Source organism: Lineus longissimus, chromosome 10 (assembly GCF_910592395.1).
Source record: "Lineus longissimus chromosome 10, tnLinLong1.2, whole genome shotgun sequence".
Classification (NCBI taxonomy): Eukaryota; Metazoa; Nemertea; class Pilidiophora; order Heteronemertea; family Lineidae; genus Lineus; species Lineus longissimus.
The window spans coordinates 3643081-4110042 of record NC_088317.1 but is presented as its reverse complement, the minus strand read 5'-3'; the positions used below and the strand labels follow the sequence as shown (position 1 = coordinate 4110042).

The following is a 466962-nucleotide window of genomic DNA, read 5'->3' as shown; positions in this document are numbered from 1 at the left end:
GCAATTTTACAGCGCACTCCGCAGTCCCCGACTAACGTCACGAATTCAGATCTGTTCCGCACATTCACGCTGATTCAGCAAGGTCATCCAGAAGAAAATGTAGTTATTCCACGGCGTTCTAATCCTAATTAAACACCATCTAGTTGCAATGACAACTATGTATGTATTATTATTGGGACAATGGCACAACCATGAGCCGGATGGCACCGCTTAGCAAGGATCATATCCAACCAAAGTTGCAGATTTTTCTGCGCCTTTCGTGATAAAAGTGAGACTCCAGTAGATGAGACCCATCAAATGTGTTGTTTCAGACGGGCTCTTCAATCAATCAACTTGGATGAGTAGCCCAATAGTTTATATTACTAAAAAAATATTTTGATCAGGCAGCTCCAAGTCGGTTATCTTGATGATCCTTGCCAATTAAAATAATTGCAACCAACTAACGGAGAAGATAGAAGCCTCTTTTAAATCTCAAATCTCAAATAATTTTGATGGGTTACAGTATACTGTCAAATTAGACAGTTTTCTGCGCGCATACTGGCTACTGCCTAGTTGTCTTCAGTCTTCAGTCTCTGATAAAGCGAAGTGATATTCTTGACCAAGTGATAGCCTGAAAGCAGGACTTGAGTGCTGTAAAATCGACCAAGAACGGTTCCGACCTCTAAATCACACTCCACGCAAAATCGGCATTGCATCGTCCCTCCCCAGCCAATGACTATATGGATTGCCTCGGGAGTCTGCTAAGCATCTTTAGTCTCTAATGTGCTTGGTGTTTCTCTCAACGGGTTGGTGAAATAAGTAAAATCCCAACCATAAGAATGCAGTATTCTGGTGTATAGTACAGGTAAAGGTGGCTGCAATACTCTGGCTGCGATCTCAAAGCCTTGTGTGTCAAGATGATTGATGCGTAACTCCAGCTCCCTGTGATCAATTCTCCTTCGTCTTATTTTCAAGAATGTAACAGTACCAATATGTTATTAAATGGCTTTGAAATCAATGTTTTAAAGAAAAAATCGGTGTAAAGTTAACATGTCTGATCAAATTTACAATTTTCTTAGTAATTCAATTCTTATACTTCAGGTAAACGAGATGTTTATGAGTTGTTACATCTACCGAGTATCTGAACAAGAGTAAAATACAAAATGGCGGCTCCGCCGGCAAAAAATACGCCGAAAGATGTCCAAGTTATGCAAGCTGTTCTAAAGGATATCGGGGTGTCAGACTACGAACCAAGAGTTGTAAACCAAATGCTTGAGTTCGCCTATCGTAAGAACCATTTTCTTCGAAAATCCGGCCTATTCCAACCTCCTGTAGACGCGTTCAAAATTTTCTCTTGTGTACATTGATGCGCTACAGCATCTACACAGGGTGTCCCAAAATGAATGCAGTCCAGTTTTCAGTATTGCTAAAGGGCTTCTTGGGGAAATGCACACGGCGATTAGTGTTCCTTGGTGTCATATTTAGCATTGAAAATGTTCCAAATGAAGCATCTCGTTTAGCAAGAGCAGGCATCATCCAGGCCAGGGACTACCATCAATGCATTGCGTGTGATTGCGATTGGCGGTATTGGCATTTTTGGCAATGATATGAAATTCTATTGTAAAGATAGGTTGTTATCCCAATGCGAGAGGTGTATCGTACACTTGTCGAATCTGTGATATGAGGTCTACACCGGAGGCTGAGTAAAGACCGCATCTCCTGTTAATGGACATGCTGTCAATCCCTGAGTACTACTACTATACTACTACAGACAAGAAATAGCAAAGACACTGAATGAATGTCTGCAAGACTGCATGAACTAAGAATTTATCATGATAGAGTCGAATCCAACACGGAAATAAAATAGCAAAATCTTGTACTTGCTCTTCAGGATATGTGACAGATGTTTTAGATGATGCGAAAGTGTATGCGGGACATTCTGGCAAGAAGACTATTGACGGAGATGACGTGAGGTTGGCTGTACAGTGCAAGATGGACCATTCATTCACTTCACCTCCTCCAAGAGATGTAAGTTTTCACTTGGCTTTTTTGAGAAAATTAATTAGGGGAATGTGTCCCTCTGCTGGCTAAATCCCTATATAAAATTCCCACCCTCTATTGCAGCTCCTGATGGAAGTTGCTCGTCACAAGAACAGCCAATCACTGCCCCTCATCAAAAAGTACACAGGTCCTCGCCTACCACCAGACAGATACTGCCTCTCATCAACCAATTATAGGATGAAGTCGAAGAAGCCTCGTCTTCATATTACACCCGGTGGTTTGACATCGCTAGGGGGTGGCTCAAGGACACCTCAAGGGTTGGTGCAGACTCTCACTCGTAAGTAGATACAGTGCTATCGATTTTAAGTGGCAAGTCTTCAGCTGATTCAAAACTGTTTCTTCTTACAGTGTTCTCAAGACATGCTAGAGAGTCACTCCCGATCTGGTGATAATTCTCTTGTGCTGTTCTTTTTCTCCATTACGCTGGTTATGAGGCAAGGTCCTTCAGGCCAAATGTCGTTTAAATGGTTGCCTATCTGAGACGCCTCCCCACGATGTGCTCCACTGGTTCCACAGTGTATGATCTATGAAAATACTGTTCTAATCCTTTCATGTTTTGTTTTACAGCTGGTTCCAGAATCCAGGGCAAGCCACGCTTGACGACAAATCTGTCAACTGGTCAGCTATCCTTGGTGACTATGGGTGTGACAAGACCTACTGTCACAGTCGTCTCAAAACCATCTACTCCAATTGCTACAACCGTCACGATACCTAAGCCCTCATTTCAAATAAGTGCTGGTACGTACTTTAAAGTCTTTTCCATCAATGGGAGACAGTATGATGATATATAGGCATACCTGACATAAAGATGCACTATTTCATTGCATTTGTAATGATTGGTAATGTGATATCTGTCATGCCCTCTCGTTCTCTTCCTCGGGTCAAAATGTGAAACTCTCTCATCATCAAACCCTTCTGTCTTCTCTTTTCAGGTCCAAGCAGCATATTATCAAATATGAAGAGGAAACGAGAAGAAAATGATGATTATGACAAGCCTTGAATGTTGAAAGAACGAAATCATGGACTGCCTTTTGAAATCATTGTAAATGCACTTAGGGACTTCTTTGTTCAGGAGAACACTAAAGAAAATGGACCATTCAGTGCTAACTTATCATGCTTATGAAGAGGATACATGTATGCCATCCACAATGGATACAGCTTACATCAGCTGAGTCTGTTTAGAAACGGAATTCTAATGGGTGTCCAGAGGTGTTGTATTGGACTTTCTCGCGAGAAGACGATTTATTTATGTACATAACTGAGTAAATTAACTTTTCAATGCCGTTTCAATAATCATCTGATGGCGGACATCTTTGTCACTTCTGTGGTGTAGTTGTTTTAACAGCTAGACGAGGGAATACCATCTGAATATGAATCAACTCAGTTTTATATGCAAAGAAATCAAGGACGAGCTTATATCCAGAGCGGTTAGTTATACTTGTTTGATATGCTACACATCAAACTTATATTGACCTGAAATTACCTGAATGTGTGATTGTCCCCAGCTTATTTGTCAATATCTTGATGTCAGTTTGTCAGTGTAACAATGGTAAAAACAATAAATTAATTATTTGTGGATATTTGTAAGTTTGTCAATTTTTCACCTTCTGAGACAAAAATTCCATGAAGAAGACGTATTGTCCCATCCCCAATAAGGTGAAATAGGCCCTAGCCTAGCGATGATACCCCCAGGATGAGGAATCTGTGTTTGGACGTCCAAGGTATGAAGGACGACTCTTAATTGGCCTACCAGATTTCTTTCTATACCTTCCGTCCCTACAAGTTACCGTCTGGGCCCGGACAACAGCTGTCACTAACAGTCTGAAGTGGCAATTCAAAGTATTGGGCAACTTATGAAGTTCAGTTAAACCATAATGTTATTTGTGGTGCAATCAGCTGATTGATTACATAAATTACATTAATTAAATATATTTTCATTTGCCTGTGTCAAAAGAAGTGCTCATTTTACGTCACGGAAATTTTCAAGATGGCTGCTTCCTTGTTGTACCACTCCGCCAAAAATTGAGTTTCACCTTTTCATCTCGATCTTAAAGGTTAAACTTTTGATGCTGGTGAAATGGGATCAAACTGTACTATTGAGTAAACTTGTTTTCTTAATGATTTAGTTCTAAAAGTGGAAGGGTTGGTTCATGAGCACTAATTACATACAAGTGAGGAGAATTACAAGGGGCGAATGAGTGAAAAGGCAAATCAGAAACAAGAAGCCGAACGATATATTAGATTGTGTCTCGAAAATTGTTCAAATCTCGCAGAATATGAAATCATTCACAATATTTCAGCAATATTTAGAAACATAAGAAGTCCATCTTCTTAATCCTTTGGGTCCGTTCTCTCAATTCTCCGGGAAGAGTGTATTTGAGCAGTTTAAAAGTCGTGTTTTTCTGAACTGGCCAACACATCAACATGAGTCTCAAATCTAAAAAAGAACCTAAAATGCGGATTCGTGCCTTTCCCGTAAGTATTTGACGCCGTAAATCACTGCCAGGTACCTGTTTATCTTTTTCCAAATTTTACGGAAACATATTGTAGGTAAATTTATCGACATTTCTCTCTTGGAATCTTGTGAGACTTGACAGGGAAGACCAGCAAAATCAACAGACGGGTCCAGTGCATTTCAAGGAAAATGTACAGGGAAATGCACTATGTGAAGGCTGCATTTGTTCTTGTTCCACGAAAGGCTCAACTAGGCCAGAGGCCTGGCAAAGATAACAGATGCTTCTTGACAGCACAGCATTGATTATCAGTGATAGTATTTGATGCCCTCAAATATTTTTCATATCTCGAGGAGATGACGACATGGTAACGGTTGTTGACGTTTGACTAGAGCTGTGGAAAGTGACGCTACACCGGTAGAGTCGAGAGTGGATGATATTGATGGCATTGATGCTGCAATACTCCAGTCTGAGGGAGCCGTTGAAAGTAAAAATAAACCAGCAGCAAACAAAAGGCCGTGTGGTCGCATTAATTTTATAGTGTTATAAGTTCGTTTAACATATTTCTGATTCAGAAAGTCGATTCAAATCAATCAAATAAGTAAAGTGTTATTTGGTAATGACCCCTTCCACAAGCGTCTCATCTGGGCAAAACAAAAAGATACCCATGGAGACCCCGAGGCGATGCCAGTATCAGTTTCATATGCTTCTTTGCCATAGATTATCATGAAAGCAATTATGACAAATCTGTGAATCTTCGATTTTTTGTTACAGATGACAATGGATGAAAGGTACGTGAACAACATCTGGAACTCCCTGAAAAATGCCATACAAGAAATACAGAAAAAGAACAACAGTGGCTTGAGTTTTGAAGAGTTGTACAGAAATGCATATACAATGGTCCTTCACAAGCATGGAGAGAAGTTGTATACAGGACTCAGGGAGGTCGTCACGGAACATTTGGTAAATAAGGTAAGTATTCGCAGATGGGACCCTTCCCCTTTGACTCAGTGTGAGGTTCTAGGTTGTCGTTTTGAATAATAGGAAAGTTTGATTGGCGGTGAAATCAATGAAATCTGACCTGATGATCTCTTTTGATTGCAATCTATCAACCTGAATGATTTGATCCATCTGATACGAATTTGCCGCACTTTGTTCCAATTTTAGGTGCGAGAAGATGTCCTTACTTCGTTAAATAACAAATTCCTGCAGACGTTGAACAGCGCATGGAATGACCATCAAACATCAATGGTCATGATCAGAGACATCCTAATGTACATGGTAAGTTCTAAGGTGACAGCTACTTGTAAACATAGAATAGGTCTGAAATGAAGAAAAAACTGTTTTTTCAAACCCCCTTCCTCATTTGACCCCTTGAAAAAGACGAACCCAAAGCATACCTTCTGACTTCTGAGTGCCAGAGAAAAGCTCAATGTAATTTCTGCTGGATAAATACACAATAAGGTTTGGAGGTTCATGCATCAGTTATGCTCCTAGTCTTCCTCGCAGCTTTTGTGAGGTGCCAATCACTGGATCCTCATGTGGTTGTTGTCCTTGTTGGCTATTTTTGACATGTGTCCCATGCCTTGGGGAGATGACCGTTTAAGAAATGGAGCACAGGCATGTGAAACTTTGTGCACTGTTCATGGTTTTCCACTGTCGCTTTTCCAGGACCGAGTATACGTCCTACAGAACAATGTAGATAACGTCTACAACCTCGGCCTGATCATCTTTCGAGATCAAGTGGTGCGATTCCCTGTCATCAGAGACCATCTACGACAAACGTTGTTAGATATGGTTGCCAAGGAACGGAGAGGAGAGGTCGTAGATAGGTACGTTGTAGATTTCTATTTCCTTCCAGTAATTTTTTGCAGTTATGCAGGAGTAGTCAGAGGTCTGTTTGAATTCTGAAGTGTTGAAAAACATAATAACGATTTCGACCCTCCAAGGATTGAAAACCTTATCAAGGGCTTTGACATTCCCCGGACAGTTTCTTCTTCTTCGAGAGAGAAACTATCAGAAACCACTCTTTCAATTGATATGATCTTTTGCAGAGGCGCAGTAAAGAATGCGTGCCAGATGTTGATGGTCCTGGGTATAGAATCAAGGGCGGTGTACGAAGAAGATTTTGAAAAGCCATTCTTAGAGCAGTCAGCCGAGTTCTATAGGGTGAGTTGGTTGTGACAATCTGAGAACTCTACTTGGTGAGAATTCTGCACAGTACCCATTTATCAGTTAATGATGCTTTGAGGAATCATATGCTTCAGCAAAATCTCGAGATTCTCTTCAGATGTGTACCAACAGAGTCACTTAAATTCTTAACTTTTCCAAGCAGATCTATCATTATGTCACTATGTCTACAACAAGCTCTCAGAAATGAAGAATGCTGTAATTTTATAAGGCAAATCAATTTTTCTTCTGTTTTGGTCATAACTGAGCCTTTCTACGAAAGCGAAGATGAGGAAAACCCTTTCAAAAGTTTATATTAAACTTCTTTTCCGTTTCAGTCTGAAAGTCAGAAATTCCTAGCTGAGAACAGTGCGTCAGTGTACATAAAGAAGGTCGAATCGAGAATAAACGAGGAGGCGGAGAGGGCATCGCATTATCTTGACAATTCCACAGAGGACGAGATCGTGAAAGTTTTAGAGAAAGAACTCATAAAAGAGCACATGAAAACGATAGTAGAAGTAAGTTATTGCGCAGATAGTTAAGCCGGCATCCCTCCTGTGATGTGGAGATTCATCAGTAGGTGATGGTATAGGCCAACTTTTCAGCTCCAGAGAAATTTGCCTGTATTGACTTGTACTGATAAAGCTGCAGTTTAAACTAGGGTCAGACAGACACCAGTCCATACCCTATCTCAGATTTATGGGTGAAGTGTTTTCACTTAGTTCTCTCAACTAATTGTTTTTTGTTACAGATGGAAAATTCTGGGGTTGTACACATGCTCAAAAACAACAAAACAGAAGATTTAGCTTGTATGTACAAGTTATTTAGCCGAGTGGAAGAGGGCCTCAAGACCAAGGTTAGCTGTATAAGTGCATATTTGAGGGAACAAGGCAAGGCGTTAGTAGCAGAGGAGGACGGGGGGAAGAATGCAATCGCTTTCGTACAGGTATGTTATTACAATCTTCTCGCTCTCGTTTGTCATCTTGACGGCTGAGTGGCTTTTAGTTCAAACCTACAAGGTGTGGTCTCACTGGTGGGTTGCTGTCAAAGTCCTCATCTGAAAATCATGGGTTCGATGCCTGTCATGACTCAACCGACAAGTTACAAAAAGTGCTCACAAAAGGAAAATACCAAAGGAGATCTCATTTTAACCCTTACTTTAATTTGGAAAGTAATTCATCTGTCATGAATGAGTCTCAATGACGTTGTCAGTAATGAACTGTCGGCCTAATACATCTCATCATAAAGGAGTCTCAATGGTGGTGCCAATAACAAATTGTTCGTTTTCATTCCAGAGCTTACTAGACCTCAAGGACCGCTTCGACCATTTCCTTCACCAGTCTTTCGGAGATGACATGCTTTTCAAGCAGAAGATCTCAAGCGACTTTGAATATTTTATCAACTTAAATCAGAAGTCGCCAGAGTACCTGTCATTATTTATTGACGATAAACTGAAGAAGGGTGTCAAGGGGGTAAGATATTATACCTATTAACAAAAATAAAACTGGAAGAAAGGCCTGTTGTGGATTGGTGATGCAACAATTTGGTGACCAATATCTATCTGACATTGGTCAGTCGTCTTTGTATCACTTGCCAAGCCAATTCTGCCATTGATCTTGCCACCTTTCTTATTGATTAGCTGATAAAACAGTAAGGTGACTGGTGTGTAGAGGATATTTGTCTGACGTCTCAGCCCCTAGCCAAGCCCTGTGTCACTAAGGCTGCCCCCCTTCCCCCGACTCGCACTGGCACGTAGCCTTGACTTATCCTCATGTTTCTTCCACCCTCCAGATGACCGAGCAGGAAATCGAGACTGTCCTGGACAAGAGTATGGTGCTGTTCCGCTTCCTTCAAGAGAAGGACGTGTTTGAACGTTACTACAAACAGCATCTGGCCAAGAGACTACTGCTGAATAAAAGTGTATCGGATGATTCAGAAAAGAACATGATCTCAAAATTAAAGGTATGTTTCTCAAACCTAGCATCAGTCTGTGAATGATCAATTGTCCCCAATCGCTCCATGTGATACCATAAACACCCTTCAGGGACGGGGACCGTGGGGTTATGCTTGTTTACATTGGAAACTTGCTGATGTTTTTCTAAAATGTCAACTTCTTTTGCAGACCGAATGTGGGTGCCAGTTCACTTCCAAACTTGAGGGAATGTTCAAAGCTCAAACCTAGCATCAGTCTGTGAATGATCAATTGTCCCCAATCGCTCCATGTGATACCATAAACACTCTTCAGGGACGGGGACCGTGGGGTTATGCTTGTTTACATTGGAAACTTTCTGATGTTTTTCTAAAATGTCAACTTCTTTTGCAGACCGAATGTGGGTGCCAGTTCACTTCCAAACTGGAGGGAATGTTCAAAGATATGACGGTGTCGAATACAACAATGGAAGAATTCAAAGCTCATGTGCAACAGTCGGCGGTAAGTGCGTGCACCAAGGACACAACTTATGTTGAGCACATCAATATTGAGTGGACTGACAAAAAAATCGACGGGCACTGTCTACCTGTCTGGAGCATACAAAAATACCAATATTTCAACCCTGGTCCCATGAAAAGTATTGGCAGTCAAGAATACTTCCAACCTGGACGTTGAAACTTCTATGTCATTTTGTGTATCTGATTTCAGGTCTCCCTACAAGGTGTTGACTTGTTTGTCCGCGTGTTGACGACCGGTTTCTGGCCTACGCAGTCCGCCACGCCCAAGTGCAATGTTCCCCATGCAGCCAGGACAGCCTTCGAAACATTCAGACGGTAAATTTGGTGTACTTGGTTTTTTCAGCTCAGATTTGCTGTCTGAGTGGCCCCGGGTCTCAAGCGTCATCATGGGTTTCCTTCGGGGTCTTTGGTTTCTTGCTACTTAACATCATAAATCACCCAATTAATAAGGTCCTAATTGATAGTCGGCTTTCGAGTCGGGATATTATCCTTCTAAGTTCTGCACTTCCCAGGTTCTTATGGGTTCTAATTCATCTCATGTGCCTGAAGTGTTCTTTTCCCCTCTTCCAGGTTCTATTTAGTGAAACACAACGGCAGACAGCTGACGTTACAACCTCAGTTGGGATCGGCCGATTTGAATGCGACGTTCTTTGGTGCCAAGCGCGAGGAGGGAGACAACGGTTCCGCCGGTGCCAGTAGCTCATCCAAAGGTCCACGAAAACACATCATCCAAGTCTCGACGTATCAGATGTGTATACTTATGTTGTTCAATAATAGAGATAAATTTTCTTATGATGTAGGTACTCAATTGGGCTATTCACTATTACATGTTTAGGTAACATTGTTGTATCCAGTATGAAATGAATGACAAGATATTTGAAGAAAATTATGAACAGATTCGTCTTAGTTCAGAGTGACACCATCACCATCTGATTCGGAATAATGACCTGTCCTGAACAGGTTATAAGGTAGTGAAAAATGAATTTCAGTTAAGATTACCCTTCCCTGTTAGCGATGCGAAAAATGCGTCTTCACCTAGGGCATTAAAACCATGCGCTGGAAAATCTACCTGTAATACCTGTCTAAATCTTGTATTTTTGTTTCCAGGAAATAAAAAACGAGACGGACATCCCAGAGCGTGATCTAATGCGTGCCATTCAATCGTTAGCATTAGGAAAGATGACGCAGAGAATCCTAGTAAAAGAACCAAAAAGCAAAGAGGTAGAACCGACCGATTGGTTTTCTGTGAACGACCAGTTTACGTCGAAGTTATTCAGAGTGAAAATACAGACGGGTAAGTAATATTCACTTGGCTGTGCCCAGAAATCCTACTCGTGTTTCTCAAACTCTAAGTATCCAGGCCATGAGGGTGTTGCCGTGGATGTATCAAGGCCATGGTTTAGCCTATTTGGTATTGACAAGAACAATGTTAGAAATATTTTTGTTTCCGTTTCAGTTGCAGCAAAGGGTGAATCGGAACCCGAGAGGAAAGAAACGAGAAGTAAAGTAGACGAAGATAGAAAACATGAATATCCTTTTTACGAGGCATTCTGTATGAATTTGATCTATCATGAGTTTCAAAACACTCTATTCATCATGAGTTTCAAAACATTCTATTCACCATAAGACTGAGTGTTGTGGAGTACTTGAAAACGATCCCACACACAAATCTCCACCTTTTGGTAGCCTTGCAGCTCCTGTAAGAGGCAATGGGTGTATACCGATGCGGAGAGCCAGTGGTTCTGAAATTGGGTTCATGGACGTTGAGCTGCCCCCATGATCTCAGGCTGATCTCCAGCTCCACATTCACTTCGAGCATATTTCCATAACCCTCTTCTCTGAAGGTGTTTCTGTCTAACATATGTGGTCGCACTCACCTTTTCGATATGATTCTATTCCAAAAATGTCCGATTTCTTGTGTTTATTCCTTAACTCTGTCCACGATCGAAGCTGCTATAGTTAGGATAATGAAGTCGAGGAAAAGGATGCAACACAATGTTCTAGTCTCAGAGGTTACCGAACAACTAAAAGCACGATTCCTTCCCAGCCCAGTAGTAATTAAAAAGAGGATAGAGGGTCTAATTGAAAGAGAATATCTAGCACGAACGCCGGAGGATAGGTATGTTACAGTATTTTACAGGGCGTACTCTTTACATGTACTGTAGTATTTCGAAATAGCTTATCCATTTGAAAGAATTTAGCTTTCATAGGCCACCAGGTATACACCTTTCCAGAAATGGGGCGCTGAGTGTCCGAAATAGTGATGTCATAAGGGGAAACTAGGCCTTATGGTGTAGGGACAAAGGAGATAGTCATGGATGACCAACACACTTGAATGCCTTTGATGACGGACAAGGGGGAAAAAGTTAGTTCCAATGCAAGGCACCAATTTCGGGAAGCATGTATAGCCAGTGAGGTTTTGATTTTGTCTGGCTTGTCTGGCATTGGCCGAGCTTGTCCTAATTTTTGGAAATTTTTAATGAAAATCAAATCACATCTTTTCCTGGAAATTTTTCTCATTGCGTTATTTTCTTTTTCCAGGAAAGTCTACACCTACGTGGCCTAAATGTTCCCTACAACTTTTGATCGTCAAAGAAAACTTCCGCTCACGTTGCTGGATGTTTAATATATATAAATACCTATATATATATCTGTACAGAAGTATAAATATTACGCTTTGTAAAATTGCACGCTGTATGCAGTGGAACATGGACCTAGCGTGGAATCTCAGCCAACGTGATTATTTTCTTAGACGTTTCTTCGTTCCTCAGGCCGAGTGTGTTCGATTCTGTGTTTGCCATCCTTGTGAATGGAGGAACAGATGAGTGTACCAAATTGTAAAGGTCATTCCATACCAAGCTCAAATGCAGGGCATGTTAGTGTCCCCTGTTGTCACTGGCACTACTGGAGTTGATAGCCTAAGTTTGGAAGATTTCGTTGATGTTTCCATTGGGGTGTGGGTAGAAAATATTAGAAATAGTTCTAGGCTTAACTTGGGTGCACATTAAGCTAGAAAGCATTTTTATTGGAGCAAAAAGAAGAGATAAACCTTCAATGTGGTTTTAGGATTGTAAATACAGAATCGGCTGCTCTGGGCCTTCGAGGAATGACCTGTTGTCTTCAACACATCCTTTATCCCGTGTGTGCGTCTGATCCAACACTGTCGTTGTTGTGGACTATGCAGTTCAGCGGAATATTTCCATAGTGACGATTCAGCAAAATTGCTGTTGTGGATTGTAGGAGTCAGATGAAGAAAACATTTCAAGAGTCGAAGGAAATTAGGGAGTCTGACTTGTGTAGAGTTGTTTTTAATTCATTCAATTATTGGAATAAGGTTGGGTTTATTTGTTGAATTCGTTCTCAACTATTGTGGTGGACCACTGTAGTGGTTATGGTTCCAGTGTTTCCACTTGGACCATGAATGAGGATGGGGTGTTGTTAGTGGGTTTTGGAGTCTTGGAAGCCGTACATGTAGTGTTTTAGAACGAGTCGAGTGTTTCTAGCTCGGAGGAGCTCTTGTGATCTCCCGCACTAGGGAGTTGAGGACTAGACTCTTTTAGGACTCGGACATGTTCAAATCTCTTTTGAACACTGAAGATATTTCTTGGATAGTGTATCAAATTCCCTTGGGAAGCGGGTTGGTTTTTAGTTTCCTTCAAGCCAGTACAGATGTGCATGACAGTGTTGTTCGGTATACTCCTTTGAGACCTTTGAATCAACACCACAGTCAGCAATTGGAACAAGATTTCCAGATTTTACATCATGTCATGCATCTGCATGCATAACTGGACCCAGAAATCTGGGCATTTTGTCTCAACTTCTGCCAACCTTAAATTCCTCCAAGGAGTATGATATTGAGTGACAGCAAGGAAAAGAATACTTCAGGTACGCTGTTGTGACAAGAGACTAGTGAGGATTTTTTAATGGGGTTAGGGCTTATTTTCTGATGTGTCTTCCACACAATCTGTATTATCAGACTAGTGGTCAGTACTTTTGTTAATGCTTTTGAGTCGCGTGTGAGTCATGCACTAGCAAAAGAACCAGAACTATCTTCAGTGTTAAAGCCAGTAAAGAGTGGAATTGTGGATTATAGGGTCTATTTTGAATGAGAAGCATCGCTTAGAGTCATTTCTTGGCATGCTGCTGATGTTATTTTGTTTATCGGAATGGTTTTAAATATTTGCGTAAATTTGACCGAGGACAAATTTCATGGATAGACTTTGGTAAGACGAACATTCCTTAGTGAAACTGCATGAATATCCATAGGTGGGACATACACTGAACATTCAGTGATGGGATTAGTACTTGTTCCGTGTGGTCAAAAGAAACTTCACCAACATAAAAATTGTGAAAATTTTATTTTTATGAGGCTCGAACATTTTGGGCTTATAGTGTCAACAAATGAATGCTTGTGTAGGCGTAATGTATAGTTGTACATAGTTTGCTTGGTAGATTTTGATGAAAATGAACAGTTGAGTTTTAAACCATCTAGGTGAACATCAGCATTTGTTTTGTAGACCTCGAAGTTGTGTTCACTGAACCACATTGTCAATCCCAGTACAATGCAACAAAATGTTGTCGACTTTTATTGATTCAAAGTTTATGCACCATAAGCGACTTAAGGTGACCTATCTTCGGTCGATGGACCTGCCCAGGTACGACAGTTTTCATATCACAGCTGGGAGGAGATGGATGGAATCCACGATTGTTGATTCCCGATATTGAGACGGTTAATTCTAATCCATGAAATCTGCCCTCGGTCGTCAGACGTCAGTCATTGTTTAAATGTTACAAAGTTCCCCACTAGGCCAAGATCCTATTTTGTAAATACATTTGATTCTGTGGTCTGAGATCATGGAATTAGTGCCGAGGGGCCAGGGACGCGGGGAATCCTATATGAGGCGTTTAAAATCCAATGTTGTCAGAACGGTAGTTTCCATTCAGCCTTGTTCCATATTTTCCTGTCTGTTTCTCTGAATCGCCTGATTTCACTGGGTTAGAAATATTAGATTGGACTCCATGGAGGCTAATTCTAATTCAAAGATTTATGCAGTGCCATTGTACAGTTCCTGAGTGTGATTCTGTGTAAACTTAGATATCAGAATTTGGCCCATAATGAAATAAACACAGTTTACATTGATTAGCCAGTTGATGGAAGGGCCTGACTGCTGATACAGATGCACTTAACTGTACAGCAGCTCCAACTACTTCTACTAGAAATACACATAGCTCTGCACAACCCTATCGAAAACAGCAGTTCTAGATCAGCCTGGTGCAAATGAATTTGACTGTGTTAGTATTGCACTCAGATTGTGATTGGTGAAGTTTTATTCAGGTCTTGTGCGATATGTGGTCCCTTTCACATTTCCGATGACAAGTGATCAGTTTGTGTGCACGTTTTTGACCCAAATAGATGAATAAGCTCAAAGTATAGTCCCTTGAATTGCTAGTATTTGTAAGTTTGCTTCTTGCAGTAGGCAACGGAACCAATCACTCAAACTGTATTGTGTTTACAAGGAAAATAAATTAAAAATCAATGCTTCTGGTAATTCTTACTTTCGTTTCTTTTTAGCTCACCTCTTAGCAGAGGTGAGCTTATCCCATACCGTGGCGTCCGTCGTCCGTCGTCGTCGTCGTCGTCGTCGTCGTCGTCGTCGTCGTCGTCGTCGTCGTCGTCGTCGTCGTCGTCGTCGTCGTCGTCGTCCGTCGTCCGTTAGCAGGGCACGTTTCGTAACTGTTAGAGCTATTGAGTTGAAACTTGGTACACATGTACCCTTATGTAATGACACCTTGGAGACCAAGTTTCGGTCTGATTCGTTTCATGGTTTGGCCACCAGGGGGCCAAACGTTAAAAGTGAAAATATGCAATATCTCCCTTAATAGTAGTCGGGAAATTTTGAAAAAAATATGGTAGGTACTTCTAGCAAAGGTGCATCATATATCCTCCGGGTTTTTGATTTGACCTCCTTTTCAAGGTCACAGAGGTCAAATGGTGTAAATTGGCCGTTAGGATGTAACGATGGCACGTTTCTAAACTGCAATGACTATTGATACCAAATTTGGTACACATTTACCCCTTAGTCAGGTGATCTCAGGGACCGAAGTTTGGTCCAATATGATTCACCACTTGACCACCAGGGGGCAAAATCCAAAAACCTTAAAAATGTGATTATTCCTTAACTTCTTGCCCGATTGCCACCAATTTGATATCATGGGTACATCTAACCACCATACAGTATATGTCACACAGGTTTTTAATTTGACCTTCTTGTCAAGGTCACAGAGGTCAAATGGCGTAAATTCGCTGTCAGGCCGTAACTATGGCACGTTTCTTAACTGCAATGACTATTGATCACAAATTAAGTACACATGTACCCCTTGGTCAGGTGATCTTAGGTACCGAAGTTTGGTGCGATCTGATTTGCCGTTTGGCCTCCAGGGAGGGGGCCAAATCCTAAATTCTTCAAAATGCCATTATTCCTTGTAATGACTTGCCCGATTGGCACCAATTTTATATCATAGGTACATCTAATTCTAACAACCATTCAATGTGTCACCCGGGTCTTCTTTGATTTGACCTACTTTTCAAGGTCACAGAGGTCGAATGTACTGTAAATTGGCCATTTTGGGGAAATTGTAATTGCTTGGACCTACATCAAACCTAACACTACATGACACAATACCATGCTCTTTATCCATCTTTCCTCCACATGAGGTGAGCACAATGGCCCTGGCCATTTCATTTTGTTGAAGATTAAAATAAGTGTCACTTTGATTTTTTCAACACTCTGGAGGGAACCAAGATATTGGGCGAGTTCACATTTGGTGGTGTGTTATGATTGAGGAATCTGTTAGCGCTTTTCAATGCCTGGTGCAATTAGTTGATGCAAAAGTACATAAGACATTAAATTCATGATAAGAAGTTTTCATTTTTTTTATATTATTTTGTATCATTTACACTTTGGCCAGGAGTTGAAAGTGGTAACAGATTCCTCAATCATAACACACCATCAAATGTGAACTCACCCATTGATGATGATGTGTGGCGATGTGTTCATGGCAATTTTCAAGAGATTCTACATTTGATTGGGTCTTCAACACATTTTCCCTCAAACAGCCCTGCATCTTGGAGTAGCCTGCTTTGGTATTGAGTGTAGCATTTAGAACCTGCAAGGAGATCTGCAGTTCACACATGGATTCCCATCTCCAGCCAACCATGTGAGGTAGGTACTTATAAAAAGAAGACACCAACAGGGCTGTATATGTGGACGCAGGATGGTTCAAAGATTACACCAGAGGCTGAGATTTCTTTAAATGCAATTTTATTTTCGAAAATGACATAGTGTACAGAGTTTGTAAAAATATTATAGGTTACATGATAGCAATATCATCCAGTTTCATATGTGTACGTTTGCCCCAATTGCAGGTACACCTGGACTCAATACATCAACATACATAACAATCCAAATGCCAAAAAAATAACATTCCCACCATGCATCAAGGTCTTCTCTTTAATGACCAAGACGCCCCCAAAACATGCATCAAAGTTCTCTCCTTTACGACAAAGACCACTTGCAAAACAAACCTCTAATTTACAAATACAAACTTGGTATGTGATGAATCTCTATATGACAGGGACCAAGAATTGTCACAAGGAAATTGCTAAGAAAAACCTATCCAATAACCGCACTTACCATTACCAATCTTTCAGTAATCTTTTACCAGAACAATAACACACAGAGTTGGACATGTAATATCGGGAATCAACTACAAACAAAATTCAAACCACAATATACAAACACAATAGCACACCGATCGTCCATCCAGAGAAAAAGTGAAGCAAAGCCAGTCGGTCCGACGCGTTTTATCAAAAGCCAGAAAAGACACTGAAAGTATGTTTCGTCACAACATATAGTAAAGGCAATCACTACCCCTACAGTTGAGGTAACGTTTTAGGCAATGTCAGTAACAAGTCTAAATGTTTGTTCGGTCTGCAGACACAGATACTGTATCTTGGTTCTCTATGGCAAGCCAAAGCGGAATTTATTCAAGACTTTAGAATAACCATTCAAGAAGTTAAATATAAGTTCAAGAAGGAAATATATGTTCAAGACTAAAATATGTTCAACCTTGAATCAAATGTTTTCAACCTTAAATAAAATATGTTCAACCTTGAATAAAATATGTTCAACCTTGAATAAAATATGTCCAACCTTGAACAAAATATATTCAACCTTGAACAAAATATATTCAAGACTCACGTGACCATATTCAAGACTCACGTGACCATATTCAAGACGCACGTGACCACAAAATTGATGACGTAGAGCGTAGAATCTGTGGTACTTCTGATGCATTCTGTTTCACGACGTGATTGATTGCCTGTATAGCCTAAACACTCAAACATGTCAAAAGACAACGAGAATCCGATACAGTGGTATGAAAGGTGAGAGGCATTGCGCATTTTGAACCTATAATTTGCCTGATATGTCTGTGAAACATGTATCGACTCTGACATTCACTCGGCATCCATGTCATGATGTGTAGGATTACAGTACATGTCAGGTGTAGGCGGCTCGGTACGTGTACAACCATGTGTCAAAACCTTCGTGCGAACAATTCGAGCTCCGAAACGCAACACAAGTACCATGGGTTCGGGAAAGTCTGGACGCGGGTTCGGGAAAGTCCGTAAAGCATCAAAACATGAGCAACTACGTCATCAATTTTGTGGTCACGTGCGTCTTGAATATGGTCACGTGAGTCTTGAGTATATTTTGTTCAAGGTTGAATATATTTTGTTCAAGGTTGGACATATTTTATTCAAGGTTGAACATATTTTATTCAAGGTTGAACATATTTTAGTCTTGAACATATATTTCCTTCTTGAACTTATATTTAACTTCTTGAATGGTAATTCTAAAGTCTTGAATAAATTCCGCTTTGGCTTGCCATAGTTCTCCAAGTCCATCTCATTCTGTCCGAAGAAACTTTAGTTGCAACCTTGTAAGTAAACATAGATAAATCCTCAGGATCATTCATGACCTTTTTACTTGTCTTCTTTGCAACTAGCCCAAGTTTATTGTTTTCTCCACTGACATTTACATGACACACTAGTTCCATTCCCTGGTAGTTATGCACACGAATCTCAATGCGAATCACCTCTCCATCGTCACTATGATGCCAGACCTATCAAGAATCCTCCAGCAAATCCACCAGCTAGAAACATATTCTTTTTCACAAATGTTCGCGTCTGAAAATATAAGGATATTATTCGAATAAGAAAATGTCAGTCAAATCTCATTATTGGTAGTCACAGATGAACGAGCAAAGAATTTCTTTCATCATCGGAATAATTCAAAACCCAAAGCCTATACATATTTCATAACTTCAAAGCCTAATATTTCTGTTATCAAAACAGAGCTTGCTCAGTGACGTCACTTTTGAGCAGCAATCCATCATGCTCCATACTTGTATCACAGGCTCTATACATGTAATCGCCAATCACATACAAAGGGGAATCAACATAACATCGTAGCTTTGGGCCGAATTCTGTTTTACATTTAGACATGTTCAAAATCAAAGGGACAAAAAGCCTCCTATTTCAGCCCTAAATGAACAGGCATAACCATTTTCTAATGTTGCTCAGATGTTTTAAGACAATTCTTCAGCGTACTATTTACTTACTTCCTCAATATAATATTCCCAGTCTGTACCGGCAGTTTGTCTAACTTGAGTCTTTGTCGATTTCCATTCCTTCTCCACTTTGTTCCAGTCAATCTTAATATAACCTTTATAATGCGCTATTTGAAGAAGTATTAAACTTCCACCGATAGCTGTGGCTGCAGCCTTCCCTATTTTTGAACACACGTAGCCAGTTGCCCTGAAAAAGATGAAAAATATAAACCTGGAGATATTTCAAAAATACGATATGTGACCCACCAAGGCAAAATAAGTCGCATGTCGCACAGAAGATGAGCCTAAAATGACACCTGGACATAATAGAAGAAATTGATATATTCAGATTTCACAAAAGGCAGACAATAGTGAAATGAACAACCAATCCGTCTCAACCTGTCAAGCCAGGAGCGACATGCGACTCATTTTACCATGGCGGGTCACATATTCTTTTCCTAACAAGGTCTTGGGGTAATACTCTTTTCCAAATTGTGATTCCCGATTCCACGCCCATGTTGCCTAGTAAATGAAATGATTGACATTCAGTATAAGCCAGAAGCTGTTGTCATTTAATTAAAGGAAGTGACTACTTGGCAAGCCCGGCTTACCAAACAGCGACTTTTTCTTGTCCTGAATGGAGAGCCAAACTCATTAATCTTAACCCTTTCACTGCCGGAGGCGCACTTCTGCGACAATCAATATTATTCCCTTTACTGCCAGAGGCGCACTTCTGCGACAATTATCCATACACTATAAAACCATTGAAATTTCGTTATTGAGCGTGGTTAGCTTAAAGTTTGATAGATGGCGCGGTAGTATAGATGGTTCAGCAAAATATGGCGGAGGGTTTTATATTTCGATGTTTGGAAGTTTATCGAGTAATTTGAAGCCAAAATGACCAAGAAGAAACTGACTGTGTCTGAGGTCCTTGATGAGCTGGATAAAGTGAACGATTCGGACTCTGGTGAGGAGTTCGTCGATGATGATGATTTAGATCCTGACTTTGATGTAAATGATGAACAAATTAGCGATAATGAGAGTGTGTATATTGTGTTTTGCCAATTACATAGTTTTTTTAAAAAAATTGTCGTCCTCATTATAAATTCAAGATGGCGGTATGCAAATTAGGGCAAATTATGGTCCCATTTTGAAGATTAGGCAACACTGAACAACTTTTATATACATTGTTTTGCTCTATCTCCAGAGGCTTTCTCTCTACAGGGTGGAGAAATATCCATACTCAAAATCATGTTAAAACAAAGAAACCTACCGGCAGGTGAGGTAGCTAAAAATTAGAAGCTACCGGCAGTGAAAGGGTTAAAGTAGAGTCTCCAGCTTGCCAAACAGGGTAGATTTTTTACCTGTTTGCAAGCCCGGCTGGCCGAACAGGGTGGCTTTTTAGTGCTGTTTGGCAAGCGGCTCTCCAAACAGGACAAAAAAAGATGCCTGTTCGGCGAGCGGTTTGCCAAATAGACCCGGCCTTAATTTAATATGAAGTATCTTGTATGAGGACACATACCATCCTCCTACACCTCCAAAAGTGATCTGCTTTGCTGCCGACGCTTTTTGAATGTCACCTGCCATTCTCCGCAACCAGGCTGCATTCCGGATTTCGGAAAGATCAATCACCTCAAAGTTCTCATCAGGATTTTGACCTCCTGAAAATATGAAAATGTTTTTTTATTTCGATTCAATATCATAATCAAAATCAACCAAGATGATGACCTATGACCATAGATATATCAGTGAGCTCGCCTTGTAATAATTTTACTGTGACCTATGTACACAAAATTGAGGAGAACCTAGAATTTAACACAGGCTTTGACATTTCATTTTATGGGGAGAAATCACATTCTTAAAGCCCATTGCCATTACTCCCCTAAAAAACGTTTTGAACGCAGAAGAAGGAGAAGAATCTCACCTTCAGCCATTGTTCTGTATCATCAGTTGAAATTCCTGGAAGTAAATAAACACCAAAACATTGAAACTGAGGACTTTTATGATACAGATACAATATCATACAGGGTGACCGCAAAATCCCTGTGCTGGGAAGTAGTAGGCCTGTACAACTTTTTCTCTTCATCCTTGGCCATCAAGAGGCACAACTAACCAGCCGCAAACAAACAACTCTGTGAGACTGTGGCCATACACCACATGACATGTTCATTCATAGGGCCTATATATTTATTTTGGGGGGGGGGGCTTTGGAGAGTGACAGCACCTGATGACAGTTCGAAACCGGAGGCGCCGCGAACAGGAGACACAAACCCTACAGACTAGTAAAAACAACACACCTTTGATTTGCCAGATAAATCTCCACAGACCATAATTCCCTAACGACCCAATCATGAGAAACCCATTACAGATATAGGCCTAACATCAGTTCAGATAAAGACTTCATATCAAGTCCAAGCATGTAAAACATGTCTGATGTCAAAGGGCTTCCCCCAGGTCTCCAGATTTTCACCCCCAATCCCGAACAAAATAGCCGCTAGCAACAATTAAGAGAACTGCATTACCGCAGTATTGATTTATAGATAGGCTATTAATATTTATCTAACAGAAAATCGTCTAAAAGAAAGGAATGCACGTTTTAATTTGACGTTGAAAGAAACGTTTTGGATGAAAAATTACTTAAAATTTAGTATCTTGCTATTTGATGTATGTTCTCTGAAAAACTTTCTTTCCGATTCTGACGTCAACAAGGAATTCCCAATCACTACAACTGATGAAAGTGGATTTAATCAGTACATTATACCGGTGTAAAGCCTTAAATCACATGTTATCATATATAATTATTGCAGAAAACAGTCAATTTTTTAATCTAAATAGTGTCAAAATTGGTGAAAACTTGTATGATTTAAGAACAGACTAATCTTCAGACGAGTTGAAGAAAACCCATTTTGCCTTGGGTCGGGTTTCCCGGAAGCTGCGCAAATTCCCAAAAACAATATGCGCAGAATTAGAGAAACAACTGGATGTTCGGATTTCAACTTTTTTGGCATAATGTGGCCCTCAAGCAAATTTAAAGAAGACAAATAACTCTGAAATGTCCAATTCCCAATATTTTTTGGTATTTTTTTATATGACTTACTCAAATTTGGCAAATAAGACATATTTGTTGTAGGCAAAATCAGCTACGAAATTCCTACCGTACCTCATAGCCAATTTGAGGCCAGGAACTTTCAGTTCTGACCCGAAAGCTTGGCTTTAATTCCGATTTTCTGCTGCAAATATTGATTTGAAATTGAAATAATGCATTTGTAATATCCATCAACGTTTGCAAGATCAAGAAGATGACAACAGATGCGTTAGATGTGCCGTTATCGGCGGAGGAGAAGAAGCTTGTTGGTGAACTGGACAGGTCTGAATCTGAAGTGTCCCAAAAAAAAAAATTCTGACACCCATTATTTTTGTTTCTGTTTCTGTAGAATACTCGACAGTCCGTCTGTTTACGCATTATGCCGAGGGCCTTCGACCAAGGAGGGGGAGTCCACGCTAGCTACTCGTGTTTCTCACTTTTATTTTGATGACTTTAAACCTCGCAGGGAACTGCTCGCTATTGGATGTTGTTTATGATGACTGCAAGTGTGGTCCTCATGGTGATATGGAAAATGGGCATTGAAAGGCAGGGGAATGCATTATCGCGGATTATGGTCTTCCCAGAATATGCATGTATAAACCTTCAGTGTTGCTGTATTTTCAGTCGTTTATTTGGTGTGCTGAAATTACGAAACCAAGAACATGCTGGGAAAAAGACCCTTGTCGAAAAGGTAGGATTTCAATATTATGAGTAGCTTTGACAGGTGGAAGGTAAATTCTTAATTTCTGCATGTGAATTGGACAAGCACTTCCAAGGAGAAAGCCAAGTGAGTTTCAGAATCGCCTGGTGCTATATTTCAAAAAGTACATGATTTCAGGGTGAAATTCATGCTGTATGCAGTCTGTGCCTTTCATGGATAGCACCATAGCCAAGGACATTATCATGGTAAAACAATGAATTGACCATGACCTACCGGTAGTTAATTTTTTTCGTCAAATTATTTGTTGTCAAATCTATAACCTCTTCCAGGCAATTGGTCACTTTGAGAAGGTCATAAAAGACGCCAATAAGCCACTGCCGGATGAGAAGCCCCTGGTTGGTGAAGGGGTCGAAGAGATTAAGAAAGAAGAAGATAAGAAACCAAAGATTGACCCAAAAGTCTTCTGTGTTCTTGGACACCTGCATCTGCTGCTGGAGAACTATCCAAAAGGTAAGAGAAGTATTTTTATGTTGTCTCACGAGAGCTAATTATAGACCCCACATACAACAAATGTGGGGTCTATATTGATATTACGAGGAGAAGGTACTAGGCTTCTGCATTCTTCCCAGGTTATATTATGGAGGTAGTCCAGCAAAACTGCTATTTCAACTGAAAAACTGTCACCCCTGTCCCATCAAACTTAACTCGATCTAGTGCACCTGGCAAAGATTTTTTCGAAATTCGGATAATTTTGATGACTTTGAAGCGTTTTATGCGCCGATTTTCTGATTTGCTTTCAAATCTCCGGCACGATTCTGTCAATCACACGTATATTAGCATAAGCTCCGCCCCGTAATGGTGACGTCATATCCTCATGCATCATGGCGGGAATATCTCTTTGCCGAAGTGGTGAGCTGTCGAGTATTTTGAGCAAAGAACGACGGTTGACATGGTTGAATGAAGGAATAAAATAAAGGAATAGCCTTAAATGCTTATCGATGATCCATCCTGCCCATCTGAAAAGGTTAGGGTGCTGTTTAAATGTTACTGAGCGTGTGATTTTGAGAAAGTGTGAGCGTGTTTGTCCGGAAATAGATCATCCGCAAAACGGAATAGACTTCACTCCTCCATACTGTGTGGGCCCGTGGGGGCTATCAAATTTGCTGACAAGCAAATTTCAAATTTCTAGTTTTCAAAGTGATCTTATTCTAGTTTTCTGGTTGTCATGTCCACAAAATTTCTAAGTGTGGGCTTAGGTTTGAAGGAAAGAATTACACAGTAGCACACATGGTACTAATATTTTGCTTCGATCTCTTTTCAGCTCTGTCAGCCTATCAGAGATTCTTCCATCTAAAACCTGACTACTGGAAGGACTCCACCTTCCTTTACGGTCTAGGCATTGTCTACTTCCACTTCAGCGCTACCTCATGGTAAGTTAACATTCATAAGTAGTACCTAAACATCCTGTGTTTGTACAGTGTATTTCCTGCAAGAATTGTGCTGGAGGACTGTCATGTTCTCCTGAGTAGTATTTTGCAGTTGAACTTTTCCTGTTTTCCCTGTTATTTTGGTGGCCTATATGTTTGCGAAAAACATCATTTTCAGATTTTGTGTTTTCCATGAATGGATACATTTTGACCCTCCTGCTAACAAGGGCATTAAATCTCAGCTATGAGTGATTATTGTCGCATGTGATTTAAATCGCAGGTCGTAGTAATTGAAATCGCTCGTTTGCAGCTTGGGGCTTAAGTTTACACTACAGATTAGAAAGATGGAAAGGTGTAAGTCTTTTCATCGTGAGTTGGGTATTTGCCCGCCCATCCTGATTCATTTCCTTGTAGTGGATGAGGCTTCATTATGCTCCTGTTCACAGTTGATCAAAACCAGGGTTGAAAGAGGATCAATTCAAGGAATTTTGGTACCATTTATTACTCCTACATGGCAGCACTTGTCCATTAATAACATGCATGGTCAGGATTAGGAAAGCTGTCAATTATATTCGATCAGACTTCATTATTTCTGGTCCAGATTTCTTGAAACCAGAGCCCACCCCTCCTCACCACCATTGGAATAGGCAATACAACATGTATAGGGTCAATGTTATTGGTCATAAGTCAAAGTATCATTCACAAAAAACCCTGTTCGCCCTGCTCCTGTCCCTATTCTACCAATATGATCATTTGAAGGCACATTTATGGGATATCTGCACCCAAGCAGACATCATCCCACATAATAGTCAATGCATAAAATCCCCCAAGTACCATTCTCTCCTCTGATTTATCACTTCGCAACAGCAATATTTTTCTGATGTCTAGCCGGCAAGAAATCAATTCTTTGTCTCCTTTCCTCTACCCACTGAATTGAGAATGGACCAGCCCACTTGGTTGATAGGTTGCTATGGTGATACGTGGTAACCATAGTGCATGGGGATGTATGCCATTGGTGGGTTGCCATGACATTGATGCTAGAGGGTACTACCTCTCTTGACAATCCATTTAGAATCCTGCTGTTTCACATGTGCCAGCTTTTTGTGAAACAATACCAGGCTTTATGGGCTGGACTCCCAGGTTATTGACCTCTGATAACAAGGATTCTTTAATGCTTCTTCTTCGGCATTTGTTTTGCACTCATATCAACTGATGGACAAAGGAATTCAGGGTCGAGTGTCTGGTTCGAGGACACAAAGACAAAACAGCCGTAATCCTTCCAAGAGTCGAACCCACAACATCCAAATTATGAAAATGGCACTCAATCCACCATGCCACTTGTTTTCCTTGTACCCTTTGATTTGACTATTTTACCTTGTGGCTGACAAATTCTCAACTTCACCACTTATTGTGGCTGCGATGTGTCATTAGCTTGAGGAAGGGGGAGTGCAAGACACACATTGATACTTGCATAAAAGATGAGCTCTCTCAAATAATTGATTGATTTAGAGTGCGGCAAATTTGCTCGAGGAGCAGGTGTCATTCGAAATGTTAGCGATGAGAATAGGGGACGTACATGTATTCCCTCCAAGTCTTAATGCCCTTTGCTCTCGCGATAATGAAATATCAGTCTGTGACGGTAGTTGATAGAGTATGGAATTAGTGAAACCTTGGAAACACTGATAAACCTTGGAATATTCAATGTAAACCATGGAATCACTGCGCAAATAGCGCGGGAAACCGGGTGCGTTCCTTCCACGATTTATACCCTCCCAACTGACAGTCTCGTCCCAGCTGACTTTATTGATAGCAATTTGCCAGTTAGTTCAGAAGCCAACATTTTTAATGTGGAGAATGACGTCATCAATTGGCAATGCGTTGTGGTCGTTAAAATATTTTATTTCTCTTCAATGGGAGCAAAAATTAGTTTTTATGATTGTTTTGTATTCCATAGACGATAAAGTATTATGCTCGGTACTAGATGCACGAGATCATAGGACAAACACACACGTGAATAAAAAAACCGCTTAGAACTGGTGACGTCACAAAGATCTCTGCATCCCTCGATGCGTACTGGAAGATGTAAGAAATCGCTCACGGCGAAGGAAATTTTCATCCGCAAACTTCGGTAATAAACATACATGACTAGGCTTCTTTTACTCATCGTTTGTTATAAAATATCAGTCAATCATAGACAATTAGGCCTAGACATAGTCGTCAACCTTATCCATGCATAATGCATGACAGGCCCCCAATTTTCTCTGTATCACCCTGTATGAACAGACCGATCCGTAGTTCAAATAGGCCCCGCGTGGTGGTGGCGTATTTATAAGCGGAGCGCTATTGGTCCATATTATGGGTGTGTGGTGGGCGTGTCTTCCCATATTTGTGAGATCAGTACTGTACACTGGAGGCGAGGTACAACTGGGTTGTTCTAAAATATAGACTATTGAATCGGATATGCGACAGATTTCTAAATTACCATAAAATTCCGATCTGATCATGTAAGAATAAGCTCCAAATGTTGATTCGTAACCACGTTAGGTTCGAATGGCATTATTTCATGTTTTTATGCATTTTTAGGACTGATTCCAAGGTTTATCACTGGTTCCAAGGTTTCACTGATTCCAAGCTTTATCAACTACCGTCTGTGACAGTCTGTTGTTCGTAGTCTACCAATATCAAGTCTCAGATTTAGTTCTTTCAAAATTCAAGCAATACCATTCTGTAACAAAATTGCAACAACCCTTTTCTGTTTCCAAAGCTCCACCCTCATTCATTTCTAAACTTCATGCCGGGCTCACAGCAGAACGCCCTTGATTCTTTTCCTGGATCTGACCCAGAAAAGATGGCAGAGCCGACTACCTATCACCCCTACCCAATGAATATAGACTCCTCAAAAAGAACAATAGAGCCCTTTAAATATAACCAGAATAACAAAACTTCTTGGTGGATTAGAATAAACATAAGGACAAGGGGTTGAAGAGGTGAGGGGAAGGATCAAGGACATTACACCCCTACTTAAAGTGAACTCTTCCGGATATGTAGCTCCTTTTGTCGGAATAATGTATTGGTTGTGAGTTGTAGCTGATATTGCCGTGCTGGGTTGGTTGGCAGCTTGCCCGTGGTGCACATGGTTGTGTTTGGCTTGTAGGAGTAGAACTGGGCCTAGCGTAGGCGAAGGTTAAGACCGTGAGAGGCGGTCTAGGGCCAGTGGCCAAGAGAACGATTCGGTTTGAGGATTTACGTGGGGGAGGAATCCGTTTTTGGATTAGACGGATTCATTTGGTGTGGTGCACTCTGAGAACGTGGAATATCGCTTGCCAATTTCTGGAATAAAATCACTGTGAAACACAACAATCAAAAACAAGTAAAGCATTTCCAATTATCAACTCTTTCACGTTTTGGAATACTGAAGAAAGGGATCTTCGAATTCAAGGTTTTTTCGTTGGTAAGTGATCCCATGATGCCCTTTTGACCTCTCCGTTGGTCAGTCGGTGATAACTGATTATGTATTTATAATAATGTACTTGCATTTCAGGTTTTTTTTCAGATGTTTGTAAACACTTAAGTGTGTCTGTTGTCTGCTCTTTGTGCTAAATATAGATGCTCCGATTCTGTACCTGCAGCAGCCGTGCTATTTTAGGCTCTGTGGAACTAAAATGAAGGCTACTCTGCACTGGCATTGATCCATCCATGAAGCAGTACTGTATGCTGATCAGAGCGTTCCCTTGCTAACCAAATGGCTAGCTTAGCAACTTGTTTTGGTTACAATATCGCAGTGTTTCGGCACTTTCTCTTTGCTCACCAAAGTAAAGTCATACCCAGATCTGTTATGAATACACAACACAATGAAAGTGTCTCTGAAGGTATTCTTATGCATTGATTTACAATACAACTGCATAACAAATGCATTTTCATTCATGCATATGTAGTCGATTGTGTATTGATGTAGGTTTACACGCTTCATGCGCTGCCAGGTACAAACAGATGGTGGCCTGTTGTAGTTATTGCCATGAACATTGCAGATCTGTATTTGTCGGAAAATTATGTATTGGAAAATGCATGAGAAATCGACCAATGCATTGAATATACAAGTACATGCACTCTTTATCAAAGCTGCACATTGAATTCCGATCAATGCCTGCAGGGGATTTGGTCACCATATCAATAGAACTCATTGGTGTAGGTGGGTTAGAGGGAGCGGGGCATTGTCTGAGGTATTTTTGACGGCGGAATTTCAGGAAGTGGGGGAGGGCGTCTTTTGTATTTTGGGTGTTTGTTTGCTCCTTGAGCTTGTCAGTGTCAGGGGTCAAGTCCATGCAGGTCACGGAACAGATGTTTACATACTTGTTTAGCTGCCACCTGAAGAAACAAAGTTTATGACCCACTTTAAAGGAATATTCTACCCTTGCAACAGTTCAATTATTAAAAATTCTGCGAAATCCTTGAACCAACTCGTACATGTAGCTAGCTTTTTGGTGGGTGAAGGGCGGGCAATACACAACAAAGCCTAATTCTGCAAAAAATTGTCTTTGATTACCCTTGTGGCCCCCCCCCCCTCGTCCTCTCCAGCTCTGGCCCTGCTATCAATTTATTAATCAGGAGAATCACTGCCCAAAAGAGGCCTTGGGAATTCTCATTCTGAACTACATCTGGCTTCTTGAACAGTTGTACAAGAACGACCTTCAGCCCACACTCAGGAAGAGACAAAGTCACATTCTGTCCTCATTCTGCAAGAGAGACCTCACAGAATTCTGAGAAATCATGCTGACCTGCTTACATGAATGGTCCTGGATCTGTCATATTTTTCAATCACCCACTTGGTTGAAGAGAAGTATATTAACCTCTCCTATTATCAGAATAACATTCGGATAGATTGAGGACACTTCACGAATGCCATGCAACAGGAGGGTCCCTGCGTCGCAATTGATGCACTTGAGAAAGGTTAAGCCTCCCCTTGACATTATTGGTATGTGATTGTGAACACCTGACTAGGTTGCAATGGCCCCAGTGATCGGACAAGTGCAATTCTATCATCCCCAGGGCTCCCAACAGTCTCTTGTCAAGTACTTTCAGTGAGGGTCAACTCATTTTCCTTCAATCAAAATAAAAGGGATTTGGTCAAAAAAGTCATCCCATCTGCAGTATGGAAAGATTGATGATACTTGTGGAGAGACCAACAAGTCGTGTACATTCACCCGCAAGCCAAAGACCCAACCGAGTGAGAAACTTGAGCAGCTTGCGGTGAACCTCTGGCCGAAGACGTAGTTACTAAGCCAATGAACCCATGTGGCGCCTAACCGTAGTAGCACGGAAAATGCTCGTCCTCCCTTGGAGCAGAAGTACTCCCGTCCCTCAAAGAGTGCAGAAGAAGAAGTATTTTTGATAACATTCATTCATCTCTCATCTCTTACTTCTGGTCTCCTCTTTCCCATTCCGTATTTGAACACTTTCTCAGGGTTCACTGGGTGATGAAGACGTTAGATCAGAAATAGACATCTGAGACGATTACATAAAATGCGTGGACAATAGATCACCAAAGGCACGATCAACTGTGGAAAAACGCCCATCTCAAAAATGATCGCCACTGACCCAATGAACTCTGATATTTTCAGCCTGGGCACACAATGCTGAGGGGCCAAAATAACCGTGGAGGCATACCCCCAAATAAAAATATTCCGAATGAGATTTGGATTGGAACTTGCCCAAAATTGTTACGAGCTCTTTCCCCCAGGCTTGGGTCGAAGTTTTTTGATGGAGCATGTTGTTAATCAGATAGCATGGCTTTATAAAACATCTATCTGTTCTGATGTCTGTGGGAGGGGATCTCTAAGCCTTGTATTGTGTGACAAGATGGGTGTTCCGGGCCAAGTGCTTTTGAGAAATCTTTCACCAGACTCTGAGCCTCACCCAAAGTTGTTTCCCCCAAGGCAAACTCCTGGATTTTCCCATGCGGCCAGATAAGATCTTGTCAGAATCCTTTCGTTCATGACCTTGCCCTTGGCTGATGTTATCATCGTTGTGATTGTATTGATCTGCCGAAGGCCAGGGATGGTTCATCCTCTTCTCCCAGTCTCTGCCCTTGGCGGCCGAGCAATCCTAGACAGCCATCAATCTGATCAGTGATGATGAAGGTATTTTTGCCTGTGGTTATGATATCAGTTAATGAATCCTGCTATTCCATCATTCATATCATATCCTGTGGCTGGATCGATGTTTAGGCTAGTCGTATTCTAACTAACGTAGATTCTCATGCTCTTACCTTTGATTGAAGTCACTGCGACCTCTGATGATGATTGCATGCGGCAAAACTTGCTTGTTTGCAGTGGTCGTTGCAGGTGCATCCAACAAGAAATGGCAATCACAGCAATGTGCTATCAATATTTGGTACAGATTGCCCAACCTCTCCAGATTCTGCGCTACAGCCCCACTTCTAGATGAGGACGCTTATTTGTCCTCTCCGGTGACCGTTGAGGTGTCAAGGCTACGAAAGAGAGCAGATCACTAATCCTGGCCGAAGCTTTGATTGTGGGATCTTCGATAAATCCCTCTCGAGATATTTCGTGATATTAAATAGACAGGAAGTGATAACTTCTGATTCATGCGATGGGTATCGGCGGAGAAATTCTATATCGGTAGTTCTGTGATCTAAAAATAGGTGAAGGTTGACCTCGTCTTTAAGTGTGATGGGAAAAGTGATCGGACTGTTCCGGCATTTGCGTTCATGAGAATACCATGTGCAGGTCTTCAAGGTTCAAACTCAAGCAATTCCTTTTGTTGGAAATCTGTCAGTTTTGTTGGCTGTTCTGGGTACCAAGTTCAAGGAGGCTAAAGTTCTCATAGGTGTCCATAATTTTCCTGCATCATTCAGTCCCCACCTGCAGGAAGTCTGTGTTTAAGGAATTCGCAATCTCCTCTTCTGTGTCATGATGTGTTACATTGACAACTGCACTTCTCCACGTGTTATATTTCATAAAGAGCCTACACCATGTACCAGAGATGACCGCTTAGTCATTGCATATTTCTGACACTAATCCACCCTAATGAGGATTAACCGTTGACATGAACAAGCAAGGACATCCAAGAAGTGTTTCTTGATTATCTTGTCCCGCTGAATCTTCAGCTACGGAGAGTTCATCCAAGGTTAATGTCTTCATGCAGATGCGCATAGTAAGTAACTAATTAATGGCCTGGGAATACGGACAACCGTGTAGTTTTAGTCATCACGCTTGGATCCAGAGCACCATCCCTTATCGTTTGCCTACCTTGGTTATAGACAGAAAATGAGTGTGAGATTTTGCAACCTTTTTGAGGAAAATCACTCTGGGTTGGAAATGGTCTTTGGGACTTCCAAAATGGCCCTCTTACCACTGTCAGGGTTTGGGATTGGCATCCTGATTTTATCAGACCAACCAAGTCTGTATGGCGTTGGGGAAGTCCTCCTGGCCTCTTTCTCTCATGACACTTGAGCACTGAACTCGAAAATTCTTGGGAAACTAAGCAGAAATACAAAGTGAAATGCTCATATAAGACAAGTGACACACAAACAGTGTACCCCTCCCTCCAATAGAGTCGAGATGCCTCTCGCTTGCCTTTTGGCCTTTTCTCCCTTCAAATGACAATCAATGCAAGTTGAACTGGATGACTCTTCCATTACAAACCTCGCGTGTGAAGCGAACTCTTCCACAGTGATGTCATCCTCTCAAGGATAAAGAAACATGAACCAGGAACTGAAGGCTGCGTGTACTTCTAGAGGGGTTCGTCAAGTGTGCCGACGCACCAGAGGCAAGGCCATTTCTGCTCGACATTAAAAATGCAATGATCTACCGTCTGTACGCTGTGAACTCGCATACTTTATCATGTTTATCGCCGATATTGCTAATCAATAACCATGGTTCAGTGGGACTAAAACAACACCGTAATGGCCATTGAGAGTATCAATTAATTATGTGTCGGCCAAATCCATCTGTTTCCTAGAAATGTTGCAAATATAGAGTGCCTGAGATCTTTAACAGATCGGTGTTTTGTACTTTTATATCTTAATGTGGTGTTGTCCTGAATGACTCCATCTGGCTCTCGCCGCGTTTGTCATTATTCGAAGCAGACGAGGTGGACTACTTTGTCATATTCTTTTTGGAAGTCAAGTGCATCGCCAGGTCCTCCTTGCAACAGTTGGTGTCGTATATTCTCGGGTTTACCAGATTAGTGTTTCCTGATGAATCGATTTCGTAACTTATGCTGCATTTGTGCCTAGTTGATGCATCCATCTTGGACTACTTGTCATATTCTCATCTAGGTAAGTCCATCTCTAGATCATATTTTGTTGGTGTTGTCTTTTTCTGGGTGTTTTTTTTACTAACCAGGGAACTGTTATGCCAGATGTGCATAACCCAGATGAATCAACCTCCGGCTGCATTTGTCATTACTGTACTTGATCAACTCATTCTTAGCGTTAGATTTTCTTTCATGGTTATACTGCAGTACCAAGGCGAATTCTCTATGATAAACCCAGCTGTCATCTCTTGTTCCTCCCTTGATCCCAGAGCTCTGTCTCCATGGATGCACTGTTCGACCATGTCGGACAACTCCCGAGCGCCATTCGTCCCATGACCGTCCTGCTCTCAGTCTCACCAAGTCGAGAGAAAATGTAGCAGCAATCAGATCTAGGGTTCACTGTCTAGGTCCGGTGTTTGATTAGATTGCGATGGGTGTGACACTTAATCAGATGACTGTCAGCCTGTACTTGTCATGCAATTTTGTTCCATTTAGACTGTAGTAAATTGATTTTCATTCTATGCAACTCAATCGTTGATAGAATAACAATGTGCTGATGATTTGTCAGTGATTGCTGTGGGTGGGACCTCAAGTGAATCTGTCTCATGCACAGTTTGTCATCAGATGATGCGGATGCAGTCTTGAAAAGACTTGCATGGACAATTTCTACCATTTTTCCGGTATAGGCCGTAGTCAAATTGATTTTCATTACATGCAACCAGAGGACAACCAAGTCGAAACCTGGAAATAAATTGTCCTTCAACTGACTCATGTCAACATGTTTGCTCTCAGACTCCCAGATCCAAGAGAATGGCTGTCACAACAAAAGGATTTCTTCTCAACAAATTCCCTTTTATGTCACAATACAAATGAAGCTGTTTTTGTCCTTAGAAATTCCCGATGCACATGAGTCATGCACTTGGCACAGTTAGCACTTGTTAGGCTACTCTATGCTCATCCAGATGTCCTACTGTTGTGTCATTGTCACCAGTCTCTCTCGGGAAGCTGGCTGCATATTAATCAACTGATTGCATTGTTGGGATTAGGGTGGCATTAAAACATATCTGGTGTTGTGTTACAGCGATGGCTTGTTAGCTTTGTGTGTCTGCATAGTTAACCCTTGCAATAATTATGATGGTGAGAGTGCGTTGTTGTCCTGTCCAGGGTCTCCTAATCGCAACCCAAGGGTCCTGCGTTCAAACCCTAGTCTTCTCACCTTACTATGTCCTTTTAGCATCAGCTGAAATGTCTGCTGAGACAGCCCTCATCAGCCTGACAGTCCATTCTTCTTCAAGTTCAGGAGCTTTCAAGCAAAGAGAACTGTGGTTGCCCTATAAAACTTGTAATAAAAAATGCACTTTTTGACAACAATCGGTTGACCTCAAATCATCCTCGCTGTGGTGCATTGTAAATTGAAAAGAACTTTTCATTGAACTTTTCATTGCGGTGCAAATATCCATTTCAACTCAGTTAACTTGACCCCAGCCTCTCGAGCACCTGTCTTTATAAGTCTTTCCAATGCAAATTTTTGCTAAAAAAAATTGACGACTTTTCACTGATGCACTGCTTCCAAGGAGCCAGTGACCCAGTTTTGACAGGTCCACGAGAGCTTGGCATGGTCCATTGACCCCTTCTTATCTCACGCTCCACACACATCTTATGCTATTTTCATGCAAATTCTGCCAAAAATAGAAAATTAACAATTTAAAAAGTGCCCGGGATCTTTTTATGACGAGTCAAAAGAGGTGAGAGTTTGACCTTGGTAAAAAATTATCATTGGTTCTGGTCCATGAACATGAACCAAAACATGTACACCATGGCTGCCTTTGATGAAAAGGTTCCAGGTCATTTAAAAAGAAATTGAAGAAGTTCTCCGCAAGTGTTCCTCTTTCATGATAGTGTTCCTCTTTCATTTCTAAAAAAAGCAAGGAAGACTTCGCATGTGGCCTGGCAGCCAGCGCCCCAGTTACAACAGGTTTTCGAAACCAGTCCATGGACTCGAGGACCAAAACAAGTACGCCAGGCCAGCCGTCTGCTCGAAAAGCGTGGAAAGTGCCAAGGTTGCACCACAGGTGCTGGACAATGCTGTCAACGGGTCTGAAAGACCACGCCTCATTAACATGATTCTGTGGCTTACAATTTGTGGGATATGGGTTTTGAACGACAGTGCTCAATAGCCGCAGTATCTTATTAGTGAGATTTTAAGAAGATAGGTTGCATTGACGCACCAAAATCTTGTGGACAATCTGTGTACAACTTAGTGTATCTTTATACAGGAATTTTCTGTCATCTTGGAATGAAAGTACCTCTGTTGTGGATTATGGGAATGAGTGACTGGTGCCTAGGTGTCACCATGACAGCTGGTGGCGTATAAAATCAGGGATGGAATTCACACACTCAACAAAGAGTGGAGAAATTGTGCACGCATTTTGAAGGAATGATTTCAAGTTGTAGTAAAGCTAACTTTTGATGTCTCCATCTGTTACCATAACTACAGCAAAGCATTTTCTGAGGAATTGCAAAAAAAACTGCCGTGATGTTAAAATAAGCTTCAAAAGCATACTGCAAAACTGCAAGGACTAGCACAAAGCTGGAGCAAATATAATGATGAATCACTTTATTAAACTAAGGTCAACAACATATTGCATTGGTAGCCTTCACAGGTGAATGTGTACATGAAGAAGCTGCCAAACAAAGGCAGTTATTTCCAGTTCTTCCTCTCAAATGGTGCATGGGTCCCCATCCACCACTACCACCAGGGATTATTATTACACCAGCAAGTTTAAGATCTCCTCCGCACACGACAGGCAGGTTTTCGGTTGCTGCCGTGTTGGCAAGTTTGATAAGGGACACATCCCCAATTTCATTGAACAAAACATGATTGATGGAGATGTGAGGGCATAGAGAAGAGCTGAGCTAACAAAACCTCCCATTCTGGCCCATGCCTCTCCCAAATTTGCCTCGAAGATGTTCCATCTCCGATCTTCCAAGAATGCCGGATCCAATGCACAGATTCCAATTATTCTGAACTTTCTGTTCTTCTCCTGCTTTGGATGTGGACAATAGAAAGAATTAGCTTCTCCTGGGGACCTCTCCCACATTCCCGGGCCACAGACTACGTGATTTTCGCCATGTTCGGAGCAACTGACTGGAAAATGAGATGTTTGACTGAATTGAACATGTTTTCCTCCCACGTAGATCTCTTCATGTGTATTGTTGCCGAAGGTTCTGTCTCCTCCCACTTGAGGTCTGAATTCATCTTCATTCATAACTGCCCATCCTTCCTGCTCCTTACAAAGATGAGGGTAACCGAGGCCTGCCGTGGCTTGTATGGCAAAGGGGTCTTGACTCGTGTTGAATTGATGTGACAACCCACATTTCATTCAGCATTCGATATTTGCATTCATATTCATTCAATAATCTCCATCCTTCCTGATACTCACGAAGATGAGGGTTACAGTGACTTGTACAGTAAAGGGAAGCAGAGTGTTGACTTGCGAGCTGAATTGATGTGACAACCCCCAATTCCTTCAGAAACTTCTTTGCAGTGATCCCTCCTACTGAAGCGATACCACACAACTGATATTGTTCTCACACCTTCATTCCTCCTCATCCGTAACTGATCCTTAGAAAGAGGAAGCTCTGGCTGCTAATCTGCCTCAGTCTTTGAGATGCGATATGATGAATTGGAGGAGTTGACTTGAAAGAAGGTGACTACCTCTTGTGCAGTTTTATTCCTTTGGTCAATATGACTTTTAACTTCTCATGGCCTTTGTGGCAAGATGGCCATCTCTTGTTTTTCACTCTCTTGGGTTTTGGGGTAAGATGGTCATCGCTTGTTCTTCCCTCTTAAAACTCACGGTACAAAGCCAAGCCCAGCGCCCAGCAATGAGTAATATCAAAAATGTGCGAGGGATCTAAACGGCCGCTAATTGAATTGAAGAAGTGGCAACCCCGCCGTCTTATTTCCGGAAAACCATCTAATTATAGCACAACAATAGGCAAGTCACACGCAATAGGAGCACACTCGAGAAAAACATCATGCGGAATTATTGCACGGAACATGAAGACAAAGGATGGTGGACTGGTGCTTCCTGCTCTGCAAACGAACTTACGGGTGTATCTGACATTGCGCACATGGTTCGTCAAAGATCCACATCATGTGTACCCTGTTGACCTTGTCGTATCGTTACTGCCTGCCGTGTAGTGTAGTGTAGACGCGTTGGAGTGCATGCTCGTTGTGTTGATTAGCTATGATGTAATGCATGGATCAGATATCGACCATTGTTTGCATGCATTGCGTGGAATTGTAGAGGTGGCATGCAGTGTGCCACACAGCTCAGTGCGGATGACCAGTTATGACCCTGCCAATCCATAGTGAATTATTTAGGGCCATTTATGCTTTTAGCAAGACTGATAAAAAACAGCCGGAATCATTATTGCCCAGACATGATTAATCTGCTTGGTCCAAGGCACTTTGGTGTTAAGAACAGTAGAGAGCTTTGCCGCTGCTGAACCGGTTTGCCCTCGACAACGACTCCCCTATTCTAATCTGGTCCAGCCAGAATCATCGCTGGCGAGACATGATTGATCCTTTGGGTCCAAGTACGAGTGCATTGTGTAGGTGTTTATCATGACTCTGGCAGTTCGGCTGTATTGATCGAGAAAAGGTCAAAGCTACAGTCGGCTGACTGCACTGTGTGCGGCCTGGAGTGTGTGGGGGTGGGGGCTCGTCCCCTCCTCCATACAGTCATTATGTAATGTAGAATGGTTTGGCTGTTGATTTCTCAGTCTGAATCATGAATACCTGTGTTCCTGGTACATCCTCCGGTGAGACCATCTTGACCCAGCAAGTCTTTGACCGAGAAAGATGCTACTGCTTGTATGACTGGATAACTTGTGATACAAGCCATGCAAACTGACCAGACTGGACCCTGGCTGGTCTGAAAATCTCAGTGCAGGCTTCAAGCTAATGCTAATCTCATTTAGCAACATCAGCCATGAGATGAAGTATGCCAGATGGTTTCCCCTGGAGAGACCAATCAATTATTACCGGTACGTTTCATATCAAATTAGTCCAAGTACTGTTGTTCATTTTGTACAGATCGATGTGTTTGTTGCACAGATGTCTACGGCAAGTTTCAGATGGCACTTCAGTCTACCGGGGAAAGACAGATCGATAATGTCTATGCTGTGTGTGCATATACCGATATAGATCCCATATTTTACATGGGACAGGCACAGATTTTACACTACAAAGATGACATGGTGGTGCAGTATGATCAGGGGCAGATGCAAGATTCAAAACATAACCTCAATTTTTCTATCGATGAAGTGTTTTATCGAAATGTTCCCGGGTTTGATAAGAAAACTTGGTGACTGGGACAAATCAGAAGATAAGTTATAACAACAATATGAAAGCACTTTTATGGTACAGGTCAATATTATGTTCATTCAAGTCAAAACAGGAAGAGGTGGGGTAAATTTGAGAGTGGTGACCACACAATTCATGTTGGTTAACTGAAGTGGCCGACTTGACTAAGTGATCTCTGTTGGGCCAGGGGGCTTATCAGTCTTACAAATGCACTGTCGTTCTCATCAAAGCCTGGCATAATCAGTCCCAGACTGGGCCTATAAAAAGGGCATACTAACCAAACCGTGCACAATATTAGACAGAGCATGTCTGCCCATGGAAGGATAATACTTCACAATTTGTTGACCAATCCATAGAACTGGGGCATGATTGAAAGTTTTATAAGCCTGTATATGTCAAACACCTGTTACAGCCATTCCATGTTAGTGTACCATACTTCATTGGCCCTAATAATCACAACAACGGGATATTATACAGGGATAATCACAGTATCGTTGATCGGCAATTGTGAGTGGTGATTCATTTGTGACCCGCTCTACCAAAACTAGGCGCTTGTCTTGTCGCATCTGAACTTGACAGGTTGATACAGACTTGTTGTTCATTTCCCTATTGTAGACCTTTTGTGAAATGTGACCAAATCAGTTTGTAATAGATTTCACAAAAGGTCTACAATAGGGAAATGAACAACAAGTCCGTATCAACCTGTCAAGTTCAGATGCGACAAGCGCCTAGTTTTGGTAGAGCGAGTCACATTTGTAAAAGGTAGGCCAATTTGAAAGGTCCGATATGGTATCTAGTTCACCAGGATCATCTGATGCTCGGTTCTGAAAAAGTTGATGCTCATAAAAAGTCGACTGAAACATTTCGGACCGTGCAGGGATTGAAAAGGTGTGATGTCAGATGATGACCAGTGCAGTAGTCGATATCAGACATAACTTCATTGTCGTAAAAATGACTTTACCTTGGAGCAGCAGGTAAACAGTGTTTGCTGGTCAGCTTACAATCAGCTGAGTCTCATTGGTCAAATAGGCATTACTTCACCAGAGATGCTGCTTAGTCACTGGTGCATGGGCTAGTTATATTCAAATGTGGTTTATAGATAGTATGTATTTTAGTTCTGCTTCTGATACCAAACAACTTCTTTTCTCCATCATGCAAAGACTATTATATGAAATCGTATAGGAATAAAATATTGAAATACAATAGTATCTCGGCACGAAATTGTACTTTGACAATCGATACTAAATTCTAAACAATTTTTCTATTGACGAGCACCCCATGTGACTGCTCATAGCGTCCGTTGCCATAGCGATCTCCATCCAACCTCAGCTGATCCCGAGATCTAGAAGCATCGAATCCCGTTGTAATTGTGATGATTCCTGCGATATCAGATGACAATTGAGTGATATTGACAATCAAACCCGAGAAGGGCGAAATATAGCGCTGAATGCTTTCCCGAGGCCATTCCAGAATCTTTGCTGAGTAGTCTGCTTGTATCCAAAATGGAATGCCACTATATACATAATTTGATAGGATATTGCACTCAACATTGTGTATGATTGCATTTCTATTTGCAAACAGTGTCCACCTTTAACACTGCTCTTTTAATCAAGCTGTGCCATCAGGCACAAATTGCTCATCCTGCTGTGTTGATTTGCCAGTGCGTGGCGATCAGATGACATTGTTGGATGTATTGGATGATCCTCACAGAATCACAATGTGGCATGGGAGGATGCCTGGGGCTGTGAGAGGCTTCATTACATATGCATGTAGGAGTATATCGATTTGGTGGGGTTGAATGTCGTTACTACCGTTCAGTGATATCTGACAATGCTCAAGCAAGCTCAATCAGTTGGGAATCTCCTTCCTTCAGAATACCTGGAGACAATCAAGGCCGTTGAAAGTTCTTCCCTGGAAATTACAAGTTATTTCTGTTTATTTCATAATATCTGGTTTCGTCCTCCAAGGCTCAGCATCAATTCATTGCATCTATATATGTAACTCATTGTCAGCCATATCCCCCGAGGGAGTTTCCACCTTTAGCGACTAATTGTTAAAAGTGGTTTCAGGCATTATTAGATTTATGTCTGTATAGAAAATAATCGAGCTCTATGTCATATGTAATTGAATCAAATCACTGTGAAAAGATACACAATTTTCATGTATACACCAATGTTTTCGATTTTGCAGGGCTATCAGAGAATGCTTCACAGAAACGAATCCTCTTCAAACTAAAATGAGGGAAAATATTATGATTCAAGTCTCTGACCATCTGATTGATTCATGTCTTGCAGGGCCATCAAAACCTTCCAACAAGTATTATATCAAGATCCGGGCTTCAGCTGTGCCAATGAGGTTCATATCCGCCTTGGGGTCATATTCAAACAGAACTCCGACTATGACAGTAGCCTGAAACACTTCCGACTAGCACTGAATGATTCGAGTCCATGTACACTATCAAAAGCTGAAAGTAAGTTATCAAAGCCTTCACAAGGGTTGCATCAATGTTGTCTAGAGAGGGAATGAATTATGATCTCCCAAAGTATATATCGATTTTGAGAATAATGGTACCATCAGGAAGTGCTCAATCATGAGAATAATGGTACCATCAGAAAGCGCACAATCATGAGAATAATGGTATCATCAGAAAGTGCTCAATCATGAGAATAATGAATGAATCAGGTTTGGATTCAACATGAGTATTACCCGCTGGCAAGATAACAGTGAATGGAGAGGAAGAACTTTTTTCAGATTTCCATATTTTTTGTCAGACAATAATTTTTTGAAGATTATCATTCTAAACTCAAATTCATATGTGTTGTAATAAATTCATCCATCTTTTTCAGTTCGATTCCATATTGCACATCTTTTCGAAACCACAGTAAGTTGAAGACTATTCAAGGACAGCCAATGACAGAAAAACTACACAAGAACCTCTCTGTAAAGGACATCCATGTAACTGGCAAATGTTGTTTTTATTTTGATAATGGGAGCTAGTGTCCTAATTACAGGTCGAGTCACATATAAGCAGCCCATTTCAGACCAAAATCACCATACTGATAAAGTGAATGCCCTGCTAAACAGAGGTGTCCACTTGTAGAGGATCCTATGTAGTTTAAAAAATTGGTCCTTAAACCTTGCTTTGTTACTGCAGTGCAAATCCTTTCGATTGAAGCACTTCAAAGTTCTTACACCTTGAAAAATCCCATTGACATGGTACTTTGACAACCATAGGCCTGTTCGTCAATAAAAAAGTCTGTGGCCTAATCCAAGGTCGTGCCATATAATATGTTGTTAGCTTTGTGCAAACTTCTGTCTGCATTACAGGAGACTGTGTAACAAGTCAGAAAGTTCTGTAAGACAACTTGGTCATTTCATAATTTGCCTGTAGGAGTATTTTCAAGGGTTGACCACAGACGAGGCCATTTTCAGCTAGATCTTGAAATTCTAAAGCAAGTAGGAATGAAGAGAATGCCAATTTCATGGGTGGGTATCAGTTCACTGGAAAACAAACAACTGACTCCCAACCTTGAAATTGACAATCACTTCATTTTGCAAGTGTTCTGATTGCTTTCGGATTTCAATCTTAGCCAAATTGGTGATGTGTATGGTCAACCTTTAATCAAGAAACTGGATTTTGGTCAAAGGAGAAAAATGTGTTAATTGTTTTCTCAAGTCAGTTCTCCTAGGATATTTCCAACAATCTGTTTATACCTGACATAGAATTTTTCATGAAATTCTTCAAGAACAGGTGTTTTATAAGGAATTTTACCTGGGTTTTCGAGCACGTATTAGAAGTGGTCATGAATGCATACCAGTCTTATACAATTGCTTTGATTACAAGGAATTTGATGAATTTCGTGATTGTTAGAATGCTACATGGGCAAGCGACTTTTTAACATGCAGTGGCTGAATTCAGGGAGAAACTGTGTCTTTTTCCTCAGAGTGAGGTTATTTGTGGACTGTGTACGGTACAATAAGTCGATTTCCTTGAAAACTATGAGATATAAATGACGACAGTCAAGGATTTTATCTTTGGGTGATTCAAGGAATTTTACAATTCTCACATCCTCAATTTTCCAGGGCAAGTTCAAACAAGCGAAGGAGTCCTATGAACAACTATCTCAGGGAGACAGCATAGCCAGTAATGTGAAGGCCAATGCCCTCAGGCAACTAGGTTGGTAGACTGATATCAAATAGTCAGGTTATAAAGGATTTTCATCAAATCCTGGAAAGTTTGTGGCGTGTTTCTGAGGCTAAAGCTAAGGCTATGAAATTTTGCTTCATGGCCAAAAAACACTTGAAAACTTCCAGTGCTGCATCAAAGTTCTTGTCTTTTCCTTTTGATGTGTCACTGTATACTCCATGTCAAAATTGCACTGTACTCATAACAAGCCTAAAATGGTTAGGAACAGAAGTGACTTGCTCTCAAAAGTAGGTGCTTGTCACCTTTGGAAAAAGGGGACACCGAAGGAAAAAAAGACTGTCAAGTCTTTCGCTACGAGAGCCTCCTCTTAATCGAACCTTCTCATGAAAAATATCCTGTCTCCAGGGTGGATCCACTTCAGCCATGAACAGCTAGGAGAGAAAGCAACCAGAGAGCAGCAGGCCATCCAGTATCTGCAGAAGTCGTTAGAAATCGACCCCACCAATGGTCAAACCTGGTACTATCTAGGACGGTGTTTCTCGAGCGCGGGCAAGGTACATGATGCTTTCGTCTCGTATCGTCATTCCATTGACAAGACCGAGGCAAGCGCTGATACCTGGTGCTCCATAGGGTACGTTGATTCTCTCATACTACTGTTGTGTTTTTCACATCGTTCTGGCAAAAGGTACTTAGTCGAACTCAGGAATGTGACCAGATCACATTTACCAAAAGATAGTGGTGTTGCACAACACTAGGTTACCCTTAGGGTAGGCCTAACCAGTTCTCTTTCACTGTGTCAACTAAAGGCGGTCAACTATGATACCGACTGCCCAGGGCTACGTAACTACATTACTATTTGTGATCACAGTGTCACAGTTCAGTGACAAGAGCCCAGCCAAGTACCTAAAGCCAGACCTATCTGAAAAACACTTCTGAATGAAGTTGGCTTTTCATTCTCCATTCCTCATTCCTTGTCTCAACTTGATAACATATCTGTTTTCAAGTTTTAATGTAAAGGCTAAGTCAGTTATCCATATGTTATAAAACTGAGAGCAAGCCCTCGGGAAATAAGAAAGATCTATTTGACTCCTTCTGCACCGTAAGCCAGAGGCTAAATGTCTGGGTTATCATTGTAAAAAGATGTATCTCCATCATTCTCATCACAGGAACGATATCCGTCATGCACTTTTACATTCACAAAGCAAAGCTGTAGAAAAATTTTAAAACATGAATGAATAATGCCGTCGGTTTGACCTTTAAATGTCTCTTCCATCTCATCTCGCTAGAAGGACTTTTTACTATCAACTTTTCTATAAGTCAATTCCTACACACAATTCACATCAGAGTATTTTTGAGAAAGTCTTGTAAAGCCAATTTTTCACTGCAATAGTTTCTAACGAGGGCCTTTTTCCTACGCGTAACAGAAGATATCAAATGTTTACACCCACAGTTTCTGGAATGGACTTTTCTAATGCATTACCTGGATAAGTCTGAGCAGGGAAATGGGGGTGAAATGGTTACAAACGTTGTGTGAAGTTCGTCATATTGACCTAGGTGGGAAGTTGATCAGATATTGCTAAAGTACATTGGTTGACGAGATCTGAGTTGGTGGAAACCTCGTTGATATCTGTAGGAGGCTTGCTCATCTGTTTTGAACCTACATGTGTGATATTTATGATGTAGTCAACGATTCCTTAAAGTACATTTGACCCTTGATACAGTAGGAGGAAACCAGAGAACCTAGTGGAAATCCTATTTTCAGAGGCTTAGTCATATGTTATGATCCAACAATAGTACAATGTAGGTTGATGACCCAGTGGCTACATTAAGTACACAGCACTATTGATGATCGAGTAGGAGGAAACCGGAGAAGCCGGTAGAATCCTATGACCTAGCAGAACATATTAAGTGAGGTTGATTCATGTTTTGAGAAAGGTCAGCTGACTCTGGGGGCATTTAGGAAAATAAACCCTCAACTTATGCCAGACAAGACATGACCTCATTTACACCCTAACTCTTCCTTGACTATTTGTGACAAACAGCTTAATGTCCTATTTTGTATCAGCAGCATATCATCTATTCAAATGTTTTCAAAAATGTCGGCTGACTCAAAATCTATTGACAAAATACCCCCTCATTTATACTAGACAGTGTGTGACATCATGCCCCTTCCCTCTCCTCTTCCTCCTCCAGTTTTCTATACCAGCAGTAGAACATCTATCTATTTCATATGACTTCAAAAATGTCACCTGACTCGGAATCTCTTGACAAAATCCCCCCTCACTTCTTGCTAGACATTGTGTGATATTCTGCCCTCCTCCTCTTCCAGTGTTCTGTACCAGCAGCAGAACCAACCTATGGATGCACTGCAGGCGTATATATGTGCCGTACAGTTAGATAAATCGCACGTAGCTGCCTGGACCGATTTGGGAATCCTCTACGAGAATTGTAGCCAGCCAAAAGATGCACTCACTTGCTATGTAAACGCTAAGAAAAATAACAAAGGTAAGATATTATATTGTTGTAGAGATCTTCTTCTTCTTCTCATCATCCTCCCGCTTCCCCTCTTCTTCTTCTTGTCTGTTTGCGAATTTCGAGGTACACGCTAGACAGTCGGTTTCGTTTTCTCTTACGAAGTTGTCCTAGAGAGTTCTGCCACAGAGCCCCAGAGTTCTGTGGTCAGGGTTGTGTCCTTTGGCCAGTTTTCCTCTCTATTCTTTGTTAGGGAACATGTCTGAAGCACTTGAGCTGGTGTCTAGTTTCCAGTTCCACAATCCTTGTAGACCTCATTTTGTGGCCTTTTGGTACAAGTGGATAATTACAGTCCTAGATTTCACAAATGAATACCGAAAATTTCGAGTTTACTGAAGATATATTTTCAGAACTGCCTATGTCTTCAAGCTGAATCTCTTGTTGGCAAAAGTTCTTTTTCGTTTGGGTTCTGTTTATCAGCTGAGGGCAGATGTCTGATTTGAAACGTGCTAGACTTGATGTGTTGGTTGACACTTTCTGCGGTGTTGTGACAACAGGGTGCGTTGTGTTTCAGAGATGACATGTACTAGGTTACTGTTTTGTTGGGTGAATAAAGCATATTAACAAGTCTGGTATCTTCCTCACCTTGTTTAAAAATAACACCAAGTTGTCATGTCTGTATCATATCAGTTACTGGTCAGATATGACACACTCGCATAATCTTTATTGACGCCGTCTGATGAGTACGCTTTAGTATGTTCCATTAGTCATTTTCACAAATCATTCAGGCACTTCACGGTCAGTCTCTACTTCTACAGTCATTGGTCAGTGAAGCTGTGTGTCCATAGACAGTGTTTTTATTTGTACTGTGTTTGCTTGAGACCTTGTGACGTGCCACACACAAAAGGATCCTTTTGGTTGGCGTATTGGACGTTTCAATTGGTTGTCCCAGGGAACATACTGTGGAGGCAACGGAAAGTATGCCACAAGTTCACTAGGGAACAGCCAATGGATATGCAGCAGGGCATTTTACTTGCAGTTTCAGGTGGTCACAGCATTTCCAGAGTGATTTTAAATCATATTTTCTGTTCCTTTTTGCAGAACCTGCCAAGAACCCAAACACAGCCATCCTAGCTTCCAGAGTCAAGTATCTCAACCACCAGTTCAATAATATTCCTGTTCAGAATAATCAACCCAAGTAAGTCACCTCAAGTTCTACTCAACGTCGTGTGTGCTCTATCTTTGCTGTGAGAGAAGTGCTGGGAAGAATCAGTTGGAATCAATGAAGTTGTGATTAGGCCCCAGAATCATAACCTGAGGGCTGTGAGTTCGACACCTGGTACAATCACAAACGGATTCATTGTCCTTGGGCAAGACACTTCACCTTGTAGTTGCTTCTCTCTACCTAGAAGTATGGGTACCAGTCAAAAAGGATCCAGTACAGCACTGGTTTTCTGAATGGAACTTTGTTGTCAACATGTTGAGTAGGCGGAATCTAGCAAACTGATCTGCACCAGACTTGGGAAGGTACATTTTCGTGGGTGGCGAAAATGTAGAAAAATGTAGCAATTTGCTATAAAACTGATAATAATTATAGTAATGGGTTGAGGTGACTAGTGGTCGGGTTGACTCTCGAGTTCGTAATCCTGGCAGAGCCAACATCACATCATTTTGCACAAGGCCTACTTGTGACAATATGCCAACATTCTCTCTGATCTATTTCATCTCCTTTACAGAACCAAGACCTTACCCGCAATAGAAGAAGCTTGGTCGCTTCCGATCCCGGCCGAGCTGACGTCACGTCAAGCCACGAGCTCCATGTTACAACAGGTATGGAGTTTGAAGAACAAAGGCGTTCTTGACAAAGTAGGACTATTTTATCACACCAAATCATGTCTTGTGTTCTGTCGTAGAATGTTAGTGAGTTCCTGTAGGTATAGTAGCTGTGATCTCCATATTGAGAAGTGCGGGCACTTTTGATGTGTTAAAGTTCGATTTCTAAGTGCGCTTTTCCATCAGCAAGTCCTTGCTCAAAGCGCTTTGTCATCCCAGAGTCCCAGGGTTGTTGAGGACCATCTCCTAAGCGTCTCTTCATACTCATAATGGGGAAGAATTGAGTGCCTTGGAGGGCATTTGAACCCACAACCTCTCACTCTGGGGTGTGACACGCTACCCACTACTCTACCATGGTCCCTGTGGATACAAAAACTTATTTTTCAAAATCTAGAGGTCCAGGGAAGAGTATGTAAGAGGAATTGGTCACATTTTCCAAAAGGGTCTTGGGTTGCATAGAGCTCAAGGCAGGGTGCTTTTACTTCTCAATATGGAGGACACTGAAGTAGATAGTGCTTTCTCTAACGGAATGTGCATGGATGCTGGTCAAGACAACATAAATGAAAATAACCGGACACAAATTATATTTTGGTGCATGATAACTATAAACAAAGCATGGTAGACTAAGGGATGACATCAAGTGAAATGTGATATGTGTTCTGTTGTAGAGTAACTTTGCATAGCTTAGATTGTGCTTTTCGCTGACATCTTGTGATTGTGCTTGAAGAGTTGCTGTGACTTTCCACTAACAGTTGATAGTAGAATCCCAAACTTTGTGTCTGAAAAGGACATTCTTGAGTTGTATAAGTTATAGAATGATTCAGCAATGCATGTTACTGATGAAGGAAGTGATACCAAACTGGAGGTTTTGTTTGTCTCACCAAATTCCACAAAGGTGGAGCTAAAATGTTGACCCAAACCAAGTGAGGTTATGGGCAAAACGTCTGCTTCCCCCAAGTTATTGTAGGTAAAACAACTGATGCTGCCTGTGAGGTATTCATATCTATTCTATAACAGCTTGCTCTAAACGTTGTGGTATGATTTTGACTGCATCGTACTACTTCCACATTTTGTACCAACCCAAGCGGTTATGGCTGTGACACAAAAACCGCTGTGGCCAGAACGAGGCACAGTGTATTTTAAGACAATGCTGCATGTACATTGCAACGAAGGTATTTATTTGCAGACGAGAGATATTTTTGTTTCACGTAGCTGCGATTACAATTTCAGGTCACAGTGACACTGGTTCCGTAATTAAGTAATAGAAATTTTGTCTTTCCGTTTCCCAGGCAAGAATGGTCAATCCGAACCAGATCAAGATGCAGCAGCAGCAACAGAATATGTTGACCAATCAGCTTTCCGTTAATCCTAATATGCCCGCAAATTGTATGATGCCCAGCCCGCTTAGCCCGCATCCGATGGGCCAGAATCAGTTCTCGCCCGGTCAGATGTCGGACCAGCCTGCAGCTAAGAGACGAAAGAGCTCGAATAAGAAGAGGGTAGGTGTTTATGTTTCTTGTGTGAGGAATTGGTACGGAACTGGAGGTAATGGTTGTCTCACCAAAACCCAGGAGGGTGGAGATAAAATGAAGACAAAAACCAAGGTGGAACTACAGTTCATTTTAAATTGATACGTTTCAGAATGTAGAGCTTTCTGGAAACTGAACTACTGATTTCCAAGCTTTTGCGTTTTCATAGAAATCTTTGTTATATTTCAGGGAAGTGATGGAGGGGATACATCGCCCTCCCAGCCTCCAGGCCCGCCGCCCCTCAACCCAGAACAGCTTAACATGATGCACTACCTGCAGCAGAACCAGAGCAACTTGAACCAGCAACAGCAGCAGTTACTGCATCATCTCCAGAAGCAGAATTTCATGCATCAACATTTCTTGCAGCAAATGCAAAGGCAACAGCAGCAGCAGGGCATGATGTCACCTCAGGTATGGTTGATTTTATTGTTTGGCATCATAATAGCGCTCATCCACATCAACCCTGCTCAAAGTGCTTCTGGCAACATCATAGCGCTCATCCACATCAACGCTGCTCAAAGCGCTTCTGGCATCCGAAAGTGCTCCTGGAGAGGTAAAGGAGCAGCTACTGGGTACATACACATAAATATTCAAAGTGATACTATGATGTGATTTACAACTTTGCGGAAATACGTCCGTTTTTAATTGTTGATCACAAATGTAAAGCTCAAATTTTCCATTTTTGATTAGATTTATTATAAAATCGCTGAATGTAAACCACTGCGACCGCGAAAATGTTCACGTTGTGACGACATCAACGAAAACGGCATCGAAGCGACCCGTCCGGGCGGGATTAAACCATCCATTCCTAGAAAATGTGCATTTCGATTCGAAAACCTTACCGATTTATGAGAAAGTGACGTAGTCATTTGTCAAAAACAGCTAAAACATTATATGGTGAAATTTGACACGAGTTACCCTTTAAGTTTGATTCATATATAGCACTTTTCAATCCTTTCTCAATCCTGGTTCAATCCCCACTGTCGGCGTGAAAATGTACTGGTGTAAGCAGGTACCGGTCCGAAATCTTCAGATTGTAGCGCTGGTTTAGCAGCTCATCTAAGGTCGACTGAAAGGTTTCAGGACAGACTGGGGTTAAAGTGTAAAGTTGGATGATAACCTATATCGTAGTTGATATCAGACTATAAACCCAAAACTTTAACTTTTTCAACTTTTTTTGTTCTAGGGCATGCCAGGCATGCAGATGTCGAATCAAAACATGAACATTCATCCAGGAAATATTCAGGGAAATCACCCGGGAATCAAGCCCAATCCTCCCTATCCATTACCGATGCATCCGAGTGGTGGAAACATACCGCCCCCTAGTGGCATGGGCATGAACTTACCGATGAAGTCGTCGCAACAGGGCCCGATGGGCCACAAACTGGACAACGTGAATCTTCAGCAGATGAATATGGGACAAAATGTGCCTTTTCCGCGTCCCGGGATGGAATTACCTCAGGTGTCGAACATTCCATTCAGCGGAACGCAAACCAATAATCTTCTATCTCAGGGTAACATGTCGTCAGCCATCCATTCACATTCATCAAACGATCATTCCTTTCCCGGCGTTGCCGACAACCAACATTCGTCGGCCGGAGATTTATTAGGACTCCCGCGCGATTTACAGAGCGTAAATCCGGCGAATATGACAGACCAAGAACTCACCGCGCTATTAACGCAAAAAGACATTGCTTCGTCGTTAGCAGATGATTTATTAGCGCAGTTTGATCCTCCCGGACATACAGAAAAACATGCAGACGATTTAAGCAATAATAGTTTATCTAGTCAGACGGGCACAATGACGTCGAGTGATAGTAATTTGAATTTGAATTTGAATACTTTACAACGATTGGATAGTTTATCGGAATCAAAAGGTGATATGGACGAACATAAGATGCCGTTATTCAAGGAGTTATCGATTAATACGTCACTGACGTCCAGGAGTTCAGGATCTCCGCCATCGCCGAAGCTTTCAATAAATATGTCATCCAAGGAGCTTATTGAGGCTTGTAAGGGATTCGGTAAGTGTAGTTTTGATTTAGCTTTTTGCTTTCAGTTTTAGTTGAATGATGCCAGTGTTGGGCCTATGGGGTTCCTTTATGAGATACCAAGTCCATGATGAGTCATGTTGGGTCAACCATTGTCGATTTTGAAGTTGCATCTGACGCAATGTTGGGAACATCAAAGGGTGATCCCAAGACCCTTTAAGTCTGCCATTTCATTTTTTGGCATAGACATCATATGTGGTGCCTTCTTCTTCAGGTCAAAATGGTATCTGCAACACCAGTATTCTATCCGATAAATGTCCGCCGCCGATGCCGCCTCCAAAACCATACAGTACATTACCCAAGGATAAGCTCTATCCACCAACGCCAAGCGTCTACTTGGAAAGTAAACGTGACGCGTTCTCACCGGAGTTGCAGCAATACTGCCTGTCCCAGCCTGTATCCGTGATAAGAGGCCTGGCTGGTGCCCTCAAACTTGGTAAGTCCGGCACAGATCAAAGGAGGTGGGACGTCTTTGAAATTGACGCAGAAATTTCAAAGTTTGGAAAGAGAAAAAATTGAATTTGACTGACATTCTGAAAAGTGATGGCCAGTTTCCCTGATGACAAATTGACTATCCATATATTAGTCTCCCATCCATAAATATATGTTATTTCATTTAAAAAACCACAAATTCATTAAAAATGTGATTTTTATACGGACGGCCTGTATTGTATTCAACCGCCAACACAGTGCTGTCACCGTTAGCAGTAAAGTCCTCAGAGTGCTAGATCTAACTTAATACTGTACCACATTTCAGATTTGAGTTTGTTCTCCACGAGAACTTTGGTGGAGGCGAATGCAGAGCACCGGGTGGAAGTGCGGACGCAGCGCCAGCAAGCCCCGGATGACAACCGGGATCAGTTTGGTAACACGGTGTGGTACTGCGACAGCAGCCGATCTCATACTACGATAGCGAAATATGCACAGTATCAGGCCATGTCCTTCCAAGACTCGCTACGGGAAGAGATGGAGAAGAATAGCGGGAAGACTGGCGGGCGGGAATCCGACAGTGATTCGGATCGAGGGAAAGGGTACGTCTTAAAATACATGTATTGGTAATTTGTGTTTACTACATCACCAGAAGACTTAAAGGGATACGCCGTTCATATTATATCCTGGATCAGGAAAATAGAAATGCAATTATACACAATGCAGTACTGCAGTTGTTGTTCATGCAACTGTTTCGAAACATACATATTTCAAAATAAGCTCATTAAATGTTTTCCATTTCAGAAAAAAGCCGAAGAAGTTGATAAAATTCGGAACAAACGTCGACCTCTCCGATGAGAAAAAGTGGAAACCTCAGCTCCAGGAGTTGCACAAATTACCCGTCTTTACGCGTGTGGTATCGGCGGGTAATATGCTAAGTCACGTAGGCTATACGATCCTCGGTATGAACTCGGTCCAGCTTTACATGAAAGTACCCGGATCACGGACGCCTGGGCACCAAGAGAATAACAACTTGTGCTCGGTGAATATTAATATTGGACCGGGAGATTGCGAGTGGTTTTCGGTGCCCGAGACGTACTGGGGAGCTATTCATCACCTGTGTGAGAAGTAAGTTGTTTTCTTTTAAGAATTTATATGATTGGCATCAAAAACACATTACTTCAATGTTGTAGAGCAAAATGATAAGTTAATATTCTTACCTTGGTTAGGAAAAATTAACTAATTCAACTGAGTACCAATGAAATGACCATTTGTAATTTTGTTTTTTATCTTTTATAAAAACGTTCTCCGTCTTCTTCAGGTTCAATATCAACTATCTGACTGGGTCATGGTGGCCAATGTTGGAGGATTTGTACGAAGAGAATATACCAGTTTATCGGTTCATCCAGAAACCGGGCGACTTGGTGTGGGTCAACGCCGGAACTGTACATTGGGTGCAGGCAATAGTAAGTGTTGATACTCTAGAGTCACTAATGTAAGACTTGTTGATCGATAACGACAAAAATCGAAACAAAGGCAAAGCCAGAACATGATGTCATTACCATCGGTCAAGCTGGTGTCGTAAATTTGTAACTTTGTTTAAGAATTTCAAATCCTGAATGAAATATTTTCGACGAGCTGTTAGAGCTTTCGTAGAGGTCGACAGCAACAGTGTATTTTTTTCTTCTAAAATGGCGGTTCCATTCCAGGGTTGGTGTAACAATATAGCGTGGAACGTAGGATCCCTGACGGCCAAGCAGTACTTGATGGCCGTGGACCGCTACGAATGGAATAAACTCCAAGGGGTCAAGTCGATTGTGCCGGTTGCCCATCTCTCGTGGAACATTGTCAAGAATGTTCGAATCCCCGACCCAAAGCTCTATGAGCTTTTGAAGTAAGTGGATTCTCCTCTAAAGTTCGTTTTACATACAATTCACGTTGTCACTCATCACTTCAAGAACGAACAAGTAATTTCCAAATAATTTTATGATCTTTTAATTTGGGGTAATTTCTTGAAGAAGTTGTGATGATATTTTAAGTGATGAGTCTTTGGTGTCGCTCATAATTGCAGGTACTGCTTGATGAGGACGCTTCGCCAGTGTCAGTACACGTTAAACTTTGTGCAGGCGAACGGCAAGGAGGTGAAGTGGCATGGGAGGAAGAGAGAAGAGGTTGTACATTACTGTAATGACTGTGAGGTGAGTAGCGATGAATCTTTAGAAACACAAAACTTTTCCACAAAGAAGCGTCATTTTCTGATCATTTATTTTCCGAGTCTACTGGTGTAAACAGGCATGTGAGCTCTGAAGAGAATCTAGGTCCACAAGTTCAGTTGAGATATGAAGCGCTGCCAGTCTTTTGAACTTGAGCTATGAAGCGCTGCCAGTCTTCTCAACTCGAGCTATGAAGTGCTGCTAGTCTTTTGAACTTGGGCTATGAGGCACTGCCAGTCTTCTTGCCTTGATCTATGAGGCATTTCCCGTCTCCTTAACTTGAGCTATGAAGCGCTGACAGTCTTCTCAACTTGAGCTATGAAGTGCTGCTAGTCTTTTGAACTTGGGCTATGAGGCACTGCCAGTGTTCTTACCTTGATCTATGAGGCATTTCCCGTCTCCTTAACTTGAGCTATGAAGCGCTGCCAGTCTTCTCAACTTGAGCTATGAAGTGCTGCTAGTCTTTTGAACTTGGGCTATGAGGCACTGCCAGTCTTCTTACCTTGATCTATGAGGCACTTCCCGTCTCCTTAACTTGAGCTATGAAGCGCTGCCAGTCTTCTCAACTTGAGCTATGAAGTGCTGCTAGTCTTTTGAACTTGAGCTATGATGTGCTGCCAGTCTTCTGAACAGTTTCTCATTTCAGGTTGATTTGAAACGTGTTGCCCCTGTCTTAATTCGATTGCTGATATCTTTCAGGCCGAAGTCTTCAACTTCTTGTTCGTGAAGGAACAAGATAAGAAGTTTGTCGTTCACTGTCAGGGCTGTGCGAGGCGTATCTCACCCACATTGCAGGACATTGTCGTCCTGCAGGAATTCAGCATGGAGGAGTTGTGCGAGACTTACGACAACTTTGTACACCAGTCCATGACGGTAGGTTTAAATCTGCTAATTTGCATGGAACATTTTCGCGTCTCCTTTTTTGGCATTACACCAGAATTTCCCAAAAACTTAATGTCTTTTACCAGAGAGAGGATGAAATAGGTCGGATTTTATGGTCTAAAGTCGTTAAATAGAAAGAGTGACTTTGGCTATCCCCAAATTTTTCTTGAAAATGTGAGTTCTGACCACACCTGCTGTTGGACTAATGTTTACGTCATATCTTTCCAGGGTTCGTAGTGAAGGACGTTGTTGGTGTAAATACCATAATGACCAGATGTACATAGCGAGGGCAGAAGATGGCAAGCTGATGTCATCATCCTACGCCAGGATTACAGAATCATTTGTATTTTATTTATTGTGCGTGACAGTGTACGCAGTGGTTACTGCAATGGATGCTGTGTGTACTCCATTGGTTGCTGCGATGGATGCATCCGTTTTACAAATTCAGGGATCATAATAGACCTTATCTATATAAGGAATAAAGGCTAAATTTGCCACATGGAAAGCTGTCGATGAGTACTGTAGACCATTCAATTTCCACTGGCGTTTTATTTTTCGCAGATTTGCGAATGACTTAGACACTCAAAGATACAAAAAACACTTTTGATACGAAAATGCAAAAGAAATTTTTATAATGTAAAAGACGTTTTTTGGAAATTTTGGCGAATCACAAAAATAAAGAGGCAATTACAGGTGGACAGTACTTTCTGATGGTATTCTTCTTAGTTTTGTATGCTGTATTTTGCGTAAAATGATAGGTTTTTTGAATTTTCTCAAAATAGTTCCAAGTCCGAGATTAGGTCATATTGTCACGGCCATCAAACGACATCCATGTTGGCGGAGACGGTCATTTGTGGCCGTAGTGTCCGCAGAAGCTGTTACGTTAACCAAGTTTAAAGCATCTTTATTTAAACAACCTATAAGTATATTATTTGTGGGTAACATACCTTCGGAATGGCAATATGATATTAGAATCCAGTGTGTTTAAGAACGAATTGTCGCTAAAATGTATGAATGAAAATGTCAATTTCTTGTGGGCGTGTTCCCAAATTGACCGTGCTATGTTATACCATATGTTCATTATGTCCAAAGAAGCTCAAAAGTATTTTAATTGTCGCTAGAAATGTGAACTCTAGTGAAATATAACATTGTAAAGGAGCCACAAGTTCATCTCAGGGTTCCTGTATTACATACAGGGGTTGTTACTTTGTCTCAGAAATAAGGTGGGTCAGACTTGGCAGCTTGTGTGAAGGCTGGGTTGTGTGTGGGGTAGATGGTTTAGCAGATGTGTTGAGAAGATCTCAAATGGCAAGTACTTCTAAACCGAATGATTGATCCTGATGACCTACTAGTTGGGGGTGTAAGCCTCGTTAGTGGAAGGTCAGAGGTTCGAGTCTTTATCCGATGCGGTAGGTTCCCTGTAAGATGTAAGGTACCAACTGCCTTCTCGTCAGGCATCTGGCATTAGATTAAGAAGTATGGAAGTAAAGAGTCTTAAAAGCCAAAATAGCTGGCTCTTTCTTTTGGTTCTTTATAGGGTGACACTATCATAAACAAACCTCACTTTAACAGGATTTCTGGTATTCAGAGCAAAACAATACCAGAGATGGACAATTTTGATGTAAATATGAAGATTGGGGTCTCTCACTTCAGACAATGGGGTCTTCCGTACTCTTCCCTGTGATTTCTGTTGAGAATGGACACTCTGCTTTCCATTAATGTTGTCTCTGATCGTTAAAAACTAAAGGAGCAACCCCGTTTCAGTCATAGATTTGACCAACTTGGGCTCTGCACACCTGTCTAGTTGACCACCCATGAATTCCTAGCCTTCCTTCAAGTTGCCATGGACTCACCTGGCAGCAGGACCAGGCACGTCGGAGAACTACATCACGCCTGTTATAACCAAAACGTTAAGTTTTCCACTTGTCATTGTTTGTATCATTCATAACGATTGTAGTCCATTGCGCAAAAAGATAACGGCGTATTCGAATTCCTGCAGTTGCGTTGAAACTGACCTGAGAGCGAGTTTCAAATGACGACAACCAACATGCGAATGATCACATGACAGGAACGACCCAAAACAAGATGCAACAGGTTTGATATTTTACCCGTTTGATACCACTAACCCCAGAACAGTACTCGCGTATTACACATGTGCAGGGATTCGAATACGCCATGACTGTCTGACATACGTAGAGTTTGAGATAATTTTAGTGTTGTTAAGGTGATAACCCTTATGTCTATACACAAGCATTATGAAATTACCATTTTGTAAACCGGGAAATTTTCTGATGTGTTTTGGTGTTGCGTTTATCCCGATCTGTGAAATTCGGGAAAATATAACGCTTGGAGAAACCGAATCTAATTGCCAATACTATTTTCAAAATATCCTGGCCAAAGTTGAGCTATAATGGCTGCTGATATTTCCCGGTTTGCAGTATTTTCAAAATGATAGAGGCAACGATGTCACTTTGGTCAGGGATGGGATGTACCTTGTGGTATCTACTGAATGTTTAACTGAGTTCCCACTGAAAATTAGTGGCTGTCTTAATGAAATTCATCTAATAGAGTTTAAATTCTCCAAGTTCTCCAACAAAATGTTTTTCTGCATTGCTTAAGTTGCAAAGAAGGAGTGTCGAGAGATAATTCCTGCATTCTCAGCAGTTCACTAGAGGCAGTACTTTCATCCCTGGTTCCGTTTGTTGATGACGTCAGCTTGCCAGAACTTTAGAATTGTTTAACGCCAATAGAACAATTCCGCCGAAAGCTTCAAACTGCCATATTTGATACCGAAGTTTATGTATATTGTTAAGTTCGTCCGAGTTGATGAGAATCCCTAGTGCATTTTGACGAGATTTTTTACGATGTGTACCTGGTGTTGTCATCAACGTGGGCCGAACCTCATTTGGTACGATATAGTATTTTGTACATTAGAACTTTATATGACCGTTGACTTTGAATTAGATGAAATAAATGTAATAAACTGTATGCTAACAGTGGGTTAATAGGTATTGTAGTTCTGTGGGATCACTTTGACCATTCGAGGAGTGGCAACTTCTGTAAAATTCAAATTTCAAATGCGCATGTATTGTATTGACGTATTGGTCTACACAACAGCAATGTTGAAATTTATATTCAGTGCAAATTTGTGTAATATTTTGAACCAAAAAACCCTTCTTAACCTTTGAACAAACTGATTGTTGATAACTGAGTTAGAAGCATCTGAAATTTCGAAACCTCTTTCAGGAATAAAGTGTGATTTGCAGTTTTGGTGAAGTCAAGTCGTTGTCACTTGTTGAACGGTGAACTCCTTGTTTCATAAAGATATGAAACCTGAAATTTTATGTTTGAGTCTTTTAGAATATTTGTTGTAAATATCTTGTAAAATAATTTTTGAGATGTTTGTCGGTGATTATCAATTTTTGGAGTGGTCGATACATGTGCACTGTCAGTGTGACGTCTTGGACGTGAGCAGTGAGCTCATTTTGAAAGATGTACAGAAAAAAACTTCATAATTTGCCCTAGAGAGGAAGGGGTTCTGTGAACAGTAGGTAGGAGCTGTCATTTAATGCACAAGTCAAGTTGTCTCCTGAATCAATCTATATCATACAACGACAAGTATTTATAAAAAGGTTTTAAAGGCCTTTGTTTATTCAAGAATTCAATTTTCAAATCTTTGAACAAACGAAGTCGGCCTTTAAGAGCCTGATTTCTCAAGCCGTCAGAAATTCAGAGCGTTCGAATATTGACTGTCAATGGTTTTAGCCAGTCTTCTCTCTCCAATACTGGTTTGAGCCAGTCTTCTCTCAAGCACTGGTTTGAGCCAGTTTGCTTTCTCTTTTCAATGGTTTGAGCCAGTTTTCTCTCATGTCAATGGTCTTTGCGAGTTTTCTCTCTGTCATCTGCCTGAACAGCTGTGAAAGCTGTTGAAATATTCTCCTTTTTCTGTCTGCTCGCTTCTCGGAACTTTTATTGGCCTGCATACTGATATCATGACCCCCTTGTGCATGTACATGTATGCTGTCAAGTACATCGGCGTGTATGTTGTCTAGTGCACCAGCAGAGATGCTAGAATAATAGTTCTAACCTGATAGTTTGCAAGGCACATCTGTGACCCGCTCTACCAAAACTAGGCTCTTGTCGCATCTGAACTTGACAGGTTGATACGGACTTGTTGTTCATTTCCCTATTGTAGACCTTTTGTGAAATGTGACCAAATCAGTTTGTAATAGATTTCACAAAAGGTCTACAATAGGGAAATGAACAACAAGTCCGTATCAACCTGTCAAGTTCAGATGCGACAAGCGCCTAGTTTTGGTAGAGCGGGTCACATCTTACCAAGCAGCGTCCAATATACCGATTCTCCAGGGACGGTTTCCCAGCGTCTGTTGCACTGGCAGCATTTCTTTTTGATCTCCAAATCCTGCTGTTTTCAACAAGTCTTGTTTAGGTAGCTGGTGTGTATCAACAGAGAGTGTATATTGACTGTAGATATTTAGTTGAGTAACTTAAGTTGGCCGGGATCCACCTTACGATGTATGAATATCTTTGGTCTGATGGGATGTACTTTGTTAGAAACAACTCTGCAGATAACAATTCAGTTCTTTAGTCTGAAGTCCATAGGTGGTGACAAGAAATGACTGACCATACTCCATCACAGACCATCATAAGATATTCCCATTGGTGGATCCCACTTTACAGATCGGAGTCGCACAAATCTTTGTATAATTTGGAGAGGTGGAATTTCTTCTTTTTGCATACTTGTTGTACATGAAAACTAGAACAGAGTTTATCTTTTTCCAAATTTCAAAATCCAAGTTTCAGCCTTCAGAATGGCATTTGTTCCTATAATTATTTTGATCTCGGGCTAGTTTTCAAATTTTTGGTAGCAAAATAATTCAGAATAAATAATATTGCCCCATCTGGTCACTTGCACACATGTGTAAAGCAATTCTTATTGCAACCTGTTTTTGCTTTTTTCTCACAATTTTGTTGTGTAAATCTGTCAGATTTCTGTATTTCGCTTGCACTTGGCCACCGTACACCATTTCTATTGTGTATGTCAGGTATGTAAATTGAATAAATATTCTATTTATTATAGAAATTCTGACTTATATCACTCTTTGACTGGATGAGATTAGTGGTGTCCTCATTCCAGGGCACATCTATGTCCACAGATTGTGCCTTGCGACATCCATGACTATGTACATGTACAAGTAGATTGTGCCAAGCACAGGATATACTTTTCAACGAAGATTGTCCCTTGCTTTATAGGATATCTATGACCACACAGATTGTGCCTTGCTCGGGACATGTTTCCACAAGGATTGTGCATTATTGTGCATTATCCAATGTCACATACAAGCAGATTGTGCTTAGCACGAGACATCCATGATCACACATGGGTGATATGAATAAAGACTAGCAAATGCTTTTATCTAAAACTCCATGTACATTTACACAAGGCCTTTCTGTACAAAATTGAAGTAAAAGCATTTGCTAGTCTTTATTCATATCACCCTATACATTTTCACATAGATTGTGGTGTACTCGGGACATCCATGTCACTCTGGACATTCTTGTCATCATACAAGTAGATTGTGCCGAGCACAGGACATCATGTCCACAGAGATTGTGCCTAGCACGAGTCATCCTGCTGCTGAAGTTGTGAAGGCAACCAGGTTGCAATTGGAAAGTGGTAGAGCTCGGAAACTGAGAGACTGCACCAAACTCCTTCTCCAAGCAGCTCGAAGGATAGTCTCACTGCCAACAGATTTCCATTACACAAGGTCCCGGATGTTCACAGGCACGTGAAGATATCAAAATCAACAGATCAAGTGGTAATCACCATAAATCATGTTGTGGAGTGTTTTTTAGGGGGGTGCGCGGATCAATAAACTCTTGCCCGATATGATCCTGGTTTCTTCATGTACCTGCGTCTCCACCAAGAATCATGGAGAAGCAGATCCAAAATCGTGCCCGAGTTGGCATCACATGACGGCGTAGTGATGCAAGTGTGTACATGTAGGAGACGACTTCCAACACTACTACAGTTTCAGACAACAACAAGAGAACTAACTTTTACATGAAAGAAAGATCGTTTAATATCTTAAAATCAATCAATCACGATAGGATTGCACAATAATTATCATTTACTGTACAATAAGTTCCGAGTTCTTCCCAACATCAACCGAAACCGAAATGCAGTAAGCTAAATATATTCATATTAATATTTTCGCCAAGTGCATCTGAACTGGTGTGCTACTTTTTCAAACAAGAAGCAATCATGCTTGAAAATCTTGGAAGGATAAAATACCACCAGATTGAATTTGAACACACTGCATTCGATAATATAAATAAACATAAGGCATTGTAATAAATATGTGGAAAGTTTTCGATATGGTCGATGAGGGACGTTCTGAAATTCTTGTGAAATGTACAAGGAATTATACAAAACTTGAGCCAAGTTTGAAAGATCGTCGGAAATGAAGATTCAAGGTGTTTTAATGTCTTATGTTATGAACAACAATGGCAAGGTGTTAAGCTACCATAGCAAATAGTTAACCCCTTTACTCTTAAATTACAAGAAATGAGAGAACGGACAAATAGCATTCAAGTTATCCATCAGGTGGCATGGTAACTCGTCTTTTACAGTACTAAGCTTAATTAACAGTTACATTTACAAAAACGTGTTCAAATTTGATACAATTTGAAATGGACTCGTCGGCTAAAATTGGTAAATCATAGCATTTTCTGCAGCGACAGACATTATCTGGAAGATACAGGATATTTTGAAGCAAGTGGTACGTTATACTTAATGAATATTAGTACATAAACATTCGTCTGAGAGAGGTTGAATTTTGTCCTCAATTGTCTTATTACAATATGGACGGGGTCAACAAGATTTCCTTCATGCAAGGAATGTTCGTGATGAAGTAGACAGCCCGTCTCTCACAACTGTTCATGTTTTCCAAGTTCAGGGCGAGTAATCCGCTGTTCCTAGTTTGAAGATGTAACAAATTACTGCTTTTCCTCCCCGACACCATCAATAACCAAGTAACCGTTAGGCTGTGCACCGTCCCAGTGAACCATCAACAATGTACCATCCTGGTTGTAGTGCTCACCTGAAGGGAAAGTCAAGCAAAAATGCAAGTTCTCCAAAATCGAAATTTGTTAAGTACATTGTACTTCGAGAGCACTCTTATAATGCAGACCATTTGGATTCGCAGTGACTGAGAAAGTGATTGATGCAGTTTTTCACCAACCTGACAGTTGAACTCGCCGGGGCCGAGTTCAGAAGCTGGTCACATGCAATTTTTATCACCATCTAATAAAATTGTTTGTCTTCTTCACATTCCTGGCTATGGTGTTACACAGCCAAGCTTTCCGAGATCCCACTATAAACATTTTTAGGGTAACAGATCAGGTATCAGTCTGACCCAAATGGCTCAAGTTGAGCAAGGCAATGCAAAACCAAGTCGTCTAAATGAACAACGTCCTTTAAGCACTTAAAGCGCTTTACATTTATTCCCCAGTCAGATTTGGAACTTTTTGATTTTACGGTATGTGTTATCTGATGATCGGAACAAGAGATGTCAAGTTTAAGGTGACAGGGCAGCTGACAGCTAGGTATGAACAAGCCCTTCATAATCTGCCGGTCATCAAAGTTACTGCCTTGCGTATCGCGACACTTACCAGAAAAAAATTCACAATTATCAAAATCCTCCAAGAGGAACCTGAAAACTTTCTGAATTTTTCCAAGACGGGCAGCTGCTTCCTCTCCTGTGTATTTTGCAGCCATAACTTTTTTCATTTCACCTCCATATTTCTTAATGTACAGCTTGAACTGTTTCGCATTTTTAATGGCGACAGGCTCTAGACGGTGATTAAGAACACAGTCAAGACCCTTCGTTTCAGCCGTGTCTGTCGTCTCAGCGACTTCCTCCTGCGACTGATTTGCACCAATGTCAAAATTATCACTGTCCTTATCTGTCCTGTTCTGAAAATCAGAAACAAAGCAATGAATTTCTGAATACCTTTTCAAGGGGGGATACTAAATCACGACCAATGGTCATGATTGGTCGTGATTTAGTATTACCGCTTTTCAAGTTCTCTATTTTGTCTTTCTCGAATCAATAATGCTTAACTCATCCACACACATCAAACAGAATTTTAGCAAAGTTTGCTAAAGAATTGACTCAGAGTCAGATAATTAAATAAGTATCCTTGGAACGAGTTTACAATCCCCGATCACACCCCAAAAAAAGGTCATCGGTTGACTAACCAAGCACCACTGATCAATGGATTTATAGTTGAATGCGATCAAACTACGTCATTTCCGATCGGGGATTCTAAAGTTGAGCCGTATCCTTTTCTGATTCTTGATCAACCAAGGCAGAATTCTCTTAACAACCAAGTCGGCAACAAACTTACTCTCAGTGTGAACTTGTAGACTACATCATCCACCTTCACACAAGGGAAGCTGTCACTGGCCAACTCATCACCTTCCTCGGGCTCAAGACTTGCGTCATACTGTTCTGGGTCCGGGTCTTGCTTGGCTGGAAAAAGTGAGAAGAAGGTGACCATCACATATAGGTATCATGACGAATTGAATTGATTGTGGCAAATCAAAACTCATACATTATAGTCAAGTTCAACCTTCACGACAAAAGATGCGCATTGTCTGGCGTCTTTGACCATGAAAACCTTTCGTAAAGAGGGCCTGATCCTATTTACTATTAGGTGGTACTGGCGTATCTGGCAAGGGCCTTTTGGGGGGGGGGGGTTACTGGGCTTCCCCCCCCGAATGGAAACAAAATGAAATCTGTCAGGGAGACAGAACAGTAGCATTAGCCACTAACAACACTCAGAAGAAATTTGTATGGCCTATGGAAGTGATCAGTTCATGCATGTGATTGTGATGGCACTTCAAGTTGAATGAAGGAAAGTGCGGTAACGGCCCGACACAGGAGGAGTTGTCCATCACCACACCCAAAAAAATGCAGACGGGAGCAAGAGTGAAGAGCGATCACTCCCTCCTAGCTAGCCGACACTCGGGAATTTGTGTGTATAAAGGAGGGGGAGAGGAGGTGATCCCCATGGTGACATTAAGTGAGAGTACACGAAAGCTAGGCCTAGTAGTAGTACTTTCATGCTTCATACAATTACATTCAATGTATGATGTAGGCCTACGTACTCCATCTACTCATTCTCCATATATATATATGTATCCGGCTTTCGGAACAGTCAGAATCGAGACCCTAGTAATGGGAAAGTGGGTCATCTATCAAAGAAATATTCAGCTTCGATGGTTTTTAAGAATATAATGAACGCACGTATCAATATGGCATTGCGATAAATAATCATGATTGGTAGATGAAAGTCGATTTCTTTGGTGAAGAAATTCTTTCCAAGATGGCTCGAACGAAGAACCGGAAAAAGGACCGAATTTTGCAATCATGCGCACTGGAGGGTACCCCGCACTGGATGGTAGAATATAGAAACTCTCTATCGAAACGAAGATGACAAAATTAAAGTGAATCTTACCCGACCGAGCAAAAAATTAGTCCGTGTGACGCTAAAATGTGGCCCTGCATGATTGGTGACACCAGGGCGGTATATATATACATTCTGGACTGGTTGCTCAGTGCGTATTATAGTCAAGCGGGTCATCCTATTTTGCGTCCAGTGGCGACCAGTGGCCTCCAACGCGAAATAATGGGGTGTATATGGTTAAAAATGTTTTCAAGCTCCTAAAACACTTTCAATAAACAAGATTTAGAAGTTTTAACCATATACACCCTATCATTTCGCGTTGGACGCCACTGGTCGCCACTGGACGCAATTTAGGATGACACTCTCAAGGGACATTTGAAAACCTGGTTTAAAGCGCTTTAAACCGGAAATCTGGGGAGTACTATATAAATGAAGATCTTATTCATGCTGGTGCTGGGCCTCAATTTGGTCTCAATTACATGCGTAGACCCGCCTTGTACTCTCTTGTATGACTTTCCCATACCGACCCAAAGAATGACTTTCGTCACCGAAGGGCTTACTTCTTCTTCTTTCGTTCCGTGGCTAAATCTCTGTTTTTCATCAACTCACGTGTTCCAGTGTACATTGCAGTGTACAGTGTACATAATGTACAGCATTAGTGGATGAGTGATGTGTGTGCGGATTGAGGAAGCATTTTGTTCGATTTCTTGCAATCTGTTTCATAATATATTAGTGAAATTGTGAAGTGTAACTGTTCTTCTTGTATTATAAAACACTGTGAGTATCAATTTAGTTGCAATACTGCTCCTATATTTCATACAACGATGAGACGTTGGATCGGAGAGATTACAAAAATAGCGAGGTTTCGCATTCATACGAATTACGATTACGTTTACTTTTTATTTTGGTGACGGTTCGTTATAACTCACTTAGAAAGGTGACATAATCATCCATCCAGTTATATGTAAACCCATTGATTATGATCAACTGTATCATAATTCATATGATCAAATGTATCGCTATATTTTCAGAAGTCCAGAATTGATTGAATAGATCAAGTGGGATGAGACCCCCAAGTGGGAATTGGAAAGACTGGAGACCATTCGTCTATGGTGGACTAGCATCATGCATAGCAGAATGTGGTATGTTCTTTCGAGGGATGTGACATATCTGATTTTGGAGGAATTCTTTTTTTTCTCATGAATTAATTTCACATTTTTTCAGGTTTTCCCTCGGCACCGGTCACCCTTGCCTTTCCAAAATATTCCATCTGTTGTACAGCTGGATCAATTCTTTCAGTTTCAATTGAGTTTTCCTGTTGACCTGGACAGCCAAAATTTCGTACTGACAAATTTGATAGTTGCCCCTTGCCACAGGTATCTTTTGTTATGTTCGGAATGAAAACCATATGTCCCATATATGCACATGACAATCGATAATGTATCTTCTACTGAATCAAATGATCTGTTTTGGTCTTTTGGCTTAGCTCACTAAAAGCATCTTTTTCAGGCACCTTCCCTGTAGACACGACTAAAACTCGACTTCAGATTCAAGGGCAGAAGCTTGATCATGCCAACTCCAACATTCGATACCGTGGCATGCTCCACGCGATGTTCCGCATCGGTCGAGAGGAGGGTTTCCGGGCGCTGTATTCAGGGTAAGCATTGTAGTGTTCCCAAAGCATTTTAGTGTTCCCCATTGCATTGATTCTCTGTTAGGTTAACTATTGTGGTTACAACTAAACGAGTGCGCTGGATTCCTGGCAGATTTTATCTCACTGCCAACTTCCACTCCTTCAGAATTTGCCATTGTGTTTTCAGTTTGCTTTGAATATTGAATTTTATAAGAATGTCTTCATCTATTTTCCTCGTTTCGTGTTCAGAATCTCACCAGCGCTGCTGCGGCAATCCACCTACGGTACGATTAAAATTGGCGTATACTATTCGTTGAAGACCCTCCTTGTTCAGAAACCTGAAGGTTAGTTATTAAAAATATTTTCCCTATCTTCTCATCCTACATCAGACTTTGCTTCATCCAGGGGTTGCTGTATAGGCCTAGTTAATAACTGTTACTCTGTCTTATCGGTTGAACTTCTTAATAATATGTACCCGGTCCTGTACTTTGCTGTTCTGTTGGTGCACATGGTGTTTTTTATGCCATTGCGTGATGCATTGCAGGAGAATGATGTTGATACATGGAGGAACTGCTGTGGAGTATAGGAGTGTGGAGGTCGATATTAACAAGGTTCTCCATCAGTCATGAAGTGTGAATCAAGTCGACAAATTCTTCGTAGGGCTCCCAAAAATCTGCTTTTGTGACTAAATGACTAAAGGCTAAAATGTGAAATCTCAAAACGAATCCTTATCGAAATCCTGGAAATGTTTGTTCTAAAAATATCTATTCTTGTATGTATGTTGGCTTTATGCTGTTCTTTTGAATAATTCCGGGGCAACCTCTGGACGGGCTGTTTTTATCCATTTTCTGATTGTTTAATGCGATTAGTGTACCATGTGTACTGAGTGCATTCGGGATCTTCCAAAAAATTTACGAAGAATGAGAAAGAATTCAGAAAAAATGAATCAATTGTGGGCATTTGGCTCAAATAAGCTTCCATTTTGATTTTCTTGCATTCATATGTGTACAACAGTGTCTCAGAAATGTCACAATATGATATGTGGAAAAGCAGAGAGACAAAAGGTAGAGTTTCTGGCATTCATTTTGATTGGAATTGGAAAACCCAGTTCAAGAGATTTCGTAGTCTACCAAGATAAAAATCATGAAAATTTGATTCTTTTTCTTCAAAGTTTCTACAAAAACTGGAATAGATACGTGAAAAACTATTTTGTGACATTTCATAAAAGATTGTTGTAACAAAATCTTCTTTCATTAGGTTCGCCTAGGAATATGAAGATGGAATTTAAATCGGTATCAAATTTTGAAAAAGTTTGGCCTGAAACTCACTATTTTATTGTGGTAAATGATGCCACCAAAGGAATCCCGCTTGCACCATCATCTCAGCGTTTGTTGACAACTTGTTTCCTTGCAGGAAGCCGACGTGCGGTAAGCGCCCTCATTTGGGGACAACCAACAACCTGAGGTCACAAGTGTATGTACTGTATAGTGTAAATTATGGTTTTCAATGACGATCAAGTCTGATAAAATCGTTCATGATATAAAATATTGAAATTGTTGATATGTGTTGGTACCTTAACACTTTCGCTACCGCAGGGTCTTGGGAGTGTATCGTGCCCCTGCCCGCATCCGGTATAGACCAGGCCGCCTAGATCCCAACTTGTTTAATTGTAAAGCTAGCTTTACTCAATCTTCATTGAATTGAGTGCAGTGCTGCCATCTTTCAGGTGTAACCAACCAAAAACTTATAGGGACTGTTGTGAACGATAGAACTTGCGCCGGGTACGGACCCGGTTAATGCCGGGTACGGTAGCGAAAGCGTTAAAAACAATTATTTATCGGCTTCACTTGGTTGTGACTCCTCATTTGACTTAAAAAATCGACAATACTAGTCCCATCACTCATTACTAACTAAATACCTCTGCGTGTGACTGTTAATGGCCCGCAAATGAGCAGTTTAAATCGATGCGATCGTAATCAATCAATCGGCAATTTAAGTCGCTCGTTTGCGCAGCGCTTTTCTGTTGTAAAGGGTTTCAGAAAAACTTTCCTTGCACACAAATGCTTGCAAGTTTTGTGGAATCTTTTGCGTATTTAATCGCTATACTCGTAGCAAATGAGCATAAGTCGAGTTCATCTTCAAAATGTCCCTTGTGCTAAATGCATAGATCTAATCTATCAAAATTCCAATCGGAGATTCATACTTTTAAGACAAGTTATCTGAAACCCTAGTTGAGATAGTGTCTTTCTGTCTTTGGGCCTATTTTGCTTCGTTTATTTCTTTATTACTTTGTAACTTTTTGTCCAGATTCTTTTAAAGTGTTGTCTTTCTGTCCTTTCAAACTCCCACTGCCCCAAAAGACGATTTTCGGAAAAATTTATTCTCGAAATCCTGTCGACAACATCAGTAGCGGAGAACTTGAGGGATTTCACAAAAATGCTCTCAGACAATTTGATCATCAAAGATGATAAAATTACCTTCCTCTTCCCTAGGCGCGCATCCACCACTGATGTTCCTTGCCAATGAGTTGGTTGCTTAGCAACTGAAGGGGAGTCGGTTGCGGCATTTATCAAATTTTGGAACTTGGCTATCTTGCTGTTGGCACACGCTATTTGTATGACAGATGGAGGTGTGTATCGTATTTTAGAACTTTGATGAAACTCTTATAGCGAACTTCTTCCGAGCAATACAATGCCCTCACAGCTATTTGAATGACATCAGGGCTTGGTTGATCAAAATCAAGTTAGCTTTTAAACGGAATCGTTAAGTCAAACATGAAAAATTAAATAGGATGACTGAAAGAGATTAGAAAGAGATAACATCTTTTAGGATACTTGCATATCTTTTAGCGATAGCCTGGGTTTGGTGTTTGAACACTCAGACCCATTTGGTGACAAATGTCATGAAATTACCAATTATACCTGGCATTTTCAGGGTAGTTAAGTCATGAAAGCCAATTGAAGCCAGATTAAAAGCAGTCCGCTTTGACTAACTATTAGGACATCTATGTTTATTGAAGCTAAACACTCTGATGTAAGCTTCGTGTGAGACAATTGAATACTACCACAAGCTAGAAAAAATCTCAAATTCAAAGATTTGCCATCGCTAAACCAGTCTACTTCCAGCGGAGCTGCTATGCTAGGCTAAATATGTTGCCAGGCAACTGCTTCTATATTTCTGTCTGACTGCACAGGATCGGTTGGCTTATGATCGTAAATAGCGGAGATCCAATATTGGGAACTTGTTAGGTTGTGAAATAGCGGTGATGATATTTGCAGACAAGAAATAGAAATGTGTCATTGAGGTTTTGACCCAGTGAGGCTGACTAGAAATTCTAGAAATAGAAATGTGTCATTGAGGTTTTGACCCAGTGAGGCTGACTAGAAATAGAAATGTGTCATTGAGGTTTTGACGCGGTGAGGCTGACTAGAAATAGAAATGTGCCATTGAGGTTTTGACCCAGTGAGGCTGACTAGAAATAGAACTGTGTCATTGAGGTTTTGACCCAGTGAGGCTGACTGGAAATAGAAATGTGCCATTGAGGTTTTGACGTGGTGAGGCTGACTAGAAATAGAACTGTGTCATTGAGGTTTTGACCTCATGAGATTTGAGCAAAAAATATTAAGTCTTGCAAAATATGCCCAGTGAGCAAGACTATTAGGCACTTTGTAGTAATTAATCGGTATTCTAGTGTCACTGATCTTTGATCACTGGAATCTTTTGTCAAATATTTTCAGAGGGGTCAAGGCATTCATTTCAGTTTCATTAGCTTTTGTCTCTCATGATTTTACCAGCCTCCAAGCATTCCGCTGCATCTATTGTGATCTGTAAGTGTAACCAATATATTCAACTCGCCACTGTGATCACGCTCACCACATGTGCTCATATCGATCTGTGGAGTCTGGGGCCTGGATGGATAAACACGGGAGCTGGTGTCTTGATTTGAAGGTGCTTAGGAAGTACAGTAGAACCTCTCTATAAAGGACACCCTTGGGACTGACAAGTGCTGTCTGTAATAGAGAGGTGTCCTGATCAGATAGGTCGAAATTAATGGAAACAACCAATTCGGGACCAAAACTAGTGTCCTTAATAGAGAGGTTATCCTTAATAAAGAGGCGTCCACTAAGAGAGGTTCCACTGTACTAACATTTGGTTTAGGGCTGATTGAGCTACCGGACCCTGGTTTTGACCAGGATTTTGATATATTTTAAATGGGATTTAGCTTTTATTTATTTAAATTCTCACTTCGCAAGAAAATATACCTTCTCTGCTACAGAATGGCTTACTTCCAGTAACACATTCTCAAAGGTTAGACTAGAGCATTTGATTATGAAAACGCCGCTATAAGATTTTTGTAATCATATTCATCTTTTAATATTCTTAGATATTCTTTGGTTAAGGCAGTCCCAGTGTCCCAAATTATGAATTGAACAATGAAAGTGTATTGATGGTGAATGTCTTGTGCCTTAATGGCCGTGAAATATGATGAACTACCTTTTCATTAGCGTTGGCCGGGAAGCCTTACCTTCAAGTTGAACTTAACCTCGTTCTAAGGTTATGGCACCATTCCAGGTCGTCTGCTGAATAACCTAATTGTTAAAGTACATCCTCCCTGAAGGATCAACTTGGGCGTGATAAATGTTTACCAGCCTGAAAGCCACCTATGGCCAGCAGATTGTTGTTTTGGCCAAAAAACTCTTTTAAGTTACCGGTATGTTTTGTTTCATTTGATATCTTTTATTTCATGATTTTATTTTGTATGAATGTTGTGTGGCATGTGTCCTCAGTGTTGTCATGGTAACCTATTTCTAAGAGTCAGTTTCAAACATATTTTTGGTGTCAAAGTCATGGAATATCTTTGGAGGTGGAGTGTTTCAGCCTTGGGAGAGTTGTTTGAGCGTTTGTTGCAAACACAAACTCCCTGAACATGATTGTGGAATGGGACATATAGAAATGAACGTTTGGAATTGCATTGAAATGTTGCTACAATAGGGAAGTACTTTGCAACTGGCTCACTAGTTTGGGTTTCACCATTTTGTCATAATAACAACCTTTCCTGGTGGTAAAACAGTTTATATCTGCTTACACATTGAGGAGTCACATTTAAAAACCATTCAAAAAATAATTTCACTGTCATTATCATCAATTGTCATGACCTTGAGCCAATATGGCCTTGAGCTAGTCTCATAGCCATGACCTTGAGTTAATCTCATGGCATTGACCTTGCCCGCAGGCCTTTGGCTTGTTCTCCTGAGTGGTGAGTACAATCAGTTTGTTCTCCATTGCAGATGAGACCTTCGGTATGGACGTGGTTTGTGGTGTTTTTGCCGGGGCGATCTCTGCGGCCGTTGCCAACCCGACTGATGTCCTGAAAGTTCGGATGCAGGCAAGCAGTGGAGACTTTGCACAGATCACCATGTTGCAGGCATATCGCAATATCTATGCCAAAGAGGGTTTGAAAGGCTTATGGAGGGTGAGCTCATTGTCTCAGTCCTTTAGCAAGACACTTAACCCTACATTGCATCTCTCCACTCAGTATTGTGGTAGAAATCGTTCCTAAGTGTCAATTGGAAGGGAAACCCTTGATAGCGCAGCATGTTATCAGATTTAGAAGCACTGATCCTAGTCGCTATTAAAATGCTAGGGAATTAGGGATAACCTCTGGCGCGATCAGGCGTTCAACTTGGGTAATGACACGGTAGACTTAAACCTTAACTTAAAATACTATTTGCTATGTATATAAAAATGTCTTTATCTCTGCTTTGCTGATTGCATCATTTTGAATCATATTAGATAAAGATTAATTTGTGTAAATTTTTTCATTTGCAGGGGGTTGGTCCCACGTCTCAAAGAGCTGCTATAGTTGTGGGTGTGGAGCTACCTGTCTATGACATTTCAAAGAAACACCTGATATACAATTTTAACTATGGTGATGACAAGGTTGTTCATTTTGTGTAAGTGTTACACAATACCAGGTGACTCCTACCTGTTGATGGCTTAAAGCCAACTTCGTAGTAGCAATACAGTGCACTTCCCTGGCCTCAGTCAGTATCAAAGCTATTGATGCATCATTAAATCACACACGAGTTTCTGAATGGACCCCTATTGCCCTGCAATGAACTATTCTCGTGTCTCTGAAATCTGCAACTTGCATTAAAAAAGAGATCGGCATATAAACTTTTGTTTTATTTCAGATCAAGTTTTATAGCCGGTCTGACTGGTGCTATTGCGTCAAATCCCATTGATGTCGTCAAGACCCGGCTCATGAACCAAAAACGGCCTGTCAAGGGCGCAGTGCTGGCTACACCAGTGGCTGGATCCCCGGCGATATTATACACAAGTGCTTTCGACTGTATATGTCAGGTGAGTCTATGTGTATCCATGTAGGAGAGGGGTCAAAAGCGATGCTGATAGTCGGATCCTGTTGATGTCATCGAGACCCGGCTCATAGACCAGACACGACCCGTCAAGGGTGCAGTGCTGGCGGCAACAGTTGTTGGATCCCCGGCTATATTATACACAAGTGCTTTTGACTGTATATGTCTGTTGACTCTAGGAAGAGAGGGGAGCATGCTTTAGATTCAGATTTCTTTAGAGAATTCATTTATTCATTGATATCGGCCTAACTCCTGAAACTAATGCAGGTGTTGTCCATTCATGCATTGGATTTTACCTCAGAATATTCAGATAGAGATTTAGAATACGATTAGTAGGAACTAGTTATGACACAGGTGTTGATATCTATATTCATAGAAATTTATTGAAATTCTACTAGATAGACTCATTTAGAGATGTGTTGCCATTCAAAAAGTAATCAGAACTTAGGCTGTGTCTATACATGTATATTAGCTGTATTTGGGCTACATTCAACTGAAAACGATGAAATGTTGGCAAAGCTAAAAGTTGGCTAAAATTTGATAGTTAACACCTTCAGCGCCAAACCACGTAGATCTCCGTGGCCCAAATCCCCCTCCCTTTGAGCTGGTTATCGGAGTCTCGTTGGACTTCATGAAGGAACTACGCCATCGCCATCTTCAGGGCAAGGTAGGAACTGAAAAGACAAGAAAATGTATTTTCAGTTCCTGCCATGCCCTAAAGATGGCGATGGCGTAGTTTAACGTTCTGAACTACGCCATCGCCATCTTCAGGGCACGGTAGGCACTGAAAAGACCTTTCTTGTTATTTTAGTTTTTGTCTTGCCCTTAAGATGGCGATGGCGTACTTTCATGAAGTCCATGAGACTCTGATAATCAACTCCAAGGGAGAAGGGGATATGGGTCACGTAGATCTACGTGGTTCGGCGCTGATTTACATTTTCGATGTTGATTTACATCGTGACCATCAGTTGAAGAAAACTTTGATACAAATTTATTGACTTTTGTTCGTTTCACTTCAGACAATAAGACATGAAGGACCAATGGCACTGTATAAGGGATTCATCCCTACATGGGTCAGACTCGGACCATGGAATATCATTGTATCCTTTTGTAAATAAAAACTTTGAGTGCAAAGCTTTCATATTCAGGTTTGGCTGGACTTGAAAACTCCTGTATACAAGGGATCATTTCACAATTCACTTCTATTTGCCTTAACCCGAACCCAGTTCTTCATGACCTACGAACAACTAAAGAAGATTTATTGACGAGCCGCCCAGACTTAGCTGTGATTTTAAAGATGTGATAAATTGGTGCCTGGTTCTCAGCGATGATGTTGGTGGCAGCACCTCCAGAGTACCAGTCTGCCGCTTCATAATGAGACAAGTCAGGAGGATTCTGGTATGAGCATGAATGAGGCACAAGCAGATGTGGCTGGCTTTCGTTTGCCTCCTTGGTGAAGTCTTCGGATATCAAATAATGAATCATCTTTGATGGAATGTTTTACGGAGAGATCAGGATCTGTCTCCGAGTGGCGGGACCATAAGGAGATTTGACCCATATCAACTTGAGGACCATGTCAAGATTACTCCATGCCAAAAGGAAGGACTTGCCATATTTTGTCATGGGGAGGGGAGTTGCATTTCAGGATTTTGTACTTGGCATTATCAGCTGCCCGCGATGTAAATGATAGTACCTTATTTGCCATTTCATCGGGGAGGGGTTGAGGGGGCAGGAAACTTGTTAATAGTCTTCATGGTGGTCAGGTGTCTATGTCAGTTACAGGCCACAATAGACATGCTAGAATTCTTAACACCTTCAGCGTCGAACTACATAGATCTATGTGGCCCAATTCCCCCTCTGAGCTGGTTATCGGAGTCTCATGGACTTCATCGAAGAACTATACCATCGCCATCTTCAGGGCTAGGTAGGAACTGAAAAGACTCGTGGTCTTCATGAAAGAACTACGCCATCGCCATCTTCAGGGCAAGGTAGGCACTGAAAAGACCAAACCACTGAAAAACAGAATAAAGCTGTTCCGACATCGGGAATTTTTAGGGGGGGGGTGAAAAGGGGCTCATTTTGGTCATTTTTCAACCAAAAAATAAGATATAGTAAAGGAGTGTAGCAAACGTTACTCTATTGATTCAAGAAGACCTTGTCTTTGAGAAGTTACTGCAAAAGACCTGATGTAGCCATCTCTTATACTTTTTTCTTCTGGGGGTCTGAAAATGGGGTGTTGGGGGTGGGGGTTGAAACACCGGCTGAAGGTGTTTATGGCTGGTGAAATTGAAATGCCTTTGACCCCTTTGAAATATTTTGATGAAAGATTCTGGCGAATGTATTGTGGTCTGTTAGTGTTACCTGAATATCAATCAACTTGAATCGCCACTTTGGCATGAGGTGATCATGAGATGGTCCCTTAATGAGGCTACACTACTTCTAAATAATATTTTTTGGTGCTTGTTTTAAAATTCACGTAAAGCAGTGAAAGCATGAGGTACTGAACTATAATCTCAGTTTTAATTTTGATCATTTCTATCATTTGTAAATGAACGGCAACTCTTTAGCGAGTTATATTTATTTGTTATGAGTCGTCACCACATTGAGGGACTTATACTGTGTCTTCCCTGCATTTTGATTTTAAACGCCTCGAGATTCCAATACAGACAAAACAGTAATATTGGGCTGAAGAAACAGACAGGTGATGATGATCTAGGTCCAAGGTTGCTACATCAACACTGAAATTCTTCATAGAAAGCCTTTTGACATGAACACAGTGTAGTGTGTTCCTCTCACATGAACGAAAAATGTGTACACCCTTATACAGTGCAGTGTGTAGTGATCATTGTTCTAGTTGAACTGAAATAAATGAAGTAATACATGTACTATAAGGCAAGGAAAAATGCAGATTTGACCTGCTCTTGCATGCTTCCCTTCCATGAAGACTTATGTCCTGAAGTTGGAAGTTGTTGTCAATATCCTAATGTGTTCATAAAAACTAATATTTTATTGATGTTTTATATATGTCGATGTAACATTTTGTAGAATGATAGTTATTTAGGTTTTTATGTACAGATCAACAGAAAGTATTTTTTGCCCAAAATTTGAGGTTCGTCTAACTTCACCACATCCTTGGATTCAGGCTTTTGATACTCTTAGAATAATCGTAATTGAAAAATTCTATTGGAACCAGTGACCAAAGTCACTGGTTCTCATCGAATGTATTTCCTTGCATATATCAGGCCCAACTGATGATAGATAAGTATCATATCTTAGAAGGTATAAGCACACTGACTTGGCCTTGTATAATGGACTAAAATGCTGGTCCGGTTGAACCAGATACATGCAAGGTTTACTGTCGTTTATACATCAGTCAGAACTCCTGTGCCAATGTAAAACTCCTATGCCTATGTGAAGATATGCAGATGTGTAAACGTTATGCTTGAGCAATTGTTATGCTTGACGCAGAGTCTGTATTTCATCGAACTTTTGTACTATAAACTGCCTTGCAGACAAGCTGCCTCCTGTGACCCCCACCAACTACCACTTTTACCCACAGACGAGAATTCTTTTTGTTGCAGTTTGCAGGGACAGAAAGCGTTTGTTTGCGAGGCACTTAAGCTTATGTCTGATATGATCGGTAATAAATGTTTTGTCGCAAAATTATCTTGTTTTTGATTTATTGTTCATACTTCTTTACAAAGGGAGAATAGTGTTTGAGCATTGCTGTCGAGGGACAAGGTCTTTCAATGAGAACAGGCTCGGTCTTCTGTTCAGTCCTGGGTGGACCCCATTCAGCCAGACCCGACATCCCAGCAATAAAATTTGGGATCCACCGACCATTTCAGCTGACTTTTTCTGTTGAAGGGAGATCAAGGTTCGATAACCAGCTTGTCTTGGATTCTGACTACGCCCACTCTTGCTTGGAGGAATCGTTCTCCAAAAACATTACACCATCAGCATTAGTGAATACGTTTGCAATAAGTCAATTGGGTTTATTGGCCTGTTGACTGTCTTTGGCAAACGAGAGGAGGCCATCTCCATCTGTTGTCTTTAGTTTGCCCTAGCAAAGGCACTAGGTACATAAATCAATTCGGTTTATTGGCCCAGTGACTGTCTTCAGCCAGGGAGAGGAAGCCAACCCAAACTAAATGTACAGATCACTTCAATGGGGCCACAAAGACACTAGGTACATAAATCAATTGGGTTTGTTGTCCTCGTGACACTGTTTTTGGTTTAGGAGAGGAGTTCATCTCGGTACTCTCCACTTGAATAGGGTCCTAGCTCACACTATAGAAGGATCAACTTCTGCAGGATGTCTACAGGGTATCCTCATCTTGTTAAAGCATAACGTGCATCTGTCAGAATTGCTCCTGGACAAAGACGCCCTACTGAATAACTCAAACAATCGAATTACAAAATTCATACAAATTTAATGACAATGAATGTTTTTGACTTTGTACAAACAGCACATTATGTTTAATATGTAAATGCATAATGGATGATGATACTACACTTTCATAGCACTCTACAACTCTAATGACATCATATCAGGATATATCAATCTAGAACCAAAAACATTTAGCTGGAGAACTCGCAGAACAAATGTCTATGCCATTAAGACTGTAGTTGATTGTAAGGACTACTGTTAATGTTACACCAACAGTTTCAATACGAGAGGACTCTCCCTTGGTTACCAATGAAGTTGTTTATTCTGTTCAGTCACTTGCCCTAATTGGCTGCGTTTGTTGTATTTGGTTTGTGACAGGCTCTTATTTGAGAATGTTTCCGGATTAGGATGCACTTCCTTAATTGATGAATATTTCTAACATCATGCAATAAAAATTCTTTAGATCATCGTGCAATTTTAGCACAAAAAATAGTCCACTTTGACATATCATTGCATTGCCTCGTCATTAGCATCCTCAAACTGTCCAGTTTCCATAGATTCTCCATCACCGGTTCCATTAACCTGATTCTCTGCCGTACCATTTTCTGCTTCCCGCGCGGCTTCTCCTGCTGCTAAGAGGCTATCGTATCGATCTAACGTCGCTTGCTGCTGTATCGTTAAGAATTCTGTGTCTGGTTCATCGCCATAAAAATCTGAAATGAGAGCAGGCATACGCGTTTTTTAAAATCCTATCAAAAACTGGAATAAGGCCATTTCTTAATCAAGTTTACCACATTTCTGTTTTACTCAGGAGTTACAGTTCAATGATTGCAATGTTTCCTCACTACCTGTCTTGACCTGGGTGGCTAATTTTGACCCGTCTGACGTCATGAATTGACCCCAACCTGGGACCCACCTCGGTGTTTGACGCTAAGTCATTCCTGACCCTGTTCCTCCAATCAGCCTGGCAATCAGCGACAGAGAATTTTTTTAGATATCTCCAAATTCTTGCACTTACCATCTCCTTCTTCAAACTCTTCCGGTGCTTCTGAATCTTCTGAATTACTATCATCAGGATCAGGATGCAGGGCTTGACAATGGCACAGGGCATCATACATCTCCTTCACTGCAATAGGAAATAGATTTTTTTTAATTTAAGACAACACATCGCTCCAAATTACTGCTTCTGATATCAGGGTTTAGGAATTGTCGGTATTGGTTGTCTATCCAAACACTGCAGGGGCGGAGTAACAGGTTATGCTTGTTGTCAAGGCCAAACTGAGGCTATCACATAATTCATTTTAAACATTGTAACCAAGGTGTTTCAGAATCGATCCAGTCACTGCCTCCTTTTGCAATGATACTTACACTTGGTAGGATCCTGTGGCACAAATCGGATTTCCGTGATGGGATATTCGTCCTCTTCTTCCTCTTCAGACCCGCTCTTTTCCTCATCGCTGTCCAACTTACAGGATGCTTGGAGATACAGGCAGTCATGAGGGAATGCACTCCTGTCTTTTGATATTGCGTGGATTGCTATGGCAACATACTCCATGGAAAAACCAAGACCTCCTTCAGCTACCCAGGATAAACGGCTGAAATCGGAATTAAAACTGTGACTGTACTTGTTCATATAAAAAGACAATATTTAGATTATAGCAGCTAAACAATGAAACTAATGTCTGTAATGACAACAGTACACATTTACGTGGTGATTTTATGAGTGGCGAAGATACTGCACCAACAGATCGGCATGTGACTGGACAACCGAACGAACAAAATGTTTGAAATTTTCCAACTATGGCCGGCATCATCCGTTCACTACGATACACTAGGATTTAGGGGTTAATGAGTAGATTGGTCGTATACCTTTCCGCTATGTACAGTGTCCCATTTCCCATTTCTCGTTTTCCAACATTTGCCACAGTGTTGGGTTGCAACAGCTGAACCCCTTCAGTTGGGGGTGGAAAATTGGTCAAAAACACCATATCTGTCTTGGCTGCTGGATATTTTCTAAGGCTTGAAGCTATAAAGTAACCCCACACGAAAGGATTTCGATTTTTGACACTCTCTTAGTGTGGGGACAGTGTTTTTAATCGAGATGTTTACAAAACGTCTCAACCACGTTTTGGTAGTAGTGACTTCCAAATTTCTATCAATCAGAATGTTAGTTTCATTAGCTGCGGACCATACCGCGTAGTAATACTGAGAAAATGTAACTCCACTTTACTTTGAATATTGCACGATTTATAAAATAAAATGTTTAAAAAATTGCCAAAATGTTTTAATTTTGAGTTTATCTTACAAGATATTACAAATATTTAATAGTTTCTACTGTCTGTAGAGAATACTATATAACCTCCTTGCGTCAGCGGCTTCGGACACGGATGGGTGTTGTTCGGTCGTCTTAAAAATTGTTTGTGATTCATCGATTTTTTGTGCCTAAAGTCGACGAAATTTCATAAAATAGGCATCTTTATTTCAAAATTCCTGTATCCAGTGATGATGTAAGTATGTTACCTTATGTTAGAAGTGTATACAACTTCCTACTGCACCATGTATTAGATATTTTTCGTATTTTCCTGAAAAATAAATAATCCACAATCTATTTTCAAAAAAGAAAAGATTCTCCTCACTGATACTGTCACTGACATGACACTGAAAAAAACTGAGAAGATAGATAACCTGATTTTGCATGGTGAGTCATCCCACATTCTGGGTTCGACTGTATTGGGAACAAGCAAAATTAGAGATGAGTACAAATGACAATCGCAATGTCAATGACTCCAACTCAATGAGTCCATGTAATGTCAGTCAATGATGTCAAGTTCACAAAACCGTAAAATAAAATGCCTGTAAATATTTGATAACAGCAGTTTTTTCTTCAAGTGACCATAAACCGTGCCAAAGAAAGTCAAGTGTATGTAAGTGTCATGGCTGTTTTGAGGAGTAGCAATCGGAGATCTACATTAGATCGAGATCGTTCTTGAGCACCTGCGTAAAATTAACTACCAGGTACACATGTCAACAATAACTTTGAGGCCACAGTTTGAGTGCATCTATTCTTCTAGAGACTTTAATCCGGGCACAATGTTTTAATTCCTGGCAATTACCCAGTTGACCCGCTTTCCAACTGTAATTTGGATATTGTCCTAGTTTCATATCACCTCATACATGTCATAATTCATAAGATTAAAAATGCATGTACTTTACACTTTTGTGTTTTATAGTCATAAATAGTTGGTGTCCTGATTAGATAGGTCAAATTGAATAGAAACAACCAACTTGACCAAAACTAGTGTCCTTAATAGAGAGGTGTCCGCTAATGGAGTTTCCACAGTATTTGCAATCTCTTGATGTGGTCCAATATTTGACCTAAATATTTCCTACACTGATTTGTTATTGTTTTACAAAAGACAATTGAAATATCATACTATCATAGTTTTCCAAGAGGACAGGTGGTCAAATGCATTGTTAGCACCAGCATCTGACAGGATCCAACAGAGTCAGTATTTTCAGTCCGATTTAATAGTGGAAGAAGAGCAGTGTGTTCCAATCTAAGAACAGATAGATCTGCATTCAGTAGTCCTCGAGAAAATGGATAAGCTAAGACGATTACGAAAAAGGCAACAATTACCTAAAGGCTCACAATCTGAAAAGCCAGGAATTTGCTCAGAGCTGAATATTATTATACAATTATTTCTTTTGTTGTCTTTCTAGAAATTCCCAATACTGGTAGAAGACGAGGCAAGATGGCTGGACGAGACCCTATTCGATCTCTCTCCTGGTACGAAATCTACGAGTGGACATTCAAAGGCGTGGATCACACCCTACCCGGAAATGGCGGCCCAGAATGTGTGAACTTCATCAGTCTCGCGCAACGAATCACGGAGAGTGTACTAATGGGCATACTGGGACTTTTCGAAGCCTATTGTGCGCTGAAACGAGTTAAATTACCAAAGACCCTCAAACCAGAGTCCAGCGACTGGGTAGGGCGACGAGTACTTTTGATGATGATGTGTCTGACATTCGGTGTGGAACTTGGATTCAAATTCGCCACCAAGCAGTTGATTTATATTCTCAATCCTTGTCACTTGGTCAGCATGATTCAGGTAAGGAGGTATTTTCGTAACTCCTTCACGGCATAATATCTCACCCCCTCCCCACACCCCACTTCAGACACCTAGGGAGAAAAATGATATCTTCCCAAATACCAGAGCTGTCTGAATCAATACAGAAAGGATAGCTACTCCCCTGTCCTATATTTTCTTTCTTCAATTTAAAATGACATAACACAGTTGAACCTCCCGCAGTGGACACCTCTCTATTAAGGACATTTGACTTTCAAACAAGGTGACCAAATTATTCTAATGACATGTGTGATGTCACTGGTGGTTGCCTGAACATAAGAATGGTTCCTGGTACAAAATGTAGTAGTCATGTCATGTGAAGAAAAAGACACCATATCAGTCTTGTGTCAACTCTCTCGGTCTCAATCTGTATTTGATTACCTTCTGATTACAAGTTCCTGGTACAAATTCTATATTTCATTGTGCAAAACTCACGTTTTTTTCAATAATAGATGGCTAATACTAATACAAGTGAAACAATCACACCGGGGTTAGACTTTAGCAGTTGCTGGAGATGCTGGCAACTTCTTTTGAAGAGCCAGTTTGTTCTACTTGCAACCAGTTATTTTGTCTTTTTCCAAAAATTACATTGCCATTTGAGGACTACTAGTACTGGTTTTTGGTCAAATGCATGACCAGCTCCTTTGAAGTTGCCCAATTGGCAACTTGGTGTGAAGCCTTGAAATTGATCACTGCATCCATGCAGATGTACATACAGATGAGATTTTACAAAAGTTCCTTGTAGTGCTTTCGCCAAGACCCCACCTAGTGAGAAACAGGAGTTGCTTGCTTGGACTCAACATCTTTGGTCGAAAGGCCCTGGGCATAACAGTCAACATGATGACCACGTCCCAGTATCAACCAGAACCAGAACAGTGGTCATTTCAAAGCATTGGTCTCTTTTGCTGTGAAACCAAGGAGCTAATTTTGACCTTTTTGACCAAATAGCACTAGCACTGGCACAAAACAAATTGCTGTGAGGCTGTCAGACCAATGTTGTCTAAACCGTCGACAGATCAATACATTTTGTGCATGTTGCCAGTGAAGTAGCAGACAGTGACTTATCTTGCCTACAAAGCTGGTGTTTTATTAGTTCCCCTGGGCCCATGCCATCATGGGCTCTTGTCAGGCAAGCAACGCATCATCTTGCCTTCACACAGATCCTCAGGAGGATGAAGTTGGCATTAGCTCAGTCGTTAAGAAAACATTTTCGGATGAGGCTGCACATTTTAAATATGATAATCCTTTCAAATCGCTGTTGGCTTGCTGTCAACAGTTCTTTATTTCTAAAGATGGAATGATAACAAAAATGGATTGAAGCTGGTGGAATACCCACATGGAGCCTATCAATATTGCTGAAAATTATCACTTTACAAACAACTATGTACATGTAGAGTACATGTACACTGTCACTATTGTGTCACATAGTTACAGCACACAATATGCACGTATCATTGGATTTGACGGTCTGTGTATATTTATTGTAGCAGATGGTGACTTCTGTCATTGGCATTGTGCAGAATCTGGTAATCACTCATTTTATAATTTCCCTGTCGAGACCAATGGAGTATAAATCCATGAGAGTCGGGATGGAGTTCCCTGGGTCCATCATGGATTCATGTCTGACCAAGGCTTCCAGTACCAGCACATCAACATCTAGGCTCATCAGGACCTCACAAAGATGAGGTTATGCGCAAAGCGGAGGAAACATGATCACATTTGATTTGGCGGACCATTTGAAATGTGATAATTCCTTCTAATTGCTTTCAGGTTAGCTGTCATATCAGGTTTATTTCTGATGAGCTGGGCTGATAACCAAAACGAGTTGAAGCTGCAAATGGACGATCATGCCACAGCTCAAGAATACCAGCCTTGTAAAATGCAAACTATGTATAAATGCAGTTCAGCAAACATTGCTGGTTCATGAGAACAGCAGAACAGCATTTGAAATCTTTCCAATTGGTTTAGTTTGAGTTGTTGTCACATTTCCTTTGATGCTGGCTTGATAACAAAAATGACTTGATGTATAGTTTGTAGTTTGTTACAGTGCACTTTACTACAACTCTACATTATTGACCTTGATTATTGACTCACTTGATGTGCAGTTCTAAACAGATACAACAGTGCGAATACGTATGTTGTTATGGTGCCACTGTGTGCAGATATTGGATTTGAAGTGAATGAAGGCCAATTGGCGATGATGCACTCTGTAGCATACCCATCAGCAGACAGTGACTTCTGCTGTACATGTAGTACATTTGAACTACAGTACAGTAGAACCTCTCTATTAAGGACACCCTTGGTCCTGAAAAGTGGTCTCCTTGATACAAAGGTGTCCTGATTAGAGAGGTCAAATCAAATGGGAACAACCTATGCGGAACCAAAACTGCATTGTAGTTTCTTTAAGAATTGATAGGGTGTCTATAATAGAGAGGTGTCTGTTAAAAGCGGTTCCACTGTGGCTGTTTTATGTGTTCCCCTGTGTCCACCTCATCATGGATTCTTGTCTGGCGACCAGCACATCGACATTCGGCCGCTTAGTTATCCTCGGGAGCATCATTATGGGTTGATGAGGTGTAATCTGAATGCAGGCCTTGCAAAATAAAGTAGCTGAAGACGGCTTGTCATCGTTGGTAGGAGGGAGGTTTTCATTGACCAAGGACTTGTTTTTGAAAAGAGTAAAAAAACTTGACGTTACAGGATGATTCACCCACATCCAAATCGGTTTTCAAATCATGAAAACCACTATACTGTGACGAATTATTATTCAAAACACGCCGCAATATGATGATGTAGTTGTTTTCAACGATGAAAAAATCCAGTTAGGGATCGGGGCATATTTCCCAGAAATCATTGCGAGAATTTGTATTGTTTTTCAGATATTCCTGTTGTCCGCGCCAGCCAATCAGTTCACAACATTCATGTTCCGATTACATATGCATATGTTAAATGGAGCGCCCCTTGCCATGATCTTCCCTGTCATCAATACAAGATTAGTAAGTAGAGGCAATGAATGAACTAACTTGTATGATGTTACCGGTTAAATAACAATTTTTGCTACTCAGATACCAGTGTTCTCAACAAGACCATTTGTCTTGGAAGCTTGCCACCCTACCTCAGAAGAGCCACGCTACCTTGCTTTGTAAAGAGTTTCCACTTTAATTTGCTGGCGACTTTGCCTTGTGTTGCACACTGGCAAAACGTTTTGAATATCAAGGGTAGCACCCTACCTACAGGGGCTATTATTGCACCAGGGCTATAAATGTACCACCTTACCTTACTTATGTATTTGCTTCTTGTTTTTCAGCTTCCCTGTGAAACAGGCGTGTACTATATCCAGCACGTCCTCATACTTGTGATACCATACTTTCTGTTAAGGCACGGGGGTAAGTAGAGTATAAACGGAGCTTGACAATGCAGTGATATGCATAGCCAAAATCATGCTATCGTAATAATCATCATCATCATCATCATCATTATCATCATCAAAGCTGGCATCATCATCATTATCATCATCATCATCATGACCATCATAGGTGACATCATGGTCCACACAAGGACCTTGGCCATAATTGATGCTTTACTATACCGGTATGATAAAAAAAGCCTGAAGCTATTCGCCCCAGCTTGTACATGCCATACCATAAAAGCTCGGTCTGCTGATTTATCTGTTTTATGGCCAGTTAGTGGATTTCTGGCATTGATTCGTCCTGTACACCAAAGTGGTATAACTCCAGAGTAATGAACATTAAATACTTTAATCAATATATATAATTAATCAACGCAGCTTTTTTGCCACAACAAACAGCGTCCAGCTTTATTTATAGTGAAAAGCACCTCCGCAAACAACAAATTAATATGGCTTCTTGATGTATTCTACCCAAACCAACATCGTTGAATAATTTATGATTGAGCTATTTGCAACCTGAATGAGTTTCTTGTAACCAATAATGCTCCGATGAATGTTACCGTGGTGATTGGTCATGGTGGGCCTTCGCTGTTTATTATAAAGGGGTGCGGCGTTCATTATTACTGGTGGTCCTGGAAAATAGAAATCACTGGAGTTGTACACAATGTTATTATGGACACGACTTTGCTGAAACTCGGTTCTTAGAGAAACATTGATCAATAAATGTTTTTATTTCTTGTTTCAGGCGTGTACACCGTGGAGCCGTTGTTTGACTTCAACTGGTGTTTACTCTCGAGTGGTTTACTCTTCTCCTATCATTTTGTGCCGCTACACTATCTGGCTTTTGTAAGTATCGATCAGCGAGGAGGACATCTCTCCTACAGGGCTGTTGGAATGGCCCAGTAAAAGCATCAGCGCCTGTGATCTCTGAGGTCCAGGGTTCGATTCCTGGTCAGTCCCGTTACACTTATGTGATGGAGAGGCCAATATCGACAGTGTATGTTTCCTCCGGGGTCTCCAGTTTCCTCCTACTTACATTACAATTGGCCAATATCGACAGCGTATGTTTCCTCCGGGGTCTCCAGTTTCCTCCTACTTACATTACAATTGGCCAATATCGACAGCGTATGTTTCCTCCGGGGTCTCCAGTTTCCTCCTACTTACATTACAATTGGCCAATATCGACAGCGTATGTTTCCTCCGGGGTCTCCAGTTTCCTCCTACTTACATTACAATTGGCCAATATCGACAGCGTATGTTTCCTCCGGGGTCTCCAGTTTCCTCCTACTTACATTACAATTGGCCAATATCGACAGCGTATGTTTCCTCCGGGGTCTCCAGTTTCCTCCTACTTACATTACAATTGGCCAATATCGACAGCGTATGTTTCCTCCGGGGTCTCCAGTTTCCTCCTACTTACATTACAATTGGCCAATATCGACAGCGTATGTTTCCTCTGGGGTCTCCAGTTTCCTCCTACTTACATTACAATTGGCCAATATCGACAGCGTATGTTCCCTCTGGGGTCTCCAGTTTCCTCCTACTTACATTACAATTGGCCAATATCGACAGCGTATGTTTCCTCCGGGGTCTCCAGTTTCCTCCTACTTACATTACAATTGGCCAATATCGACAGCGTATGTTTCCTCCGGGGTCTCCAGTTTCCTCCTACTTACATTACAATTGGCCAATATCGACAGCGTATGTTTCCTCTGGGGTCTCCAGTTTCCTCCTACTTACATTACAATTGGCCAATATCGACAGTGTATGTTTCCTCTGGGGTCTCCATTTTCCTCCTACTTACATTACAATTGGCCAGTATCGACAGCGTATGTTTCCTCTGGGGTCTCCAGTTTCCTCCTACTTACATTACAATTGGCCAATATCGACAGCGTATGTTCCCTCTGGGGTCTCCAGTTACCTCCTACTTACATTACAATTGGCCAATATCGACAGCGTATGTTTCCTCCGGGGTCTCCAGTTTCCTCCTACTTACATTACAATTGGCCAATATCGACAGTGTATGTTTCCTCCGGGGTCTCCAGTTTCCTCCTACTTACATTACAATTGGCCAATATCGACAGTGTATGTTTCCTCCGGGGTCTCCAGTTTCCTCCTACTTACATTACAATTGGCCAATATCGACAGCGTATGTTCCCTCTGGGGTCTCCAGTTTCCTCCTACTTACATTACAATTGGCCAATATCGACAGCGTATGTTTCCTCCGGGGTCTCCAGTTTCCTCCTTCTTACATTACAATTGGCCAATATCGACAGCGTATGTTTCCTCCGGGGTCTCCAGTTTCCTCCTACTTACATTACAATTGGCCAATATCGACAGCGTATGTTTCCTCTGGGGTCTCCAGTTTCCTCCTACTTACATTACAATTGGCCAATATCGACAGCGTATGTTTCCTCCGGGGTCTCCAGTTTCCTCCTACTTACATTACAATTGGCCAATATCGACAGTGTATGTTTCCTCTGGGGTCTCCATTTTCCTCCTACTTACATTACAATTGGCCAGTATCGACAGCGTATGTTTCCTCTGGGGTCTCCAGTTTCCTCCTACTTACATTACAATTGGCCAGTATCGTTTATAGAGCTAATAATGTCCTAGCTATCGCTCAGCTGTAAACTCAATATTTTGTTTAACTCTCCTTGTCATAAATACCATCTTTAATCAGTCAATCAGAATTTTAAACCTTTTCTTTTCAGAACACGGAGGTTAATTTGAACAATATGCTGTGTCCAGCTATATCGGATCCATTTTATGGGAAATATTACAGAATAGCAGCGGTTTGTCACCAGGGGCTCCTCCTAATGATCCACGGAAAGATATACACGTTACTTTGCAGTAGTGTCGTACCCCTGCGGAAAAACTTATTCCCATCAGACGATAAAAGTGTCGCGGTCACAGGTGACGCCCAAGAACAAATCGAAGAGGTTAAAGCGTGGGAGCTTTTGTGCAATCTGATAAAGCCATCGCCGGAGAGTACCGCGCCGTCAACGGAAAATAACCACAATGCAACGGAGAGGCATGGCGCGTCGAACAATATCGATGCGAAAAACAATATATCGGAGAACGTAAACGGTCATGCCAAGATTCACTAGTTGTATTCTTTATTAACCCTTTGTGGTATTTTGTTATTGTGTTGTGAGAGATTTGTCAAAAGTTTGAGATTTGAACTTCTTGTGTGGAGTGGTTGAGATACTTTATAATATTCATGTACTTCTGTTTTTGGAGAGTGTATTGCACAGCACGAACAAGGGATGTTTCCTAACTTATAATTCGTGGTTTTCAAAGCTTTTTGAATGATTTAGGTGAACGAAATCAATTTTTTCTAAAACTTCAATAGCAGGGAATGTCAGGTTGCAATTTGTGCTTGCGGCAACATTGAAGTAGAGTTGAAGTATCATGCAGATCATTGCTAGTGACTGTATGGCTAAATTGGGTTTATGTCATTATATGGACCCTATGCAATTATATTGATTCATAGGGCAAGTTTAGCCCCTAATTGACCACTGGTGACCAGAAATGGCAATGAGAGCATACTTTCTCAACCTACTGCTGGTCAAATCAGCGTTGTAAATTCCCTGCTAAAAAAGTAACTTAAGATGCACTATGAACAACATGGAATACTGTGATACTGTGTTAACGCCATTAAGTCGGTTGTGTCTCACATTGCATGTACATGTAAAATAGGGCTTTTGTACAGGCACCCGTTGACTAGCTTAATTGCGTCAACACAGTTTTTCCAATCGTAAACAAAGAAGTCACACTGAGTACATGTACACATGTAGATAGGTCAGGTTTTTTGCACCATAATGACAAAACTCACAAAATTGTAAATATCCATTTCATCCATTCTTGACATACAGTTCAATTCCTACCATTCCAGCGTGACTTTATAATGTAGATCATCATGAAAGTAATGCCTAGGTATTCTTTGAGGTGTGTATTTCATGAGAATTAAGACACTTTAAAATTCTTTTTTTTAGTGTGTTCCTGTTCTAGTTTTTAGCCAGTGAACACGAAGGTTACTTAAACATTGTATACCCCAGTTCAATTTCGTGCAAGTTTATCAGGAATCTTTTGCAGGTTATTTCCAGTATTTCGAATAAGGTCAATATATATTGTTGAATGGTGAGATGAGCGAGTACTAGATCTCGTCTGGTGGTCAAAGTCAATCAAGCCAAAATGCTTTTCTGATTTCAACTTTTTGCTTTCAAAGATAATTCTGGCGCATTCTTGTTGTGTGTTGAGCCCCCCACAATTCTAGTCGCTGCGACATATCCATGAAAACATGATGATTGTGGTTCAGACGCAGTCACTGACTGGTTAAATGCGATCGCTCGTCATTTTGTCATTGCTCAATTGCCGGGACTAAAATCACCAGTTTTTAAAGACTATTGCTTGACACAGCGAAGAGTAAGATTCTTCGAAACTACCACAGAAGCGATCAACTACCAACACGCCATCTATCAGTAGGCAGGAAAACTACGTAGCAGACAATCTCTTCAATGAAACTCAGTAAATAGCGCATAAGGTGCTCGTCGCCAGTAGTCCTCCGATGTATTTTGCAGGAAAAGGGTAAAATATCTGGTTGCCAGGATGCAACCTCAACTCTAAAAGAAGTCGCCCACCTTTAAATGAGCTAATCTCTGACAACGGGGCTATTGATAAATTATTACTCTTGCTACTTGGCGAAACGTTCCAACTGAGAACTATCCAAAGATTTTTTTCTCTTTATTACAGACATTGCAATAGGCCAATATGGGTGAAAGCAATAGTATACTAAGTCATGTGCTTATGCATTTCTAGTAATATGTGCTTACTGTTGTATGCCCAAAAACTTGTCTCCGTCTTTCTGCACTTGTTCATATATTTCAATGCTAAAATCTTGTTGCTTTCTAAATTTGTTGTCCATTTTGTCAAAGAATGATGCAGTCTGGTGTCCGGAACTTATACATAATCCACTATAAAATAAAAACATCACAACCAAGGTGTTTTAGAATATCCCTCTAAAATCTTTTCTCTACATTTATTGTACATTCCATAAAAGTTTGGACCATTTGTTTCATTTGGTAGAGAGTAGATCCTGTATTGTTTTGACCCATTTATCTCAGATACTGGTCTGTTAATTTGAAGTAACTTCCCCCTTGCCTTGTTCAGGCTTGTTTCTCAGGCATTAAGCTTCATTTCCACAACAGCGGGAAGAGCCAGCCAACGTGGGAAATTGCAGATTTTTCACAGGCGTTGGATTAGATTTGATGTAAGTTATTGGCACGGCAATTGTATCCGACCACAAACCCTGTGGAACGCGAGAAAGTGATGCGGCTTCCCGCAAAAATGCGCTGCGGTTTTCCGCTGTGATCAAATCACTTGTTACATCATATAAAGCATTTCTATCCTAGTCAGTAGTCCAAGAGATCACATTTCCAATATTTCCTTTTTAAGTCCCAAAAGCTGTCAATATTTCACTGCTTACCTGAATTTACTTAATAATTGAGCAATTAAGTCATTACAATCAAGTCAAATGAACATGATATTATTGTCTTTGGAGGTTTTTTTGTGAAAAAGAGTGAGACTGCCTTTTGTTGGTTTTGTGTTGCAATTTCTTCTGCCTTTTTTGAAGTGTGAGTTGCAGTTGTAAGCATTTTCTTAAATCAGTATTCTTATTAGCTTTTCTAACACAGCTTAATATTTTGTAGTTGTTACGTATATCTAATCATTAAACTTTTTAAAAGCAAAGAATTTTGGTTGAAAAAAAGTGATAAGTATAACAGTGATATCTAACTTAATTGTTAATGAAAAGAACATGTATGCTAAGAGCTACATCAGCATTCGTGGTTTGGAAAGGGCATTTTTCAATAGCCTTTGATGAACAGTATCTAAAAATCGTATTTAGCGAAGTATTTCTCTTGCATGCCAGTTGCAAAAACTAGTCTTGCTTGTTACCATAGTAAAAGATGTACATGCTTAGGTTTAATTTATGTCACATTGCTGATGTCACTATGCGTAACCATGGTAACTGTTGCTATGCATTTCCATGGCAACCACATGTAACCATGGTGACTATTAGCATGTTCGATTACTTGCACAGGGCCTACACATGTATTTAACGCCACTGCGTTCGTTTACCCCTGTGTGGTGTCACAACTAGTAGTTAGTGAACAAAATAAGTAATAAGTAATTTGTGTTGATGCAGTCTGTAAAGCTGATGTGCAATTTGTGATGTTAACATTTCGTCCTATGCAGCTGAATTTGTATTCATTATCATGTAGTCTAGGCCCAAACAGGTGCACCGAATGCCGGGTTTTATTACATACCATGCAACCTTTCAAACACTTGTCTCCCGAGGAGAAAGGTTAATATTCGTTGAATAATGGTACACCTGTGAAGGGTTTCCTGCCTGGATCATTCTCTTGTTTTCATAATCAATCTTGCCTGGCGGGAATGCGTGTGATTTATGCTATTGATATTTTGTGCAATAATCTATACTGTGCTTTCTTCCGAGTTCTTATGTTAGGGCAAGTGTGATTCTGTTTACAATATTTGAAAATCATGAAAAGGCATTGTCGCTTTCTTGAAGTAATCTTACATATCCTTTGTCGAGGAACTGTAAATCTGTGGGGATTGAGTTTGCGATAAGTCTATGACATTCAAGAGCTGTCGAGGGCAAAATTACTATCTCTTCGTAGTATATCATCTTAATGTTGTCTCGTATCTATTTGCATTGGCTTATGTGCAGAAACAATGTACAGTAGAACCTCTCTATTAAGGACACCCTCGGGACTGACAAGTGCTGTCCTTAATAGAGAGGTGTCCCAATTAGAGGTCAAATTGAATGGAAATAACCAATTTGGGACCAAAACTAGTGTCCTTAATACAGAGGTTGTCCTTATTAGAGAGGTGTCCGCTAAGAGAGGTTCTACTGTACTTGCATGCATCAGTGATATCTTCATATATTCAGTCATCAATTATCAACTTAACTTATTCATTGTATAAATGCATTTAATCTTAGGTAAGGTAAGCTGGCACAATTATAGCTCTGGTACAATCTAGCCAGCTGCTTTCTACACTGTAGGGGTATAATTGAAACTTCTTTCCCTTGTAGGAGAGTGGAGTGTCTGTTCAACAGCTGTCTCTCAGTGACTGAGATCGTTCCATCCTTGTTTGACCGTAACAAACATTCCTTTTCTTATCTCTCAGCCTGAAATGTCCACTGTGGTGGTTCACATATGCAATAAAGATTAAAAGTCAGCCAATTGACGATTATATAGAGTTCAAGTTTTCACATGTTTGCGTGTCACAGTTCTTATTTCATGTGTGACATAAAGAATGAACAAGTCATTTTAAAAGAGCAGGCTACGATTCACGAGATCCCTTTTCGCCCTCCTGTTGTGTTTTCAAGCCTAATTCAGTTTAAATGAATCATGACAAGTGACAACGTGAACCAACTCCAGCCTTAGAGGCTCGTAAAGAGTTTCTTATGTGCTGTGCAACCAACTTTTACCCCTGGGATAAGCTGGTGGTTTTGTTCACAGCATTTTGATGTTTGTCCTGGCTGATGTGCCTCCCAGCCTCAAAGAGGATTTAGTAAATGAACAATACAGGCTGTGGATGTGTGTTTCATTAGCTCCTTGGTCAAGTAAAGGTGGAATGGTCTCTGTGTGCTCGTATGCATTGCACACTACTGTAAATTATACACTTTATCAATAAGATTGTTGTTGATAAATGGAATAAAGTGATTCAGGTAAAGCAGTCTTGTCGTGTTCATCCTTTTCAGTTCAAATTTCGTAGCATCTCAAACAGGTTGAAGTCTAAAATGATGACACATTTAGTTCTCCTTGAACCCCACCCTACTTTAACACCTTCGGCGCCCCGTGGCCCAAAGCTCCCTCCCCTTAGAGCTGGTTATGGGGGTCTCGTGGACTTCATGAAAGAACTACGCCATCGCCATCTTAAGGGCAAGGCAGGAACTGAAAAAAAACAAGTTCATACCTTGCCCTGAAGATGGCGATGGCGTCGTCGTCGCTTTTTTGCTCAAAGTGTATTCTATCAACCCTGAACATTGATACACTATTAGGATGTGCCTAAATATTTGTTTTATATATGTGTGCCTAAAAAAAGAAGGAGTTTGGATGATGAAACTGATAAGCCCTTCCCCCTGATGAAACATTCTCTCTTTAGGTTTCAGCCTTGAGATGCTACTTAACTGACTTATATGCCCTCTCGCCATGAAGAGGACTAAGTAACTTAACTGCAACATGATAGTTCAACCCATCAGAAGTGCGAGGAACCTTGCCATTGTCTTCTTTCACTGGAAGGTTCCATCAAGTCTTCAAAAAGAACACCTGCAGCACCATCTCGCTTCACTGCATCAAGCTATCTACACATGTTCTGCCTCTTCTCTTGTATCGAACTTGTCCTGGGTGCCAGTTCAGCCACCTCTTGGGGTTCTTCTAATGTCAGTGGTCCCAACATGGGACCATTGCAGAACAAATCGCCCTAATAATGACTTGGACTGTGAAATATTTCATGGTTTCTGATTATCTTTTTGCATTCACCTCCAAATCGGTCTTATGAGGACGAAGTCACAACCAGAAGGACAGGATAGGACCACTTCAAATTGGCAGTCCTTGACCTCATATTATTTGGTGTCTTGAAAGGACCCAGTGGTTCATCTTTAGCTGCGACCGTAGATTGTGATGCGCACACAAAGTTAATTTTGCAGAAAAACAACATCCCCTTTTCATGTGTCTTCTTAGTTAGTGTCTTTCAGGTTGTGACAAAATGTCCCGTTTCGTGCTTACAAAACACTGAACATCTGGTGGGCATTTCACTGGTGAAAAGTACGATAGGTTGTGACTACCAGATTGTAGTTGATAGACGCTATATGTCTGAGTATGAGCGTGGTTACCAGGACATGCTGTCCTTAATATTGAGTTTTAACGGCGACATGGTGCACAGACGATGGATCCAAGAGGACTCTCTGGAGAGTCTGGTGGCCTTGGCTTTGGTGCCATCTGGGGGGATGTGCATAAACTCAAGGACAAAGATTGTGATGTTGTAGGCCTTGTTGGTTGGGGAGGTTAAAGTGGTGCTCTATAACATCCGTGGCGATGTTTTTCGTGACGCTGTAGAAGTGTCCTTGAAAATGTATCTACATGTCCTTGGGAGAGGCATGATCAACGTGGGGGATCAGTCATTGGGCTGTGCACAGAGGCAGTGGGTGGCCCTAATTTGGCTCGGACTAGGTTGTCCTTAAGATTCTTGGGTCTTCTGAAGCCATGTATGATTGGTGCTTCATACAAGTGGCAAGTCATTTTGTGTCTTGTTAAAATGTCACAACCTAGGACAAGGACACTTACTCCATGAGGTGAGTTGTGACTATTTAGTCGATCTCCAAACTGCGACAGCTACTTTTCTGTCTATAGTCGAGAAAAAGACACGCTGTTGGACTGTTGCAAAGGCGATAACTCTCATGCCGATTTACAGGTGGTGTACGTCAATCCTAAAGTCTCCTCCTTTCAGAAGGAAGGATATACGCACAATGCCGGTAGACTGACATGATCACACTGAGTGAGACTGACAAAATATATCAAGAAGAAACTGGTCTACAAGAAGTATTTTATTTGTATTCAAATTCACTTGCGGTAATCACAGAAACAGCCGGGAAAAGTTGATTGAATGAAAATTATAAAATACCTTGGTCAAGTCTGAATCTAGTCCAAATCATTCAACAAGTCTGACCCAGAGACATCATCTGAATCCTGTCTCTTGTCCATACAACCAGTACTACAAAAGTTTATATCTCTTTCAATGAAATACTGTAACACATTTAACAGTTTCACTTTATCTTTTTCCCACTCAGCATAAGGCTGTAGTTCCTTCCTACATTCTAAACCGTCTAAATAACTATTCAGGATACTCGGCTCATGATTTAACACAAGGGGGCACTGCTCAATATCTGAAATAGTAAAACCTTTGCTCTTTAACAAACTGACTGTTTCTAAAATCGTGGCATCTGGATGTGACAGGGCTTGTTTTAAAAATGCAGCATTTTTCGTAAAAGTCTCAGTGGAGCAATTAAGCAGCTTAGAAAGGACTGCCTTCTGAGTGTAGACTCCACGGTGGAGCGTAGGAATCGTATTCACAACCCACGAATATCGCTGCGAAGTGTCCAAATGGTCCATTTCATTTTCAGTAATACCCTCTAAAACGTTTTTAATTTTCTTCTCAGAAATTCTCAACATTCTCGGACGATTTAAAATCTCCTGTCCAGTGAAACCAATCTTGATGAGGAGTTCTATTTTCGGTATGACATTCTCCATGTCAATCCGCTTAAAGTGGATCTTAAGTTCTTCTTTCGGTATGTCCAACATTTTCGACAAATACTCCCACTTATCACCCCACTGATTATATCGCTTTGCATTGTTTACGATCTTCCAGAATTTGGCCTCCCCTTGCATCAGCCACGAACAGGTCATCAACCTCTGGAGTCCCAACTCATGAATATCAGCGACGCGTTTCCGTAACGTATTAACGTCTTTATTCAACACACGCAAACACCCACGAATCTGAAAAGTCGTGAAACCTCCTTCCAAGAGTATGTCAATCTTTTCAAGCATCCGATCGGGATATTTCGAACAGAGAATATACGACATTGCCGGTGACACGTCCAGCAAGAGTTCAGCTATACTACAGTCCAATTTCTCCGACAGAACTTCCACCCACGATCTCCCACGAAACAGCCCGTTGAATTTTAGAAAGTATTTACTAGACTTTGCGTGCATTCCTAAAATAGAATAGGTAGTAACGGGCTGTCCCAAGGCCTTGATTTTTTTTATTCGTCTTGCAATTTCGTTCTCATTGTATCTCAGTACTCCTGGATTTTCTAAGATCTGGTTCAACGTGCATCCCACGTTGACAAGATTACGCATTTTCTTCTCGATATTGTCCACATCAAACTCGACGTTTGATGTCCAGATCCTACAAGAAACACCTATTTCACTACAGATCTGAAAAAAGAAAAGTGTAGAGTGATATATATAGAGTGGCCTAATAAAAATGAGTACACGATGAAGTAATGAATTGTGCAAATAGTCAAATTGTTATCCTGGACAAGGAAAAAAACACCCAAATGCCATTTTTTCCTATGATTTAATCTGATGTAACTTCTTTGACTTACTCATATGTAATTAATCACTACGATTGCTCCCCTTTTGTTGGACAAAATGGTTCATGACAAAGATGCATGTGAAGTTCACATATTGTAACTTCAACATTAAAGAGTCTCCCAGGGCCAGGCAGGGTGTTAATTTCAAGGAGCTTTGGTCATCACTCGAGCATCACCAACCTCTTCAGCAACTTTCTTGATGTCACTCGCACCCTCCGATAACAGTCGCGTGCACACACTCCTCAGCATTATAGTATCAGTTTGTACCCGCGACTTAAAAGTGTGATCTATCTCAAGATAATCTTGATTATCATCAGCTGATGTGACCTGGCCAGGTATCCTCTGATCTTTATTGAAGAGGGTAGTTGTCAGGTGTAGACATCGCTTATGGACAACTGAAAACAAGGTGAATTTCAGGTTAGGTCATCTAGTTTGATGAACAATACATGGGACTAAATATTCTTTACTAGATTTAACGCCAAAGTCTACTCAAACAGTATAAGACGACAGTCACTGTGAAACCCAGGAAATACTAGTACAACAATACCCACCAGTAGGCCACTGTCGCTGTACCAAATAAAACACGGTCAAGGACCAAGATGCTGCCCTTTTTATCATTCTGGAGAATCATGAACATTCATGAACTGAAATATAAAGTTGGATATGATTAAAATAACCTGAAATGCCCATCTAGGATAATCTTGATTTTCAACCTGCCTAGCGCCTGTTTATTGGTCGTGTGCTACCGCAGTGCCCCCGGCCGGCAACACAGTCCTTCAATGCCACTAAAATTCAATGTAGGAACTTTTGTCAATATGTTTCAGTCTTGATTAGAAGATAAAATCAGGTTTTAGGGTTTGTTTACATCTGAAGCCACATGCACTGTACATTGCCCTGTACAATTACACAGCCAATTTTAATTTTTTGGTTTTAAATTTCACCCACTTTAAATGAATGACATTGCTCAAAATTTGGCCAGAATGTTCAGTATTGTAAGTTTTATCAATATCATCGGGTGATTTTCCGTGAATATTCATGATTAGGGCGAAATATGGCTTTTTTTCGGGAGTTTTTCCGGGCGTGACAAATTCATGGAGGCTGCCATTACGAGTTCCCGGATGATTATCCCACAATGCCTTACGGTGTCTGGGCCCATATCGGTCCGTAAATACCAGAACATCAACAGGGATTTTGTCAATTTCTCTTCAATGTGTGAAAATATTTCGATCAAATTTCATCAAGGCATGGATTGATACTTAAGCCAACTGGACACACTCATTTGGAGTTGATATATACCTCAGTACTAAAGGTTTTTCCATCTCGAAGTTGGGCAAACTCCCCAGCCCATTTCCCAGCCCAACAAAATCATGGCGACTAACCCCAGTGTGAATGTGAGTTTGGACGACATCGATTTAAACAGCCTGCGGGTAAGTAATCATCCTGATTTCTATTTTCATAACCCAGATAGTAATTTGAGAATATCTGCAATCGAATAAGACCAAATTTATAGTGATTTGATGAGGATAAAGTGTTGAAAAAGTGCTTCAAAGATGACATGTCTTCTTTAAAATAATTTCAGCTCAGCTGACTCATTCATTCAGTACTGTACATTTTACACAGGAAAAAGTACTGATTACTGGACTTGCTGTTTGGCACACCAATACACTGTTGTTTCCATTCATATATTGTGTAGAGATGAACACGCTATGTTACGATGTGATAAGCGATTTGGAGCACTCCTCCTACACATTTTATCGAACTTCATCATTGTTGATGCATGCCTTTTGCCACAGTTTGGTCGTGACAATGTAAATGTCATTCACTTGTCATTGATTGCAGAGCTGATCTCGCAACCATTAGACAAGTTCGCTACACATACAAGACTAAAACCAGCGCCCACACATTTCGAACATGTGACGTCGTCAGAACGGCCTGAACAAAGATAAATTTACGTTTGCTTTCCTTGTTCTTTCAGGAGCCAGCTGGAATATTTGATCTGATTGAGGTTGTTGGGAATGGCACCTACGGACAAGTCTACAAGGTAAAAATCTTTCATAACTGGCAAAATGCCTGGCACATGCGCATGAGACTTTGTTTTCAGAATGGTGGCAGTCAGTTTCAGATGCTATAGTATTAATATCTCTAGTATTGAAACTATTATGTGATGGTCTCCCCATTTCCGGTAGGCTACTCCTCTCCTCCCAGTATGCACGATTCTTATATCTCTGATCAAAAACTGGTACCGTCATGGCAGTGTGTGGTGATCTTTCTTGCTTATTTTTGGGTTGACATGCTCCAGGCAAATGCCTGGACAGGCACAAGGATCTCCAATAAGATCTTTGGCATGGTACTGCAATGGAGGTGCGTACTACTACATGTGAATGATGAATCTTGTGAGTAAATGTTCATGTACATCGATCTGCAGCTCTACTCTGTGTATTCTGACTATTCAATTGAAGCAGCTTTACCTGGTGAAGATTAAACACACACCTTGGTCGAGTGATGCCAGGGCGCTTTTTGTTATGGTTCGTGAGAAACTGTGGTGAAGATGGGAGAGTCTCTTTGTTCTCGGAAACAGAAAGTGTATAACTGACTGGTACCATACCCAGGTTATTCTTCTACACTTTGCACTGTTGCGGGTTCGGGTTTAGAATTTGGTTTAGGATTGCTGAAGTTCCTTGCATTGCAATATATCAACTGTCAGTCTCTCTTTTAAAACAGTTCAAGTTCTAGTAACCATTACTGAACTGACACTAATGACAGGGTGTGACCCCTCCATTCCCATAGGAGGAGTGAATACTACTAGTTCTTATAAACTTATTCATATTTTGACAGTCAGACTCAGACATCAGATCGATTTATCCCTCTTTAATAAAAGTTGTCCCAACTTCTTAACCATTTTGATGATTGAACCATGGGTATCCATAAAAGTTGTGTGGGCGAATGATTTCTATTTTGAATTCTAATTTTAAAATTCCTTGAAAAATTTGTCACTGGGTATCTCATTACACAACCTAGTAGGCCTATGTAAAGGTGTCATCAGAGTGTTTGTGTCATCGTCAGCTGTGTTGGTTCCGCTTTCAGATGAAGCATTCTGTTCTACATAACCCATTCAAAAGCATGCCAGCTGAGTGTTTGTTTGAGCGTGATCAACAATTTTTTATTCATAACCAATGTCGAGTCATGTATACATTTACAATAATGTTTTAAAAAATGGTTACGATTGCTACAGAGATTTGCGCATTAGCAATGTAATATTCCCTAAGGAAATGAAGTGATTAGTGCACATTTTTTTAGGCACATTTTGAACAGTCTACAATAAGGGTAGGCATATGGTGTAGACCATATTTGATAGTAGGCCAATGTGTGTGCATGTGTTTGGTCTGCTGAATAAGTAGGCCTTCATCATGAAGTAGAGTACTTCATTACATTTGTTATTAGTTTCTTGTCAGTCTGGATCAAAATTAGAGCAATTATGTTTGAAAAACAAGTGATTATTAGCTCGTGTTGTGATTAGTTTTCACTTCTGGTGGTTATGAAATGACTCATTATGATTTATATTATCAAGTATAGATTAAAATCTATACTGGATAAAGAAATAAGTATAGTTTGTGGAATGATTGAAACATACCTTGGCTGTTTAAAAATGACGTTCTCCAGATATTCCATCAAGACTGACACCAAAAGTACATTATGCTGCTGAATAGAATATTCTGCAATTAACGGACCTAGGCCATCAGTTTCCGCTGCAAATGATCTTTTTATGTTCGCTTATGTAAACAGTCAATTATCAAAAGTACTCAAAGAGGATACTATTCATTGATTCTGAAATTATCTGAATCACCTATCAGTCTTGACATTCCAGGAATGTAGGCACGCTCCATATGTAAATAAATAATCAGACTGTCCGCCCTGAGTTGGGAGGATGTGGGGTGGAGAACAAATGATTTTAGAATTCAGATCGGAGTAGCACTTTATGGAACCTGGATAAAACTACATACTGGTACTTTATTTTGAGTATTGATACAATCTTGGGGCATCTGGTACAAATTCTTTTTACAACAATACAATGTCATGTTACCCCCATTTGACATTGACCTATTTCTGTTGATAGTTATCAGTCATATCAGTTCAGCTGAAGCCAGAATACATGAAATGGCATTCGGCAAGTGTAAATACATGTAAAAAACATCAGTTGAGTTTCCCACATCGAGAGTGAGGTATCCTCCAACTCTAAGGGATTTCTACCACCTCCTATTTCACCTGTGTACAAGGTTGTTACAGCCTATGCACGCACATCCTGAGACCTGAACCTCATGGTCTTTAAACGTAGCCGTGTTAAATCTTGATAAGATGCAAAAAGTTTGGTGGTCAAGATGTGGCACGCATGGCACAGGACAGGGTTTAAACCTTGTCAAACATGTCCATTGTGTCCCTTGCTTTGGAGTTGTTTGGGACCGGCAGACATCCTGGTCTTATTGATATGTATGCGATATAGTAGTACCAAGTGAATTGGTGCATTGTGTGGTATATATTTCTAGGAATGCACCTATTATGTATGTATGCTGTAACTAGATTGTCAAGTGAATGTGGTACTGCTAATCATTTTGTATGGTTTGTTCATGAAAATGATATACGCCAGATGTATGACTTGTGGAAGTCATGAGGGAGAAAGAGCATCGCACATAATTAATATAATTAATATAATTTATTGTAAAAAAACCTCCAAATAAGGAGCAGACAACACAAATATGCAATAAAAATCATACACAGAGAACGAATAAAAAAGCGATCAAAAGGGTGAAAGTAAAAGCTTCAATAGTTTATGGCTTTTCCGGTTTAGATTGGCACATAAGGTTTTTACCGAATCGACAATTCCATTTTCCTCCCTGGACAATTCCATTTTCCTCACAGTCACCAGAGAGTCACCAGGTCATTCCAGTTGATGGAGAACCAACTCTGCAAACATGCAATTTTTGTTGCTGCAACCTGCGACTTAGCCGTGACATAAATGATGACATGACGATGACGATTGACAAGCGACACCGATTGGCTAAAAACAATCAATTGTCATGATGCCATGGCTACTCCTCTGGTCGCAGAAATAAAAATCCCTCATTTTTCAAGCGCTTTACTCAAAGTAATGAAGTCTGTTGTAGTTTGTTGCTAACCACATCTACAGTACCGAAGATATCACCCTCTGATTCTGACATGGTATCGCCAACCTTCAGCGCAAGAGATACATGTACCTGGGAGTGTATATTATGGGACTTGAATCAGCGATAGTGCATGAATCCATGCTCCATACCAAAGGTGTATACTAGGTGTACCAAAAAACTTCCAATAAGATTTAAAGAAAATAAAAAATGGTGTCAGTGTGTGACTTAATTCCTCCACCAAGCTACATGATATGTTTTGATGAGCAAAAATGCTACCGTCTGCCCTTCTTACTTGATCAGAACGATCACAAGATAGCCTCGGATCAGATGACTCTGAGAAAGCAGACAACATCAAAGCCGGAGTTTTACCAGATCCGAATTTTGTTGTTTCTGGATCTGAGACATGTCTGTCTATGTGGCTCGCTTTGCTTTCAGGCACGAAGAAAATGTGGTCAATTTGGAGGCAGGAAAACATGAGTTCCAGATTATGTTTTGGAATGCTGCAATAGAACTGATCGTCAGGGTAGTTTGTGTCGAGATGGAACTGCGTCTTGATGGTGTTGAGTCCAAAGGAACTGTTAGCATTGGTTTTGAGGTCAAAATGAATTGATTCTCGTTGGGTGTCGAGTCCACTTTCGTTATGATTCATTACAAAAGAAGCATATGATCTGCGATGACAGCTATTTTGGATTTGGAAAAATTTCTGGTTTTCCCTTTATTTCTGATGACAGGAACCATGTAAATGACGTCAGCAGATTAATATCAGAACTGTCCACTCATGGTGAAGGACACAAGTGCAGTGTCACTGGTTTTTGGGCTGTAGCTTTCAATTGCATTATTTCTGCGGTATTTTCCGACCACAAAGACCCATTGGAATTTCCGTTTTATTTCCGATCAAAAGTAAGATTAGGAAGGCCTTTACAAGTCCCTTCATTCAACAGACGCTCGAATAAAGGGACTGTGGCCGAAGGGGCCAATTGAGATTCAAAAGCCGAGCAGTGCCCCAGGGTTAAGTCTAAAACGTTGACATAATCAGCCAGGCCACTGAAAGAGTCGTTTTAGACACAATATAAAAGTGCCTGTGGACTAACAAAGAATATATTGTCATCATCGAGTATTATTGGTTATTTATTGGCGGTGTCACTTGGGTGTAATTGAGAAAATTTTCCTGACATTATCCTGTTGATCTAGACCTCTAATTATCGAAATAAATGCGGAAATGGGCTAAAAATGCTGGTATGGTTAATCGCAATGTCAGAGCTGGCAATCATCCACCTTTGTCCCACAGATTGTGACAAAACATGGATTGTTCCTTTGTCTCTCAGATCTGCTGACTAGGTTTTAACTGGTGGAATTTCGTTGTGGAGATAGGGGCGAGTTTGTTCGATCAATGTCAAGTGAAATGGAAGAGGGGGCAGGATGAATTGCAAAAAGGCAAAAAGTGACAAACAGTGTCTGACCTTTCTATCATTTCTATCCCACGCATTTTATACACAGCGACATTTAGAAATGGGAACATTGGGGACAGATGGCAAAATGAAAAGGGCAAATTGGCAAACATTTTGAAAATGTCGACCCCCACACTGTACATTTGCAAGTTCTTCTGCAATACACTACAAGAAATTCTTCGTCTTCCTCTTCCTCTTACCATATGACTTGATTCATGTCCTAGCTACTGTCGCTGGTATTGAATTCCATCGTGATGATGTCATCACTTATGCTGCACTTATTCCTTCTAAATTGGAATAATCAAACGCGTAATTGGCCGATGAAATATTTTGATTCTTTTTTCGCCGCTTGGCTTTTGAAACAGTCACATTCTGACTAATGATGTGACCGCTTGGAAAGCATAACTTGCCATTGACGGTTTGTCTGTCCGAGGATCTCTCCAAAGACTGCCTGAGCTGAAGAATTGAATAGGACTTGTTTGTGGTAAGATGGGGGGGGGGGGGGGGGGTGGTGATATCGAAGCTTGTCCCAGAAGTTTCAAGAAACTTGAGCCTGGAGTAAACTCATGGTCTCTGACTTGTTGTCTTTTCAAGGTAATTTTATCATTTTGATTCAAAAAATGGAACAGGAAACCTAAAATTACTAATGTTGGCATGAAAAGTCACTCCCAATGAATGAAATATTCAGAGGTGTGCCAGTCATAACAATTTCGTAGATCGAGATCTCTTTGCAATGTATGGGGAGTTCCTGTATTGTTGGGCAATGATTTTGAAATGAAATGTAGGGCAGCGCATGTAAAGTATCTTGATATTGAAATGTCATGTTCCCAGAAGGATTGATTTGTGGCTTGTGATATATATGTGGGGGTGATAATGAAGTTATGTCTGCAGAAATGTGGGGCAAACAATAATTGGGTGGAAATGAAACGGAAGGTTTGCACTTTATCAATACCGAAAGAAACATGTGGTAGCCAGTTTTAGCGAAGAGGTGCTCACGGTATGGCACCGTTGTATGGGAGGAAGGGGGGGGGGGCACTCCATTGACCCCCTCAAGCGCTTGTGTGTAGTTGAAGGCAAGTGAATGCATAACTGTTCATGGTGCCACTACAGAAGAAAGAAGCGTTCTATTTTGCCGAGAAACGCCACAGAAGATGGCCAAAACAAGATAATGAGGAAATTAATTTTGAAATGACAAAGCAAATTCTGTCAAGTGTTGCTAATAACAAGCATTTATGCTTCAAGTGTGTTATACTTTAGAAATCATGCTTCAGTCAAAATTCCCTATTGTCTGAAGTCACTACCAGTAGATAGAGGACATGTCCGGTGCATAGAATCTAATCTTTTGTTATTCATAACCCTAGATCCTGAAAGACCCGCCCACATAAACTCTGTGACCTATTTGGAACCTTTTGTTTGATTCATGGACCTAGCTGTAGGCCTATTTACAGAGCTGAATCATCCAGGATTTGACCCCCTTTGTCAGAGTAGTGGTCCAATATGGTAGCACATGGTGCTCGTTATAGCACTGAAAGACACCATAGGCTTTGTTAATGAGAACAATATTGTTTTATCCGCCAGGGGTCACCCCGTTGACCCCCCTCAATCACTGACATCTATGTATTGTATTCAACAGCTTGCCAAGTGCTAAACTGATGATTACTCACGCCAGTCCAAACTAGTTTGAAATTGGTCATAAAATTTACGGTATCATACATGTAGCCAGGGAAGTTTATGGCCTGTGGTTGACCACATTTCTAGCCAACGCTCTACCCCACACAGTGATGTCAATGTCTTGTGGTAAAATGTCAGTGATATATAGGCCAGTGTGCCTCAGAAAGGGGGGGGGACTGGGAAAATATTGGTCCTGCCAAGGGCTGTTTAATGAGGGATCAAATAGGTTTGAGGGACTAATAAAAGGGCCTAATTTGGTTGTAAAACACTTTGTAATTGGAACCTTTTTGGTGTTGGCCTATTGACTCGTGTCTTTTAAAGGAAGTCGATGGGCAGGAGCCAAGTACGTCAGATGTTAAAAGTTAGACAAAGTCACCGATAGGGGTCTCTCCTAGTCCCATCTTGCAATATAGCTAAACTATTCACGATGAATGTATTTTATCGCTGAATGAAACACAGCCAAGTCCCCTTACTCTACATGAATTGACGTGAAGACCACCAATTTGATCCCTGGCTCCTGCCTGTAGTCCCCCTTTAAAATGTAATAAGTCATGCATGTCTGTTGATGACTGATACTGAAACGAATTGAGTGAGATCACATGCTGAACCCATTCTCTACATTAGCAGGCAAGTAACTCTAGAACAAACACCGCTGAGATCATTAGGTCTCGCCCAAGGGCGAGGGGTCACTACATCATCCATCATTACCAGATCAATCATCTGTGTTGTCTTTGGCCGATTCATATTGGAAGCATTCTGAACTCATTGCCTGGTCAGATGAACTGCAGGCCTACACAAAGTACTACTTGACTTAAGTTTTCAAACTTGACCAGTAAAGATATGCAACTATACTCCTTTGAGTCAACGCCACAGTCTGCAGAACTTGGAACAAAATGTCCAGTTTTTGCATGGGCATTGCACCCACATCTTGCATTTTCAAGTGTCTCTTGTTACAGTATCCCCTCTTTTGTGTCGACTTGTCCTAATCTTACTATTCAAAACAATAGGCACTTCAGTGTTTACAAATATCTGTTGAAGTGTTTACAAATATCGGTGAAGTGTCCTATTGTCTGCTTATTGTGTTTACTTCCTTCCTGTTGACCATCCGCCCACTCAGTGATAGGTTCAATGCATTATCATGGATGTTGGAGACTGACCGGCTTAGCCATTTAAATCCCTGCTTAACTATCCCATAAATCCTAATACTACAGTTTTGACAATCCAAACAAATCTGACACTTGACTTTGCACCATCCCCATTGAAAAGAGAATTACTTCAGCATTAAGTATGCTCGAGTTCTGTTCTCGGAAAAACTTTGAACAAGTGCTCATCTTTTTCACATACAAGTGTTATTTACAAACACGCAGGTTCAGAGAGAATGTATGATGAGAAAGTGTTCAAGGAAAAGATTAGCCAGCAATGTTCAGGCTTGGTTCTTCACCAGGTGCTGACCGACCGTCCGACTAAGATCCTGCTCACATTCGCAGCACGATTCTTTCATATTCACAGCACCCTTCCATCTAAGCTTTTTACTCGGCAGCTGAATGCCAGCAGTGTGCTGTTGAAGGAATTTCCTTGAAATATTTTCAGGAGTTGTTGCTGGGTTGATGAGCTAACTATCTCTTTCACTGGCTCTTCCAAGAAGAATGGCGCTGACGTTGAACATTATGCATACAGCCTACAAAAAGAGCCAAGAGCACTCTCAGTGCCCAAAAAACACATCTTCTGGTCCAATAAACTCTGATTAAGTGACAAGTTTAGTCTTGTGTGACATCTAAAGTGACCTCAACCACAGCGCACCCTGAACTTGACGTAATCCAAGACGTCACTCAACACCCGATTTGTCATGAGATTGTAAGGTTGTTGGACCTGAAAAAGTTCTTTTACGGCACTGCAAGCGTCTTGAACATCCGGTCTTCCTCTCCTCGACTAAATTTTCGGATTCCCAGCACACATATCTCCCGAGACACATCTAAGGTCTTGAAAGAGTGTGTTTACAACTCCAAACAGTGTGTTCGTAATAGGTACATACGGACGTAGCCTGTCAGGAAAACTTCACCGGGTTCTGTGTTGTTCATTTGTTAGGGATGTAAAAAATGTTGTATATGCTTTAGAGGGTGGCAGCTGTGAATCATGATCTATGAAGCTATGGCAGAGTGAATCCGCATTTCGAGCTTCTGACTGTAGCAAACTGCTAAGCAAGCTGCAGCTGATCGGCAGAACAATATTGCTGGTATATTGAAATATATCTGCGTTATCTTTCTAATGTCCCTGATATCATATTGACTTAGACAGAGATGCATCAGATCAGTGGATCTTTCTCATTTTCTGCCCAGTGATTGGAACTTTACCCTGAAGACTTCCTGGACCAATATTTGAATCCATATTACGCCAAGATCATCAGCCCTCAGGCCATCAGGATGATCAGTTGGTATGGTAATAACTTGATATAATGACCATATCTATCATTTCATGTGGTGTGTTGAAATAACTGCGTGCTTGACTGAATATTTAACGAGCTGCCACAAGGCGTTTGGACTCCTCTGCTCCAGTCAATGCTCCGAATCTCAAGTTTTGAGTAGTCTCTAAAATCCATCAACTGGTCTGGTTTTAACAGCGGAGTGTCCCGAGGCAATGCCAGGCCAGCACTGATAGCATTGATGCGTCACTATCAGAAAATATACCCAGGGTCTTTTCTGATAATGATAATGTAGTGCATCATCTGCCCAGGAACTCTGTTCGAACTTCTTGTTTAGTACTGACGCGCATCATCTCTGGACACTTCTTCTGTAAAAGTAACCTTGTCCATCACCATACTTGTCTAGTTTGAAACTAGCATCAATTCGTTTCAAGTTTTTTCCAATGCTTGACCATCATATCGCGGACAATCTGCTCAAAGCGTTCGCTCCTGCTTCCACCATTCATCTGTCTAAGAAAGCTGTTGTATCTTCTTGTATTATTCATGAGTCATGCTGTAATGGTTTGTTGAGTTCCGAGGAAAAAAACGCCCTTCAAAGAGACTGGAGGATGAATGGAAAGAAGTCTTGCAGTTCCAGCTTGGCTGTTCAATAAAAATATCCAGTGTGGATTTTCTACGGAAAGGTCATGGTTTTGGTGAAATGTTCTGCTGCCTGTTTTAGGCCGTCTCTTTTTCGATGACCTTTGATGACAAAAGTATTGACTGTGCATGCCCTCTGAAGTTTCGTTTTGCGAAAAATGTTGGGATCACTCATTGGATGCTGTGATATTGTATATGATTGGTGACATTTGGGAAGTACGATGATGTACTTGTTTAGAGTACCAAACTCTGGGGAGAGGTTGTATTTGCACCGGCCTTCTGCACACTGGTGTGGAGGAATGTCGCTCATTTGTGGAAGACCCTACTGCGGTTACTGGGATCGCTCGTCATAGCAACAGTAATCACTCACTCGTTTGTGTGGTGCTTCTGGGTTCAAATGGGGTAGGCCTAAAGGTTGCATCAGCCCTTTGCCTCTGATTCTGAATAATGGACGATTTTGACAAAGTGGAGCCACCGTGACACTTTGTTCCAGGTGAAACACACAACTGGTCAGCGCCCAAACAAGCCACATGTCAGTAAGGAAAGGAAAGCGTTTGGTGTCTTGTGTTCCATCAAAGGGTTATTGGAAATCGTCGCTGTAGCATGTATGTCTAGTGTTCACGAGATAATCTTATACCAGTTCAGTTCCTATGAAAACACTCCTTGCTTGTTGATTTGGGCTTGCTCTTGAAGAACATGCAGTTTGTATTGAATCAACAGTCCTGGCTTGAGTGACTCACCCTACTATCTACTTTGTACCGTAGTCAGGTAGTGAGCCGGCAAGTTGGTGTGTACTTTGCATAGCTCACCGATATGCTACACTTTTCGCTATTCATTGTAGTCATTTGATTCAAACTTGGCTCTTTGCTGAGGTATTGAGAAACTTAACAACCAAATGGAGATGTCACTTGCTCTTGCAGTTGGTTTGTCCTGGGTGAAACATAGTATTGACCCTTAACCTCTGCCTTTGGGGCTGGGGTGGGGTACAGGGGTTACACCAGGTAAGGGAACTTTTTGTTACCCGCTGCGGTCACCAATCATGAGCAGTGTCGTTGTGGATATCTGGTGAACAGAACCTAGAATACACCCAGACATTCATACAGGTTACATGCTAGAAGGTTTCCGTATTTGCACACCATTCAAAAATTGACAGTGACGAGTACAACTAGAGAGCTGTAGAGGAATAAATAACGTTTGAATTCACTGCGTGGTCGCATGTCATACGCAGCATATCGATTGACGTTCATATTGATGACAAATACCGCATCAGCCAGACTGGCACCACTATGACATGCTAGGCTAGTCTCAATCTACAAATTACAAACTCAAAGTGTCCTATTAGTTTGGCTAGTTCCATGAATTGCTTGTTGATGGGATGTTAATTATTTGGTCTGCGGACAGTTTGTAAGCGTTACTAGCACCAGATTCTCTGTAAGTGAACGCATCCTTTTTAAGTACCTGCATGTAACTGCGGAGATGTTCATTGCTCATTTAGCTGGGTATGCATGTTAATTGTATATCCTGGAGGAATTGTGGTGCATGCTTCATTGTCTGACTAAAACATATGAAAAGGGAAGATACCTTTGCCTCAAAATTTGTTGCCGATATTGACAAAGTGAGGCAAAGCCATTGTGGCACTGAATGCCTTTATTTCATTGGAGGAGATGAACCGGCTTGTCGTTTTGAGGTCCTGCTGTGTTCCGCACAGTTTCTCCTCGACATAGGTGCCAGAATTTCTGCTGTAAATCCTGGTGCAGGGAAACTCTTGTAGGATGTGCACTGGTGTCAATTACTAATGGAAGCGTCTTGACCGTGCATTATCTTACCCTGTCAGGGTACACTCATCGGGCTGAACGCATCAACCACAAGACTATTGGATTGTCCATCAATGACCTTAGAAACCCCTCCGGCTTCGAAGCAGTTTATGAAATTACCAGCATCACCTTTCTAAGGAAATTGTCCTCACTATCGAGCGCACCGTGTTGTGATATTAGAAATCGTACAGTCACCGTAGAAGGGGCTGTAAGGTGACGTTGTCGGATGTAAATTGAGTTGTTCCTGTAGCTTGAGTCATCGGTGATCATAGGCCGCTACTATAAAGGTCATGTCTTGAAGCTACGAGTGAGAGCTTCAATGAAAAATTCGTTTGATGATGAAATACCTAAGCAGATTTCCTCTTTATGCTGCATTGTTTTCATCTTCTTGGCGAACTGTTTGATTTTGTGACAAAATCAGTGTCTGATCTGATAAGTGGGCTGTCAGTCAGTAGTATTCTCATGTTGATGTGAGCTCACTTTGGACATCGAAGAGTTAGTGACATCTTTGAGTTTCCCTTTTCCTTGGAACAAAAATGCAGAGGATGGGTGGGAAATGTTGATTGCCTTGGTCTGAGAAGGATGTCAGTCTGTCTATGCAATCACAAATTGGCCAACACTAACTTTACACTGCTCTTCATCCTTAAATCACACAACGATTGGAATATATCCATAACTTTTGCTCAGAATAAAACTTCCTATCCATTCAACATGCGTTTGGGCTGAACATGGTAGAGTAACCAGTGAAGCAATCACTCATTCTCATTCCACAGGCACCAGGAGGCGAGCACAGCTCAGCACGTTGAGTCAGCTTCTTTTTCTTGTAGTGATGTCATGTCAGCTGGCATAAGTTCATCGAGGGTAAATCAGACTGCCACCAGATCAAGGAATGTCAATAGTTTGCACCAAATTTCTCGCTCTGTTGGACATGATGCAGAATTTTTTCAATGGGTTGAAGGAATTTGACCAAATGCCTGTTGGGGGATGCTGTGTACCATGAATGGTGATGATAAATGTATTTGTCAGCTACATGGTGGCTAAAAATTCAAAGCAATTTGTGAAAACAAGAAGAATTTGACAGTTACCTTCAAGAAGCATTCATGGTACAAGCCATTCATCAACTCAATGCTGATACCAACTCGAACTACGAGTCTGATGAAGTGTAATGATTCCTTGATTATGATAAGCAAAAAAACGCACTGCATTCCAGAGTGTGATTCATCAAGCATCGATACCACTCCATGGCGATCAGGAATGATTACATTAAAAAGTTGCAGAATTATGTGACCTTGAAACCATTCATGGTGTGTAGCTCACTCTGCCAGGCTTTATGATGGTGTCTTCTGGGTGTGGGTTCATGGAGGATGTAATCTGTGGTGAGCCAGTGGTATCTCTCTGATAATGAATAGCTTCTTGATTAACTCTGAGAAGATGTGGGACTGAGTCTTTAGTGTGGATAATACATTGTGGTTGATGCGTTCCTTTCACTCCAATGCCTTGCTTTCTCATGGGATGCTAGTGTTCCAACTCGTATTGACCGTGCTACTGCCAAACACTTCTTTTCAGATAAAAAACCTCTGTCCATCAATGAAAGTCATGATGTCACCCCGGATGGTTTCGCGCTTGCCGTGCTTGTTCGTTCTAACATATTTTCTCTCGTGTATCTTTGCAGGGTCGCCACACAAAAACAGGACAACTTGCCGCCATCAAAGTTATGCCAGTTACCGAGGTATGTATCTCGTAGACGTCCATTTAGAGCAGCGCTATTTGTCAGATTGCTTAGTATCTCAAAATTAACTATTCAGTATTCTAACGTTGTCTTTAGTATTGAACCGTCAACTTCAATAGTAAAGTAACAAGTAAGAAAACATTTGAATGAACCTACTGAGCTTTGGTACCAATCCGTGGGTCGGGTCTGACTCCTCGCCCGAACTTGGCCATGGAGTCTCGACCAGCCGAGCCCATTAACAAGAATTCAAGGGCCACTTCTCTTTCTCTAGTGAGACCTAAAAGTACTTAGGCGATAAGCGTGACCGACATGATAGGGCAGCCAGATCACAAGTCCAGCCTGTCTTTGCCAACCGGCGTGGCTATGACATGCATATAGTGATTGCAGTGTGCACTGTTGAGAGCGATAGATCAATACTCATGAGTCTAGACCTACGGTGCTTTAATGGGAACCTTGTTCAGGATTAGTAGAGCTGTGAATAAAAAATTTGACAGGCACAATTGAGGTCAACTAGATCTGTTGCAATCGACTTGTGCTGTGACGTGCATTTGCTGAGCGCTATATGCACTGTTGGAAGCGACAGTAGGGATCAATAAGTCAGCAACTTGTCCTCTGTCCTCTGGACTAGCGGCGCATCAACGAGCATCTCTTTCTGTACAAGAGGTGTGACTTCGTTTGGCGGCGCAGTTGAGAAAATAGCTCAAGCAGACCACAAAGACTTGTTAGCGTGGTGTTTAGCCACGTCAGGCATCGGAAATGTCTTGTGCATTGCTGAAAGCGACAGAAGCGTTACAGTAGTCAACAGCTGCGCTAATTTCCATAGAGTCCAGATCCAGCCGAACATAACAAGAGTGCATGGATCGCGTCTCTTTGTCTGGGAGAGGTGAGACTGAAAAAAGCACGTAACTGTTGAAATGCTGAAGAAACTTGGCGGAGATCTTTTGTTGTGGGCAAGTGTGCTGTCAAGACAGACCGTGATTAATATAGGGTTTTTGGGTGAGAGAGCTGGGAAAGGTTTCTATCCTGGCTATGGGAAGAGGTTGATATAGCGTCCTAGTAAAAAATGTTAGAAGAATTAATGACAGCCTCGGAACTTTTTTACACTGAAGTGATTTAATAAGGACACCCTTGTGTTGACAAATACTGTCCTTGACTGAGAGTGTCCTGATTACAGGGGTCAAATTCAATTGAAACAACCAATGTGGTACCACATGGGGTGTCCTTGATAGAGGGGGGCATCCTTGATAGAGAGGTTTCCGCTTAAAACTGGTGTCAACAAAGTCCTTTGTCCTTAGACAAACAAAGTGACAACAAATTACAGTCATCATTTGAGATAAAAAAGTAATTTTGATAATTTCGTTAAGTCTGTCCTGTTCGTTTACAAACATATTGATAATTTGCTTTAGATAACCGTTCATTCCAACCCAAATTGACCAAATTCCTATAATGGGTAAGGCCCTGATCAAGTGTTATGTATTGGCGATCTCCGGCAGCCTTGTGTTAATTTGCCGTTAAGATAAATGTTCATTTATTTGTTGGTCATGTTTTCGCCACTTCTGTTCTCGGAAGCGAAGCGAATTAATCATGCTTTTAATGACAAATGATTTGGAACGGAAATAAAAGTAGGAAATAACCTAATTATTTTGTGAACTGTTGATGCAATTATTTATCTGTAGGAACATGTTCCCTTAACGAAGACACCATACCAGCTAAAGACTTTTTTTGCAAATTGATTGTAACTGGAAATTTACGATGTTTAACAAGGCTTACAGAGGTTGCGCATTCTTGCTCTGACTCCGACTTCATCTATGAGGTTGAATACGAGTTATGTAGTGATATATTTTATCTAATTTAACTGTTCAATTCAATCTAACTGACCGGGAATCAAACCCGGGGCCTTAGAGGTAGCAGGCACTGATGTTTCCGCTGAGCCACTCCAACAGCCAAGTTAGGGGGTTTCGCTTCCTGATGAATCCCTTTCTGATGGGAGAGGACAACATTCTCCAACGCAACATTCTTGGCGGTCTATGTTTTTCACATATCACAGTTGTACCAAATATTGTTTATAGCTACCATTACCCCTGCCTACACTCAGCTGATTGACTTTATTTTAGCTGACAAAGGTTTCATCACATGGACCTCCTGCTTGAGGCAGTCACCCGAACTGCCACACTAGTTTGGTGTTCCTGAATGCCAGGTTGCAGGAAAAGTCATATTTGAAGCGATCATTGCCCAACTTCAGCCTTGAAGTCTACTTGCGCTATATCCATCCCTATATCATGTGCCCCAGCCTAAATGTCACTAGGGCACCATGCACTGTCATGTCAGTACATAATGTAGACTCCGGGCGAATGTCACATAATCTGTTATTATCCCGTTATTATTCCAATGGCTGTTCCCATGGCATTGTCTGCAAGGACCCTAGGGAGGATATGTAAACTATCATCTGCCATGTGAATCTCATTATCAAAACATTACAGTCTATTATTGTGTGATCGCTCAATTATAATTTCATAACGGAATATCTGAAACTGTTGTTTCTGTGTTTCTGGGGAGAATGTTTTTTTCCTCAGTTGTTTTTTGTGCTCGAATAAAAAGACAACACATGATGGATGATGATGTCCTAGTCTTCCCCTGAAGAACAGGAATAGATGTTTGGCCTTTGGGTGGCAGTTGCAGCGCTCATATTTCTGGATGGAAGATGTCAGCCTGTTACCTCTGAGTTCATCCACATTTGATGCCTCGATTTGTTTCTAAGCTGTCGATTTGTTGGTACAAAATATAAACCTGTCACTTTCATATACATTAATACTGTTGTAAACATGTGATAAGTGTGATGTGCTTCACCATCAGCATGTATAATTCATGCTAAGTATAGCAACAGTTGATAATACAAAATTGATTATAAAATTGCCCGGCTATTTTTGGTAACAGGAGTTTTTATGTCCGGCATTATGTTGTGTATGTGTGTGGCTGATAATAAACTTAATAATAATAGTCATCTTTGCCTCACTATACAATGTAGTATGAAGAATATTTTTAAGTCCGCGATATATACGGCATTATACTTATGAATGCATGCAACAATGTAGGATAGAAATCATACAGCGGGTACATAATGAATGTTGAGTGGAATCTCGATAATTGACGCCTCCATACTGTGGCAGAACTCCAAGAAGACAGTCGCAATAATGATTTGTTATTGAGCGTGACTTTTGCCTACACAAAAGTGTCTGGGTGAGCAAGTTGACATGATCACAACACTGCGCTATAAATGTCTACGGAGCTGTCAGAAATGTGATTTGTTATATTAGACTATACATCAGGGCCGTTTGCACGGTACCAATTCATACCTAACCTGATCAGATCATATCAGACCAGATCATATCATATCAAACGTAGTAAAAAAACTTATCAGCTTCAAGGACAGCATCATAAAGTCTATTATGTTTTATACATGTACTTTGATTCTAATTTTAAAAATGCCTTATTTTCTTTCTTTGCAGGATGAGGAAGAAGAGATAAAATTAGAAATAAATGTATTAAAAAAGGTAAGGTGTCATGGAGTGACATTTTACAGAATGTAGCAGAGAAGCTCGGAGTGGGTTAATTTGGATTTAGCTGTTGAACAGTTCAGCTCTTGCTACTGTTTGTCATCATGATTGATTACGTATCAGTATATAGTCTTATCTTAGATTATACTTGATGCATGAGTCAGCCAGCCTCCTTAGAACTGGGAATCATAAATCTAAGTTCTAATGCTGCATGCGAATCGATAGCAATTTTAGACTTGACTTGTAGTGCTGGGAAAATAGTCTTTCAGGTACTAGCTTTGGATAGATATGGATGCAACTAATTTTGCCAGAAGCCTTGGCCTGAGGTTGTAAATACATCATAGCAAGAATTAATAAAGACTACCGGTAGTCTTTAACAATTCTTGATGATAGCTTAGAAAACCAATATCAGAGACCTCAAGTGTTGTCACTCACCAGTTATCTGTGTCCTTCCCTTGGGCTTATGAACTTATGGTGCTGTGGCCCCCAGACCCTGCTTCGACCCAAGAATTCAAAACGGGTCGGTGATATCGGAAATATTTTTTTGGGAAAAGATGTTTGGTGAAAGCTAAAATGTCTTTAAATGTGAATGAAATAGTGCTAACACTTGGGTTAGCTGTTGATTGATTTGCTTGACCTAGCAGTTCTGTCAAGGACAAAGTTCAAGTTATATTATTTACTGTTCCGCAAATGCAGTCAAGTGTTTTCCTCGTTTAGTCTGAAAACTCTTCCTGGACGATATTGATTTTGCCTGTCCTTTCGTTTTATTTACTACGAATGTCGAATGTCGTATCAGAGGTATCAGAATTGTAACAAGATTAGAAATAGCACTCAAACGGAAGATTACACTTGCGCCACTCTCCAGATGCAAGTCCCCATGCTGGGAGATTGTTTACTAGTATAGGAAGATAGATTAGAAGTGGAGTATTCCCCCGAAGCTTGTTTGAAAAAACCTCATCTTTCATGTTTACGTATCAGCGCCTAATGCAGTTGATGCTTTCAAAGGAAATGGCAATTTGCATTTCATAGAGTTGAACCTCTCTATTAAGGACTGAAGAATGAAATTGATTGAGATGCAAAATTTGATTTACAAAAGTCAGAAGTGACAAAATGAGCAGTCATTGATGAGTCTATTTTCTTTGTCTGAATGCATCTTGAAGTTTCTATCAGTTATTTGAAATAAACAATACCTTTTTCTTTGATTTTCAGTATTCACATCATCGGAACATTGCAACTTACTATGGTGCCTTTATCAAGAAGATGCCTGCAGGGAAGGATGACCAGCTTTGGGTGAGTGGGAACGCAGTTCTGTTGCAGTTGAAAGATAGCTTTTATGATACAGTTGAATTGGAGAACCATTGCAGTGATGAGTGGAGGGTCTAATGGAAGAAACTAAATGGCATTTGGCTTGCCATCCTGATCTGTAGACTGGGTACATTTCAATTTGTATTTCATGTGTGTTTCAGCTGGTCATGGAGTTCTGTGGTGCTGGTTCTGTCACAGACCTCGTGAAGGCCACGAAGGGACAGTCACTGAAGGAAGAGTGGATAGCCTATATATGTAGAGAAATACTCAGGGTAGGTACAGTTTCTCTCAGTAATCCAAGTCCAAGGGTTTGTGAGGCCATCCCCAATTATGTCATGCAAATAATCTACTGGAGTAATCCAGAGATCAGTGTTCAAACCCTGTGGCAGGGCTGAAATGTCATGATTGTTGGAGTTGTTTAGCTACTTGCAAAAATGGGAGGCAGCTGCATCTTTTGTCACTCAACCTTGCCAAGCATCTTGAGTTTCTGTGTTTCAAGTTCATACTTGTTTTCATTTCAGGGTCTAGCTCACCTCCACCAAAACAAAGTCATCCATCGAGATATCAAAGGTCAAAATGTGCTACTGACAGACAACGCTGAAGTCAAACTAGGTAAGGCTGACACTAGGGCTAACGACCTTCGACAAGGAAGGACTCAAATGAGTTTAAAAGTTTCTCTCTTGAGTAAAATGAAAATCGATGCTTGATGCCCGGTTCCAAGCCTCTACTGTTTTCAGTAAGGGTCATCTTCTGCACCACTTGAAGTCTAAGACCCATCATCTTTCAGTCCAGGACAGGCCAGTATGATCATACCCTCGGGCCACTCTTATCATTTTGTTTTGGTCCACTGAGAGAAAAATCTCATGTGTCGATGAGTTTAAGTCAGTTGAGACGAGTCTGTTACACAAGATTATTAAGGATTATATGACTCCTTCCTCTGCATTTCAGTTGACTTTGGGGTTAGTGCCCAGTTAGACAAAACAATTGGTCGGCGGAACACGTTTATTGGTACACCGTACTGGATGGCCCCAGAAGTTATAGCCTGTGATGAAAACCCAGATGCCACCTATGATAATAGGGTAAGAATGGAATAAATCGGCCAATAAGAGTGACATCTGTCGCTGGCCAAGTGTGTAACTCGGCCTAAAAGGTCAAGGTCTGGGAACTTGATGCCAGATGAGTGGTCGTAGTAGAAATTACAGGTTTCACTCGAACTGAACCTCGATGCCACCACACCCATGATTGAAGGTCGCCACTGATGACGTAACAGCAACAATTCAGGAAACCATCAATCAATACCGTGGCTATTGAAGGCGCTTTAGTGGTTCAATGTCACATAGTCAATTTTAAATGTTATATCGGCATCGTTAGTGGCTACTGAGGTCTGCTAACACTATTTTGAGCTCACCTCGGCGAGCTTATGTCATAATGTCTTGTCTGGCGTTTGCGCATCAAGTATCATCCAAATTACAATGTCTCCCCTCTCCATTTCAGAGTGACTTATGGTCTTTAGGCATTACAGCCTTAGAGATGGCTGAAGGAAAACCACGTGAGTAGCTTTGAAATTTGATCTCTTGAATACTGGTATTCAATGTAAACATTGATCTACATGTATCGTTAAGGACAGTACATTTGATACCAAGTCTTTCCTGGCTTGTCTATCAACATAGTCAGTTATAGAGAGCTGATGGTTGGCCTCTGTTTGTTAGCTTCCATCATCATTTAGTAAGCGGACTGGTCTGCCTTGCCGATTCTCAGATGTGGAGCTTTACTCTGTTGGTGCGTTGTGTGTAACTTTGTTCTTTCAACTTCTTTTCATTGATTTCAGCCTTATGTGATATGCATCCGATGCGCGCCCTGTTTTTGATACCAAGGAATCCTCCGCCACGATTAAAGTCGAAAAAATGGTAAGTTGAATCTGTGGTGGTGGTGTTGGACATCTTGGAGCCACAGCTGAGGAAGTCCTCGCTTAAGCTTCGCCTTTGAAGAACAGAGCTGCAACCTGAAAAGGAGCTGCTGCTTTGTGTGGCTCAGACTCTCCTCTAGGGGTGAAAAGGTCCTTCATTGAACCACAGTGTGCTTGAGGAATAGGCAGGTCTCTTAGGCTTACTTTCCTTACTCCCCAGGAATATAAATCTGTACCTGTCAGGAATGCTCGGGTTGTGGCGCTGATTGAGCAACCATCTGAGTTCTACCGAAAGGTCTCAGGAGAGACCAGGGTTAAAAGAAGAAGCCGGATGATTACCTACTGATATCAACAATAAATCACAAATTTTAACTCTTAGACTTTTTACCAGGGTTGAAATGGATGATTTACATCGTAACTTCTCCGTTTCAGGAATAAAAAGTTTCAAAGTTTTGTCGATGCGTGCATGGTAAAGGACTACACGCATCGCTCATCAACAGAACAGCTTCTCAAGCACTCGTACATACGAGATCAGCCGACGGAACGGCAGGTCAGAATACAATTAAAGGATCATATTGATCGGCATAGGAAAAACAAAAAGCGTAAGTTACTTTCTTTTGATAATAATAATAATAATAAAATACAGTATATTATAGTGCCCTGTCCAAGCTCTAGGCTTGCTCCAGGGCACTGTACAGAGTTTCAAGCATTTTAAAATGTCTATATGAAAATAATAATTAAGTCCATTTTAGTTAAAAGTGTCCATACTAAAAGTGTCCAAAAGGGTTAAATGTCAAAAGCTGATTTAAAAAGGTGGGTTTTTAAAGCACGACTAAAAGATTTGGAGTCATTTATCACAGCAAGATCTTCCGGCAGAGAGTTCCACAAGTACGGATCTCGATCGTCTTTCTAGAGGTTATGACCTGGCAGAGACAAGGAACCTCGGTTTTGACCACTAGGTTATGAGGCTCATCTATCGTCTTCCTGTTCCAGCTGATGATCATGAAACTGACTACGAATACGAAGGCAGTGATAACGAGGAGGAGGAAGAACCGGTCGAATCCGGCGAGCCAAGCTCCATCATCCAGATTCCCGGCGAATCGACACTCAAACGCAACTTCGCCCAGATCCAGGAGGGCGAGGGCAGACGTACACCAAATCCGTACGCCTCACCGTCACCGCAACGCAATGCACAACAGTTCTTTCAGCGCCCGATGCCGCCCCAGCAGGTGGCGCACGCACCTCGACCGCAGAGCGGCCATAATCTACAACCACCCATACCCATGCATAATAATCAGAACCGAGGTAGGTCTATACATCGTTGGCGGCAGTTTTATAAACAAATATGATAATGATGTGGAAGGCTTGTTCTTTGCAGTTGACAGTTAAATGGGACAGCTATATCAACATGAATTTCATAAACAATCACTTATGAAGTTAAAAGCTGTGTTGGACTTGGAGAAAACTGGAACCCTCTCACAGACACAAATGTTATCTGTAAAGTTGTCAACCTTTAAAATTACTGGTACATTCCAGTCGGAGTCTTGGGAACATTGTAGCTACCATCGAACATGCCAACTTTGCCACCCCTTAAAATATCCACCAAAAGAGATGTTTGAAGTTCTGGCAAAATTGCCCCCAAAATGCCAATGTGAGCTCATTTGGCGGTGGTTCTCATATCCATGTACCACACATTGTATTCATGTTCACATTATGATTGTGGTGCTCTAACAGAAATCAATCTTGGTGTTGTTCATTCGAATCTCGGTGGACTGCACCAGTCATGCTTAATGCTAAATGTTGCACTTTTTTTGTGCATGGCGATTATGATTTTGGACGTTCTTCTTCTGATGATTTTCTATTGAGTGCTTTGTTGCCGCTGGTTTGAGAGCAAACTTACAGGAAAGGAACAGGTCCGTTTGTGCGCCCGGTTTCCCTCGGTGTTCCCCGATAAGTTCTCCCAATTGAAAACTAGTCTGATTTGACTGAACTCTCTGAGGGCTTCCCATTCTGATCATCTGCTCTCTGCCTTCAGGTCATCACGGGCACCATCAGCACGGGGGTCCGCCCCCTCCACCGCATCACGGACAGAGTCGCCAGCAGGGCCGCCCAGTCAGTAATCACACCCCATCCAAACAAGTGCCATCTGATATTATACCCCACGGTGCCCAACACGGACATAGACCCGTGCCGAGAATGGGTCAGTATACAGTTGGGAGAATTTCTGCATGATGCCCTAACTTCAGATTCTCATATTTTTTATTGACATGGCTTTAACTAAGATCAGGCCGGCAATTAGAAATCACTTCTGATGTGTTTGATATCTTCTCCCCTGAATAGGTCATGTAAAATTCATTTTTGTCAAAGATGACACAACAGATCCACAGACTTATCGTCTGATAAATTGTTCTTTGCATGTATCTGTCTTCATTGATGCTTGTCTAGCGCTTTTGTTATGTAGTCTGTCGTAGATTTCTGTCCGTAAATGTTGCTAGCTGTGGAAAGGCTTCGCAGAAATTGTAATTTCTGGCTTTCGTTGACATCATTTTGTTATTTTCTAAGTGAGTGTCTTATTTCCGCAGGTGCTGGTAACCCTCCACAACCTCACATTATGCACGATGATCGGCAGCGACACCGTCATTCACAGCAACAACCACAACAAGTGAACCGAAAACCAGAGGTAGGAAGCGATGATATTTTATGAAAGAATTAGTATCGAAAGTTTTGGTGTCAGGGATCCTGACCTTGCCAAGGTGCACCCGTTTGTGTGTCTCTGTGACCCTGGGAGCCCTGACTACAGGCCTGTCCAACCATGCCAAGTCTTAGATGAGTGTTTATTTTATCTTTACTTTGAAAATGATACTCTTTGCCTTCCAGGAGCTGGATGCCTTGGCAGCACAACTTAACGACTTGGCTTCCGGTCATGATAATAATCGTGACAGAGATCGTGAACGTGACCAGCGGCACCGAGAACGACGGGAACAGCAAAGAGAACGTGAACGAAAAGAACAAGAGCGGTTACGTGTGGAACAAGAGCGGTTGCGCGAGGGTGAGCGGCAGAGAGCGCGAGAAGAGCACGAGAGGAGAGAACTAGAGAAGAAACGACAACGAGAGGAGAAGGAGGCCATGATACGGGCGCAGCAAGAACAAGAGCGCCTCGCAAAGCAACAAGAGCAGGACAGACGGACGCAGCAGGAGTTAGATCGGGCGCAACGCGAGTTGGAGCAGAGAGAGCAGCGTGAACGAGAAAAACAACGAGAGCGGGAGAAACGAGAACGGGAAAAACAGGAGAGAGAACGTGAGAGGGAAAGAGAACGGGAAGAGAGGGAGAGGGAGCATAGGGAGATGCGGGAAAGGGATAGAGAACAAATAGAGCGGGAGGCTCAGGAGAGGCGTGAGCTGGAGAGGCGTGAACTGGAGAGGCAGGAGTTGGAGGCGCAGGAACGAGAGGCGCGTGAACGTGATGACGATGATGAACCGGAGTCTGAGCAGGCGGAGGAGCCGATGGCTGATGATGAGGATGAGGACTCGGATGAAGAGGCTACATTGCCTACCCCTGATGGGACGCTACTTGCATCAGATCCTCCACGACCATTGTAAGTATTCATTCGTCATTCAAGACATATTTAGACGCGGCCTCCTCAGCTTGATGGGTTCCCACACTGAAGCTTTGGATTTCTGTGTGAAGTAACATTGGCCCTTTCATTAAGTGCTTTTCACTTCTGTTTTAAAGTGCTTGACAACTGCTGTCACTCTCATAGTTTTCTGTAGAAGCACTCTTGGATTTCAAGGAGCTCCTCAGGCAGCACTCACTTGAGCTCGAGTCGTGTAGGACAAGTTGGCAATCAGACTGGGGTTTGAATCTTAAGGGGGTCAGGCAGCTTGACCCATAGGCTATCTCTCTTTACATATCTTAACATAACGAGTGTATTCATCATTGTGTTTCAGGCCAGCTGATTATAGTGAAGGACATTCGACATTGGAAACATTAGAATCGATGGTTATACATCATGGTATGTATGGCAGCAGTCTGTTTTGTACAAATTCGCAGTATGTTACAGTGGATTTAATTGAGAGGTGTCTTGATTATAGAGGTCAAATCAAACAAAATAGGCTTATGGAATGGAAATAGTTCTTATATGGTACAACATTATCAAAGCTTTTTGCATTTATTCCCTTGGCGATCCTGAAACCTTTCAGTAGAACTCATCATTCAGGTAAGCTGCCCAGTCAGCGCTACAACTTAAGCATTTCCGACCGGTACCCATTTGTACACCTGGGCAGAGTAAGGCATGTTTGCCAAAGCAACCTGCTAAGGGTCTCGCGCTGTCAGTGGGGATCGAACCAGGCACCTCATGACTGCCAGTTCGGGACTCTAGCCTCAAACCACTGCGGCTTCTCATTGTTGCTATCATTATTCTATCACAGACCAACCACACGCTCCAGTACCACAACAAGCACCTGTCTCACAGTCGACGCCAACGAACTCCCCGAAACCATCGCCGAAGTCTAACAATCGGGTGGAAAATGAACGACAAAGAGATGGGGACCGAGACGGTGACCGAGACGGTGACCGAGACGGAGGCCTGGTGGATGATGGCACACTAGTTGTACGACGGGTACGTATGGTGGCGCCACCTATTTTCAAAAATCATCATCACGCTCTGTGGTGTTTTGTAAATAAGTTTATACAAATCATCTGTCATTGGTCTTTTTTGCATGAAATTAGATTTATCTTCTAAAACAACTCATGGAATTTATATATTTTTGCATGAAATTTTGTTGGTGATTTTTTTCTAAAGTGGCTCTTGATGTCGTGATATTGCATGAAATGTTCAATGCAATGGTAATACGATTTTATATTGAAGGATCGATGGTGGTACAGCAGAACCTCTCTATCAAGGATGCCTTTCGGACTGACAAATGCTGTCCTTGATTGAGAGGCGTCCTGATTATAGAGCTCAATGTAGATAACCAATTTGGTACCAGATGCTAAGTCCTCAATAGGAGTGCACCATCACTTCTTCAAGGTTACAGTAACTGTTTCTTATCATCTGCTTTAACTGTTGTTCAGTGTTTGAGTGGGTAATGTTTTATGTTGCAGTCGATAGTGGGTCTCCACGCGGTTCAAAGGGATTATCCGGTACTTTTACTACTTCATGTCCTTTATACCAGAGATTTGTTTTCAAGAGATTCAGTGACTCTTTTCTACAATGAATGAAACCAGGCTGCCCCGACCCACTTCATCAAAGTCTGGGTTTTTTATCTCGAATGAAAAAAACACTTCTTTAGAGTTTTGGACGTCCTGCTTTGAATATCAAACCCAACGCTTAGCAAATAGCAAATAGCAAATAGCAACAAAGCTTGACATGTGTCTCATAAAGAATTGTTGCAACCTTTCAATGGCCTTTGCCAGGCTCTTGTTAGCCCTTTTGAAGGCACATTGAATGCTTTACCCATTGTCACATATTCATTGTAGGAAAGAGTTGACTGATCAAGTTATTCTGAGTGTTCTATATTCTTGTTTTTTTTGTCCACCTCTACGTGTATTCTATGTTCTGAGTCCTCTATTCATAGGTTAGATCAAGTATGGGTTAAAGAATCTATACTTGGTTAGACATATAAGCAACGTTTTGTTTTTTCCTCTCCAAAATGACCAGACAAATTTAATACTCTGCACACACCCTTGACCCTTGACCTTTATTTGACCTTGCAGGTACACCATGATCTGCCCAAAATGACCTTGTATTACCTCGATAGGTTTAACCAGGTTAATGATAGTTTTCCATTTCCTCCACCTCCAAATACCATCGACATCATGGTAGGGGAACTACAGTAATACGATCACACACTATATTTCAATCATCTTTGAAGATTTCCTGTATTCTTTAGACCCAGAAATATTCGTGCACCTTTTATTCTCACGCAGATAATTGTTGCAGATATTCTTTTTCTTTATTCCCACAATTTTTTTAAACGTTTCTTTTGAATCATATTTTCTGTAGCTCCTCACCCGTTTTGTTGAGTCCTAATTAATGGCTTTAACTAACTCTTTGGGAGTAACCCAATGGTATGCATCATAGCATGTAGAAAGAAAAATCAGAATTGCAATTGACCAAAGGTGTCACTTGTAGCAAGAATTGATAAGGATTAAGAATGTGGAAACAGTACTACAGCATCTGATCTAGTTCTCAGTACCGAATTCTGACAATAGGGGGCTTTGTTGATTCTTGCTTGAAGTGAGTAAATAAGTGGTATCAGAGATTTCCCATCCTCTATAACCACCCTTTAATAGCTGGCGTTGGTAGTAACCTTATGAATTAAAAAATAGTTCTCAGTACCGAATTCTGACAATAGAGGGCTTTGTTGATTCTTGCTTGAAGTGAGTAAATGAGCGTTATCAAAGTTTCCCATCGTCTATAACCATCCTTTAATAGCTGGCTTTGGTAGTAACCTTATAAAATAATATTTTCTACAACGAAGAAGAAGGACCATTTAATTTGATTCAAGTATGATTGAATCAGATTCTGTGTAAGGTTTATTTAGAGCTGTAGTGCTTGTGCAGTGATGTCAAATTTGACCAGCCAGTGTTGGTCCTTCCCTGTTTATTGTAACCAGCTCTGATTTAACAGCCCCTGCGAATGGCACATGCTATAGTTCATTCCCATACCTTGTTGTCAGCTCTTGGAATGTGTCACTAGTAATTTTGACAATTGGTATCAGAAGATGGTTAAGTTGCATGTAACCTGCCTTCTTTATGAAGATTTGTCAACTTTCCCTCATGCAGCATCTTCATCAGCTGTGTATTCATATCCCCCCCTCCCCAACAGGTTAGCATCCGTTGGCAAATACCCTCATATTTTACATCAAGCTTCCAGAGTTTAGGTTTTGCCTCTTATCAAGTTTATGCTAAATTTAATGAAAGAAATTTCATATTGTCTTTTATTTCATAATTATTTCTTCATGCTTCATCTTTTCAAACTAATATCTTGTAACAAATCCATTCATCTTTGAAAATGGATCTTGATCTGGGTAATGTTGATGAAATGGAGGATAACTTGGAGTGATAAAGTTCAAAGACGTCTTTCTAGTTGATGGTGTTGGTTTCATGCATCTGAAAGATACTAATATCTTTGGCGTAGTTTTGATTCAGCATTTTGAAAGCATTTTTACAGTAATGTTAATTCAATTTGGTTTTTCGCTGCATTTTATTTTCCTGAATTTTTTGGTTTCGAAAAATGTGATTTTGAAAAATACCGAAATTTCCTGGTTTACTGAACTATGGAAACTAAATCAGTTTATACTGCAAACTTGTCTATTTGAAGTTGCTGTTTCAATAATTTGATACAAATTTTAAAAGTTGGTGAGTTCCCCTTTCAATCCAGCATCATGTTTTAAAAGTTGCTGCTGGAAATAAGTCCCTTTCTCATTGCCATCTTCCTCTCTTCGCAGAAACAACAAGAGTCAGGTGGCAGCAGTAATGGCAGCGCAGGCAGCCGAAACTCTGACCGCATCATCGGTGATCATCGACATCATGATGAACGGCGCCCGTCGGAGCCGGTGGCGCACAGCGCCATGGCGAGCAGGACATCTCGTCATGATTCTTCTCCTGGTGCTTTGGGTAAGGATGAAAACGGTAAGTGCCAGGTTTCTGTGATGAGTCCCAGTCATGTGTGGTCAGAGCCATTCCAGTTAATGCCACCCCTTGGAAGACTCTGGGATGACAAAGCGCTTTGAGCACGGACCGTTCCATGGAAAAGCTCTGTTAAGAAATCAAACTTTAACTTTGGAGATATCCAGGATATAGTTTTGAAATAAGTCTCTTGCTTTGATCATGTTTGCTGACTGGAATGGCATTGTTGTACAATTCATATTGTATCGAAATTTGGGTGTTGTCAGTGGCATTATGCTATTTGCCACACTACAATCTTGATGTTGTGTTATTGTGGTCCGGGGGTTGGTTCTCTACTAAAGAAGCATGTGGTATTACCAGATGGTGTAATGGGACATCTCGTTATGTATAAGAGCCCGACACGCCAGCAAACAAGTGATTTTTATCGCTGCGGCAGGTGATCATCATTGCAAGATCTCCCTCAAATGAAAGAAACAACCTTCCTGCATGCGTGGTCATCAGATTGAACACTGTTGTGATTTCCGCACAAAGTTTCAGCAATCTTTAACTCGGATGTATCAAAGTTCTATTTCTCAGGTTGTGTTGAGAAATCACATCATGTTGTAAGGGACAATTCACGAAACTTTGCACAAAGCCACTCAGCATGCTGGAATGGTTTAAATCCTTGGTGACTGGTTGAATTCTTTGGTGAAAACGCATGAACTCTGTGCTTTATAAGTTTAGCTTAGTTTTGCTCGGCATGTGCAGGTCTCTTTCGTTCCATTCACTCCACTCAGCTTGCAGATTCCTGAATGATTCTTCTGAAATGTACCAATTTGACTTGCCCTGGGCTGCATAACTCCACTCTCCATATTTCCCTTGTCCAGTTCCCTAGGAATTTGCATGAATCTTTTCTTTTGAAGCTTGGGAAGTCTTCTTTTTCTGCTGTATTTTCGAGTTGACCCACCCCTCAATACCATTAGTTTGTTTTTTTTCACCGCAGTAATGAAGAACTCACTATCTCACTATCGCCTGGCCTATTCTCCTTCCGAAAGTTTATTTCTTGATTTATTTCTTCACGTACCCTTTGCCAATCATTTCCATGCATAGGCAGTAATGTCATTGTCAAACCATAGTCATTTTTCAAGCCCTTAATCAATGATGTGCATGTGTATTTCGTTTCTTATTTGAATTTTTCATTGTGAATGGCAAGAAAGTCTTAAGTTCCAGTGACACCATAATGTTTAATCTGAATTTCATTAAAGAATCAAAGATCTTTTTTTCTGCTAAGTTTAACTAAGCTTTCTAACAGTATTGTCCTATTAAACAGTATTAGAAATCTTAACCCTGGTCACAATGAAATGCTATTCTTGAAATGCACCCAATGAAACTTAGCTACATCACCACGCCAAAGTTAAACTGGTCCCAATTCATTGAAGTTGACTACTTTAGTATAAATTTGATGTCAATGTTCATTCGGACCTGTTCCATTTTCAGGTATACCCTATTCGAGACAAAACAGCGGCAGCAGTAGCGTGTTGCCCGATCTTCTGCCCCAACAGTCTTCATCTGGAGAATCACCACTCTCGAGATTGCAACGCCCGCAAGATAAGACCACATCGGATGAGGTAAGCAAATACAAGGGGGTTCGGTCAAGTGATGGAAGTGCTTTAAAGCACTGGCCAGTCCATTTGATTATGTACAATAAGGCTGTTCAATTCTGCTGCACCACCCCTCTGTCTGAGAGTGCAATTCGGTTAAGATTTATGATTGTTTTGCAACCTGGTAAATTCATCAATGTGAATGTATGTGTGATTATTATAAGGATTGCGGCTCTCATGCTTTCCTGTCCTGCTCTTGATTTAAAGTCAGAACTGACCATTCATTTTGAATTTGAACAGGACCAGTGAATTTTGTCTTCATTCTTTTCTTAAGGGTTGACCATAGGCACCACCGTTTTGGCCAGAACTTGCAATCCAAAAGCAATTAGAAGTGAAGTGAATGCCTTTTTCAAGGGTGGGAGTCAGTTCTTTGTCAGAGAACAGACTCCCAGCCTTAAAATTGGCATTCAATTTATTTGAAGGAGTTCTCATTGCTCTTGAAATGCAAGTTCTGGCCAAAAATGGTGATGCCTATGGTCAACCATTAATAGTTGACAGTTTTTATGTTCCATGTTGGACTAACCTGTTTATGTCCGAGTGCCTAACCTTCCATAGCTCCGGGGTGCGGATCCCTCTGTGTCATCCAAATAGATCACCATGTATCTGTCTTCCTTTCCTTTCCTTCTTCTGCCATTTGAACATCCCAAGTACGGCAAGATGCCCCAAATTTGGCGAAAGAATCTGACATTGTGGTGACACCTATGGGTTTGTCACTGAACTAACTTAGTATTCTTGGGCTAAATTACAAGTTCTCTTTCCATGGCGTGGAGAGTCTTGACATTGTTTCCGCAACTTTCTATTTTTTGTGCAATTGTTCGTTTCTTTCTTTCTGTGGCATATTTTTCTCTAGGCTTTCCTCAAAATTGCTGAGCTCTAAAACCTTGAATAACTTTGATAAATTTCAGCCTCCTCCTTTGCCGGTGAGTTCTGCTTAAAATTATATTTGTAAATACTCAACAATCGTCTGTGTGAGCTTTGAAGTTTTCATCAGAGCCGATTACCGGATTGTTGATGGTCTTTCAATGGAACAGCCAATCTATTGAATTTACACACTAGGTCCTGTGCATTTTGGCTGTTCTTTTCAGAGGGACACCCCCCTTTGTTGGAGTTGCTGATCTTGTGTGGGTTAATGTAATATGAATGGAACAGCTAAATGCACAGGGGGTGCACTACATTCTTCCATGTTTTGGCTCTTCTGCATTGAACATACCCTCCCTCTGCGATGATGCACTGTAAGTCAGTGGAATTCAAAAGAAATAGAAATGCTTGATTGCTTTCGATATGGAAAACATTAAAAGAATCTAGTCCCCAGCTTCATGTCATCCAATTCCCTGCAAACCTGTTACCTTTGTCCCATGCTGCATTTTTGTAAGGGCGCCAAAGCAGATATGCTGTGTGTTTGCGCAAGCAAATATGCTGTGTTTCTAAAAGAAATATGCTTTGTGTTCCTAAAGTAATTATGCTTCTGTTTGCTGAGCAGACATGCTTTGTGTGTTTTGTCTGCATGATGTTGCTAAGTAATGGAAATTTCTACAATTAGATATTTTTCATAGTTTTCTCTAGATATTTCTTTAGATATTTTTCGAAGTTTCTACGACGTACTTGATATTTTTCAAAGTTCCTCTAATGTCCTAAGTCTTCTTTCTGCTGTGTGTGACTTATCTGTTTCCACCCTTTTGGTGCAGAATATCTGGGTTAAAAAAACAAGAAAACACCTGGTAAATTACAACTATCCTTATATCATTCAGTTCAATTCTGTGGAACTTTTGGGTCAGGCATCTCTGGTTGGGGTTACCTTACATTTCCTGCTTAAGTTTCTTTCTTCTTTGGTTTGGCATTGAATCTGATTTAAAACATTGATTATTATCAAGAATAATTTTTAGGGGCATTCGACTTCCTTAATATTAACCACCCCTGATTTCATTTTCACTATTTTGTTTGCTTTTTGTGCACATTTCCTGTTTGAGCTGGTCTAGTCATAATCATGTTTGGGTAGGATATATGTGTTGTCACAAACACCTATTACTTCAATGTTTCTGGTTGTTGGTATGTACTCTTATTTCACTGATATAAGATCGCTTCTGAATATTCAAGAAACGGGTAAAATCATGCCTTTGGTCGTTTGATCTGATTCAAAATGTTTAGTTTAGCTAGACATTGGGGTGGCAATTTGTCCAATGGTCAAAACTACATGTTTTGGCATGGCATTTGTGTCGATTTCTTATTAGTTAATCAACCGGTCTTAGACTGGTGGAACTAGAGTATGTATGTTGTCCTTGTTTACATGCATGTCGATTCGGTCCATGGTCCTATGTCATGTCTTCAAATGCATATTGTATATTTTGTGGCCATATTTTATATGCATGAATTTCATAAAGAGATCACTATTTTTCTATTATTGAATATTATCCGTCCCCTTCGATCTGATAAAATTCACCGAAATAGGTTAAATGGTGAATCAGGTCGTGAATGCAGTTACAGTATCGCCATTATTTTCACCTGTGCCATCTCTTCCCATCACATCCCAGGGGTGGATTCAGGATTCAGGAATTTAGGGGGCACCCAAGTCACTTAGCACACAAATTCCTGGATCCATCCCTGCTCCCTCCAGGTCTGCCTCTCACTCTCTCTCTAACTAATACCAAGAACTGAAAAAGACTCGTCTTTACTAATTCTTGCTAATACACAGAAATGAATGTACTAATGCAAACACATTCTGACATCATGTATAATTTAATTTATCATGAGATGAGAGAGGTGGGTATGACCGAGTGTTATCCTTTCAGGATGAGTTGGCACCCAATCTTGAGAGGCAGCAGGTACAGTAGCCACTTGGTGCCTGAAGTGCATGAGACCATTTCCTGAATGCCTCGCCTCCTTCCCTGCCAATGCGCAAAAAGCAATTTAAAAACAAATTTTCAGAATTTGGGAAATGTTTTGTGTGTTGTGACTACATTTTAAGCTTTGAACAATAAAGTTCTGGATTCCAAATGAAAATGTGACGAGGTGTCCTCAAATTTTATCAGAATATGGTCGTTGATATATATCTTTGAAAAAATTGACGGTTGATTGGAGAGATGTTAATTTTGTGAGTCAAAACATAGGGTGATGTGAAGGCAGTGTAGCTAAATATCTGAAATGATTCATGGCTTTGAAACACTCTCCCCTTGTCAAAATAACTATACTGTTGTTCCTCTGTGCTGTGATGTTCTATCTCAAATACCGTGACATCTAAAATGAAAAATAATACTTATTCAACGTGAATGTTGCTAACTCACATTGCAGACCTCGCTGCAACTATCTAATTCGAAGCAATGAATAAATTTAACAGGCATGTCTAATGCAGTTGGATTTAACAACTCCCTACTGACAATTTTTCAACATCAATATTGGATTTTTCAATTTCAATCAAGGCCAGATGAGAGAGCATGTCTGATGCAGTTCGAACTCTACATTGTGAATTAACAACTCTCTTGTACCTTGTCCCTCTGATATTTGTCTCTTCATCAAAACTGGATTCGCCAATTTCATTCAAGCCCAGACGACGGGGCACGCCAGTTTCTCGTCTCAGCTATGGAGAGTTAAAAAATAACAAGGAATCATTCTCAAATGCTTTACCCCTCCAATAACTGTGCTAAATTTCCTCAGCATGTGGTGCATGCATGAACTTGCTATCCCACCCTGGGTGACAGATCAATCTGTATCAAATAAAAAAATATTGTAGTACAACATTGTCCTCTGTGTTTAAATATGAGATACTAAAACTCTGGTTAAACTGATATCTGATGTTTATTGTACTATACTTTTAAATTTGATAGAAAGGCCTTGTTGAAGGACTTTGCCTGAAATTTGCTTGATGATGAAATAAATTGGGCTGGGGTCACAGTAGACTCACCACATCTTCTGTCCATTGCATGATGTAAGTAAACAATCAGTGGGCGTTTCAGATTCACTAATTTCATGAATGAAACCCTGATTTGTAAAAATACAAATCGCAAAAAATTCTGATAAGAAAAGTAAAAGAAAAAAATTGTAATCGTCAGTGTTAAAAATTATGGATTTTAAAATTTTGTAGACATTTTTGCACATCACAGGATTAAAGGGGCACAAAATTTGGCGGTTGACAGTATTTAGAAAGGTGACAGCTGTCATATGGAATCAAACTACTGGTCTGTATCAATTGGTGATCAGCTGAAGACTGAAGTTGTTCTAAAAACTGTTCATTTTGTTATTCTGAAAGTCTCCCGTTTCAGTGAAGTGACAATGATAGCAGACCTCTACAACTGGTCAGAAAGATCTTCACAGGACTTCATGTCTCCTTCCTGTTTTGCAGTATCGGCAAGCAGTCAGCAAGCCAACCGGTGGTGGTCTCCGCTCGTCCACGCGGTCATTCTCTGCATTTGGTTTTGGTGCTAACAACGGGACAGGGACAATGTCGAGCGTGAGCAGTATTTCGAGTCAGCGCCGTGGATCTGCCGTCAACGTGAATGTGGCGCCCTCGATGAGTGTTGTTGACACTGCCAACGAGACGCCAGAGATTAGGAAATACAAGAAGCGATTCAACTCAGATATTTTGTGTGCGTCGCTGTGGGGGGTGAATCTCTTGATCGGGACGGAGAGCGGCTTGATGCTGTTGGACAGGAGTGGCCAGGGGAAAGGTAGGTCAAACTTAGTGCGGCCAAGTCATGAAACAGGTCAATAGGCTTAGATTAATTCTTTATCGAACTTCACCTGCTGTCTGGCTGAGTTTACTTGCCGATCAGGCCAGCTTGATGTAATGTAATTTGTGTGGTGAGTTACTCATTGAAGTTTGGCTCATTTTGACCCATCTGTGATTGTGACGTCATGCTAAGGGATCTCCTCCTCTCTTTCAGTGTATCAACTGATCTCCCGGAGACGTTTCGCCCAGATGGAGGTGTTGGAGGGTCAGAACATCCTCGTCACGATATCCGGCAAGAAGAACAAGATACGAGTCTACTATCTCTCGTGGTTGAAAACAAAAATTTTCAAATCAGAGGGGGTACGCGTTCAAAATGTAAGCTTGGTTGTTGTGCTGATCTGGTTGAGGTAAAAACTCACCAAAACACTTATCAGTATTTGATTGCATGCTTAGCACTTATGGAAATGGGCACTGTATTTCGTTGTGACAGAACGGAACACATACACTCGAAAACATTATGCTTTGTTAACCTGCTAGGGGAAGTTTCCACTGAATGAGTATTTGCCTGGGTTGCTTGGCGCAAGCGGAATCGCAGAGCAAAGGCTTTTGTTGGTTCGGTTTGGGTGCAGCGATGTGTGAAATAACAGCACGTGCGTGCGTTCTTGCGATAGCATTCTGTGGAAAACTACCCAAAATACATCTTGTATGACACACAACACTGAATTTACCATTCCAACACTACACAAGATACCACACAACATTTATATGCATGAACCTATGCATGTTTGTGGCGGAATTTTTAACGGATGTAAATACTGGAATCTTATTTTATTCGTACATTTATCGGTGTGCATGTTTGTGATGTCATCTGCATGATTGGATTCGTCTCATTGAATACCTGTCTAATAATTATGACGTCTTTGTTTCAGAATGACAAAAGAAACGGTTGGACAAATGTCGGTGATATGGAGGGTTGCGTCCATTTCAAAATAGGTAAGTTTGATACCTGATTGGTACTTCTTTTCAAAGCCTACACAACTGGAGTTCAAAAGTCTTCTCTCGTGAAACAAGGCGAATAGATTGATATTGATTCCAAGGATGCTGCAATCTGCAATGACCACCGTAAATGAGCGATTATTGTTGCAGGTGATTTAAATCGCAGGTCGTGGACTGCTTTACTTGACACTTAGTGATCTCTACTGAATCTGTTTGTCTTTCGTTCCAGTGAAATACGAACGCATCAAGTTTCTTGTGATAGGCATGAAGGAGAGTGTGGAGATCTATGCCTGGGCGCCAAAACCTTACCACAAATTCATGGCATTTAAGGTGAGTTGGGTCATGATGATAAGAAAGGACTGTAGTTCTTAGCCCAGGCAGATATAAAAGGAGGGTGATGCTTTGCCCTTTTTACCCCCGAAATGCATAGGAGGCGTGGTGGTGTAGTGGCTTGGGTCTCTGACTGGCCGTCAAGAGATCCCGGTTTGATCCCCTCTGTCCATTTTACTCATTATTTGTCCTTTTCTGTTTCAGAGTATTGGTAACCTGTCACACCGACCCCTCCTGGTCGATCTGACCGTGGAACAAGGTCAGAGGTTAAAGGTCGTCTACGGGTCGGCAGGCGGTTTCCATGCCATTGACCTTGACAGTTCCTCCGTGTACGACCTCTACATTCCTTCACAGGTAAGTGTAGTGCACCGAAACTGGTGCAGTAATTCAACAGTTGGGTATGTTGAGGTTATAAGAATTCTATTGTTGTCATCCCCTGCCATGCTGGTGGGGCAGACAACTGAAAGCAAGCCCAAATGACCATGACAGCATTTGATTCAGACACAACAAATCATTGTTCTGCCCCCCAACAAGGCTGACAGTAAAAACACTATTCAATATGCACTTTCATAACACATTCTGCCCAATTCTATCAAACAGGCATTCTCCTATTTTTAGCTCACCTCTTAGCAGAGGTGAGCTTATCCCATACCGTGGCGTCCGTCGTCCGTCGTCGTCGTCGTCGTCGTCGTCGTCGTCGTCCGTCGTCCGTTAGCAGGGCACGTTTCGTAACTGTTAGAGCTATTGAGTTGAAACTTGGTACACATGTACCCTTATGTAATGACACCTGGGAGACCAAGTTTCGGTCCGATTCGTTTCATGGTTTGGCCACCAGGGGGCCAAACGTTAAAAGTGAAAATATGCAATATCTCCCTTAATAGTAGTCGGGAAATTTTGAAAAAAATATGGTAGGTACTTCTAGCAAAGGTGCATCATATATCCTCCGGGTTTTTGATTTGACCTCCTTTTCAAGGTCACAGAGGTCAAATGGTGTAAATTGGCCGTTAGGATGTGACGATGGCACGTTTCTAAACTGCAATGACTATTGATACCAAATTTGGTACACATTTACCCCTTAGTCAGCTGATCTCAGGGACCGAAGTTTGGTCCAATATGATTCACCACTTGACCACCAGGGGGCAAAATCCAAAAGCCTTAAAAATGTGATTATTCCTTAACTTCTTGCCCGATTGCCACCAATTTGATATCATGGGTACATCTAACCACCATACAGTATATGTCACACAGGTTTTTAATTTGACCTTCTTGTCAAGGTCACAGAGGTCAAATGGCGTAAATTCGCCGTCAGGCCATAACTATGGCACGTTTCTTCACTGCAATGACTATTGATCACAAATTAAGTACACATGTACCCCTTGGTCAGGTGATCTCAGGTATCGAAGTTTGGTGCGATCTGATTTGCCGTTTGGCCTCCAGGGAGGGGGGCCAAATCCTAAATTCTTCAAAATGCCATTATTCCTAGTAATGACTTGCCCGATTGGCACCAATTTTATATCATAGGTACATCTAATTCTAACAACCATTCAATGTGTCACCCGGGTCTTCTTTGATTTGACCTACTTTTCAAGGTCACAGAGGTCGAATGTACTGTAAATTGGCCATTTTGGGGAAATTGTAATTGCTTGGACCTACATCAAACCTAACACTACATGACACAAGACCATGCTCTTTATCCATCTTTCCTCCACATGAGGTGAGCACAATGGCCCTGGCCATTTTTCATTTTTCAATGCTTCCCTACTGCAATGTATCCTACTTTTTTTTCTCTCCAAATTGGTTCTTCCCCATGCTAACGTTACGTGATGTCTTATTCTCTGTTTTCTTCCATACTTGATGGTAACAGTTTCAACCTCAGGTACAGAATTTTATCTCTGTGTGTGATTAGGTCGCGCGTTGCTTTAAATTGAGGGAAGTGACAAATATACAAATTGTTTTGTTGATCATAATGTCACTGGCAAAACTTGGCATTGAAGAAACTCCTTACTTCGAAGTTGATATCTCTAAATGCCCGATACCTGACTAGAAGGCCATTTGGACCATGGGCATATGTCCAGGCCTGACCAGCTTGACTCATGTGAGAAAGCTACTGCCAGAGCCTTCAACTTTCTTGTCACCAGGCAGACGCCTTTTAAAAAAACTTTCGGGCATCAGCTGATCTTCATTCAAGTTCGACTTGTCTTGGCTTGAGATGGCTTAGCCTACCTGTAGTGAAACCCCAGGGACACACCTCAATTGAGGGCATGCCAGCGACCTGGTCATGAATCCTTCGAAGGACGCCTTTACAAGGCATAATGGGGCTACTGATTTCTTGATTCCTCTTTGGAATTCTGGAGGGAGAACTGCCTATCCGTTGAAGCAAGCTTTGGTCTTGCAATTTTGAAGTCCTTCTAGGGTCTGTCCATTTCTTTACAAATGCTAGACATACTAGTTCATCAATCTCAATATACTTTTTAGACGCTATTAAGCCGATTGAAGGGCACCTTTGCAAAAGGCCTATATTACGTGTAATACGCCTATATGAAGCAGGCGCCCTTCAACCGGCTTAATAGGGTCTTCACAGTGTATATAGTTAATCAATCTCATTCTACTAAGACTCATTCTACTAAGGCTCACTCTACTAGGCTATGTTCTTGATCTCTCCGTTGCATGGCTGTGCGGCAACAGGTGCCTTCTTCGCTGATCTAACGCCGGTTTTGAACTGTCATTCAACTGACAAATCCTACTTTTAAGAATGAGAAGTTAACAAAGCTTGGCTTTTGCAGAAACGATTACATTCTTTGCTGATCACTTTATGCACTTAGTTCTGAAAGACACTGGTTGATCTTGATGCTAGAGTAAGTTCTAAAATGCACTTAACCACTAGAGAAGCATGGTTACAATGTCATCTGTCTAACATGTGACCCAGGTGTGAGCCACACTCAGTTAGTAAGTGATTCCTGTCTTTCGGGTCTTCTTATATAGACTAGAACTTTCGAGTCTGGTAATTCCTATATTGCACAAACATTCTTCGCTGATGTTCCCTCAGAGTTGCTGATATTAAAACGGTTTTACACGAAGAATCTGAAATTTTTTCTGAAAGTTTTTCTCTGAAATTGTGCCTCTGGATCCACTGATGTGTCCCCTCTAGAACGTGACCCGTGTATGTCCTTGTTCAACCCCCTTCACTGCACTGTGCATGAGTTCCCTCATGTTCTGTGTTAGGATGTTATGCTGTCGGCTTTGGCCTATACCTCCAGGCTCTACCATTGCTCTTATGATGCTGGTTAAGTGCAATGGTAGTATGTGTACGTTCGTTTAATGCCTTATGTAGGCATTATTTTCCAATAGGACGTTTTTGGTTTCTTTATTCTTTTCATTACTAATAGTTCATTGAGATTTTTTTCCAAACTTTCAGAAAAACTGAGCTACAATTCACCAAATTTATTTCCCACTTTATGTTCTGCTGTCATCAGAAAGATCATATCTGTGTATCATTTGCTGTCAAAACCAGTGCAGTATATTTTCAGTAGATTTCTTACATTTTAAATATTTCTCGACATAAAAATTGATGAGTTATTCTCTTCTGTTCTACTAAAGGATACCTGTGGCCCAAATAGTTCTGGAGTCTATTTTGACGCAGGGGTATGGTCGTTTGGTGTCTCTCTGATTCTCGTCTTTTGTGCTTTGGTATAACTGTTGTATTGTGCTGCGGAGAGTCGAACCTGTACTTGTATGTACAAGGTACAATTATGGTCCTGGTACAGTTTTAGCCCCTGCAGTGTTGTTTAAAAAGATCTGACAGTACACAGTGATGCAAACATGACCTACAATTGACCTGGGGCTATAATTGTATCACCTTACCTTACCCTAACACTTGCACTTGCCACTTTCGATTCTAACACAAAGTTGTTGACATGTGCCTTTGAGAGGTAGATTAAAATAAAATCTAATTGCTACTTACAACAGTCTACTTACAACGTTTGTTTTATCGGCTTTTGTCTGATGTTTATAAATTTTGTTTACAACTTACGATTTCTTTGTCACATTTTCAATCCACATTTTTGGCCGATATTTAAATTTTCTATTTTTCTGCCTATTTTACTTTGATGCCTTCAGTTCAGTCAGTGGTTTTAATAACATCGTTTGAATCTTCCTCAAGACTAGGAAATTTAGCCCAGATAGTTATCTGATCAGAGTATCTCTTAAGTCTAGCCGTATTTTTTGGTCTTTGTTCTTACTAATGTTGTTCAGTTTTAATCGAGCATCGTCATGAGTTCACCAATTGTGGTATTTTGTTCACTCTCAGTGTCTTCTGGCTTGGTTCATTTTGTCCTTAATGTAGTCAGTCAGATTATGATGTTGTTCAAAATCTCTGAGAATGTCAACATATTAGTGGCTTTCCATCTAACTCTCTTTGGGCAGAAGCATGCAAAATCCTATGTGGAAGAGTTCAGAATCTGATGTCTATCTAGGATTTCCGTTTTTTTCCCTCCTAAAAAGGGAGTAACTTGACAGCAGATCTGGAAAGTCTCTGCCTAAGCCCTCAGTAGAACTTCGAATTTTCTCAAAATCACACAAAAAATAACTATTTAGAGGCATATTTTGCAGGTTAGGGCAGTTCCAATGACGCTTTTTCACACAAGAAATGTTTCAGTCTTTTTTCTCTGGACACTGTCGCATCCATGTGAATAGCAGATTGAAGTCTTTGGTGGCTACTAACTGTGTGGCCTGATTCGTATTTTATTTGACAATATTTCTTTCTGTTGCAGCAAATTTCTTCAATCTCTCCACACACGATAGTGATCTTACCCAACACAGCAGGAATGCAGTTATTGCTCTGCTACGACAGTAAGTGTTTTGTGATTCTTTTCAAGTCAGTTCAGTTTATATTTTGGATCACCCCAAAAATGTATTTTTTTCGCTGATAAGTTTCGAAAAGTGTCATTTCTCCTCCCACCAAAGGCTAGCTACGTCCCTGCTGAGGGGAGGAGGCTTCGGTTCAGAAACCTGTAAAATTAGGATCGTTTTCTGGTGAATTAATCATGTATTCTCTCCCTATTACAGATGAAGGTGTGTATGTGGACTCCAATGGAAAAATCACCAAGAATGTTGTGTTACAGTGGGGAGAGATGCCCACGTCAGTTGGTAAGTTTTCATCTTCGAATGACTGAGCATGTCAGTAATTTATACACAGAGAAAACGAGAAAAAAACAAAAGGCAGGTTTCAGCTAGGCTATGGCTTAATTTGGAAAATATTGCTCAAGTTGTGCTCATCAAGGCTGGTCAGTAATTGATTAGGGTGGTCTGGAAGGCCAAGGTAACCAGTTTTGATAAATCACCTCTCCTTTTCCAGCATACATCAGTACTGGTCAGATCATGGGCTGGGGCAACAAGGCGATTGAGATCCGATCAGCCGAGACTGGACATCTTGATGGTGTGTTCATGCACAAGAAAGCACAAAAGCTCAAATTCCTCTGTGAACGCAATGACAAGGTTAGTGCAAACTGTTTTCTATTATCAGTTCAGTTCAGATCAGTTCATTCTACCCAAGGTAGGATACATTGTCTGCTTTCACCCTATTTCTACACTGGCGTCAGATAGGGTTGCGTGAGGACACAAAGCCGTCCTGACCCTCATGGTCTTATTCTCCCTGTCCTCAACAGAGAGCTGTCCTGATTAGAGAGGTCAATTGAATGGCAACAACCAATTTTGGACTTATACAAGTGTCGTTAATAGAGGGGGGTCCTTATAAGAGAGGTGTTTGCTAGGGAGGTTCGACTCTAACCCCAATTTCATGATTTCTCTTTCAGGTGTTCTTCTCCTCCATACGGTCAGGATCAAGTTGTCAAATCTACTTCATGACGTTAAATAAACCGGGCCTACAATTCTGGTAACGCTGCTGACACCTTTTGTGTAACACAGACACTAGAATTTACCGAAATAGACTATAATGGATGCTGCTAGGATTTCAAAAGTCCAGTTGGCATTTAGGAATGCGGACACCTTCGGCTAGAGGGTACCGTGTAACTTTACCGTGATATTGGATTGTCACCTATTGATCAACTTGAACACTAAAACCTAATCGTGTATTTAGATGGTGAAAGGACCTGGCGTTGGTTCTCAGTGTCTGCCTGTGCTTCACTTGTTTCGTTACATTTTCACATTTGGCCCCCTAGTGGCCAAAGTTGGAATCTCATGAAGCACTGGTGTTGGGTTGCTGAGACACAAGGAGCCGTTATCTAAATCTGCTGGGAATTGGATTGGGGAAAAATGCCGACCACCAGACAGATTTGTGATTCTAGCAGGAGTTGACCACTTCATTATGGGATGTTTATAAATCTTGTCCCAGAGGCGTCATGTCATGCCAGGCTGGTTTGCATCAAATTTGTTAAGCTCTAAAAAGTGTGATATTCCCACTTGATACAGCTGGTTAGAGGATTTTTATGACTGCTGCGCGCGAATAGATGTTGTATTTTCACCGAGTACGTGTAGGACACTCTGGCTTGATTTGAGATGTTTGTTTGGATAAAAACCAAATGTAGTTGAATTCGCTGGAAATTCTCTGTTATTTCAAGCCATTATGTTCTTTCTGTATAAATGTCTGTATAGAAGTCGTACAGGCTTTGTAGCGCTCAAATCAGTTTCGTCTTTCGTTTTATGAGAGCTTTTTGTCTCCGTTTTGTGACTGGTAGTTGCGCATCTGTCTGCAGCCAGTGAAGGAGTTGTCACCGCCCTTACTGATAACTACTACCAATGTATAGTTACACCATTCTTATATAGAGGGCAGTATAGAGATTTACCTGAAAGTGTTAATTTCCGATGCATCCTGAAACATTACTTCCCCCTATACAGACATTTTTAACTGCAAATCAGTGATTGTAGTTTCTGTGACTTCTCCTTTCATGTTTCCTATGATTATGACGTCAAAATATGCGATTTTCAAACTGTATATAATTTCGACACCCAAGAGTGGTGCATTTTCACTTCAAAGAAGCTTGAATCTATGCAAAATAGATCTTTTTGCTTCCGAAGTTTCCATGGGGACTTTTTTGCTCAGGCAAATTTGTACTTAGTTTAGGAATGATTATAAACAACCCCAACATTACAATCCTCTTTCCACGAAAAATGGTACTTCCCTCTCTCCTGTAATGGTATAGCTCAAAAGCCATAACAACCCCATGTATGGATTGGTCCACTTATGATTAAGGGTATAAAGGTCTTTTTGTAGTTAAGAAATTTGTCAAGGGCATGTAGTATTGCGTCCTATGCACAAATCAAGCCTGTTTTAACTTTTTTTTCACTTATGGCCTTGACTGTGGTTCAGCTGTGTGCCTGAAACATTAGACAATCAACGCAGTATAAGAAATGTCTTTGTCCTTTATTTACTTGGTTGAACTAAATTCTTTTGAAAATTTTCGACCAGTCTAAATATTTGGGAGCAGTTTCACAATAGTGTAAATACAACCCTCTTTTGTAGTGTAAGTCAAACTTACTAGTATCCTGGCTTAAATCATGAAAACTGTAATTGATGGATATAGCCAGAACAACCTCAGCCCAGGAGAAGCATATATAGATACCCCTGTGATGAGGTTGAAGTGCAGAAGTGTGCATGATTTGGTTGCCGGCAATTTCTTTAGAAGCTGTGCATTTAGCACTATCTTGAAATTGCCTGTGGTCCTGTTGGCGGTAAAAGTGAACAAGTTTTTTTACAACAGGATGTAGATATGTTAATAGTGTACAAAGAATATTTCTTAATGCCCACACTTCCCTAATTACGATGCTTAATACATATTGGGACAAACCACCCTGCTTCTTGTATCTGCTATGAGGAGTCGTGGCAGAAACAGATACCTGTTTCTAGGAATGGTCATTGTGGTTGCTATGAGGAACAGTCATAGTGGTTGCTATGAGGAACGGTCATAGTGGTTGCTATGAGGAACGGTCATAGTGGTTACCAAATTCTTGATGTAAAGGTTATATTCTTGATGTTGAGGTGAAGTTTTTTATGTCAAGGTTAAGTCCTTGATGTCTGGTTAAGATTCTTGCTGAAGGTCAAATTCTTAATATCGAGATCAAATTCCTAATCAAGGTCAAGTTCTTGATTGCAAGTCAAATTCTTGTACGTCAAGGTCGAGTTCTTGATGTCAAGGTCAAGTTCATGTACATGATGTGAATGTCGCGTTTCTATGTGAAGGTTGCTTTCTTTCTATTGGGTCAAGTCCCAAGGTCAATTTGTTAATGTCAAGTCCAAGATCTTGATCCATGTGTAAAGTGCAAATATGTATTATAGTTTATATGTACTAATGCTTGTTCTTAACCATTTAGATGCTGATGTTGATTTCCTTGAACACGTTTCTGTCGACTGCTGACTTTAGATTTTCTCAATGAACTTAAAACCAAGTCTTCAGATTCAAAACAACAACATCAGCCTCCAAATGGCTAACTTGTACAGAGGCCTCAGTGGCCTTATTTATATGATTGTGTACATGCAGTGGAGATTTTATATAAATGTTCAGTTTTACTGTAAACAACCAAATTTTGGCAAGCGCTTTAATTTTAGCACAACTGCAATGATTTGGAACAACGACCCGCAAAAAAATTTGATTTTGATCTGCAAAAATAAACAATGTGATAGTGTTACTGTTATATTTTTAAGAAAATTTGCAGAATTTGGAAGGCGTGAAAATTTGGCTGTTAACAGTAGTGTATGACTCTGGGTCAACTTTGTTTTATAAGTTTGTTATGCAATTGGTATTTGAATTGTGATGAAGACTTTTTCTCTCTTGATATTTCATGTATAATAACACCTTGCCTTGGTAGTTTTTTGGTCTGAAAAGTAGTTCTTTGACCATGGTTTTTGTTCCGCTGTGTCTGGTGTAGTGGTACAAATTTGAATGATAATCAAAATTAATTGATTATCAACCCCAAGATGCAGCCAATCTGTCAGTCCTTGGACGAATCATGAAAGCTATTTTGATTAAAACCGTAGTCATTTTGGGTTGGAAATAAAGATAATGGGTAAAATTATGTCAAGGGTAAAATGCAATAATAAACTTCTGTAAATACACAAACCACTCTTGGCCAGGGTAGCTTAGTCCGTTAGTGAATTATTCATAGTGCTAGCTGATGAGTTTATGTTCTTCACCTGTAATAGAAATAGAACAAAAGTGGGTTTGGCCGCTCTATTTCATTTGGGGTCGGAATAAACCAATATTCAGGGTACATGTTTGGGAAACACCGAGCCTATGTCACTCTGCTACTGAGCTCTTGAGTTTGTAATCCATCAAATGGCCGTTGAAAAAAATTCATTATTTGTTTCAAAAAATACCACTAGAAATGTTTGCCTAACCGTTGCATTCGCCTTAATAAACTATATGTAAACATTTGTAAGAGTTTTGTATGTAGCCCAGAGTGCTGTATGTGTAGACCTACTACTGTTAACTGCAAAGATTTTGCAGGCGTTTTATTTTTGCGGATTTGCAAATAACCTCGATCCAAAAATAGTAATTTTCATTGGAAAAGCCAAAGAAATTTTGTAATCTGCCAAAATAGTAATTGCGAATTTTTCAGAAATTTTGATAAATCACAAAAATAAAATAGAGTGAAATTTTGTGGTTAACAGTGTCTGTTCTGGTGACTGTCCCTCTGGTTTATAGTTTGGAAGACTTACCTTTTATTGTCATAAATATTTCCAAGTTCGAGGTCAACCTTTCAACAATGTGTCAATATCATCAGTGATATTGAAGACTATCAAGAATTAGTCATGATATATTGTTGATTTCATTAAAGGTATGCTTTTGAGGTTGTTATCAAGCCTTTAGATGCCTATTAATGATAGGTCAAATTTGGTTGATGGCAAAAAAAGATGTATGGCGTTTTGAGATGAAATGTGAGATTCAGAGAACTGCTCTCACTTGAACTGTCTCGAAGGGGATCCATACCAAAATGTTAGGCATGGAAATCCATCCCTTCCAGACTGTTTAAGTACAGATTATAAGTTCTCTAGAGCTCTAAACCATTTGGTCAGTTTTTTCCCAGAATAGTATGTAGCATATTTTATAAACAATAATGTGCATTTTTACCATATTATGCCTCATATTCATGACTGTAAATTATTCAAACGGAATAAAAAGTTGTATAAATTTAGATGGTTTTCTTGTGCTTTGTTTGTGTGTGGGAGGGGTGTGCATAATTGTGTTGAAGACAACACTCTCTTTGAAGCTGGGATCCTGCGGCTGCCTAGGCCATTACCTATTGGTTGGCCCCTTACCCCAGGATTACTGACAGAAAATGGCCAACCCCTCCTGGCAAGTCAGAGTATGCCAACCCCATCTGACATATCGGAACAAGGCCAATCCCTACTGAGAATTCATAATGTGGTCAACCCCTGGAAAACCATCAAGTAACCCCCAATTTCGAGGAAGACCACTGTTCCTGTGCTGGTTGTGCTTTTGTCTTTTAGAGAGTGAGTGCAGGATCCTGCTCTAGGCGCAGGGATGTGCTGTGATATGTATTCCAATGACGAGGTATTCGGACTGATAAAAATATGTTGAAGATGATCTATAGCTGGTTTGGCACTTGCATACAAGTCAACTTCCCACAGAAAGTATTCATACTGGAGAAAAACCATTCAGAATGACCATGATCATCGAACACTCCTACTTTTAATCAGTGACCCTTCAAAGTGAACCTAAACTGACAAAGAGACACACATTTATTCGAAATGACCTGGCCAGGGTTGATCTGGCTAAGTACTCACAAATACAATCGAGATTATTTGCATTTTTTTCATAAAGATCGGGAATACAGTAAACTCCAACAATGGGTTTTGAAAGGTCAAAGTGTGTCACATGATTTCCCTTGTCTCTAGGCCTACTAACTTGATATTGCTCTGACATATGTTACTAGGCCTGATAATCAATAATCAAGTGTTATACATGTAGGCCTACCCTGGTATATGTAGTGCATGGAAGCCACTAGGAAATGCACTATCCTATGGTTGTGGAATTCTATATCATAATTACTGGTACATGACTTAGCTAGCATGTGACTCGCAATGAACGCTGCGTCAGTGAAGGTGGAAAGGGTTGTTTATCGTTTCTTCATTTGGACCTCTGTCACCTGACGTCAACATGGCTCAAGAGCAGACGACAGAACTTGCTCAAAAAGGTAGGTTCCTACAGGATGTCCCGTTTATAATGCTTTTCAATTAAGTAGTGTTTTGTCTCCCTTGACCAACCACGCAGCCACAGTTGGTGTCCAAAAGGGTTGCTAAATACGAACAGCTCACGATAGGAAGATTACAAAAATGGGTGTTTTTTCTTCAGGTTTCGGCTGGCGCCATGTCCTGGTCCTCATGGCGTTCTTCGGGACTGTCAATCTCTACACCATCAGGTTTGGTATAAGTGTTGCCCTGGTGGCCATGGTCAACCAAACTGCAGTCCTGGTTCCGAGCGGGATCAATGGCTCCGAGGAATGCCCTCAGAATATTCAAAATCAGACGAATTCCACAGCGAAGGTAGGAAAATCCCTGGACGAAATGGGAGAGAGGCCGGGCGGGGAATATTTTTTAGATGGACACTGTCTCAGCCGACAGGGGGTCTTTGGACTCTAGTACGTTATGTCTCAGTCTCCCTTGCCTTAGAAGGCCCGGGGGCGGTCCCGACAAAAAACTGACTTTACAGTTTAAAGAAAATCGATTCAGGCCACACCCTGTAGAAACCCCACAGCGGTCGGAGACTGTGACGGCTCCTGGCCGGGTTTACAGTACATATGTGCGTCGGGTCGTTTGGAACATCGGATGAAAAAGTCGTCGGTTCCTGTAACAGGTTTGTTGGCCTGAATATTTCTGATAAGTATTGAAGGATACATATTTCATCTATATTTCAGGATGGTGAATTCGTCTGGGACGCCGAAACCCAGGGTATAATAAATGGTGCATTTTCCTACGGGTACATCGTCACACAGATCCCAGGAGGGTGGCTGGCGGACAAGATCGGCGGGAAACACGTCATGGGGACTGGGATCTTTGGCATGGGCATACTGACAATACTCATCCCGGTGGCGGCAAGACTGAGTCTCTATGCATTCATTGCTCTGAGGGTAGTCCAAGGGCTAGTCGGGGTGAGTGCGGGTGCGAACCAATAAAGGACACCTCTCATCACAACCCACATCCTCTAAGGCTGCGCCCTGTCGATGTCTAGCTAGAAAGACCTTGCCAGATGGATCGAACGCCCAGACCAAACCGTTGGGGATGGGCGGGAACTGACCCGTGCCTTTCAATTCGTCACATCCACATCACCAAAACCACTTTTTGCGGTCTATAACCCCTTGTCCCCCGGACCTTAGGGTAGCCAGGTTGGTTTACTCTAAGCCCGGACACTCTGTACCCTCGGACATTTCAAACTTTGGCCTTTCATGATGCCGTAACTCCCGGGCGACAACTCGTGGTATCGCCATATCAATTATCGTTTTGACAACCAAACAGCGGTCACTGACGACAAAGGTTTTTTCTTGCAGGGCGTCATGTATCCTTCCCTCTTCTCTCTCCTGGGGAAATGGTTACCGCCCATCGAGAACACGCGGTATACTGGTATCATACAGTCAGGTAAGCCGGTTTGGCGTAGACTCCGATGCAGTCCATATGGTCATCCTGATCGTCCTTCCTCGGGCGACAAGACAAGGCCGGTCCAATGCGTCCGGAGTATAGATTGGCGATGATAGCGGGTGCCACTTCGACGTCCTAAACCATCTGTCGGGAGCAGTGGGCGACCAATAGGTTCCCAAGGCAGTTCATTCCTCATCTTAAACATAGTCATCCTTTGGGGAGGGACAAGGCCAATCCAATGCGTCCGGACTGTAAAGACCGACATCAAAAGGCCGATTTTTGTCACATATACAATTACCTAGACGCAGCAGCAGAAGAACCAGTCGTATCGCCGAGAACCTAAATGCACCTTCATAAACTACCTAATGTGGTCCGAAACAATTTGAATTTGAATTCTTCGAATCTCTTGTCATATTTCAGGGATGTTCATGGGGACAGTGATATCGATGGCACTGTCAGGCGTTCTCTGCGAGTCTCTCGGGTGGCCTTCTGTATTTTACATATTTGGTAAGTTGTCTCACCATCCCGGCCTTAGTGATCGTGATTACGGCCCTTGACAGGAGGGAGAGAGAGACTCCTGCATGTGTTGGACATCCTGTCTCATTGAGTATCTAAGTGCGTTTGAGACAATATACAATGTACCATACTCCATCGTGTACATTGTATGATTTGTTTTAAGGCCACTGGTCTCTGCATCGTGTATCGCCACTCTATGCCAATACAATAATCTTTCACAGAACAATCCAACAAAGGTAAGGACACTTTTCCAGGGGACACCTATTTCTGTTACACCTACAATCCTTTCCGTTTCTAGGTAGCCTGACGTTTATCTGGTACGCTCTCTGGTTGTTCCTGGTGTACAGTGAGCCCAGTTGCCATCCAAGGATCTCATCTCAAGAGAAAAACTACATCATGGCTTCCCTGCAGATTACAAGTGGAACGAAAAAGGTACGAAAAATAAGCAATTGGTGAAAAAGAAACAGTGTGTTTGTTTTTCCTCAGCGTTGGTGTATTCCTCTTCCAAGACGAAACCGAATCCACTGCCTCCGGAGTGTATTCTGATATTTGTATATTCGAATTTGTTCGCCATTTCAGGTAGAGCGGCGAACTCCCTGGAAAGCAATCTTAACCAGCGCACCAGTGTGGGGCATTGTGATCGGTATGACACTGCCAGCCTTACAATACTTCACCTTGCTAACTAGCCTGCCGCAATACATGAAAGAAATTCTGAGATTTGACATCAATCAGGTAAATGAATAGAATTTATACCCACCCACCCTTGTCCATTGTGTCATCTGCAGCATACTACAAGGCTGATATTACTTTACCATCCCCCCCCCCCCAATTCATGAAAAGGCCTATGAACACACACAAAGGCGTTTCGTGGGGGGGTCGACGTTATCAAAAGATTTGCCCTGATTATCCTTTGATGAGACTGCAGAACAATGTGAATTAAGGCCGAGCGGGCTTTATCTAAGGACGATAGGTCGTGTATTGAGCAATGCAAAATAACGTAATGAACCTTTTATCTTTCAGAATGGTCTGCTCTCTGCCGTACCCTACTTGGCTCTGTGGATTATTACAATCTTTACCGGATACTCGGCGGATTTACTGCGGGAGCGAAGGATTATGTCCATTACTGCAGTCAGAAAATTATACACCACACTCAGTAGGTATCGTATACCGAATCCACTTGCAAAGAAGATGATATTCAAAATCGCGCCAGCGGTATCGGACCTCCCTGTCCATACGTGTCCCCTTCTCTTTATTCATAATTATGACACAAAACCATATGACCCCCTTCCACGTACACGTTTATTCATCTGACATACAAACTATCTTTTTTTTTTCATCTGGAACCCGCACCACACTCGCCTTCTCCATACATGTTCCTTTCCTTTTATTCATCTGACATCCAAACCTATCCTCTGTGCATTCCCTTTTCACTCATCTGACGCTCAAACTGTGCCTGATCCCTCTCCATACATGCTACCTTCTTGTTATTCATTTGACACACCGACTTCGCCACGCCTCTTTCCTTGCATACATTACCCTCCTTTGCATTAACTCGATACCCAGCCCACCCCACATTAAGTCCTCCTCCACGGCTTTGTCCTCGCCCATGCCTCCAACTTCTTTGGTAGTGCCCAACACCTATTGTCTCCAAGCATACACATGAACCCAAGATAAGCACTATTATGGAAACCCGACCAACTACACAATTACATGCACCGCTTTAATCCGCCGAGCAAATCCTTGGCAATTTAATCAAATACACATCACCCATTGGCATACTTACGAAGACATACTCAACTGTCCTCAAACAGTTACCGTTTCATAGCCATATTGATGTCACAATCACATAATATTGGCACAAACATGCTTTGTCACTAACATGTCGTTGTCACAGTGATTCAAAGCCGTGAACTAAAAATGAAAATTCTCTTTTTCTTTAGGTGTTCTCATCCCCGGGGCTTTCCTCGTAAGCGTCGGCTTCGTTGGCTGTGACCAGACTCTAGCCGTGGTCCTCCTCACCCTGTCCGTAGGGACCAGCGGCTTCACGTACGGAGGAAAGGACAACAACGCCTTGGACATCGCGCCATACTTTGCTGGCAGTGTCATGGGAATCATCAACTGTGCGTCGAATCTTCCGGCAGTTGTTGCGCCGTATCTCGTTGGGTACATAACAGATGAAAAGGTAAGAGCAGCTTCTGTTCATCATGCGCATGACCGACCGGCATCCCGTCTCCTCCCCGACATGCTACCGTCAAAGTCGCCAACAACATGTAGGAAGCCGGCGGATTACTTGTCCAAGTCTCATCAAGCAGCCGATGCATAACAACATCCTGAGAAAAAAATCCTGGGGCGACGAAGTACATGTACTAGTGTCCGCAGATTGTGCTCCCTCTCGAGTTTCCCTTGGCAAGCCAGGCGGTGGAACATGTTGAAAAAGCTACATGAATCCGCAATTTCTGATATCTTTTAGTTTTGCTTTCTTGCAGCAATCGATCCACCAGTGGCAACTCGTCTTCTACATCAACGCGGCGGTGGGTGTGGGCGGATGGCTAGCGTTCATGGCCCTGGGGAGTGGGGAACGCCAGGAATGGGACAGAGAGGTTATCTCGGTGGAGGAGAGGACATATCTTATACAGGATAGTGACGAGGATGATCGCGACCACAGACGGAAGGACAGTTACGGTCCAGTCAGAAACGAACGCATTTAGAAACTTTGCTCAGCAACATTGGGTTGAACACTGAAATTGGGACCTTTTTAAAAGGTTGTGACGAAGACGAAGAGTTGTTCCAAGACACATGTTGGTCTCCAGTATGTTGGTACGTTTGGGTGGCATTAAAGGTGTAGAGCCCGAAGCCCAGGGGGTTATGGTTACCTGACGATAACCGCTGCCGCCAAAACGAGACGCAACGTATTATACACTGCAAACAGTTGTAACGTTGTAACGAAGCTGTTTTAGAATATTGATTCGATGTAATTTATGTTTAATTTTATCACTTGTAAATTATTATGTTGTGCAATAAAATCTTGACGTCGGCTTTTTACAAAGTGCTCATTCCATCCTCCCTGGCTGTAATATCATGAAATCGGGAGGCTAATTTTCCCGAATCGGGTTGTCCAATGTGGAGCGAGAGATGAAATAGTCACAACCAGACCAAATCGGGCGTGGCAGCTACACCGCCTTCAGAACGCAGTGAGAGAGACAAGACAGTCAAAATCCGACCGAATAGGGCGTCGCAGCTACACCGCTTTACAAATGAGGTGAGGGAGAAGACAGACACAACCAGTCCAAATAGGACGTCACAGCCCCGCCTCTTTCCGAACGCGGACGAGAGAGATAAGACAGTCGCAACCAGACTGAATCGGGCGTCGAAGCTCCACCACTTTTCGAACGCGGTGAGAGAGATAAGACAGTCGCAACCAGACGGAATCGGGCGTCGAAGCTCGATCGTTATGCGAACTCGGTAAGAGATGAGACAGACACAACCAGAGAGAATCGGGCGACACCACCTTCCGAAAGGCGGTGAGAGCGATAAGACAATCACAACAAGTCCGAATCGGGTGTCGCAGCGCTATCGCTTTCTGAACGCTGTGGAGAGATAAATGAGATAGGCACAACCAGAACAATTCGAGCCTCGCAGCTCCACCGCTTTTTGATCGCGGTGAGAAAGATAAGACAGAATCACAGAATCACATACCAGACTGAATCGGGCGTCGAAGCTCGACCGCTTTGCGAATTCGGTAAGAGATGAGACAGTACAAGCAAGGCGAATCGGTCCTCGCAGCTCCACCGGCTGATCAGCGCAGCCGGCGGGGAAAACGGTACTAGGCTGCCGCTTTCCAAACGCGGTTGCCTCACGTTGTGAGAGAGATAAGACAGTTACAACCTGACCGAATTGGGCGTCGAATCTCCATCGCTTTCCAAACGGGGTGAGAGATAGGGCAACCACAACCAGATTGAATCAAACGTCCATCGCTTTGCAAAGACAATGGGAGAAGTAAGATAGCAACAACCAGTTTGAGTCGAGCCAAACAGCTCCACGACGTTTTTCCGACATGGTGTGAGAGCAGAGACAGTCACAACCAGACCGAATCGCGCATGTCAGCTACATGGTCTCGCCAACATACCCGCGCGTTGGTGATGAGTATTTCATCTTTCTCACAGTCTCGGCTAATGGGCAATTCGGTCTAGGTCTGTTTGAAACTGTCTGATATTTCACTCTCTCACATGTTTGCGAGACGATTGATCTATCCTGCTCAATTCAGTCTGGTTGTGACTCGGTCAGATCTCTCAAACCGTGTTGGCAAAATGGTGGAGCTGCCATTGCCGGTCAGGTTGTAACGGTCTCATCCCTCTTAAAGTGTTCGCAGCACGGTAGCACAGTTATCGTGTTGGTGAAACAGTTGAGCTGTCCTGCCCGATATGGCCTGGTTGCGACAGTTTCACTTCTCTTCTCAACTCGTCTCAGCAGCTCGGCCCGATTCTGACTGGCTGTGACTGTCTCTCCATCATCGCGCTGTCAAAACGGTGTTCCCGCCAGATGCAATTCGGTCTGATGGTGCCTGTCTCAACTCCCAGCGTGTTCGCAACACGGTAGGACTGACTGGCCCGACTTGGCCTGGTGTGGTGACTGTCTCATCTCTCTCATCGAAGTAGCTGCCTTGTCCGATTCGGCTTCGTTGTGACTCTCTCGTCTCTCTCACTGATTTGGCAACATGGTAGAGTTGCCTGGCCGCTATGATCTGGTTGTGACTGTTTTGCCTCCTTCCGTGTTCGCTGAACTGCTCTCCAGGGTCTATTCGGTCTGGTGGCGACTGTCTCATCCCAAGCATCGTGTTGGCAAAACAGTTGAGCTGTCATGCCCGATTTGGTCCAGTGATCGCTCTCAGACGTGTTTGTAATATAGTCGTGTTTCTGGACCCAATTTGGTCTGGTTGCGACAGTCTCATATCTGTCACCGTGTTCTTAACATGGTGGTATCTCTGTCACTGTGTTCCAACACGGTAGAGCTGGTAGGCTTGATTCGGTCTCACCTCGCTCACCGTATTGTTAAAGCGGTGGAGTTCCAATGCCATATTCGGTCTGATTGAGACTGTCTCGTCTCTCTTTTGCTGTGTTTATAGCCAGGCGGCTGAGCTCCAAGGTCCGACTCGGTCTTATTGAGACTGTCTCGTCTCTCTTACTGTGTTCGCAACATGGTAGAGCTGCCAGGCCTGATTCGGTCTGGTAAAGACTGTCTCAACTCTGCCATCGGGTTGCCAAAGAGGTGAACCTGTCTGGCCTAATTCTGTTGCCGTCTCGTCTCACTCTCTCTCACCGTGTTGGCAAGAGTGTCAAGCTCCCAGGTCCGAGTCGGTCTGTCTGCAACAATGTCGTCTCTCTCACGGTGCTCGTAACACGATGGAGCTGTCAGACCTGATTCGGCCTGGTGGTGTCAGTCGCATCTCTTTCACTGTGTTCACAGAGTAGAGCTGCTCTGCTAGTCCCGATTGGTCTTGTTGAGACTCGTCTCTCTCACTGTATTCGCAACTTGGTGGAGCTGCATGGCCCGATTCGGCCTCGTTGTGACTGTCTCGTCGCTCTCACTGGCTGTATTGGCAAGACGGTATAGCTGCCCGGCCCGTTTCGACCTCGTTGTGACTGTATCATCTCACTGATTTTAAGACATCCCCGAACAACATGGTAGAAGATCCCGACAGCCTTATCTGTTTCTGTTCACAACATGGAAGAACTGCTAGGCCCGATTTGGTATGGTTGTGACTGTCTCTCGTCATGTTGACGAAACAGCCGAGCTATCATGGCCGATTCGGTCTGGTTATGACAGTCTCATCTCTCTTACTGTGCTGGCAAGTCAGCAGAGCTGCCTGGCCCGAGTCGGACTGGTTGTGACTGTCTCTCGTCATGTTGGCGAAACAGCTGAGCTGTCATGCCTGATTTGGTCTGGTTGTGACTATCTAATCACTCTCATTGTGTTTGTTACATGGTAGAAGAGCTGCTCGGCCTGATTCAGACTGGTTGTGACTGTCTTCATTGGTAAGGTTAATGTTCACTTCTCCAGACCTGCACACCAACAGGGCCTGTCTGCAGGGCCAGAGAAGCAAACGTTAACTCCCCCGATTTCCTCAGGATCAGTTTGAGAGTGGTGGAAACATTCTTGTCTGTTTTTCTGGGGGACCCTGTATGCTCTAGCTTTGGCCAGAAGGTAAAGCAAACGTGTCAAGACATGTACTCTAGTTTATTCAACTTTATTGCCATAGAAAACTCAATACAGCCTCATATAGAAAACAGTCCTTTATGTACAGTATCCTCTTTAGAAAGACCACCAAAGAAAAATTGAAAGACAAAGAACAAATCAAATCAAATTTGAATACTTTAACAACTAAATAGAGATACATTATACATGTTCACGGCCAACATTATACATGTTCATGGCGATAGTGTAGAACTAAGAACTGACTGAGATGGTGGCCTGTACTTTATAGATCAATTCATTCATTAACATTGAACAGAAACCAGCATAGATCTACGACCAATAAGTGGTATCATGCTTTTTCCGACAAAACCAAAAATTTGGCAGATCCATCAAAGTAAGAACGTAAATGCAGACAGACAAATTCAAGGCCAGAACTGGTTGTCAGTAACATTATCTAGTTACTAGTAGGTATAAAGGTCCTTTTACATACTTGATATCAAGAACTGATAATAAACTGTGAAGACGCTAATTAGCTGGTTATGGTGCATCTGTTTCACATAGGCCTACGTACAAGTGGCAGGCAGAGGTATAACCCTCCTGGCCAAGTAAATCCAGGGCCCGAGTTGACCCTTCAAATGACACTTGACCACCACTGTGCAAATACATGCAGCTTCTTCAATTGTAAGATCTAAGCTTTTCATCCTTTGAAATTAAACATTTCCACAGCATTTAAGATGGAATCTCGGTTTCACAGAAACCAAACAGCGTACAATGTATTCATATCGGATAGACTCAGATAATGAAATAAAACAGATGAAAATAAAGACAACATTCCATCAAATATCAAAAGACTTTTTGATTCAATCCACTGAACAAACAGGTTGAGAAGAACAAAACTTTAAAGGGGAACTATAGGCAGGATATAGGGGCCGAATTGGTGGTCTCCCAGTGACTGATACGTTATGGAACACGGTCTGGTTTTGACCAAGTGGTAATTGTCATTCGAATGGCCTCGTCTCCCGTTACACCACCAAGTGCAGAAAAGAAGACTAAGGAAATATATTCCTTGTACAAGTGTGAATAGTGTAGAATGTACAAAGAGATAACAGAGACACCTATTAGCAGCTAACTGTAATTTATCTGGCCTACATGGCACCTGCCTGTAGCCCCCTTTTAAAGACTAACAGAAACATACAAACAAAATGAAGACACAATATCATCAAAAGTTAGAACATGAGATTTCTTTAAAGATAACAGATTCTATCAAGGTGTGTTAGTACTTCTTGTTAGGTTACCGAGACTGTATGTTACATGTAAATATCTCCTCGCACTCATTAGAGTGCCCGCTATGCAGATTTGAAGCAACCCAGCTCAAACTAGTCAGCAAAGCTTTTCATATAAATTTTGCAAATCACCAAACCTAATTCATTCATCTCCTAATTCATCCACTAATAAACATTCTTCATGCATGTTTTCTTCATTTTTTTTGTTATGGACGTGGGGTGATAGCAGGGCTGTAGCTGGAGGGGGCTGGTCACCAAAAAACATTTTTTCATGCTGATTTGGGCCAATTTTCTGACCGACAGAGGTGTTTTTTCTCCCACGACCAAACAGCTAGCTGCAGACCTGAATATCATATGGACCCCAAGTTGAATTGATGATATGCTTTATGATAACATAGTGATTGTCATCAAGATGGCAATGTTGGACTCAATGTAAATACAGTAGAACCTCTCCATTAGGGACACCCTTCGGACTGACAAGTGCTGTCCTTAATTGAGAGGTGACCCCATTACAGAGGTCAAATTCAATGTAAATGACCAATTTGGGACCAAGCGCAGTGTCCTAAATTAGAGTGTCCTTGATAGAGTGGTGTCCGCTAAGGGAGGTTCCACTGTATTCGTAATGATAACTTAGCGTGTACAGATTCAAACTATGATTATGTTATGCTTCAATGCCCTTTTGTATGATAACTAAAGCAACAAGAATGATGAAAATATTATTATGATTTGACCATTAAATACATCAAATAAACCACTTGGTTGGTGTTGAGCTGTGATTCAGTAATCTGCATGGTGCCAGATGAAAATCACTCATCAGAAATTTTGTTGTTGACAGTAGGTTGAGGTACATGTACATGAGCTACAAGAGATTCTGATGATTAAATACATAATCCACCATGTTACAATGTAGATAACAACAGTTCCGTTTAGGGTGTAAATACATGCATAAATCAACATTTTAAATTCATTTTACATTGGACATGATCAAAAATGATATGACACTGTGAGAAAATATGAAACGATTTGGAATAAATAGAATACATAGAAATTTACTATTTCATATAACCAATATTTTGACTATGATATATTAATTCGGTAATTAAAGAACTTGAAGATAACTTTTACAGCACAAACATCAAAACTAGGCCAAACAAAGAGTTTTTTTGAGGTAACTGATTATGCATTATCTTGTTTAACCCTAAAAGCTGATTTTGCATGCACACATTCAGAATGAAATCTCCTACAACTAAGAGGATAGAAATATAACTCTCGTATGAATTCGTTTGGCAATGATTCATCAATCAAAACTTCTTCTTTTATTTCTGTTCAATTGTGTTATTCTTCTGTTCAAATTTTTAAAATATCAAAGAAGTAAATATGACGCCAATATGAATTCGTTTGTCAATGATTCAATACTTAATACTTCTTCTTTCAATTCTGATCGATTGTTTTATTCTTCTGTTCAAATTTTTAAATACTCAAAGAATAAAGACAATAAATGTACTAACGCACAATATTTACTGAATTCAAAAACTTAAACTATAATAAAAATCACAACTTTATAAAAATTTTCTCAATTCTTCAGAGGTCAGATCAATAAACTAAGAAAATTGCAGAATTTTTTGTAGAGATTTTTGAAGTGTCTTTTTCCAAAGAAGCTAAGCACTCATGGAAAGTGAACGCAGATCTGTACTTTTGAGGTATGTGTCGAAGGCTTAGATATGGTAATTTGTGTTAAAGGAGCATGATGATGTAAATAATACAGTCTTATGGTGAGAAGATATTAAGCATTGCACATGGCACAAGAAGAGAACATACTAATTAGACCAGATTTGTTGACGCTAAAATCCCCTTTCATCATACTTTTTACATGAAATCATGATTCAAGCTATTAGTAGCTAACAAATTGAATTCAAAATACAAAATATTGAGCCCTGCTCTATTTCGAGAAAATTTCCGCTTAAGCCTGAAATTGACTTTGATGCAGAAATGACTGATCAACCCCGATCCAAAGGGGCCATTTGATAGACCTCATGCTGTATATTCCATGACTTTTGTAATACCACTATTGTCAGATAACTGAAACGCCCGCCCCCATTCATGCTGACGACGACAATCACACCGTTGTATGTTTCCGGAAGTCTAACGAGGCTGAATTGACGCAGTATCGAATTCCTGAAGGTTTCGGACCGTCATCGAACACATGACCTAGATGAGCACCACATTTTGCACAAGATACTTCAAGCCGATTTAGACCTGAAAGTAAAAGATCAGGTATGAGGTAAGTTTATTTGGCCAACAACATAATTCAAATGCATGTAATAAGTTTATGACAGTTGTGTAAATATAGCCAGGGACACAGCTAAGATCAACAGTTGAATCACTGTGCCAGACTAAATCTTATCTGGTCAGATCCTTACCGAAAACTCTGATAACTAGCAAAAGGAAGCAGCAGCGAGAACAAGTCTCTAAATAGACCTACCCATCAGACTCCAAATCTTTTCGGTAAGTTCAACCTTTTTCTTACTTACCATGTGAAGTATCCCTGACTAATTTGACTTTATCGAGATTTTCGACATCTGAAAATGACGGCCAGCCACACCCTGATGCGAATTTGTGATCTGAATCGAAGATATGGTTACCACAGACAATGCATTGGAAGATTCCCTCCTCTTTTTTGTTTATGTACTTTCCGGAGTAGGCCCTGAAATTAAAAAAACAACTTTAGATAATTTGTCGATTACAAGTGCCAAGGGGTTGTGGCAGGCCACCTGGACACGAATTTATCTTCAAATCCGACAAAAATGCCAGCTATATTAGCTGTTTGGAAAAGTAAGAATTTTTTAAGCCCTGCTTGACCAACAAAGCCAACATAACACAAGACAGATGTTCTCCATTAACATGTTCTCCATATATGTAGTTATATTCAAATGAATTACAAAGTCAGGCCTACTTTTCAGTGCCTTTTTCTTGTGTCACCCTGAATTGTGTCGGAGTAAGTCGTGCTTTAAGTTCCTCCTCAGTGAATTTCTTCTCGCATGGTTTAGACAAGTTTGGTTTTGCTGCTGCCTCAAGCTTTTTAATGACAGGAGATTCGTCCTCTTTCACAATCCGCAGAATATTCATGGTCCAGCATAAGAATTCTAAGCGGAAGAACGTCTAATTTGATGCCCTGAAATACATAATAACATATAAAGAATTCTGCGTGTGGTTAGTGGCATGATTAGCAAAGTCATTCCACAACTATTCCATCCACTAGGCACTACTGACCGCAAGAAATTCAGTGGGGATAACCGATTAAAGCAGGGACCTCTTGACTGGAAGTCAGAGACCTGAGTCACTGTGCATGACTAAAACAGTACCGTTGTAATAAATACGACACTTCGGTCCCAGATATGTCGATGGTACGATTTGCGCATCGATAGTGGCATATAGCTGACATAACCTCTAACACATCTCCTTCAAAGAAAACGCTGCGTTGCGCTCAGCTGCAAATGGTACCATGGTCACAAGGACCAAAGTTTGGAAGTGTCGTGCTCGTAATCGTACAGCGGGGAACGAGTTTACATTACAATCCTCGATCACACCCCAAAAAAAGGTCATCGGTTGACTAACCAAGCACCACTGTTCAATGGATTTATAGTTGAATGCGATCAAACTACGTCATTTCCGATCGGGGATTCTAAAGTTTAGCCTACAGCGGTATATTTTTGTAAACATAATTCTTTTGCCGTCCAAGGCCAGAGGAACAGGAGACAATATATGGCAGACTTTACTCATCAGACTGGCCACTTACTCTTGCAGTGCCAGTCAGTGCCAGTCAGTGCATCATACATGCAAGTGGCAGTGGCAGTGACTGGCAGTGGCAGTTTTTCAGGTGCCATGAAATACCCAATAAATTCTTGAATATTAAGGTTTAAAAAGGCTAAATTCTGCGTGCATCCTTTAAACTGATAAGCAGGCAAATACAACAATAGGTCATATGTGAATCTTACCTATTCAAAAACCGAGAAAACTGTCAAAATATTTCGATAACAAACCAAAACTTTCCAAGTCTATTTTTAGAAAATACTGTGAGTCTCGCGCAAGTGGCGACTACGGTGTCATTCAATTATCGAACTTTTCTTCTGCAGAATTTCCGTGTTGAATGTTTGAGACTGATCATAAACTGAATCTCGCGCATGGATTCTCGCGAGATTTCATCATGGCGGCGAATTCAATAAAATGTTTACAAAATTTCTCGAAATAAACACCGTTTTCTCCACAAATCCATTCATGGTTATTGTTTTAAAGTGATCTAAGGAACCAGTTAATGTTAGTTTTCACGTATCTGTTGTTTTTATTGTAAAAGAAATTGAAATGTCTTCATAATGGTTATCCGAATTTAGATACTTTTTTGCCAATCTGACATTTTTGACAGTGCTTTGAGTGCATTCCATGTACATCAAACACCATACGCCATGTACACCTTGCACAGACAATGTAATATGTTATCAGTCATGCAGTGGCTTCATTGATTGTCATTGTCTTCTTCTTCCTTATACAGTAATCGAGCTCCAATTGGCATGATTGGGGCTAACTTAATCATCTGGTGTTGCCAATTGTCTTTCAGCTCAGTTGATTTACCATGGAATCAGATGACAACGAAGATGCCTCTCCACCTTCTTCACCGCAAAGGCCAGCTCCACCTCCTCGTATTGACGGAAGGGACATCCCTGTTGATCAACAACTGAGGGAAGCTATAAACATTCTGAAAAATGGTAATTGAATTGAACTTAGACACAAAGTATTGGTATGAGACTGTAGCTTTGCAAATAGTGTCAGGTGTATTTGTTCCCAAGCCAATACGACAATCAAGATGTACAGACCGGGGGAGCTGGCTGTACGTACCCATAAGTCTTTGCGGTAGTCTCGCGCGTACCGGATATAACCTATCAAGCTTTTCTCCTTCAGAGAAATACTGCGTTGCGCTCAACTGCCAATTATGCATTAGTCTGGTGGACACGAGGTTGGCCTTAAACTTGCTTGAAATCGAAAATTTGGACAACACACGTGTACTACAGCGCAAACGGCAGCATTCTGACATATAGAAACATGTGGTCTGATTCTATTTTTACTTGTCATTTAGTGATCACGCGTCCAACCTCGTATGCAGGGTAATGTGGCTTTCTCATTGGTCGAACGTTAATTTTGTTCACAGCCTTATAAGGCACTTGAGCGCAACGCAGTATTTCTCTGAAGGAGAAAAGCTTGATGGGTTATATCCGGTACGCGCGAGACTACCGCAAAGACTTATGGGTACGTACAGCCAGCTCCCCCGGTCTGTACATCTTGATTGTAGTATGTGTCTTCTTTATTATCAATAAAGAGGTACAGGTTTTTATGACAGAACCTCATCAGGTCAAATTGACTGTATTCTTTATTATCAATAAAGAGGTACAGGTTTTAATGACAGAACCTCATCAGGTCAAATTGACTGTATTCTTTATTATCAATAAAGAGGTACAGGTTTTAATGACAGAACCTCATCAGGTCAAATTGACTGTATTGTATTATTGTTTCAAGGCATACCAGGCATTAAAGGCACTGTTTCATTGCATTTCTTTCTTTCGGCAACACGATATCTGTCGTCAAAATCATTTTGCAATGAAAACTCTTCAATTGTATGTTGCTCTTTTCAGACAAGTCTGGCAGAAGAACGTTTCGAGGCAAAGTGGACCTGCAGACAGCATTCGAAACAATCTACAGCCTGTCCAGTGATCATGGCGTGACAGATGAGATGATGGGGGAGATACTGGACATTGCAGCTTGTGGAAAGTATGGTACGTCACTTCTTGCTCTGATTAGGATGGTTTGATAATTAGTTGTCAAATGTAAGTCTGTGACAGTTCATGTACATTTGTACATTGATGTGACTCCAGGAACTGATAAAGCCTGAATGTGTCATTGGAGCAACGCAACAGCCCAACATTAGGAATGATTGGGCACCTTTGGCCAGGCACTTTCAAAAATTAGACAGCCAGCTCTATTGAGAGCGAGAAAAGGAGGAGAAAGTCTGTTTGTTTGTTGGGTGGACTGTCACTCCACTTTGACTTCGGACCTTAGGAGGTCACATAAGGATTAAGTTATACCACTCAACCCCACTTGCAATTTTATTGCAAGATAGTGATAGTTTGAATCCATAGTATGCACATCTTTTATGCAAATTTCTTTGCAGCTGACACTGTCTGTTCCAAGTTGGTGAAATCATTGATCCCTCGAATGGCGGTACCGTCAGGTCTGGTTGTATCAGCAGTTTCCTGGATCGGGACAACATACCCTTCACAAGCAGTCAAGGTAAGTCAAGTCTTCGAAGAAAGTTTGTGTAAAAATGAGATTTAAAAGAATTCGAATGTTTATATTCCTGTCTATTTACTCTCTCTTCTCAAAAACTAAACATCTTAATCTCTAATTTCTTTCCCAGGTGTTGATAATACGTTGGATGGTGCTAATATTTGATCGTATTGAAGACGTTGCCAAGCTACAAGCTCTCTACGGACCGCTGTTCTACTTCACTCAAAGTAAAGCCATTGTAAGCAAAACTCTCGATAATTTTCAACATTTCTCAAACAGTCAGATATGTGAATTAGACACCACGTTTAAGTTTTTGGTATCTAGGTAAAAAGTTCCCAGTTGAAAGTCGGCATAGTGACATTCTCAAACCAGATAAATTTCATTCCGTTCGAGTGCTGCATGCGCATGAATATCATCTTTGATTTAATTTTCTGTTATTTTCTATTACAGTGTCCCTACGTCTGCCATCTCCTGTACCTGCTGACTCGGAAAGAAGACGTCTCGCTTCACCGGATACGACATCTTCTAAACCTTCAACAGAAAATATATGTGGTATGTGGAGCAAACCTGAGAATGTTCAAATTGAAAGAAATTTTGATAAAGGTGTAAAGCATTGAAGTCGTTCTCAAATTATGTGGAATGAATTCAAGAATCGGCTATTGCCACTTGGTACATTCAACTGGCCTGAAGTGTCCAAGTGTAGTGCAGGATCTGCGCTTTTAGGTTACAACTGAAAGGTTACAACTGAAAGGTTTCTGGATTCAGCTGATGAATGTATTAAAAGCGCTTAAAGACAGTACAGTTGTACAGTATAAAGCGCTATGTAAGCACTTACATTTCATTTGTTTAAATTAGTTGTCTTTCTTACAGGGATCACAATCTCACATCATGGGCCTTCTCTCAATCTACAAGTTATACTGCCCCTCCATTGTGAATATCGTCGTACCTAAAGGACGCAAATCGTTCTTCCGCCAAGTGGATCGGAACTGGGCGTTAGCGATCCAGCAGGTCATGGAGCGTCACGAGGCGCAGACCAGTATACATGAACGAACACAGGTCGATGCTGATGATCTTTTATCACAGGTAAGCCCTTTGGCTTATTACTAATAATCCAAGTTTACAGCTATTCAGTATTATATGTAGTTCTTCAGGAGGTGACTGTGATCTTTATGCTTTTAAGTCGAAGAGACGTCGTATTGAAGTCATACCATTCGCACATTACTAATAATCCCAGTTTACAGCTATTCAGTATTATGTGTAGTACTTCAGGATGTGACTGTGATCTTTATGCTTTTCAGTCAAAGAGACGACGTATTGAAGTCATACCATTCGCACAGTCTTCCATCATGAACATGGCCAAACAGAAGTCGACATCTCCGAGTGACACTGACCCTGTGCCGATGCAGCACATCAATTCGTTTGAGCAGTTGGTGGAGTCGATGGACAGGATTGAGGTGAGAATTAGTCTCTTGTAGGACTGAACTATAAGTCCTATGATAGTTAAGTTGGTTGAGTCAATGGACAGGATTGAGGTGAGAATTAGTCTCTTGTAGGACTGAACTATAAGTCCTATGATAGTTAAGTTGGTTGAGTCGATGGACAGGATTGAGGTGAGAATTAGTCTCTTGTAGGACTGAACTATAAGTCCTATGATAGTTAAGCAATGTCTTGACATTAGAGGGTCTACTTGGGGACGAAACTGATGGACGCAGTCCCTCTCATGTCATTAGTTGTCAACGTATTCACGACCTCACCACATAAAGATTTGGACCTAACTGTTGATATTGTTTCAGTGGCCCAGTCAAAGTGGAAGTGTGTTGAAGAATAGGTATCTCCAGCACGTGGTTGCCTGCAACCCAGACCAGATATTCAACACAAGATTCCAGTACTGGTTGGGGAACACATTACAAGATGGTAAGGGAACACATTGCACGTCGCCCGCATTGACAAAGAGGTTAACATTTTACAATAAAGTGCTATTTCATGCCCTGCTTTTCAAATGTACCCAAATACTATAGACTGTGACACTCATGGATATTATTTGCCCGTTCAGAAAAAAAGTTTTTTCAACATTGCTATCCACTGCTCTGCATGGGCTGGCCAAAAAAATGCTTCTATGGTAAAAGTTAGTGCAGACCATAAACAATAAAGTTATATGATATATAACTTTTAAATTCTTGATTCCAGAGGTTCTCCTTCATCCGTACGGGAACAGAGGCGAGAAATTGCTATGGGCTCTCTCAAGCTTTGCAGACTTCATTCAAGAGGGCGTACCTGTCGTCGAGTCGTTCTTGATCAAATATATGAACTCGTTGAATTCTACCCGGTTGAAGCCGTCCCTCCTTGCCCTGTTAAAGAGGTTGCGGCTGCATTCGTTTCCCAGTAAGTCTGTTTTAATAGAATGAGTCAACAGAATTGTATCGATCTGTGTAGTAAAGTGCTGCAGAATTAGGGTTTGCTGACACTGTGACTTGAAAGCAAAAGTTGACTTATCTCACAGCTCACGAGTCACTTTAGGTCTGCCGAGCAAACCTACTTCAAAGATTTTAACCCCTGTTACATTTCTTTTCCTCTCTTTTCAGTATTGCATGATCTTATTCTGGAGCCATTACGGAATCTTTTCTTTTCATCATCTGTTTATGTAAAGGTAGGTCTAGTTTCTGCAAGTTACTGTGGTGTAGTGACTCTGACTCATGTTCAAGAGATCGGTGGTTCAGTCCCCAATGTCAGCATAAGACTGGAGGCAGGTCTTTGTCTGACCCGCCTCTCTCCACCCAGGTGTATAAATGGGTGCCAGTCAGAAATGCTGAGGTCTTGGGGCTGGTTGTGCAGCTCATTAGAGGTCAACTGACTGGTTTCATGACTGACAAAGTAAAGGTGTAAAGTCGTATGATAACCAAAATCGTAGTTGATGTAATTTGTTTCTTCTCATTTCTTCATTTCAGTGCCAAATTTTAGTTTGTATTACTGAGTTGTTTGAGAACTACTTGACGACGGAAATATCGCGGTATCAGCGTGCAGCACTAAAACAGACAGTGTCTCCGGAGAAATCAGTCGATATACCAGATTTGTAAGTATGCTTCACTCATTCTAAACAGCGTTGACCAGGTTTAAAGTCATCAAAATAAAATCTAATGGTCATAAACCAAAATTGTACATGAATTGTATATAAGATGAGAGAATGTTGTATCCCACACGTCCGCAATTGCCTAACAAGGTGTCCTTCTCTCTTCCAGTTACTCAGTTTTCCAGGAAGAAGTCGAAGAACTCAAACCATACAAGATTCTCAAAGACACGATGGCCTACATGTTGGACATCTGTAGCCTCGCCATTCAGGCTGAAGGGTGCCACGTGCTGCTCTCAAACTGTGTATTCAACCTTTTGGATGTGGTGAGCATTATCCGTGATACAGTTTTGAACCACTATCTTTAAGTTAATACATGTATTAGTTTAAAAATATAGTTAACAGCTTGGTTTCATTTGTGACTCGCTCTACCAAAACTAGGCACTTGTCGCATCTGAACTCGACAGGTTGATACGGACTTGTTGTTAATTTCCCTGTTGTAGACCTTTTGTGAAATCTATTACAAACTGATTTGGTCACATTTCACAAAAGGTCTACAATAGGGAATGAACAAGTCCGTATCAACCTGTCAAGTTCAGATGCGACAAGTGCCTAGTTTTGGTAGAGCGGGTCACATTTGTTCTATCTTTGGCCTCATCTTAAGTGCACTTCTGTTAATTTGAAGTAGTTTAAACTAAGAAACAAAACTAACTACTGTAAATGTTGTCTGTCTGGTTTTCGACTTTTGGATATCAAACTTTGAGAAATCATTGATGACCAATCGTTTTCTCATTATTTCCAGATTGTCTCAGTCTTCCCCAAGTACCGTGTTCCATTTGTGTTGCTGCCACCAACTTTGTGCATCTACAGCCCTCTCTTGTCCAACAATGGACTGACGTTGGCCCGGCTGTGTGAAAACATGATCCTGTAAGTTTGAAAGTTTGATGTCGATGATGAAATTGGTTGTTGTCCATAAACAATTGCCTCCATGCAGCTGGTCTTGGAGGCATGTTTTGGTTGTTGTCCATAACCATTTGCCTCCATGCAGCTGGTCTTGGAGGCATGTTTTTGGTTGTTGTCCATAACCATTTGCCTCCATGCAGCTGGTCTTGGAGGCATGTTTTTGGTTGTTGTCCATAACCATTTGCCTCCATGCAGCTGGTCTTGGAGGCATGTTTTTGGTTGTTGTCCATAACCATTTGCCTCCATGCAGCTGGTCTTGGAGGCATGTTTTGGTTGTTGTCCATAACCATTTGCCTCCATGCAGCTGGTCTTGGAGGCATGTTTTTGGTTGTTGTCCATAACCATTTGCCTCCATGCAGCTGGTCTTGGAGGCATGTTTTTGGTTGTTGTCCATAACCATTTGCCTCCATGCAGCTGGTCTTGGAGGCATGTTTTTGGTTGTTGTCCATAACCATTTGCCTCCATGCAGCTGGTCTTGGAGGCATGTTTTGGTTGTTGTCCATAACCATTTGCCTCCATGCAGCTGGTCTTGGAGGCATGTTTTGGTTGTTGTCCATAACCATTTGCCTCCATGCAGCTGGTCTTAGAGGCATGTTTTGGTTGTTGTCCATAACCATTTGCCTCCATGCAGCTGGTCTTGGAGGCATGTTTTGGTTGTTGTCCATAACCATTTGCCTCCATGCAGCTGGTCTTGGAGGCATGTTTTGGTTGTTGCCCATAACCATTTGCCTCCATGCAGCTGGTCTTGGAGGCATGTTTTGGTTGTTGTCCATAACCATTTGCCTCCATGCAGCTGGTCTTGGAGGCATGTTTTGGTTGTTGTCCATAACCATTTGCCTCCATGCAGCTGGTCTTGGAGGCATGTTTTGGCTTAGTCGTCTTCCTGGTGGCTGCCAATCTTTGACATTTTGAGAGGATGTGCTTTTGAACACGTCTTTTTGAACATTGCAAAGTTTTCAAGTAATGTCCGGGTGTCGGTATTCTAATACATTGTACATGAGATTCTAGGTAATGTATCCATTCTCACATGCCTTTGTAAGAAATGTAAATTTTCGGATCTTTTTCATGGACATCCTTTTCTTTATTTCAAGGTGCCGGAAGGCCTTCCAGGATTTGAAAGAATCCGAAATCTCAAATGAGGAGTTCCCAGAATCGCAGCGAGGCTTTGATGAAATCCTGACGTTCAACGGATACATACGTAACATCATGGACGCATTGTGGTTGTGTCGCGCCTTCACCGTAACCGAGGACTATTCGATATTCCAGTTGGACCCCGATCTGATTCGCAAAATGACCATACCTCGTCCAAGTCATTGTTATAGTATCTACCGGAGTCCGGCAATGATAGGCTTTGCATGGGATTTTCTCACTTTGGTGTGTATTCATTTAATTCCATATTCTATTGCACAACATGCAGCTACAGTGAGACCTCCCTAAGCACACACCTCTCTATTAAGGACAACCTCTCTAGTAAGGACACTAGTTCTGGTCCGAAATTGGTTGTTTTCATTCAATTTGACCTCTATAATCAGACACCCCTTGATTAAGGTCAGATTTTCTTTTCTATATCAACATGTTTTCTGTTTCAGACGCAGCCTCCAGATTCCAAAGCTGTTCCAGATGACCTAAGCGTAAGTTTCAATGTTAACTGTTGTCTTAATAACTCAGCCATCTGGTTGTGCCTTTTTCTTCAAGTGACCGATTTGTTTAAGTGGAAGTCATAAACAAACACAGCGTAACATTTCTCGATATAAATACAGAACTGGTCAAGATAATTTTCATGTGTTTTTATCCAACATGAGTCATACAGAGCTCACCATGGCCTGTGAGGTAAAGTTAAGACAACTTGCAGTCATTTTCATTCTATGAAACTGACACTGAAATGTAATTAAACTTTTTTCAGATTAACCCTATAGACAGCGATGTCAATCCCAGTGAGGTATACTTGAAGTACCTCAAGTCCGAAGGCATGGACAGCGTCTTCAAGTTCCTCTACAGCTTCAGTCGGAGGCTAAGCAAGACAGTCTGATGGACGAGGATTGTGTTGGAAGTAGGATTCTAATGAATTAGTGTCTTCAACTGCCTTTCTAGGACAGTACTACACTGGACTAATGTCTTCAACTGCCTTTCTTGGACAGTAGTATATTGGACTAGTGTCTTCAACTGCCTTTCTAGGACAGTACTACACTGGACTAATGTCTTCAACTGTCTTTCTTGGACAGTAGTATATTGGACTGGTGTCTTCAACTGCCTTTCTAGGACAGTACTACACTGGACTAATATCTTCAACTGCCTTTCTTGGACAGAAGTATATTGGACTAGTGTCTTCAACTGCCTTTCTAGGACAGTTCTACACTGGACTAATGTCTTCAACTGCCTGTCTTAGACAGTAGTATATTGGACTGGTGTCTTCAACTGCCTTTCTAGGACAGTACTACACTGGACTAATGTCTTCAACTGCCTTTCTTAGACAGTAGTATATTGGACTAGTGTCTTCAACTGCCTTTCTAGGACAGTACCACACTGTACTAATGTCTTCAACTGCCTTTCTTGGACAGTAGTATATTGGACTAGTGTCTTCAACTGCCTTTCTAGGACAGTACTACACTGCCTTTCTAGAATAGATCTTGAATAGATCCAAGTTGTGTAAGATAGTAAAGACATATATAAGCAACTTTGTATAACTGAATCTGCCTCCCCCTGGCACCTCACCCTTTAATCTCCCTTCAACAAGTAATATGAGACTCGTCTTATAGCATTTCATTGGGCAGGCAGGGGGAGGATAGAGCTGATTATGTAAATAGAACACTGAAAATGATTTGTAAATAAAGATGTATTGAGAAATACGTTTGTTGTTCTGACAATACAATAGGCCTTATGTACTGGTAGTGCTCAACCAGCTTAAAAACAAGACAGTACCAGCATGGCAGACGCACTACACAGGAGCCAAAGTGAACTGGAATATGTTGCAGTATTGGAAGACTCCACCAAAACCTCCTCAAAGAAGTTGTTTTTTCAATGCTACTCGAGTTGGAGTTAAATCTACCATTGCATCCTGATGTGGTGTGTAGTGTTTGGGAGGTACCAGGTCCCAGAAACTGGCTCCCAGTAATGTACTTGGCCTTGGGAAGTTCGATCTGTGATCTCGCCACGACTTGGTCCTCAATGATCTGCCCAACCATGATTGTGACCAGGTAATGGTATAAGGCTTGCGAGGTACCCACTACCAAGGCACCATCTAAAAGTGCCAAGGGTTGCAGTAATGTACTTGTGATGAGGTCATCGATTCAACTTCCCAACTAGGCCGTCTCTGATATGCCCTATGTTGATTGTGACCAGATGCAGTGCTTGGGAGGTACCCAGGTAGCACCTTCACTAAGGGTCATCAGTGCTGTACATGAGAGGTACTAGAAATCAATCTCCCTGGCGCCGGTCAAATGTCCAATTTACATGCACCCGCTGAAATTGTCACGACATAGTCCCCAGAGACAGTAGGTCGAGTGAGGCTACCCGATGATCACCGTTGACGACGCTTGGAGCATGGGAGAATGACTAGATATTTGTACTAACTGTAACAATAGTTTAAAACATACGGAAGCGTATTAGTGCCAACAAAAAAAATAAAAAACTAACTCATACGTACGGCTTATTATCGCATTCGTTTGATTTATTGACTCATACGTACGACTTGTTATCTCATACGTACGACTTATTATCTTATACGTACGACTTTTATCTCATACGTACGACTTATCATCCCATACGTACGACTTGTTATCTCATACGTACGACTTATTATCTCATACGTACGACTTGTTATCTCATACGTACGACTTATTATCTCAGACGTACGACTTATTATCTTATACGTACGACTTATCATCTTATACGTACGACTTAATTATTATCTCATACGTACAACTTGTTATCTCATACGTACGACTTGTTATCTCACACGTACTACTTGTTATCTCATACGTACGACTTGTTATCTCATACGTACCAGTTACTATACGCCATACGGATCTGGTTCTGTCGAATTCTAAAATGGCGGACGCCGTTGGTGACAAGGTGCGCGTCTATTTCTATCTGGGGCTCAATTACAAAGAGATTATAAAAACACTAGCTCATGTCGACGGCATCATACTCAGTCTCCGGACCTTGAACCGGATCCTCTCCAAGTCTGGCTTATGCAGACGCAAGAATAAGGCTGACATACTTGACGTTGCTTTGTTTATAATGAAAGATTTGGAGGCGGCAAGGAAACTTCATGGTTACAAGTTCATGCACTTGAAGTGCATACAAAACGGCCTTGTAATGTAATGTAAAATTTATATAGAGCGCCTTACCACCGTGAAAAAACGTGTTCAAGGCGCTACTCCTCAAAAAGCTCCACGGAATAGCCATGCCTTCAGCTGACGCTTGAAGGAGAAAATATTGGTACTTTGGATTGATTTGATTTCAGAGGGGAGCTGGTTCCATAGGAAGGGGGCACATGCAGAAAAGGCTCTGTCGCCATACGAGGTCCTGGTGCGTTTTGCTAGCAACCTGACACTAGATGAGGACCTCGTATGACGAACAGTTTTTTCGAGAGGTAGATGGAGATAACCAGGGGCCAGTCCGTGGAGCACCTTGAAACAGTGAAGTAGCACCTTGAACTGAACACGTGCCTCAATCGGAAGCCAGTGCAGTTCTTTTAGCACGGGTGTGATATGCTCACGCTTCCGTTTTCTACTGACCAGCCTCGCAGCTCGATTCTGTAACAGTTGGAGAGGAACAAGGGATCGTTTAGGCAATCCGTATAGTAGCCCGTTATTGTAATCAAGTTTTGACGTGACAAGGGCATGAACAAGCCGCTCAGTACAAGGCTGATTAAGATACTTTCTGATCCTACCTATCTTATATAAGCTAAAATTGGCGGCCTTGCAAACATTTTTTATCTGAGCTTGCATGCTCATGCCCTCATCCAGCCAAACACCAAGATCCTTCACATGCTTGACTTAGGGACCCAGACTCCATTTACAGTGATACCTTGAACTGAACCTGTCCTTCTTAGCGATACAATGTTCAGCATATCCGTCTTTGGAGCATTTAAAGCAAGTTTGTTTGCAACAAGCCAATCCCCAACCCCCGATATGCAATCCTCAGTGCGGGAAACAACCACACCACTCTCCAACATCACCACACCTCATGAAATTTATAAGTTGGTTGTCGTCAGCGTACAATTGAAAAGGAATGGTCCAGTTCCGCATGACATCACCAAGTGGCAAGTTGTAGATGGTGAAGAGAATGGGTCCCAACACAGAGCCCTGAGGCACACCGAAGTGAAGGGAGATCGGCTCAGAGCAACAACCACCAACAGCAACCGACAGTGTCCTGCCATGGAGATAGGATGAAAACCACCTCAACACAGTGTCTTTTAGACCAAGTCTCTGCTGCAACCTGTCAATGAGAATACTGTGGTCGACAGTATCGAATGCGGCAGAGAGATCAAGAAGGACAAGAATTGCCTCATTTCCATTGTCCATGCCTGTAAGAATGTCATCCGTAATCTTCAGTAGAACTGTCTCGGTGCTATGGCACTTACGGTATGCAGACTGATTGGTATCAAACAGACCATTCGACGACATGTGCTCATGCAAACGACAAGCCACCACCTTTTCAACGAGCTTTGATACAAAGGTGAGATTGGAAACTGGCCGATAATTGCTGAGGATGTCTTTATCAAGAGATGGTTTCTTTATCAGAGGCTTCACCTGAGCAAACTTGAGAGTAGGCGGAACGTAGCCACACTCGACACCTCAGTTTGTTTTTCTCCTCTCCGGCCATCACCTGAAACAATAAACGTAGGCCTATACAATCTTGATCAGTAACCCGCACCGCCAACTTCGATATATATATTTTCAAACTCAGAATATTGAATATAAATATAGGCCCTATATATGTTGAATAAAAGACGAGAGTGTGTCGGTTCTTGAGGCTTGAGATTTATAACTACACAGTTGTGTCACTTCATTCCATGATCCTCATCTAGATATGATCGGCCTAGGCCTATAAGAGACATCGTTTGTACAGACTACAGGGGCGGATCCAGCGTAGCTGGACGGGGGGGGGGGGGGCTCTATTGAGGGCGAAGCCCGAATATGTGAGCACCGCAGGCGCGAACTTTGGCGGGGGGTCTAGGCCTAATGGGGGACCTCCTCCACAAAAAATTTGAAACTGAGATGCTCTCAATCTCGTGCGTTTCCCAGGTATCTGAGAGACAATATTAATATTGGGCGTTCTCTTCATATTGACCTGGCCATCTGGACTGACAATACCTACCAAACTGTACAGATGCTGAGCTAATCAGAGCCGATCGACAGGACAAGCAAAAATCGGTGCGCACGTGGTGAGAATCAAAATGGCGGCTATACGCGTAGCGTAGCGGAGGCCCTCTGGTGGCGAGACTGAGAGTCCACATGTATTCAACTACGTATGAGATAATAACTCATACGTATGAGATAATAACTCATACATATGAGATAATAAGTCGTACGTATGAGATAATAACTCATACGTATAAGATAATAACTCATACGTATGAGATAATAAGTCGTACGTATGAGATAATAAGTCGTACGTATGAGATAATAAGTCGTACATATTGAGATAATAACTCATACGTATGAGATACTATCTTATACGTATGAGATAATAAGTCGTACGTATGAGATGATAAGTCGTACGTATGAGATATTATCTCATACGTATGAGATAATAACTCATAGATGATAAGTCATACGTATGAGATAATAACTCATACGTATGAGATAATATCTCATACGTATGAGATAATAAGTCGTACGTATGCGATGATAAGTCGTACGTATGAGTTATTATCTCATATGTATGAGATACTAACTCAAACGAATGAGATAGAAAGTCGAACGAATGAGATAGAAAGTCGAACGAATGCGATACTAACTCGAACGAACGACTTAATTAGTCGTACGTATGAGATAGTTTTTAATTTTTTTTTGTTGGCACTAATATACGGAAGCGTATTAGTGCCAACAAAAAAAATAAAAAACTAACTCATACGTACGACCTATTATCGCATTCGTTTGACTTATTGACTCATACGTACGACTTGTTATCACATACGTACGACTTATTATCTTATACGTACGACTTATCATCTCATACGTACGACTTATCATCTCATACGTACGACTTATTATCTCATACGTATGAGATATTATCTCATACGTATGAGTTATTATCTCATACGTACGACTTGTAATCTCATACGTACGACTTGTTATCTCATACGTACGACTTGTTATCTCATACGTACGCCTTGTTATCTCATACGTACGACTTGTTATCTCATACGTACGACTTGTTATCTCATACGTACGACTTGTTATCTCATACCTACGACTTGTTATCTCATACGTACCAGTTACTATACGCCGTACGGATCTGGTTCTGTCGAATTCTAAAATGGCGGACGCCGTTGGTGACAAGGTGCGCGTCTATTTCTATCTGGGGCTCAATTACAAAGAGATTATAAAAACACTAGCTCATGTCGACGGCATCATACTCAGTCTCCAGACCTTGAACCGGATCCTCTCCAAGTCTGGCTTATGCAGACGCAAGAATAAGGCTGACATACTTGACGTTGCTTTGTTTATAATGAAAGAGGTGGAGGCGGCAGGGAAACTTCATGGTTACAAGTTCATGCACTTGAAGTGCATACAAAACGGACTTGTCGTCACTCAGAATGAAGTTCGTTATCTACAACATATCATCGATCCTGAGGGAGTTGCATACAGGCGACGGAACAGGCTGAGAAGGCGCCTTTATCAAAACCCGGGACCCGACTTCGCTTGGCACATTGATGGGTATGACAAGTTAAAACCGTTCGGCATATGCATCAATGGGTGCATTGATGGTTTTTCCAGATTCCTCGTGTGGCTTGAAGCCTATCGTACAAACAGTGATCCGGCCGTTATCGCGAGTTACTTCATGCAAGCAATTCGAAGTCGAAGGGGTTGCCCGAAAAGGCTAAGGATGGATCCAGGTACTGAGAATGGACATGTCGCAGATATGCAGAGGTTCATGAGACATGACCACGTTGATGAGTTCAGCAGGCGAAGTGTCATATTTGGATCAAGTAACCACAATCAAAGAATCGAGTGCTGGTGGTCAATGAATCGAAGACAAAATGCTCAGTTTTGGATGAATCTGTTCCAAGAAATGAAAGAAAACGACGACTTCTCAGGTGACCGCTTGGACAAATGTTTGACCCAATTTTGCTTCATGCAATTAATTCAGGTAAGCCCTGGTCCAGAAAGTCTTATTAGCTTTACCGCCGAGTTCATAGCTAGTTACCGGTACATGTAGGCCTACCGGTAAGTGGGGGTGAGATCGGTGCATGACAACACTTCATTGATGTTTAACTCACCCAAAGATGAGTACAAAATACATAAATAGATAGAAGAGGAAATTATATTATCAATGCAGAGTGTTGTGAACAGATAACCTATACACATCTCTTTCTTTTCCAGAACGATCTTGACGAGCTTGTCCACTTGTGGAATTGTCACAGAATTCGTCCCTGTCGTAATCAAATAGCGCCTAGTGGTAGACCGCTGATGATGTACAACCTACCACATCTCGTCGGGGGAGAAAGCCAAATTTGCGCGGTAACGGACCAACAGGTAGATACATGCCTCACAGAATGCACACCCAAGGGCCGTCTTCCTTGCGACGAAGACGTTTTTGACTTGTCGTGCCTATTAATGGCAGAAGCTGGCTTGTCTCCCCCGACAACCCCCACGGAGGGGCTTTTGTTGTACCGATACCTAAGAAATGAAATTCTTACAAATCTTTGAGGTTGCTGTGTCTCGCTTCCAAGGCACAATCACTAACTGATCCAAAAACTGACTGGTAGGCCTTCTTCCAAGGTATGCAAGGCTGACGACGTCTGGGGAATGTCCCTCTCACGGCAAACCTGAAACTTTCATGTCCTTGTAGCTGCCGTATCAGTTGTTCAGGTGCGAGAGGGACTTATAGCGACTTTTAACGTGATGTGTGTACTTATTCATGTATAATATATTCACATAGTGGTATTACGATTGTTATAAAATGAACAAAGTAAGGCATGCACTGAAAAACATGTTTAAGTTTACTTTTCCAAAGTTGGTAATGTAGAAAAGTGTGCTAAACCTCAGAAGAAGGTGATGATGATTACAGGATGATTACAGGATTTCAACTGTGGCTCTGTCAGGACAAAAATGCTGGATGCTCTCCCAGCCATTTTAAAACTATCTACTGTGTTCCCAAACTACCGGTACGATTACCGGGATGTTGCCGCCTGCTCTACCAATCAATCAATGGTACGACTTAATACAATTGTGTATAACACCAAGAATATATATTCTTGATAATACCAAGAATATATTACCTATGAGTAATATGTCAAGAATTTATGATAATACACATCCATACCGATCGTCTGACAACCAAGAATTTCAGAACAGTAACAAAAACAAGTATAGAAAATGCGTTTTATTGGTAATGGGACTCGGCATTCCTTTCAGCAAACAATATGCCATCAACAAAATAAGTCAGCTACTTTAATAGTTGATGGCACAGATAATTACATGTACAAACAATAGGGTGGGGGGCTCTCTTTGCACCCCCTACCAAACACAACCAAAATAGGTCAACCATTAATCTTGGCATATAAGGTACAATTACAAACAACGATTAGATTGAACACAGGGTGGGGGGGGGGGCTCTCTTTGCACCCCCTACCAAACACAACCAAAATAGGTCAACCATTAATCTTGGCATATAAGGTACAATTACAAACAACGATTAGATTGAACACAGGGTGGGGGGGGGGGGCTCTCTTTGCACCCCCTACCAAACACAACCAAAATAGGTCAACCATTAATCTTGGCATATAAGGTACAATTACAAACAACGATTAGATTGAACACAGGGTGGGGGGCTCTCTTCGCACCCCCTACCAAACACAACCAAAATAGGTCAACCATTAATCTTGGCATATAAGGTACAATTACAAACAACGATTAGATTGAACACAGGGTGGGTGGGGGGGGGGCTCTCTTTGCACCCCCTATACCAAAGACAACCAAAATAGGCCAACCATTAATCTTAGCCCAGGTAATGATACTTTTAAAACACATATTGCAGCCATACACATTGGCATTTATTGTGGAGAGGACTCAAAAGGCTCATGAAAATATCCCTAAAACCGTTGATAAGGAAAACACAATGTGCCTACGCCATGTCCATTTTGTACGACTCTGGATTGTCGAGCACCGATTTCAATTCCATCCGAAAATCCGGGTAGGTTTGATAGGTGCTCGGCAATTCCAGAGTCGGACATGGACCACACGTTCTGAATATTGGACGCCGTTCGACTCCCTCAAGTCGGCTGAAGGTAACGTTGATCCCATCAACTACGATACTGTCGGCCCCCGTCATTAACCTCAAAAAACCTTTCAAAGATGCTTCGTCAAGTGCAGAAATGAATCGCTTAAGGAATGAAAAAGTATTTCGTTCGGCCCTTGTTGTTGTTATAGCCCTCAGCAACTTGTTTAGTCGTCTTGGTGTTGGCCTCCTTACCTCGTACATCTCTGTTATTTGCGTACAAGTGGGTAGCTTTGGTTGAAGAGTATCTCTTGAAACTTCCGCCATTTTATCCAATATGTACATTGGCTTTTGAATTATTTCCTTATGGGCGATCTGTATCAGGGTGCCTCTGATGTTTTCTGAGGGTATCGAGGTGTACCCAAAGCGATCCATAGCTCTTCAAACATTTCTTGGTTCTCTTCATCTAACGTCCCCGCCATGGCCTCCTTCACAACATCTCGGTCTACCCCACTTAGGTACGTCATGAACGATTCATACAAACATTCCGGTGTCACCTGCTGCTCTCCTAGCACTAGGGCTACAGTAAAAGCTTTTGCAAGCATTAGTGGAAAGAAACCATGATCTATGTAACCCTTCATGAGAATTCTTCCAACGGCTTTCCATTCTTCATCTTGCCAGTGAGCCAATATAACAGGAACTCTGCATTCCTCCCCCTCTGAAGCACGTAAAAACAGTTCTTTCCAGAACAGAGAGTATGCATCCCTCGAAACGCCGCTACTGTCGATACCTCGCTCATCAATGAAAGAAAATCTGGTTGGTGAATCTACGATTTCAGAGTCCTTGAAATTTGTAACCATTTCCTCCATAAGTTTTGCCCTGTGGAGCGTTATTAAGGTTGAGCTGACGCCCATATAACTGGATCGATTGTCCAAGATCTCATGAAATGACGGTTCAACTTCAAGCGAGGGTTCAAAACCAAATGATAACGAGTGACTGGCAACTGACGCTGTAGGCATTCGTAAAGGTGATTCATAGTTTGAAGCCGGCGGATTGGCACCTGATGACGTAGGTAATGGCGAATTGTGATTGTCATCCAGTTTGGCAACTGATGCTGAAGGCTTTGGCGATGCTGAAGGCTTTGGCGATGCTGAAGGCTTTGACGATGCTGAAGGCTTGGACGATGGTGATTCATGGCTAGCCTTGGATGTACCTCTGGCGCGGAAATGAACTATATCAGGAAGTGTTGGTGGAAAATCTTCCATGGCAAGTATATTGGACTTAAAGCGGGGCGAAGTTGTTGTAGGTCTGTTCGGCTCTACAGTGTGTTCAGCGATTGGAGTGGATGTTGTTACAAGCTCGCAGCTTCCAACAAAAGGTAGCGTGTCGTCATCCTCCCAATAATGGTAGTCTGGACTTACTGGCCCTGTCTTTACTACTGTTGAGTTCGGACTAAACGAAATGATAGGCAGGTGATCATTTACCTCTTCTTCATCGTCGACCACACCGGCAACATCAGAACTTGTCTTTTCTATCAAACGAGTTGACAAGTACACCCTCACCAAACCCATTTTAACCTCTTCATAGATGTGCCCAACGGTTGCACCATCGGGAAGTTTCCCTTCCTGAAAATCGAGGATGTCGCATAATACATCCTCTATGCGACAAAATTTTGATTTGCCGTTTGTAAAGAAGAGATTCTTCGCCTCGGCGAGAAGCTCTTTCTTGCCAGAAGTCTTTAACATTGTCACTTTCCTCGTTCCTCCCCCCATTCGATTTCTGATCTGCTTCCCTTGATGCAGCCAGCCGATTTCGATCACCCGAGTGGTCTTTTTGTTCCCTTTTCCTTTGCTCTTGGTATTGTGCTCACTATCTTTCTTATCGTCGCTACCCTTTCCTCCTGCCGAATGCAATCCCATTTTTTCGCGGAGCTTAGTAAACAGTGTTCGCTTTTCATACTCGTGATCAACCCTTGTACTAGTGCCGGTTGCTTGATGCAAACTTCTGGATCCCTCATCAAATTTATAGTGACGAACGGCCAGTCGATCCCCTATGATCGGCACATAGGTACTCAGCTCTACATCACTCAACAGCTGGATATTCATGTGATCGATCTGCAATCAGAGGAAAAAGGATGCTGTCATTTCTTTCCTAATAATTAAACTACTGGTTTCTTTTTAGATAACGTAGTTTATTTGAATTAACTTTTTTATAATTCCTCCAGGGTTGTAATAACTGAATAAAGGGTTGTGACATTGGCTGTGTCTCTGGTATGACTGCTAATAGTTTTTGTGAAGGTGAACTTTATGTGATGGAAGACCTGCCCAAGAGCAGGGTTGCATTATCACTGGCCGGATCTCGGAGGTAGAATTTTTTGTGAATGACCAGTTGTGACAGAAGATATAAATAAAGCTAACACAACAGGCTATACCTGTGAGTCATTGCGCCTGTCGGCCTGTGTAACAGTCCCATGGCTGCTGGAATAGGGTGACAGAGGCTTATATACCGGCATCAACAATTTTATGCGAGGCCTGCATTGGCTACCTACCTTGTCTTTTTCCAATCGTTCTAAGACATCTTCCCCACATCTTTCCCTCATAAACTCCAGCCACATCAATTTGTTTTTCTCCTCTCCGGCCATCACCTGAAACAATAAACGTAGGCCTATACAATCTTGATCAGTAACCCGCACCGCCAACTTCGATATATATATTTTCAAACTCAGAATATTGAATATAAATATAGGCCCTATATATGTTGAATAAAAGAGGAGAGTGTGTCGGTTCTTGAGGCTTGAGATTTATAACTACACAGTTGTGTCACTTCATTCCATGATCCTCATCAAGATATGATCGGCCTAGGCCTGTAAGAGACATCGTTTGTACAGACTACAGGGGCGGATCCAGCGTAGCTGGATGGGGGGGGGGGGCTCTATTGAGGGCGAAGCCCGAATATGTGAGCACCGCAGGCGCGAACTTTGGCGGGGGGTCTAGGCCTAATGGGGGACCTCCTCCACAAAAGAATTTGAAACTGAGATGCTCTCAATCTCGTGCGTTTCCCAGGTATCTGAGAGACAATATTAATATTGGGCGTTCTCTTCATATTATTGGGCGTTCTCTTCATATTGACCTGGCCATCTGGACTGACAATACCTACCAAACTGTACAGATGCTGAGCTAATAAGAGCCGATCGACAGGACAAGCAAAAATCGGTGCGCACGTGGTGAGAATCAAAATGGCGGCTATACGCGTAGCGTAGCGGAGGCCCTCTGTGGCGAGACTGAGAGTCTACATGTATTCAACTACGTATGAGATAATAACTCATACGTATGAGATAATAACTCGTACGTATGAGATGATAAGTCGTACGTATGAGATAAAAGTCGTACGTATGAGATGATAAGTCGTACGTATGAGATGATAAGTCGTACGTATGAGATAATAACTAATACGTATGAGATAATATATTATACGTATGAGATGATAAGTCGTACGTATGAGATAATAACTCATACGTATGAGATAATAACTCATACGTATGAGATAATAAGTCGTACGTATGAGATAAAAGTCGTAAGTATGAGATAAAAGTCGTACGTATGAGATAAAAGTCGTACGTATGAGATGATAAGTCGTACGTATGAGATGATAAGTCGTACGTATGAGATAATAACTCATACGTATGAGATAATATATTATACGTATGAGATAATAAGTCGTACGTATGAGATGATAAGTCGTACGTATGAGATATTATCTCATACGTATGAGATAATAACTCATAGATGATAAGTCGTACGTATGAGATGATAAGTCGTACGTATGAGATAATAACTCATACGTATGAGATAATATCTCATACGTATGAGATAATAAGTCGTACGTATGAGATGATAAGTCGTACGTATGAGATAAAAGTCGTACGTATAAGATAATAAGTCGTACGTATGCGATAACAAGTCGTACGTATGAGTCAAAAAGTCAAACGAATGCGATAATAAGTCGTACGTATGAGTTAGTTTTTTATTTTTTTTGTTGGCACTAATACGCTTCCGTACTAATACGCTTCCGTAAAAACACCTATTTTGATGAATCTAAATTATCAACTTGAATCAGTACATGTTCTTTATTAATCAAATACAAAGTTTAATGATTCTTTTGTACTAGATATTTGTATAATCTAATAAAACCGTTTGCCGATGTTTCGCAAAGAATTTTTCCGGAACCGGAACTAATGGTTTGTTTAGACATGGCGGTCGTGGTGATGGAAATTCATGGCCGAAATTCTTTGAGTTTTGATGAAAATGATCATCTCGAATATTCAAGTCACCGCAATTAACCAGAATAACACGTTCTTAAGGAAGAGTATTCTAAAGAGACAAGGTTAGTACCAAAAAATTGTAATAAACGGCATTTTGAGATGGGAAAGAGGTATTGTTTTTTTCTTTTTGCATGCTCTCTTATCTTGCAAATGAGTTAGCAGTAATGCCAGTGGGCCTACAGTACACTTTGTTTTTGATGTTTGGTTTCCACTGCTGACTCGACTGATGGGGGAAGGGGGTATGTTATCTGTCCATGACTCAGTCAAGTGGTTAGGCAGGCCACATTGGCCTCTATTTATTGTACTGCTGTCAATTATTGTCGTGGTCAACACTCCGTCACTAATAGTAATAGGCCTAGGTCTATGTTGATCGCAACCACCACCAGCTCATTAGAAAAGGGCAGGCAGAAGAATTTTCTGGGAAAGCCCATACCCATATGTTCGCAACGTTTCATATGGTTTAGACAGAGCTCTCTACATATAGTTTTTGGTGTTTTAGCTAATGTTTTGTGTGTCAGTCTGTCTACTTTAGCCAGGTGGCTTGCTGTGGGAGCCAGTGTCATTGATTAAGGAGACAATACAGCAGAGATACAAAAAGGACTAGGAACTGAATGCCCTCTTAGTCTTGTGTCTTTTACAGGTAGATTGGAGAAATCTGAAGCTACATCAAAAACATACTGAAGACAAGAGACGCTTTGATTCCAGATCCATCAACTTGATAATAACTCACTTTCTTCCTCTTTGCATTCCAATGACAAATAGTTACTAAATTTATTGTTTAGGCTGTCTTCATAATGGCATAGTTAGAGTAAGACTGCAGGAAAGTTTCACCAGTGAAAGTTAATTGGTATGTTTCGGTCGGACAAGAGTTATGGGCGAGATGGCCTCCCGAGATTATCGTCACAGGACAAAAATTCTGCTGTTCCAGGCCATGACAACATTCTGTTGCAGAGGTAAGTCCGAGGCTAAGCTATTGCTCAGCGGTAAACCACTTTTACTTCGATATTCATGCCTTGTTGTTAAAAGTAAAGAAATCTTTTAACAATATTATGCATTATAAACTAGTGTATCTAACAGAAGACAATGCAACCTCCTGAATACTAATATCTAAAAAGTTTAAATGTTTGATCAAGAATATCAAATGCTCAATTTTGAATTTCCAGGGCAAAGGCCCCGAATCCTTTGTATAAAAGAGAAGAGAGACGACGGGAGGATGATGCAATCTTGGTAAGTTATTTTTCTTTTCTCCAGCAGTCAGACATTTTGGACTATTAGCCAACTGTTGTAGGCAATAACCCTTGTGGGTAGTGTTTCCTCCAGAGATTTGAAGTGCAGGGGTTTTGAAAATTAGCAAAAAAAATAGCAGGGTGAACTGAGAAAAAGGGCAGAGTAAGCGCCCCTCGTTTTGCCCTGCCAGTCAGACCAAGCTCACTATAATGAACAGTTGTAAATTTATGTCATAAAGTGCCTTAAATATTTTATAGGCCAAACTTGACAGCAAGAAATACCTGTCCCATGAGCTGAAACATCACTATGGGCTTCCAGGCCAAGACAAAGCTGTCATCATGTACGGTAAGTCAAAGACAGAATTTACTTCGTTATAGGTTATATCAAAAGCAGATTACTTCAAAGTACTTTGAAATAGTAAATGCAGTAAATGCTAATGCTGTACCCCGTTAAATCAAAGCAGCTATAAATATTTTCTGCTTCATGTTATGTTTCAGATAAATCAAATGCAGTGTCACCTGGTCCTGATCACAAGCCCAAACTCATCCAGGACATCATGAGGGACAGAGTTAAAGAAAGATACCAAAAGCAGGAGGAGAGGCTAGAAAACATGAGGTAATTTTTAGGAAAGATCATAAGTACAACTTGGTTAATCTATTTGTGCAAACGAAAAGTCTCCCCTAACATTGTGAAACTTGTAAGATCCTCAAGGTGTAATTAGCGCATGCAAGTTCCTAAATTATTTGAGATGAATGCGAGACAGTCAGTCAATTTTCGGTAATGAAGTCGGCTGTCCTTGTGAGTTCCACCACAGAGCCCCAGAGCTTAGTTGTCAGGGTGGTGTCCTTTGGCCTGTACTCCTCTCTGTTCTTCATTTGGGACAGGTCTGAAGCCACAGAGCCCCAGAGCTTTGTGGTCAGGGTGGTGTCCTATGGCCAGTATTCCTCTCTATTCTTCATTGGGGAGCAAGTCTGAAGCACATAAGGTGGAGTCTGGTCTGTTCATTCACATCGAGCCGATTCTCATAAGCCCATTCTGTAAAGGTGTATTCTGAGTAAGCAGTGTCCTTTTCGCGCACCCTAATTCCCCATTTCTGTTCTGCAGATACTTGAACGAAGAACGTGTTCGATTGCAAGCTGCCAGAGATGCCATCCATCAGAAAAGACGGGAGTATGATAAGAAGCCGCCCTCACCTGCTTTGTCTGGTATGTAGCAGGTTTGTTTTCCCAGAATCATCTTCCCCATATTAGATTTCCCAGAATCATCTTCCCCATATTAGAGGAATGCATCAAGGGAGAATAGCATCACCACCTTTGATGATGCTCTCATTGATGGAGAGGCGTCCTGACAAAGATAAGTCAAATTAAATTGAAACAATTTATTTGGGACCAAAACCAGTGACCTTAATAGTGAGGGTGTCCTTGAAGGGGAGTGTCTACTAAGGGAGGTTCCACTGAAGATGTATAACCTTCCTCTTTCTTCTCAGATACGCAGAGCCTTCCCGACTGGTACTTCACAGCGAAACTTGTTGACGACATCCGGCCTGATTCTCAGATGACCGTTCGTTCTGTGGATGATGTCATCAAAGAAACGAAGAAGAAATATCCACGAGATTTGCAAAAAATCAATTATCTGCGACAGAATTACCAGCGTGAGCAAGACAGGCTTGAAAAGCTACGTGAACCGTATGATGGGCGGTATGGGCCATCATCTTATGAACCATGGCAGATGAATGATTATTACATGGTGAGTCTCTGCTACAGGCAAGAATGATGAGGTCAGCTTAAGTTACACAGAATCACTGATAGGGGTCTCACCTATCTCACAGAAGGTCAGAACTATTCACGCTTGTGTGAGGAATACAATTGTTCCTGAATCAAACACAACCTGGGCTCCTGACTGTGCATACTGGTCACCTGAAGGCTACAAAAGAAAAAAATGAAAAATAAGTAATCATCGTGTATTTCATTTGCAGTGCCGGAAAATTGTTGAGAGTGAAATCGAGAGATTCCTGGACACTTATTTCAAGCCTTCGACGAACGCATACACCAAGGAGATTGCCCAGTATCCTTTTTCCAAAACTCCCGTGACGACACAGGCAGGTGAAGCAAAGTATTGCTAGTCAGCTCTTGTGTTTTGTAAGACACCTTCTTCTATTGTAATGTTAATCCGGAAAAATTTGTGTGCCCTTTTTTGATTAACGTTAAAATAGATGGCTGTGAAATGTAAAATATTATTGAAATAACTGTTACAAGATTGTCCAAATGCCAAATTATAAGCACGCAAAAATCTACTTGTTGTCCTTAACTCACCTGCCCAGGTCACTCTTAGAAGCCGACAAGCGAAAAGCTGATAAACAATGGCTGTCTTTGATGAGGGATCGGGCCACCCAGCTGATAGCAGAGGAGTTCCTTCTGGAGGTATGTTTCCTTAGACAAAGGCATTGCGACATAGAAAACTGTGGGTGGTGCATTTGTGAAGAACAACTTCCATGTGCCTTTACTCAACAGTAATAGGTGTCTATAATGTATTAAGGTGACATTGCCATTGAAAAAAATGTGAATGCATGGTCACTCTTTTGACCTGAATTGGTGACAACTCCCCAAATTAATTACAACTCTCCACAGTAGCGACAACTCACAAAATGAGTATCCGAGCCTAATTGCCTTAGCAGTTGACTCTATTGATTTGATCTCACTCTCTCCAGGCAACTAGCGAACTGAGCTACGAGGCAAGCAAAGAGTACCTCTACATCGATCAGATGGTCGGGAACCAAGCGGACAAAATCGTCATGCTACATTCCGAGATAATCGCCACGCAAAATCCGGAAGGCCGTGACTCGGAAGACCCGCTTTACCCAACGGTTACGAAGGCATATTTCCGTACCCAGGAGGACAGGCGGAAACATAAGCGGAATATCTGGTCGCATTCACAGCACGTTCACACACGACCTGTGGAAGGAGAGGAAGCTGATGAGAGGTAATAACATACTGAAAACTGATAAATTTTTGTCAGCGTTTTTTTTCTTCGCATATTTCACCAATAACCTGCTTTAAATCGAAAATTATCGTTTCAGAGAGCAAGAGGATGACGATCTCCACATGGTTGACTTTGATGACATCAGTCCGATGGAGCTCCGTACCACAGAACCCCATCCACTGGACTCCCAAGCCGACATTGACTTCAAAGAGCACTTACGGAGGTATAGGACACATGAGGTCGAATACTGGCAGGTGAGTTCTGGATATGAAGGAACTTTGGAGGACAGTGTCATTATTTTCAGATTTTGTCACTGTGTTCAAGAACTCAGGCTAGGTCGTTGATAAAATACTTAAATTTTATCTTGAACAAGAACATGAATGAATCACACTTCCATTAAAACTGACCCTGAGCCAGTACTTTGAGAGAGCACAGAGCGTAAAAAGTCAACTTGTGATCCAAAATATCTGGTCTCCCCTTGTATTTAAAGTTTCTTGAACTGAAACGATTTTGGCAATTTTTATTTCTCGATTTCAGAATATTCAGTGTTCCATCAATACGATCCCTCTCTCCAAGAAAATGCTTGGCGTTAGAACGGCAAAGATGTCTCACAACCACCGATATTTTGCACTTGGCTCGTATCACGGTAAGGACTCTTTGATTAAACTTAACTCGCAAATTTGGCAAGTTAGACAAAGAGACTGCCTGATGTCTTTCACCAACTGTGGGGTTTGAAGCAGGGACTGAGTCTTAACTTCTAGCCAAGAGTCCCAGCCACGAATCCAAAACGGCTCCTTGATAGCATTGCTGAAAATGTAATGTAAATAATGTCTTATTTAGCGCATGTTCCAAGAAAGGTCCTGCTCACAAGCGCTTTTTCACAAATAACACTCTTGAAAGAGCAGGGTCTTCAGCCCTGTCTTAAAACCGGCGATTGAATTGCATTCACGTAGTGAATAGTCGAGACAGTTCCACAGTCAACTGGCCTGGACCGCGAAGGTCCGACCACCAAAAGTATCGAGGCTATAGCGTGGTAAGGCTATCTGTCCCTGATGCTCAGATCTTAGACTTCGGCAGGGTAGGTAGTGAGGAATAAGGTCTGACAAATAGTCAGGTGCCATTCCATTCCAAAATGCACGATGCATCAAAAAAGTGAGTGTGTCTCACTGAAATCATACCAAATACTATATTTTCTGATTTAATTTCTTTATCATTTTTGCAGGTGACATTGTGATATATGACATTTGGCAGTTTCCATGGCGACCAGTGAGAGCCCTCTATAATGTGAACAAAAGAGTGGATGATCCTGTAATCGACATTGGTTGGAGTTTGGATGGGTCGCAAGTCATCACTATCAACTCCCTGGTATGTCATTGATGTAATCAACCAATCAGTTTTGTGATCAGAAATTGCTCCTTGTGGAATTCTCCTGGACGTTAAAGTGCACATTTTGCAGGCGTTTCTCTGAAAGGGACAGCTTGAGCGTTTGATTTTCCCCATTAAACTTTGATTTTCCCCATTAAACATTGATTTTCCCCATTAAACATTGATTTTCCCCATTAAACATTGATTTTCCCCATTAAACTTTGATTTTCCCCATTAAACATTGATTTTCCTCATTAAACTTTGATTTTCCCCATTAAACTTTGATTTTCCCCATTAAACTGTAAAATAAACGAATTGGATGAACAAGGTTATTTGCTCCACTTTCAGGGCACATTGAATCTATGGTCTTTCAATGCCGGTTCCATCTCCAATGCTGACCTAAAGAACCTGGACCTGGTCAAGTCAGATGAGTTTGGTAACTTTACGCCACAGCTGACGAGGCAGATATCGCTAGACGTCGATGATGGGGACTTCTCCTTCAAAACAGGTACGTCTCAGGCAATTTCTCAAGTTGGAAGTGAAAAAAATCCCTTTAAATGGAACACCCTGTTGGACGACTGAGATCTACGTCTGCACGGTCAGGCGTTTTTGACCTGAACGTGACTTCACAAAACTACATGTGCTTTATTCAATTAGTAACTATTTTTTAAAATGTTTCCTGTTACAGGTCCGTATGCGACTCTGAAAGTTCACCAAGCAAACTATGGGCCGACCTATGCCGCATTCCACCCATGTATGACAGTATTTGGTTCGCAGCGGTGCTTGTGCATTTCATTAGAGAACGGGGATGTCATAAAATGTGAACTTGAGGCCCGCCTCCATTCGAACACGCCGTATTTTGTCGAGTCGCCCAGGATTACCTATCCAAATGTAAGTTATAAACTTGTAGACACAAATACGCCTGTTGCTAAACTTTATGAGTATGTAATATCACTTCACAGGATATATTAATAGTATGGTAGTAATGATGATGATGATGACGGACATTGACAAAGTGCCAAGCTCACAATGGGAGGGTCACGGAATTTAACCGCTGAGAATTTTGCAGGTCACGAAAAAAGCATAATCAAAACATACGTCAAAATCCTGGTGCTGGTATAACTTTGAATTAGGAAATGAAACAGCTCTTCGTGAGGATTCAAATAAATGTCTGAATTTTAATTGGAATTTCTTCAATAGATCATAACATCTTTTCTGTATTATTGTCTTGAGATTCGTGACAACTATCCAAGTTTCCTCGGCTCAAACATCGAAGCTGAGTTGTTCCGCCACCACAAGCATCCGATCATCCACATCGGGTTCATCAAGAAGGTGAAGCATATGTATACAGTTGATAACAAGGGATACATCAACATCTGGAGATACAGCAGGTTCGTGGAGAATTCTTTTCATGGTATCTTACCCGTCACTTTCTCAAATGCCATGAACAGTGCTACACTAATTTGGGTGTTCTCGTCGCTGGAAATTTCACATACAGTGGAACCTCCCTTAGCAGACACCTCTCTATTAGGGACAACCTCTATATTAAGGACACTAGTTTTGGTCCCAAATTGGTACTTTCCATTCAATTTGACCTCTCTAATCAGGACACCTCGCTATTTAGGACAGCATTTGTCAGTCCCGTGGGTGTCCTTAATAGAGAGGTTCTACTGTATTTGAATCTTGCATTCTAACAGGCACTATTGTTTTCGCCGCCTGGGGCGTGCGTCCAAAACACCAGACTCTACCCCATACACCAGTACGAATAAGTAAGAAAGATCACTCATCATCATAACCCTCACTGAAATGTGCTTGAAACATTGCAAACACTTAATCCAGTCCCAGAACACTGATAAAATCCACTGAGAACACTGATGACTACTGCAACACTGTATGAGAAACACTAAATACGGTACACTATGAATCGTCTCCAAAAAAAATCAACAACCTGGGCTGATGATCAACTGTTTTGCTACCTGTGTGTGGCTGATGAAAGGTCATATTCTTTGTGATCCCTGTCCTTTTCATTTTGGTGTAGTTCTATAGGTTTTGAATATGACATGATGTTTGGTTCTCTGATGTACCAAAATACATTTTCATTGGCTTTCTTTATGCCCTCCTTTGTAAAAATGTTCCACGTCCTTGTGTACTGAATCAGCACTGTGTTCTTGTCAAGCTATTTATCACTTCATTTCTGAATTGATTGCATTTTCGTTCTCCCTATACACATATCTACTTTTCAGCCAATTCTGCAAAGTTACATTTAAAAGTTACACAACACTAAAGATGAAATCAAAACAGAGAGCAAAGTGCAAACGAGAGATTTCTGCTTCAACAACCTGTGGTAATCATTCCTGCAGCGTGTGGTTAAAGATCTTTTGTATTTTCAGTAAATTTTGAAAGTGAAAGTTACGCACATTGACCATTTTTCTCACCATGTACCAGAATGCTAGAATGATGAGAAAGCGATTGCATTATTTACCTCAATCCTAAATTTGATCATTTCTTCCTTCAGCAAAGAGGTTACGGAATACGAGTGGTTCCGTCCGTACAAGAAGTTCAAGATTGAGATGAACAAGCAGATGTACACGCCGCAGACAGGCTCTAAACCAAATGTAAATTTGCTTCATGAAAGCCATGCATGACATCCCCTTCATAGACCCTATTGATAGAACTATTTCACTTCCCCATCAAAGTCCATGGCAAGGGTAAACTCACTTGTGTATGATGAGAAGTATAATTGATTTTTTTCCACTCGGCAATAAGTCACTGCACACTGCCTAAAGTTGAGTTTACCCGAAAGCTTCCAGGGAATGATCTGAATATGTTTTTCATGATGTTATGGTGGACAGATATCAGCAACAACATAAGGCCCAAAAAGAGCTTGTATTTCCTGAAGCTATTTTGAAATCTGACTGTCCTGAAGTCAACCATTACATCTTAAGAATCATCCCTTTATTGTTGTGTCATTGCCTTGTCTGCTGTGTTGGTCGTAGTGACTGAAATTGATAAAATGTTTGAAATCTATTTTCAGATTGTGTTCACAGATAAATCTAGAAACACGAATCTCACCAAAGAGCAGGTTTCACAGTTCAGGCAGGAAGGTAAGCATATATTATTTCCATCAATGCGTATAGTCTACCCCCTCCCTCTTCAAATTTGGTAGGAGAAAGTAAATTAGAACTTTAAATCTCTCTAACCACATCTTTATGTCACTCTTTTGTGAAGGCACAGATTCACAATGCACTCTAGAATGTTTTATAGTCATCTTGTCTCTAATTGTCTTACTGAATGTCTTATAGTCTCAGTTTTATCTATTATTGTTTTACAGCAAAATTATTGTATGCATTGAATTTTATTTTATTTTAAATTAAATGTAAAGCGCCTTGAAGTGTTTTACAAAAGGCGCTATATAAATTGTTTTAATAATAATAATAATAATAATAATCATTTAAAAACCATCTACATGTACTTTCAGCTCAAGAAATCTTTGACAAGACAAATCTACAGAATCCCTGGCACCAGGAGTATATTGCTGAACAAGATCTTTTGGTAAGGGAAGTTTTGTCTCCAGCCCCCCCCCCCCCCTTCCCCGATTCAGTCTTTGCTTGAATGCAACAAATTGGGTATTTCTAGGTGGTACCAGCTGGACAGGTACATGACTTAGCATTACAGAGCACCTAAAAAGAGGTTTTTAAAGTCCACTGAGAAAAAAATTAGTGTGTAAAAATATACAGGAGACTTTTGCGGCTGAATGGAATCTCACGACATCAAGATTGCACACATTTCCTCACTATTAACTATTCTCTCCAGACGCAGGTCTACAAACCGTTCGAACAGATCACGGAATCCGGTGCGATGTTTCACATCTTGATCAAACATTACACGACCGGGGTCCTCTCGACGTACATCACTCGCCTCTACACGCCCGTCAAGGTGAAGTACACTCGCTTCTACGGCGTCATGGCGAATGCCACGGAAGATGGGCTGGTGGTCCTGCTACTGTTTCCTGCACATCCACCGAAGCGTAAGTTGTTTTTTTACACTAAATAGCTCGACATGCTAATAAAAATACCCCACTACAGAAAATCTTTGCAAGTACTCTTGCAACACCCGACTATTCTACAATGGAGCCGCAACGATCTAAAGGCTTGATGCTTTGCTTAACTTGCTAAAGGCCAGAGACCTCTATTAGCCAGCGTGTACATTCTGTGTACATTTTAATGAATATAGGTTGGTGAAAAAAGTACACCAAGGGTGCTTTAATTCCCACCAATTTTATATGTGTTATGAAGAGGCTTTTATCGAAATAATAGTAAAAATTCAAAACATTCCAATACCGATCGCCTGAGAAAAATTGATTTGTGTACAGCATTGCCATCAAATCGTCACTCGCCGACTGATATGGGCCTATTAGAATACAAGTTTTAAACTGGCCAGTGAGACAATATTTCCTTAAATTAATTATCAAAAAGTATATCCCTGTTATGGCCTGGCTCTGTAGATTAAGAATCCACCACAAATTGAAGAATAAATCCACTTTCACCCATCACAGTCATGTATTTACCACAGCTTCACAGTTCAGTACGGACTATGTGTCAGTGCCACACTTCCGCCTGTGGATGAATACATGTCTCTGCCCTAAAGAACAATTATACTCAACGTGTGTGGGAGATGTAGGAGTTACCTCTCCATTCCTTCAAAACTTGAACTTGAACACAGATTTTCCAAATGAAGACAATCAGAAAAGGCCAATAGTGTTTTCCTACATTTTCAGGTGCACATCTTTCTGTCCTGAAGTTTGATTTGATGAATTTCAAGATGGCTGACTACAGGAAGGATATCTTCATCCCAGAGCAAGAATACCAGGACTGCCTCCGTAAAGAGATTGTCCATTGGAATGTAAGTGTTGCATGGTATTGGCAGAACTGCTGATGGTACCTCCATTGCAGGTTGTGCAATATATTTTAGTGTGAAACATATGAGAAACATGAGTAACTTGCCTGCACTCAACCTCTGGCCGGTGATCGGAGTGGCATGTAAAAACGCTCATTCCATCTTGGAGGAGGAATATTCCCTGGAGAATAACACCAAGAAGTACAGAGTGAACGCTTAAGAAGAACAGCAATCAAAAACGATTGATGATCAATTTTTGTCATATTTCAGATCACCAAGACATATGGTCCAACAGGAGCAGAGTATCTCTTCTTGAATAAGAATGGCGATCTGACGGCTTATTCGCTGAATACAGGACTGAAAATTCTCAAGATGGTCAGCCCGAAGAATTCTAAAGATGATGCGTTCATGGGATGTCGAATCAACAGCAGTGCCATAACCCTCCCAGCCGATCAGAAGATGATCATATCTAGCACGCAGGGGACCATACAGATCATGTTCTATGGAAAGGTAAATTAGAATTCTTTCTGTAAACCAATTAAGATGTAAATTAGAATTCTTTCTGTAAACCAATTAAGATGTAAATTAGAATTCTTTCTGTAAACCAATTAAGATGTAAATTAGAATTCTTTCTGTAAACCAATTAAGATGTAAATTAGAATTCTTTCGGTAAACCAATTAAGATGTAAATCAGAATTCTTTCTGTAAACCAATTAAGATGTAAATTAGAATTCTTTCGGTAAACCAATTAAGATGTAAATTAGAATTCTTTCTGTAAACCAATTAAGGTGTAGATAGTTGCTTAACATAACCTGACTATTCCTTTATTTGCATCTTATGATTATTTTACTTGTTTCCCCAGAATCAACATTTCATCAAGGTGCTTCAGCTTAAGGATAAGAATGACGATGAGACGAGGAGAACTATGTGGAAGACATATACAAACTGGTGAGCATCCTCAGTTAGGCCACGATTATTACATTATTTGGTTTACGGGCGCTCTAAAAGTCACCCCAGGTAAAAAAGGCAAAATGAAGATAAAAATGAAATTAACTTTTGAGCAGTTCTTTAATATTTCACTTCAATTACTAAGAAGTTAGGTTGCCATGCGGAGGGCATGAAAAATTGTCCATATCTATTTACTTCATAAATCTTACTTTCAGGGAGGGACACCATGTCGTGCCAACAGAACTACGGGTCAACCCGATGGAGTCCTACCTCGATGACGTGGTCCATCCAAACGTGTACATGCGTAACATCATCCTGCAGTGTATGGATGCTGCCATCGATAAAGCCGACAGACTGGACCGACTCACTGCGGATGAGTTGGCAGAATCGAAAGCGTCAGACAGAGTCAATAATTATCTTGCCCTCAAGAAGGAGGTGGGTTATTTTTGAAAAGACGGTAAACCAGGAGTACATGGATGAGTTCCGTAGTCAAGAAAGTGATCGAGAGATATGTCATCTGCAATTGGTTGGAGGACGCCTGAATCTGAAACCCAAAGCGCCTCAAACTACCAGATTTTTTATTAAACAGACCCTGAACTATACCTCCTACTATAGTCGATTTGCCACAAAGCAATTCGTCACATCAAGAGAACTAAGAATTTGATGCTCTTATCGAATAGTTTGAATATTTTGAAGTTCTTATCATCATTTTCTTACAGGTTATGCTTCCTTTTCATATTCTATGTGATCCTCTTTACAGGTGACGGGAAGAGCCACTCCAGCAGTGTCTGTAGCTGGCAGCAGTCATGACTCGCGTAGATCGACTCCTAAGGGGCAGGATCCGAGACGCCAGAGTGTCGGTGGGAGACGGCGCCCAAGCCAGAGGGCAGGAGATCCGTACCAGTCTGGGCCGTGGAGAGAGGGGAGGGATGCACCGACGCAGAGAGGTGGTGAGCGCCGGGGGACGATAGCGGAGGAGGAGGGAGAGGATGGAAGGAGGGGGAGTGGGGGCCAGGGGAGTGGTGCAAATGGGGGTGGGGGTGATGGAGAGAGAGGGAGTAATGCAGGTAGTGGACAAAGGGGAAGTGTTGCAGGAAGATAAATTGGACATTGAGTAATAGGTTGTGAGATTGCCGTGGAAATTTTGGTACCCACGAAGATAACAGTCAAATTGTTGGAGTCTAATTAGACAGCCAATGATTTGATAGACATTTCTCTGCTTCAATCCACTGATTATCAAGACAATTTCAGTGTCAAGGATATAACAAAAAACTGACGCCTAGCTACCTCAGATAGAAGGAAATATCTATACGCCAGTCATGCACTGCAGCTAAGATGAAAGAATTTTCTTGCAAAGTTGTGCGCTGCAAATGCATAATATGTGAGCAGGGCCATGACATGTATGAGGATTTCATGCAGATGTGAGCAGGCCATGACGTGTGAGGATTTCATGCAGATGTGGAAATGTTCAGGTTTTACAGTATTATTCCTTTCATGTTGTGCCAGAGACAGAAACAAAATTAAAGGACTAGTGTCGAGAGATAATGTTGGACGGGCACTAATGAGTGTTACAGCCCTCCTGTGATGGCGCTAGAGATCATGTCTGAAGATACTGACAAATAGTCTGTAGTAGAATAAGCGTGTAGTAGATGACTTGGTCATGTTTGTTGAAGTGAATAGATCTTCCGTCCATTTCTAGATTCCACAAGCTACTGTAGTGGTGTCTTTGAAACCATGTGCTTGTGTATTGTCAGTTGATTTGTTGACACACTTGGTCATGTTTTTGAAGTTTATGTATCCAAGCTCTTCCGTGCATCGATAGAATCCATTAGCCATTACAGTGGTGTCTGAAGAAACTTGTGCCTTGTATGATAAAAAACTATGTGTTATCTATCGTGAAACTCATGTATATGATGCATTGTTATGTGCCAGAAGCTGACAAAAGTATCTGTGTTTATCTCATTCTGTATAACTTATGAATAGTTCTAGTGCTTCCGTCCGTAGTGGATAAAATTACTTGCCATAAACTATTATTTAGATGAATTTATAATGTAAACTTTTAGAGAAAACTGTTTTGGTATTTTCGGCGCCATTGTGCGCCCATTACTGTTATGAGATTTGAAATGTATACATTTTCCGAAAAAAATTGTCTTGTTACATCTTAACCCTTCCTTATTCACTCTTGCCTGGAACATCTCTCCAAGGGGCGTTACACTTGGCATTGATATAACAATAACAACAAAGAACACGTTTAGTCATAATCTGTGCCAACTGGGCATTGCATTGATATGCACAACATTATGAGGTAAAATGAACAGGAACAAGAAGTCTATCTATATATTTGTTCACCTCGAGATCTGAGCACCAATCACGGATAAAATACTAAAGGCCCATACCCACAAGGGCCGTATGGTCATGATTGAAACTTTGTCCACACTCACTGTACGCATTTAAACCAACAATGAACAATTAGCTTAAGTCCACTGTCCGTGCAAATGGAGTATCAAGTTGCAAATTGCAATGATAAATGACGATGTTGGTACTGGCCTTGACCCATAATGTGATCAAACCCTGCTTCATTCTTGAAAAGTGACACATTGATGTCCAGATTCTCCGACGCCAATGTACTTTATGACCTAAAAACCTTGCGCGACCCTTCCCAAAATACGCACCAATTATCTCGAACTCTTCAAAATATCCTTTGAGCTATTCGCAGCCTCAATTAAAAACAATTGAGTACAAAACTTTTCAATTCGGGCTAATAACAATCGCATCCATTACCGAGAAATTACAAATGATATTCCGCATCTTTTGTCTTCGTGACATACCAGGAATATTGTCACAACACGTGGGGCAGGACACGACCTGACATTTATGACAGCCTCAGGCAATTACCGTTTATGTTAATTATTAATTTGACATGGGGCTAATAGATTGACAATAGATGTAAATTCCTGTACAATAGCTATCATTATGGTGTAATGCTTGGACATTGTGTATCAGTAAGAGAGGTTTGGCATAGTGAGAATTCAGGAATTCCGGTGTTTTTGTGCGGACTAACATATCAAGTAAAGACTCAGTTTGAAGACTTAGATCCTAAAGAAACTTATTTGCTGACGAGAAAGGACTCTCAAAAACCCTCCCTCCCCTCAAAGACATAAGTCTATTCAGCTCCAGAGTATTTTGGGATGATCCATTGGCCCTGTCTTTGCACTGAACCTCTGGCCCAACAGGCTGGAAAAGTATGTGAGGCACCCAATATGCTCCTCTACCAGCCTGCCTCACGTGTATTGCATGCCTGTTTGGCCAAAGCAGTGAGCTGAGAAAGAGACGAGATAGTCACAACAAGACCAAATCGTACCTGGCAGCTCTACTGTGTTGCGCGTACAGTGAGAGAAATGAGACAGTCACAGCCAGACCAAATCGTGCAAGGCAGCTCCACTGTCCTGCTAACACAGTGAAAGAGATGAGACAGTCACAGCCAGACCAAATCATGCCTGGCAGCTCCACTGTCCTGCTAACACAGTGAGAGAGATAAGACAGTCACAATCAGACCGAATTGGACAAAGCAGCTCAGCCGTGCTGCGATGACAGAGAGAGACAAGACAGTCACAACTAGACTGAATTGTACCTGACACCTCTACCTTGTTGCGAATACAGTGAGAGAGACGAGACAGTCACAACAAGACGAACGCGGGAAAGGTAGCAAACACCTTCTTGCAAATGCAGTGAGAGAGACAAGACAGTCACAACAAGACCAAATCGGGCAAGGCAGCTCTAGCGTGTTGCGAATACGGTGAGAGAGACGAGGCAGCCACAACCAGACAAAAATCGGGCCAGGGAGCTCTACTGTGTTGCGAACATAGTGAGAAAGACGAGGCTCACTTACAATTAATATATCGATCATTTATCGGGGAGCGATTTACAAAAACTGTTTAAATTCATATCGAGCCATTATTTTATATTGGAAGGCACATGTCTTGTATGTCTCCCTGTAGAGACCATGTCACAACCAATCTGATTGCAGTAGCTGTCACAATGTCCATGGCCCGAATACTGGTCGCTAAAACGCTTTACTCGTCCTCCTGTTGTGATCCTGTCACTCGACCCTGTCATTCGGTCTGTTGTGACCCTGTCACAACCAATCTGATGACAGTAGCTGCTACAATGTCCCAGATCTGAATAATAGTTACCAGCCGGCTACACTCGTCCTAGACAAAGTCACAACCAGGCTGATGACAGTAGCTGTCACAATTCTGATTTCACCATGCTAAATGTTGAATTCACCACGATGATTTCAGATTTTACTACGCAAGATCCTTTACGTTAGGGTAGGCCCTTGTGCCTGCGGTATAGAAGCGATGGCCAGGCTGTACCTGTCTTCACAAGCATGTTGAGAACATAGCTCAATTTAAGGCAGTAGGCCCTGGTGTGCATGTTGTCGAGGGCGCAGTGAGATGTTTGGTCAGTCCAAGGCAGTAGGCCCAGATGACTTCCGATTTGCAGGATCCCCCCCCCCTCCGATGCGCACTTAATTAAGCTTAGAGTAACCAGCCTATTCGAAGTGGCTGTCACTTTGGCAAAGGTCTGTCTTTGAGTATCTGGACCTGTTATCCTTTCTTGGACTTCTCTACAACTGTTATGATTGATGCATCAGCTATCCTTTTGCTTTTCTGAGGGCATGGATATGGACATATGGACATCTGTCTTAGGATGTGATGCACAGCAAAGACAAACAGACTTGGACTTCTCAACTATTGACTTGATTGTTATATCAACAACCTTTTTGCTCTTCAAGGGGCATTGGCTGTGTAAAACGTCCCCCACTGCTTCTGTCATTTGGATGTGACATATATTGAAGACAAACTCAATGGGTAGACTTGGATGTCCGAATATGCTGTAAAAAACTTCACAGCTTCTGTCTTTTGGATGTGACATATGTTGAAGACAAGACTTGGATGTTCGAAGACTATCATTGTGTACAGGGTGTTTCCGCAAGGACGCTGAGAAGTACCCTTTACTCTGAATCTGCCATCATAGTCATCAGTGATGTGATCAAATGGACAGTGTAAAACTTAGCCAATTTCTAATCATCAGGGAACTGTCTCACCAGAATGAATATTGACTAAATCAAAGATAAAGTAATGCACAGGATGTAAATTATCTTATATTTACTTTATTTAAACATGCTTCCCACATGTAAATACAATCGCTTAACTTCAATACAAAGAACATGGAGCAAGTTCTCTCGATCTACTACACTTCATGTCCAACCAACATAAGAGGATCACTTGTACATCTGAATACATCCAATGCACAATGGTCCTTTCCCACTCACTATTTCACAAGAGACTGCTGTGGCCAAAATGGCTTTCAATCAGTTGTAATTGAAGTTGTAGCAACGAATAGTGCCGAGGTGATAGATGAAGTATTCTACAGGAGCCGCCGTGACAGGTGGCTCAGACTCTCATCCACTATTGGCGCAGTCCCTGGTTCAAACCAGAGTCGGCACGAGACTTAACAGTTCTCTTTGCCTTAAACATGCCTTATTCCACCCAGGTGTATGAATTGCTACCGGTCAGAAATGCTCTGATTGTCGGCTGACTAAGTAGCTCAGCTGAGTTCTACTCGGTGACTGGATAGTCTGGACTAACGTGTTAAGTCGCATGACAACCTCTGCCTCTCCCTCATATAATAAAGCATAACTTAGGCAGGCCATTTGGCCATGCAAATCACTTGTGAAATAGGAAATAGATTGGTGCGAGACCTACTTGAATAACCGAAAGATTTTTAATATAATACCATTGCCATGTCTTCTCCTCAGTTTCTATGAACGCACAATGCACTTTTCAATGTGTATCTCATACCACCCTCCCCCCTTCCCCTTGCTGATCAAGATCGGTCAATGAATCTATGACAACCTTTCCAATACTTGCAGTGATAAGTTGAAATCTTTGTTTTAATTTTAGTTGGTGTGTTGTCGGTTGCCGTTTTCAGGTACGACTGCTTTAACCAAGTATTTATTGCAATTTAGTGATGATGCTTGACCCGAACAGATATCAAAATGAAAACGTTGAGGAGGGAGGGTACAAGGCACACATTGATACTTGCATAAACCGAGAAGCAAAATCAGCAAACACTGAAACATGCAAGGTAATGACTATTTACATATGAATGTAATGACTGCTTTCTTCACTGCCCGTTGGTACACATGTATTACTAATCAGACCTACGGGGTGTCTCAATAAATATGACTTGTACATTGTTTTATGGAATTTAAACTATGAGAGGCAAGTAATGAGTTACTTCTTCCACGAGACTGACCCCTGTCTTTTGTTACGTATGATAACCTTCATACATTGTAAGGGCAGAGAAACTAAAACATCCCCATTATAGACTCTGAAGTCCAGTTCAACTTCAGGACTATTCTGCACATCGACTTTCGAATATAAAACACATCGTAAAATACCTTTTTTTGACAATTTAAGTTCTAATATCCTATACACGTACATGTATTTCTTACTGACCATATTTTCAACAAGCAAAAGCAGGAAAAAGGAGAAAAGAAACAAATTGCATTTCACAGTATTCACAAAGTCGTTTCCAGTAAGAAATCTGGTTGTAAGTAACAAACCTTTTTTTGGTTTTGAACACAATATCATTGGTAAACAAAGCCTCTATTGTACAGCATACTGTATACCCAAACGATGTCTTTGGCCCATTTATTCATTTTTAATCTTTGTTTTGGGCTCTTGAGCGCAAGCTACTGGTCATATTACTTTGATCTGTGGTTTTTATTTACTTGAGCTAGGCAAAGACAACAAGGCACGAGTCAAAATGAGCATCAGTTTTGTTACACTCCATGAAAAATTTGGCCACAAATTTGAACCATCAACTCTTGAAACACACAGGTCATTTAATTATGATACAATCATTTCCAAATATTTGAAGCTCAACACAAAAATTTTATTTTCCTCAAATAACAGAAAATCTTAGTAAATTGTCCATGTGGCAAAACCCAGGACAATTTTCATACAAATTCTATTTACATCTGGAATATTCTACCCATTTATACCAATTACATCAATAACACATGAATATATTCCAAGTGACCTTGAAGTTGATTACACCAAGGTCACATTTTGACCTTTACACCAGTCACAATGACCTTGAGTCAAGGTCAACTGATAAGCACCATAACTGACTTGAAAGGTGGGATTTCTCCAATAATAGCAAATATTCGGAAGGTCGGATTCACCAAGCGCTTTCATCAAAACACTGACTGGTTACACCAGAGAGAGTCAGCAAATTTCGGCTCTCTGAATATCGTGAAATATCTGAGGGGGTTCTGAAAAGTTAAGTATGAATTATTTTCATATTGTTGTTTCAAATTAAAAGAACACTACTAAGCATATTTCACAAGGCCCACGACTAGATGTTTTTTTTGTACAGAAAGTCTCTAAGCATATTGAAATCCGACTAACCCCAAGTCCAGGCATATTAGGGCATTTTTTAATTCAACTTTAATCATTACAATGATGTCATCCTTCCTTACAGTTTTTCGGAATACAGGAAAACTTAGCCTTGCTAACGTCACTTCAACTCAGGATTTGAAACATTCAGGAATAACCCTCTGGAGAAAGAACAGTAAAAGGCTGTTCCCTCTTCAAATTAAAAAGTCCACAATAGACTTCTGAGTGTCAGAAAGTTGACAATAAACTTTTGCGGGACGTAAAGAATTCTATTTTACATAGGGTGTAGCCCACTGAACATGTTCCCGCTGACCCCTTTTATGCCGACATCTAAATCCGACAAAAATGTCAACCCCTAGTAAATACAACTGGTTAAAGAGGGAGGTGACATCTTGCATCAAACCAAGAATCAACTTTCAAATGAATACAAACAATAACTTATAACTCATTTCAGAATACATTTTGATCAACATTCAAGATTTAGCTAATAAAACACCAATCTTGATTAATCTTGCTGTATAGTCTACCATTCATCAGCTGTAGGTGAGAAAACTTCACTTTGGAGGTTTCTTGATTATCTTTAACTCCAGTGAAATAATCCATTGATTACATTGTGGCATCAAACATGACTGAAGAAATTATTTCCACTTGAGATGAAAATACAAACTCCCCATTATAATAGATCTGCGTATCGAGGTTATTGGTAAAATCGGCAAAAAAACCACCCGAGGAAATTTGGCTTTTTAAAGTATACATCTCAACGGCGGTTCAGCGTTTTCACCGCCAAGCTCTGGAACCAATTGCCAGAGGGCTTACAGAAGGCACCCAGTCGAAACATCTTTAAAAAAATGCTCAAAACACATCTTTTCAACTAGTGCCTTCTGTAAGCCGATGTAACAATGTAAAGCGCCCGTGAATGAGCATCAGCTTGAAACGGGTGCTATAGAAATTCGGTACGTATGTATGTATGTATGTATGAGTGGAGACACTTTCTTCAGTTTTGCGGGGTTTTATAAAAATTGCCGGTGAATCACTTTTCGCATTTAAACCACGGTCACAGGTAGTCTTCAAACCGGACCACTGCGCCATAAGTCCAGGAATCGCCAATCCTATAACTTGCTCATCCTATCCTCCGGGTGAACGAACGGTTTTATTAAGTAGAGTTTTTCCACCTCGTGTTTGTAGATCGGATGTTTCATATAATGGTCAACTAAATCGTCCAAAGAGTCGAATGTTTGTTGGCCGATGCAGTACATATCGTCGGTAAGTATGACGCGAAAGTGCTTATTTTTGTGTTCAGCTTTTAACGTGACTGTAAAGTTGCCGGCCTGAAAAGATGAAAGAGGAAAGTTAGAATGATATTTGGCATGGATAAAGTGTCGACGCAATTAAGCTGGTAAAGGGATGCCTGTGCTAAAGGCCTATGTGTGACCGACAGGGCTTAACTTGGTTAATGGCATCAACACAGTGATTTTAGGGTTTTAGGAAAAGCAAGTGAAACTTTGTTGTCATCCTCATCTGTATTTTAACTTGCAACCAGGATTATTTCCATAATGCGACTGCCTGCCAAAAGAACTACTTTCGTACACACTTTGATGTACCAGTCAGGGGGGAATTTTAGTTCACATTCTTCTCACCTTTGATTCACTGTCTCTGATTAAAAAGTCCCCATTCTCCGCAAACTCATTCATCATATCGTCACACTCCTGCCGGGATATTTTACCATAGTACCATTCCTTATCCATCAGCGGGCCAGATATATCAAACTGACTCCGAACGTTAGTCGCTGAACCGGCGACCATCGCGCTCAGTCCGAGCGAATTACTCGTCGAAAGGTTCCCGCCACTTATACTAGAGTTCGAATGTGACTGCGACATACTGAGCGTATTTTCAAAATCAGAGTCCACAACTTGTACATAGTTGCGCGGCACTAGTCCAATAGCACCTTGAGCGTTTCTCGCACGCCACCAATCCGGATCAGACAACGGCTTCTCGATAACCTCCAACCTCTCGTTACAATCAAACGACAACTCCTCCGCGGTATTACTCGTAAACGGGTACATAGTCAGTACGATTTCCACGCTTTCCGTCGCGACGCCGTTTTCCCGCAGCGGCGTGGGATCAGCAGGAATCAAACCTGAGGGTAACGTATTTGAATTCGGTTCCTCAGAACAGTCTATGACGTAATTTGACGGGAACCACCCGCCCTCCTCGGACGTCTTTTTCTTCCCCCGCCACCAGCCGTCGCTGGATTTTTCTATAACAGTAATGATTTCACCTTTGACTAAAGACATTTCGTCCAATTTCTGCGCCTCGTACGCATACCGCACCACTGCCGAGACATTCTTACATGGCAGTATTTCAATATCTGTCGAGTCTGTACGATCACATACCGCTCCGCCATTTTTAATCGAAGCCGCGGCTGCACCTTTGTCATGACTATTTTTCCTCCGACCAAGCGTATTCCGCAGACTGGAAAACAAACCCGGTTTCACCTTTTTCACATAGTTCGACGGCACGAAACCTGCCTGTGATTTGTAGTTTAGAACCTTCCACCAATGTTTCGAATCGTCCAAGAGGAACAGTTTCTCGTTCTTTTTGATGTTGAGTTCCCGTTTGTCCTGCGCTGTATAGTCATACTTCGCGATGACCACCTCCTCAGACATCTTTGTTTTCATATCCTTCAACCTGCAACGATGGAATAGAAAGTTTTGTAAGAATGTTGTTTTTCAAATAATCTCTTTTCGAACGTTTTGACACCTGAATTGATATTGATAAATAGACTCAAAAGCCCCCTGCAAAAAGTCTTGATGACGGTCATTTCTGAAACGGGAACACAGAAAATGAAAATAAAATGGCTGATTATGAAATAAAAAATTTTGTCGATACCTGTCAAAGTGAATAGTATAGAAGGAAGCAGTGTTCTCTAACAAAATTTACATAACTATTCCAGTTCAAAATTACAATGTAAAACTTCCAGCACAAAACCAGGATGAACTTGCTATCACAGGTTTTACTCAGAATATCAGTCTTCAACAAGTTTGCTTCTGGTTTGGTCATCAGTGCATGTCAACAGCCTGTATTTTGATAGTCCTTGTCAAAAGTTCGAAACTTCTGCTGCACCAACGTGACCGGGTGACTTCACACCTCAAAAATTTCACAGAACGACGATACGTTACATTCTAAATCAATTTGTCGGTGAAATCAATCAGTTGAGAGGTGTATCATAGTTATCTTCATGTCAACACAAGCTGGCATACGCTACAGTGTATAATGTACATGATTATATGCTTTATGTATAGCAAGTTCAAGTTCGCTTGGGCTGAAATAAAGGCTATGGAAGTGTCAATATAAACTTCCTGGAGATAAGTTCAAAGGGCCGAGACTCTCCATTTTTTCACCCATTCATGTCGAGTGCACAGTACATCAGGTGTACATCAGGTGTATATTTTGTAGAGGTGAACCCAGAAAACTTTGAGAATTCCAACAATCTGTAGACGTTTGTCTAATAGTGGTATCAACATGATCAAAGGCTAAGTATACTTAGTCGACAAGATAGCAAATAGGCATAGGATGCATTGGCAAAGTCTTTGGCAAATATTTTGCATGTTTCAGTGGAGTGGGAGCCACACGTGTATCGGTTGAATAGAACGAGGCCAGCAGGAGTACCAGTCTCAAACTCCCCAAGGAAGATTCTCATTGCCTGGTTTACTTCAACAAGGATCTTCTTTCTACGCTCTACATGTAGTCAATATCATATTCACATCTCAGCCATGTCTGATACCCGGTAACATTTCCACTTGAACTTTTTCTTATCTCAAGACTGCAGACAGACAAGATGAGATCATTGCACATTATTCTTCAGTGCTGTTGCCTTTGTGTTGTTTTTTCAGAATCCTAAATTCTGGGGCATCCAATTTGTCATTATTTTGCCCATGCAGCATTGTCTGCAGGCAGTTACAAAAGTAGGCCATTCCACCACTTAATCCACCTAAATCATCATTCCAGGGGAGACATAGACAGACATTTATATGAATATCACCCGCAGCCAATGATGAATACAATGATACATTATGTAGGCTGTTCTAATCTTACATACAATCAAAAGTTATAACTACCAACCACTAAATTCTGCACCATTTCTAAGCTCTCTTTTCAAGAGAAACAAACTTTATGACCCTACCTGTTGTTTTTCATGATCTTAGCATAGTGAATGCTGTGATCTAAAATCCTTTGTATCAAGCGAGACTCCATCCTGATTTTACTGATAATCGGCACTAAAACCAAATATCAAGTCCTTGCGTGATTTCCCGAACACGTCTTCTTCACACGAGACTGTCACGAAATGGCCAAACTATGATGGTAGCTGAGAGTTCTGATACAATATCTCAACCGTGGCACGCGTCCTTAGAAAATAGGATGGTTTTCACATCAATAACTGCCACTTTCTAACAATGCTGGTACTGACAATTACAATCCTACAGTCAACTTTCCGCAATGATATATGAAAACCCGACTATCCGCCCCTATTCTTCGAATTCACAACTGTAAGGAGAATGATATTTTTTACGTCTCGCAAGGTTGGACTTGAATGAGAGTCTCTAAGCAGGTGGTTGTGATCAGATACACGCCCCAATGTTTAGAATTTTGATAGACGTTCTCGACAATACGAAGGCAATAGTACGCAAATTTCAGAATTGAACATCACAGATAAATAAAGAGCAGATGGAAAAGTTATCCACAACAAAGCTGTAAGAATTGTTTTTTCAAGTAATGTCTGACTATCAAAACTGACTGGTATACCAGCGGCAAACTGTAGGTCCACGTCCGCATCCGATGGTTCCCAAAATACTTCTGATAACAACGTATACTTGAGTCCTTATAAATGCAGCCCACTTCATCTACGAGATACCTAACCTAATTTCGTTAAATGGGCGGATGACATCACGAAACCGGGGCCTCCTGTCGTGCAATTAGGCCCATTATTTCCTGTTATGGCATTTTTCAATATCGTCTCATATGGCGTTGGGAACCTCTCTTCTGAGGACACTCAACGGATTGGAACAGAATGTCCATGACAGAGAAGTGTCCTGGACACACACGGAATTGGTGTCTTTTTCAAGAGATGCTTGTGGTCATTATGACTTTTTGAAGAGGGGTTACTCCAGCATGGCCTTCAGGCCTACAGGATGCTGGTCTCACATAATTCTCTATCAAAGACCCCTTTACAGGAATCAAAATAGACCTCCGAACAGAGAGGTTACATGCCTCCATGGACACCCAGCTGAACAGACCACACGGACGAAACCGCTGATGTTTTGCGGTACGAGTCGTCTTTGGAGAGGTGACTTGTTAGAGAGGTGCGACAACACTTCATCCAGGCCTACTCAGGAAGCTTCACGGAAGCTATCATGCCACACATAGTAAACAATCAAATTATATTCAATGAAAACTCAATCGACAGACTCGATGGATATAATTTGCCGACAAAGCGCCAGAAGGCCAAATTCGTCACGAAGTTGTGTTTACAAACGACTTTTTTTCTGACAAAGTAAACATTACCGATGAAATATTGTCACCGTTCACAGATATCTAGAACTCGATAACACATAATCCTTGGTATCATTATCTGTTACGTACATCGAATTGCTGAACATTTTTGTAGATTCGTTTATCTCTGATCAAGACGACCAGATTTGGCTGTATCATCTGAAGAACCATCTTTTTTTCCAATCAGACTACAACGGACACCTCTATCAGAAGGACATCCTCTCTATTTAGGACACTGATTTTGGTCCCGAGTTGGTCATGTCCTGTACATTTAATGCGAGTGTCACCCCTGTGATCTGGACACCTCTCTATAAAGGACAGCAACTCTCAGTTCTAAGCGTCTAAGACTTCGCTCATGAGATTGAATGAATTTGTTCCAATACGTAAGATGGTCCCACTCAGCATAGACTTTGGTACACTGATTCACACTGATGTATGGTCAGGTAATCATGAAACACACTCCATGCATGCAGACACGTTTCACAGCACAAGCATATCACCTGATATGTAATTTTCAAAGCAGGACGACCAAACGCACAAAAACTGACCTGGTTGCTTTCTCCCGCCCATGTCGCGCCCATTCACAAAATGACAAACCATATTGTCGAGAGGTAAAACAGTATTGTTGACTAAGTATATGAAAACTACAATACATTTAGGCCTACTGTGGAGGGCCAAGTGCGAATTCTACGAAAACTTAGCCACTTATGCCCAGAGGCACTAAGAGAGGCCCGCTGCGACATTTTCGAAACTCACCCCGATATACACCCCCATCCTGTTAAAAGATGTTTCCCACCAAATTTACCCAAACTGAGGTAAAAGTTATCTCATTGGACCGGATATCTCAGAGAGCCAGGCCATTTCTACATATGATTTCTCTGAAAATCTGCAATCTTCCCTTGATCTTTTACAGGAGTTTCTCACCATTGTCAAATCTTTTCATTCAAAGTTTGAAATCTCCTCGGATATCATGCCGTGTTTTGTGAGCGAATACAATGAGTGTTTTCCTCTGTGGTTTAGGAGTGTCAACACTGACACAGCCAGTGAGATCATGAAATCATACGTTTGGTTCAAAAAGTACACATCATGCATACAATTTTCAACTTTTAAGTACTAAGTTCAAGTCACAGCATCTCAATCAAGTGTAAAAAGTTGATGTGACGGACAATATTTGGTTGTGAACACCTACATTCGTGGAAATAAACGTCTGTCCAGGATTCAACCACAGCAGGTTTCATACCCAAAATATGACTGCTAAACACTGCTTCTGGGAATCAAATTGGTTTGATTCTAATTATCTTGATTTTCATTGAGATTGAGACCAATTAGACCTGTAATGGAATCGCATAATGAAAACCTTGCTACCATTTTGAAATGGCTGCAATTTCAATATCAGATTTTTCCAAGGACTGTGAGTCACAACCAGGATTCGAATGGTGCCAGTTCGGTAGTATAGCAGACCACTTCACATATTGACTGGGGCCAATAGTTGAGATAGCATCAGTATCGATGAAATACGGCCTGATAATTGACCACAAACTGTAGGCTACTGACAGTATCGCCGCCAGAGAGCAAGAGCAGGCGTCTATACCAGGAACTTCAACTCAACCAAGGCCAAAATTGGTGCCAGTCCAGTCTGTGTCTACTACTCAGACCAGTTCAAATGTTGACAATGGCCAATAATCCATATCCCAGAAACACAAGAAGATTAGCAGGCTGTCAGGGTTGAGGGGGATAATACAGGCATAATATACAGGATGCAGTTCAGGTTGTCATTGGTGTCACGCTACCACATACTCACATTCACCATTAGCACTTACACCAACTGAGCAACAGGACCCAGTGTACTTTCTTCAAGACAGCGGCTCCAGTGAAGGAGGACGATTGGCATGGTCAAGTCAAGCCCGCAGCGGTCTTCCTTCAGGTGTTCAGTCATGTCATCTATGACTACCCTCAAGGACCCCATACTTGACAATCTAGGTCTTAATAGCATTCCTATGTTTACCAATGATAGCAATATTTTCCAATCACGAGTATATCGAGATTGATAACTTTGTTCTCTGGCCAGGATATTTCCTGATAAAAATTCTGCTATCATGAATCACGATATCCAGACACCCACACCGAGTGCCCAGGTGTGCAGATATGCTTTACACTTCCTCATGTCAACAAGGCCAACGATAAAAAGTGAAAGCAAGAACTTGAGATTTCTTGATGGCACACTGATCACCTGATTCAGCGGTCAATAATTTGAATGTTGGGATAATCACGTGCAAATCCAAGAGGGCTTTCCCCTTGCACAGAAACCAAATTTAATATGGCCCCCATGGGAGATATCTGAACCACCCAGCGACCTGATCATTCATCAACATTTAATTTTTATAGTACATTTCCATATTGTCATTTATGATGGTTGTTCTGTGGTCCTGTATACCAGGATCTGACCAACCAGACGAAGACCCTGTAAGATAGCCACACACCCGACACACACCTGTTTCCTGTACGCCGTGTCCTCCCGCAAGTGCCCCCTGACCTCACGGACAACGAGTACCAGCCATAACAAATTGACACAAACTTAGACCTATTGGCTGACACGCTCTTGAAGTCACTTGAAGACCAATGTCAATATTTTATATTTTGGTTAATAACAGGACATGTGTCTGGTCTTTCCGGGCAATTCATGGAAAGTAGGACCAGTGGGTCGGATTCACGCTAAGAGTGCCCAAAATTTGATGGATTATGAGAAGACTTTTGTATGTAAAATCAGGAGCGGGGAAGATACTTCTTTTCATTTTTTTAAATATCTCACCACGAACTACGAAGGCAGTATGTTCCTGATCTAAACGAACTGAGCCCACCCCCTTAATTTTCATGAATGGGACTGTTATGCCTCTAACGAGTCATTATTAGGCTTTGTACAAGCATTGAGAGCACTAACCAGGACCTAATTGACGAGATTTCGTACTTTAATTGCCGTGATTGGGTAAGGTTATAACAGCATAAGTGAATAATTTTAAAATTGCCCAGATAAATCCTAGCAATTCATTATTTTGATTCAAGTGCACACCTGTCTTCTTCAGTGGCTTGATGTTACCTCAATCGAGGGCCCTCGTGTCCCCTTATGCCATGATGTCATCTCTAACTAAGGGCCCTCAGGAACACATTGTAGACATGTCCCATATTGTGGTCAGGATCTATTATCACGAAATAACATATCATTTCAGTTAAAAGACGGAAGAATTTTCTTAATATTACTGTCCCTACATCTGCCTCTAGGAATGGAAAGTAACACCAGCTATTCATAACATCACAACTCTATGTCCCATCATGGTGGGTAAATGCCCATAAAAAGTAAGCAAAACACTAAGAAGAACAGGTAAACTCGTGTCTTTTTTAGGATCTAGAACTTGCTCCATTTTGTATCATGCAGGAAAAGTCAATAAATCGTCAGGATGGTGTTGAGGAGGTCGGTATGTTTTCAACCGAGCTGTTCTGTTCTTAAGAGTAAAGTGCTTGACCTAATAAGCTGTTCATCTCCAGCCTTTATTTCATAATCCCACTGACCCTTCACCCACCCCTAGCCTTCAAAGCGACTCCACCCACCTTTTAACCAACCATTCTATTTTTAGTGACAATACGATAAACGGTATGGCACAAGTCGTCCTAATCCTCGGAGTGAGGTCACTCAATGTTTTTAGTGAGGTCACTGTTCCAATAATCCATTTTATAGTATTCTAAAGATTGTACCTAAAGTCCCTTAAGACCTCACACTGAACTGACCAACAAACGGTTCCGTTCAGAACTGTTTTGAGGGGCTTCCGATTAGTGACGACAGTAAATTGGGCCCTGAATTCATGTAGAAAGTGAGTAAGTTAGAAGGCTGAATGTGTCATCTGGTCTTCATCTGGTATATACGTGCACCTGAACCTCACCAGTTGACTCAAACTTCACGTTCCGCTCTCAACTCCTGCCCAAAGAAATGTTTTTCACGGCAAATGATAATTTTGGCCAATACTGCCCCAAATGCCAATAGATTCAACTCCGAATGGGAATTTACCCATCACGGAAAGAATTTTGTCATGTTTGTTCAGCGATGCTGCCTGCAGGGTTAGCAATGACGCCCGGTAGTGAGGATGGCCGTGTTAAGAGGAAATTGCCGATGTTCGACTCCAATCAGTGAAAATTGTGATGGACCAGAATCCTCTGAGCAACGTTTGGATGATGACTAAGAATAGAGATAGGAAGATACTGCAGCGTGGGATCCGATAATCAGAGGGTATTGTGGTCGTCGGGCTCTCATGGACTCGAGTATCATTTGAGCAAACTGCAATTCACTAGAAGCAAAGATTCGGGACAAAAATGAACAGTACCACACCTACTAATTCCTTTTTGACAAGTACAATGTAAGGATGGCTGCACAGCGAGCGGGCCAAAGGGAAGGAAATTGTGGTCTGAGGACCGAGGCTAACAGTACCTACAGGAGGAAGGAAATTGTGGTTATCTGACGAGAGCAAGTCATAATTTCGTAGTAATATTGCTACTCACAACAATGGGCATCCAAATTAAAGTCTTCAAAATTCCTTGTCCTCAGGATGAGGTCACCCTGGGAATAAAATCGGTTTGACAATGTCAAAGGAAACGGGCAAGATGCAAATGGGGAGATGTCCCAATAAATATGACAAAACTTGTCCATCCTCGGGACATGCTGGGCCACCCAAAGTGTTGCCTGATCTTGTTGATAGTTGCCACTGGTAAAAAAGGGAACATTTTAAAGAGGTTAGACCAACAATGAGGTGAAAAACAACTGATCTACAATGCACTCGCCTCATTCAGAAAACAAAAATTATTCTTGCCGGTGACTTTGTCCCCTGTCAATGTCTTGTCAATGTCTTATCTCTGATAAGAAGTCCTCTTCACATGGAATTCTACACTTTCCTTTTCACTTTCTAAACCCCCTCCCCCCCCCCCTGATGACCTGTCCACCGAAATTCAGTGTGTCAACACAGACTTACCAGAAAACAGGATCAATCTATTTGTGGCATCATGACTGGAATCTTATCAAAGATGACATAATTTCCAGGATGTCCACCTGTCTTGACCCGTCTTCAGAAGTTAAACATGTTAAAAACTCCTTCAATCAGTGAATTCAGTTCCATTTCTTGGCTTGTCGAGCCCAAGTTGAGTTGAGTGTTTACAAACCCTAGGCCCGACATGTTTGAAAAACAACCTAGGCTAATCAAAACAAACACTAGAATCAAGTCATTCAAACTGAGGAATTTTGATGAGTGTCCCTCCCCCCACTTGAAGGGGAGGGACAAAAGGTTACATCACCACCAGGATGGATGGGGAACCACACTATAGGCTAAGGGACAAAGGATACAAAGGGGAGAGGGACAAGATTGTCAACAGCTGTCAAAATTAGAGCAAACAGCAAGAGGAGGAATGTGGTCAAACATTCACTTGTGACATGTTGAAACCCAGGTGCATGCCTGAGGAGTTTGACTCACCACCAACAGAATGATGCTAGCCCCATGTCACTGACCACAGGTGCAGTCTGCAATTATCACAGATCGCCTGTCTGCGGGTCACTTTTATAATAGCATGTTAAAGATAAAGAAGGAAGTGACATCTTGCATACATTTTGCAACACTAAGGCAGGTATCGCTGCTGGGTGATAACATATATGACTCATCCAGGCAGCCCGCTAGTGCACAAAACCATAATGCATCAGGCTGACTGAGGCACTATGAGAACATCTACCTGTGTGGCCATGGTGGCGATCAAGGAGTGACCCTATGACCAGCTTCCTTTTACAGGCAGAGTTTAATCACGCAAGTTGGTCATATGGATCTGACTGATCTCTCCGTGCAGAGAACATGATGTCCAGAGGAATGGACATGTGTCAGCTGAAGGTAATCATGATGATGTTTTGACCCCATGATCTCCCCCAACCTAAATTAATTGACATACTTGCCCTCATTCAATTGTCATTAGGAGGTGGTCATGACTTCTGTTCGAACTAATGATAATATCATTTATGTGGAGACACATTTTATCACCATGATTAATCACGATTTGAAATATTTTTGTTCACATCTGATGATGGAAGGTCTATCTATAAGGGCCTTCATACCATCATGAAATACCATATTAGCAATTGACCTCAATTTTCGGCTTCTGTTTGTCACATTTGGTCATTTTATGACGACACAAATGATATCTCTTTTGTTCAGAAAATAATGATAAATCATAAAAGCTATTGTTAACTCAATCAGAGGGACAACCAAATATGTTTTGAAAAGATCTAAATCACAACCCCATTGATTCCGGGATGGTAAATCATCATAAAACATGACAGTTTGTCAAGCCAAGTAGGCTCAACATGGGCATGATATCACACAATCTACTGATATTCTTTCAAGCCTAATTCTTCCAAGTATCTCGGGCCTACATAATAAAATGTCAAACCTTTTCATTCTCAAACTTTTTATTACAACATTACGCATTGAAGTGTCGTTTATATCGGGAGTTATCATGCACAGAATAGGTGACAACATCGTGATAATGCTTCGACAACAATTGGGTTGAACTTCAATATGAGTATAACGACATTTCGAAAATAAATATAGGTTTGATGAACGTGGCGATGACGTCAATCTCCACGTTTGACAACTTTTTCAGATCGCTTTAATCACCTAATTACGACTGGTGCGTTAGATGTGACTATTATGATATGATAAGGTGATATTTCTGGATCGGTCTAATTTCCAAGCAATGAAAACGGAAGACACTGCCTTCAATTTCGTAAGGCTTCGTATGTGAACTAAAAACATCGCAACAGTCGGTAGAAAGCTGCAAAGAAATATACATGTTCTTGAGGATAAGATAACCCCCCCCCCCCCCAACGGAACACTATGTGGGCCCATCAGCTGGTATAAAGTCACGGTCAATTCAGCGTAATGTAGGGCTACCTCACTTAATTCTGAGACAACAAATTGATTAGATTTATGTTCCTAGAAGGATGTGAGCCAGCTAATAAGAATGTTTGGCCTTCCTGTGATTGATTCTAATTATGAAGGCCTGTGTGTTTCCTTCAAAACCATCTCCTCTGCTGTGTGTACATGTACTACATTCCTGCGCTCGTCATCAACCTGCTACAGTTCCTAAAATGTGTGATGAATGCTAATTGAATTATAACCTGACCACAAAAATCTTGTGTTTCTCTGAAAATATCACATGCAAATTGGATTGGAACTTCTCGTTTTGACGTATTTTGCTCACAGCAGCGTATGCAAACTGGCTTACTTCCGAACAGCAAATGCATACAGAAGGGTGCTTTACCCTGCCCCTTTCCTCAGTAGTTCACCATTTCTTTCCTCATTCCAAAATTCCATTCACTCCCAAATTTCTGGAAGAAACACCAATGGCATCATGGATCAGGTCCCGTAAACCTTTTATCAAGTTGGAAATTGGCAAAATAAAGGACAAAACAGCATGAGACCAGGCAGACGACCCCCTCCACCTTTCTCTCTTTTCACACCCTCCTGGTCAGTGAAGTTTCATTTCAAGAGTGAAACGTATGCTTTAAAGTGCCTACTGTAATAGTGTGTGAACTCACCATAGCTCTTGTCCGCCCCCCAAACATAGCACCATCTTGGTTTTATTGCGCGTCCTCATGATGTGAGCCTAAGCGATCCACGTAAAAGACAGACAAAATCCTAACAAAATTTTGCGACACGTCTGCTCATAGAAATGATTTTCTAGACTTCCTCCACATGTGTGGCTGATCGCCTTCGATCTGTGTTCTTAACTGCCGCGGCCGATGACCTAGTTCAATATATGAATGATTTACTCAAGAATGAGTCACACACACAACAATAACAGTCTTGGGCCCAGGACTCGTGTGATAAGAGATTAGAGCTGCACAAACAGTGTTGGCTTGCATATATGACTAAGCTGACCTCGTCCCCGAGATCATGGGCTGTGCTTTCCCTCTGTAGGCCTTTGTGCTGCACAGGTTGAGTTTGACAACAAAGCATCAGAGGCCGAGAGGACACCTTTCAAAGACAACCCTGCAATAGTCAGATGAAACTGGGTCCTGTGCCATGACCATGAGGGTCAGTCAGAATGATGCCATTTAGATCTCAATCTATATGTAATGAAGCGCCTTGCACGAGGTGACATCGTCCACGGCTGACTCAACAGACCAATATACCGGCCAACAACTTGCCGTTTTGAATATTTTATTCGGTTTTTTAAACATGTCAACCGCAATTGTCAATGCATCTTAAACTGCCACGTCAGAGCCCCTTCAGACAGTAAATAGTTCAAGGGGCCTCTTGAGATTTACAAGAGTCACCACCACACTTCACACGAGGGCATACATGTATTTCACCTGACCTACATGTATTTTTTAAATTGGGTAACAATAGCTGTGTTTGATACTGGCAAAACGACCAGAACTTTTCTCGAAAATTTCAAATTTGAAAGTCTGTGTTTCAACCTCGTGGAATTTGACAACCAAGTTAAAAGTCACTCATGGGCACCTGAAAGGAACCAGCATACCGAGGTGCAATGAGATTCAGGGCAACTTTTGGTTGCATTCGTAAACGAGACTTTCTAACTGTTGAGATATATTGTGTAGGCTGGGGAGGACAAGCAAATGAACGTCCTTTCAGCGGCCATTAGGGCATATTGATTGACAGCTTCTTGGATCAAAATATCAATCAGCAGACGCAGTCAGATTAGGATCAAGTTTTAATAACAAAAGGTTGAAAACTGTCAATCAGTAACAGAAAATTCATCCGGATCGTGTGACAAGAATGCCGGCCAACAGACCTCAAGTTTGTCCTTCCTGTTTTTCGATCATCCTGATCATGAGACAATGGCGTAGGCTCCATAGGTCTTCTTTCCAATTATCCTTGGGCTACTACAGGTCTAGATCTTGTTTACTTATAGAATTACTCTCGAATTACAACAGTAAATGTCCAGGAATAGTCACTATTTGTCCTTGTAAGGCCACACAAGATAAACTGTTTGTTTCACAGAGTGTCAACAATGAAATTTTTGGACTATTAGCCAAGAGACAGATCCATGTTGTTCCACAACACAGTAACATCTGGTCATACCAGGTGAGGACTAAGCCACAACAAGAAGGTCGGGACAGTATCACCTTAAAAGCTGGACCGATCCCGTGACCACAATGTCAAACCTTGCATGGCCTAAATGAGTCCCTGCGCCGAGATGACGTCGCCCTTGATGGCACCAACTGCAAGTACAACAGTCTGGCCAGAACCACTTCAGTGAATAGGTCTCCTTGCTTTGTTGACAAATGGTTTGATTACTCATTAGAGCAAATATTTTAATTCCTCTCATTTTCCTATCCAGCACAGGATTTTTTTCAGTCTCAAATTTATCGTCCTTTGTGCAGCTGAATCCGATAATTGACCAGTCGATGGATTTTGTAACAGCCCCAAATTATTGTATCATTGTACTGTTTTTTAGGGAGGACAAGTTTTATAATCCAGAGAACAACCAATGTCACTCACGTGTATATCACAATCAAAAGCTACATGTTATCCCAAAATTCCTGACTGGAAAATATCTGAAATTTTTGTCAGAACATGAGGCAAGATTACGGCGAAATCATTACAGGACAGGACACTAAAAATATCTTCGTTCATGCATGTCCAATAATGCTCATTAAAATTGACCCTTTTCACACCAGTTTGTTTGTTTGACGTTTCTTGGAAATTTCAACCATCACCAAATCGTCAAATTGTTCTTTGCCAATTGTGTTTCAACAGAAATAACTTGATCCTGGCAACTGTTCTGATTCTATCAGAATTGTATTTGTGATGACCTCAAAAAGGATCAGCCAGTGCATTCGAAGCGGCAAGAAACAATCTGTGACCATGCACTGAGCCGAAATTATTCATACATTACCATATAAATATGACTTGGTATATTGTCACTGGCGGAACTTACCTGAAAAGACAAATAAACAGCAACATGAGAAACAAAAATTGCAAAATTGGGAAGTGATAACCAGCTGGATGAGGCAACTGTATTGGACATTGATAGCCAGCTGGAAGAGGCAACTGTGTTTGGAATTGATAACCAGCTGCAAGAGGCAAAATACATTGAGGATTGATACCATTAATACTTCTTTGAATAGTTTGCTGACAATATCCAAATCATCAACACTTGGTCATAGGCCAGGAGGTCTGAGAAAGGTAGGGCGCTGTTGAAAAATATGCCGGCGCCTTCTGGTTTTCAGGATCAAATTACGAAAATGCTCATTCTGCACAAAACCATTGCCCCATCGCTGTGATCAGCCATAGAATTGGTCCACGAGCATTCAACAAGAAAACAATGGTTTCTGATATATTGAAGGAAACTCGTGTTACAACAGTCAAGTGTACAATATCACAACCGAATGTCTGAGGCATGAATCACAGTAAGTTCAGGAGATGGGTCATTTGTTCACAAACCAGTGGTGACCTCTATGCTTAGAGAGGGGAAGCACTGAGTTTGGAATTACAAACTGATGAAGAAATCAGGTTGGGAAATTCATCACAGTACGGCTGGTTGGGTCTGACCATAACCTAAGAACTACCATAGACCAAGCAAATGAGTTGCAACACAGGTTGTAGAAGAAATATTCCAGTCTGGGCTACCGCCATGACTGCCAAAGGAACTATCATCATTGGCATGGCAGGTCACTGCAACAATATCTCATGTTTGCGAAATGTTCACACAGCCTAGGTTAGCCTTGGTATGATACCAATTTGGCTTCAGACACATTAGCAGTGTTCAGACTTAGCTATGTAGACATAGCACTATATGCTAACAGAGGTATCCACTACAAAATTGTTTCCCTCAGGTCATTTAGTATAGCCTCAGCACCTGGTAGCTAGTTAGCTATGCTTATACTGGGCTGAATGTTCACAACCTCTTAGCCATGTCAGAAGGAGCATTGAGTGAAGTCTATGGTAGGTTTGTAGGAAGTCCATCGACCAACTGGTTTACTCTCAGCCATAGTAGCAGGAGCTCAGGACTTGGAATGGTTAGCCTGCGTCTTACCAATGTCAAGCAGCCATCATCCCCAGAGGAGATGTACAAATTGTGCTTTGATTCCCCCGTACGTACGTTCAAAGTTTTTTCTCCGGGACCTTACGCTGAAGCATGCGAGTGTGATGGAAATGAATCCACCTGCCCCATGTATAACTACTCGGAGCAATCGGTGATACATGCAACCTTACTGCAACCTTCCTCGGAAAAAAAACCACCACGTCACTTTCTTCGATATTTTCCGCAAGCGTGAGATTTCACCACTGAGTATTCAATCATTCTCGCGCTGTATTTTTGTTAAACTTCAGCGTTTTACCTGCTGGTGTTTGGTGAATCATCATGAGAAAGAGATATCCCTCGAGATGGATTTTATCCGGTTTGAGCGGTTCCATATTCTTGCTGAACACGAACTGTACAGTCTGGGTTCAAACAATTTCGCAGACCATGTCCGAACTCTACAAGTCGTAGATGAGTGCTGGTGTGGGCACCCCTAAAAAATCTGGGAAAACAGATTAAGACACAATCCTTTGGACAGACCTACAGGTATGAGGAAACTTCGTTTTATATTTCATTTAAAGGACATGGCAATTTAGAAAAGTGACTTGTCCAAGGATACAATTAAGCAAAGCACCGGCTTGGTTGTCTAGATATAGAGCCTGACAAAACCAATATTCAAAGCTGTTCCTATCTATTGTATATCACCCAACAGGCAACTATGTATGATGACGAATCCAAACAGATATTAATAGCAGGCTTAACTTTCCGGAGTTCTGCTGCTGTTGCAATATTCATGAGATCAGCTTACATCAAAACCTCATTATGTCAGGCCGTAATCCCGAATTAAACGGTGACTTCACAACATAAAACCCGGCAATCAGATATGCTAACGCTGATCACAAGTATGACAACGAATGATCCATCAGATCATAGCCATTGCGTCAGCTGACAATATGGAGAACGTTTAAGTTTGGTATCCGCAAGTACACTAACATTTGGCAAATATCCAAGAATATAGCATCAAATTGAATGAAACACACAACATGAAATGTACTATTAGAAACACTGACCACTCCATAAATGTCCCTACGGACGGCTCAGTCCGCCAGTGATCATCACAGTCCGATTATTGTAACTCTCTGGGGGAATGCAAGTCCTGAGAATTGAATGGACGACTGACAGCCTATGCTACTGATGTCCACCGAGAAAGAAAAACATGAAAATGCCTCTCACATGTACTTTGTCATTTCAAAATTTGCTTCTAGCTGAAAAGCACAACATAATAGTTGAAACACTGACTGCAGTAACTGCTTCTATCCCAACAGACTGCTCCGTCTGCTAATGATTATCAGTCCAATAAATGCAAATCTTCAGGGAGCGCAAGTCCCTAGAATTGAATCAAGTATTCAGAAATTAGCATTGACCATGACATAATGCGAAAACAGAACCATATAGCTGTCGAGCAGTACTCACATGAGTAGAAGTCGGGGATGTCAATAAATGATGGCAGAAGACTACTTCGTAACCATCACTCACATTTACAGACATGACTGACCCATTACTGGTCGCCTTGGGAAGACACACTTTACTCGAACTTCCATAATAAACACATCAAGTGTACATCTCAGGATGGACATATCTGCCAGGATGAGGAGGTTCTTCTTAGAGGAGGAATGCTCAGAGGAGAATTGACACCTCTAACTTCTCAGTGGAGAGCTAATGCTGAAGAAGAAGAAGAAGCAAACACATCTCCATGGATACACATACCTTCCAAAACAGGAACACATATCACGAAGACAAATGAAAAAGTACTCCTATCAGTATCCTCAGACTCTCATGAAAGTCAATCAAATCATAATCCCATCAATCTCCTCAAAAATCCCCATAAATTTGTAAAACGGATGAAAGCCAGACAGAACTCTAAGCAATGATGAGAGAGCGGCGTTATCGAGTGATGTTGAACTGGAGGAAGCAGATGAAAGTGAGAGAAAACATGCAGAAAGATTTCACGGTGCAAGCATGCAGTCTCTGGTGTTGGGGGCAGGTCTCAGAAACTTTGTGCAATAGGCTGGCAACAATCTAGAATATCGGGGGAATAGGCATCTTCCCTACGAAAACGAATTTGCTGAAACTTAGTATCTGTACATCAGTCTACACAACGGCAATACTGATCATTAGTACATATTTATGAAATTTTAAATTTTCAAATTCAATTACAAATGCCGAAAATACTCTACCAAAGTGATCATATTGTATATTTATACTGTAGGGGGCAGACACTGAGATGAGCAATACATCATGCTCAGAAGTGCTACCAAACAGCATCTTTCAGTAAGGTAAGTTTGCCGAGATGATCCTCGACTCTTGGCCGAGGCCCAGAACCGCTGTTTAGCCAAGTAAATGCCAGTTAATGTGCGCATACAGATCCTCGTATCTTGTTCAACCGGCACTGAGTAGAGGAATACATGTATTTCAGCAACCTGGAGCACTCCAAACTACTCCGATCCTAGTCTTACTCTTAGTCCAACTGGATTAACCAACTAGGACGCACATGTAAGATGGATACATCTCTTAACATCCTTATATCCTTACATCGACAGACAAATGATTTTGATGCTCTTTTTAACGCTAAAGACTTCAGAGATTGTCCTGTACTGCAAGTCTATGCCAATTCTGAAGGTGACACGTGCTGCCACCTGTGCCAAGACAGAAGAAGCTGAATGGAAACTCGAATTCGACAGGCCAAGCCGTCCCAACTGACCATCTCAGACCGGATAGAAGGTCAATGCAAATCCTCCAACCTGGTCTCCTGGACATGGAAACAGTAAAACGAAGTCACTATAGAACTGCCTGCACAAACCATGAAAACCACAGGGAGCATTTTCACTGGAGACGACATAATTGGCTAAGCAAATCACATTAGGGCATAGTGGTACGAACCACAACAGCAGTGGAGTCCCTCCTCACCGATCATTGAATATGACAGAGTAGCTACATTCATATAATTTTTTCATGGAGGCTGTACAACACGTATGAAGCACGCAAAATGTAAAGTGGTAATGATGGTCACTGATGCTGTCAACCATCACAGTCACCCCCACCATTCACCCCTGTGAGGAAGCCTGTCTTGAGCTACAGCCCGGCAAGCACTGACAAGACTTCCAGAATACCTTAGTTGGATATTTTTCTTCAATAAGATTTCTTGATACAACAGAAGCTGCTCTACAGAAATGCAATAATAAACTGCATACATTTTCCAATACCTTCTTCTTAAAACTAAGACATTACTTTGCTATTTTTACCAACTCAAACCGAATCCTGAAGAGCCAGTGTTGGTCCTGATCCCTCTAGTCAAGAGTTGTTGTGCAAGGTGAAACATGATTTTCCATCTCGGCAACAATTCTTCTCCAGTTGCCAGCCAATACACTGGGGGATACTGATAACGACAACACGCTTCCCACACAACAAGTTACACACAGATCAGTCGTGAGTGATATTGGAAAAGAGTAGGCCTGCGTACATCTGGAGCCTACATACTCACTTCCAAGCAACGCCTTGTACATTTCCACACTAAGGCAACAGTTCCCCAATACGATGGAGACAACAAGGCACAACCAAAACACAGACGAAAACCTCTTCAACGCAGCTGCAACCTTTCATCACACGTCTACAGTTGGTCCCATATCGAACTTGAATCGATCCTTCATTATGATTCATGCCGCCATTTCAGTGTCGACAAGCTCCTAAATCAAACTGATGGGGCTTGCTAGTGAGATTCTGTATTCCACGCCGATTTGTTTGTCATATATACGATGATCTCTTAAGATACAGTCATTGGCGTGTAATTTTCATATGACTTCGTTATTTTGATGCATTGGTGTAATGGGTTGCAGTACTAGGTCAGTACATGCACTGATGATCAGCTATTTCTATGTAACTTGGGTTCGGCCAATGAACAAATTTTGAATTTATTCCAAGAATATTGAATATATTTCCAGCAGAGTTCCGCTTAACATCGCAGAATTTATTTCAAGAACTTCCTCATTGGAAACTCAATCAATTTTTTCCCAACTCGGTTAATTCCCAGATGGATTTAAGTCCTTTTTGGATAGTATTGAAAATTTCCTGTAGATTACGCGAGAACGACAAGGAACAGAGACAGAATCTTGTACTACATGTACCATCCTAGCCCAGCATAAGTCCACTCCCAACCCCAACAGGCAGTCATCCATGGGACGGATGTTGGTTGCGTTGCCCAGTGCGTCAAGACAAACACCATCAAACTACTGCGTCAAGACAAACACCATCAAACTCCTGTGTCAAGACAAACACCATCAAACTCCTGTGTCAAGACAAACACCATCAAAGTCCTGCGTCAAGACAAACACCATCAAACTCCTGTGTCAAGACAAACACCATCAAACTCCTGCGTCAAGACAAACACCATCAAACTCCTGTGTCAAGACAAACACCACCAAATTCCCTCCCCTCCCTCGCATCAGACACTGCATCTGTTCAATCTATACCAAATATAATCTTCCTGTATTTCAATTCCTGGCTCATCCAAATACAGCTGTACCATTCATTTCCCTAAATGATACATTTGGCCACCATTTTTAGATAATAAGGTTTTATCAACATCGGGAATTGAGTTTTCACAATTCCATCCGGTTCAATATAAATAATCTAGAAACATGTGACCCTGAATTATTTGATAGTCAATCATCATGTGCAGACGCAGTGAATGTCACAGCAGAGATAGAAGCCATCTTTCTACAGGGGTATGCTTTCAGTTTCACATTGGACATTGCTTGCCATGACATGATAGCGAAGAACCAACTGCTATAGCTATCAGCTGCTGCATACATGTACATCACTACTTCATGTACAATGTACTTTTAGCAAATCGTCAAGTTCGCAGTAATGTTCAATCAATGTTCAGCCAATTTCGAAATAGACAACCAAGACGACTGAACCTGACTGAACTTTACGTTTGTGGCTCACAGGCCAATACCCTTGCTAACCCCCTCCCACTCATGAATTGCACAATCAAAATGATGAATAGGCCAACATGGAGTCTGATTCATTCAGAATTCTTAATCAGAATGCTCCAGCAAAGATGCAATTTCATGCTAGCCATGGTGTCTGCCAGCCTGATCCACGAGTTGTGTAACGTTGATCATTGGATGACTGTCATTCGGGTCAGGACGTGACCTCACTGCACTTAGGAGAGATGATCATTATACTCAAGTTGGTCACTGTTTTGCCAAAGTGACAACTCATCAAAATTTCATCACTGTGATGATTTGTTACTTGGACAACACATCAATGCTTTTACAATGCAGAAAGGCATCTAGTACTGGATAGTGGAAACAAAACTAAGCAAGCCTAAAATTTCAAACTGCGCTATCTCAGAAGTGACAAATGTTGATTCAATACTTGGCAAAATATCAACGATAGCTACAACCGATGACAGAATACATGTAAATATTGTGAAAAGTGAAACCGTCTTGCATAGTTTTATCACTTCGTCTTTCAAAGAACATGAAGAAAGCACTGGCAACAAAATACAACTTTCTTCTAATGAATTCAGATGCCAGTCACTCCCGAACAATGGTCTGCCACCTTGGGCCCAAATCACATAGCACTATTCATGATTAGAGCAAGCAAACTATAAATCGATAGATAACGTTTCTCTCCCGATAAGGCACTTGCTGATATTAGCATCCTGGGATTTCTTAATGACGGAAGCCCGACGCTAGATATGTTTGCAACAAATGACGTCTGCTGTCCGATGGCAATGGTGCCCATTTTTTTTCAGATTGCGCTTCGAGATATTGGATTGACGAGTGGGAGGTGCAGGCAAATGGCAATGTAGCTAACTGACTTTGGATCGTGACCTTTCAGTTTCAGCTCTCGTCTGATTGTGAAATTGCTATTAGTCATTCTACATGTACAGTATATGTACCATGTACCACGGTCGCAGATGAAGAGAGATTACTGACAACAAGGATTGGTCGCTAGTAACCACTTTAGGAGCTCACTGTGTTGATATTGACCAATTCAGGGGTCAGCACGGATTTGATATTCTTATCAACAATAAGAAACCAAGCAACATTTGTGGTACTGAACCAACCGACCAACACCACCATGGTGATGACACGGATGATCTTCAAAAAACGTCCACACAAAATTTTAGCACAGACTGGTCTGTGATACATGCAGATCTATTCATCATATCCGACTCGGAGACAACCAGTATCGTAATCAACACTAAGTGATTTGACAACAGATACAGGAGCTGTCTAGGATGGCTGTGGGAGTGGCTCAATGGAAACATCAGCGTCTGTTACCATTGAGGCCCGGGGTTCAATTTTCGGTACCCTCTGTGATTGTGGCGACTCTCTTCGACAGCGTAGGTTTCCTCTGGGGTCTCTGGTTTTCTCCTACTTAACATTACACTTTCCCAACTGTTTGTATATAGAGCGAAGATTGGCCACCCACTAGAAGCAGAAAAATAAATCAAAAGGCCAAGATATCCTGCCACTTGAAGATGAGATTTACCAACAATCTATTATCATCCACGTTATCTGGTTGTCAAGGTGATAATTTTTTAGATTTCCTGGCTAGCTTTTTCCCAAACACCTGACATGGTTTCTAGTTCAGTTGAAAACCGGTACTCCAACTGAATTTGATTGACTTTTTCCAGATGTTTACGCAGCTTTTTTCTGCTTGATTGAAGTGTACGTTTCCCAATCTCCGATCAAATGTTAGGAAGATATGCGCACCTGTAAGATGAAGGCAGAGGTCTGTTGATATCGAAGGTTGTAGAATTTTTTTCAGTAGCTGGGTTGAAAAGTGCAATTGAAGTTGAAATTCAGACTAGATCTTGGCGCATCCAAACGCTCTCTCACTCAGCAATAGGGGCTTTACCCCGTGATCATCGCTTGGATATCTCGTACAAATGGATGCGCAGCAGCTAAATGTGCTGGGTGAAATCATTGTTGAATTGTCATGCGAGATACCCAAAACAATGGACCGAAATGAGGCTGGTGAAAATGATCTGTACTCCTTTGGAATTGGAAGACTTTAAATCATCTCCGTTATATAAGTTTTTGCATAACTGACATTTTCTGCTGAACAAACACAGAAGCAATCTACTTACGACAAAAATTCAAATTAGGTGAGCATCTCATTATCATTTGAAAATGAAGCTAATTTGCCTCTAATGTCAAATTATTCACCCCACCATGCATTTGATCATGCTGCAGCTTTGTCCATACTAATAACTTACCAGGAAAAATTGGAATTGTTGCCAAATGGCCAAATAGCTGAATAATTTATCATGTAGAAGTACAGAATATTGTGTGTTTTGTACATGTATTACATATTGCCCACAAGATATGAAAATGACCTGAATTGAGCTGGAGCGAGATACACTGACAATGTGGAGCATTCAAAAAAAGGATTATGTGATTTTGGAGCCTTGTGTGTCAAGATGTTCATGCAAAAACTTCCATTTACGCTGTAGATTGGAGAATCTAGTCTTATACATATAATACAAACATCTCATCTTGTACATGTATTCAGTCTTCTGTATTTTTTTATAAATGATTTTTTTCATTCAATCATATTATTATTATGGCATTTTGATGGGGATGAACCTCGAAAAACAAGATATTCTTTGTCAGGAATAAGATTACATAACGAAAATCAGAACAAATCCAAAAAAAAATTTCACTCCAAAACCCTTCTTTAGAAGATTTTTTTTTCCATCACAAAATATGACATTACTCACCAGCTTTCAAGCTTTCTTCGACACCCGCTTACATACCACCACAATATCGATGATAAATGACATAATCCCCATTTTAAATTTCAAGGTACAATCAATCACTGAATGGCCCAAAATGCCCCCAAGCCATAAACTAATACAGACATTTTGACATGTCTGGTCTGATGACCTTCGTGAACAAGTCTCTATACAGATGGAACAACCCCCATGTGAAAACCGCTAATGCCCTCACTACCCATTATGAAACCACAACAAAAAATCTTGACACCCAATTTCATAATAACGACAATACAATAGTGCAACCTAATCATATGCCCAGCTGGGCTGACCCAGGGCTCCATGGCCGGTTTTCAAGCGCACAAAAAGCAGACACGCTTCACCAACCTGGTAAGAATCGGACAGCATTAGGTAGCTCAACCACGACAATATGAAAGAATTCCGCCCGCACGAGATTTCAAAATGGACAAAACGCATCCAGGGTATCCCTTGCAAAGGTCTTGTAAGGTTAGATGGGTGAAAAGGAGATCTTCATACCACCCCTGAACTTTTCACTCCAAGATGTGGCCTTTCAACCTTCACTTTTGGTGCAATCTCCTCTGCACATTTTTTAATCAAAAGTGTTCTCGAAAGATACTGTGTCTACCTGGACGCTTTATGTATTAAGCTGCTTGAAGGGCGCCAGTACAAATGGCCAACTTGCAACCAGCCAATGTGAAACACCCCCTAAATAGCATCTACACTGGACATGGACATGTATTTGTCATGTTTGTACACAGATGACTTTTAAAAATCATCCATTGTTGGAAACTCCACATTGTTAAAAATTGAGAGCACTGAGACTCCCACCACTTCATCTATTCACAAAGTTGATCAACACATGGGCTCTACAACTTTATAAATTGCAACAATTTTTTAGAAAAGCTGCCAACAAAAACTACGCACTCATTGACTCAATGATTCTTTCAGCTGAATCCATCCTGTTTTTTAAGCAAGCAATTGGTTAAAGTACAAGTATACATACCAGTTTGTTTACTACATCGAGCGTTATTCATGAAGAAAAAACTTAAATGGAACAGGTTGCAAGAACTAGGTATGTAAACAAAATCACTGCAAGACTGATAACAGACATGTCAGTCTAATCACAGGCAAGGGTTAAGTATTTATGGGACTATATATGTACAGTACTCTTATGACTACCAGATCATGTGGTGATCCGGGTCAACCGCTCAAGTACCACCGCATGTCTCGAGTCGGAAAGTTCTCTAACTAGGCCTATGTCAAAATTAATCACAACATCCCAGAGAACATTAACCATGGATAAGTTGCTTCAAATCATGTTTTCCCTGGAGTACAATTAAATACCTGCATCTGTGATATAATGCAATTAGCAAGACAAACATGAAAACAAAAATATGTTTAGAAAACAGAGAATGACAGGTGACAGAAATATTTCAAACATCTAAAAATGAATCTTATATTATTGCCATCGCGTCATGACATTAACTCCCAATTAGAAAAGAGGCAACAATATGCACTGTTTCATTTGATGACTGATGTTTGTTTGGCTGGGCCTAGCCTAATTTTTGTCATGAAAAATTGGTCAGTCGATTTTAATTTTAGTTTTTTTTTGTAAAAAAACCCAACTTACCAAATCAAATAAGAAAGCCTCCTTTGCTGTCCTTCTAAAACAACAAGTCAACTGTAGCTATTTCCATTCTTGGGATAACGACATGAAGCCATGAGTCACAGTCAACATAACCAGTCATGTACAGTCATACTTCACAATGCATTTGATACACAGTGTATTATGTACAGACTCCAGATTCGGATACAGGAGTGAGAGAAAGTCAAAAGGGTTGGACGATTTTTAAGCGCCGTTTGCAACCATATCTTTCTTGTTTCTGGCTAGTTCACCCGTGCAGCAGTTAAGTAAACTATCAATTAAATCGATATAAAGACCATCAATGAAAATGCGTTGTATTATACGATTATTTTGCAGGGAAACTCCCAATTCCTGAACAAACTAAAATTTCGAAGGCCACTACTCCTCCATTTTGATTTGAGGACTACTTTTCCTAATTCAGGCGGATAAATATCTGCATCTTCTTAATTTATATTTTTTATCTCGTGCTTCTGGAGAGAATATTTTAAATAAAATATATCCTACTGCTGATAAATATACATGTTATAGGGTAAATTGGCATTTAAAGTAACATAAGTTGCACAATACAATCAAGCTTTTGTACTATATCATATTCGGATTGACTCAACAGGTGCACGTCGTGATTTGTCAAATCTCGAACTAGTGTGAAAGGACAAAACCATCAAATAAAGTCCATTTTTTAGACACAACGGCTATATGCCATACAACATCCTATACAACTAGACAATCAAATGAGTTCTCTAGATTAAATTACGTGTCCTTTTCTTCTTAGAAATATCCGAATCGAGGCGCTAGCAGACGAAAAAAACATGGTGGCCACCAACCAGGAAGTGATTTTTGTTCCTCACAATCACATCAAGTCCCTATTTTTTGCTCCATTATAAGGTATTTAATTGAAAACAGATAATTCAGTAAACTGAAATAAAATAACTATGTGTTCTTGGTTGCCTGTTAATTCATTTATTCACTGTTTTATATGTGATGTGGACATGGTGGATGTTTGTGGTGAAGTGATCTGATCAAGGACAAGGCCAAAAATGAACCATATTGGTGTTAGCTGTGGTCTCAGTTTGGCCATTTTAATGACAGCACTCGATGACAGCTGTCAGAAATTTTTAAATCCAATAATAACCCATAAAGAATTACGCTCCTGATGTAGGCCTTTTGTAGTGAACTGGCCCTGTCCTGTCGCACCCAAAAAAAGGACGATCAGGATGACGAAATGGACTGCATAGGACTAGGACTAGGAGTCTGATAAGAATAAGATGGTGGCAGGCCAAGGAGGGTTTGGGTACTAGCTATGGCAAATGAAGGAGAATGAAATGGCGTCATTTTTACATGTAGCCTAATATGCCGTACATTTAGGTTGTGCCGACAAGGAATTCCAATCTAGCCACTTATGATGACGCTTTAATAAAGGGCTTAGGCCAGGCAATACGGGAGCTTGAATTAAGTTAATGAGATACACTCAACATCTGGTCTCTTATAATATTCCTGCTGATAAATACAGGGAGAGACAACCACCTGTTTGCGATCTTCCTCCACTGTTCTAATTAATAATGGATGTATAGAACCCCATATGAAATTAGTACAGCTTTGAAATAGTTTTTGGTCTGTTATGGCTGTCTGGTTGGGTGAAATCTAGGTTTAGACTTATCTGAATATGTTTTGGATGAAGTTGCTGCGTCCTTTGAGTAAGGTTTTTGTGCATTGGCGATTGTTTTATTATGGAGTCCTTTCCTTTGTCTTACCTGGATCATTTATATATTGTTAAAATACTGGAGGTATTTGTGGGCCTCGTATGCAAGTTCCCGGTATGTGACGATGACATGACGTAGCCTACATGTATTTGGATCAACCTGTCTGGATTATTACCGGAATTCTTGCCCATCTCTTCGATTGAATCTGACATATTTGTATTTTGTATCATGGAAATGATTGAATTGCTGGAATTTGGACGCATCGTGCCAGAGGTAGGGCCACAAACTATTCGTATCTGCGGTTCAGGTTCATTGATGTATTTCTGATCACATATGTCGTTTATTTTGTTTATTTCAGATTGTCGCTGGCCTTCGAGAGGCATCTCCAGCCACCATGAATCCATCCACCTTGCATCCTGAACAAACCCATTGGAACCAAAGCCTGAGAGACCTCGACACTATCAGAAAGCATCATAGCGATCCCGGTCAAGATGAGACCGAGAGTGGTTTTATTGGTAGGCAATGGTGGTATTATCATATCATTTCAAAGCTTTATTAAGCACCAACATGTAAAATTGCCCTAGGGACAGAAAAAGTTAAGTGTAGCACCTTTAAGTGCCTTTATTTTTATGGCCAAATATTTTCACGATTTTCAAGAGGGGATAGAATAGCAAACGTTAGGGGCGCAAATATGTTCAACTCAATGGTTTTATCATTTGAAAATGCATCCATTCGCAGAAATAAATGGCAGTAAAATCTGAAACAAATGTTTTTGCAAACATATTGAGCCGCAAAAATAATAGAGTTTACAGTAGTTGATCTTCTGATTATTATAGGAATCACAAGGAGACACTGGCAACCCAATAACTCCAGGACGGCATGCGCCAACAAAAGTTGCGGGAAGAAATTTACGTTCACAGACAGGCAGTTCCACTGCTGGAGGTGAGTTAAAGAGATATAGGTTGTGGATTCGAGGCTCGGGTAGTGCCACTTGGTACTATCAGCTTGCCTGAAATGGCAAAGAGCGCTTCTTGGTTTCTATCGAAAGGTTTCTGGATTAAGCTCGGGAGTGAATGTATTAAAGCACTTTGAGACAGTACTGTTCTACAGTATGAAGCATGTTTAAAATTTGCGTTTCATTTGCATTTAATTTTCCTTTTATCTGTTTCTTTTCAGTTGTGGCGACATTTTCTGCAAGCCTTGCACCGAGTTTAGGCGGAAGTTGAACAATCTTGCCAAATTTGATCCACAGGGAAAGTCTTATAATGTACGTTTGATACTTCATCTCTTCTTAACTTATCAAGGTCTTAGGCCGGTGGCAATCACTTTTTGATCTCACTCGTTCCTGGAATGCACGGACCTGAAAGGCGTAGTGAGTGATGCCCTTGGTTGGTCAAGATGGCTTACTTTGGCATTCATAGAAGTTTTAGTTGAATTAAAGTATTTTTTATATTTCATTGATGGTAGACTTCAGAATCCTCGAATTCAAAGGGATACGTCCATGCCATTCCTAAGGACAGATGTCCCTGCTCCAATACGCTGAATGAAAGAAATCACCTAGATCTTGTTCTCATTCCTAGGTCTGTGAAGCGTGTTTTGAGACCGGACGAAAGCAAACTTTGGGACAGACGAGGAATCTTGGGGGAGTGTTCAAATTCATCAAAGATAACAACAGACAGCTGCAGACGATGCTTGTCGACAATGGCCGCTACTTACACAGAGAGAAGTAAGAATGACCAACAAAAAGATAAAGACACAAATTTTGGTCTCAAACTAGTTGTTACCATTCAATACAGCCACCAAAAAGGACATCAATGGCCCCCAGAGAGACGTTTTCAATGGATTTGACCTCTGAAGGGCACCTTTCTTAACAAGAAAAAATTGTTGATCAGTTCCATTGGTGGTTTCACTTCACTTCAAACTACACAAACGTTAGGATATGATCTTGAATATGTGCATTGGTGGCTGTTTGACTTAGATTACTGTCCCCAAGTTTGGCATAAATCAAAAAAACTTGTGGAGATATGCACTATTCCATTGATCATTATTTCAGTTACTGTGATCTATGATAGTTTGTTTCGATTTCAGTTTCAACATCGACAAAGAAATTAAACGAGTTATCGCAGGATTCAAAAGAGACATTGGCACCTCCGGTATCAAGAAATTATTCCATGAATTCCGAAGTTTAACGTCTCCTCCGGATTGGATGAGAGCAGCCCGTTACCAAGTCGCGAAATATGTCAACACCTGCTTCAGCTGCAATAGCGAGTTTGGAATATTACGGAAATCGTACGATTGTGTTTTATGCGGTGAACTGTATTGTGGAAAATGTTCGACGTGTGACTTTCTTGTCTATATTGATGATGAAGAGAAATCAAAGCCGGATGCTGAGCCGCAAGTTGCCATTATCAAAATTGTTGGGGTAAGCATTGAGGCTAGGATAGTACTAGTTACTGGGTCACCCTCTCCATTTAACCTTTGATAATTGATTGATTTACTTAAAAATGACAGGTTGGGAACTACCCCCCTTTCTCCTCCAAAGTCCAATACGGCTGTCTATATTGCTCATCTTGTTTCCAGTCCCCTGAAAAAGAACCCGACATTAGCATTGATCTCCGAATATGCTCCGCATGCCAAAATGTGATGATAAAGAAACAAGTGGAGGTATATCAGAGTAAGCGCCTCCTATCAGCCATGGACGACACTTGGATGGATATCAACGCCATCTATGAGAGTACTGCAAAACGGAAGAGGAAGATAGAAGAGTACTTGCCGAAGGTAATACGCAATAGGATTCTGTGTAGCGTATCTCATTTAAAAGACCAATGGCACTTTCAGAGTTTACTAATTAAAGAGGAGAGGAACAAACACACTGAATTAAAAAGCTGCTCATTCCTTAAAAACCATTTGGAATTGCTTTATTTTTCAGTATCAAGATCTAGTTGGATCTTTTGAAGATGCCACCCTAGGACCCAAAGCTGGGAAAGACAATAGAAGCACGATTCAGATGCTGGCAAAGGCCCAGGAAGACCTCTCGGACCATTTTACCCAACTGATTATGGTCAGCAATGAACTGAAGCGCCTGAAGCCCACCACTGAAGGACAGAAGACAATACTCAAAAACCTTACCCTGGTGAGTTGACCCAGAGAGCATCTGGTGACCAAAATTCAGGCTTCTTTTTAGTCTCATGGTCACGAAGACACAATGTCACCTTGATGCCGCTTCAACATTTTTTTGATTTGGTGTAATGGCTGTTTTGCTGATCCAACTTTAAGGCATCTTGCATGTAAGTTGAGTATCCCTCCCTGTATCTCTCCACCCTGCCCTTGTTAGCAAAGTCACTTAAACTTGATGAAAAAGTGTTATGAGATCCCAGTTACCGGTACTCTCAGCCAAATGTTGCATAGATTTGTGTATGGTTTGCTTGTCTTTTTCAGGATGTTATTAACTACTATCATGAAAACATGTTCATTTTCCGAGAATCGAAAAAGAAGTTGGAGTCCTTTACTCCACTTGAAGTGCTTGTTGCTATTCAAGAAATTGTGGAGAAAAACGTAAGCCAATAACTTTGACCTGTTGAGTGTCAATGCGCCCATATGAATCCATCCGATCTACCACTCTGGTACTGAGATACTGCAAAACAGGTCAGGAGCCAATACACTTTCAACAATGGAGCGTTGGCTTAATATGTATGTGTAATACATGTAGATTGTATTCATATGGAAGTAGTGTATCTATCCATTATGAAAAGCGTAACAGCTCCTGGTTGATTTTACAGTAAGGTTGAAGCAATGCCAAGCAATGATTCATACCGTCTATTTTCACTCTTTTCACTCTTTCACAGACGGTCAACAGTGCTTACCTGTCAATCAAACAACTTGGTTTTGAGGTCCTGCATCTCTGTTTGAAATACGAAATGGACAGCAGCATCCCACAGAAGATTGCCGATGTTGACGAGGTGATACTTCAAGAGTTGAAAAAGCGAGTCTTGCGAGCAAACGAGGACTGGGAGGACCACCAATCAGCCATGAATGAACTCATTCAGATACAGCTGAAGGTAAATTGATTAATGCCTCTTAAAGGGGGTTTATAGTCATTAGATAGGGGTCGTTGCACATTTGGAGGCAAGGGTTTTGTTTGATTCAGTCATAGTTTTATCCCTCATGAAGACTGACATAGTGGTGTCAATGGTTTCGATGTACTATGAGATAGGGGAGACCTGTTGGTGACTTTGTGTAACTTAATCTGACCTACCAGGCTCCTGCTTATAGACTCCCTTAAAAGTGTTCCAACCAGTGAATTTTCTCAAACTATGATAAAAACCTGAAACTTCTGTAAAAAAAATGGTAAGAACTTAAGAAGAGGGGATCGGTATAACATATTCTAGATCTCCGTGTTAAAATTCTCTCAATCTGGTTTCAGCAACATCGAATCATCCGTCCATCAAGGAGAATGACTTCCGCCATGGGTGTGGGCTACGTCCGCCAGTTCATCCTTGAGCGGTGCGACACCATCGTCGACAAAATCAAACTTCAAATATCATCGAAATGTGTTGACAAGAGCTTCACTTCGTCAAAGGACTCTCTTGCTGATTTGCATGGCTTTGTTGTTGAATGCCTTGGTGATATTGGATCTGAATCGGTCGCAAGGCCTAAATGAGGAGACGTTATCAGAAAGTGTATACATGTACTATGAAATTTTTGCCAGCAATTCATTTTTTGCTATTGGACTGTCAAATGCAAACTTAAGAGGTGCAAGAATTTCAGCTGTGTTGGATTTATCGTTGAATTTCGGCTGAAAACGTGATATTTTGTCTGATCTCATCGTGGTTGACGTCACAACACTGCACTTCACCACTACGACAATTTTCAGTGAATTGATTTGACCATCAAGATCGTATAGATAGAATACAACATCTTTACACACTGCATAATCAACAAACAGTTTTTGCCAACCGGTGATTCGAATAATGTGTGACATTATTGTTGTTACAGCGTTTTTAAAAAAGCCGTAAATATATTCTTCAAATAAAGTGGTGCTATTTTTTCCTTCTCTTGTAACATAGTGTAAATACATTGATTCATGTGTGTGTGTCATATCCAAGAATTTACCTCCTCATCAAAATTATGCAAATGTTGTGTATTTTGTAGCGATCACATTGAAATTATGTGTAGTGATTTTTACAATAAAGATATCAAAAACACAATGATACTTGATAGAAAGTTTGTTAATCTTGTTTTGTATTTTGAAATGCAGGTATCCATGAATGAATGTGTTATTCCACGGCGTTAATGGAGTTTATTGGCCTTTGGGACTGCCAGCAGCCAGAATTTTAGTTCCTTAAAGCCACGCGTCATCTAGAAATACAATCCTGGGTTTACCCTGGTTTCGAATCCATTCCCTATTGTATGGGACCCAGTAGTCTTAACCACTAGACTCCCCCTAGGGGTGACTGACCTATGCCAAGCGAGGCAATGAGAATGAAGTAACAGGTATGCATGTGTCCTCACGAGGTTGGTTGGTCTACCGATTGCAGCCTGGTGGTCATTGTGGTCATCCTGGTGGTCATCTTTTGCAACCAAATGCCCTGGTTGTGACAATAGCCTCAGGTTTTTTACGATGTTGTACCTTGACAAGTTTTCCATCACACCATTCAACCAGCATTATGGGATCCCATTTTGTCTCCAATAGTTACTGTGGGCAATTAGAGTGAATTAGTAAGGCTGTGAACATACTGACCCTCATATACTTCATGGGTTGCAGTTGTGACTGTCTCTCAGATGATCAACATGGGTTTTCAACCAGTCTCCCATACAGATCAAGAGTCACAGGCCTACTTCTTTAACTCATTCAGTTGTTCTCTCCTCGGGCTTCAAATTGTCACAATCTGCAATAGCGCCATGGGGTACAACCCACCAGTTTTGTTAGATTTTTTCAAGTTTTGAGTCATACTCCTCGAAAGAAAAAGTCAAAAGAATGACTTTCATGATAAATCCAGCTTTTATTAAGAACTGATAATGATACGGTCTCACAAAAATATACACATCTTTTAGGAATGGAATACAAAGTGCGTAGTAGAGTTTGGAAAAAGTCCCCCAAGAGAAATGACATTACAACATATCAGATTATAACACACATGGTAACTAATGTCTTGCACCTTTTTTTCTAAATTGGCTTTATAATCAACTCACACCAAGGAAATTATTTTCAATGCTTGCACCATAGACAATACAGCACTCAGTTTTTATCAACCAGTTGAGCAGCACTGGTGACAGAATGTGTCCAGGCGGGGGATCGAATCCACACAACAGGACTGATTGTCAATTGGCAGAACCAGTTAGGCCCAGATCCCGCAGGTCAGATGAGGTGGTGGTGGTGGAGAGGATAGCCTAAATTTTCGAAAATTGTTTGTGTTACAGTGGAAAACTCATAAAAAGTCTACTTCAATATAGCGGGGGGGGGGGGGGGGGGGGGGGGGATGCTGAAGATGCTATTGAATGACTTAAACTGGACATATCGGTAATGGCCTACTGGCGCAACTTCGGTTGCCCTTACATGGCGCTAACTGTCGCGAGGGTACTAGGGTAATAAATGAAGCATCTTTGGTAGTGAAAAGCTGTATACATATATGTATAAATTGTACTTAGGCAATAAAGAGAGCATTATGCTTACATTTGATGCCGACTGCTGCACATATAAAACCCAAAATAGTTTTGGATAAATGCAAGAACATTCTAACAGCTGTGCTTGAAATTAGCCATCCTGAGATACAGGTTTTTTATACTCCTACCTCGTATACAAAATAAACTAAGAGGCACTCCTGACCCATGTACCTTTTGAAAATGCTGATTTAAAACATGAGTAGATCCCTGTAGCTGCCTTGTCTTTGTGAATATAGCCAATTACAGTAGAACCTCTCTATTAAGGACACCCTCGGGACTTGCAAATGCTGTCCTTAATAGAGAGATGTCCTGATTAGAGAGGTCAAATTGAATGGTAAGTACCAATTTGGGACTAAAACTAGTGTCCTTAATTGAGAGGTAGTTCTTAATAGAGTGGTGTCCGCTAAGGGAGGTTCCACTGTATACAGTTGAGGTGTTTACCTGTTTGCTGCAGAAGCAGCGCGTCACCTGCACAAGAAAGATAGGAGACCTGACATGCTATGGACGTCACCTGCAGCAAAATGGTTCAACAAACATGCATTCTCCTCAAATGCTTTGATATTTCGGATCTATAGATTTTGGAACAGACAATCACAATAACGTTACAGGTGGATGGATTTGTTTCATATGCATCATATTGAAGAATCAAGCAATACTAATCTGACAGTTCATTATCGAAGACAAACGTCCCGAGTCCGTCCGCACATCTGTTGGAGTTGGTGATGAGGTCCGCTATGGCTTTCATGGTCTCTACGGACTTACCAAGGAATTCATCTGAAATACAAAAACCCCATGATTAGCATTTCAACCAGAAACTCTAAAAGACAGGGTAGAGGGATTAAATCACGCAATGATAAGGTTTTTGGCAGAGAAAAATCAGCAGGTTTGCACCAAAAACATTTCTTTGTTTCTCATAATTAGAAAGATTTGTGAACCTGAAATAATGTTTAATTTTTCAATATTTCTTACTGACCCCAAATATATCTATGATATGAGAAAGCAAGCAACATTCTTTATTTTATTTCATGTTTTAGGTTCCTGACTTGCAAAATTTTCAGAAAAGTTCACCCAGTACTTCTGCCCCTTAATCACCTTCTAAAAAGTCCTCTGTATCACTGTCATGGTGGCTGGAGGCAATGACGACAATGTTCTGTAGAGCTTCGTTCATTTTCTTCTCGAAGGCCAAAGCGTCTTCAAGGGCGCTGGTATGGGACGACCACGCTCCCTGTCCTGGGGCTTTAATGTCATGGAGTACAAGGCGTCCACCTCGCTTGTTTTGGTATGTCATAAGCTGTAAAAGATAAATAATAAATTCCTGATAGGAGGGAACCCAGGATAGTATGTCTGGATGAACTGGTGCGGCTTTCAAGGAACTAAAATTCCTCACACAACCAACGAATATTTGAACGTCTATCGGATGAGACATATAGGTCATGGTCCCTATGGTATGCCAGGGTAAGTAAAACTAAAAGAACCCACGTCAGTAGAGCCTGTAGCCAAAAGTGGACATCATCAGTCCATGCCTCTGGCAAAAATCCAATAGGGTACGAAGTGTCTTGCTCGAGGTCAAGGACAGAGTAAAATTTTGTGTATCATCACTTTGATATAGTGCCAGGTTTCTGCTTAGGATTGGTCCTACAGTGGAACAGTTGACGTCGAAAAGTTGTTGTCCCTGTTCTTGAGCGAGGCACTTTACTTGCACATCATTACAGGTTAGTGCCCAGATTATTGCCGCCAGTACACCGTTCTTACCTGGGAAGCTTGGTTCTTCTTTGCATCAGAGCATTTCCTAAAATATTTGGATAAATTTGGCAAGGCAACATCATCCCTGTCAAAATGGAAGCCCATGCACATATACAAATAACCTGCAGTCAGTTCCATGTTTATCATTTTATTCATCTCAGCCTCAGTGGCTTCATGGAAATTTTGTCTGGCAATCGACATTGTGCGTTTGAATTAGAGAAAATGAAGGTAAGTGACGTAAAAATAAGGGAGAAATGGAAGACAGGGATCCCTCGGCCTGTTTTCAGCTTTGTGTTTTTGCTAATTGATCACGTATCACGTGTCACGTCACATGATCAATTTGTAAATTTCGTACGATGGTCACATGACTTCCAAAGATGCAAGATGGCGGCAACCCACAGGTAGTTTTCCTTCAAAATCTTATAAAAAAACACCCGATTTCTCCACTCTGATACTTTTCTGAGTCATGTGCATTTGCACAATGAAAGACATATGTATGGTTTATTTAGAAAATGTAAGATCACGAAGATCGAAGTTGCTATCGATAGATTATAGCTCATTTATTTTGTGACATGTCCTAGGTAGTAGTGGGAGTGAGTCACCCTGCATATACATACACTGATACATGCAGGTACATGTACAGATGTATGTATGTACATGGATATGACAATGTATGAGGCAATATCTACTCGTACATGTATATGCAGGGCATAAAGGCTACTGGGCATATCATGGTGACGCGTTGGTTTCCATTAGAATGATGAGAATCCTCCCAGCCCTAGGGCCTAGGCATAGCCCTGGCAACAGTTCGGGACTCCTATCTTATCTAGACTATTTTGACTTTTCCCTTGCTGACCGTTCGCGCTACACACTACCTTTTTTCCCATTCCTTAAGTAAAACTATTGCAAGCCGTAACTAGGATCTCAAACACTGTCCTGGATGTGAGGTTGCGGGATTATTCAGTAAGCTACAGAACAGATTGACAGATATGGCTACCAGGGAACTGTCAAGGGCTAGCCCTAGTATAAGGTGACAATGGCAATAAGCCTCACATTCAAAAATTATACTATGCCACTATTGGACCAGGAGGTGATCTGGAAATAAGAGTGACGGTACACAGAGGCAAAGACCTTAATAAGACAATTTCAAGGGTTTACTAATATGATTGAATATACTTGGAAATAAATATCAAAACTGATTTGTTTTTCATGTGTTTCTGGCAGCAAACATGGCTTGAGTGCGTCCTCCACTCGACCAAAAGCAAGGAGTAGCAGGCTTATGTCTGCTTTGTAAGTTGGAAAGAGTGTTCACAAAATATTGTGAATCATCTTGACTAAATCATTTGTGATAAACTCACACAAAACCAGTTCCTGACAACAAAACCAATGGTAGCTCATCACAATACACTCACAATTAACAATACATGTACATCTACGTCGATTTTTCTGACTTCAAATGAATAATATCGACACTATGCTTCCTCATTCTTAGTCTTGATAATGGCTCATTCCACAAGGCAGCCTTATGACTAATGTCAGGCCAAATCAAATTAACTTAAGTATTTACATCACTCAGATTTGACATCTGAGCTGCTGATGTTTATTTCATTTCTCAATATATGTTGCTGGTTTTGTCTGAGTTTTAGTACGGTACAATGTATATCAGTATCACCTGTTGTTTGTCATATTGGTCAGTCACCAATTTTGTCAGTATAGACCCTCAAGCTTGGCCTAATCTCTTGGGCCTTAATTATTTCATGTTTCTTCTTAGTGACATGCTGATTTGACCTGCTTAAAATAGAATAGATATCGCTGAAATGAAATTCCACGTAAATGTCACCCTTCATATATTGTCACATTCCATTTTTGATGTTGTTGAACCCAAATGCTTGAGTTTAGTCACATGTGAATACTGCCTCTATAAGAAACTGCGGATATGTATTTATAATGTTGTGATCTAAATGTAGCTTTTGTTAGCTCTACAAGTCAAGGGTATCCAATCGTATACTCCCTCGGGACTGACAAATACTGTCCTTAATAAGGAGGTGTCCTGATTTAGAATTAGAGAGATCAAATTTGATAGATTAGAACTGAGCCAATATAATGTCATTGTTGTACATAGCAGCTGGTGGCAAGGTTTCTTTATTCAGTTAATAGGAATAGTGATGATTGAATGACAGTGAAAGTGACAGCTTTATGATTGAATGCAACCATGCTGATTATGTTGACCTGCCTCCTGTTCTGTCCAGTGAAGATATGAAGAGTTTCAGCACAAAATGAGTGAGGTATCTCTGTCACAAAACGAGATACATCCATCTCTGCTATTTTGAAAAGAATGGCTTCAATGTAGAATTGAACTGAAAATGCAGTGGAAATGTTTGGTCATTTTCATCATGAAAGCTTTATTGTCAGCCCAAATGCACTGAATTTGAAGCAGCAGTGTATCATTTGATTCTATGGCACGGTCTTTTATTGGAGAGAATGTTTTAATATTTTTCTAATTATTTCAGTGAGTTTGACACATATGGGTTTGAGCGGCCAGATGACTTTGATTATAAGACGTATCAAGACTTTATGAGCAGTTACCTGCGGGTACTGGCTCGAAGGGCTGCGAAATGGGACGTCATGGTCAAAAACAAGGAAAGAGTCAAGAAATCTGTCAAAGGTAATTGCTTTAAGACAAAACTAACCCTTTCCATACTTCTTTTTCTTCAGTGTAAACTCTGCACTTGGAGGTGTTATTCTACATGGAGTTTTCCTCCTCCAAGGCAGGATGAGAGTTCTTTAGTTAACATGCCCTAGAGATAGGCATCAATGGGGGTTATTGGTCTAGTGTTTTGCATTTCATTGTATTGTTTCATTTAAATGTTTCAGTTATTTTTATTCAACATATCATTCAAGAAGAAAGTCTGATCTTTTTCTCTTCCAGTGAAACGTTACGTCCGGAAAGGCATTCCCAATGAACACCGGCCTATGGTAAGACTATGATACTTCTTTAGCCCTTTCGCTAATGTTCACTCACAGACTGTGAGAGCAGTACATTCGATTCACTCTTGGTCTTGTTATTATCAATATGCAGTGCTGATCCACTTGTCAAACTAACAGGTGACGAACAATGGTTTGTTTGTTTTCCTGCTCACAAATTGGAAATCAATTTCAAAATTAGATGATAAATATTCCATAAAGACAAGCAGATGCAAATTGTCGATTTTCATTTGGTGAAAATGAAAATTTTTCCGGCCACAATCAAGGTAAAAAACACGTGTTCTGTGACTTCAAAGGGAGTTTTCTTCTGATCAATGTCCCTGTGCTTTTGCAGGTATGGATGTGTGTGAGCGGAGCACAGGAGAGGATGGAGGCCAACCCAGATCTATTCCAGAAATTATTATCAGGACCAAAGGACCAACAGCTGATGGAAACAATACAAATGGGTAAAACTGCCTCTCTGGATTTGTCAATGTTATAGTTGGACTCATGAGCCCGGTTTGATTCTCTTGCCATGGTCCACCTTGTTTGTGACCCAGGGCAAGTTACTTTGAAAAAAAATTGAATAAATGACAAATGTAAGTTTTTAGGAAGAGCTTTTATTGTACTTCACATCTTTTTCAGATTTATATCGTACATTCCCAGAAAACATATTTTTCAAAGATCTAAAGGATCCGAAGAGTCTCCGTGGTCATCTTCAAAACGTCCTGGTGGCGTTTGGTCATCATAATAAATCTATAGGATATTGTCAGGTAGGAATAAGTGATGAGTTGCTCGTATGTTCTTCGCTTACAAGGCTGAAAAGAGGATCATAGAGAACACGGTCACAAGTTGGAAAGATAGATCTTGCCTGACAAGAGGGGTTACAGGGTTTACATTGACCGCTGCATGGTTTCTTTTCAGCAGCAGTAATATGTAAGACTCCGACATAATATATGACTCTAAGACTGCAGTAATATATATATGTGAGACTCCAATCACAATATTGTGTTAAAACCCCCAAAATGCTTTATCAGTTCTGTCATCTTTTCATTTTAGGGTCTGAACTTCATTGCTGCTTTGATGTTGTTAGTCGTGCGAGATGACCACAAGGTGTTCTGGCTGCTGGATACAATAGTCACAAACATACTGCCAGGTGAGGAAGGAGTTATTTCAATTCTTCGCTTTGTTGACTTTCATAGGCCTCTCGCAGGTATTTATAGTCCATTCTTTAGTCCCTTCTTGGAGGGGTTCTGCTAAGGGGAATTGAAAGTCTCTGGGTCTACCCTTGGTCTCTCTAGCTATCATCTCATAGTGTCCCCTTAACTCAAGCCCAATATGTGCTTTCAATCTGATTATTTCATCGATGGTGTCGTTATTTTCAGATTATTACGCCAGAGATATGGTGGGGTTGAAAACCGACCAAGAAGTGCTTGGTGAACTCATAAAGTAAGTCTTGAATGCATCTTCAGTAATTATGTAAATGATGCCAGGTTGATTAGAAGCGTATTGTATAGCTGGGGTTAAAACCTCAAGGGTGCTAATCCATCTGGTATATCTGGTATTCAATTTGCAGGCCATGACTTGGACTATGACTATGTAATTTCCGCCTTCCACCAGTCCCGTCTGGATTCTCAAGAACATGTAGTGTGTCAATGTGGAAATGTTGGTCAGTTCTGTTGAAACTGAAAATGGGTTTATACTCAATGCAGTCCTACTGTTCCTGCTCCTATCCTTTGGGCCGGCCCGTGTTGCTAGTCTCCTTGACTTCCTACCCTTGGTATATAAAGTTTACTCCTCCAGAGCATATATTAGTTGTCTACTTGACTCCATTACACAAACTGAACTGACCAACTAGCAAAGTCCACCTGTTGGTCCTCTGTAAAACTACACTAGTCTCACCACCTGGACTCAGGTGGTACTACTAAAAATTAACTGAATATGTTCCAATAACAGAAACCGTGTTGTCATTAGATGGCTGTAAAACACTCAAAGAGAAAATCCAAGTTGGGATTGTAAATGATGCGCAATCTCTGGACTATCAACTGGTAACAATTTGACTCAGGTCTTCTGTTGTTTTCAGACTCAAAGTGCCAAATGTCCATGCCAAAATCACGGGTGAAGGAATTCACTGGTCTCTTATTTGTACGAAGTGGTTTATCTGCCTGTTTGCTGATGTCTTGCCAGTAGAGGTATGTAACTTACAGAGGTGTTCACTACGTGATGACACCATTTTTGGTACATCACGTTAAATTTTCTTTAGATTAGCTTTCGACAGTACAGTAGAACTGCTCTATTAAGGACACCCTCGGGACTGACAAGTGCTGTCCTTAAAAAAGAGGTGTCCTGATTAGAGAGGTCAAAATGAATAGAAACAACCGCTTTGGGACTTAAACCAGTGTCCTTAATAGAGAGGTTGTCCTTAATAGAGAGGTGTCCGCTAAGGGAGGTTCCACTGTACCTTGTCTTCTTCGAGGTCTGAACAAGACATGGCAGTGTTGAAAGCTAGCCTCAACAAAATTTCACTTGATCTCACAAGATGGTGTTATAATATACTTTCTTTCGGAACTGTGTATTCAATTCAGCGAATAATCAGCCTGCCGCTAGTGCGTGTATGTCCCGTCACTAAAACCCCATACAAAATCAGTCAGAATGATCGACATGTGAAGAAAAACCTTTGAGGATACACCATCATTTCTCCATCTTTTGACTAACGATCTTGTCCGTTTCCAGTCTGTTTTACGGATATGGGACAGTCTCCTGTTCGAAGGATCCAAGGTGCTCTTCCGCATAAGCCTTACACTCGTAAAACTCCACGAGGAAAAACTCCTCAAGTGCAAGAATTTCCCGGAAATCACAGAAATCTTCAAGGGTATGACGCAGGATAAGATCGCCTTCAACTGCCATGATTTGATGCAGGTGAGGTTGTAGGATTGGTTGTGTGCTGTGCGTACAGTCGATCCAGGGCCAAGCTGCTCAGATAACTGTTGTGCCGAGGTGCGTTGGGTCCTGATTTCTAGCCACGTTGCCAGGACTGGACCCAGCCGACTTCAATGGACATTTCCGGGCATTTACTGCCCAGGTTTTATGTCTGTTTAGATTGGTTGCCTACCAAGGCGAGGAAGGAGGCCAGACTCCCCCCAGCTATTCAGATGAATATAGAGGCTTCCTGGTGCAAGCTGTCATTTGCTCTCTTGTTCCTGAATGCCTCTGTCAGGGCAGGGCTATGCTTCCCACCCGGTATGAATTTGGAGCTTGCTTTGGACTAAATGTGGTAAAAACCGATATTGACAATATAGAAGAAGAAGAAGAAGAAGAAATGTGCCCGTGATTTGCAATATCCTAACCATTTTTACGTCCCGTCTTTTCCAGAATAGCTTCATCTTACCAGGGTCACTACCACAGTCTCTCATCAACAAATTACGTGAAAAGCATCGAAGGGTCATCGAAGAGGAGTAGCGTCACCTATACTGGATGTCATCGAATCATTGTCGTAAATCTAGTCAACAAGATTTAGCATTGTCTTGTTCCAGTCGCTGATAATAGAGGGAGCTTCATAGAAAATACGATATTTTGGGTAGAGACAGTGAAAATACTGTTCATTGTCTTGTCATAAAAAGTGGCTTAACCTAAATTAAAAAAATTTCTGTTCTGCTTCAATCAAAACTAAGTTTACAGCATGCATTAGCACAATCATTGTGTGTAATAGAATTTATGAACTTGGTCCATGTAGTTCTTGACAAATTTATCATACATACCCATGCATAATTTATCAAAAATTTAAAAGGCCTACTCTGTTCTTTGAAAATGTACACGAATTGAGTAGGGTTTTAAAACTTGATACAATTATGGAGCTGGAGGTACTGGTATGTTAACCCTTGCTGCTTTTCTTATATCTTACAGACAGGGATAGAGAGTACTGGTGTAACATTTTTGAGTGTTTCCATTTTTGAGTGTTTCCATTTCTCAGTGTTTCCCTTTCTCAGTGTTTCCCTTCATTATTTGGGAACGCTTAAAGACAGATTGACACGTTTTTCTCCTATTCCCCCTTTGAAATGTCATGGTCGCTCTAGCTGTCTTGTCAATTGTATGGAAACACTGAAACATGAGGACAACCAAAAACGTTACACCGGAACTGTCAAATTTTTAAAAAACTTATCAATTTTTAGTACTATTCATATCAGAGTGCAATTGTTTTGCAACAAAGCTGGTAAATAATAGCTTAAATAGCTGCTGAATTCTTGGCCTTCGGTTTGACGTCGTCATACAGAACTTAGCTGTAGTTCCATGTTGTGAACTAGAGTCTGGCATATTGGGTTTTATTGCTGTATTTTCCTTGGGTGTGGGCAAGTAGGGCTTTCTACAGAGGTGCCAAATGATAATAATGTGCTTTGGACTTAGCAACTGCCTGGAGTGTGGTCATTTTACTTTTGGAGACATTATAGTTGGGCGCGGTTGTGGATTTTGTGAATGACGGCCTGTTTAATTGAAAATATGATGCTTAAAATAGCGAGTAGATGTTTGACTTTGGATTTTTGAGAATTGGACTATAAATCCATTGAATGGTACTGTGTGTTTCGGCTTTTGTGGGATTTAATTTGTAGATCCAGATTGAGAACATGTCGAGAAAAAATGTGGTTAAATAATTTTCTGATCGGAAAGTCCACCTTTTGTAGAAATCAATAATAATACTAAAATCTCAAATATGTGTGTCCAGTTTTGCACAGTTTCTTAGAAATCGTGGTAATTTTTCTTATCGTCTGTGTTTTTGAGAGAGGCCTGTGATAGGAAGTTTTCTTGTTGGTGCTCAAAGGGAGAACATGAACTGTATGCCGCAAAATGTTTCGGCCCATTAATTTTTGCGATTTTGGAAAATATCTGAAAAAATGGAAGTTTTCATGATTTTCGTATTGGAAGATAAATGGAAATATAGCATACTTTTTGGATCACTGTCTTATGCTAACTCTAACAAATAATGAAGTTTTATCACATTGATTTAAGTACATTTTGTGCATTTTATTGGCATTTGAAAATCTAACATGTGATCTCTCTTCTGGTCAAAATCAGCTGAAAGTCTTACAGTGTGTTCTGTTCTTTTATGTTCACTCCAATTTTATCGCTAGGTGGAATCAGATAATGACCATGCGTATTTTTTTCTTCTACTTTTACCAAAACAGTTATCCCATTCTTTTGGTGTTGCACAACTTTTAAAGGACGACAAGTAATTTTTAAAGGGTGTTTTCATTCAAGGGAAAGTATGGATTGGGGTTTGTAGGGGCGAGCATAATATCGGATTGGACAATAATCATATTAAATGAAGAAGAAAATGTAACATCTTGATGAATGAAGTATTTTGCTGGTTTTTTTGTGGCCTTTTACTTAATATCTCATACCCTAGAGATAAGCCAGGACTTGTCTCCATGATGCAGATTGATGGTCATCAAGCTGAGTAGTACCTCTTTAGGCAGGGATCCCTGAGGTTGGAAAGGGAGGGGGGGTTATAAAGTGAAAAAAAGTCAATATTGTTTCCAAAAGAGGGGTAGTAGAGGTACCCCTGTGCCCCCTCTGCATCTGTGCCTTCATTTTATATCAGTTCAATCAAGAATTATGAAAGACTGGTCTTTATTAATTCTTCATTAAATTCGTCATTTGACACAGATATTTTAATATTGTATGATTTGTATGACAATCCTATTTTGTTTTTTATTTGGAAACCCATATCACACTATACATATTACTGTTGAACATCTCTTAAAGGGAGCCTATAGGCAGCAGCTTGGCAGGCCAGATTATGTTTCACATTGTTGCTACTAGGTGCCACTTCTATCTCACAGTACAATGGAACAATGCACATTGTACAAGGAATGATTTAACCACTAAGTCATACCAGACCCAGTTCTTTGACTGCATTCTAGAGACCTGGACTCAAGAAATGTGACACCTGAGCTCCTGTCTATAGCCCCCTTTTAAATGAGAAGTCCCTTAAGGGCCAGTTAAAGAAGAGTTGTTTGGGAACTAAATGGAATGAAAGTCTGGTAGATATGGATGGATGGTTGTTTGTTGAAAATTCTTTTGAAATTTCGGTTTGAAATGCAAGGCCAACGAAACATTTTCAAAACCTTATGATGCAAAAATAAAGTCGCCATTCCTATGCTATTTGAAGCTAAAATGACTTTATCTTTATCTTTATAATATAAAAGGGTTTAAAGTATGTCTCCCAGGAGCTGAGAGAGTCTCATCTGTACATTTGTACACCAGCATCCTATCTCTATGTATCAGGTAACATTCTTTTACTTATTCCCTTACCCAATTTAGCACTTTGTCTTTTTGGCATCATATAGGTTTTAAATGGTCTAAGAGGACTTTTATTGTAACAAGGAGAGGTTGATATTTTGTGGACCATCACTTTTAGTTCTTTATTTTCATGAATATTGGTAATGAGTATATTCCTAGTTCACTTGTTTTATGGCACAATATCAATTGTAGAAATAAAAATGATTTATGTCTATAAAGTCTTTAATTCATTTATCTGGTAAATATGATCAGAGAATGACTGTGGACAGCGGCTGTGAGAGGTACAACCTACTGTGACTGAGCAAGGTAATTGCTATCACAACAGCCTCTGCCCAGGATTAAGACTCAAGAACACTATTGTTACATGGCCAAAACTTTCAGGAGTTACAGTAGAACCTCTCTATTAAGGACACTGTCGGGACTGACAAAAGCTGTCCTTGAGAGGTGTCCCGATTACAGATGTCAAATTGAATGGAAACCACCACTTCAGGACCAAAACAAGTGTCCTTCATACTCTCGTACCTGAATGATATTTCTCCAGTATGAATACTGGAGTACCGAGGACAGCTTTTTGGTCTGAAATGAAAAGGAAATAGGCTAACACAGTGCTCCTAACTCACACAACGTAGTGAGTGTAATGGTTACGTATACACTGTATGTGAAGTGTAAACAAAATGCTTTTGAATCACATCGTCACAAAGTCCGTCTCAAAGTATCTGATGACAATCTCCGCTGTTTGCGTGTCGAGGCTGCACTCCGTCAAAGACTTGTTATCAGCTGTTGCTATGGCACTGATCGCTTCCTAAGCCATCGAGAAGGACTGCTCACTCTGGCAAGATTGGATTAAGGAACACTCATTTTTCTCACGAAGTTTTACCCAGCAGGAGACAGGAGTGTTTAATGGACAACTCTACAAAGACGCCACAGGCAAGGAGAGACAATGGAACATTGTCTCTCTTATGGAACACCTCCCCATTGCCCATTAAGCGACCCGACCGAATCAAGTCTGATATCATGCTATCAAAGTTGGCAATTGTATTCTGTTTTGAATGTTTGCAGGTTTCGAATCAAGTTGTTAGTGGGAAGTGTTCTGAAAAGTCTAATAAAAGGACCTTGAAGTGTGAAAAATGTCTGGGTGTTTTTTACACACGTAACTATTAGATTATTCATCAACGAAAATGTACAGGCCCGAACAGCATGGCAGGTCTTGCAAACATTGCCGCAATAAATACCACTCAAGGCAAATCTGAAGGTCTGACCGGATTCGATTGTCTTCGTACTCATAAACGTATTCATACTGATGAAAAACCATCTAAGTGTTTTGTTTGTGGTGTAGAATTTCTTTCAGGAGGTACTCTAGCACAGCATAAATCGATCCATATCGATGAGAAACCTTCAAAATGTTTCAATTGTGGTAAGAAATTTAAACAAATTAAAAAGTTTAAGTCTCATGAATATATCCGCACTGGTGAACTTCTCACCTGCTGACCCCGGTCAGCTGGGCCTACTCAACTCCCAGCATGCCTAAGCGCCCACGTGAAACCAATGTTTGTTTCGGTAGAGAGGAGTAGAACAGAGGTTTTTCTCATTGGGTGGTGACAAATAATGGGCGATCCCCATTTCGTTGGTTCGTTGCGCAAACTCAAATAAACCTAACAGAAGTACCATTGTTTAGCGCGACGCGATAATTTCAGCCGATTTTGAGCAATTTTATTTTCGTTTTCTGATCATTAATTGCTGAAAAAGCAACATCTTTATATGGTGAATTCGTTATAGAACATAACTATCGTTCAATGAAATAGACATTCGCGATGGTGAGTTTCCCAGAACACATAAAAAAACTGATAACAAATCCAAATGTACATTATGTGTAGGTAATACATCATGTACATAGTGCATTAGTGGTGTAGGGTAGCTTGGGTTTGCCATTACATACATGACATTACTAATTACTAACGACAAAGTAAAAAGGAAAATGGCTCTTTCTCTGAGGGAGATGATTAGAAAAGAAGTGTCTGAGTACACGACTGCAGTGAAACAGGTGGAGCAAACTTTTAAGAGGGCTCCGGATAATCCCGGTAGGACAACTCAGACAGAGACTGACATAACTGAACATAGCCAAAGTGCAAATGAAGCCAGCATCGTGGGTCATGTAAAAAAAGAACTTCCAGATTATGATGAGATGGCTACGAATGACGAGCAGGGATATCATCAATCGGTGGAAGCTGCATCTTATTCTGGCGCGGAAAGAGAACCCGAGCACTTTGACGTCGATTGCGAGACGATCAAAACTGAACAAGAATTTGAAAGTGATGACGAGCTCATATTTCAAGATTCAGTGGAACATTCTCATATGAGAGTTGGTCCATATCCAGTGTCTGAACCACAAAGCTTGGTAGTCGATTGCGAAACGATCAAAACTGAACACGAATCGGTGTGTGAAAGTGATGCAGACCCTGAACTCAATAGCTCAGTCCATGATGGCATGTTGGCTGATTGTTCTCGTGATTCTCTTGACTTGGGGGATGGAGTCTCTAGTCGTGGTGATGCAGCTGTAGTTGGGAAGGTTCTGTTGAGGATTGATGTGGATGATCAGTTATGTGGAGCGGATGTGAAGATGGAACCGGAGGTAAGTAAAATGAGAAAATTCTGCTGGACTTGGCTATGGAGCCCGCCTTTCCTCAGTCAGATACCTTAGGTACCAGTGTGTCTGTTCAATTTTCAGGGCGAAGGTGTCATTTTGAACACGCCTCCCTTAAATGGCTGAGTGAGGGGGGGGGCAGTGGAAATGTTCTAGTAAAATTTTTAATTTGCTGAAAGCTTGTTATCCCCTGTTTTCAGGATTCGATGATTCAACACTGGGAGGTTGATAACACTGGAAATTTAAATATGACTGGAACATCAACTGCCACTGGTGAGTGCTGCTCCTCACACGTCAGTGATTTGCATAAGGTATCATCTTCAACCAGCTATAATTAATGAGTATACCAAAATTAATTAGTACAGCAGTTAATCTCTGATGTATGTGTCCTAATTTTCACATGTCCTTGTCTATTTCCTTTGCAGTCTGTCCCCCTGAAACTGACGAAGACCATTTTATCATCACAAAGAACAAACAGTCAAGTTCGACAGAAAAAGAACAACGAAGTACGCGTAAAAAAACACCATTCAAGTGTAGATATATGTGCACAATATGTCGGACTGTCTTTGAGGAACAAAGTGCTCTAGCAGCACATCAAAATGTTCACAAGGGCAAGAAACTATTCAAGTGTAAAAAATGTGACTTTGTATTCGTTAATCTTGATGAATTAACTGTTCATGAAGAGTTCCATTGTGAGAAACGGTTCAAGTGTGAATTCTGTGACATGGCTTTTCCGAGAAGACGGGATATAGATAGTCACATTTTGACCCACACTGGGGAGAGGCCGTATAAGTGTCAACACTGTACAAAAGATTTTAGAACGAAAGCTGCGTGCACAAAACACGAGTACCAACATTCCAATCTTAAGTTCCAGTGTGAAACTTGTGGGGTGAAATTTGCCATAAAGAACGAGTTAGTAAAACATATCCCTGAAGCGCATGGTCAAAAAGGTTTTCAATGCCGGACGTGTGGTAAGGGTTTTAACAAAAGGGCGCGGTTGCTCGAACACCAACGTGTCCACACTGAGGGTAAAAACCCGCATAAATGTGAAATTTGTGAAAAATCGTTTTCGACGCAAAGCTATCTTCGTTTGCATCGTAAGGGACACGTTGGGGGGCAAAGTTTTGAATGTGGGACTTGTGGAAAAGTCTTTGAGAAAAAGAGAGCTTTAGCAGGGCATGAACTTATCCATACTGGGGAAAGAAAATTCAAGTGTGAAGTGTGTGGAATGGCATTTTCAAAGAAACATGGTTATAATGTGCACATGCTTATCCATACTGGGGAAAAACCATACAAGTGCAGATTCTGTGGAAAAGATTTTCGGCATAAAGCGGGTGTTCGTAGTCATGAAAAGATATGTAAGATTAAACCTGAGGAGACTTTGGCACTGCAGAATGCTGAGGAAACTGAGGTTGAAGTGACTCCTAACCATGGTATGGAAACTGAGGCTGAAGTTGAGGAAACTGAGGCTGAAGTGACTCTGCATATAAAGCCAGGTTAAAGTGTATTATGATTGAAAAAATTGTACGGGATACTTTAAAATAAACCATAAGAAATGAAATGTGGCATTGGTTTTGTATTTAGAAGTTCCCAAGTCAAACTGGAACACATGGGACTGGCCTTGTCCTGTTGCCAGGTACATTGAGGAAAGATGATCAGAATGACGAAATGGACTGCACATAGGAGTCTAACTGTGGTTGGCTGGCACATACATATGTGTGTGTAGTTAGATCCACTGCCAGTTGCCCATCCCAAGAAGACTACTTGTGTGACCACACTATATGCTCTTGTTATGGGTAAAGTTTGTTTTTGTTATGGTGCCAGTCCAGTCAGATTTGCTTGATAAGACACTGTTTAGTTCTAAACTCCTTTCTTGAGTGCCAGGCGCCTGGCAAGAATCCTGTTGTTCCCATCCTAAGGAAATTGAGGTGTGCAGGGCCTGAGAACGAATATCAAGCCCTGATTTCCTCAGAATGAGTTGTACCCTTGTAACAACCAACTGGTCACCTCGGAGACTGTTAAGATTGTTCTTCAACCTTCCTCCTTCCATTCACAAGGCGTATGCCTTAAGCCAGTTGGCCATTGGGATTGGGTCTCTGTCTCTCATTTGCTGTGGAATACTTCTTAGAAAAGTGCAGAAGCAATACCTAGTGCAGAAGCAATGCCTAGAATCCCAAGGAAGTCCACTTATCATCTCGATCTTCCTTTGTAATTGGGAGGGACGAGACCAAACAATGCATGAGAGGAGTATGTATAGGCATTGATTGGGATGAGAGCAGTGGATATAGACAATGGGTATAATGCCAAAGCAGTTCAAATATCATCTCAATCTTCCTTTGTTAGGGGAAGGAAGAGACCCAAACAGTGCATGCGAGCAGTGGATATAGCCAATGGGTAGGATCCCAAGGCCGTCCATTTGTTGTCACAATCTTCCTTTGTAAGGTAGAGGGTACAAGGATGAACACCATGCACAAGAGCAGTGGATTATAGGCAATGGTTTGGGTCTCAAGGCATTCGCCATCTCAATCTTCCTTTGTGAGGGAGAGGGAGCAGGCCAAACACAGTGCATGAGAGTGGTCGTTACAAGCAATGGGTAGGATTCCAAGGCTGTCCATTTGTGATCTCAATCTTCCTTTGTTAGGGGAAGGAAGAGATCGAACAGTGCATGCGAGCAGTGGATATAGCCAATGGGTAGGATCCCAAGGCTGTCCATTTGTGATATCAATCTTCCTTTGTATGAGGGAACGAAGAGACCCAACAGTGCGTGCGTGCAGTAGATATAGCCATTAGATAGGATCCCAAGGCTGTCCATTTGTTGTCCCAATCTTCCTTTGTAAGGTAGAGGGTACAAGGATGAACACCATGCACAAGAGCAGTGGATTATAGGCAATGGTTTGGGTCTCAAGGCATTCCCCATCCCAATCTTCCTTTGTAAGGGAGAGGGAGCAGGCCAAACACAGTGTATGAGAGTGGTGGATACACGCAATGGGTAGGATCCCAAGGCTGTCCATTCGTGATCTCCATCTTCCTTTGTATGGGGGAAGGAAGAGACCGAACAGTGCTTGAGAGCAGTGGATATTGGTTATGGGAAGGATCCCAAGGCAGTCCAATGACTATCTCAATCTTTCTTTGTAGAGGGGAGGGACAAGGACAAACACAGTGCATGAGTACCATTGATCTCAATCTTCCTTTGTATGGGGGAGGGATGAGACTGAACAATGCATGATAGAAGTCAATATCGGGTAGGATCCCAAGGCAGTCCATTTGCATTATCATCCAAATCTTCCTTTGTAAGTTGGAGGTACAAGGTCAAACAGTGAATGAGAGTGGTGAATATAGGAAGTGGGTAGATCTCAAGGCATTCATCACCCTTATTTCCTTTGTAAGGCCGGGGGGGGGGGGGGTTGATTGACGAATGAATCGAAGTTAGTTGTGTTTACAGACTATTTTATTTGATTACTGAATAGAATCCATATACATGTACATGCATCTAATGGTAGAAATTGATGTACTAAGATTTCACAAAAGGCCAACAACATCGAAATGAACAACCAGACCGTCTCAACCTGACAAGCTCAGAGCAACATGTGCCTGAATTTGTTGTGACAGGTCACATCATGGAAAGAGACCTATTACTACCGAGGCTTTACTCGAGGATGATGTCTTCCTTAGTCTAGCCTACTATAAAGACTACTAATTATACATAATGGACAGCATCTGGCAGCGGATGATCATCAGTCTGATGTTGCCTCAGTTCAAAGGCCTTATCGAACGAGTCATCACACTGGTCACAGGCAAAAGGTTTTACTCCAGTATGGATGAACTCATGTTTCCTGAGACTATGTCCCTGGGAAAATGCTTTACTACAAAAAGTGCATTTAAACGGCTTAACCCCTCCATGAGAGAACTTATGCCTTTTAAGATGCGAATTTGTTGAGAAGACCTTATGGCATACGTCACATTCTTTCTCTGGCTGCTTTTGAACGTGCGCTAGCCGCACGTGCGTTTCCAACCCAAAAAGCCGAAAGAACGTCTTGTCGCATATTTCACATTTCAAAGATTTTGTATCTTGGTGGCTAGCGTAAATATGACTACGGGCCGATTCGAACGTTGCGAACGTCATATAACAATGGGGACATTTGTGTGGTTTTTCACCTGTGTGGAGCCTCATATGTTCAATTAAGAAATCATTCTTAACAAATTGTTTCCCGCAAACTTCACACTTCAATTTACAACCGTCGTGCTTCTCTTCCTGGTGTTCCGTCAAAAGGCGTTTTTTTGGAAAAGGTTCGTTGCAGACCCCACATCGGTGGGGCGTCGCACTAGTATGATTGACAGCATGTCGTGCAAGAAGACCACTGTCCATAAACGTTTCTTCACATTTTTCACACTTGAACAACTTTTCAGTTTTATAATGCGTCATTTGGTGTTTTCGGAGATCTGTTGTCAAAACGAAAGCTTCGTCGCACTTCTCGCATTTGAATGGTCTTTCACCAGTATGAGTACGCTTATGATGGACGAGTTGGCAGTTAAGTTTGAACGCTTTGTCACACTCGTCACATCTAAACGGCTTGTCTCCGGTGTGAATTCCTTGATGTTTCGTAAGATTTTCCAAACAAGTGAATGACTTGTAACACTTGTCGCAAGGGAAGGGTAGACGTTCCAGACTACCGCTCGGCCCCGTATGAATTTTTTGATGCTCGGCGAGATCACCTGGCCTCAGAAACGCCCTATTGCACCGATCGCATAAATATTGTTTTTCAGTCAGATGAGCGACTTGATGTTTCACGAGTTCAGTGGGTAGTCTGAATGACAGACCACACTGGTCACATTTTATTGGTTTTTCTCCCGTATGCAGGCGCTTATGATGAATGAGTGATCGACTCAATTTGAATGCTCGGTCGCACTGGTCACATTTATACGGGTTGGGATCGCCTTTGTGGACGTCTTGGTGTTTAACAAGATCGTCGTGGCATGTGAACGATTCATAACACTTGACACAAGGGAAAGGCTTGCGCCCTGGCCTACCACACGTATAAGCTTTTTGGTGTTGTGCAAGAGCGTTTAGCCCAGAGAAAGCGTGGTTACACTTGTCGCAAACGAATGATTTTCTTTCGAAATGTGTACGTCTATGGTTTGCAAGAGAGACACTTTCAATAAAAGTTCCACTGCACTGGTCACATTGATAATGTCCCTCCAGGTCATGACCGGATCGAAGCGGCTCATGTCCGATGTCACTGCTAGCTCCTTCTGAGTAATCCTTCTTTGAAAAGCTCTGCTGTAGCATGCAACGTTTTGGACAATGTGATTCTTTTCCAACTGAAATGAATCAAAACACAGATTGAAAGTAGAGAATGTTAACACTTTTCTATTACATCTCAAGATATGGATGGCGCAATCGAGTTGCACCTGATGCATCAGATTCGACGGAAGATAGTTTTCAATATGTTTCGTTCGGACAACTCATTAAATTTTAGGTGCAATAGAATTGAGCACAGCACTGTTGGGACTCAGTACTAAAATTGAGATGGTTGGGTGGAGCTCAAAATCCAACATTTTAGCTTCACCCCTGACTCGATTCTTGAACTGAGACCTACCGGTGCAATTCTTTTGGTGGCAGGTCATTTGCAATATCAACTACATCAATAATTATAATAACAACAGAAGCGTTTTATTACAAAATGTGATAACTGATACAAAACAATTTTATACTGCACCAATGTCAGATGAATGAGTTCACTGGCCGTCTTGAGCGACTGGTCAAATTGGTCATAGGCAAATGGTCTTTCTCCTGTGTGAATATATATTCTCCATGTTTGTAAACGGAATGCCTTTTCGCAAACAATTTGCTACAGAAAATACATTTTAAGGATTAAAATCACACCTCCATGGGCGAATATATGGCTTTTTAAAAAGATGACAAGTTTTGGAACAAATCCTGATGGCTTGTGTCCCATTATATTGTTGGTTTCACAGACTTTTTGGTACGCTTACACTTATGTTTCTTCAGATTATGTCTTCGTGTATACCCTAAGCCACACCGGACACAGACCCATGGTTTTGTACCAGCATGGACCTGCTCATGCTTTTTGAGATAAGACAAACGTTGAAATGACTTCTCACAGTCTTTGTTGGTGCACTTAAATGGCTTTTCTCCGCCATGAACAGCTTTTTGGTGAGTCAAGTAACGGGAATAAGCTGAAAACGTCCTTGAACACAAGTCACAAACCACTGCCTCTTCAACACTGTGCGCCCTCCGCATGTGAATATCCAACCCAAAACCTGTCGAGAAGGATTTCTCACAGCGCTCGCATGAAAATTCCTTTTGTTCAGAGTGATATTTTTTCATATGATTTCTCAGTACGCTGGACACCGCAAATGCCATAGAACACTGCTGACACTGATAAGGCGTTTCTCCAGTATGAAAACGCATGTGGTCGACCAAGAGATACTTTTTCCCAAATCTTATCTGGCAAACGTTGCATTCAAATTCCTTGTCTTTGTGAATTTTCTCCTGGTGTTCCCGGAGGTGAAATTCCTGTCGAAAAGTTTTAATACATTTGTCACATGAAAAATATCGGTTTTTATTTTCCATGTCAGAATGGATGGCAAGATGTGTTTGTAACATAAATTTCCGTAGAAATGATTTATCGCAATGGCGGCATTTCCATGGTCCTTCACCCGTGTGGCTATAGAGATGATCATCGAGTCCAGGTCGTCTGCTGAATAATTTACCGCAGTATTTACAAACGTATCGTCTCCACCCCCTGTGGCTTTTTTTATGTTCATGCAACCTCTCCTCACAGGGGAATTCCTGATCACAGAACTCGCACACCAAATAATCAACTGAATTGTCCTTTTTGGGTGATTTTTCTGATCTGGAGCATTCCGGGTTTCGAATGCCTGAATTGCCAATTTCGAGTTGTTTATGACCGCCTGAATTGCCTATTTGAAATTGAAGTTGTTTAGAACCACCTGAATTGCCTATTTGAAGTTGTTTAGGAACACCTGTGTTGTCTATTTGAAGTTGTTTGTGATTGCCAGAACTTCCTTTTTCATGTTGTTTATGACCGCCTGAATTGCCTATTTGAAATTTAAGCTCTTTAGCACCACCTGAATTGCCTATTGGAAGCTGTTTACTACCGCTTGAAAAGCCGACTTCAATATGTTTTTCTGATCTGGAGCACTCTGGGTCATGTCTGGGCACTGCAACGAGAAAAGATTGCCAGCATAACTTCAGAGTGCTCCAATCAAAAGGGATCATTATTAACCTTGTAAGTTGGCCTTCTGAAGCATTTGTGGACCGCTAGGCGGTGTTTAAATCATTCACTTTGGGAGATGTAACTGTCTTTCAGCCACTGCTGTTCCCAATTTTTAAACTCATTAACCCTTTCTCTAACTACTATATGCCATTTGTCTTCCTGGCACGCTTTACTTACCTAGAGTTTGGTCCACAGGATCTAGTTCCCCTGCTTCATTCAAGGCCCAGTGTTGGGAAGAAGTACCCTAGAAATTAAACAGATGAAAAAGAACTAATGCAATTTGAGAAAAACTAAGAAGTGGGTTAAATTTGGCCAAAAATTATGCTACGACATAAGAGGCAACTAAGGAAGATAACATTTGTGTAACATTGGAGAACACCAAGGTTTGGACAGGATTCAAATCCACAAGAATGAGGTTGACAGACAAGCATTCTACCAACAGAGCTAAGGAGAACTTCCTTAAAAGCTAGGACTTGTACAGTGCGTCTTTAACAACATTTTCTCGCTCGATACTTTTCTCAAATCATAGAGAAGAGAAGTTCACAAAATTATAACTTACACCAACAACTTCACTGAGGATATCATCAATATGGTTACCGATACTGTTCTCCTCGGGATCAGTCAATACCTGACCATGTAGTGGATCAAAAACGTCGATTTTCAGTTGTCCTCTGCCACGTACAATCTCATCAGCTTCAGGCATCCAATGAACAGGTTGATCAACTTCTGCTTTCACCATATCATGGACAGAATCATTTCCATAATTTAAGTACTGCATATCATCATCAGAAACGGGTTCAGATTTTACTCTCACATTGTTTTCATCTTCTAAATCTGAGTCATATTCTTTGAATGTATGATCATCGTTCTCATCTGATTTGACCTTGACCTCATCACGATCAGTCCCCGTCTCATCAGAAGGATACCCATCGTCAGATTCTGTTTTTATACCAGAACATTCAACATCTTCATCGTCATGTGATTCGACCTCCATTTCTAGACACTCCTCCATTTCTCTTTATAACTTTACTGCATCATGAGTATCCAATGAGATCACTTGAATTGAGTACTGTACAGGTGTTGTGAAATATAAGTTTGGCAGTTAGCTCATCTTCCAGCAGTCAGCACTGCACTGGAACCTGAAATGAAGGACAAAAACGTTGACGCAAGCCCGAAAGGGTCGTTCCACACAGACGACGGTATATGCCATTACAAAAAATGATGTGGACGCTTGCTCATTTTCGCTGTTATCGGTAAACGGGAATCGTGGAAATAACCTGTATTTTTTCTTGTGGGACACCCTGTATGTATAATTTCCAAACCAGAAAAAGCTGAAAGAAAACAACCGATTCCTAAGTCGTAAATACCTAAATGGCAAGTTCACAGTTTAAAATATATTCTTTAACTGACCTTACATCTTATCGCCAAAAGATTTGCGACATCAGCATCTGGATTAAGTCACAAACTTTGTTTTTATTTCGGATAATTCAGAAACAAAAACAAAATATATTTTCACGATCTGCTACTTCGGATTTGTACCATGCATGGGCTTACGGAATTTACCAGAACGATGATACGGCAAAGCGCCAAGGTTTATGTTGCATAGCAGAACGACGAAGCGAAACACGAACGGGATAGGCCGAATTGCAGTGTACATGTTGCTGTCAGTGGTTCAGAGGGAACCAATCGAGGTGACTTGTGGGGCATGGAGAATCAGCACCACAATTCCCGAGGGCATGTCTCGGTTCGAGCAGGGAGTTAGGCCTCGTCCAGGATTGCGAAACCAGCCAGTTCGTCACAACGGGTGATATGAATAAAGACGAGCAAATGCTTTTTTCTAAAACTCCACGTACATTTACACTAGGCCTTTCTGTACAAAATTGAAGTAAAAGCATTCGCTAGTCTTTATTCATATCACCCAACGACGCTTCATCAAGTCAGTTCTGCAGTTGATGATTGGCATAAGTCCCCTGCTCTTAAGAGCGGGGACCCTGACTTGCTGCTTTCTTGAAATTTCTCCGAAGACGTCTGTCTTCTGCACCATCGTCAGTGAACTCCGGTTGGACTCCAATGCAGCCCATTTCATTTCGTCATCCTGATCGTCCTTCCTCTACCAGCAGGCGACAGGACGAGACCGGTCTAGTGCGTCCGGAGTGTATAACTCCGGTTAATTGCTTTCTACGGCCTTTTAAACATTCAATCATGAGGAAATCAGGGGTTGATATTCGCTTCACTGGCCCTGCGCACTGAGTAAAAGGAAGGATGTGTATAATATTGACTTTCAACAGAAGCATCGCAATGGCAAATGGGCCACTGTTATGTAATAAAACTGGAAAAAAACGCGTTACGCAACAACTTGTCCAAACACGAGACAAAGCTAATTTGACTTACGAATACCACTTATGGAGGGCAAGGGTCGTGTTGACGGATGGAGGGTCACAATGTTAACGTGGGAAAGTGATTATCACAACAGCAAATTGACTAAAACTGTGCAGTCGGTGTCGAGTCAACTACATGTATTTTGCTTTCTGCGCCAGAATTCTGATTGTGCGACGTCTGCAGGGAGGACATTTTCTTTCTCATTATCCCCTCGAATGGAGAGGAATTCAGTTGAAATAAACTCCAAGTTCTAATCTTTTTAACTAAAGATGCCACATTTCTTGGAAGATTTATAGATACGCGATGAAGATGACTTTCGAACCGCACCTTTTTGCGTTTTTTGCCGGGCTTTTTTCGCTTCATGGTTCCGCAGCTCTGAATAGCTCAACTGCAACTCAGGAGAGGTTCTTCTACGCCTCCTATTGGCAAGAGGAGTACATATCAGGACCGTATTTGGCTGAACTGGTTGATACTAATATGGTTCTGACGCAATGTGCCGTTGCCTGTCTGGGGCAAAGCAACTGCACCTCCTTTAATTACGTATCTGCGGAGGGAAGATGCCAAATGTCAAGTTCTGTGTTTGATCCTTGTTTGAAGAATGCGACACTGACGAGGGAGAATGGGACATACCATTTTTCGACGGCTCAGGTGGAGAGTAAGTATATTGTTGGCAAGACTCCAGCGCATTCAATTTCGTCATACTGATCGTCACCGGACGACCGGCCGAGGCCGGTCCACTGCATCCGGAGTGTTAGCATTAGCATAAGCATAACAGTAACAATCAACATAGGCTACGGTCCGCTACAGTCATTTTTTCATTCATTTTAATCAATTTAGGCAAACCCCAGTGCTGCGCCGAGTATCAATATCTGAACCAGCTGACTACTCTGCCAGACGGCAACTACACCCTGCATCCTGGAACGCCCAAGACAGACCCTGTGGAGATGTATTGCTATCAAGACGCGGCTGAACTGACCGGTTATAAAGAATTCATCAACCTCTCTCCCAGGAGCATCAATAACAACCAGGTGCCCGCGGGTGATGACCCCGAATGGAAGAATAGAGGTGGAACCTGGTTCACCAAGGTTAGGATTAACACAGCGGTAGGTATGGCGAGATAGGTTTAGAAACGACACGCCTGAAATTTGCCTGGCGGTTTATTTATTATTACCGATAAGGTTTTGTATCATCATTTTGGAGCTTTGTTCAGGCATCAACGTCAGGATCGGCAGAGCAGTTATACTAATGAGAATGGTCGGGGCGATACCGATGCTTTAATATTGTTGGAGAGTAACTCTAAAGGTGTTTTAATAGCCCCTCTTAATGTGTTGTCGTTATTTCATCACAGACCTTGGCCGTTATTGATGATGACTATACGTTCGCGACCCTGTATGGAGACCTTGGACCTACTATGCACGGATTCGGAAGGGCGGGTGGTTGCACAGCTGGTCTAGATGGCTATTTCTTCATCGATTTGAGAGGGACACAATTTCAGATACGGGAAGGGGTAAGGGACCAAAATATCATTTCGAGTAATTTTTCTTCTAAGATTCACCATTCTATTGCATTTCCTCATGAATTCACCATTCCTGCATTTCCTCTTGGATTCACCATACCTGCATTTCCTCTTGCATTCACCATTTTTGGATTCCTCTTGAATTCTCCACTTTACTTTCATTTCCTCTTGGATTCACCATTATTCTTTCATTTCAGACGGAGTGGGTTTCTGGTGGCTACAGACCGCAGATGGGCGTTATCTCCATGACGCACAACAGGCAATGTGTCTACTTAAAGTGTGACGGTTATTGTGGGACTTGTTATGCTGCGGGAGGACTTTTTCTACAGCTGTACACTTCTCCATCACCATCAACATCACCAGAATCCGCGCCAAGACTAGTTTTTAACACCCTGCATTGATTTATCAATAACTTCATGACCACACCAACCGGAGGGTATACTGGGCGAACCTGCCGAAGTCGGGTCGAAGCAACAACATTACACGGCCTAATCAGAGAAAAACCTCCTTCAGTGCCGGTGTAGAAGTGTGGAATGTCCTAGGATGGAATGTCCGGGAAACAAACGATTCTTTTATGAGCTTGGCCTCTATAGAATCATATCCTACAATACGTCAGGATATGAATAGGGTTTTTCCGTGGGGACATTTTCTACTTCTACACGCATAAGACCTGGGATTCTGTTTTTCACATCTTTCCGCGACTTGCAACACCGATATGTCACCTACCACATCCTTTCTGCATTGCTGGCTACCAACACATATCGGTCATGATCTAATTTATTGTACAAAGTTCAATAAATGTTACACACACTGTATGCTGAAACATGCTTATCTTTAGTTTCAACTTTGCTGTATATAGTGAGTGGTGGCGCTGCAGTGTCAATGGACCGCTCAGGCCAGGTACCTACCTATCGGCGTATATGTACGTGTCTTTGAAGCTGGTGATGGTTTTTCCGCTTTCGCCGCCCACAACAGCAGGGAAAGGGGAAATCACGCAACTTTCGAAGGCGTTTGCTTGTAAGTTAATGATGGGGCAAGCGTAACAGGCCAACAAGCATGTAAAAGAGGAAAAACTGCGACGGCAAACAGAAGTGGAATCTCTACGATTTCCTACGACCGCGAGATATCAGATAAACTTCTTGACGAAATTGTCGTCCGCTGATGCAGTATAAAAGAAAGTTAATAGCATTATTGAAATAGTTTATTAAGTTAGTTACACAATGGGCCAAGATGAAGATTGCAAGTTGTCGGCCTTCAGGTTTTACCGCCATGATAAAATAGATCACATTGGGCAGAGTCAGTAGGACGAACATTAGGCTGACGGTGATGAGCACGGTTGTCATACTGGTAACGCCTGCTGTCCCCACAGAGCTCCGAGGTAGCTGTCGCATACGTTCCCTCTGTACGACTTTATAGAAAAAAAGACACATTTCAGGCTATTGTGACGAAGATAGGAAGACCCGAATAGGCAAGAAAGTCCATCCAGGCCCAAACTTTTATCCAGAATGTCCAATAAGCGTACGTGTCCCAGCCGCAATTACCGTTATAGTGTCTGGTATTATCTCATGATCCCTCGCCTTTAAACGCGACAAGGAAGTGAACAGTATTTTCTAAAGAGGTAAGCGCCTTGGCTTGACACACTGGCTTTTCAACCCGAATAATATCAGGACGTGGACCATCGCATTTAATCTGTTCATAAATATCTATTCTCAGAATTGAGTGAGGTTTGTAATGGCGCAAATATCGGCCTAATCGTCAAACTATCTAAATCACTTTAATCACTGAACATTGGCAATGATAATTCGAGATAGGTCAATAGCAATAATCAATGTACGAACATGACGGCCATACCGCTATGTAGAGTTTTCCTGGTTATCTGTATTTCACTATGTTTGCAACAAATCCGTAAGTATTGTTTTAAACTGTCATTTTGTCCAAATTTCCTTTGACTGAACATCATTTTGAAGCATTTCGCACGATACTCTCTCTGATAGGCTTTTACCGACAATTTTGCAGACTTCGCCGAAGGACTACGACCAGGGTCCGCCACGAACACTCACTCATGTGGTCACATCAGAGCGGTTCCTCAGCGTCTCCGAAGTGCCACACATATGGGAGGGAGTGGGCTTGGCAGTTTCTACCAGAAGTACACTGAAGCATACGGCATTCCGATTCTTGGTAAGCTTTGCTCTTTTAAAATAAAGCCAGTCATAGATGCAAACTGAGGATGAGAAATGCATTGTGTGCCAGCATCAACTCCTGATTTCCTCAGAATGCAGCAGATGTGATGCTTGGTTAGAAATAATACAGCGATTTAACACCAGCCATCCGAAGTGATTCCTCTCATGGTTCCACGTAATAACAGATAAGTGATGATATGACCAACCGATTGGCTAAATTTCGTAACAGTTTACCATTGAAGTTCTTGGTGATTTTAAGTAGAGGCGGACTCTGCGCAAATTGTGGAAATAACGGAAACTGCTTTTGATGTGGCATTCGGATTCATCCATCAAACTGCAATGCTTCAGTACTCAAGCCAGATCAGTTGGCATTCGCAAATCTGCAACAAAACACCATGTGATAAATTTCAGGATCCCGTTACCTTTCTGACGATGCCTTGAAGCGCGCCTGCTACGTGGTTCGCTTCCTTATGGCTGATCGTGCAGATGTCAGACAGTCCTACTACCGCTACTACGGCCGATTCGCCCTGATGGGCGAGAGGGAAGTGACCACGGACATCCCGGAACACCGCAGCCTCGGCGCTTGGTGGAACCAAAGGGCGCGCGGCCTTGGGGCGACTGAATACCGACCAGTGTCAACTGGTGGAGAAGAAAATGCTCTCTGTAGGAAATCCGACAGGTAAACATGTATTTTTGTGAATGGTTTGAAAGAGCTTGACGTTAGTATACCTCATAGACAGATCAAACAAATGAATGGTTTGACGTGTATATACGTCCGGCAGTCTTGGCTCTGGAAGTGGTTCAATCGACTTTATGATCTCTCTCATTATCGAAGATGTCCGAGAGAATAAAAAAAAATTTCATGCCAGTGAGCTTTCTGTTCAATATGATTCGCTAAAATCGACATCACAGTCATTAAATGATCAAAAGAAGCTAATATCGTTTTAATCTTCAGATATTCAGTAGAAGACATCATATTGCACGAGTTCTCCCATGGTGTCCACATCCTTGGAGCCAACAAGGTCATCAGTGGATTCAACAACCGTGTGATCAGTTTGTACAACAGGGCGAAGCGGACGGGTCTATGGAGGAGCACCTACGCTATGAGCACAGACAAGGAATACTTTGTGAGTATATTGTTATCCAAGGACTTTTAAAACGAAGTACATAAGCAAGCCTGTGGGGATCGTTTTAGACCTGACCAGTGCAAAAAGCAAGATGGAGGAGCATATTCTTCCTCAGTGTTCTTCTTCATTAGCGGAAGGAGAATGAGAGTTTTCACGATCCAGTTATGTACTCACGAATATTTCTTTTGCTTATATTCTAATGAATTTGACCACTCCCTCAGATTATTTATAAAACAGACTGACTGCACCTCACAGTTCTCTTTGCGCTGATGATACCCATGTGCACTAATATAAAAACAAGATGATCGGACTTCGACTTCTGTCTGGTTTCCAAATGGTCAGAATTCTACTTGATATTACATGTATCTTCATTTCACTCGCAGGCTGAAGGTGTACAGAGTTACTTCAATGCCAACGCCTATGCCAACCCACCCAATGGCATCCACAACCACGTCAACACCCGCGCCAAACTACAGAGCTACGACCCTGCCCTGTACAACCTCGTCAGGGAGATGCTGCCGTGTGGAAACCAATACATTTCAAGGTGTCCTAACGAGAGGACAATGGCTCAACTACGACGTAAGTTGATTATTTGAACGACACTTCGACAAACGAATTCTTACCTCGTCGTATCAATGGTACATGAATTTATAATAGTACCACAAGAATTACACTTCTTCTTAATTCTAACTTTTTCAGAAGCAGAACTCAACCAAAATCTTAAGATGGACTGCACAGGTGGAGGAACTGGTGGAGGTACCGGTGGAGGTGGTACTGGTGGCGGTACCGGTGGCGGTACTGGTGGCGGTACTGGTGGCGGTACTGGTGGCGGTACTGGTGGCGGTACTGGTGGAGGCGGCACTGGAGGAGGCGGTGGTGGTACCGGAGGCGGTACCACTTGCACCGACAATAACCAATACTGTAACTACTGGTCCCGTAACAACTATTGCAGCCGCGACTATCTGAAGAAGAACTGCAAGAAGAGTTGTAACCTGTGTGGGGGTGGCGGCGGCGGAGGTGGAGGGGGATCTATCGGTAGGTAGCGAGTGGGGAGGGGGGGGAAATAACATTTTTTGACTCCTTGGGGCCTTTGGCCCCTCGCTACTCCCTCTACGCCCCTGAGGTTTGTCCGAGGTTTTTATGGAGTTGCGTGGTTTACGTAGTCGGCCACATCACTGAAGTTTAGCAATGCCGAGAGCGGTGAATGGGTTGGATGGGTAACCGAGAATCTTAAACAATATTCTATTTGCAGGCTGCCAAGATGGTCACACGAACTGTGTCTCATGGGCGAGTAGAGGCGAATGCAACAGAAACCCAGGTTACATGTTGGTCAACTGTAAAAGGAGTTGCAACAAATGCCCAAGCGGAGACGATCACGCCATACCCGAGGATTGCCATGACAACAGCCTGCACTGTTGGACCTGGGCACGAAATGGCGAGTGTGAAAACAACCCAGACGATATGCTGCGAAATTGCAAAAGAAGTTGCAACGCGTGTTTGAGCTTCTTTGAAGACTCTGGCGACGCTGAAGCCCATGATATTGATGCTTTGTACGAACCGCTTCCGCACGTGGACAGGCTCCAGCCCGTGTCAGAGGAGGCTGGACTTGACCAAGGGGTCGAAACGGGATATCTGGTTGCAGAAAGATGGTATTACACTCAGGAGATGTAAAACGTGAATATGCTTAATACGCGGATGTAGTGCAGTTTTGAGCGCAGCGCTTTTGCAACATGCTTTTGTGTCTGCGTCGTAAACAATTCAACCCAAGTTACAATTTCATCTGCACCATGATTAAATTAAATTTGAAATTTGAAATTTGAAATTTGAAAATTTGAAAATTTGAAATTTGAAATTGAAATTAAATTTTGAAATTGACTTTGGAATTCCATGCGAACTCACCTCAGGGTTTGTTGATGATGGCAGTGCCTTTCAAAGACTTTCTCAATGCAGTATGGAAAAGAACAAGGAATAACTTCGGACAAAATCATGTTGTTTTCTAGGTCTTATTAAGCATAACCTTAGTCTGAATACGATAATTTCTAAAGCGGACAATCCACTCTCGTGATTTATGCCGGCAGCAGCTTTGCGGTGGCTTGGACTTCAAATCGAAGAAGTGGATTCCTGGTGCAATGGTTTTGAGCATGTTGTTAGGAAAGTTGATAAAGGATGCCTTCCTTGTATATAAATACACGGAGATTCGGGGTATAACCAAAAACATTACACCAGCATTCGCCACTTTTCTCATGCGGGAACTTGATACTCCCGATTAGGTTTTGACGAATCAGAAGACCTGTATTATCCGTGTCCAGCTGAAACAGCATGGACTATAGAACTTACAGGGCTTCTGATTGGCTAATACCTTCAAGGAGGTCCAATATTCTTTCTTGTTTGAGGAAAGGGTCGAATGAATTGAATGTGTCGGACTACTTCTTGGCGGTGCGGCAACTCCTCTTGAGGCCTTGAGGTGATTGGGCACAAGAACAGATGACATCCTCCTTTGCCTTGGTGTCATAGAATGGGTGATCTACGCCCAATCCGTAACATTTTCCGTCAGAACCGCGACACTCTGGAAAAACACAAAATCACAAAGTTTGATACAAAGTAAAAGATCGCATGATAATTCGATTAGAACAATGCAAAAGAGTCCCACATGTGTACATGATCGTGACCATAAAGTGTTTTTTACATCACTACGCCTTCGAACTTCACCCTCCCCCAAAAGTATTGTCGGAGAGTACAGTTACTATAGTAGCTTAATATGTAAGCTCCGTATGATCTTACTGCGTTATATATACCATGCCCCCCCTTGCTCAAAACCAGAAACGAGAAAACACTAATAAAACATGGCTTCCGAGACAATGTCGCGTGGCTTACTTATTCCAATGCTGACTGGTCCTGCAGCTCCCGCGCAGACATACGTCACACAGTCTTCCACCCACTGTGCACCGAGCTGGTATGACTTGCCGTTCATCTTACAGGTTGTTACAACCGTACCGCCCCCAATTCCAACGTAAGACGATTCTGCAATGAAAAGATGGATACTTTTAAAATTTCCGAAAGCAAATAAGGTCAGAAACTGACGATGGCCAAAAATGTCCTGACTAAATTGTGAAATCCCGTTTGACAACACCCGTTTGACAAAACTACTCAATGGGAAGCTCTTGCTTGGGGCTGTTTGATCAATTTTTTCCATGACTGATCTCTCTTCTGGGTACACCTTTTGATATTTCCTTAAATTGGTTACGCCTTTCCTGGAGAGAAGGCCCTTAGTTTATCAAGCGGAAAGTAAAAATTTCTCTCTTCGCCTTATATCGATATCTATTGGTGGTAGATAAAGGGTTATGTCATATTTCATGATGAATCGGTTTAAAAATTCCTTTTCATATGTTAAATGTTACTTAGCAATATACTCACTGGAACACCCTTGGCCTTTTTCATAGCTGTAGCCGGAGGGACATGTGCACTCGTAGGACCCGGCGATATTCTCACAAGTGGAGCCCGCCTCGCATAAGCCATCCAGTTGGCACTCGTCAATATCTAGAAAAAAGCAGAGACGGTCAAAGGAAATCTCTAAACTGAATTGCTAATGCATGGGTACATGTCATGCCGACTTACCGGCGTTGAACGTCAATCCTAAGGTCTATCTTGATCCTCCTTTCAAGGATGGAATACGCACAACGCCGGTAGGTCAGCATGAGTCGATGAGTGAATATGAAGTCAAATTCGCTCCGAAATTCATAACATGATACATTTTTATTGCATTGCTTATAGCCAAACATTCTGGGGCATGCGATGTCACAAACGTTACCCTGTCGCGACGGGCATTGAGCCCAGAGATGCCAAGTCATCTTCGATTGATCATCCAATAGACAACCTCCCATTATCAGAAGCTACTAGTATTTGATCAACGATTTGGAGAGGTAACAGTTGTATCTCGACTTACCCACACAATTGCCATTCACGGACTTGAAGCCATTTTTGCACAGCGAGTCTGAAATGAGTGACATGTTTAAACCAGCAGAGAGGACTATGAATAAAGATAACGAGACACTTACCTTAACAGCAGTAACCCACTAATGTAAGTGTGAAAATAGTAAAATTGAGAATTTACCACTCAGCAAACCGCGCGACATGCGAGTTGCCTCAAACGCAGCCAAATCTGGCAAGTGGGACTTTTAATCTTCAGTAGCCATCGTTAACAAACATGACAAATGGAACTTCGAGAAGAAGTATCAAAACACATTTTGATATCATTCTACATTTAGTAGGCGTTTTGGACACAATGTATGAGACGCAAGTTCAGGCGACACAAGTTCGATATGAGAGTATCATACACGGAGAGTTAAGGCCCACAAATATTCCATCTTGCCGTTTTAGAAACGGTGAGAATCGCTGATTGCTGGTTGGATTCTACTCACTTGCCACCACTCTAATGAGGAATGTATGAATACTAAATGTCGTCAGCTTGAACGTGAATCCACCATAGAACATTCCAGAACAATCGGTGTACTTCTTCTCATTGAAAATCACGCTGTAAACAAGTACACCGGATTGTTGGACTTCCATCGCCGCCACTGCTGCTTCGGTCTTGTCGGTGAAGCTTCCGCTGCTGAGGACCAATACGGCCTTGGCAACGCCTACCCTCATGCCGTACTTGGCAAGGAACACGTGTTCTTTTAGACCATACAGCACGGTGGATAGATCTGGTGCGCCGCCAGGATACTTCATCCTCTGGACTGCTCGGGCGGAGAGGGCGTTGGATGAACCTTGCTGAGCCTGATATGGGTTTGATAAAAACGGTCACGATAAAAAAATTAGAGTAAAAGTAAAATAATATTATTTGGATGCACACGCATAGTGGAAAAAACAAAATTTTGTTGGGTGCATTACAAAACGGATTCTATTATAAACTGCACTCTGCTTGAGGCGCATGTATGAAACCGTGCATTTCAAAAAGGTTTCAACGGCACCAATTGAATACCTGTTGCTTATTTTTTACCCTCTCCCAACACAACATGATTTTGTTGACGAGATGGAAGTTAAGAATAATAACAAAATCTCATGAGTGTTCGATGATTGCTGTTACTCTGACCTACCTCAACAATAGAAAACGTGTTTTCCTTGTTGTAAACAACGATCACAAAGTTGATACTCTCTGGCCCGAGTCTCATATGACTGACAACATGGGCCATCAGCTTCTTGGCCTTGTCAAAGTTAGCAGCTCCCATGGCGTCTGAGCCGTCGATGGCGAAGATGAGGTCGAGTTTGCCATCAACTGCAATATGTATCAACAGGGTTACGATGCTGGTTAACACTTAAGGGTTGACCATACATGTAGGTACCGCCATTTTGGCTAGAACTTGAAAGCGTTTTAACCACTTTTATTTTGGAGGGAGTATTTTTAACCCAGGGCTTATGACAGTTGCAACAGCATTACAAAGAACTTGGCGGAACGAATTGCTTCTCTTGGTTCAACTTACATGAAAAGCGTTACACTAAAAACCTCTACGGAGGGGGGGGGGGCATATTCGTTCTGGCCACAAAACCCTTAAGGCCACTTCAAAAAAGCTCAGAAATCTTTTTTCATAAGACTGTATACTTACTAACACACCCAACCACTGGGTCATATACAAATTCCTCGTGACAGGTACATTCATAGCTTGCCTTGGCATTATGACATTGGGCCTCTCCGCGGCAGATACCAAGGAACTGGCATTCATTGATGTCCTGGCATTTCCTTTGGAACATGTGGTATCCGGGTTTACATTTACGATCTGAAAAGTTCATGATTTAACAGTATGACGGTTACAATCAGGACGAAGTGACTTACTCAACGGCATGAGCTGCTATTAGGAAAATCCCAGTAAACAAAGCACTGATTGACAAACCGGAATTTCAAATGAACTGGGCCTCTTCGGACAGCGGAGGATGAAGATTAACATCAGCTAAACGTTATCCACACTGGACTGGGAGACCGACGGTACTTTAAGATTCGTCGGCGAAAGTCGTGACGATGTGTGAGCGCAGGCGACCACGGCCACCATCCTACCTCCAACAATGCTCTTGACCACAGAAATGGCATATCTCTCCACGAACTTTATATCAGTAATGACAAAGCTCCCTGCTGGTATCTCGGCGTCACTTTGAGGCTTCGTAGAGGGATTTTGATTAATCTCCACACTGTACACTCTAACGCCGAGCTTTCTGATTTTGGTCAGAGTTGCTTGGAACTGTTCCGCTGGCTCTCCCTGCAGAAAAAGACATGGATCTTGAACCTTGAGGTTAAGCGATCCTACAAACCGCTGTCATACTCAAGCACAAGAGACGTTCAACCATCTCCTCCGTAAAGGAATTTCCTTTATGGAGTTGCGGTTGACGTTCTCGATCGGCCCTGTCAACGAAGCTAAAGCGACAACTCGGGGCGTGGGATTTGCCTTGCCAGGAGGAAAAATACCCCTGCTTGCCATCATGTGCTGCCACTTGTAGTATCAGACCGATGCTGATATCTAAATATGATTTTCAACAGAGCTTCGAGGCAGCTTTGTACATACCTATTGACAAGAAAAAGCCATAACATTAGTGAAATGGACAGCTTGTCCACGTCCACAGAACAGCTATAGATCACGGAAGTCCTAATTAAGACTCATCGCAGGTCGAAACAAGCCTGGCAGGTCATCCAGACATAACTAGTCCGGTGGCCTTTCGGGTCGAGAATTTTACACAGCGGTTATTGGCATAGCTTACCGTCAGGGACTCGGCTAGCACTATCACTATCGACCTCTTGACATCTTTCCTTCCGCCAACTTCTTCAGCCAGAAGTAACTCATAACTCCTCTCCAATTGAAGGGCCAGATCTGTGTTTGGAGTTCCCTTGAACTCAATGGAATCAGTTGCAGCCACAACCTGCGCCCAGTTCTGGGTCGAGTTCAGGCGAAGGTTGGTCATGAAACTGGTACCGAATATGTTTGCTATGGCGACGTGGACATTCTCGGCGTCTATGCTGAAGTCGTTAACCATACTTTTTACCAAAACTTTGGCAGCTTCAAAAGATTTGGTGGTCATCCTGTCGGAGTTTTCGACAACTAGTGCCAGGTCCATCGTCATTTTAGCTGCATGTAAAAAGACTTTGATAAACTTTGGTAGACACGAATAAAGTTGCGGCCATTCTTTTAAGATATCGTTTCACCAACTGCCCTAATGGTAGAAGGCAAGTGGGCGGCAGATTAAGATTCACCAAGCGCCCGAATAGTCATTTATAGTTTTTCACAGTATATCGGTACAACTCTGAGGTATATCACTATTACCACAATCAGAACAACTAAGTTCTTACCCAGACAACCTCGTTTATCATATATGTAACCTTCGTCGCATTTACAAACAAACGATCCCGGCCGGTTTTCACATTGGGAATCATCAGCACAGATCTTTGGCATGAAGCACTCATTGTCGTCTGTAAGAAGAATTGATTGAATAAAGGAAAGGGTGATTATAAACATGCCAAAAATTCACAACATCCTGTCAAATCGACATATCCTAAAAGATTAAATTTCAACTCACCGACGCACTGTCCATCTTGAGGGTGATATCCTTTTGTACAGCTCAAACCTAAAAAACGGCAATAACTTTCAGAAACGGACAAATACGTACGTCAAGAAACTGTGCGTAACCTTATTGTAAACAAGCTACGATGGTACTCACTCCATACAAACGAGTGTGCTATATCTCCCGGAAGTAGAGTCCATTGGTCACATTTTTTTGTTACGTGTTACTTACCTTCAACTACAGTCGTTGTAAAGCTGAACATCCTGAGTTCGATATCCTTCATTGAAATGGCTCCGAGTGGGAAGCTGAGTATCTGGATGACTTCTGTTTGCGAAAATATCGGTGAGGTCATGATGGTGAAGGTGCGTACGTTGGCTGTTCGGAGGTGCTCGATCTGCGCGTCGATTTAGGAAAACAAATTGTTAAAGTTTTTCTAGAAGATTGCCGTTTTAGCTCCTTCTCCATAGAGGTGTTGTTCTTGTTGCTCAAGACACAGGCTGCATCACCTGTCTCTATCAAGGACTTGGTTATTTACATTTAATTTGACCTCTAAGCAGGACACCTTTCTATTAAAGACAGCACTTGTCAGTCCCGAGTGTCCTTAACATAGAGGTTCTACTGTACGCCACTTACCTCAACTGCTATTTCCGTCGTACCAGCCTCGATCTTCCCGTTCGTCAACAAGAACAGAATCCTGGGTGTGTCCTCTCTTGCACCGTTCTCCTTCACAAGGATGTCTTTGTGAAGCTTATCCAGAGCCCCGACAAGGTTCTGTTCACCGCCGGGGAACTTCAGCTGCGAGACCACACTCATCACAGCCTCGTAGCTTTGGTGTTGGTTGAGTTTCAGCTGACCCGTTAGGCTGTTTCCGTAGGCTACGGCAATTGCTACCCTGACGTCTTCTGGTCCTATGGCTAGACCTTTGACGAAGTTTTGGATGAAATCCATGGCTTTTGCGTACTCGACTTTACCCATGTTATCTGAGCCGTCAACGAGGAAGACCGCGTCCATGCACTTCTCCGCTGAATAATTAAAGTGGCGCTTGCAATCATTTTGGTATTTGAACATATCTAAACTTCCAAAACATTAACAAGTTTTTTTACAATTCATAAATCAGGGACGGTTAAACCTCGTAATGATGACTTTTTCCCTAAAACTAATTGGGCCTTACCGATGCAACCTCGACTGATGTCGTGTCTGTATCCTTTCGGACACGTGCAGACGAAGGTGCCAGGTTTGTTTGAACAAGTTGCGTGGGCTCCGCATGCAAATTTGTTTAGACACTCATCAATATCTGTAAGAAAGAGTAGCAATTTATTAGAATTATTTAAATAAACTGCGAACAAGAGCGAAAAAAAACAAAGTCGTAGAAAGTAAGTAAGTTAGTAAGTAAAGCAAGTAAGTAGTCTGATTGCGAGTTGTCGCCAGTTCGGGGAGTTTAGCCCATCACTACCGCAGAATTGACTGCGCCCCTCATATCCAAGTCGTCTCGGCCGCCGTCGCTTGGTAGCTTCCACTCACCTACACATTTTCCATCCTTGAATTGGTGACCACTCTTACACGAAGTTTCTGAAAGACAGTTTGTGGAAATTTAGCCAACGACGAGAAATTGTGCGGGATTGACAGAACCAAGTATGCATGTTTGTAGCAAGGTGTTTATCTATTCTGAGATTCAGGGCCTTTTCACTCCACTTCGTCATATTCAAATACGCTACATGTACGATCAGAGATATCATAATTACCTACTTTCAGCATATTTGCACGCGTGATGACTGCACTACGCCATCGTGTACAAGGGCATTTCTATTTTCCCGAGCCACCACTAATAATACGGATTACGGCGTACCCCTTTCATGATTGGAGTACGATATTGACGAACTTACGTCCCACGACATTAACGATGATTGTGTTAAGGAAGATGTCCAAATTTTTGATATCATAGATGGTGGTGACAGTTCTTGGGAAGCTCAAAGTTTGGACGAAATCAAGGTTAAAGTCTTTTCCTGTGGTTATTGTATTGATACCAATGTTGATCTCGTGAATTTGTTGTATGAATATCTGAACCTGAAAAAAATGTGAATGTCAAAAACTTTCGTGATATCCTACGACGATGAGTCGAGATATTGTAAAAGGATACAGCGATAGGTCACATACCAAAGATAAGGTAACAGAGGGTCAAGTTAGCCCCCGCTTTGTACCCTATTCACACCATCGGGAACTGTATGATGATTCCGCCGGGCAAGCTTGTCCAAACTTTAACTTAATGATTTCGTTGGATCTGGAGCGATGCATCTAACAGAAGTTCATTGAGGAAATAATAGTTTACTCTCAAAGTTCTATCAGAAAAGTCATTAATAGGGTAGGACTATTTAAACTGGGAGACTTTCACACCAGTTAATGTAATGATATACATGTACATAAAGTTCATATGAACTCCGATAACTGGTATCGCACCCGCATTTAGTGTTTGCCTCATGTTTATACGTGCTTACAAAATACAGCAACACAAGCAAAGTTTTACCTGGTCAATTTGTGTTTTGGGGACCTTGCCACTAGTAAGATAGAACACCTCCCTGGATACACCATCCCTAGCGCCCGAGACCTTGTTGAACATCTTGTCCTTCAGGAACATCAGCGCATTCACCACATCGGGAGTGCTGTCATCTAGTTGCAGGCTCTTCACAACCAATGCCAATTCGCCCTGTGATTTGAAATCACTGAGGAAGACGACACCTTTCGGTCGGGCAGCATAAGTCATGATGCCCACTCTGACGTAGTCTTTGTGTATGCGGAACTGTTCTATTGTTTCGCTGATTATTTCCTTGAATCTCGTCAGTTGAATCTCGTTGACATTGGTTGAAACCTCGACCACGAAAACAGCATCAAGTTTCTTCGCAGCTGAAAATATGTACATGGTCACGTGTTGTTTTGCTTGATTACGGAGCCCCGGAGCAAAGAAAATAAGTCTATAGTTCTTGACCTGCTCGCAAAGTATCATGTAATGTCCCAAATCAATGCTCAATACAGCATGATGGATGGTATCGGAAGATATGTGACAAGGTCAACTCACTCAAAAATAAGTTAAATTTGAGACCCAAAACGAACCCTGGTAAAGATTCCCACAGTATTCGTACGAACTAATTGCAATATTTAATCAGCTGATGAATAGTATTACCGACTAAAGAGACGATTGCAGATTATAGAGAGCACCAATACCATAGATTAAAGTGTAGATTTTAGAGTCATGTAAACTTACCTCGACACCCAATGGTACTGGTACTAACGTAACTAAAACCAGTCTCACAACTGCATTCAAAGGACCCGGGTTTGTTGACACAAACAGACTTGCCCGGACATGTCGTCTTCACTAGGCATTCATCGATATCTGGAAAAATAGACAAAACGTCATTGCACTATAACATGTACAAGAGCGACTCGAGCGACTCGGCCAATCCAAGCTATTGTTCTGCAAACCGAATACACAGAGCACACATTACGCATAAAATCCATTTTAATCTATAAAAAATACAAAAAGTAAGCTTACTTCTTACCTACGCAACCTTTGACTGCATCATAGGTGAAACCATCCTGGCAGTTGCACTTGTGTGACCCGTCAGTGTTCTCACACGTTGCCCCCTGTTTGCACGGATTCGTCAGACATTCATCAATATCTACACATCCCTTCAAATGGTTGTACCGAAAGCCTGGCTGGCAGTTGCACTTGTGTGACCCGTCAGTGTTCTCACACGTTGCCCCCTGTTTGCACGGATTCGTCAGACATTCATCAATATCTACACATCCCTTCAAGTGGTTGTACCGACGGCCTGGCTGGCAGTTGCACTTGTGTGACCCGTCAGTGTTCTCACACGTTGCCCCCTGTTTACATGGATTCGTCAGACATTCATCAATATCTACACATCCCTTCAAATGGTTGTACCGAAAGCCTGGCTGGCAGTTGCACTTGTGTGACCCGTCAGTGTTCTCACACGTTGCCCCCCGTTTGCACGGATTCGTCAGACATTCATCAATATCTACACATCCCTTCAAATGGTTGTACCGAAAGCCTGGCTGGCAGTTGCACTTGTGTGACCCGTCAGTGTTCTCACACGTTGCCCCCTGTTTGCACGGATTCGTCAGACATTCATCAATATCTACACATCCCTTCAAATGGTTGTACCGAAAGCCTGGCTGGCAGTTGCACTTGTGTGACCCGTCAGTGTTCTCACACATTGCCCCCTGTTTGCACGGATTCGTCAGACATTCATCAATATCTACACATCCCTTCAAGTGGTTGTACCGACGGCCTGGCTGGCAGTTGCACTTGTGTGACCCGTCAGTGTTCTCACACGTTGCCCCCTGTTTGCATGGATTCGTCAGACATTCATCAATATCTACACATCCCTTCAAATGGTTGTACCGAAAGCCTGGCTGGCAGTTGCACTTGTGTGACCCGTCAGTGTTCTCACACGTTGCCCCCCGTTTGCACGGATTCGTCAGACATTCATCAATATCTACACATCCCTTCAAATGGTTGTACCGAAAGCCTGGCTGGCAGTTGCACTTGTGTGACCCGTCAGTGTTCTCACACGTTGCCCCCTGTTTGCACGGATTCGTCAGACATTCATCAATATCTACACATCCCTTCAAATGGTTGTACCGAAAGCCTGGCTGGCAGTTGCACTTGTGTGACCCGTCAGTGTTCTCACACGTTGCCCCCTGTTTGCACGGATTCGTCAGACATTCATCAATATCTACACATCCCTTCAAGTGGTTGTACCGACGGCCTGGCTGGCAGTTGCACTTGTGTGACCCGTCAGTGTTCTCACACGTTGCCCCCTGTTTACATGGATTCGTCAGACATTCATCAATATCTACACATCCCTTCAAATGGTTGTACCGAAAGCCTGGCTGGCAGTTGCACTTGTGTGACCCGTCAGTGTTCTCACACGTTGCCCCCCGTTTGCACGGATTCGTCAGGCATTCATCAATATCTACACATCCCTTCAAATGGTTGTACCGAAAGCCTGGCTGGCAGTTGCACTTGTGTGACCCGTCAGTGTTCTCACACGTTGCCCCCTGTTTGCACGGATTCGTCAGACATTCATCAATATCTACACATCCCTTCAAATGGTTGTACCGAAAGCCTGGCTGGCAGTTGCACTTGTGTGACCCGTCAGTGTTCTCACACGTTGCCCCCTGTTTGCACGGATTCGTCAGACATTCATCAATATCTACACATCCCTTCAAGTGGTTGTACCGACGGCCTGGCTGGCAGTTGCACTTGTGTGACCCGTCAGTGTTCTCACACGTTGCCCCCTGTTTACATGGATTCGTCAGACATTCATCAATATCTACACATCCCTTCAAATGGTTGTACCGAAAGCCTGGCTGGCAGTTGCACTTGTGTGACCCGTCAGTGTTCTCACACGTTGCCCCCTGTTTACATGGATTCGTCAGACATTCATCAATATCTACACATCCCTTCAAATGGTTGTACCGAAAGCCTGGCTGGCAGTTGCACTTGTGTGACCCGTCAGTGTTCTCACACGTTGCCCCCCGTTTGCACGGATTCGTCAGACATTCATCAATATCTACACATCCCTTCAAATGGTTGTACCGAAAGCCTGGCTGGCAGTTGCACTTGTGTGACCCGTCAGTGTTCTCACACGTTGCCCCCTGTTTGCACGGATTCGTCAGACATTCATCAATATCTACACATCCCTTCAAATGGTTGTACCGAAAGCCTGGCTGGCAGTTGCACTTGTGTGACCCGTCAGTGTTCTCACACGTTGCCCCCTGTTTGCACGGATTCGTCAGACATTCATCAATATCTACACATCCCTTCAAGTGGTTGTACCGACGGCCTGGCTGGCAGTTGCACTTGTGTGACCCGTCAGTGTTCTCACACGTTGCCCCCTGTTTACATGGATTTGTCAGACATTCATCAATATCTACACATCCCTTCAAATGGTTGTACCGAAAGCCTGGCTGGCAGTTGCACTTGTGTGACCCGTCAGTGTTCTCACACGTTGCCCCCCGTTTGCACGGATTCGTCAGACATTCATCAATATCTACACATCCCTTCAAATGGTTGTACCGACGGCCTGGCTGGCAGTTGCACTTGTGTGACCCGTCAGTGTTCTCACACGTTGCCCCCTGTTTACATGGATTCGTCAGACATTCATCAATATCTACACATCCCTTCAAATGGTTGTACCGAAAGCCTGGCTGGCAGTTGCACTTGTGTGACCCGTCAGTGTTCTCACACGTTGCCCCCCGTTTGCACGGATTCGTCAGGCATTCATCAATATCTACACATCCCTTCAAATGGTTGTACCGACGGCCTGGCTGGCAGTTGCACTTGTGTGACCCGTCAGTGTTCTCACACGTTGCCCCCTGTTTGCACGGATTCGTCAGACACTCGTTGATATCTGGAGAGAGAATAAAATAATAAGAATCACATGAGTTGATAAAATTTATAGAGATAAGATGATAAGTATCATATAAGATGCAGATATGTACAGCGAAGAGGAGTAGCCGATGATGCCTACATTGGCCCCTTCTTTCCTGATGATCAACCCTGCCACGTAGTCGACAATGACTTCTTAGCGCGGTGTAGGTTATCCTGAACTTGAGAAAGTGACACGTCCACTACGAAAACGATGTCGACATGGTCGAGGAGCTTCCGAGTAGATAATAGATTCCCGGATGAGTATGGTGGAGGACGTGTATGGAAAGGGAGGAGGCTTAGGCTTTTATTGATATCAAAAATATAATTTTTAGTCCGGAGTGATGATTTTGGCGGTTCAACTTACCTATGCATCCGCCAGTGGTAAGCTTGAAACCTTCTGCGCATGAGCATTTGTAACTCCCGATCATGTTCGTACATTTGGCAACTGGGGGACATGGTCTCATAATACATTCATCAATATCGACACACTTTCCTCCTTTGGAATAATGTCCCTTTGGACATTTGGCGTCTGTGGAAGAAACAACAGGAATATTAGTTCATGGGGAAAATTTCATGTTGACATAATGGATGCCTCATGGACATCACAAAGTAGAAGTAATTGTTCCTTTTTTGTCAGATCAACCAAGACCTTCCTTACTACATATGTGTTGTGTTTAAGGAAGGTAATCAAAGAACAAAATTCGGAATTTGGTGAATCATAATTGATATTATGGGAGTCATTCAAAACCAAAAGTGGAAAATATATTTTGTGCCACCCAGTAGCAAGAAATTCTTGCTGGTAGTTAAATGGACTTACTGTTGCTAACAGTCGTGATGATGTTGGTGACGATGTTGGTGATCTGTGTGGTTGTGATCCGCGTGATGTCAGTCACAGTGTTGGGGTAGGCTAGCTGGTTCATGATGTTGATGTTGACGTGCGTGCCGACTGTAGTGATGGGGATGTTGATTCCAATATCACGGAGGCCAGCCAACTCAATCTGAAGTATAAATGGGGTTAATTGCTTCATTTGATATCACGGGACTGGCTGACATCTTAATGTGTACAAGTTGTTTCCTCCGACATCACGAGATTTCAATTTGAATTATGTCCTATCGTCTGCTCTTGGAATTCTCTTGCTTCGTCTCGATTTTTGGTGAAAACTTTCAATATTGGGCCGTTACAGTGGTCACAGCTGTCAGAATCAAGACCATAAATGGATTTGAAGTATTGTGCAATCACGTTCGAAATTCCGTTCTGTCAACGTACGCAGCTAAAGCATTCAGCGATTTCCGGAATCAGTGTTTGAGAGCCTGTTCCGGTGTCCAATCAAAGACTTTTGAATCAATCAAATTGTCCAATCAGCAGTGCCTAATTCTGCACCCCCGACGTGCTCTTTTGAAATGAACCAATCAAGAGGCCGGGCCTATTTGGGGTTCGATCCGGTCAATTTTGCTCACGGGAATGAGTGATGCTCGCAAACAAGTTACTAGTATACTCGTATGAGCTGACAAAACGGTTAGCGGCACATTTGAATCCCCGTCCGCCGCCTAACGCTAACTCGGACTCCAACCATCTCATCCTACAGAGACTTCTATCATCACCCAATATCACCCCACTTAGGTTCTAACAGTTTTCACAAAGTACATTACCTTTATCTGTGGTAGATAGGCAGTATCAAACATTCCGCTTGAGATGAGATAAAGGACCTTTGGCACTCCAGGTCTGGCTCCATTTCCAGGTTTGGTGAATAGCTGTTTGGCTATATTCAGGAGCTGCGGGAAGTTTTGGACCTTTCCTCGCACGTAGGTTAAACGGTTTATTGCAGTTTTGGTCATGGACTCGGTTTGCACGGATGTAAGGGACTGATAGCTTTTCAGCTGGAAATGGATAAAAAGGTGTGCTTAATTCGCTATGATGAACTATCAGTGCCATTGTTATTCCGCCCGTCGTCGGACTACACTCGCCATTTGAAATGAGCGTAATTGTCCTGTGGCAAAAAAAGTAAATTAATTGATAAAAGGATCGATGTTCTATATAAGCGTGCATCCTGGCAAGATGTCGAAGACCCGGTCCAAGACTAGCGATCGTCAGGAAATTTAGCTTGAGGGAACCTGCCTAAATGACCAACCATAGCGACAACAACAGTTCCGGGGACAACTGATGACTCTATCATCAAATCAAGAGTTACTATCTATCGAACGTAAAGAAAGAACTTATTCAATTCATTGAGGTCGTGATCTCGACTGCCACATCGAGAAATTCGATAGAATCTGTAAATCTTACTTTAATTCGGCACTTGCGCCCGTCCACTTTAAACACCAAGGCCGATGGCACTAGTATTCTTTGGAAGACGACGTTGATTAAATAACAGATTTTTAGTATTTCTTGTGGGATCATTAACTTACCCCACGACTCGTGTAGGTCATTAGAGCAATCTTTGTGTAAGAGTTGCTAATGACGCTGTTCTCCACGAAACCGATGAGAAATTGTTTGACTTTGCCTAAATTGGCGGTTCCCATGTCATCGGAGGCATCGATGAGGAAGACAACATCGAGTCGTTCTCCAGCTAGAAGTGAAAGAAAATGTTCAAAAGCTGTTTGGCAACAAACTATCGTTCTTTAAACACGTGACTTCTTCTAACAAGACTCTTAAAAAATACTACACGTACTAGAATAATATAGTATTTATATACCTGTATACGTAGGCCTCCTTGAATAGGCAAGCCGTTTCTAAAACCACACGTCCTTTCTTACCTCTGCAGCCATGTTCCTTCGTCGGTTCTCGTCCCCCGGAACACGAACATCTAAAGCTGCCAATAGTGTTGGTGCAGATGACTCCCTGTCCACACGAGTTTTGTGTGCACTCATTCACATCAGTGCACACTCTTCCATTGAAGTAGTAGCCAAGGTCGCACTTGGCATCTGGAGGAAGTGAATGAGGAAATATTGTACACATGCTACATATACACTTTGATGAAGTGTACTCATTGTTTGATATTAATGATAAAGTTATATGGGTAGGTGTTGAACATAGGTACCGTCATTTTGACTAGAACTTAAGCAATAAAAACACCTTCAAAACGCATACTGAACTTCCAGCGGTATTGCCTCCGTTCAATACATTGAGTCAAGATGTCAAAACGAAGGGAATGCCCATTTAAACCCTGGGATTCTGTTCTTCGGAAAATGCCTTACTTACTACTGACAGCAGTGGTAACAATATTGATGACAATGCTGCTAATCTGTGTGATCGTGGTCTTGGTGATGTCCACTAATTGAAATGGGTAGGCTATTTCTCTCATGATGTTGATGTTGATGCTTGTACCTACAGTCGTCACAGGGACGCTGACGCCGATCTCGCGAAGCTTCGTGAGTTCAATCTGGAAAAAAGTTTCGTTTTGGAAACAGTGGAAACCCCAAAATAAAACCTGACCGAAGACGGAGCACACCGGTCATAATGGCGTCAAACTCAGGTGTGCACGCAACAACACCGATAATACCTATACCATGTATACAGACCACGTTATTTCGTTCTGGCCCCAGACCTATATGGTTTGTGAACAGTTCCAAACCACAGCCCTGAAGTAGTAGTTCAGGCAGGTTGAACGCAAGAAGAAGAAGAAGCATCATTAGTGTGTCATACTTGTTTGCTATTTGTACCCCACCTCAAATAGCGTATTTTTGCCCACTTAACCGTAGCAAAATTAGCGGTAAGCCACCGTAAAGGATATGATTGGCTCAGGTCAAAAGTGTACGCTGATGTTGCAGAATTGAGTGCTTCTGATTGGACACGACAACCAGAGGTCAACTCAAATTTGAAAAAGCAGAGTAGAAACTGTAAATTACTGAAGAATAATGGATATGAGATTTTTGATTCCACTTAAAAATGAGGTTACCCTAATCTGTGGCATGGTGTTAACGTCTATGACACCACTCGATATGAGGTAGAGTGACTTTGGAGCGGAGGACCTCGCACCCTTCTGAGGCGTAAACTGCGCAAGGGCCTGTTGGAGACCATATAGCAGGTTTCCTGGCGAACCCGGGACGATGCTGATGGAATTGACGGCATTGACGGCGTTCGAACTGGATTGGTGTGAAGTGAAGAGTTGGAAGGGTGTCACCTGAAATCATAAGGCCGGAGAGGTCAGAGTAGTACATCTACACCGAGCACATAAATCTTATTAAAACCCCAACCACTTAAGAAGAAAGGGACCACCCAATTCGGCGTGAACTCGGTGTGTCCCTTCTCATGTAGTGTATACAGAATAAGATAAAGAAGAACGAGAAGTTAAATCGTCTTTGTCATGGATTTACGCATTCTGAATCTCATGATCTCATACTCCCTTTGAACGTAGCCGGGGTATCTTGATAAGATGCAAAAACCTTGGCGGTCAAGGGGGACTTACGTAACTCCTCGAATATCCCAAGATGACCACTCTGATGAAGTCGCTGTTGATGTAAGAAGACTTTAGGAAGTCTCTTAGAAACTCCTTCGCCTTCTCGAGGTTGGTTCGTCCCATGCTATCTGAGACGTCGACCAGGAAGACAATGTCCATCGGAGTCGAGGCTACAAAGGTAATTCGACATAACAATGCAAAACTTCAGACGGAGAAAACTTTTCAAATCATATTCCTGTTTTGTATTTTTATGCCAGGTACCACTGAGTAGGCCGTTTCGAATGGGGTTCAGCATCAAATGTGAATCCCGTTTTGGCAAAGGACAGTGGTTACGAAGTCCAAATTAGTTTTGTTCTGGGAACTATACGAGAAGAGTAAGAGTATACTATATGTATATGTTTTGGTGTTAGGCCTTATTCTAATGACTCTTCATTCTTGACTAAAAATGACGACCGAAGCGACCCTACCTTGACATCCGACTTCAGCTCCGCCATATCTGAAGTTTGTGCTACATTTGCACGTGAAAGTACTGGCGGATGTTGTCTGGCAGACTGCATTTCCGCCACAGACACCACGTAGAGAGCAGATATTGAAGGACTTGCACGTCGACCCGACTCTGTACTGACCCCGGGAACAGGAAACACCTGCATAAGGAAACAAAATTCATACGCCGTTCGTTAAGAAATTCATAATTCAACCATGCAATTATATAAGGTGAAAAAATTGTGCTTACTGTTTAAGACCTTCGTAAGAATTGTCGTGACAATACCCGTCGAAGTCGTTCGTTTCATGATGTTCTCCGCCATCATTATCTTCGAAATGACCGGACTGGGCGTGCTGCCTGCCACCATGATCATGTTGACACCTCGTCCTATCAATTGACGCCCCACCTGGATTATGTATGATTCGTAGTTGGACCCGACTTGTCCTGAACCGATGAAGAGAACAACTTGATTTGCGTTGCTTCTGGCGCCTTGACTGTAATGGGAAGCATTTTTTGATTAGGACTACTTGATTTATATTGGCACGGTGCTCCGTGATATTGGTCTTCGCGTCTCGTCTGCAATGGGGAATACCTTCGTAAGGAATTCTTTGATGATATTGGACATTGCGCCTCGTCTGCAAATGGGAAATAATCTTGTCTGGGTCATACTTGGATGATATTGGTTATGGCGCCTCGTCTGTAATAGGACTATTCGTGTATTTTTAGGACCAATTGATTGATATTGGTACTGGCACCTCGACTCCAGTTAGAAATATTTTTTTAGGACTTCTTGGTTGACATTGGTTCTCTCGCCTCGAATGCAATGAGAAATATTCGAACTTCTTGGTTGACATTGATTCTTGCGCCTCGAGAAGAAAACGACACTTTGGCATAAAAAGGTAACTTGGCATCACTAATATGTCGTATAAAGGAGCTATTCCAAATCACTGTCGGGGATGTACACTTTCAATATTACTCCTATTTCCGTGTAGGAAGAAGACTGGCTCAGACATAACGCAACTGAATGTGAAGACATTTGAAATATGAGAACTGAGACATGGTCGCTACTGAAGTGGAATTTGAAGGGTCGGCCCCTTACGTTTATACGTTGGAAAGCCACCCTATAGGAATTTGTATCTTATGATATGTTTTAACTCACTTACAAAGCTGACTCTTGAATGTTATACAGCGCAGAGTAAAAGTTCATGGCTGTTCCTTTGTAGGGTATGGCGGTGATAGCAGCAATAGCATGGTCTCTACTTTGGGTTAATGCCAGTTTCCAATAAACGTAGAAGTAGTGACCAAACGCTGCGACGTACACCTTCACGTAACTGGCACTGATGTCCAGATTCTTGACGAGGTCGATAGCTGCCAGTTTGTTGGCGTTGAAGTCGGCTGCCGAGACCTTGTTGGAGTTGTCGAGGGCGATGACGAGATCCATTACAGTTCTTACTGGAATAAACAGAAGATTCAAAAACAAGTATATTTTTAAAGGCACAAGCCGTTCGTTGAAAGTTTAAAATTCGTAATTGAATTTGAAAATTTTCAAATGCCTGTGGTCAACCCTTAAACTGATTCCAGGTTTGTGTCATTCAGTTTCCTAATTTTGTTACCGCACGACGGGTAAGTGAATTGCTTCACTGTGATTAAGAGCCAGGATCTCATTTACGAACATATGGACGAACGTGTTCACTTACCAAGGCATCCTTGTCCCTGTACGTAACTCCTTCCTGATCCTGGGCAGCTACACGAGTAGGACTTATGTGTGTTCGTGCATGTTGAACTGTCACCACAGATACCTTGGAACTTGGTACACTCATTGACATCTGCAAGAGAATTTTCAAAATTTGCATCATACGGGATTTACTTACAAATCATGCATATTTCATTTTGTTGACTGAAATGACCACCAAAGTAAACAAACTCAATCCGGATCTCAAATCACACATGTCTGTACATTGTAATTTATATCTAGGCCTGAAGGATCTAGCAATTGGAAAAGCTAGATGCTTACCCTGGCACACTCCTTTGCTGTCCGGAGCTGTTCCTTTCTGGCAAGAAATACCTAAAAGAAGGAATTAAGAAATTGTTTAGAATCCTTTTCAACTGCTATAAAATGACATTTGGAATAAGGATCCAGTTCTCAATCCACTGCAGACGGCTTTACTGTAGGCACTTCTACTCTCCTCGAACTGCTGTTGTGGCAATGTTGATGTCAGTGTCGTGGACAGACCAATGACGGGGTAAAACTGGGAGAAGGCATTGGTGATAACTGTACTGACACATCAACTGACCCTGAACTCTCATTGAGATGTACTGGGTGATGACAAAGTTGCTGTCATTGTCGTGGTAGGCCTAGGTCGGGAAGTTTTCGTAAAGGCCCCGACGCGACAACGCGGGCGTCTCAGTGTCCGACTGTTCGACCGCTCAATCAGGACGACGAAAAATGGGATAGGCATTCGCGTTGGGATTTCGGGGGCTTTGCGAAAACGGGGGAAAGCAAGGAGGAGCGGTGGCGACAGCTGTACAGACACTTCGACTCACCCTGGACTGTATTTGTGATGTACCGGGTGATGACAGTGTTGATGTTTGTGACGCGGTAAAGGTCGATGACGGAGAAAAACACGGAGAAGACACGGGAGACTTCTGTACTGATCCTGGTGCTACCAGTCGTCAGGATTGGCATGGTGATGCCAAGCTTGTACAGGTTGGAAAGCTACACATGTAAGTAAAAATTATGACTTGATATGATATCATAGTGTACAGTTCTAACAAGTTCTAACTGAATATGATATAAATTCTAATGCCAAGCTTGTACAGGTTGAAAAGCTACACATGGAAAGTAAAAATTATGACTTGATATGATATCATAGTGTACAGTTCTAACAAGTTCTAACTGAATATGATATAAATTCTAATTTTCCCAGTACAATTCTGAGAAATTATGTCTTCATATTATATTATAATTTTCCCAATACAGTTGTAGAAACGCTGGTAATTACCGGAGGTTAATAAACTGCATATTCCTCCGAGATTTTCCCGGTTTGTCTGTTAATGTCTGAAATACCCGTGATTTGTCCGAATTTCTTAAGAATCAAGTCACCTATAAAAGGCGGCTAAGACAGATCTCCTTTTTTCTTGGGCACCTTAGGTTGAGGTTCTCTTAGTGCATCAACTTATGCATCATAGTATCATCGTGCACTGGGAAGCTACCTGGTTGAGTCACTGTGTTGCCTGCCGCGGTAGCGATTCCCTTTCTTTTTAAAAAACATTTCTCAACCTTAGCAGCTGATTTTGTAAAAGATTTAATTTCATGTTGTTTTAAGACGCTTTCCTTACCTCGAGCTTGACCTGGATAAGGTGGGCACTGCTAATGCTTCCGGATGTAAACAAATAAGCCACGTGGGGTACACTTGACCTTGACCCTCGGCTTGGGTTGAAAACGATGCTCTGGATGTTTTTAAGGACATAGGTGAGTGCATCGCTGTTGCCGCCCCTGTAGGATGCCATCCTGTCAATGACGTTGTAAATATTGGCCCGGTTGTAACCTTTAACGAGAAGTTGCGGTGGTGTGGTAAAAACATGGCGTTAGTATGCAGTGAGATCGAGAAGACAGTAGTTTGGATATACTTAAAGGACAAGATGAATCGTGAAGAAAGTTTCCTGTCGTTATTACCTTGGTTAAAATAGAAAATAAGAGGGATTTAGTTATCGTACATGGTAATTACCTTGGTTGAAGTAAAAAATAAGAGGGACCTCGTTATTATAGAAGACAATGCTGACTCTAACGTAGGTGGACGTGACGTAGAAGCCGTTGAGAAGTCCCTTCATGAAGTCTTTCGTCTTCTGCATGCTCGAGGTGGAGACGCCACTGGATACGTCGACGATGAAGGCAAGGTCCAGATATTTCTTAGCTGAAACAAGAAATAAGGAGAGACGTTTTTAATGTATCTGAATAGCCATGAAAAGCGGAGATAAAGAAATGTGAATGCAAGTGCTTGGACATCATGTTTTCTCAGGACGTCATTTTCCCATCATAGTGCTGTAAACATACTTTTTCTCGCTGCGCGAAAATTAAAAAAATAAGTCTTTCACGATCTTTGTCTTGGCGTTTCCGAAGCCAAATTAGCGATGTATAACGCAACGGAGGATACCTGGCTTATCTCCAGCTGGTGAAATCATTCTGATACAAAATTTGAACGAGTCCATTTTTATTTGACTTTCTCTGTTGTTATAACTACCTTGACAGCCATAGTCTTGCACATAAATCAATCCCGTGTCACACCTACAGGTGAATCCTAAACCCGAGGTGACACATCTGGCGTTTGCAGCGCAAACTTGAAGTGCGCAAGGATTGAATGTGATACATCTTCCGGATTGGCTGATTTTATTTGCTCCGCATGCGACATCTGAAAACGTTCAAAAGAAGACTATTTAGATTGACATTCAACTTGTACTAAATGTTGAAACAAATTTAAAACACAACATTTGACAAATATGAGGTAATATCTGGAGAGTATGCCCAACCATTTTGTCAGTTTGTCTGATACTGGGGGTATGGGATGCGGAGTGACAAGATGCCGGTTTATTATACCATGAGGAATATTAATAGGAGAAACGTCTGAACCAGAATGAAGAATAGTCTGAAGCATTAAAAAATTCATCAAAAGAAACTCATCAAAAGGGACCAAAACGAGGAAGAAGCAGCCACTGTCTTCGACGGGATAAGTGTCCTTTGGGTTCCCCAGTTTCCTCTCATAAAAAATACATTAGTAATCATGCAGGTATCTGCGATAATAGTCTTTACCCGTATAGACGAACGATCTCTTCATCGGTCATCGCGGTGATGTCGCAGGTCGCAGCGATAAAATCGCTCGTTTGCGGAGCACTAAATTGACAGTAGAAAGGAACATAGGTTGAAAGAAATACGCTTACCTTTTCTTATACTGCTTACAATAGTGTTAACAGAAGTCCTCCACATCTCGAAGATATTCTGAGACAAGACAAACTTTCCAATTGCCGCTCTATCAATTGTGCCAGCGCTGACGTAGTACACCTTGACACCCCTAGCCCACCACCAGTTGATCTGCTCCGTAATCTCAGAGTCCTTGTCTGAGCCTCCCTTTTTGCCTGAGCCGACGATGACCAGATCGGCAGGGGTGCTACCGCGATGGATCTGTGAGTACAAGTAGCTTTGGCTGCTCCTGTAAAGAGAGGAGGACGAAATAGAAATAGCAAGTTTGGCGATATTGCAACGCTTTCAAGAAAACATTTCGATGGAATCATGGCAATTAGATGAATTAGCTATTGTGTTTTCAGATAAAATTTATTTTCCGTGATACTACTCAGTTTTATCTGTCTTGATTCACTTTGAGAAAGGCTTACTTGCTGTCAAGCTTAAATCGTTTTAGCAACTTTCAAGTGAAACTGAACATCCTACTGAATGCAAATATATCATTGTTTATTTTAGTTGGTCTGATCGACAATGTTTTTAAACATTAAAACTATTATAACTAGTTTTTAGAACTCTATCTTCTGGCGTTAAACTTCTACTTTTATACATATGTTTATGTGTGACAGTAAATACATTTTCTGCTAAGATACAATTTAACAAAATCGAATCAGAAATACATTTCTGCAGAAAAAGATAACGCATGTAAAGTAAAAGTTCCAAAGTAAGTAAATATTGCTACTGGAAACTTGCAGCGCAGTCCAAAAATCGTTTCATCTTCTTCTTCAGTCGATGGCCATTTCGGACAAGTTTTGACCGCGAATGCCAAGAAGGGATTATGATTAGCCGAGAATTTACCGAGTGGTTGATTTAGTAGTAACTTCTGGCAATCAATGTGTATATACTTTACCGAAGGATGTATTTGATGGACAGCTCACTTCCCCCATAGTTTGTCAAATATTGAACCTGATCTGCTACGATGTCCTTCCTCATAATCGAATCGGGCACGTTACGGGTGTACAGCGATTTTGCAAATGACGCCATGATGACCCGGTCGTTGCTTGTACCAACGTTGAGGGCGTTGATGAAGCTCACCACATACGTTTTGGCCTTGGCGAAGTTGGTGGCGCCCATGAGCCTAGACGACTCGACAAGGATCATGATATCAGTCGCTGGGGTTTGGGGCGGCGAAGCTAAAATAAGAATGATCATAAACTATGGCATTTTCCCCATGCAATGTCATTTGAAGTGCATAAATCGTAAATGAGGAAAAGAATTGAGCGCTTTCCGCGACGGTCGCCGACGCGATCAAACTCATCTTCGGCCCAAACGGTCAATTGGATGTTAAAAACTTCCCACTGGAGCGGTGGGCAACTTTTGACGGCCCCTAAGAAAAAATAGCAATCTCTCTAACAATACCTAGCAGCGTGTCGGGCACACGTGGCAACTCACTAGTCGACATATTGATTTTGATAGCAGCCAAAAGTCTTACCAGAAGACATTTTATCAAAGAAATGATCCTTCGAGTTTCTCGTGTCTATGCGTGGGCAGCTTTTTCTCTTAACATAGCAGTGATTGTCTTCATTCCACAGGAAAGCCACGCAGCCACTGGTTGTCTTACAACGGTTACCGCAGCTCTGCAGATTCATGTAGGTCATCGCGCTAATGTCATTTCCGGGACAGTCGCCATGGCGATACGTAAAGCCAATTACCCCAGCGAATTGTTGGTAGTTAACTGATCTAGATGTATATGTATATCGAGATGCTGAAAGGATACACAGTTAAAGGGTAAATAATGTAATTCGCCGCCTTCCCGTCTCGTTCCCGCAACGCGGCTCCTACATCCTTCCCGCCAAAATTTACGTCAGTTAAACTTTGGCGAGAAGGATGTAGGAGCCGCGTGGCGGGACCTAGACGGGAAGGCGGCGAATTACATTATTTACCCTTTAACTGTGTAATATTATCTCGAAACCTTTAAAGAGTGCGACGACTGGCTGACTTTTCGCAAAGCTTAATTCAGGAGATGACCTGACAATGAGATGTTGATTAGATTCATGACGTGGTATGGACATCGACATGTTCAGTAAAATACAAGAACAAGATCAACTCACAATAATATGCGCCGTCAGTCCTCGCAGCCACAAGCAGCAGCAGAAGGGCGAATGGGGCCCACATCTTACGTCAGAATCTCACAGTCCTGCCAAAGCAAAAAAATACATTTTGTATTTATTAGTTTATGTGCAAAACGCGACAGATCACGAAAATATAGAGGCCATGGCTAACAATGTTTCAGAAGTTGCATCGTACGTTTTTTTTCCCCATTACCTCGCAGTTACAATAATTCAGGCCAAGCCCAACACGCGATCAATCCTTGTTTTTACATAAAGCTCGCTCTCACCTCGGTTTGAATTCCTAGTCTTATCAAAGGGTCATCAAGGTAAGTCTTATAACACCGACCCCCGCCGAAACAGCGTCAGGGTGTGGTCGATAGACTTTAACGGGAGAGGCAGAACGATGCAATGTAAAATCGCATAATACGAGAATCCTTGCTTTGTATCCCGGACATTCTATCCTAGGACATTTCAAACTGTGGAGATTTCAAACGTCCTTTTTCCAGGGGGCATTTTCTACTTCTACGCCATATTTCACTCTTACCTCTTCCTTTAGCAGTTCTTTTCCTCTAAACGATGCGGTGCTGCTCTCAGCTTGCCTCTCCCAAGCCCGAGTGATGAAACGGACAAATAACCAACAGGTGATTCCTCCAAAGTAAACAATACAATATGTCATGATCGATGCAATTATGATATTTGCCTGAAGGAATATGAAATTTGCCTTAAGGAAACAAGTCCACATTTCTCTGTTTGTAGGAGCCACTTTCCCAAATATCATTAGTTTGCTGACGCGCCCTATCACCTGCCTATCCCTTATAATCTTCATAACTCTATAATGATAAAACACACACTTTTCAACGCATTTGTCTGATTGTGTTTAGATATTTCGATTTTCATATATAGGAATGAAAGTATTAGAATACCGTCCTGATGATCCAGAAAATTGATGAGGCTTTTTTTCATTATTCATTATTCATTATTTTTTTGAAAATGTAATAACCAAGCAAAATTTCCGAGTAGTTTGTAAAGATAATGTATTTTATTGAAAGTATTAAAGCACATATGAAAGATAATATATTTTCAGACATGTCAGAGTAATATTTGCCATGCTGCAGCACGGATGGTTTATACGAGAGTACAACAGTGCTAACAAAAAAGACAAGTGAAGGCAAATTGTTGATATTGTCCCACATTGACCACTTGATTTAGAGTCCTCTCTTCCTAATAGGGTCCTTCTGGCAATCATCACATTGAGGGTACACATCATCATCATCATCCACTCCCTCCAGGTTTTCACCACAAAAGATACAGATTGGTTCATAACCACATGAGTAGTACAATTTTTCAATATGATCTCCACAGTCAAGATCTTTTATGTACACATCTAGGCCCTTGGGCAGATTGATGTCGCCTGAAAAATGATATAAAATACATGTCAAGATGGCATTTGTATTTGTACCACACCAACAAGATCTGTGCTGGAATCCCCTTTTACATTCTCCGTCAATGCAAGAGTCGTGCCTGCAACACCTTCCTTCAGAGTGTATTTTCTGCAGTTCTTCAATGAAGACAGTTTGAACTGTGAATGTTTTTGATCCATAATATCTTGAACAAGTTCACCATAGCTGTACGACGCATACTTGTCAATGGCAAGAAACCGCCACACTTCTTTCACTTCATTCCCCACCAAGATTCGGACTGCCACCTGAGAAGTTGTTGCCATGGCTGCTGAAAGTGAAAGAAGAAGGTATTAACAAGCCTCCTGGCTAGAATTCATGCATGTGACGTGTGGGGACTGTAGGCCTACGGTAGCTCTCCTACAGTACAGCATGAGTAGGCATGGTAGGTACGTATACAAACATAGATGAGTAGTGCATGTACGAACGCAATGCATGCATGGTATGCAGAAGAATCTGACATGCACGTGGTCCTTTCAATTCGCGCCTTCAACTGCGCATGTGCATCAGCAGCACATTTTACACATCTGAATCAATGCGGCAGAGGCCGTGAAAGTATCTCAAAATATCAGTAGTAATATGGGCCATCTGATCACAACAAACATCTGAGCGAAACTATGACAGTCTGATAGCTTGATTGCCATCGAGAGTTGTTGGTTACATTGATGTTTTCAGTTAAAAAACTCACCTTTTGCGTGTGAATGCGAAAGATTTCACAGATTTTACCGGGCGGCCATGATGGTTAACGCAGACAAACGAGCTGTTACGAGAACGGTGATTGGAGGATCGCTTCGCGCCAAAACAGGCTTCGTAGATCTTCGGAATCGTTCGGGTTCGCGCTTGTTTGACAACCACGATCGTGTCTCTTTTTGAATAGATGTGCTAGAAACACTTTTAAACCAAAAATCAAGTTTGTGTTCTCATTTTTGGGGGAAATAATGAATTTTTTTAAATAATGAAAATTTTCGGCGGCGGCTTTGGGGGCATGCGGGCGGTGGACGGTAATCTAATACTTTCATTCCTAAGGCCTTAAGGAAACAAGTCCACATTTCTCTGTTTGTAGGATCCACCTTCCCAAATATCATTAGTTTGCTGACGCGCCCCATTACCTGCATATCCCGTATAATCTTCATAACTCTATAATGATAAAACACACACCTTTCAACGCATTTGTCTGATTGTGTTTAGATATTTCGATTTTCATATAGTGTTTACTAAATATGTCAAGAATTCTGACGGTTTATTTGTTTTTAGGTATCGGTTACAAAAATGCGATTGATTTTTGATTGACATGTAATTAAATCAATTAAGTAAATTCATTATCGGACGGAAATCTTAATACGCTCTGTGACAGATGGTGAATTTACATGTATATGGGGGAAAGGATGACCAAGTTATCGCTTTTTCCACTGATTTTTATCAGGGAATTGTGTGACTGTTGTCCTTTCGTTGTCTCCAAGGTAAACCATGTGGCTCCCAAAGGAAATATGCAATTACATGACGCTGTCTGGAGGAAACATCCGGGCGGCACTGCATTTTTGCTCCGAGGTAAATTAGCGAGGTATAGGCCGGGGGTCGGATTGTCGCAGACGCCGGGTGTTGCTTGACGGTGCCCCCATTCAGTCAGTTGGCCGCGGCCCCATTTCCGCGTAATTCTCTCTGCGCTATGACGTCACTGCATATCATTACGAGCTCATTATCGCGTACATTTAGGCGTGAAAAATATGAGAAATCGATCCTAAACTTGCCAAAATCTTTCTGAATGACATGTAAACGGAACATATTATTCTAGATGAAACATTAATTAGTAGTTTCATTAAGAAAAAAGTGTAAAAAGTCCTGAGGTTTGCTGTTTACGTGACTTTGAACAGCGGTCGTCGCCCGAAAATTTGCAATTTTTTCACGTAATTTTGTTGAATAAATGCACCTAACTCATCAAAAACATCGCGCGTGCTCAGAAGTAATGACTGATATTTATTGTTATATGTATCTTTGACTGAATAACACGATAGTAAAAATGATTATTTCTGCCGCACGGCTAGAAAATACGTTTAAGTTGCCTCTGATTTTTGTCAGAAAATGTTGCAGCCGGATTTAGGTTCCGACCACACCCGAAGTTGAGCCGAAGAGGCCCGAACACTAGGATCGCCACCATCGCTACAAAACGTGTTCTAGAATACTGATTATGAAAACTTGTCCAATAGCCCAGTCAGTTGGCCGCGCCCCCGTTCGCAGCGCCAAAAGAGCGTTTCTCTCTGCGTTTCGCTGCTACTGTCACCTATCGGTAAAAATTTGATACTAATTCGCGCCATATTTGTGGCAGAGACTAAAACCTCTGTAGCATGCACGACTGTTCGGGGAGAGCGATTGATCAAAGATGGCGAAATTGTTAGTTATTGAAAGAAAAAATTGGTGTTTATTTCATCAAATTCCAAGCAAAATCAACCGAGTTTGATCAATTTTTCGAAATATGATATTTTCGCAATCTTCGCTGAACATACCTCACTCAAAGATATTTTCCAGCTTTGCGGCGATATTTGGTAAATTGATTTTTTGCGAAGTGGTTGACCAATCCTAAATGAATTCATATCTTTTAAAACATTTGAGCACCCGGTTTCCTAAATATTTCTTTTTTGGCACTTAATTTGGTGATTTTTGGAAGAAATCTCATTAATATTTATGACGTTTTGGATCACGTGATGTTAATCAAGCCGTTTTTCGCGGCAATTGCGTGCACGACGCGATATTGTAAAAATATTTTAATGCACAGCGTGTCTCAAAAAAATTGTGGTTAAAAGTGAGAATGGCATGATGGTAGCCTGTTTGAGTTCTGTTGATGAATATGCTTAGTCTGACTATAATTTCTACAACTTGTGGCCAAATGACCAGATGATTTTGAGCCTTTTGATAAAGCTACTGGTAGAATAGTCGTCAGAAATGTCAGAGCGACAGTGACTGAGTGAGTGTTATGTTATTGTTATGTTATGAGACTGGAGGTATGTCATGTGTTCCACCATATCGTCATTGATATTGACCAGGAATACTATCGATTTGTGTGGATGTGCTCAAACAGTAAAGCATGAGCCATGATGCTTCACTTCCGAAAAGATCCAGGTGACTGAGATGTCTACTACTACTGTTGGGCAATCCGGCTGATTCTTCAAAAATTTCTCTGTATATCCTCTGTGAAAATAAACTTTCTCATAATGATATATCTTTTGTTTGTTTGGTAATTTTAGTTGCCTATGTTTAGGCACTTTTTTGCCAGATTTGCCTGTAAAAGGCTGCCATAGTTCAGGAAAAGAAATCATATACACATTACAATGTGGATCTTCACGGTCCAAAACACCAGGGCCTACTAGGTGACATGGCTCAATAATAGGCATTGTCTGGTAATTTTGGACCACCTTTGGATGGATAGTTTATTTTCCCTGACCCTGGCCTGGGTCTGAATGGGCTTCCAAGCCATCAATGATGCTTATAAAGCCGGGAATAGCCTCATCAGTACCCCCACAAGAGTTATTTTGTGCCAGACATCGCGCACAGAACTTGCCATCATCTCATTTTTAGAGTTGCTGTATCAGTAAAAGATAATACCAAGGTGTAAACTTAACCTATTACAGGACATCTTCCTGCAAGATTGTGATTGGTTTAACTTGAAGTTTGTCATCAATTTGACTGTTGTAATTGTACATCCAGGCTGTTGTCATTCAGGAAAAATCTGCTTTATCTTTCAGCTAATACTTTCACTTCTCCAGTCAATCGGGTTTGATGAACATGTCAAGCTGTTGAATGGTGTAAACAATCATTAGCAAATGACGTCACGAATGAAAATAAGTTTGATTCCTTCCACTTGAAAAGTTCAACAGCACCACTTGCAAGAATTTGAATTTGGCATTGTGTTTTACACCCTTCAACAATTGACTGTCTGTTTGTTATTGGTGTTCTTGTTTAGCGTTTCACTGTTAAAGAGTTTCAAGATGCAGAAGAGAGGATTAGTTATCTTTAATGTTAAGTTTCTTCTTTGCATCATTTTGTCATTAAATTTGGGCAATGGTGGTCTCATGAAAGGAGAGATCCGGTGATGCGGAATTGAGCACTTCTCGTTTTCTCAGCTGTTGTAGGAATGTCGCATACACATCAAGGTCGGCAATTTGCCATCCTCATCTTGGCCCATTGTGTAACAAACTTAATCAACTATGTCAATTATGCTATTAACCCGTTCTTTTTTATTGCCTCAGTGGACGACAATTTCGTCGAGAGGTTAATTTGATGTTTCGCGGTTGTAGTCTCATTTCATTACATGTTTTTCATCGCTTTACGTGGTGGCGGTCTCCTTGCCTTTTTGGTCAGTTGCCGAGTCATTCATTAACCGACGAGCCAACGCCTGTGCAAGATTCACGCTTTCCCAATTCCGCCGCTGTTATAGAAACTGGCCTTAAACTTGACAACATACGCCAGCTTAATTTCATGGTTTTTCAGAAACTATAAAACCTTTACTTCTACGAGTGTGCTTAATCGTCTGATTTACAAAAGAGCGTTTTCACGGTCAGCCATGTTGGAGGACAGAACAATAACTGAACAAAAATGGTGTCATGGTCAGTTGGCTTGCTTTCTTTTGTCTGTCCCTCAAACATGGCCGGTGATGACGTCACGTGAAAACACTCTAGATGGTCTCAACACATTGTTCCTTTTGTTACGACTACCAGAGTCTTTCAAATAAAGCTCTGCTACCAAAATGTATGTCTTAATGCTGGGTTTAATAACACACTTTCGAATCACTTTTTGTCGAAAGCTTCTTCAAATCACTGGCATGTTCTTCCGGGATTTTCCAAGTCGTTTTTGATTCAATCATCTATTCTATCCTCTGACGGCAGTGCACACGTCTCGTTAACAACGAGGGAGAGTTTTCTTGATACTCTTGATGGTCTAAAAAAAACAACATAAGTTATAAGAACAATGTATTAGAATGTATTAGAATGTATACATGATGCTTTGAACTGCTGAACTGTGGTTGTAAAGAAAGGTCGTGGAGTGCAGTTGGTACTGAAAAGTGATCACTACAGAGGAATTTCTATCTCTACTAACAATAAACTTGCGTTTATTTGAACACCATTATGATTCTTAATGTTTTTGCCTAAATGCCGGTAGCACACGTAGGATTATTTAGTAATACAAAACAGGCGAATACATTCGATCAAATTCATCATCTGATCCATTGTCCTGAAATACTAAACCATCATCCTCATATTCGTCTTCAACTGTTGAGGATTCTGAAAGTAGCGAAATTGACCATTTTCATCTATGTTAATCCAGGTTAGGTTTTCCGAGTGACGTACGTTTCGTTCATGTTGTACAAAGAATTATAGTCAAACAAGACCATGTTTCAGACATCGCAGTGTATAGGGGATTCTATACACCTTTCCAGAAATGGGGCGCTGAGTGTCCGAAATAGTGATGTCATAAGGGGAATAGGCCTTATGGCGGAGGGACAAAAGAGATAGTCATGGTTGACCGACACACTTGAATGCCTTTAATGACGAACAAGGGGGGGAAAGTTAGTTCCAATGCAAGCCACCAATTTCGGGAAGCACGTTTCTTTGATAATAGGGACTTCAGACCGTCATCTCATCTCAGTGGATTAAATTTAGCTTTTGACTGATATACGTGTACACGTGTAGCACACGGCGACTGGTCGAGGTCAAATGTTAAAGTTAAGTAGAATGCTAGTGTTAGGGTGAACGTTAGCGAGCACTCTAAAGCCAATGAATAAACACCAGGTTAACTCATATAGCTAATTAACCCGAAAATAACTCTTTAACATACACCGGATTATTAATTGATTACATGTACATGTAATATACAGAGTTACAGTGTAATATTTTTAAATTCATATACGGCGTGCCTTTTCGTGGAGGCTTTATTAAGAATTAATTTTTATAATATTTTTAAAGAATGTATCATCTACATGATATACTATAATTTTGTCTATTTCAAAGCGGCACTATCAAAGGATTTTAAGAGGCGCTATAAATAATAAAATAATATCATGATTACATGATAATTATATATCTAAGATTTGACGACCTCACCCCTTGTCACACAACTGACTGGTTCACAGCGACGGAGAACTGTAATGTAGGAAAAAGTGCATACCCAGTATGGCGGTGCGCATTCAGACGATGACCCACTGTTAGTGTATACCATTAAAGGCCATCTCCGCGTGTTAAAAAGAATAGAATAGAACTTGAATTTGAAGATTTCTAATTGTGTAAATACACACCGAATGAATGTCAGCAATGCCGTATTGTAGACAGATATACAAAAGTTTCATCGAATTTTAATGCATGATATAACTGCACTACGGCATTTTCGGCCCTCACCCCAACGTCGGCGTTAGGGTGAGCCAATTAGGATGACGCAATGGACTGTACTAAGTATCAGACAAAATGATATATCTTTTACTTGCCGAACTATATTTTATAGGCCATCTTAGGTTGCCATTATAAGATACCAACAAAGATTCAATGTCTTGTGATACACTTGGACTACGTATCAACACAACATTTTTTTGATGACAAACACTGTCCTTTGTGGATGAGAGAGGTTTTTTATAGTGCTGTGTGCAAAACTATGACTAGGCGGCCTACTGACGCATGCCGATGCGAAATAGCGTGAACTAGTTTGATGTGGCTGCGACCGGCAAATTGAGGATCAGTGCCTGAGTGCACTCTTTGCAATAAGGGTGTGTAGGCTTATCAGGTTGTTTTTTTCAGCCACCACAAATACGCATAGAGGTCTTTCAGAGAAAGGAAAAACCCAGGGTTTTGAGTTTTGTAAAATCTCAAGAGTGTGGCATACCTCCTCTCTTTCGAGCCTGGCTCATAGCTCTCGAAGAAGGCACTGCCAAACAAGACTCCGCTGGCGATACTTGGGCGGGTTCCCCATCTCTCAGCCTCCACGCCGTCCCCCAGGTCAACCTTTGCCACTGTTCGTTTCTCTAGCCGGTGTCTGACGTAGGGCCAGATTAGAGTCAGACCGCTCACAACCAGCATACTTCCGCCGAGGTAGAAGGACCCATTGTAGCTTTTGGTGAAGTCGAACAACCAACCTGGATGGAACCCAAAAACATATCAACCAAACGGAAAAGAAAAAAAGAATCAGACCGCTCATCGCCAATACGCGCCGCCGTGTTATGACGAGGAAGTAGTTTCGTTTTTGTCGACGTCGAACAATCAGACGAGTCTAAATCGATAGAAATATAAAAGCTAACTAAATGACTCCGAGACTGAGACACGACAGATATATCTGATGGTTATTCAAAATCAGATCAAAATAGGACTGCTCACACCAGCTTATTGTCATGGTATAGAAAATCAGTTTATCGTTTGGTAAAGTCGAGTAGTGCAACCTGGAAGTAACCAGCAGTTATATCAAAACGTTTAGTCAAATCAGCCTTCGAAGTTATAATCATAAGGCGACGTAACAAAGTAATAATAATGCTGCATACAAAAGTAGTACCCACCTGCCACTGGTGCTCCTATAATGTATCCAAGTGCTGTGAACACAGCAGCGTGTGAAAAGGCTGCATTCAAGTCCGCTACATCCACAAAATATAGCGCCATGATTTGTACTAATGCCGCCGACGGCGCTGTCATTAGCCCGAATACTACTGCCCAGAAACATATAAATCCATAATATTGGATAAAAGGAACTAGGATAGTAACAACCCCTGCTACAATGAAGCAGGAGATGTAAAATATGAAAGTGTCCACCCTTCTGTGCTGACTAATCAGTCCTGCGGAAAGTCGACCAACGATTGTCGAAAACCCCAGCAGAGAGAGCGGTAGAGTCGCCTCATGTGCTGTTACCCTGCCAACCTGTATCGTGATGGCGCTTATATGGACGTAGACTATGGATAGTCCAGCTGCTACTAATGTTAATTGCAGCAAAAGAAGAACGAAACCGAAACTTTTATAAATATGGAATCCCCACTGTTCCAGTTTGTTCCCTTCTTTGACCCTACGTGCCTTTTCCTTCTTTATCTTCTGCCAGATTTTGGGTTCCCTCATGAGCGCCCCAAGGACACAGATCTGCAATGCCAGGCCAGCGGAAATCCACATCGAGCCTCGCCAGTTAAATGCGTCTATTCCAGCGTGAAGGATGAAAGGCATGATGAACTGGCCGAACCCGCATCCGCAGGTGGAGAAGCCGTTTGAGAATGCTCGACCTTCTTCGTAATACAAGGAGACTATTGTTGAAGCTGGGACGAATACAAAGCCACCACCTACGGCTGAAAATAAAGAAAAATTCTGGTTTAGTATCACACTAATTTGTATTAAATTGGGAGAATATTTGCTGGTCATGGGAACTCCATAGCTCCAGATGTTGCGTGAAGGACCTAAGACATCAATTGGCCTAAACGAACAAAGGTGGTGGAAAAGCCTCTGTCTCAGTGCAAATAAAGTTGTCCATGATAGCTTCCAATGTGACAGGCCTTGCTTGGATTTCAGAAAAATGGACCAACAGTCGTACTGATTAGAAAAGCGAATATAAGGTGTGAACCAACCTGCGAATATTGAGAAAGAGACGAGGACAGCATAGATATTTTGGGCGAAAGATGTGGCGACCAAGCTGGCTGTCAGTATCACGCTCCCTATCATCACCATGGGCCGGAAGCCGAATCGGTCTGTCAGGATCCCTACCAGCGGAGCTAAAACCAGACACGTACGGTAATCACTGATTTAGCTTGAGAGACGGATAACAACGAGCTAGGCTGTGACCATCCGCATTACGAATACTTATTTTGAGACGTGAGCACAGTGGCTCATGGGTATTCATACGAGCCGCAGGCGACGTGTCCGCGGCTCATTGCGACATTGATGCAACCGGTGTGAAGGAGGGTGTGGCTGTCACTCCCTCTTCTCCCTGATGTCCCACAATCATGTTCTCTTGAGTTTTCAACCGCTTTCCCTCTTCCACGTTCACTCTCCTACTTCTTCATGTCCCTTCGCCTCTGTGTTTCCCCACACACCTTTCTATCTGGCTCTGTGTTGCCATTATAACAGTGCAGAGAGACCCTTCTCTGCGTGTCTCTACCCGACTGTAAACAAAAACTCTACCTATTGGCTAAACCTGGTACCATCAGAGCAAATGTTTGTTTACATTTCATGCCCTCTGACCTCTCGCCCTGGTCCATGATTGGCCAGGCCGCGGTCCGCTTGTCAACATTGACACGCGGTCGGACAACAGATACGCCACTGCAGTGTTTATGACCTAACGTCATATCTAGAGTATATATATTGTAAAAATAGTTTTGACATTATGTTTCGTATGTAACTGAAACACTGAAGAAGCTTTAAATAAAGCGAAACGTCGGTTGTTTTCACGTCGGTGTTGAGTGTTCCCCATTTATTCAATATTATTTCTACCCGACTGTAAAGCCACCTGCAAGACACACCCAGGGCCCGGCTGTTCAAAATCACAATAGTCACGTTATCCCCAACGGTAGCGTTAGGTATCCTTAAGTAATCTCCTTCACTTTAACCCATTGAAATGTTCAAGTTGATAACATGGTTTTAAACCACCCAGCCATGATTGTTTACTTCCAATGCGAGAGACTTCAAGTATACAAAATACATACCAACAACGTGCAACACGCCGATGTGGACGGAACCAAGCCATGACGTCAGAGCACTTCCTGCCTCAAAATCATCCTTCCATTCGTTGAAATATACCCCGACAGTCAACGTTATTCCACAGAGTATAAAATAGCAGCAGAAGGATGAGAATAATATCACAGCTTTGTATCCCTTGAAATAGTTGAAAGCTTTGGGACACGGCCGTCTCCTACAGCAGCCGCCATCTTTGTTAAAACAGCCGCCATCACGTTCTCTTGCCTTCCGGTCACGTGATATATCCTCTTTGGTTAGCAATGTAATTTCGAAAGGAGGTTCATTTGAACCTCGAGACACACTCAGGTTCGCCATCTTGAACAGTCAGGGTTGACTGAAATGAAATGACTACTGAATTGATAAATCTTGCAAGTGACAGTCGGTCTATAATCTGGGAACGCCAGCGGAAAACTTCAAGCCCGAATGAATCTTGTAGGTCTACACTCACATGCGTTTGCGGGGATAGGAGGACCACCATTTGTTCAGAGCTCATGGTACTGTTTGCCGACAACACACCCAGACTCGCTGGACATATAAATGTCATTTATTTACAACAAAGTAAGCCTAGTAACAAGATGCTCCTTCATTGCAAGAGCCTAACCAAATACCGTGACCACATTTGCAACTTCAAAATGTAGCTTATCTGAACTTCGACTCGTTCAAGACACACTTAGGTTCATCGACCTCACTGAAATGAAGGAACGAATAATTTGCCTTGCCCCGTTATGGGAATGACATTTGACATTTGACCTCTCAATGACAATCCATTGAGCGATATTCAATGCAAGATAGGTCAGTATATTTTGTATGATTACGATTTTGTATGAATTTGTACATTTCTGTTCGGTATTGTAACAGTGCATAATGAAACATCCCGACCAAAAACTAAATATCTGTGCATGATGGGCAGAGACACATAGTCCGTACTGAACTGTGAAGCTCTGGTAAATACATGACTGTGATGAGTGAAAGTGGATTTATTCTTCCAACTTGGGTGGATTCTTAATCTACAGAGCCAGGCCATAACGGGGATATACTTTTTGATAATTAATTTAGGGAAATATTGTCTCACTGGCCAGTTTAGAACTTGTATTCTAATAGGCCCATATCAGTCCGCGAGTGTTGATTTGATGGCAATGCTGTACACAAATCAATTTTTCTCAGACAATCGGTATTGGAATGTTTTGAATTTTTACTATTATTTCGATAAAAGCCTCTTCAAAACACATATAAAATTTGGTGGGAATTAAAGCACCCTTGGTGTACTTTTTTCACCAACCTATATTCATTAAAATGTACACAGAATGTACACGCTGGCTAATAGAGGTCTCTGGTCTGATATACGCTTAGTCTTCTGGTTAACCGAGAGGCCGAATAATTATGCACATTTTGATTCGGTATACTCTCCATATTGGAATATCTAGGCCAAAAACAAAATATCATTAGGGTGATATGAATGCAAACTGGCCGTTGTTACAGCTACTTCCGTACATTTACACTAGCCTTTCAGGCTGTACAAGACTAATTTAAATTCTACACGGTGGTTATACTAAAAGGTATTGGTTTACCTTTGCAACACAATAGAAACTAAGCCCCTCCCATTACAGTGTAAGAGGGGTACAATAATCGGATAAAAATAATAAATGCGGGCCTCACGCCCCTCAAAATGAACTAATCTTTTGTATGTTTCTTTTGTGTCGTCATTTCCTCTCAAGGACAACACGTATTTTTCTTAGGCAAACCGATACCTTTAGCCACCGTGATTAAGTGATAATGGCATGCAGTGTGTCACTGCCGAAATAGGTTACAATTTACTACGATCAAAAGGCAAATTGGATTTATTCATTAAAAAACCATAACATGAATGGATATTGTTGGTCATATGCTTCTTTTCCATCTTACCTCTTTTGATATTCAGGAGTCATTGGCTCGGTTGCTCAATCAGCGTGAGCAAAGTCACTATTGCCAAAATGAAATTTACTGAAGGGGATAACGCTTATTGAGATAACGTTGGCGTTAGTCTCCAACGCCGATTGAGCAAACGAATCTTATTTCGCCATCTAAGGATACAAGACAGCGCTCTCCGCTCACGTTACTAATGTATGTCGATGTACATAAAACTGCATACAAACGTCACAGAAATTGTCACAGAAACGTCACAGAAACTGCATACAAACGTCACAGAAAACGTCACAGAAATTCACACACTGTACAGGCTCTATATTCCTTTCTCGAGATGCCTGGAGATTGTGCCTGTTGTTTGTATGAAATATTCTACCAAACCACTAGATAGTAAATTGGCTAGAAGTTTTAAAATTTGCAAACATGAAAAAACATAATTATTTACCTGACAAGTCTTGAAGTCATCAACCGAAATTATATCCAACACGTCATTGACGAAATAACCGTGGTGTTATTATCCCATGTCACAAAATGGTAGCAGCGCGCCTGCAGGTGATTAATCCCGTCTTCATGATAGTCAAATATTTCTATAAAGAGTTCTGACAACACGTTACAGATTTTGCGATATGCCTATTACGATATTGAGCAAATTTAAAGTTTTTATGAATGGCTGGTCTCACCTTTACAAACTTATTGTCAAAATGAAAGTACTGTCAGTAAAGCAGGCTGAACAGTACCAGTCCTTACATGGGTCTGATATATGGGAATTATAGCGCATTTGATTTGAAAATGACACGATGAGGTCATTGGTATCTACAGGAAGAATGCATTCACATACTTTTGTGGTCGCTTGAATTGAAGGTCTATTCACACATCAGGATGGTTGGCCTACTTTAGCAACACACTATACACGAATTAAAGTCAAATTATCCGACGCATATTTTTTTTAGTCTTCTCATTCTGCATGTGGATCACGATTACGGGCACCCCATTTAGATGACTGACACTTGACAGTCAGATATGATCTATGTGCGAAGAATGGCCATAGAAACTGGAAAGTACGTTAAAAAGAAGCCTCATCTTGATTGCAGCGAACTTTGGCGTCTTACCAAGGACAACTAGGTTTTGATCAACTGGGAAATGTTCACTTCGAGTCCTTTTAGAATAGAAACGATACCTTACGGTACAAGTCCTTGGTTTTCTAATAAAGACCGCTCTTTAGTACAATCTTGAAACAAAGGCAAAGTAAAAGTCATGTGGTTTATTCGTTCAACAAATGTATTATCACAAAGGCTAATTTATATCAAACATTTTCGATGATTGAATCATTCTGAAATGACTGAACAAGTACCTGTTGCGTTTCCATCACGGCCACGGATTCGTACTCACGTTGGGGAAACAATTAAACAGTGTCAACTTGTATCATTTTAATCGTATCCCAAACATACGCGTGACTAGAGGCCCTAAAAGTCTTATAATGATGAAAATGTCTCGTCGCAGCCATATACGACGCCGCCATTAGATAGAGTTGCAGTCCTACGCACGGGGGATGGTCCCTGATATGACCGCTCCTTGAACCAAACCAGGCACACAACTAAACCACCATGGCATCAGGCCTACGAGTGCGGTCTGTGGCAGTCGATGCACCCACAGCAGCGCTTGTGTCGTATGTAAGGGGCATCAAGAGGGAATCCGTTGGAGACGTCCCGTCTAGCCCGCTGTGGGGTGACCTCGAAAGTGTTTGGGCAGCATCTCACCACACATGTACATATTCTTGCTTCCCTGACTTGGCCTACAAAGAGGATGGAAATGAAGAAGGAAGGGACATTTTTGAAAGGTGCTCATTGTAGTCTTTTAGGATGTTTACGTTACTTTAATTCATTATCTACTTAATTACTGTAACCTCCGCAAGGGAGAAATATCATCCACACATATTACTACCAGCTCATCGTGAAGTACAGTGAGATGAACATTGACAAGCCGAAAATATCATGGGTGAATCTTCACCAATCATACTTCGAACAGTTAACTGCCGCGCCAATAGAGCTCCAACAGTGTAGGCGGCGAATGTTAAAAAAATATTTCCTTTATCTCTGAATGATCCTCTTCTGTTGATATCCTTAGAAATCGAGGGCCGCCTAAACTAGGTTTCAAGGTTTATAGATAGGCCTACTACGTTTAGAATAGATACGTTTCGAAATCTACCAAGGAAACCAAATGCATTTCCAAATGTACGCGTAAACGCAAACGTATATATAGAAATGTGCGTAAGCCTGTTGTGAAATGTACAAGAATGGAATCGAAGTAGAGCAATGAAATCTCAACCCCGTTCGTTTTTATTGTTCAGTGTACATTACCTAAACGCCTTGCCTCACAGATGGTGAACACCATCACCAAGACGGCTAGCAAGTAGGTGCAGGTCTTCATTTCTGAAAAAACAATGGTTTTATTATCGATCAAAAATATCTAGGACCGTAGGCATGATAAGCAGCTGGATTAGTTGATATAGTTGGGTATGATAAAAACCCAAAATCAATATGAACGGCGTGTGACTTTGATAATGAACTTACCGTTTCGATAATGTTCGGAGTAATTAAATCACAGTCCTCTGTGGCTGATGGTTGAACGATAGCAGGCGAACGAATGATATGAAACTAAATTGACTTGCATTTTATAAACAGGTTGTGGGTAAATAGCATAATGACGTAACAGTCGCCTTACCAAGAAATGATTTCAAGTATGAGACTAAAGTGTGAAGGTCCCGGATCTTTAAAAAGTAATGGCCTAATAGTCACCTTTTCCGAGAATTAAGATCATTTGAAGTATAAGTGTTTTCAAGGTACGGGACCTTAATGATAACACGGAACTCTAATGACACTGTTGATTTGTCAGTCAATTCAACATGAATCTCGTAACGTGGCTTTCCCCGTCGTATCCCGCCTGCTTCCTGGTCTCGTCCAGCAGATATCAGCCCAGCTCGGACCCAAGTCACTCAAGATAAGTCAATGAGCCGCTGATTGAAATGGCTCTCATGAAAATCTCTTCATTACTCTCTTTACCAGAAAAGTGGCGTCCTTATGTTATGACTCATATAATTCCATGGTAAATTTTAATTGGCACATATCGCGTTTGTTTACAAACCAATATTGACTGACCTTTTTCTTTTGACGTTCATCAGGTCTAAACTACGTGTTCAGCGAAGAACGTTTTTTTTCTTGTTTGTCTCGATTTGTCGTCATTGGCTCAAATAGTCAGCATCTACCAGAATCGTAAAATTACTATAAACTACATGTAATTAATCTTAAGGGTGTAGGCTCTGATATTAGGTGCATAATTTTGCTTTGCGTTGCTTTGTCTTTAGTGTTTCGAAGGTTCCAATAATTGCACACTGAACTTCCAGGTATTGCCTCCGTGGCTACCCCACGCTGTCTGGAAACTGAGCAATGTCAATACATTGAAGGTCAACATGAATAACTGCAGTGGAGCCTTCAACTAGTTCAAAGCGCTAATAAACATTCGTTATGTCGACTGAGGACCGAATACTTTAACTTTCAAGACATTTGACATGTTTGGGAGTACCAAGGGAAGGGATAGTGCATTTATTTTCAATGAAGGATTGGCGTGTTTACAGGTGAAGGTTCACTTTTTTCGGTATTGGTATTTTTGCAGCTCTTGCTTCTGAACTCGTCATATCGTCGCAACCTCATCCTCAGCTTCATGAAATTCTAGAAAAAAGTCTATCCTCAGTAATGGTCCTGAAATCTTAGCTGGACGCGTTGAAAAGAAATTATTGTGTTGAATATCATGTTGCTTCGAAGCGATAATTAATCCGCTGGGCGCTTTCTTCCCCGAGGGCATGCACCAACTGTTACATGATGCTCGGTAAATTGCTTGAGTTTAGTAATTTGCTGTCGCATCACCGTGCAAAGTCAAGGCAGTTAATCTTGTTTATGATCAGCAGCGGTCGTGAATATAAGGCACGTTTAAAAGCGGTTCCGATGTTATCGTTGGAACTGAAAGCAAGATATCAGGGCCTGTTTGTTCAACCAGTTTTGTCACTTAACGCTGGCGGTAACTTAACTTGGCGCAATCTCCTTCAGTTAAGCTGATCAAACTTTACGACGAGTTAATAGCATTCCGCGAAGATGACGTCACTGCAGCTGCTGCCCTCTATTTCCCCATCGCTGAATTACAGGCAATGTCGGACAAACATGCGGTTTCGTAATGGATTCAGGCTTTCTAACTCGGGCAGTTAGATTCAATCTGGCACATGTCTCAGTGTTGGAAATACTACATAATTGTTCTGAACATTTCTCTCTCTGACTCTACGGTATCATTCATGCTAAAAACAATGCAGGGTCAAAGATAATTGACTTCGAAATAAGCTCAAATGCGTAGAAATAAGTGTCGATGTCCGACTGTCACGTGACTAAAACGTCATCAATATCTTATGCAAATGACCTTGTGAGCTATAAATAGTAACTTCGCGGGATGCTATTAAACGCCCGCGGTGACGAAACTTGTTTGAGACAACCGACCCATGTATAAAAACCCGTGGTATCATTCGATTGGTACTGCAGCGACTGAAAGTTTTCAGTGGCATGCAGTCTTGACTGGAAGTGTGACTGTTCTAGGGCTTTTGGTCGGTTACAAACTCCTGCTAGGACGGCAGATAGAGTTCAACGAATGAGGTGTTCTCTCCGGCAAAAACACATCAGTGCTTTTCTAGAAAATTCAGCAGGAATGCATTAGAAAATGTCATTCTAATTTCGAGGAGAAGTTGGGTACGATAGCTCCGATATGATCATAGTTCATTGTAGAGCTAGTTATTTTGTTACTGCAACCGTTTTATTCTGAGACCTTCGGCATTTTTATCCGTTATTTCAGAACGAGATATCGGAAAAACTCCGGCCGCTGCTATATATGTGGGCTGACTATCAACTAGTGTATTTGTACACACATTGTCAGTGATGTAAGCGACATTATTTACTTCTGATAGACGAGTTTACAACATCTTTGCAGTGGTGACATTTGCTTTTGGTTACGTCTGTACTTTTTTCCGGTTTGAAAAACCATGGACGATAATCGAACGACACTCTACGCAACATTCACCGGAAGTGACATCATCAAAAAGTCGACAACAGCAGCGCAACGCCGGAACCGTCTGTCGAACTACTGGCAATGGATGGTTGCAAAATTCTTGTACGAGTATGTGTCCATCGGTCTTATCGTGGTCGGAACAATCTTCAATGCTTTGACAATTGCTGTGCTAGCCAGAGGGAAATTTGGCAAGAAGTCTACACGTATTTTGCTTATCACCCTCGCTTTAGCAGACACCTGCGTGCTCTGGACCGGAATGCTTCAAGGATGGTTCACCTTCTTCTTTGGTATCGTACTCTCAACCCTGTCGCTTCCCAGTTGCAAAGTAATCGCATTCATGGGGAACTTTTCGCTTCATTTCTCGGTGTGGAATTTAGCACTCGTCACCGTAGAACGGTTGATATCGGTGTTATTTCCGATGAAGGCAGGCATCATCTGCACGGATAGAAATGCTGGAATCGCCCTTGCTGTCCTGTTTCTATCGATGTTTGGGTTAAATATCCATTACCTACTGTGGGAAATTGGTCCAGGTGGCAGCTGTGAAATAGTCATTCCATCTTACCTTTACTTTTTCACTTCTATTTGGTATTGGCTCGACCTAATCCTGCGTTCGGGAGGTCCGTTATTCATCATCATTGGTTGCAATGGCGTCATTGTTTGCAAATTGATAATTAGTCAAACCCAGCGCAAGCGGCAGCTGAGCACGAGTGCCGGTGTTGGGCAAGCGGACAAACAGCTCACCAGCATGACATCAATGCTAGTAACAGTCAGCGTCGCATTCGTCATCCTGACGCTCCCGTCAGCAATCTTCTTTCAAATGGAGGGATCAAAGCCCGCCTACACGTTCGAGGATGCCGCCATCTTGTATCTGAAGTACACGAGCACGTCTATTCTCACATATAGTAATAGTGCAATAAATTTCTTTTTGTATTGTGTAAGCGGGTCGCAATTCCGTTCAGCTGTATTTTCACTGTGGAAGGAAATTTTTCATTGTCGAAGAGGTTAGGATTTCGTCCGGCGGTATAACGTGGTGATGCCAGGGCTAAATAAATTGTTATTAAACGATCACCTCAATGCTGCGGAAATTTCGGATACCTCAGGGTCAGTCGGTGAGTCAGAGAGGGAGAGAATGGAAACACATTTTGGTCCATTGGCGAACGTAATGCGGGCCCAACTGGATCCTGCCTATAGTCGCCTTTGAAGAAAATTAGGTGCTCACTACCATCTCGAGGAAATAGCGGATAATGGTCGCTTTCCAAGCCCTGCACACCCTGAATAATTCAGAGGTCAATCTTGGTTTCTCCGGTGTGAAATAGAGCCAGAGAAGCACACATTGATCCCTGTTTCTTGAGGGTACCCACTGACTCATCCTGAAATTTACGTCCTACCTCGGCGAGATGTGCTCGGCGACATGACACAGAAATTTACCTCCGTGTACTCTCCGCTTTATCTCGGATTTCAAAACTTGTCTATCGCCTTCTGCTGCGAGACTGTTGTGTTCGTCTGTGGTCAGTGCAGGGCTGTACATTACAGGCCACAGTTTACGGAGCAATAGCCCCACACCCGCCGTCACATATTTTGCTTACTCTCTGTTTGTCAGCTGACATGACTGTTTTACTCAATTTTGCACCATAACCATGCAGATTTCGCCCAAACGGCGAAATCAGGAGAGTCACAGGCGCATGAAGCTCAAAACCCCGGCCCTTAGGGCCTATATACTGATCCATGTCAAACAATCAATAGAGAAGGCATTCAGATGCAGTTGCAGTTGCAGACGCGTTACTGTATTCTGAACCATCCGAGGTACTCCGTCCGTTAATACCTCTCCTCATGGTGTAACGGATGCCGGGTCTCGGCGGAGTGGATCCAAAGCATGAGGGTCAAGTTGCGTTACTGTGATTATCCCAATACAATTTTCAAACATCAGCGGGTGGCAGAGGGTTAATCCGACCTTTTAGTATTAGTTGTAGTCGAATGTGTTTTCATATCAGTTAACACATCGGACTAAAACTGCACAGGACATTAAAAGGTAGTATCGACGATCTGCAATCCACTGCATAGTTTTGATTCTTTTGGGTGAACCCGTATGCGTCTGCAAAGATTTTTGTAGGAGTGAAAAAAGCCTGATCTCAGGATGTGACAGTACGGCTGGGGTTGTGATCTCCATGTGCCCGGTACATGGTGGAGGCATATTTTCTTACTAGGCTTGTTTATACACTTGAGGTTGTCATGTTAAACTGTCAAACTGTGAAGGAGGAGAAGGAGCAGGAGAAGACCGGAGGAGGAGAAAGAGAAGAAGGGAAGGAAGAGAAGAAGTAAACAAAATAAAAGGTAAACGAGAGTGTAATGGGCAGAGACATGCATTAATCCACGACCGGAAGTGTAAATACAATCATGGCTGGAAGGATCATCCTCAGGGTTGAGGGCCAGCGGCGAATTTATTTTTCCTCAACAGGTTTACTATTAGAAACTTTTGAACCAATCAAATTCGACGTGACGTCACAGAAAGTTGGTGCGAAGACACTGGCCTTCAAGACAGCAGTGTTATTTGGCGCAGGTTCGAATCCCACCTGGGATTTTTTTTAAATCCTATTTTCTTTTTTCTTTACTTTTTTCCTTTTATTTGAAATATTTGGAAAACTTTTATTCTCAGAAAAGGAATAAAAATTTTGGATTTTTCATGATTTTAACAAGTCTGTTAGTGTAATTAGGCCTCTGCTGTGTATTCTAAACATAATATTATACAAACTTGCAGGGTGCCTATAACAAGTGGGGAATTGGGCGTTTCCAGTGATATACGACGCAAATTGGTTGTCCTCATTCAATCACGTTGGAAACGCATTTTAAAATAGATGTTACGTCCTGTTTGGGGCACGTCATCATCGCGTACATTCAGGAAAAACTCCCTAACGAGACCTAAGGCACATCCAAGAAAAAGACAGTGTCTCCTGCGTAGTGTAACATATTGGCGGTAGATGTCGTGGTGATTGTCTCGTTACAGCGCATGCGTACATGTTCAGGTGTCTGTTCACAAATTTCGTCCCACTTCCCACAGAAAGTATGAATGAATGATTAAATTTTAATCGATTAACGTGTCTTTGATAGTTTGTATGTTAGAAAATCCAAATACTTATCAAATTCATGAAATGTGTTGGCATTTTGTACTTCGGTTGTTAGCAGGGGTGTTTTGAACAGCCTCGATCTTGGTACGACCCTGGCCATCAATCAAAGTTCAAACAATAGTCAAAAGCATGGCCATGTACATTTTGTAGTGTATTCTGTGCTTGTGTCACGCCCCTACACTCCGGACGCAGTGGACTGGTCTCGTCTTATTGCCCGGTGCATAGAGGAAGGATGGCGAACATGGACTGCATATCAGTCCACAAGCCCCCCCCCCCCCCCCCGCCACCTGATGGCTGATCAGAATCAAAATACTGACTAGGGCTAGAAGGGGAGGGGGGGCTTCAATATAATAGTTAATACTAGTGTTTTCATGGTCAGGAGCACAAATCAATCACGATGTTGGAAGGCTGAACAATGAATGATTTGTCATGCCTGACTTAATTAATAATAATCTCTATCAAATGTTGTCCTGGTGAGTACACAGTATAAATTAATATGATAATATTAATAATATAAACAATTTCTTTTGCTTGTTCAGGGTTTCTGGCCAGGAGCATCATGAGTTTCAAGGAAGATTCGAGCACCAAATCCTTTGGAGGCTGGCAAAAAGTTTGCAGCCATGATAGGTAATAAAATGTTGAGGTGTATTTTTCAGCGTTTGGTACCCGGTCTAATGCTGGAATTCCTGAGTATATTTGCTTTCTTGAGTAATTAAGCCATCAGAGTCATGCAGCATTCTCAAGTGTTTTCTTAAGGTAGGGTGGTACCCTTAGAATTCTAGAAGTTTTGCCAGTGTGCAACACAAGGTTGGGTGGCAAGCAATTTAAGGTAGGGTGGCCCTCTAGAAATCCTCTGCAAGATTCTAGAGCAAGGTAGGGTGGCTCTTCTGCCCTGACAAAAGGCCTTGTGGTCATGCAATTTAATTTGACTCGGCAAACCACTTACGCCCTGTGTAACAAGTATGGCATCACACAACTCAACTAGGGTTCAAACCTGACATTATGCTTGTTCCAGTGGAGTGTCGAAGAGCATAAAACCGACATGTACCGGTATGAATTAGTTGCACCTTATCAGACTTTGGGAATCAGTGAGAAGGCACAGGAAAAGTGTGAAAAACTTTTACAGCTGGCAAAATGTTATTTCATGAATTTAAGCTTTACAGAAATATTCCTATTTGAAGTCCTTTTTCATTGTAACCATTTTACTTTCAGCAAAGAACTAAAATGCAGGATGAACTTCTCTATCTACCTTCCTCCTAAAGCTGAGGATGGGAAAGTGCCTGTCCTCTACTGGCTCTCGGGCTTGACATGTACTGAACAGAACTTCACCACCAAAGCTGGTGCTCAGCGTTTTGCTGCTCAATATGGCTTGGCTCTGGTCGCTCCGGATACAAGTCCACGTAAGTGGTAATTGCCATGAAAGTAGGATTGTCTAATATGTCAACCGTATTGAAGTCTGCAACTTCAACTTAGTCTATTTAGGCTACATCAATTATTTTATCTGTATCGCGGGCAGATTTGCCAAAAATCAATTGGTGATTTTTGTAGAACTTTTGATGGTTTGGTTAGTGATTTTGAATGACAAAATATAAGAAAACTAGTACCTTAACAACCAAATGGGACTTGTTCTTATATAACCACAGTAACGTTTTAGAATGAAATACGAGAGTAGCTCTCCCTGGCATATAAGATAGAAATTGCCTTCAAGTATAATGCGAAACAGCCCAGGGCCTACATAAATTGACATGATATATCTGTGATGAAGATTTGATTTATTTGAAACTAATTTTCAATTTAAATTTATTACGTCATTACAGGGGGATGTAATATCGAAGGTGAGGACGACAGTTATGACTTCGGTTCCAGTGCAGGTTTCTATGTCGATGCGACAGAGGAGAAGTGGAAGACCAACTACAGAATGTATTCCTACGTCACATCAGAACTCCCTGCTATCATCAATGACCATTTCAATGTGATTCCAGATAAGATGTCTATATTCGGCCACAGGTGAAATGAAACTTTGACACAATTTGAAAAATTCCAAAAATTTCAAAACAATTAATTATTGACTTGAAACGTAATTATTTATATCGAAAGATAATGATGGAATTTGGGAATTGGTTGGTGTACTGGTTACTTCCTGCTTTGGGGTTGATATGTTCTCACAACTTTTTTGCGAGGTTTAAGGCTATGTTTACCCCTTCCCACCAACCCACCCACCAACCCACCCCAAAAAATCATAAAAATACGACCAAACTATGCTTGGGTTCTTACAGCTCGACTCTCATTGTGTGTACCGAGTGAAATAGTTTGATAAGTCCGGATGATCTGTGTGCATAAGCAATGTGAAAACACGTCTGCGGGTGCCATTGTTTTACCCTTATGAAGATGGATGTTTTTGGCAAATGATTTTGTACCCATTTTAGCATGGGGGGTCATGGCGCTCTCACCATTGCCCTGAAGAATCCTGGTAAATACCTATCCGTGTCTGCGTTTGCCCCGATCTGTAACCCAACGCAGTGTCCGTGGGGAGAGAAAGCATTCAGGGGCTACCTGGGTGAAGATAGAGAGGCCTGGAAAGCTTACGATGCAACAGAATTAGTCAAGGGTTATAAAAACAAGGATACTCCACTGGTGCTACTTATCGATCAGGTTAGTAAAGTTGTAAAAACTAATGTGCTGTGCTGTCCTCGTACATGAATTAATTCTAACCCTTTTCATCCTTTCACTGCGGGTGCATAGCACGTCTAGTCATATGACCCAATTACCTGCAGGTGACGTGCATAGCAATTCATGCCGTACTACAATTCGAATTCATCTGCACTTGGCTACAGCCCCTCCAGACATTCTATACGCACTCGGGGGAAATAGTTGGGGTAGTTTCGATCGTTCAGATTTTTGGCACTTGCCTCGAAAAAATGATTTCCATGTTATTAATTTCAAATTTTGTAATCTCTCTCCTCCAGGGTTCTGCTGATAACTTCCTAACTCAAGGCCAGCTTCTGCCTGATCACCTCATGAATGCCTGCGCCACTAGTGGGGTAGAAATAGTCTACAGAAAACAAGATGTAAGTCTTATAGGTCGTACATTTAGCTCCCTTTCTGAACCCTTGTAAAATTTCTGTCTGAATTACGGATTGGCCCCTGAAGGTATCTAACGGGGGGGGTCCCAGATTCTCAGGTTACATGCGGCCATAATCCCACTCACTTCCCTGTCGTATTGTAAGCCCCTTCCTGTAGTAAAACAAACTGTTTCAGTTGTAAATCACATCATTCCTGTTTCAATTTTCATTTTCAGGGTTATGATCACAGTTACTATTTTATCGCTTCATTCACAGAGGATAGCGGCCCAGATTCCCAGGTTACATGCGGCCATAATCCCACTCACTTCCCTGTCGTATTGTAAGCCCCTTCCTGGAGTAAAACAAACTGTTTCAGTTGTAAATCACATCATTCCTGTTTCAATTTTCATTTTCAGGGTTATGATCACAGTTACTATTTTATCGCTTCATTCATAGAGGATCATCTGAAACACCACGCACAGTATCTCAACGCGTGAAAACGACAGAAGTGACTAAAGGAACTTGCAAGGAAATTAGGCCGGGTAAAATGGAAAAATTGATTCCCATCCCCGCACAGTTTTTTGGCCGCTACTCCGAAAAGCTTCTTTATTTTCTGTTTCACATTTTGTTTTTACCACTTCTTCACATTTTACACACGATCAAAAATATGCAGCCCCTGCTTACAGCACTTCTTGTAAGAGTGTGATTTTTGATTGTGTTTAACATAAATTGAGGGATTTCCTTCATTCAAGTGTGTGTTGGAAATGGGGGACATATTGTCCTTCAGTCATGGTACAGACGCATTTTCCATAGACAAATTCAAAGAAGTTTGTTTTGGCACTGACCAGTCATGCGTTACAACTTGAACAAAGGATCGCCGTGTCTCTAGGCATTGTCCAAAGTCCGCTTAGGCCTTCTGATGTGTTCTGACTGTGCGCATTTGATTTGTTATGGCACTGATTCGTCTTCTTTGAATTCATCTATCAAAATGTGACGTCTACCAATGATGAAAAATATAAATAAATCTTGCCCACCTGCCCTGATTTCAAGAAAAAGTTCAGATGAGAATCAATTTTTAAATTTCCCTGGCCTTATGATAGTGTGAATCACAACAAATGATGTATGAAGGACAATAATTAGAAAGATTTTTAAAATGATTCATGTTTGTGTATAACGAAGTTATTGCCCGTCAATGGTAGACATTATTCGGGAGATGAAAACTTGAAAATGAAGTAACGATTTGTGTTACATGTATGAGGTTATTGCCTGTGAATGGTGGACATGGCTCTGGAGATGGCAATGGAGACACGGCCTAAGTTCAGAAATGCGTACTCTACTTGCCAACCAGCGAGACAGCTCGAGCAACAAAGTCACTGAGGTAAAAGACATAGTTGTGTTGAATGACAAATGGTCCTGATTTATGAAAAAGAGATCAGGACCTCTCTGAATTTCGAAAGAAGGGAAAAAAACACCAACAGCATTATGCACTTATAATTTATTTTACTATTTTGTCTGGTCGACTCCAGAAACCATCATGGTAGCTTGGATGAATAATAATTTTGCTGTTAAAGAATTCTGAATCAATAAATACTTTTTTTGTAAAATACAAATACCATCCTGTGTATATCTTTAATTTGTTAAAAACATATTTTTGTGCTGTGCAATCAGTTTCTTGCCAATGCCAATGACGAGTAGACAGAACAGCACTGTTAAAGTCCTAATAGATCCAAAAAATGAAAATTCTATTAGGACTTTAAAAGTTGTATTCATTACGTAATTTTTACACAATTGAAAATTTCAAATTCAATTTCAAATTTTCTATGAACAGTGTCGGCCTTTAAAGGCAAACCGTCTGCAAAATAGCAGATACAGAGACAAAGTCAGACTACTACATATATGCTTGCTCGTTAAATACTAGTTGTGCAGAACTTGGTTCCTTGTCATGGCCTATGAATTCTTAACGTGGCGAAGCAGAAGTACCCTACACCAAATCCCACAACAACTGATAAACACAGCCATACATTGAACGTCATGAAGACAAGCATCACTAGCCACGATAATACAGTTTGTAAAAGGAAGAGTAAGGAACAGAGAAGATGGATCCATCGTCTAGTTGTCCTGCTGTAAAAGAGAGAACTGAGAAATTGGAATGCCCCTATCTTTTTAATTATTTAGCCGAAGACAATAGCCATGATGATTTAGAAACTATGACCTGAATCATTTAGGGCGGAATTTACTGTTGTTGAGGTGTTGAGTATTTGAATACACTGTCGATTACAGGGCTGAAATGCATCCACAGTTTACTGTCATTGGCCAAAGGTCTCTATGCTCATTCATCATAAGGAGCACACCGTATGCTATTCGGTAGTTTGGGTAAGTTTAAGCATGGAGTTATACCTCCATGGTTTAAGGGACACTAAATCACAGGGCACTGTGATAAGCTTCTTTTTTTTAATTGCTTAAACCTTAAAATTATGATACCTGTAAGCATGCCTGCACACTGAAGTAACATCTCTTGAAAGGGTGAGATTGATGTTGCTTAAATCTGTATCTTGTTTAGAAATGTCGTTTGCATCTTTGGGTGCATCCCGCGATGGTCCATATGAGGGGCTCTGTTCAGTAGTCGTGGACTCGGGGAAATCTTTCTGACGGTGACCTGTAATCAGACATAACGGCCGGGGGAGGTTTTATGAAATTTTTTCATATGCTGAAATAAGTTTTTAGTTCAACACAAAACAATTTCAGTTCAACACAAAATAATATCAGTTCAGCTGATAATTTCAGTTGAATTGAAATTGAGCAATAACTGTGAAATTTGAAAGGAATTTTGCAGGCTTATAGGGAACCCCAATCCAGATATATTTGTATTCAGCCGGGCACTCGACAGTTTTCTCAACCTCGCCCTCAAATTCTCATTTTTCTCTGCTGGATATACTTGACAGGAGAACAGCCGCCGGGGAACCGCCGTCATCCAATATCAACCGCGCTTTCCTCCAAAGGCGTGTCCAACCATCAATGGGCCGTTCTCGTACCAACACCCTACTACACCTAGCCTATTTTACCTTGTCCTTCGGTCTCGCCTATTTCTTGCCAATTCCCGCTTCCCGCCCTCATTTCATAAGCAGATGCTTCTCTCTGTGTCACTTTTTCGATGTATTTCGAGCTAAGGAACATCCTGACCGCCCTAAGTGCTTCAGTGGCCGCTGAGAGGAAGAAGACTGCCACGCATGTCAGCGCGATGTCTGCAAGGAAATGTATAGGGAATGATAATATCATAATTATGCCAATCCTGTGTACACTCCGAACACTGTGGACCGGCCGGCCTCTCGTCTCTCCTGCTTGCATGCGAAGAGACGATTAGGATGACGAAATAGACTGCCGACTGCCCCGGGAGTCTAATCCTGTGCTACTGCTAACCACACGTTTAATCTACGCGTACATTTTAGGCCTGTTATCTGTTGTGTCAACGCATGCAGCATTTGTTCGGTGTAATGCAGAGTTAAAAGCTATGCTTTTTGTCGCGTGCGTTGACAAAACGAGTTGCCTGCCACTCAAGCGATGTAATCTCTTACCCTTTATTGACGTGGTTTTCCATTGCTGAAACAGGACCGTCTCATCCAGATCAGTATGGAAAACCGAGTTCATCTGCAACGGACAAAAAAAATGGCATTGAGTTTTCGCAAAGCCCCCGAAACGTCATACTGAACTTCCAGCGGTATTGCCTCCGTTACCTCCGCGACGCGCGTTGTCTGTATTTGCAATGTCAATACATTGAGGGTAAGATGCCGTAAAGTTGACGCGAACGCCTATCCCATTGTTCGACATATTAATCAGGAGATCGAACAATGGGACAGGCGTTCACGTTGGCGTTTCGGGTGATTTGCGAAAACTTCCTAATCGGCTCGCCTACGTGAATCGACATTTTTAACATCACAATATAGTATGATGAGATGGTTATCGATTCAAAACCTGATAAAATAACTCTCGTACAGGAACCGGTTTCTTCGTAAAGACATCTTTAATACACTGATACATCACGTACACCAATAACTATTGGGACGATATTTTGCCTACGTACACAGGAGGTGTTATGGTTGCACACCCCGTGCTGGCAAAAAAATATTAGGCGTGGCAGAAAACTATGCGTACGTACCTCAATCAAGTAGGTCCTAGACGATCTCTGCTATATTGTCCCTTAGTCTGGTTACTCTAAGATTGTCCGGATAGCAAATTCTTCCTGTGATGACCGTTTTACAGAATCGCCTACAACTCACTTTTGGAACGATGAGTGATATCAAGTCATGTGGTGTTTAGATAAAAAAAAACCTTATTACACGAATCTGCCGAGGTAGTAGGCCTAATTCTCACGAACAAGTACGTGATATACGTGATGAGGTATACGAGTCGAAAGGTATATGTACATTATAGCAAGCACATCCGCTTAAAACCCCACATAAGATGTGTGTATTGTATCCCCTCCAGTGAAAGGCGCGCGTATACTGCACGTTTTTTCTGTGTAGTCTGTGTCGAGAATTGGGACAGACACACACTTCGGGGTAAACAAGTAGGCCCTGCGGTCGTTAGCATTGATTCGAGTACCGAATTCACTTCGATATTCATGTCTGGGGCAAAGTTTCAAAGAATAGGCAAATAATAGTGTTTACCAAATGGATTTTTTAATATTTTTGCAGTACATGTATATGCTTAGGCGTAACATCGGAAAAACGAAACACGAAAATGCCTGATAGGCCATAGGTGTGAAATTCTGTTTGACAAATTAGCGGGCAATGGGGAAAACAAGAGTACTATGGAGAAACTGATTTCAAAATATTTTTTCCCGCGTGTAAAAGTTGCACATTACGTCAGAAATGGGACCCATAAAAGGGTCCAATGTCCCCTTAAAAAGGTTTGATGTCATTGAATCATATCAACATGTAGCCTAACTGTAAACGAGCTACTGTCAAACACGGCGTCGGGAATTGGCGGGGGCGCACAATGGCTCCCCCTCCGAAATGTCGCTGCAAAGCCGCGCAAGTATTGGCCCCGGGTTATCTGGAGTCACGGGTGGTGGCGGTCGTGGTGCTGGCGACTCGTCTTCGGATGTTCCCCAACCGTCTGGCGAATCAAAAAAGACGATGGATCCTGAAAAGAATAAACATCCAGTGACCTCTATTGTCTTGTGTCAGTCTGCGAATGGGCCTACTCAAGAAATACTTTTGTTTTTGTTTCGAAAAGGTGACGAGGTCGTCAATGACGGTAGGTGTCGGCCATCGGAATGTGACGCAGCCTTGTGCTATCAGACGATATGAAAAAGCGAAAAAGAAGCTGTATATACTAGGAGAAGGTACTAGTACTTTGATAAGGCCCAGGTAAAACATCGTGCATACATTTCAGAGCCAAATACCTCATACTCATTAGTTAGACCAGTTGTGATTTAACGCGAGCTTACAATCGAATCACGTCGTGATCGGAAGAATCACCGCTGTTTTGTCATGCGCACTTGAGCAAGACACTATAAACCCTAAATTACCTCGTCCATCGAATGAGACGTAAAGTTGAGTGGAGGCTCCTTGCACCTGATGTATTTTGCTCAGGGCGAGCAAAAGACACCACAAGTGAGCATGCCGATTTATCGGCGCTGTTCGTCAGTCCTAAAGTCTCTTCCTTTCTTCCCGAGGCAACCGATTATAGTCGCCAAAGAAATATTTACTCGATATATAGGTATGTAGAATAGAGTTGCCGGGTGAAGTTGGAAACATGAGTTGAAGCCGTAGAAGGAGTCACTAAGCCGATAGACATAATTGGCGCCTAACCGCAGTGAGACAAGTTAAAAACGCTCATTCAGCCTTGGAGGAGGAATACTCCCTGGTGTTGGATGATAACGCCTCCAAGTGCAGAGCGAACGCTGACTGAAGAAGATAAAACTAGCCGATTCTGAGGCAGCCGATCTATCCAGCCGAGAAATATTTTGTCGATAGGATGAATCGTATTATATAGACTATGCGCGTATACAGGCGCGGATAAGATTCTGAAATTGCGCATCCGCTGCCCCCTCCCATGATCGACCCTCCTCCGTCACTAGAAAGATTCAAAAATGCTTTTACAAAGGGACATTATCATTATTAAATTCAAAGACATTTCCTTACCTGTAAACAGCAACCACACGACGAACAATCCCAATTTCATTATATTTAATGAGAAATACAAGTTATTTTTGCCGAAAATTTCTGTTTTGACCTGTGTTGAGAACGAAATTTCAAAGCATATTTTTGCTTGTGTATATAGATCTGTGCTGTATAGGCCTGCAGCTGATGAGACTAACACAGCCGCCAGTGGCATCTCTTCAGCTATTTAAAAGACATAACTTGCCTTGGCTCAGTGAACCATCGCCTTGAAATATCGATCCCAGCCAGCAGCATGGCCAGGTGTGTCAGCAGATGACGAATGAACGGACGCGAGAGCGACGACCCATTTGACATTCAGATCCAGGTTTATAAGTACATAGCGACCACTAAGTCTCAGGCTGCGTAGCAATAGAAAAGCATCCTGAGATTCTGGGTTTTTCCTCAAGATGCATTGGGGAAGCCATGGCTTGATCTGTAAAGTTACCCACAGTGAGAATATCTACTTAAGTATTTATCTTTGCACTGTCGGTGAAAAAAATGGTGTTCTCCCCCTAGTTTCCAGAATGCCAGAGAGATCTTAATATACGGTCACTGGTGTCAATAGCCATGCACTGGAATATTTTGCCTATACAATATCTCAGAGAATTTCACTCTCAGCGCAATCTCCGTGGTGTCTGACCTGTTCGAAAGCCTATGGGCAGGCTTTAAATATTGGACGCTCCCAATGGGTTGTACCAGGGAGGCAATAGAGACATACCGTCATTCCGATTCTTGGTCACGTTGGCGGTTTTCGTAACACTATAATCATCCCCTTTTGTTAACATATAAAGAAGATAATACAAGTGTTAGGACTTCCGCTGATGTACATGTCGTCGTCAATTTCCCTTCTTTGCACTTTACTCAAGTAATGGTTGAACCACCCTCGTGTGATTTCTGAGTACAAGCAGTGTTCTGGGTGTAAGCATAGTACTGTTCTGCTTGTACTCGGAAAGTGCACGAGTATCATGTGAAACCGTCTTTTAATGCATTTCTGCCTAAGATTCGTGTGAAAATGCCTCCAAGCTAATGCTTTCACGTCCGTCATCACTAGCCGGATAACAGAGAAACCGATTTTCAGTAACCAAGACAATTTGCAGCAATGCAAATTACGTATTTCGCAATGTGAATCAATCAATGATAGTGCTAGATGGTAACATGTCATTGCTCAAAGAATGACGGCCATAGTGTCTGCCACCTTGAATATCAATGGCAATATTCAATCTCCGTCACAGAGGTTCTTCTCAGTCGTTGTTTTGTAGATTGTGGTGGTAAACTGAGCAAGTATTGTATTCGGATGCATTGCTTTATAGTTGAATCTGTGTAACCTAATGACAGTCGCAGAATCATGCTCGGAACATCCGGTATACCTCAGTTCGAAATTGCGTTCCACTAACGCAGTACAGCAGAAAATTTATTGTATTATTGGTGTATTGAAATGAAATCGTAAAACAATGGGCAAGAATCAATCTGATTCTTTGCTGCAAAGTGAAATCAGTGTTAAAAATGAAAACGAATAACAAGTACATGCGTTCTGGTAACGTTAATACGATAAACACTATGCTAACAGTAGCTAACATGTAGGTCATGCTCATCATCTGTGCTGTCTGACTCTCTGCACCTTGCCCCGGATGCTGGAGACTTTTTCTCTTTTTATTACTTAGAATGACTTGGTGTAGAATTGAACAGTTGCACAGAATTATTACAAGGAATGGTATAAACGATGATGAGAGTAGGTCTATCCAGGACCATATATTTGCCCAGAATTTCTGGTAGTTTTCGGTTGTCGGAAAACACAGAATGCCAAATGCAGCTCTCGGACTTTCGGGGTCGATCCTGTAGAACATGAGTATGTGTGAATTTAGGATAAACAGGATTGAAAAAACTGCTGTTATTGTGACGATTGTCCATTTTCCTGTGCAGATAATCCTAGCTTTTATAGGAAAGGTTACAGAGATGCACCTCTCAATGGTTAACAGCATGATGGTCCAGCTTGAAAAGTGGTTGAAGAAACTTGTGAAGAAAAAGTGGACTGGACATGCAAGATCTGTTAGAAGCCTCACATCCAAGTCAATGGTATAGAGCAGCCAGTGTCGCAGTAGGCCAGTCCACAGGACCGCGGTGTCTGCGACAGCTATAACAATAAGCAAGATTCTCGTTGATGATTTACCAAATTTCCGTTTAAGGAGAACAGTAATGGTTAAACTGTTGAGACAGGTCCCGGTTATGATTAGTACAGGCGGAATGTATTTATAAAGGGTCGTCGTGAGGCGGTACTCCCAAAAGATGCTCATATCTAGTGGACCCCTTCCCACCCCCTTCTCGATCGTTGACATGGAGGCATTTGGGGAATTCATGGTTGGATCTGTAAAGTTACCCATGCTGAGGATATCTACTCACACGTAAACAATATTTACTTCTACACTGCCGGTATAAATGATATTTTATCCCCTCGTTTCCACTGAGAAGGCTTAAATATAAGGTCACCGGTTCTAATAGCCATGTACCAGAAATGCTTTTGTCATAACATTGGTCATACAACATGTAAAATCTGGAGTGCGCTTATTCTTATTATCTAACCCCAGCTTCGTCCCAAGTCATTGCGCCACTGCCAATTCCTGACGCATGGTTGGATTGTAGCTACGTTTTTGTTGACCGGAGCGATCGACCACACTATCACGAGATCTCGCATGGACGCGCGTAGTTTTACCAGGCTGGTCTAACCCAGGGTGAACAGTCTCCACTATCTATCACAGAGATTTTTAATGGTCTCTTAATCCCTACATTTGAATAAAAAATACTTCGAATATTACACAATATCTCAGAGAATTTCACTCTCAGCGCACGCATTTGATTCTCTATCTCCGTGGTATCTGAGCAGGGCAGGTTTCCATTGACGCGCGCGTCCCGGAGTAAAAGTTTGAGATGTCCTACAATAGAATGTCCGCGGAATAAAGAAACTCGATTCTGCACTTTCGATATCTACTATACAGTATGACACCTCCCTGTAATTACCGACCCTTTTGAGGGACGGTGATCATTCGCAGGTGTAACACTCACACGCCTCAGAGGTTCTGTTGAAGTTTATCGTTCATGTAAAGTTGACATGACGAATTTTCTAACTCGGATCAGACCACCTAACATGAAACTATCCTATGGTTGTTGACCGTACACTCTCAATTAAACCACAAAAAGCCCAAGATTTACAATATTTGTGAAATTTCCTTTGCTGTGTGTTTACTACGCACGCAATTGATATCAGAATCAGGCTCGGTTTTTGGGTCGTAATAATCGTCGCCAATCCCGTGTGGCATGACTGGTGAATCTCTCCTGCAGTATGGAGACACCCCGAGGCGGGAATCAGCCGCTCAATATTGTATTGGCCACCTGGCGTTGTGTTGAGCACCTCGAATCCGTTCTGGTGTTACATATACATGTACCCAATATGTGGTATACACAGCATCAAACACAATATATACAATCCGACGAATCTGTGAGAATGAGTTATTTGAACAAAGCATCGAAATAATGAAATGTCTCGGTAAATTTATATCTGTTACAAGCCGCATATGCAATTCTGTTTGAGAACATGATACGTTAAATTCAATGCGTAGAACCCCAAGGCAAAGAACCGTAATTTGACATTAGACCTCAGTACAGAGTGAATCAATAAAAATTATACAATTTTTAAGTGGCCATCGTTGTTCTAATTAGTGCCAGAAGTGTTTATAAAGACTGCATGTGAATATCACAAGTCAGACAAGTCATTCATCTGTTATAATTTTTCAAGCGAACAATGGTTGTTTCGATGAAAGGCGTGAAAGTGACTTGTAGAAGTTTGACCGAAATGAGGGAGGCGCGTGGTTTTAAACCAGGCTGTGTGCAGCCAAAAGACGAGCGTGATTTCGACTGATTCCGATCATAACGCTGGCGTTATCTTAACACTAGCATTTCCCCTTCCATTACCATAAATAAAGAAGAAAATACAAGCGTCAGGATTTCCGCCGATGTTGCCTCATCAAAAACTGCTTGTCCGTCACTCCAGCGATAAAAAGCAAAGGCGACCCTTCATCCTTCTGTATATTCATGACTTCCCCCCAAGCACTCAGCAATTTAAATGACCTCCGATTTTTTACCTCCGATCCGGTATCGGCCATTCAGAAACCCTGTACTCAATAATGGCCATGCGTTGTGCGCCTAACAAGCATGACAGGTGTGTTCTGATTGGCCAATACCTGACCGGAAGTGTCAAATTGCTGCTTGAGGAAAGTAATGAATACCACTGCAATTCGCCAAATGTTATGGGGTAAAAGGTTAGACTCGATAGCTGCTGTCGTTTTAGAACATTTGACAGCGTTTATTATACCCAACCGTGACTACAGCACCCCTGTGTCAGAGGTTGCATCAAAAGTTTTAAATAGCAAATGGCTCATTACTTCTGGACATTTTACACTAGATGCACGACCGTGATTGGCTCATTCCTGATGTGAAACCCGACGTAAATACGAAGAACTCCGACTCCTTTTTCCTAGGGATGGCGTGCATCGGAACATCCGGTATACCTCAGTTCGAAATAGCTTCCCACTAACGCAGTACAGCAGAAAATTAATTGTGTTATTAATATATTGGATTAAATTCGTGACAGCGTGAGCAAATATGCTTTTTACATACTGATGCCAAGTTGAAATGGACAAGTGTGAACGGACAAGGGCATAGAGGCTTACTGGTAATGTTAGCACTATAAACGTGATGCTGACAGTAGTCAAGATGTATGTCATACTCGTCAATTGAGCTGTCCGACCATCTGAACTCTGCCCCGGATTTTGAAGTTTCTTTCGTTTGATTTGACCTCGAATGACCTGGTAGAGAATTGAAAAGTTGCACACAGTTATTACAAGGAAGGGCACACCCGAATATATAACTAGATCTATCCATGACCAGATATGCAAAAAGAAATATTCGTGAGCTTTCGTTGCCCACCTACACGAGACCGAGCCATGATGTCTTCGCATAAAGAGTGTGTGCGCGTTAAGGGCTAGCAGCATGCTAGCCACTGCAGCCAGTGTAATGCTTGTCCATTTACCGGTACAGATGAACTTAGCCTTCAGGGGAAACGTGACAGAAATCCATCTTTCGATGGTCAAAAGCATGACAGTCCAACTTGCAAGATGTAGGACAAAATACGCTAGGAACAATCTAAGAGGGCATAAGTCTCCTTCGAAGCCAGAAACCTTTAACCCAAACCCATACATCAACCAAAAGGGTATAAGGTTCGTCCAAAGGACCACAGTGTCTATTATTGCTAAAACAGAAAGCAGAATTCTGGTAGAAAATTTACCAAATTTCCTTTTGTGGAGAACAGTGATGGTTAAACTGTTAAGAACGGTACCGAGAATGAGTAACACGGGTGGAGAATACTTCCAAAGGATTCTCTGGAAGCGGTACTCCCAGAAAATATTCAGATCTGGTAGACCTTCACTCTCAACCTCCCCCTGCCCTCCTGTTGACACTGCTGGACTTGGGAAATCAGAAGTGGTTTCTTCTGTCAAGTGGCCCGTGTTGAGAAGTATCATAACTACTAAAACTGGCCTCATCGATGGAATTTATTCTTACGCAGTTCCGTTGCAAACGGGTATTAAGCGGCAAGGAACAATAGATTCTTGAAAAGGTTTTTAGACTTCTAAAGTACACTTCTTTCTGTTAAACCTGTCTAAGAGGTATACACATCGGGCTATTTTCACACTATATATATTCCATATATATATTCAGACTGACAACATATTATCAGGGGCCTTAGAGAGGGCAAGAGAAATGAGATGTCTGAATCTTTCCAGGATAAGTTTGTGAAATACCTAAAAATATCCTGCTAAAAGCAGAATCATGAGTTTTGAAGCCTTCTGCCCGTAGGATGACATGTCTGGCTAGCTACTGCTGGTACAAAGAAACAAAAGCATTCCCGTTGGCGGTGGTGATCGTGCGCCTTCTCACTTATTGAACATGATAACCGCACAAATGTGTATACCAAAAGTCCACGCGTTTTGTTGATGAAGAAGATCCTAACCGACTCTTGGATTCTACGTGCTTTCGGCGTCGGGCTTGCATTGGTGTGGTACACAGCATTACTGATGAAGTTCCGCATCACTGAAGAAGTGTCATCGGGAATGACTACGGGTATATCGATTATGTCATCATCATTATTTAGCAATCATACGATTTCCCCATCTTTCTCGTTCACGGTAACATTCAACATATATTGCCACGCAATTGCCTGTCGTAAAAACGCGAAGACTCCCGTCGGGGCAATTATTTTGTAGAATACACTACAAACGATGATATTTTCAACTTGTTGCAAAATATTATCTGGAAAAAATATTCTTCCAAACCGAAAACTAAAGTCATATGGTGCTTTTAAGCTAGTTAGGGCATTGATTTTAAAGACACTGTAGAAATAACTTACGCATTTACGGACTTAGCCTGATCTGCATTTTATTTCTGGCGGATCCTCCTCTCGATGAAGTGCGTAATTATTGCTCCAATTCAGATCATAACGTTGGCGTTATCATAACACTAGCGTTTCCCCTTCCACTACCATAAATGAAGAAGAAAATACAAGCGTTAGGATTTCCGCCGATGTTGCCTCATCAAAAACTGCTTGTCCGTCACTTCAGCGATAAAAAGCAAAGGCGACCCTTCATCCTTCTGTATATTCATGACTTCCCCCCACTCAGCAATTTAAATGACCTCCGATTTTTTACCTCCGATCCGGTATCGGCCATTCAGAAACCCTGTACTCAATAATGGCCATGCGTTGTGCGCCTAACAAGCATGACAGGTGTGTTCTGATTGGCCAATACCTGACCGGAAGTGTCAAATTGCTGCTTGAGGAAAGTAATGAATACCACTGCAATTCGCCAAATGTTATGGGGTAAAAGGTTAGACTCGATAGCCGCTGTCGTTTTAGAACATTTGACAGCGTTTATTATACCCAACCGTGACTACAGCACCCCTGTGTCAGAGGTTGCATCAAAAGTTTTAAATAGCAAATGGCTCATTACTTCTGGACATTTTACACTAGATGCACGACCGTGATTGGCTCATTCCTGATGTGAAACCCGACGTAAATACGAAAAACTCCGACTTCTTTTTTCTAGGGATGGCGTGCATCGGAACATCCGGTATACCTCAGTTCGAAATAGCTTCCCACTAACGCAGTACAGCAGAAAATTAATTGTGTTATTAATATATTGGATTAAATTCGTGACAGCGTGAGCAAATATGCTTTTTACATACTGATGCCAAGTTGAAATGGACAAGTGTGAACGGACAAGGGCATAGAGGCTTACTGGTAATGTTAGCACTATAAACGTGATGCTGACAGTAGTCAAGATGTATGTCATACTCGTCAATTGAGCTGTCCGACCATCTGAACTCTGCCCCGGATTTTGAAGTTTCTTTCGTTTGATTTGACCTCGAATGACCTGGTAGAGAATTGAAAAGTTGCACACAGTTATTACAAGGAAGGGCACACCCGAATATATAACTAGATCTATCCATGACCAGATATGCAAAAAGAAATATTCGTGAGCTTTCGTTGCCCACCTACACGAGACCGAGCCATGATGTCTTCGCATAAAGAGTGTGTGCGCGTTAAGGGCTAGCAGCATGCTAGCCACTGCAGCCAGTGTAATGCTTGTCCATTTACCGGACGTACAGATGAACTTAGCCTTCAGGGGAAACGTGACAGAAATCCATCTTTCGATGGTCAAAAGCATGACAGTCCAACTTGCAAGATGTAGGACAAAATACGCTAGGAACAATCTAAGAGGGCAGAGGTCTCCTTCGAAGCCAGAAACCTTTAACCCAAACCCATACATCAACCAAAAGGGTATAAGGTTCGTCCAAAGGACCACAGTGTCTATTATTGCTAAAACAGAAAGCAGAATTCTGGTAGAAAATTTACCAAATTTCCTTTTGTGGAGAACAGTGATGGTTAAACTGTTAAGAACGGTACCGAGAATGAGTAACACGGGTGGAGAATACTTCCAAAGGATTCTCTGGAAGCGGTACTCCCAGAAAATATTCAGATCTGGTAGACCTTCACTCTCAACCTCCCCCTGCCCTCCTGTTGACACTGTTGGACTTGGGAAATCAGAAGTGGTTTCTTCTGTCAAGTGGCCCGTGTTGAGAAGTATCATAACTACTAAAACTGGCCTCATCGATGGAATTTATTCTTACGCAGTTCCGTTGCAAACGGGTATTAAGCGGCAAGGAACAATAGATTCTTGAAAAGGTTTTTAGACTTCTAAAGTACACTTCTTTCTGTTAAACCTGTCTAAGAGGTATACACATCGGGCTATTTTCACACTATATATATTCCATATATATATTCAGACTGACAACATATTATCAGGGGCCTTAGAGAGGGCAAGAGAAATGAGATGTCTGAATCTTTCCAGGATAAGTTTGTGAAATACCTAAAAATATCCTGCTAAAAGCAGAATCATGAGTTTTGAAGCCTTCTGCCCGTAGGATGACATGTCTGGCTAGCTACTGCTGGTACAAAGAAACAAAAGCATTCCCGTTGGCGGTGGTGATCGTGCGCCTTCTCACTTATTGAACATGATAACCGCACAAATGTGTATACCAAAAGTCCACGCGTTTTGTTGATGAAGAAGATCCTAACCGGCTCTTGGATTCTACGTGCTTTCGGCGTCGGGCTTGCATTGGTGTGGTACACAGCATTACTGATGAAGTTCCGCATCACTGAAGAAGTGTCATCGGGAATGACTACGGGTATATCGATTATGTCATCATCATTATTTAGCAATCATACGATTTCCCCATCTTTCTCGTTCACGGTAACATTCAACATATATTGCCACGCAATTGCCTGTCGTAAAAACGCGAAGACTCCCGTCGGGGCAATTATTTTGTAGAATACACTACAAACGATGATATTTTCAACTTGTTGCAAAATATTATCTGGAAAAAATATTCTTCCAAACCGAAAACTAAAGTCATATGGTGCTTTTAAGCTAGTTAGGGCATTGATTTTAAAGACACTGTAGAAATAACTTACGCATTTACGGACTTAGCCTGATCTGCATTTTATTTCTGGCGGATCCTCCTCTCGATGAAGTGCGTAATTATTGCTCCAATTCAGATCATAACGTTGGCGTTATCATAACACTAGCGTTTCCCCTTCCACTACCATAAATGAAGAAGAAAATACAAGCGTTAGGATTTCCGCCGATGTTGCCTCATCAAAAACTGCTTGTCCGTCACTTCAGCGATAAAAAGCAAAGGCGACCCTTCATCCTTCTGTATATTCATGACTTCCCCCCACTCAGCAATTTAAATGACCTCCGATTTTTTACCTCCGATCCGGTATCGGCCATTCAGAAACCCTGTACTCAATAATGGCCATGCGTTGTGCGCCTAACAAGCATGACAGGTGTGTTCTGATTGGCCAATACCTGACCGGAAGTGTCAAATTGCTGCTTGAGGAAAGTAATGAATACCACTGCAATTCGCCAAATGTTATGGGGTAAAAGGTTAGACTCGATAGCCGCTGTCGTTTTAGAACATTTGACAGCGTTTATTATACCCAACCGTGACTACAGCACCCCTGTGTCAGAGGTTGCATCAAAAGTTTTAAATAGCAAATGGCTCATTACTTCTGGACATTTTACACTAGATGCACGACCGTGATTGGCTCATTCCTGATGTGAAACCCGACGTAAATACGAAGAACTCCGACTTCTTTTTTCTAGGGATGGCGTGCATCGGAACATCCGGTATACCTCAGTTCGAAATAGCTTCCCACTAACGCAGTACAGCAGAAAATTAATTGTGTTATTAATATATTGGATCAAATTCGTGACAGCGTGAGCAAATACATATTTTGCCATCTGATGCCAAGTTGAAAGGGACAAGTGAGGGACGAGAAGGCCAAAGAGGCTTACTGGTAATGTTAGCACTATAAACGTGATGCTGACAGTAGTCAAGATGTATGTCATACTCGTCAATTGAGCTGTCCGACCATCTGAACTCTGCCCCGGATTTTGAAGTTTCTTTCGTTTGATTTGACCTCGAATGACCTGGTAGAGAATTGAAAAGTTGCACACAGTTATTACAAGGAAGGGCACACCCGAATATATAACTAGATCTATCCATGACCAGATATGAAAAAAGAAATATTCGTAAGCTTTCGTTGCGAACCAACACGAGACCGTGGCATGACGTTTTCGCATAAAGAGTGTGTGCGCGTTAAGGGCTAGCAGCATGCTAGCCACTGCAGCCAGTGTAATGCTTGTCCATTTACCGGTACAGATGAACTTAGCCTTCAGGGGAAACGTGACAGAAATCCATCTTTCGATGGTCAAAAGCATGACAGTCCAACTTGCAAGATGTAGGACAAAATACGCTAGGAACAATCTAAGACGGCATCCCTCGAAGCCAGAAACCTTTAACCCAAACCCATACGTCAACCAAAAGGGCATGAGGTTCGTCCAAAGGACCACAGTGTCTATTATTGCTAAAACAGAAAGCAGAATTCTGGTAGAAAATTTACCAAATTTCCTTTTGTGGAGGACAGAGATGGTTAAACTGTTAAGAACGGTACCGAGAATGAGTAACACGGGTGGAGAATACGCCCAAAGGATTCTCTGGAAGCGGTACTCCCAGAAAATATTCATATCTAATAGACCTTCACTTTCAACCTCCCCCTGCCCTCCTGTTGACACTGTTGGACTTGGGAAATCAGAAGTGGTTTCTTCTGTCAAGTGGCCCGTGTTGAGAAGTATCATAACTACTAAAACTGGCCTCATCGATGGAATTTATTCTTACGCAGTTCCGTTGCAAACGGGTATTAAGCGGCAAGGAACAATAGATTCTTGAAAAGGTTTTTAGACTTCTAAAGTACACTTCTTTCTGTTAAACCTGTCTAACAGGTATACACATCGGGCTATTTTCACACTATATATATTCCATATATATATTCAGACTGACAACATATTATCAGGGGCCTTAGAGAGGGCAAGAGAAATGAGATGTCTGAATCTTTCCAGGATAAGTTTGTGAAATACCTAAAAATATCCTGCTAAAAGCAGAATCATGAGTTTTGAAGCCTTCTGCCCGTAGGATGACATGTCTGGCTAGCTACTGCTGGTACAAAGAAACAAAAGCATTCCCGTTGGCGGTGGTGATCGTGCGCCTTCTCACTTATTGAACATGATAACCGCACAAATGTGTATACCAAAAGTCCACGCGTTTTGTTGATGAAGAAGATCCTAACCGACTCTTGGATTCTACGTGCTTTCGGCGTCGGGCTTGCATTGGTGTGGTACACAGCATTACTGATGAAGTTCCGCATCACTGGAGAAGTGTCATCGGGAATGACTACGGGTATATCGATTATGTCATCATCATTATTTAGCAATCATACGATTTCCCCATCTTTCTCGTTCACGGTAACATTCAACATATATAGCTACGCAATTGGCTGTCGTAAAAACCCGAAGACTCCCCTCGGGGCAATTATTTTGTAGAATACACTACAAACGATGATATTTTCAACTTGTTGCAAAATAGTATCTGGAAAAAATATTCTTCCAAACCGAAAACTAAAGTCATATGGTGCTTTTAAGCTAGTTAGGGCATTGATTTTAAAGACACTGTAGAAATAACTTACGCATTTACGGACTTAGCCTGATCTGCATTTTATTTCTGGCGGATCCTCCTCTCGATGAAGTGCGTAATTATTGCTCCAATTCAGATCATAACGTTGGCGTTATCATAACACTAGCGTTTCCCCTTCCACTACCATAAATGAAGAAAAAAATCAAGCGTTAGGACTTACCGCCGATGTTTCGTCGTTGAATTCACTTCTCATTCCGGCTGGGCGACGTAAAACAAGGCCCGTCATCCCTACGGGAATTCCCCTGTCTCCTGAAGCGAAATCTGGTATCTTTGATCAGGTAGGTAACGGCAAAGAAACCGTGTACTCAATCATACATCTATATCATAATACTATAAGGCGGCTCGATAAAGTGCCATTTGGGGGTAGTGCGTCTCGAAATTCGTCTCGAAATTTTGCACGTTTGCAGGTGATATGTTATCCTGATGCAACGTTATGTTTATTTTCGGAAATTTACTTCAGCGGAGCAGTAATGAGGGATTTTTAATCGGACACTGTCAACTCTCCTTACCACTCACAGAAGCCAAGTCATTGCTGTTTAGTTATGCAGAGGCTTAATCAAATACCTGCACTCCCTGTGGGATGGCTAATATTACCTGTTGAACAGCTGGCTGAAGGGGGATGATTGGAACAGCCTGTACCTGCTGAACCAAGTTTAATGTTATTTTCAATCCACGATTGCAGGTCACCTGATCTTCGAGATTTCGCGGGGAAAGAAATTGTGAACAAACGCATGTGTGCAGTTCAAATGTAAACAAAAATGTATTTTTGGTACTTTTGGTTGCTGGACTTGAGTCTTCCCGCAGTAAGGAGCTGGGTCAAATTGGTGGTCTATTGTTTATGGGTGCTGTGTTAGCCGGTGCTAGCCCTTGATTATGATGGGATTTTCAAATGAAGGTTACCATGGTCTGTTTATGTGCTCACGACAGCTTTCAATACTTGATGTATCTGAAGAGGCACTCTGAACTTGGCATGGCCTTATCAAGGAGCTGCTCACGGTGCTGAACTTCCAGCTTGCCTGTCGACTAAGTGCCTTGCCCGAGATCATGCTACATGTAGGAGGAGCACGCATTTTAAAGTTATAGTACATGTAGTGATAGTGCAATTGGTCCGAGCCATTTGGAGGCCGACAAGTGAAGGCCTATCTGGGTTCTCCTTCTCCGTATAAAAAGGGGCATATTGCTGACTAAGAAACGAGGCATATTGACATTGCCTCATCATCTCTATCGGACCAATTGATATACTTTTTATGCACGCATACAACACGCCACAGCTAGGTCCGAGTCTGTGGACAAATGGTTTGTTTGAATTTGACTCTTCGATATTGCTCCTTTGATATTGCATTAGATTTTCATTGCAATTCAATCTATTCAAGGTATAGCCCATTTGAACCTGCCTGCGCCACGGGTACAATGCTAGTGTATATATATTTCTTTTTTTCCTCCTTGCTAGAAGATTACAGAACAACAAGGTATAGCATACGATTATTTGTCCTAAGCTCTTTCGTGGGGGTCGATGTCATCAAGAATTGTTCTGATAACCCTTTGATGAGACTGTAGATCAATGGGAATTTAGGCCGCTGTGCGAGCGGGCTTTGTTTAAAGGCCCCAATGGAAGGGGATAACGTAAAGCATACGTTTACCGATAAACCACGCAGATTGGATGAGAGGAAATGCAACGTATGACATGATACACTTATACATGCCATGCCGTCGACATACATCGCCTCCATTTTGCTTTTGTGTCAACAAGCGCCTTGATAGTTATATTACAAAAACGTTGATTGCCTCAAAACCCAGCCTCCGATTATAGCACGAACTCTGGCAGGGGTGAGCCGGTGTAAGAAGTATTCTAGAATGACGAAATTGGGTCGCCTCTATCGGAACCCTCGCAGAGCAGAGTGAGAACATGCGAGAACATGACGTCCTCCGCCTTGGGCGTTATCAAAACCCTCGCGCTTCTCATACCTTTGGATGATGTGTCTGCACGTCATTGGTTGAGCTCACTTATTTCGAATCGCAGCACTGGGGGCGCGTGACGGCGTACCTTTGAACATCTGGTATAACTCGGTTCGAAATTGCTTCCCGCTGACGCAGTATAGCAGAAAGTTGATTGAATTATTGATATACTGGATAAAGTTGGTGAACGCGTGAATAAAAATTAGTTTTACTAAACTGTGCCAAGAAGAAATCAAGGTTAATTTGAGTATGAGTATATAATAAATGCATGCCGGTAACGTAAGGAAAATAAACATCACACTGACAGTAGTCAACATGTACGTCATGCTCGTCATCTGCGCATGCGCTGTCTGACCATCCGAACTCTTCTCTAGGTTCGGGAGTTTCTTTCTCGTGTTATGACTTCGGATGACTTTGTATAGAATGGAACAGTTGCACACAGTGATGACGAGGAACGGAATGCAGGCCTTTGCCAATAGGTCTATGTACGTCCAAACATATTTCCAGAAATAAATATAGGGAGCTGCCATCGGCAAACATTCGCCGTCTCTTATTCCGAACAAGAAAAGCATGTGAGCGTTGAGACAAAGGAGAAGGATTACCACTAGAATCAGGATTATAGCCGTCCGTTTACCAGTGCATATCAACTTGGCCTTTAGGGGGAAAATAACTGAGATCCATCTCTCTATGGTCAACAGCGTGATGCTCCAACTCGCTAATTGGAGAAAGAAATAGGTGAAGAAAAAGTTAAGTGGACACGATAATTCTGACAAGATTCGAACCTCCACGTCAAAGGCATACCTTATCCAATATCCCAGTAGCGCCGTCCAGAGAACCCCGGTGTCTACGAAAGCGAGGACGATGAGTAGGATTCTTGTTGAAGATTTACCAAATTTTCTTTTTAGTAGAACAATGACAGTTAAAGCATTTAGAATGGTACCAGCAATGATTAGAATTGGCGGAGAGTACGTCCAGAGAGCCTCGTAGAAGTGATACTCCCAGAAGCTATTCAAATCTGGCGGGACCTCCCACCAAAATTTAAACCGCTCGATACTTGACCCTGTTGAATTTGAGGTTAAATCGTGATCAACGACAACCTTAGGGTTCCTTCGTTGAACAAACTTGGAAAGGTCTGACATGCTGATGGTCGAATTAGAAATGGTGGACGAGTTAGTCTTTCACTTCGAATTGATGGCCATTCACGGATTGAACGGAATGACGGGGTCGTAATCTGCAATGATTTGGGTTGAGAATAAGGAAAAAGTGAGTTTTCCGACTCAAGCGTGAGAATAGGAAACAAATAAGTTTTCCGACTCAAGTGGTCAGCTACTCTTGTTCGGGAGACCAGACATAGATACACGGCGGGTAGATTACACCATCCCACTGAGGAGTAGAACAACTGAGCAAGGGAGTTGTTCCCGGTTGTAACTTTTGACGATTCGTCAGCTGCTGGTGCGATCCTCCTCCACCTTCAAAGAAAATCCTCATTTGCCAACTTTTTCAACATATATAGAGAGCGTCGAAGGAGTTGCCTAAAACTGAAGGAACTATCTTCCTTGAAAACTCATGATAGCGACGGTTCAGGAACCCGAATATCTTTGATCGACTTTACAGCTAACCTCTATGGTAACTTCATGTACACGGACTAATATCAAAAAGCCGGCAATATGGTACGCATTCATGGCGTAAAGTCCTGATTGCGTTTCATGGATTTTCTGTATTTCCTTTCCATTCATAATAATGTGTTTTATAGCACGGCGAAATATCAATGAACTCGTGCGATATCATATAACATGGTCGCTGCAAAACACCCATGTTTCGAAGAGCATGCCACAATCATGAAACGTGGAATGCCCTCGAGCGAGTATCGAAGAGCTGTAATTTGCACAATTTACTTTTGATTTAAAGTTGATAATTAGTATACTTCGACTGAATGGCAATGAAAATTACATGTGACCTTTTTTTGAGTAAGGCAAACAATGCTAAAGAGAATACTGCAAGGGATTTCTTATCGTTTTTGAATGGATGTTCCAGTTGCTTCGTACGACTCCAAATCGAACTTCAACTTTGAGAGTGAATTACAGCTCCGATGCATTGACCGAGGAACATTGATAAACTACGTGTACCTGCACAAAAATCATACCATAATTTGAAGACCGTTTTTCTCTCTGTTCGCCTGTCATAGTTCACTACTCCTGTTCGCCAAGAAACTTTACACAAAATGTAGTTTGACCCGGAGGTTGCCCTTTTGGGGTCTACCCTATCCGTGGTTTAACTGATCATGAAGTATTCCTCGATATTTGAGTAACCGATGTTCGACTGTTACTATACAGGGACAACGTTTGGCTACCCAGAGTATCCTGATTACGTTTCAGGTGGGGCTTCAGGCCTCGGAACAATGCATGAACCTCGTGACGAAACTGCGTTCCACTGACGCAGTATAGAAGAAAGTTTATCGTGTTGTTTACGTAGCTAAGTAAAATTGTGATGGTGTAGAACAGCGTCATGTTGCGGTCTTGCTGATCGCTCAAAACTTCTGGCAGTGTCGCGAACACGATGAAATAAACCGAAATTGGTAAGGTTAGTAGCAGAAACGTGACGCTCACAGTAATCAACATGTAAGTCATACTTGTCATCTGTGTTGCCTGGCGAGCTGCATTCCCAGTGTTCTGAAGATTCTTGCGTTTCATATTTCCTCGGATGACTTCGTAGAGAATCAAACAGTTGCAGGAGGCAATAACAAGGAAAGGAATGCCTGAATAAGCGAAGAAATCGATCCAGTAGAATCCCTCCATGAAAAAGTTGTAGTAGGCCTCCGTTGTTTCATAGCAATCACCGTCCTGTATTTGATGAAAGAAGAGAATGTGTGCATTCAATCCAAATAGAATGAAGAATACAACACTCATAGCAACGCTTGTCCACTTTCCAGTGCACACTAACTTTGCCTGTAATGGAAAAGACACTGATATCCATCTCTCTAATGTTATCAGCATCACATTCCAACTTGCCAGATCCAAGAAGAAGTATGTGCAGAATTTATGCAGAGGGCACGATCTTGGTGTCAGAAGTCGAATATCAAAACCGAAAGCCACGAAGATCCACATTCTGAGAAGTCCAGCCCAAAGCGCTGCAGTGTCTGTTAGGGCAAGCGTGACGAGAAGTGTCCTCGTAGAAAGCTTCCCAAATTTTCGCACAAGTACAACTATGATCGTCAAGGCATTGAGAATTGTTCCCAGTATAATCAGAACTGGGGGGACGTATTCATTGAGAGATAGCGTGACCAGTGTCTGCCAGAACACCGCTCTGGTACTCCCGTTTGATGGTTGAATGGTCGCACTTTGAAAAGCAGTTGTGGGCTGCTCCATGATAGAAAAGACTCTGTTCAGTGGACGTAATTCTCCAGAATTTGTATTCACCCTCCTTAATCAGTTTGAAGTGGACGGAATGGTGCTTTGCCAGACTGTTTATTCACTTTTTTCAATCAGTTTGTATAGGCGTGCGATGAAGAAATTCGCACTTGATCATTAATAAGTCAATATTAAGACGTGACACATAACCAAGGAAGGCGTGCCTGATTAAAATCTTAATAGATTTGTGAATATCAATTACACTATTTCAAGACCCGTTTCCGTAGTTTCGAATTGAATCAACTCAATGGAAACAAACACAGCTTTGCAACTCAGACTAGTCCACATATCCAATCTGCTTGCACGAAATCTTACGAAATATACATTTTTCGCTAAGACTGAGTCGGGGACGCAAGCCCGAAAATGACGTTCCGTCAACGACAATTTTCAACCAATCAAATCGATCCAGTCCTCAGCGAATTTTTATTTCACAACAGCAAATCTCTCTGGCAAAAGACTATCAGGCCCTGGGCGTAAAGTATAGTTCTTCACCAACCACAGATTGTGGAATTCTTGTGGTTTCACTGTGATAACCAGTTGGTTGACGGCGATATCCTGCAGCCTGACTTTCGATCTTTTTTCTACTCAGCAAAAACTCTCAAAAGAAAACGAAAGGAACCAATTTTCTAAGGCAAAAAAGTAATGTTTAAGACAAGTAACGTGGTTGAAACTCGATATCATCAAGATCCCTATGGTCTAATCTTACTTGTAAGCAAGAGAGAATACTCAAACTCAAACAAGAATGGTGCAAAACTTATTTTGGGCAAACTCAATAGAAAATAGGCCGGGTCTATATGGCAAGCCGCTCGCCGAACAGGCATCTTTTTTTGTCCTGTTTGGAGAGCCGCTTGCCAAACGGCACTAAAAAGCCACCCTGTTCGGCCAGCCGGGCTTGCCAAACAGGTAAAAAATCTACCCTGTTTGGCGAGCTGGAGACTTTACTTTAATATTAATGAGTTCGGCTCTCTTCAGGACAAGAAAAAGTCGCTGTTTGGTAAGCCGGGCTTGCCAAATAGTCACTTCCTAGAAAATAACGAAACTCAATTACGGGCCGCAATATTGGATTTGGTTCTGTCGTTACCAGGACACATCCTCTGATTGGCATGGATCTTGCATATGCAATTATCAAAGAAAAACAATGCGGCCTTATAATCAATGACCCACTCAACCTCGTGACGATTTCAAATATTGAAACAACGGCATGGGAATAATGCTCAAGGGGATTTGCCTGGCAATGATAAAGTTGACCGATGTTGATACGATTTTAGAACAACTCCGTTGCAGTGTAGCGCTGTTAACAGTGTATGATTCCATGTGCCTCATTTTGTGGCGGTGGTTATTGTTTGGAGACCACAGCAGCTTGGCGGCGAGGCCGGTTGTTACAAAATATGAAAGCAGTCAAAATAGTCCGATTCATTTGATGTCTGCGCTGAAGGAATCGATGCATGCCGATCCACCGTCGTGAGAGGAGGAGACTTTAGGACTGATATTCCGCATGGAATTGATGCCGCTCTACCGTATACTTCGGCTCGTCTCGCCCTTGATGATGACACCCCGGAACATTCTGTAAACCTCGCGACGAAACTGCGTGCCGCTAAGACAGTAGAGAAGGAAATTGATTGTGTTGTTCACGTAACTAGATAAATACGTGACCGCGAAGGCCACATCTAAATCTTCATTTACATTCACAGGAATATCCTCATCAGGCATGGAGCTGTTCACGATGAAGTAGATTGCTGCGGGTAAGGTCAGTAAGAGAAAAGTGACACTGACGGCAGTCAACATATACGTCATGCTCGTCATCTGCGCATGCGCTGTCCAACCATCTGGATTCTTCCCCGGATTTTGGAGTGTCTTTCTCTTGTTTTGACATTGGATGAGCTTGTATAGAATGGAGCAGTTGCAGACTGTTATGACAAGTAAAGGTATACCTGAATAAGTTATTAAGTCAATCCATGGAAAAACATCGGAACAGAAGTCAAGATAGGCCGTTGTCGTTTCACCGCATTCATCCCCTTCTGCATTTAGTCGGAATAAAAAGAGCATGTGAGAGTTCAACATGAAGAGACAGGCAAAGGCACAGAAAAGTGTGGCAAATGTCCACTTCTTGCGGCAAATGAACCTAGCCTTCAACGGAAACGCAACAGATATCCATCTTTCCACAGTTAACAGCATGACAAGCCAACTCGCCATGTCAATTAAGAAGTACGTTAAGAAAGTGTGCAGTGGACATGATATGTAGGACAGAAGTCTTACATCCACATCAAAGTAATCGACCAGCCAGATACGTAGGAGCCCTGTCCATAAGACAGCCGTATCAGTTAGCGCCAGCCCGATGAGTAAAATCCTCGTCGAAGCCTTGCCAAATTTCCGACTTAGAAGAACTGTAATAGTTATTGCATTGAGAATAGTTCCCGAGACGATTAGCACTGGGGGGACGTGGACCCACAGGGCGTGCTCGAGAAGCCGCTTCCACGATGTGGTGGAGTCGATCAGATCAGAACCTGGCCATTCCGAGTGATTAGTAGCGGAAGCACCCTCAAGCGTTGGCGTGTTGCGTTCCTCCATTTTGATGACACAAGATAAGATACGAGTTATAAACACGGCCAACAAAAGGCACACAAATCGCACTTAAGTCCCCGATCAGAAAATCGTATTCTAAGTTTACTGAGCTAATACTCAATAAACATCACTTCTTTGATTCCTGCCTGTCCAAACTTCGATTATAAATGAACTCCTTGGCACTGGTTATCAACATAGCAACGCCTGTCGCAGGTCAATAACTCACTGATTTCTGCTTTTTTATCCCGTCGTCCGCGTCAAATCAACACGTCATTCAGCAATATCGTGCTTGTTTCGTCAAGCATCTTATTGGTTATACTCGTTGTTGGGCTAAGATTTACTCCCTAATGAAAACTAATTTAAAAAGTAACGGGATGCACTTGGTTACAGTACACCAGTGACCTTCAATCAAAAAAGTTTATATCCATCCGTAGTGCCCATGAAGCTTGTCGGAGGGGGTCAAAGGAGCCACCTTTGCCATTTTGGTCCACTCTGAAGGGTCCCAGGGTTCGTCAAAGAGGCCAAAAACTATGCCATGCTAAAGTTACCTCAAGGACCTTCATTTTGATACCCGTGTTGACATGATTCGATGACATCAACTTTTTGACCCCTACTTTGGGACCATAAGGCCCTTTTAAGGGTTCGATTTCTGAGGTAATAAGCATATCTGCTGTGTACAAATGTACAATGTACTGCCCGAAAGGTTCAAGAAAAAAAATTCGCTACCCGACCGGCACCCCGTGACCTCCTAAATCACCAGGCATCGCTCCTCTTCATCGGTTTAATCGTTTCTCTTGGCCCATTGTTACAGTCATCCAGTAGATATTAGTTTTCATCAAGAATCAGAAAATGTGATATAGGATACTATGGAATGGGAGTTTATATTGGGCCACAAGGATAATTACTACATACTCTGTCGTCATTGACTTCTACGATTCTATTGTTACTTCTCAGGCTACTTGAATAATGATGATTAAAAAGAACTTGCTCTGTCCTTCATTGTTTATCATTGCTTCTGATCAATAATGATATTTGTTGACAATGTGAGGACGATTTTGCTATTATGAAACACATGAATGGGTCTTGTAATTGTTCATTATTTTATGTCCCGTGATTGTTGCCATGATTTCAAATCGAGAATGCTCATACAACTAGGTGGTCACGTGCAATTTTTCCGTTTGGTAAAAAACGCAAAAATGCCATTATAGCATTTGGAAAGCCAAGGCCATGGCTAATAACTATAGGGCTTCTTACATGTCTCGGCAGGCGAAAAGTTGTTACATTGTTAAAATAGTACGTTAGACATATTTTGTAATTTTACTCCTAAAGCAAGTGCGAATCTATCACCGAGACTAGCTTACTTTCAGTCACTAGAAAGCTTAGTTAAGCTAAGCTGTGATGACTTTACAAATGGAAGTGCGAATCTATCACCGAGACTAGCCTACTTTCAGTCACTAGAAAGCTTAGTTAAGCTGTGATGACTTTACAAATGGAAGTGCGAATCTATCACCGAGACTAGCCTACTTTCAGTCACTAGAAAGCTTAGTTAAGCTGTGATGACTTTACGAATTGAAGCTATACTGGCAGGGAGAATTCGCTTGAATATTAAGTCTACTCGGAGAATGGGTGACAAACATTGATGACATCGTAACACAGGCGATAACTCAACGAAGTAATTATGATTATCGCTATAGTGTTAGGATTGACCACCAACATTAGACTGCATGGTTGCATCAGCAGCGTATTCTGCGCCGGTGTGATCTTGTTCTGTCCTGGTTTGTCGATAGCCACAGTGGTAGCGCTGGACACACTGGCCAAGGCCAGGCACCGCGTAGTCCGCCGAGGCTGACGAAATGAGCTGACTCTTGTAGTGGGACGGGCCAGGCCAGTCTAGACTAAAAGGGGCTAGTAGGACTCACTCGCAAACGGGCCGTATCATATAACTTAGTCTTAAATGACCTCTAGTCCTCAAGTGTCTGTGTGTAAGTCTGGCTGGGATTATGTACAGAACTTCTGCCGTGTTCGGCACGCCTCATCCCACAGATCATTCGGAATACCTCTCGTCGAAATTGTGTGCCGCTCACGCAATAGAGAAGAAAATTTATTGTATTATTAACGTAGCCAAGTAAGTTTGTTATGGCATATATTAGCCTCAGTTCGACATTCTGTTGCCAGGTAATAATTTCCACGTGATCTTGAATTATGAAAAATATAGAAGCTGGCAAGGTCAATAAAATGAACATAATACTAACTGTAGTCAGCATGTATGTCATGCTTGTCAACTGCCGTGAGTGGCCATTTTTATTTCCTCCCGGGTTCTGAAGTTTATTGCGCTTGATTTGACCTCTGATGACCTTGTATAAAATGGACCAATTACAGAAAGCTATAGCGAGGAAAGGGAGACAAGAGTAGGAGAGTAAATCGAACCAGTACCATACACGTTTCCAGAAATCGCCATAAACTTCTGTTGAATGTGTGCAGGACAGCTTATTATCAATTTGTTTTATTTTGGTAAAGAAAAGGATGTGAGAATTAAGTGCAAAAAGAAATAGGAATAGAATAACCAGAACAACACTTGTCCATTTTCTCGTACAGATGACTCTTGCCTTCAAGGGAAAGGTGACGGAGATCCATCGTTCTAAGGTCAACAAGGCGACAAGCCAGCTCGCGAAGTGAAGGAAAAGGTACGTGGAGAAAGTATGCACAGGACAGGATACAGGCATCAAACACCTGAGGTCCAGTTCAAATAGACTTTTTACCCATTGTCGCAAAAGCCCCGTCCATAAAACAGCAGTATCCGCCAAGGCTAAGACAATCAACAGCATCCTTGTCGAGGATTTACCGAACTTTCGTCGCAGCAGGACGATTACTGTCAAACCGTTTAAGACTGTCCCGAGAAAAATTAGGACCGGTGATACGTATTTCCAGAGGAGTAACTGAAGTCGAAACTCCCAGAAGAGGAGCAGGAATTGATTGAGGGTGAGGTAGATGATCTGCGGTGTCGCTGCTAAGGTTTCGTCCACGTTCATTTCTGCGGGCGAGAGAATTTCATGGGTGCCGTTCGCCCCTGGCCATTCGTTGTACGCGGTAGTCTGCATGGCTTTCACAGCACAGCAGTTAACTTGAAAAGAACAGTATTAAATATATACCCGGCACAATTTCTACGCCATGATATCTCTATAACATACCATCCCTCGATTTGAAAGAGTGCAGAATTTTGTAGCACTCCAATCAGATGCTCTAAATCAGTCTCGTGTGCAGCCATTAACATCTTCATCAATTCCTGACATGAGATTGGATTGTTGCTTTGTCTGTGATCGACCACCTAAATTACCAAATTTTGCAGCAGGGAGGACTCGATGAGCGATCATTCTACATTTTGTATTGTCGAACTTTGATCATCTGCAAATTACCCTGTAGTGTAACTTCTCTGCGGAGTTTCTTGTTTGATCGCCCCCGACCGCCTGCCCGTATTTCAACTCACAACGGTGGATCCTCGCTGCACGCAATCATTTGATTAATGATGGAGCCTGGCATAAGCGGGGGTTATGAAAAGAATTACAGCACATTGGTCAAACTTGATGATTTTCACGTTGCCCACTCGTCCTTCCACCATCATAATAAGAAATCCTCCTTTTAGAAAATGCCGTCGATTAAAATTCATCATCGCGAGAGTGACACGAAACACGATTTGATTTAAATAATGACACGCCGGATTTGACGAAGTTTACGACTCCGTGAAGGCTTAACATTATCACGGATAGGACTTGATACTTGGTGGTACGCGCTTTTGTCGGTGAATATCAAAATTCATCACACCGCTGTCATCATAACTGGCGCAATTGATATTGCAGCCGGGATGAAGCTCTTATGCATCTCAAATTCATGACTAGCAGGTCGATGCTTTCGGTCAACTGCTCGAATCCACCCGGTCTTCCTGGCAGTCTTCTCCCGTAGCTCTAACTGAATTTCCTCTTCAGGCTGCCGCAGATCAACATAGTTACACTCGACAACGTATCAGGTTCGGAGCTCCATTATCCCCTCGATTCGAATTTCAACTATTCTGAGTGGCTGCATCCCTGCTGCCGGTGGCGCTTATCATGTCAGATCGAGACGGCCATGGCCGCCATTTAGAGCATATTTACCTGTTTTGTACCCTCAATTACCCTCAACCATGTCAATTTGCTCAGCTTCTCATGTTCTTTCGGTTATCGCTGGTCCACTTGTTGGATTTTCAATATATAGGTGACCGTTCTCCATTTTAATAATAATCTCTACCCATATTTGTTTTGTTTTGTAAGCAGTTTGTAACATGATAAGTGCGTACTGTCACAGCATGATGTCCCCTTCCATTGTTCAACCCAAAGCAATTTTCTAAACAGTTGCAATTTTCCTAATTGCACTTACAGCAAATGCGATAGCGGGATGCGGAGAAATTTGAGATCAATCATCAGAATGATCAAAGTGAATTTATAGCAGGATAGCGTGTAAACGTGATCAAGGCGCCCACCCCTCAAAATGTCTCTTAAACAGCCACGTCTTTAGTGACCGCTTGAATGAAATTATGCTATCTGCCAGCCTGATATGGGCCGGTAGCTGGTTCCAAAGGAAGGGACCACTCGCCGAAAAACTTCTGTCCCCAAACGAGGTCTTTGTGCGCTTTGGTGAAAGCTTGAAGCTAGGAGCAGATTACCTCGTACGGTGAGCAGATACGGCGAGTGGAAGCTGAAGGTAACCAGGTGCCGACACATGAACAGCCTATAGCAATGCAGCAAGACTTTGAAATAAACATGAGACCGGAGGACTGGCGTAATATGATCGTACTGTATTGGGTCTCTACAGTACCATACCTTAACATGAATACCATACAGATAGGGAATGACATAGGATTTTTTTCCAGGGGAACCGACCTTGATTGTTTTTTTTCCTGTTGGTGTCGTCTCGATATAAAAGACATTTTGATCTCGAGCGCTTGACTTCTATCTCGAGCACTCGACCCTGAACGCCTCCTGCGACGCAAAAAGCGTAGCAAAGAAAACCTACTCATGCGGGTCACCTCGCCACATGCCAGACAGAAGCGTTTAGGGAAAGTTCACCGTTGCAAGCCTATGGCATGGGTCCGGAAGTGGGTGATCGGAAAGCGTGGACCGACTTCGAGCCTTTCAACGTTCTAGATCCATGCTAAGCTGACAAATGTCCACATTGCACGCCGTAGCCTAGTACGATATTGAATTCAATCACATATCTGATGATTGTTTGAGTTATTAGGCTTAAAACTACCCGGGCTCCAATTCAACATACTCACTCACGTTATGCGGCGAATAAAGGATTCAACCTAATGTTACAAAGTGACAAAGGTAAACTGCTCATTCTCCAGGGGTAGCGGACAAAAGCGGCATATCGCTTTTATCGAATTTATTTCACCTCGGTACATAATATCTCTGTGCCGTTACCTTTTGTTTGCACTGTCAATGTCATATCTCATTTATCTTCACCCACCTTAATCAGTTAATGCGCAAGTGTTTACATACAGACACTAATAGGCCGTCTGTAAAACAAGAAACAACATTGCACCAGAAACAGAAACGGAGCCCAGTGACAGAACCATGTTCCGGCTGCTCAATCGGCATTAGAAGTAACGTTGCTGAAGGAGATACCGCTTGTATGTAATTGGGCTAACGTTGGCGTTAGTCTCTAACAATGTAGGTCAATCTGAACATAAAAGATTGGATCTAAAAACTTTGTTGGTCAAGATGCCGTTCTATCTATATCATTCAGGATATGTTTCGTTTTTTGCCTGCTTTACACACGCCCACTTATGGTCCTAGTGCCTGTCCGAACTCACTCCGATGTATACTCGCGGGTTGCTTTACCGCCATGATTGTAATACAAAGGGAAACGGGGTGCAAATATGCTCAGGAATGACGATACGATTTTAGATATCAAAGGAGACACCATTAGCAAATTAGTCACCGTGTCATAACCGGTTCTAGCTGCGAGAGCTAAACAAGAAATCATTTCGTGGCTCTCCTGCAACCGACCAATAATGGTTCGACGGATGCTGAATGGACAAGCAATTTTGTAGAGGGATTTCATAACGCCCTTGGTTGAAATTCATTAGCTATATGCTGGTCCAGGTCACACAATAACTTTGCTGAATCGGAGGAGCCAGAGTGTGACTTCATTCGACAGATCTTGTCGACAGGTCTTGAACCTGTCCCGTGAGCGGGAGGCTCTATTTCATACCATACTGGCTGTTCGGCATACTGGAAAGTTTCAAGGAACAGCGACCTTTTGATAGGACACAGCACCCTGCTATACGCAGAGGATATCTGGACTCTGTTAACTGTTTCTCGAAGGCCTAAAACTTGATTCGCCAAGACGTAGTTGACGACAAGTACCGATTTAGGATGATTTTTTTATTTCAGTTAAGGATTCATGTATTTAGCCACTGTTTTCTCAAAATATCCAGTAACATACCGAGGACGTGTGACTTTGTACATGAAGTTGTCGATCAAACAACAACATAAGGATGACGAATGCGTATGAAATGTCAAATATAACGGAGGAATCGAGCATGTTCACGTCTGATGACACCACCGCAGAAAACGCCTCAAGAACAACTCAAAAAGCCCGAATTCTGCTAACTCCTGAAGAATTCTTGAATCAGTTTTGGCAATATCGACTCCAACGACAACTCTGGAAATACATGTCTCCGTGTTTGATCATATTTGGGACTATTTTCAATGCGTTAACCATACTCGTCCTCCTCCGACGAAAGTTTGGGAAATCATCGACCAGAACTTTGCTGATCGTCCTTGCCCTCGCCGACACCGCCGTACTATTGACCGCACTGCTTCGGCAATGGATCAGAGAAATGTTTGACCTTGACCTCCGGACCTTGACCCCAATATCATGTCCAGTACATGTCTTCTCTGTGTACTTTTTGCTTCACTACGCCAGCTGGCTTGTCGCGTTGCTGACGGTCGAACGTTGGATCTCCGTCACCTATCCGTTGAAGGCGAGGACAATATGCACAAAGAAATGGACGTGTGTCGTCCTCACTATAATATTCATATTTCTATTTGGCCTGAACTCGCACATATTGTACTTTAAACGGCTGAACGCCAACGGTCAATGCACGCCTGATACCGAAGATTATGGTGTATTCTGGAAGAAGATATGGTACTGGATTGATCTTTTAGCCTATTGCTTGCTGCCTTTCTTCGTCATTTGTTTCTGCAACTGTTCGATTCTCTACAAGGTCATCAGAGGTCAACTCGTACGCAAGAAAATGCAGAATCCAGGCGGAAAGAAAGATGGCCATACTTCGCAGTTGACGAGCATGACCTACATGCTCACCACTGTCAGTGTCCTATTTATTTTATTGACCTTGCCAAGTTCCGTGTTTTTTATTGTTCAAGGCCAGCTCTCGATAACAACCTGGCAAATGTCAGTTGAAATTAATCTTCTCTATGCGGTTACAAACTTGATTGCTTACATTAACAATACAATCAATTTTCTACTCTACTGCGTGAGTGGGACGCAGTTTCGGCGCGAGGTTCTCCAGATGTTCCGTTGCCTGAAGGATGGCAAGTTAAGCAGAAGCTCCACTTTCAACGCGAGCAGGACCTACAGCCAAACGCTTGAGGACCGGTAAAGGTTTTCGGAAAATGAAAAAAGCATAATGGTTTTTGATATTCTAAAGGGTGCACATTATCGTTTGCCGAAAAACCTTTTGCTAGAATATTATCGCTGCTTCGGAGAATGGGGAAAACTCTGTGAAGTAAGAGCAGGAGCTGTGACCGTGAGCTTTTTTCTGCCTCAGTAGCCAAGCTGTGGAATAGTCTCCCGGGACTCCCACAGGAAACATGGTCCGAGGACACGTTTGACAAGCGCATTGAACAATTTGGAAAGCTGTCGTTTTAAGAACACTCCAGGTTACAAGCGCTTTGAAAAGAATTTTCTGGCCGGGATGCGCTACATAAATAATGAGCTTTGTAATTGTCATAGTTGTCTGATGAGTGATATCCTGGAGTGGCCGTATCCATGTTTAATGTATTATTTATCTATCATTGAGGGCACACTCGAATTGTGAAAATAGTTTTTGTTTCCATCCTCTCGCTGTTGGCGCGGTATAATTTTTTTACAGCTAACCTAAATTTCGTGCTGTGTAATGTTCATTTGCCAACGTACATCCTCGCACTAAATATTTTATGTTACACTGAGAGAGCCAACACTTGATAATTTGCATTATTGAAATGTAGTGGACCATCCACGTGTGCGACAAACGGGACAGGAACACAATACCCGACAGTGACATGAGTGAGGACCATGTAAGGACCAGTGTACTTTCAAAGTCAGCCATGTTCCAGGGCAGAACAATGAATTGTCGTAGCCTGACTTAACTGAATCCAATGCTGTCATGGTCATTCCATCCTGAGATCGGGTTTTTGGTACTCCTTCCTCGTATTGAAATATCGAGAGGCGGAGTTTATTTAAAACCACTGGTTATGTCAGGATGTAGTCATTTAGACTTGCTTTCTTTTGTCTGTCCATCCAGCATGGCAGGTGATGACGTCGGGTGAAACCATTCTATATCCTCTGGCCAGTGCAGATATAAAAAAGGTGTCCGGTGTGACAGCGGATATAGTCCCCCTGGAGTCATAGTCCGGTAGCATTGTATTTGATCAATTAAGCAGCATGATCTATTGTACCGCTAACCCTAACCAAAACATTTAGCAATGCGGGCTATTGTTACACGGACTATCAGCCCTAGGACTACTATCCCTTGCACACCGGCCCTATTTTAATGCCATGACCGTCGATAGCTCATAAATTAAAGTGTCAAATCGAATCCTTTGTTCCCCGGACATGCTATTCTGTGGGACTTTTGAAACATCTTCACCGGGTTTACGTTGTTCTGTAGGCGATATACGGAAACGCAATGGTTTCAACACACATACACAAATAATTTTTTGTCAAACTTGGCTTTTTTCCATGTTCAAAAGTGATAAAAACGCACTTCATTTTATTGGACTGTTATTGTGATAAAGGCAAAGGCGGTCTGATAGTGTAATAATTGTATTAATTAAGAACATACGAAGGCAATTTTATAAAGACTAACTGAAATGATGTACATGTATGTGACCCATAATTAAATTGGGTACACATCCACCTTCCTATAACTAACGGTAAAGTCAACTCCATCGGACACGGTATTTTTTAGACTGTTCCTTTAGCCTAAGTAATGACAAGAGGAACGATTGGTCATTAAATCAACTTCCATGCAATTTGTGTTAAACCGAAACAAATGGAATGATACTTGTAACTGTGGCAGTTTTGTATGTGCTGGTTGAGTTTCAGTACTTAACTGAAATATGAAAAAATACAGAATTCTGACGTTGTCGAGTCCCCAATACCTTGGCTACACCTGTGGCTTATTGCCAACACTTGAAAGCGTGATACAGCATCGAGCACAGGCGACTTTTTCTATTCGACCAACTCATAAAAATGGCAGAAAATCTCTTTTTTATCTTCATGATACTTTTTACACTTGTCAAAACCACAGTTTTATCCGAAATCAGCCTTGCCATGAGGATAACTCACTACATTATCGTAAAGGGGGAGTATATACCAGGAATATATTTGGACGAATCCTTCTTTGCCGACCCAATCATTTGTGGACTACAATGTCAGAAACATTCCGAATGCAAGTCTTTCAATTATGTCGAGGCTAACGGAAAATGTCAATTATCAAGTTACACGTTTAACCTTTGTGTGAAATCATATTACCTGAAGAACAGGACGGGAACTGTGAGTTATATTAATTACAATTCAGATGGTAAGTGTTAAAAGGAAACTGCTGGCGTCTAACTTACGATTCAGACTGTAAGTTAAGTGTTTTAAGGAAGGGGGAACTGTGAGTTACCTAACTTACGATTCAGACTGTAAGTTGATTGTTTTAAGGAAGGGGGAACTGTGAGTTACCTAACTTACGATTCAGACTGTAAGTTAAGTGTTTTTAGGAAGGGGGAACTGTGAGTTACCTAACTTACGATTCAGACTGTAAGTTAAGTGTTTTTAGGAACGGGGAACTGTGAGTTACCTAACTTACGATTCAGACTGTAAGTAAAGTGTTTTTAGGAACGGGGAACTGTGAGTTACCTAACTTACGATTCAGACTGTAAGTTAAGTGTTTTTAGGAACGGGGAACTGTGAGTTACCCAACTTACGATTCAGACTGTAAGTTAAGTGTTTTAAGAAACGGGGAACTGTGAGTTACCTAACTTACGATTCAGACTGTAAGTAAAGTGTTTTAAGAAACGGGGAACTGTGAGTTACCTAACTTACGATTCAGACTATAAGTAAAGTGTTTTTAGGAAGGGGGAACTGTCAGTTACCTAAGGTAGACACGGTGTGAATGTCCAGCTACATTTTAAAGGTGGACTGGAGCCTTTGACCTACATCGTATACTGATGACCATTACTAAACATCCACATCCAGTCATCAGGGCTGGGTTGTTCAAAACAACGTTAGCTTTAATAAAGACGTTTAGTCTTAACGTGAACATTTTAATTGGTTTAACTGAAAGAGATAACGTCCTTAATGATACTTAACGTAACCGTTTAGGGATAACGTGACTTTTGTGAATACGGACAACAATCAGGCGATGTAGCAAAATTAAAGCGAGGCCAATAGAAACATGATATTTTAGTTTCTCCCCCAACCCCCAACCCCCTCCCAACTCAGAAACTAAAAAAATATGATTTTTGGCTTCACTTTCTATAGCCTTATTAGTGCTGCATATCCTTGACTTTTGGCACGTTGGGATATAGGCCTGCTTCAAGGCGGGATCCAAATCTGCATGAGGGCAAGTGGTTAAACAGGGTGTCCGAAAGGAATTTAGGAGCAGATATAGGCATTTTGAGGGCTAGAAAACGTTTCAGGAAGGGTCATCAATATATACCCCACCAAAAAAAAAAAAATTATTTTTTATTTTTTAAGGCTTTTTTGAGAGAAAAAACCAGCAAAAATGTTATGACTCCCTGACCCCCTCCACCCAAACGTTCACTTTAATATTGCTACAGCCCCTTAATCACTAGGGGGGTTTACACGGGACCAGACCGATCTAGATGGATCTGGATCAGCTTGGATTGGTCTGCCGTGTAAACGCATTCAAATATGATCAGATATGGGCGGGTCAGTCTTTGTCCCGTGTAAAGGGCCTTATTGCTAATTTCCATCTGTGAACCGTTTTAGGCAAGCCCCAATGCTGCGGTGAATACAAATTCCAGAACGAACTGGACACCCTGCCGGACGGGAACTACGCTCTCTACCCGGGGACACCTAAGACCATCCCTGTCACAATGTACTGCAAGAGTGGCAGCACACCAACCGGTTACAAAGAGTTTATTAATCTGCCAGCCAATAACCTTAACAGAAACGAGTTTCCAGGAAAATTGTTGAAAGCGGACAGAGGAGGAACTAAATTTACAAAAGTTCGGATTCGTACAAACGTAGGTTTGACATAAAAAGTCTAGTTTCACCTATCTATTATAAGACCTGGTGGTTTTTTAAAAATTTTAGCCTGGTATCATGCACATGGTCGATCGTTCAATTCGAATAGACAATGGGGTTACGACCCCGATAACGGTACGATGATATACAATGTATTCTGAACAGTTTGAAAATGAATACTCTGGTACAATGTCAAAGGCTTCCATGAATTGGCATCAAATGTAGGCCTAGGATTTTGAGTGACAGACTACCAACCGCAAAAAATCATGTCTCAAAAGTACAAAAATTACTCTCATTCGATGCTCTGAAAACATGCCCATTCGTCCAATGGTCATCGTCAACGATTTTCATCATCAATTTTACCACAGAAAATTTAAAAAGATTAAAACCTTTTAGAATCATATCACTAATTTCTTATTTGGTAAACAGAATCACTTTCGTTTCAGGATCTAACCGTGGTAGTCGGTGACTACACCTTTACTTCCCTATACGGAAACATTGGCCAAAGCAAGCACAAGTACGGGTGGGGCGGAGGCTGCACCAAGTCAGGTGCAGGGGGCGGCTTCGAAATCGACTTGAGAGGGACAAAGTTTCAAATCAAAGCAGGGGTAACGGTTCTGCTGAATAGGCTACAATACTTTTGCACCTTTTTTAAGTGACCCACACGAAATGTTTTCTAGGTGTCTTGGGCAGCTGTGCACAAATTATTAGGCCAATTTCTTCAAAGTCTCTTTTTTCAATACATTTGGGACCGAAAACGATTTCCAGGTCAGAGACAAATAACTGCTGGAGTCAAGTGGCATTTTACCGTGGCGAAAATAGCTCTTGGTGTCATCAGGGCTGAGTTGTTCAAAACCACGTTAGCTTAACGGCGCCGTTGAAAATCTTGATAAGCTTAACGGAAAGTGATAACCGCTAGGTATAACAACGTGACCCTTGTGCTTTTGAACAACCGTGCCCTGGCCGTTATACGGTGGCTGGGAAAGGACATCAGATAATTTTTTTTCAACATGAAAATTTCTTTTTCAGGAAATATCTCGATCGATAGACTTATTATCTCGGGTGATCGAGTTTTTTTTATCTCGAGCGATCGAGATAATAAGTCCATCGAGCGAGATATTTCCTGAAAATTTTTTTCATGTTTAAAAAAAAATCATATGATGCCCTTTCCCAGCCACCATACCTTTACTTGCACATCTTGCTTTAAGTTTTATTCTCGTATTGTCCATTTTTTCAGACAACTTGGGAGAAAGATGGTCATAAGCCTAAGATGACGACATCCAATCCGATCATTGCCAATTCCAATAACCAGAGGGCGACCAACAGGTGTAACGGCCGGTGTGGAACGTGCTTTCCAAAGGGTCGTGTCCTGAAGTTTCAGATATACAACCCTTAATTAGGACCAATGGATATGGAATTATTATGACGTCATCGAGTCGTTCTCTACATGTAGGCCTACGACGAAACTGCAATGACAATAGCGTCGCGCTCAGTATCGACGTTGAATCCGACCTCTATGTGCACTCGGGAGGCGCGAAAGGTTTCAGAAGTTGTGCGTGCTAAAACTATAGAAAATATATACATGTACATATGTATATAGCGGACGAAATGACGAACAATTTCGCAAAGAATCCTACACCCAGCCGGATATTCTTGAAATTTGTAATTGAATCTGAGTTTCTAATTTCGTCAATACATATGTATGAATACAAATGTTAGCATTGCCGTTGTGAAGACAGGTATGGATATACATATTCTCTAAATATATTATTGTACCAAGCTTCAGCAAATGCGTATACATGATAACTTCACTACAGCATTGTGTATAACTGCATTTCTATTTTCCTGTACCACCAGTAGTTTGGCTACGTACAGCGTATCCCTTTCAACACTACTCACAGGAACGATATTTCAACCTTTGGTAGAGCGGTGCGCCCCTGGCCAGTTGATGACCAAAATAAGGCGCCAAAAACTCGGACATCGGTTGACTTGGCAACGGTTACATGTATTTACTCTTCTAAAGTGCCCCAGATTTGATATGAAGTATATAGTGACCAGGCGTTCAGCATAATACTGTGTGGCCCAAATTGATAAGATACTGATAACATGACTTCTACCTGTCGCGCGCATGCCAGCTGGAACTTGCCCAAAAAGCACTCTGAATGAATTGGGGTTCAGTCACCGTAGGATAGGTCGCCATGTCATAACACCACCAAACGTTTAATGACAATAACTGCTAAACATTCCGCTCTTTTTCTTCCAATACCGGTATGATTTCAATTTTGGGTTACCGGTACGTATATTTGACCCTTGATAAAGTTATCTACTGTATAGGTGAAGTTAGTATGCGTGTAGTACAGTATACTCTAGTTTCACAGATCTAAGATCGTTTCTGCATACTCAAGCCATGGCCAAAATGAGCACATAAGTCGTTCGACGCCATTCAACTTTTTGGCGACACGCAATTTTTCCGATGGTCATCGCATCATGTTTCGGCTTAACGAAGTAGTCTTAGGTCAGTGAATATAGAGTTGTATAGTATTGTTGCGTAGTTGATTGATATCATGACAGTTATCATTACGGAATGATACTATGTGTCTATTGTCTTGGAACAACCGGATTTATTCGGATTTCACGACACCCCACAGAAGGAAAGACATTGGACATTGAGGGATTAATGTGCTAGTGTATTGACGAAGATATAGGAGAGTTTGATGGGTTTTTTGTCCAGTTTATAATTACGGTAAGATGGGTATAATGGTGTTTGCCTTAGCAATATCGTAGAGTCGTGCAATGCATGCCATGCAGTGCATATCACACGCACAACTCGGCATGCCATTGGGGGTAGGACATTTTATTACTGCCGGTATAACCTGTTTGGTAATGTATCTCAATTTTTCAGCCCCCCCCCCCCCCCCCAACACACACTTTAATGCCTTGTAGGGTGTATCATTCCATAGAAAATAACAAAACTCATGAATTCGATTGTCAATGATGAAATTAAGGGTTGACCCATTTTGGATAGAACTTGAAATCCTATAGCAATTAGCTTCTCTTTCAAAAAGAAGTGAATGAAAATTTCAAGGGTGGGAATCAGGTGTTTCCCAATGAACAGCCTCCAAGGTTTCAAATGGACATTCACTTCGTTTTAATGGTCATTCATAGCTCTTCGAGTTGGTAAGGTCTTTGAAGCCTGCTTCGTGTCCAGTGAATCATATTAGTGTTTGGACTTCGGACGGACACGGATACCGGACGATGAACCAACTGTCCAAAGCACAAGGTTTAGTTTTTCGTGACCTTTAATGATAGCAGTCATACAAGCCGTTAATAAACTGGACTTGATTTACATTATCGAGTCTATTTGTGAAAACAAAACGACCATTAAAAGGATAAAGTGTTGTCAGTGGTTGTCAATCATTACATGAATTGAAATCGTCGTAAATTTGAACCATTTGACACGTAATAATTGTGACAACGACGAATCCAGTGCTTTCCTTGTCACCCAAGTAATTAGTTATCAATTAATGCATTTATCGCTAATGATAATAGCTGATTTGTATTACATGTACATTGTATATCCAAAAATTGGCGTAACCCATTGTGCTTTCGCCACATAAAAGACGATTGTAAATGAACAATGTCAATGGAATATGTCTTAGTCATTTCATTAGAGGATTTGTTATGGTAATACCTGGACCGGCCCACTATTACCAGAAATTGAACACAGCCAGGCCCTTTCCAACAAGAGTTGCTACTCTTGCTGTGACGATGGAGGAGATTTAAATCTAGGCCTTTTGCGATTTCGCTCGGTGGCCACTTATTGCCAAATTACAGTAGATTATCACACTCCTGCTGTCCGGATTTTGGCATTCAAATTCACGCAATCCTTTAAGTGCTCTTCAGGGTTTTTGGCTCCGAAGAGTTCATCTCATCACAATATCGTATTTGAGCGCTTGACGAGACCGCCTGCTTTTTAGTCTGGAGGTAAGCCATTCATCAGTTTTGTCATTCATTTCCAGTATATTGAGACGATTAATTCACAAGGTCGCACTCTCAAAACTTTGCTGCCTAATTGTTTATGAAGACTGCAGTTTCTTCTTCTTTTTCTTCCTGGGGCAGTTTACAATATTTTCGATTGATCTTACAGGTTTTCTATCCCAAATTCTCCTTACTCAAAACGTGCGACAAAGCACACATTTCTCCAATCTGGGCATTTTGATGAAATATCTTGGAACAAGATATCCCCCCTTCAGATAAGTTGATTTAGACAGAGTCTTTCTATACAATAGAAATGTATAGAAATGTATAGTAAGACTCTGATTTAGAGGAGTAATCACCACGATGCTTCACGGCACACTGCTACTCAGGTGTAACATCATTGCCAAGGCCAACATGTTAAAAACGACATGCATTGCTACATGTAAGCAGAGTCTTCAAAGACTCTGATATAAGTGCGCAAGCGTGAAGTATGTGTCACTCTATAAGGTCATTGGTTTTCGAAGTGTTACAAAGTTTTTTCAGGTCAAAAACCTATATGTATTGCAATGAACATACAGGATCACAGTGAAATCCAAAATGGCTACCGCATCATTACAAGGGTAGTCATCATCACTTCATTTAATTTGCCACCGATTGATCATTTTGAAGTGTCTCGATCGTCAACTTGTCTCAAACTGTGCGCAAAGACAAATAAACTTGACCCGACCTAATCTTAACATTTCTATGAAAGGGTTATCAAGAAAGATAAAAGTGCAATTTACACAATGCCGTACATGTAGTGCAGTTAATATTTTAAAAAACAATTAAATAGGGTAAATACGTGCTGATTATAAGTTCCAACAAGGCCGTTATGTATGCAGATGTGCAAATATCATAAATAACCTGTCTCAGCAAATTCGTTTTCACAATAAATACACTACGGCATTGTGTATAACTACATCATGGACCATGAGTAGTTACGAACGGCGTACCCCTTTGAATCTATGGTTAATAAGCTAATGCATGTTCTTGTCCAAAAACCTGTAGTCGTCCCACCAGGACCATGGCTTGGATAATGCACATCAGCTCACTGCTGAGTTCTTGAATCTAAACCTCAAAACCATTTTTGTCCTTAATGCGATGCAGACTTTGTATATCTCTCGGGCATTGGTAAATTCAAATATCTTTTAGGAAGTGACTACTTGGCAAGCCCGGCTTTCCAAACAGCGACTTTTTTTTGTCCTGAATGGAGAGCCGAACTCATTAATATTAAAGTAAAGTCTCCAGCTCGCCAAACAGGGTAGATTTTTTACCTGTTTGGCAAGCCCGGCTGGCCGAACAGGGTGGCTTTTAGTGCTGTATGGCAAGCGGCTCTCCAAACAGGACAAAAAAAGATGCCTGTTCGGCGAGCGGCTCGCCAAATAGACCCGGCCTATCTTTTAACATGTATTTCTAATCCTGCCTTTACACGAATAACACGCTATATTTATGATATGAACCCGTATTGGTTGGAAGCTAACCTCCTAGTGTTGGTTCGATATCAGGAGGTGATGAAACGTATGTAGGTTACATTAACTCCTGACTAATGTCTTTAATGTCTTATATGTATTTTTTGTGTTTTTTATTTCGTATTATTGTATTATATGTTTTTATATCCGTAGCCGCCTGGTGGGCACTAACAATATAAATACATACAATTGAATTGAATTGAATTGAATTATTTATTTCGTATATTGATATACAGTTTCTGAATACAAACTAGTCTAGTGCAGTAGTTCAATTAGTGTGCGAGTTACAAAAAGTACAATACAATGTATTTACAAGAGATAACCAAAAAATCGCCTGATATGTCATCAACGAGAGCTGAGAAGGGTCTCAAAGTAAATCATTATAGCAGATATTTCCTGGCGAGCTAAGATATATCACATTGTTTTTCATCTTCTTGAAAAACTATATCTCCAAGAATGTACACCCTTGTCGGAAAGTTTATGGACACCAGTTTTTGCACATTTTCTCAAAAACGGCTAATCCTATTGAACCCAAATATTCACCAATGGTGGAGAATCTTCCTGGCTATCGAATGACGTGATAGTTGATATCAGGACCAATTGCATAACAAAGTTATTACATAATTTTGAGAGGCATCTATTTTTCACTTTTTGGTTGATTTTTTTTAAATCGAAGTATAAATCTTGCATCATACAGATAACAATGCTAAGACTTTCTGTGAAGAAAGTATTTGAAAATATCATTTACTTTTCATGATATATCAAAATATCAAAATTTTGAGATTCTGAAAATTTTGAGATTTTTCTGATTTTTCGATATATCCTAGTAGTTCCCATGTCCCCTGAATGAATGGTGATTTTTTTCTGATTTTCAACTAAAGGAACATCTTGAAATTATAATATGAAAATTTTCATACTACCAAGTATCCACCTTTTCTCAGCAATATTAGTTGCTAGCTGTGCTAAATTGGTGCCAATCATTATTTGGGTATGACTTCTCAATGATACAGTTGCAAAAAACCCAAAAATATCAAATTATCAAAATATCAAAATTTTGATATTTCGATATATCTCAAAACCGAAATGAGATTTATCCAAATTTTTTTCACAGAAAGTCTTAGCTATGTGCAATATATACTGTAGGTTAATTTGGTTTTGAAAAATTGATTAACAAAAAAGTAAAAAAAAGATCCCTCTCAAAATTATGTAATAACTTTGTTATGCAATTGGTCCTGATATCAACTATCACGTCATTCGATAGCCAAGAAGATTCTCCACCATTGGTGAAAATTTGGGTTCAATAGGATTAGCCGTTTTTGAGAAAATGTGCAAAAACTGGTGTCCATAAACTTTCCGACAAGGGTGTACGTGCATACGGTGTGACGATATTGACTTGTTTCAGATTCTGAAGTGCCAGCCCTGATAGAGCATTAGCCTATACGGAGACGAGATGAAATTCGATGACGTATTGACCCACCACGTGGGGCAGGTCGGCAGATACCAATGGTTCCTTTACATTTCACTCACAGTCGCCGCCACCCCCACCGCATGGTTCGCCATTGCCATGGTTTTCGTTGGAGGGGGATCCGGCGGACAAAACTATGAATGCCAGATGCCGGAACATTTAAAAAACGCATCACTGCCGAAACATGTGCTGGTTCCAATGGAAGTTGACGCGACCGGAGAGGCTATATTCAGTAAATGTCAATACTACGATCACTCAAATTCGAACCTGAGTGCATTGAGTGTGTATAATACGACTGAAATGTGGAGGAATACGACTCTAGCTATCGGCGTCATAGCCAATCAGACTTCGAAGCGATTTTGCCAGAGCTGGGAGTATGATACGCAGGGGCGGTTTCAGTCGACAGTGATGGAGCAGGTAAATGATGACGTCATTATTTATTGTAATCCCCCGCGAAGGTTTCGATCACCTTCTCATTAAAGGGACAACTTGGGCATGAGATATGTTCAATTTGGTTTTTCATACAAATCGTCTTCCAAAAAGACTGTGACTACTCCAAACAGGACAATTGACAAAATATTGAACTGCAATATACAATGCACTAGAACGGGATGTAACCATAGGTCTGTCTGAAAATCACTAGCCATGTCCAAATCTGCTTCGCAACAGCGGCAAAAATCGTTAGGAGAGATCAGAATGTTGCAGCGCATGGTGACCAGCAGGATCATTATCCTTCTGGCCAAGTGAATACCATGTCCAAGCTCTCCCTGAAAGATACCGTTCGGGGTGTTCCCCCAAACGAAATGAGACGGCAACACATGAGCCGTGATATTGCATGCCCAGGATGATTGTCGCTGAGGTGGATCTAGATTAAATGGTGGTGCCTATGGACAACCCTTAGTTACGAACGGCGTACCGCTTTAAAGGTTAATAACTGTCTCATTTCAGTACAAGCTGACTTGTCAGAGTGAATGGTTGCTCCCTCTCGTGCAGAGTTTCTTCATGATTGGATGGCTATGTGGAAACTTCATCTTTGGATCTCTCGCGGATAGGTAACGTAAACAATATTTTGTCATCGCGGACGTATGGTACTAATTTTTGTGCCTTCTGTTCTGGTGCATAATCTTGACGCCCAAGCGCGACGCACTTGCAATCCTATACTAAATATCCTAATTCAAAATATGTAAATTAATCTAATCAATAACAACAGATTAAATCAAAAAAGGCTGCGTACTTATCAATGAAGAAAAATAGAAACAAATGGATTTGCATATGTTTCCTTTCACAAACAAATGATGTGGCATTACAAACAATATGAAAATAAAGAATTTTCATTTTCTTCGTACTGATCTTGCCTTCAAAAGCAACCCCTTGTACATAGCAAAGAGGTCAAGGGAAACCAAGCACTATTCAATGCCAAAAACATCCAGTCATCATGCAATAGATAACTTCAACTAGATAACTAAGATTCACAGTAACCATCCTCCCTATACATGATCCAACTTTGATTAGCTCTTATTTTCTGTTCTAGGTACGGTCGTATGACGGTGATTCCAATAGGATTCTTTCTCGAGACGATCCTCGGGATAGCTGTCCCTTTTGTCCCCAACTACTATGGCGCCCTTGTGCTCAAGTTCCTTCTGGGTGGCGTGACCGGCGGAACGTATACCATCTGCTTCGTATTATGTAAGTTTGCAATGGTAGGACGAGCATATCTGCCCTCGCATTGTGTACACTCATTTCTCTATGCTAGAACCGACGTATACCATCGGCTTTGTAACATGTAAAGCTAGGTGCACACAGAGCTTGTGACTGCGTGATCGCAGCTGCAAGACGTATCCCCAAAGTCATGCGACGACGCAATCCTCTAGACTGTTGCGATCATGTGTGACATCGACGACGCCAAATCATCACCAATGTTTCCCGTGCTCCTCTTTCCATTCTTCAACCATGTCTGTGGGCGCTGCCACTTGAAATCATGTGGTGTAACAGCAACGATTTGATTGGTCGAGAGGTAATAGATTGTCGGCAAATTCTCTCAACGCGCAAGCGAGCGGTGCAAACTGCTTTGAGCAGCCTTGCGTCCTATGGCTGCGGCGAATACGGCTCCGACAAATATCAAATCATATTGATCCTTGCGATTCTGACTGCGCCCGGGACGCAAGCACTACATGGCTGCGGTCTCCAGTGCAGTCCTCGCAAAGAGCCTTGCGGCTGCGATCACGCAGGCTCTAAGCTCTGTGTGCTCCTAGCTTAAGATTCCTAAAAACAACAACCAGTTGATGTCTTTAGATGCTCAACTTGTGAAGTCTATACGAACACATCACCAGATTTTCCCAATGTACATGTACTTTTCTTTGATTGCAGGTCTGGAATTTGCCGGTAAGAAATACCGTCCATTCGTTGCCTCCGTGTTCCATTGTGGTTTTAATGGCGGTCTGTGTGTTATTGCGGGTATTGCCTATGCACTGGAACCAATCAACCATACGACCTTACAGATCATCATCGGATGCTTCCCAGCCTTCTTCATTGTCCTCAGATGGTAAGTGACATTTCAACTCAGTAAAGAATACAGGATGTTGCAAGTCAGTCCCCAAACCGAACTATGCTTTTTCATGGCAGTCGGGGAAGCTGTGGTCTTAGGACCCACGTATTTTGCCAACTTTATTGCGGAGGTAATGCCCAAAGTCTCCAACAGGTTTGGCTGCATCTCCGAGCTCTGTTTGGTAAGGACACCCGGTCTGCTTGGAGAGAATATGCAGTTGTTTCATTCTAGTGGTTTACTTTCCTTCTGCTGGTCACAATGACCAATTTTGTTGAATTGATAATGTCCTATAGTTGACTTCCTGCTTTCAACTCGATATCAAATAATTCTCCATTGTTTTAGGCTCATTCCTGAATCACCCAGGTGGCTGGTGTCCGACGGAAGATTTCAGAAAGCAAAGCATATCGTCAGAAAAATCGCCCGTTGCAACGGTCGCCCGGTTCCTAGAATTGAGGATATCGTGTTTGAGGAGGAAAAACTATTTGAAAAACTAAATGATTTGGACGAAAAGAGTTCAAACTATGTAAGTCTTCAATCATCATATGATTAGTTTTCCTTTGTCTTCTGAATCTTTGTCTCCTGAATCTTTGTCTTCTGAACCTTTGTCTTCCAAACCTTTGTATTCTGAAACTTTATCTTCTGAACCTTAATCTTTTGAACCTTTATCTTCTGAACCTTTATCATCTGAACCTTTATCTTCTGTACATTTGTCTTCTTGACCTTTGTCTTCTGAATCTTTATCTTCTGAACCTTTTTCTTTAGAACCTTTGTCTTCTGAACCGTCGTCTTCTGAATCTTTATCTCCTGAACCTTTGTCTTTAGAATCTTTGTCTTCTGAACCTTTGTCTTCTGAATCTTTATCTTCTGAACCTTTGTCTTTTTCTTTAGAACCTTTGTCTTCTGAACCTTTGTCTTCTGAATCTTTATCTTCTGAACCTTTGTCTTTTTCTTTAGAACCTTTGTCTTCTGAACCTTTGTCTTCTGAATCTTTATCTTCTGAACCTTTGTCTTTAGAACCTTTGTCTTCTGAACCTTCGTCTTCTGAATCTTTGTCTTTTGTTCCTTTGTCTTCGGACTTCATCTTTTGAACCTTTGTCTTCTTAGCTGAGCCGCACTATCACTGCATGTCGTGTTGGAAAATCGGAACAAATCATCCTTATAATAACTATTTACTCAAAGAGAGACGCTAATAAGGTGCTTCGGATCATTCTCTTCACTTATCAAACACATTTCTCTCCATTCCAGTCTAAAGACGAAAGGATCTACACGGTTGTTGACTTATTCCGAACACCAAACATTCGAAGGATTGCCCTTGCTTCTTTTGTAGTATGGTAGGTTATTACCCTACTATGCTAGATTCCTATTATGTAATTGCTGCCTCTGCTTTTCTATAAACAGTAGCGGTAGTTTGCTTCATAACTAATTGTTCTTGTCAATTATAGCAGAAGTAGATGCTTTGGCTAACTCGTAGAGAGCTAGCTACTTATAATCAACCTCGTAATTTGTTATTTCTGATTCTTTGTTTTGATTTCGGGGACAAAAGTTGACCTTGCCTTGCACTTGGGATGGGTAGTACAAGGATGTTGTTTCCAAAACATGACTATTTTAAAGAGTTGCACCCATTGTCGCGTCCTCGTGCTGTTAGCAATTCGGCACAGGACATTCATGAAACCAGAATGGAGCATTATTATGATATTATTAATCGAACCTTCAGTTGATTGGTATTTAGTGAATATCATTAGTTATGAATGTAGAGTGACTAACACTTGTATAAAAGAACTGTGGTATAAATTGTATCAACATTTAACCTAGAGTTCTAGTAAAACTAATAAAAGGGACATTGCTTTATGTGTAAAAGTGCCAAGCCTGGTACTTAAAGAAACAATTTGATCATGCAGAAGGACACTGCCAGAATAAAGAAACTGATATTTCCCACTGACCTTATAAAAGTGGAAGAGGAATACTTTGACATGTCCTCTCCCTTCTCGTCATCTAGGTTTGCCTCGGCCTTCATCTACTACGGGTTCCTCTTCATCTCTGGGGGCATCGGCGGTAATGTCTACATTAATACGGTGATCTCGGGTGCCACAGGGGTCGTCTCCGCCTTCATCACCGTCCCTTTACTTAACTACTTCGGCCGGCGGACCACTGCGGTGTGCGTACAGGTGATGATGGCGATTGCTCTTTTTGCAGCTATAGGATTGGTCAATAAGCCAGGTAATTTGAAATGCTTCGGAAATGGCATTGGACCATCTATTCGATGACAAAATTTCATTAGTTTCACCTTTGGCTCAATACTCTATATTTCTTCATTTTACCAAATGCGTTCACAAAGATATTAAAATGGATGAAAAGTCGAGACCCTATAGAATCAACAATCATCTCTCCGAGGGAGGGTCTCCCACATTTCCGAGTCAAGGCCATTGACCTATCCGTGCAGATCAAGCCTCATCATGAAGGCCACCTCTGAACTGGGCCTTAGTATGGACCGTACATCCAGCTTACAAATGTACAAGGCTTCCGTATTATGACGAGGCTTCCTTATTATGACTAGGCTTTTCCAATCTTTCAAACTGATATCGCATCTCGTAAAAGCATGCACATTCATTTCTTGACAAGCCTGAGGCACATGCCAGTCAGCAATGGTTTTCCATTTCCATTTCAGATTACGAAACCGCACTGGTGATCGTCGTGTCCATAGGAAAGTTCTGTAACATCTTGGTGTTCGATGCCATCTACCTCCACTCTGCCGAGATGTTCCCGACTGGCACCAGGAGTCTCGGGGTCGGCATGGGCTCGCTCTTCGCTCGCGTAGGCGCGCTCATTTCGCCGCTCATTGGAAACATGGTAAGAAAAACTCGTGGAAGAATTAGCCAGGCCACCATGACTAATTTTGTGTTATTTCTACCGACCACTACAACATCTTTCCGACCCTGACCAACTTCTTCCTGCCTGAAAAATCGCACTTTCTTCCCAAGGCAGGAAGCCCTTCGAAGTTTCGCTAACATCTCCTAAGTAAGTTTTGATTTTATATCTAATCGCCGCCTGCGATCTCTAATGAGAGATCAAACTAAACCTACATGTATTTGATTTGGTAGCCACGCGTGGAAACTGGGCCGGTCAATAACTTGGCAACGGTTACCAATGTCGGAGCTTGGACATTGAGCAGCCTGCAGGGTGAACTCCTCCAGCAAGTTCTGGCAAAATGCATAGAATTGACCCTTGACAGATTGTTTGTTTTCAATATACTAAAAGTCTACCTTGCCTTTTCAGACAATATTTTGGCACTTACTGCCAATTGTTGTCTTTTCTGCTGTGGCTGTGATCTCAACGCTGTTCGCCCTACTTCTTCCTGAAACAGTCGGACGCCCCCTACCGGAGACCATCGAAGATGGAGAAAAGTTTGCCAAGTCAGTCTTGTATTACTACTAACGAAATCAGTACCACCGGTGTTAAGACCACTAGCTATCATAATTTAAAAGATATCTATATATTGGTTGGAATTGGAATTTTGCTGAATTATTGGTGAAGTGATGAAACAATCCAATGTATATATATGTCCATGTTAGAATCTTGGTTGGAATGGCTACTTCTTGGAATTATTTATAGATTTTCGAGAGAATTTTTGATAAAATTTTTTTTGATTGGAATGGCCATTTCTTGAAATTCTTGGTAAGAATATTTATTCAAGTAGCTTTTCCTTGGAGTTCTTGGTAGAATCTTGGTTGGAATGGTCATTTCTTGCTAAAGTGATTTTCTCGTGCAACTACTTTGTCATTTTTACTCTGATCTCAATATCTCGTTCCAGGTTTGACCTCTCCGGATTCTGCCCCTTGTGCGATAAAAAGACCAGAGATGGGTATGAGGTGGGAGCGACCACGGATGTGGAGTTGCACCATAGGTGTTGAGGGGAGAGGAAGTTAAGGCAGGGCTATTGGGGCCTAGGGCCTAATCAGGCAACCAACCAACCCGCTTTGACAACTAGTCGTGGCATAAATCTGCAAGCTATTATTGACTTTGGTATAACCATGATCACAAGATCGTGGTCACTTCTGCATTGCAAAAGTCATTGGAAAGTCTTGACTGACCCATTATAAGGAAAATCATGTACATGTATTGTATAAAGTGCTCCTGTATAAAGTGATATCAACGATGATAAGAGTGAACTAGGCCTACTACATTTTTGCGTCTTTCTATTTGAACAATTCGATTACTTCAATCAAAACATTTTTTGGCAGTTTTTACTATTTCAAATCTTAGTCAGTCACGAATCTGCAGACATGAAACACCCGTGAACATTTGGCAGTTCACAGGAAGCTTTCAGGTGACGATTGTCAGCTACGTCACTTAACTTTTTTCCGTCCCCAGTTGTGATGATAAATGTACAAGGAAACCACAGTGCTCAAATATACGCAATGTTTTAAAAGCCCACTTATTTATGAAGACATGGAGATCTTTTTTCGACAATAATATGACTTGTATTATTTATCTTTGATTAGTGAAACTGCTTGCTCAATTGTAAATATGATTATATCAGGTAAATACCTATTGATTATATCAATTTATTACCTGTTTTTCTAATTGTATCAATTATGAATGTGTGAGAGAAGTTCGACATGAACTTAGTCGTGTTAGTGTGAAGAAATTCGACCTTTAAATCTTTTAAAATCTGAAGAATTGCGAAATCAAAAAGATCAGTTTTGAAATCATGGGAATCCAGTCAAATTCATTACAACTATGATTTCATGGCATCTGCCAGTCCTTATTATTTGTGACACGTTAGTCCAATATTGAATTCAAAATAAATAACTCCAAATGATAGAAAAGGGCCGTAATATATATGAAATGTGAAACGCGAATGCGAATGCGAAACTGACCTCTGAAGTCGCTCAGTTATTATAGCAAGTATTAAGATGAGAGAGGTATCATTTCGTTCGTATTGGTCTCACCTTTAATAGCAATTCTTGCAAATGGTTAGGGGTTAATTAATACTGAGCATCATGCGATTTAAAAAGACATATTTATGGGGTTATTTTGAGTGGTTCATTATTCTCTAATCTACTAGTATACTTGAATGCTGAACAGCAATGTATTAGCATGGCCAAATCAATTTCTCAGTTCTGAAATAACTCCAGAGAGAGGTGTGGTAAGAAGAATTTAGCAGTATCAGGAGCCAATAACTCATTACCTCACGTTATTACCCCATTGTATATACATGCACACTCACATGATATATTCAAGAAAGTACCTTGTTCCGTGTAAAAATATATTTCAATAAATTAATGTTTCGACTTGTTCTTTCAAATCGTCATCGTTGTTTACTTTACATAAATACATCCAAATATTGATATGTATGGGGTCATTTCGAGTTGTTCATTCTTCTCTTATCTATACTTGATACATCTAATACATCAACATTTTCAAACAATACTTTTATTACATCAACGTGTTATTATCGTACAAGAATGAAATACTGTATGAGGTCATAATCAATTTCTTGGATATGAACTACCCTGAGAAAGCCCCTATTTGAACGCTCAAGAATTTTAAAATTTGTACAAAACGAGTATTTCATGAACAAAATTTATGTCGCTGCTGACCCATTTTCCACTTCAACAATCTACTGGGATTGCATCCGAATAGGCTGCCAATCCTGCAGATCCCCTGCACCCAATCATGGCCATGCTTTCTGCGCCGAGCAAGCATGATAGGTCTCTCCTGATTGGAGAATACTGGTCCCCGATTTGAAGGCCCACGTTGGTGAACGGACATTTTGTTTGACGGTGACTTCTGCAACAACGTTCTGTAAGTTCCAGGATCGAGGAGTTAGGATTGAGTGATCTTTGGAAGACTTCGGAAGGCAGGTTTCACAACCCCTACAGAGTGATGTATTCGCTGACTTCATTCATGTGATGCGGCCCGTTCAAAATATGGTCTGAAATCATGTGACTCTCATCACATTGCCTCCTCTAGGTTCGCCGAGGATTTCTTATGATACCTCCTGTCCAAGACGAATCTTCTGTCTCATTTGGTACAGCTCGTTCTCTAGCTTCACTGAAAGAAATAGAGAAAAACACTGAAATACTCTCGAAACCATCTCGAAGAACTGGCATTGCTTCTGGTTCGAGAGTATTGCAAATGGCCACCCAAGATCTTTCAATGGATATCCCAGGTGTATCAACAGATGCCCATCCGTTTGGCAGCTAGCGTACCAAATTCAGTACCAATAGAAAAGTATTTTTCAGGAGCAAGAGAAATTAGATCACAACTCAACAAAGCTCTTGTCGCATGCATTGAAAAAGCAGATAGGCCTCTAACATGCGCTCTGTTACCTGCAGTAGCGTGGTACTCCATGTTCTTCAGTAGATCTATAAACGCCTCCGGCAGGATGGCGCCACCCACTTTCTCTCGCCACAGGTTGAATGCTTGTACACATTTCTCCTTTTTGGCACCCTCGCCACAAGAACTCTCGATGTTGCTGATATCTGTCTCCTGGAGCCGAGGCTCTAACCGGGACACCACGTATTTCCAATTCATGATGATGATATGGGCGGAGCTGGCCATCTCAAGGATTGTGGCGAGAATTTCTTCTTCTGGAAATGGAATGTCAGTAAATTTGTTTTACGCCAAGACTTCACGGGCATCTACCCGATAAGGTTGCCGGTCATGGTCGCTGAAACTTTAACCATAGGCCATGCAGGGCCCAGTTAATATATATAACTGGGGTGTATAGACCGTATAGACCTTAAGGTCGACGCTCATCTTTTGGTCTTAGCAAAATTGCTCAAATAGGGCACGAAAGGAGTTTCCCTACCTCCAATATTAGCATCACGCTCTATTTTGTAAACATCTCCCCACTGTTGCAACTGAGTAGCAAACTTTGTACTTCCACTCGTCATGAGGGCATTCTTGATCTGGTCGAACAGCTCTTTCTGAAGAAGAAGCCACAATACAGGAACGTCAGTACTAGTAATTGTGCTCAACAGTGTACTGGAATGATGTAAAATCTATACCCATAAAGTGTCGCCTGGGGTGGTCGATACACAAAATGGTATAACTGTCATGTCATGATCATGTCTAGAATCAACACTTGTCAATCATATCGTGGTACGAACCTGCTTTTTATGCGCCTTCATCTTGCAGTACCAATCCCACAGCCACTGTGAGAACCTCAAAGGATCGTAGGCAGTGGCGTCGTTGCCTTCCTGCGTCGAGTCCAGCTTCAACATCAGCCGGAGGCGCTGGGAGTTCTCCATGCTATTCGATAACTGCTCGAAAATAATCTCATCCAGAGGATCTACAGGGAAAATATCAGTGTCATATTAGGCAAAGGTACCCAGGCCACCGTGTTACTTTGGCCGATCGCAGTGAACAATCGTAGCCTTCAGCGCTTTCTTGAGGCGACATGACTGGCAGGGCGAGCGCTGGGAAGCAAACCCCATAGGGCCAAAGGTTAGGCCTACGCCCGGGAACTTCCAGAACTTACTTCTTGACCATTCATAAGCACTTTCTGACGGCACCGTTATGCCATGATTTGTACCTTTGGATACATTAGACGTTTTTAGATAGACCCATTTCGATACTCAAAGTGTTTTTGAGGCTTACCATCTGAAGTGCCTTTGACCGTAGACGCTCTCGTTGTCTTTGGAAGAGTAACAGAGAAATCGGCCACAAGATGCCACCCCTTGTTTGGGTCACCATCGCCGACTTCATCGCTCTCTGCCTCCATTTCGATCTCACCTAGCGCCATGTGGCGCCAAACCTGAATGAACCCCTGGTATTCCGATTTAAAGTGCTGCAAGAGAGGATTCTTGACCTCGATCGAGAACTCCCTGCGGGAAATATCGGGCATATTCCGACGATAAACTAACGGAATCACTTCATGGTTGTATTGCTTATTTTTTACATTCCCGTGGAAACGAATCTCTAACCTTTGACCGTCTTTCGCAAGAAAATCTCGCCCAACAGGTGGGCCAGAATCGAAACCTTGATCCTTGACCTCTGACCCGAATTTCTCCGCCTTCCAACCAATCACACAGTTCGTTACAAGTTTCCCCGGATCACTGGACTTCTGTTTTAGCACCATTTTCAATGTGTAGTCTCTCACGTGATTGCTTATGCAGGTGGCTGCAGTTTCGCACTCCTCGGCGGAGAGAGGCTTGTCCATTCTCATTACAATGAAGCCAAATCTTGGTGACCGGATCTCGAATCGTATTTTCCCGTCTTCTACAGTTATACGCCGCTTTAATCTAACCACCCATTCTCCGTCTTCATTCAGTTCAGCTGAAATTAAATACAAAGGCACTGATGATGATCACGGATAAGGGAATCACGCACATTCAACATCTCTTGTCTCAACTTCAAATCTATCCTTGCCTGGCGGACAGTAGCATAATTTCCATCACTTCCCTGATATGGTTCCGTTATGGAAAACGTATACGTGTCTCTGCTAACCCTTTCAACGATTTCATCCATCGAGCGGTGGAAGCCGAAAGCTAGATGAGTTTGAGGCAGTAACACTATGCACTTCACCTTGTGCCACATGTCCACAGAGTCCATTTGGACAGATTAGTACCATCTAGAGAAAGGGACAGAGCATCATCTGCAGTAATCTCAAGTCGAAATGGAGATGTTTTCTTTGGACTCACCCAGGCATCTATCCGTCTCATCCTCGATCTCCTCCGAACAAGGCGCATCGGGCAGGGTGACGATGACAGGCCGACCGAACTCTGTGATTCCTCCAATGTTGGCTATTCGCACCACTGGACCGGTCGACCGAACGCTGCTGCAAGCATCGTTGAATTTCTCTAATTGTTTTACTCGACCTTTCGGGACGGGTTCAACCTACAGCAGAGATAGAACTATATCTATCAACAAAGTCAAATGTTCACCTCCTACGATCGGGTATGACTTTGGCCGATCGAAATGCTCTGAGACCACTACTGGTCAAAGGTAACCGAGTAAGCCTCGAGGTTTCTTTGACACAGGCAACATAATTGGCGCATCACTACAGGGTGAAAAGGGTGAAAAGAAAAGGGCAATGGAAACTTCAGACAAAATCTTACTCCGGCATCAAAATAAAAACATTGGCATCATAAATGAAAACTAGGAGCTACGGTACTGCTTTTTCAGCAATTCTGTCATACACACCGATATTTCCAGATGTCGCGACTCATTCAGTGCACCTTTCGGGAACATGAGACTGACTCCTTCGACGACATTTGAGGCGAGAGTTCCCCCAATATGAGCGAGCCGGCGATCATCCTTCTTCAGACGGGATACGACCACTATACAAAGCTTTGGAGCAAGTCTCGACAAGTTAGTCTCGAGGAAACGAACGCCCTAAAGAAGAAAAGACAGATTGTTCATTTTCCAATTCGCACCAGGGTCCACATTTAGGAATAAGAATCGGATTCTGTGTACTTCATGCATCCCCACATTGGGCAACCTTGTCTTCAACAAGTACACAAGGAATACATGAAGAAGGGATCTTACCTCGAAATCTGTAAACTTCGTTTCAACTCCGACACAGTCATTCCAGATTCCATGCTCGTCCAGAACATTGAGTACGAGGCTGTAGTACTTGTCGTCTGCTGAGCAAATACAAGGAATGGCGATACGGGCCGGCACCTTGAAAAATAAGAGATGGTGGATTTGGAAATTGCTAATCTTAATCTGCACTGAAACCGTCCCTGCGTATCAAGTTGCGTCAGAGCACAGCTCTCGCATTACGAAGACACGATCTTGCTTTTGACACGAATTTGCCGAAAGGGAATGTCGCAATCACTTCATCGTTTCACTCGCTGGCCAACAAACCAATCCTACCTCAAATTTCAAGTTGCCTTTCTTTGACTCTACTTTGATAACGCTACTACACAGTTCTTCTCCTTCCTCCGCCTCGAACGTATTCCTCGTCATTTTGGTGTATTCATCATCTGATACGACTGTAACTCTGATGTCTTCCTGCCTGACTGGCACAACCTTGGAAGGGTAGGATCGGATGATACAGGCTACACCATCATCGTGATCCATTTTGTCTTTGGGATATCTAAAAGGAGGCAACAAGAATCGGTGAAACCGTCACGAGTGTAACATGGTTGTCGTCCTGCCTGGCGGGGAAAACCTTGGAGGGGTATAGGCAATGGCCAAGTTTTTCTAGAAGCATAGAAAGCTTTGTCCTTTGTGAGAGTTTGTATTCAGCACCACCTTAGAAAGTTCAGTACATAGTAGGAATTAGTTTTGGATAGAATTCCAAATCAAACTTACATGAAAAACGGCCAGAGTTCAGAATTCCTCTTTAAACTTTCTGCCTCTTCTTTAATCCTCTTCTCGTCATCTATCTTCCTCTGTCGATCCCGTTCCGCCGCATCGACCTTCTTCTTTGCCTCGATCTCTTTTTGCATCTGAAATTGAATTTGAAAATGACACTTTTTGAAAATTTTCGACCAAGATCATGTGACTCCTGGGAGGGGGAGCTACGCCCATGCACATTCGCTCCTCCTCATTTGCTCACACATGAAATAGGTTGATTCGTTGCTTACCTCTTCTAACTTTTTCTTCTCCGCCGTAGCCTTTTTCGCCTCCTCCTCTTCAATTCGTCTCTTCTCTCGTTCCTCCTGTCTGATTTTCTCCCGTTCTTCCTCCCTGACCTTCTCGTCAGCCGACATCGCCTCTTTCTTAATTTTGTCCAATTCTTCTTTGATTCGTCGCTGCGCTTCTTCGTGAGCGCGTCTGAAATCACAAGCGAGTGGATTCTTTTCTAATGACTAGAAAAAATAACTGAAAACCATTTTGCAGGCACAACTTTGCGAGACCTTCAAGTATAGTCCTAGGTGACTTGGTCCAGTAATTCGGACAATGTGGGTTCGCTACCCAACACTGGTACAGTATTCTTGTGGCATGAGTAGCTTTTGATAGGCTCCTTCTGCCTGACGAAGTCATTAAGTCAACCACCGCAATTGGTATGCATCTGTGCAAGCACGCAACAACGGTCTACAGGTGCAACATGCGAAAGAAATAAGGAGGAAGAGAAGATCAAAAATTAGGAAGAGGAGGGAGTGGGAGAAGAAATGAAAGAAATAGATAGAGAAGATGAAGAAGCAGAAAGGGTGCGGAGAGGGAGATGGATGTGCAGGAGAAGACGACGAAATAAGGGTACACACCGTTGAATTTCCTCCTCATGAAGCCGTTGTCTCTCCAAAAGGTCTTTTCTCTCTTGTTCCAACTTTCTTTTCTGTTCCTCTTCATCCTGTTGTTGCTTGGCTACGGTGTTTGCCTCCGATTTCATGGCTTCATACTGCTTCCGGTACAGGGCTTCGATATCCGGCATGTCTCGGACGACTTTTTGTTTCAATACCTTCGTGAGAATGATAAAACGGTTATCGTAACTGCTGACTTCCTAAAGTCGACCATATTCGTTGGTCAATGTTCTGTCGAACGGAGTTAGATATTCTGAAAGGACGTACCACGTCGCCTCTATATGGACTACACCTTACTTCGTTACCCCTTCCGTCTCTGGAGCGAAATGGTACGTACAAAGTCACAACCAAAATATGCCCGGATAAGTTCAATTTGAGACCAACGGGTGGACCTGTGAAGTATCTAAGTTGATTGGATTGGTCTGCCTGTCTGTTCGCAGCCCTGTCATCCTGCCTTGGCAGCATCGGTCTCTGTAACTTGGTGGTGCCAATGTCATGCTAACTGAAACAAAAACCGCAGAATGTGTTTCCATGGTGTTTACCCTGTCGATGCCCTTACCTCTAATCCTGCCGCCGTCTGAAGCCCTGACACCGCCTTGGCAGCATCAGCCGCTGTGTCCACAACGTCCTGGAGGATGGTCTTCATCTGCTCGTCGACATTGTTAGAGCATTTGATCAGAAGTTCGTACAGTGATAGAGTAGTCGTGGCATTGGAGATGTCCCGCTCAGTCAGTTTGGCTTTTGGTTTCGTGGGCTGTCTTGGGGTCCGGTTGGGAGTTTTGGAGACAGGTGATTTGCCTATTATTGTGGTAAGAGAGAACAGAATGTGTCATAAGGAGTGCGACGTACGCCGGGTGTCTAGTTAGAAAAATTTGTATTCAAGTCCTAGACATAAATGTATATCTGCTTGCCAGTGTCGAAATGATACACCCGCACAAGGTAATTTATTTAGGTAGGCGATGTGAACTTGTCTTTGTCTTCGCCTAACGTTTTGGAAAAGACAACCTCAGACCCAAAGCAATCTTTCTTTGGAGGCCAGATGGTAAGTTTATTGAGCTTACCTCTGCCTTTGCCGACCACACCCGGTTTCGCCCCTGGCCTCTCCGTCTTCTCCGACCCACCATTTGCGTCGCGCGCAGACGTCACCTCCGTCGTCTGCTTCCCATTCTCCTTCTCCTCTTTAGGCCGCAAACCTTCAATCCTCTTTTTCATGGCAGCGGATATAGATTCCAAGATGGCCGCACTTTCTTGCGAAGCTGAGACCAGTTTGTCCGCATATGCTCGCGCCAGACGCGATGCTGATGCGGATTTTGTCAACTGGACATCGAGGTCCCTGTAGAGTTGTTCCAATGTCTGGTTCTCTTTGACAGCCTCGATTCGACTGAGGTACCCCCTGAGAAAGGCATTGGACTCCTGCATGGACCTGACGGGGTCCGACTGCTGAGGGGACGGCTTCGGGGTTGGCATGCTGTTATCTGAAGCAATGAAGGATGTTATATCATCTTACTTAGTAGTTGATTAGCGCATCGAGTAGAAAGAACTAGACGTTCAGTGAGGAGGACAAATTACTACTATTCACAATACATGTAAATTGTAGATTTGAAAAACTTAGACGTACATATGTCGGGGGGGGGGGGGGGGTTGATATCTGTGGCGATGTTAAAGCGCCAGTCGTTCGCCATCTCATATATAACACATCTCTTCCAACCATTGTTATAGGAGTGTCAGCCTATAACGGGCGCCACGCAACTACTGTATTTCACTACTGGTTTTCCCGCCGATACAATTGTATCGATTCGTCGCCCGGGTTTTGTCGCCTAGGAAACCAATCAATGCAGTTCATGAAAATGACAGTATCGTTACAGATTGGGAATGATTTTACGACGCATGTTGAAGGCTATAGGGTTAATAGGGGTAAAATTTGAACCGTGATGTGTTTAGGGATTTACAGTTCATCTGCAGAGTTTTTAGCTAGGCCTTGCTACTAAGCTAGTCTAAGTGGTACAATTTTAGCCCCAGTACAATGGTAGCCCTACAGTGTAGAAATAGCTGGTCGATCGCATTAATGCATACAAACGTTGATTTTAAAATGTTCTTCATCATCGTCGTCATCGCCATGACACTGGGCCATGGCACTGTAATCATAATAAACCTTACCTCGACGTCCTCTATTATTGAAAATCCGTATCCTTATATAAGGATTCCATGTGAAATTCTGACTTTAAACGTCGCATTATATCATGATAATTTCCAATGCTACAATCCACGTGAATTTAAACCGTACACTGAACTGCTTTTAGTATCAAACACCGTATTCTGTTAGATAGAAAAGCTATTGATCTTCTAGTTACCGTGTGTAAACATTTATTTATGGTATGGTAGGCCTATAGCTCTATATATGGAATGTCAACAAAGCTAAGTAGGCCAAGACCCAATATGGTCAATAAGACGGTACCAGACCGGTGTAGAAGTTTAAAATGTCCTAGGATAGAATGCCCGGGAAACAAAGGATTCTATTATGCGCTTCAATCTCTGAGCTATTGACGGTCAGAGTTTCTATAGAACCATATTGCAGAATACAATAGGGCCGGGCACTTTTTCCAGGGGGATATTTGTTACTGTTACACCGGGACTATAGACCATTTTCTCACCCAACTTTAATGTCAAATCGGCCAGGAGCAGCCGTGACTGTGTTCTACCTTCCGTCGTGAAACGCCATATCGGACTACGGCCGAAGACGGTAGCACAGTCGGCCCAGTAGGAATTTGACAACGACGACCACAACATCATGTCAACAATCGCACGTGGAAAATATTCGCTCGATTTTGTCACGAAATAAACACTGTTTTCTCCTAAAATATCCCAAAGATTCTTTCAAAAACCCCTCCGACTATTTTATGAATACCTTGTGATCATTTCTGTGTTGTTAAAAGCAACTTAAACTGTAATGTATCGCGGCATACCGGGTGGACAACGACCACCTCCACCAGACTTTGGTAATGGTAGAGGATTTTGGCCTGGACCACGAGGTGGGCGTGGTGGAGGATTCAATTTTCGAGGCGGTTACCCATTCCCTGGTGGGCCACCTGGAGGTCCTTCACCTTTCCATCCAGTACCTGATTGTAGATATGAAGAATTTGGTGAGAACTGTAACAAAACGTATTTCTACGAGCCACATCTGACATCAAATCGAATGAAATCGTCATCACTGACATCACCGAAGCGTATTGCTAGATAGCCTACATGACTAGACATGTTCAACAAAGACAAACCAAACGCCAAACAATACAGAAGCGTGCAATCGAAATGTGTGGAGATTTTTTTTGTGTAGTATGAAAATCCAGGGATCAAAGCAGATCAAGTAGACTTACATATTGAAAGCTACTTTAGCTCATCAGAAAATATATTTGTTCCATTCCAGGCTGTCCATCTTCCGGGCCAGCGCATTCAAGAGGTGGACCAAGAGGGAGGGGCAGAGGTAGAGGTAGAGGTCACCATGGCAACAACAATAACGGACAGAAGGTGAATGTTCAGTGAATCAGTAGATTTATAAATAGACATATTTGTCACAATTCCTCACTTCTTACAACTGTAGACTGATATGAAATAACTATAGATTCTTGCAAAACCTATCTAGAATGGAAATTTCATATCTGTAACTCCCCCTTTTCAGAAGCAGAAAACAGAGAAGGTGAATAAGAAAGATCTTCCAGAAAACAACGCATTTTACTGCGATGTGTGTGATCGTGGTTACAAGATGGAGGACAAGTTTAAAGAACATGTAGATCAACATGTTGAGGTTGGTTACTTGTTAAAAAGGGACTAAATAGGGAGGAGCCGAGGGTTAAATTGGCCATCTTTGGATAGATTATATGCGCAGTAAGGGTGATGGGTCATGTTTGATTCACCATTGAATATGTTCCGCGTACAAGCGTGAATAGTTTTGACCTACTGTAAGATGTGGGAGACCCCTATTGGCCATTTTGTGTAACTTTTATCTGTCTACTTAGCTGCTGTCTATAGAATCCCTTTAAAATGTTATATCAAACTGAGTAATCTATGCAGTTCTCGTTGAAAAGAATGAACAATCACCCTGTATTGTAAAACTGTACGACCTGCTTAAGGAACTGATACCACTTCTGTGGTTCTAGCCTTAAAAAATCTCAATTTATCTATTTTCATATCTTGCTCATCCTTTTTTCAGTGCGATGTGGAGAAATGTACATATGTTGCCTCCCCAAAACTGGTCAAGCTACACTATGACTTTGTAAGTATTCAAATGACATGCCATTTTATGCCCGAGGGTCCCCAGTATTCTTTTATTTTGAGTCCCGTATGAGATTCTCTCCATTTGAAAGCAGTCTCTCCATAGGCTCTATAGTGATCTTTGGGTGAAATTGATGTTACTTCCATCCCAGCGATCTCAACTCAATTCTACCCTATTTCAGCAACATCGTACAGGTTTGGCAAAGAAGATCTGGTCCTTGGAGTCAGCTGAAGACATCCAGAAATGGAGGGATGAAAGAAAAAAGTAAGTCATGGTCTTGAGCTAGTCTCACCCCTTCAATTCAAGTTAAGTTTTTAATTGCTTTAAAAACACTTTCAAGGCAGTGACTTCAGATCGACGAACATTTGGTAATGTAAAACATAACTGATTTTCAGCTTGTTGATTTGTAACTATTTTTCAGGAATTTCCCAACAGCTGATAATATTGCCAAGAAGAAATTGGTGCGAGATTCTCAGCACTCAAGAGGAGAAGTGATTGAAACTAAACAGTTTGGGTAAGTTGACCGCTTAATCGGTAATCTTTTTGAGCGGACACTAGGTGAATAGTTTGCAAAATTATACAAGGATTCTGCAGACCTACCATATGGGTGTATGCCCCTTGACAAAGCCAGTAGGCCTGAAATTGGACTGAAAGCTGTCCCCTTGATTATCCGAAGTTAGCTGCAGCCTTATCCTGGCCCTCAGAGATTACAGCTGAGGAACCAAAACAAACAAAGAGACATTGCAAAAAGCATTACAGTCACAGCAGGAAAAATAGATTGCGATACTAGAAAAGACCTCAAGATGATTTGCTGACTTTTCCATCTAAACTCTTCATATGCAGAACATAGCTCAAAAGATATTTGTGATAGAAACTTTCTTCTGTGTGCAAGTACACATTCGGACATTTTTGTTTTTACAGTAAGATGAGGGGTGGAGGAAGAGGTCGGGGACGGGGTGGCGGCCGTGGACGAGGTGGAAGGAATGATCGCCACGGCAACAAAAGACAGTGGAATGATCGTAATGACTCGCACCATTGGCAGAATTCAGGGCCGGAACAAAAGAAAATAAAAACTGATGGACAGGGCCAAAATCCAGTGGAAGTGAAGCCACATGATCCTGCACTGGACCCGTTATCATATGTATTGGAGGAGAAAAAAGCCTCGGGTAAAGTTTTATTCGATTCGATTTCAAATGTCAAATTTTTAATGAACAGCAGAGGCCTTTAATTTAGTTATATCCTGCTAAGAAATGACATTTTAAAACATCGTTTTGTGATCTGTGTTCTCAGTTTATCATTGACCTTGAACCCTGTTCTTTCAGATGAGGACAAACCTCGTGATGTCCCCGCGAAGAAATTACAGCTGTGTGGAGGCTTGGGGTCGTTGATCTCCTCGTACGGGGATGTGACGGACAGCAATAGCGAGGAAGAAGAACCACTGGTGAAAGTAAACACACTTGAAAAATCTGGCGTCAAAAGTTCACCTGGAAATTTGCCAGCATCTAGAGATACAAGTAGTTTACAGTGTAAGTGAAAGCCTAATTTTGAATCTTTGTGCACGGAAGGTATGCCTGTTTTCTCTTTATTGTGCTGTGCTTAAAACCTCTGATATTCTTTTCAGCCTGGCCTCATAGTCAACCTGATAAATCTCCACCCAAACCAAGAGTGACGGAGGAAATGCCAATGCCTCGACAATGGCCACCAAAGCGTAATCGTTCTGGTCGGAAGAATCGTGATAATCGAAATAACAGACCACAGCCTGCTTGGAAGAAAGCCCAGACGTCAACACTGCTTGAAAAGGTTAGTGTTTAAAATGTATTCTGCCTGGTTTATTTGCTCCACATGTGCCCCTAGAGTCAATGGACTTTATTCTCAATCTGTTAAATAAGTTTATGAACAAAAGGAGTTAGTGAAAAGGAAGAAAAAAATGGCTGTTTTCTGTTTTAAAAAATGTCTTCCGGGATTGTGACTGAAAAATGTCTTCCGGGATTGTGACTGTTTTATGAGATGGCTTATCTGCATTTTATCATCTTTTCTGATCATCTTTTTCAGTTGCTTGCCTCGGATATCAGACACGAGAGGAACGTCATCTTGCAGTGTGTACGTTACATCGTGAACAATAACTTCTTTGGTATCGGACAGAAAGCTGAAACTGTGAACAGTGATAAGATTTCAGAAATTGAACCAGTGCGAGTTGATGAAGACAAGGTTGGTGAGATCAAGAGAGACGGTAATGAAGAGAATAAGGAAGAACTTGACAATAATGTAAACAGTGGTGATTTGGTTATTGAGGATAGGTCTGTTGTGGATGAGGATATTTGGGAATCAGGAATGGCTACTGCAACTTGAGAATAAGAAGAAGTCATAATTGAAATGTGATATCTTGTACATATGCCTTATATGCATCATGTGTATAATTGATTGAAATTTTAGAACAAAGATTATTTGCAAAATTCCTTCTGTTTTGTTGTATGTGAGTGGAAAAGTTCAAAACTTTGTCCTGAACTCAATTTATTTTGATGCACCCTGTACCTAAGACAGCAGGATGTGTGAGAACCGCTTCAGGGTTGTGCTGAAGACAGATATCAAGTTTGTTGGGACACCCTGTACAGGAAATGGCACAATCATGGAACAGACTTATTGGTGTTGTGCTGAAGACGAATATGGGTTGTTTTGGGACGCCCTGTATAGGAAGAACACCATCATAAGTAACAAATGGAACAAGATTTTGTTCCAAACGCAGCGGCGACCTGGAACAAGATTGCTACACTCGCCACGTCCAGGAACAAGATTTTCTTGGGTTTTCCTCAATGTCACAATCAGTGATACCTGTATGGTCTTCATACAGTACACTTTCACATACTGTAGCAAGCAACGCTGGTAGTGACCCAGGCACCCCCATTGCAATGACGTCCTTTAAACTCAGTCCTATAAGACAGACGATCGCGAGGTTGTGACATTACTACAGTGTCTTCAGACAACTCTCCATAATATCACTGTTGCACAGTCTGTGATCATATGATTGCCTATTGTTCATACGTCGTAGTCTAGTGGTTGTGATGTCTCCATGCATGGCTATTGGACGGTCTGTTTTTGTATTGCATGGCGGTGACATTGTCTTCGTGCGTGGTTGTGACAGACAGAATCCCCACATCAGTCGCAAACGGGAGGGTCACTGCATGCATTCTCTCATATACAATTACATGTACTCCAATAGCAGACCTCGGTTAAAGCTTAACTAGATTGCTGTATAGGTAGGTTTTTCGTCAAACGCATATATCATATAGTTCGCTGCTGGTCATATACGGCCGGGCAGGTTTGCTGCGAGAGATGAAAGTACTCTGAGAACAAGAAGGGAGCATTTTCCATTTGAATTATCCCGCCCTTCCATGGTAGATGGTCTTTCTCCAGTATGAATACAATAACCACGAAGATAATGTTCTCTTTCGTAATTTGAGGGCACAAAGAGGGTAGCCTAAAACTGCAGTGTTTTTTCTCCCGTAGGAATACAGTCCACCATTTGTTTCGGCGTATAGCTTCGTGACTCCGGTGCAGTCTTGCCGCCAGTGGTTTTTCTCCCGTGCGAATAGAATGTGTGGTATGGTACTGGGTTGAGATAAGGAAAAACCAAGAAAACACTGACGTCAAGGACCAAGAAAATCTTGTTTCAGGACGCGGCGGCCGTAGGGATCTTGTTTCAGGTCGCCGCCGTGTTTGGACAAAATCTTGTTTTCATTTACTATATGCACCGGGTGTCCAAAAAGTATTCGCATTCGTCTTCAGCACATCCACGAACAGTTTGTCTCATCCTGTTGTCTCTTGTACAGGGGGCATCAAAACACTAACCTCATATCTTGATCACAACTAGGGGAAGATTGGTATAAGAAGGTGTTGTTTTGTACAGTGTCCATTATTCGTCCTCGACAGCACAACCGCAAGGAATCTGTCCAATGATTGTGCTGTTTCGTGCACAGGGTGTCCCTACAAAATTTATATTTGTTTTATAAAGCCATGAGACGTTTGTCCCTTGATGGTATACATGGTGTCCTTAAGAGTCGGAGACGTGGATGTGATGATTGATGTTGTGCATGCACTGTGCCCTAGTCTGGACAGCAGACATATTGTCAAAAAGTCCCACCCAATCGGTCATCCTTCTTGCCAATTAGGGATTGTTTTCCAAGAGATCGTGGCTTTGTCGGTGTTAGACAATATAGGACAGTGCCAAGTTCTTGGCATATCGAAAAAATGTTGCAATGGTATGGACACAAAGCAGTCAGACATTGACAGTCAGTGATGTCTCAAAACATTTTTTCGCGGTTACCAATGGGTCCGCGTTGGACTACACTTTGGACGTAGAGGACCGGCCTCGTCCTGTCGCCATGAAGGAAAGACGGTCAGGATGACGGAATGGACTGCATTGGAATCTTCATTGGACGAGAAGAACATGCCAAGGTCTGGGCAGATCACGATGGTGGCAAAGGTCTGGACATCCCTGTCCTCGGGTGATAGGCATAGAAAGACAGAGTGTCTTTGCGCCAGCTCTGTACAGCTGTTGAACAGTCCCCACCCAGTCAGATATCCGCCTGGGAATGGCTTTGCGAAAAGATTGTGACTTTGCCCAAGTTGGACAACACGATAGTATCCAGGTTTGGAATAAGTCAGACATCCACCCTGGGCAGTCAATTATGTCTTAAACAGTTTTCCGACTTGGTCCATAGAGGACAATAAGATTGTGCCAAGAGGACAATGACGCATACGTTATGTCTCCATGTACGTCATTTCCCCCTGGCATTGCCAATGCAGGACTTGGCGTCGTGACAATGTTGCAAGGACATAAACACTTACAGCTGTCAGCAGATATCCTCCATGTCTCACGGGAGTGGGCAAATCATGATAGTCTGGACATCCCTTTCCGTATGTAATAGGCATATCGATTTGGCGACACTGTTTTTCTACAGATGATGGTCGTGGTGCTGTGCCGAAAAGTTGATTTTTTCAAATAGTTTGAATGGATTGCCAAGAGATTGTGACTTTGTCTGCAGTGGACAATAAGAAGATGCCTCGGGTCTAGGCCTAGAGTCAAGTGCGGACAGTGTGGACCAAACCAGGGACATCATGACCAGTGGTCAGTGACCATAGCCTGTACACCACCACAGTCCCTTGTCCAAGCTGGGTTAACAAGGGATTGTGACTTTGTCCGATTTGGGTTCCCTGGGGACTGTGACTTAGTCCGAGTTGGGCTCCTAAGTGATTGGTTTCCGAGGGAGTCCAGTTGGGATTGTGACTTTGTCGTAGTTAGGTTGGTTATCAAGCAATTGTGAATTTGCGAAGTTCGCTTTCCCTGGGAGAGTTGGGTTCAAAAGGGATTGTGACTATGTTGGAGTTGGACAAAGACAGTGTCACAATGCCAGGACATGGAGAGACATTGTCCCCTTTTTGTGCCAAATTCTGTGTCCCTGGCAGGGACCATTTTGGGGCTAGTTCTAGTCGAATTTGTCTTCAGAAATGGGCAAATAAGAAACCAAATCACAAGCAGAAACCTTCACAATCAGATATGCCTCTTCTGCCTCAAGAATTTGAAGACGCAGATGTCTGACATAGAGCGCATGAAGTATATATTGTTAAAAAAACATAATTATGTTATCAAAACTTATTTTTATTGCAGATTATAATTCGATGATTAGCAAAATATACAAAGACCACAATCTACAACAAAAACGAAACGCCTTTATATACAAGTACAGGGTGTCCCAGAAAAGTGTCGACTATAGTAAAAGTTCTTCCAAATAATTAGTCATTGTTCGAATATGATGTATCAGTGAGGTTTTACAAGCTCACATTTTCAAAGCTCAAACTTCAACCTTTGTCAACAGTGGACAGCTTAGAATTTACCACAGCGATATATTGGTTCATTTCCTATCTGAGGTTATACGTCAACATGTTCAACAAGAAAGCTTTGAAAACTGACCAAACTTGAGAGATAAATCAACAGCATTTTGAACTGCATGGGAATCCTCACGTCAAAAGATGGCATATTTGCCAATTTTGACGTCATGACATAGCCACCCACACTCGTCAACATAAAACGTAAGCTTGCTAAACCACACCAATTGTATTTCTGTACTCCAGTCGTAGATTACCAGCCAAGATTTACTCTCTAAATACATTTCACAGTTTTTAGGATCTGGTTTACTCAGTATTAAGAAAAGAAATTACAAAATTACAAACTGTTAGTAGAGTTGCCAACCCTGTATGTGGGAGGTGTATCAGGGGCCATTCCCAAAATGTTGCCTTTTTTCAAAATTTCGACCGAAATATTTGTACTTCTCAGTACTTTTGCAAGTCTTCAGTACTCAAAATGGATAATTGAAGGAAATTTTTAGTAACTTTCAGTACATATTTGACACATTTTGACAAATTGCAGGACTACTGAAAGCACTGATGGGTTGGCAGCACTGTATTATAGGCCTACAAGCACAACTACTTAAGCTAATGACAGGATATGATATGTATTGCCAATCAAACTTATTTAAATATTGATTTATCTAGGCCTGGTTATTGAAAACAAGTGAATCATTATGTTGGCGTTGACTTTAATTTGATGGTGCTGTCATCTCCCTCAGTTAGCAAATTAGACTTTACATCATGTTAAAGTGAACGCCAAGTTAGGGTCTAACTTGTTTTACACGACAAGGGCCTGGTATTAGCTGTAACAAAATTGCTGGCCTACTTTTGCATGTATATACAATACACTTTTCTCATAATTCTTTAAATATCTAAGGTCCAATTACACATGCATATTTTGTCATTCAAAATATTTTTAGCACACCAATCAAATTGAGTATTGAGTTGTTTTCAAATCGATGTTCAACTGTTGTGAACATCAACCCAGTTAATTTTTAACACGCAAGGAATATAAATTTCAACATTGCCATTGTGCAGAGATATACAAATACTCTAGATGCCAAGTTTCAGCCACGAGGCATGCAAGACAGCAATTGTGTATAACTGCATTTCTATTTTCCTGGACCACCAGTTATTACGAACAGAGTATCCCTTAAAGAGACTCTTTTTCAACAAATTCGTGTTTTACATACAGCCAGATTTACAAAACCAAACAGACTACAATCAGATAACACATGTAACACGTAAGGGAGCACTGATAAAGTAATGTAACCCAAACAATTCATGCGGATTTTGCACTCTGACCTAATTTGCAAAATGTCACACTACTCATCGATACATCCCGCATTACGGTCCCCGCTGTTTCACATAATGTACACGCATGTTATGTTAAGTTCTGGCAGGCAACAGCAAATAGATGTTGTCATAAAGAATTGCTGGGTTCCAGTATGTGCGCATGAGTGAGAGAAGGGCATCTGAGAATTTCGGTCCCACCTGCACATAGGGTAGCCCCTCTCCTAGTCTGAAAATTGGGGTTTTCATGCATACACTGTGAATGGCCCCTCATTCCACAGAATCTTCGTACATTTGTAAACTATAACAATATCTGAAAAACACTTCTACAATTCCAGATTAATCTAAAATACTACATGTACACACACCCATATCTTACACTATTTACACACATGTATTTCATATTAGGATAACGCTAGTTATTAGAACTTGTTGATGACTTTCAGTTACATCATTTTAAATATGTCTTTTATAAGTTACATGTATTGAGGATCAGTATACGCAATGACAGTCTAGCTGAATAAAGCTATGCTTCCTACTTGATTTCATGACGTCTGAACCAGAGGTAGATGTAGGTGGGTCAGTAAGGAAGGTAGGTCTATTATATTGACAAACGATTACAGATTCAGAAGTATCATACAACATCAAGTACAGGTCAATACTTGGATTTGACCATCACAATCAACATTCCCCACAAGCTCGCACGAAGGTCAGGGTTTCCGCCAAGATTAAATTTGAGGGGAGCAAAAAAATTTTGGTTTTTCTTAAAAAAGGTATATGACCCCTCCTGAGACGTTTTTTGGCCCTAAAACCGCTACAATTGGCTCCCAAATGCTCTTATTTTACATATCAAATCATGAAAATTACTCATTTGACAGTAAAACAAACTTTAGTGCTCAAAATTAAGGGGGGGATATCCCCCCTTGAAATATTTTAGGGGGGATGAATCCCCCATCCCCCCCTCTGGCGGAAACCCTGCAGGTGGAAGGTGAATGAAATGGAACACTGGTTGGTAGGAAAGAATCATGTCTTCAGCCTTTAAATGAGATCTTGTTGATGTGGCCTGGTGTCCAGGACATGGGGGCAATTAGTCCATACCAAGTGATGTACATTTCATTTAGCTTCCACCTGAGGGCGACCTTGTGTGTAATGTTGATTATTATGGTCATGTATTCAGTACAAATACAACAATAGTGTACTAATCTTGACAACAGAAAAAATCATTAACTTTAGAAACACATCGCTATGAACAATTTTAGTGACAATTTCTGAGGCTACAATTGACTGCATCAGTGGTCTAGTCCGTCATGACTTAAAGCATGCAGTGACGCACTCAATTGCACATGACAACATCATCGCATCGTCAGATGCGGTACTTGCATGCAAAAGCATTCCACCATAGAATGGTGATTTTAACCTATAGACGGCCAGTAGCCATGGTCTTTTCATTGCCAACCACAGTAACTCATAACAATACCAGGGAACAGTGACAACTTCGTCAACTCAACTCACACAATAAATGCATTGTAAACAAACGAACTAATTACAAATGTACATATGAACATTTGATGATTCTTAAAAGTTTTTGAAGGCAAGCTGATTCAGATCGTGAAAATATGAATCCTTTTAAGCCCACTCTTTGGAAATGACCTTTCTTCTTACATACATAAGCGACACGTGGCAAGTGACAACCACTGGAACTGTGTTAACCAAACATTAAGGGTCTGTAACATTTGTTGAAATAAGTCTCAATGTGGGACCAACCGGAGAGTGTTATCCTACATTGTCGCAAGTCATGAATTGCAACAAAATATTTCTTACAAAAAAAACACAGGACTTTGCACTTCTCTTCTTGACTGTGCCACTATGTTAAGGCGTTTTCAGGAGGGGAAAAATCGGAAATTCTTCCGAAACATGTTTCATCCCTGTTAGATTCATGGCCAGGATCAACCTACACTGCATCAACTATTTAAGATATTTGTGTACAACACAAAGTCTCCTTTCAGAGTACATGACAGAGAAAATTTAACTAACATTGCCAAGACAAACTGGCAAATGATCTTTCAGTTTTCCGAAATTCTGAAACTTGCCGCCACATTTCACACAGGAGCACGACTGCTTCTCATAACGGCAACTCTGCTTGTGTACAAGCAATGCTTCTTGCGCCGAGAATTTAGCTCCACATTTAACACAGGCGAACAAATCCGCGTTGTTGCCGTGCATTTTTTTATGACTCGCCAAACTACGAAGACGCGAGTAAACTTTGCCGCAAATGTCGCACTCGTGGAAGGCCTCCCTCGGTACGGGAGAGCGCCTCACATACGTCACTTTCTCAGTCCGTGCAAAACTCTTCTCTCTCTTTTCAAAATTCGACAGAGCGGAGTCGAAATCAATGACCATACCATCTGATTCAGATTCAGAATTCGACCCAATATCTTGATCATCCTCATGCGTCGTCAAATGGTCGCATAAACTCAAAAATTTCACGAAGACTTTGTCGCAGACTCTGCATTTGTAGATACTGTTGTCCTTCCGGTACAATTTCTTACTCACACTTCGAGACCGACTGGAACCAGGGGACCCCTTCTTTCCTGAAGTAACGTTGCTCTTTTTGTGCGATGCAATATGGGCATTCAAACTAGCCACAGTTGAGAATGTGCGATCACAGTAATCGCATTCATTGATCCCCTTTTCTCTTCGTCGTTTTTTCGTAAACGCTTCTTCCTCTTTATTTCGCTGCCGCTTTGTGACATTTTCATGCGTTGCCATATGAACCTGTAAACTCGACGTGTTCCTGAATTTATGACCACAAACTTTACATTTACAGTCCCCTCTCTTATTTGTGTAGAACATGGTGTCGGCCGCACCCGCGCTGCTGGCCTCTTCCTCAGACTCGCTGCTACTGCCTGAGCTACTTTCATTGTCACTTTCCTCAATTGGATACTCCGAGCCAGGGGCGATCATCTGATGTTCCTCCCGCCGATGCCAGGCTAAATGACTATAAACCGAACTCAAACTAGTGAAGATCTTTGTACAGTACTGACACGGATAGTGTCCATCCGTACCCGGGCGGACACAATAATGATTATTGAAACGCTTCAACGTGTGGCACAGTTTTTTGCAATATGGACATTGTTTCGGTCCAGTGCTCGTTGTGAACATGGGGGGCGACTTTACCCGCCTGCCAGCTCTGTCTATGATGCCAATGATATGGGCATCTAAGTGCTCCATGAGGTTGCGCGACACTTCGAATCTCGCCCCACAAATGTTACAGGCATGACTCCCAGTGTCATTTTCCATGTATTCAGCCTCGTAAGTATCAGGAATCGGGACAGGTGCGGGTTTCCGTTTGACATGAGTCCGCAGTGTGTGCTCGGTCAGCGCTGAATGGTCATGGAAGTGGTCACCGCACTTGTGGCAAGTCAGACCTACTACCTGCTCCGATTCCTTGTGGGACTCCACGTGCTTCGTCAAGGCCCGAGCATTTGTGAACCCACGTCGACAGAAATGGCAAATGTGGAGTTCGTGACTGATGTCAGACCGGTCTAATCGGTCATCAGCCTCATCCATGTGTGCGCTCAACGCATCTTTGGATTCAAACCCATCATTGCAACTGTTACAGAAAAAGGCATCGCTAGCGCAGTATTTTGACCCCTCGTGTCGCTTGAGGTAGAATGACGTATTGAATTCTTCATCTAAACAAGTACATGGGAACGCATTGCGTCTTTTATGCAGTTTCCACATGTGAGAGCACAACCTGTCCTTCGTTTCAAACACCTCACCACATTCCGCGCAGAACGCCTTCGAATCAACGCCACCTGGATGCTTCGACTGAATATGTTTTCGTAGCAGCCAACAGCGCGAGAACTTGGCGTCACATGACCTGCAGTCGTACGTTTTGACCGATTCTTTCGCGTGGAGGCGAAGATGGAGGGTGAGGTCCTCCTTTAGAGGGAATTTCTTTCCACAGAGGACGCAAGCATTTTGATCAAATGCCTTGATGGACGGAGGCTCTGAAAAGGGCAGAAAATATATCAATATACACGCTCAGGAATGAAAATGACCAGAATAAAAAAAATCCTGAAATTTAATTTTAATTTTTTTGCTTTGTCACAACATTGTTCAAGATGAACAAATGCCCCAGATCAGATTTCTTACAAAAGCTCACTGTCACTAGTACATTTCATGAGAAGGCCAATGCATGCCAAAAAGACGCAATCGCAATGGTCTGCAGTGCATACTCACCAACGCTTACAAACTCTGGCTCAGACCCAGAATCACCCGTCACATCGAGAGCGTAACCAGCTGGACCAGGCTGGCCCACCTCCTTTGCCGTCTCTGTAGTGTAGGAGACCACCTCGACCATCCCTGCTTCTTGAGGGTTGGAGATGACGTGCTCTTGGTTACCCTGAAGTAAAAAGACTGAATTAATTCATTCACCAATATTCTGCAGCAGGCCCTGCACAGATTACTTTTGTGAACATCTGAACTACATGTACTTTTGTTGCCTTGAAATATCAATTTCTAGTTACTTGATACATGTGTATTACCAGACAAACTGAAATGGACCATGCTCCTTTTCAACATACCTCAACATATATTTCAAAGCATTCCGGCTCGATCTGTGGTTGTGGCTGCTCCAGTGCCTCCCCTGTCGACGATGCAGCAGTCCCTGCACTCACGGCCTCCGCATACATGCTCGTCACGGGCAACTGACCCCCAGACGTCGTCGCAGTTTCCTCAACCACTAACCCATTGGCCTGCAGCAAGGCTTGGTCGTGCTGGTCCGCATACTGAACTGGCAACTGTATGAATGCATTTTCTCCACCAGTGTCCAAATCGCCTGCAACATTCTGCAGAACAAGTTGACCATTTTCATCGGCAACGAGCACACCAGCAGCAATTCCCTCCGGTGCATTCAAAGCAACTTTGACCAGTCCTTCAGGGGTTGATAAGATCGCGTACTGTATACCATTCTCTGTCGTGAGATTGATGGGTCCATCTGTCGGAACGGTTTGTTCACTGTCGGGATTTACGACGGATAATAACCCATCCGGAGTGACTAACGTAAATTGTCCGTCACCGACTGACTGGACGTCACCCAACGACTGAACAACATTAATGAGACCTTCTGGAGTGGAGAGCGTGGTAATCTGCTCCTCGCTGGCTGCTTGCTGCATCGACTCCAGCTGCTCACCAGAAATGACGTGAAACTGACCATCGTCCACAGGAAGAGTACTGGCACTTGTGACTGCTGCAAACTGCTCAGCAGAAATCATTTGCCCGTTAGCACTTTCAACCACCTCAGGATTTAAATTGCCCGCAGTACTTGTCACAACTATAAATTCTTCACCATTTCCCTTTTCGACAGGATTCTCAACTACAGCTGACCTGGATCCTGGATCCTCCGTGCCAGCAAATTGTCCTTCACTGGCTACACTAGACGCTGGATTTACAACTTCTGGCAACATTGCTCTGAATTGTTCCTCAGTGATTGTGCTCGGCTCTGAAGTCTGTATGACACCAAACTCTTCCCCAGTAACAGCATTACTGTCCATTACCTCAAAATGTCCACCCATAGAAGATATGGCTGTAACAGGTATGGCTTGAAACCGTCCGTTGGTGACCGTATGTGGAGCATTCTCATCTAGGCCCACTTCAATTTTACCACTAAAGACAGGATTGCTCATATCAGGTTCTTCCTTGAAGATCTGAACGGGTCCATTGTGGTCAACGGGCTCAACCTTGACCCCAGAATCGGTAAAGTTATCTAAGGAATAGGCTGTATGAGCTTGCTGTGCAATACTGGTAGTAACTGTAGCCTCTGGGGTGCCCTCAAATATCGCAAACTGGGGTCCACTGATGGTGCCATCATCTGGCAACTCATACTTCACAGGAACATCACTAACGTGCTCAATTGCAACGGAAGAGTCAATGAAGCCTTCAATTGCGTAATTTTGACTGGACGTTGAAACTACAGTCTCTGAGGAGTCGACAGCAGTCCCAACAATGACGCAATTAGCATCACTACTTATGATATCTGCAGCAGTTTGGTCACTCTGAGTATCCATCTCCTGTACAACGCCCTCCAAACTGTCGGCTGTGTAGCAGATATCCGATATCTCGATTTCTGCCATTTTTACATGCTTCTCCCGACAGAAGCTCTTTTGGAATCACAATCCTTCTACCAATAGTCTGGAATCCTTCCACCAAAAAGCTAATACGATCGTCACCACAGCACGAGCACTTTTTACCACCAGGCTGGAAAAAAAGGAAAGCTTTTGAGGGCATGATTCATATATATGACTTTTAAAAGGATAAAAAAATAAAGTATGACAAACTTTTACTCCTTACAGCAACATCATGATCAAGACAACCCTTGATCCTGTTTGGCAGCTAACAATAAGTTTTAGCAGGGTGCAGCACCCTAGCTGCCTTATCATGTCATCTCAATCAAAGGCAATAGGCTCTTTACCGGGAAAAACAACCATATTTACAATAGGTTTCCACGGTCAGACTCCAGACAACGCCTCAGCGGTAGGCCTACAGGCGCAGCGTATCTGGCAAAGGGCCAAATGGCAACCAAGCCCAAACAATGGTGTTTTCCCCGTTTGTTTTTTCGATGGCCGGGCACGGCGGACAGTATGGATATAGACTAGCAGAGAAATTACTCCTGTTGTTGCCTCAATTCTGCATAATGCCAAGACGACTTGTCCGCACAATCAGTAGATACAGCGATGTATGTGATGTTGTTTTGATAGCTATGCCTATGGCTTCTAAGGATTCTCAGCCGGTCGACCTGGACCAAAATGTATGCTCCATATTTTCTTACTTGTCCACTTAATCTTTTAATTCTTGTGGATTATTTTGATGTATAGTATACTAACCAATCATCAAGCACCGTTAGGTACCAGGATTTATATCTTTTGATAGCAGTAAAACGCTAAATTATAAGTTGAAAATCGACAAATTTCATGAAAATTGTAAATTTTTTGGCCGCCATTACTGCAATACAGAGTTAGCAAAACACCCGATTATGATAAATCAACAAAATCAAACATCCAAGATTCCTGCCTAAAAAATGTGGCATACCACCACAAACTAAAGAGGATTCTTTTCTTGCAATAGATAAGGATGATGTTTTGTACTCTTTATACAATTATTTTTTGTGCATTTAGATTCACCGAGTGCTAACAATTATCAGTTCTATTTTTCTAGAGGGCGCCACAAGTAATTGCTGAGTCGCCTATATCACTATTTACTAATTTTTAGATTTTTAGAAGCTTCAAACACACATTTGACCTCTAGACGTCAATGACAGTTCGTCAGCAATGACTGAGTTGGTAACAGCAGGTGGAAAATATATATTCGACGTGTTTAAAAGTATAACACCCGGGCAAACGGTCAAAGAAATAGAAACAGTTATTGTCAAAGAAATGTCTGTTCAACAACTCCCAAGGTTCTTTGTCCGAGTTGCTGGCCTATCTGGTGCCAGTGCAGTTGTCTTGGGAGCTTATGGAGCACACGGTACGTGTTCATCAATTGAAAATTATATTTGTCTTTTTTTAAATGATATCAAATAAACAAGTATTACTATTAATAAATGCTGGCGCCATCTATCTCGTAAATTCGAGAATAAGTTTTAGCTGCTACACTCTTGTCTTGGCCGAGACAGAATGCTCATCCGACCTCATCTGTCATAAGCCTCATGTCGAATGATTGATGATAAGGAAAACAACATGCCTCTGATCCTTATATATGAGCCATGAAATTGATCAGATGAAAAAGTATGTGCATCACCAAAGAAATTAGAAAAAGCTTTCTCCGCTCGCTTTAGATCAAGGACAAAATATGATATCCATGCTCAACATTCTGCCACCAACAGAATTCAGTTAACTATTTGAGGTCAATTTTATTCCAGCTTTTAATGAGACTGCTGAACCAAAGATGAAAATTGTGAGTTAGCATTTCATAAGACATAATCAGGCCTAACTGTGCAGAGATGATTGAGCACAGTTCTTGAAGACTTTTAAAAGGTCACCAGTTCTGTGCTTCATTGGCACAAGGATTCAACTCATACCTCTGCAAAATTGCACTGATGTTTAAAACATGCTTAAGCAAATACATATGTAATTATAGCTCACTATCTAATTCTCATTCTTAATACAGGTCTATGAGACAGGAAGTAAATACCATTATATCCACACCATTGCCCTCTTAGCAAGTCCTATGTGCAGGAGACCAATCTTGGTAAGTTTCACCCAAAGCAAAATTGCTGATATTCGTTTTGTGGTAAAAGAATGATAATTTAGCTTGTACTTCGCAGGGTGTAATTTGAATTTTCATTTCAATTGTAATTAAAATAGACACCAGTGAGGTAGTCTGTTTCATTATTACTGAAGACCATGTTCTTGTTCCCTGCACATTTCTCTTTAAAAACTCTCATATCAAGTAATTTTGTCTTCTTTCTCAACAGGTGGGATCGTTACTTTCCGTCGGCACGTTGCTCTTTAGCGGGAGTTGTTATTATCATGCTCTGACTGGAAACACAAAAGTAAGGAAAGTGACACCATATGGAGGAGTGATTCTTATTCTAGCCTGGCTGGCTATGGTTTTATAGGACATTGTTTTGGACAGCTAGTGTAATAGACCAGGTGGTGACCATTGGTTACATCACACCGGTTTTCAACATTACGGGACTCCGATCGTCAGGGCAGCGAAATTCCTCTGTACATCACAATTCTAAATCTATTGAGTAACTTATTACTGTAACGATATGCATTTTGATAAAATTAATCATGTTAATGTGTTAATGTATCGATGAGCATGAGTGTATTTTGCAGCTTTGTTGAAATTGTAATTTTAAAGTGAATTTGACATTTTTCAATCATGTAAATACACATTCAACATAAATTTCAGCATTTCCATTGTGTACACCAATATAGATGTACCCTATTTGTTCAGCGGTAGTGTCTATTTACATGAAGCACAAGAAAATACAATGAAGACAATGCTGTATGCCTTTAAATTTGTAGGCTAGTATGTGAATTATGTTGTGCTACTGTTCATAAATAAAAGCTCTGGTGAGGAATTTTAGTTTCCTTGTACATTTTATCACTGGCAAGATACAAGGAAGTCGTGTCTTTTGGACAACCTTTACCTGTAATTATGAATATGAATATGAATATTTATTCGACCAACAAAATTATTAAAGGAGGATCGGTCCTCTGAAAAGCTATCATAATTGTTGATTAGTCGCTGTGACTGTCTCTGTGACAAGCAGGTGGTTGTCAATGACTCGATGACAAGGCGCTGGTTGTGACTGTCTATGAAACGCTGCTGATTGTGACTGTCTCAATGAAAAGCTGCTGATTGTGACTGTCTCAATGACAAGCAGCTAGTTGTGACTGTCTAAGCAGGTGGTTGTGACAGGCAGCTGGCTGTGACTGGCCCTATGACAAGGAGCTGTGTGACCTGGACGCATGAAGACTGTCCCTGTGTGAATCCCGACGCTTGAGAACATTTCCATGTATAGAGTATACAATATGGACGCATGGAGACAACGCCCCTGCATGGTATATCGACTCCGACATGCACGGTGCCATGTGACCTAGAGGCAGAGAGATAGACAATGCGTCGGTGTGATCACAGAAGGACGGGTGTCCCTGTGTGATCTGGACGCCTGTGGAGACAATGTGCCTGTTTGGTCACAGACGGACGGGTGTTATAGACGGGTGTCCCTACGTGATCTGGACGAATGAAGACAATATGTCGGTGTGGTCATTGAAGGACGGGTGTCCCTGTGTGATCTGGACGCCTGTGGAGACAATGTGCCTGTTTGGTCACAGAAGGACCGGTGTTACAGACGGGTGTCCCTTCGTGATCTGGACGAATGAAGCCAATATGTCGGTGTGGTCATTGAAGGACGGGTGTCCCTGTGTGATCTGGACGCCTGTGGAGACAATGTGCCTGTTTGGTCACAGAAGGACGGGTGTTATAGACGGGTGTCCCTATGTGATCGGGACGAATGAAGACAATATGTCGGTGTGGTCATTGAAGGAGGGGTGTCCCTGTGTGATCTGGACCCATACCTAGAAACAGTGTCCTTGGGTGATCTTGACAGAATCTGACATTATCGATCTGGCGGATGGTTAGCCAATAGCGTGGCATCCTAGCACCAGTGGTTTTCAATATACTCCACCTCTCGATATTTCATTCGAGGTAGGAGTATCAAAAACCTGAATCTCAGGATGATAGAGTGGTTTCACGTGACGTCATCACCTGCAATGCGGGGGGGGGGGGCAGACAAAAGGAAACATTTATTTCAGTCAAGTCGAAGTCAGGCACGACAAATCAATGTTCTCTCCTCCAGCATGGCTGACCGTAAAAAAACTGGGTTGATTTCATCAAAAGCTTATTGGGTAAGTTACTAAAATGAACAGCAGTTTCATTTATGAATTACAAGCATTAAAAATCAATACTGAGTCATTAAAAAGGGTGCTTGAAATTTAGACGCAATGTGGTGCTTTTATGCCACCATATCATATGGCCAATATATTCGAAGTAAACAAAATGATACTCAATAATTTCAAATCAGTGGCAAATCACAAATATTAAAAGGGAGATGTACAGGCATGTCGTCATATTGATGCGGATGCCCTTGATATCGCATGATTCCTTTAAGAGATAAAACCAAAGGTAGTGCAATAATTAGACAGGTGAATCGACCCTAAGTGAGGAAGGAATCTCGATGGGGAACTTATTGGGCAGTTCTAATTGCGGAGTTGAAAAGAAATAAACACAGTGCAGTATACATGTACATTTAAAATTGAATAAAGCACCGCAACCCGATATATTCGAGTTTCTGATGAAGTCACATGTGGTGAACGCCCTTGAAATACGGGACGGCTGCGTAATCGATCACTTTTTCGGGTCAATGCATGTTGTTGGTCTGAAAGCGACAGACAGGGGCACATCTATTTGGGAGGCTCGTTTAAGTCTGCTTTTTTAGGATAAAAAGCCCTTCGTAACCTATCTTCGTTACTATAATCTGTGGACGACTCTAGCAAAGTATTTGGAACACAAAATTCGTTGGCGGGTAAGATCGTTTTATAGAGTGAAAAAGTTACTTGCAAGCTTATTGGACCTAAATGACCATCCCATATTATACGGTTTAGTTTGGTTCAAAATTAACTCCCCTGTTTCAAATCAAACCGAGCAGCGAGGTTGCGACATGTTTCTTCTGACGTATCAAGACGCGTCCCTGTCTTCGGACAAGATTGTGCCATTGTCTCTGTCCTTCGGGTCTGACATCATTTTCGTGTTCCGACTCAGGACATTTCATCTTCTTAAAGTGGACTTATCCCAGCATTTTGGTTGTGATTTCGTCCTCGTAATACTAATTTGTGATAAACGAAAACTGGTTTAACTAGGAAATACATGTACTACCCGCGCAACTAAACTCATGCATGGCGGAAAAAGACAATTTAACCAGAAATGATTGTTCGAATGAATGGCTCTCTTTCTTTAGGGTAACGCTTGGAGGTTGTCATCTTTAAGGACAAGCCTAGAGGTCGGAAAGATGACGACACGCGGCTTTCTTATTCTGCTGCTGATTGTATCCCTGTGCTGTAAGTAGATTTGAAATTCATTCAATAATTTGATTCGCATACTATTCGGACGAAACTGAGAAGGACATGAGTAGTATAAGTGGGATAACCAAAGTCACAAGTTTTCTTTGTGGGCTTTACTGCAGCCTTCTGAACATCTTACTGACTTTGCAGGCATCGCCTCCTCGGACCATTGCACCAAAATAATCTACGTATTCGTCGACGCGGAAGCGAACAAGGATTATCTGGCTAACATCCTCCCCCCGGAAGACAAGGCTCAAATCTATGCCATTAGTACGGGAACCCCAGGACAGGACCGCCTGGCAGACTTCGTGGGGAACGAGGCGCACAGGTCGGTGATGAAAGATCCGGACAACATCGCGAAAATGATTGGGGAGTTCCAGGCACAGAAGTGCGTCATAGGTATGTCGTAAATTTAAACTCATAAAAAATCAATTATTAATGCGGAATTTTTAAGTTTCTACATGGAATGTTTAGTATTGATGCTGAATTCTATGAGCGCAGAACGGTCGTTTTGATACTGTATTGTTTGTTGATACATTGCATCACTAATGTAACTTCGCCTGAAAGAATAAATTGCCCTAACTTTGAACTGCACTGGAAACAGGAAATTGACACTTCAAAAAGGTCTGCATCACAGTACAGTTTGATGGTTAGCCGTCCATTTGACTTCATTGGACCTTACAGCTTGACGAATCCCATCGGCAAAGGTTTGCATCACAGCACAGTTGTAAATGGATTATTAGCCGTCCATTTTACTTCATTGGGCAGGTCGCCGCCTTACTTTCAGATTGACGAATCCCATTGTTTTTTTCAGGAGAAAGCAACCCGAAGATGGATCGGTTGCCAAGTAAGAAGCGAACAAAGGTCAAGATAGGTATGGATGTAATAAAAGAAGCTATAGCCCACATTTTGCTATTTGGTTTTTTTCCCCCAATTTGTTTTCAATATAAAAGCTCTCAGTATAATTGTTATATCATTTCTACATGTAGGTAACAAAATCCGCGAGAAGAAAGACATAGTCCTGACCTTGGACAGCGCAGCTTCCCGCCAAGAGTTCGAAGAAGTGAGGCGTCTTGCCATCATCAATCTGTACACACGCAGTCTCGGCGGCGACGGATTAAAGCTCCATCTAGTGACCAACATCGGAAATGAGGTCCAAATCAGACACTACCTGAATGAGGAAAAGTCTCTGAGTTACATCCTCGAGATTTCCGGCATGATGTATGATGAGGGAACCAAGATTATGGTTGTGGAGATATTGAAGCTGATCAAGGAACAATATGACAAGTTTTCAACAGTGAGTACGTCACGAATTAGGATAGTTTGCGACATTTTTGGGCTGGCAATGTTTCTTTCAAGGAGGATTTCTCAGACATTTATTGATGTATTTAAACGGGCCTAATGTCATTCGTTAGATCATACCACGATCTCTAATTCAAAACTAAAGCGGACATGATTCATTAAGATTTGCCATAGTTCTTTACAATAATCGAAAGCCTAACAAAAGTTCTGAAGTTCAAAGTGAGACCTTTATGTTTATCGCTTTATGGTACTATGAAGCAATGCACTATTAGAGTGCCATGAATAATGTTGACGTAATTCTCGTTTCCAACATTTCAATTTCAAGCGAGACCTTTAATCTAGTTACTAAAAAACATTTTTCTCCTTAAAGGCAGAAAAGGCAAAGGCTGAACTCTTGCTTGCTGCGAAGGTGAACCAAGAGAACTTAGGAAAGATCAAATCCGACGCCAGTTTCTTTGCAAATGGCGGCTTTCCGATCTACATCAACGGAGGTTCAGCAGGAATGTGGTTGGATCTGATCCCCAGTGCGGTAGTGGCCAATGTCGCCGACATGGCTGACGCTAAAACAGGTGCGTGAAGGTAGACACTTATTCCTTGTTTAGCGCTCACTTTTTATAATTCCGCGCCTTATTCCAACAATTGCCGCAACAGATGACATGGGAGCACGGATATTATAAATGATTTAGGACGCAGTCGTTAGAGGGCGACGCATCCAAGTTTTGTGCGGGACAGTTTTATTGGTATTTCCATATCTGTTTTTTAAAACCTTTTAATGAAAGCAGTTCCTAAGATGCGATGATTGATTCGTTTGGCTTTCCCTACATACAATAGAAAGTTTCAGCACCTATAAGAAAGAGCTTGGCGCTCATAGACGTTGACGTTTGGCAAATCTTTCTATTTACAACCAGATACTCGTAACTCAGTCCGCCTTCAGCACCCTCTAGGATGGAATGATGTCCTTTTAAACTTTTTGAATCGTTTCTTTCACAATTCAGACGATAAGAAGGAAAAATGGGACGGTGCGACGATTATGGTGCTGGACGGCTCCGGAGTATCAAGCGCAGACAAAGTTTCGTTCGAGTCAGCGCGATTCCACATCAATCACTTGTTGGATACCTGCTGGTTTGGCGCTGGTGGGATGAACCTGAACGTAGCATTGAACCAGGATGGGAAGGCGGAGCATTTGGCATTCAACAGCCAAGCTGATGTCGCCAAGTACAAGAGTACGGTAGCCGGTAAGTTATTACGGTGGCCGGTGGGAGGCTACTGTATGCGTCGTAATTTCTTTTCCTGTACTTCACTTTATAATTTTGCAATTTGAAAACGAAATTGTCCCTGATCTACTCAGCTCTATTTTCTCTCAACTTTATCACTTTTAACACACTCTCGTTCATCTCGCATAGAAGGAAGATGTTACAGACCGTGTTAAAAATGGACAAATGCTCGGGCAACTTCCTCAACGTGTATATAAGAATGGACAGAAATCCCAAGAGGCGAAGTAGTGACGTCTGAACACACTCTTTCAGCCGCGGTGTACGCTCAGGTGGTGCTCGATGATGACGCCATGCTGGGGCCCAGAAATATCGAAAGACCGACTAACCGTCGGCGTAAACCCAAACTCAATGCATGCATGCTATGGCCATTGCCAATACGGGAATTGGTGTCATTAGCGGGCCACATCTGGTGTACGCTAGTAAACTCCCGTTTACGCATGTAATGATCCGACTCGATGCACTCAGAACTCAATTTGTGATCCTTTTTTTTCTCTCAGGTTTGAAGTTTTCCGCCTCCGCCTCCGCCTCCACCCCCGACATGATCTTTAAGAACCTGCTGCAAGTCTTCGACAAAGTCCACGCCTCGGGGTCGTATAACAGGAAGAATCTTGTGATAGAGATCCCAGCCGGCCTGAAGCCCCCCACGGACAAAGCCACCATCGCCAAACTCAGAGTCATGGCGACTGTGGGCTCGGTGAGATTGGTAAACAACGGCGGTGTTATTGCCGCGTCTGCGCAAGGGGACTTGAATGCCGTGATTCCGAATATGCGGCCCTCCTTAGGCTATCTTAATCGTAAGTGACCTGCAATTTCCGGGTGCTCTTTACCATGAGATGATAGTCATTAGGCAGGTTAAAAGCCTTACGAAAGATCTATTCGTACGACGAAGTACGAAGTGCAATAACGTATTTTATCGACGATTTCTTTTGAAATTTCGTTGGAGAGGGAGGGGTCACTCTTGTTGTCGAGAGTAAAGAACTTTAAGATGGATGCATTTCTATATGTATTACGAGTGTATGCTGAAGCCTCAAAGCACTGAGGTACACAAATTTTCTTTCCAGACGGCAACAACATCTACCAAGCCATCAACGATAATGTACTGAAGAAACAGAACAAGGATCAAAAGATCATCAAGGCCAAGACAGACGGTGGTGAAATCTTCATTCGGCCCTCCGACGGCGAAGGAGGGCGCTTCCGAGTACCCGCCTCTGAGCTCGACTTCAAGGACCAACTCTCCCTGTTCGCCCGCACGAAGGTGCTAGCGAGCCATGAGGGTACCATTTTAGGAATTCGTGGGGACGGGCAGACGTTCGAGGAGGGCCAGTTGTTGATGGAGATCAAGGGCGGGAAACTGCGCGCGACCGTGAAGACAGACGACGGGAAGACGTTCTCTGTGCAGAGCAAGGACGACATCGCGAAAGGTGAGTTCGCAGTGCCCAATTGCTATTCCGTCTATATCAATGTCATCCTGAGATTCAGGCTGTTTTTACTCTTTGGTCATAAAGTATCGACAGGCGGAATATATTGAAAATCACTGGTTATGCTGGGATTTACCAATGCACACCACAAAGCAATTACATGCGTATACTTTCGAGAGACGGCAATTCTAAAATAGGAAAGTGTACGGGCGGAGTTGGCAGTGGTACGCTTGTGTGTAAAATGAGTAAAAGTATGGCAAAGTGTTTGGAGAAGGGGGTAGTACGTTTTTGAGTCAGATGAGCAAAAGGAAGAGGGGTGTATGGCCGCTATTGGGGCTTAGAAAGGTATGTACCTTTCCGATGAATAGAAAGAAGGGGACGTGTATGGAGAAAGGGTGATACTATTTGCGTGTCAGATGAATCCAAGGAAGGGAATGTGTATGGCCGAAGAAGGGGTGGTGTGAATTGTGTATCATTTGAATAAAAATGAAGGGAACATGTATGGAGAAGGTGGTAGCGCACGGTTTACCGTTCTTATAATTATGCGCTGGCCGAAAGCGAGTCAATGACGATGGCTACACCCTCGTGACCAGACCACGTATGTTCCAGGCTGGCGTCTCCTTGGCCTCCGGATAAACTGCACGAATGGCATGATGGGCATCTCCACAGATGGAAGGTTATGCGGCATCGTGAACAACGACCCATTCAAACTGACGTTAAATGGTAACATGGACCTGCTGGGACGGAGGACGCTACTATCTACGGCTGCCATTGCTGCGTCGGATATCATGAGCTTCATGGACGAGGCCAAAGCCAGGGTAGACTTGAATAAACTGTTGGAGACAAAGAAGTATGAAATAGGTAGGCCCGCTGCTCCATTTTTTTTAAATGCTGTAAAGCTTGTAGTCAGAATTCGTTAATAACATTTCATTTTACATTACGTTAGGTTTTGCAACCTTGTAGTGGGGTTTTGTAAACATTGCATTTCACGTGGACGTTTTACATTCCGTTAGAGTGTGCAACCTTCTTGCGTTGCGTTTGCGCTCACGTTTACATCTTGAAAACGGTCACGGGTTTTACAGAGTCAAGGCAGTGGCGGACATATGAACTTCTTGGAGCTGAAGAAGTTTGCGACAGGTAACTGTATGTTTTTCCGATTGTTAGTTAAAGTTAATAGTGAGGTTTACACTTTGAAAACGGTTTAACCGGTTCTACGGAGTTAAAGGGATGAAGATAACATTACGAATGGCTTTTGGGCAGAGGAAAAACTTTCAGCAGAATCAGATCACGTTAGTTCTTTTGGCAACCAGCGTTTAATTCATCAATTTCGATTCAGACAAACCGATCCCAACCCGCTACCACAACTTTTTCCGGGAAGAGGGATTTGGTGGCTACTACTTCATCAACACAAATACCTTTAAGGACAACTTCATGGTGACGAACGCCAATGTTGGCCTGGGCATTCGTGCGTTCACGGTCGGGGCGTATTTCCACTACGCTGGCAAAGATGGCGCCATCTTACGCATAGTAGGGGAAGGCCAAGGGCCGGCGCAGGCCGTCTTCGGGATGAAGATCAGCGGCGGAAAGTCCGCGGCGTGGTTCCGGTCCCCCGCGAAGAAATATGAAACACAGGGTAGTGTTTCTATCGCCAATGGTGAGTGACGGAAGAGATTCAATTCAAAAAGAGTCAGTGGATTCCATTGCAAAGTTCCATATGTACGGTCATTGGTTTCTTTGACTATGCGCACCATATTTTTGTCATCAAAGATAGAATAAGACTCTTTTCCGGGACACTGATTTCTTTACACCCACCAAATTTATTTTCTTGTCAGTATACACGTAGTTGCGAAAACTGAAGTGTTTATGCTTTGTTTCGTTGTCCAGGCTGGCATTTCGGCGCCTACCGGTACGACTACACAAGCGGCACGGTGTACCTGACATTAGATGGCGCTCTCGTCGGGCAGGGGAACGTCGGCACATTCGAATGGATGAACTCTGGTGACCTTTATGCTTACGGCATGGGGTACCTCGAGACGAACGGCATTTTCATTAACAACAACTTCATGGCTCTGTCGCGGGACAAAGAAATTGCCGGTGCAGCTATGAAGAAATGGTTGGAGAAGTATGGCTACACCTATCACCATGAGCTAAATATGCAAGTTTTCACGCTGCCCCCTGGTAAGACACGTTTAGGCCTATGATACGTGTTTTGTTAAAGATATAGGCTTGGGATATTTGGCGAGGCGCTCGCTGAACAAGCATCATTTTTTGTCTTGTTTGGAGAGCCGCTACACTTACCGAACAGTACTCATGCCAAAACCTTTGTTCCATTTTTGGACTTAATTTTTCCAATAAATATGCACGAGGGCAGGGAATAGTATAGAGTGTGTGTCAGATAAATGAAGGTTATGCGTATTGAGGCGGGTGTTTGGTGAGTAAAAAAAACGCTCAGAGAAGCGTTGGGGCATAAATAAAAAGAGGGGAACGCATATGGAGAAGGAAGTGGAAAGGTGCGGGCGCCATCGACAATACGGAGTTTTCGCAAAGCCCCCGAAACACCAACGCCTATCCCGTTGGCGTTTCGGGAGCTTTGCGAAAATTCCCTAATAGAAGGGCACACGTATGGAGAAGAAGGTTTTGTTCGTTCTTTATCATGCTGTCAACTCAAAATTGCTGACACTCGTTGCGAATATCTTTTTATAGGTGCTCCAACAGAAAGCACAACAACTGCTGCTGCAGCGGCACCGGCTGGTGTGGGTGCCAGTCACGAAGGTATGATTCTTTACCTAACATCGATTCAGAAGTGAAAGTAAATTTAGTCTCCTGAAAAATTAGTCTCGTTCTATTGCACGATAACGGCTAAAGGTGTGATAGTACCACTCATTTATTATCCAGTCGTGACGCTTTCATCAATTGTTGCCGCCTGACGGGGAGTAGGCGATTGATGCGAGTCCATGCAGGATAACCCGCATGAGCAGGAAAAACTTTCATTGGTAACTCTTATGCTTTTATTTGTTACATGTATATGTTTTTTTCGTTTCAGGGAGCGGATGGTTCAAGAAACGCAGGCGTCGTCGACGCAACTTCCCTAGACTGCGTTGGCGTTAGTCAGATTCGGCTGAGAATTGTCTCGTTAACAGTACTCCTCTATCACGTCTATACCGTGGCATCAATTGAATATACCAGTTACGGGCCAGAGTGGACTCGTCCGCGGAGGGGGTAAGGAATATGTAATACGTTCCTCTCACTCCTCTACAAAGCATTTGACAAAATGAGCCCGATCCGGAATCCCGTCGAGTCTTTGAAGTGGCCCGTACCCGGTATAATTATGCAACCATACTTCAAGGCGTCATTATTCTCCAGATCACTGTAAACTACCGAGTACTTTGTGGATTAAGAAAAAAGATTACCCGAAGCATCTGTTTTTATTCATTCGATTTATTTCGCAAAATATCAGTCAGATAAAAGTGCAACGACCTCCATTGCAATCCAACCGCTGATCGCGCAAAGCTTTGCATTGGTGTTGAAGGCAGATTGATGAGTTTCTGGTGTTGGTAGAATTTGTTGGACGAAAGTCACAAGTATCAATAGATGTCATGTATGACTAGCGCATAACGGAACCAACCCACCCCACTCCCGTTAACACCAGCCTGGATAAAGAGTCCCATCCTTCAAGTCCACCGTGTTCTCGTGAGATTTCTCAGACTGCGGCGGGACTACCTCCTGCATGTACCCATCGAGTTTCTTCTCCAGCAATAATCCGATTCGGCCCAGGTACTTTAGGATACTGGTCTCTTCGCTGGGGTCCTCCGCAACGTCGAATAACATTTCACTCTCAAATTTCGAATAACAATTCTCTTGCTTTGAGGCCAATATTGAGGTTCTGTATCGGGCGCAACTTGGGTTTATGTCCAGTTCACTCATTGAGAACTGGTACGATTTCTCGACGGGGTTGCCCAGTATGAGCTTGTAGTCACCAACTCTGATTGCGGCGCTCTTGTTGTCAATGTTATACAGGATTTCTTCCCTGCTATAGGCCTGTTTCGTTGACCCCAGGAAGGCGTTCCAGTGACTGATGCCGTCCAGTGAGGGTCGAAATTTTGAGGGATGTATCCCTGCCGCGTGGAGGAGCGTCGGCACCCAATCCACCGCGTGGAATAAGTCTCTATGCGAGCGACCGCCGAAGCGTACCATTCGCCCTTGGATCACAACCGGGACGCGCGCCCCGCCTTCCCATAAAGTGAACTTACCGCCCCGGAGTGGCGTATTCGTTTCTGGATCTAGAGCAGTATCCCCACCATTGCCTGACGTCACCACAATCAAGGTATCATCCAACATTTTAGTGTTGTACAGTTGCAACAAAATACTTTCTAACCCATTGTCAATTTTCTTCATTATTCTAGCCTTCTCCCCTGCATGGTTGAATCTTACCTTGGTCTGTCTGAGTAAAGATGACGACACACTGTTTGTACTTGCGGACAATCCAAGGTGGATATAAAAAGGTTTTGACCGACCACATCTCTTGCAATGATTAAATATGATGTCTATAGTACGTTGGAAGTACAAGTCCATTGAATGAGTGTCGTCCTGTTTGAAGACGGATTCGCGGTTTTCCCAGAAATCAAGGATGCCGTCCCATTTCATTGTGTAGGGATTTTGATGATGCGAATAAAGCGATCCGTAAAATGTTTCGAATCCGCGACTGGTAGGCGTAAAGCTTGAGTTACAGTGTCCTAGGTTCCATTTTCCGATCAGATTCGTTTGATACCCCAAATTTTTTAGCTCCTCTGATAGCAATGGGACATTCGTCGGCACGTGTTTGGTTTGGAAGGGGTCGATTTCGTGGTGCTGGAGACCGAGTTTGTGCGCATAGAGTCCAGTGAGCATTGCAGCTCGGGAAGGTGTCACCGCAGGGTGAGTGTACGCCTGCGTGAGGATAACGCCTTCCTCAGCAAGTCGCTCCAGCGTCGGCGTCTTTATGTCCGGGTTTTTCCAGCTGACATCATTCCAACCCAAATCGTCAACGACGACAAAAATTATATTGGGTTTTTTCGTGCGCCTACTACTGAAGACATAACGACATTTGTAATGTGCGCCGTTCACAATGAGGTAAATCAGAGTGCCGAATAATATTGTGATTGTTAAGGTAGTCAGAACATAGATGAATATTGTCCTAGAGCGACGAGAAAACTTAGAGCACAGGGACGAAAAACCGGCCTCAATCAGAGACGCCAGGACTCGAGACATCGCTGCGTTGCCTTCCGGTGAAGTCAAGAACATGGAAACAAAATATTGTCCTCTTTCAACACGATGTTAGATCAGTAAGTTAGTTTACATGAAACTCTCCACGGGAACGTGTCGCCGTCGTCGTCCGTGAGATGATAATCCCTGAACAACAGATCCGGGTGCTCCAGTCAGTCAGTTTTCCAACGGTGTCCGTCCGTGATCATGAAGTCGTGAGGACAAACCTCCATACTGCTTATCGAGAAGGTTTGTACCTCAGGACGACTTTCCAACACTGATCTGTTGGCTGTGTCGACGGTTTTGCGAAAGACCCTGCTTCGATCAGTTTAATTATCTATCGTGTCCGTGCCCAACTCCTTCAACGAATCAACCTGAAATGGTAGATATATTCTGGTTATTAGTTTATAGAAATGAGGAGCCAGTTCGATACGGACGGATAGATGGCTGAAACTTCAAACTTCTTTTGTTTGCTAAAACCAAACGATCCCAGCGTCCAAGGATAGACCTAAGAGTAACCACCCCTCTAAGGATAGACCAAGACGGACTTCTTCGACCGTCCAACCTGAGCGAAACGGGCTCTGGGGGCGAAACTATCCTCCAAGGACAGACCAAGACTGACTTCACCCGAGGACAATATCCTCAAAAGGAAAGGGTCAGGTAGCTAGCCCCTATGGACAGAATAGTAAGAAAATGCCACCTGATAAAACATTCCTCCAAGAGGATATATCAAGAATGGAAATAAAATCTTACCTGATTATGTTCTTCTGTGCAAAGGGTAGTTCAAAATGACACTAAAGCGCCACGTGGTATGGTGAACCAAGACTTGGCAGTGAGTGAAGTCATTCGGTGTTTGTCACATCTCCCGAGTCACAGACATGTTTGTATCAGGTGTTTGTATACGTCGGTTTTGGAGGCATGAACTTTATTAGGGCCTGTCCACCTCATGCATGTTGACATAGGGGCCCTAAGTTTGTTAAGCCCTCCAGCCCAACGGGTGGTCCATGTCTAATCCCTCAAGCGTGAGGAATTCTGAATACCTCTAAATGCTCTTAACAATGGGCTCTCCATCTGCTAAAAATATTCGGCTTATTCAAGGAAATTTAAGTTTAATCCACCAATTCAACTCTCATTGGGTCATCTGGGCTGGTGTAGAAGCAGAAAATGTCCCCCTGGACGAAGTGTCCGGGCCTATTGTATTCTGACTGATTATGGTATACGATTTAATACAGGCCACAGAACGAGGCCGGTCAATTGCGTCATGAATTGATCTATCTGCTCCTAATGAGACTTGTGTGAATTTCAACCCATTGATGAATGAGATGAATTTATAGCCAAGATTGTGCCAGCAGTTGATCAAGAATGACGACCTTCTTCCAGCTGGTTAATCTTCTGTATCGAGCAGATGGGCAGCGAGGACAAATGTCCCCATCCAAGTCACAAAAAATGGTGTTTTTGACTTTGATTGTGGCAGTGTATTTGTGGTTAATTAGTGAAATCAACATGGGACCAGTGGCTGAACATTTTAAAGATTTTACAGTGGTGACACCTAATCCAATATGGCGTGGAGTTCCTCATCAAGAAAGACATGATGGCTCCTGACTGACTTTACAGTAATCTTGAAGAGAGGAACAACACAATATATATTTCATTAAAGTTTTTATTCAAAACAAGTCGGGTAAAATATTGGAACCCATTACAATATGCTATTTTCAAAAAATAAGATGCACATTTTATCATTGCTGAACACAAAATATGGAGCAGTATAACATGTTATTGACAGGCGTCACTGTTATTAGTTACAGGGTTGTTGTAAGAGGGCCGGCCTGTCTGAGGTTGATGTTCCCAATATTCTACGATCAGCTTGTTCACACCAGCCATTAAACCCTTGCAGCCTAACCAAGAACTCAGTAACTATGCCCACCCTGCAATGGCCTACACTCACACCCTGGAGAATCAAAACTCCACTCAAATTGGTGTCTCGCCCCGACCAGGGGACTACAGAGTTTACGCTGACCACTGCAGCAGTGACAAGTTACATCACTTGTGTGATCACCATATTCATCAGCCTATCATGACTAATCAGCAACTTGACTGCCACCCTTTTCAAGCTCAGATACATCACTGGCCAATCGACACCTCTTCAAAGTAACTTGGTCAACTTCGGGCGACAGACATCTCTTGCGAGAACTTTCAAGTCCACCATCAGTCTTTTCGACTGTGATATTCTCCGACTGAGTATTAAGACCAGCAGTAACTTCAATGGATTCAAGTTCATTGGCCTCATTTTCAGAACAAAACACACCAGCAGACGTCATCAAAGATTTACCGTCTGCTTGTTCATTGGCAACAAGGTCAAGGTCACTTTCAGCAGTGACAAGGTCATTGGCCAAAGCAACCAGACTGTGATCCGAATTTTCATCTCTGCCAGGCTTAGCATTGTCAGAATTCACTCTTCCCTCTTTATCAACAGCTTTGGCACTTTCACTGAAAATGTCTTCTGATCTATCAAAATTGTCTACACCATTGGCAGCAGTTTCTGCACCAACAGATTTGGGCTCAGATTTTGGAAACGACTCGGTCATTGCATTGGCAGTGTTATTCATATTTGTTTGGGCAATTGATTTACAGCGGCCAGACACTCGCACTCTTTTCCCTTTTGCACAAGTTTTACCTTCTTTCGTCTTCTTCCCTACATCTTCTGCCCCTTTCCTCAACTCCATCTCTCCAGGCTCCTTCACAACAATGTAACTCTTCTTCCCACTCCCAACAACTTGACTGAACTCAACAACTTTTTCAGCCACTGACCCAGTTGTCTCCACAACATCGGAAGGAGCAACCTTTTTGGACCCACCCCGCTTTTTCCTTCCAGAACCTTCAGCACTCCTAGCCTTCTCCTCAACCCCTTGAACTTCTGAATCCATTTCAGCGTCATCCTCACCATCTCCTAATACTTCTTCTTGAGAAAGATCCTCGCTGTCACTTTTCTCAAGGATGCGTCTCGCTTTCTTGGCCGAAGCTCTCTTAGGTCTTCCAGCAGTGGGAGACACCACAACAAAGTCATTACTATCATCGTCATCTTTCGACACAGCCAACCCTCTCCTTTTATCCTTCTGCGTCCTAACCGTTGTCATGGCAACAGAAGTATCTGGAACAAAGTCATCATCGTCTGCTACAGATTTAGTTCCTGCATCACCTCTAGGTGTCGCAGTATCTGCAACGATTTCACAAAGATCATCATCATCATCATCATCACTGCTAGACTCCAAACACTTTCGCTTCTTTTTCTTTTTAGTAGCAGACGTTAGTTTGACCTTCAACTTCCGCTTCCCCTTGCCTGACTTCTTGCTTTTCCCAGCAGACGCCGTTTTCACCTCAATCACACAACAATCATCAGAGTCCGAACCTCCCTCACGATCAGGGGTCCAATCCTTGTCTCCATCTTTAACCCTTTCGCCCGTTTTCTCCTCCTCAACGACTTTTTGAACACTCTCCTCTTTCTTCCAAATCTCATCTTTGGGTACCGGTCTGAACTGGCTAAAACAGCTCATCTGTCTTTCCTTTTTCACCAATGCCGGACTAGAACGTGCAGAAACACCACAAATTTGTGACTTCGTCTCGACTTGCGAATTACCGCCAGTTTGACTATTTTCACAAAGCAGTCCCTGACTAGAGGTAACAGACCTCACATCAACATCATCAACAATTTCAACCCCCTCACCAGAATCATCCACAGATTTAAAATTCTTTGAAAACGAATCCCACGATGCCGCACGTGAAACTGGTCTAAAATGGCTACTGATACTATCGTCCGGTTTTTTCTTCACACTTTTTATAGTTTGCAGTTTTTCTTTTGTCTTGTCTGAGGTCTCCAGTGGGGATTCGCTCCGGGACACGGATTGGAAGAAGCTTTTCAACGTAACTGGTGGAGTCATGGCCTTGTTCTTAAGTTTCTGAACAACTTTGGCTTCAGGTTCCATGACAGACTGTGCGAATTTCACGTCCTGGCTCTGTGTGTACATCTGGCTGAGTGTGGCCTGTGAGAGAGTCTGAAAACACAGGAGGGATAATGTCAGGTTCAGATAAATGAAATAATCACACCGAAGTTAACTGGGCAAGATTCAACTTGCAAGGCTATTACCAGTGAACAGAGAATTCATTAAAGTTCCACAGTTAAGTTAAATGTATACAGAGCAGTGGCCTTCCAAATTCTCAGTACTGATTGTTTATTCCAATATAAAGGACATGGTTACATCTCTTGATCCCAAGTAGATTTTTTAAGATTTTCAAAACCCATTGACATGACCATTCATTGGAAAGCTCTAAACAAGCCCTGGCTGGTAGTACCAGTCACTTATAGTTCTATTTTGGGTGAATAATACAATTTCTGAAATGTTCTCGAAAAAACCCGTCCAACAACTTACAGTTTGTTTTGCCTGTACTCTCTCAATGATCTTCTGTTCCTTTAACCCTCTCTCAGCATGAGGCAGGAGGACCTCGGGGAATCGCACACCAACTACACGCTCGCCGTCATCAAGCTGAACACGGACAACACGCAAATTCTTCTCAGCTTGACTGAAAAGTTGAAAACATAAATTTGTGTTTGACTTTAATTTGTGTTTTAATCATTGCAAATGAATGGCTATTCAACTATTTTTCCCCTTTTACTAGACAAACTTAAGTGCATTTTCCTCTTCATGAGATGCAATTCTTGTTGGAGCTCCAGCCTGGTTCTCACCAAGCTGGGAAACTGATTCTCCAGGGAGCATATTCTGCTATCACTTACCTAAACTGGAACTGCATCTGGTACTTGACCAGGGTGGATTCAAGTACGTTCAACAATGTCACGATGCAGCCAGAAAGAAGATGCATTTTATAGCATCGACTCCCTACGGTGCAGGACGGCCCGACCTTACAATGTCGTCCATGCATACAGTGATCCTTGGTCCTCTCGTACTGGCCTTTCCAACCGGTCTCTGAAAATTATGACACAAGTTGAATGCAAAAGAACACGAATATCAGATATGTACAAGTTCAGTAGAACCTCTGTATCAAGGACATCCCTGGGACTGACACATGCTGTCCTTAATAAAGAGGTGTCCTGATTACAGAAGTCAAGTTTGGGACCAAAACCAGTGTCCTTAATAAAGAGGGTGTCCTGATAACAGAGGTGTTCGCTTAGAGAGGCGAGCCAGAAGTAATCACGTAAGAGCAGAAGTGCTAGTCGGGAGATTGTATCAACAAAGATGCTCTTTCTCGGTGGGATTCTTACCTGCATCCTCCGTCTCAATCTTGGTATATTTCTCCAAGATCCCTGCCTTCTCTTCATCATAACCTGACAATCCAGTATTGGGTCTGAAAGGATAAGTGTAATCAGTGTTTGAAAAGTCACAGAAGTAAAATGAAATGGCCAGGGCCATTGTGCTCACCTCATGTGGAGGAAAGATGGATAAAGAGCATGGTCTTGTGTCATGTAGTGTTAGGTTTGATGTAGGTCCAAGCAATTACAATTTCCCCAAAATGGCCAATTTACAGTACATTCGACCTCTGTGACCTTGAAAAGTAGGTCAAATCAAAGAAGACCCGGGTGACACATTGAATGGTTGTTAGAATTAGATGTACCTATGATATAAAATTGGTGCCAATCGGGCAAGTCATTACTAGGAATAATGGCATTTTGAAGAATTTAGGATTTGGCCCCCTCCCTGGAGGCCAAACGGCAAATCAGATCGCACCAAACTTCGGTACCTGAGATCACCTGACCAAGGGGTACATGTGTACTTAATTTGTGATCAATAGTCATTGCAGTTAAGAAACGTGCCATTGTTACGGCCTGACGGCGAATTTACGCCATTTGACCTCTGTGACCTTGACAAGAAGGTCAAATTAAAAACCTGTGTGACATATACTGTATGGTGGTTAGATGTACCCATGATATCAAATTGGTGGCAATCGGGCAAGAAGTTAAGGAATAATCACATTTTTAAGGTTTTTGGATTTTGCCCCCTGGTGGTCAAGTGGTGAATCATATTGGACCAAACTTCGGTCCCTGAGATCAGCTGACTAAGGGGTAAATGTGTACCAAATTTGGTATCAATAGTCATTGCAGTTTAGAAACGTGCCATCGTTACATCCTAACGGCCAATTTACACCATTTGACCTCTGTGACCTTGAAAAGGAGGTCAAATCAAAAACCCGGAGGATATATGATGCACCTTTGCTAGAAGTACCTACCATATTTTTTTCAAAATTTCCCGACTACTATTGAGGGAGATATTGCATATTTTCACTTTTAACGTTTGGCCCCCTGGTGGCCAAACCATGAAACGAATCGGACCGAAACTTGGTCTCTCAGGTGTCATTACATAAGGGTACATGTGTACCAAGTTTCAACTCAATAGCTCTAACAGTTACGAAACGTGCCCTGCTAACGGACGACGGACGACGACGACGACGACGACGACGCCGACGACGCCGACGACGACGACGACGACGACGACGACGGACGACGGACGCCACGGTATGGGATAAGCTCACCTCTGCTAAGAGGTGAGCTAAAAACAGGGAATACACCAGGACATCATTTGTTAAACATAAAGCTCAATTCTTAAACTGATCATGTTAATCATGTAAAAAATTTACCATTCTCATTATTTTTAAAGAGCGAACACAGCAGCATTAAATTTGTTATATTTACCTAGCAATCCTGAAAATATTATCAAAACCTTCCTTCTGCGTTGCCAAGAGAAACAGATGCCGTCCAAACACTTCCCGCTTTGATTTGTAGAAGCCATCGTCTCTCTTCCCATAATTCTCCAAGCGAACTAGAGCCTTCTCCCAAGACATTCCTCGATCGACATTCAGGGTGATGTGCCTGAAATCCAATGGATAAGGTACAGTAAATCAGGAATATTCATAAGCAGGAAGATTTCATGTCCTAGAGGGGTAAAGTTATAGAAATGAAATTTCACACAAAGCGCTTACTTTGTGATATTGCCCCCGACAGCTGCCGCCTTGAAGACTTCTTTCGGCTCTCCGACCATTTCGATCGAGGCCGCGGTGATGTCCAGTAGGCCCTCGTTGTACCGTCCTTCCATCTTCGCCGCGTTCACAGCGGCGTCGAGACACTGGCAGAAATACTGGAACATCTGAAAGAGATCAAGAGTAAAGATGCTGTGAAATTGCTAAGGAAACTGGGTTTTAGGAAGAAATTGATTTTTAAGGCCAGTTGGATCATATTCCCTCTTGGCAAATTTTCAAAGAACTTGACTGGACTTGAATTGATAGCCTGTTGACGAGGTTGGCAGGATTTGTTTGCCGCACGTTGTTAGGAAGTTATAGCATCAAACGGTGAGAAAATCTGGCCCAAACAGCTGAAAAACTAATCCCGCAAGTTAAGCTTGATAGACTTTTGACATTCAGCACAAGAAAGGTTAATATATCTCTAAATTCCAAACTTACCAAGTTTTGGCGCTCCACTCGCAAGCCAAGAATTCTGTTCAGGAACCTTGGAACATCGCCAGCCTCTTTATCCTTGACGGAGAGGGTCATGCCATTCACTAAACACTGCTGGTCGACGACGCCAATCAAGAGAAGGGACTCCTGGGTAAATTCTGAGAACTCGTCAAACATGAATTTTCCATCTGTCACCTTCTTCAAATCAACTCCTTGCACCATTTCTTTCTGAAATGAGAAGAAAAAGTGCCATGAGATGAATGACGACGAAAAAGTATATAAATTTTAAGGACACAATGACAGTGATAGACTCTTATAAGTAACATACAACTAGATGCTGTTGGAACATGTAATGACTGATCAAAACAGGGCCCGAGTTGAGTATCGTTAGAGTACATTGAGGCAGAACAGAGCTGGTGTGCAACTCAGACATACCTTACAGATAGCATGATACATGGCCCGCAGTGCCGTCCTCCCGTACGGACTGTCGAAGTTGAACTTGCTAAGATCCTGTCCAGTTGCAGCCCGCCTGTCTCCTTTGGTCAAGGCCCCCAGCGAAAGCAGTCTCCTAGCAACAGCAGAGGCGAATCTCCTTTCGCCACCCAGGTTGGTTGTGACTAACTTATACAGGGGACCACTGAAAGGAAGGGAAGTTTATAAATTAGTTGTCAATGCAAGAGCTAGTAATCACGAAGTAAAGTATGAAACAGCTAGCAAGATTTAGCTTATGACACACTCTTTACTTCCAAACTCCTATCTCTAATGCCAGGCAGGAAGGCAGTTTGCAATAAAAAATTATAAATTACAAAAAAAGAAGGCCATTTGTGCCCAAGATTCAACTCACTGGCTGCTAACCAAGTTTTATGCCATGATATTGAAAAATAGTTTGGATAAGTGCTTGAAAATATAACGCTAACCTGCTCTGGTTTGACCGATGTGACCTGCCCAACTGCTGGACTGCCTTATCAGCACTCCACGGCAGCTCGATGGTCAGGTGCACACGGCGACACCTATTCTTGACCCTGTTGTCTGCATGGAGGGAGATACCGGTACTTGCCGCGTCCGAGATGATCGCCACCAGTTTCTTTCCTTCCATGAAAAGGTTGCGCTGAAAATGTTGATACTGAGGCATAACTAAGAAAGATACGTAAAAAAAGATATCAATAGGAACTGATCTTGTTGTCTCAACAGTTATTCCAGCCATGAAATCTATGAGTGGACACAATATTTGGTCAGTTTGTTTGGTACAAAAGTGTGTTAAGTCACAGTCATACTGGGACTGAGACAACAGGTTTTTGCACCGTGGTCAATTCAAATTTAACAAGTTCTAAATGCCATCTTTTCCTCGTACCTCTCGGACATTGAGACTGTCAATCCCGCCAGAGCTTTCCGAATCCCTGAGTTCATACTGAGGCCGATCCTGGGGACTCCGCCGGACAATCCTGGCTCTTCGTCCAGTCATCTCGGCCACAGCATCAGGACCACCAAGCAGGTCAATGATCTCATCCAGGGGGCTGGAAACAGGAAAAGTACTGTGGTTAAATCAGAGTAATTGCAATTTTTTCCATTTTCAGTAAAGAACCCCTTGTGGTGAAACCGGAATTCGATCGGGCTGATTTTCAATAGCCAACACATCTGCTTTCTCACCTATTAGGAAGGTCAATCATCTTTGCAAATTCCGTCAGCCTAGTCTTTGCGGCGACACACCAAGGATCTTGTACTCGGACGAACAAACCCTGGAAGTACCAAAACATCAGATAGAGACCATCATCATCATCATCATCATCATTTAATCATCCTGGCTCAGAATTGGGCTTTTGCAAAGCCTTGCTTTGACCAATACATCACTATTGTTTTTTTCTCCACTAGCTGCCACAACATCTCAATTTAAGCCCCGTAAGTCCTTACCGTATCATCTGTGTTTCCAGATCCTTCGACATAAGTTGGAAAATGAACTTCGATGAAGCGTGTGAAGATCTCACGACACAGTGACACAAATCCTGTTATGCGGAAGTCATTTTGGACTCGCTCATTCTCCAAGCTGGCCTACAAGGATGAGAATTTCTGTTAAAACATAGAATTTGATGAAAGTCGAGACTTTCATGGCCAAGCTACCTTCTCATACACCATTCCTGTAAATCTCCGCAAGAAAGCAACTCTTGTAGGTTAGGGTTAGAGCGTTTTGGTTCAGTGCAAAGGATGCATTAGCCAAACTAGTGGGGAAATCTTGAGATTACACCACACTTGACTTACCTCGCCAGTAGTCTGAAGACCAAGGACGACACAGCATCCATTAGCCAAGGCTTCCTTTGCATCCTGAACGATGGTTGGAACCTTCATACCCATACTGAAAAAAGAATATTAACAAACAAATGACATTATAAGTTATTTATATGATGAAGTGTTTCAGCTAAAGAGATTTTTAGCAGGGCAAGAAGGGGCAGAAACTTGGTCGGTGGAGCTACACCACAGCCAACAATAGGGACCAGCGGACATTGTTGTAAACTACAGTTACGATATCCAGTTGACTTCCACTGTAGTGATAAAAAAACTGGAAGACATGAAGACTCACCATAGCTGTTTAAAGAATCTCTGATGGCTCCCCCAGAAGGATGACCACACTCTGCTGTTGCTTGTCTTGCATCGTATGAGAGCATTGTCCAAAGCTTTACGCATTTCATTCCTGAATTTGACAAATGAAAAACGGAAAATAACAACTGATGAAATGTTCACGTGCGAAAACAGTAAAATGTGATTTGTCACAGCAAAACCAGACGTATGTCGGATGCGATACTCACCATAAATGCGCCGCGGTGTCATAAGTCTTTATCTGATCTGGTGTCAAGTTTGCTTCGATGGTGACGAACTGAAAAGAGAGCATGATAGTCTAAATATAAGGAACAAACTATAATTGATATTACGCGGCATATGCCACAATTTCCTGGAGGTGCCCTCTGCCCTTATTTCAGAAAAAGCAGTGAAACTGACACGAAACCCGTTAGACTGGGCTCGTCTAATCGGCAATGGCAACAACAAGGCCAGGTAACTGACACTCGGAAATAAAACCTAACCAAAGATGGAGTGCACTGGCCATACAGGCTTACTTGGTGGGCATGCCACAACAGCCAATTGAAATAACCAACCATTGCTAAGCACTGGGCACCTCTTTTTCTTCATCATTGATCTGCCCCGGACAACTAGTATTGCATTCAGAAAACTATAATTGACACTGAGAGAATACATATACCTACCTCGGCCTGCTTGAAGCTGAGTCCTCTTGAGACATACATGCCAGTGGCCTTCATTTCCATAGCTAACATTTCAGCCACACCTACAAAGGAAACAGCACACACTGATGACCTCATTCATGATAAGGGCTGCCTGCCTGTATAAGTAATAGTATTCTGCGAGCCATACCAAGCAATCGAAGTAAATCTAAGACCACAACTTTTTGTCTGTGATCATCAGCACGTAGATTTATGTTAGGCAAAACAGAATTACTTTGATTGAAACTAATTACAGTTTGGAAGAGATAAGCACTGATATTGCTCTTACCAAAAGGCCGAGAACTTCTAAAATCACAATTCTATCCCCTCATAACTTACCTAAACCTCTCTTGTGAATGGAATCTAAGAATAGGTCGAACGATTTGAACGGCGCCCCGTCGCCCCACAGGCCGAGTCGTTCCATAAACGCCATGTTTTTTACGTCAGTGACACCCGTGGCACTGCAGTAGACCACCCTGGCCTTAGGTAGCAGTCTGGAAGAGGAACCATTCACACCAATCAATAATAATAATAATAAATACAGTATATTATAGTGCCATGTCCAAGCTCTAGGCTTGCTCCAGGGCACTGTACAGAGATTATAGCATTTTAAAATGTCCATTGCGAAAATAAATTTAAAAAGATGAATATCTTAACAAGTAAAAAGTAAAAAGTGTCCAAGTAAAAGTATCCAAAAGAGTTATAGGTCAAAAGCTAATTTAAAAAAAAAAAATGGACGTGAACAGACAAACTGATACTTCTTTTGAAGACAAATTCAAAGGGTTTGGTGGATGAAATTTTACCAGAGCACCGCACTTGTGACTGCTACGGAGTTGAGAGTATGATGGCCAGAACACTCGAACGCAAAAGAAGACTACAAAACACAACACGTGGAGAAAAAAATCATAAGACTAGACCATCATATCAACACAAACAAGAAACATAAGGACATCGAAGGCATCTATACATAATTCTCAGCATACCTTTGAATCTGGGACACTGCTAGGGCAACTTTAGTACTTGCACTTTCTTTTCCCTGCAAGAAAGAAGACTTTCGATATAGGAGCAGAAGAGCTATGGGCAGACATAGACTGGCATCTTGGTTTCTCTTTTAGACCAATGGTGAATACACAGACTAGTCATAGACTGAGAGTGCAATCTTATCGCGATGAGCTTGTCCGGAGTTCCCTTCTCTTTACGTACCGGTACGAAATTCTTGGCTTTGTGACACTCGTCGAAGATCAGACAGCCGTCAAAATCTCTCCCACCGCACCAGTCAATCAGCTGCTGCAGGCGACTATGTTTAGTGGCATTCGTTCCAGCTTGAAAAGAATTGTCGAAGTTTGTTATCATTTTTTATACCATATATTGCTTTGTCCCTCGAACGAGGTTCTTTGTATCTTGTCGTTGTGGCTATGCCAGAGCGTGGACAGTACATGTAGCTCGACATTGTCTCCACTCCCTGGTCAAAGATGGCGCCACTAGGCGACTAGGTCCATAACCTCAATTGATGCCCAACCGAAGTGGCATGCAAAAACTCTCACAGGTTCTGTTCCTGGCGGCTATGCCAGAGCAAACATAAGACCTCATTAATGTGGACAGTCGCTCAGGAGACTCCTCCTCCAGGCCAAAGATGGAGCCACTACGTTAAAGATCCATAAATGCAATTGATGCCCAAGTGTAGTGGCATGCAAATTGGTAGCACTACTAGACTTACTTCCCCTCTGGACCGATGACACGAGCGTCGCATACGTGCTGAAGATGACGCCATCTTTGAAATCGGACGGCAAGCCAAAGATTCTCGTTTCTTTATCGAGTTGCCGGCATCCTTCGATCACTTTGATATAGCAGCCGATGTCAGACAAATCCCTTTTTGCATCAATGATGAGATCCGTCGATGTACTGAACCAGACATGTTGTGTGCGTCCACGACAGAAATTGTCCAATACGATGCCGGATATTTGCCGACCTTTCCCCACACCTGCCCCATCGCCAATGAAGAAACCAGCTCTCGTTCCATTGGGGAGGATTAGCTGGTGCCGCTGACACTGTAATTACAAAGCAACGAATTATACTGGCTGCAAAATGATGTTCCTGGGACTTAATCTAAAGCCAGGCAATTAGATCCCTATCAAGTCTTATCATTACTGTAGGTGAACCTTGCTGTTCCTGCTAAGAATACCTTGCCCATTCATTTTCTCATCGCCCAGTGCAGATTACTAAACTTGGTATTGAGCTCTTTAACTGTGAGGTATAAGGATGCACAGTACTTACAGCATATAGGATACCCTCCAGTTGCAAACTGCTCAGAAGGCCGTACTTGATGATAACATTAGGCAATGCCTCATCTAGATGGTAGGATGCCTTTGGTAGCGGGATGGACTGGAAAACGAATTGGAATATGGTAACGGTAGAACAGAGGCAGCATTTTAGATTTGGCATTCTCATCATCATCATCATCATCATCATCATCCAGTCATCATGGGCCAGAATGTGGCCTTTGCCATTACTCACTCTGGAGGTTGAAGAAATGATATGAAAAGTTTCAAACTCATCAGAACAACTTCCACACGGGGCATGCTTTCTGCCTGAAACTACTGTACTCACAGCAAGAGATCCAGCTTCCACGATGTCCCCAGGATGAGGCTGGCAACCTTCCAGGATATTGTTGTGGTTGTAACCAGCGAACACTTCATCACTGTAAGAAGAGAGTACAGTAAACTTAAAACTTGTAAAACTTCTTCACTTCCTTCAACTCAATCACATGTATTACTTCCCCATGAAAAAGTCGGTTGGAGCTAAAAGTCCTACCGAAAATCTCGACCAAAGCACCTCAGCTTTGCGCCTACAATTTCACTCCACCGTCCATGTCTTGATTTTGGGAAGGACGCCAGCTATAGTAGTGTGGTGTTAATTCCGAAAAATAGTCTTAATACTAACCTCAGTTTACCCTGGACATCTTCATCAGCTATTTTCTTCAACTCCTCCCCATGCTCAGCAAGGCCGGGCCCGGCAGGGAGCTTCACTGCGCCAGTAGCCATCATAACCTGCCGCTGCGCTGGAGTCAGGGCGGCAATCTGGGAAGCAATAGCTGCACGCATTGTCGGGTCATTGCCAAAGACAGACGAGACTGCACTGGGCATATTTGGGAGCGATATCCTCACTGGTAGGCCCTGGGCAGAATATTGAATTGGACTTGGAGTCCGACTTGCTCCTGGGAGGCCTGGAAAGTTTTTAGAGTGAGCAGGGCTGGACACAGTGTGACTCACAGATCCCTGTCCAGTTTGCAATCTGGAACTGGGCATTTGAGTTAGATTTGGCGATGGTGGAACATAATATCCTCGGACTCCACCAGATGATGGAACATAGTAGCCTCGTGCATCTTTGGGTTGCGATGATAAAAGACCACTAGATGGCTGTGAATGAGACGGAGATTGAGACGTTGTTCTTCCAGTGGTGGATACCGGTTGTGATAACGGCAGCGCAGTTCTCACAAGATCGTGCAAGATGTCTGTATTGCTGGAGTTGGAACCTTGACTTGATGACACGTTCTCTTTGGCAGGACTTGAAAGGTCTATGACTTCAATAGGGTTATTCTGTTCGACAGACCGGTCACCAGAGTGATCCATCCGATTTGAATCGTCAGTTTCCATAGACGCTACCAATTCGGTGGCAGCACTTTCGACTGAAATAGCACCGAGTCCTACCCCAGACTCTTCAGCGCTTGGAGGTGCCGATATGTCCATTCCTTCCGCTAAATCTGACAAGGTGTCTTTAATCACTGAACTGTCTAAAGTGTCACCGAGTACTGGCCTATTTATGTGATTTACAGGACGATTCATGTGATTTGTCTGATCTTTCATGGCACAATTATCACTTTGATCCATGGCAGGTCCAGAAGAAAAGCCGCAGTGGTCGTCTTTGATCACACAATTATTTTCATCTTTTATAAAGTTTTTGCATCGTTTTCCATCCACACCTTCCATTTGTTAGAACTTGTTGCAAGCAACTGTTTATCAGAAGATCAAGACCATTCAACAAAATTCTAAATTCAAATTCGTACTGAAGAATTTAAGAAAATATTTTTCGCCAATATTTTTTGGGTCAACCTTTACTTTAGGCTGTTTAGCTGTAACTATCAGATCCCATACTCTTCTGATAAAGTCATCCTACGAAGCATTTACGGCCTCTATATTCACTCTCAATGATTCGACCACATTCTACTTTCATCTCATTATCAGGAAAGCCAAAACGATCGAGCAGTGATTCATTGAATCACTTCGAGCTGAATAAGCACTTAGTGCAATTTGACATTTCTCATGCATGCAATGGTGCATGTGAAAAATGTACAGGGCCATCTCCCGCCATGGCCTGCGAGTTGATTTCACTTTTACACAATAGGTGGCGATCTTGCATGGGGATGTACTGTAAAGCTGGTCAGGAGCCAGCACAACCTTCTTGCAATCTTGACACTGGAGGCGCTGATTTCGTTCCTTACAACGGGGCGAGTTTGTGATACTCGAAAAATAACTGGGGTATGACCAGATCACTAAGAGAAGACAGCACTCTGAAATTTAAGAAAAATATATCAAATTGGTGATCTTTTCTCATCACCACAAAGTTAAAAATCTTATTTTCGCGCCATCCCATCTTGCCAACCCTGTCGTTGACATCCGGGAACTCCACCTCATGCTCGACCTCAATTCAGCATTAAAATGGCGGACGAAACAGATATTGTTCAACCCAGCCAAAAAAAGAAGGGGGTTGGGGCTGCTTTGGCAGACTGCGGATCCTTTATTTGGAACAAGGACAAGAGCGAGTTTTTAGGCAGGACTGGAGCAAGTTGGGGTAAGAAGTGATGCCGTATTTTCGATGATTCGGTCTGTCGAAGTTTTGGTAATCTTCCACTTCGATTTCTGGATTTGCACTGCGAATGCACTGTGGATGCACATGATGATGCGTGTCTATTGAGGCCATTCCCTTGATCAGTTTTGTGAGAGAAATATCCACCGCATTTCATTGATTTAGATATAAGTTTGCACAAATAATGCAGTGTTCGTCTGTTCAATGTAATACTGTTGAATATATGTGTGAATGGCCAAGTTGAGCAAGGTGTTCTTGTGTTGTGGGTGTGTTCTCACATTCCACTGAAAATGTACTGGAATGACCTTGACCTTGTTCAATTTGGAGGTTTGTCCTATCCCTTGGATAAGCTGTTTGTTTTCTCACATTTTTAATGAAAAGTCAGGCTGGCTAAACTTTAGAATCCCCGATCGGAAATGACGTAGTTTGATCGCATTCAACTAGTAGAAATCCATTGAACAGTGGTGCTTGGTCAGTCAACCGATGACCTTTTTTTGGGGTGTGATCGGGGATTGTAAACTCGTTCCGTCAGGCATTCCATCCCTCTTCCAGAAATCCGTATCTTCTCGCTACCCAGAATCTGGCCAAGAATGCCTACCTCCTTGTCCTTTGCGCCAGGCAATGTCTCAATGAGATGAATGCCTCTTTCCTCAATCAAAACTTGGCATTATTTTCCTACATCTCATTTTCTCTTTTCAGCTAAAATTGGTTTCTTCTATCTGGTGTTCTATGCTGCTCTGAGTGGTTTCTTTGCCTGTATGCTAGCAGTATTCTTCGCCACAGTCGATGATAACCATCCAAAATATGCTGGATATGACAGCTTGTTGAAGGACAACCCAGGTAAGATCTCAATAATCAATCAGATATTCTCTGTGTTGTGTGGTCATGCATTAACCACTAGTTGAAAAGGCAGGACAAAAGAGTTGAAAAAAGAAAGAGAAAAGTGAGGAAAGGCCGGGTACCAGACCCTGCGAAAACACTAGTTTAATTTGCCCTGTGCCTTAAAATTTTAAAGTACACATCATGGCATATCATAGCACATGCAAATGTAACGAGTTATAATTTCACTTTCAGCGGCATGCCAGTTTACACATGTCTACCGGTAGATTGTATTCATACTTCACTAATCACCTAAATCAATTTACCTAATCTGAACATTTTAGTAGTTTGTTCCTGAGTGATGATTGTATTAACTAAAGTGGTCTAGGTAGGCCTATGTGCAGTACGCAATAATGTTTGATCCTGTAGGGTGGTGCAGGGTGTACATACATAATAAGGCATGTCAGGGCTCTCTCAAGATTTTCCTAAATGACTGGCTAGACTCTTTGAATTTGACGTGCATTTGCTGTGATTTCTGCTACTATTGAAATAAAGACCAATGCTCATTTAAAATGACATTTACAACAATCACTTTAATATAAAACCGGCTCTACATGTATTATACATTCTGTCTGAATGAATAAATTAGTATGATTGTAGATATGTTGTGCAGTAAGTAATCTGCATACAATTGCAATACATTTTATTCTTGTGCATTGCCTTATGTGGTTGTAACAAATGTACCTAGTTCATAAATTATGTATGTAACAGTAAAAACTCCGTGGAAAATGTTTGGGTGGGTTCACCTGCTCAGGTTCTGTTGGTACCCCTTGCTCAATCCCTGATAAAATATTCACTACCTTGGTCATAAATGGAAATTGCAGTTCGTTGTTGAGTTATAAGTTGCCAATTGGCATGTTTGATTACCGGTTTTGGAGCCATTTTGGCCTTTGGTAGAGAAATGTAAGAGAATATATGAGACGGCATGTTTATGGCATTGGTGTGTATTCAGATCAGGTACATCTTGATCAGCATACGTCCATGGGGAAATATACAGATCGACGTGACTGCAATGATTGTTAGTGTTACATGATCATGATGACTGTCATCTCTCGATGATGAAATTGATTTTAGCGATCATGTGTAAATGTCATTGACAATTTACACATGCCGGCTTAATGTACATGAGGCTGCAGGCAGTGGTGTACATTATGTACTGTTACTCATAGTGGAAGTTGTAAAATCATTATTGATCTTGACCGAGCTAGCTGGAGGCATGCATAGAAAGTATTGGGATTCATTGATTTAGTGCCACACCGGTCAAGATTGCCCGATTATGTTACCCTACTTATTGTACTTAAACCCGCCCAGGCAGATCCCTTGGCCTAGCAGGTCAATGCATTTTGCTTTTAACTAGGCCAAGTATCAGTATGTATGTAGGCCATGTGAGACCTACATTTCCTTCTAAAATTGATAGTAATACCTGACAGGTACTATGCACTATTGTTGGGCCAAATCAGTTCATTTAAAAAACATTAGGTCAATACTGGCCTTCTCGTAAATCATTGAAGTTTGAAGCACTAAGCTTATGTGAAGTGTTCTCCACAAGGCTATTTGTCAGGGTGGCCCACCCTACCTTGGCAGCTTACCACCCTACCTTGGCAGAGCCACCCTACCTTGCTCTAGAACTTTGTAGAGGGTTCTTATTGGGCCACCCTACCTCAAATTGCTGGCCACCCTACCTTGTGTTGCACACTGGTAAAACGTCATGAAAACCAAGGGTATCACCCTACCTTTAGAAAACCCTGTGGAGAACAGAGCATGTGTACTTATCTGCTATGCTTACTTCCATTCCGAAGATCTCTTGAGGCTTGGTTTATGAACTGTGTCACATGGTTCATGTTTCGTGCTTGTTTTTCAGGCATTGGGTTCCAGCCCATGCCCAACCACGAGAGCACACTGATACGATTCTACTCCGGCAAGAAGGGAAGCTACAAGATATACACGGACTATTTACAAGCCTTTCTACTGCGTGAGTAGGCCACTTGGAATTTAGCCAAATATTACTGAAAGAAAGTTCGTCTTTGAAAATATAAATCGTAAAAATAGAAGGGAACAGCCTGTGGATAAGCAACCTTACTACCGTATTTTCCGGATTATCCCCCGCACTGCCCTATGACCCGCACCCCCTTTGACCATTACCTAAAGCCACGCAAGACCCGCACCTGATTATGACCCGCACTGCTCCAAGACCCGCATTCTCCAAAAATAGTAAGCCATTCATTGATGTTGACATCCTAGAACCGCCATGTTTTTTTTAATTGTTAACCAAAGTGGATCAATTCCAGCATGGCCGTAACTATTTTCCCTAGCGGAGACATCACAAACTATGCGATCATGGCGGAAATATTGGTTGAAAACAATGCGAAAACGATGGACATAAATCCTTATCAAGTAACCAGTTTGGTCCCCTTTTTTTTCTTTGGGGTTGGGGCTTATCCCTCTCAGAATCCACGCAAGACCCGCACCTTTGTATTACCCGCACCCCCACTTTTTGGGCCTGTTTGAGGGCAAAAAGCCGCGGGTCATACGCCGGAAAATACGGTAATCCCTGTTCCTCTGGTAATTATCAAATTCATGTTTTCGCTATTCCAGAGTATGAAAATGAATTCCAAAGACCCGGCGACACCTCAAACATCGTCACCTGTAACAAGCAATCTGGAGGGAAAATAGGTGATCAGAAAAACTCGGTCTGCAAGTTTGAACTGCTGGCACTCGATCCCTGCATTGCGAAACAGGAGTTTGGTTATGACAAAGGCGAGCCCTGCGTGTTACTCAAGATGAACAGGGTAGGTACTGTGTTTCTCTGTAATCGCCATTCCTCGACTGCGTGTCCTGATCAGACGCTGGAGAACTTGCCCTAACAGATGAGTTGTTGCCAGGTTGGTGCCGATCATGGAGCTAGATTGATTATCACCACTGTCAGAATATCAATTCCTGAAAAAAAATTAATTGCAAATTTGTTGTTTGTCCTTTCAGGTCTATGGTTGGAAACCATCCGTCAGCAAGAGCACCAACAACTCTGACATCCAGGTTGAATGCCATGGTCAGAACCCAGCCGATATTGACAACATTGGAACGCTGGATTACTACCCCAATGATGGGAAATTTGGCATATTTTACTCCTACTATTTTCCGTTCCTGTCACAGCAGAACTACCAATCCCCGCTCGTCATGGTGAAATTCAAAAATCCCAGTCCGGGTATACTGATCATGGTCGAATGCAAACTGCATAACGATAACATTAGATACAATCGAGCATTACGACAAGGAGCAGTCAAATTCGAATTGATTGTTGATTAATGTAAATACTTTGGTGCCTGGTTGCAAACTACCGACAGGTATTTCAAACTTGTGAGTTTCGTCGTAACCTGAACAGATGCGTAGTTGGAAGCGTGAACTTCAGAGCTCTCTCTGATTAGGTTCACAGCAGACGGCACTCTGGCATTTTGAAACCTGGCACCTTGTATTTCCCTTGGACAATTTTAAAAGCGGTCTTAGCAATTGCATCAGTTATTTCCACATTTGGTATGGACCAGTGAGAGCTTGCAGAAAATTCTGCTTTGGTCGAGTGATAGAAAGGTTATAGCGTGTTGAAAAGCCTTTTCCTGACTGAAATATATTCTTATCATCAAGTAATGGCCAGTGAAAGAACTATTGACTTGAGTCGTTTATGAGATTGTGGGGTCCATTTGTGTGGATCCGCTAAAGGCTCACCACTAACGAGCCTATTGAAAAGTAACTGGTTCGTCTAACATGTGTTATCTTCAAACTTTCTCCCAAAGTGTGATAGAGTAGAATTTTTGGATAAAGCACGAAAACTAGATTCTGAAATTAGAAATTCACTTCATTAGTATGACTGGCTGTTAATGGGAGAGAAATGTACAAATTGTTAATTGAAATGTATCTCTGTGCGTGGTCAAGGTTTGGTTGTCTGATGTCATGAAATGGTATCTCAGTTTATGTCAAGAAATGACGGGAGTTCTTTTGCAAGAGGTACATGTCACTCAACCTGGTGTACATGCGGAATGACGTGACGTCACAGGGCGTAAGCGACGTCTTTGATGACGTTGTGACGTAAATCCTGCTGGAAACGATCTATACTTTCTGGATGACTGAATTGAGCATTGAATTTTTTAAAAACCATACAAAAATAATCGGATGCTGACTTGCTGACTTATGAACAGGGATTGTTCGTTGTATCAATAACTGTAAAATAATGAAACCGTGTTATTAAGAGTTATGCTGAGTGTGTATTATAGGCTTTCACTGAATGTAAAGAATTTCTTCATCGTAAGTTTATGTGGATTGCGTGTTAGGTTAAGAAAACTCTCATTTATTACTAAGTTGGTCTAAAACTGTGGTGAAATTGACTTTGTATGAATGTAATCTTTTCAGTTGTGCACATTCCCCTTTGATTCAACATACTTTTTCTTGTATTACTTAGATTTAGAATGTGTCTGACTCTGCGTTTCGTCAATTTGGCTGTAATTTCTTGTACATTTCGTGTCAGAAACTTGACATTTGTACAGAAGTTTCGGTCATCTTGAACGAAATTGACCTTGGCGGTCACCAGATGCCAGTTACGATATGTAAAATAGACCCTGTAACATATTTCTTACCGTTATCGAATCGTAAATTGTAAAAAAATCACCAGAGAATGTATGCTAGAACTCGGATTGGTAGGACTGTGGTGCTGGTTTTATCCAGGGATGTACAGGAGTGGTAACTGCTTAAAATTCCAACCCAAGGTATTGGAATGTGTGGTGGGACAGTGGACAGCGTCGCACTTGGCTAACTCACTGGCCCCTGGAGCAAAATCTACCCTCAGTCCTACGATCCTTTTATCGACACATTTTAGGTGTTAACTTCTTCACCATGTATCTCTCTCGCTATATGTAACCCCGCTGCTTTCTTCATGTATCTTTGTGTTAATACTTCATATTTGTACCACGCTAACTACATTTATGCATAGAAATGATCGAAAACAACTTGTCATGATATTCCCTTGGCGCTAGGCAAAGGGAGTAGTTTCATAATGGTGACTGATATTTGCTGTATTTCCACCAGAGTTCTCCAGAAAATTGCCCAGTTTGCCGCATGGTAATTTCTGATGATTTCTGAAACCGCTGCAAAATTTCAGGTTTGAGAAAATGCCTCTGGACTTGCACTGCATTTGTCAGTAGCCATGACGTTACTATTTTAGTTCACAATATTCATTTTATCCTTTGATTTTCAACCTGTGCCTGTTCCATTTGCGCCATTCTGGAACTGAACATGTGAACCAAAGAAAAGGCCAATGTTATCCGGGCAAAAATTCTTCGTTTCTGGCACAGATTCTAGTATAATTGAATCAAATTCTGCTGAAATATCACATGTGGATGAATTTTAGACATTGCTTGGTGTAATTTTCATGATCTCATTGGAATAATTTATTTAATCTGTGTTATATACTTGCATCCACCATCCCTCGTGTGCATGGCCACTGTAGTGCACCTGTATGCTGATGTAGACTGTCATGACAATGAGACATCATCATCAGTTTAACACTGTGGTGCACCTAGGAGCAAACCACCCTACAACACTTTTAAACAAGGTCAGAAGTGTATCAACCTTGATCAGAAATGCATGATAATCCATTGTGAAGTGTATCTGAAAGGTGCAGTCACATCATGTTCATGAGTTCACCGTAGGAAACTGAATGTATACCGTCAACTTTCCATTTGTAGATTACTGTAAACTCCTTTATTGTTGCGAGCATATTTGCAAACAGTAAGAGCCGTAAAAGTAGAGAGATTTACAGTATTGTGGACTGTTTCAAGGGAATCATATGCTATAGGATCAATGTTAATGAGACCAAATAGTTTATTGTAGTTTCTTTTATGAACACTCCTACATTTTGTTTCATGCTGAGAATTTGTGATTACTCTGGTTTTGCCACCTGCTGGCTCATATGTCTTAAAATACTCCGACTCAGCATCGACCAGAAATTGTCAAAAACCATACCAAAAATTATTGACTTTGCATTATTTATAGAAAATGGTCCAAGCTCCATCATTTATGAGATATTTTGCGGCCTGAGAAGGCCAGTTGGGTTGGTTTGTGATTAATGGAAGTCCACCTCTGGCCTCAAAATATCTTCTTCAATAAGTCTATACCTCTTGGAGAAGATATCAAAAGTAAACATTAGCTATTAAAAAATAGTTACATAAACTGTACATTTAAAATCTTAAGAACAGACTTTGGAGCAGATTGTTTTTCAGCATGAAAATCTTTGTTTTGAAAATGTTCGATCCGTTACAGGACTTGGGGACCCTTGTGATTTGTTTGTTAGTCCAAGTTTTAATTCTTATTGAGGGATTTACATCCATCTTTTGAGTAATTAGTAGATAATGGGTGAATAAAATGCAGTTGTGTAAATTGTAATTGTGGTGTTTGGCATTTTTGTGTTGGTGGTTAGCTTTCAAGAGAGGCGTAATCATCAAGGATTGAAGGGCTGGAGGGGTGCACAACCTATCTCCTCAGTATGGGACTATCTTTCTTTTGGAGAAGGAAACAACGGAGAAGAGATTTGAACCAACACAGGCCAGGCTGGCACAATCTATAGTCTCACTTGTGTCCATTTCAGTGACACGGAATCCCTGACCGGCCTTATCTTTCCCCTGATATATAGGAAGACTGTTGGGGCTATTAAAAAGGCTTCCTCAGGAGTCCAGGACAGCCAGCATCTGCAAATAAATATCACAGTTGAACTAAAGTGTCTTCATTATGGATAATGAACAAGATTTAACAAGAGAAGTAGGCCTACTGGGCTGGAATGTTGACATCATCTCCTTACTAGCTTCTTCCAAAGCTTGATAGAGACGGATTCAGCATCCATTCGATCCAATTGGAATAGCTAGCATCTCACAATTTTCTGGAAGACATTCACAGCCTTGTCTCTCCCACAGCAGTCACCTGAGCCTGCGGCCTCGGACTGACCAAACATATCACTGTGCTCCAGATGACATGCACACCAGGGCCTACTGCCTTAGGCTGAGCTATCATCTTACCATGCTTGTGAAGACAGGTACAACGTACTTGGCCGTGTCTTCTATACCGCAGGCACAAGCGAAAAAGATCTTGGATTCGCCGTCGTAAAATCAGAATTGTATTAGCTACTGTCATCGGCTTGGTTGTGACAGTGTCCAGGACGAGTGAAGCCGGCTGGTAACTACTATTCAGATTGTGGACATTGTAGCAGCTACTGTCATCAGCTTGGTTGTGACATGGTCTCTACAGGGAGACATACAAGACATGCCTTCCCAAATCAAATAAAATTGCTTGATGTGAATTTAAACAGTTTTTGTAAATCGCTCGCTGATAAATGATCGAGATATTAAGAGAAAGCATGTTCGCAACAAGTCAGTCTTGTCACAACCTGAGAATAGACTGCCTTTCAGTTAGAGCCAAGTTTCACAACCTATCCAACAGTAGACTGTATTTTAGTTAGTGCCAACTGTCACAACCTGTCTTTTCGAGGACGAGGAATACACATCTGTGTCCATGGACATTTTTAAAGCACTCACAGCTGGCAGATTACGGCAGTGAGAGGCTTCAATCCATGCCCCTTACAGCAGTTGAGAATTGGATTTAAGGGCATTTGTGGGTGTTATGTCGAGTATTATCTGCCCGACGACAGTGATAGACAGCGTGTTTGGCAGTTTTTCTTTCAAAATTGGGACTCGCCACCCTTCTCGTGGGTGCCAATGAAGTCTTTTTAGTGGAGATAAATGCAGTAGGAGGTTGGTTTTACAATTTTATGGGCTCTGCGGGTAAACTGTTCTCCAGCCTGATTCCTCATATCCACAGGGAAACCTCCACTGAAGGGAGCGAGACAATTCTATGGGCTTTTGGAGGGAAAGCTGTGCTCCAGTCCAATTCCTCATATCCACAGAACAAAGAGTTTGACATCGTCGTCAAAATAAATACACAAAGAAACAAGTCAAGGTACTTTTCCTCGATGTTAACACTTTATTTTGACATCTTTTAGATCTAATCTTCCAATGACATGCTTCAGACTACAGCATGTCTCATGCCAGGGTCCATCATCATCAAAGTCTATGGACTTTTCAATCTCAAACTGTGTGTCCGTATTTCTAGGACCCCGAGGACTAACTGGACAGGTGAATCATTCCAGTAGCATCACATTTTCTTATGGCAAGACCGAATGAAAAGAATTTGTCAATATTTGAACTTTGAATTCATGTTTTAGTGTGGTTAAAAAAAACATGTGTCTTTATGTCCAGCCAAAGAGTCTTCATTGCACCACATACGTTGGTAACTTCTTCAGAGACAGTTTATTCAATTACTTTCTCATCTTTGTCATTTACAATTACTTCCAAAAGATAAAATGTTCTTTTATTGATATTGAAAGTCCTAGGGGTAATCAACAAGAATGAATAGTCACCCCACTTGCTTGATTCACCGTGCCTTGAGGGATGCGCCTCATATATACATGCGATGCCCAGCCAGTGAGCAGTCAATATACTGTGTCGACAAAATTAAGCCAGCTGAAGGGTGCCTGTACAAAAGGCCTATTCAACATGTATCACTCCTATGTGTAGAAGATTCAGCTCAACTGGCTTAATAGCGCTGACACAGTATGTTACAAGAAGCACACATTCCCCTCATATCAACAGCACATGAATCCAAGCAAGCAAATGGCCGACAAATTTCACATTTACACGCTGTTACAGAGCATGAAATTTTTTCTATCCAAGGTGCATTTATAAACAATTGAAAAACAATTGTGAGGAGGAGTGCAACCAAATGCACCTGGCAAGCACAGTAAACACAGACACCATTACCAAGGATGTGTTAGTTCACATTTTGTCCACCCAATGACAGCACTAGCAGCATCAGTGGGAAAAAAAACGAAATCTGAAAGTTTTTGTGGCATGATATCAAATTCATGCTTAGAAATATCAGTCCAATATTTTAGCACTTTTTTCCGAGATTTTGGCAATTCATTTATCTATCCGGTAATTTTTAAGATTTTTGTTTTTGAATGTGAAATTTGAAGGCCAATATTTCCATTGACTGAAACAATGGCAACAGATCCCGGAAAGGAAATGCGGACTCACAAACCCCTTTGATGGTAAACAACTAAATACCTATGTTCAAGCATGCAGTCTGTAAACATACAGCCATTTCCATAGCAACCAGCTTGTCACCATGGCGACCAGGCCATGGTGCATAGCAACCATTTCCGATTTATATATATTTGTATATATATAGACCAAACTACGGGCAAGAATATATATTAGAGCATAAGAGTACAAGTTACTGCCGTAAAATTCCCCGACCAGGCCTGATCCTTAACTCGCAAATTCACGAGACGGGCGTTATTTCATTTGGGCCCTGATTTCCACCCGTCCGTGAAAAGGCAAGTTTTCAAATACTGTTAGCGACGACTACCGTCGTCATAAACTCTAGCTATTTACACTGAGATTCAAGTTTTAAACAAGTGTGGAGCGTCTACAAAATTGTTCGTTCAAATGCACATGTTTTGGCACAAAAATGACAGCAGTTGATTGCTCTACTTAATTAAAATATTTGCGTATGGATAAATTTATTTTGTTTGCCATTATCCACGACAATTTTGCTTGATTTTAGTCGCTATGGCAACCTTATCTCTGTACGTCTGTGAGCCTGCCGTAACAGAAGTAAGGTACAAGCAGAATTGTTGTTTAATCCAATTAAAAAACATGATTTTGGTCATTGTTATATGCAATGCTAATCATCAGCCACTAGAGATAATTATCAGCCACTTGTGCTGATTATCAGCAACTGAGGCTAATTATCAGCCACTTAATTACAACTAGTATAAAATGCATACAATTTTTGAGCACCAACTTTTTTGTTCATGGAATCACTCTAGAGAATTTGTAAAAAAAACTTTCAACAGTTCTTTTCAATATTACCAGTATTTTAAAAAGTCACCATAAAATACTGCACGGAAAAATGCAGTAAAACTGAGGAAAAATCCTTCACCAACTCACTTCACTTCTTCATTAACAACCCACCAGCCATCTTAAAAAAACATTCAAAAATATTCCGAGAATGTTTCGCGGAAATTGGTCTTGAAAAAGTTTACAAATCGTTTAAAAAACATACAAAATTTAAATCTTTCTTATAAGTACTTCTTCATGATGTTCAACGATCTTTGAAACTTACAAAAATTAGGCACGTCGACCTAATGTTGTCATTTGAGTATTTTATTGCACATGAAAGTTACTCCACTTCGGAGTTTTCCTCCCAAACGTCACGTATGGCACGAAACAACAACCAGTGGAAACGTTCGCTTCCAAATTAATATCCAACCAGATTGACAAGTATTCATTCAGTTCATGAGGTATTGAAATATTTTCGTCAAAAACCACAGACTAGAGTTTCTAGTATTCAACAGAGTTCAAGTATTCAAATAGATTTTCCAATACTGTAATTTCTTGTATTCAGCTTTCCAGTACCGGAAACTAGTGACCGGTATTCAACTGGATTTTCCAGTACTTGAATTTTTGTATTTAACTAGATTGGCCAGTATTGGAATACCCACTTTTCAACTTGATTCTCCAGCATACAATTGAAGTTGAAGTATTCAACTAGGTTATCTAGTTGACAGGAGTACCTCAATCCGATAGAAAGAAATTGAATGTTATCAGAAAGACCTGATCAACCACAGGATCTGAGGTATAGAAACCAAAAACTTGGTAAGTTATATTTTGTTTAAGCACCTCATTTAAAGACAAGAGAGCGCAGAACGAATAAAATTTTACTCCCATCTGGGAGAAAAATTTTATCCGTTTTTGGTTGATCGTGAAGAAATCGAGAGATCAGAAATTGACTTTTTGAAAGCCTTTTCTGTGTCAAGAATAAGCTTGAAAAAAGTCGAAGTTTTAAAAGTTGAAAGAAAACTTTTCAGAAGCAGATTTCTCAAATAAATACGGCAGAAGTAAGCTTAAGAAAAGTTCAGCAAAAGGTGAAAAGGTAGAGAAATCCTGAGCATCCCTTGAAAGACCTTCTGACACCCCTCTTCCTTCACAATGGACTATCCAAAGTACAACTCAGCATAGCCTATTGTGAATTAATAGGGGAGTCAGGTGGGCAAGTATATACATTTTTTGCTGATTTGTTCAGGAAGCGACCGGATTTAGCACCAAAAGTAAGTCGAGTGACAGAAGGCTAATAATGTCACAAAACAAACAAGATGCTAATGATGCAAAACTGTGGATCTGTAACTGACCACTAGAATTTTAGCCTTCTCTAACAGTAGCTAGAGATCCACAAATATTACAAAGCTAGCGTTTATTTCTCAAGAATTATTATTGGTTTCTTCTGCTTTGAGTTGGATGACAATAGTGCCAGTTCTCATTTGTTTAATAGGCCTGGGATGTCTGTACACAGATCTTTACTTATAAGATCTTGAAGAAGCTTTATATGTTCATTGTGGGAATTTTTTCCACCAAAATTAACCAAATCTTGAGAAATATGTGCATACAAAACAGAGATGCTCAGGGTGAAACGAGAAAAATAAAAACATCGAAGATAAATAATTTTCACATAAGTTAAAAGCAAAGTAACAAGACTTTTTGTCAGGAGAATTTTGACATCGTTTCGAAGCTGCCGTTTGGATGATGTCATCATGGTTGTGCGTTAAAAGCCGGGAGTTGATTGGTTAGACCTGCCACAGACAAGTTGATACTTTGTCCGCATCGAATTTCTTCTCGAACAGTAACTGAAAAGCAAGTACATGTAAGGTTAGAATTCAATCCTTCAAAAAGGTGACATGAAACAGAATTTTACAATTGCCTCTAAAATAGTTTAAAATCACATGCCACAATTACTCTCATATAGTCATGCTTCTACTTTGGCCTGATATAAATACTAGTGATCCCATACAGCGTGCGACCTCCTTAGAGACTCAATCACGCTTTGCCTGCATGGGTCATGATGCCACGATAATAGGAATGATACCCCCAATCTGTTGATCAGAAGACCTGCAAATGTCTGACCGTAAAACCAACGAAAGGAAATATTTCTCACCTGTTGCAGCGATACATTATCGTGTGCATGACTAGGTCTGAAATTACGTTTTTCAACTTCACCGGCGCTGTCTGAAATGCAAGGAAAAGGATATTTTAGCAAGGGGTGTTTTCGACCCTTCAAGGTTTTTGAGCCAGGCCTGATTTGATGTCAGTGAAAAGGACCTTCGTAAGTGTGGATAAGAGAAAAGACAAGGTTTCCACTGGGTGACTGGTTTCCTCCTACAATAGAAATTACCCGAATATTGTCTAGTAAAATGATGAACAAAATTCAAGGTTAACCAATACCAAAAATTTGTAAGGCGAGCTTATGCATTTTTGTTAATACTCTCAACTCAATAGGTCACTTGGTTTTATAACTTGTCTGATTAGTTTTTGGACCTAAAATATCAGATTTACATGTGAAGACTTCTAAGACTTTTTCATGTTAGACCACAGAGAGGGCTACACTACTACAGACGTTCAATTCTAAGTCTGATAACTTACTTGATTTTGAGTGCGAGGCAAGACTGACGTCCCTACTGGTCGTCGTGACGTCATTGTGACTGTGGCTGCTGTGACTAGATAACATGGTACTCGTGTTGATCGGCATGGTATACGAGGGGCGGGGCGAGTGAAGGGGAGTGTTGAACATCGTGATTGACGTGTTACTGCTGGAGAAAGAGTGCTTCTGTAGGACTCGAATCATGGCCTCTTTTTCTGCGAGCTGAGCTTGGAGAGACTTTAATCTGGAACGAAGAGTAGAAATGCCATGGTATAGATGGTATATCTGATAGGTATCTTTTTCACAAAATGTAACGTGATGATAATTGGTTATAATATACATGTATTCACCAGAACTTAAAATCAGAAGTTTCTTCTTTCGTGTTGGTTGTTCTTGTGCAAGCATTCGTTACATCTCACCCTGGTTGGGTCGCATCACTCCTTTGACAACTCTGAGTCGACGCCGTCATCGGCAGAAGTTAATTTTTGTGACGCAATACCAAAAATCAAGGGTTACGATGCTAGTTATGATGGTGATGATGTCAAAGACATGAACCCACCTTGTCTCCATCTCAGCGCTCTTGCGTTGGGCCTGGTAGACTTCTTCAATGTGCTTCATCTTCTCTGTGCGGGCCTCAGCGATCAGTCGCTCGCTCTCTGCAGAGTTCTGCTCCAGCGCCGCGATTCTTGCCTCCCTGTAGATATCATTATCACTGCAATTAATATTAACGTATGCGACCTTTCACCCCAAATCCCTCCAATCGGAACTGACTATGTGTTTATGCCAAGGCCACTGAACATGTGTGGTTGTTCTTTAAAGAGTTACGCCAGGCTCCTATCTCGTGTCAGTTAACCTATTTTATAATTTGTTTGTAAAGGTTAGATATTCAAACGACTTTTACGATAACTATAAAGGTATCTTCAATCTGTTTTTATAAACACCAATTGAGACAACAAGTTGCAGAATAATCACCCTAGATTGATAATTAGTATCACATTTGGCAAGTTTATTGAATATTTTGGTAAGTAACAAAGTAAAATGGCATTCATACCTTTACTCGGGAAAGGAATTTAGATAGGCCTAATTTGAGGCAAACATTTTGGATGGCAGAGAATAAAACGGTCAAAAAAGGACCCATATGAGGTTTATTGTGGCCTCTCTGTAACCTGTATATTCAATGCAATAAATCCTTTCCACCAGCTTGTTTTTGGTTTGTTGATATAGAGCAACTCCTACACGCAGTTCGCTTGGTTGGCGATGTTACAATGCTCAGGCCCAGTGATGTGGGCTCCTGCGCAGCCCCTGGCACGAGATGTCCAAGCGACGATCCTGGTGGGAAGGATCTATTGGCCACCACATTAACCTTGCACAGTATACTACGAACTTACAACTGCGTACAAAAATGTGTGTAGAACTTAATTACGTTATGTGCGACTAGGCAGCGTTACGGAAGCATATTTTACGGAGCCTGGTTTAAAGGAAAGGTACGAGATAAGTGCTGGTTTAGCTAGCGCTAGAAACGTGAAATAGAAACAGAAGCGCTGGCTAAGCAAGAACGGAAAGTAAAAGTACCCAGAAAGCGGAAAAAAATAGTGGCCTAAGCGTATACACGTTGTCAGATCTTAGGATCGGACTGGTTGGGGCGGGATTGCCTTGTGTACCAGGACTACCGGTGAATGGTGAGTCCGTTGTGACAACAGAAGACAGGAGCAAAGCTAACAGGCTAAAGCAGCATGCAGAGATTTGAGAAGCAGGGTGGGTTAGAAGAGGATTAGAACAAAGGAAAGTTCATGAATGAGAGTAATTGATTCTGAAGAACGAAACACCATAGGCTGCTTTGCAAGAGCACATGCCATCAAGTTTTATAACGTAAATAGAGCAAATTATCTACAAATAGTCGACATGTCTTTGCACCACTCGCATAACATTTTGACTACTCGATCATTCTATGTAAAGTGATGTTAGCAGAGAGTAAGTTTTATCAGGCAATAAAAAGTGACAGTTGGACATGCAAGAAGGGAGAAGGCTGTGAAGAACTTGCACTAGCTTATACTACAAGATTTAGCTTTTTTAAGCAAGCATCTATGTATAAGGTTGACATATTCTCATGGCCAACTCATTCAAATTGAGAGAATATTGTAAGGAATACCAGTAACCGCATACAGATTATTTGAACAAGAACAGAGAAGCAAGCCTACAGAATTGATGAGTGTGAACATCTTGTGCAATAGGCAAAGAAAATGTACAGACGAGAAGTGAAAAAACTTCTCCAAACCTGTGAATTTTCATATCACTTTTTCTATGCGAATAGAAGCATTTGTGAAATCCGCAAAAAGCACCAATTTTTTCGCAGTTAAAGAGATATCAGTCACCGAACCATACCTTGGCTGGGAGGCCGCATCAAATGCAAGCTGGCGCAGGGCGTTTTCTTCTAAGTATCGCTGTTCCCACGTGATGACGTCGGATTCGAGCGTCAAAATTTTTTCCTCTTTCTCCGATAATAACTGTTTCAGATCGTCCACTGTCAATTCTGCATTTTCTTCCTTTGGAAGTTCACCTGACTTAGATTTCTGAAAAGAGAGGTTCCGTGTTTTTACTGAGAAGAGCCACTGGTTCAGGTCAATTGGTAGAGCTACAAGTCCACAGTTCTTTGACTTGTAGTAAGATGGCGTTTGCTGGCCATGATAGAAAGGCAAGAAATTTGCCGGGTCCAATGCTCAGCGAGTGAGTATGGAGGTTTTTCAGGGGTTCCCTCCATTTCATCCTGGAATCATCTCATGCCTTGTTCATTCAAAGATACGTAAACTTAAGAATCCTTCTCCCAAATTGTCTTCATAATCAAGCAAGCAAAATGTCACACATGAGAGGTAAAATGTCAAATCTCCTGCGTACGCACCATCTTAGCTAAAGGCGGACTCACTCGGCCAATGCTGTGCGAAAATCTCACAATTACAGTGCAAATACAGAAGAAGAAGGAGACAACTTTATTACCTTTTGTGCTCTTAATGTGTGTATTTCGTGGTGTAACTTTGTGGTGAGTTTCTCCTGGAGTTGTTCCCGGTTTCCACAAACGCGTTGTAACGAAGCTAGCGAATTCTGTAGATGCTCCACACGTTCTACATACATGTCTTTCTTGCGGCACTGCAATGGAGAACGAACGTCAGGAATTGTGGCAAAGTGCTTCTTCAAAGCAAATGCAATATCATTGAACTTAATGGATAAAGCATCGAATGTTCAAAGGTGAAACACTTGAAAAAATGATAACCTGTTGCAATTGTCAAACTTTACATCAGTTATTAACCTCAGAAGGAGAGTTTTTTCTTAGGACATGTTTGGACTTAAAATTCTTCAACGAAATACTTAAGCAAATTGCCCTTGTTTTTCATGCAAACAAGATATAAACATTTTACCTTCGTTGAACCTGCTCTATTAGTACTGGACCAAATTAGCAGAGTTACAAATTACAGTACTGGATGGACATACTACGAATGGCCATAATTAGCAAGTGTTTTATACAGTCCAGAGAGTAGGTTAAATCTCAAAATCGAAAAATACACCCTGGCATAATATTGCCCAAAGGTACCATCATGTGAAGGTTTCAGCTATCTAGCCTCAGCGATTACGAAACAAGCTTCGCTAACAGATGACGACGGACGTCACGGGGCTAGACATCTTCAGATAAAGTTTGAAATACCCACCTCATCTTCCAAGCGGACCACATTGGCCTGTGCATTGGTGAGTGCATTGTCAAGAACATCAATATGCGTTCTCTGTTCCTGTAACGTCGAGCGTTGGGCCGATAGTTCGATCTCCAAACGCTCCTTGCCAGACACCAGTTCCTTATCTGCAACGGGAAGAACAAGGTGTCAACAAGCGTACACAAACAAACATGGCCTTTGTTATTTCTTGGTCGCCCGTCCACCGACTATCAAATCCAGAGATTGTGAAATTTGAGACTGGCAACTGACCTCAGGGTACCCACAGTGGGTTTTGAAAGTGAAATGCCTTCAAGTAAGTCGAACACCACCATGCTCTCAGTTTCCAGGCTGACCTGATGAGCACTTGGTACATATTCAGGATTTTAGTTCACAAACTAACAACCAGGAGGCAGTAGTAGGCCCCCATGAAGTAATGTCTAAATAGGAATCTACACTCCATTCTATATGTTCCTGCCCGAGTAAGTCTCCTCTGCTAAGTGCATGGCCTTGCCTAGGTTTCCAACTGAAAGCGGGTTGTTGAGGCACCAGAAAACCATAAAGCCAGTTGCGGCAAAGTTGAAAAGGCGGGCATGCTACATGCAACATATCCCCACCAACTCCTCCTCAAGACAAATTTGAGGGACAAAGCGGCCTCAAAACACCAAGGGTCAAGATGCATCAACAGAGATAGACCTATGAAATATACATTCCAGTCATTTGAAATTACTTCCACTATCTGCATACCCAGAATTAACCCTCGGGGAGGAATTTCAGTGTTCGTGTTATCACAGGTGATTGAGGATGTTTCAAGTTTCAATATCACCTGTTCTTGATACAGATAACTATTGCATTCACATGTGCACGCATGTGTTGTGGCTAATCACCTTGAGGTGAAATCGACATTCTTTTTTCATTTCAACTTGAGAAGGTAATACTAATTAGTGCATACAGAGTTTGAATGCATTTGCAAATGTGCTCATCTTCGATTGAACTCATCCAACTCTTATTTCACCATGAGGAGATAAATGTTGCATGTACATATTGTACACAAGGAGTTTTGAATGTTTTGAAAAATTTACTCAACCAAACATGAAATCAACATATCTTTTTTGATTTCAACTTGGTAAGAATCAGCAGGACTTTTGGACACAAAACCATGCAATAATACACAGGTATTTCTCGTAAACTTAGTGTGAAATTGACACGAGATGGTTTGCATTCAGTTGCTGTAGGTCTTCCAAGATCATACAACATTCCTAGATAATTTGCACCAAGAGGAAATTCCATGACGGGAATAGATTCTTTGAAGTCATTAGTTTGAACATGAATGCCCGAGTCAATTATGTATTTTTCTGAGTACATGAGACATCATGTAGTGGAGTTGTAGTCAGGGAATAGCAAGAGTGAGATCATCATAGCTAAGAATCCCATTATAGAAACTGCTTCTTTGAAGGCATCAACTTCCCATAAGCAGGGGGAGCCTTACAGTCTCGTGGTTAACACTGCTGGCCACCACGCAAGAGGTGCTGCGATTGATCCCGGGGAGAACCCAGGATTCGCATTCTGGATGAACCCACATGGATTTGAAATTCCTGGCTCTTCACACTCCTTTGAATGAGACTTTAAATCGGGGTTCCCAGTATCTGGTGTCTATACCAGGGCAAGTAAAGGATCCACCAAGTTTGAAACATGAGTAGATTGTGTGGACTCCCCCCTCCTTGAGGAATAACTTACTTTGTGCAATAAGTTTAGCTATAATGGCATCTTTTTTCGAGACTTCTTTTCTCAGGTCCGAGTCCTTTAGGCTACCATTACAAGTCATAGGCTGTGAGAGGGCTTTTTCAAGCTGGTCTGTAACACAAAAGAAATGGATACAGATAAATTCATTTTTCAAACTGCATCAGCCACAGCGGAGCAGTGGACGACAATGCTGAAGAGTGTTTCTTTTATCTGAACTGGCAAATGATATTCAAAAGTGTTGCCACCTATAGTATTTGGATCAAACTAAAGTTCCAAGGTTTTGCTTTGCTTGTTTAGAGAGGCTGCCACCAAGTGCTGATGAATTTCTTGGTTACACCCGAGAACACCCTACAGGAACAACGTAACCTAAGTGCTGGGCTGGCAATTTCTGGAGATACTCCTTAGAATTTTTTTTTTATCTGAACTGGCAAATGATATACAAAAGGGCTGCCACCTATAGTATTTGGATCAAACTAAAAATCCAAGGTTTTGTTTTGTTTGTTTAGAGAGGCTGCCACCAAGCGCTGATGAATTTCTTGGTTACACCCCAGAACCCTACAGGAACAAGGTAACTTAGTGCTGGGCCGGCAATTTCTGGAGATACTCCTTAGACTTTTGCCGATCATCTTACTCAGCCATCAACCTCACCCCCTTACCTTTAAGATCTTTGTTCACATCCTTCAGCTTTTTACACTCGTTTTCTAGTTTCAATCTCATGGTGGCTTCCAAGGACTCGCGTTTCTTCGACGACCTGACTAGCGATTCGTGGGACTCATGAACTTTCTGGATTTCTAACTCAAACTGAAAGAACAAGTTGTGTAAAATCATTTATCTCAGACAAATTTACTTGTCATAATTTATCTATGTTGACAGCACGAAACTGAAAGCGACTTCCGGAAACTGAAAGCAAAAGGTTAGGGTCATTCAGCGCCCCGCAGACAGACAATCTTTATTGCAGCAACCTGCTGCTGTCCAAGTGTAACCACTAGGCTATGGGGCTCCTCAGGTCAGCCTCTCATTTGGAATGAACTATAGACATAACCATCACATAATAGTGAAACAATGTCTGTGACTTATTTCTTGGTACTATTTGATAGTATACACAAGAATAAGTGGCGACGTGATGACCATGATGTAGACCAATATATGCTACTAATGGGAAATAAACATGATTAATGCGGGAATTTCTGATGGCTATTCACTTTATACAGACACTAAAGGTCAGGTCAACCATGGTAGGCATAGCACAGTGGAACCTCCCATAGTGGACACCTCTCTAATAAGGACACCCTCTCTAATAAGGACACCCTCTCTAATAAGGACACCCTCTCTAATAAGGATACTAGCTTTGGTCCCAAATTGATTGTTTTCATTCGATTCGACCTCTTAGATCAGGACACCTCTTTATTAAGGACATTACTTGTCAGTCCAGTCCGGTGGATGTTCTGAATACAGAGGTTTTACTGTATGTAATGATAAAGTGATTGCATAGCTAACTTTTTGTGCTGTGCCTATTGTCTCATATGCTATAACGACCATGTCCATGTTTTACAGTTACATATGCACTACAAGTGCAATTACAATTATGAATATTGGTTAATGCCAATTTGTATTTGTGTCACTCACCATAGCAAAACATTTAAAAGAGCAATAATTACATAAATTTGGGACAAATTTATAGCAAAATATGCAGGCCTAAATATACAAAAAGTCATTATGAACCATTTGCACAGCATGATAACAAGCATATTGTTGTTGACATGAAAGATTATTTCTACTGGCTACTGACTGGTGAAGGGGGTGGGGTGGACTTGTATCTATTTCATCTTAAAGGATCACTATAAACAGGAGCAAGATGGGCCAGATTATAATACACAAAATGGCCTATAGGTTTTTTTATTATCAGGGGTTAACATGCAGTCCTTTTTCTCAAGGGTTAACATGAAATGTACAAGTGCCAGTGTATATATACACACTGTAGCAGTTACAAATCAATCTAGGTCAGCCTCCCCATCCTGTGGTGCTCACACTTATTCAGTATGCCTGGAATTTGAGCTTTGGACATTATACTCTGTTCGCAACTCCAGTGCTCACCTGGACGAACATTCTCCTCAAATGTAGCCATGACACGGAAATAAGAGTTCGAACTAAGACGAAGGTTGTGTTCATTTCACCACAGTTTGCCCGAATCCATTGTACATTTCACATAAATTTCTGCACAGGGATGGCCATTGGGTTTTTCTTCTCAGGTGTACCCTGCATTCCACAATCCAGACAGGATTCTGCCTGGGTATTGAATGATACACAAATAGAAATTCATCACTGTACGTCAATTTTCAAATTTTTGAGCAAACACAGTAGGCCTTTAAGATAAGATGACATTGGATAAATACGCAATTGCTGCATCATGCAACAGAAGACTGAATGATTCAATAGGTCAAGTACATAATAATATTGGCAAAGCCAGAAGGTTCCATGCCTCCATAAAGTAAGGACACATGAGACAATACCACCATTGAATATTCATAGGTTGGAGGGTCGAGGCCTATCAATTAGACGAGTGCATGTTTTTAACTCTCAAGTACATATTTGGAGAGGTATTGAAAAAATATTTGCTGTGGCAAGTCTACAGATATAGAGAAATTATTTAATGAAAAAATCAATTTCGAATTTTGCTAATTTGGTAATAGGGGGCGTATTTTGAGATTTTTTTGGCCAGTTGGCTGAAAAGAGTGGAAATATCAATGTCTGTCCAATTTGTCGATTACCAAAAAATTTCCGTGGTCAACTACCAGTTTACTTCTCACCATTTACTTGCCCGACTGTCCGGAATATCATATCAAAATTTCAGGTTCACAACCCCACGCAGTATTTGATGCGTCGCGGTCAAACATTGACAATTGAACTGCTAAAAGGCTTAAAAAATCAATGGTGGTCTTGCCTCACACAGTGATTGTGGCCACTTCTATCAAACTTCACCTCTGTAATCAGGAAACCTCCCTATGAAGGACAGCATTTGTCAGTCCAAAGGATGTCCCCAATAGAGAGGTTCTACAGTACTTGTTGATCAGTGATATCAGTGACACTTCTGAGTGATTTATACTGATTAGATAGCATAGACGATACAAATAATTTGTTGCTTTAAAATTTCATCAAATCAATGTCACGAAATAAATCAGCAAGTCAAGTGAAGATAAGCTTCCATGATAAAGAGTAAGAGTGGTCCAATTTTTCAAATAATCGTCACCAAAAGTGAAACAGTTTATCAATATCTGAAGTTTTAAAGAGGGATCTGTAAGGTCAAGAGTACTTTACATTCCGCAGCGAAGGAGTGCGGAATTTAGACAATGCTGTTGACTATTCGAAGGTGAAGAGGAAACAAATCTATCTAGATCTAGGTGTTGATTGGGACATGATACTTGATAACGTTTTGCAATCACTGTTAACCCTTCCCGGCCCAGGATCAGCAGCTTAAGACTATTCCTACTTCTTCAAATTTTGCTACAATAGCTCTTGAGAGCGATGGCATAACTTGAACAGGAAGAGATATGCACTCTCAACGTACCTTTTGTAACTTTGAGACTTTCTTATAATATCCGTCCAGTTCTTCCCGTAGGGCTGTGTTCTCTTCTGATAATCGCTCCACAAGTTGTGATGCCCTTGCGGCTACGAGGGCGTGGTCAATATCGGAGGGAGGCTTCTTACTTATTGTACTTGTCGTACTGGTTGTACCCGAACTTGTAAACGTTCTGGAAATGGAGGGAAAGATGAAACGAAGACGCGGATTCTGGATACAAACCGTCGCAATCTCGCTAAAGAAGCAGGGTTTTTGTTCTTGATGTCAGAAGAATATTGGCACTGAGACACTTTCCCCAATTAGTAGATAAGTACAGTGGAACCTCTGTTAGCGGATACCTCTCTATTAAGGACAACCTCTCTATTAAGGACACTAGTTTTGGTCCCAAATTGGTTGTTTCCATTCAATTTGACCTCTCTAATCAGGACACCTCTCTATTAAGGACAGCACTTGTCAGTCCCGAGGGTGTCCTTAATAGAGAGGTTCTACTGTAGATGACTTAACTCTTCGGATACAATAAACTCACCCTTTTAATAGTTGCAACTCCTTGTCATCAAAACTTGTATCCGCCTCACTTTGTCCGATGTTGACCAGTTTGATAGCTTGACCTTCCGTGACTCGCGTTAAATCTGGCTGAGACCGTGTTGAAGACGTGGATGAATTCTGGCTCTTTTCCCCACTCAAGAGTTCGTACGACCGGTGCAACCGGTCCACTTGTTCCGCCGTTAATTGTTTATGACCGGGATATTCCGGTGGTGGCGGTAAATATGAGAAATCCGGCGCGCCGGTAACACATGACGACGTTAATCCCGCTACCGTGCAGTTACCGAAACCGTTCGTAATGTACGGCTGATCATTCTGATAGTTCGGCTGCGCGAGATTCTGATTCTGTTGTTGAGTTTGATTTTTTTCTACGCACTTGTAGAGATGAGCAAGTTTCTGACTAGCGTATAACGACGATGTATCCTGAAATTGATACGGACGCACCGGAGTCGGTGAGTTTTGGTGGTTGTTTAACACGTACGATTTCATGACATTAGGTTGCTGCATACTGCCCGTGACGTAAAATGTTCCCGAATTTGTCGATTTGACTTCGACGGCAGGCATACCCAAACGCGCCAGGATACTATTGCTATCCAGCTCTACATATTCTAACTGATGCGTTATCTGATCTGTTTCTTCGCCCTGGGGGTCTTGACGTGCTTGTAGACTTAGGTTTTCAGTCGAGGACATGGACACATCAGTGCTCGTTTCACTACCAGAGTAGCTCTGCCGAAAACCTGAAAGCGACAAGAGGAAATTGTCAATATGAGCTCATCGAAACAAGAGACCCAAGGGCCTGGCGCTCTGCTGAAATGGACAGCCTAGAATTTGCGAACTGCTTTGTCTGGACAGATGAGGAGACATAAAATTGGAAAGACAGACAAGAATTTAGCACTGTGTTGTAGATAAATAGGTATTCAAGCACATTTCACATTTTTCCAACAAGGCCAGATTAGCTATCTCCTCTCTCATGACCTCAGTGAGCTCAAAGGATACAAACTTGATATTTTTAATCCGAAACAGCCTGGGAAAGCCTTGAGAAAAAGTACTCGAGTAAGAAATCGTTGAAAGAAATATCGACAAGAGATTGCTTTGGAATTTTATTGTGAATTGGACACCTAAGATTTATTCACAACACGTGCTAATTTCACACAGACAGGAATTTGGCGTCATAAATTTGAAACTCAATGCTACAATACAAAGATTCCATGGTAGGAATTTTCCGAAGATGGACACAGTAAACTCAAGGTAGGAGATGGTTTCAAGGTCGAAAAACGTATCAATCTGGCCAACCTGACTTCCACAGTTAAGTCCCCCTTTAAACTTCGGACAAAATCTAATGTCGGCAAGTTGATCTCACATCACATTTTCTTGGTCATGCAAAACAGCTTCGTTTCCCCGTTAGAAATGTGACCTCAGCTAAGCACGCTGGAAATGCACTTATAGGTCAAGGTCATGACATCTAAGCGGAAACTGTTGTCAACATGACAAAAACCAGGACAATGGTTTCAACAGAAAAACACTGTAAAGTGCAGGATGCCCTGAATTTATAGGCCATTTGACATAATTTGAAATAAAATTTCTTGACAATGTCAACTTTTTTGCCATTTTGCAATGACTTATTTAAACTAAAGCAGTGTGACAACAGTAGGCCTTTACCCAGAATCCCCCTTGGACTAAATAGCTTCGCTCCGTTGGGTGGTGGTGGAGGTAGGGTGGGGTTTGGGGGAGCTGACCCCTGATGTTCTTACCTGGTTGGTATAGTTGCTGCTGTTTGAGGTGTCCAGGATAAGGTGGGGGGTCCCTGTTGTATTGCATCTTTATGCATTTTAATGTTCAGTTTCCTGAAAAGAGAAAAGATTTCAAACATAAATTTCTTGATATCTTTGTTGGAATTTTACCAAACCTTGAAAACATGGCATAAGAAAAGAGTCCTGGAAAAGGAAACTCCCCCAGATGGATAAAATGCATCAAAATATACACAGACAAAACTGATGTTCTGAAAACTTAAGAATAACATGGGGGAGGGGAGTAATGCAAATTGCTGATGCTCATCGCATTTCTGGAATTCTTTTGAGGGGCAGAAGGGTTACAACAAGTATCAATAGGAGATAAACTTCAATCATTGAAATCCGTTTTTAAAATTGGCCTGCAGTGCTATCTGCCATTCCTCACATTCCCCATGACTAAGGATTGATAACTCCCTCTCTCAGGTATGCCATATTGCAGGTGCTTTCTGTTTCGATGCCAACCTTGAACCTTGGTTGAGTTGCAAGAATGCCAGCCCCTAAAGATCCAATGTCATTCGAAGATAAAGAGGATAACATTTTTTCAGCTGTGGATGCAGCATTCAATACTGAACTGCTTTTTTGTCCCAGAGCACACACTGATGGAGAAGAAGAAATGAAAGAATAGAAGGAAAACCTTAGCAAACATATCCTCTTTTGAACTTCACACAGCCCACAACTATTCCACAAGAATGCTCATAGACTCACTAAATATCGATTTCAAAGAATTGCCCAAGCATCGATCTTCTCAGAACGCATACATGGAAGGGAGTGGAAAGGATGCACGCACACAGCTGACATACCCAAGAGATGACGAATTCTACCACAAAGCACACAAACGACACTGCAAAATGTGATAATACCATGGTGACACAAACAACTGGTTGGAATGCGGAGGTCAATCGATGCTTTGTGGTCTAAACAATGGCGAGCATTTTTTAAAACAATATTTCATTGTCCTGCTCTCTTCAGATTCTTTATTGAGTGACTGATACGAACTGGGCTGGGTCCCTGCAATGTTCTCCTCTTGTTGTATGTCTGGGGAAGGAGGTGAGGACCAAGCGAAAACCCACGAGTGATGCCATCAACACCGAGGAGACACTGGCAAACCTTGCACCACGGGAACAAAATCAGCACCTTGGAATGTTGAGGGCAACTGATGCTTTCCTTTGTGCTCTAAACAACTGGATGCTGGAAATCTCCCAAAGAAATGCGATGAAGAACATTTGAAGGACAAAAACAACAGAATAAACCCTGTCACAACAAGAGTTGCTGTTGCAACCCGATGGAATGCAGCGGTCCAGATGCTGTGACAAAGGGGACTTAGAGAAGGCTTTGTTCAGCCAACCAGCGTCAATATGCCAGCAAATTCCAAGTTAATATTTAATATCGCCAGGCAGTGGCAAATCAAACAGACAATGAATGTTGTCTGGGAGAAAACAATGAAAGCTTATTTCGTGTCATGTGTGCTGCACACACAAGGCAAGCAAATAACCCACCAAATAGAAAATAACTCTGACATTCTGAAACAAGATTCTTGAGGAATAAACCGCTCTTCTGAGGATTTTGAAACAACACCACGGGCTGTTGGTGTGGTGTGGAGGGCCTGTCACCTCTGTGGTCCCAGGTTCGATTCCAGACATACTCATGAGAGAGGGCGACTCCTCCCTTAGGGGCTTTGCCTTGGTTTCCTCTACTTTACTTTACAAATTGCCCAATATTGTTTACAGAGCCGCTCAGATCTAAACCCAATATTTGAAAAAAATCGCCACCACTATCGAGAGAAGTTGGAACAAAATTTCCAAATTTTGTGTCCGGTTTGCAAATCACACGCTGGATTTTGCTATAGAAGGTACTCAGGTGGCTGTGCGCAAAAACAAATACAAAATCTGGATATTTTGTTCCAAAGTCATCAAACTCAAAGGAGCATTCAAATGGCAAATTAAGATATATTACCATTGTTGGAAAGTCTGTCATTTACATCCAGATGAACAATTCCAGTGACAAACCAGTGAAATTTGTTATATATCCACTTCTCAAAGACAACACACAAAGAACTTGTTCATTCACCAACGAAAAATACCAAAATGACAAAAAACAGTGACACAAAATAAGTCGAAGGTTTTGAAGTATGGCGCACACAATAGGTTTTTACAAATTACATAGGCCTACTTGTACTGATAACAGGCCTATTGTGTGTTCGAAAAATCATAGCCAATTATATCACGAAATAGCATGGAACTGTTTTATGACGTATTTGGACATTTCTGTGGGTATGTTCCAATTAGAAATATCCGATAGCTTCCAAGGCCAATTTAAGGTAGATTCTGCATCAAATGGTGTAAACTTCTTGACTGTGATATATGCTTTCCTTGTCAGAGACAAGCATGACTGAGAAGTGTCACCCCGCATTTAGCCAATATGCCAAAATGTTTGGTATTTTTACCATTGTCCAAAAAAACCCATTCAGTGTCCGCACATTTTCGTCCCTTAAATAAGTAGCATATTTAGTAGGCCTATACTTATTGCATTTTTTGCCAAATAATTCGTGGTCATATTCGGTAACATGCCTTTTCAACGTGACCTGATTCACATAGGCCTAGCACAGTCCCATAGGGTTACAATGGACTTACAGATTTTTACATTCCGATTCATAATAAAGGGAAAGCTAAGAAGCTAATCGGGCCTACTTTGCCTGCTGAGTCCATGTAGATATTTGGGAAAAAATGCCGAGATGGTATATGTATAGTATTATAAACAAAGCAAATTTAAATACAAGTTCAAAGTGCAAAGTGAATAATACCTACTCTCACTCCTCCTCCTTTAATTTTATCCTTAATTATACCAATTCCTCCTTTAAATTTTCTAATCATAAGCTAGACAAAAACCAAAGATGGAAATTTAGTGATTTTGCCCATGAAATTTATCTCAATTACCAATTTAACAGCAGTTATCCCCTGGAATTTATTTCTGGACTACTCACTGATAAGCCAGTTTGATGTGTCATTAATTGCACTTGAACGCCTAATGATATTTTCTTCATTAAAATTCAAAGTTCCCATACCTCAACATTCCCAACGAACATTTACGAGTCCAAATAAGGCCACCGGTATTTAAAAGGATGTGATTAAGTCATCAGAGTTTGATTGCATTTGCATTGTTTTAGGGCTACTGGGCTTTGACGTTGTGTCACTAGCCTAAATTCCAGAACAAATTGCCCAGGTTCACGGTCAGAATGTATCGTCGATTGTCGTTTTGATGGTTCAGGTTTTTTCCAGAAATTGGCCTTTCGTTTTTTCATTCGGCTTGTTACCGCATTGTCATTGACACAAGGGGCGGTCGTAATGAGAATACAATGGCTATCGCCCACACACTCCACTCAGAGCTGATGACGTTTTTTTTCAGGACATGTACAAGAATGCAATCCATGTGTCATCCTTGCACACAAGGGTCATTCACATGCTCCTCCACCTTGCATCGTATTCAGGTCGTCAGCAACGAAACACTTGGCTTTAAGAAATGCATCCTCTTCCTCATCCCGCATCAACTTCCCGACAAAATCCTTATTCGTCAGTCACAAGCCAATAGCAACAAAAGAAAGATAGGACAAAGGAATCGGCAAAACTAAGCAGAAATGAAGAAAAAATAAAACTTACAGAGTTTCGTTTATTACCTCCTGGGCCGATTGTTGCCGGTTTATTCAACAGTCGCTACAGAAAATGTAAGAAATATTTCCGATGAAATGCGAGGAGAAACGTCAGCCTAAGGCGTTCGCATACCACCCCCAATACTTTTGGCGTTCTTGGCTGAACGGAGAATATTTTTCCTGTTACATAAACAAATGAAATATGCTTAGGTAACCTTGTCCAAAGGAATTTTTTCCACACATGTTTTATATTGTGTTACATGTAATATCACTCTTGGGGCAAGGTTAGGAGAATGTGGCACTTGCTTGAAATCTGAGGAGAATATCTGAAATTCATGTCAACCTCGTTGAGTGCATTCTAATTAGGCCTACAGGGAACAAAAGTACAAAGTGGGGGCCAAAGGTCAACATTAATTTCCTTTTTTTATACCAGCGGGGGATTTTCAATACTGAAGCATAACCTCAGCATCTTCTTCAGCGTTCGCTCTGCACTAGGAGGATTTAATCTCCAGGGAGTATTCCTCCCCCTAAGTTGGATGAGCGTTTTTACATGCCACTACGGTTAGGTACCAATTGCCTTTTATATACAATTGGCTTTGTAATCACGAGACTTGTATGTCAAGATGATAGTAGTGCAGCTCATATCAAATGACTTTCAACCTGTCACTTATGGGTTATTGACACAGAATGATGATGTTGCCAATTTCAATTATCTGTCATCAAAATAGAGCTCAATTGTTTTCAAATAATCATTCTTCCCCAGGTGAACATTTTGGTGTTATACTGTATATTTTACATGGAATATTGGCTTCAATCGATTCCATAATTAAAACAGAGCAATTACTGGTCTGACAAATACCGATGATCTTTACATCACTCATCGCAGCAGCAATAATTGTCACAGAGATAAAAATCTCTTGTTTACCAACCAGAATTTCCCAACAAAGGTAAAGCACTCATCAATGCATCCCCTCCACATTCCACAAGAGCATAAACAACATATCATAAATATTTTGCAGACAAATGTAGTTGAACCCTTTGTATACGCACTCTCAGGGGGCCAGCTACATTCTAGAGATTCCATCATGTACACCATCGAACACTTCGTTGGAGTCAATATCATGTTGTGGTCCTTGGGCAAGACACTACACACCATTCTGAAGAAAGTACACCACTATTATAGGCCCCAATGCATTCCTCATGGAGTCATGACATAGCAGTTAGGTGCACTTCAATCAATTACAAAAGTGAACCTCAAAGCACTGCTGGTGTCTGCCTCAGTGGCACAATTTCAAGTCGATTTCAAATCTCAAAATCTGTGTATAATCAGTCCTTGGGCAAACAGCTTTTCCAACAAATGACATTAGAATTCTACTTCTGAGATGACCCCAAAATATAACCTTAAGTGCAATACAGAACCAAATTGTATTTCTGCATTCCTGCCTGCCAGTTTCTGCGTAATGGCTTCTCCACCTTCCTGCCATTCTCAGTTACAGAACATCTTTGTATTGTTTCATTTTTTCATCTCAAGGTAAACACGTTCCACCTAAATACCTTTACACGACTGCGGAATGGCAACAGCACATCACGCTATAGATCACAAAGCGCCCCACAAACTAGCAATTTCTGTAACCGCAACCAGCGATAATGCAACAAATTAAGGCTGTTGGCTCTGCAATAGCTTTAGAACAACTACGGTACTCTAGATTGATGGCTCTGCAGTAGCTTTAGAACAACTACGGTATTTTCAGTTGCCCGAATGTTTTGGCTGCTGCTCGAGATCAGATTCACCTCATCCTAGTACCATATATTTATGGCCAGATGGCACCACTAGCAGACACCTGTAGAGTGGCCAAGATCTGGTGGAGTAAGCACAGTGTTACCCAGAATGCAATTGGTTTGGCATGATTCATCGCGATGAACGAGAAAGCAAGCGATGCTTGAATCGATCAGGTTCTAAATACACTATCATCAACAACACAAAAAGAGTTCGCAATCGCCGCGGCCAACTGTTGGAGACGTTTGGTTATTGATAGAGGTTTCAGCTAGCTCCACGAACTTTGCCATCAGACCTGTTGGTTTTTTATATCTCATTCGCACGACGAAACGATGTTGGGTTGGGTCTGTGAGGCGTGTTGCTCAAGCATACAGTCAAGAACATGAAGGACACTAACATTGTTACCAGCAGTGTATGAGTGACTGTCTTTGACCAGGGAGAGAAGTCCAACTCCACTGGGATGGTGCATGGTCCTTCAGCTGCCCTGGCATAAGCGCCAGCATCCCTCCCCACTATGACCAAGGTGATCTTCACCAAACAGAATTAGAAATTTTGTGTTGATGTTCAGAATTCATTTACTTGGCCCTGTCTGGATGAGTCATCCATTCTGTTTAGCCTGCGCTTTAAACAGGTAATGTCACAGGCGAAATCTCAAGTACATCTCTGTACAGTAATGCACACAATATTTTTATCAGTTTGGCCAGAATTAGTCTCTCTTCTTGGCAATGTATTTTGAAAACCATTTCTTAAAAGTTTACCTTTCTTGCACCTGCAGTTCATATTGTTGGTTTCAAGTTGTGAGCGAAAATATTTTGTCTTTGAATTCAAAGAGGGTCTTCTAAAAGTTAAAGCCTGCCCTCGACTTGCTCAAGGCATCAGTGAAAAAAGGATATGCATCAACGCCTTAAAGAAAAAAGAACATGAGTAGCTAGCAATACCAAAATCAGAAACTCACTGGCTGAAAAAATACATGAAATAATGACCTAGAGTGTGGGTGGCCAAGCACAGGTTCATTTCAGTAAAAATCTTCAAAGCAAAAGTTTCATTCAAACCATGAAATAAACTTTTTCTTTTGTGCAAAAATATTTTTTAACAAGTCAACGTTAGCATTAATAGAAAATTACTTAAGTCGTTAGAAAATAACTTACCGCAAGGCAACGCAACAATGGGCAACATGAATATTGAATTGAAGAATCAAAGAAATACCAAAATTTAAATCACGAGCATTAAATTTCTGCCACATTGGAAATAGATCCTCTATAGCTCCCATCGCATTCAAGTTGTCAACTGATGTGTGACATTATGGGACAGATCATCATATTTCAAATCTCCAATTTTGATAGTTCGCTTCCCAGTATGATACATCGCAGGGGCGGTCATCCGCTTGCCCGACTCATTTGCATCAAAATGACGCAGGAATGTCATCTCGTGGTGAGCTGGTGTTGTAAAGCGAGAAGTGTCAAGCCCAGGTCATTTCTGTCTGACAATGGATAGATTTGATTTTAAACTGCTCGGATTGAGTTTTATTTTGACAATGCCAAACAAACTAGGATATTGATGGGTATAACTTAAACTAGCTGTACTCAATCAAACACGAGGCAATGGATGCCTCATCAGACCCATATCTTCATGTCTGACACACAAGTAACTTGCCACGATCGGAATTGTGGAAAACTTAAAACTAAGGTAGAATTTTTAATGATAAAAAAAGAGATTTTTATATTTTCATACTAATCTGAAATCACACAGGGCTGTCCAACTAAGCATTGGTTCGAGTTGATAAAAATTTGGGGCCCTTTTTAAACAAATTTTTATTGGTTTGATTCCTGAAACCTGTTACCATGCAGTCATCCACCAAGAGGCGTACTTGTAAAAGGATAGCAATCTGAGGACGCATGAAAGGCCTGGATGTGACATGTCTTCAGTGGGGTGATTGTGACAAAAATGGATCTTCAAAGACATTGACATGCCTGTTCTGTGCTGTGCTGTGTTTGAGCCGCAAAGACAACAATTCAAGACACGGGCACAGCAAAGGGTTAATATCATAACCGACTAATCCCTCTCATTATGCTGAACAATCAGCTCCGAAATATTCCAAATATGTTGTCCCAGTCATAGAATCAGAAGGCAGGATTATATCAGAACAATCATGTTTTTGTTTGGCTCAGTCATGCGTGCAATATTTGTAAGTTTGTGCCCTTTGAATGGGTCATTATCACCGAGTAATAAATGCATTAGAAATGAAGGTATTCTGACTTGAGGCCAGGATTGTGCTAGGACAGAGGGCCGCATTCCTGAGACCAACGTTTCATTGTTGTACCCCTAGAAACCCATGAGACCCATCTGTCCTAGCTCCTTCACTTGACCTCTCCCACAGTTCAAACAACCCTTTATCCCTCAAACAAACTAAATCATTATTGGAGCTTTCATTTTACTAGTTCGTTACTGATGCAGCACTTCCCCTTGCACTCATCTGAGATTTTTAAAGCGTGCACAGTCAAGGTGACTTTACGAGCAATGGATGCCTCATCAGACCCATATCTTCATGTCTGACACACAAGTAACTTGCCAAGATCGAAATTGTGGAAAACTTAAATTTGATTTGGCAGTTCTTTTTGTTGCTGATTTGTCTCAAATCCGATAATGCTTGTATCGAAATGCAAATCAGATTTGAGATTAAAGGACAAAGAAAAGTAACAGAATGGAATTTTAAGCTGCATTATAAAATGAGACTCTCCCAGTTATGATTTATAAAATTGAAAATTTTAAAATGTTAAGCCGAAAAATAAAATCAAGATGAAAATTCATGGGAAAATGAGTCAAAAATTCTGAACAACGCTGAGGTTCTTCATTCATGTTCCAACTGGTTTATGACTGTGTACAAGCACTAGGCTTTTTCTCGCTTCATGTTGTCCTGAGAATTTGACAAATTTTAAGGACAGCAATTTCCTACAAATGGCTGAACTTTGAGTGTAATTTTAAGTAATCAAACCTCCCACTCTAGACTAGTCTGGCTACATGTAGGGGTTCAGCAGGTAAGTATTTAGTGGATGAGAGTTTTTAACTTTTTGAAAACTGAAATAAGGATTTTGAAACCACAATTACTGAAAGTTTCCTTTCCTTTAAGACATTAGGCGCCACCTATTAACATCTATTTGGGATAACTGGTTACAAAAGGAAAACAACCATCCACCATCTTTCAAATATTTTCGAGAAACTATAGTTGATGAGTCAGACATGGTAGAACTGGCCTGGAGCCAGCATCCAGGTAGTTGCTACCGTGTATTAACCTATGCTATCTCCCTCAGAAGTAAACAGGTAGTAAAAACAAGCCAGCGTAAATTTCAATTCTGCGCAATCTTCAAAACAGCACTTTGCCAAAGAGACAATGCTCTTGTTCGATTTATGTATTTAGATGTAGATTTCAGCATGAATAATCCGAAGACCTCCATGGTTCCAGTGGAGTTCCACTGGAGTTCCAGTGGAATTGGTATCAGTGAAGAGCTGGAACCAAGCAATAGCAAGCAACCAGTGGAAATCATGTCTTGTCAGAGGTGTTCAAAATCTCTGCGTCTTTTGTTTCTATCGCCATGCTGGCCGGCATCAAACAATAGCCCAGACTTTCCTCAACAGGGACTAAATTTACTTTCACACCAGTTGCCAAAAACTTACTCATAAGCACAAAATCTTCTGGGAAAATGTATCAAATACAAAATTAACGCCTAAATATGGCATGACACACCACACAATGAAGTCCCTAAAAGGCAATGTGTCATACAATTTCATTGAAACATATTTAGGCAAAGGCCCAATTCTGGGCCATAACGCCTATGATGATGATGATGATGATGATGATTTATTACATCTGGGTCAAAAGCTAACAATGTTATGGCTCTACAATGTATTTGCATACGGGACAGTACAGAATGTACACAATGTGTACAGAAGCATAAATGATAACATGTGTACTTAGAAAGTTGGTAAACAAAACGAAAAACTCACCGAATTTAGCCTTTGTTGCAAGAGTTATCCGAATTGGTTTCTTGTGGGGAAGGTTCTTTTTAAGGGGGTATTGTCTTCTAGCCAGATTTAACGCCGGTTTGCCCAAAAACTATACTTTTCCCTACGCCGAGTCCCTCTCACAGCACTTCACGGCCGCATAAACTATTTCAGGAATTTCCCATCGATGACGTCACTTCTGCGGAATCACCTGCGGCAGTTCTACAAATTGTTTCGAGATGGCAGCACCGGACAATGGTTCCTGGTCCTTGTCCTTATCACAACCCCTTGTCACAACCCAAGAAGACACCTTGGTTTCTGCAATAGGTTAACTGGACTGAGAGACTTTTGTCACTCTCGTGCAGACAAACTGGGCTTTTCAATCAAATCAAATCTCAATGTCCCAAAAAGATGGTTATCACAAAAAAATTATATAACTAAATCAAGGACATAAATACATGTAGAATGATAATTTATTCATATTTATCACAGAAAAGAATGTCATGATGAATTGCATTGTTCCTACATACATTCGTTATAGACACACACATCCTACTGAAACTACTGTGTACCAACACTCCTCTTTTAGGAGGCCAGTGCACGAGTGTCTGTCACAGTCAAAGTCTTATACAAACGTGAACAGCAGTACATCGATATTCAAGGTGTTCTTGTAGCTAAACGGCAAACTGACGGCAACAATTGGTTGCCCGTTTGATAGAAAAATCTAGTAGCCTTTGTTGACAAAAGCAGCTATATTTCAAGTACCGCCTTTGCCTGAAGGATATCCTCCACTGCTGAATGAGATATCACTATTGCTTTGTCTCTTGTGGCTGTTTTCAAACTCAGAAGGAAATAGAATTTGAATATTTCCTCCGGAAATTGTCTCTAAAAGTTGCGACCGTACTTTCTCTAATCAGTTTATGGTCTCCCCAACCCTTGCGAGTTAAATACGACTGAACAGAATGCGGCATGTGCGTCTTTGGAACCGTTGGCGTGCTGATCCAGACATCGTCTTCTCCATCCTGCCGAAAGGAGCTGGACCGCGACAGATCTGCATCCCATTTGTACGGCAGACGAGCAGACTGCGGCTGAAATCTTGTGGCAGGTGCCATTGTATTGCTTACGGAGTGAGACAGGCGGAAATCTGCAGTTTTAGGTCTTTGGCGCTCCCTGGTATCTGGAGGGAAAAGAACAGAAGATAGGCCCAAGATTTATCAACCAATTGTTCAATAAGTCATCACGGCATCTATTCTTATCCCCTTTTGGGATTTTGCCAAAGATATGACACTCCACTACACGTCATTACTGCATCTTATCCCAATTTAATTTTATTTGGATATTTAATCAATACTTGTATTTCTAACTGTCTATAATTTTAGGACTCATTGAATGATGATAAAAGACATGACAATACATTCATCTAAGTAGTGTAACACCTTGTGATATGATGACATTCAGATATATACAGATAAATAGAGTTTTTAAGCATTGACAGTAGAAAACACTCAACACATGGTTGAGATAACTCACTGAGAAAACCGCCTGCCTTTTGCTTCTTGTAAAACGCTGGATTTTCGCACTCACTTGATCCTGGGACTGAAAGAGAGCAAGAAAACGTACAGCATTATTATCATCGGACGCAAGCAGTCATTTTCACGTTTTGACCATATCTGAGGGTAAGCAGCGGGATCATTTTGATCGGAGTACATTTTTTGATCTATATTTTTCATGAATATTTTCTTCAGTCTTTGAAAACAGTTTTCTGTGGAAAAACATGAATGCCAATAAATGCTCTGTTCTTATGAATGACTTGTTATATTCTCGGTTTCTTCTCTACATATACTTACTACATGTGTTGGTGAATAATTTTTCTTCACAATGACGGCTGGCATCTCGCTCGACTGACTTGTATCTGTTAAATACACTGAAAAAAAGCTTGAACAGATGAATCCTAGTACCAAAATGATACTGCAAAGTCAAGCTTCCAAAGCTCATACCTAAATGGGGAAAAGACCTCAAACTGGTGACAAGCAAGCAAAGAACAAAGACAACAATTTTTTATTCCAGCGCCAAGTGCTTAAATCAAAATAACTTGCAGTGTTTTCCCTTGCTTTTAGATTCAATTCTCATGAGCAGCCAACTTACTTACCATCTTTTCAGCATCATGAACCTGATATTAATTGCATCAGCGAAGATACCATGTTTATCTGGACACTGGAAGTAGCGCCGACCATGGTACAAGCCATTGTGATTACCAACTGAAAAAATGAAGCATCATCAAATATTCAAACTGATGAAATTCAGTGAAGGCAGTAAAGTTACACTTTGTGAATGTCATGGACCAGATAGGAGCACTCTAAACCAGAGGCTGATAGGACTCAGTCCTCAGAGTGCCCTATGCAATGACTGGGGCTGATATTAAAGGAACAAGGACCAGGATCGCTGCAGCAAAGGTCCATGTAAGATGCCATTAGATCTTTGAACCTGGTGGCGGCTGTTTAGGATGAACCGTACATATTTCATATCCTTATATTTGAAAACATTTACAAATCAAATGGCATGCTGACCTGGAGAGTCAAGTTCAACTCCAACCCATTCCCCAGGTTGATTACCAACGCCTCCTTTGTAGCGAACTGTTCCTTTACATATCTTCCCTTCGTACTTCACCTCAACTCGCTGACCAACAACAATATTGTTGAAAAGAACCATGTCGCTGAAGAATAAAACTGAGGGTAAAAGAATCACCCTGGCTACACTGCATTTCAAGTACAAATATTGAGTAGAAAATCAGCCTGCACTACATGCCCTCCAGCATTTCCAGAGACCACACTGAACTATAATGTTAATCCCCAAAAGGGCGGTGCAATGTGCATTGTGTCAAGACTTCACAATACATATCATTGCTCATCTATCTATATGATTCTTTCATCTCTCTGTCTGTCTGTGTCTTGACTTCATGAATTTGTTTGGCAGAGCGTTAACGAAATGTCAAATCTGTTAGTGTTATCAGTAACATCGATGGCATATAACGATTGTGTCGCTGTTGCCATGTGGTGGTGTATGACAAGTGAACTGATTCACTCTTCACAACCTAAAAAGTCAACATGGTCTACATAATCAAGCTAAAGTTTTTCTAAAGCTTGACAAGATGAAGGCACAGAATTGGCCCTGAAAACTCGACTCTTTATAAAAATCAGTGACCACGATTGACCAAACAACAGCTGCTGTATATAAACAAGTTCTTTTTACATCGTTTCACCTGCTTTTAGAAAAATCCGTTCACAAATAACGTTAGATTTTGATGATTTTTTGAGAAAAATATATTATTTTGGTCCACTGACCACCATGTTGTTTGGATGACGTCACCCAGCAACCTCGCGAGATTTCAGCAGGTGCACGAGAAAACAAAATGGTTTCCAAAATTTAATATTTTGCAGAAATCTCCTAATTTTTGTGCTGTTATTGCCATCTATAGAAACTTTTCATAAAATATTTTGTTGCAAATCAAGGCTAAAGTGATCAGGCATCATGAGGCCAAGAGGGGAGAAGAACACCACTTCCCTTGCTGCAGAATCGATCAAAGTTATTTCAGAATCTGTAGGAATTTCTGGACTTTCTGAAGATGCTGCAACAATGCTGGCTGAAGAAACAAGCTACAGACTCAAAAGAGTAGTGCAGGTATACTGGTCATTCATCCTCAAGCCGTCATCGAATTAAGGTGTTCGTGTTGTGATTTTTATCTAATCTTAAGTTGTTGACGTTGGCCCCCATGGCCCATCGCTATCAGCCTCAAACCCCAGGCCCATGGCCCATCCCATTGGATCTTTGCCATGTAAAAATACTTAAGTGAACTCGACTGACAGTAATATACATTGAAATATCTGATTTTCAGGAAGCAGTGAAGTTCATGCATCATGGGAAGAAAAGAAAGCTTACTATGCCTGACCTCGATCACGCTCTAAAAGTCCAGAATGTCGAAGTAGGTATTGATCAGACAAGTATGTTGATGATTGTAGAACCCTCTGGATTGACAAGTGCTGCTCATTATAGAGAGGTGTCCTGATTAGAGAGGTCAAATTGAAGGGAAACAATCAATTTTGGACCAAGGCTAGTGTCCTTATAGAGAGGGTGTCCTTGGGAGAGAGCCGTCCGCAAAGGGAGGTTCCTCTGTATTGAAGTTGATGAGTTATTGGCTGAAAACGTGAAAATGGGGGATGCTTTATCGGACCAATCAGACCTGTGTTATTCCGGAACAACCAACAAGGACAGTTTAGGCAAAGTTTGATATGTACATTGTATTCTATTTTCCAATTATTTTGGGTTTTTTTAGCCCCTATATGGGTTCCACTCAAGAGAATTCATACCATTCCGGTTTGCCTCTGGCGGTGGTCGGGAGCTCCACTTCACTGAGGAGAAAGAGCTTGATCTGCAGGAGTTGGTCAATACACATCCACCAAAGATCCCGATTGATGTCAGTATGAAAGGTAAGGACTTGACAGAAAATGGATTTACTAGCAATATTTGTGTCCTGTTTGTCTCATACAGTTGGAGTATTCATTGTGAATTTTGTGTCTTCTTCAGCTCACTGGCTGGCAGTCGATGGCATCCAGCCATCAATTCCAGAAAATCCCCCGCCAGTCACCAAAGAAATACAGAAGAATGAGAGCGTCGACCCGAGCAATAAACCTACTGTAGAGAAACAGAAAATCAAACCGATGATGGAAGTCACCAAAACGAAACATAAAAAGATGCAGGAATTGGCCAAACTCAAGCCGTACACTAAACATGAACTTTCTATGGAGCAGCAGCTGTATTATAAGGAGATCACTGAGGCTTGTGTGGGTTCAGATGAGTCGAGACGCTCGGTAAGCTTTATTGTGTGGCCAGTTTGATTAGTCTCTGCCGACCACATCGTACCATATATGTATATTGGTATTGCTCAGAAATAATTCCCCCAGTTTTCAACCCGAGCTGAGGCTTGATTCACCGTAACATTTTCTGTTTACAGGAAGCATTGCAGAGTTTGGCCACCGACCCTGGCCTGTACCAGATGCTGCCGCGATTCAGCACGTTCATCTCGGAGGGCGTTAAAATCAACGTGGTCCAAAATAATCTTGCTCTTCTCATCTATTTGATGCGGATGGTCAAGTCGCTCATGGACAACAGCACGCTTTATTTGGAAAAATATGTGAGTGGCTGAAATGGCCTTATATGGTCTTAGATTTACTTTATAGTCCTCATGATAGGTCTGTCAATGATGAAGATTTAAAAAAATGAAATGGTCGCCATTTCGTTAACTATGTCCCATAGCAAACGTGGTATTTATGTTGCCACCAAACGTGATATTTACTACTAATTTTATATGAGCTACTGGTAATTTGTCAGTTTTTAGCTTCACAAACATTTCTATGTTTACGGTTGGGTAGTCTCTATTGTATTCAAATTTTAATACTGTTGTATTTTCAGTTGCACGAGCTCATACCTGCAGTAACAACATGTATAGTCAGTAAGCAGCTGTGTTTGAGGCCTGATGTTGACAATCATTGGGCTTTGAGGGATTTTGCCGCAAGATTGATGGGTCAGATGTGCAGGTAAGGAAAAAGCATTGTATTGTATCCAGTCAGATCTTTAGCACACTGGACTGTGAGTCTGTCAGCAATCAGTCGGAGTGCTTAAAGGCAGATTTGACCTGTGTTGGTGGGGATCATTAGGCAAAGGGTTGGGGAATCATCTAATCATTCTCAAGCTTGTAATGTCTGGCCTTGTAGTGCTGCATGCTCAATATAACAATGACAGTGGCAAGAAATCATCCCATCGTCCCATCAGTGGTCACGCTGAAGCCTGAGCTCTCCCTTGCTGTACAGGTGAGACCACTGGTTGACAAAAGTATCTGGATGTTCTTTAAGAAAGTTCATTGGAGTATAAATATACACAAATTGGACTGAATCACTCTATTATGGCACCAATCCCAATAACTTTTCCAATGATTTCCTTGTGGCATATTTCAGAGCATTCAGTACAAGTACCAACAATATTCAGACCAGGATCACACGAATGTTCACCAAGGCATTACAGAGTGAGAAAGCACCGCTTGCCACGCACTACGGTGCCATTGGTGGTTTGGCTGAACTGGGAACAGAGGTATGACACAGCATCGTGGAATCAATTTCTATTGCCTGTGTTGCGGTTAACTAGCATGAATATCGCAGACTCCATTTCAATTACATGTACTATGGTAAACAAGCATGCGTAAAGTTTTATTTCATTGTAAGAATCACATCTTCTCATTTCCCTAAGATTTAAAACTCCTTGATTGCAATCTGTGTTGTGATGATTGACTTCGACTGTCTCATTTCAGGTGATGAAGACGTTTATTCTGCCCTACATCAAACACGAGGGTGAAAGGATCAAGTTAGTCATGGATTCACCTGTGCTCAATAACGCTGACAAGATAGCGTCAGAACATGTCAGGCAGCTTCTCGTGGTGAGTGTTTCACTTCAGGAGGAAATGACACTAAAATTGAGTACCAGTAATTTTAGAAGGTCTGAAAGCATTTAGGCTTTAGGTCAGCCTGTCATGTGACTGATACAATACACATTTTCATGGCATAGCAACATTCAAGGGGACTCTAGGGAGGCAGACAAGGGTTAGGGTTGATTGACATTTCTATTTTGTTTCAGAACAAGTTGACTCCAGTTCTTAAGGGCATGATTAATGCCCCACAGACATTGGAAGAGTATACCACAGAGTATGGCTACCTGGGCCAACTCCTCCATGCAAGTGTCATCAAGGCGAAGTCCTCTACCACCACTGCCAGTTCTACAGTCACGTCATCCAGGCCAACCATTACTATTCCACAGGTAAGAGAGTATTTGTATGTGGAGGTCAGTCCCCAATGCTGTTGGACAATTTTGTCAAGCCTTGTAGCATAACTTTTAGAGATTTATAGATTTGTGATTCATGAACATGAAAACAGGATTTATATGCTCCTTATCAAGTTGTGGACTCCGATGTAAAGTCACAACATGTAGAAGGACCCTTTGCTTGTTATCACAATCCAATTAGTAATCTTTACTCCGTCTATTGCAGGCAAGACCCCAGCAGGTTCTTCTCCAGTCTCTTGCCTCACCACGCACGCCAATCACACCACGACTTCCCGGGACCATCACACTGCCAAAAACACCCAGCACCCCATCGGGGACAGGACAACAAAAATACGTCATTGTCACCTCACAGAGACCATCAACCCCAAGCACTCCACAACCACAATCGATGAACACTGCCGGGTCGGGGGCCCAGACGGTTGTGAAAATTGTCTCGGCCCCAAGTCCTAGTACCACGAGTTCGACTCCAAAAATCGTTGTGGTTTCACTCCCCCAGACCTCGCCGGGTGTGACGACATTCTCCAATAGCGGCAGTATGTCAACTTCTCACGAGATGGGGATGAAAAGCATGTTCAGTTCCAGTGTTATCAAGACCGAGGGGAAAGCAGACACTGTTGTGAAAATGGAAACTGATAATTCACAGTGACACTGATTGAGTGCGCTTTTTCAAAAACTGTTACAACCTGTCACCTCTACGGGACAGTCTCTGGTGTTGTGCTTTGAGTGAAAAGACAAGAAAATTGGTATTGGTCAATGAAGAACTCTCAAAAGTCCTTTGTTTGACAGTCACAACCCGTCTTCTCTGCCTCTAGTGTTGTGCTTTTGACTGTAAAGACCAGAATATCATTTTTGGTTTTGCTCAATATCTGGCATTCCTTCATACATGACCAGGTGAAGGTGCCTTGATGCCAAGTAAAACCAGAATCAAGATCATGTTGATAAAAACTGCAGAACAATGTTATATGCTGTCAAGTAATGTTTTGTATGAAATGAACCATAGGATGAGAAATACATCTTCAATTTGTGTATAAGTTGCTTCGCGTCTTTATTTTTCATATTTTGACCGTTTGACACATTAAGAGTGTCCCACGACAGTCTTACGAACACTGTGAGAGAGTTGAGACAGTCACAAGCAGATCCTAACTGGTCCACTGTTGGCTCTACAGTCTTACGAACACTGTGAGAGAGTTGAGACAATCACAACCAGATCCTAACTAGACCACTGTTGGCTCTACAGTCATACGAACACTGTGAGAGAGTTGAGACAGTCACAAGCAGATCCTAACTGGCCCACTGTTGGCTCTACAGTCTTACGAACACTGTGAGAGAGTTGAGACAGTCACAAGCAGATCCTAACTGGTCCACTGTCACCTCTACAGTCTTACGAACACTGTGAGAGAGTTGAGACAGTCACAACCAGATCTTAACTGGTCCACTGTTGACTCTACAGTCATACGAACACTGTGAGAGAGTTGAGACAGTCACAACCAGATCTTAACTGGTCCACTGTTGACTCTACAGTCTTACGAACACTGTGAGAGAGTCGAGACAATCACAACCAGATCCTAACTAGACCACTGTTGGCTCTACAGTCTTACGAACACTGTGAGAGAGTTGAGACAGTCACAACCAGATCCTAACTAGACCACTGTTGGCTCTACTGTCTTGCCAACATAGTGAGAGAGTTGAGACAGTCACAACCTGATCCTAACGAGACCACTGTTGGCTCTACTGTCTTGCCAACACAGTGGAGGGAGTTGAGACAGTCACAACCATATCCTAACTGGTCCACTGCTGGCTCTACAGTCCTGCCAACACAGCGAAAGAGTTGAGATCAGACAGTCACAACCTGATCCTAACTGGTCCACTGTTGGCTCTACAGTCTTACCAACACAGTGAGAGAGTTGAGACAATCACTCTAGAACATGATTCGGACATCGTCTCAACCAATCTCTCTCGCACCAAAAGGCCATACTATTGCAACCCTTCTTGGAAATACAATGTATCATCAGAAAAAGAGCTGTAAAAACCAGAGCGCATGGAGACTTTGTCACAACCCGTCTCTGCCACACCAAACCGTACTTTGGTTGACATTGGGACATATGATAAACAGAAAAGGACTTGGACAGCCCTGGGACATAAAGACATCGTCACAATCTGTTTCCGTCGTACCAAGTAGCCTTTCTGTGTTGCAATCTTTCTTCATATACAGGATGAAACAGAAAGGGACCTGGACAGCCCTGGGACATGAAGACATCGTCACAATCTGTTTCCGTCGTACCAAGTAGCCATTCTGTGTTGCAATCTTTCTTGATATACAGGATGAAACAGAAAGGGACCTGGACAGCGCTGGGACATGAAGACATTGCCACAACCTGTTTCCCTGCTGCCGAAGACAGCCATTGCCATACTGTTGCATTTTTTTTGTTATACAGGTCACAGGATGAAACACAGAGAAGGACCTGACCAGTCCAAGGACATGAAGACATCGTCACAACCTATATGTGTGGCCCCTAAGGGCCGTGTGACAATCTTGCTTGCCATACCAGATGTAAGATGTAAAACCAGACGAACACGAAGACATCGTCACAATCTATCTCTGTAGCATCAAGTGGCCATACTGTTGCAATCTTTCTTGCTACTGATGAATCAGAAAATGATCTGTTGTGCCCTAGGCCATGAAGACATCGTCACAACCTATCTCTGCTTCACCAACTGCTGGCCATACTGCGTTGCAATCTTTCTTGCAATACATGATGTATCAGAAACGGATCTGAACGGTCCCAAGACATGAAGACATCGTCACATCCTATCTCTAATGCCCAAACTGGCCATGTGTTGCTATCTTTTTTGCTTTATACAGGATGCATAAGAAGAGGTACGTGCTGCAGAACCAAAAGGGTTTGGTGACATCGTCACAACCTATCTCTATCCAAATGGCCACACTGTTGCAATATTTCTTGCCATGTCATGTATGTGGGATAAAACAGAAGATTCCGAGCAGCCCTGGGACATGGAGACAATGTCACGACCCAGCTTCTTTGGCAGCATGCAATATTTTTGGTTGTACAGGATGAAACAGAAAAGGATCTGAATGGCCCCCGAGACATGGAGACATTGTCACAACCCAGGCTTTCAGAGATTTCTTCTGCATTCAGGTTAACATGACCAGCATGGCCTCAGCTCAAATCAGCAGTTTCCTGCAGGTCTTTGGCATTTCCCACAGCTTTGTTTTCAGTGACTTTGGCTCCAGCCAAAAGCCCTGTCTTCTTCTCATCAAGGCCGTTCATCAAAGGAACAATCATGCAGAATGTGTCTTGGTGTTTAGTTGCCAAGTTTTATCAGGCGTGAAAGAAAACTAAGACAACTAAATACTCGTTTTTCTGAAAAAAAGTTTATTCTGTATGTGATGCATGCCATTACACAGAAGCAAATTTCTAGAATGGTAAAGGAGCGTGAAACGAGAAACTGAACAGCACAGAAATGCCCTAACACCCCCCTCCCCCCACTCAACAATATATTTCCAAGTGCATGCTTGAAACCTTTCCCCAAAGGTGACATACATGCCAAGTTCAACACACCCACAAGCACAGTTTTTCTAAGGTCAGCTTTTGTGGCTGCGTTTTGACCATAAAGATACCCAGAAAACTCTTTGGTTTAGGCTCTCTAGCAGACACCTACATCGATCATCCTCTTCATATTCCCTACAACCAGTCAGGCAAGGACCCTACAAATAGAAGTTGTCGCCACTTCTGGCTTTGGAAGTCAAACAGGTAGGGCCAAAGGATGAACGGCGAAATAGCTTCTTCAGGAGACAACTCGCCTAGGATCCTTGCCTGACTGTCAACAGCATGACATAAATCCTGAAGTCAGCAACGGTCGACTAGCCAATAGATTTCCAGTCCATGTCAAGGTTATCTATTGTATTGGACCGCTAACAACTGCTACCACCTTTTGCCAATATAGCCCCTCTTTAGCATCCCTATTTCCAAGTGTCCCTGAATTTTAACCACACTTAATGCATAAATGGACTGCCCCTTGAAATGTGTTGTAAGAAAAATACTGTGTCGACGGAATTAAGCTGGTTGAATGGCACCTGTAAAAAGGTCTGTTATACATGCAATAGGACTATGTGTGACAGGCGCCACTCAACTGGCTTAATATCTTCAACACAGTATGTACCGGTATGTACAATCAAACAAATTAGTTATCCTTAAGATATGTGAAAGGCGAGTCCAAATTAAGTAGTCCCATCAATTTGAGCAATCCTGAACTGAAAGCTTGAAATCTGATGATCCCCCACCCAATTTCCTTCCCTTTGCACTGCTACAACAATTAGTTTTGACAGCATCGAGCCCCAAGACAGATAGGTTCCCACCCGTAAAACCCCAGGCTTAGTCAATTCCGAGGAACCAACCCCCCTCCCACAACCCCTAGCCGGGCCAATTCCCCAAAATACGCCAACATTTTCCCCTCACATCTACTAAATACAAACCTGTAGTTCATAAGCTGACTATCATTCATCAAGTTTATTTTCCATTTTCCAAGTCAGAAAGCAAATAATGATGTTATTCAAACTGCCTGATTCAAGTATTGGGTTGTGATCAATTCACTGATGAGGAGGCAATTAGGATTGAAATTCAACCCTCAGCGTTGATCCATGTTACATGTAAGGTAGCAAACCATCTCAGGCAATACCAGATTTCCTTTGAAATTCTTGTGGGTTTTGGTATTTCAACACAGACCCTTATGATTTGGGGTTTTAATCTTTGGCATTTTGAATTGCATCCTTCATTGCTTAAAAGATTTGGATAAATCAAGCATCATTTATTATCGACAGTCTGGCAGCATAGCGCAAAACTGCTTTTTAAAAGTCTGAGACTATCAAATCACTCTATGCGGATGAAATATTTACAAACACCACAAAGTCTAGTAGTTCATCCTCAGCTGTAGAATGTGCCCAGAGGCAGTGAATTGTTCTTCCATCTTGTTCCACGAAGGTAGAACTATCGTCATTTGAATTTGACACGAAACCACCTCGTCCCCACACCCACACTGGCACACCTGCTCCCAATCCTCATCAGAATGATTCCATTTTCAGATGACATCAGCGCGGTATTCACAAACAATTGCATCATACACTTGAAATCTTCCGAGAATTCGCCACACAGCAGAACAACCCACCAACCTTGTTGGTTTCGAGAACATGACACAAGCTCATAAACAAAACGGCACGAACCGAGGACACTAGAGGCGGACAGAGCTACGAACAAGGACACGCTAACGTGTTGAAGAGAGTGCACATCACTCAGTTTACGAGCATCCTAACCCCTCATCAAGCATCATACTTTTCCGCCGAGCGAAAACGAGATTTTTCCCCTCGCGTTCTTTTTGTTGAGTATCACCTCCTGGTCTTTTTGTTTTTTCTTGCGCTGCTCATCTTCAAGCTTTTGACGCTCTTCTAACATTTTGCGCTGATCTTCGACGAGTTTAAGCTGCTCTTCGGCCTGAAGAGAATGGATAAGTTCATGTTACGAGATGCATAATGACACAACTGCGGTTGGTTCAACAACAAAAGAAACACTTTGTCAACAGCCTTGGCCAGGAGTGTACTAACACTAGCCAACAAGATACCAGAAGTCTGACACAAAGTCTTTCATTTAGTGGTAGAATTTTCACCATTTCGTAGTCGCTGATTGAATGGCCCGAACACCCAAGCCACAATCGACAGAACGCCAAATGCATCATACTCACCAATTTCTTTTGTGCCTCCTCTATTTTTCGATTATTCTCTTCCATAATTTGTTCAAGGTCTGCCCTCTTTTTCATCTCCTCTTCCTTAAAAAACAAATTGTGCCATGGTAACATACTAGTTTTTTCATGTCAACCAAAAAAAATAACACAATTTTTAAAGCATCATTTCCCATTTTCCTGTGACATATTTTCACCACATATTTTCAAAAAGGTTTCTTATACATGTGCATTTTGAAAAGTTATTTTAAAAATATTTATACACAAGGCAACTTTGCAGGGTTGGTTTAGTTCGGAAAAGTTGTGGGCACTGTGATAAAAAACGCAATTTCATGTAAACTTAGATATCAAAGAAATCATGTTTGCAAACCGGGTTACCATACATGTACAACATGTACAATATTTGAAACCAAAAGTCTTTTTAGGTAAATATTGATCTGATATTAACACCAGGACCTGCCAACCCCAGTAGTCCAAACGATACTACAACTTGATTTAGGAGTATTTTCAGTAAAATTATCCCAATTTTGGAGTATGCTAGTGATTACTACCAACATTCAGTGTACATCTAGGGCATTTTCCTTTGCAACATCTATCTAGACCTCAAGTACAGTAGTATGTTTTTCATCAACGTTAGTCGAAAGGAGACTGATATGAAAAACGCAATTATTGGCAACTCCGAATTCCCTATCAAAACGTGAATGGATATTTTTACATAATTTTCTGAAGGAGCAGTGGACCTCAATCCGGTTAATCTGTCATTTTCTTGAAAGTTTTTTTATGAAGCTTGGTAGAAAATCGAAAATAAGTGGCTCCAGTTATGTAACTAGTTTGACATTTTCATTTTTGCCGGTTTTGAAAAGTTCAGATTTTCCATTTCCCTGACCAGACCTCTGATCAATATGTGACAAAACTGCGGGCAGCACAGATGTCGCAGGGGAAGTTTTCAGTATCAGAAGTCCGGGGGGAAAATGGTCGTTTTGCCGGTGACTTACACATAGCTGTGAGCGCTTTCATACGTACTCCTGCATTCGTTGCCAGTGAACTGAGTCACCGTTAAATACAAGCCTATACCTCGACGTCATTTCCCGATTTCTTCAGCAAGAGAATCCTGCAGTTCCATCCGGGAGGGTGGCAGGCCTTTCAATTCCACCCAAAACATGCCTAAAACCCCACCCCACAGTCTAGCACAAAATGTTCTCACATTCAAAAAGTTCATGAATAGCCTAAAAACAATTCAATCTTGTACTCTCTCCCCCTAGAAACTGCCAGCGATGGTCATCCTTCTCCTAAATATGCAGAAAATCCACCCCTGGAATAAAGTTGGTTACTCAGAGAATAAATGCAACACGCATTCAGCATAAAACAAGTAACATATTTTCTCAATGCAAATATGCAAAAATTACTATTCAGAGGATAAGAATACTTGCTTATTTCCAGTTTGTGATAAGATCCAAAGTTACAAGACCCCAGCTGAAACTAAGTGTAGCTATTACAATAATAAAACACAGGTCATAACTGGTGGTGAGAATAAAATAGCTACAAGTATTATATATGGGTTCTTGTAAGGTGAATTGTCAGTTAGGAAAGAGAGTGTCCATCCTGACTACTTGGCCAGAGAGCAGTTAGGACAGTCATGAGAATTAGATACGTATATTTTCATTCCACTTTGCGAGTTTGTAGGTAAACATCAAACACTTGCAAGACAAGTCAATTTCTAAACTGTTGTCTAAAGGCCCTATTTTCGAAAGCTGATGAAACAACGGTGATTGGATCCTAAAATTGATGTCAGCAGTTGAAATCGCAGAAACAGCTACGAGTAGAAAGAATCTTCGAAACTCCTTGAACTTTTTTTGAAATCAGTGACAACCACACCATAGAAACCAATTCTGGCTTAACATTGTGCTCTTGACACTAACTGACACTCAACTCCAGCATGATAGAGGGTACCGATATTTCATCTTGTCTTCATATGGGCACAAAATTGAGGCATATTTCACCACTATTGGCCTGTTGGAGTACCAATTGGTTCAATTTCCTGTCCTAGGTACAGATTTGGATTTCTAATGAAACTTGGGGGAAAATAGCAATAACGGTGTTAATCTTGATGTTTCATTTTTTAAAACTTTTTCACAACCGTTCAAAATCTTTGCCCTGAAGTTCTGATACCCACCTACACCAATTAAGACGACTTCAAGCAGTACTTGGTAACATTCACTGAAGAGATGGCCTTTACACTTTAGGTCTTCTTCACGTTGCCACGGAGACCAAAGGGTAAAGGTCAACCTGAGGGATGTTGCCAAATACTGCCCTAAAATGGAATGAAAATACCACATGATGAATATGCCACACGGTAGTGCAAGTCAGGAGTTCACAGTTAGGTTTTCACACACAAAGTGACAGTCAACATGCACCTTGTCAAATGTACTGGAGACAACAGTGGGAATCTTTTTTTCTCTCAAAGGACACAAGTCACAGAAACATCAACCAAATCTTATCCCACAAACTATTTTGATGTTTACAGCTGAAGGCTTATATCTCAGTCACACAACAGGTTACATGCATTTGACTGAAAGGCCTGGACAACTTAATAAACCTGGAGTAACAAGTTTCTTTCTTTCAGCGAGGGGTGTTGCCTCCAATACATCTGTCAAACCGCCACCAAAGCACAGATAGATCGCACCATGGTTGTCTAATATCATACAAACTTGTTCTTATCTTTTTAGCTGATTTTTAAGGGACAGTGAAAGCTGCAGAGCCAATGAGGCAGCCTATGCAATCGTATTTACATTGAAACAAAAATATTAATCATTATTTTTCCAAATTTTCGAAAAATAGTTTTTGCTGTATCATGAATAAAACGAGACACACAACAACAGAATTTGTGATTTCAAACATCATATTTCAGTTGATATATTGTATGATTTGTTATACAAATGTTTTTATTACCAAAACATGCAAGAATTTTGCGAAAAAACTACACAATACATGTAATTTTACCACAAAAATTTGTATGATTGTGTGGGGCATTTTATAACGAACAAAATTGCAGATTACTTGCCTAAATAGCAAAGTTTTAAATTGCACTAGAAGAAGCAAAGCAATTCACAGCAAATAAAGGTTTGCGGCATTCAGCTTAAAGAAATTATTTTTTATTGAATGACTCTCAAATGTGTGAGTCTGTGAGTAAGCAATTGCAAAATAGGAGGAACTATTTCGCATTGTCACACGATCTCACTTTCCCGGGGTCAAAGCTGAGCTGACCCCACCAGACACCCACACAATCAAAAATTATATAACAAATGAAGGAAGAAACACATAACTAAAAGAGAGAATGCACGAACATTGAAGACACTGAGGACTGGAATGGGACCTTGCGGAAAACCTGGCCAGAGCCCAAACAGACTGCACCATATCATCAACCAAAATCTCACGTCTCCACTCCAGCCCTAAGTACCTCTATGCCAATATGCAAATCGAGGGTACATGAAACACGAGGCAGGAATATAAACATGGGGGACTCTTCTTATTTTTCACATTTTGTGTCCAAAGAGATTTGATTACACAACATAGTCTGTTCACAACAGACTATATAGAATTGGAACGGCATATTCATCATTTTCTTTTCCATTCCTGCCTCATGCCTCAAGTGTAAATTGCAGGGACTATCATTTATGCCACAAAGAACACAATATGTATTCATCACACCACCAAATTATCATTCATGAATATGGGCCAGAAAGTGTAAAATTTTGCACAGCAGTTGAAGGCAAGAACATGGAATGACCAAACAGAACGCTTTTTGAAAATATCATAAAGACTCTTTGAACAGATCAGATCAATTCCAGTCTATCAAATCACAAACGATTGGTACCATTTTCTTTCAACTCTCAAATCATAGTTCTACCAAGGTGATACCTGACATGAGCAAGAGGGATGATTCTATACATTTTAGAAAGTTTGAATTATAAAACTTAGACATGTTTAAATACTGAGAGTGTTGCATGTACATGTAGAAGAATATCACATGTTAGACACAAGTTTTTTAAACAACGACTCTGTTGAAAAATAACCACAAAAAAGGCAACAAAACTAGGTAGGATATGATCATTCCAATGTTCTTGCCTTCTTCTTGCATTAGGGAAATTCATTTTGAAGCCACCACCGTGTTGTACAGGAGGCAGGCTGTGCTGCTGTAGTCGACCAGGGCGAAACCTAGCCCGACAGATCTCTTGACGGAGCTTTTTTCACCTCACAAATTCTCAGAGACCGAGTCTTATCGTTTGTTTCTGTTTCATACAAGGATAGGTGTATCCAAGGCAAAAAGTTAACAGAGCTGTAACTGGGGATGGTAATAACATCAAATCACATCCGTAGAGACTTGTCAGAACTTCACCAAGGCAGACTAAAACAGCACTGCAAGTGCAAAAAAACAGTTGCGCTGGAATTAATGGTAATGTAATGGTTTAACTTGGGTAACCCCTGCTCTGGCCGCTGCCCAGAGCCACGCCCACCCCACAACAAATCAGATGTATTCGTACCTCTTTTACACGCTGGCTCTCCAGTTCTACAGCCCGCTGTTTCTCTAACTCCTCCATCATCTGTTTTTCCATGATGCTTTTTGCCTCCTCGACTCTCCGCAGGACCTCTTCTTCGATCTCCTCACTTCGCTTGGCAAGTTCTTCCTCCACCCTCTTGGCAACCAGTTCTTCCACCCTCTTGGCTACCTCCTCCTCTATTAATTTTTCTTCCATTTCTTTCTGTCGACTGCAAATAAAGAAGTTCTCAAATGAAAAGTTGGCAGCTGAGACTTACAAACTACACTTGAATCTCCCTTAGCGGACACCTCTCTATTAGGACACACTTCTATAATAGACACCAAGGATGGATGTCATTTGTGACTTGGACTGTAGGTGCAATTATCTCCAATCTCCATCACTCTGCTTACATAAGCCGCTGGCGTTCCTGTTCCAGATTTCTCTCCTCCTCTTCTCGCCGCTTGGCCTCTTCAATCTTTTTGGTGAGTTCTTTTGAGTAGTCGCTTTCATCAGTACTTGAGCTGCTACTCGATGAATATGAACGTTTTCTGAAATGAACACAGCTATACATTTACAATCTACGTGAATTCAAAACTCGTATATAAGACGATCGTTTTCATATCAAAGGATGTACTATCAGATTCTTAGTGTTGGCATTCAATGATTCATAGGCAAGCAGCATGACCATCGACACACGTCTAGACACGAATGCCCGTGCTCCGTGACTGACTGGTCATTCCACCCAATGAGTTGAATGACCCATGGCCATGTCCACGATGTAGTCACTATGGCCGGACACGCCCAGACCATACATACATGCCCCATGTACAGCATAGGACAAAATACTGACAAAAGCCCAAACCTGCTAGCTTTGGAGCTTTTACGATCTCTGTCGTTTCGACGATCTCTGCTCCTGCTGCGCGATCTCGTTGTGTGTCTGCTGGCAGTGCTGCTGGTTTTTCGGTTTCTGTCGCGAGATCTGGAGCGCGTTCTACGCTTTTTGTGCTTATTTCGGTGTCTATGTTTACTAGACGACCGACTTCTACTTCTTGATCTACCCATTTTTATCTATAAATATGTTATTTTGACGTTATAGATGTGTTAACATGATAAAACATGCAAAAAGAACGACTCGATTTCGTCAACACGAAAACATGGCCGCCGGCCTCAACGTGACGTCATGAATTGGGTTGGTATAAAACATGAATAAATATGCGTTTAGTTATTGATGAAAGTGCTGAATTATAAAACTCGACTATTTTGATTACAGAAAGTATTCAAGGCTTCTACTATGACATCCTGACGTAATCAGTGGTTGTAAATATACTAATCCTCCGCGATATTTCAAACGATATTTTGTATACGATGTATCAAAAACCTGTATCTCAGGGTTTTAGCTGTAATCTTATGAAATTTATATGCAACCAGCTACCCAACTGATGGAACGCTTGTTGGGACATCTAGTTTGCTGATTTTTCAAGATCGTTGCTGATCGTTGCTTTTTCCGACAAACAGTGAAACAGGCCAGAAGCCGTCACGACTTTTTTTATTTTTAGCGACATCTACCTATCCTGAGACTGAGAGGGAATATAAGACCTGTCAAATACCATCATATAAGCT

At 41.7% G+C, this 466962-nt stretch overlaps 41 protein-coding genes and 2 long non-coding RNA genes across 81 annotated transcripts; 20 read left to right on the top strand and 23 right to left on the bottom strand.

Moving 5' to 3' along the window:
* Positions 1 to 1053: 1053 nt before the first annotated feature.
* LOC135494658 (transcription initiation factor TFIID subunit 9-like) lies at positions 1054 to 3611 on the top strand. The gene is made up of 5 exons (XM_064782846.1): positions 1054 to 1266; positions 1871 to 2007; positions 2104 to 2317; positions 2608 to 2778; positions 2973 to 3611. The coding sequence occupies exons 1-5, from the start codon at positions 1143 to 1145 to the stop codon at positions 3038 to 3040; spliced, it is 714 nt and encodes a 237-aa protein (XP_064638916.1). The 5' UTR covers positions 1054 to 1142; the 3' UTR covers positions 3041 to 3611.
* A 645-nt stretch (positions 3612 to 4256) lies between these two features.
* Positions 4257 to 14651, top strand: LOC135494654 (cullin-3-A-like). Its single transcript, XM_064782833.1, has 16 exons — positions 4257 to 4515; positions 5268 to 5465; positions 5661 to 5774; positions 6165 to 6325; positions 6548 to 6662; positions 7001 to 7180; positions 7414 to 7608; positions 7958 to 8134; positions 8454 to 8624; positions 8986 to 9093; positions 9301 to 9425; positions 9681 to 9906; positions 10218 to 10404; positions 10567 to 10639; positions 11053 to 11229; positions 11652 to 14651. Exons 1-16 carry the CDS (start codon positions 4465 to 4467, stop codon positions 11674 to 11676), a joined length of 2283 nt encoding a protein of 760 aa, XP_064638903.1. The 5' UTR covers positions 4257 to 4464; the 3' UTR covers positions 11677 to 14651.
* A 3358-nt stretch (positions 14652 to 18009) lies between these two features.
* LOC135494661 (FUN14 domain-containing protein 2-like) lies at positions 18010 to 21451 on the bottom strand. Of its 3 annotated transcripts, none has more exons than XM_064782851.1 (5): positions 21420 to 21451; positions 20707 to 20741; positions 20305 to 20443; positions 18795 to 18990; positions 18010 to 18360 (listed from the first exon to the last, which is right to left on the bottom strand). In XM_064782851.1, the coding sequence occupies exons 2-5, from the start codon at positions 20714 to 20716 to the stop codon at positions 18283 to 18285; spliced, it is 423 nt and encodes a 140-aa protein (XP_064638921.1). In that variant the 5' UTR covers positions 20717 to 20741; positions 21420 to 21451; the 3' UTR covers positions 18010 to 18282. The 3 variants fall into 3 exon arrangements, with proteins under 3 accessions (XP_064638921.1, XP_064638922.1, XP_064638923.1); XM_064782852.1 differs by having other exon boundaries at positions 21424 to 21444; XM_064782853.1 differs by lacking the exon at positions 21420 to 21451 and adding an exon at positions 21080 to 21400.
* Positions 21452 to 21969: 518 nt separating this feature from the next.
* LOC135494653 (histone demethylase UTY-like) lies at positions 21970 to 56355 on the top strand. 2 transcript variants are annotated; one of them, XM_064782832.1, is made up of 22 exons: positions 21970 to 22149; positions 22492 to 22558; positions 22858 to 23038; positions 23850 to 23958; positions 39901 to 40076; positions 40453 to 40487; positions 41690 to 41783; positions 42159 to 42384; positions 44083 to 44258; positions 45327 to 45423; positions 45962 to 46055; positions 47348 to 47557; positions 47777 to 47998; positions 48774 to 49611; positions 49853 to 50074; positions 50396 to 50669; positions 50872 to 51195; positions 51389 to 51533; positions 51777 to 51961; positions 52139 to 52265; positions 52980 to 53153; positions 53391 to 56355. In XM_064782832.1, exons 1-22 carry the CDS (start codon positions 22082 to 22084, stop codon positions 53397 to 53399), a joined length of 4053 nt encoding a protein of 1350 aa, XP_064638902.1. In that variant the 5' UTR covers positions 21970 to 22081; the 3' UTR covers positions 53400 to 56355. The 2 variants fall into 2 exon arrangements, with proteins under 2 accessions (XP_064638902.1, XP_064638901.1); XM_064782831.1 differs by having other exon boundaries at positions 45962 to 46091.
* A 2886-nt stretch (positions 56356 to 59241) lies between these two features.
* On the bottom strand, positions 59242 to 62612 carry LOC135494660 (translationally-controlled tumor protein homolog). Its single transcript, XM_064782850.1, has 4 exons — positions 62498 to 62612; positions 61596 to 61720; positions 60858 to 61161; positions 59242 to 60286 (listed from the first exon to the last, which is right to left on the bottom strand). Exons 1-4 carry the CDS (start codon positions 62526 to 62528, stop codon positions 60183 to 60185), a joined length of 564 nt encoding a protein of 187 aa, XP_064638920.1. The 5' UTR covers positions 62529 to 62612; the 3' UTR covers positions 59242 to 60182.
* Positions 62613 to 63306: 694 nt separating this feature from the next.
* On the top strand, positions 63307 to 74330 carry LOC135494657 (kidney mitochondrial carrier protein 1-like). 3 transcript variants are annotated; one of them, XM_064782844.1, is made up of 10 exons: positions 63307 to 63434; positions 63692 to 63799; positions 64167 to 64314; positions 64540 to 64634; positions 68085 to 68117; positions 69579 to 69763; positions 70120 to 70244; positions 70485 to 70653; positions 71687 to 71767; positions 71894 to 74330. In XM_064782844.1, the coding sequence occupies exons 2-10, from the start codon at positions 63721 to 63723 to the stop codon at positions 71930 to 71932; spliced, it is 954 nt and encodes a 317-aa protein (XP_064638914.1). In that variant the 5' UTR covers positions 63307 to 63434; positions 63692 to 63720; the 3' UTR covers positions 71933 to 74330. The 3 variants fall into 3 exon arrangements, with proteins under 3 accessions (XP_064638914.1, XP_064638913.1, XP_064638915.1); XM_064782843.1 differs by having other exon boundaries at positions 63689 to 63799; XM_064782845.1 differs by lacking the exon at positions 68085 to 68117 and having other exon boundaries at positions 63689 to 63799.
* A 750-nt stretch (positions 74331 to 75080) lies between these two features.
* Positions 75081 to 77654, bottom strand: LOC135494659 (methylosome subunit pICln-like). Of its 2 annotated transcripts, none has more exons than XM_064782849.1 (4): positions 77578 to 77654; positions 76426 to 76652; positions 76076 to 76183; positions 75081 to 75770 (listed from the first exon to the last, which is right to left on the bottom strand). In XM_064782849.1, exons 2-4 carry the CDS (start codon positions 76610 to 76612, stop codon positions 75565 to 75567), a joined length of 501 nt encoding a protein of 166 aa, XP_064638919.1. In that variant the 5' UTR covers positions 76613 to 76652; positions 77578 to 77654; the 3' UTR covers positions 75081 to 75564. The 2 variants fall into 2 exon arrangements, with proteins under 2 accessions (XP_064638919.1, XP_064638917.1); XM_064782847.1 differs by lacking the exon at positions 77578 to 77654 and adding an exon at positions 76927 to 77187.
* Positions 77454 to 90357, top strand: LOC135494656 (transmembrane protein 164-like). Of its 2 annotated transcripts, none has more exons than XM_064782841.1 (6): positions 77454 to 77564; positions 78778 to 79169; positions 82067 to 82183; positions 82495 to 82573; positions 83342 to 83442; positions 85311 to 90357. In XM_064782841.1, exons 2-6 carry the CDS (start codon positions 78810 to 78812, stop codon positions 85704 to 85706), a joined length of 1053 nt encoding a protein of 350 aa, XP_064638911.1. In that variant the 5' UTR covers positions 77454 to 77564; positions 78778 to 78809; the 3' UTR covers positions 85707 to 90357. The 2 variants fall into 2 exon arrangements, with proteins under 2 accessions (XP_064638911.1, XP_064638912.1); XM_064782842.1 differs by lacking the exon at positions 77454 to 77564 and adding an exon at positions 78495 to 78562.
* A 1860-nt stretch (positions 90358 to 92217) lies between these two features.
* Positions 92218 to 94876, bottom strand: LOC135494826 (uncharacterized). 2 transcript variants are annotated; one of them, XM_064783114.1, is made up of 4 exons: positions 94724 to 94738; positions 94330 to 94422; positions 93959 to 94173; positions 92218 to 93620 (listed from the first exon to the last, which is right to left on the bottom strand). In XM_064783114.1, exons 2-4 carry the CDS (start codon positions 94394 to 94396, stop codon positions 92325 to 92327), a joined length of 1578 nt encoding a protein of 525 aa, XP_064639184.1. In that variant the 5' UTR covers positions 94397 to 94422; positions 94724 to 94738; the 3' UTR covers positions 92218 to 92324. The 2 variants fall into 2 exon arrangements, with proteins under 2 accessions (XP_064639184.1, XP_064639183.1); XM_064783113.1 differs by having other exon boundaries at positions 94330 to 94876.
* Positions 94877 to 94928: 52 nt separating this feature from the next.
* LOC135494652 (serine/threonine-protein kinase mig-15-like) lies at positions 94929 to 140827 on the top strand. Of its 12 annotated transcripts, none has more exons than XM_064782821.1 (32): positions 94929 to 95205; positions 95754 to 95819; positions 108601 to 108657; positions 112164 to 112208; positions 113421 to 113501; positions 113678 to 113788; positions 114038 to 114128; positions 114465 to 114595; positions 115011 to 115065; positions 115345 to 115423; positions 115855 to 116024; positions 116416 to 116727; positions 117458 to 117622; positions 118005 to 118102; positions 118300 to 119018; positions 119371 to 119435; positions 119851 to 120041; positions 121139 to 121192; positions 122875 to 123043; positions 124532 to 124662; positions 125601 to 125615; positions 127482 to 127514; positions 129029 to 129353; positions 129570 to 129730; positions 130285 to 130348; positions 130581 to 130681; positions 130886 to 131035; positions 132546 to 132557; positions 135451 to 135529; positions 135746 to 135826; positions 136035 to 136174; positions 136492 to 140827. In XM_064782821.1, exons 1-32 carry the CDS (start codon positions 95146 to 95148, stop codon positions 136573 to 136575), a joined length of 4095 nt encoding a protein of 1364 aa, XP_064638891.1. In that variant the 5' UTR covers positions 94929 to 95145; the 3' UTR covers positions 136576 to 140827. The 12 variants fall into 12 exon arrangements, with proteins under 12 accessions (XP_064638891.1, XP_064638892.1, XP_064638887.1 ...); XM_064782822.1 differs by having other exon boundaries at positions 122875 to 123058; positions 129570 to 129715; XM_064782817.1 differs by having other exon boundaries at positions 122875 to 123058.
* Positions 140828 to 141641: 814 nt separating this feature from the next.
* On the top strand, positions 141642 to 146834 carry LOC135494696 (sialin-like). The gene is made up of 10 exons (XM_064782908.1): positions 141642 to 141850; positions 142009 to 142199; positions 142571 to 142804; positions 143201 to 143288; positions 143709 to 143795; positions 144103 to 144236; positions 144384 to 144536; positions 144825 to 144957; positions 145745 to 145986; positions 146291 to 146834. Exons 1-10 carry the CDS (start codon positions 141814 to 141816, stop codon positions 146510 to 146512), a joined length of 1521 nt encoding a protein of 506 aa, XP_064638978.1. The 5' UTR covers positions 141642 to 141813; the 3' UTR covers positions 146513 to 146834.
* Positions 146835 to 150032: 3198 nt separating this feature from the next.
* Positions 150033 to 155348, bottom strand: LOC135494982 (peptide methionine sulfoxide reductase MsrB-like). Its single transcript, XM_064783363.1, has 4 exons — positions 155275 to 155348; positions 154233 to 154451; positions 153811 to 153983; positions 150033 to 153535 (listed from the first exon to the last, which is right to left on the bottom strand). The coding sequence occupies exons 2-4, from the start codon at positions 154403 to 154405 to the stop codon at positions 153396 to 153398; spliced, it is 486 nt and encodes a 161-aa protein (XP_064639433.1). The 5' UTR covers positions 154406 to 154451; positions 155275 to 155348; the 3' UTR covers positions 150033 to 153395.
* A 140-nt stretch (positions 155349 to 155488) lies between these two features.
* Positions 155489 to 164449, top strand: LOC135494752 (centromere protein I-like). 3 transcript variants are annotated; one of them, XM_064783020.1, is made up of 17 exons: positions 155489 to 155593; positions 155892 to 156039; positions 156961 to 157101; positions 157497 to 157615; positions 157743 to 157850; positions 158063 to 158164; positions 158483 to 158695; positions 158911 to 159066; positions 159406 to 159526; positions 159800 to 159994; positions 160195 to 160259; positions 160558 to 160682; positions 160849 to 160999; positions 161479 to 161603; positions 162731 to 163013; positions 163229 to 163270; positions 163543 to 164449. In XM_064783020.1, exons 2-17 carry the CDS (start codon positions 155907 to 155909, stop codon positions 163666 to 163668), a joined length of 2205 nt encoding a protein of 734 aa, XP_064639090.1. In that variant the 5' UTR covers positions 155489 to 155593; positions 155892 to 155906; the 3' UTR covers positions 163669 to 164449. The 3 variants fall into 3 exon arrangements, with proteins under 3 accessions (XP_064639090.1, XP_064639087.1, XP_064639088.1); XM_064783017.1 differs by having other exon boundaries at positions 160849 to 161002; XM_064783018.1 differs by having other exon boundaries at positions 155495 to 156039; positions 160849 to 161002.
* An 11841-nt stretch (positions 164450 to 176290) lies between these two features.
* On the top strand, positions 176291 to 188869 carry LOC135495045 (uncharacterized). Its single transcript, XM_064783445.1, has 25 exons — positions 176291 to 176414; positions 177135 to 177305; positions 177516 to 177579; positions 177837 to 177924; positions 178077 to 178194; positions 178684 to 178784; positions 179066 to 179325; positions 179555 to 179643; positions 179900 to 179999; positions 180287 to 180558; positions 180656 to 180812; positions 181096 to 181204; positions 181781 to 181923; positions 182272 to 182431; positions 182612 to 182814; positions 183157 to 183314; positions 184439 to 184538; positions 184958 to 185027; positions 185402 to 185475; positions 185737 to 185950; positions 186701 to 186825; positions 187090 to 187329; positions 187682 to 187767; positions 187983 to 188202; positions 188528 to 188869. The coding sequence occupies exons 2-25, from the start codon at positions 177202 to 177204 to the stop codon at positions 188867 to 188869; spliced, it is 3597 nt and encodes a 1198-aa protein (XP_064639515.1). The 5' UTR covers positions 176291 to 176414; positions 177135 to 177201.
* Positions 188870 to 192923: 4054 nt separating this feature from the next.
* Positions 192924 to 221705, bottom strand: LOC135494552 (cytoplasmic protein NCK2-like). Of its 4 annotated transcripts, none has more exons than XM_064782643.1 (3): positions 221303 to 221705; positions 196877 to 197927; positions 192924 to 196567 (listed from the first exon to the last, which is right to left on the bottom strand). In XM_064782643.1, the coding sequence occupies exons 2-3, from the start codon at positions 197915 to 197917 to the stop codon at positions 196349 to 196351; spliced, it is 1260 nt and encodes a 419-aa protein (XP_064638713.1). In that variant the 5' UTR covers positions 197918 to 197927; positions 221303 to 221705; the 3' UTR covers positions 192924 to 196348. The 4 variants fall into 4 exon arrangements, with proteins under 4 accessions (XP_064638713.1, XP_064638712.1, XP_064638711.1 ...); XM_064782642.1 differs by lacking the exon at positions 221303 to 221705 and adding an exon at positions 213627 to 213661; XM_064782641.1 differs by lacking the exon at positions 221303 to 221705 and adding an exon at positions 208408 to 208586.
* Positions 221706 to 222113: 408 nt separating this feature from the next.
* On the top strand, positions 222114 to 228214 carry LOC135494995 (uncharacterized). 3 transcript variants are annotated; one of them, XM_064783378.1, is made up of 11 exons: positions 222114 to 222202; positions 223376 to 223532; positions 223854 to 223959; positions 224194 to 224284; positions 224598 to 224743; positions 225106 to 225439; positions 225598 to 225795; positions 225947 to 226150; positions 226456 to 226572; positions 226863 to 227075; positions 227441 to 228214. In XM_064783378.1, the coding sequence occupies exons 2-11, from the start codon at positions 223412 to 223414 to the stop codon at positions 227675 to 227677; spliced, it is 1767 nt and encodes a 588-aa protein (XP_064639448.1). In that variant the 5' UTR covers positions 222114 to 222202; positions 223376 to 223411; the 3' UTR covers positions 227678 to 228214. The 3 variants fall into 3 exon arrangements, with proteins under 3 accessions (XP_064639448.1, XP_064639447.1, XP_064639446.1); XM_064783377.1 differs by lacking the exon at positions 222114 to 222202 and adding an exon at positions 222398 to 222421; XM_064783376.1 differs by lacking the exon at positions 222114 to 222202 and adding an exon at positions 222450 to 223290.
* Positions 228215 to 228999: 785 nt separating this feature from the next.
* LOC135494676 (ferritin-1 heavy chain-like) lies at positions 229000 to 231730 on the bottom strand. The gene is made up of 3 exons (XM_064782875.1): positions 231433 to 231730; positions 230773 to 230971; positions 229000 to 230454 (listed from the first exon to the last, which is right to left on the bottom strand). The coding sequence occupies exons 1-3, from the start codon at positions 231622 to 231624 to the stop codon at positions 230336 to 230338; spliced, it is 510 nt and encodes a 169-aa protein (XP_064638945.1). The 5' UTR covers positions 231625 to 231730; the 3' UTR covers positions 229000 to 230335.
* A 71-nt stretch (positions 231731 to 231801) lies between these two features.
* On the top strand, positions 231802 to 240876 carry LOC135494980 (growth hormone-regulated TBC protein 1-A-like). 2 transcript variants are annotated; one of them, XM_064783356.1, is made up of 11 exons: positions 231802 to 231824; positions 232648 to 232713; positions 233934 to 234088; positions 234353 to 234399; positions 234743 to 234854; positions 235033 to 235160; positions 235447 to 235543; positions 235773 to 235836; positions 236471 to 236579; positions 237121 to 237306; positions 237760 to 240876. In XM_064783356.1, exons 1-11 carry the CDS (start codon positions 231808 to 231810, stop codon positions 237844 to 237846), a joined length of 1068 nt encoding a protein of 355 aa, XP_064639426.1. In that variant the 5' UTR covers positions 231802 to 231807; the 3' UTR covers positions 237847 to 240876. The 2 variants fall into 2 exon arrangements, with proteins under 2 accessions (XP_064639426.1, XP_064639427.1); XM_064783357.1 differs by lacking the exon at positions 232648 to 232713 and having other exon boundaries at positions 231803 to 231824.
* Positions 240877 to 242370: 1494 nt separating this feature from the next.
* LOC135494807 (zinc finger protein 502-like) lies at positions 242371 to 244862 on the top strand. The gene is made up of 3 exons (XM_064783094.1): positions 242371 to 243310; positions 243523 to 243595; positions 243748 to 244862. Exons 1-3 carry the CDS (start codon positions 242618 to 242620, stop codon positions 244821 to 244823), a joined length of 1842 nt encoding a protein of 613 aa, XP_064639164.1. The 5' UTR covers positions 242371 to 242617; the 3' UTR covers positions 244824 to 244862.
* Positions 244863 to 246774: 1912 nt separating this feature from the next.
* LOC135495076 (zinc finger protein 271-like) lies at positions 246775 to 252094 on the bottom strand. Of its 2 annotated transcripts, none has more exons than XM_064783495.1 (4): positions 251995 to 252094; positions 251144 to 251723; positions 250762 to 250828; positions 246775 to 248641 (listed from the first exon to the last, which is right to left on the bottom strand). In XM_064783495.1, exons 2-4 carry the CDS (start codon positions 251594 to 251596, stop codon positions 247020 to 247022), a joined length of 2142 nt encoding a protein of 713 aa, XP_064639565.1. In that variant the 5' UTR covers positions 251597 to 251723; positions 251995 to 252094; the 3' UTR covers positions 246775 to 247019. The 2 variants fall into 2 exon arrangements, with proteins under 2 accessions (XP_064639565.1, XP_064639566.1); XM_064783496.1 differs by having other exon boundaries at positions 248531 to 250528.
* A 3971-nt stretch (positions 252095 to 256065) lies between these two features.
* Positions 256066 to 260134, top strand: LOC135494449 (uncharacterized). Its single transcript, XM_064782435.1, has 7 exons — positions 256066 to 256384; positions 256496 to 256657; positions 257071 to 257338; positions 257615 to 257786; positions 258170 to 258365; positions 258486 to 258821; positions 259039 to 260134. The coding sequence occupies exons 1-7, from the start codon at positions 256318 to 256320 to the stop codon at positions 259455 to 259457; spliced, it is 1620 nt and encodes a 539-aa protein (XP_064638505.1). The 5' UTR covers positions 256066 to 256317; the 3' UTR covers positions 259458 to 260134.
* A 75-nt stretch (positions 260135 to 260209) lies between these two features.
* On the bottom strand, positions 260210 to 284346 carry LOC135494450 (uncharacterized). Its single transcript, XM_064782436.1, has 41 exons — positions 284267 to 284346; positions 283723 to 283808; positions 283104 to 283376; positions 282522 to 282804; positions 281596 to 281864; positions 280902 to 281069; positions 280389 to 280574; positions 280000 to 280208; positions 279205 to 279376; positions 278675 to 278725; positions 278358 to 278486; positions 277824 to 278112; positions 276910 to 277154; positions 276644 to 276820; positions 276186 to 276346; positions 275676 to 275900; positions 274979 to 275159; positions 274534 to 274701; positions 274186 to 274346; positions 273430 to 273657; positions 272597 to 272777; positions 272144 to 272308; positions 268880 to 271759; positions 268585 to 268713; positions 267850 to 268226; positions 267212 to 267392; positions 266850 to 266897; positions 266500 to 266622; positions 265962 to 266350; positions 265560 to 265722; positions 265344 to 265391; positions 265117 to 265236; positions 264531 to 264895; positions 263836 to 264034; positions 263390 to 263560; positions 262883 to 263061; positions 262205 to 262562; positions 261730 to 261777; positions 261201 to 261323; positions 260661 to 260807; positions 260210 to 260352 (listed from the first exon to the last, which is right to left on the bottom strand). Exons 2-41 carry the CDS (start codon positions 283784 to 283786, stop codon positions 260210 to 260212), a joined length of 10176 nt encoding a protein of 3391 aa, XP_064638506.1. The 5' UTR covers positions 283787 to 283808; positions 284267 to 284346.
* A 525-nt stretch (positions 284347 to 284871) lies between these two features.
* LOC135494958 (uncharacterized) lies at positions 284872 to 285930 on the bottom strand. The gene is made up of 3 exons (XR_010448495.1): positions 285868 to 285930; positions 285363 to 285450; positions 284872 to 285133 (listed from the first exon to the last, which is right to left on the bottom strand). It is a non-coding gene; the product is annotated as an uncharacterized LOC135494958 (long non-coding RNA).
* Positions 285931 to 289403: 3473 nt separating this feature from the next.
* Positions 289404 to 299424, bottom strand: LOC135494639 (monocarboxylate transporter 12-like). 4 transcript variants are annotated; one of them, XR_010448419.1, is made up of 9 exons: positions 299326 to 299424; positions 299113 to 299184; positions 297201 to 298547; positions 294823 to 295187; positions 293749 to 293892; positions 292705 to 293472; positions 292041 to 292290; positions 291237 to 291310; positions 289404 to 290108 (listed from the first exon to the last, which is right to left on the bottom strand). XR_010448419.1 is itself a non-coding variant. In XM_064782792.1 (9 exons), exons 4-8 carry the CDS (start codon positions 295166 to 295168, stop codon positions 291295 to 291297), a joined length of 1524 nt encoding a protein of 507 aa, XP_064638862.1. In that variant the 5' UTR covers positions 295169 to 295187; positions 297201 to 298547; positions 299113 to 299184; positions 299326 to 299424; the 3' UTR covers positions 290028 to 290108; positions 291272 to 291294. The 4 variants fall into 4 exon arrangements, 3 of the variants coding, with proteins under 3 accessions (XP_064638860.1, XP_064638861.1, XP_064638862.1); XM_064782792.1 differs by having other exon boundaries at positions 290028 to 290108; positions 291272 to 291310; XM_064782790.1 differs by lacking the exon at positions 291237 to 291310.
* A 5431-nt stretch (positions 299425 to 304855) lies between these two features.
* Positions 304856 to 309240, top strand: LOC135494736 (S-formylglutathione hydrolase-like). 3 transcript variants are annotated; one of them, XM_064782995.1, is made up of 7 exons: positions 304856 to 304913; positions 305517 to 305604; positions 306190 to 306377; positions 306795 to 306984; positions 307404 to 307629; positions 307944 to 308045; positions 308456 to 309240. In XM_064782995.1, the coding sequence occupies exons 1-7, from the start codon at positions 304868 to 304870 to the stop codon at positions 308534 to 308536; spliced, it is 921 nt and encodes a 306-aa protein (XP_064639065.1). In that variant the 5' UTR covers positions 304856 to 304867; the 3' UTR covers positions 308537 to 309240. The 3 variants fall into 3 exon arrangements, with proteins under 3 accessions (XP_064639065.1, XP_064639063.1, XP_064639066.1); XM_064782993.1 differs by lacking the exon at positions 308456 to 309240 and adding an exon at positions 308276 to 308398; XM_064782996.1 differs by lacking the exons at positions 304856 to 304913; positions 308456 to 309240 and adding exons at positions 305043 to 305061; positions 308276 to 308398.
* A 397-nt stretch (positions 309241 to 309637) lies between these two features.
* On the bottom strand, positions 309638 to 312569 carry LOC135494737 (uncharacterized). Its single transcript, XM_064782997.1, has 5 exons — positions 312193 to 312569; positions 311612 to 311684; positions 311102 to 311281; positions 310521 to 310695; positions 309638 to 310160 (listed from the first exon to the last, which is right to left on the bottom strand). Exons 2-5 carry the CDS (start codon positions 311682 to 311684, stop codon positions 309980 to 309982), a joined length of 609 nt encoding a protein of 202 aa, XP_064639067.1. The 5' UTR covers positions 312193 to 312569; the 3' UTR covers positions 309638 to 309979.
* A 129-nt stretch (positions 312570 to 312698) lies between these two features.
* LOC135494775 (uncharacterized) lies at positions 312699 to 317683 on the bottom strand. Its single transcript, XR_010448457.1, has 2 exons — positions 314186 to 317683; positions 312699 to 313181 (listed from the first exon to the last, which is right to left on the bottom strand). It is a non-coding gene; the product is annotated as an uncharacterized LOC135494775 (long non-coding RNA).
* Positions 317684 to 327900: 10217 nt separating this feature from the next.
* Positions 327901 to 328995, bottom strand: LOC135495044 (FMRFamide peptide receptor frpr-18-like). The gene has a single exon (XM_064783444.1). The coding sequence runs from the start codon at positions 328993 to 328995 to the stop codon at positions 327901 to 327903; it is 1095 nt and encodes a 364-aa protein (XP_064639514.1).
* Positions 328996 to 332775: 3780 nt separating this feature from the next.
* Positions 332776 to 333831, bottom strand: LOC135495043 (CX3C chemokine receptor 1-like). The gene has a single exon (XM_064783442.1). It carries the CDS (start codon positions 333829 to 333831, stop codon positions 332776 to 332778), a length of 1056 nt encoding a protein of 351 aa, XP_064639512.1.
* Positions 333607 to 338033, bottom strand: LOC135494717 (FMRFamide receptor-like). The gene has a single exon (XM_064782959.1). It carries the CDS (start codon positions 336921 to 336923, stop codon positions 335787 to 335789), a length of 1137 nt encoding a protein of 378 aa, XP_064639029.1. The 5' UTR covers positions 336924 to 338033; the 3' UTR covers positions 333607 to 335786.
* A 9457-nt stretch (positions 338034 to 347490) lies between these two features.
* Positions 347491 to 359663, top strand: LOC135494670 (organic cation transporter protein-like). Of its 2 annotated transcripts, none has more exons than XM_064782865.1 (11): positions 347491 to 347638; positions 352234 to 352713; positions 353245 to 353348; positions 353828 to 353982; positions 354664 to 354838; positions 355184 to 355364; positions 356087 to 356172; positions 356838 to 357058; positions 357507 to 357688; positions 358115 to 358251; positions 358650 to 359663. In XM_064782865.1, the coding sequence occupies exons 2-11, from the start codon at positions 352282 to 352284 to the stop codon at positions 358747 to 358749; spliced, it is 1773 nt and encodes a 590-aa protein (XP_064638935.1). In that variant the 5' UTR covers positions 347491 to 347638; positions 352234 to 352281; the 3' UTR covers positions 358750 to 359663. The 2 variants fall into 2 exon arrangements, with proteins under 2 accessions (XP_064638935.1, XP_064638936.1); XM_064782866.1 differs by lacking the exon at positions 347491 to 347638 and adding an exon at positions 347914 to 348088.
* Positions 359664 to 360159: 496 nt separating this feature from the next.
* On the bottom strand, positions 360160 to 368387 carry LOC135494669 (uncharacterized). The gene is made up of 15 exons (XM_064782863.1): positions 368197 to 368387; positions 367101 to 367514; positions 366599 to 366837; positions 366004 to 366197; positions 365383 to 365572; positions 365108 to 365244; positions 364667 to 364889; positions 364337 to 364471; positions 363992 to 364183; positions 363490 to 363685; positions 362447 to 363124; positions 361957 to 362138; positions 361656 to 361773; positions 361174 to 361434; positions 360160 to 360895 (listed from the first exon to the last, which is right to left on the bottom strand). Exons 2-15 carry the CDS (start codon positions 367504 to 367506, stop codon positions 360831 to 360833), a joined length of 3216 nt encoding a protein of 1071 aa, XP_064638933.1. The 5' UTR covers positions 367507 to 367514; positions 368197 to 368387; the 3' UTR covers positions 360160 to 360830.
* A 423-nt stretch (positions 368388 to 368810) lies between these two features.
* Positions 368811 to 372759, top strand: LOC135494846 (FMR1-interacting protein NUFIP1-like). The gene is made up of 10 exons (XM_064783138.1): positions 368811 to 369179; positions 369461 to 369561; positions 369713 to 369838; positions 370244 to 370306; positions 370488 to 370570; positions 370728 to 370820; positions 371228 to 371472; positions 371629 to 371832; positions 371928 to 372106; positions 372359 to 372759. Exons 1-10 carry the CDS (start codon positions 368987 to 368989, stop codon positions 372653 to 372655), a joined length of 1584 nt encoding a protein of 527 aa, XP_064639208.1. The 5' UTR covers positions 368811 to 368986; the 3' UTR covers positions 372656 to 372759.
* Positions 372760 to 375947: 3188 nt separating this feature from the next.
* Positions 375948 to 384499, bottom strand: LOC135494777 (uncharacterized). Its single transcript, XM_064783041.1, has 4 exons — positions 384391 to 384499; positions 382093 to 383764; positions 381749 to 381911; positions 375948 to 381516 (listed from the first exon to the last, which is right to left on the bottom strand). Exons 2-4 carry the CDS (start codon positions 383638 to 383640, stop codon positions 379529 to 379531), a joined length of 3699 nt encoding a protein of 1232 aa, XP_064639111.1. The 5' UTR covers positions 383641 to 383764; positions 384391 to 384499; the 3' UTR covers positions 375948 to 379528.
* A 246-nt stretch (positions 384500 to 384745) lies between these two features.
* LOC135494814 (transmembrane protein 256 homolog) lies at positions 384746 to 386594 on the top strand. Its single transcript, XM_064783103.1, has 4 exons — positions 384746 to 385030; positions 385425 to 385459; positions 385673 to 385753; positions 385980 to 386594. Exons 1-4 carry the CDS (start codon positions 384835 to 384837, stop codon positions 386121 to 386123), a joined length of 456 nt encoding a protein of 151 aa, XP_064639173.1. The 5' UTR covers positions 384746 to 384834; the 3' UTR covers positions 386124 to 386594.
* Positions 386595 to 388555: 1961 nt separating this feature from the next.
* On the top strand, positions 388556 to 396529 carry LOC135494853 (uncharacterized). Its single transcript, XM_064783147.1, has 14 exons — positions 388556 to 388601; positions 389034 to 389133; positions 389287 to 389535; positions 389951 to 390010; positions 390126 to 390433; positions 390809 to 391007; positions 391434 to 391673; positions 392210 to 392506; positions 392774 to 393133; positions 393740 to 393991; positions 394467 to 394784; positions 395015 to 395308; positions 395834 to 395902; positions 396174 to 396529. The coding sequence occupies exons 2-14, from the start codon at positions 389085 to 389087 to the stop codon at positions 396236 to 396238; spliced, it is 2760 nt and encodes a 919-aa protein (XP_064639217.1). The 5' UTR covers positions 388556 to 388601; positions 389034 to 389084; the 3' UTR covers positions 396239 to 396529.
* Positions 396530 to 396769: 240 nt separating this feature from the next.
* On the bottom strand, positions 396770 to 397468 carry LOC135495042 (arylsulfatase B-like). The gene has a single exon (XM_064783441.1). The coding sequence runs from the start codon at positions 397466 to 397468 to the stop codon at positions 396770 to 396772; it is 699 nt and encodes a 232-aa protein (XP_064639511.1).
* Positions 397469 to 400019: 2551 nt separating this feature from the next.
* Positions 400020 to 413500, bottom strand: LOC135494911 (uncharacterized). The gene is made up of 23 exons (XM_064783236.1): positions 412033 to 413500; positions 411700 to 411790; positions 411367 to 411474; positions 410810 to 411140; positions 410296 to 410414; positions 410076 to 410128; positions 409432 to 409586; positions 409078 to 409157; positions 408625 to 408692; positions 408399 to 408509; positions 408080 to 408173; positions 407735 to 407872; positions 407474 to 407562; positions 407178 to 407340; positions 406744 to 406934; positions 406262 to 406463; positions 405833 to 406054; positions 405356 to 405519; positions 405069 to 405245; positions 403644 to 403726; positions 403158 to 403347; positions 402796 to 402946; positions 400020 to 402420 (listed from the first exon to the last, which is right to left on the bottom strand). The coding sequence occupies exons 1-23, from the start codon at positions 413076 to 413078 to the stop codon at positions 400450 to 400452; spliced, it is 5997 nt and encodes a 1998-aa protein (XP_064639306.1). The 5' UTR covers positions 413079 to 413500; the 3' UTR covers positions 400020 to 400449.
* Positions 413501 to 413782: 282 nt separating this feature from the next.
* LOC135494438 (sodium/potassium-transporting ATPase subunit beta-2-like) lies at positions 413783 to 421260 on the top strand. The gene is made up of 5 exons (XM_064782401.1): positions 413783 to 413940; positions 414655 to 414795; positions 416696 to 416806; positions 417430 to 417623; positions 417814 to 421260. Exons 1-5 carry the CDS (start codon positions 413808 to 413810, stop codon positions 418135 to 418137), a joined length of 903 nt encoding a protein of 300 aa, XP_064638471.1. The 5' UTR covers positions 413783 to 413807; the 3' UTR covers positions 418138 to 421260.
* A 1564-nt stretch (positions 421261 to 422824) lies between these two features.
* On the bottom strand, positions 422825 to 448336 carry LOC135494263 (angiomotin-like). Of its 4 annotated transcripts, XM_064782164.1 has the most exons (14): positions 448172 to 448336; positions 442403 to 442456; positions 438711 to 438803; positions 436943 to 437696; positions 436405 to 436588; positions 433496 to 433640; positions 432834 to 432950; positions 431100 to 431245; positions 430393 to 430542; positions 429784 to 429971; positions 427961 to 428113; positions 427404 to 427645; positions 426919 to 426989; positions 422825 to 426610 (listed from the first exon to the last, which is right to left on the bottom strand). In XM_064782164.1, exons 3-14 carry the CDS (start codon positions 438775 to 438777, stop codon positions 426551 to 426553), a joined length of 2277 nt encoding a protein of 758 aa, XP_064638234.1. In that variant the 5' UTR covers positions 438778 to 438803; positions 442403 to 442456; positions 448172 to 448336; the 3' UTR covers positions 422825 to 426550. The 4 variants fall into 4 exon arrangements, with proteins under 4 accessions (XP_064638234.1, XP_064638233.1, XP_064638236.1 ...); XM_064782163.1 differs by lacking the exon at positions 442403 to 442456; XM_064782166.1 differs by lacking the exon at positions 442403 to 442456 and having other exon boundaries at positions 427961 to 428095.
* Positions 448337 to 448623: 287 nt separating this feature from the next.
* On the bottom strand, positions 448624 to 451524 carry LOC135494801 (uncharacterized). Of its 2 annotated transcripts, none has more exons than XM_064783088.1 (6): positions 451418 to 451524; positions 450736 to 450881; positions 450318 to 450426; positions 450016 to 450092; positions 449699 to 449764; positions 448624 to 449345 (listed from the first exon to the last, which is right to left on the bottom strand). In XM_064783088.1, the coding sequence occupies exons 2-6, from the start codon at positions 450875 to 450877 to the stop codon at positions 449011 to 449013; spliced, it is 729 nt and encodes a 242-aa protein (XP_064639158.1). In that variant the 5' UTR covers positions 450878 to 450881; positions 451418 to 451524; the 3' UTR covers positions 448624 to 449010. The 2 variants fall into 2 exon arrangements, with proteins under 2 accessions (XP_064639158.1, XP_064639159.1); XM_064783089.1 differs by having other exon boundaries at positions 451428 to 451524.
* Positions 451525 to 451572: 48 nt separating this feature from the next.
* Positions 451573 to 456073, top strand: LOC135494575 (transcription initiation factor TFIID subunit 6-like). Its single transcript, XM_064782670.1, has 10 exons — positions 451573 to 451846; positions 452061 to 452147; positions 452499 to 452652; positions 452750 to 453033; positions 453177 to 453356; positions 453635 to 453759; positions 454177 to 454309; positions 454527 to 454652; positions 454850 to 455029; positions 455259 to 456073. The coding sequence occupies exons 1-10, from the start codon at positions 451697 to 451699 to the stop codon at positions 455697 to 455699; spliced, it is 1860 nt and encodes a 619-aa protein (XP_064638740.1). The 5' UTR covers positions 451573 to 451696; the 3' UTR covers positions 455700 to 456073.
* Positions 456074 to 458431: 2358 nt separating this feature from the next.
* Positions 458432 to 466508, bottom strand: LOC135494260 (arginine and glutamate-rich protein 1-like). The gene is made up of 5 exons (XM_064782156.1): positions 466205 to 466508; positions 465753 to 465890; positions 465346 to 465571; positions 460808 to 460891; positions 458432 to 460560 (listed from the first exon to the last, which is right to left on the bottom strand). Exons 1-5 carry the CDS (start codon positions 466402 to 466404, stop codon positions 460396 to 460398), a joined length of 813 nt encoding a protein of 270 aa, XP_064638226.1. The 5' UTR covers positions 466405 to 466508; the 3' UTR covers positions 458432 to 460395.
* Between the last annotated feature and the right edge of the window lie 454 nt (positions 466509 to 466962).

Bases quoted from the DNA above. Each gene is read 5' to 3' on its own strand.
- LOC135494658 (XM_064782846.1), top strand. From the start codon at position 1,143: ATGGCGGCTCCGCCGGCAAAAAATACGCCGAAAGATGTCCAAGTTATG. The intron at 1,267-1,870 runs GTAAGAACCATT...CTTGCTCTTCAG, and splicing joins AATGCTTGAGTTCGCCTATC to GATATGTGACAGATGTTTTA. The intron at 2,779-2,972 runs GTACGTACTTTA...TTCTCTTTTCAG, and splicing joins CTCATTTCAAATAAGTGCTG to GTCCAAGCAGCATATTATCA.
- LOC135494654 (XM_064782833.1), top strand. From the start codon at position 4,465: ATGAGTCTCAAATCTAAAAAAGAACCTAAAATGCGGATTCGTGCCTTT. The intron at 7,609-7,957 runs GTATGTTATTAC...TTTTCATTCCAG, and splicing joins ATGCAATCGCTTTCGTACAG to AGCTTACTAGACCTCAAGGA. The intron at 9,907-10,217 runs GTAGGTACTCAA...TTTTGTTTCCAG, and splicing joins GAGATAAATTTTCTTATGAT to GAAATAAAAAACGAGACGGA.
- LOC135494661 (XM_064782851.1), bottom strand. The intron at 18,991-20,304 runs GTATGTGTCCTC...CATCTTTTTCAG, and splicing joins TTTGGAGGTGTAGGAGGATG to GGCAACTGGCTACGTGTGTT. The intron at 18,361-18,794 runs GTAAGTAAATAG...TTATATTTTCAG, and splicing joins GGGAATATTATATTGAGGAA to ACGCGAACATTTGTGAAAAA.
- LOC135494653 (XM_064782831.1), top strand. From the start codon at position 22,082: ATGACAACAGATGCGTTAGATGTGCCGTTATCGGCGGAGGAGAAGAAG. The intron at 42,385-44,082 runs GTACGTTGATTC...CTCCTCTTCCAG, and splicing joins GATACCTGGTGCTCCATAGG to TGTTCTGTACCAGCAGCAGA. The intron at 46,092-47,347 runs GTAGGACTATTT...TCCGTTTCCCAG, and splicing joins ACAAAGGCGTTCTTGACAAA to GCAAGAATGGTCAATCCGAA.
- LOC135494660 (XM_064782850.1), bottom strand. From the start codon at position 62,528: ATGATTATTTATCGCAATGCCATATTGATAC. The intron at 61,721-62,497 runs GTGCGTTCATTA...CACTTTTTCCAG, and splicing joins TCGCAATGCCATATTGATAC to CCAAGCAAGACCCGGACCCA. The intron at 61,162-61,595 runs GTAAGTTTGTTG...TCTGATTTTCAG, and splicing joins TCTACAAGTTCACACTGAGA to AACAGGACAGATAAGGACAG.
- LOC135494657 (XM_064782844.1), top strand. From the start codon at position 63,721: ATGAGACCCCCAAGTGGGAATTGGAAAGACTGGAGACCATTCGTCTAT. The intron at 64,315-64,539 runs GTAAGCATTGTA...TTTCGTGTTCAG, and splicing joins TTCCGGGCGCTGTATTCAGG to AATCTCACCAGCGCTGCTGC. The intron at 68,118-69,578 runs GTAAGTGTAACC...TCTCCATTGCAG, and splicing joins CGCTGCATCTATTGTGATCT to ATGAGACCTTCGGTATGGAC.
- LOC135494659 (XM_064782847.1), bottom strand. From the start codon at position 77,045: ATGGTGTTTTTGACCAATTTTCCACCCCCAACTGAAGGGGTTCAGCTG. The intron at 76,653-76,926 runs GTATACGACCAA...TTCCGATTTCAG, and splicing joins ACACTGTACATAGCGGAAAG to CCGTTTATCCTGGGTAGCTG. The intron at 76,184-76,425 runs GTAAGTATCATT...TTCCTATTGCAG, and splicing joins GCCACAGGATCCTACCAAGT to TGAAGGAGATGTATGATGCC.
- LOC135494656 (XM_064782841.1), top strand. From the start codon at position 78,810: ATGGCTGGACGAGACCCTATTCGATCTCTCTCCTGGTACGAAATCTAC. The intron at 82,184-82,494 runs GTAAGTAGAGGC...CTTGTTTTTCAG, and splicing joins CTGTCATCAATACAAGATTA to CTTCCCTGTGAAACAGGCGT. The intron at 82,574-83,341 runs GTAAGTAGAGTA...TTCTTGTTTCAG, and splicing joins CTTTCTGTTAAGGCACGGGG to GCGTGTACACCGTGGAGCCG.
- LOC135494826 (XM_064783113.1), bottom strand. From the start codon at position 94,396: ATGATAAAAAGGGCAGCATCTTGGTCCTTGACCGTGTTTTATTTGGTA. The intron at 94,174-94,329 runs GTGGGTATTGTT...CCTTGTTTTCAG, and splicing joins ACAGCGACAGTGGCCTACTG to TTGTCCATAAGCGATGTCTA. The intron at 93,621-93,958 runs GTTGGTGATGCT...TTCTTTTTTCAG, and splicing joins TCAAGAAAGTTGCTGAAGAG to ATCTGTAGTGAAATAGGTGT.
- LOC135494652 (XM_064782817.1), top strand. From the start codon at position 95,146: ATGGCGACTAACCCCAGTGTGAATGTGAGTTTGGACGACATCGATTTA. The intron at 112,209-113,420 runs GTAAGGTGTCAT...TTTGATTTTCAG, and splicing joins AAATAAATGTATTAAAAAAG to TATTCACATCATCGGAACAT. The intron at 117,623-118,004 runs GTCAGTATACAG...TTATTTCCGCAG, and splicing joins TAGACCCGTGCCGAGAATGG to GTGCTGGTAACCCTCCACAA.
- LOC135494696 (XM_064782908.1), top strand. From the start codon at position 141,814: ATGGCTCAAGAGCAGACGACAGAACTTGCTCAAAAAG. The intron at 143,289-143,708 runs GTAAGCCGGTTT...GTCATATTTCAG, and splicing joins TACTGGTATCATACAGTCAG to GGATGTTCATGGGGACAGTG. The intron at 144,537-144,824 runs GTAAATGAATAG...TTTATCTTTCAG, and splicing joins TGAGATTTGACATCAATCAG to AATGGTCTGCTCTCTGCCGT.
- LOC135494982 (XM_064783363.1), bottom strand. From the start codon at position 154,405: ATGAATATTCTGCGGATTGTGAAAGAGGACGAATCTCCTGTCATTAAA. The intron at 153,984-154,232 runs GTAGGCCTGACT...TTTTAATTTCAG, and splicing joins CAAGAAAAAGGCACTGAAAA to GGCCTACTCCGGAAAGTACA. The intron at 153,536-153,810 runs GTAAGTAAGAAA...TTTTACTTTCAG, and splicing joins AGTCAGGGATACTTCACATG to GTCTAAATCGGCTTGAAGTA.
- LOC135494752 (XM_064783017.1), top strand. From the start codon at position 155,907: ATGGAATCAGATGACAACGAAGATGCCTCTCCACCTTCTTCACCGCAA. The intron at 157,851-158,062 runs GTAAGCAAAACT...TTTCTATTACAG, and splicing joins TCACTCAAAGTAAAGCCATT to TGTCCCTACGTCTGCCATCT. The intron at 163,271-163,542 runs GTAAGTTTCAAT...AACTTTTTTCAG, and splicing joins CTGTTCCAGATGACCTAAGC to ATTAACCCTATAGACAGCGA.
- LOC135495045 (XM_064783445.1), top strand. From the start codon at position 177,202: ATGTTTCGGTCGGACAAGAGTTATGGGCGAGATGGCCTCCCGAGATTA. The intron at 177,925-178,076 runs GTAAGTCAAAGA...GTTATGTTTCAG, and splicing joins CAAAGCTGTCATCATGTACG to ATAAATCAAATGCAGTGTCA. The intron at 179,644-179,899 runs GTATCCTTTTTC...TCACCTGCCCAG, and splicing joins TACACCAAGGAGATTGCCCA to GTCACTCTTAGAAGCCGACA.
- LOC135494552 (XM_064782640.1), bottom strand. From the start codon at position 199,493: ATGGAGTCTCGCTTGATACAAAGGATTTTAGATCACAGCATTCACTAT. The intron at 197,928-199,422 runs GTAGGGTCATAA...CCATCGTTGCAG, and splicing joins AAGATCATGAAAAACAACAG to GTTGAAGGATATGAAAACAA. The intron at 196,568-196,876 runs GTGAGAAGAATG...TCATCTTTTCAG, and splicing joins TCAGAGACAGTGAATCAAAG to GCCGGCAACTTTACAGTCAC.
- LOC135494995 (XM_064783376.1), top strand. From the start codon at position 223,246: ATGGAAATGATTGAATTGCTGGAATTTGGACGCATCGTGCCAGAG. The intron at 223,291-223,375 runs GTAGGGCCACAA...TGTTTATTTCAG, and splicing joins TTGGACGCATCGTGCCAGAG to ATTGTCGCTGGCCTTCGAGA. The intron at 223,960-224,193 runs GTGAGTTAAAGA...GTTTCTTTTCAG, and splicing joins AGGCAGTTCCACTGCTGGAG to TTGTGGCGACATTTTCTGCA.
- LOC135494676 (XM_064782875.1), bottom strand. From the start codon at position 231,624: ATGTCGATTGCCAGACAAAATTTCCATGAAGCCACTGAGGCTGAGATG. The intron at 230,972-231,432 runs GTAAGAACGGTG...TATCTTTTACAG, and splicing joins AGAAGAACCAAGCTTCCCAG to CTTATGACATACCAAAACAA. The intron at 230,455-230,772 runs GTGATTAAGGGG...TTTGTATTTCAG, and splicing joins TACAGAGGACTTTTTAGAAG to ATGAATTCCTTGGTAAGTCC.
- LOC135494980 (XM_064783356.1), top strand. The intron at 234,400-234,742 runs GTAAGACTATGA...GTGCTTTTGCAG, and splicing joins CCAATGAACACCGGCCTATG to GTATGGATGTGTGTGAGCGG. The intron at 235,544-235,772 runs GTGAGGAAGGAG...CGTTATTTTCAG, and splicing joins AGTCACAAACATACTGCCAG to ATTATTACGCCAGAGATATG.
- LOC135494807 (XM_064783094.1), top strand. From the start codon at position 242,618: ATGACATTACTAATTACTAACGACAAAGTAAAAAGGAAAATGGCTCTT. The intron at 243,311-243,522 runs GTAAGTAAAATG...CCCTGTTTTCAG, and splicing joins ATGTGAAGATGGAACCGGAG to GATTCGATGATTCAACACTG. The intron at 243,596-243,747 runs GTGAGTGCTGCT...TTTCCTTTGCAG, and splicing joins TGGAACATCAACTGCCACTG to TCTGTCCCCCTGAAACTGAC.
- LOC135495076 (XM_064783495.1), bottom strand. From the start codon at position 251,596: ATGGAGGAGTGTCTAGAAATGGAGGTCGAATCACATGACGATGAAGAT. The intron at 250,829-251,143 runs GTAAGTTATAAT...TTTAATTTCTAG, and splicing joins TCCTCAGTGAAGTTGTTGGT to GGTACTTCTTCCCAACACTG. The intron at 248,642-250,761 runs GTAAGTAAAGCG...GATTCATTTCAG, and splicing joins TCCTGTGGACCAAACTCTAG to TTGGAAAAGAATCACATTGT.
- LOC135494449 (XM_064782435.1), top strand. From the start codon at position 256,318: ATGACGGCCATACCGCTATGTAGAGTTTTCCTGGTTATCTGTATTTCA. The intron at 257,787-258,169 runs GTGAGTATATTG...TTTCACTCGCAG, and splicing joins GCACAGACAAGGAATACTTT to GCTGAAGGTGTACAGAGTTA. The intron at 258,822-259,038 runs GTAGGTAGCGAG...TTCTATTTGCAG, and splicing joins AGGTGGAGGGGGATCTATCG to GCTGCCAAGATGGTCACACG.
- LOC135494450 (XM_064782436.1), bottom strand. From the start codon at position 283,786: ATGTGGGCCCCATTCGCCCTTCTGCTGCTGCTTGTGGCTGCGAGGACT. The intron at 268,714-268,879 runs GTAAGAAGTAAG...CTATTTTTCCAG, and splicing joins TGCAGTCAAAGGTTGCGTAG to ATATCGATGAATGCCTAGTG. The intron at 266,351-266,499 runs GTAAGGCCCAAT...TTAATTATTCAG, and splicing joins CATCAGTCGAGGTTGCATCG to CGGAGAAGTGCATGGACGCG.
- LOC135494639 (XM_064782790.1), bottom strand. From the start codon at position 295,168: ATGGCGAACCTGAGTGTGTCTCGAGGTTCAAATGAACCTCCTTTCGAA. The intron at 293,893-294,822 runs GTATGTATTTTG...GTCTGGTTTTAG, and splicing joins CGGCGTGTTGCACGTTGTTG to CTCCGCTGGTAGGGATCCTG. The intron at 290,109-292,040 runs GTATGCCACACT...TGTTTTTTTTAG, and splicing joins CCAGGCTCGAAAGAGAGGAG to ACCATCAAGAGTATCAAGAA.
- LOC135494736 (XM_064782993.1), top strand. From the start codon at position 304,868: ATGTTCAGGTGTCTGTTCACAAATTTCGTCCCACTTCCCACAGAAA. The intron at 307,630-307,943 runs GTTAGTAAAGTT...TCTCTCCTCCAG, and splicing joins TGGTGCTACTTATCGATCAG to GGTTCTGCTGATAACTTCCT. The intron at 308,046-308,275 runs GTAAGTCTTATA...TTTCATTTTCAG, and splicing joins TAGTCTACAGAAAACAAGAT to GGTTATGATCACAGTTACTA.
- LOC135494737 (XM_064782997.1), bottom strand. From the start codon at position 311,684: ATGAACTCGGTTTTCCATACTGATCTGGATGAGACGGTCCTGTTTCAG. The intron at 311,282-311,611 runs GTAAGAGATTAC...ATTTCCTTGCAG, and splicing joins GAAAACCACGTCAATAAAGG to ACATCGCGCTGACATGCGTG. The intron at 310,696-311,101 runs GTAAAATAGGCT...GTCTGATTACAG, and splicing joins AGGCGAGACCGAAGGACAAG to GTCACCGTCAGAAAGATTTC.
- LOC135495044 (XM_064783444.1), bottom strand. From the start codon at position 328,995: ATGTCAGACCTTTCCAAGTTTGTTCAACGAAGGAACCCTAAGGTTGTC.
- LOC135495043 (XM_064783442.1), bottom strand. From the start codon at position 333,831: ATGGAGGAACGCAACACGCCAACGCTTGAGGGTGCTTCCGCTACTAAT.
- LOC135494717 (XM_064782959.1), bottom strand. From the start codon at position 336,923: ATGCAGACTACCGCGTACAACGAATGGCCAGGGGCGAACGGCACCCAT.
- LOC135494670 (XM_064782865.1), top strand. From the start codon at position 352,282: ATGAAATTCGATGACGTATTGACCCACCACGTGGGGCAGGTCGGCAGA. The intron at 356,173-356,837 runs GTAGGTTATTAC...CTCGTCATCTAG, and splicing joins CTTGCTTCTTTTGTAGTATG to GTTTGCCTCGGCCTTCATCT. The intron at 357,689-358,114 runs GTAAGAAAAACT...TTGCCTTTTCAG, and splicing joins CGCCGCTCATTGGAAACATG to ACAATATTTTGGCACTTACT.
- LOC135494669 (XM_064782863.1), bottom strand. From the start codon at position 367,506: ATGCCAACCCCGAAGCCGTCCCCTCAGCAGTCGGACCCCGTCAGGTCC. The intron at 366,838-367,100 runs GTAAGCTCAATA...CCACAATAATAG, and splicing joins TGTGGTCGGCAAAGGCAGAG to GCAAATCACCTGTCTCCAAA. The intron at 364,890-365,107 runs GTAAGTTTGATT...GCCTCCTTTTAG, and splicing joins GAACTCTGGCCGTTTTTCAT to ATATCCCAAAGACAAAATGG.
- LOC135494846 (XM_064783138.1), top strand. From the start codon at position 368,987: ATGTATCGCGGCATACCGGGTGGACAACGACCACCTCCACCAGACTTT. The intron at 371,833-371,927 runs GTAAGTGAAAGC...TATTCTTTTCAG, and splicing joins AGATACAAGTAGTTTACAGT to CCTGGCCTCATAGTCAACCT. The intron at 372,107-372,358 runs GTTAGTGTTTAA...CATCTTTTTCAG, and splicing joins CGTCAACACTGCTTGAAAAG to TTGCTTGCCTCGGATATCAG.
- LOC135494777 (XM_064783041.1), bottom strand. From the start codon at position 383,640: ATGGCAGAAATCGAGATATCGGATATCTGCTACACAGCCGACAGTTTG. The intron at 381,912-382,092 runs GTATGTTGAAAA...TTTTTACTTCAG, and splicing joins GCTTTGAAATATATGTTGAG to GGTAACCAAGAGCACGTCAT. The intron at 381,517-381,748 runs GTGAGTATGCAC...TGCCCTTTTCAG, and splicing joins GCCAGAGTTTGTAAGCGTTG to AGCCTCCGTCCATCAAGGCA.
- LOC135494814 (XM_064783103.1), top strand. From the start codon at position 384,835: ATGACTGAGTTGGTAACAGCAGGTGGAAAATATATATTCGACGTGTTT. The intron at 385,031-385,424 runs GTACGTGTTCAT...ATTTTATTCCAG, and splicing joins GGGAGCTTATGGAGCACACG to CTTTTAATGAGACTGCTGAA. The intron at 385,754-385,979 runs GTAAGTTTCACC...CTTTCTCAACAG, and splicing joins TGTGCAGGAGACCAATCTTG to GTGGGATCGTTACTTTCCGT.
- LOC135494853 (XM_064783147.1), top strand. From the start codon at position 389,085: ATGACGACACGCGGCTTTCTTATTCTGCTGCTGATTGTATCCCTGTGC. The intron at 391,008-391,433 runs GTGCGTGAAGGT...TTCACAATTCAG, and splicing joins CATGGCTGACGCTAAAACAG to ACGATAAGAAGGAAAAATGG. The intron at 393,134-393,739 runs GTGAGTTCGCAG...CGTATGTTCCAG, and splicing joins CAAGGACGACATCGCGAAAG to GCTGGCGTCTCCTTGGCCTC.
- LOC135495042 (XM_064783441.1), bottom strand. From the start codon at position 397,468: ATGTTGGATGATACCTTGATTGTGGTGACGTCAGGCAATGGTGGGGAT.
- LOC135494911 (XM_064783236.1), bottom strand. From the start codon at position 413,078: ATGGAAGGTGTGGATGGAAAACGATGCAAAAACTTTATAAAAGATGAA. The intron at 410,415-410,809 runs GTAAGTCTAGTA...ATTCTTTTCAAG, and splicing joins GTCATCGGTCCAGAGGGGAA to CTGGAACGAATGCCACTAAA. The intron at 407,563-407,734 runs GTAAGGACTTAC...TGGTACTTCCAG, and splicing joins CTGGAAACACAGATGATACG to GGTTTGTTCGTCCGAGTACA.
- LOC135494438 (XM_064782401.1), top strand. From the start codon at position 413,808: ATGGCGGACGAAACAGATATTGTTCAACCCAGCCAAAAAAAGAAGGGG. The intron at 413,941-414,654 runs GTAAGAAGTGAT...TTCTCTTTTCAG, and splicing joins CAGGACTGGAGCAAGTTGGG to CTAAAATTGGTTTCTTCTAT. The intron at 414,796-416,695 runs GTAAGATCTCAA...CTTGTTTTTCAG, and splicing joins CTTGTTGAAGGACAACCCAG to GCATTGGGTTCCAGCCCATG.
- LOC135494263 (XM_064782164.1), bottom strand. From the start codon at position 438,777: ATGCAATACAACAGGGACCCCCCACCTTATCCTGGACACCTCAAACAG. The intron at 433,641-436,404 runs GTACGTTGAGAG...TTGTTCTTTCAG, and splicing joins AAGTCTCAAAGTTACAAAAG to TTTGAGTTAGAAATCCAGAA. The intron at 427,646-427,960 runs GTGGGTTCATGT...TCTTCGTTCCAG, and splicing joins AGCGCTGAGATGGAGACAAG to ATTAAAGTCTCTCCAAGCTC.
- LOC135494801 (XM_064783088.1), bottom strand. From the start codon at position 450,877: ATGGTTCTTTTCAACAATATTGTTGTTGGTCAGCGAGTTGAGGTGAAG. The intron at 450,427-450,735 runs GTCAGCATGCCA...TCATTTTTTCAG, and splicing joins AGTTGAACTTGACTCTCCAG to TTGGTAATCACAATGGCTTG. The intron at 449,346-449,698 runs GTGAGTTATCTC...TTTTCCCTCCAG, and splicing joins AAAGGCAGGCGGTTTTCTCA to ATACCAGGGAGCGCCAAAGA.
- LOC135494575 (XM_064782670.1), top strand. From the start codon at position 451,697: ATGAGGCCAAGAGGGGAGAAGAACACCACTTCCCTTGCTGCAGAATCG. The intron at 453,760-454,176 runs GTAAGGAAAAAG...GGCATATTTCAG, and splicing joins TTGATGGGTCAGATGTGCAG to AGCATTCAGTACAAGTACCA. The intron at 454,310-454,526 runs GTATGACACAGC...GTCTCATTTCAG, and splicing joins TGGCTGAACTGGGAACAGAG to GTGATGAAGACGTTTATTCT.
- LOC135494260 (XM_064782156.1), bottom strand. From the start codon at position 466,404: ATGGGTAGATCAAGAAGTAGAAGTCGGTCGTCTAGTAAACATAGACAC. The intron at 465,572-465,752 runs GTAAGCAGAGTG...CTTTATTTGCAG, and splicing joins CAGGAACGCCAGCGGCTTAT to TCGACAGAAAGAAATGGAAG. The intron at 460,561-460,807 runs GTGAGTATGATG...CATTCTCTTCAG, and splicing joins AGGAGGCACAAAAGAAATTG to GCCGAAGAGCAGCTTAAACT.